This window comes from Saimiri boliviensis, chromosome 5, assembly GCF_048565385.1.
Source record: "Saimiri boliviensis isolate mSaiBol1 chromosome 5, mSaiBol1.pri, whole genome shotgun sequence".
Classification (NCBI taxonomy): Eukaryota; Metazoa; Chordata; class Mammalia; order Primates; family Cebidae; genus Saimiri; species Saimiri boliviensis.
The window spans coordinates 3,323,322-3,788,881 of record NC_133453.1 but is presented as its reverse complement, the minus strand read 5'-3'; the positions used below and the strand labels follow the sequence as shown (position 1 = coordinate 3,788,881).

Sequence of the window (465,560 nt, the reverse complement as noted above, 5' to 3'; positions counted from 1 at the left end):
TCACTGCTGTTCCCCGAGGTTAAGAGCCCTGCCGGTCATCCTTCGAGGGCCATCCGGCCTCCAGCTCCTGCTGTTAACTTCATCTCATGCCTTTCACAGCAGGGGGAAAGTTGGCATTCCTTGAAGACTTAACAGGGTACAGTGAGACCAAGCCTTTTCAAGAGGTTACCAGTCAGTCTGCCCTTGTTCTTCCCCAAGCAGATGTGTGGTGGTATTGCAGGGGACTATTGCTGGGTACTCTGCCAAGGAGCAGCACTCCTGCTTTAGTTGAATTGGCCATCCCTTCCACCCTAACATTCTGTCAACACAATTAAAAAAAAAAAAAGAACAAAACCTAAAATGCAATAAAATAAAAAATTAAAAAAGAAAAAAAGAAAAGAAATAAAAATCTCTTTGGGAGGCCGAGGCAGGTGGACCACGAGGTCAAGAGATCGAGACCATCCTGGTCAACATGGTGAAACCCCATCTCTACTAAAAATACAAAAAATTAGCTGGGCATGGTGGTGCGTGCCTGTAATCCCAGCTACTCAGGAGGCTGAGGCAGGAGAATTGCCTGAACCCAGGAGGCGGAGGTTGCGGTGAGCCGAGATCGCGCCATTGCACTCCAGCCTGGGTAACAAGAGCGAAACTCCGTCTCAAAAAAAAAAGAAAAAAGAAAAAGAAAAATCTAAGATAAGAAGTACCTCACATGGATCCTTTAACTCCTGTGTTTATATAAACACTATTGGCATTACCAAATAAATTTAAAGCCCAAGATCAAATAGCTGCAGGATTTAGGTCAATGTTTTCATGGGTGACAATAAATAAAAATGTAATATAAATAAATTACATCTTGGAGTATGTTTGAATTCAAGTTGCTGACCATAAAATAAATAAAAATCTTTAAAAATAAATAAATTACATCTATTATGATCAGCAGCAGTTTATTAATTGTACCAGGAATGCTGTCAAAGGGCTAGCAGAAAAGCTAAGCCAAGGCATGTTAAACAACTTTCCCACCAGTTCTAATCAGTAGTTCACATTTGTTCCCCTGGTCCCCTGCTTCGTCCTGACTCATCCCAGTCACCTGCTTTGTCCTGAGTCATCCCAGGCACCTGCTGTGCCGTAACTGTTTTTCCTGCCGAACCATTCAACCAGCCACTCTGGCTCACACCTTGCTCTTTAAAACGGCCAGTTGGAAGTAGCTTAGACTGTGCAGTCTAACCCTAGCCAACAGGGGAATGACACAGCAGTAGGGGTGGCGTCAGAGATAAGAACCTCTTCTCCTCCCCTGTTCAGGTGGGGACTTGCCATTGCTCCATTGGTGAGATACACACGCTTCTATAGAAGTAAATTACCTTGCTTTGAAAATTAATATTTGAGTTCTACTTCTTTTGTGGCACTGACCATTTACATATAACAACATAACAAGAGCTTGTACTTGGAACATGGTGAAGGTCTTGCCTGGGGTAAGGACGCTGTGTTTGGAGGAAGGGGTGTGAGCACTGGACCTGCTGCGCCTGGTGATGCCAGCTCACCCAGAATGCAGATTCTACCTCTGGGGGCCAATCCTCCACTGAAACCTGCAGCCAGGAATGCCTACTCCACTGAGGCATGCATGGAGTGTGGCCCGCCCACGTGGAGGGCAGGATGGACGGGTGCAGGTGGATGGCTAAGTGGAGTCACTGCCCCTCGAAGGCTTTCCTGGAAGGAAGGGACAAAATGTTTGTTTCTTCAGAATTCCTGTGTTGATGCCCTAATCCACAATGTGGCTGTATTTGAAGACGGGGCTTCTACGGAAAGCAATTAAGGTTAAATAAGGCCATAAAGTTGGGGCCCTAACCTCGCAGGATTCAGGGCCTTGTAAGGAGACATCAGAGAGCTTTCATGCTCATGTGCCCACTCTCTCTCTGCCCCAGAACTCAGAGGCCTCACAAGCACAGCCATACGGTGGCTGCTTACAGGCAAGAGGAGGCCTCAGAATGAACCCTACCTTGCCAGAACTTGATCTTGAACTTCCCAGCCTCCAGACTGTGAGAAAATAAACATCCGTTGTGTAAGCCACCCAGTCTGTGATATTTTATGGCAGCCTAAGCAGAATAAGATGCTGGCAGAGGCCACTTTTCCTGCCTAGGAGAATCTCCCCTCACCTAGCAAGTTCCCATGCCCCTGTACCAGCCCAGGGCCATGGCCCTGGACCAGGCTGGAAAGACAGATAGCTCAGGCCATCTCCCCTCCACATCCCAACCGGAAGCCTCTGGGATTGGACTTAGGACGTTGTCTCCCCCTGCCCTTCCTGGGGCAACTACACCCCTCTGTGAGACTCACAGTTGAACCACCTCCCTCCCCCATACACACCTCTCTTTGGAGTTCAAGTATAACTCACCAGCATTAGCATTAAAACAGAGATCATAAGACTGACAAAACAGGCTCTTTGTAGCAAACAGCACAGTGGCTGTGTGACTCAAGCAAAGTCAGGCCCTCCCAGAGAATGTGAAATTCAGAGTTAGGGGCACCAGCTGCCGCCCTATGTCATGAATTGTAAGATGACTGAGGCCAGACCCTGGCTCCCTGGAGGCACCTGGGAGGGCAAGGCCAGCCCACAGAGGCCAGGAATCAGGGGATGGACCTGCAGGCAAATACACTCACAGCACCATCTCCAGCTTCCCAGAGCTGGCCTCAAGTTCTTTGTACCAGCTGCCTCAGGGTGTGCTGGCTGAGGACAAATCTCAGAGTCAGACTGGCTGGCTTTAAATCCTAGCTCTGCCATGTTGGACGTGCAAACCAAAAATAAAATTCTAAGCCCTATAATCAACTAAATGGACCCCTCTTCTCCACCAAGGGGATTCCAAAGAAACCTGAAAAATTAGTTCCGGCCATGATGGGAAGAAGGGGTCAGACTGCCTCCTTATACGCCCCCCCCCTTTGGAATTCAAGCACAACTCAACAGCGTTAACCTTAAAACAGATCCTAAGACTGACAAAACAGGCTCTTTGGAGCAATAAGATACCAAATTCCACCGTCACAGGACGGTGGGCCCTGAAAGAAAGAAGCATTTTACCCCAAAATCCTTTTTTTTTTTTGGTGCTATGACTTGCATCCCCAAATACATTTCTTTGACATATTTTGAAATGGCCCTGCAAAGCGGTCTCTTGTGGGGAAAATCTGCGTTCTGTAGAGAGTTTCCTTCCCTTTCCAAGTGTTTTCCTGATCCAGCAGAGATTAACCAAGAGTCTGACATCTTTTTAGGTCCGATAAGAAACATACTTACCATCTATTTCTCTGAAGCCTGCTACCTGGAGGCTTCACCTACATAAGAACCTTGGTCTGCACACAATACCTTATCTTATCCCTTATCTTATTCTTTTCTATTGATTCCAGTTCATTAGACAATAACTATTTCAACCAATTGCCAATCAGAAAATCTTTGAATCCGCCTCTTATCCGGAAGCCCCTACCCACCCTTCTCTGCTTCCAGTTTTCTGTCCTTCCAGACTGAACTAATGTACACCTTGCATGTATCAATTGGTGTCTGTCTGCAACTTCTGTCCCCCGTTACCAGAAAGGGGTCCTGATCCAGACCTCAAGAGAGGGTTATCGGCTCTCAAACAAGAAAGAATTCTAGGCGAATCCATAGGGTAAAGTGAAAGCAAGTATGTTAGAGTAGTAAAGAAATAAAAGAATGGGGCCAGGCGCGGTGGTTCATGCCTGTAATCCAAGCACTTTGGAGGCCAAGGCAGGTGGATCACCTGAGGTCAGGAGTTCATGATCAGCCTGACCAACATGGTGAAACCACGTTTTTTTTGTTTTTGTTTTTTTGAAAAGAAAGAATGAAAAGAAATAAAAGAATGGGCCAGGCGCGGTGGCTTATGCCTGTAATCCCAGCACTTTTGGAGGCCGAGGTGGGTGGATCACCTGAGGTCAGGAGTTCCAGACCAGCCTTACCAACATTGAGAAACCCCATCTCTACTAAAAATACAAAAAAAAAATTAGGCTGAGGTGGTGGCATATGCCTGTAATCCCAGCTTCCTGGGAGGCTGAGGCAGAAGAATCGCTTGAACCGGAGGCGGAGGTTGCGGTGAATCAAGATTGTGCCATTGCACTCCAGCCTGGGCAACAAGAGGGAAACATCATGTCAAAGAAAAAGAAAAAAGAAATCAAGAATGGCTACTACATAGGCAGAGCAGGCTAGCCACTTTTATGGTCATTTCCTGATTATATGCTAAACAAAGGATTGATTATTAATAAGTTTTCCAGGAAAGGGCTGGGGAATTCCTGGAACTGAGGGTTCCTCCCATTTTTAGATCATATAGGGTAACTTCCTGACTTTGCCATGACATTTGTAAACTGTCATGGCATGGGTAAGAGTGTCTGCATTATAATTAGTGCATGATGAACAGTGAACACAAGAAGAGAACCCTTTCGTCGCTATCTTGGTTTTGGCGGGTTCTGGCCAGCTTCTTTATGGTATCCTTTTATCAGCAAGGTCTTTGTGACCTGTACCTGTGCCAACCTCCTATCTCATCCTGTGACTTAGAATGCCTAACCTCCTGGGAATGCAGCCCAGTAGGTCTTAGCCTTATTTTGCCCAGCCCTTATTCAAGATGGAGTTGCCCTGTTCGAATGCTTCTGACACCCCTAAAATTTATAAAAATCGAGTTGTAATCCAACCACCTTGGTCACATGTTCTCAGGAACTCTTGAAACTGTGACTCAGGCCTTTGTTACTTATATTGGGCCCTGAATAAAATCTCTTCAAATATTTTACAATTTGACCTTTTTTGTTAGCAGACTACTTAACTTCTTTGTCCTCATCTATAAAATGGGGATACTATTTGTTTTATGGGGTTATTGGGAGGATTAATTGAGTTAATAAACTAGGAAGTCCTAAATAAGTCTTATTGAAAGAATTAGGGAGCCACATGAAATGGAGCTAGAAATGGCTTCGTTCATCCACGGCGGCGGAATTTGGGCCTGTGTGGGCCAGTGTGTGGTGCAATTCATTCTGCGGACAGTGGCACTAATGAGTAAGCCAAGTTGCTCACGCCTTTCTGGCTGCACCTTCCCACGCTGCATTCTTCAGTCCTTATCTCACCAGGACTCATGCGGCCAGCTCATGCAGTCTCTGTCCAGCAGATGTGTTTTGATCACCTGGATGTCCCAGAATGGGAAAGACGGTGGTAGGAGGCCAGGCTGGAGGAAGAAGGAAGAAGAGGGCTGAGGAGCTGAGCTGAGCCAGGGAAACAGACCATGACAATAAGGAAGAGGGAAGTGCAGGGTTCCAAGGAAGACACAGAGGGCATCTGCACTAGCACCCCTCCCCCCGATTTTGAGGCCTCTGAGAAGGTGGTGTCTAAGCTTAGGAAAACTTGAGAGTTAGCCAGCTAGAAAAGGGAGAGACATGGTCCTAAACACAAGAAATGGCACGGGTTGTGCTCTTTCTTTCTTTCTTTCTTTCCTTCTTTCCCTTCCTCTTTCTTTTCTTTCTTTTTCTTTCTTTCCCTCCCTCCCTCTTTCCTTTCTCTTTCTTTCTCTCTCTTTCTTTCTTGCCTGCTTGCTTTCTTTCTTTCCTCTCTCTCTCTTTCTTTCTTTCTTGATGGAGTCTTGCTGTCTCGCCCAGGCTTGAGTGCAACGTCGGGATCTCAGTTCACTGCAACCTCTCCACCTCCCAGGTTCAAGCGATTCTCCTGCCGCAGCCTCCCAAATAGCTGGGATTACAGGCGCATGGTATCACACCCAGCTTTTTTTTTTTTTTTTTTTTTTTTTTTTTTGCATTTTTAGTAGAGATGGGGGTTTCGACATGTTGGCCAGGCTGGTCTCGAACTCCCGACCTTAGGTGATCCGCCTGCCTCGGCCTCCCAAAATGCTGGGATTACAGGCGTGAGCCACTGAGCTCAGCTGAGTTGTGTTCTTGACCAGTTTTCCTGACTCCCCTCCTATCGACTCACTTAGAGCCAAAGCCTTTATCATTAATTATGAGGACAAGGTCTGGCCCTGCCACCCAAGGGGGAGTGCAGTGGTGAGATCACGGCTCACTGCAGCCTTGACCTCCCGTGCTCAGGTGATCCTCCCATCTCAGTCTTCTGAGTAGCAAGGAGTACAGGTGCTCGCCACCATGCCCGGCTATTTTTTTTTTTTTTTTGTAGCGACGGGGTCTTGCTTGCCACATTGCCCAGGCTGGTCTTGAACTCTTGGGTTCAAGGGATCCTCCCACTTTGGCCTCCCGAAGTGCTGGGATTATAGGCAAGAGCCACCAGGCCCGCCAGCCAGGTTTAGGAAGAGAACCTGGTATTGCCAATCTGCTGTTAGAAACCTCTCCGTGGGGTTTTTGGAAATGAAAATCTAACTCCTTGTCTCCTGACCATCTCCGTGCTGAACCTCATCTTTCCGATGGCCCACTCCTCCAGGGGCCTGCCTGACCCCCGGGGCGGACCCTTGTCAATCACGTAGGACGCTGACGGGCAAGAGATGAATCTGGGCTCCACGAGCGGGAAAGAAGACAAGTTGAAATGGATTTTTAACCTTAACCACATTTAAGAGAGAAAAGAAAGAATAAAAGGGACGTGACAAGAACAGCGGGGCCTGCGGGCGCAGCACACGGGTTTGGGTTGGTGGCGGTTTGTGCGTCTGACCGCGGGGTCACCCCCACCGCGCGCACTGCAGGCTGCGGGGGCCGGTCCCGTCATTTACACTCCAGGGACCGTGCTCCGGCGGGAGCTCCAGCCACGGAGGCCGCTCCTTCAGGGAAGGCTAGCCCGGGCTCCTCTGAGCCCCTAGACCCTGCAGACCACGAAGTGAACCGGGTTGGAACGCCAAGTGCAAAACTCCCGGCGCTCGGACACTCCGGCTTCGGAGCCAATTCGGAAGCCCCGCCCCCAACTGCTACTCGCCAATCAGCGACAGCCGCAAAATCCGTGCCCGCCCCCCGGCCGAGCCCTCTGCCAATGAGCGAAGTCTGAGCGTCCTGTCGCCTAGCCGAGTCCCGACCGGTGCCCGCCGCTGTTCGCGTGCCTGGTTCCAAATAAAGTTTTTTGCGACTTTGAATTTTTTTTTTAAAGCGCCCGCTGCTGTCGCGGCAGCCGCGGGCGAAAGCGGCCGAGTCCCCGCCCTGCCACTTCCGGTCCCGCCGCCGGGAGCCGGTGCGGCTGTGAGGGGCCGCATCTCGTCGCAGCCGCCCCGGCCGGGCATGGTGTTGGGCGCCGGGCCCGCCTCGCCTGTCTCGGGGAGCCCAGGTGAGCAGCGACCGCGCGGCTCTGCGGCGGGGCGAGGTGCGGCCGCCGGTGCACGGGCTGGCCTGCGGGCCGGGCGGAGGGCGCGGGCGGCGCCGGGGCTGCCTCAGGCCCGCGGGCTTCCTCACGCCGGGCGCCAGGCGGGCGCGGGCACCCGGACGCGAGGCCGAGAGGCGGGAAGGGGAGGGAGCCGCGGGCCGCGAGCAGTGAGCCGGGGGTCGGGGACGGCGTCGGCGGCCGGGGCGCTGGCCCGGCCCGGCAGTGAGTGGCCGCCGCGCGGCGGGGGGCGGCCCGCGCCGAGTAGCTGGTGTGAGCCAGGCCCGGGCCGAGCGTGGCCGACCTGGCCGCGCTCACGCCCCGCTCGCGGAACCTGCTGCCTGCCGTGTACGGAGGGAGCGGGGCGTCCAGCGCCTGGCCAAGGTCACCGGCCCGTCGTGGCCGCAGAAAGCGGGACTGGACGCCCGATCGCCGCGGGAGTCGCGCTAGGCCGGGAGGAGCGGGGGAGGTGAGGGGAGTCCGCGAACCTGCGGCGGGAAGAGCAAGCATGGACGCTTACCCGCAGCCGGGGGCGCCCGGACTAGTTTGGAGAATGTTTACCACGGCCGAGGAGACCAGGAGGGAAGGGCGTCCTGGAGCAGTTAGTGCAGCAGAGTCTTGGTTCCGGACCGGGTTCTGCTGGTGTGTCATCTTGGGTGTGGCCTTCTCCTCCCTGGGCTCAGTTTCCTCATCTGTCACAGGAGGGAATTGGGACCCCCACTCTGCATTCCCGACCCCCTGGAAGTGGTGACAGGGTGGGTTGGAATACCAGAGGAGGCTTCTCAGAGGAGACGTTGGAATCTAGGTAGGAATCTTCCCCTTAAGGAAGGGGTAGGATTCGTTGGTGAAGGGAAGGAGGATGTTCCAGACCTGGGTATCAGATTGAATAGAAGCTTCTGGAAATGAGCAGGGTGTTGTTAAGGAACAAAGAGGAAACTGGCCTGCCTGGTGCAGAGGAATCCTGGCTGAGGAATGAGGTGCAGGCCAGGGGGAAGCATAGAGGTGGCAGAGAGAGACTGACAGACAGAATCACACCAAGCTTCGTGCTGTGGGGCTGGAGGACCCCCGCCTGGACATACCTGCCGTTCAGGTAGTAGGCAGTGCAGGAAGGGGCAGATTTACTGCTGAAAATAAAAAGAACTGGCCTCCAAAGAGGGTCAGTCAACCAGCGTACTCCTGTGCCAAGCGGGAGGTTCCTGGGCACTGGCATTCTGTAGAAAAGTGGGATATGGACTTTGTTGTGCCCTGATCTGGGCCCCTTTGGCTGGGGGAGTTGAGTGTCCCCTAGTGACCCGCCGTTTATGCTTGGATTGAGATGTCTCCATGAGGAAGGAATTGTAAGTAAGTAGTCCCCTAACCTTGAGCTGACTGGTCCCTGGTGTCCCTGCACAAGTGACATGGCCTGGTTTTGCCATTGCTTGCAGGGATGCTGAGTAAATATCACTTGATGGCATTAGTAAATTGCACACCAGATCCTCTTCTCTGGGCAGTCTGAAAACAGGTCCCACCCAGAGGAGGAAACTAACTGGGCCAATTACAACTTGTGGAATTTAGAGACTGAGCATGCTGTTCAGAACAGCTGATCTTTTACCGAAATGCTGCCTTAGTCAGAGCATAATTTGTAGGAAAGGGGAAGTTTTGCTTTAAACCACCTCTTCAAGAGTTGAAGGAAAAGAATTCTGAAGCAACTGCAGGTATTCAACTAGCCTCTTCACAGTTAGACTACTTATTTTTTGTTAGAACCCTTTAGTATAGATTTAATTGTACAACTATGGAAACATTTCCAAATTAGGCCTTGGGTTTATCCTTAAAGTGGCATGTGAAAATGATACATATGATAGAAAAATAGATAGCCATTATGTCCTTGTGTTTTTAGAATGTTAGGAAGGTACATTTTTTATTATCTTTTCTATGGAAAACAAAACAGCGGTGTTACATTCTTTTATATCTTGCAAGTCATAAACTTGAAGATAGTGAACCAGCAATCTGACTCTTCTAGTGGAATTGAATATTGGGGCATCTTCTGCCCACTGAGAAGACTTCAGCGTGGCATGATAGGGGGCATAAAAGCATTAAGCGCTGCCTGTGGGCTGTAGTGGTGCAGAATTTTCTTGGTGGCGAGCCTTTCAGTATGTGAGGGGTCATCACTCTCCCCAGGCCCCCTGAGCGGCTCCCTCAGTGCAGGCTGTGGGGCTCTTCATTCTGACTTTCCTAGGCTACTGCCTGCTGAACTCATGTTCAAGCATGTTGTGCTTTTATTTTGTAGTTCTTTGCTTCATTTTCGTTTTCAAGGTCAGCCAGAGGATAAAACCTGGTTGTCCTTGTGTAGGGCATCTGGTGGGTCCACCTGGCCCCCAAGTGATGGATGGATGCACATATTGGTCCATAATCAGGTGACCCTGACAATGTGGCAGGACTGATGTGCTCAAGTTTGCACGCATGGCAGCAGACTTGGCCGGTAAGGGAAACACTTCCGTGACAAGGAATCCTTTCAAGGGATTTTTGACAAGATCTTTCCAGGTAGGGGCTGAAGCAGGAGAGCTTGGCTCTAGACGGTGCTACTGTTTCTGGCAGCTGAAACCCCTACAGGTGTTTGTGACTATTTCCTGTGAAGTAACTTCATCAGCTGAACACAGTTGCTTTTTCCTGAGTGAAGCTGTGAAGATGTGCTCTTACGTAGGTCCACTTGAGGAGATGGCGTAGCAATGAAGAAACTGGCATTGGTTTCTTTTCACATTTTTGTCAACTTTATTGAGGCGTAATTGAAAAACGCTAAACTGCCCATATTTAAACTGTGTAATTGATCAGTCTGAAACCATGACCACACTCCAGATAAAAACTTATCCTTCCGGCCATGGTGGCTCATGTCTATAGTACCAGTTCTATGTATTATTTTCATTTTTAAAACATTTAAATTTTTTTTTTTTTTTTTTTTTTTTTTTTTTTTTTTGAGATGCAGTTTCTCTCTTGTTGCCCAGGCTGGAGTACAATGGCACAATCTCGGCTCACTGCAATTTCCACCTCCCAGGTTCAAGCACTTCTCCTGCCTCAGCCTCCCGGGTAGTTGGGATTACAGGCACCCACCACCATGCCTGGATTTTTTTTTTTTTTTTTTTTTTTTGTATTTTTAGTAGAGATGGTGTTTTGCCATGTTGGCCAGGCTAGTCTAGAGCTCCTGACCTCAGGTGATCCACCCACCTTGGCCTCCCAAAATGCTGGGATTATAGGTGTGAACCACCATGCAGGCCTATATTGTGTTTTCATGATACGAACAATGGAAAATAAAATCTGATAGCCTTTAGGGGATATGCAGAAGATGGTGTGAGAAACTGTATAAGAGACCTGGGTTAAAAATGGTTTAAAATGCCAATGAGGAGAGGAGTATTCTTATTTGACTTTTAGGATCTTAGTCTCAATGTAAAATTTCTATACTTAGGTCAAGCTTTTCACATGGAATTTTTAGATCATTTTCTGTTGAAAATGATCAGAGTAGTATTGAAATAAAGTGATATGAAAGCAACAAAGGAACTGATGGAAATACTGAACTAGTGACAAATTTTTGTCCTCAATCAAAAGAAGTTTCAGAGCTCCTCTCTGACTCTGGCAAAGTAAGCAAGAGTTAGGAGGAAGATTGTCAGTTTAAGTTAGAAACAGAAGGCAGAGTCTAGAGGATAGTTACACTGTTATAATTAGTGGGATCATAATGTAAGCTGTGGACTTTGAGTAATAATGGGTTCATTAATTGCAACAAATGTACCCTCTGGTGGGGGAAGTTAGTAATAGGGGAGAATGTGCATGTGTTGGGGCAGAGGCATATGGGACATCTCTTTATACCTTCCTCTTAATTTTACTGTATACTAAAACTGCCCTTAAAAAATAAAATCTTGAAGAAATGGTGGCATTTCTTCAACCCTCTCCCAAGCAGCAAGGGGCATCACCTGTGTTTCGTCTTTGTTGTCCCTCCCAGTGAGCTTGCAGTAGGGGAGCCTGCAACACAGATGGGTTGGAAGCCACCAGTGAACGTAATTTACTTTCAGGCATTACTTTTAATTTAGTCTTGATGTTGAAATGGCCAAAAAAGATAAATAAAACACAAATGCAAGTAAATGCAACACAGCATGAATCAATCGGAAGATGCTTGTTGAGACTGTAGCCGCACCTTTATTAAAGGAGGAAGGAGAGCAAAGGTAGTGCTCCTCCGCCGGAGGCTGTACTGCTCCAGGCGGTCACGGGCATGGCCCCCTGCAGCAGGGAAGGGGAAACTTAACCAGTGGGCAGTAACGGACCCATGTGGAGCCCATCGGTGAGGGCACGCTGGCCGAGAGGTTGTGGAGGCCACCCTAGACCTTATGTTCCATGGGAGCTTTGTCACAACCACATCCCAGGGCCTGGCACCTAGTAGTGGGTGACCAGTGAGTGTGAAATGCATGACTTTTTTATTTTATTTTATTTTATTTTATTTTGTGAGACACGGTCTTGCTCTGTCACCCAGGTCATAATGCAGTGGCACAATCATGGCTCACTGCATCCCCAACCTCCCAGGCTCAAGGGATCCTTCCACTTCAGCTTCCTGAGTAGCTGGGACTACAGGCGCATGCCACCACTCCTAGCTAATTTTTTGTTGTTGTCGTTTCTTTCTTTTTTTTTTTTTTTTTTGTATTTCTTATAGAGACAGGGTTTTGCCATATTGTCCAGGCGGGTCTTGAACTCGTAGGCTCAAGCGATCCTCCCACCTTGGCCTCCCAAAGTGCTGGGATTATAGGTGTGAGTCACCATGCCCAGCCATGACTCTTTTAAAACATGTCAATTCATAATTTTAAAAGTTAGGCTTATAGAGGATGGCATAGAGCTTACTCAAATGTATTGTGAAGGAATCCAATCTTATTGATGTATGCAAAACTTTTCCATATGGGAAAAAATCAAAATATAAAAGCACCTGTACATTTTCCTCAATGTCAGATTAGTCTCTGAAGACCTGGTCTTTAATCCTGCCTTCATTGCTGTCTTTCAGGGTAAAGGCAGCAGTAATGCTAACGCTAGCAAGCAAACTGAAGCGTGACGATGGTCTCAAAGGGTCCCGGACGGCAGCCACAGCGTCGGACTCCACTAGGAGAGTTTCTGTGAGAGACAAATTGCTTGTTAAAGGTAAGTTTTTTTATCCTGTAACAAAATGTGAAGTTTGACTGGAGAGTCTTTTGGGACATTAAAGCAATCTATTGCTGAATAGAAATACCTGTTAAAAAAAATTTTTAAATATAATTGCTTATCTCTTATGGTGGAAGGACATTGTACCATGCAGATGATGTGAACATGCTTTTGCAAGGAAATGGTATTAGAAACTGCAGTGTGTCTTACACACTTACACGCTTGGAATGTTCTTTGTCACATCTGCCAAAATGCTAGCAAAACGAATAAGGTGCTGAGAGTCAGCAAGGCCTAAGACTTGTTTCAGAGCTGCCGTTATCTTCCTCTCTTTCTGATTCTCAACACCATAGTTTCTGTTCTGTAAATGGGAAGGGGTTAAATTTTGTAATCTCTTAGGATCTTTTCCTGTTTTATTCAGGTCAAAGCCTATGGCGAGTCTTGTGGAAAATTAGTTCTCTTCACGGAATTAGTAACAGGTAGTGTTCTAGAGTCTTAGTGACTTCTGTTATCCTTGTTGGTGAGGAGAAACTTTATCCTTGGAGAAGCGTTGGTGAAATGTGTGAGAGTATGCATGTAAGCAAATATATGTTAATTTGTATGTTCAAGCATAAAATTTGTATTTATTCATTTAGCAAACTTAAAATTTTTAGGTGCTTTAAAGTCAGTTTCTTGGGGGTTATGAGGTCTACAAAAGATGAAGAAACAGTTGCAGCCTTTAAGGAGATTATAATTTGCTTAATTATAATAAAGTTAACTTTTTTTTTTTTTTTTTCCGAGACGGAGTTTCGCTTTTGTTACCCAGGCTGGAGTGCAATGGCGCGATCTCGGCTCACCACAACCTCCGCCTCCTGGGTTCAGGCAATTCTCCTGCCTCAGCCTCCTGAGTAGCTGGGATTACAGGCATGCACCACCACACCCAGCTAATTTTGTATTTTTAGTAGAGACAGGGTTTCTCCATGTTGGTCAGGCTGGTCTCAAACTCCTGACCTCAGTTGATCCACCCACCTCAGCCTCTCAAAATGCTGGGATTACAAGTGTGAGCCACTGCACCTGGCCACATTTTTGTATTCTTTTTTTTTTTTTTGAGACAGAGTTTCGCTCTTGTTACCCAGGCTGGAGTGCAATGGCGCGATCTCGGCTCACCGCAACCTCCGCCTCCTGGGTTGAGGCAATTCTCCTGCCTCAGCCTCCTGAGTAGCTGGGATTACAGGCATGTGCCACCATGCCCAGCTAATTTTTTGTATTTTTAGTAGAGACGGGGTTTCACCATGTTGACCAGGATGGTCTCGATCTCTCAACCTCGTGATCCACCCGCCTCGGCCTCCCAAAGTGCTGGGATTACAGGCTTGAGCCACCGCGCCTGGCCACATTTTTGTATTCTTAATAGAGATGTAGTTTTACCATGTTAGCCAGGCTGGTCTCGAACTCCTGACCTCAGGTGATTCACCCACCTTGGCCTCCCAAAGTGCTGGAATTACAGGCATGAGCCACTGTGCCCGGCCTTACTTTATTTTATATCAAGTGTTGGCATTTATTTAATTTATTTTTTAATTTTTTTGAGATACGATCTTACTCTGTCACCCAGGCTGGAGTGCAGTGGCGCAATCATGGCTCACTGCAGCCTCAACGTCCTGGGCTTAGGCGATCCTGCCACCTCAGCCTTCTGAGTAGTTGGGACTATAGGTGAGCACCACCATGCTCAGCTAATTTTTTTTTTTTTTTTTTTTTGTAGAGATGAGGTTTTGGCCAGCCTTGGTGGCTCGCTTTGGGAGGCTGAGGCTGGAGGATCACCTAAGGTCAGGAGTTCGAGACCAGCCTGGCCAACATGGAGAAACCTTGTCTCTATTAAAATACAAAAAAATTAGCTGGGCATGGTAGTGGGTGCCTGTAATCTCAGCTACTGGGGTGTCTGAGGCAGGAGAATTGCTTGAACCTGGGAGGCAGAGTTTGCAATGAGCCGAGATTGTGGTATTGGACTCCAGTCTGGGTGACCGAGTGAGACTCCATCTCAAAAAAAAAAAAAAGACAGGGTTTCATTATGTTGCTCAGGCTAGGCTAGTCTTGAACTCCTGGGCTCAAGTGATTCACCCACCTCTGCCTTCCCAAAGTGCTGGGATTATAGGTGTGAACCACCCCACCCGACAACTGTTTACATTTTTTACATGTATAGGAGCTAGAAAGCAAAGGGTTGATTAGTGTATTTGGAACTTCCTGTTTTCATGTTTTATTAGGTTGACAAAGTGAAGATTATAGACATTACGCGTCCTGAAAGACTCTAACAGCAGAAGAGCTGCTGTGTATAAAAGGACTGTGCTTGGCCTTCCCAGACACAAATCACTGTTAAACTGGGGAAGGAATAGGAACTGTGAAGGCACTGGGTTGGTGGGAACTTAACAATGTACTCCTTTTTTTTTTGGAGACAGAGTCTCAGCCCTTCACCCAGGCTGGAATGCGGTGGCTTGATCTCTGCCCACTGCAACCTTCACCTCCTGGGTTCAAGTGATTCTCATGCCTCAGCCTCCTGAATAGCTGGAATTACAGGCACGCACCACTATGCCCAGCTAATTTTAGTAATTTTTACAGAGTTTCAACATGTTGGCCAGGCTGGTTTCAAACCACTGACCTCAAGTGATCACCTGCCTTGACCCCTTGTTGGGGTATCAGGCATGAGCCACTGCACCCGGCCTGTACTTTTTTTCTTGTTCCGCCTCTGCCCCTGAGTTTGGACTTAGTTTTGGATTTTCACCTGGTGGAAGATTGGTTGAAAGTGAAGAATAGTATTTCACATCTTGGCCTTTCTTACTAAGCCCGGGAGAACACTAGATTGTATTCAGAGTCTGTTGCACCGGAGGATTTACCCTAAAAGGCCCGGAGGGCAGCACAAGAGCTGAAGCACCTTACTTGGGTTGTGCCTGATAGGACTTGAATGTCTTCTCAGATTCTGGGCTCCATCTGCAGCACAAGCCAGGAAAATGGTGTGTTGTTGCTGCACTTGGAGTAGACAGTGAGTGCTTCAGTGCCTGAGGAGTTTCGAGGAGGGTTTGGATACCAGTTGAAGAGGAAAGGGTAGAAGCTGACATACAGACTGTCCCATCTTCCTTACCCAGTCATTGTCATGGTTAATAGTAGCTAACAGTAGCTTTTGTATACTGAGCATTTAGGGCCAGGCCCTCTGGTAGACACCTTCTTAGTCCATTTGTGCTGCTGTAACAAAATGCTACACATTGGGTAATTTATAAACAATAGAGATTGACTTCTCACAGTTTTGGAGGCTGGGAAGTCCAGGATCAAGGTCCTAGTAGGATTGGTGTCTGGTAAAGGTAGCTCTCTGCTTCAAAGACAGCACCTTGTTGCTGTGTCTTCACATGGCAGAAGAGCTGGAAGGGCAAAAAGGGCCTAAGCTAGTTCTCTCCTGCCCTTTCGTAAGGCACTAAGCCATTCATGAGGCAGAGCCCTGATGACCTCGTCACTTCCCCAGAGGCCCCACCTCTTAATACTACCACAGTGGAATTAAGCTTCAACATGAATTTTGGCGCCACTTGAGCCATAGTAGGCACTTAATGGGGTAATTCTTATTTAACTTTTCAAAGTCTTGCCAGATGGATGCTTCATTTTACCCATGAACTGCTGAGACTTAGAGAGGTTAAGAAACTTGCCCCCGTTGTGGCTTTATTGCAGCAAGACAGCCAGACCCACATACTGGGGTAGAACAGGCTCTGGGGGAGCAAATGCAACAAGCAGAAACCAAAGGAGCAGAACAGAAATGCAGATCCACAGAAAAGAGCGTTCAGGGAGGCTGTGTGGCTCCACGTCTCCTACTCTGTTCAGGAACTCACCCTGGAGTTCTCTGCTGGTTTTATGACCTGACAGAGCCCACCAACCTAGGCACCCCTCCAGCTCCAAGGAAGGAAATATCTTTGGCTGAGTTGATAGGGTCCAGCTGAGGTTGTTTGACCTTGTGAGACCCATCAAGAACAAGAAGGGTCTCACAAGGAGAGGTACAGAGTCAACTCTTGAGGCCACCATTTCCATCCTCCCTGGGCACTGGTGACAATCAAGTTTCAAAGTCAAAGCACTGGTGATAAGTGGCAGCAGAACGTAGAACACAGTATAACAACCCCCGCCCCAACCGCCGGCCCTCGTGGCCTTTCCCTCCACCTGCCTCAGGCGCTGCAGGCCAGGCTAGTGGTGAGTAGTTTAGGCTTGTCATAGTTTGGGCTTGTGGTAGAGGTTGGGTAAAGAGAAGGGAGGGCCTCATCTGACAGAGGTGGCTGTACACACAAAGTGCAACAAGAGTGCCTGATGGTCGATGCTTCGTGTTTGTGGGGTCCAAACCTAGAGTGTTGCTTTGTTTAGCTTGCCCTGTGGGTGGCTTGACTGTTGTGGCAGTCTGGCCTTCTATCCTCTGGGGAGTTATGGTGGAAGTGGTGCTGTGGAGGCTGGCAGAGTCTGTGGCTGTTGGAAGGCGTGCAAGGCCCTTGGAAGGGTGATAAAGTGAGAATCCTTTCCAGGTGAAATCCAGACTCCCTTTTGGGACTGAGAAAAGTGGGGTGTTGGAGTTGAGGATTGCTACAGTCAGAATTGTCATCCTATACTGTGGCTTGTGTGAGGGTGTTATTCACGAGCATCCATAAGTGGTAGAAATTTGTATCAATATGTCTTTGGGACTTTATGCCATAGGCTGGGTTTGCTGAAGAGTAGGTAGGGAGTTCGTCACGCAGGATCCTTACTGAGGGGTACCTCTGGGACAGCACCTGCTGGGGGAGGTGAGGGACGTCAGAGTGGGCACAGGGAGACTCAAGTGACAAGGAAGGCCCCATGACAGACTCTGCTTTGGAGCAAGAGCAAGTATAGCCCTTCAGAGCTGTTCCCCGTCTAGTGAGGTAGGTCTTCCTGCTCTGCACCCATCAGTCGTTAGAGTGGGGTTGCCTGAAATGGGCGTGGTGTGGAGTGCAGGCCTGTGCAGCCGCAAAATCCCTGAAAGGGCTGATTGCTGAAGGCTGCCTGCCCACAGCCCTCACTGAGCGATCTGGGTGCTGCTATAGAAACGGCACCTGGCTCATTGCCTTGCTGACCTGTGACGTGGGCTCTGATGTGGTGCAGGTGGCAGTAGGGCCGAACTTACGGGAGGCAAGAGCTTGTCTCTGGTGGGGAGGGCCAGTGGTGGCTGCACAACAGAGGCCCTTTCTTTTTCTTGGAGTAGTGGGCCCAGTTCTGAACAGTGATGGAAGGCTGGAGTCAGCTCTCCCAATTCAATTCCAGGTCTCTGGAAACACGTGGCCTGCTTTGGAGTAGCCTGCCACGGGGAGGCCTCTAGATGCCCACAAGGGCTCCCCATCAGGCACACCCACATTTCTTCAGTATCCCCAGTCCAGTTCTGAGTGTGCCTTCCAGGCTAGAGCTAGAATGATGCTTGTAGCTGCATTGGCTGGAGGGTGTGCAACGATGAGTGTTTTGGGCAGCTGTCTGTCCTGACTCTGGAAGCTGGGGTCACTGAGGAGAGAGAGTCAGATCTACATTTGAGCTGGCCCTGACTTGGGTCCAGGCCTGACTGGAGGGCTGGCCATTGCCAGTGATGTTGGCATTCCCTGTGGACCTGTGTGTGGCTGAGTCCATCAGGGTCTGAGCCCGTGGTGCTCCCTACCTCCAAAACACCCCTCAGAACAGAATTCATGGCCGGGTGTAGTGGCTCACGCCTGTAATCCTAATACTTTGGGAGGCCGAGGTGGGTGGATCACCTGAGGTCAGGAGTTCAAGACCAGCCTGGCCATCATGATGAAACCCCATCTTTTATTTATTTATTTATTTTTTTAAAAAAAAGAAGAACAGAATTCATTGCTTTCTTTTCTGTCTGAAGTTTGGCACTGTTACCATCTAATAGCTGAATGCCTGTCTATCTCCCTGTTCTTTCACTTGTGCACCCAACACACACCGTAGTGCCAGCACACTGTGTCAGTCTTTGTTAAATGTGGGGTTTTGGAATTGACCCATTTCAGGGTCAAGTCTGGAGTTAGGGGAGCTAAATGGGGTTGATTCTGTATATACCACTTGTCCCAATCAGCCCCTGAGTCCCAGGCGGTTTCTGACCTTCTCTTGTTTTGGCTGATGGGGGCTGGGACCACTGCAGAGTGGGAGGGTCTGGCTGCCCACCTACTTGAGCTTCCCAGTGTCTAGGGTGCAGGGACCACCCTCTGTGAGAGCGTCTGTGTCTGACCGAGCAGTCCAGTCACAGGTGGGACCCTTCACCTTCCTGTACCAGGTCTGCCAAATGTCCCCATTTCAGTGTTGGGGAGAAAGAGAAGCATTTACTATTTTCTGGAACCGCTGTTTCCAGTGAGTCCTGGCACAGAACTCTAGCAAGGGTGGGCTCAGGGTGTGGCCTGCCACATTGTCAGGATACACAGCATTTAGCAGTGTATGCAGCTGGGGGCTTCTGTGCTACAATACATGTTTTAAAAACTAGAGCAGTGGCCCAAGGGGAGGAATCCTGCCAGTGTGGATGTAAGGCAGTTGGCCACAGGCTGACCTTTACATGCTTTGTTGGAGGGTAAATTGCCAGTGGAGCTGCCCAGGGAAACTTGGTGTACCACGTAGCCCAGTGGGCAGGGAGGACCTGTGGAAGCATAGATGAGGGCTCAAGTTGACATTATCTGCATTTGTGTTCAAAGTAAGTGGCAGGCTTGTGGGCTCCATTCTTAGTGATACCAGTTTTGCTACAGGGGCTGTGACTGCTTTTCAGGGTAACAGCCTTGCTCCCAGAGCATGGAGGGGACCATGAGCACTGTGGGCCTGCACTCTAGTGTGAGGCTTCAGCTGTGGTGGTGCTCTCTCTGGAGGGGCTGCAGCCCTGTGTGTGAGTCAAGTATCTCCCACATGTGAGGTGTGCAGAAAAGGTGGATTTGAGGATTTTAATGCATAAAGGCAGCAGGAAGCTAAGAAATAAAGTTCTAGTTCTAGAAATCTGTGAGGCAGTGGTTCAGGTGACAGGAAGTAATCAGTTCACCTGGGAAGTGACAGCTGTCTCTACCTAGCTTGAAGGGCTCTGCTGCTCTGCCTGGTGTTGTCTGATGGGGCTTGGAGCTGGCTCTTGCCAGGAGTCATCTGCCTGTGTGACTGGCCTTTCGTCTTTGTCAGCTTGGGCTGCTGTAGCAAAGGACCATAGACGGTTTGGCCTAAATAATAGGCATGTGTTTCTCTTCTGGAGGCTGGAAGGCCACGATCAAGTTCCTGGTGAGGGCTCTCTTCCTGGCTTGCAGATGGCCTCCTCCTCGCTGTGTCTTCACATGGAGGGAGGGGGAACTCTGGTCCCCCTTTATTTTTGTTTTTAATAATGGCATGAATCCCACCATGAGGTCTTCACCTCCATGACCTGATTTAAACCTAATTACCTCCAAATACCATCACATTGGGGTTAGGGCTTCAACGTATGAATTTGGGGGTGGAAGGCACAAATTTAGTCTACAGCACCTTGGGAGCACCTCCTCAGTTCCCAGTTATGTGAAGAGAAACATGTCTGGGTCTTAGAGGAAACTCACAGTAGGGGCACTGCCACCTGTAGGCAAGTGTACTTATGTGTCCCCCTTTTCCCAAGCACCCCATGTTTGCCCAGCCTCAGTGCCAGGTACTGAGCTCATAGGGCTGGGGCAGGTTTCATGGCCCCTGCCCACAGAGTGTGCAGGATCAGAGAGCAGGTGGCAAGGAGTCAGCAGGAGCCCTGTGTTGTGAGGGCCAGGGCAGGAGAAGGTGAGTATGTGCTGTGCGAGGGCCTTTGTGGTTATCAGGTGGATTTTGCAATCTGATGTTTCAGTGTAGTCAAGCTTCAAATGGGTCCTGTGGTTTGATCTTTAGTTAGAAAGGAAAAGAGTCTAATTTCTCAGAAGGAAGTTATGCAGCTACAGAATTGTGTAAGGTGTCAGCCAGGTGCCTAAAGAAATGTCGGGCCACTGAGTGATAGAGGTGTTAGCATCGTGGAATAGGCAAGATCTAGCAGTTTTTAAAATATCTTAATTTCTCATTACCTTGTAGGTGGGTGGCATTCTTCAGGTGGTGAGGATGTGCAGAGAAGTGCTGCCGCTTTGCCCAGAGGCTTCCAAGCTTTGCTTATAGTCTTATTGTACCTTGACTCTAAGGTGATAACTGTTGATATTAGTAAATTATAATTTGCCCTCATTGGAAGTGCGGCAAAACTTCTTGTCATCTGTGACAGCTCCCTGAGAGGAGCACTGAGGGAGCATGCCTGGCTTATTTAATATTTCTGCCCTGGCAGAACTGAAATGCCAAGCATCTTTATTGAAATCCTGTGCCCCAGGCTTGTAGTTCTTGCTTGCACTGTCTCTTGGACTGGAAGCCTGCAGGGACTCTGACTGTGGTGGGGTCATTGGTAGAGTGGGTCCAAGCGCTCCCTCGGCCTGCCCTCCTTCCCTGAGTGAGTTGTACCCAACATGCAAATGCAAGCCTGATGCTCATCTTGAAATTTGAATTCTTTTTTTGTTTGTTTGTTTTGTTTTTTGAGGCAGGGTCTTACTTTGTCACCCAAACTGGAGTGCAGTGGTGCGATCTCAGCTCACTGTACCCCCTGCCTCTCAGGCTCAAGTGATCCTCCCATTTCAGCCTCCTGGGTAGCTGGGACTGCAGATACATGCCACCACGCCTGGCTAATTTTTCTATCTTTTGTAGAGACAGGGTTTTACCATGTTGCCCAGGCTGGTCTCAAACTCCTGAGCTCATGTGATCTCCCCTCCTCGGCCTCCCAAAGTGTCGGAATTACAGGCATGAGGCACTGCACCCAGCCCTGGGAGATAATTTTAAAAATTCAGAGGCCTAAGTTCTACCTGAAACTCTTGATATAATTGGTCGAGGTTAGGGCTGGGCATCAGGATTTTTAAAAGCTCAGCAGGTACTAGATTGTGGTGATGGGTACATAGCTCCAAATTTTACTATAGTTCATTGAATCATTTACTTAAAATGGGTCCATTTTACAGTATGTAAATTGTTCCCTGACAAAGCTGTTGACAAAAGTCAAACCAGCAAAACAGTCCCCAACTGATGGATGTGCAGCCAGGGTTTCCATCCCTTTCTTCCTTAGGTGTTGTCTGGCATCACCCTGGCCGTCACTGTGCCAGCCCTCGAGCGCCTCTTGCTCCCGCACCCCATTCCTGTAGGGGAAGGGGTCTGGCTCTGTTGCCCATTCCTTCCCACTCCTCCACCCCACCACATCATAGGCTAGCACTGGTCAGTGGCCTCACTCCTCACTGTCCCTCTGTGCCCAGACTTTGCCTCTTCTCGTGGCATTAGAACCTTTGCTTCTGTCATGCTGGCCCCTCTGCTTGAGATCCACAGTCGCTCCCCATGCCCTGTGAGCCCATTTCTAAATTCCCTTAGGACAAGCCGGATGACAGGAGTTATCACCTCTGCTAAGGTGGCTTGGGCCACTGCCACAGAGTCAAGACCCGGAAAGCCGGATTCCAGTGGCCAGCGTCAGTCTCTTAAAAGAGGGGCCCTCAAGAATAGTTTCTTGTATATTGTAATCAACAAAATATAAATAATACAGAATAAAACATGTTAGTATTTGCTTTAAGATCAAGTTTAATTATATATAGGTAACCCATATTTACAAGTGATCACTATGAACGACTCATTTGCTCTTCAGCTGCGGAGGGAGTGCCCTGTGTGGGCTGTTGGAGCAGAGTGGGGACCGGGCCCGCCTGTCGGAGGGGACCCGCCTGTCGGAGGGGACCAGCGTTGGGTGGCGTGGCCCCAGGTTCTGCTGTCTTCCTCCGCCCCCTGTCTTTCCCACACACTGCTCTGAGGAAGGGCAAGATCTGGCCAGTTGGAAAGACAGACCGACATGTCAGTATGGGCATGAGAAGAATAATGGTGAACCTTTCCTAGGATCACCATCATTATATTTTGTTAAGTAAAACATATGTATATATTTAAACTTTTTGTATTGACAGAGTCTCACTATGTTACCCAAGCTGGTATGAAACTCCTGGCTTCAAGTAATCCTCCTGCCTTAGCCTCTCCGAGTGCTGGGATTATAGGTGTGAGCCACTGCACCCAGTCAAGGGAATATTTTTTAATGTAGGGGCCACCACATAAGACTGCCAGGAAGATAGGCTCCCACGCTTGTGTTTAGTCACAGAACTTGCACTGTTTCTAATCACAGCAAGCGGGTAATGAACTGTTTCTCCTGTTCTCCCCACACTCAGCTCTGCTGAAGAGATCTGCCCTTTTTCTTAGTGTGAGAAGGTTTGCCCTGGCCAGAACATGTCTTGGCCCTGAGAGGGAGCGACTGTGGGTGGGCCTCTCCCTTTCTCTAACTCCTTTGCTGTCCTGCTTCACCTCTTGGTGCCCATTCCACATACTTGGGCCCTAGAGCGAGTGCATTTAATGGGCCACGTGCTTCCCCACAGCTGCTTAGTTGTTGCATATAAATAGCTGAGATCAGAGGCCTGCAGGTCTCCTGAACCCTGAGCCTTGGAGTGGGGCCCTTAGCTGGCCTTCTCACTCCTCTACTTGGTGGTCAGCTTTGCGAGCATTCTGACCTCCCTTGCCCCTTCCCCTTGCCTTTGTTCCGCACTTCACTTCCTGAAGGAATTGTTGTGCTGCAGCTCTCTCTTTTGACCACACATTTGCTTCTTCACTTCATACTCTGGGTTCCTTCTCTCTTCCTGCTTTCCTGCTGTTTTGAATGCCATTCAGCAAGGTCTGATCCACTTCCGATGACCTTTCCATGGGCCTCCTTCCCCTTGGATGCTCTGTGCTCTTTCACGGAATCACCAGGTCCTGAGGGCTCTTGTCTTTCGGCGTGCTCTCCTCTGTGACTCTCCCTGTTCTTCGGCCTCTGCCTTCTCCAAGGTTCTTTTTCTTCCTTTTGTTGCCTTACCCGGTCTCATGACAGGTGGCCAACTCCTCGCCTTTGCCCTGATTGTGTACCCAGCCTCTTCCTCCTCCTCTTCCGCCCCTTCTCCTCCTTCCCTACTCTTCCTCTTTGTCTCTTGTGGCTCCCTGGCACTCCCACCTCCCAGGACATCAGCCTTTGGTGCCACCTTCGACCCCCTCCACCCACTCACAGTTGCTAGAACCTCTTCCTTCTGCTTGCTCTCAGGCCTCCAGACTTTCCTGCCTTTGCTAGGTGCTTGCTGCCCATCTCTTAGGTCACCCGGCCTCCACTATGCCCTTTCTAAGGTTGTCCTCTTCAGGCAAACCTTAGAAACTTCTGTTCAGAAATCTCCGGTGGCTCCCTCCATGATCCTGTTCCTATTTTTCTACCTTGTTTCCCAGTGCTCAGCTGTTGTTTTGGGACCTTTGGCCACACTGGATGCCCTCTGGTTTCTGTGCTTTTCCATGCTCTGTGCTTTGCACGTCGCTGATTTATCTGCTTGGAGTACTCGTCTTTCCCCCTAACTCTGCAGGACTAAACTCTACTTACTTGCCAAAGCCCCGCTCAGAAACCTCTTCCCTCCTTAGTCTCCACAGCTGGAGAGAATCTCCCTGGCCCAAAGACCCCAGAGACTGCTTTCTGTCTGAAGCACAAGAGGACTTTGCCGGGTCAGTCATTTCAGAGCGTACCCTTCCCCATGCCCTGCTAAACTGAAGCTTTTTATTTGTAATTTGTTAGTTGTTTATTGTAAATATTTAAGATATACAACAAGAAGGTTTTTTTTTTTTTCTTTTGAGACAAGTTCTCACTTTGTTGCCCAGGCTGGAGCACAGTGGGGTAATGATTGTTCATTATTACCACAAACTCAGACTTCTGAGCAGTTGGGACTACAGGCATGCGCCACCATGCATAACTCTTTTTTTTTTTTAAGAAGTTGGGAGGTTGTGGAAAAAGGCAAAAAAGTAAAAATAAAACAAAACGAGGTGGGGATCTCACTGTGCTGCCCAGGCTGGTCTCAAACTCCTGGCCTGGAGCAATCTTCCTGCCTCGGCCTCCCAAAGCACTGGGATTACAGGTATTAGCCACAGTGCCTGGTCCAATATGCTGCTTTGATATACATAGTAGGTTGTTTACTACAGTCAAGTGAATTAATACATTCATCTTCTCATATAGTTACCTTTTTAAAAATGGTAACACCTGAATCTACTCTGTTGGCAGATTTCCAGCATACAAAACAATATGAACTATAGTCATCATGCTGTGCTTTAGACTTACTTCATCCTATATAACTACAGCTTTATATCCCATCACCAGCATCCCCCCGTTCTGCCCCCTTCCACATTCCCAAACCGTAGTCACCGTTTTCTTTTTCTTCATTTTGACTTTAGATTCTACATATACGTAAGATAAGTGTAGTATTTGTCTTTCTGTGTCTGGCTTATTTTATATAGCGTAATGTCTAGATTTTCCCATGTTGTTGCAAATGACAGGATCTCTTAAGGCTGAACAATATTCCATCATATGTACTGTGTATACCACAATTTCTTTCTTTCTTTCTTTCTTTTTTTAAGACAGAGTTTCGCTCTTGTTACCCAGGCTGGAGTGCAATGGCGCGATCTTGGTTCACCGCAACCTCCGCCTCCTGGGTTCAGGCAATTCTCCTGCCTCAGCCTCTGGAGTAGCTGGGATTATAGGCACCCACCACCATGCCCAGCTAATTTCTGTATTTTTAGTAGAGATGGGGTTTCATGACGTTGACCAGGATGGTCTCGATCTCTTGACCTCGTGATCCACCCGCCTCAGCCTCCCAAAGTGCTGGGATTACAGGCGTGAGCCACTGCGTATACCACAATTTCTTCATCCATTTGGTTGTAAGTCACACTTAGGTTCTTTCCATATTTTGCCTATTATGGATAATGCCCCAAAGAACATGGAAGCGCAGGTATCTGTTCCACATACTGAATTTGTTTTCTTGGGAGACAACCAGAGTGGGATTACTGGGTGATATGGTAGTTCTATTTGTCATTTTTTGAGGAACTTCCATACTGTTTTCCATAATGGCTATACCAAGTTTACGATTCTGCTATCAGTATACAAGGGTTTCCTTTTTTCCACCTTCGTGCCAACATTTATCTCTCCTCTTTTTGATAGTAGCCGTTCTAACAGGTGTGATGTGATTTCTCATGATTTCGATTTGTATTTCCCTGATGTTTAGTGATGTTGAGCACCTTTGCATATACCTGTTGGCCATTTTTATTTCTTCTCTGGAGAAATATCTATTCATGTTTTTTGCCCATTTTAAAATTGTTGTTTTTATTTTGCTATTGAGTTGAGTGAGTTCCTTATATGTTTTAGATAGTGATCCTTTATTGAATATATGATTTGTAAATATTTTCTCGCAATTCATAGACTACCTTTTCTTTTCTTTTTTTGAGACAGGGTCTCACTCTGTCACCCAGGGTAGAGTGCAGTGGTGTGGTCCTGGCTTACTGCAGCCTCGACCTCCCAGGCTCAGGTGATCCTCCCACTTCAACATCTTGAGCAGTTGGGACTATAGGTGTGTGCCACCATGCCCCATTAACTTTTGCGCTTTTTGTTAAAAAAAAGTTTTTGCCATGTTGCCCAGGTAGGTCTTAAACTCTTGGGATCAAGCTGTCTACAGACCCGGCCTTGCAGAGTGTTAGAATTAGTGGCGTGAACCACTATGCCTGGCACATAGGCTACCTTTTTGCTTTGCTGATTGTTTCCCTTACTGTACAGAAGCTTTTTAGTTTGATGTATTCTCACTTGCTTATTTTGCTTTTGTTGCCTGAGCTTTTGGTGTGATATTAAAAAGTCATTGCCAAGGCCCATGTCAAGGAACTTATTCCCTATCTTCTGGGAGTTTTATACTTTCAGGTCTTACATTTAAGCCTTTAATCCATTTTGAGTTGATTTTTTGTGTTCGTATAAGATAAGGAGCCAATTTTATTCCCTTGCATGTGAATATCCAGTTTTCCCAACAGCATTTATTGAAGGAGCTAGCCTTTTCCCATGGTGTTTTCTTGGAGCTGTGTCATAAATTAGTTGACTTATATATGCTTAGGTTTATTTCCGGACTCTCTATTCTGTTCTATGTGTCTGTTTTTATGCCAGTACTGTGCTGTTTTGATTTCTATAGCTTTGAAATCAGAAAGTATGGTGCCTATGACTTTGTTCTTTCTCAAGTTACTTTGGTTTTTCAGGGTATTTTGTGATCTCAGATGAATTTTAGAATTTTTTTTTTTTCTATTTCTGGAAAAATGCCATTGGAATTTTGATAGGGATTACCTTGAATCTGTAGATTGCTTTGGGTAGTGTGGACATTTTAGCAATATTAATTCTTCCAATACATGAACATGTTATATCTTTCCATGTATTTATTTGTGTCTTCTTTAATGTCTTTCATCAGTGTTTTACAGTTTTCAGTATTTATTCCCTTAAATTTATTCCCAATAAATACTGTGTTGAATAGAAGTGGTGAGCAGGATTGTGTGGGTGGGAGGGGGGCACGGGTTGCAGTTTTGTCCTGCAGAGGGGTACTGGGCTTAAACACCAGAGTGACTGGTGGAAGAGGGACTGGGTTGTCTGAGGCCCTGGGGCAGAGGACTGGGGCCAGGAAATGTAGCTATGAGGGGGTAACTGAAAGATAGCACTGGGAACAGACATAGACACCAGGTGCATATAGATCAGATTTTGAGAGGATTCATTCCAGTACTCGGAACCACTATTAAAAACACTGTAGCCGGGCGCCGTGGCTCAAGCCTGTAATCCCAGCACTTCGGGAGGCCGAGGCGGGTGGATCACGAGGTCAAGAGATCGAGACCATCCTGGTCAACATGGTGAAACCCCGTCTCTACTAAAAATACAAAAAATTATTAATTTTTTTTTTTTTTTTTTTTTTTTTGAGACGGAGTTTTGCCCTTGTTACCCAGGCTGGAGTGCAATGGCGCGATCTCGGCTCACCGCAACCTCCTCCTCCTGGGGTCAGGCAATGCTCCTGTCTCAGCCTCCTGAGTAGCTGGGATTACAGGCACGTGCCACCATGCCCAGCTAATTTTTTGTATTTTTAGTAGAGACGGGGTTTCACCATGTTGACCAGGATGGTCTTGATCTCTCGACCTCGTGATCCACCCGCCTCGGCCTCCCAAAGTGCTGGGATTACAGGCTTGAGCCACCGCGCCCGGCGCTAATTTTTTTTTTTTTTTTACATTAAAGTGAATATTCAAGGACTTTTGACTGAATTTGTTGGCATTCTAAAAGTCACTTTATATATCTGAAAGTAGCTAAATGGCTTAAAATCTAACTTTAGAGCAGGTTTCATTCAGTTCATTCAGTTTATTTATTCATTTTTTCATTGTTCTAGAGGAAATTGCCAATTTAGAACTGGTGATTTTATGTGGAGTAATTAACTAATATTAACAATAATTTCTTTGTTTCTACAGAGGTTGCAGAACTTGAAGCTAATTTACCTTGTAAGTATAGCATCCCCAAACACTAAGTACTGTGAAATAATTGCATGAAGAAAACTTTTTATGTTTTAATAACTTTGTATAGCAAAAAACCTGTTTTTCTTGTTTGTTAGAAATGATTTTTAATTTTGTTTGAAAAGGTAGGATTTTTTTCAAGTGTCTAATAAAAAGAAGATGGGCCAGGTGTGATGACTTAGTCTGATAATCTCAGCACTTCAGGAGGCCAAGGCAGCTGGATCACTTGAGGTCAGTAGTTTGAGACCAGCTTGGCCAACACGGTGAAACCCCATCTCTACTAGTAAAATACAAAAATTACCTGGGCATGGTGGTGTGTGCCTGTAGTCCTAGTTACTCGGGAGGCTGAGGCAGGAGAATCACTTGAACCTGGGAGGTGGATAGGTTGCAGTGAGCCAAGATCATGCTGTTGCATTCCAACCTTGGTCACAGAGTGAGACTCCATCTGAAAGAAAAAAAAAATTTGCTGGGCCTGGTCGTGCATGCCTGTAGTCCCAGCTACTTGGGAGGTTAAGGCACTAGAGTTGCTTGAACCCAAGAGTTGGAAGTTGTAGTGAGCCAAGATCATGCCATTACACTCCAGCCTGGGTGACAGAATGAGACTCTGTCTTAAAAAAAAAAAAAAAAAAGTAAAAATAAAATAAAATAAAATAAAATAAATTTAAAAAGTTAAAAAACAAGTAAGTTTCTGCCATCTTTCTGAGTGCTTTCTATCTCTCCTTAGCATAGCAGAGGTGCATTTGGTTAGGTTTTGTGCCTCTTCCACATGCATTCTGTCTCACATCCACTTTGAGTGGAAAAGTATATAAATCAGTTTTATTTTTGTTAAGGATGATACCAGCTTTTTGGTAGAGTGCTCATTTGTAACTTGTCCCCTGTTTGAGGGGTGGCTGTACTGCCTTGCCATCAGTGGCTGTCCATCTTTCTTGATCATTTCTGCCCAGACACCCAGGGCCAGCATGCAGTCTTCACTCGTGAGCACGGTACACTCGGAAAGCCCCTTTATCAGACAGTTTACTTGCATAATATATGTCATATATTCTTTTTTTCTCTATCATTTATCTTATTCCAAACCCTTGATTATTTCAAAAGGTAATTAAAGTCTGAAAGCTTTGATCATTTCAGTAATTTTTGAATTATAACTTTTTATCATCATACTTGCTTTAAAATTAGTTCTGAGGCTGAGGCTGTCTGTGGATGACGGTGGAATATTTCATATGGCTCTGCTGATTTGGGTGAGTGTTAGAGAGGACTTAGGTTTAGATTGGAGGGATCTATGACATGGGGCAGGACAGGGCCCATTCCAGCCTCCATCTGAAGTTGGAAAGATAATGGTGGGCTGCATCCTCTACATGGTTGTAAAGTCAGTTTGAGAGGGTAAGTATGTAATGTTTCTTTTTTTTTTTTGAGACAGAGTTTTTTGCTCTTGTTACCCAGGCTGGCGTGCAATGGCGCGATCTCGGCTCACCGCAACCTCCGCCTCCTGGGTTCAGGCAATTCTCCTGCTTCAGCCTCCTGAGTAGCTGGGATCACAGGCACATGCCACCATGCCCAGCTAATTTTTTGTATTCTTAGTAGAGACGGGGTTTCACCGTGTTGACCAGGATGGTCTCGATCTCTTGACCTCGTGATCCACCTGCCTCGGCCTCCCAAAGTGCTGGGATTACAGGCTTGAGCCACTGTGCCCGGCCTTAATGTTTCTTAAAAAATTATTTTTGAGACAGTCTTGCTCTGTCACCCAGACTGGAGTGCAGTGGTGAGATCTTGGTTCATTGCAACCTCTGCCTTCTGAGTTCAAGCTATTCTTGCCCCTCAGCCTCCTGAGTAGCTGGGATCACAGGCGCACACCATGCCAGGCTAATTTTTGTATTTTTAGCAGATTTGGGTTTTTGCCATTTTGGCCAGACTGATCTCGAACTCCTGGGCTCAAGTGATCCGCCTGCCTTGACCTCCCAAAGTGCTGGGATTACAGATGTGAGGCACCACACCCAGCCAAAAGATTTTTATTATTATTTTTTTAAAGATGGGGTTTCACCATGATGGCCAGGCTGGCCTTGAACTCCTGACCTCATGTGATCCACCCACCTTGGCCTCCCAAAGTGCTAGGATTATAGGCATGAGCCACTGCACCCAGTCGATTATTTTTAACATACAGAATTTATGGATAGGTATAGTGAGTTGTGATATAAAATATGTTCCTTACCGTGGATCTCCTTCAAAAGTGTTTTAAAAGTCACTGGATTGCTTGATCTCAAAGTTTTCTTCAACTTGGAAATGAGGCAGTATCTTGAGATTCTGTTAAAAGGTTATCTTTCTGGCTGGACGCGGTGGTTCACACCTGTATTTCTAGCACTTTGGGAGGCTGAAGCAGGTGTATCATTTGAGGTCAGGAGTTTGACACTAGCTTGGTCAAATGGTGAAATCCATTCTCTACTAAAAGTACAAAAATTAGCCAGGCATGGTGGTATGCACCTGTAATCCCAACTGCTTGGTAGGCTGAGGCAGGAGAATTGCTTAAACCTGGGAGGTAGAGGTTGCAGTGAGCCGAGATTGCTCCACTGCACTCCAGCCTGGGCAATGGAGTGAGACTCTGTCTCAAAAAAATGTTATCTTTCTACTCACTGAAGTATTTACAGATGAAGTGGTTTGCTTTACAATGGTACAGGAAGACAACTAACTGTGTGGGGACAGGATAGACAAGCAAGATTGACAAAATGTTGAAGAGGGGGAATGAGTTCATTATACTGTTCCCTTTTACTAAGACATTTTCCTAATAAAAATAAAATAAAATAATTCTCTGCTTTTCTCTCCCTTCTTATCTTCTCATAGGCCCCCAACTTGAGCCTGTATATCCATGTAAACTTTTTTTTTTTTTTTTTTTGAGACAGGGTGTCTCTTTATTGCCCAAGCTGGAGTACAATGGCATGAGTGCAGCTCACTGCAGCCTCAGCCACCTGAGCTCAAGTGATCTTCCCACCTCAGCCTTCTGAGCACCTGAGACCTCAGGTGCATGCCACCACACCCAATTTTTAAAAATTATTATTTTTTTGTAAAGATGGAAACTCTTGTGTTGCCCAGATGGTCTCAAACTCCTGGGCTCAAGTGATCCTCATGCCTTGGCCTCCCAAAGTGCTGAGATTATAGGCATGAGCCACTGTGCATGGCCAAAATATGTAGAAGTTTAATCGAAACCACGGAAAATATTCCACTTATAAATGTTTCATTCATCCTTGATACGTGTCTTACAGAAATTGTTGGTTTTTAACCCACAGACTGTACTTGTGAAAACAACAAAATTTTATGACTGGCTTTCAAATCAGGATTCTAACTGCATCCCTTAGGTTTGAAGGAAGCATGGCACATCTTTCTAGCCCTGTCACTATGGTGTCAGATATTAAGACAGCATGCTCCCTGCCTCTTCTTTCATTTTTCTCCCTACCTTCTCTCCTAATCAAAGAGGGGGTAAGTTATATCAGTTTGTACAAGTAAGCCATGCTTTCCAAAAGTATGTCTCATTATTCTGAAGAGAAAACAGGAAGCCACCAATGAATAACCCTTTACTATCTGTTTAATTATCTTCCTAAAATATTTACAAAGGCAAACAAAATAACTTGCCTTGTATCAGTGCCACTTAGTAACTATTGAGAACTAGTTTGGAGCTCTGTACATGCAAGTTTGTAGAATTTTCTCTGAAAAAAAAAAAAAAAAAATTCTTTTAGGTAAACTGAAATATTATTAGGGGCTCAGATAGTGCATGCCTACATGTAGATAAAAAAGCTTAATTCTAGTTTTAATAAAGCCCTTGCATTGAACTAGAACAAAAACCTGACAGTTAACATTTTTTTCTTAGAACTTAACCTCTTTTTGAAACGGAGTCTTGCTCTCTTGCCTAGGCTGGCGTGCAGTGGCTCAATCTCAGCTCACTGTGACCTCCACCTCTTGGATTCAAGTGATTCTCCTGCCTCAGCCTTCAGAGTAGCTGGGATTACAGGCACCTGCCATCATGCCCAGCTAATTTTTGTATTTTTAGTAGAGATGGGGTTTGGCCATGTTGGGCAGGCTAGTCTTCAACTTCTGACCTCAAGTGATCCGCCCACCTCAGCCTCCAAAAGTGCTGGGATTACAGGCTTGAGCCACTGTGCCTGGCATAGTTTTATTGCTTTTTAATCTACTTTGACAATTTCCTTATTCTTGGTGGGCCAGCTTTTTTGGAGCTATTGGTTTCTGCATCTGTCTGTTAAAACAAAGGAGAATGCTAAGTATTAAAAAAACAAATACATGATGCCAATGTCAACTAATGGTTGAAACATTTCCCAAATCATAATTATATGTTTTTGTTACTTAGAACTCACTAGAAGGATGGCATTTATCTTTTCAAGTTAAAATTAGGAAAAATAAAGCCCATTTTAAGTATTTCACACAAAGTTTTAAGTGTGTAATTTTTGGGAAAGTCTTGAGCTCTTTGGCCCCAGTTTTTTTATTTCTGAAGTAAGGACTGTGACGTTGTCACCTCTAAGACTGCTTCTTGCTTTTCTAGGCAATTTTCACTGGAAAGGAAACCCCACTAACAGTCCTGTGTTACTTGTTTGTATGTATGTACAGGTGTCCCATGTCTTAACATGTTACTAAGTACTGAGAGGAATGAGGCATGCAGTAGGGGAAGAGGTCATGAACTAGTTAATGTAGGGATTAGCTTTGCTTCTGCTGATAACTTGTGTGATCTTGAGCTAGTCACCAAACCTCTCTGGACCTTCCACTCATGTCTCCTAATTGAGGATGTTGGACTCGATGGTCTCTAAGGCTACCTCTGCATAGAAATTTGAAATGTCCTGATTTTGATGAAGATTTATATCATTGCCAAACTAAGCAAATTCTTTTGGTGGAACTTGTAAGAAAACTTTTAAAAAACATAAAAAGTCTTCTAAAAAAAACTCAGAAAAATTAGAAAGACAAAATATAGTAAACTCTGGGTGGGAGCTAATTCCTGGGCAGCATTCTTCTTCTTCTCCTCTTCTTTTTCTTCTTCTTTTTTTTTTTTTTTCTGAGACATAGTCTTGCTCCGTCGCCAGGTGCTAGGCTGGAGGGCAGTGGCGCAATCTTGGCTCACTGCAACCTCCGCCTCCCGAGTTCAAGTAATTCTCCTGCTTCAGCCTCCCGAGTAGCTGGGACTACAGGCGCTTGCCACCACGCCCAGCTAATTTTTGTATTTTTAGTAGAGATGGGGTTTCACCATGTTGGTCAGGCAGGTCTCAAATTACCGATTTTGTGAACTGCCCACCTCAGCCTCCCAGAGTGTTGGGATTACAGATATGAGCCACTGCACCCAGCTGGCACCCTTCTTTTTAACTTGCATTTGCTATGGTGACTGTAAATGTCTGTGGTGCTAGGAGAACATAGTAGAAATTTGACCTGAATTCTTTCCTGGTTTTTCCATGTTTAGTTCACCAGCAGTGGTGAACTGAGAAGTTTAGCATAGGCCTGTTGTGGTGGCCCATGAATGTAATCCTAGCATTTTCGGGGGCCAACGTGAGTAGGTCACTTGAGTATGGGAGTTCGAGACCAGCCTGGGTAACATACTGAAAACCTGTCTCTACAAAAAATATAAAAATTAGCCAGGTGTGGTGGTGTGCACCTGCAGTCCTTGCTACTCAGGAGGCTGAGGTTGGAGGATCACCTGAGCCTGGGAGGCAAAGGTTACAGTGAGCTGGCATCATGCCATTGTATTCCAGCCCAGGCAACAGAGTGAGACCCTGTCTAAAAAAATAAAGTTTAGCACAGTATTTTCTGATTTTATAGATACAGAAAATTTCTACATATATATATTCTTTCCAGATTCCCTGGGTATTTTTTCTGTTGGTAATTAGCCATGTGTCGTTTGTTTGAGGGAGATATGGGTGGGATGCAACCAACTTCCCTGGCCAGCACCAGCAGCCAGTAGTTCCCCTGCCATGGGAACACTTTGTTCTGATTCAGGGCTCTTGTGATTTGGATCAGTGGGCACAGAACATTGCCATCTGGGTCAGTAGAACATTATTTTACCAATAAAGAAAGCTGATTTACCACTTAGGTAGTAAAGGTTTTTTTTTGTGTGTGTGTGTGTGTGTGACGGAGTTTCGCTCCTGTTACCCAGGCTGGAGTGCAATGGCGCGATCTCGGCTCACCGCAACCTCCACCTCCTGGGTTCAGGCAATTCTCCTGCCTCAGCCTCCTGAGTAGCTGGGATTACAGGCACGCGCCACCATGCCCAGCTAATGTTTTGTATTTTTAGTAGAGACGGGGTTTCACCATGTTGACCAGGATGGTCTTGATCTCTCGACCTCGTGATCCACCTGCCTCGGCCTCTCAAAGTGCTGGGATTACAGGCATGAGCCACCGCACCTGGCCGTAAAGGTATTTTTTAAAGAGACAAATTATCATGGTAAACTCTGGGTGAGAGCTAACTCCGGGGCAGCATCCTTCTTTTTCTTCTTTTGAGACGGAGTTTCGCTCTTGTTGCCCAAGCTGAAATGCAGTGGCGCAGTCTTGATCTTGGCTCACTTCAACCTCCGCCTCCCAGGTTCAAGCGATTCTCCTGCCTCAGCCTCCCAAGTAGGTAGGATTACAGGTGCATGCCACCACGTCTGGCTAATTTTTTTGTATTTTTAGTAGAAACAGGGTTTCACCAAGTTAGCCAGGCTGGTCTTGAACTCCTGACCTCAAGTGATCCTCCTGCCTCGACCTCCCAAAGTGCTGGGATTATAGGCATAAGGCACCGCACCTGACCAGCACCCTTCTTTTTAACTTCCATTTACCATGGTGACTGAATGTCTTTGGTGCTAGGGGAAGAGTTGACCTGGGTTCTTTCCTGTTTTTTTGTGTGTGTTTAGTTAGTCTTTGCCTGCGTATATTAATCTCCCTGAGATATGGTTTCTTTTTGTTAAAGTACAGTAGCATAATTCTTGAAATTAATGGGAAGATCTCTATATTTAGTGACCATTTAAAGGTTGAAGGAAAACATCTGCATGTGGAATTAACTAGTAAAAGACTATAAGGAGAAAAACACGTGACAAAAACCATTGGTTTGCACTTTTAGAGTATTGGCACAATTGTTATTAGACAAATAGGGAGCGAGATCTACCAACTTTCCATAAGCCATATGAATCCCTCTAACACCACTAAATTTACATGTGTTCAAAGGTTTGCCTCGTCATCTGGACCGCTGCTCACCGCCAGACCTTCCTGATGTGCTGTTTCTTTTGCAGGTACATGTAAAGTGCATTTTCCTGATCCAAACAAGCTTCATTGTTTTCAGCTAACAGTAACCCCAGGTAATATTCTTACATACTTAAGTATTAAAGATATTTCAAACAGCAAATTGTAAAGGCTGCCCATACCTGTAATCTTTGCCTTGGTTTATCCTCTAGCTTTTAAGAAATTAACACATTAATAACCATTTCATGTGAAGATAAGATACATACTTGATAGTGAAGGAAAAAAGCATAGTAAAGTGAATTCAAGGTATTCAGTGTACACTCTCAATAAAGATGAATAAATGTAACTAAGGTTAATGACAGCTGAGGCGGTTGGTGTATGGTGAAGAGTGTGGGCTTAGAAGTCATAAGTGCTTTCCAATCCTGCTCCCCTACGTAGGAATAGTGTGACCTTGGTTAAAAGTTGCTTAACCTCTTAGCCACAGCCTGCCCATCTGCAAAGTAGGGATCAAATAGGACCTATCTCGTACGACAGTTGTGAGGATTAAACAGAGAGTGTGGGTAAAGCACTTAAGCCCAGGGTCTGGCACAAAGAAGCAGATAGAAAGAAGATGACCAGCTGTCTTCAGTAAGGCTGATAGTGTCTAATCTCCAAGCTGCCCCAGCATGGCAACATATTTCTTCTTGGTCAAAGTGGGCAGCAAGAGGAGGACTTGTATATTTTCTAGTTACAATGCAGCTCTAAGAGCTGCAGATTCCCACACTTCACAACCCACTGGTGTTTATGTTGGACAGTGAATGGCAACCAGTCGATGCTGCTGTGGGGAATTAAGAGGGAAGAGTGTTTTGTGGTGGAAATATAGGATGTTATTTTATTTGGGGGATGGAAAGGTAGTGAGAAACTGAGAATTGTTAGTCACTAGCTAATTAAAATGTGGAAAACAATATAGGATTCTGGTAGGTGACAATGAACCCATGAATAAGTCCTGGCCTTGTCTCTCTGTAGGTAGGATGGGCTTTTTCTGTGGAAGATGTTTGATAATAATAGCACAAGAAATCCTGGTTTCAAAATATGCTTGAAAACTTTAAGAAATTCCATTTTATCTATGTGATGGTTCCACAAAGGGCTCTGGGAGTATAAATCAGTTAATACTGATTCCTCTAAGATGAGGAGAGTACTTGAGTATAGTAGTTAATACTAGAACACCATCATTATATAGACATATATTTCTTTTATTATGTTTTCTATCAGCTGCACTTTATGCCACATAAGAGCACCATCATTAGAAAGTGCGGTGTTCCACATGTCTGACCTCTATAGATAAATGTAGTGAAGGACTTTAAACTGTGAAATGATGAAAACTCCTTCCTAAAACACATTGCATATTGTGCTGTTTTTGACGAGAGGTATTGAGCACACTCTAATGCTTTCCTGGTGACTCAAGTTCACTGTTATGGACATCATTTACTATTCTGTTAAGTAATGTGGAGTATTCTCAGAAATTATTGTAGTGATTAAGATTGGTTCTCTGTTTACAAATTTCAGACTTGTGTGTTTATAGTAAAATATTTTCTTTCATCTGCCTTTCTAGGGCATTTTCGGTGGCTATTAGGGATTCTGTGTCTCTGCCCATTCCAAGCCTGGGCTTTGTGGTCCTTGGCCACTCAAAGATGTTTGTTGACTTTTCCAGGTTCTTTACTGTCACGTGATTCGGTTTCAGGCAAGTCTTGCCTCTGGATAAATGTTTCTTTCCCCGCCAATTTTTTTTTTCTTTTTAAGAGATGGGATTTCATCACCACGTTGGCCAGGATGGTCTCGATCTCCTGACCTCGTGATCTGCCTGCCTTGGCCTCTCAAAGTGCTGGGATTACAGGCATGAGCCATGACACCTGGCTTTTTTTTTTTTTTTTTTTTTTGAGACCGAGTCTCACTCTGCTGCCCAGGCTGGAGTGCAGTGGTTCTTGGCTCACTGCAACCTCTGCCTTCTGTGTTCAAGTGATTCTCCTGCCTCAGCCTTCTGAGTAGCTGGGATTATAGGCATGTGTCACCACGCCCAGTTAATTTTTGTATTTTTAGTAGAGATGGGATTTCACTGTGTTGGCCAGGCTGGCCTCAAACTCCTGACCTCAGGTAATCTGCCTGCCTTGGCTTCCCAAAGTGCTGGGATTACAGGTGTGAGCCATGGCACCCAGCCCCCCTTATTTTTTAACTGAAAAATTTTTTTTTTTTTTTTTTGAGACAGAGTTTCGCTCGTTACCCAGACTGGAGTGCAATGGCGCGATCTCAGCTCACCGCAACCTCCACCTCCTGGGTTCAAGCAATTCTCCTGCCTCAGCCTCCTGAGTAGCTGGGATTACAGGCACACGCCACCATGTCCAGCTGATTTTTTGTATTTTTAGTAGAGACGGGGTTTCACCATGTTGACCAGGATGGTCTCGATCTCTCAACCTCGTGATCCACCCGCCTCGGCCTCCCAAAGTGCTGGGATTATAGGCTTGAGCCACCGCGCCCGGCCTTAAATTTTTTACTGAATCACATTAACATTGTGATTATTGAGATTACATCTATGACAGCATCTTTGATGTTGGCCTTATAATTGTCCTTGAAAATGGAACATAATTGTTATAGTTTTAACTGTTTCGTCAGATTAAAAAGTAACTTGTGGCCTGGCACAGTTGGTTGCTCCTGTAATTCCAGCACTCTGGGAGATCGAGGCGGGTGGATCACTTGGGGTCCAGAGTTCGAGACTAGCCTGCCCAACACGGTGAAACCCTGATTTTACTAAATATACAAAAAAAAAAAAAAAATTAGCCAGGTGTGTGCCTGTAATCCCAGCTACTCAGGAGGCTGAGGCAGGAGAATCACTTGAACCAAGGAGGCAGAGGTTGCAGTAAGCTGAGATTGGCGTGCCGAACTCCAGCCTGGGCTACAGACTAAGACACTGTCTCAAAAAAAATTTTTTTTAATAAAAGTAACTTGTGTCTTGTTACTTGTAAATACTTAATGCCTTACCATTCGTATTTTTCCTAAGCGTACATCAGGGCCATTAACATTGAGCTGTGCACAGCATGCTTTTTAAATACTGTGTATGTACCCTTATTTTGTGATGTCCATCAGTTGGAAAGCTGTGGTGATGCCTGCCCTTTGATTATTAAGAGAAGTGTGGCTGGGATATCCCAACCCTAAACACTTGCTTCATATCATAGTTAAAAAAAATTTTTTTTTTTGAAATCATGCTTCTCTTCATATTGAAAGCAAATTACAGTGATAGGCCTAAGTTGTGAAGTTTTAACAATATATGAAATAAAGTGATTTTGAAACGGACTTATTTGTAGCCAGTAATCCTGGGGCTAGGGTTGAAAACTCAGTATTACCTATGATCTGGGAGTTAGAATTGTCACGAGTGGAGGAATCACATCTACATTTCCAGCTCACACCTCTTTTATCTGTCTCCTGTTCATTCACACTTGGTAACATTTTAGTGGTTTTATTGGATTTTGGAATGATTGCTCATGATTGGAAACAAATAGACTCTTTAGAGAAAAAACATGGAAATTTAATTTGGTGGTGGGGAAAAGAAAGGGACTGAATTTTGAAAAAGAAGTGTCCACATCATCTCACAAAACAAGAAAATGTAGTAAAAGTGAAATGAAACAAAACAAAAACTTCAAAGCCTGAAATCCCCATGGAGTCTTCTGTGAAGTTAGTGAGACAGTTTGAAAAACTGGGCCTGTTCAGTAAGTGGCCTGGCTCACATGTAGATGGAGGTCATCTCATCCTGCCCTGCTGTGATGGTGGTGATGGTTTTAGGCTGAAGGGAACGTGGTTTAAATAACAATGACAGTTTTTCAAATTTTAATTTTAATTTTTAAAATCAGTTTTACTGAGCTATAAAATTATAAACAATAAAATGTACTAATTTGAAATGTATAGCCTACATTTGGAAAATGTATACACATATGTAGTAATAACGCCAATAAAGATGAAAAACATTTCCATCATTCCCAAAGTTTCTTTCTGCCTCTTTGCAGCCAATTCCTTGCCCCCTACACCTCCATCTAAAATTCCTTTCTGATTTTTATTTCAATAAATTAGTTTTGCTTGTTCTTGAATTTTTTATGTGAAAATGGAATCTTATATATGTACTCTTTGTCTCTGGCTTCTTTCACTTAACATAGTTTTAAATTTACAAATGTGTGAATCAGTATTCCTTTTTTGTGGAATTTTAATGAATATGCCATAATTTGTTTATCTTCGTGATAGATATTTGAGTAGTTTCTAGTTTTTGGCTAATATCAATAATCCAAAAGCTATAAGCTTTGACTGCTGTGAGCTTTCTTTTACAAGTTTTTCATGTTCATTAGATTTCCTTTCTCTTTAATTTGACCTAAGAGTGGAATTTCTGAGTCATAGGAAAGATAATATGTTTAACTTTTGAAGAAACTTTCCACTGTGGTTGTGCCATACCCTCACCAGCACTGTATGAGAAGTTTCCATTGTTCTATACACATAACATTTGGGTGTGACATAGTATATCATTGGGGTTTTTATTTGCATTTCCCAGTGACAAATGATGTGAAATATCTTCTCATATATTTACCGGCCATTTATACATTGTCTTTTCTGAAGTGCCCCAGTCTTTTGGCCTAAAAAATCTTTTTGTTATGTGCTGTGCTCTGAATACAAGTTCTTTGTCATACACATGAGCTGCAAATATTTTCTCCTACTCTGTGACTTTTCTACTCATTTTTTTGAATGCTCTCTTTTGTTGAGGAGAACTTTTTTTTTTTTTTCAGACAGTCTTGCTCTGTTGCTCCAGCTGGAGTGCAGTGGTACAATCTCAGCTCGCTGAAACCTCTGCCTCCTACTAGGTTCAAGCGATTCTCATGCCTCAGCCTCCTGAATAGCTGGGATTACAGGTGTGTGGCACCATGCCCAACTAATTTTTGTAATTTTAGTAGAGATGCAGTTTCACTGTGTTGGCCAGGCTGGTCTCAAACTCTTGTCTGAAGTGATCTGCCCACACTGGCCTTCAAAGTGCTGAGATTACTGGCATGAGCTACCACACCTGGCAGTTTAATTTTTATGATGTGTAATTTATCAGTTTTTTTTTATAGTTTGTGCCTTTTGTGTCCTGTCCAATAAATTTTTGCTTACCCGGAGCTTGTAAATATATACTCCTGTGTTTTTTTCTAGAAGGTTTGTGATTCTAGGTTTTATGTTAAGGTCCATGATCCATCTTGAATTGATTTTTGTATATGGAGTAAGACAGAGGTTGAGATTTACTTTTATCTATATAGACAGCCAGGTGTTTCAACAAAAAGGCCTTCCTTTCTTCATTGATACTTTGACCAAAAAGCATTGACTATGTATGTGTAGTTTTATTTTTTGGACTTGATTCTGTTTCTGTTCCGTTGATCTGTGTTTACCCTTAGGCTAGTACCACACTGTTTTAATTATTGCAGCTTTATTTAGTACTTATTTTGAAACACATAGTGTATTTCAATGTTATTCTTTTTTTTTTTTTTTTTTTTTTTGAGGTGGAGTCTCCCTCTGTTGCCCAGGCTGGAGTGCAGTGGTGCAATCTCAGCTCACTGCAACCTCCACTTCCTGGGTTCCACCGATTCTCCTGCCTCAGCCCCCTGAGTAGCTGGAATTACAGGCGCACACCACCACAACCAGCTAATTTTTGTATTTTTAGTAGAGACGGGGGTTTCACCATGTTGGCCAGGCTGTTCTCAGACTCCTGGCCTCAAGTGATCCACCTGCCTTGGCCTCCCAAAGTGCTGGGATTACAAGCGTGGGCTACCACATCAGGCCCAGAATATTCTTGCTAGTCTACAAATATCTGTAAGACTTAATATTGATACCTCCTTTTTCATGACTGATACAGTAATTTGTGGCTTCTCACTTTTCTTGATCACATTAGCTGAAGGTTTATACAGTTGATTTTGCAAAGAACTGACTTTTTTCTCAATTGTTTGCCCATTTCATTTATTTCTGCTCTTATTATTTCCTTCCTAATACTTTGGTTTTACTTTTCTTTTTTTAGCTTCTTAAAGTAGAACCTAGATCATTGGTGTGTATATTATCTATTTTAGTGTTTTTAAAAGTAACGTTGATTGAGATGTAAGTTACATTCTTTTTTTTTTTTTTTTTTTGAGGCAGAGTCTTGCTCTGTTGCCAGGCACCAGGCTGGAGTGCAGTGACACGATCTTGGCTCACTGCAACCTCCACCCCCCGGATTCAATCAATGCTCCTGCTTCAGCCTCCCAATTAGCTGGGACTACTGGTGCACGCCACCACACCCAGCTAATTTTTGTATTTTTTATTAGAGATGGTGTTTCACCATGTTGGCCAGGATGGTCTTGATCTCTTGACCTCGTGATCCGCCTGCCTCGGCCTCTCAGAGTGCTGGGATTACAGGCATGAGCCACCACGACCAGCCATACGTTACATTCTTTTACTTAATCTAATGTTTTTGAGTTTCACCCATGTTATTAATCAGTATTTTGTATCGATGAGTTATATTCTGTTGTATGGACACATACCAATTTATGTACCTGTTCACCAGTGGATGAACCTTTGTGTTGTTTCCACTTTGGGGCCATTGTACATAAAGCTGCTGTAAACTTTTGTGTGCAGGTCTTCATTTGCCAGTATGTTTTTACTTCTGGGTAAATACAAAGCAGTTGAATTACTGGGCCATGTGGTAAGAGTAAGTTTAACTTTATAAAACTACCACCATTAAGTTTTCCAAAGTTACATTCCTACTAGCAATGAATGAGAATTCCAGTTACTCTATATTCTTACCAACAACTGCTATTGTCATTCTTTTCAAATTTTACCTGTTCTGGTAGGTATATATCTCATTATAACTTTACCTTGAATTTCTCTAATGATATTGATCTTATCTTTTGCTCGTTTGCTATCTTTTTTTTTTTTTTTTTTTGAGATGGAGTTTTTGCTCTTGTTAACAAGGCTGGAGTGCAATGGCGCGATCTCGGCTCACCGCAACCTCCGCCTCCTGGGTTCACGCAGTTCTCCTGCCTCAGCCTCCTGAGTAGCTGGGATTACAGGCACGCACCACCATGCCCAGCTAATTCTTTGTATTTTTAGTAGAGACGGGGTTTCACCATGTTGACTAGGATGGTCTCGATCTCTTGACCTCGTGATCCACCCGCCTCGGCCTCCCAAAGTGCTGGGATTACAGGCGTGAGCCACCACGCCTGGCTGCTGTGTATCTTCTTTGTTCAAGTGTGTCTTCAAATATTTTGCCCATTTTATGATTGAGTACCTTATCATTATTAAGTTGTAAACTTTCCTTATATACCTTGATATAAATCCTTTATCAGATATGTGGTGTTTTTTAAAGAGTTTTTATTGATATTCCATACAGAAAAAATTCTGATTAGAGACTTCTATAACTAGATTATAAATCTTATATAGTTAGGTGTGTGTTCCTCTAAATTTGTTTTAGAATGTATCAGTCATTATATTATTCGTGTTTTCTTATTTTGAAAATGTGATTTATAAAACTCCCTATCTGATGCCTGATGATAAATGCACAGCTTACATCGATTCATAAATGTTTAGTGGATTTATCTGCTGTCTCCGTCATATTTGGTTTTTTTGAGAGAGCTTTGGAACTATGGAAGAAGTTTCTGAAAGTGTAATAAAGGAATATCCCAATTTTTTTTTTTTTTGAGGGGAGTGCAGTGGTGCAATCTCAGCTCACTATAACCCCTGCCTTCCAGGTTCAAGTGATTCTCCTGCCTCAGCCTCCCAAATAGCTGGGATTATAGGCATGCATCACCACACCCAGCAATTTTTTTTTTTTTTTTTTTTTTGTATTTTTAGTAGAAACGGGGTTTCATTATGTTGCCCAGGTTGGTCTCAAACTCTTGACCTCAAATAATCAGCCTGCCTCAGCCTCCCAAAATGCTGAGATTAAAGGCGTGAGCCACCATGCCCAGCTGATGCATGAATCTTTTGGAACAACATTTAAATAGTCTTGGACATGTAAAAAGATGAGGAAATAGAGCAGAGCACTGGAGTAGACCTATTGCCTTGACCAGCATCCTGACCATGTAGTAGCTTACATGTAGTTTATCGTTAATATGTAAAGGTTTCAGACACATAAAATTTATACTCTCATCCCTGGTTCTTTCTAGCTTGATTTTAATTTTAGTATAGAGATAACCATTATGAGGGGAACACATTTGAAGACACACAGGTTTGTTTTGTTTTGTTTTGTTTTGTTTTGGTGGAATCTTTTCTTTCAAATAATCTTAAAAAGACAGATGGCAATTCTCTTCTGATGTGGAATAGAAATGTGATGTGGATGTTTGAAATGTCAGTTATCTGCTGAAGCATTCTCTTAATTTTCATCAGGAAAACATTCACTGCTCTTTCCATGCCCCTTCCAAGAATTTGGCTGGTGTGATGCTTCTATGTTTACTGTGCCTACTGAGTAGGCTACCTCATCATCTGATAAAGAGACACCCGATCTGTTCTCACACTGGTCTGTCCCCTGCCTTAAATGTAACTCCAAGCCAAGTCTCTCATGGGATGCTCAGGCTTCCTGAAGTAAATATGGTATGAATTGTTTTAAAAACCATTCATTTCCATGGACAAAAATAGATTCTGGTGGTTTCCAGTAAAAATGTATATACTGTGTATAAAATTTCCAAAAATGACTTGATGTTTAAATCTTACGTTTTTTTGGCATTTAAAAAATTACCACCACTCTTTTAGTTTCCTGTTCCACCTGATGGTGTCTATGTGCCATAGGCTTTTTATCTCTTTCTAGAATCATGTTTAGTGAGCTATAATTTACATACAGTGAGTTTGCCATTCTTTTTTTTTTAGACGGATTCTCATTCTGTTGTGAGGCTGGAGTGCCGTGGCATTATCTCAGCTCACTGCAACCTCCACCTCCTGAATTCAAGCGATTCTCTTGCCTCCGCCTCCCGAGTAGCTGGAACTGCAGGCACTCGCCACCACACCCGGCTAATTTTTAGTATTTTGGTAGACACAGGGTTTCACTATGTTGGCCAGGATGGTCTCGATCTTCTGACCTTATGATCCACCCGCCTTGGCCTCCCAAAGTGCTGGGGTTACAGGCATGAGCTACTGCTCCTGGCCGTAAGTTTCCCACTCTTAGGTAGATAGTTTTCTGCCTTTTGACAGACCTACTCAGTCACATAACCACCGCCACAATTAAGAAACAGGAAGTTTCCATCACCTCAAAAAAAGTTCCCTCAATCCCCTTTGTAGTCAGTCTCCTCTCTCCGTACCCAGGCCCTGGCAGTCATCGACCTGATTCTTCCCCTATAGTTTTCCCTTTACCAGGTCATTAACTAAATGAACCCAGCAGTATGCAACATTTTGTATGTGGCTTCTCCCACTTGGCATGATGCCTTTGACTTCATCCATGTTGTTGTGTGTATTGTTACTTCAGTTGTGTGGATGTACCACAGTTTGCTTATCCATTCATCAAATGGTGGGCATTTGAGTTGCTCTCAGTTTTCTTAAATTATGAGAAACAGTAAAATTATTTTTTCCAAGTAGCTGTACTATTTTGAATTCCCACCAGCACAGTATGAGAATTCTACTTGCTCTGTATTTTTACCAGCATTTAGTTTTAAAAACTTTGCGCATAGTAATGGTTACATGGTTGTATTTAATTGTGGTATTAATTTACATTTTCTTAATGATTGTCTCTTTTTTGGAGACACATCTCCACAACTATTTTGCTCATTTTAAAAAAAAAAATAAGGTTTTTTTCTTATTGTGGGTCCTTAAGAATTCTTTACCCTAGATATGTCTTTTATCAGATATGTTTTATAAATTTTTTTCCTAGTCTGGGGCTCATCTTTATGTCTTTAATATTGTCTTTTAAATACCATCTATTTTAAATTAATTTGGGGATGTCCAACTTACGATTTTTTTCTTTGTGATGATGTGGTAGGCAGAATAATGGCCCTAAAAGATGTCCATGTCTGAATTCCTGGAACTTGTTGAATATGTTGTTACATGGCAAAGGGAAACTAGAGTTGCAGATAAATTAAGGTTGCTAATCATCTGATCTTTTTATTTTTATTTTTATTTTTTATTTATTTATTTTTTTTATTTTTTGAGACAGAGTTTCACTCTTGTTACCCAGGCTGGAGTGCAATAGCGCGATCTCGGCTCACCGCAACCTCCGCCTCCTGGGTTCAGGAAATTCTCCTGCCTCAGCCTCCTGAGTAGCTGGGATTACAGGCACGTGCCACCATGCCCAGCTAATTTTTATTTTTAGTAGAGACAGGGTTTCACTATGTTGACCAGGATGGGCTCGATCTCTTGACCTCGTGATCCACCCGCCTCGGCCTCCCGAAGTGCTGGGATTACAGGCTTGAGCCACCGCGCCCGGCCCTAATCATCTGATCTTAAAGCAGGGAGATTGTCCTGGAGTTTCTAGGTGCACCCAGTAATTACAGGGATCCTTAAAGTGGAAAGGGAGACAGAAGCAGCTAGAGCCAGAGGAGGTGATGTGACAATGGGAGCGGGAAGGAGGTGAGGTGATGCACTGGCAGTAACTAACACTCACCTGCCACTGCCGCCTCTGGAGATGCAGGAAGGGCCCATGAGCCCTGGATGCAGGCAGCTTCTGACTGCTTGTAGTGCAAGGGAACAGCCTTTTCTGGGGCATCCAGAAAGGAGTGCTTCCTTGCCAACTTCATGAGCTTAACCCAGTGGGACCCATTTTGGTCTTCTGGCCTCTAGAAGATAATAAATTTATATTGTTCAAGGCAGAGTTTGTGGAAATTGATTAGAGCAGCAAATCAAAACTAGTAAGAATAGTTTGTGCTGGGCATGGCTGGGCATGGTGGCTCACACCTGTAATCCCAGCACTTTGGGATGCTGAGGCGGGCAGATCACAAGATCAGGAGGTCAGGACCATCCTGGTCAACATGGTGAAACCCCATCTCTACTAAAAATGCAGTCACTACTAAAACCCCGTAGAGACTGGTAAAACCCTGTCTCTACTAAAAGGTGGCGGATGCCTGTAATCTCAGCTATTTGGGAGGCTGAGGCAGGAGAATCGCTTGAACCTGGGAGGCAGAGGTTGCAGGGAGCTGAGATTGTGCCACTGCATTCCAGGCTGGCAACATAGCGAGACTCCATCTCAAAAAAAAAAAAAAAAAAAAAAGTTTGTGTTTGTTGTGTCTTAAGAAATTTTTGTCTAAGAAATAAAAAGATTTTCTCTTATTTTAAACATTATTTTTTGAGACAGGGTCTCGCTCTGTGCCCCATCTGGAATGCAGTGGCATGATCATGGCTCACTGTAACCTTCGTCTCTTGGGCTTAAGTTATCCTTCTGCCTTAGCCTCCCAAGTAGCTGGGACCACAGGAGCATGCTACCAAACATGGCTAATTTTTGTAATTTTTGTAGAGACAGGGTTTCTCTACAAAAATTGCACACATTTTGTAGAGACAGGGTTTCTCTACAAAAATTGCCACATTGCACAAGCTAGTCTTGAACTTCTGGGCTCAAGCGATCAGCACACTTTGGCCTCCCAAGCGTTGGGATTATAGGCATGAGCCACCATGCCTGGCCTTATTATTTATTTATTTATTTTTTTGAAACGGAGTTTCGCTCTTGTTACCCAGGCTGGAGTGCAATGGCGCGATCTGGGCTCACCGCAACCTCCGCCTCCTGGGTTCAGGCAATTCTCCTGCCTCAGCCTCCTGAGTAGCTGGGATTACAGGCACACTCCACCATGCCCAGCTAATTTTTTGTATTTTTAGTAGAGACGGGGTTTCACCATGTTGACCAGGATGGTCTCGATCTCTTGACCTCGTGATCCACCCGCCTCGGCCTCCCAAAGTGCTGGGATTACAGGCCTTGAGCCACTGCGCCCGGCCCGCCTTATTTTTTTTAAATCAGAAGTTTATGTTCTAGGTTTCACAATTAGGTCTATGATCCAGTTTGAGTGAATTTTCGCGTATTGTACAAGAAAAGAGTGTAGGTTTTTTTTTTTTCCTCTTTTTGCATATGGTCATCCATTTCTTTTTTTTTATTGCATTTTAGGTTTTGGGGTACATTTGAAGAACATGCAAGATAGTTGCATAGGTACACACATGTTAGTGTGATTTGCTGCCTTCCTCCCCTTCACCTCTATCTGGCATTTCTCCCCATGTTATCTCTCTCCAACTCCCCACCCCCACTGTCCCTCCCCTGTTTCCCCCCAACAGACCCCAGTGTGTGATGCTCCCCTCCCTGTGTCCATGCGCTCTCATTGTTCAACACCCGCCTATGAGTGAGAACATGCGGTGTTTAATTTTCTGCTCTTGTGTCAGTTTGCTGAGAATGATGGTTTCCAGGTTCATCCATGTCCCTACAAAGGACACGAACTCATCGTTTTTTACGGCTGCATAATATTCCATGGTGTATATGTGCCACATTTTCCCTGTCCAGTCTATCATCGATGGACATTTGAGTTGGTTCCAGGTCTTTGCTATTGTAAACAGTGCTGTAGTGAACATTTGTGTGCATGTGTCCTTATAGTAGAATGATTTATAATCCTTTGGATATATACCCAGTAATGGGATTGCTGGGTCAAATGGAATTTCTATTTCTAGGTCCTTAAGGAATTGCCACACTGTCTTCCACAATGGTTGAACTAATTTACACTCCCACCAACGTGTAAAAGTGTTTCTGTTTCTCCACATCCTCTCCAGCATCTGTTGTCTCCAGATTTTTTAATGATCGCCATTCGAACTGGCGTGAGATGGTATCTCAATGTAGTTTTGATTGACATTTCTCTAATGATGGTCATCCATTTCTAGCACTATTTGTTGAAGAGGCTTTTTCCCATTGACTTACCTTGACACCTTTGTTGACATTACTTGACTATATGTGTATGGGTCTATTTCTGGATTCTGTTCCATTCCTTTGTTCCATATGTCTATACTCATACAAATATCACTGCTTGATTATTATGGCTTTATGGTAAGTCTTGAAATCCCATCATGTGACCTCTGGCTCCTTCAACTTTTTTCTTTTTCAAAATGATTTTGGTGATTTTTGTTCCTTTGCTTTTCCACATACACTTTAAAATCAGCCTGTCAAATTTGGCAAAAAAACTTACTGAGATTTTGATTTGGACTACATTGACTCTGATGTAAATCAATTTGGGGAGAATTGCTGTGTTAGTTTATTTGCATTGCTATAAAGAAATACCTGAGGTCAGGTAATTTGTAAAGAAAAGAGGCTTATTTTGGCTTATGGTTCTGCAGGCTGTGCAGGAAGCATGGTGCTGGCATCTGCCTCTAGTGAGGGTATCAGGAAGCTTATAATCCTAGTGGAAGGCAAAGTGGAGCCAGCATATTATATGGTGAGAGAGGCAGCAAAAGAGATATAGACTCTTTCAAACAACCAGCTCTTGCATGAACTAACAGGGAGAATTCACTAATTACCGTGGGGAGGGCACTAAGCCGTTTATGAGGGATTTGCCCCCATCACCTTCACTAGGCCCCACCTTAAACACTGGGCCTCACATCACAACATGAGATCTGGAGGGGACACACATCCAAACCACATCAATTTTCTTTTTTTTTTTTTTTTTTGAGACAGAGTCTTGCTCTGTTGCCCAGGCTGGAATGCAGTGACACAATCACGGCTCACTGTAACTTCTGCCTCACTGCAACCTCTGCTTCCAGGATTCAAGTGATTCTCCTGCCTCAGCCTCCTGAGTAGCTGGGATTACAGGCACGTGCCACCATGCCCAGCTAATTTTTGTATTTGTAGTAGAGACGGGGTTTCACCATGTGTGTCAGGCTGGTCTTGACCTCGTGATCCGCCTACCTTGGCCTCCCAAAGTGCTGGGATTATAAGCGTGAGCCACTGCGCCCAGCCACTACATCAGTTTTCATCTTATCGCATCTTCTAATCCATGAACATGGTTTATATCTACATTTTTAGTTTTCTATTGCTAGTACAGAAAAATATAGTTGACTTTTGTACAGTGACCTTGTGTCCTACAATCTTGATAAGCCTGCTTTTCATTCTAGTAGTTGTATTGTAGATTCTATAGACTTTTCTATGTAAACTATCACACCGTTTGTGCATAAAAACAATTTTATTTCTCCTTTTCAGTGTATATCTTTCTATTTCATCTTTTTGCCTTATTTTCTTGTCTAAGACTTCAAGTACAATTACAGATAGAAGTATGAGAGGGACATCCTTGCTTTGTTTCTAATCTTAGGGAATGCTATCAGTCTTTCATCGTAAAGTGTATGGTTTTTGCTGCAGGGTTTTTGTTTGTTTTTTTGAAATGGAGTCTTGCTCTGTCGCCCAGGCTGGAGGGCAATGGTGCAATCTCCGCTCACTGTATCCTCTGCCTCTCGGGTTCAAGTGATTCTTGTGCCTCAGCTTCCTGAATAGCTAGGACTACAGGTGTCCACAACCATGCCTGGCTAGGGTTTCACCATGTTGGCCAGGCTGGTATCCAACTCCTGACCTCAGATGGTCTATCCACCTTGGCCTCCCAAAGTGCTGGGATTACAGTCATGAGCCAGTGAGCCTGGCCTTGCTGTAGGGTTTTTGCACATGCCTTTTATCAGGTTGAGACATTCTTTTCTACTTCTTGTTTGCCAAGAGTTTTTTGTGTTTTTTTTTGTTTGTTTGTTTGTTTGTTTGTTTTAATTTAAATCATGAATGGATGCTTTTTTTCCCCCCAAACCAAAAATGGTCAATGGATAGTTAATTTGCCAAATGCTTTTTCTGCATCTACTGTATCTGCATTTACTGCATCTGTTGAGGTGATCATAATGGTTTTTCTGTTTTGGTCTGTTGATAAAGTAAGTTACATTGACAGATTATTTTTCAAATGTTGAACCAAAGCTGCATTTGTGAGATAAACCTTAATTTATCATGTGTTATATGTTAGTGGCTTAATATATTGCTCAGTTTGATATATTACTATTTTGTTAGGAATTTTTTTTTTTTTTTTTTAGACGGAGTTTCGCTCTTGTTACCCAGCCTGGAGTGCAATGGCACGATCTCGGCTCACCGCAACCTCCGCCTCCTGGGTTCAGGCAATTCTCCTGCCTCAGCCTCCTGAGTAGCTGGGATTACAGGCACATGCCAACATGCCCAGCTAATTTTTTGAATTTTTTTAGTAGATGGGGTTTCACCATGTTGACCAGGATGGTCTCGATCTCTCGACCTCGTGATCCACCCGCCTCGGCCTCCCAAAGTGCTGGGATTACAGGCTTGAGCCACCACGCCCGGCTTTGTTAGGAATTTTTTTTACAAATTCTTACCTGTCTGTGAGGGATATTTATAGTTATTTTTATAATCAGTTGTCTAGTTTTGGTGTCAAGGTAATGCATTCTGGTCTTTGAATGGGGAAGCGTTTTAGTCTCTGAAAGAACTTGTGTAGAATTAGTATTAATCAGTTAACTAATTAATTATTTTTTAGACAAGGTCTTACTCTTTTGCCCAGGCTGAAGTGCAGTGGCACGATCACGCCTCACTGGAGCTTCAACCTCCTGGGTTCAAACAGTTCTCCTGCCTCAGGCTCCCAGGTAACTATGACTACAGATGCTCACCATCTGTAGTGGGCAAATGCACCACCATGCCCAGCTAATAATTTTTTGTAGAGACGGGGGTCTTAAACTATGTTGGCCAGGCTGGTCTTGAGCCCTTGGGCTCAAGCAATCCTCCCAAAGCGCTGGGATTACAGGTGTCAGCCACTGTGCCTGGCCTGCCAATTCTTTATTCAATGGTAGAATTCAGCAGTGAAGCCACCTATGTCTGGAATTTTGTTTTCTTGTGGTAAGATTTTAAGCATAAATGCAATTTCTAATAGATATAGGGCTGCCTAGGTTATTCTTGAATGGGCTTCACTAATTTGTGTCCTTCAAGGGATTTGCTTACATCATCTGCATTTTCAATTTACTGACATCATGTTCTTAGTATCATCTTCTTATCCTTTTAAGTTCCATAGAATCTATATTGTATCTCCTTCAATTATCGATATTGTAATTTTTGTCATCTTTTTTTCTTGATCAGGTTAATGAGAAGATTGTCTATTTTTTTATCTTTGCAAAGAACCTGCTTTTAGTTTCATTGATTTTGCCCTGTTATTTTTTGAATTTTGCTCATATCTGTTATGTCCCTCCTTCTCTTTATTTTCAGTTTAATTTACTCTTCTTTTTCTGATTCTTAAGGTGGAAGCTTAGACAAAAGAGTAGTATGTTTCCATTTCTCATCCCAGCCTTTATTTTATAGTTCTCATTCATTTTACTTTTACACATGTTGTAACCCAGAATATATTATCTTTGCTTTACACAGTCTATTTTTTAAAATATATGTCTCCACATTCTTAGCATTTATGATCCTCATTTGCTTTTGTAAATCTAGGTTTCTCTGTTTTATTTCCTTCTGCCTAAAGAACATCCTTGAACTGCCTAAAGATCATCCTTGAAGACTTTTTTGTAGTGCAGATTTGCTTGTGATGAATTATGTCAGTGTTGCTGAAGGTTAAATACTTAAGTTGACAGTTTCACCATTTTAAGGATGTCATTCTACTGCCTTCTGTGTTTTTTCCTTAGAAGAAGTTCGTGGTGATTCTTTGTTTCACTTTATGCGATGTGCATTTTATTCTCTGGCTGCTTTTAAGATTTTCTCCTTATCACTGTTTTCAGCAGTTTGATTATAATGTGCTTTGAAGTGTTCTTTTCTTTTTATCACACTTGGGGTTTGTTAAGTTTTTGGATCTGTGAGTTACAGTTTTCATCCAATTTAGAAATAATTTGGCCAACATTTCTTTAAATATTTTTTTCTGTGATCCTTTTCTGGCACTCTAGTTTATAGGTATCATATATCTCTTTCATACAGATTACCTCTACATGCAAATTATACCTCCTTTGGGTCGAAAGGGTTTGTTCACTTTTCTTTCTGTGCCTCATTTTGGATAATTTCTTTTCTGCAATGTCTCATTTGTTGTTAAGTGTATCCAGTGAATTTTTCATTTCGGATACTATGTTTTCTAGCTGTTGACATTCCATTTGGTGCTTTTTCCCTACCTGTCCATTTCTTTCCTCATTATGTTCATGTTTTTCTCTAAGTCTCAGCATCTTTGTACAATAGCTGTCATTGTGCCTTTGTCTGAGCCCTGCATCCCAGAGTCCTGCCCACTCCCCAGTGCCCGTGTCTGTACTGCCTCCTGCCTCTGCTGCACTTACTTCCTCATCTCCACTGCCTGTCTCTGTCTGTCTCTTCTCTTTGGACCAGAGCCTTTGACGTTTAAACTTTGCATAGGATGTAATTTCCAGTGTGCTGTAAATATTGACATTTAAAAATAAAATTATTATATTACTCTTTGAAATGTTTGCAGTATAGAATCTAAATACCACAGATACACCCACCATTGCACTTTTTTTTTTTTTTTTTTTTTTTTTTTTTAATGTGAATAAGCTCTACTTTACTGGCTGGAAAACCTTTGCTGTTTTTTCTCCTGGCACTCATATTTTCATTCCACTTGTTCCCTCAAATTGCATCCTAATGTAAACATTTTTATGCTTGTATTTTATTTGTCATTCTTTCATACTTTTTTGTAACTAGATATACAGGTAGATAGACAGAAAGATAGAGCTCACTTCCCCCCCACCCCACCCCCAAGACAGAGTCTTGCTCTGTCATCCAGGCTGGAGTGCAGTGGCACAATCATGGCTTACTGCAACCTCCACCTCCTGGGTTCAAGTGATTCTCCTGCCTCAGCCTCCCCAATCTGAGATAACAGGCATGCACCACCACGCCTGGCTAATTTTTGTATTCTTAGTAGAGATGGGGTTTCCATGTTGGCCAGGCTGGTCTCAAACTCCTGACCTCATGATCTGCCCACATTAGCCTCCCAAAGTGCTGGGATTACAGGCGTGAGCCACCGCGCCCGGCCCAGAGTGCTTTTATACCTGAATGGCTCCCAAACTGCCCTCTCTGGCCAGCGTCTCCCAGTACTCAAGAATGCTCGGTCAGCTGCCCACTCAGCGCTTCCACTTGGATGCCAACTTGAAATCTCAGGTTAATGTGCCTGATTTGAACTTCACACTGTTGTACCCTTTGCAGTCCTTTTATCTTCATGATAGCAACTCTGCCTTTTCCATTGCAAGGTCAAAGAGCTTTTCTGACTCCTTCTCCCCTGCCCCCATGTCCAATCTGTCAGCAAATTCTGGTGTTGCTGCTTTCAAAATCTGTCCACTTCATCTGCTCCCACCCTAATTATAACCATTAGCATCTCTCACCTGGATGATTGCAAAAGATACCCACAGCTGGGCTCCTGCTCTGTGATCTGTTTATATGCTCCTGTCCCTCCCCTACTCAGATCCCTTTCATGGCCCCATCTCACTCTGAATTAGACCCAACTGCATGGAGGGGCCTGCAGGACCCAACCCTCTCTGCACCTGCTCCCTCTTTGGCCTCAGGTTCTCTTACCCCACCTCACTCTCTGACTGCACTGGCTTCTGCAGAGTTCACGAAACACACTAGGCCTCTTACTGTACCCACCTTGTTCCATCCACTTGGAGTGCCTTTCACCCCAGTACCCTCCTCCTTCAAGTCATCATTTTCTCTGACCTCCCTGCTTAAAATTACAGCCCCTCCAGCTTTCTGCTCCTTCTATTATGTAATTTGTGTATTTTCCCTCCCTTCCACTAGAATATGTGCTTAATAAGGGCAGAAATGACCTCTTGTTGATGTGTCACCAGGGCCTAGAACTGTGTGTGGCATGTGGTGGCACTCATCAACTCTTTGTGTAATAAATAATGAATTTAAGCCAATTTTATTGACAGTTATACATAAAGTAACATTTCACCTGAAGTGTATCTCTGAAAATCATGATGGGGTTACTGTTAGCATTTTGTCTGATTAAATTGATGCATTTGTGAATGAATGTTATTTTATGCTAGAAAGAAAACTATAATGGAAAATAATGGAAGGAAAACGGTTTTCTTCTATTACTTTGTCTTTATAAACACTCAGGACTGCTTGTTCACATAAATAAGTAGACAGGCATGGAAGTTTTTTTTTTTTTTTTTTTTTTTTAAGACAGAGTTTCACTCTTGTTATCCAGGCTGGAGTGCAATAGCGCGATCTCGGCTCACCGCAACCTCCGTCTCCTGGGCTCAAGCAATTCTCCTGCCTCAGCCTCCTGAGTAGCTGGGACTACAGGCGTGCACCACCATGCCCAGCTAATTTTTGTATTTTTAGTAGAGATGGGGTTTCACCATGTTGACCAGGATGGTCTCGATCTCTTGACCACGTGATCCACCCGCCTCAGCCTCCCAAAGTGCTGGGATTACAGGCTTGAGCCACCGCGCCCGGCCTTTGTTTTTGTTTTAAAACAGCTGTGCCATTTTGTCTTTGGATTTGAAAGTTAAAGGCCAAAGATTACATAAAGTATTTTCTTTCCTTTTTTTTTTTTTTTTTTTGGAGACAGACTCGACTCTACTGCCCAGGCTGGAGTGAAGTGGTCCAATCATGGCTCACTGCAGCCTCAAACTCCCAGGTTCAAGTGATCCTCCCACCTCAACCTCCCAAGTAGCTGGGACTACAGGCACATACCACACCCAGCTAATTTTTATTTATTTATTTATTTATTTATTTGGTAGAAATAGTGTTTTGCCATGTTGCTGAAGCTGGTCTTGAACTCCTAAGCTCAAGTAAGCCGCCTGCGTTGGCCTCCCAAAGTGCTGAGATTACATGAGCCACCTTGCCTGTCCTTATATAAAGTATTTCCATGATTTTTCAACTATTAGAATAGGTTCCTTCTTCCATTTAGTTGAAAGTAGAGAACTGGAAGCCACCTGACTTGGAGAAGGCTTTGTCACTCAGTCATTCGAGTTCTTTGCTTCAGTTTCTGAAGTGTCCAGAATCACTTTACCAATCTGTGTCAGCTGCAGGGACATCAGAATGCTTTTCCACCCTGAATAGTTAAATCTGTCACTCCTCACTTCAGAGCAGCTTTGCAGGCTTTTGCTGGAATTCTGAGGAGTTGAGAAAAACAGCAGTATTGTTAATTTCAACATACTAATATGTATACCGCCGGCCAAGGCAGGCAGCTTGTAAAATATGTCAAAATCTTACTACATTCTTTCTATTTTCACCCAAAGGTTGGAGCTGCAGATTCAGCCATTCGGTTTATCAAAGTTGTCTGCCATATACATTAATTGTCAAATGAGTCAGCCAAATCAGGCTCTTTCTCTCAGGCAAAGTCTTACTTTACTTTCATTCGAACAGTGTGCCTCTAACAGCCATCTCATTCTGAGCTCCTGCTCCTAGTTAGATAGGTGAGGCATGGAGCTGGTGCCCTGGGTGGAGGAAGGCACCATGGCTGTTGTGTCTTGGCATCCTCTTTGCTTGCCTCTCACAGGGGTGATGCCTGCTTTTACAGTGGTCTAGGGATTGAAGGTACTAAATGAAGTTTTATCATTCCTGCTATCACACGCCCCAGTTTCTGAACCCAAGACACTCCAGCATGAACAAGGACATACTATTTATAATACCATGCTTTGACCTTTACAGAAATGGGTATAGGCCAGGTGCAGTGGCTCAGGCCTGTAATCCTAGCACTTTGGGAGGCCAAGATGGGCAGATGACTTGTGGTCAGGAGTTCAAGCCCAGCCTGGGCAGCATGGTGAGAACCAATCTCTATAAAAAATTAGCTGGATGTGGTGGTGCACACCTGTAGTCCCAGCTACTTGGGTGGTTGAGATGGGAAGATCACCTGAGCCCCAGAGTTCAAGACGGAAGTGAGCTGTTATTGTGCCATTGCACTCCAGCCTGAGCAATGGAGTAAACTCTGTCTCAAAAATAAATAAATAATTTATAAAAGAAGAGAAAAAAATGGATATAGATAGAGAAAAGCAAATGGATGGAGATGCAGCGGTTGGGGAAATAGCAAATATAGGGAAAAGCACAACCCTACCATAATGCGTTGCTTTGAGATGGCTTTGATCAGTGCATCACAAGTACTTTTGTCCCCTGGGAATGTCTACTTCTCAAGGTATTTCATTCTAGTACAAGGGGAGATGGGAGGTAGGCCTTTTTTTACAGGGGGGAAGAAGGTTGTGAAAGAGGGGTGGGAGGGGGAGCTGTCATGACTCCTTGGCCTTGAGGGCATTGTCCGCAGATTTGTTCCTGGACAGAACATGTGTGGATGCTGGCCATCTAGAAATGGATTCTGTCGCAGTGATTTGTGCCGACATACCGTTTCAAAAGATTTGTTTTCCCAGGGCTCCCAGTAACCTTGAAGACTCTGGAGTATGGCTCCTCAAAGGTAGTGGGGAGTGGGCTCTAAAGCACAAGGGAAGAGGAGGGTAATTGTAACAGTGGGGCAGGGGCGAGGCAGCTGATTGAGAGCTGAGTGCCAGGAACTTTCCCTGGTTGTATTTTATTATTGTATTTTGAAACCTAGTTGTCTGAGAAGTATGTTTTCAGCCCCAGCAGCCATGGACAATAGTAACATAGAATTGGCCTGTCCTAGAGTTGTATATTGTGCTCTGGGCCACAGTGCACGCTGCAGTTACAGACATACTCAATGAGCCCTCTACCTGCCAGCTCTGAAAGTGAACAGTCCTTCCCTGAACTGTCTCCACCTTGGGCCAGCCAGTGCCAGAGCCAGGTGCAGAAGGTGAATCAGAACTCTTAAGCTGGGGTCATTGTGAAGGAAACCTTGTAAATAAGAGATGCTCTTGGGTTTCATCTCAGTCCAGTCTGTTCCCAAGCTGCTTTTAAAGTTAGACTGTGGAATTTCTGGTCAAATTCAATAATAAATAAGCAGACTTGGATTAGATCTAAAAGCTGTGCAGCTTCCAAGAGGGAAAAAGTACTGATACAGGAGCAGATCATTTTCCTGAGAGAGATTTGTTTCATGAAAGAGAAAAACAGAACAGTCTGTTCTCACTTTTTAATGAGTTAAGAGAAGATATAATCCTTATAATTATTAAATAAGAACTTGACTGGAGAAGAGGGAATAAGGTAAAGTGAGAATCATGTTAGACCAAATAACATCTTTGAAAGTGGTAGGCAATAGAGTTGAAACTCTGTAAACCATGAAATAGAAAGCCAACTAGAGAAAAAATATAGCATGGCAGGATGGAATGGCCAGAGCACAGCCATGACCAAGGTGTCTCGCATGGGTAGTAATTCTTTTTTTTTTGAGACGGAGTTTCGCTCTTGTTACCCAAGCTGGAGTGCAATGGTGCGATCTCGGCTCACCGCAACCTCCGCCTCCTGGGTTCAGGCAATTCTCCTGCCTCAGCCTCCTGAGTAGCTGGGATTACAGGCACACGCCACCATGCCCAGCTAATTTTTTGTACTTTTTTTTTTTTTGTATTTTTAGTAGAGATGGGGTTTCACCATGTTGATGAGGTTGGTCTCGATCTCTTGACCTCATGATCCACCCGCCTCGGCCTCCCAAAGTGCTGCGATTACAGGCTTGAGCCACTGTGCCCGGCCTAGTAATTATTCTTAAGGAAAAGAACAGCGCGGGTGCAGCAGCGTCATCCAAAAGCTGTGGTAACAGTTCACAGAATGGACTTCATGCTTTGTAATGTTACGCCTAATGTTGGATTTCTGTGCTGTGCCACAGTGGTCAATATCAGAGTAAGTATAAAAGACCAACATCCACACATGCTTTGGCAAACAAGGATATTATACTCTGAGTATTTTATACCTAAGATGCCACTTATTTGAAAAATTCTCATATCTGGAGTTAAAAACTTCCCCAAACAAGTATCTTTGCCAAAGACTTCGTACTGTCAGTCACAAGTCCAAGTGTATTTATGAAAATTAGAAATATTGGGTCGGGCGTGGTGGCTCAAGCCTGTAATACCAGCACTTTGGGAGGCCGAGATGGGAGGATCATGAGGTCAAGAGATCGAGACCATCCTGGTCAACATGGTGAAACCCCGTCTGTACTAAAAATACAAAATATTAGCTGGGCATGGTGGCACATGCCTGTAATCCCAGCTACTCAGGAAGCTGAGGCAGGAGAATTGCCTGAACCCAGGAGGCGGAGATTGCGGTGAGCCGAGATCGCGCCATTGCACTCCAGCCTGGGTAACAAGAGCGAAACTCCGTCTCAAAGAAAAAAAAAAATTAGAAATATCCATCTCAAATAAGTGGAGGAAGGCTAGAATAATAAATGCCATTGGGATGAGTAAGCAACCAGCTAGGAAAAAAAATACGACCTCAGTCTGTAATCAGTTGAATGAATGAGCTGATGAAATGTAATCTATGAAACCATTAAATTACTAGAAGAAAATATAGGAGGGTATTTATGGAATTTTGGTTGGGAAAGGCCTTTTTTTTTTGAGACAGGGTCTCTGTTGCCCAGGCTGGAGTGCAGTGGCACGATCTCGGCTCACTGCAACTTCCGCCTCTCGGGTTCAAGTGATTCTCTTGCCTCGGCCTCCCAAGTAGCTGGGACTACAGGTGTGTGCCACCACACCCAGCTAAATTTTGTATCTGTAATACAGACGAGGTTTCATCATGTTGGCAAGGATGGTCTCGATTTCTTGACCTCATGATCCACCCACCTTGGCCTTCCAAACTGCTGGGATTACAGGCGTGAGCCGTTGCGCCTAGCTGCGAAAGGCCTTTTTTAAGCATGATACCAAAGACAGAACCTTGATTAGCGTCTTAAAAAGGGAAAACTAGTGTTCAGAAACCACAAAATCAAAATGCAAACGACACCCTAAGAAAAATATCTCATAACATAAAAAAAAGCAAAGGCTAATTTTCTTAAGAGATTTTACATTGCTATTTAAAAGGTGAATATCAGTAATAAATGGAGTGTTTCAGAACATTGATCATTCAGTTCTTAACAGCAAAAACATAAATGACCAATAATAATATAAATTTTAGCCTCACTGGTATTCATCAGAGAATGTAAAATAAAAGAGAACTAGTATCTCTCTTCTATCAAATAGGCAAAGAAAAAAATGTTAGGGTCCAGGTAATGCCAGTTTTAACTGCTGGAAGACATAAATGTTGATCCAGTCTCAACTCTTAAGGAATGGATTTTATTTTAAATGATGACTTGTTGAGGCTAACAACTTGCTATTATGCATTCATTTCATATAAAAAACATTGAGGAAAGTGACAAGATTTAATATTGCTGGTTTGTTCATGATGATAAATATTTTAGGAGAAGTTGATTTTTCATTTTAAAATGGTGCTAATTCTGTCAAATTGGAAAATTGAGAATAATTTAATTCCTAGGTGGCTTTTCCAAGCTTATTCGTGCTGGAGTGCCCTCTGCTGGCATCAGCAGCCATTTACTGACCCCAGACTCGGTATCATCTGAAGAGAGACACTGCCCTGTGGGATCTACAGGGTGTGTGGGAGACAGGGTAAAGAGGGAGTGGGGGGCACACAGCATGCGAATGGCTCAGACCCTAGGCATCCTCCTTGGTGCCCACCAGCCCACATTTCCAGAGGGCCTGCGCTGTTGTGAAGGCTGCAGCAAGCACTCACTAAGGCATTGATTCTCTCAGGTTCACTGCCATGTTCCCAAGGCTGAGAACCATGCCCAACAGAGGGTGGGTGCTCAGTAAGTGTTTGTTGGTGACTGTTAGTCATGTGTCCTCTAACTGACATTCTCTTGGGGAGACCAGCAGTAAGCAGATAAAGAAGTCACTTAAGGCATGAGATGTGTTCAGAGGGTTGTGCATTCCAGGAAGATGATAGGATGCAAAGAAACCAGTCAGATGGCCCCGAAGTATGTCACCTCCCTTCCCTGAGAGTGTGCTCAGCACCCGAAGGAGGCAGATAGCAGGCGGGTGGCAGCATGTAGCCCATTTCTATTCAGGCAGAGGCAGGACTCCCTCCAGTGTGTGTGCATTTGGTGATGGAACCAAGGAACTCGGCAGGCCTGTTTTTAAACTCCTGATTCTCTGTATTTGCCATATCCTAACAGAGTGTTTGCTTTTTGTTTCCTTTTTTTTTAATTTAAAGGATTTTTTTGTTTTGTTTTGTGTTTTTTGATAGATGAGGGTTACTACCAGGGTGGAAAATTTCAGTTTGAAACTGAAGTTCCCGATGCGTACAACATGGTGGTGAGTAGCCTGCGTTGAGCCTGTTGTTCTACTTCTCGGGCGGGGCTGCCTGTGGCTGTGGCCCACCACTGGCACAGGGCCCTAGCACTCCCCTCTGCGTGTGTCCATGTGTGACTGAGAACTCACTTCAGTATTTTTGGGATGAATGTCACTCATCAACAGTGTTTAGAGTGCCAGCAGAGAATTCATTTATTCAACAAAAACATATGAATAATATGTACCAGGCAGCCTGCCTGTGTATTTTCTGTAATTCTTGTCTGCTAAAGTCTGGCACTGAAGACAAAAGCATTTAATAAAATGACTGTAGTTTTGCTCATGATATAACACCAAAATTCCAGAAGTCTATCAAATGCATATTTTAGAATTTCAGAGAACAATGACTTGTAATTTTAAGCTATAAGTAATTTATACCTATAGTTTCATGTTAATCCCTCAGAGACCCTTTCAGGTAATAATTATGCCAAATACCATTACATTATGTCTTTGCTTTGGGGGAACTTACAGACCAAGGAGAGATAAAGTGTAGAAAATTAATGAAGTGATAAAAATGGTAAGTAGAAGACAGTAGAGATACTAAACTAGTTTTCCAAAATTCAGAGAAGGGAAAACAGTGATCACTTCGGAAAGTGGTCAGGGCTAGTTAAACTTTTAGGGGGAAATTGGATTGGAGTCACCGTGTTGTGGCTCAGAACCAGGGGAGGGTGTTGTAGGTGACATGGAAATGTGGTGAAATGTGGTGACAGTTGTGGACCTGAGAACTTACACACTGCAGAAGGCAGATGGACTAGGTCAAATGGAATGAACAACTGGAGTCGGGGAAGAATGGGGGAGAAAATGAGAAAACTCAGATCTGGGAGTTTGGTTGGGCTTTTTCGATTTGACAGTGACAACTGGAGATTCTGAATAATTCCATACTCTTGAGTTGGGGCATTAGAGAGGGCGTGGCTGCACCTCAGGGTTGGGTGTGATGTGTCTCAGCCCAAACTGCCAGGAGTTGTCGTGGGCAGCTCAGCGTCCTTGTCTTAATGGTGTGTGCTGTGGGTGTGTATTCCTCCTCACGTGTTCTAACTAACCCTCTTGGTCCATCAAGTAGGAAAGCACAAGCTGATGGTGCTGCCATGGGAAAGGAAGCCTCATTCCCATCATGAGGATGTGGGCCTTGGGAACACTGTGCCTGTTACTCGCTTGTAGAAAGTGTGTTCCCACTGCCTGACGAGTAAAGTTGCCCCTGACCCCAGTCACCTGGGCTCACTTCAGTGGCTGCAGCACTTTTTTTCGAAGCCAAACTTTAATCTGTGGAAATGAACTTTTTACTGGACTACTCCATTTAGAGTTCTTTGTGAAATGTAATTTATGGGGATGGGGAAGAGTTGGCAGTCCAAGAAATTTTTTAATTTGTAGACAAAGACTGGAAAATATACATTTCCAGTCTTTGTCCGTCCGCCACCTGCTGAGACTTTCCATCCTTCCTAAACCACACTGAGAAACCTGCTGACGGAGCGCTGCACACTGTCCAATGCGAGGTGGTTTCAGAGGCATGGTTTCAGTACAGATGTTTAGAATTTGGACTCTGGTGGTTTCTGGAAACAATCAGGCATACAGTATTTAAAATTCTATATTTAGATTTGCTGCTAAATACTTTTAGATAGGCCATCTCTGATAATGTTAAAATTAAAGGGTGGTGAGTTTATGACACACCATTCTGGATGTCATAGCAGGGATTTAAGTGTCAGCTGATAAACTTTTCAGGCAAGTCATGAGGCATCAGAGAACCATTGTTTCAGGTATATCTGGCATCATCTAGTAGCAGAGTTTCTTGTTTTCATTATAGGAAGCAAGCAAAACAAGAAAAAATACCAAGGAAGGAACAGGCATGATTGACAGCCTCCGTGTGCCAGGTTACTTTATTCCTTTCATGTTACTTTATTCATTCACATTACTTTATTCTTTTCTTCTGATATTTCAGTGAGTGATTTTTTTTTTTTTTTTTTTTTTAATTGAGATGGAGTCTTGCTCTGTCATCCAGGCTGGAGTGCAGTGGCATGATCTCAGCTCACTGCAACCTCTACGTCCCGGGTTCAAGCCTCATCTTCCTGTCATTGGGTGATCTTAACATTCATATCTTTATACATTAGAAAGTTAGGGTTCTGAAAGCTAAAGTTAACAACATTAGCTTTCCAATGTAGAGGGCTGAATTGTTGAAGTCACTTCATGTCCAGGGCTGCCCAGCTTTTAAGCATGTGCTCTTCTTGCCACACCAAGTGGTGAGAAAATGATTGTCATACTGTCCTTTTCCATCTGTGACTTCAAGAAATAGGAAGGAAAATGGAATAAAGAATGACTTGAAAGCCACTGAGCCTTGAAGACTTGTTTCCCTTATCAGTTGGAGACTGGCACAGAGGGTGAGATGGAGGGCAAGGCTTAAATTGTCCCAGGGATTTTCCTGTTCTTCTCTCATACCTGCTATTCCCCAGCCCCCCTCCCCACTACCAGTCCCCATGGGAAAATAAACACATCATCCCACTGCAGATTTTCTGAAGTTCTGTGTGCTGTGTTTGACCTTTAGCTCTCTTACGATGATGATCTTACATTTTTCTGTTTCCACTGCTGTCTCTTTTGGAAGTTTCATAAATGATGGACTGGTCAGATTTCATCAGGAATAAAACCTCATCTTCTCAAGCCCAGAAATGCTGAGAGCAGCTGTTGGCTCTGCATGAACTGTGTTCCCACCCTGCTTCTGTAGGGTCCTCTCCTCTCCTCTCCCCAGCCTTTCCTTCTTATCTGCCTTCCCCAACTTTTTTTTGGAGACAGAGTTTTGCCCAGGCTGGAGTCAATGGCGCGATCTCGGCCCACCATAATCTCTGCCTCCTGGTTTCAAGCAATTTTCCTGCCTCAGCCTCCTGAGTAGCTGGGATTACAGGCATGCACCAACATGCCTGGCTAATTTTGTATTTTTACTAGAGGCAGGGTTTCTCCATGTTGTAATCCCTCCATGTTACAGGCTGGTCTCGAACTTCCCAACCTCAGGTGATCTGCCCGCCTCAGCTCAAAGTGCTGGGATTACAGGCGTGAGCCACTGCACCGAGCTTTTGCTTTTTTTTTTTTTTTGAGATGGAGTGTCACCCTTGTCGCCCAGGCTGGAGTGCAGCGGCACAATCTCAGCTCACCACAACCTCCACCTCTTGGATTCAAGCAATTCTCCTGCCTCAGCCTCTTGAGTAGCTGGGATTACAGGTGCCCACCACCATACCCAGCTAATTTTTATATTTGTAGTAAAGATGGTGTTTCACCATGTTGGCCAGGTTGGTTTTGAACTCCTGACCTCAGGTGATCTGCCTGTCTTGGCCTCCCAAAGTGCTGGGATTATAGGTGCGAGCCACTGCACCCGGCCTTCTGTCCCCTTCTCGTGTTTTCTTTCTGTCTGCCTCTCATTCAGGCAAGTGTGGGGCAACTTCCTTAGGGGCCAGCATATGTCACTGGTGTCCCATCAGGGAGTATCCAGGGAACCATTAGGGTGTGGTAACTTGGTTGAACGTAAAAATAGTTGCATTTGCCATGTTTATAATGAATCATTACTGACAGACTCTCCTGAGCATCTCTTTCCTACTGGGCTGTGAGCCCTGAGGGAGTACCAGCTGTCTTGCCCAGACTTTTTCCAGTGTGTAGCCCATGCCTCCCACACTAGGCAAGACATACAGACTGTCCAGTGGTTGCCCCTCTCTCTGCCCCCCATGAACTTAACAGTGTAAAAAAGAGATGAAATAATTCAACCAATTTAGGAAGATCACGTAGGCACAGGCATTCAGGATAGTGTGAGGGCTCACTCTGAGGGCGCCACGTGGGTCGGTGAGAGTGGACACAGCAGTGGCCAGTGCGGAGCCTAGGGGTGGGCTGGGGCTTCTCAGGGTGCATCTGCTTCACAGCCATGACCAACTTTGCACAATTTCTGTACTTCATAAGGACTTATCTCCTAAGAATTATAGTTCCTGCAGTGAAGGTCTGTTATTAAGACTATGAATCTGGAAAACTTTTAGTAAAGTCAATCATTATTTTAGAATAAACTTTCAAAAGAAAAATGTCTATTTGGAATCCCCCACCCCATATCCCAACAGCTAAAATTCAGATTTTCTTTGTGTTTTTGTCCCTTTGTCTCTGAAATTTAACTCCTAGCCTGAAGCCTGCCTTGTAATTTGCCAGTTTAGAAACTGGCCAAACTGATGTGGTAACATTTAGTGAGATCCTACATTGTGCCAGGCTCCGTGTCAGACACTGGAGGGCCAAGGATAGGAACTTGTGACCTTTTAAGAATTCCAGACTCTGGGGAGACAGATACTGACATGGTAGTGTGGAGCCTGGGTGGTGACGTGGGCGATAGCTGTTCCTCAGGCTGGTGGGTCTGCCCAGAGGAGGAGCATGTGGCATGGCCTGGGGGTGCCTTGAAGGAAGAGGGAGCCTTAGCCCAGACCCCACCTAGCCTGTGGTGTCACACAGCCCTCAGGCGTGTGTTGGTCAGGAGCTGGTTGGAGGAAGCGGTGTGCTGCAGCAGGAGAAAGGATTGGAGCTCTTTGTTCTTGGCTCTGGTTTCCTCCTGGAAGTGAAGATGCCACGTCTCCTCACATGTTGGCCAAATCATATTACCTGGTCATGGCCAGCCCGGAAGGACTAAGGAAGGGCTGTTCTGCCCTGGGCCCTGGAGGAGAGCCAGAGACACTTAGCAGTGATGACCACCACAGGTGACACCTGAACTCCCACTCACCCTTCTTTGTATAAAATTATTAGACTTTGTAGGAAATTGAGACAACATGGCCATGCAAAAATAGAATATTAATCACCCGTAATCTGTCCACCTAGAGATGATCACCATGACTCTCTAATGTCTGTTGCAGACAGTATAAATCCCACATACCAATGGGGTAATGCTACGCATAGCCTGGTAACTCGGGGCTTTCCCATCATAATATGATGGATATAATGCATTCATGTCAGTCAATGCAGAATTGCATCATCATTAATAAGAGCACTTCTTTGTATGATGTATCGTTTTAAACCAGTCCTTTATCATTGGTCACTGGTTGACCAACCTTTTGTAGTATAAAGCAGACTTTCCATAAAGGGCTAAGTAAGGACCGTATATGGTTTCTGTTCTATATTCTTTTTTTTTTTTTTAAACAACTTTTTAAAAGGTAAAAACCAGTCTTTGACCATTTGAAAACAGTCCCAGCCTGGGTTTGGTCTGTAGGCTATGGTCTGCTGCCCCAGAACAAACAGGGCTCTGAGGTGAGTCTGGGACATGCATCTTAGGTCTGTCTGCCTCTTTCCTCTGGATCAATTCCTAGACATGGCATTATGGGTATTGAGTAACTGATGCTCCATTTTAAGGTTCTTGATAATCCTATTAAATTACCTTCCAGAGAGAAATGCCAGTTGGCATCCTTACTGTCCGTGGTTGAAAATTCCCTTTCCCTAACCACTTAACCAAGGTGGAATATTCGCCTTTTTGTTGTTGTTATTGTTGCCATTTTGGGAGGAAATGGTCTCATTTGATATCTGATTGTCATTTCTTTTTTTTTGAGAGCTCTGTCACCCAGGCTGGAGTGCAGTGGCACAGTCTCAGCTCACTGTAACCTCTGCCTCCCAGGTTCAAGCAATTGCATTTTCATTTCTTTCTTTCTTTCTTTCTTTTTTAATTTGAGACAGAGGATCACTGCCACCCAGGCCGGAGTGCACTGGTACGATCTTGGCTTACTGCAACCTCCTCCTCCTAGATTCAAGCAATTCTCCTGCCTCAGCCTCCCGAGTAGGTGGGATTACAGGAGTGCACCACTGCGCCCAGCTTATTTTGTATTTTTGGTAGAGATAGGGTTTCACCATGTTGGCCAGGCCTGTCTCGTCCTGACCTCGTGATCTGCCCGTCTCAGCCTCCCAAAGTGCTGGGATTACAGGCATGAGCCACTGTGTCTAGCTGTATTTTCATCTTAAGTTGGATGCTGAATATTGTTTCCTACTAATTAGCTATTTATATTTTTTATGAGCTGCTATTATGTCCTTTGCCTATTTTTCCATTGGGGATATTTGTTTTTCTCTAGATTTACTAGCATTCTTATATGTAAAGTATGTGAAACTTTTTTCTTAGCTTTTTTTAAGCTATGCTATAAATACTGTCTTTGTTTTGCATTTGCCATCTTTAGTTGATGTACAAGTTTGGTTTTTTTGTTTCGCTGCTTGAGTTTTGAATGTTATGAAATGCTTAAGGCCCAAGATGATCATCTGCATTTTCTTGTATTCCTCCTATAATTCTTTTATGTTTAATTTTAATGCATCTGGAACATTGTGTTTTTCCACATGGGCAGCCAGCGGCCCACTAAATAACCCACTTCCGTGTTGGTTTAAAAGGCCACATTTGTCATAGATTAGACTGCTGGCAGGGTGAGTGATGGTGGCCGTGCCAAGCACTGAGGGGAAATGTGGGAGGGCTGGGCATTGCTTGCTTGTCTAGCTGTGGGCCACTGGGGTTGGGGGGAAGGGGCTGCGGACCCAGTTTAGTTTGGAAAGTATGTGTGTCAGAAGCCAGGTGCAGAGTTTTGCCCTCTGTTCTGGAACCACAGTTAAAAGAACCATTGACAAAAGGAGGCATCTGTATTAACATCAAACTGTGGAAGGTGTGAAGGGGACAGGAGGAAGGGCAAATACCCCCCCCAAGCCTTTGGGAGATGTGGTAGTACAGGCTGGTGGTCATGTGTAAGGGCCTCTGTAGAAGGGGCACCTGCTTGGGAGGGAGAGTGAGTTTGCCAATTTTCTAAGTTCGTGCAGAAACAGAGTTGGTGACTCGGCCTAACGCTACACTGCCACTATGCAGTGACTCGAGGGGAGCACACAGCCCTGCCCTGAGTGGCAGTCTGCAGTTCAATGCCCCAGGAAGGGAAAGATGCAGTTCCTCCTTTCTATTAAATTTGTAGAAAAGCACAATGTGAAATTTATTTAACCTCATTGTGAACCTAAATTTGTCCTCAGACACATGCATTTGCACTGTCAGTTTAATCTTTTTTTTTTTTTTTTGAGTCTACTGATTTTATGGTATTTTGAGATTAGAAAGAATACTCACTGGGGTGTTGAAAAAGTATTTTTGCTTTATACAAATAAATGAAAAGATGTTTGAAACTATAAAAGTTTACTGGAAAGTTAAAGAGGATATTTGGATAATGAAGTATTTTCTAAGTGTGGCATCAAAGATAAAAATTTGATCACAAAAATAAAAAACCTCAGGAAACATCATAAATAAAAATTAATAGCAAATGATAAACAGGGAAAATGTTACCCATTTTACAAAAGGTTGATTGTTTTTTGAGATGACCTTTCTGATGAGATCCTGTGATTTGACACTTACTGCATATTAACCAAGGAGACTTGCTGTGGGAGGTCCTGGAGCAGAGACCCTCTCCCTCACTGCAGGTTGTGGGGGTGGGGGGTGGGTGTCACATCTTCTGAAGGACACAAGCAGTGTACCAGAAGCTAGGGTTTCCGACCAGCAGTTCCTCTTCCTGGGCTTCACCCGAGGAAACATTTCATCCAGAGTGTGAGCAAAGATTTGGGCATTTTTTGATAGAGCAGGGCCAGGAGAAGAGGAAGCGACCTAGGGGCCCAGAGGTAGGCAAGTGCTTGTTGAGCGCAGGCAGGACTACCGTGGAATGCGGGATGGCATCTGAAATGATGTAGCACAGCTTTATTCTGTAAAGAAAAATGAGTGTGCTGTATGCATGCTATGTGTGTGGCCTAGAAAAGAGGTGTGAATACATGTACATCAGGTGTCACATTATTTCTGGGTAGAGTTACGATGGAGGAGTATATGTATTCTTACTTAAAAAAACAAAACTGAAAGACAGCATAATTATATATTTACATATATTTCTTTTCATTTTTGTTGTCCTTTTCTCTGAGTATGGATTGCGTTTGTAATAGAGAGATCTGTTTGCTTTTGTTTTCTGGTTTGGAGGCAGGGTCTCACTCTGTCACCCAGGCTGGAGTACAATGATACAATCATAGTTCACTGCAGCCTCCAATTCCTGAGCTCAAGTGGTTCTCCCAGCTCAGCCTCCTGAGTAGCTGGGACGACAAGCAGGAGCTACCATGCCCAGCTCATTTTTTTTCTTTTTCTCTGGAGAGACAAGGTCTTGCTATATTGCCCTGGCTGATCTTGAACCCTTGGCCTCAAACAATCCTCTCACTTCAGCCTCCCAAAGTGCTGAGATTTTTTTCTCCTGGATATCTGTCGTTAATTATATTTTCTCCTCTTAGGTGGCCTCCCACCATGCCTGACCTAGAAAAATCTTAAAAGAACTTCATCCAAACCTGCCAAGTCATAAATGATGTTGATATACTTTATCCCCACAAATTCATTTTCATTCTCTTTCTCCCTTTAAATATAACATGGACTAGGGCTTTCACCTAGGAAAATGTATGTGACAGTAGCATCTTCAGAAAAATCCAGCAAAGGGAACAGGCTGTTCTTGTAAGTAGCAGTAACTTTCAGCCATAGTTAGCAACTTTTGGTGCAAAGGACTCTGGGGCTTCCGGTTTGATTTGGGCCAGAGGATGCAGAACTACTCCCTAGAGTGCACTGTGGACACCTGCAGTCTCAAACCCAGGGGGTATGGAAGGTGACAGAGGTCCAGTCACCAGCACTGTCAGCCAGCAGGACACATGGGCCTTGTAGAGAGGAGCTCAGAAGCCCACGGGCAGACTTGCTGCTGAGACCAGCCCTTGTGGATGCAACGCATTGATATATTCCTCGTAGGTGAGGTGGGCGAGTATTCAAGGTTGAACACATGCTCAGAGAGTCACATGGCACACTGAGTAAGCCATGAAACAGCATCTAGACAGGGGATGTGGTAAGGCTCTGGCCTGGAGATGTGATTTGCAGAGACTGTTGGTGTGATCTCTCTCATTTTCTCTGTGTTGCAGCCTCCCAAAGTGAAATGCCTGACCAAGATCTGGCACCCCAACATCACAGAGACAGGGGAAATATGTCTGAGGTGAGTTTCTTCTCTTTTCTTTCTTCTACATTTGTGAGTGTTGTATATGCGCGTCGGGCTCTTAAATGCATTGTCTCCTCTGAGAGAAGACTTTGAAGCATGCCCAAGATTAGGAAGGGCTTAGACTCAGCCGAAGTAGCTGTGGTTTCCTGCCTGCTCCCAAACCCTACCCTACCTTCTGCCAACAGACCAGTGTCCTCTCGTGGCCCTCTGGGGGCCACAGCCCTGCTACGTTCTTAGTGCAGCCTCCTTGCCTTTTCTGGATGGACTCCTGGGGTCCCTTATGTTGTTCCACTCCTATTTAAATGGGAGACCACATTCTCTCCATGTGGCTGATTTTAGCTAAGATGAGAAAATGTGATTAATGATAGATACCCAGGAGAAAAGATGCAGATGGCAGGCTTAAGACGACCTTGGGCACTTGTATTTAAGCTGCCCTCTCTACCAAAACGGTCCTGATAGGTGTCATGGCACTTAGGGCAGGCAGCCTTTTGGAGCTTCCTGTCTGCTGTGACTTGTGGCCCTGATACCTGATATGACAGAATGTCAGGGGTCAGTGATTTCTCCTCCTAAGTTTGCTGGAAAAGATGTATAGGTGGGTTGTTTGGTTTTTAAAATAAGTTTCACATTTGGGCTTTATTTTTTCTGCACTTTGTCCCTTTCATTACTTTAAGGCAGCAAGGTTGATTGCAGGGGCTTTGATACCAGACCACATGGACCCGAGTCCCTGTGGGTCTCACAGCCGCCCCCTGCCCCACTTGGGGCAGCTATGAGACTTTAGGCTGATTATTTATCTATATGTACCTCACACTCAGCCAGTTTGGAAAGTAGGCATAAAGTGTTTCCTTATCACATTTCTCCTACTTCTGACATGAAATGTGATTAGTGGCCTAAGTCAGTTCTCACGCTCAACCTCTGCCATCTCTTTTCTTTTGTTCCTCTCTCCTAAGTAAACACTCATCACCTTTGAAAGGAAATGTGTAAGCCATGGCTGCTGGAAATCTTACAGCAGGATGCCTTTCTCTTCAGAAGTACAGTTAGTGCCCATTTGCCCATTTTATTTTTGTATAGACTGTTCCCTTTCTTCACTATCAGCTTCAGTTTCCACAGATAGTTAGAAATACATTTTACCAGGCACACCTTTTTAAAAAGCATCTTCCCTTTACATGCCTGTCCTTTACGTGTTGAAATGTCAAAATTCCACCACCATTGGTTGCAGGTTATAAATGCATTTGGTCCAGGCCCCCACTGCCCCGATTCCTCCTGTGCTTGCAAGGACACCCGGCTTTCTTTCTGGAGGCCACACTCTGCTTCCCTGTCTTGCCCGAGCCTCAGTCAGAATTGGGTCCAGAATAGCAAGCTCTGTTATCCCTTTTGCTGTCTTCTGGGAAGCAGATGATTAGCAAAGCCTAACAGGGATGAACAGATGGTATCCCGATACAAAAGCCAGAAATCTTGAGGAAAAAGATTGTCAGATTTGACCACATAAAAATTAAGAACGCAAAATGGAAGGAGTAATTATTAAGTGGATTAACATCCTTGGTATGTAAATAGTCCTTACTATTCGTTATTAAAAAGATGGATGCTTCCTCTGGAAAAACGTGGCATTGGCTACAAAGAGGTGATAAGGAGAAATAGAGGTGGGCAGTAAATATCTGAGGAGGGTTCGCTCTCATTGGTAACCAGAGAAAAGTGCGGAAAACCATGAAGTGCGGCTTACCCCTTATCAGATTGGCAGGCACAAATCTAGTTAAGTGGTAAGCCACACCTCATGGTTTTCTTGGTCGGGGGCCGGGTGACAGAGAGTGAACAGACTCTCATTGTTGGAGGGTGCATATATTTGCACACCTTTCATTGGTCCTTCAGTCTTATAGACTACCTATAACTTGTATGTACCATTAGACTTGTCAGCTTCACTTCTAGGGATTTAATCTAAGGAACTAATGTGCCAGATTAATGCACAGGGACCACCTTGTTAGTGAAAAGCAGACAGTGTCCAGTGGCAGTGTTACGGTGTGTCCTGAATAAAGGGAAAGAAAAGCCCAGCCATCCCTCTGGTTTGTGGTGACCTCTGCTCTTCCCATAGCAGGACTGATTGGTGCCTGGTACTCCATGGGCCTGACTTTCATTTCTGGCACACAGGAGCACTTTCCTCTTTTAGAGAGCGTTGCTCTGGTTCCACCTTGGTATCCCAGCAGGGACCCTCCCCTTGCTCCGGCACAGGGTCAGAGGCTCCATGTCTGTGGGATTGGAAGGCCCAAGTCAAGAGCTCAGTTCAAGCTTCTCCTAGAGCCCAAGCTTCTATTCCAGTTCCTGGTGTGTCCTCTGCCTCCTTGTATAATGACATCTCTGATAGCCAGCTGTCTCTGTCTCCTGAGCTTTCGCTGGGACTATCCTCTGTGAGGCCAGGCTAGAACTTCCTCAGTGCCTGGGGACATTGCACCCCTGATGGGCCTCACTGCTGTCCAGACTGGTGGCCACCACATGCGGGGCCGGCCTTGCCTCCCCATTACCTGCTCCGGCCAGATGCTAAGCCCTCCTGTTATGCCTATGCTGTTGATGGCAAAGCTCAGGGTGAGCTTCCTTCCCCTTCATTCAGCTAATATTGATTGAGCCTAGGCACAGGCAGAGCAATTAGCATTCCCTGCTTTTATGGGTGAAACAGGCGTTCGACAAATAAATGACAAATATGTAACTGAAGGTTGCATTAAGATCTATCTAAGAAAAGGATTAGCTAGATCATTCTAGTAACAAAATATAGCCACTGGGATTTGACTTGGTTCCCAAAAAGTTACTCCAAAGTTGACAATTCAGATCTACAAGTCACCAATACCTCTGTAGGGTAGAAAGACATCCAACCCGTTGGTAGGGTACACAATTTGAGTTTTTCTTTTTCTTTTTTTTTTTTTTTGGAGACAGAGTCTTGCTCTGTCGCCCAGGCTGGAGTGCAATGACACAATGTCAGCCCACTGCAACCTCTGCCTCCTGGGTTCAAGCGATTTTCCTACCTCAGCCTCCCAAGTAGCTGAGACTACAGGTGCGTGCCACCACGCCCGGCTAATTTTTGTATTTTTAGTGGAGACGGGGTTTCACCATATTGTTGAGGCTGGTCTTGAACTCCTGACCTCCTGATCTGCTGACCTTGGCCTCGCAAAGTGCTAGGATTACAGGCATGAGCCACCATGCCTGTCCTCTCCTTTTTTCTTTTTAAGGGTAAAAGTAAACTTTAATCATCAATTTAAGGTTAGTTATCTGTTTTTTTAAACTGATCTTCATAGACAACTAAGATTATAACTTTGATTCAAACTCTACATACTTTTATCCTGATCTAAATTGGCTTATGTGAATTTAAACAGACTCAAATTCAAAAAAGTTTATTAGCGGTAACAATTATAGTCTGTAAAACCTGATATTTTATGTACAGATCAAAGCCACAGCATAATAAAATAATTCGACAAATGCAAAAGTAATTTTATCTCCAGAAGGAAGCTTGGCAATAAATTATACATTTTCAAAATATGGAATGATCATTTAATCTTTTTAAAATTATTTTTAAATTTTTTTTTTTTTACTTTTTAAGATTGCTGTGAAAATGCCAGTCTTCTCTGTATCATCCCAGTTTGAGCATATGTGCTGTGGAAGTGAGCACTGGAATGATCATTTCCATGCAAGTATATGATGTGCCTTTGCAGCCGGTAGACAGTAATGACCAGGACTCTCAGGTACTAGCTTCAGAAATAGGGCCTCACCAAACCCCTGAATCCTGGTGTGCCTTCCCTGAGCATGGGCTCCCCACCTAAGGACTGATTGATATCCAGAATTTTGGATTAATCTTTTATCCTCAAGCTTTTTTTTTTTTTTTGGAACTTAAAGAAAAGAAAAAAAAGTTATTAAAATGTCGTATGCTGGAAGCTCCTATTGTTGTTAACCTGCATCAGCAGTGTTTCAGAACATCAGTGCCAGTGAGCTGCCCAGGTTGGAAGAACAACACTGTTCATGAGGTGTATGCCCTTGGACATGTCTTCTCTGTGCCTTGGTTTCCTCCTGTATGAGACAGGGAAACAGTGATACTTCCTTCACAGGTGGCTATAGGCATTAAGTGAATTTAATGGCACAGCACCTAGGATTGTGCCTGACATACACATGATACGATCTAAGCTTCAGTTACTCCTGTTGTCATCTTGTCATTTTGTTACCATTGTCATTTTCTTTTTTGAGACAGAATAGTCCTCACGCTATTCCCAGGCTGGAGTGCAGGTTTGCAGGTACGATCACAGCTCACTGCAACCTCAAACTCCTGGACTCAAACAGTCCTCCGGCCTTTGGGACTACAGGTGTGCACCACTATGCCTGGCTAATTTTTTAATTTTTAGTAGAGACAGGAAATCACTCTGTTGCCCATGCTGGTCTCAATCTCCTGGGCTCAAGTGATCCTCTCACCTTACCTCAGCCTCCTGGAATGCTGGGATTACAGGCTTGAGCTACCACATGCAGCTACCATTGTCATTTTTTGAATATTAAATTGACAGATGTTCTTTATGTGTTACTTTAAACATGCTTTTTCTTTGCCCAAAACGTCCATGTCAAGTATTACAACAAATAGACACACATAACACAAGACATTATAATTGAATATGTGTATAACCTTGGAGGTAGAAATGCCTTCCTCAGCAAGAAGAAACGGACAAGCCACAAAGGAAAAGATAGGTTTGATAAAAAGTAGATCTCCTGCATGGCATAGGTGAAGACAAAACACATACCAGGAGGAGTAGTCGGCAGCGAGCAGGGCACCCATGGCTGCTCCTCACTAACCACTGTGTGTTTCTCTGTCTTTTTTAGTTTACTGAGAGAACATTCAATTGACGGCACTGGCTGGGCTCCCACAAGAACATTAAAGGTAGAGTCTGTGTCTTCATCATAAGTTGTCCCTGTGGTCCTCTTCCTGCAGTAGCCAGCCTCCTGAGAAAGCAGCACATGTCCTTACCTGTCACAGCCACACCAATGGCCAGGCACAACCTGCCTCCTCTTCTCCCTGCTGCTTGGGGCTACTTAGTCAGTCGCTGACCTCAGTCAGTTTGGGCCAGATGAGCATCCTTCTCGGCTTTGCCTGGCACTGTTCTAGAACCAGAGATAGGAGCTCGAACTACAGGCTTCACAACCAAACTACTCGCCACATAGGAAACCTCATGGCCACCATTCATTTAACAGGGATGTCTTGAGCTCTTCAGGCCACTAGATGTTGGAGGAAGAACAGCAAACTGATGTGCAGACCACTCCCTATGGCCAGAGAAGACCATCAAGTGTTGGGTACCTAACACCAGGCAGGGACCCTAGGGGAACAGCACAGGAAAGGGGGTTTTGGCTCGGTTCCAGCATCAGGGGACACTGCAGACTGCACACAGTCCTGACTCAGCTCTTCCGAGCCGTAGTCTCTGCCACTTTGGGCAGCCCACCCAGTCTTTTCTTAGCCTCTCCCCACGCTCTAGGAATGTCCTGGCCTCTCAGAACTTTCCCTCTGCAGGCTGTGTCTCCACCTGGAAGGCAGTCCTCTCCTCTAGCCCTCTACCTGGCAGACTCCTGCTCCCCTCAGGCTCAGAGGCTGTCATTGCCTCTGGAGCCTCTCCTCCCAGGGTGGGTGATCTGGGGAACCCATCTCGTGGACAGTGCTGGCCTGCTGCCCTGCCCACCTGTCCATCCCCCTTCCTCAGGCTGAGGGCTCATCTTTACCCACATTCTGGCCCTAGGCCTGGCTCACATCGGAAGGTCAGGGATGGGTGGGTGGATGGACTGACACACTAGAGAAAGCAGAGAAGGACAAATAAAATTACCAACTTTCAAAGAGTAGGGGATGAGCATGAGAACAGGCCTAAAAACTCTTGAGTTGATGAAGAGGAAAATGGAGAATGAATTTCTGATTCACAGATGGCAAATAGTACACATAGAACCACACTGGCTTTCAGTTTTAGGTAATGAAAATCTCTGATCCTTGAATTGTGAATCTTCCATGATTCTTAAATAACTAAAGCAAAGTTATTAAGAAAACTTAGTAGGATGAGAGGTAATTAACTTATCTACAACCCCAAGAGGCAGTAGGTGTAACACAACAGACTATTTTAAAGGTGGCTTTTTAGAAGTTAGACTGTATTTGGTGGAAACAGCTAAGAGTGATTTAAGGTGGAGCCCCTGTTCAGACACTGGCTAGTGGGCCCTGCTGTGCAGGAGTAGGCTTGTCAGGTCCGACTGGGAGGGTGACTGATGCTCTCTTTGATTTGATATTCACTACCTGAGACTATTCATCTCTTTGCATTTTCCAGAGTTGTTTGTTATACTTGAAGAGAAGTGATTTTTATTTTCTATCTTGAGAAAAACAAGCCATGCTGAAGACAGGTTTTGATACAGTACAATGTGTATTTCTTGATCATGGGTTTAAAAGACTTCAGGTGCACAATGGCCTGAAACTTCTTTTCTTTTTTATTTTAGGATGTTGTTTGGGGATTAAACTCTTTGTTTACTGTAAGTATGGTGATCCCAAGTTTTTCTTGATTTCCTTTTTGCTGGTTTTAAACATTGCATTAAGGTTAACAGAAAACCATGTTAAGAAATGAAACATGGGTTGGGCACAGTGGCTCACGCCTATAATCCTAGCACTTTGGGCAGATCACTTGAGCCCAGGAGTTGGAGACCATGACCAAACCCCATCTCTACAAAAAATTAGCTGGGCATAGTGGCACACACCTGTAGTCCCAGCTACTTGGAAGGCTAAGGTCAGAGAATTTCTTGAGCACTGGAGGCAGAGGTTGCCATGAGTTCATATTGCACCACTGTACTCCGCCTGGGTGATAGAGACTCTGCCTCAAAAGACAGATACACACACAAAAAAACCCAAAAAACATGCTGGCTGGGCATGGTACCTCACACCTGTAATCCTAGCACATTGGGAGGCCAAGGCAGGAGGATCACCTGAGCCCATGAGTTTAAGACCAGCCCGGGCAACATAGCAAAACCTATCTCTAAAAAAAATAATAAATTAAATAATAACCTACCATGCAAATAGTTACATAGTCACACCTTTTTTCTGTTGCACTTGTATGAGTCAGAAGTAGAACAGTAAGGTGGGGAATGAGGGGCCTTTGCAGTGACATGTGAAGAGGTTGTCTGGGGCAGGGGACACAGCAGTCTCCCCTGCTGAGCGCTTTCTCAGGGACAAAGCTGATTCCACTTGCTTTAGCCCCTTCCAGCAGAGTGGCCATTAATTACCCTGGGCTCAGTTGGCCCAGTTCATGTCTGTGCCTGTGGCTGCACAAGCCAGCCCAGGGAGTGGCCCTGTCACCTCCCAGGTGTCCTGCTTGGGGTGGATGGTTATGTGGTTACCCAGCCTTGAAGGCTTTGCACGCATGTAGAACCTCAGAGTTGTCTTTTTGTCGGTGATGAGCTGCTGAAGCTTGCTCTTCTCAGGAGGCAGCACTCCTCAGACAGTGCCCTCAGGGCAGGAAGAGGCTAAATGGACTCAACTAAAAGCTGTTGATTGGATTTTTTTTTAATACAATATTATATGTTCCTTTGAATTTTTACTTTTTGATTCATAAAAGTGCTTTTAAAGAAATAAGCTTCAGAGATTTGTTTGTGAAAAAACAGGTTTTGCTATTTTTGATAAATCCTATGATCTTGGATAGTCCACCCAGGCCAGTGGGCTGTTTTCGGGGCATCCTCCTGGCCAGTGTCATGGCTGTGGCCTACAGCAGATGCACCTGCAGGACTCAGTTGGACTAGGGGCAGGTCTCCTCTTTCTTGTCCTTTCATCTGAGGGCACAGTTTTCTTTTTACTATCTTCAGCAAAAGAAAAAACAGCAGAGCCTCAAACCAAACTGTGAGTCCCTGCCTACCTTTTTATCTTTCTGTCTGATGTTACTTGGTGAAACCCTGTCACACAAGCAGAGAAACCAAGCACATCTAGCGATTTCTGGCTTTCCCTGAATCTCCATGGGAGGTCATACCTGATGGAGACCTGGACTGGACAGTTTTCTGCTAGTTTCAGCTGCTTTGTTCTGCGTCTGTCTGGCTTTTTCTTTGAAGTGAATGAAGTTTTATTTCTGGAGCCTAATTTGAAATCTGTCTGGCAGTTGTGTTCCATTGTAATGTTGAGTCTTGGCATCTCCAGATTTTATTGAGACAGACAAAGAGGACAGATGGGAACTCAGGCCCTTCTAGGGGCCCCACATGCTGTCATTGTCACCAGCCACCATGATGTTTTTTTTTTTTCTGGAGCCCACCATGTCTGCCTTAGGTTCTTTGGCTCTGAATAGGTTTTGACTGGCAACTCGCTACAGGGAAATTAATGAGAGGAAAGAAAAAAAATACAAAAAATTAGCCAGGTATGGTGGTGGGTGCCTGTAATCCCAGCTACTTGGGAGACTGAGGCAGGAGAATTTCTTGAATCCAGGAGGTGGAAGTTGCAGTGAGCCAAGATCGCACCATTGCACTCAAGCCTGGGCAACAAGAGCGAAATTCCCTATTAAAAAAATAAATAAATAAAATAAGAGAAATCTACTACAGCCATCTCCAAGTGCTCCAAACCTTTGTAAATTCTGATGAACTCATTTATTTTAAGTCTAACATACAGTAAAGAAGATAAGGAATTTGCCGTGTCTGTTATAGTCTTTATATAATATTTAATTTACATTTTTGCCTTTTTCTAGGACTTGGAATCTAGTTCTCCAGCCGTGAATGACTGTAGAGATTTACAGTTTTTCTTTGCTATTTTGTAACATTTTAATTTTCATTAATATGATCATAGCCATATTAATCTCCAGGAACATAGTCCCCAAACTTAACATAATTCCTGAAGAAAAATATGATTGTCTTGACAAAGATCCATCCTACAGCCTGGAAAGCAGTGACTCATCATAAGGACAAATTGAGCCCCCTGATTTTTTTTTTTTTCCTCTTTTTGAGACAGAGTCTTACTCTGTTGCCCAGGCTGAAATATAGTGGCGCCATCTCAGCTCACTGCAATCTCTGCCTCCAGGTTCAAGCAGTTTTTCTGTTTCAGCCTCCCGAGTAGCTGGGACTACAGGCATGTGCCACCATGCCCGGCTAATATTAGTATTTTTAGTTCAGATGGAGTTTCACCGTGTTGGCCAACCTGGTCTCAAACTCCTGACCTCAGGTGATCTTCCTGCCTCAGCCTCCCAGAGTGCTGGGATTACAGGCATGAGCCACCATACCCGGGCAAGCCCCCTTGATTTTCAGCAAGAGGGATGAGCAGATTGAAGATAAGATAGGGTTTCTGTTCCGAAGTCCAGAGTGCTTCTTGGGGCTGAGGGGCGTAGCCATTCCAGTGCTTTTCCAGGGAGACTGGGTCTGGCATCTGAGTCTGGGGACATGAGCCAAGCAGCACTGCTCTGCAGTTTGCTCAGGTTCCAGATGTTGTCATTACTGGCTGTGAGTGGGAGTCGTGGTGAAGCAGAGTAAGAAGATAAAGGAAAGTTCAGGGAAGGCCCCAAGAGAATCCATTGGTTCGAAACGTCAAAGCTGTTAATCACAGAAGAAAAGTTAATTTTTATGGAAAAGAAGGGGATTTTTATTTGGAAATGCTTAATGAGAGTGGTTTTCATTCTCCAGTTACCACAAATAGCATTAGAAATGAATGTGATTGCTGTTTTCTCCATCTTCACCAAACTTTGTAGAACTGCATGCCAGCGTGTATCTCTGATATGTCAGAGATAATCTTCTTTCAGTCAGTTGTCAATCACCATTTTGAAAAAAATACCCGTATGTTCGATACTTTCCTATCACAAGCACTTGAGTTCTTAGTGGGATTCTTAGTTCTCCAGTTTGGTCTGCCATTTGCTAATTAGACTTCTTACTGGGTCATGAAATGAAGACTTTAACATCAGAAAAACAATTCTTCCAATGCTTACGTTAAGTTTCTCTCTTTTTAAGGATCTTTTGAATTTTGATGATCCACTGAATATTGAAGCTGCAGAACATCATTTGCGGGACAAGGTGAGCCAGGTTATTCTAGGTTGATGTACTTGTCACAAAGACGGTTACTACTGTCTCTCGATTGGATAAATAAGAAACTGAGAGTGGTGGGATGCAAGGCTAGAATTCAAAGCAATTTGTAAATAATATGGTATAGGAAATGTTTGTAACTTCAGGAAAATGCTTTACCCAAGGTCAGAGAGGATTGGTGTGTGTTTGTTTTTTGTTTTTATTGAGACAAGATTTCACTCTGTCACCAAGGCTGGAGTGCAGTTTTGCAGTCGTGGCTCACTGCAGCTTCCACCTCCTAGGCTCAAGTGATCCTCCCACTTCAGTCTCCTTAGTAGCTGGGACTACAGGCGGATGACACCACGTTCAGCTGATTTCTTTTTTGTAGTGATGGGGTCTCGCTTTGTTTACCAAGCGGTCTTGAACTCTCTTGGCCTTAAACGATCCTCCTGCCTTGTCCTTCCAAAGTGCTGGGATTACAGGCATGAACCACGTCACCCACCCAAGAAGTGATTTTTATTTGATGTGATTTCCTAGTGGAATTTAGTATGAGTAATTTATAACAGGTATAGCATTAGCATGGTGGCGTTGTGATTATACCTGTAATCCCAACCTTTGGGAGGCCAAGGTGGGCAGATTGCTTGAGCTCAGGAGTTTCAGACTAGCCTGGGCAACATGTCAAAACACTCTCTTTACAAAAATTAGCCAGGTGCATGGTGGCACAAGCCTATGGTCCCAGCTACTCAGGAGACTAAGGTGGGAGGATTGCTTGTGCGTGGGAAGTTGAGTGAGCCAAGATTGTGCCACTGCACTCCAGCCTGGGTGACGGAGTGAGACTCTGTCTCTAAATAAATAAATAAAGGGTAGGAACATAGAAGGAAAAATGGATGGTGTCACAACCTCCCAGCCTCCAGCGGTCCACCTTATCCTTCCACACCTTTTGCTGAGGTCATCTGCATTCATATACATTTGGTTTTGATTTTTACCCAAAATAATGAGATCCTATTCATTACTCTTTATAATTTTTATTTAGTTAGTTTTTAGGGCAGCACCCTAAGCTTGTAAAGGTTCAGAGAGCTCCCCCTATTCATTGTTTTTCACCTTCAGTTCCACTTCTAAAAAAGTTTTCTCCTCTAATGCAGTGCATAAACGATCACTCATTCATTTCAGGAGCCACATTATATTCCATAAAGTGGCTCACTATATTTTGTTTCTAACCATTGTCTTCTTGGTGGACATTCAGGTTTTCTTCTTACGGGATTTTTTTTCAACTACAAACAATGTAATGAATATCTTTTATGCACACATCTTAAATACGAGGGTTTTTATTTCTGCAGAAGAGAATCCTAGAACTGGCATTACTAGGATTGTGTGTGTCCTTAATTTGAACACCTTTTGCCAGGTTGTTTTTCCTTGAGGCTTTCCAGCAGCACAGGCAGACAGGCACCTGTTGCCCTGAACACTCTGCTCCATGGAGATGTACTCTACTTTCTGAACTTGTAGAGAGGTTGGGCATCTAGAGAGGTTGGGCATCTTTTTGTTTAAATGTGGCATTAGCTGTTTGCATCGCTGAATTACTTGTTCTTATTTTTGAGTCATTCTTCTATTAGATTGTTTGATTTCCTTTGAATTTTAGGAGTCTTTGTTGGAGATGTGAATCTTTGGTCAGTCACTTTTGCAAATACCAGGGATTAGCCACAGATGCTACTAAATTGTGCTTCTATCTTGCCTATTTACAAATGGATTTGAGATCTTCCAGTAAGACACCTGTTTAAGAAGACCGTTTACCTAGAAAGAATATATTAAAACTCACTGGGAAGAAAAAAGTACAACAAAACCCAGGCTGAAAGAATTAGAGTCGCTGAATGTCACCTTTCCACTGTGCTTGAGTAGCAAGGCAGCAGTGGTTTGAACTGTGTGATGAAAGAAAGCATACAAGCCTTGAGGGGAAGCACTGCAGGCAAGGGGTCTGAAATGATGTTACCGCTGGCCCAGTGCAAAGTGCACGGAGCAGGAGCCTGCAGACGGGCCATGTGTGGCTACAGCTGAGGTGGCTCAGACTAGCGGGGGCTCTGGCTGGATTTGGTGGTAGAATCTCGCATTCTGTTCTCTGAACCAGATTCCCTATGGCAGCCTTGCCATTGCAGCAGTTGGCCAGACACCACTGTTTGCTTGGCTGAAGTTGCTTTTTTTTTTTTTTTGAAACAGAATCTCACTTTGTCACTCAGGCTGGAGTGCAGTGGCATTATCTCGGCTCATTGCAACCTTCATCTCCCAGTTCAAGCGCTTCTTGTGCCTCAGCCTTCCGAGTAGCTGGCGCCGCCACACTGGGCTAATTTTTGTATTCTTAGCAGTAGAGACGGAGTTTCACCATGTTGGCCATGCTGGTCTCAAACTCCTGGCCTCGAGCGACCCACCCACCTCAGCCTCCCAAAGTGCTGAGATTACTGCATCCAGCCTGACATAGCTTCGAACACAGTTCTAAAACCCCTGTAGCTAGTTATAGACATCGTGCTGAATGTTCAGAGCCTTGGCTTCTGTTAATGTGAGTTAGACCAACTGTGTGCCAAGACTGAGTAGGGCGTTTGAAATGTGTCCTACCAGGTCCTCGCTATAGTCTTCAGCCTGAGTTCAGAGCAGGAGGTGCTGCCTGACCACTGCCTCAAAGAGTGGGCAGGAGCGCCTCCGACAGGGAGGCAAGAGAAGTGCCGCCCAGCATGCATCCTTCTCAGACCCACAAAACAAGTGGCAGCAGGCACAGTGGGCACAGGGAGTGGTGCAGTGCAATCAGGCAGGCAGAGCAGGCTGTATTCTGAGGCTGGCGTTCTGCTGAGGAGACGAGCTCTGTTCTGAGGGCCAGGACAGCAGGGCTCCTCAAGAGAAGTGGCAGTGGTGTTAGGCAGCCCTGGCCGAGGCTGGCACCTCAGCCCTGTGCTCACAGCTCCCCATGGGGACAGTCAGCCCCCAACCCCTGCTGTCCATTGGTGGTCCTGATGGGCTTGTGTTGTCCAGCAAAGCCTTGGACTTGGTACTGCGCTGACAGACCCTGGCCCACCGTGGGGGCGCAAATGCACTCCTTGGCCCACCCCTTGCAGGCAGTGGTGGTGGCACTCCTCTCTGCTGTCGCTGGTGAGGACAAGCCCTTGTGGACCAAGCCTTGTCAGATAGAAAGTGATGGCAGTAGGAGCATTCCCACGGCTCCAGGTGGAGAAAGGTCTTACATTTTACCTCTCTTTGTATGAAATAAGACTTCATATTCCTTATTTATATGAAATAAGACTTTGCAACTGATACACTATTAGCACCAGTAAAATGGACCTATAATCTCCAAACAGTGATGCCTCCACAGGAGGCCTAAGCAGTGCTGTGGTCCCACCCATGCCTTCTGCTGAGTAATGGTCACAGTTGTCAAGCGCCCTTCCTTAGGTTCACTCGTTCATCACTTGTTTGGCTGGTGGCCACTTATGTGCCAGGGGTGGTGTGAAGTGCTCAGGGACTGTGGCAATGACAGTCTCTGTCCTTGTGGCACACACATTCCAGCAGGAGGAGGCGGAGCATAGGTGAACAAACACAGCCAGGCGCGGTGGCTCACACCTGTAATCCCAGCACTTTGGGAAGCCGAAGCAGGTGGATCACCTGAGGTCAGGAGTTCGAGACCCGCCTGGCTAACGTGGTGAAACTCATCTCTACTAAAGATACATAAATTAGCCTAGCATGGTGTCAGGCACCTGTAATTCCAGCTACTTGGGAGGCTGAGGCAGGAGAATCGATTGAACCCAAGAGGCGGAGGTTGCAGTGAGCCAAGATCATGCTATTGTGCTTCTGCCTGGGCAACGAGAGCAAAATTCCATTTCAAAAAGTAATAATAATAAGTAAAATTTTTAAAAATAGGTGAACAAACACAGAATATAAGGTGGAGAGCAGGTCACGGAGGGTAGGATGGTGAGGGAGGGGCACTCCAGAAAGCCTCAGCTGCCAGTGCAAAGGCCCTGAGGCAGGAATGTGCTGTGGAGCTCAGGGCAGAGAAATGAGGCCATTATGACTGGTGCAGGTCAGAGGGATGGAATAGCAGGAGCCAGGCACGCTCCTTGCACTTGGCACAGAGTGGACTTGTTTCTCACAACAGCCCTGTGGGGGCGGGTACCATTAAGATCCCCATTTTGCTGCTGAGAACACAGCCACCAAGAAGCTGAGATTGGCCATCACTGAGTAGCCCTTTGGGGGCAAATCCCAGGACTGGACCGCCTCGATCTGGTCCAGAGTCTGTGGTTTCACTTCGGCCCTGTGCTTCGTGTATCTTGGGGGAGGAGAGGAGGAGGGAGGCAGCAGAGGCTGGAGCATGGGGCCTGCTGCAGGCATGGATGCTGGGCTCTGTGCTGGGTGAGGTGAGCAGGGGGACTATGAGTACAGGGCGTCTTTTGTCCTCCAGAATGTGGAGAGGCAGGAGCGTTTATGGGGTCTTCATTTCACAGCCTGTAAGCTTGTGAACTGACAGTGAAGCAGGAGTGGCCGAAGGGGTTTTTTTATTACGTCCCAGGAGCAAGGCTTTATGTTTTGTCCACATCGCCAAACTCCCCTAACAAAGAGAAGCTCTGCCTTTATATAGGCTTACACTCTAGATATTACACATGAAAGGATCTTAGGTTTACAGCCTTGGGTTTACACTTGTAATTACAAGTGAAAGGGTCTTGGGTTTACAGCTTTAGAAATCACATATGAGGCCGGGCGCGGTGGCTCAAGCCTGTAATCCCAGCACTTTGGGAGGCCGAGGCGGGTGGATCACAAGGTCAAGAGATCGAGACCAACCTGGTCAACATGGTGAAACCCCGTCTCTACTAAAAATACAAAAAATTAGCTGGGCATGGTGGCACGTGCCTGTAATCCCAGCTACTCAGGAGGCTGAGGCAGGAGAATTGCCTGAACCCAGGAGGCGGAGGTTGCGGTGAGCCGAGATCGCGCCATTGCACTCCAGCCTGGGTGACAAGAGCGAAACTCCGTCTCAAAAAAAAAAAAAGAAATCACATATGAAAGGGTCTTAGGTTTACAGTTTTAGGAATTACATGTGAAAGGTTTCTGGTCTCCTGATGGAGGAGTGGAGTGGAGGTTTGATCTTGTTTAAGTAAAAACAGTGTCTTCTGGAGAGATTCCCCCATACCATGCCTTCTAGCTTATAGGAAGGTGATTTAGGAGGCACCCCTCAGCCGGCCTTTTCTTCTATTGAAATGTAGCGTGGAAGTCAAGGGGGAAGTGATCCCAGATGCCTGGGTCTCCTTCCTCAACAGTATTGTCTGGCTCTGGGGACTGTAGAAATAGCCTTGAGAAGGTTTTGTAAAAGGGCAGGCAGAGTTTCTGCACACCTCCCTTTGTTGTGGGGTAAAGGCTCATGTGTGAGGCTCCAAACGCTATCCTGTAGACAAATAGGGCAGTCGGCAGGGCAGAGGCACCTGGATAGACTCAGAGCACTCCACTTTCTCACCCTGAGACCAGAGCAATTCATGGGACCATATCCATAGCCTCAAATTGTGAACTTGCCCGCCCTGGAAATGGTCGCCATGCTAATTAAGGGTATGGCAGGAGGGCAAGCACCTGGTGCCCAGCTGGCCAGGACCATGCTCCAGGCAGGATCTCCCCTGCAAGAGGGCATTATGGCAGCAGCGAGATGTACATCGAGTGCCAGAGTGTGCCCTGCACGTTACCAGGTGTCAGGATTACACAGTGGAATCAGCAGGCAGGCTAAACTGAGGCTTAGACAGGAGGACTGAGGCATAGCTGAGGAAATGGAACTCATGCCCACTAAGAACTCTGATAACTGTACTGTATTCCCTGTGTAGTGGGAGCTGCATGGCATTGTTAGGATTGAAACAGTGTGATCCTGCAGGGACATCTGGGACCCAGCAGCTGTGTTGTAGGAGTGAGAGGGTTAAGAGCTCCTAGTCACTCTTAAGGCATATGCAATCCCATGGGATTTCACTTCTAACCTTGGGGAGACCAGATCCAGGGACAAACCTGGGACAGTGACCCAGATCTGAAAAGTTCATCTCATCTACACTTGCCTGGGGTGATTCCTAAGTCCACACCGCCTTTGGTCACTGGCTGCCTGCACTATTCAAAAATGCATGAGGACGGACCTCTGCAGCACACCAGCTCTCTTCTGAGCAGGGTAGCTATCTTTAGGTTGGGGGCTGTACATGGGCTGCGAAGAGCAGGCATATTTTAAATAGGTAGCAAGGTCCAGGGAAATCATTCCAGGAAGACAAATCTAGAAACGAGGGTCTTCTGGAGAGCAGCATCTGTGGCTCAAACCCATTGTGGCCAAAGGAGTATTGGCTTTGTGACCTTGCCTACACTTTTCTGTGCTCCACTTTCCCTTTCTGAAAAATGAGGAGTGATAGATGCTCCCTTAGGGTCCCTCCCACTCAGGTCTTCTGCACGCTCCCCTCAGCATACCCAGCACTGCATCTTGCATGCAATAGGCACCCGAATCGTGGTGAAATGGCACTCGGACTCAGCAAGATCCTGGTCCTTCCACCACCTTGGCGACCACAGGGGGCCTTGGTGCTGGTAGATCTGACTCGTCCCTGAAGCGCTGCGTCACTCACTCACTCACTCACTCACTCTTCCTGTTCTTCTTTCTGTCCCTGATGCTCTCACTCCACAGGAGGACTTCCGGAATAAAGTGGACGACTACATCAAGCGTTATGCCAGATGATAAAAGGGGACGATTGCAGGCCCATGGACTGTGTTACAGTTTGTCTCTCACGTGAAACAGCAGGAGGTAGCCCCCTCTCCCGTCCTCACGCTTCCTCTCAGTCCCCTGGATTGCCCCAGTCCTGTGACCATGTTGCCCTGAAGAAGACCATCTTCACGACTGCTAATTGTAGATGGAGAATTCAACATAAATACAGCAAGAAAATGTGTTTGGGCTTCTGAAGAGTTGTCTGCTTACCTTAACATGTTTACTTTTTTGAACTTGTACTGTATAGGCTATTGGTGAAATTCTTAAGAAGTTGTAATGAACTCAAAATTGAGGCCAGAGCTTGCTTTCCCTTTTCCCCAACAAAATTGGTTTTCTGCACAAGCGATGCTAATGATGTGTTCCGTGTAACTTGCAGATTGGCAATAAGATACCCACTACAAACTGTGATTGGATGCAAAATCTCTTAGCTTCTTTCACGAATGTTGGCCCTGCCTAGATGTTGTGAAGCTTCCCAGAATGCATAGTCATTCACTGTAGATCTCTTATTGAAATGCATATTTTATTTAATGTAAGTATATTTTGGAACAGATTTGTAATTTGTACAATTTAATGCTTTAATTATTTTTTCTATTCTCATTTAGTTTGTATTTTCATTGTATAGAGCAGACAGAAAGATGTTGAGTCAAGCAACTGTTGAGAAATACAAAGAAAATATGAAAGGCACATTATTCATTTTGTCCAAATGCAATGAGAATCTCTTAAAAATCAGCTCGCTTTTTCAGGTCCAGATGTGTCAAGGACATTTTGGAGCCCTTTGAAGCTAGATTTGGATGATAAAAACAAAAAGGCAGGGAGCCCATTCTAACATGCTGCCCAGAGGAAACTGGCTGGAGTCTGGACCAGCTGGCATTGATGTTTCTGCAGTGGTCATGTGATTGTGAGCTGGTAGCTCCTTATCACAGCGCCAGACTCTGCTGTCTTAGGAGACAGGAGTGATGCCTCAGGAATCAGCCCAACGTCTGATGCCACTGAGACTGTACCTGTGGCCTTCTGAGTTTGCTGTGGCTCCGGGCCCTGCCTGGAGGTAAGCCTCCTAGGCCTTGGAGGACCAGGAGTTAACAGTGGCATACACCATCCTTAGCCAAGTTAACGTATTGCAAAGGAAGAGCCCCGAAGAGAGGCAAGTGGATTTACTCCAGCATGTAGACATTTGAACTAGAGAAATCAAACGCAAAATAAATGTCTCTCTAGTTTCATTTTCTGCCTGCTTAACACTCTCAAATTTAACTGCCAGCTTCCTTAGACCTCTGGATTTCCGCGTCTGCCATTTTCTGGGTTTGGTTTGTTTTTCTTAATTTATAGAATCTCTGATTGTGAGAGCAGTCTGTCACAGAGACCCAGCAGGTGAGGAAGGTAGGCCTTGTTTCCTGTTTGCACTTGTTACACTTGAGGGTGGCCCCTGGCTAATGGGCCACACAGCAGGAAGAGTGAGATTGGATAGAGAGAATGATGGCATCTGAGGAGCTCGGGCTTGTCCAGGAGACACATTAATCCCCACCTCTCAGGGCCTAGGAGAGAGAAGAACTTCAGCTTCACGCTTTTCCTCTTGCCAACTGAGCACTAGGCATCCTCTAGGCAGGGCAGGAGCCAGCAGCTAATTCCTGCCCCATGACCCAGGAAATGAGGTTCTCTGCCTGGTGCCAGTCCCAGGCCCAAGTCAGGGCACATCCCATAGTAGTAGTTCTGGCTGCCTGGAGCTTCCCAGCTGGTGGTGCAGGTGTTGATGCAGGATTTTTCAGAAGAGCACTTCTGTGGGAGAAATGAGGCCAGCACCTGCTGTCCAGTGGAGACATTTATGCAGCATACATGAAAGACATTGTCCCCCCGGACCACACTGGAAGTAGTAATATCAATTATTCTGACATCAAAGTATTTGCACAGTAGAAAAACACTTTGCTTATTATCAGGGAGTAAGCAAGTCTTTTAAAATGTCCAGATAACTGAATCATCCCATTCTGTCCAGTGGAAATCCCCCAGAGATATTTTACACACACACCCCATCTTAAGAGCACACCCAGATGTGGCCCATCACAGTAAGCAGCTGGTGTTGTCCTGGGTGCTTGGCCAGTGGGGCCCATGGGACTTGTTGGGTGACTGTGGGGCCCAGTTGCCTTTGAGACCTGGCTTCTTGGCATTTTCTTCCCTCTTTCACAGGCCAAAGTCACATTTCTGGCTCCAGTTCATATGCCCCCAACCGGGTACTAGTTAGTGATTTCTGATTTGCCAGGGGATGAAAATCCCTAGACTCGGCCAAAAGGCCAGTCCTGGAAATAGGTGGGAGTGGGCAGGCCCTTGGGGAAGTGAAGCTCTTGGGCAGCTCTGACATCTAGTTGGACATCCAAAACCTTTGCTTCCTGAATCCTGGTTCTTGGCTGTACTCGAGAATCCTCCTGACTATTGCTTAGAATTTGATGCGTAAGCTGCATGGTTTTCAAGCACTCCTAGAAGGAAACACGTCCAGGGTAAACCTCTCAGAAGAAAGCTCACCTCTTACCTCTGATCTTCCCCTAAATAACCTACCAACAGGTGACTACCCCTTTGTAGTCTTTCTACTAAGGAGCCGAGGCAAGAGTGTTACTGAGATATTGAAAATGGATCTCAGTTGTGCCCCTTTTCTCCTGTAGCTGCTCGTCTGTGTTTTCACCAGCTTTATTTGCCGAGCACAGACCACAGGGAACCAGTGTCTTCACCTGCCCTCGTCTCTAAGCTCTGGAAGCCTGAGAGGCTGCTCAGGAGCTAAAACATGGTGAATGCATTCTGAAGGATCATGTACCTTAGTATTTGGCACTTTACACGATTCAAAGCACTGTGCATATTCTACTCTGTCCTTAGTTCTTGCACGCTTGTCTGGAAAGACCTTGTAGGGTACAGAACAACAGTGTTCATAGCTAGGCCAGTCTCAACAGAGTCCTAGCCCATTCACAGGCCATCTGGTGACAGACCCAGCATGTATTTATCTTACGGCAGCAGAAACATTGAATAAGCCTTCTGCTGGATTCTAGACCCATAAAGAAAGAAAAATCCCAGAGGGCGAACTCCCAGGCAGTGCTGATCACAAAACTCTTGTCACAGTCTTCAGTGAACAAATGCCACTTGCTGTTCCATGGGGTTGCTCTGCTGCCACTTCCCACCCCAATTATTTCAAGAACTACTGTGAAAAATCAGTTCCAGTTTCTTCTGTAAAACCCATGGCACTACTGGTGCATTCTGATTTACCTTTGTTAAGTAGAACTTTCTTACTCCCTAAGAGATTTTCAAAGTAAGTCACATATTCCTGTTTAACATCACCCTTTTTGCCGATAATCAAGCAGATTTTTTTTCATGTAAGAATTCCAGGCCGGGCTCGGTGGCTCAATCCTGTAATCCCAGCACTTTGGGAGGCCGAGGCGGGTGGATCACGAGGTCAAGAGATCGAGACCATCCTGGTCAACATGGTGAAACCCCGTTTCTACTAAAAAAATACAAAAAATAAGCTGGGCGTGGTGGCGTGTGCCTGTAATCCCAGCTACTCAGGAGGCTGAGGCAGGAGAATTGCTTGAACCCAGGAGGCGGAGGTTGCGGTGAGCCGAGATCGCTCCATTGCACTCCAGCCTGGGTAACAAGAGCGAAACTCCGTCTAAAAAAAAAAAAAAAAAAGAATTCCAACAAGAAGATGTAAACCACCAATTCAAGATTGTTTTCATTTTCTTTTTTTGAGGTGGGGTCTTACTTTGTCACCCAGGCTGGAGCCAGAGTACAGTGGTGCAATCTTAGCTCACCACAACCTCTACCTCCTGGGCTCAAGCAGTCCTCCCACCTCAACCTGGGACCACAGGCATGTGCCACCATTCCCAGCTAATTTTTTGTATTTTTGGTAGAGATAGGGTTTTACCATCTTGGCCAGGCTCGTCCCAAACTCTGGAGCTCAAGCAATCTGCCTGCCTTTGCCTCCCCAAGTGCTGGGATTATAGGTGTGTACCACCATGTCTGTCCTTCACTTTGATCCATGTTTAACTTTGGAAATTCAAGTTTGCTACACGTTCACTATTTTTTTTTTTTTTTTGAGAAAAAAATAATAAAAAGAATAAAGAAGAGGAAGAAAGAGGAAGAGGGAGAGAGAATGGGGGTATTGCTTTATTGTCTGGGCTAGGATGCAGTCTAAATATGGGTATGCCTATATAATAATGGAGACATGAAAGAAAATGAGGGAAGAGAAAAACAAACAAGGAGCCAACCAACATTTCGTTTAAACTTCTAAGTTGATATGATGTGGTACTGATAAGAGTGTATATTTTGTGTATTTAAAGTGGAAAGTTCTATAAATGTTCATTACGTTTACTTGTTCCAGATCTGAGTTCAAGTCCTGGATGTCGTTGTTAATTTTCTGTCTCATTGATCTGTCTAATAGTAATGTTGAAGTCTCCCACTATTATTGTGTGTGAGTCTAAGTCTCTTTATTAGTCTTGTATGTCTGGGTATTCCTGTATTGGGTGCGTATATATTTTAGGATCTTTAGCTCTTCTTGTTGTTGCATTGATCCATTTATCATTATATAATGTCCTTCTTTGCTTCTTTTGACCTTTGTTGTTTTAACGACTATTTTATCAGAGGCAATTATTGTAACTTCTGCTTTTTATTTATTTATTTTAGCTCTCTGGTTGGTAAATCTTTCTCCATCCCTTGTTTTGAGTCTTCGTGTATCCTTGAATGTGAGATGGGTCTGGATGCAGCATACTGATGGGTTTTAGTTTTTTATCCAAATTGCCTGTCTGTCTTTGGATTGGGGGATTTAGTCAATTTAAATTTAGAGTTAATAATGATATATGTGAGTTTAATACTGCCATTTAATATTAGCTGACTATTTTGCCCATTCGTTGATGTAAATTCTTCATTATATTGATGCTCTTTACTTTTTGGTATTTTTTAGAAAGGCTGATACTGTTTGTTCCTTTCTATGTGTAGTGGTTCTTTCAGAAGCTCTTGTAAAGCAGGCCTGGTGGTGATGAATTCTCTGAGTGCTTGCTTGTTCACAAAAAACTTTATTTTTCCATCACTTATGAAGCTTAGTTTGGCTGGATGTGAAATTCTTGGTTGAAAGTTCTTTTCTTTAAGGATGTTGAATGTTGGTCCCCACTCTCTTCTGGCTTGTAGGGTTTCTGCTGAGAGATCTGCTGTAAGTCTGATAGGCTTCCCTTTGTGGGTAACCTGACCTTTCTCTCTGGCTGCCCTTAGTATTTTCTCCTTCATTTCAACCCTGGTGAATCTGAAGATTATGTGCCTTGGAGTTGCTCTTCTTGAGGAGTATCTTTGTGGTGTTCTCTGTATTACCTGGAGTTGAATATTATCCTGCCTTACTAGGTTGGGAAAATTTTCCTGAATAATATCCTGAAGCATATTTTCCAGCTTGGATTCATTCTCTTCGTCACATTCAGGTACACCTATCAAGCGTAGAGTAGGTCTTTTCACATAGTCCCATATTTCTTGGAGACTTTGCTCGTTCCTTTTTATCCTTTTTTCTCTAATCTTGTCTTCTTGTTTTATTTCATTGAGTTGGTCTTCGACCTCTGATATCCTTTCTTCTGCTTGATCAATTCGGCTGTTAAAACTTGTGCATACTTCACATAGTTCTTGTATTGTGTTTTTCAGCTCCATCAATTCACTTATTTTCCTCTCTAAATTTTGTATTCTTGTTAACATTTCGTCAAACCTTTTTTCAAAGTTCTTAGTTTCTTTCGATTGGGTTAGAACAAGTTCTTTTAATTCACAGAAGTTTCTTACTATCCACGTTTTGAAGCCTGCTTCTGTAATTGGAACACACTCGTTCTCCATCAAGCCTTGTTCTGTTGCTGATGAGGAACTGGGACCCACTGCTGAGGGAGAGGCGTTCTGATCTTGGGTATTCTCAGCCTTTTTTGGCTGTTTTCTTCCCTTCGTTGTAGATTTATCCATCTGTGGTCTTTATAATTACCGTCTTTGTAATTGGGTTTCTGAGTGGACGTCCAACTTATTGATTCTCAGTGCCGAAATCTGAGCAACCCACTGAGCCGACCAAATCAGCGGCGTTAAGATGGATGGTGCTTTTCTGACTCTGCACCAAGAACCGACGCTCCGAGGCGCCGGCAAAACCGCCTCGCCTGTCACAAGAGTCGCACTGGCGACCCATGGGGCTCCTCCGATGGGAATCTCCTGGTGCGTGAGCAACAAGAATTCATGTGAAGGTGTGGCGTCCTCTCATTCTTTGCGCTTTCACTGGGAGCTACAATCCCGAGCTGCTAGTGATCAGCCATCTTGGATCTCTCTCACGTTCACTATTCTTTATAAAATAAGTCTAGTAAAACGTTGATACATAGTCTTAGTAAAATGTTTAACTTTTTCTTTGCCAAAGAATAATTTGAAAAATGAGATAAACCTGTCATTCCCCTCGTTCCACCCTCCTATAGCCCTGCCTAAAATAAAAAATACCAAACAGCTGAGAGGGGCTGATTCAGCGGCGTCTATATCGCCTATCTACACTACCTCTCTTACCTCAGGTTTCCATGGGTAACTGGAATTTATTTATGGAAAGAATTGTGGTTAGAAAAGATAAAGTTCTTTAAGAAACCCACTGATGGCAAATTGGGGACCCTGCATTGTTAATATCTATTTGTTCACACTGAGTTATATAAAGAACTGAATGATCTCTTCAGAAAATTCAGCTTAGGGCTTGTTCATTCTCATTGGCAAGTTCACTGAGCCGGAGTTCTTCCAGGGTATTCACTGCTTTTTTTTTTTTTTTTTTCCTAGCTTATGTCAGGGCCAGCTGGAAATGACAGTGCCTGCCCCAAGAGTTTCCTGTGCTGGAGAAGAGAACACCTGTGAACAGGGGCTCCATGCACAGCCGACTGGGGTAAATACTTGACAGGGAGGCACCAGTAACCAGGAGAGACTTCTATAGCAGTGTAGCGGCTTAGCACTTCCATTTTGTCTCTTCCTTGAGCCCCTGGTCCACAGTTCATGTGTGGGTGTTTCCCCTGCTCTGATAAGGTGATGCCCAGGTGATGCTCTTGTGGCCTACAAGGCCGCCTCTGTATTTGTTGTATTTTTCAGTGTTGGGTTTTCATCACCTCCGCGTCCAACCTCATGACTTCCTAGCAACTCATCACTCCTATGTCATTCCTGATGCCTAATCTTGGAAGATTACTTTGTCTCAAACCAGTCAGTGATATTACCAGATCTCCCTTTCTAAAAATATGTATTCCCGCCTCAATTCCTCTTCCCCCATGCCCTTCTTTCCTCTCCTAACCATGGTGAGGCGGAGGAGCTGTAGCTGGGCGCAGCCCTGTGGGTCAGTAGCCTTGTTTCCTATTCTTAAGAGGTTTCCGCCTCAAGTTGGTAGTCTGGAAAGAAAATCTGTCTCCCTGGGTGTAATGCTGTGGTAAGGAGCTCCAGATAGTACAGGAGAAACAGGTGGAGTCTAGTGACTCCATGGATCTCATTCACTTGGCTGCGGCTCTGCCACACCAATCACAGTGGCATGTGACAGAAACCATTGTCAGTGTAGGATGGGCAGTGGGTGTGGAAGAGCTGGCCAGACATCCAGGTGAGACTGAAACCCATGGGGATGGCCTCCTCACATCCTCTCCACTTCACTGCCAGAGAGATTTATTAAACACTTTTTGACCCTGCCACATCTTCCTCTTGCCTTCAGAATAAACACTCCTGTGCCTGGCATACAGAGCCCATTGTGACTGGGCCCCTGTGAATCCTGCCAGCCACTGCCCTGAAGATCCTGGCCTCAAAGTAGTGCTGTCATGCTCTAGATAAGGCTTCCAAGACACTCAGCCTCCCTCTTGGGACTCCTTCAAGATTTAGTTCCTATAGTGCCACTGCTATGAAGTTATTGCTGCTCTTACAGGTGGACAAACACTTTCTGTGTGTCCTCGTCTTTCCCAGGCTTCCAGAAGCACCAAGAGTGTGGACTGCGCTTACTCATACATGTATTCCTGCCTCTCCCAGGAGTCAGCATCTGGAGTACAGGCCTTAGCCAGCTGCAGTAACTGACTAGGTTACTACAATGTGATTATTGGCTGCTGAGTAAATATGTAGTAGCTTAAGAGCCCAGCACACCAGCTGCAAGCCTGCTTATGGCAGTCAGCCAGGAGCTGGGTGCCCTGGCCACCCCAGGCATAACTGAGGATGGTGGCTGGCACCACCCGGGTGAGGTAACTGCCCTTTTGTCAGCTGGCAGACGCTAAGGCTGAGCAGAGCTTGCTTTGCCTGAGTAAATAATACTGTGCAAAAATGCTGCAGAAAAGAAATAATATCCAGGAGAGTCTAAGGATAAACATGATTTTGGAAATGAAGTGTAGGATCAAAAAAATCTTTTAGGGAAGAAAAATCCACATGTTTAGGAAAATGCAGTAAATAAAATTAAAAAGCCCTAAGTAGGCAATAGGCCAAAGTGAAAAGGAAACAGAATGAAACCATAAAAGAAGCTAGATGAGGAAACTAAAATCATCGTAAGTGCTAGATTTCTAGATCTATGGAACGTCAAATATGAAGGCAAAATAATGACTGTTTTCACGTGTACAAAAGCTGAAGGAAGCATCAGCAGACTGGCACTACAAAGTCCTCTGGCAGAGGAAATGACACCAAATGGAAATGTGGAACCACATCAGGGTCTCTTCCCCCTTGGCGCTGTTGACATTTGGGGCTAATTTGTTATGGGGATGCTCAGTAGTATAAATAGCCTCTGCTCACAACAACCCAGAAGCACCGCTGCTCCTGTTAACGGCAACCAAAATTGTCTCTAGACACTACCAAAGGACCCTTGGAAGGAAAAATTACCCCTGCTTGAGAATCACCATGTCCGATGGATGGTTTTCATATTTTCCATCTCTATCCTTCTGAGCAATAATCGGAGAATTCCTAGGGCTAGGCAGTTAGTTCACGAATTCACTCCTCAGCTATACCTCTTCTGCTCTTCAACCCACCTATTGAGGGGTTCTAAAAACCAGTAAACCTTATTTTTTAGAGGAGTTTTAGGTTCATTTGAAAATTAAGCAGTTACCGTATATCCCCTGCCTGTACACACACACCTCCCCCATTCTCAACATCCACTGTGGTATATTTGTTAACAACTGATTAACCTTCATTGACACATCATCATCGCCCATAGTCCATAGTTTACATTAGGATTCATCCTTGGTGTTGATTTTCTGTGAATTTTGGTAAATATATTACATGTGTCCACCATTATAGTATACAAATAGTTAATTGCCCTAAAAATTCTGCTCTCTGCCTATGCATTCTGTCCTCCCTGACACCCCTGATAACTCTGTTGAGGTTTTTTTTTTTGTTGTTTTTTTTTTTAAGACGGGGTTTCACCATGTTGATCAGGCTGCTCTGAACTCCCGACCTCAGGTGATCCGCCCACCTTGGCCTCCAAAGTGCTTGGATTACAGGCCTGAGCCACCACACCCGGCCCTTGCTCTGTTGAGTTTTTAAACTTCAAGTCTTAGTTTTAATGTCTAGTATCTCTTTTCATTGTTTGTTCTTGTTTCATGACTGCCTTTTTTTAAAAAATAAAATATCCATCAAGATCTTGCTGTATTGGAGACTTAACTCTGATAGCTCTATTAACTTTTCCCCTTAGGTGAGAATTCTATTTGGTGTGCTTGCTATCTTCATGGAGATGGCATTCCTCAAGTGTTTGGCCACTATGAGGCCCTTGTATTTGTATTAGAGACATCCTGGTAGGTCACTGTTGCATGTGTGACCAGTATGCTTGGAATGGTGGCAGCCGCTGCTGCATGTTGCACCCTGAACTGTTTTCAGCTGGGCTTCCTCGGCACCTGCGCCTCTGTGTGTTTGTACTCAGTCCTTTCTGGGTATCACCAGCCATGCTGGACACTATCTTGTCTGACTCCACCACTGCACTATGTCCTTCTGGAAACACAAACCTTATTTCTGCCTAAGTGGCCCAAGGAGTACTCGAGAGGAATCATCACCTCGTCCGCTGTCCTTACACTCCCATCCTTACAGCCTTCCAAACAGATGTAGAGAATGAACTCTCCCCTACCTATCACCTTCCCTAGTCACCTTCGCTCTTACCTTCACCCCTGTCCTCCAGGACTTCGGCTCTTCTTGCATGTCCTGTTAGCTACTTCCCTTTAGCCTATGAACATGTTCAGTCTCTATTTGCCCTAAATCCTATTTTTTTTTGAGACACAGTCTCACTCTGTCACCCAGGCAAGAGTGCAGTGGCATAGTTTCAGCTTCACTGCAACCTCCGCCTCCCAAGCGATTCTCCTGCCTCACCCTCCCGTGTAGCTGGGATTACAAGCATGCGCCACCACACCCAGCTAATATTTGTACTTTTAGTAGAGACGGGGGTTTTGCCATGTTGGCCAGGCTGGTCTCAAACCCCTAACCTTAGGTGATCTGCCCCGCCTTGGTCTCTCAAAATGCTAGGACAGGCATGAGCCACTGTGCTCCCAGCCTGACCTTAATCTTATACACCTTTGTAACTTGTCTTTTCAACTGTTTTGAGAGTTGACTGCATTCTTCATTCTTTCATACCCATCTTTGCACTAACTTCCTGCTTTCCCAAGACTGAGAATTCTCTCACTGGTGTATCAGTGCCTGCTGTTATGTGCAGCAGACTTCGGACTGCCTCTCAGCCTCACATTACACTGTTATCTGTCCTCTTGACTTCTTTTGACATTCCTTCACAATTCCCTTTCCTTTCCTTCTCTTTTGACTGTTCTTAGGCTCCTGTGCATCCATTTGCTTTTTTTTTTTTTTTTTTTTTGAGACGGAGTTTCACTGTCACCCAGCTGGAGTGCAGTAGTGTGATCTTGGCTCACCGCAACCTCCACCTCCCAGGCTCAAGCGATTCTCTTGCCTCAGCCTCCCGAGTAGCTGGGATTACAGGCATGCACCACCATGCCCAGCTAACTTTGTATTTTTAGTAGAGACGGGGTTTCTCCATGTTGGTCAGGCTGGTCTCGAACTCCCGACCTCAGATGATCCACCTGCCTCGGCCTCCAATAGTGCTGATTACAGGCCTGAGCTACCGCACCCAGCACCATTTGCTTCTTAAATGTTGGTGGGTCCTTTGCTATTGGCTGCATTTGGCAAGAAATGAGCTGTGTTCAAAGGCAAGAATGGGAGAGATTGAGTCTAGAAATGTGCAGATTTGCTGAGCTGGAAAAGTCCAGTTATTCGGGACCCCAACAGGACATAAAATAGAGAAATGCCATGAAAAGCCAATTAAAATTCAACCTCTTGGCAAAGCATGCTTGAATTCGAATTCTGGCTCCACCACCACTTGTGTGAACTTGAGCAAGATGCCTTTCTGTATCGTGGATTCCTCATATGTAAGATACCTGCGGACTGGGTTAATCATCAGGGTTAAATTAGTAAACACAAGAAAAGTACTTAGAACACTTCCAGGCATAGTTCAAGGCTCAATTAAAGTTAGTCACTATTAAGCAAAAAAAAAAAAAAAAAAAGGGTGGTGGTGGTAGGATGGCTTCATGAGAGTTCAGGGATTTTTGCTCATTTTTACCACTTTCACAACGGACTTTTCTGAATGGTTGGTGGGACGCCTGAATGATGGATGTTTCCACTTGACTGTCTCGCAGACAACTCAACATGTCCAGAGCTCACCCCACCGTGTTTCCCCTCCCGTGTTCCCTCTTACCCCAGAAAAAGGCACTAACATCTTCCTTGTCACCTGGGTAAGCCTTGCCTCCTTCCTGTCCCTCGTGGCCCCAATTCCTGCCTATTTTACGGCCTAAACAGATCTTGAATGAATCTTTCCTGCGTTTCCACGCCCACTGCTTGAGTCCCTATCTCATCATTGGCCTCCATCCTCGATGCCTGAGTCTAACTTGACGCCATCCCCGTCCCTGGGGAGCTGCTCCGACCACAGACGCGCAGGCTCCCGCAGACCTGCTCATCGCTGTCCGGGGCGGCCGGAGGGATCTCGCAGGAGCGCACGGACCGGCGCGCAGGCGGCCAGAGGGAGGCACCCGCAGGACTGCCCGCCGCCCGGGCTCCTCAGGTCCAGCTCGGGTCCCGCCGGCTCCCGAGATGACTAGCTGGCCGCCGCCAGACAGCAGGCCTGCTCGGAAGAGCGAAGGTCACGGGGCTCCCCCGGAAGTGAAGGACCGAGGATCCGCGGAGACGTGGCTCCCGGCGCGCAGTTCGCGGGACGCTTTGTGGCGCCCCGGGCCCCGCCCCCTCCTGTCACCTGACCCCGCGCAGCCCCGCCTCCCCCGGCTGTCCTGTGAAGTGGGCGGGTTGGCGAGTGGCGGGTGCTTCGCTCAGCCAATCCGGGCGCGCCCGGGCGTCGCGGCCCCGCCTCCTCCACGGCCCTCAGGTTCAACTGCAAGAAAGCTGAGCCTCTGCCTCGGCGGGAGGGGATGGAGATGGAGGCGGCTGCGGCGCCGGGAAGGGAAGCGCCGGCTGGCAGGGCGAGTCAGCCCCGCGGCTGCGGAAAACACAACTCGCCGGAGAGGTGCGCGCCGTCAGAAGGGGACGGAGGGGACGGAGGGGGCGGCCGGCCGGTAGCCGCTCTCGCGCGGGGGCGTCCGGCGCGGGTGTGTCCGCGAGGTCGGCCCTAAGTCAGGGATGCGAGCTTCGAGGAGCCCGGGAATTGACCCCCGGAGAGGTGACTTTGGGGCCGAAACTCCAGTGACTTCCAGGGGTGAGGTTTGCAGGTTCTGGGGAAGCAGAGCCTCCCGGCAAGAGGGCGCAGCAGAAGCGAAGGGCAGAGGGCTTGGAGGTGACCCGGCAGAGCCCCCGAGCCCGGGCAGAACTTCGGGGTTCATTCGGAGGTCGATCAGGGAGCGAGGCAGTGTGTTTTGAGGGAGTCCTTCTGGCTGCTTCCTATAAAGTAGGGGTGCAGGTAGGCGTGGGACCGGGGAGGAAGCCGGGAAGCCAGCTGGGGATCGTGTGACAGTCTAGGAAGGAGCCGTGGTGGGCGCCGGGAAGGGGATGCGGTGGTGGGGAGCTGGCGCCCTGGCGCAGGTGAAAGGAGTAATTAAGAGGGATTGTCCCAGGCACTGGCCCAGCTGCAGGAAACGGGATGGCCACCGCGGAGACAGGGAGCACGTGGTGTCCGCACTTGCTAACAGCAGGAGGCAGGGGGTGTGCATTTTCTTGTTGGTGTGTCTTCTCTCTCCAGATCCGTCTTTTTCCTTTTTGTGAGCTCATTCGCTACCCATGCTTAGAATATGAGGAGTCTAGGCCTAAAGCACGCACATTTGGCATTCTGCCTTGGTTAGAACAAAGTGAAGGGATCTGGGAAAGTATTCCTGAGGGATCAGTGGAGCAAGATTCCAAAGACTTTTTATTATTTATTTATTTTTATTTTTTGAGACTGGGTTTTGCTCTGTTGCCCAGCCTGGAGTGCAGTGGTGTGATATCAGCTCACTGCAACCTCTGCCTCCTGGGTTCAAGCATTTCTCTGCCTCAGCCTCCTGAGTAGCTGGGATTATAGGCGCCCGCCAGCATGCCCGGGTAATTTTTGTATTTTTAGTAGAGACGGGGTTTCACCATCTTGGCCAGGCTGGTCTTGAACTCCTGACCTTCTGATCCACCCACTTGGGCCTCCCAAAATGCTGGGATTACAGGCATTAGCCAACGCGCCCGGCGACTTTTTATTTTTTGGTTATGTGCTAATAAAATTGAGCCTGCTCATCCAATATTGATAGCACCTTAAGGAGGCAGCAAATAATGAAGCAATGGAATGTGTAAAATATGAATCTGAAATTCGAGGCATAGATTTGTTCAACCTAGCAGCAGATTGAAGAGCTATAGTCACTCAACAAACACTAGCTAGCCTGGGGTATTTTGGATGCTTATTTATAGGAAAGAAAAACAAACTTCAGGACACATGCAAAGTCAAGCCAGGCTGGGAGATTCCTGGGGCTATTAATACTAGTACCAGGGTGCTGGAGGATGGCGAATCAAACTTGCCAAAGCCTTGTACCTATTGAGTGATTTTTTTTTTTTTTCCTAACTGAGACAGAGTCTCACTCTGTCACCCAGGCTGGAGTGCAGTGGCTCACTGCAACATCCACCGTCCTGGTTCAAGTGATTTTTGTGCCTCAGCCTCCCAAGTAGCTGGGATTATAGGCACGTGCGTGCCACCATGCCCAGCTAATTTTATTGTATTTTTAGTGGGGTTTCACTATGTTGGCCAGGCCGATCTTGAACTCCTGACCTCAGGTGATCCACCCGCCTTGGCCTCCCAAATTGCTGGGATTATAGGCATGAGCCACTGCACCAGGCCTGTTGAGTGATTTTGAACAGAAAAGAGGCTTCATTACAACTAATGCACATCCGTCCACACTCTGTGGCTTAACCTCCATAGTCATTGTATCTGGGTTTTCATGTGGATTGGTATAAGCACTGTTTCTTTAAAAACGAGGTCAATTAATATCAGGCAGTACTACTACTACATATTCTAAAGGCTTCCAAAGGTTTTGGATATTAGTAAAAAGATATACAGATAAATTTTACTAAGTGAGGGATCTTTCAGGGAATTTGTACTTCCTGTGGCCTTTATTTAGTCATATAAAAATCAGGGCCCTGCTGTGTGGCAGCCATGGGCTTCAGCACTGATGACAGGGCAGTGAGAAAAAGCCCACATCCCAATGGAGCCAGACTTCTGTCACTCTGTGAAGATGGACAGTAAGGGGACAAGTCCAGTGTGTCAGATGACGCTGCTGCCTGGAAAGGAAGAAGGGAAGGGGACCTGGAGGCAGAGGAGGCAGGAGGGACATGGGTGGCTGCAGTTTTGTGGAGTTTTTCTTTTTCTTTTTTTTTTTTTTTTTTTTTTTTTTTTTTGAGACGGAGTTTCGCCCTTGTTACCCAGGCTGGAGTGCAATGGCGCGATCTCGGCTCACCGCAACCTCCGCCTCCTGGGTTCAGGCAATTCTCCTGCCTCAGCCTCCTGAGTAGCTGGGATTACAGGCATGTGCCACCATGCCCAGCTAATTTTTTTGTATTTTTAGTAGAGACGGGGTTTCACCATGTTGACCAGGATGGTCTCGATCTCTTGACCTTGTGATCCACCCGCCTCGGCCTCCCAAAGTGCTGGGATTACAGGCTTGAGCCACCGCGCCCGGCCCGAGTTTTTATTTTTCTGAGACAGTCTCACTTGGTCACCCAGACTGGAATGCAGTGACATGATCTCGGTTCACTGCAACCTCCGCCTCCTGGGTTCAAGTGATTCTCCCGCCTCAGCCTCCCAAATAGGGCTCATTTTTGTATTTTTAGTAGAGACGGGGTTTCACCGTGTTGACCAGGCTGATTTCAAACTCCTGACCTCAAGTGATCCACCCGCATTGACCTCCCAAAGTGCTGGGATTACAGAGGTGAGCCACCACACCAGGCCAGCTGCAGTTTTAAACAGAGCTGCAGGGCAGGGATCTCACAAGAGGACTAAGCTGGAATAAAGACCTAAAAAAGCAAAGTGGGGGCAGGACATAGTCTTTTTGGGCAAAGAAACTGAAAGTGCAAGGTCTGGGGCAAAAGTTCACCTGCCCCAGGGAGAAGCGCAGGTCACCACAGGCCCCACAGACCATCGCAGAAACGGGTGTGGGGAAATAAGGCACACCTCTGATGAAGTCAAAACAGCAGACAGGAAAATTCCCTTGGGAATCTACAGCTGTTTCCCTCCTTCCGTAAGGAAGAGGCCATGGATCCACCCTTTACAGCAGCAAATGGGTAATCTGGGCCCAGCACACCATTAATCCTACCAGGGGGTAGAAGGAATGTTTGTTCTAGGCTGAGCGTGGTGGCTCACACCTGTAATCCTAGCACTTTGAAAAGAGGCCGAGGTGGGTGGATCACGAGGTCAGGAAATTGAGACCATCCTGGCCAATATGGTGAAACCTCCCATCTCTGCTAAAAATACAAAAAATTAACTGGACGTGGTGGCACATGCCTGTAATCCCAGCTACGTGGGAGGCTGAGACAGGAGAATCGCTTGAACCCAGGAGGTGGAGGTTGTGGTGAGCCAAGAATGCACCATTGCACTCCAGTCTGGGCAACAAGAGCAGAACTCTTGTCTCCAAAAAAAAAAAAAAAAAGCCGGGCGCGGTGGCTTAAGCCTGTAATCCCAGCACTTTGGGAGGCCGAGGCGAGTGGATCACGAGGTCAAGAGATCGAGACCATCCTGGTCAACATGGTGAAACCCCGTCTCTACTAAAAATACAAAATATTAGCTGGGCATGGTGGCACATGCCTGTAATCCCAGCTATTCAGGAGGCTGAGGCAGGAGAATTGCCGGAACCCAGGAGGTGGAGGTTGCGGTGAGCCAAGATCGCTGCATTGCACTCCAGCCTGGGTAACGAGTGAAAACTCTGTCTCAAAAAAAAAAAAAAAAAAGAAAAAAAAAATGTTTGTTATTGGAGATGAGGTCTGGCTATGTTTCCAGGCTGGAGTAAGTGGCAATTCATAGGTGCCATCATAGCCCACTGCAGCCTCAAACTTCTGGCCTCAAGTGGTCGTTCCACCTCAGCCTCCCCAGTGGCTGGGACTACAGGTACAATCCACTGCGCCCTGTTAGAAAGAAATTTTGAAAACTTAAATGAAAGGTTTAGGATTTGTCACATTGTTGAGTTTATGGTTCGTAATTTGTGGAAACCTACAAGCCACCGCCAGGCTTCACTCAGGTCCAGAACAGGATTTCTCCTGGAGAGCTATTCCCAAACTTTCCATGAGACAATGCCGGTCATCGGCATTTATTCTCCATATTTTCAAGTTTAATACATCGGAAATTTCACTTTTAATATAAGAGAGACTGGATACAAGGCAACGTGCAGAAGATTAGCCAGAACAGACCAACAAATCCTATCAATTATAAAAGAAATTGGCAAAAACCAGATCATTAGAAATTATGCGTGCATTTTCCCTAAGTAGTGCAGATCTGGAGGTGCCTGAGTGCGGCTTGGGGACACCTGCAATGCCCGTTGCAGAGGACCGCCGTGCCCTTTACACCATTTGCCCCTGCCAACAGCATAGACATAGAGCAGCTGTATTTCCCGTATGGCATCTCCTTTCCTTAATGGGTGTCTTTCTTCCCTTCAGGAAGGTTTATATGGACTATAATGCAACCACTCCCCTGGAGCCAGAAGTCATCCAGGCCGTGACCGAGGCCATGTGGGAAGCCTGGGGAAATCCCAGCAGTCCTTATCCAGCAGGTAATTCTAGAAGACGCACATGTTCACAGATGGGAGATAAGGGGCCAGGGCGCTCTTAGAGCAGTTGCATACCCACATGTGATGGCTTTGTTTTCAACAGATTTCTGTTAGCTGCAAATCTTGAGCTGTACTTTTTTGATAGTTTCTTTTCTGAGAAGTTCACATTTGTGACCTGAGCCTTGCTGACCCTGTACTCTTTATTTTATTTTATTTTATTTTTTATTTTTATTTTTTGAGACGGAGTTTCGCTCTTGTTACCCAGGCTGGAGTGCAATGGCGCGATCTTGGCTCACCGCAACCTCCGCCTCCTGGGTTCAGGCAATTCTCCTGCCTCAGCCTCCTGAGTGGCTGGGATTATAGGCACGCGCCACCATGCCCAGCTAACTTTTTGTATTTTTAGTAGAGACGGGGTTTCACCATGTTGACCAGGATGGTCTCGATCTCTTGACCTCGTGATCCACCCGCCTCGGCCTCCCAAAGTGCTGGGATTACAGGCTTGAGCCACCGCGCCCGGCTGACCCTGTGCTCTTTAATCTTTAACATGCTGTCCTCACCCTTTCCCAGATGAGAACGGTGTCTGTTGAGAGTTAGTAGCAGTCCGTACCTGCTGCACACTTCACGGATCTAACTCAGTCAATCCTTACAGAGTCTGCAAAATAGGTCTTTTAGGTCATCAGGACAACATACAATCCTGGCCCTTTTTAAAAATGAAAATTACTTATTACTTTAGTTATGAATATTCTTATTTGTTTAATCTTGTGATGTGGAGCGTTAAATTGGACGTTCTGGAGAATACCTTGCTTCAAGTCAGCTATACGGCAGAGTTCGAATCTGCTTTTCAGACAGATGAGCAAGCTCAAGTCTTACCTTTCTTATTTAATGTTTATTAGGAATAATTAAGATAAACTATGTTAATTGTGGATTATGATGAACTAAAATAAATTCAGAGTATTGCCAAGCCATACAATTTAGTAACATTCGTGTACAACTTACAGAGTTTAGTATGTTCTCATATCCATGTGCTTATTAAAAGTTTCACAGCAACTTAATAACAAAGCCTTTCAGCTCAGATGCTGGTCACTCATTAACTTACCTGTTGGCTTGTTCGTTGGTCTGTTCTGGCTGATCTTCTGCACATTGCCTTGTATCCAGTCCCTCCTATAGTAAAAGGCAACTTTCTGATGTATTAAACTTGAAAATATGGAGAATAATTAAATGCCAACGACAGACGTTGTCTCATGAAAAGTGCGGGAATAGCTCTCAGGGAGAAATCCTGTTCTGGACCTGAGTGAAGCCTGGCGGTGGCTTGTAGGTTTCCACAAATCACAAACCATAAACTCAACAATGTGGCAATTCACTTTCTGTCGCTACTCAGAAATGCAAAAGAAAATTAATTTATCATAGAGTGGTTTAATTATTTTCACAATATTATTTAAACAATATTATTATTTAAAGTCTTAGAGGGGAATTTATTTTAAGGAAAATGTTGAGGATGTGGGGAAAGATTTTACATACCTAAGATATTTATCACAGTCTTGCTTATAATAGCAAAAAAAAAACTGGAAATAAGCTCAGGATTTGTGAATTGCGGGTAGATAATAAAGCATGTTGGAGCCCACAGGAAGCACCGAACCCTGCGAAAGCAGTGGTGTGGACTCTAGCCATGACCTAGCCAGAAAATATTGGAATCTGGCTCAGGTAGAAAAAGCATGTTATTGTCGGGGTGTGGTGGCTCACGCCTGTAATCCCAGCAATTGGGAGGCCGAGGTGGGCAGATCAGCTGAGGTCAGGAGTTCGAGACCAGCCTGGCCAACATGGTGAAAACCCATCTCTACTAAAAGTACAAAAATTAACCAGGCGTGGTGACATGTACCTGTAATCCCAGCTACTGGGGAGGCTGAGGCAGGAAAATCAGTTGAACCTGGGAGGCGGAGGCTGCAGGGAGCCGAGATGGCGCCACTGCCCTCAGTCTCAAAAAAAAAAAAATTAAGAAAAAAAAAAGCATGTTATTAAAAGGGATGTGCAAAATGATTTTATTATTTCCCCTCCCACCTCCCCTGGTAGAGAAAACCTTGTGTGTGGGCAAGCATGGAAAAGTATTAGATAGCTTTGCTGTGAGACGGAGAACACCCAGAGCGGCGGTGGCTTAAGCAGCTTGCAGTTCATTTCTTTCAGCCTGGGGCCAGCTATGTGGCTCCTCCAGTGCCTCACTGGTTTGCCCAGGCTGGTCTTGAACTCTTGGTCTCAAGTAATCTGCCCACCCTGGCCTCCCAGAGTGCTGGAATTACAGGCGCCAGCCACTGTAGCTGTCCACTGTTCCACTATTATCAGGGGCTCTGACTTCTGTCCTGTTCCTATTCCTCTTCCATCCTCTTGACACTCACCTTGACCCTCAAAGTCAAGATGGCTGCTCCAGCTCAACCCATCATGTCCCAGTCCCACGTGTCGGGAGGAGACAGGAGGGCTCGAGTTCTCCGAGGTGCTTCTGGGAGTTGTGTGTCATTTGGCCTAGCAATTGGCCCTGTGGCCACGTGTCATTGCAGTGTTGGGACACAGGGGCTTAATTCTGAACAGCTGGGACCAGTTGGAACCGAGGCCCTGCCACCATGGTAGGCAGGGAGACGGGCGGTGAGGACGACTGGCTGCCCAGCACAGGTGACAGCACTCCAAATACACTCAAGACAGTTATCTTTGAGGAGGGGAATCGTGGGAGGTTTGGGGGATTTTCTTTTTTGTTTCCTGTTTCTAAAATTTATCGATAATTGGCATGCATAGTGTTATGAAAATAGATGTTTACCAAATCCAAGGTTTAGGAAGACATCTCTCTTAAACTCTGAGGCAAATTTTAGCTGTGTGTTAATTGCAAACATTGGATTCCCTCCAGCTTCTGTCGGGCCTCTCCTGTCCTCGCGTTGAAATAGGAAGCACATGCTGTCCTGAGGTGTGCCCTGGCGTCCCCGTCCCAGTCATCTGTGCTTTTCCAGACGAGCGCCCTTTGACTGGGAGTTGGCTGGGACAGTGCCATGGAGTTTGTGCCGTGGGTGAGCTCTGTGGTGCTTTCCCACGTGTGTTCTTAGTGAGTGCTGTGAGGCAGGCAGGCAAGGCTTTTGTTTCAGGTTTGCAGGTGAGGCATCTGCTCTCAGGGCAGTTTAGGGGTCCACGGGTCACTTAGCTGATAGCCGTGGGTCCCAGCTCTTTCAGCTGTGGCTTCTGGACTTGCTCACCATGCCCCCGCTCCCTGCAGTCAGCAGTGCTCTAGGGCCTGTGCCAGTCATGTCTTCTGACGCTCTCAGGTGGCAGCTCTGTGAGATCTTGTGAGACTTGGACTCTCGCGCCAGGGACTCAGGCCCTGCTTGGGGAGGTGTGAGGTCGCATAGGCTCCAGCAGCACTGCATGCGCTACGCTGTGGCTGCGACAGAGGGGACAGAAACAGATGCAGCACCTGCCCCTTAGAGCTTCCCTTCTAGCAGGGTGCAGGGCGGGGAACAGGCAAAGAACAAATCAACGAATCTGAGTGTGTGAGTGAAGAGCCGTCCTGGGGTGGGGGGACTGTGGGGCAGTACCACAGAGAGGAGGGGCTGGAGCACGGGCTGGCCGGAGAGGCCCCTCCCGGACCTGGCATTTGCCCAGTCGAGAAGCTCAGGGTGTGGGTAGTGACAGGGGATGGGCCCAGGTGGCTGCTGCAGAGAGTTGTGGGGCGGTAGGATGGGGTCTGAGACGTTTGGCGGGCAGCACTGTGTAGGGCCGTGGAGGCGTCTGTGCGGGTCCTTGTCCCTGGGAGTGAGAGGAGTGTGCTCGGAGGAGAGCAAGGGGTGACGGGATTCCTGCAACCCCTCTACATGCAGAAATGACGAAGGGCCCCAGGGAGCTTTTGTTTACTAGGCATTTAGCAATTTGTTTAAAATAGTAATACTTTCATTACATGTATACCTTTTTATGAAAAATAAGCTATCTTCAGCAAAACGTAAGAGACCTAGTGAGTATGGCACTGTTGTCAGGTGGAAGTCTCCTTACTGCCTGTTGCTGGAAGACAGCCAGTGCTCAGACTTCCCCATCCCACCTTCTGCAGTCGCCATGTCGTCATAGCGCTGGAAGCCTCTGGAAGTGTCACCGTATACCTGTGAGAAAAGGAGCATGAAAAAGGCAGATGATGTCTTAGTAACAGCATGAAAACAGTTTTGACTTTGTGGACCTTGTGAGAACGCCTTGGGGTTCTGGGAACCGCTGACATGAGCAGCACTGACCGAGCCCTTTCTTTGTATTCAGCACCTGCCCAAGATGTATTTGGGTTTCTGAGACATTGCCTCGTCCACTCTGTGGAGAATGGACCCTGGTGGGGTCCATGGACTTTGGGGGACCTGCTGGGAGAACATCGCAGCAGTGGCCTTGGTTTGGTTGGTGGCTGGGCGGTAGAGAGGAGTCAGGTTCAGAACGTCTTTTGAACATAGCCTACAGCATTTGCTGGTGGATTAATGGCAGGGAATGAGAAGGGTAAGAGCCCACGGTTTTGCCCTGGGCTGCTGAGGCATGGAGTTGCCATTTCCCGAGTGTATTATTCTGTTCTCATGCGGCTAATAAAGACATACCCGAGCTGGGCGCGGTGACTCACGCCTGTAATCCCAGCACTTTAGGAGGCTGGGGCAGGTGGATCACGAAGTCAAGAGATTGAGACCATCCCTGGTCAACATGGTGAAACCCCGTCTCTACTAAAAATACAAAAAATTAGCTGGGCCTGGTGGTGCGTGCCTGTAATCCCAGCTACTCGGGAGGCTGAGGCAGGAGAACTGCGTGAACCCAGGAGGCGGAGGTTGTGGTGAGCCGAGATCGCGCCATTGCACTCCAGCCTGGGCAACAAGAGTGAAACTCCGTCTCAAAAAAAAAAAAAAAAAAAAAAAGATATACCCGAGACTAGGTAATGTATAAAGGAAAGAGGTTTGATGGACTCACAGTTCGCCATGACTGGGGAGGCCTCACAATCATGGCAGAAGGGAAAAGAGGAGCAAAGTCGCGTCTTACATGGCAGCAGGCAAGAGGGCGTGTGCAGGGAAACTCCCACTTATAAAACCGTCAGATCTGATGAGACTTACTGTCATGAGAACAGCAAGGTAAAGACCTGCCACCATGATTCAGTTACCTCCCACCAGGTCCCTCCGATGACATGTGGGGATTATGGGAGCTACAATTTAAGATGAGATTTGGGTGGGGACACAGCCAAACCGTTATCCTGAGAGAAGGAAGGCTGAGAGAGGCATGAGGGTGACAGTTTATTAGGTGACTTTTAGTGTCACCAAGTAAAACGATGGGCTTTTCCTAAACACCATAGGCCTTAGGTGTATAGGAAACTGCTTTTAAAACTGAATCTACACAGTGGCATGAAGGGGTGGCAGGATTACTTAAAGTTACTTTACCTGAGCTTTCTGTATTTCTCTTTTTTAATGATGTTTTGTGATATATTAGTATATGTTTTGGTGGTGGCTGCTCAATTATTATTATTATTTTTTTTTTACAAGAAGACTGGTCAGAAAAGTTTGAGGACTCCTGGCGTGTACACTAATAATGGCCACTGAAACTTTTGGAATTCCCATGCCAGGGTCTGTCTGTCTTTGCCCCATCAAGCTTGGCCCCTGTGTTTTCCTTCTAGCCAGTGAAACTGGGTGATGGCCAGATGCATAGCCTGTGTGAAAGCAGGTGTGCCCCTGAGATAGTAACCTGTGCAGCCAAGGTGTGCCTTGGGCGACATGCGGAATGAGATAATGGCGTTGGACTTTGCGTTGAGTTGTGAGTTCTGCATCTGCTGATTTTTATTGTTTGCAACTCATTCCATCCTTTCATTCTCCTGTCCTGATGACTGGGAAGCAAGGCAGATGGCCACAGCTTCCCTCCCTCTAGCATCTGGTAAGAAGGAAGCCGCATCTTGGGGGACGTGGGGGTCTTAGCCAGCCTCCTGTACTTGTTTCTGGGTCTCATGGAGTTGGTCACTGGTTCGCTGCTGTCACAGCTGCCCCTTTGCTGGGTTGCGTCTAGGTTGTGGCGTTTTGCTGCGCTCACATTAAGGGGGCAGGTTTTGTGTTCGAACAGCCCACGCAGACCTCTCTCACCCCTTCGTATGAGGCTGTCCTTTCAGGTGTGTTGATTGGGCTTGGTGAAGCAACACTGATGAATTTCCTTTTCGGTCCTTCAAGGAAGAAAGGCCAAAGATATTATAAAAGCAGCTCGGGAGAGCCTCGCGAAGATGATTGGTGGGAAACCTCAAGACATCATCTTCACTTCCGGGGGCACTGAGGTAAAGCTTCTAAACACGCTTACATTCTTTCAGCTGTGAGTTATGATGAAACACACAGAAAGTGCTTCCCTTCTGCTACATTTTCATTTAAAAAAAGAGTAGGCCAGGTGTGGTGGCTCATGCTTGTAATCCCAGTACTTCGGGAGGCCAAGGTTAGAGGGTTGGTTGAGCCCCAGAGTTTGAGACCTACCTGGGCAACATAGAGAGACCTCATCTCTACAAAGAAAAAAAAAATTAGCTGGGTGTGGTGGTGGACACCTGTAGTCCCAGCCACTGGGGAAGCTGAGGTGGGAGGATCATTTGAGCCCAGGAATGCAAGGCTGCAGTGAGCTGTGATCACACTGCCGCACTCCATCCTGGGCAAGAGAGTGAGACCCTGTCTCAGAAAGAAAAGAGTAGTGTGTGGTCTTGCTGTGTTGCATGTTACCTTGAGATAATTCTTGTGTATCCTTCAGGTAGCTGCTAGGATTTTTGTAATGTAATATGTAACTTGTTATTTCCATAGGAAGCTTTCTCCATCATTTTTGCCCTGGAATCATTCCTTTTCATCCCTAATTGATAGATATTTAAGGGCTTTTCAAGGTTTTGCTGTAACAAACAGTGCTGCACTTAGTATTAATAAATACCGTTTAGACACACCATTTTGCTTCACTGTGGGCACAGCTGTCGGAAGAAGTACAAGAACTAGAATTACTGGGTCACAGGCCTCACTTGGGGGGTGTGCCAAAGGGCCCACGGTAGAGGTTGTACCCGTTTATACTCCCGCCAGTAGTGGGCGGCTGCACAAAATACTCTTTATGGCAGATTATAAAATTTAAAATTTCATAATGTTCTTTTTTGTTTTTGAGACAGAGTCTTGCTCTGTTGCCCAGGCTGGAGTGCAGTGGCGCCATCTCGGCTCACTACAACCTCTGCCTCCCCACAACCTCCACCTCCTGGGTTCAAGCGGTTCTCCTGCCTCAGCCTCCCGAGTAACTGGGAATACAGGCGCACGCCACCATGCCCAGCTAATTTTTGTATTTTTAGTACAGATGGGGTTTCACCACATTGGCCAGGCTGGTCTCCAATGCCTGACCTCATGGTCCACCCGCCTTAGCCTCCCAGAGTGCTGGGATTACAGGCGTGAGCCCCTGTGCCCGGCCTCAGATTCATGGTATTCTATGCATATAACAAAACTGCACTTATACCAACACATTTATATAAATTTTTTAAAAATAATATTGTTTGCCGGGCTTGGTGGCTCAAGCCTGTAATCCCAGCACTTTGGGAGGCCGAGGCGGGTGGATCACGAGGTCGAGAGATCGAGACCATCTTGGTCAACATAGTGAAACCCCGTCTCTACTAAAAATACAAAAAACTAGCTGGGCGTGGTGGCGCGTGCCTGTAATCCCAGCTACTCAGGAGGCTGAGGCAGGAGAATTGCCTGAACCCAGGAGGCGGAGGTTGCGGTGAGCTGAGATTGCGCCATTGCACTCCAGCCTGGGTAACGAGAGCGAAACTCCGTCTCAAAAAAAAAAAAAAATACTGCTTAACAATAATACAGACATGATTGAGTGGAAATGAATCTCAAGTTTTTAAATGTTGGAAAACCCCAAATCTTTCAAAAGGTACAGTTCAGGAAGCTGGATTTCTTTGAAGCTTTTTTTTTTTTTTTTTTTTTTTTGAGACGGAGTTTCGCTCTTGTTACCCAGCCTGGAGTGCAATGGGACGATCTCGGCTCACCACAACCTCCGCCTCCTGGGTTCAGGCAATTCTCCTGTCTCAGCCTCCTGAGTAGCTGGGATTACAGGCACGCACCACCATGCCCAGCTAATTTTTTGTATTTTTAGTAGAGACAGGGTTTCACCTTGTTGACCAAGGTTGGTCTCGATCTCTGGACCTTGTGATCCACCCGCCTCGGCCTCCCAAAGTGCTGGGATTACAGGCTTGAGCCATCGCGCCCGGCTCTTTGAAGCTTTTTTGATGTTAGCCACAAAAGAAATGAGGTGACAGAAATTGTTATTCCAACCCTTACCTCAGAACAGTTTCTGTAAATGCTTTTTTTGCTGTATCTCTGCAGTCAAATAATTTAGTAATCCATTCTGTGGTGAAACATTTCCACGTCAACCAGACCTCAAAGGGAGACACGGGTGTGCACCACAGCCCAGTAGAGGGGGCCAAGCCCCATTTGATCACTTCCTCTGTGGAACACGACTCCATCCGACTACCCCTGGAGCACCTGGCAGAAGAACAAGCGGCAGGTGAGTGAGTGCCGGGTGGGCCTGGGACCAGCCTGCTGAACTCCAGCTGCCAGGCAGGGAGTGAGCTGCGGGCAGAGCCTGGGATCCGCCGTGGAGATGTCGCTTCAGTGTGCCACTCACTGTGACTCTGGTTCTGATGGGGGAGCCAGGCCCTGGTGCCTTGGTGAATAGTTGCCCATCACTACCCTGGGCTCCCTGGCTGCCCCTCACTGCAGAGGCCAGCTGCCACAGAGGGGTCGGCAAGTGTGGCCAAACTCTCCCTTAGGAAAAACATTGAGAATCAATATGTAGAACTAGCCGTTTGTATAACTGAGTGATATTTGAAACTTGTATATAATAAATAACCTTTAAATAGTACACCTGCAAATCAACAAACGATGCTTGTCTTTATTTGGTTTTCATCATAAAATCTCAGCTCCCACTCTCCATGAAGGAAAGGATCAGATAGACCTAAACTTCAGGTGTGAAGGCTAGAATAAGTGAGCTGCTGCACCTGATCTCAGCGCCAATGGAGCGAGCCCCTCGCTGTGCGTGGAAAAGCGGAGTGAGGTGGTGCCCCGGTGCAGCAGGGGCCTCGCTGCAGGGGGAGGAGGAGGCTCGCTGCAGCAGCTGTGGCCCTGTGGCTGTCAGACAGCACAGATAGAGCCACCTTTCAGTTTTCCTGTCATAGGAAGTCTCAAAAGGGAGTGACATGTTCACCAGGTGTAGACCATTAGCATGTAACAGCAGGGCAGCCACTTAACCCACACTGTCCTTGAAACAGAGTTTCTTCTCGGCCTGAGCTTTCTTGTGTAATCTGTCTGGAAACCTGAAGATGAATAAAAAGAAAATATTTTTGTCTTAAAGATTAAGGGACTGTGGCCAAACTGCTTGGTTTGACTATGAAGCCTTTTTTAAAAAATTTTTTGGGCGGGGCACAGTGGCCCATGCCTATAATCCTAGCACTTTGGGAGGCCAAGGTAGGCGGATCACTTGAGCTCAGGAGTGAGACCAGCCTGGCCAACATGGTGAAACCCTGTCTCTACTAAAAATACAAAAATCAGCTGGGCTTGGTGGCACGTGCCTATAGTCTTAGCTACTGAGGAGGCTGAGGCAGGAGAATTGCTTGAACTCTGGAGGCGGAGGTTGCAGTGATCCAAGATCGTGCCACTGCACTCCAGCTCTGAAGACAGAGCAAGACTCCATCTTGGGGGAAAAAAAGAAAAATTTTATGACATAGCATTCTCTTTGTGGTCTTACTTGAATGCTTGCCCATATGTGAACATATTCACACGAAAGATTTAGATGCTGCCCAGCGAAGTGGCTCACGCCTGTAATCCCAGCACTTTGAGAGGCTGAGGCGGGCGGATCACCTGGGGTCAGAAGTTCAAAACTAGCCTGGCCAGCATGGTGAAACCCTATCTCTATTTAAAAAAATAAAAATAAAATAAAATAAAGATTTAGATGCCAAGATTTAATTTTTTAATCACTTTTTAAAATGATCTAATTTTTTTTTTTAAATACTGCTAGTTTCTGGTACCTTTTTTTTTTTCCTGGTACTTTTTTTTTTCTGGTACCTTTTATTCCCTGTCTTACCAGTACAGAGAAGGGCAACTTAGTATACACCATGATTAGTTACCGTTGTAATTAACCTTTTGTTTAAAATTGTGCAATTTAAAAAAAACAGACATGCGTGTGATGAAAATAGTTTAAATGTTATAGAAAAGTATAAAGTAAAAAGTCTGCTGGATGCAGTGGCTCACACCTGTAATCCCAGCACTTTAGGAGGCCGAGGCAAGCAATCACTTGAGGTCAGGAGTTCAAGACCAGCCTTGCCAACATAGCAAAACCGTATCTCTACTGAAAAAAAAAAAAAAAAAAAAATTAGCCAGGCTTGCTGGTGGGCACCTGTAATCCCAGCTACTTGGGAGGCCGAGGCAGGAGAATCACCTGAACCCGGGAGGCGGAGGTTGCAGTGAGCCAAGATCACACCTCTTCATTCCAGCCTGGGTGACAGAATGAGATTCTGTCTCCAAAAAAAGTCAGTTTTCCCTGAGCTGCCCCTAATCCTCTGCAGAGGCAACCACTATTACAGTTTGCCTTGAGTTTTTATTGTGGATATTACCATTTTAATCCCTTCCAGTTTAAGCTAAATAACTTAAACACCTAACCCCCAGTTCTTGGTTTATCAACACAAGCATCCCCAGTGTAAAAATGAGGACTTGGGCCCTCATCAGCCTTCCTCGCACTCCCTCTCCCTCCACACATCTTCTTTGTAGATCAGCTTTAATGAGCTGTCATTTACCTACTTACAGTGTACAGTTCAGCAGTGTTTAGTGTCGTCACTGCGCGCTGCCGCCATTGCCACTCTCAGTTATAGAAAATTCTCACCAGCCCCAAAAGAAACGTTGTACCAGTCAGCTGTAAATCTTCATTTCCTTCCACCCTAGGCAACCTCTCATCTACTTTCTGTCTCTGTAGATTTCCCTATTCTACATTCTTCTATGAGTAGAATCTTAGAACGTGGTCCTTGTGACAGCCTTCTTCCATTTCACAAGTTTCAAGGTTCACCCCTGTTGTCACATGTAAAGCATTTAATTCCTTTTTATGGATAAATAATATTTCATGGTATATCTGTACCACATTTTGTCTGTCAGTCGATAGACTTTTAGGTGGTTTTCGTTTGTTGGCGGTTATGACTGTTGTGACATTTGTGTAAGTATGTTTTAGTGTATTGGTGTGTTTTTATTTCTTTTGGGTTTATACTTGAGTGGGATTGCTGGGTCATGTGGTAACTATCTGACAACTTTTAAGGTAACTCTGTTTAACCTTAAGATTTGCTTTCCAAAGTAGCCTCGCCAGTTAGTACTCCTATTTGCAGTGTAACAGGGTTCCAGGTCCGTCATGTCTTTGCTGACGTTTGTTACCTGTCTTTTTGATTATAGCCATCCTAGTAGGTGTAAAGTGGTACCTCATTTTGGTTTTGATTGGCAATTCCCTGACAGCCATAGTGTTGAGCATCTTTCATGTACTCATTGGCCATTTGTATATATCTCCTTTGGAAAAATGTCTATTATTAATTGTCCCTACTTTAATTGAATTACTTGTCATTTTACTGAGTTGTAAGAGTTCTTTATGTATGCACGATCCAAGTCCCTTGTCAGATGGATTGTTTGTAACTGTTTTCTCTCACTCTGTGGGTTTGCTTTTCCTCTCATGTATCCTTTGAGGAACAGAAGCTTTGCATTTTGATGAAGTCTGTTTTTCTGTTGTTGTTCCCTGTGTTATATCTAAGAAGATTTTGTCCTACCCAAGGTCATGAAAATGCACTCCTTTTTTTTTTTTTTTTTGAGACGGAGTCTTGCTCTGTCGGCCAGGCTGGAGTACAATGGCACAGTCAGGGCTCACTGCAACCTCCGTCTCCCAGGCTTAAGTGATTCTTCTGCCTCAGCCACTCAAGTAGCTGGGATTACAGGTGTGCATCACCATGCCTGGCTAATTTTTGTATTTTTAGTAGAGATGGTGTTTCACCATGTTGGCCAGGCTGGTCTTGAACTCCTGACCTTAGGTAATCCACCTGCCTCAGCCTCCCACAGTGCTGGGATTACAGGCATGAGCCACCGTGCCTGGCCTCCTATATTTTCTTCTAAGAGTTTTATAATTTTAGCTCTTACATTTGAATCTGTGGTACATTTGGAGCTAATTTTGTGTGTGGTGTAAGGGAGGAGTCCAAATAGACTTTTTTTGCCTGTGGACATCCAGTTGTTCCAGCACATTTGTTGAGGAGACTCTTCTTCCATGGGTGGTCTTGGCACCCTATTGAAAATCAGTTGACCACAATGTATGAGGGTTTATTTCTTGACTGTTAACTCTATTCCATTTACCTGTATTTCTATTCTTAGATTGGTACCAAACCATTATGATGACTGTAGCTGTGTACTATGTTTTGGAAAGTAGGAGTTCTCCAAATTTGTTATTTTCAGTATTGTTTTGGCTATTCTGCTTCTATTGAAATCTCAAAAGAATTTTAGGATCAGCTTGTTAATTTCTGCAAAAAAAGTCTAGCTAGGAGTTTGATAGGGATTGAATTGAATCTGTAGATCAATTTGGTCAGTATTGCTACTGTAACAGTATTGTTTTCCAATCCATGAACATGTGATGTCTTCATATTTAATTTCTTCCAGCAATTTTGCAGTTTTCAGGGTTAAGTTTTGCACTTTTGTTAAATTTATCCTTAAGTGTTTTATTCTCTTGATACTATTGTAGATGGAATTGTTTTCTTATTTCATGTTCGGATTGTTCATTGCTAATGTATAGAAATGTAGTTGACCCCTGAACAACATAGGTTTGAACTCTGTGGGTCTACTCATATGTGGGTGTACTTATATGTAGGTCTACTTATATGTGGATTTTCTCCTGTTGTTACTATCTCTACGACATCAAGATCAACCCCTCTTCTTCCTCCTCCTCAGCCTACTCAATGTGAAGATGATGAAGATGAAAACCTTTATGATGATCTACTTCCACTTAATTAATAGTAAATATATTTTTTATTCGTTATGATTTTCTTAGTATTTTTTCTTTAGTTTATTGTGAGGATACAGCACAGGCGTCCCCAAACTTTTTACACAGGAGGCCAGTTCACTGTCCCTCAGACCGTTGGAGGGCTGCCACATACTGTGCTCCTCTCACTGACCACCAATGAAAGAGGTGCCCCTTCCTGAAGTGCGGCGGGGGGCCGGATAAATGGCCTCAGGGCTACATGCGGCCCGCGGGCCGTAGTTTGGGGACGCCTGATACAGCATATAATATATATAATATACAAAATTTGTGTTAATCAACTGCTTACATTATCAGTAAGGTTTCTAGTCAACAGTAGATTATTAGTTGTTTAAATCTGGGGGGAGCTGCCTGGGTGTGGTGGCTCATGCCTATAATCCCAACACTTTGGGAGGCCCATTGGGGGGCAGATCACTTGAGGTCAGGAGTTTGAGACCAGCCTGGCCAACATGGCACAACCCCATTTTTACTAAAAAACCAAAATTAGCCTGGTGGTGGCACATACCTTTAATCCCAGCTACTTGGGAGGCTGAGACAGGAGAATTGCATGAACCTGGGATGCAGAGGCTGTAGTGAGCCTAGACGGCACCACTACACTCCAGTCTGGGTGACAGAGCGAGACTCCATGTCAAAAAAAAAAAAAAAAAAGTTTTAGGGGAATCAAAAGTTATACACAGATTTTCGACTACATGAGGAGTCCGCACCTCTAACCTCCACACTGTACAGTTGATTTTGTGTGTTATTCTTGTGTACTGCAACTTTGCTGAATTTATTAGCTCTAATTGTGTTTTGTTTTTGTTTTTGTTTTTTTGAGGCAGAGTTTCACTCTTGTTGCCCAGGCTGGAGTGCAATGGAGTGATCTTGGCTCACTGCAACCTCTGCCTCCTGGGTTCAAGCGATTCTCCTGCATCAGCCTCCCAAGTAGCTGGGATTACAGGCATATGCCACCTTGCCCAGCTAATTTGGTATTTTTAGTACAGGCGAGGTTTCACAATGTTGGTCAGGGTGGTCTTGAACTTCTGACCCCAGATGATTCCCCCACCTTGGCCTCCCAAAGTGCTGGGGTTATAGGAATGAGCTACTGTACCCAGCCTAATTGTTAGTTTTAATTGTTTTTTTAATGGATTCCTTAGGATTTTCTATATAGAAGGTCATATCATCTACAAATAGAGATAGTTTTACTTCTTATTGTCCAACTGTTTTCCTTTAATTTTATTTTCTTGTCTAATTGCCTTGGCTAGGACCTCCGGTACAATGTTGAGTAGAAGTGGCCAAAGTGGATATCTTTATCTTGCTGCTAATTGTAAGGGAAGGCATTCATTCTTGCATAATTTCGTATAATGTTAGCTGTGGATTTTTCATAGATGCCCTTTATCAGGGTGAGGAAGTTCCCTTCTGTGTTTGGTTTGTTGGGTGTTTTTATCATGAAAGGGGTGTTGGATTTTGTTAAACACTTTTTCTGCATTTATTGAGGTGATCGTGTGAGTTTTTATTCTTTCTTCTGTTTGTAATTTTGTATTACCTTAACTGATTTTTGGATGTTACACCATTTAATCCTTTTCATATGTTTTTAGATTTTGTCCACTAGTATTTTGCTGAAGACTTTTCTGTCAGTATTCATAAGAGGTATTAGTCTGTAGTTCTCTTGTGATGTCTTTGTCTAGTTTAGTGTCTGGGTTAAATTTGCCTCATATAAATCATGGGAAGTGATCCCTCCTCTCCTGTTTTTTGGAAGGGTTTGTGAAGACTTGGTATTCATTTTTCTTTAAATATTCAATAGAGTTTGCCAGTGGCAACATCTGGGCATGGGCTTCTCTGTGGAGAATTTCTAAGTTACTGATTCAGTCTCTTTACTTTTTATAGGTCTGTTCAGGCTCTCTATCTCTTTTGAGTCATTTTTGGTTGTTTGTGTACTTCTAGGAATTTGTGCATTTCATTCGTTATCTAATTTTATTGACATACCATTGTTTATTGTAGACTCTAGTAATCCTTTTTTATTTCTCTAAGATGTATATATCCCTTTCATTCATGATTTTAGTAATTTTATTCTTTTTTTCCTCTTGGTCAATTTAACTGAAGATTTATCTTTTTTAAAACTCTATTTAAAGAACTAACTTTTGATTTTTCCATTATTTTTGTATTCTCTATTTTATTAACTTCCACTCTAATCTTTATTAAGCCATTTATGCCAAAGATTAATAATAGAGGTTATACTTTTATGTGTGCGAAAAATTTGACAATAACCTTGAGCAGTAGGATATAAATAATTCCCACAAGCTTAGTGTCCCAATAATGGAACACTAGGCATAAATAGGTTATTCTTTCCTTCTACTTGTTTTAGGTTTGGTTTGCTCCTTTTTTTTCCAGTGTCTTAAGGTGAAAGATTAGTTATGATGTTATGACTTGAAATCTTTTGTTTGTTTTGAGACAGAGTCTTGTCTCCCAGGCTGAAATGCAGTGACACAATCTCAGCTTACTGCAACCTCCGCCTCCCAGGCTTGAGCAATTCTTGTGCCTCAGCCTCCCAAGTAACTGGGATCACAGATGTGCACTTCCATGTCCTGCTAATTTTTGTATTTTTAGTAGAAACAGGGTTTCTCCATTTGGGCAGGCTGGTCTTGAACTCCTGGCCTCAAGTGATCTGCCCATCTTGGCCTTTCAAAATGCTGGAATTACAGGCATGAGCCACTGTACCCAGCCACAAATATCATTTTAGTTAGTTTCATGTCTGTTTTTTGTTTGTTTGTTTGTTGTTGTTGTTGTTGTTGTTTGTTTTGAGACAAGTTCCCACCCTGTCACCCAGGCTGGAGTTTGGTGTCACAGTCACAACTCACTGCAGCCTCAACCTCCCAGACTCAAGTGATTCTCCCACCTCAGCCGCTCTAGTAGCTTGGACTACAGGCACATTTCAATATACCCTGCTAATTTTTATTTTTTGTGCAGACGGGGTGTCCTTATGCTGCCCAGGCTGGTCTTGAACTCCTGGGCTCAAGTGATCCTTCTGCTTTAGCCTTCCGAAATGCTTACAGGCATGAGCCACTGCACTTGGCCAATTTTTTGTCTTTTAAGGAAGCTAAGGGAAGAAAGAGCAAGCATATATTTATACATTGTGTTCGAGTAGCCTTCTTAGCTGCCTTTTCACATGATCTTCATTTGTTCCATGGATCTGCATTACCATCTGGTGTCCTTTCCTTAATCCAAGATGGTTCTGCTCTCTCCCACCTCCTTTGTGCTATTATCAAATACTGTGTGTCACGGCCCTAACAGCATAATTATATATGTGTTATTTTATACAGTTGCTTTTAAATCAGTTAAGAGAAACAATGTACAGTTACACTACTGTATTTTTCCTTTATGTTTTTTGAGATGGGATCTCTCTCTGTCACCCAGGCTGGAGTACAGTGGCACAATCTCAGCTCATGCAGTCTCCACCTCCCAGGTTCAAGCAGTTCTCCTGTCTCAGCCCCTCAAATAGCTGGGACTACAGGCACCTGCCACCACACCTGGCTATATACTGCCTTTTATAATTAAATAATTCCCTTTGCTGTCCTCCTTGTTTTTGTTCATGTGGATTCACATTCCTGCCTGGCGTTACTTGCTTTTGGCCTGAGGAGCTTCCTTTTGTATTTCTTATAAGGCAGGCAGGCTACTAGCAATGTCTTTTCTCTGTTTTTGTTTATCTTGGAATCTCTATTTTGCCACCATTTTTGAAAGATAGTTTTTTTAGATATAAGATTCTTGGTTGACTCTTTTTCTTTCAGCACTTGAATATCAGCATACTGGCCATCTAATCATTGTTTCTGTTGAGAGTTCAACTGTTAATCTTACTGGAGTTCACTTAGATATGACGTGTGATTTTTCTCCTGCTAATTTCAATACATTTCCTTTGTCTTTGTCTTTCAACATTTTCATTATCATGTGTCTTTGTGTTTTATCCTACCTGGGAGTGAATGTCTTTGTGTTTTATCCTACCTGGAATTCATTGAGCCTTTTGGGTATGTCAGTTAATGTTTTCCATCAATTTGGGACATTTTCAGCCATTGTTCTTCAGAGACGTTTTCTGCCCCTTTCTTTTGCTCCTGCCCGTCTGCTATTACTGTTTTCCATATTTGGTGCCTTATGGTATCCCACATTTCTCTGAGGCTCTGTTTGTCCTTCTCATGTTTTTCCTCTCTTGTATTTGGATTGCATGATCTCTGTAAATCTACCTTAATGTGGACTGAATGTATTTTCTGTCAGTTCCAATATACTGTTGAGCCCCTCCAGTGAATTCTTTATATCAATTGTACTTTCCAACTCCAGAATTTCCTTTTGGTTCTTTTTCATAATTTCTCTCTCATTTATCTTGAGGACTCTATTTGATGAGCCATTGTCATCATACTTTTCTTTATCTCTTTAAGCATGGTCACAGGCAGTTTCTGTCACTTGCCTTTTTTCCTGCTTTTCCACGCTTTCCTGTTTCTTTGCACATCTTGTTACTTTTTGTTGAAAACTGTACTTGTCAGGTCATATATTTTAAAGACCCTGGATACGGATTCCCCTCTTCCTGTCTGCCCTAGTAGTTTTTGTTGCTTGCTTGTCTGTCTGGTGGCCTGGCTGAGCTGTTTTAATGAGGTATGTTTTCCCGGCATCGTGAAGCTTCTGACTTCACAAGCCTCAGGGCGCAGCCTTGGCAAGTGGCGCAGCCTTGGCAAGTGCACGCTCACTGGCTCACTCGAGGTGACAATGGGCAAGAGGGACTCTCTTGGCTGTTCCTGTCCCTGGTTTCTCTGTTCAGCTGTCTGCCTGGCTGTTAGGCTCCCCTAATTGTGAACTGACGGCTCTGTTATTTTTGACAACACTCTGGGGCATAAATTCCTCCAGAGTCTAACCTGGTTACATCTGGGGTCCTTCGCAGTATCATTTTTGTGAAGTCTTGGGAGTTTGTTCTCACCCTGGAGGGCTCTTCTTAGAATCTTCCCTGGATCTCTCTGGTAATCTGGTTGGCCTGCGGTTTAGCTTTTTGCTGTCATTGAACTACCAGCTTCTCAGTTGCCATCTGGGTCTCCACCCTTGGGCTTGAACTTCCCCACACTCTGTTCTGAATAAAGTCACTTCTTTTGCAGAGAGCTTTAGAACTCCTTGTTCTATCTCACCCTTGGCAAAATCTCTCAGTCACTTCCCTGGAGAGTGGGGCAGGGCCTGTCGCCCGCTTGTCTCCGAGTGCCCCTGTTCCACACGCACACTACAGGCAGAGCGCTGTGTAAAGGCGATAGCTGTGGGCTTCTCAGCTCATCTATTCTGGAGTGAGGGCAGTCAGTGCACCAGCCCTGGCCACCTGGGCTGCGACCCCTGTGCTAGAGCCTCCCCACTGTGGTGGGGGCTGGAGGAAGGGAGAGAGCCCCACCTCCCGGCCTCCCCCTCCTGGAGCTTAGCCCCTGCAACTTGGACCTGGGAGGTGGGGTGAGAGGTGCCGGCAGCTGCCCGTCTGTGCCGTAGCCCTTAACCGGTGCCTGGGTAGAGAGAATCCCTTGGCGGGCAATGCCCAGCTGAGTGGAGCTTGCATCACACTGAGCTGGATGGGCTCAGGTGCCATAGACTCACTGTTCTCATCTAGATTTCCTTGATTTTCTTGAATAAATGTTTCTTCACTTGCTGTGTGCCCTGAGGCTGTAATTTCCAGCGACTGTAAGTGGTTGATTGTTTCACCAGTTGTGGCTGCTGTGCTGGAGAGGGAGGAGGTGGCATGCCTTGACCATTCTGGAAACCATTCCTCCCCTGTTGCTTTTTAAATACTGTATTTTAACCTGGATTTCCTAAATTATCAACTTGCGAGATGATGAGTCGCTGACGGAGAGGAGGAAATGAGCGCACCTGTCCGTTATCCCCTCTCCTCCTCTTTTCAGTCTGCTTTGGCCAAATATGTTTTTATGGTTAAGCTTTATGATGGTTAGGTTTTAAAATAATTACATTTTATTTTGTAACTATGTTTTAATTATTATTTCTTTATAGTTGAATAAATGAAAGGCTGATAATGGACATTTATTTCATGAACATAATTATTTTTCTGCAGAACCTAAGTATCTTGAACATCTTGAATATCTCCGAAGATATCAGTTAGAATTTTTTTTAGTTTTCTTGGCCCTGGGATTGCTTCTGTGTGATCTACAATCAGTCATTTACCTGTTCATCCTGGTTCTTCCTCGGGCTTGGGGCATCCTGGATTGTCCCTGTGAATGGATGAAGCATTTCGTTGTTTGATGTAGGGGCTAAGGAGGGTTCATCTCCAATTCTCAATGCATTTCCCGAGGAGGTGTCTCTTAGGAAGGGAGGGCCCACGGTGGGCTCTGCATAAGGTGGTGGCAGCAGAGCCTGGTAAGCCCGGAAGACCCCGCCCACTTTTCTCTGTGGCTTCCCTGGATGGAGCTGCCTTTGCTTTGCTCCTCTGAGTCGCCGAGCAGATACCTCAGTCTCCTTCCCCTTTTTGAGCCCCTTCCCCCATCCGGGGAGCCCGCCTTGTGCCTGCCATTCCTCTCTGGGCATGCGGCGCTGTCTCGGTCTGAGGCTCGCACGTTGGGACCTCTGCTGGCCTTGGTAGTTGGCCCCTGCCCTGCGCTTCCCGCTGTCCACCCTGTACTTGGGTGACCACTGGATCCTTTCAGATTTGCCTTTAAGTGTTCTCAGTGATTTTTCCCTGTTAATCTAATGCCATCGTCTTTCTACATTTTAGGGACTCCTCCAAATTGCTAGTCTTTATACCACTCCCCACTCCCTTTTTTTTAAGGCAGTGTGTTACTCTGTCACCCAGGCTGGTGTGCAGTGGCATGATCTCAGTGGTCTCTCTATGTTGCCTAGGCTGGTCTTGAACCCCTGGGCTCAAGCAGTCTGCCCACCTCTGCCTCCCAAATTACTCCCAAAGTGAGCCACTGCGCCTGGCCAAATACCCTTTGTTGATGTTGTTTTGATTTGATTCTTACTCTGAGAAGTAGTTGTTTACTCTTTCATTTCAGTAGGACCCTGAGCAGGCAGTGGATACATTTGTTTTTCACCATTTTAAACTAAAAGGACTAGAGCTGAACAATGTAGTCACCTCTGCCCATTTTCCATCTGCAGTAGGAGATGGATCATCTGGTGCACAGGAGCAGCTCCGTCAGCACTGGCCCGGTGCCGAGCACTTGGCAGTGAGGCGCAGTGCGCTAGGACACTCGCCTACAGCAAGAGCCTGTGTCCCTGTTGCCGCTTCCCCTTTGGGCCCCATAGAAGCAGAAAGGCATGTAGGTTCCACCACACAGATTCCCCGCAGCCGCGTTAGACGCGTTCCCACTGAAACGCCGGACAGCGCTGACGGGCGGCTTATGTTCTTTATCGTCTTCTGAACTTGGACAGGAAATGGCTTTGATAGTTGCGGAAAACAGTTTGGTTAAGCTCTGTTGGAATGAAGTTTCGAGAGGAATCCGTGTGTGCAGCTCACTTGGGCACTTGTGTTTGTTTCCCAGCAGTCACCTTCGTCCCGGTGTCCAAGGCGAGCGGGCAGGCAGAGGTGGACGACATCCTCGCAGCCGTCCGCCCGACCACGCGCCTCGTGAGCATCATGCTGGCCAACAACGAGACCGGCGTCGTCATGGTGAGTCGGCCTCTGTTTCCCTTTAAGGAGAGCTCATGGGGAAGAACAGGGGCTTCGAATCTCGTGGTGTCTCAGGTTTCCCAGCTCTGGCCTCTGCCATTTCTCTGTTCAGTTTGATAACACTCGGCCTGTGCTCCCTACTCCTGATTTCTCTCATTCTGTTTTCATCAAATCGGAGCAGCATACTCAACTGTCTCCTTTCCCCGTCAGCCCGTCCCTGAAATCAGCCGGCGCATGAGAGCCCTGAACCAGGAACGGGCAGCAGCCGGGCTGCCTCCCATCCTTGTGCACACGGATGCCGCACAGGCCTTGGGGAAGCGGCGCGTGGATGTGCAGGAGCTGGGCGTGGACTTCCTTACAATCGTGGGGCACAAGGTATGTGGCAGAGGCTTCCCTCTGGGCGGAGCCTGCTGCGCAGGTGGCTCTTCAGTCCTCGGTCCCGTAAGCCTCACTGCCCACTGTCAGCCAGGCGCTGGGGGCACTGTGAGGAGCAACCCGGGATCTCTGTCCTCAGGAGCTTTAAGGGGGGAGCCCCACATGGCCAGCGTGCCAGGACGAATGCCGTGACAGGGATGATGGGGCAGGGTTGGGGCGGTAGGCGAAGCTAGGGGAGGAGACATTGGGGTCTGCAGGGAGAGGGAGGCCGAGGGTCTGGCCAGGCAGCAGGTGTCTCTGCAGAGGGCGTGGGGCGGAAGGTGTGGGTTCAGGAAATGGTTGTTTTCTCCACCTCAATCCAGATGCAGCTCCTCAGCAACAGCTCAGCAACCATCTTTAAGGTGGGGTCTGGGGAAAACAGTTAACAGTAAAGACCCTTTGGAAAAGTTTGCACATCCTCTGGCCACTAACCAGGGCCTGAAATATTTTTAGTACTCAGTTTTGAAGCACAGTCCTCAGCTGGTTTCCAAAGGCATGTCTGTGCTGGCCTGACAGTGTGCCACTTGAGTTTCGCATTGTGTCCATTGGGAGCATGGAATCATTTGCAGGAAAAGCCCTGGGCAGGCGCTGGCTCCAGCCCCTCTATGTATGCCTTCTCTTTTTCTTTTTACCTGTGATTCTTACGATTTGAGATCCTTTTACATGTCCTGTTACAGGATGTGCGGGGGAGCTCTGCCTGCCGCAGAGCTGGGAACGCGTCCGCACCAGCGCTGCCTCCTAGGCTGGGGTTCCACCCTCCCCCTTAAGGCTTTTCTGACTCTCTGTCAAAAGCGGTGGCACGTAGAGGCACCACAAGGAAGCAGCAGGACTGTGCATTGCAGAGTATATCTGCTGTGTGCCTTAAGCACTTAGCACGTATACAGAGTAGGTCGTTGGAAAGTTCTGGTTGAATAAATGGCTAACTTTTCCTTCCAGTTTTATGGTCCCAGGATTGGCGCACTTTATGTCCGAGGACTTGGTGAATGTACCCTTCTCTACCCTATGCTGTTTGGAGGTGGACAAGAACAGAATTTCAGGCCAGGGTAAGGCAGAAAGTGAAAGTCTCAGACCTACTGGCCGTGTCATCTGTCTGTAGAGCAGTGACATTGTAAAGAACCATGGCACCGTTTCTTTGTCTCGTGGGGCTCTGTAGCAGAGTCCATGCTGCTACTTTGACACAGCTGGCTACACTGACTGATTTTACGCTGAGGACTCACGGGACCTGCAGTCTCTCTGGAAATGATTGAAAGCAATGAAGGGAATCTCCGTTTCTTTTAACTGCTTCAAAGCATCCAATTCCCCCTGTAATTTTGGCCCAGCCCACTGGAGAAGGAACTGTTGGACCCTTCGTAGCTGAGGCCTGCTGCTGTTTTAACTTCAGGGATCAGCAGGGCCACACGGAAGCACCCCGGTCTTCTTTCTGATAGCTCCTGTGTCCCCTCTATGTATAGTGACATGTTAACTGGGAAATTACTTGTTGTCCCCACTACACTTTTGGTTAGAAACTTCTTACGAAGAGAGAAACAGCAGCATGGGGATGAGTTCCCTGGGTTTTCTTTTTGCTTTGTGTATCCCACACAGTGCTGAGGAAGCTGGCAAACCTGAAATGCCAGGAAGGGCAGACACAAAAATGCCCAACCAAAGCCTGTCCTTTCCAGCCAGCGGACCAGGAAAGGAGCGGCCTAGCAAGACAGAAGACCTTTAGACAACAGCTGCTTTACTCCCGCCAGGCACTACAGAATAGTTGTGCTGCCACACCTATCAACGCTGGCCAAGATTCAGCGGGAAACCCAGACTTCCACCAATACAGGCTGTCACGAGGCACTCCACACCCTCGCCGGGTGTGTCAAGTAGGCCGGGTAGAGATCCAGGACTTCCATCCCCACCAGCCAGTCATGAGACACCGTCCCCATGGTGTCAGCAGAGACCATATATAGGGATCTTGGACCCACATGTGTCAGTCACAAGGAGCATCCTCCCGTTGGCTGTCAGCACCAGCCAAGTAAGAAATCTAGACATCGGCCGGGCGCAGTGGTTCATGCCTATAATCCCAGCACTTTGGGAGGCCGAGATGGGCAGATTGCTTGAGGTCAGGAGTTTGAGACCATCCTGGCCAACATGGCAAAACCTTGTGTCTACTAAAAATATAAAAATTAGCCAGGTGTGGCGGCGTATACCTCTCATCCCAGCTACTCGGGAGGCAGACGCAGGAAAATTGCCTGAACCCGGGACGCAGAGGCTGCAGTGAGCCGAGATAGCACCACTGCACTCCAGCCTGGTGACAGAGCAAGACTCTGTCTCAAAAAATAAAAGGAAACTTAGGCTTCTACTTTACTTGGCAGGAATACGAGTGGCATACTCCTGCCAGTGCAGTGTCAGAAAAAGCCAGCAAAACCAGAAAGCTTGACTAAGATCTAGACTCTAATAACGTAAGGAAAAAATGTCCAGGTTTCCAGTGAAAATCATTCATGCTACCAAGAGCTAGAAAGATCTCACACTGAATGAAAAATAATATATGCCTGCACTGAGATGATGATATTAAAATGATCTAACAAATATTTCACAGCAGACACAGTAGAAATGCTTCAGTGAGAAATTGTGAACACACTTGAAACAAGTGAAAGTGTCAGCAAAGAGAAAGACAATGTGAAAGAAGAACCAGATGGAGATTGGAAATTGTGGCACTAACAACTACAGTAGCCAAAATATGAAGCCCAGTGGATGGGCTTAACAGAAGAAGAGGGAGAACGAGGAAAGAAATCTATGCACCGAAAGACAGAGCAATAGAAATCCAGATCACAGAGAACTAGAATGGGGTTTAAAGTAGAGCTTCAGGGACCAGTGAGATGACACATGATATAACATTCGTTTCACTGAAATCCCTGGAAGAGAGAAGATGACAGGCTGCAAAAGTCCTTGAAGAAATAATGACTAAAAAATTTCCTGAATTTGGCCAGATGCGGTGGCTCACACCTGTAATCCCAGCACTTTGGGAAGCTGATCACGAGGTCGGGAGTTCGAGACCAGCCTAACCAACATGGTGAAACCCTGTCTCTACTAAAAATACAAAAATTAGCTGAGCATAGAGGCACTTGCTTGTAATCCCAGCTACTTGGGTGGCTGAGACAGGAAAATCGCTTGAACCTGGGAGTCGGAAGTAGCAGTGAGCCAAGATCGCACCACTGCACTCCAGCCTGGGCCACAGAGCAAGACTCTCTCTCAAAAAAAAAAAAAAAAAAGAAAAAAGAAAAAATTACTGAATTTGGCAAGACACATAAACATACAGAATCAAGAAACTGAACAAACCCCAAATAGGATAAACCCAAAGAAATCCCTGCCAAAGACACATCATTAGACTTCTAAAAAGGAGAGAAAATTATTGAAAACAGTCAGAGAAAGATGACACTTGACCAGTAAGGGAAAAAGAATTTGAATGAGAGTGAATTTCTCAGCAGACACCAGAAAGACCAGAATAAAGGGACATAATATTTTTCAAGTACTCAAAAAAAAGTGTCAAGCCAGAATCCTGTACCCAGTGAATGTATCTTTCAGGAATGAGGAAGTAATCAAATCATTCTCAGATGAAGGAAAACTTAAGGATTTGTCACCAAATGCAATAGGCTTCCCTCCTCCCCTAGAGTTCTCTGAATTATGTTTGATAGCATAAGCAAAAATCGTAGCAATATCTGACGTGGCTCAAAATGTACATAAAGGAAATATTTAAGATAATTGGGCGAGTCATGGTGGCACGCACCTGTAGTCCTAGCTACTTAGGAGGCTGAGGCAGGAGAAGCACTTGAACCCGGGAGGCGGAAGTTGTAGTGAGCTGAGATGGCACCACTGTACTCCAGCCTGGGTGACAGAGTGAGACTCCATCTCAAAACAAAAAAATAATTATAGAAAGGCAAAGGTAAATGAACATAAAAGGAGATGAGGTCTGTGTTTCACTGGAACTGGCAAAATTACAACACAAGCTGGCACAGTGGCTCACACCTATAATCCCAGTGCTTTGGGAGACCAAGGCAGGAGGATTGCTGGAGGTCAGGAGTTCAGGACCAGCCTGGGTAACATAGTAAGATATCATCTCTAAAAAAAATCTTTTTAATTAGCTGGGCATAGCAGTGCATGCCTGTAGTCCCAGCTACTAAGGAGGCTGAGGGGGAAGGATCACTTGAGCCCCAAAGTTTGAGTTTGCAGTGAGCTGTGAGCACACCACTGCACTCCAGCCTGGGCAACAGAGCAAGACCTTGTCTGTTTTTTAAAAAGACAACATTAACTGGGTGTGGTGGCTCACATTTCTAATCCCAGCACTTTGGGAGGCCAAGACAAGTGGATTGCTTGAGGCCAGGAGTTCAAGACCAGTCTGAGCAACATGGTGAAATCCTGTCTTCACAAACAATAAAAAAAATTAGCTGGGTGTGGTGGTCTCAGCTACGTGGGAGGCTGAGATACGCAGTAGGATTGCTTGAGCCCAGGACAGACCTCTGGCAAGACTGACCAAAAAACAGAGAAGCTATAACATCAGGAATGAAACAAGGAGTATCACTCCAGGCCCTGCAACCGTCAAAAGGATAATAAGGGAATGCTACAAATAACTCTACACATATGAAGTTGACAAACTTAGATGAAACTGACCACTTCCTCAAAAAACACAAACTACCACAACTCACTTGAAATAAAAGAGATCATTTGAATAACTAACCAATAGGAAATAGCTTTAAAACTCCCTAAAGAGTTGGTTTAAAGTCTATTTTATGAGAGACAAAAAAGAAAAAAAAAAAAAAAAAAACTCCCTAAAGAGAAGTCTTCAGGCCCAATGGCTTCACTAGAGAATTCTACCAAATAATTCTTTGTTTAAAGAAGAATTAACATTTCTACACAGTTTCTTACAGAAAATAAAGAGGAAGGACAACTTCCCAGTTCAAGAAACTATTATCCTGATACTAAAACCAGATAAAGACAGTACAAAAAAAACTTCCGTAGACCAACATCCTCATGCATTTCCTGGGTTGTTTTTTTTTTTTCTTTATTTTTGCCCCCACTCACCCCCCATCCTCATGAATTTCAATGCAAAAAATGTTTAACAAAATGTTTACAAATAGAATTCAGCAATACATAAAAAGTATACACAGCTGGGTGTGGTGGCTCACGCCTGTAATCTCAACACTTTGGGAGGCTGAGCCAGGGAGGTCAGGGTTACTTGAGCCCAGGAGCTCAAGACCAGGCTGAGCAACATAGTGAGACCCCTCTACAAAAAATTTAAAAATTGGCCAGATGTGGTGGCACAGGCCTATAGTCCCAGTCATTTGAGAGGCTGAGATAGGAGGATTGCTTGATCCTGGAAGGTTGAGGCCACAGTGAGCCATGATCATACCACTGCACTCCAGTCTGGGTGAAAAAGTAAGACTCTGTCCCAAAAAAAAAGAAAAAAAAGAATGATACACTGTGACCAAGTGGCATTTATTCCACAGATGCAAGACTGGTTCAATATTCAAAATGAAGTCTAGAGTCAGGCATGGTGGCTCACGCCTGTATTCCCAGAACTTTGGGAGACCAAAGCAGGCAGATCACTTGAAGTCAGGAATTCAAGCCCAGCCTGGCCAACATGGTGAAACCTTGTCTCTACTAAAAATACAAAAATTAGCCAGGTATGGTGGCAAGTGCCTGTAATCCCAGCTATTTGGGAGGCCGAGGCACAAGAATCACTTGAACCTGGGAAACAGAGATTGCAGTGAGCTGAGATGTCTCAAAAAAGAAAAAAATGCGATCAAGGCATGCAATCAAGACAGGGTGTGGTGGCTCATGCCTGTAATCTCCCAGTACTTTGGGATGCCAAAGCGAGAGGCTCACTTGAGGCCAGGAGTTCAAGGCCAGCCTAGGTAAACTGCAAGACCATCTCTACAAAAATAAAAAAATTCGATCAATGGGCTGGGCTTGGTAGCTCATGCCTGTAATCCCAGAACTTTGGGAGGCTGAGGCAGCGGATTACCTGAAGTTGGGAATTCGAGACCAGCCTGACCAACATGGAGGAACCCTGTCTCTACTAAAAATACATAATTAGCCAGGCGTGTGATCCCAGCTACTTGGAAGGCTGAGGCAGAAGAACCTGGGAGGCGGAGGTTGTGGTGAGCCTAGATCGTGCCACTGCACTCCAGCCTGGGCAACAAGAGCAAAACTCTACCTAAAAAAAAAAAAAAAAAAAAAAAAAAAAAAAAAAATTCAATCAATGTAATCCACCATATTAACAAGCTAATGAATAAAGAAGATAACATGATCATATTTGATGCAGCAGAAGCCTTTGACAAAATTCAGCCGTTCATGTTAAACAACTCAGAATCATAGGATTCGTGGGGAACTTTCTCAACTTGAACATCTGCATAAAACCTACAGCTAACATCATACTCAGTGGCAAAAGCTTGAATGTTTTACTCCTGTGGTTGGGAGAACAAAGCAGGGATGTCCACTGTTACCACACTTATCCAAACATAATGCTGGAAGTTCCAGGCAGTGCAGTAAGGCAAGAAAAGGAAGCAAAAGGCATACAGATCAGAATGGAAGAGGTGACACTGTTGCTAATCAGATCACACGACTATCTGTAAATATCCCAAGGAATGGACAAGAGAACTCCTAGAACTAATAAGTGAGTATAGCAAGGTTGCAGGACACAAAATAAACATACAAAAATCTGTCTTATTTTTACATAATGGTAATGAACAGATGGACAGTAATATTAAAAATGTAATACCATTTACACCGAAACACAATTACTCTGATATAAACTAGCAAAATATAAGGGACTTATATGCTGAAAATAATATAATGTGGATGAGAGAAATCAAAGAAGATTTAAGCAGAGACACATACTATGTTCATGGATTGGAAGATTCTACATTCCAAAGATGTCAGTTCTCTCCAAATTGATATACAATTTCTATCAAAATCCCCGCATGTAGATCAATGGAGGAGAATAGACCCAACCAGAAATAGGCTCATATGAGTTACAGGTGCAGATACAACTGCAGGAGATGCAAATCAATTCAGATGAAAGTTAGGCTTAAAGCAGATGGTGCCAAGGCAGTTAGACAACCATAGGCAAAAAAATGAAGCTTGACCCAAGTACTACATAAAGCTTGTCCAACCTGCCACCTGCAGGCTGCATGCGACCCACAACAGCTTTGAATATATGACCCAACACTAATTCATGAACTTTCTTAAAACATTGTGGGTTTTCTTTTGGTTTGTTTTTGGTGATTCTTTTTTAAAGCTCATCAGCTATCATTAGTGTATTTTATATGTGGCCCCAGACAATTCTTCCAGTGTGGCCTAGGGAAGCCAAAGGATTAGACAACCCTGTCTTTTTTTTTCTTTCTTTTTTTTTTTTTTTTTTTTCCGAGACGGAGTTTCGCTCTTGTTACCCAGGTTGGAGTGCAATGGCGCGATCTCGGCTCACCGCAACCTCCGCCTCCTGGGTTCAGGCAATTCTCCTGCCTCAGCCTCCTGAGTAGCTAGGATTACAGGCACGTGCCACCATGCCCAGCTAACCCTGTCTTATACCTTAGAAAATATTAACTCAAAATAGATTATGAAATTAAATGTAAAACTTAAGCGATAAAACCATTTAAAAATAGGAGAAAATCTTCAAGTTCTAGGACTAGGCAGAGAGTTCTTAGAGGTGACACCAAAAGCATCCATAAAAGGAAAAATTGATAAATTAGACTTCATTAGAATTCAAAGCTTTTGCTTTGGGAAAGACCATATTAAGAAGATGAGAAGATAAGCTACATACTAGGAAAAAATATTTTCAAATGACGAGAGAACGGAATAGTATCTAGAATATATCAAGAACTCACAAAATTCAGCAGCAAAAATAACAAAAAATTCAATCAAAATAGACAAAAAAAAAAAAAAAAAAACAGACATTTCACCAAAGAGGAGACCCAGGTAACAAGCATAGGAAAAGATTTTCAACAGCACTAGTTATTAGGGAAATGCAAATTAAAACCACCAGACACCACCCAACAGCACTTATCAGAATGGCAAAAATAATAGAGACAGCAGCAAATGCTGGTGAGGGCGCAGAAAAAATATCTGCCGGTAAACAAGCAATAGCCAGGTCCAGAGGGTTAAGAAAACTTTGTTCAGGCAAACTTAAGAAACTATTGGACGGGGCGTGGTGGCTCATGCCTGTAATCCCAGCACTTTGGGAGGCCAAGGCAGGCAGATCACGAGGTCAGGAGTTTGAGACCATCTTGGCCAACATGGTGAAACCCCATCTCTACTAAAAATACAAAAATCCTGGCGTGGTGGCACACGCCTGTAATCCCAGCTACTCAGGAGGCTGAGGTAAGAGAATTGCTTGAACCCAAGAGGCAGAGGTTGCTGTGTGCCACTGCACTCCAGCCTGGGTGACAGAGTGAGACTCCATCTCAAAAAAAAAAAAAAAAAATTGAGAAATTATTAATTTTTTGTGTTCTTATTTTTTTTCTGGAAATAAGTAATAAGTTCTGTTCAGTTTTTAGGTCAGAGTATACAAGGCATTGTCTTTAGGGTCTCTTGCACATCTCCTTTGAGTGCGCACACACACGCACACACACACACACACGTTTACTGAGGCCTGAAATCTTGAAAACAAAGGGTTCTCCCCTGTCCCATATCATCCCTGTTTGGCAGTGAGAACCAAAGAGAGCTGTGCCATGGGGCCTGCAGGAGGAAGAGTGCTTTTTTTAGGAACAGGATCCAGATAGAATTGTCAAAGTGAACACCCGACACTTGTCACCCACAGTGGGCCTTGTTGGTCTTCACTGGGCCAGGACAAGTGAAAACTCGGCAGGGGAGGTTTCTGGGGCCTGCAGCTGCCATTGAGATAAGCCACAGGGCTCATGCTCAGGAAAGATGGAGTGTTTTTATTTCAACACAGTGACTTTCATGGAGACAGGAGTCCTTCCTGAGACATTTGTTTATTCTTGCTTAATTCCTTGTTTCTTACAGGACAGAGAACACCCCAATGATTGCTGGCCTTGGGAAGGTGAGCCCTGGTGACCTTGAGAGGATAAGTTGATTGCTTTGGCGTCAGTTTCCCCAGCAGCTCTAGTAGGAATCTGGGACTTTAGGGAGATCATATTCATGATCTCATAAGCGGACTGACAAGAAAAAGCCTAGAATCTTATTTATCAGCCTGGAGAGCTGTACTTACTCAGATCTGTGGAGTAGCGGCACTGGCTTAGCCTTTGAAAGGAAAAGACTCCTTGTCTCTGTCTCTTCTGATACGAGAAACAGTGGTACCGTTACAGCAGAGGTGAAGCGTCAGGCCACAGGTTCACACATTCCCAAAGGTGTCGGCGGCCCCTATACCATCAACTCTCAGTCCCCGATAGGTCTGTGGGGGTGTGAGGCATCATGGCCAGTGCAGCACCTGCACCAGGCCCTGCACCTGCCCTGCACCAGGCCCTGTCCTGCGTCTGTGACAGTAACCAGGCTCAGGTTTTGCCATGTGAAGGCAGGGGTCCTGGTTGCATCTCGGGCCATTCCCCCGCTCTGCAGGAGGCCTCTGCTCAAAGCCCACTTTCTTCAAACAGCCCTCCATGAACTACAGCTACACCGGTCCCCCTGTCCCCTGCTGCCGCACTCTGTCCCTGACAGCTTTAGGTCCTCCATCTGATGTTTCTCTGCAGTGTCTATGATGGATGCCCCACCTCCTGCTTCCCCTTTGGAGGGGCTCCTGGCCATGTCTGCCTTAGTATCCCCAGTACAGAAGAAAGGGCTTGGGCCCCTGGAGGCCAGGCCTTGCGAAGAGTGCACGGATTCCCTGTTACTTAGAATATTCAAAATTATATTCTTAACAGTGATAACTAAGGCTACATTTACTAGAAGGAAGAGTGTGTTTTTTGTTTGTTTGTTATGGAGTCTCACTCTGTCACCCAGGCTGGAATGCAGTGGTGCAATCTCAGCTCACTGCAGCCTTTGCCTCCTGGGTTCCAGAGATTCTCCCACTTCAGCCTCTGAGTAGCTGGGACTATAGGCATGCACCACCAGGCCTGGCTAATTTTTGTAATTTTAGTAGAGACAGGGTTTCACCATGTTGGCCAGGCTGGTCTCGAACTCCTGACCTCAAGTGATCCACCCACCTTGGCCTCCCAAAGTGCTGGGATTACAGGAGTGAGCCACCACGCGCGGCCGGAAGAGTGCATTTTAAGTGGAGTCCAGTACCTGCTCATATTAACCCGAATGATGAAGTAGTGATGTGGTCCACAGGCTTTGAAATATCCAGGGTTCAAATCCTGGCTCGAAACTTCACTTGCCATGTGCCATGGGTCAGGTCACTTAAACTCGCTGAGTCCTGACTATCCCCCCTGCCAGAAGGGAATCATGTAGCAGCTTCCTAACTAGAGCCTCAGCTCACAATGCTCGAAGCCCCCCACCCCCTTACCTCCATGCTTCTGGAGTTGCATCTGTACCCGTAACAGCAGAAGTGCCAAGGCTCGGTCTCAGCCCCAGCACCGAGACTCTGATCCCACCAGTGCTCTAGATAGCCCCTCTCCGCCACCCAGCCTGGACTCCATCCTACACATACCTCCCCTGCGTGCTTTCCCCCCTGTTCCTTTCTGCCTTGGTTGTGTGCTGGCAGCCTCCCCTGCACCCTCGTGGATCTGTCCTGTCACTGTGATGCTAGCCTGTGCTCCTGCCTTTGAACTTGACATCTTAGGCAGGCCCTGGCCCATCTCCTGGGAGGCCCATTCCTCTGAGTCCAAAACATGTCCCACCACAAAACATGTCTCCTCCACCCTCTTCCCACCTGGGCACCTCCCAGTATCCAGGTTCTCAGCTCTGAAGTCCAGGAGGTGCCCTCAGTCCTTCGTTGTCATCGTCCCCTGCCTCTCATGCCACACCAGTCCTGTCTGTCTGGACTCCAAAATACACCCAGGACCTGCCTCATGTCTGTTTTCATGGCGGCCAACCCTAGACCAAGGGCCCTGGATGCTGCCATGGCCTCCCGGGGGCCTGCTGCTGTCACTGCTGACACGCCCACAGGATGGCCACTCCACAGGCTGGTCAGACCATCGCCCCTCCCTCAGAGCTTCACGGCGTCTGCCCCGTGGCCAGGCCTGCAGGGCTACCAATCTGTCCCTGCACCTTCTCGCTCTGCACTCTACACCCGCCACACCAGGCCCCTCTGTTCTGGAGACAACGGCTTGCTGTCCCAGGCAGAGCCCTTGCTGGGACGCTGTTCCCTGCCTTTGAGCAGCCATCTCTGTCACCAGCCCACCTCTGGTCTATGGGGTCCCTCACAGCACTGACTGGTGGGTGGGGGTTCGCTCCCCTCTTCCCCTGCTTTTGTCCGTCCACCTCTCTGGGACATGGGCTCCTCCAAGGCTGGGATCCCCCTTAGGGCTGCTTTGTTGGGGCATTTCAAGTGCCTGGCGCTGTCGGGAGGTGCCTGGTAAAGTTGATTTCTGTGGCACTTCCACACCCTGCAAATGGCAGCACCCAAAAAATGCATTCTGTCTATGACTCAGGAGAATGAGCAGTTTCAGGAAATGTCACCTGTGCTGTTTAAAGCTTTTTTTTCACTCCTTTGTTTTGCAAGTAAATGTGCTTCCATTCATTGTTGAATGTCTGCCCCCAGGCTGCAGAGCTGGTGACCCAGAACTGGGAGGCTTATGAGGTCCACATGAGGGACATCCGGGATTACCTGGAGGAGAGGCTGGAGGTGAGCACAGGGGAGGGGTGGGTGTGTGGGGCAGGTGCTTGGAGAGAGGGGTGGGGTGCTGGCGGACCCCAGGGCCTGTGGGGATTGCAGCGGAGCCTGGAGCTCATCAGGATGCAGTGGGGGAAGAATGGCGAAGTGCATTGGGATGAGAAACCCTGAAAGAGGGACCCTAGGCCAGGGGGACGATCTTTTTTCAGAGACACATGATAAAACATGCAGAGGTGGTATTCTTTATGATCTGTGTGGAAGGTTCATGTTTCAGAATATTCAGGTTTTCTCCTAATTAACTTTGCCTCCCATAGTCCGTTCCCCTAACTATTCTAGGTAGATGCTGGTTGAAAAGTATTTACCTGCTGAGGTTGTGTTTCTGGAAAAGTCTAAATTTCAAGCAGTTGCTGGTGGGGGAGGGGTCTTTGAGGCTGTCACCAACTATTTCACTTATTTTTTTCAGGCTGAATTTGGTCAGAAGAGAATCCATCTGAATAGTCGGTTTCCAGGGACCGAGCGGCTTCCCAACACCTGCAACTTCTCCATCCGGGGACCCCGGCTTCAAGGTGACAGCCCCTCACCCTGGTCCTTCCACAGTGTGAGCACAGCTCCTGCTCTGCCTGGATTCTGGGCCGAGCCAGCGCCTCCCACGCACCCTGCCCCTGGCATGACGCAGCTTGTGCGGTCACGGGGCCTTGCTGGGGTTGCTGAGGGCAGATTTGGGTGGCTATGATGTGGCTCACAGGGCTCTTGCCACCAGCCCCTCCTCTCCCGGACTTGGCTCATTTTGCTGCTGCTGGGATGTGGACTGTGGCGTGTTCTCATGTCTGGCATTAGCACCGCCCCAAAAGCTGTCAGGGAAGGAAGGAACATTAACTGAATGTTAGGCATGTGTCTATTCTGTTAGCAATTTTTTTTCATTTGAGACAGTCTTGTTCTGTCGCCAGGTGCCAGGCTGGAGTGCAGTGGTATGATCTGAGCTCCCTGCAACCTCTGCCTCCCGGGTTCAAGCCATTCTCCTGCCTCAGCCTCCCGAGTAGCTGGGACTACAGGCGCGCGCCACCACGCCCAACTAATTTTTGTATTTTAGTAGAGATGGGATTTCACTGTGTTTGCCAACATGATCTCTCGACCTCATGATCTGCCTGCCTCGGCCTCCCAAAGTACTGGGATTACAGGTGTGAGCCACTGCTCCCGACCTCTGTTAGCAATTTTTATTAAATATTTCATCAGAGTAGGTAAAAGGGGAGGCGATCAGTTTTAAAAACCGGCAGACGCCGGGCGCGATGGCGCACACCTGTAATCCCAGCACTTTGGGAGGAGGCCGAGGTGTGTTGATCACTTGTGACCAGTTCGAGACCAGCCTGGACAACACAGTGAAACCCTGTCTCTACCAAAAACTACAGAAAATTAGCCAGGCATGGTGGTGTGTGCCTGCAGTCCCAGCTACTCGTGAGGCTGAGGCAGAATTGCTGGAACCCAGAGGTTGCAGTGAGACAAGATTGAGCCGCTGCACTCCAGCCCGGGCTGCGCAACAGTGAGGGAGGCTCTGTGGTCACAAACAAAACTAACTGGCAGAGTAAGGATCAAGTGCAAATCTGGATTTCTCGTGACATTTGCCTTGGCTGAAACAGTTAGGATCACCCCTGTCCCAGATGCACCTAAGACCTGGTCTGCCCCGACACCCTGAGAGTGGAAATCCGGGTCGTCGACCAGCCGCTTGTCATTCGGGAGAAAGTTATAGTGGCCCGAGAGCACCATGAGCTGCATCTGTAGATGAGTTTTTGGCTTCTGAGAAGATGAAGGTGTTGCTTCATTCTTCCTGGATCACGCAGAGAGACCTGGCAGACGTGTTTGGCCCATGAAGAAAAGCCCATGGGTACCCGTCATGGCGGCTGCGTTCATGAGAACCCGGCTGAAACGCGTTTTTGTGGGCAAGGAGGCGTGAGTCTCCTTGATCTTCTCAGATTCCTTACCATGGAAAGGGGAGTTGTCTGGCAACGTTCCCTTTGTTCTGGGGTCAGACTTTGTATTCCGTGACGACCTGTGCTACTTTAAATGAGACAGAGATTCTCATTTCATTCTATTTATTTTTTGATTCAGGGTCTGACTTTGTTGCCCAGGTGCGATCACAGCTCACTGTAGCCTTGACCTCCTGGGTTCAAGTGATCCTCCTGCCTCAGCTTCCCTGGTAGCTGGGACTACAGGTTACAGGTGTGCACCACCACACCTAGCTAAATTTTTTTTTTTTGTGGCGGGGGGAACCAAGTTTAACTCTGTCACCCGGGCTGGAGTGCAGTGGCTTGATCTCGGCTCACTGCAACCTCTGCCTCCTGGGTTCAAGTGGTTCTCCCGCTTCAGCCTCCCGACAAGCTGGCATTACAGGCACTCACCACTACGCCTGGCTAATTTTGTATTTTTAGCAGAGATGAGGTTTCTCCACATTGACCAGGCTGATCTCAAACTCCAGACCGCAGGTGACCTGTCTGCCTCACCTTCCCAGAGTGCTGGGGTCACAGGTGTGATCCACTGCACCTGGCCATGGCTAATTTTTTTTTTTTTTTTAAATTGTGTAGTGATGGGGTTTCCCTGTGTTGCCCAGGCTGGTCTCAAACTCCTGGGCTCAAGCAATCCTACCTAAAGTGCTGGGATTACAGGTGTAAGCCACTGCACCTGGCCGAAATTCTCATTTTACTTAGGTCGACAGTCATTAATCTCTGTGCTTGTGAAAGAAGGGGGAAATGCCTTCCGGCTTCATAGAACTCTGACGTGTCTATCTTCCAGAGCGCAGCTGTCGATGTGACATTGCCAGGCCTGCAAGCTCATAAGGAAGGAGCAGGTCAGGACTCCAGGTGTCTTTGCAGGCAGTTGATTACAGGCGCCGTCTTAAAGGCCAGCTTTGTGAGGCAGAATAGTGTCTGTGTGTCTGGGGCCAGGGGAGAAAGAAAGAGGAAGCATTTTGGTCGGCTCCTGCTGTGAGCTCTCTCCCCAGCTTCTGGCAGCGCCGGAATTCCACCAGGTGGCCTGGAGGGAGGGAAGCAGTCTGCGCCCAGCAGGACCCCAGGAAGGGAGAGAAGGGTGGCCCGGCGGGAGCCCCATCTCAGGGGCATGTGCTCTGTCTCCACAGGACGCATGGTGCTCGCACAGTGCCGAGTGCTGATGGCCAGTGTGGGGGCTGCGTGCCACTCGGACCACGGGGACCAGTAAGTGCTCTTCACAAACCCAGTTCAGGGTACAGCGGTGCTCTGGGCACTGGCTGTGGTGGGCAGGCGTCAGGATATGGCCACTGGGCTGCGCTCTGGCTGGTGAAGGCCAGCCCTACCTGGACCCTAGCAGGGCAGAGGGAGGGCTTCCTAGGAGAAGGGGGCTTCTCTTGCTCCGTTCTGAAGGCAGGGCCAGCAGGGCCTGGAGGGGCAGCAGGACCTGGAGGGGCAGCAGGACCTGGAGGGGCAGTGTGGCAGGGGCTGGGGGGGACTAGGGTGGGCTGGAGAGGACCAGAGCAGGGATGGCCCGACTGTCAGTGCTCACCGGAACCTCCAGGAAGTGGGAGTCCTGAGGGCCATCATGTGAGACTCAGGTGTCAGATCAGCCATCTGCAAGATACAGCAGAGATTCTGGGATACTGGGGCCCAGCTGAGTGGGTGGCCTGGGCCAGGCAGAGGCCATGGGGTGCCCAAGCAGCGGCCTGCTGGCAGCAGGGGAGAAGCAGTTCTGGGTCTGGCCTGCTAAAAATGTGAGGCCCCTGTGGGAGGTTGAAGTGGACGCGGGAGGAACGCTCAGGGATCCAGGGAGAGAGCAGAACTGTGGCCAGCAGCACGTGGTCATCAGGGTCAGGGTGGCAGGACTGTGCAGGAGCGCCTGGAGTGAGAAAGCAGAGGGCCCAGCTCTGGGGAAAAAGGGGCAAGATGGGGCCCTGGGGGGTGTCAGTGCCCTGCGGCAGGAGGGGCAGTGCAGGGTGGGGGAGGCAGGGTGTGATGAGGGCAGGCCCCTCAACAGAGCCCACACCTGGAACCCCGGACAGCCCTGCTTCAGGACACTTCAACGCGGTTATCTGTTCCGTGGCTAGATACTGGTTGGGTCCCTAGTGTCTGCAAAGCCCCGTGCCAGATGCCATGAAGTTACCAAGTGGCTCAGGCGGGCCCCGCGGGTGAGGCACTGTCTGTGGCAGCATGAGTGTTCTCCAAGAACTCACACCCCTCAAGGACAGGAGCACTCCTGGGCCCCGGTGCTCAGCGCAGGAGGGGTAGCGTCGCCTGGGGGTGCCAAGTGCGAGAGAACTCCACAGGGAGGACGGGGTAGGGGGTGACTTTGAGCCGGACCTTGATGCAGGTAGCCTTAGGGGTGTGCTTGGTCTGGGTAGTTCAGCAGGAGGGGGGTGTCTGGCGGGGAGGCGGGCATCTGGGTGGGCACAGCCCACTGGGGAGTGGCCCAGAGCAGCAGGAGCTGTGCCTCTTCCCTGTGCCCTCAGCAGCAGCGCAGTTTCTGCCATCCCCAGGCCATCCCCAGTGCTGCTGAACTCTGGCGTCCCCTTCGATGTGGCCAGGAACGCGCTCCGGCTCAGCGTGGGCCGAAGCACCACCAGGGCCGAGGTGGACCTCGTCGTGCAGGACCTGAAGCAGGCAGTGGCGCAGCTGGAGGACCAGGCCTAGCACTGGGTGCCCTCCCTGCCTGCTCCTAGGGAGCCCATCGCAGGGCACAGGCTCCCTCCTATGGGCTGTGCCAGGATGACTGTCTCATGCCCCCTTCTGCATTCGGTCCTGGAGCGCCTGCAGGGGAGTGTGCACCCCCCGGCTTCCTTCCCTGGACCCCTGCAGAGCTCACAGGGCCCAGGACACCAGTGCCCACATGGGACCACCCACAGCATAGGACCGCCCACAGCATAGGACCGCCCACTGCAGAACTCACACAGGCCCGTCCTTCAGTGGTGATGTGGAAACACCAGCTTCATCCACCCTCTCCTCTGGGAACGGGGCAAGCCTGTCGTGAGTGCCGTTTCCTGGAACGTCGTGTTTTTATCTAGAAGGTAGAATCCAAGTATTTATAACTCATTGTCAGCCAAATGCTATCATGAAAATAGGAAACCTGATTGTTTTGCTTTGATCGTGGCTTCTCACGTGCGCCTTTCCAGAGCAGTCACTTCTCAGGCACTTTCCAGAGGCTGCCTCCACCAGCCCTGCTCCTCTGGCCTCGGCCACAGTGGACCCAGCTGTAGGGTCAAGTCCTACAGGGTCACGGGGTGTCCCCTGTTGCTGTGCTGAGGCGCAGGATCTGAGAAATAAAGAGACAGGACACAGAAGGACAAAGCGCAGCTGGGCTTGGGGGTGGGGCACGCCACCTGTAAGCGGAGACAGGCGAGGCCCCGAACATCCAGAAGCATCTATTTATTGGGTATAGTTTGGGGGCAGGGTAGTGAATGAGGTGATCTGAAGGATAGTGATAGGGTCAAAACAATCACACGAGCTGTAGCAAGGGGCCCAGCCCTGTCAGGTCACCGAGGAGGCGGCCGGTGCGCATAATCTCTTATCTATGGGCAGGCTACTTCTAAGGATGTCTGTGGGAGGATGCTTTGAGCCAGCACGGTAACAACAGAGCTGACAAAGTTCACAGCCACCAAGGCACAGTTATACCGGAGGGGTTTTAAGCCCTTGGACGCTGGCAGGATTGCCTGCCAGGGGCCAGCTTTCCACAAGAACTGGACGCAAGGTACTGGAACTCCTTTTCAGGAGGAGTGACTCTTGCTTCAAGCCTGCCATACAGCACCCGCTGTATGGCAGACGTATCGTATCTTTACGATAGTGAACGCTGCCGCCTAGGCCAGCCTGCCATGTAGCGCATGCCGTTTCAGTCAGGGGCACTATCTTCTGGGCCATAAATTATTGTCCTGGTATAATTGTTTTTCCTTTAAATCATGCTCACCACCGTGTCTGCTCTAGAGATTCCTCCGACTATAAAATATAATTACATATATAAAAAAGGAAATGACTGAGTAGTAAGATATTCTTCAGGCACTAATTGTTCTGACTAGAAACTAATAGGATTATATAAAGGAAGTCGCTGAGTAGTAACACTATAAACTAAGACATTGTTCAGGCACTAATTGTACCAGGGATCTGCTGAGCTCTTCCTCGGTGCCCAGATGGGGGGGTCGCCGACACCCAGCCTCGGCCAGGCCTGCTCCGCTCAGCGCCCACCACGCCTCCTGCATCCCCAGCCTGACTCTTGCGCCCACCGGCACTCCAGGCTGCGCGCTTCCCCAGCCGCAGTCCCCAGGCCTTCTTGTCTGGTCCCTTGTGGTCGTGGACTCAGGGTTCAGCTCCAGCCGCGCTGAGCTGGTGCTCGTACAGCCCCCAGGTCATTCCTGAGGCGGAGAATCGGGTCATCCCTGACTCAGCTTTTACCTCAATTTTATTTGCAAAGGATTCCTTTCTCAAATGCTCTGTGGCATTTGGACACACATCCCAAGCTGGCATTTGCATAGGAGTCACTTTCAGTGAAATAACATTTTTAATGTGTGGTTTCATGGTTCAAGAAACTACATGATGGTTTTGAGGAAACACATGCCAGAAACTAAATGAACAAATAAAGGATTTCAGTGCTCTGCTCGGACCGCCTGCCGTTTCTCCAGTGGGCGCTGCGCTTGGGGTATGAAGGTCCTGACTGAGCCTGTGGTGGTGGGAGGGGCTGCAGCAGCTCCCGGGTCACTGTGGTGTGACAATGACGCCTTAGCCCAGAAACCCTGCTTGAGGTAACGTCTCCGGGAGCCTCTATAAATGTACAGATGTAATGGGTCCCCCGTCTGCAGCTTCCCACTGCTATCAGGAAGAGGCTGTGGTGGTCCTAATGTCCCCAAACCAAAGCTACAGATTGTCTAGAACAATCTGGAAAGGGGTTAAATGCACCTGGGCCCCTTGGGCTGCAGCCCAGAGGCTGGGTCAGTGTGGTTGGATAGGGGGCTGAGGCAGGGGCTGAGACTGCCCACGTCAGGGTTCTGAGCCCATCGAAGACCCTGTGGAGCCACCATGTCCCCAGAGGTTTATGGGAGCCTCCAGGGCGGAGGGCCGGGATCCAGAGGTGGGGTGCTCACCTCTGGGTGTCAACCCGGCCAAACATAGGCCTACTGGGCACCCTTCAGACACGCTGGTGGCGGCTGGGGGTCTGCGCTTCTATGAGGATTGGGGGAACTGGCTCCCAGGCCACTCAGGACTCCTGTGAGAAGCTTGGTGGCACGTGTCCTCAGCCCTCGCTCCACAGATGAAGAGGTGGGTTCCAGCCATCTGGACAGGTCCGGGTGGCCCTGATGCCGTCCTGCTTTCTCTGCTGGCCATGCCCAGCCCTGGCCTGTCCCGGTCCAGGCCTTCCCCTGTGCCCTGCACTCCATCCTCCCAGCTCCAGGCACCTGGCGCTCTCACACTGTGGGAGTGGCTTGGGCAGGTCCCCAAGGCCTGTCCCCCCCACCCTGCCCCGCCGCCTCCCATCTGCCCTGTGGCGACTATCAGGTAACCAGAGCCGGCAAGCTTCATCCGCGTCTGAAACAGGAAGCCCCGGCCTGTGCGTGAGTCACCGCCGAGAGCCCAAGCCAGAGGATGGAGGAGCAGCAGGCACTTGTGGCCGCCAAGGACGGGGATGTGGCGGCACTGGAGCGGCTGCTGGAGGCTGGCGCCCTGGGCCCGGGCATCACTGATGCTCTGGGGGCTGGCCTGGTTCACCACGCCACCCGGGCTGGCCACCTGGACTGCGTCAAGTTTCTGGTGCAGCGGGCCCAGCTGCCTGGCAACCAGCGGGCCCACAACGGCGCCACCCCAGCGCATGATGCCGCCGCCACAGGCAGCCTGGCTGAGCTGTGCTGGCTGGTCCGAGAGGGAGGCTGTGGTCTGCAGGTGAGCGGGGACGGGGCAGCCTGGCCTCCACAAACCTGGCTGGCATGGAACCAGGGAGGCATGCGGCAAGGAGGCTCAGAGCACTGGCCCCTGGCCTCCGTAGCCCTGGCCTTTTGTTTCTCTTGGGGACTCAGTCCCCGTTCCATGCTTCCGAAGCGCAAGGCCTTGAGTGCCAAGGCCACCACCTCAAAATGTTCTTATCACCTCCTCTGCCATGAGTGCTTCGTTGCCAGTGGGGCGTCTTGCCGAGGTCAGGACACCTGTCTCTCCTCAGGCCTGGCCCACGGGGCTGCTCCCCAAAGGGTCTAGAGAAGAATCCTTAGAGCAGCACTGTGGGACTTCGGGCTTTCGAGCTGGGAGTCCGGCCCCGGGGGATGGGAGCGGGGGCCCGCTGGTGGTGGCCATCTTGTCCAGAGCCTTTCTCCTGGGGCCCCCTCCCCTCTCCTGCCTGCCCAGTGCCCTTCGGGCAGGCGAGGGCCTCAAAGCTGTCACTCAACCCTGTGGAGCTCTCAGGAGGACGGTGAGCAAGCCTGACCGGCCTTAGGACGCTGCCCCTAGGTTAGAGTTGGGGTGGGGGCAGCGGGACCTGCTGAGACAAGGGAGTGGAAGGTCCCCCCACCTAGCTCTCCAGAGCACCTTTAGTTGCAGGACAGGCCCTACCAGCTGGCTCGTGAATCGGGTTCTCATTCCCAGGGTCCTGGCCAAGCCTCCTGTTCTGGTCAGCCCTTCCGCCAAGTTCAAGGACAGCAGGCGGGAGCTGTGCTTCTCTGCCGATCCATTCTGACCACAGGACCCTCGAAGGCCCAGGTCTGCCGGACCTGTGACACCTGTGATGGGATGCTGCCTGTCCCTGAGGCTCTGTGGCCAGCGGGAGGGTACAGGGACAGGGGACCATTCCAGAGGCAGGTGTCCTGGGAAGCCTTTCTGACCATAAGCAGAGTGGGCGGGGGCTGCGGGCACCTAGCTGAGTGGGAAAGGGCCTTCTTCACACTGGGGACAGGATGGCCGGAGGTGACCGCCCAAGACCTGCCCGAGTCCTGGCCCTCCTCTCAGTCCCAGCAGGGAGGGCCTCCCTCCGTGTTGTAGGCAGAGACGAGAGGGAAGGAGGAAGGAGCTGGAAGGCCCTTCGCTGGGTTGCGGACAGTGTGAGCCCTCGCCGGGGCCCACCTTGGGCAGCAGCTCTGCCACCTGGGCTGCCCGGCAGGGAAGGGTCAGGGTCTGCCCCCTAGTTCCTGACCTGCCTGGGCCTTGGTAGGACCAAGATGCCTCGGGTGTCTCCCCGCTGCACCTGGCCGCCCGCTTTGGACACCCAGTGCTGGTGGAGTGGCTGCTCCACGAGGGCCACTCGGCCACACTGGAGACCCGGGAGGGGGCCCTGCCCCTGCACCACGCTGCCGTTAGCGGGGACCTGACCTGCCTGAAGCTCCTGACGGCCGCGCATGGCAGGTGAGGAGCCTGGAGCCCTGCCTGGGGGGTAGCCTGGGGCCAGCTGGCCAAGGGGAGGCTTCACTGAGTGGGGCCGAGAGGACAGGCTGGTGGCCTTTGCGGTGAGTCCTGCAGGCAGGCACACTGTCACAGTGGGGGCGAGCTGGCAGGAGCCGAGGGCAGTGAGGCCTCTACCCACAGGCTGGGCCGTGCCATGTGCCCGAGGGGACACGGGACAGCGCTTCAGCTTAGAGAATGGCTGGGGGTGGTGAGAACACGGAAGATGTGGCTGTGATGCCCGGGGCAGCTCCAGTCCCGCCTGGGGGCATCTCGGGACCTGAAACAGCTGGGGACGTGGGCAGCAACCTGGGAGGGCACCCTCCCAATGCCTGACAGGAGTGGGGACAGTCTAGTAGCCTTGGGGACATGGAGGCTGGAGTTGCCTCTGCACTGCTCTGTCCCTGTACTGGGACCCCTTGAGCCGGACGTGGGCATCATCGTCTTCAGGGCCCTTTGTCCCCTGCTGGAGTTGGTGGATGGGCGAGCAGCAAGGACCAGGGTCAGGACGGCCAGTGAGGTAGAGGGCTTCCCTCCCACCTGGACGCCCTCCAGTCCTCACGTGCACAGAAGAGGTCACTGTTGTCACAGGAACAGGCCCTCTGCCTCCTGCTGTCTTGGCTGCGTGTCCCCCAGGGACCCACCTACCTCTGACCACAGCTCTTCTCCTTTCAAGGGAGCATCTCATTTCGGCCCCACTCCCCGACACCCCTTTAGTTGCAGGACAGGCCCTACCAGCTGGCTCGTGAATCGGGTTCTCATTCCCAGGTGTGCCCGTCCTGGGCCACTTGGCAAAGGCCTTTGAGATTCGCTTCTGTGCCTTTTCCCCGGAGTGTCCACACCACCCCCAGGCTTGGCTGGCCACAGTGTCTCTCAGACCCACACGGCTTTTAGAGACGTCCCCACCATTGAAAACCGGGAGACGGGCCGGGCGCAGTGGCTCATGGCTGTAATCCGAGCATTTTGGGAGGCTGGGCAGGAGAACTGCTTGAGCCCAGGGGTTCAAGACCAGCCTGGACAACATAGTGAGACCCCCAGCTCTACAAGACATTTATTTAAAATTAGCCTGGCATGGTGGTGAGTGCCTGTAGTCCCAGCTACTCAGGAGGCTGAGGCGAGAGGATCACTTGAGTCTGGGAGGCGGAGGTTACAGTGAGCTGAGATTGTGCCAATGCGCTCCAGCCTGGGTGACAGAGCAAGACCCTGCCTTAAAAAAAGAAAACCGGGAGACTTCATGTTAATATGTAAGCACACACACACCACACGCACACCACACACGCACACATCACACACACCACACCACATCACACACCACACACACATCACACACACCACACACACATCACACACACCACACCACATCACACACATACACACCATATCACACACACACACCACACCACATCACACACACACACACCACACACACCACACACACATCACACACACCACACCACATCACACACCACACACACATCACACACACCACACCACATCACACACCACACACACATCACACACACCACACACACATCACACACACCACACCACATCACACACATACACACCATATCACACACACACACCACACCACATCACACACACACACACCACACACACCACACACACATCACACACACCACACCACATCACACACCACACACACATCACACACACCACACCACATCACACACCACACACACATCACACACACCACACACACATCACACACACCACACCACATCACACACATACACACCATATCACACACACACACCACACCACATCACACACACACACCACACACACACCACACACACATCACACACACCACACCACATCACACACACACCACACACACATCACACACACACCACACACACATCACACACACCACACCACATCACACACCACACACACCACACCACATCACACACACACACACACACACCATATCACACACACACCACACCACATCACACACACACCACACACACATCACACACACCACACCACATCACACACACACCACACACACATCACACACACCACATCACATCACACACACACATCACATCACACACACCACACCACATCACACACACACCATATCACACACACACACCACACCACATCACACACACACCACACACACATCACACACACACCATATCACACACACACACCACACCACATCACACACACACCACACACACATCACACACACACCACACACACATCACACACACCACACCACATCACACACACACCACACACACATCACACACACCACACCACATCACACACACACCACACACACATCACACACACCACATCACACACACACCACACCACATCACACACACACCGCATACACCACACACACACACTGCATACACCACACACACACATCACACACACCACACACATCATACTCCACACACACTACCGACACACCACACACACATCACACACCACACACCATGCACAACCCCCAGACACACCACACACACCACATCACACACACACATACACCACACAATCACATCACACACACCACACACATCACACCACACACACCACCGACACACCACACACACACTACACACACCCCACACGTACACCACACACACCACATCACACACACCACACACACACCACATCACACCAGACACATCATACACCACACACACCACCAACACACCACACACACATCACACACCACACACACCATGCACAACCCCCGGACACACCACACACACCACATCACACACACATACACCACACAACCACATCACACACACCGCACACATCACACCACACCACCGACACACCACACACACACCACACATCACACCACACACACCCCACATGCACACCACACACACCACATCACACACACCACACCACATCACACACACACCATACACACACCACATACACCACACACACACCACATACACCACACACACCACACACATCATACACCACACACACCAACACACCACACACACATCACCACACACCATGCACACCCCCCCGCACACACCACACACACATCACATCACACACACATATACCACACAACCACATCACACATCACACCCCACACACACCCCACACGCACACCACACACACCACACCACATCACACACACATCACACGCACACTACATACACCACACACACCACATACACCACACATGCACAAATCACACACACCACACACACCCCACACCCCACACGTACACCACACACACATCACACACACCACACATCACACACACACCACATACACCACACACATCATACACCACACAGTACCAACACACCACACACACACCACACACACCATGCACACCCCCGCACACACCACACACACATCACACGCACCACATCACACACACACCACACGCTACACAGACCTCATCACACACCACACACAACACACACTGCATCACATACACCACACACACTACACACATGGCACACCACGCACACACACCACATCACACATACATCACACCCATCACACCACACACCACACACCCATCACACACACACCACATCACACACACCACACGCTACACAGACCTCATCACACAACACACACAACACACACACTGCATCACATACACCACACACGCACTACACACAGCACACCACGCACACCACACACCATACACCACATACACACCACACACCACACATACACCACACATACATCACATACACATCACACACCACATACAACCCACACCACACACATCATGCACACCACACACACCACACGTTATTCACCCCCACACATGTCACACACACACCACACATACAACACACACACACATCACACACACATCACACACCCACACCACACATACATCACACACACCACATCACATATACACCACACACACCACACACACAATACACACACCACACAGCACACACACACCAAACACACCCACTACACACACCACACAGCACACACACCCCAAAGACACACACTGCACACACACCACACACATCACACACACAAATGGGATAGTCCTGTGCCCCCGGCCTAGTTGCCACTTGGCACTGAGCAGCAGCCAAGAAGTGGCTGCCCCTGGCCAGACCATGCCCTCTCCAGTGCCCCCTGACCCACTGGCTGCATCACAGCCTGCTCCCAACCACTGCGCTGGACACCTGCCTGTTCCAACCCGGACACAGTCAAGGATGCCTGGCAGAGTCTGGAGAAAGCACGGACCCTCCCCTGAGAAGGCCACCATGACATGCTGGCAGCCCTTTAGGGCACATCCCATGAGGAGTGGACGCCTGGGCTCTACAGGTGCAGGGGATGATCCCTGTGTGGTCCGAGTCCAGGGAACAGCCACCAGGGTCCCGTTTTTCCCTTGTGAGAAGCGGGGAGAGGCTGCTAGGGGACAAGCACCGGCAGGGACTTTGCGAGGGAAGCGGGGTTCAAACCCAGGTGCAGGCCCCTGGGCAAATCAGCTCCCAGCCTCAGTCTACCCTCTGCCAGCTGAGGCCTCTGGACTCTCCTCTGGGGTGGACCCCAAGTTGCTCAGATTCATCCATTGGAAATGGGGAACAGGTGTGGGGGTGCTCATGAGATCCCTCATGACTCCCCAGCCTCCCCTCCTGAGAGGAGAAGGGCTGGGAGGTGGAGGATCTGGGACAGGTGTCATGGTCAGCAGGCTTGGCGGGACAGCAGGCACGAGCCCGGAGAGTTGGCGCTCCCCAGTGACGCCGGCCCTGCCTCCACGCCGCTGCTGTGACCCCAGCCCAGTCAGTGCAGCCCTGAGCTCACTGCTGGTCACCATAGCCACCAGGCACCCGGCACTGCCTGCCACAGGGCACAGGAATCGGGGGTCAATCCTGAGCTTCCACCAGGACAGCTGAGAACCTGGAAGCCAAGACTGTGACCCCCCAGATCTAAGAAGATGCATGTTTCTGACCTGGACCCAGGATCCCCAGAAAAGGACAGAAGGATAGGGCAGTGGGGTTACCCAGCTGCCTGGGGGAGGAGACCCCCCAGCAGCAGCTGGAAAGAACATGGGGAACTCGGCTGTCACGGGCAGGGACACGGGTCGCGGTGACATCCACGCAGTGAGTGCTGGGCTCAGCCACGAGCAGGGACTGGCCCTCCAAACGCTCCCTTCCCTGCAGTGGCGTGAACAGGCGGACGCACAGTGGCGCCTCCCCTCTCTACCTGGCCTGCCAGGAGGGCCACCTGCACCTGGCGCAGTTCCTGGTGAAGGACTGTGGCGCTGACGTGCACCTTCGAGCTCTTGATGGCATGAGCGCCCTGCATGCTGCCGCTGCCCGCGGCCACTACTCTCTCGTCGTCTGGCTGGTAAGTAGGTGCCAGAGGTGGGACGGGGACGTCCAGGGAGTGTGGGCCTGCGGCAAGCAGAGCCTGGATCCTGGGGTGGGGGGGTGGCGTCAGAGGGAATGGGGACATACAGGGCTGTGCGGGCATCCGGAGAGCTGGCCCATGGCTCCCGAGACCCCGCACACCCAGCCAGGCTGGGCCTCAAAGTTTTGACCCCCTGTAGCGCACTCTGCCTCGGCTCCCCTGGGGCTCTCCTGGCCCCCATCACCCTGGAAGTCCTGGTGGGCCTCCCGGGCACGCTCACAGTTGGTGGTGGCCCAGGTGCTCAGTCTGCGCCCACACTGGCAGTGCCTCCCGCTGCTTGTTCAGGCCCTGCCACCCCAGATCCCTGGGCCAGTCCCCACCTTTCTCTGCTTCTGGTCTCTTTGGGGAAGGAAGACCTGAGACCCCAGAGCAGAGTGGCTGAGGTTGGGGAGGTGCCTTCAAGGATGGGCTGGGGACTTCCTGCCTCTACAGCAGAAAAGCAGAGTAGGTGGGGTGTGTGGTGCTCTGCCTGGCTGCCAGAGACCCGTGGAGCTTGAGAGCAGGAGAGGCCCGCCCTGAGGAGGGGACTTGGGGGCAGAGCTGAGGATGGGCAGGAGGTGGCTGGACAAGGGGCGGAGCCCAAAGCCACTTCCTGAGGAGGGCACAGCTCATTCAGAGGCCGGGAGAGCCTGGCCCTCGGGGCCTGGGGGTGGGCAGGAAAGGCAGGCAGCGGCGCTGGGGGGACTGGGGCTCTTTCCTGAGGGTCCTGGGGAGCCATGGAAGGCTCTGAGCCAGGAGCGGCAGGATCTGACTGGCGTATTGGAAGGTGACTGTGGTTGCTGAGTGAAGGTCATGGAGGCTCTCTGAGAAGGGAGAGCTGTCCCCGCCCAGACCGCCCACGCTCGCCTGGGGCTTCCTGTCTCCCCAGCTCCCACCCTCTCAGCTGCAGTTCGTTCTCCTGCGAACCAGGCTGGCCCTGCCCCTGGGCCTCTGCGTGTGCTATACTTGTGCCTGGCACACAGCTCCCCCAGTACCCCTGGGAACTTCCCTGCCCAGCTGGTTTCCCAGGGGAGCCGCCTGTCCAGATCACCCTCACTCCTGCCTTCCTCCCCCCAAGCACCAGCCCGGGACACACGGCATGTCTGACTCCTGGCCTTGGTAGTGGTTTCCACCTACCAGGGTCTAAGTGCCAGGAGCCCCGTGGGTGCAGGACTTCGCCACCTGCTGCCTTCCCCACACCTGCCATGCGGTCAGGCTCAGGTGATGTTTACTGAACCAATGAGCAAGTGAAGGAACAGAGGTCCCTGGCCCCTCAGGATGGCACCCGCTGCTTACCACGGCCTTGAGGCCCTTGGGATGGTCCCGCCTGCTCACCATGCCTCCGGACGCTTGGGCTGGCGCTGGCCTGCTCCCCGTGGCCCCAGGGTCCTCGGGATGGTACCTGCCTGCCCACTGTGGCCCAAAGCCACCTTAATTGGCCTCCAGTCTCCCTTAGTGGTGACTGCAGCCCCTCCCGGTGCCCCGCCTGTGAGTGCACCTCCCCAACCCCACAACGCCTTTCCAGCTCCTCCTGCCGGAGGGGCCTCTCCCGAAGGAAGCTCTCGGGCCCCGGGTCCCACCCGGGCTGTCTTCCCCTCCCGATCCAGCAGGTCTGACCCATTCACTCCAGATCTCAGCTTCCCAAACTACCCGTGGCTCCTGTGCCTGGGCTCCGGGCCCCTGGGGTGAGCGGGGGCTGCATACACAGGGTCAGCTCACCGCTGGGGGCCCAGGAGGCAGGCAGCAGGGTGTCCACGGAGCTCCTGGGACCGTGCAGAGGCAGGAGCGGCTCATCCTGGGGAGAAGCAGCCAGGCCTTGGGGTCTCAGGGCCAGAGGCTACTCCAGATGTGGAGGAACCCTGAGGCAGCCCTGGCTCTGGGTGTTTCCAGCTCCTAGTGCTTTCCCAACAGACCCTTCTGAGTGCTGATCAGTCAGAAGCGCCCTGGGCCGCGCTGGGAGGCACTCACAGACGTGGCAGCGCTGTGACCTCTCTGCTGTTCTCGCAGCCTCCCCGTGGGGAAAGCAGGCACATTCAAGGCAGGAAGGAGGCGGAGGCGGAGGGCCGGCACATCATGACCCTCTCCCAGGGAAGCAGGCTGTCCTAGAAGCCCCCATCCCACTGGCAGGCCCGGGCCCCGTGGCTGTCCCAGCTGCACAGGTGTCAGCGAGTCAGTGTGAGGGACTGTCACCTGGCTGGTGCTGTGGACCAGAGCACAGGGCCCTAGAGGGCAGATGAGGCCCCAGAGGTGGGCTGGCCTCAAGTCACTCCAGCGGTGGCCAGTGGCAGGCAGTTCGGGGTCCCAAACCTCACTGCCTGGCTCAAACCCAGGCCCTGGAGGGAGGTGCCAGACCTGCTGCTCCAGCAAAGAGGCTGAGTGCAAATGCCCAGCAAGGCAGTGCCACCCTCGGGCCAAAGGAAGTCCCTTCCTCCCTCCCCCGCTTCCTTCCTTCTTTCCTTCTCTCCCTCCTTCCGAGCAAACACTTGCTGACTGTGCTCTAGGCATTTCATTTACTGCGCTATTTGCTTTAAGATCGGGGACCATGGCGTCTCCAAATAAAGCCACTGCGCTCACTTCACCCCCACCTGGACCCCGGAGGTCCAGCTGCCCCAGGGTGATGGGGACGCACGTGCTGAGCCAGCCCTGTCCGAGGTTTCCTGAGGTTGTACCCTGTGCCCTGTGCCCTGAGAGGCACAGCCAGAGTCTGCTTGCACTTCTGCCCCTCTGTGTGCCCCCTCCCTCAGAGGGCGACTGCTCCCTCCACGCCTCCTTCCCCAGGTCACATTCACCGACATTGGACTCACAGCACGGGACAGCGAGGGGGCCACGGCCCTGCATTTTGCAGCCCGAGGTGGCCACACGCCCATTGTAGACCGACTTCTGCTGATGGGCACCCCTGTCCTGAGAGACTCCTGGGGTGGGACCCCCCTCCACGACGCAGCAGAGAACGGGCAGATGGAGGTAAGGTGGACGTGATGGAGACAGGGTGAGCAGTCACAAGTGCCAGCCATGCCCAGTGCTGTGTCACTGACCCTCACAGCACCTCTGTAGGAGCAATGACCCCCCTTTTACAGATGGGTAAACTGAGGCTCGGAGTGGCAAAGTCACTTGGCCAAGGTCAAGAGCCCGGGGTCAAGTGGCAAGATCCAAGCTCTGTGCTCTCGTCCTACTCGCCACCCTCCTTCCTTCGCACAGTAACTCCCTGCTGTCTGGTCAGAGTTTGGTCTTGGTGACAGGATAGCCCTTGGGGACAGTTGGTCTTAGTGGCAGTCTTCTCAGGACAGCCCTTGGGGACGGACCCGCTGCCGTGAGCCGCCTGCAAGCAGAGCTGTGCCAGGCATGTGATGCCAGCCCTTTTGCTATTATCCAGAGAAATCTTGGGGGCTCGCAGGGCCCAGGCTCAAGAACAGGACATGCAGAAGCGGTGTTCGAATGTTCAGCATCAGAACCACACTCAGCCTTGGAGGGTGGGTGCAGCCATAGGCCGTTGGCCCTGCACAGGTGCCCACGCGATGTCGACCTCATCTAAAGGCAAGGCCCCCTCTCAGGGAACACACACAGTTCACTGCTCCCCAGTCCCATCCAGTCCCGAGCAGTGTCGCGTCCACTCACCTCCATGAAGCCTCCTGGTTCCCCGTGTTCTTCCAGAGCCTCCCTGGCTCGGGTGCGCAGTCTGGAGCCAGGACACGCGAGCTCCAGGCCTCCGCGAGGCTACCCTGGGGGGATTGTAAGTGGAAGTCCAGACAGCTGCTCCCAGCTGAAGCCCAAGGTCTTCCTGGGGCCCCGGGTCACCCAGTCTCAGCGGTGCCACTGAAACAGTCACGCAGGGCGCAGCAGCAGAGCCATCGGGAGCGGAGCCTTTGGCGGAATGCGGAGGAAACCCAGTCCCTGCTCCCAGCAGCGCTCACCAACCCCCTCCCCGCCCCTCCGCTCAGCTCTGCACAGCTCACACCCCAGCTGTGTCCCCAGTCTCTGTCCCCCACCTAGGTAGATACATGAAGCGGTGGGAGAGGGGGTGAACCGCAGGCCTGGGAGGCGTGTCTCCAACAGGTAGCTGGTGGCAGGAGGAGCTCTGCTCCAGCTGAGTGGCTCAGGCGGGCCCCCAGGAGACCTGGGCTCAGAAGGGGGTAAGTGGCCCCAGGCCAGTGGCTTTTGAACTTCTTTAAAGCAGCAAAATCTTCTTTCAAATGAAATATTCGATAGGAGCCCCAGAAGCTTAATAACCAGCCGAGTCCCCAGGCTCTTCACCTTCCCTCTGTGAAAAAGAAAATCACTCAACCTCAAAGCAGAGACTTCTTCCCTTTTAAATTTCTTACTGTGGGTGTCAAAACACACAACAGCGTGTCATCACCATTTGCAACCTCAAATTCCTAGCCATGCCTGGCTAATTTTTTTTTTTTAAACTCTGTGGAGATGGGAGTCTCACTGTGCTGCCCAGGCAGGCCTCAAGCTTCTGGGTTCAAGCAGTCTTCCCAGCTCAGCCTCCCAAAGTGCTGGGATTACAGGCGTGAGCCACTGCGCCCAGCTTTTTTTTGTTGTTTGCTTGTTTGTTTTTGAGACAGAGTCTTGCTCTGTCACGCAGGCTGGGGTGCAGTGGCATGATCTAGGCTCACTGCAACCTCCGCCTCCCGGGTTCAAGGGATTCTCCTGCCTCAGCCTCCCAAGTAGCTGGGACTACAGGCACAGTCCACCACGCCTAGCTATTTTTTTTTTTTTTTATCTTTGTTTGAGACTGGGTTTCACTGTGTTAGCCAGGATGGTCTTGATCTCCTGAGCTTGTGATCCACCCGCCCCAGGCTCCCAAAGTGCTAGGATTACAGGCATGAGCCACGATGCCCAGCCCTGATTATTCTTTAAAATTTTTAAATTGTGATTTTAAAATACATAACATAAAATTTACCATCTTAGATATTTTCGAGTGTATAGTTCAGCAGCATTGAGTCTGTTCACGTCGCTGTGCAGGCGAATCTCCATAACTTTTTCATTTTGCAGAACTAAGACTCTGTGGCCATTAAACAGCAATTCTCCATCTCCCTTTTCTCCTAGCCCCTGGCAACCAACATTCTATGTTCTGTTTTTTATGAACTTGATGACTTAGGATACCTCATATAAGTGGAATTGTACAATATTATCCGTTTGTCTCTGGCTTAGTTCACTCAGCATAATATCCTCAAGGTCCACCCGTATTGTAATGTGTCAGAATTTCCTTCCTTTTATGGCTAAATAATATTCTATTGTATGTGTATATCACGTTTTCTTTCTCAGTTTATCTGTTAATTGACATTTGGGTTCTTCTGCCTTTTGACTGTAGTGAATGATGCTACTATGAACATGGGTGTGCGAGTATCTCTGAGATCCAGCCTTCAAATCTTTTGGCTGTGTATATCCAGCAGTAGAATACCCGAATCTACCCTGATTCGTTTAAAATGTTACACCAACCTTGCATTCCTGGAATAAGTTCAACATGACATATTATTTCTTTTAAATGTAACCGAATTCAATTTGCTAACATTTTGTTAAGGATTTTTGGCCTCAATTCTTGAGTAAAATTGGCAGGAATGTCCTTTTTTCGTTCGAGCCTTGCTAGATTTTGGTATCAAAATATGCCAAGAATTAGGAGTGTTTCCTCTTTTTCTATATTTTGAGACATTTTGGTTACATTAGACTTATTTGTTTCTTTTAAGGTTTTGTGGAATTCACTAATGAAATCCTCTGGATCTGGCTGTTTCTTTGAGGGAAGGTTTTTAATTACTAATTCAATTTATTATAGAACTACTGGGGTTTTTTAAAATGTATTGGTTTTGGTAAATTATATTTTTCTAGGATTTATTTTCTAGAAATATTCTAGGAATCAATTTTATCTAAGTTATATATATTAGCATAAAGTTATTTTTAATGTCCTCGTGATCCTTTATTGCCTATATATAGTAATTTCTCCATTTTTAATTCCTGGTTATTGGTTATTTTTGTCTTTCTTTTTTGTCTCAGTCAGTCTCACTAGATGTTAGTCACTAGTTTTTCAAACAACCAGGTTTTAACTTGTTCGAGGTCCTCCAAAAAGCATTTAATTCTCTCCAATGTATGTTTTTTATTTCATTAATTTCTGCATTTATCTTTGTTACTACTTTCTTTCCTAAATTACTGAAATGGATGCCTACTTCACTTCCTTTTCAGCCTTTTTTCTTTTCTAATATATTTATTGAAGGCTATAAATTTTCCTCTAAGTACTGCTTTAGCTGTATCCCACTGTTGGCTAATTGTTCAGTTAAAAAATATTTTCTAATTCCCATTTTGATTCTTATTTGCCCTAGGGATTCCTTGGAATTATATTTCTTAATTTCTAAATAAAAGGTGTTCCTTCCAGTTATCTGTTATTAATTTCTCTCCAAATTGCACTGTGGTCAGGAAATACACTGGTGATTTCAAGCCTTTGATTTTTTGATAACTTACTTTATTGACCTGTGTCTGGTGAACTTTTATAAATATTGTATTTGTTCTTGGAAAGACTGTAAAGTCTGCTGATTATTCTCTTCATGTCTATTATGTCATTGTATTCTTCAGATCGATATAGATACATGTGTTAGTTTACTGGATTTTACATTGCTTGAGAGAAATGTGTGAACATTCCTGGCTATTGTTCTGGATTTGTCTGTGTTTCCCTGCAATCCTGTCACCATTTGTTTTATATATTTTGAACCCCATATCTAGTCTGTTTGATATAGGTACACACATGACTTTTCTATTACTTATTTGATGGTAAAGCTTGTTCATACTTCACTTTCAGCCTTCTGAATCCTTATGTTTGCCAGTACCTCTGGTTGACCACAGGCAGTCATATTTAATTTTTTCATCAGTCCGACAATCTTTATCTATTGGTGCATTTAGACCATCTACAGTCAGTATATATTTTACCCTCTTAAGTTTGAAGAGATGTGATCTGCCTGCCTGGGTTTTTCCTTATCTAAAAGTAGAAGGCACAGTTGTATCATAGTGTTAGTTCTCCGAGCTTTATTTCTAGTTCTTTGCAGGCTGGGTCTTCTGCTTCTCATTTATGGTATCTTATCTCCTTGTATTTCTGATTTTTGTTGGTGTATGCTGACATTAAATTTGAAAAATGGAGTGCAGGCATAATTGGAGGCCTTGGCAATATCTTATTTGCCTTTGGTGAGCCCAGGATCATCTTAATCCACATTCCAGGCAGGAAGTTCCCAGGACCACCTCTGTGACAGGCACCTGGGGCCTGGCTGGCATCTGGTTTCTGTTTTCTCTCAGGGTGGAGCCTTTGCCTTACATCGGGAGGTGGTCAACCAGAGGCCCACCCTTGGTGGACTTCGCACTGTTCCTGGCCTTCCTGGTCCCTTGAGGCTGCTGGAGGACAGCACATTGTATAACGATAACTGTTCTTCCGGCATCAGCCCTGTCTCAGGGCGAGAGCAGTTCTGGGTGCTGGGCTCCCCCCACCCCTCACCCCCAGGCTTTCCTTTCCTCTTGAGTTTCGCTCTCACTTCCATGTTACCTCACTGATGCTGTTGGCAAGGGACTTTTACAGTGAATCCACGTTTCACGTCCTTGGGCAGTGGCTTGGTCTGACCCACTTGGGTCTCTCCTCCCTGGCGTGGCTCCATCTGCTCACCTGCTTCTCCGCTGGGTGGCTTCTGCACACTTCCAGAGAGAGTTCAGTCTGTCGCCACTCACCCTCTGCTGACAGTCCCAGCAGCGATGTGGTCTGTCACTCTGTGGGGGGGTTCTCTTGTTCCTCCCCACGGCTCTGTTTCTGTGAGGGCTGTGCCCTCTCTCCCCAGCACTACCTGGGGCCAGGTCTGACACTTGTCCCCCTTCCTCTGCTGTGACACCCCTCATACCCCTGCAGACCCTATTAACTCCCCTCCGCCCCGTCCTGACCTTGTCTCCTGAGCAACAGCGCCTTGGGGACGCTCCACCTCCACCCACCCATACCCACCTCATCCTGGCAGACTCCTGCCATTCCTCCAGCCCAGAGCTTCCGGAGCAGTGCCTCTCCCAGGGGTTGGCTTCAGCCATCTGCCCCGGCCTCTGCAGCCTCCCAGCCCAGCCTCCCCAGCCCCAGCCTCCCAGCCCAGCCTCCCAGCCCAGCCTCCCCAGCCCCAGCCTCCCAGCCCAGCCTCCCAGCCCAGCCTCTTCAGCCCCAGCCTCCCCAGCCCAGCCTCTCAGCCCAGCCTCCCCAACTCAGCCTCCCAGCCCAGCCTCCCCAGCCCCAGCCTCCCAGCCCCAGCCTCCAGCCCAGCCTCCCAGCCCAGCCTCTCCAGCCCCAGCCTCCCCAGCCCAGCTTCTCAGCCCAGCCTCCCCAACCCAGCCTCCCAGCCCAGCCTCCCCAGCCCTAGCCGCCCAGCCCCAGCCTCCCAGCCCAACCTCCCCAGCCCCAGCCTCCCAGCCCAGCTGGCACGTCTGATTAATGCTTCCTGCTTCCTCAGCCACACCGGCCACTGGTTCAGCCCTTCTGGGCCTCCAAGAACCTTCAGGCATTATCTGGTTCAAGCCTCCCAGCAGCCCTCCAGACAGGGTTGGGCACACGCCTGATTCTGTATGATCCCATAAGCTCAAAATAGTTCTCCCCTTTTTAAATGGGGAAAAAGAAAAAGAATCACATCTCATGACACATGAAACTCATATGAAGTTAAAATGTCAGTATCCACAAATAAAGCCTCGTGGGCACCCGGCCATACTATGTGTGGCTGCTTTCGCACCATGACCAGGGTTGGGTATTTGTGCCAGAACCAGCAGCCCCCGGCCTGAGCTGCTTGCTCTCTGGAGGGCAACATGGCACTTAGGAACGCAGGCAGCGCGCAAGCAGACTCTGAGTCCAAGGCTTGGAGGCATGGGGTCATCATCCTCATGCAGCGACAAGCCCTTCCGCTCTGCGGTTCTGGTGCTGGCCTTGTGGGCCTGCAGGGCTGCCAGGGAGTGGGGCTCTTTCCATCTTTTTGTTCACCTTCTTTTGGTGGTGCCCTTCAGAGGACTCTCCAGGACAAGGCACTCAGGCTTGAGGTCAAAATCTGACCTGCTAGCTGCACAGCTGGGTGTCTTTAGGGGCAGGGGCGAGGGAGGCTGAGGGAGGTGGTGTCAGCCATAGGTCAGTGCAGCTGTCCCGACTTTACAAACAGGCCCAGTCAGCTGGCCAAGTTCTCTGACCAGCAAGTCACAGAGCCAGATGAGCTCGAGGCCACTGGACTTTGCTGCCAGGTCCCCAGCCATGCACGACAGCGTCAGGTCATGTTTACTTGTGGCATGGCACACCCGCCGTCCACATGCGCGCTGAACCTGTATTTATCTCTGTATGTGTAGAGGGTGAACACTAATGGCACCTTTTAGCAGTGAGGCACCTGCAGTCCGGAGAGAAGGCAGGTGAGATTTCCCCTAGGGTCTCACAACTTCTTTTTTTTTTTTTTTTTTTTTTGAGACAAAGTTTTGCTCTGTTGCCGAGGCTGGAGTGCAATGGTGCAACCTTGGCTCACTGCAACCTTCAGCTCCCAGGTTCAAGTGATTCTGCCTCGGCCTCCTGAGTAGCTGGGATTACAGGTACCCACACCATGCCTGGCTATTTATTTGTATTTAGTAGATACAGGGTTTCACCATGTTGGTCAGGCTGCTCTCAAATTCCTGACCCAGGTGGTCCACCCGTCTTGGCCTCCCAAAGTGCTGGGATTACAGGCGTGAGCCACTGAGCCCAGCCGGGGGTCTCACAACTTCTTTTTTTTTGAGACAGAGTTTCGCTCTTGTCGCCCAGGCTGGAGTGCAATGGCATGATCTCAGTTCACCGCAACCTCCACCTCCCAGGTTCAAGTGATTCTCCTGCCTCAGCTTCCTCAGTAGCTGGGATTACAGGCATGCACCACCACACCTGGCTAATTTTGTAATTTTAGTAGAGACAGAGTTTCTCCATGTTGGTCAGGCTGGTCTCGAACTCCGGACCTCAGGTGACCCACCTGCCTTGGCCTCCCAAATTGCTGGGATTACAGCCGTGTACCTGGCGGAGCCACTGCGCCCGGCCTCACAACTTCTTAGTTCACTTCAGTTTCACCCAAAGACGCTGAGGCCCAGCTGGTCTATCTCAGGAATGCGTTGGAGTCAGAGGCAGTTTCATGAACACAGCACTCGCCTCACTCGAGTTCGTTTTTCTGTTTCCCTGGTACCGTAAAAGAAACACAGAAATATTTACAGAATAAATACCTACAGAATAAAGTGCAGAAATCATTCTTGAAGTCCCCCGTCCCTCTCCCGTATGACTCCTTCGCCAGCCCAGATGCCCTCCAGACTCCCAGTCCTGCAGACTCCCTCCCCAGCTTCCTCCCTGCTCCTCTTCCTCCCTGTTCCCATCTCAAGAGCCCATCAGGTACAGGAAGACAGGAGGGCCCTGGCCCCAGGTTGGTGGGGTAGGAGCATGCAGTGTGGCTGGCAAAGGGGGTGAGTAGCCTTGGTCAGGCCTGAGCTGGTGCTCCGGGCACCAGGGGGGAACCTCATGGAGCCAGGAGGACGGTCCCGTGGAGAGTGGGGCTGTGGCGGGAAGTGGGGAGGCCGCAGGCCCTGAGTCGGGGAGCAAGGGGCCGGTTGCCTGTTTCTCTGAGCCTGGTTTCTTCACCTGCATTGGTCCACACCTCCAAGGGTTGCAAACACAGAAACAGGTTGTGCATTTCACGCCTGGAGCACGGCAGCTGTGAGGGGTCTGGACGGGGCGCCCTGATCCTGTCGGCTCAGCACTGCTTCATAGGCAGTACCCGGTACTGTCTGTGCCAGGACAGGGGGTGTGAGATGAGGCTCAGGGACTCCTAGGCAGGTCTCCGGAACCCCACAGCCCAGACTCAAGTCCTGCCCCTGCTGGGAAGGGCACCAGGGCAGCCTGGGGAGCGGCCTGCACAGGGCCAGCCCCATGGGCACCTGGCGAGTGTTGTGGTGGGTCACACGTGTGCCCTCCTCACTGCAGTGCTGCCAGACCCTGGTTTCCCACCATGTGGACCCCTCCCTGCGGGATGAAGATGGTTACACAGCGGCGGACCTGGCGGAGTACCACGGACACCGGGACTGTGCCCAGTACCTGCGGGAGATGGCCCAGCCGGTAAGGCTCAGGGTTCCCAGCCACCCTGGAGGCGTGGGGGTGGGCCCAGATCCCAGCCGGGGCCCCACTGCTGAACCTGCAGCATAGTCAGCTGGGAAGCTCACCGCGTCCAACTCACACACGGCACTGGGGCCAGCAACAAGGGCCTGAGGAGGACTGAGGCACCACTGGGCAGCCGGTGTCAGAGCCAGGCTGTGACAGGGGCAGGACAGGGGCCATGACATGGGTGGGGCCAGGGCTGTGACAAGGATGGGGGTTGTAACGGGCCAGAACAGAGGGCATGTGACAGGGCTGAGCCTGGGCTTGTGGCTGGAACCTGCCGTCCGCCTGCGTCACAGAGACCACACCTGTGACTGGAGAGCCAGGGTTTCTCGTGGGTGATGCATGTCAGACTGAGGAGCCCCGGAGCGGGAGCAGAGCCCCCCACAGGTAACCAGAAGGCCGCTGGCAGCCCTGCAGCAGCCAGAAGGCACCAGATGCCAGCCCCGGCTCTTGCCTCTCAGCCTGGGACCTCACAGTCTCTCATTTCCCCATTTCTAAGGACAGGGGTCTTGCCTGTCCCACCGGTCCCCAGGCCCTAGTACATGACAGGACTCAACAAATGTTTGCTGAATGAAAAATAAACAAAGGGACAGCAAAGCAGGCGGATGCATCAGACAGAAAAGCAGGCGGATGGATGGGGAGAGAACAGACAGGAGGAATGATGGGGCAGGGAGGCCAAAGGAGGGCGGGACGGGGAGCAATAAATGGGGGAGGGAGAGCGCAGGAGAGCGGAGAGAGGACAGATGGACAGAGGAGGAATGGAAAGGTGAATGGAGGAGAGTGGATGGAGGAGGGTGGATGGAGGAGGGTGGATGGAGGAGGGAGGATGGAGGAGGGAGGATGGAGGAGGCAGGATGGAGGAGGGAGGATGGAGGAGGGAGGATGGAGGAGGCAGGATGGAGGAGGGAGGATGGAGGAGGGAGGATGGAGGAGGCAGGATGGAGGAGTGTGAATGGAGGAGAGTGGATGGAGGATGTGGGTGGAGGAGGGTGGATGGAGGAAGGATGATGGAGGAGGAAGGATGGAGGAGGGTGGATGGAGGATGCGGATGGAAGAGGGAGGGTGGAGGATGTGGATGGAGGATGTGGATGAGAAGGGTTGATGATGTGGATGGAGGAGGGTGGATGGAGGATGTAGATGGAGGATGTGGATGGAGGACGTGGATGGAGGAGGGTGGACAGAGGATGTGGGTGGACGGAGGAGGGAGGGTGGATGAAGGAGGGAGAGTAAATGAAGAATGTGGATGGAGGAGGGTGGATGGAGGAGGGAAGGTGGATGGAGGATGTGAATGGAGGATGTGGATGGAGGATGTGGATGGAGGAGGGTGGACAGAGGATGTGGATGGAGAGGGTGATTGGAGGAGGGGGGATGGAGAAGGGGGGATGGAGGATGTGGATGGAGGAGGGTGCATGGAGGATGTGGATGGGGGATGTGGATGGGGAAATGAATGGAGGAGCAGGTTGGAGAGGGCGCTTTGGCATCCACAGTGGATCCTAGTCACCCTTATGCCCTCCCATCTGACCTTCCCTCTTTATTCCAGGCCCAGGGCAGTTACTAAGACAAATCCAGCTAGCCTACCTCAGTTTCTCCCATATCACTTTTATTGGACACCCCTTCAGGAAAGTTCTCTGAAGTCACCTGGCCCTTCTTTTCGGGTGAGGCCCAGAAGGTGACCTCACCCTCCACCACCCATCCCGGTCCCCCCAAGGGGTTGCTGTGCCTCCTCTCATGCGTCCCCTCAGAGCATCCAGGACCACCTGAGGCAGAGCCCCAGTTTCCTTCCCAGCCCCCAGGGCCTGCTGGATACTTGCCGCCACAGGGCCTCTGTTCCCACCAATGGAAACCCACACCAGGCCCGCTGCGCTGTGCAGGCAGCTCCGGTGGCCTCCGGAGAGCGCGGCTCTGCCCTGGTTTTGTCCTGGGGCAGCAGTTTCAGAAACTAGAATTCAGTCACTGCTGGAAGTCGTGTCTTTACTAAATGGTGTCTGTTTTTCTGGCTTTGCTTGAGAAGGTGGTGGAACTCCACTGGCTTCCACTGCAGAGGACGGTGGCTCCGTGGCCCGCAGCTGCCTGGGTCTCCCCACAGCTCCTTGAAGGCCGCTGGGTCTGCCTTGGCCTTTTCTGGGCCCCTCCCTGCACTTCCTGCCTGAATGGCAGCTGAGATTAGGAGGTGGAGAGGGCAGCCGTTCGGCCAGTGTTCCAGGCTCCACAAGCCCCTGGCACAAGGGAACAGCCCCACCCGGCCTCCCGGGAGCCCCTGATGCTGTTCCCACCCCAGCCATGCTGGGGTCCCTGCGTGGGCTTTCTGTCCAAGCTGCTCCTCCGTCTTCCGTCCCCAGACCCCATGGTGGTGGAGGATGGGTGGTGTCAGGCTCGCCACCTCCTTCCTATCCACAGTCCCCTCCTGCCCACACCTGGGTACCCCCTGCCCAACGCACAGAAACCCAGCCCTGGGGCTTGCCCGGCTCCTCAGTGTGCAGCTTCAGGAGCTGCTTTCGGAGCTCAGGATCGGGACTGGAGCCTGTCTCTGTCTTCTCCCTCTGGGAGGGTCTGGAGACAGCAGGGGTTGCTTGTCTTTCCCCACGGGAGTTGTCCCCACTCCAGGCCTCCGAGGGAGGGCAGGCTGTCAGCTGCGGGCCGGGGGAGGCCATGTGCCTGCTGCAATATTGATGGGAACGCAATCCACAGGGGCCTCGTGCACCGGCCACCCCCGTGCTGGCCTCAGAAGAGGTGGTGAAATCCATCATCTTCCCGTGACAGCACAGCCTTTATCTGCCCCCAGGGGACTCGTGAGTTTCAAGAGCAACAGCAGCTGGAGGAGCAAGGCTGGGCAGTAGTGCTGAGACCTGACCCGTGGAGGTGCCGGCTTCGTGTCAGATCTGTGGCGCCGGCTCGGGTGGCCTCCGGAGAGCGCGGCTCTGCCCTGCTTTTGTCCTGGTGCAGCAGTTTCAGGAACTAGAATTCAGTCACTGCTGGAAGTCATGTTTGGGAGCTCAGGGTCGGGGGACGGGAGCCCGTCTCTGTCTTCTCCCTCTGGGAGGGTCTGGTGACAGCAGGGGGTGCTCGTCTCTCCCCATGGGAGCTGTCCCCCTCCAGGCCGCCGAGAGTGGGCAGGCTGTCAGCTGCTGCCCCCCAGCTCAGAGTCTGCTCAGGGCACTCAGGAAGGCCAGCCCTGCCCCTCCCTGGGCCTTGGGGACTCTGCACAATGAAGGCTGGAACCATGAAGACCAGGGAAGGGCAGGGGCTGCCCTCAAGGGAGGCCCCCTCCCCTCTGCTGGCCGAGCAGCTGGGCTCCTGGCTGTAGGGCCCTCAGTGCCCTGTCTGGGCGGGGACGGCACACAGAACCCTCCATGCTTAGGGAGTGGAGCCTCCAGCAAACCCCCATAGTGTCCAGGGCTGTCCCTCTCACAGTGTTCCTTGGCATGGGGCACTGGCAAGTTCTGGGCATCTCTGAACCCCAATATTCTCACCCATAAGAAAGACAGGGTCTCTCGCTCTGTTGTTCAGTCTGGAGTGCAGTGGCACAATCTCAGCTCACTGCAGCCTCAGCCTTCCAGGCTAAAGTGATCCTCCCACCCTGACCTCCCAAGTAGCTGGGACTACAGGTGTGTGCCACCACGCCTGGCTAGTTTTTGTATTTTTTTTAGAGACGGGCTTTGGCCATGTTGGCAAGGCTGGTCTTGAACTTCTGGGCTCAAGTGATTCTCCCACCGCTGCCTCCCAAAGTGCTGGGATTACAGGTGTGAGCCACTTGTAATCAAGGCGGAGAAGCTCCTTGAGCACCCGGTGAAGTACCTGTTCTGGTGGGCTCTTGGGACAGATGTGCTGGAGTCCAGAAAGGCACTAAGACGTCTTTATTTTAGATATGGGGAAACTGAGGCCCAGAGAAGGTGAGAGGCTTCCTGGGCACTCTCCTCTCCCTGGAAAGTGTGGCACCCACCCGGCCAGTAATGGAATCTCAGCCATGGCAACTAGTGTCCGGCAGCCATTCATGGGCAGTGATTCTCTCTGGCCGGGTGGTGTTACAGGCCTGTGACCTGGCTTGCACGATGCTCTCCATGTATAATGCATGAAGCCTCTTCCAGGCTCCAATCTCACCAAAAACCAGGGACAGGGACAGCAGGCTGGGCCGTGGGGCCACATGACTGCCAACCTCAGGGCAAATGTCCAACGCTGGGATTGGGGGCAGCAGTGCACATCTGTTAGGACCCCAAGGGGCAGGATCCTGACACCTGTGCCTCCAAACGCCAGCGGCTCCATTGTGGCCAGGGCCTTCCTTGTTAAAACTCAGAGACCATCCTAATACCAATGGTGGCAGCAGCGCCAAGGTCTGAATGCCACCGTCACGCAGGCCCCTTCCCGGTGCTCTCCATAATTCCTCGTCTGATTTACAGTGAAGAAATGGAGGCTCAGGGGGTGGTGTCACAGTGCTTCTCGTTGGTGAGGAATGGAGCAGGGCTGGGCCACAGGGACCTCGAGGGGTGGCCTGAGGTCCCCAGGCCACAGGTGCTGTGCTGGGGCCAGAGTCCGATAGTCCCCTGAGCCCCAGACTAACTTCCACCTCTTGTCTTCCCCAGCATAAGGAGCTGCTGCCATCCAGCTAACCCCCTCACTCTGCCAGGGGTGACCCCTCCCCATTGACAGCAGATTCGCTCTCAGGGCAGGGGCTGAGGGCTCCCAGGGGCAGGGAGGAGGCAAAAGGCAGCATCCCGCTCCTGGCCCTGTCCCTGGATAGGCAGGGGACAGTATGGAGCCACTCCAGGCAGGGCTCAGTATTCCTCTTTGTGACACCATGTGTCCAGCTTTTCTGGCCGTGTCTGATCTGGTGTCTGACTCTGCCCTGCTTGATGCCAGCCTCTCACTATGTCTTGAACGTGGAGGAAGACACCAGACTCCTGGGTCCGAGACAGAGGACCTTCTTCAGCACGGCAGGGAGCACGTGGCATGTTCTGTGGCATCCCTTGCCCCTGAGCCCAGGTGGTACAAGTTGGGTCCCGATGGCAGCTGTGCCGCATAGATTGGTGTCTCTACTGAGGACCGCTGAGTCTGGGGAACACCTTGTTCCTTAGCAGAGAGCAAGCCTGCTCCTGGTCCCTCTGTCACTCCCTGCACACACCCCAGAGAAGCAGCCCAGAAAGGAACAGCCAGGCTGTGTGTTCTTGGTCTTTCCCCAGAGGCCAGCCTCTGTGACCAAGGAAGCAGTGGTTGAAGGCACTGGAGCAAAGACTGACGTCTCCAGTGAACTCTCATCCCGGCTCTTCAGCAGCCCTTTGCCCTCTCTGAGCTTCAGTCTCCCTGTCTGTGCCCCAGGAGCTATACTGTGGGTGGGACTGGGGGTGCCTCTGGGTGGCCTCTTGTCTCATGGGGTCCAGGGATCTCAGGCCCCCCTTCCATCTCCCCGAGCATTCCCTCCCCTGGCCCCTGCTCCATGGAGAGTTAACAGTGCTGTGGTAAAGGATCCTGCCACCCAGCCCAAGCCCGCCCGGCCACCGGACACCTGGGCCTTCAAATATTAATGTGGCACCTCCCACTCCTGGGGGCAGCAGCCTCAGCAGCCCCCGGCATCCCCGAACGGCTGCGTTCCCTGCGCTCTGCAGTTCGCTTCTGAGGGCCTCCGGGACTGGGGGCCGGGCAGTTGTTCCCCAGCCGACCGTGCACAGCGTTTCTGGACTGTGGGCACAGATTCCTGGAAGGAGCGAGGTGCGTGGAGGCCGGGCAGACGGGCCTTCGGGCTGCGTTTCCTCCCCTGTGGCCCCATGAGGTGAGGGTCCTGGAGGGCAGGTGGCTGAGGGGCCACCCAGCATCCTTGCCTGGAGGTGGCCTTATTCATGAGGAAGGGAGGCTTGGGGGGGTTGAAGGTTCAGTGCGGCATGAAAATGGGGGCTCCGCGCTCAGAAAGGGGAACGAATTTGAAGGCAGAGACAGCTGTGCATTTGAGCAAGCTGCAGCCTGAGTCCCTCCCACTCGCACGACAGGCCCTAGGCCCAGGCCACAAGTCCGGAATCGTGGCCGATTTGAGTCCTCTGCTCTGCCCAGGACTCTGACTAGCACTGATGTGGGAGCCCTGACAGCCACATCTGGCTTCCAATGCCCATTGGAGGGCAGAGTGGGGGAGGTGCCCAGAGGGATTGTGGCATGTGGCCTTGCTGGCTGGGGACAAGGGCTGCCCATGCCCTCGGCTGATGGGCACATCGGGGACCCTTATCCTAGTCCACTGCCCTCCCCTCTCCTCACCAGGACGCTCACGGGGCGATCAACCCCCAAGACACTGATGGGCCCTGTGTCAGGGCTGAAGTTCCAGGCAGACCGCAGCACAGGAGTCGGGGATGGGGTGTGCAGGAGAGTGGACACGTGTGTGTGTGGAGGAGGGAGCATGGACACGTGTGTGTGCAAGAGTGAACACGTGTGTGCAGGTGTATGAACACGTGTGTGCAGGAGGGAGAGTGGACACGCGTGTGTGCAGGAGGGAGAGTGGACACGTGTGTGTGCAGGAAGGAGAGTGGACACACGTGTGTGCAGGAGGGAGAGTGGACACGCGTGTGTGTGCAGGGGGGAGAGTGGACATGTGTGTGTGCAGGAGGGAGAGTGGACACGCGTGTGTGTGCAGGAGGGAGAGTGGACATGCATGTGTGTGCAGGAGGGAGAGTGGATGTGTGTGTGCAGGAGGGAGAGTGGGTACGCGTGTGTGTGCAGGGGGGAGAGTGGACACACGTGTGTGCAGGAGGGAGAGTGGACACACGTGTGTGCAGGAGGGAGAGTGGACACACGTGTGTCTGCAGGAGGGAGAGTGGACACGTGTGTGTGCAGGAGGGAGAGTGGGCACACGTGTGTGTGCAGGAGGGAGAGTGGACACGGGTGTGTGTGCAGGAGGGAGTGAACACACATGTGTGTGCACATGTGCATGCATCTTTGTGAGGCCACAGGGCACTGAGCAGAGCTGGAAACCAGCTCATAAGCCAGTGCCCAGAGCCCCAGAGCTCAGCTGCCTCCAGAGGGAGCCTGGAAGCTCAGCTTGGAGATGGGGGTGGCCCACCCAACAGAGGTGGCAGCGGGTGGGGAAGCAAGGTGGGGTGCCAGTAAGTGACGGCACTCAGGCGGGAGATGGCCCTGGGGCAGACCCTTGATCGAGGACCTGACCCTCCCCTGCCACCTCCTAACCTGTCCCAACCCTTCTCAGATGCACAGGCTCCCCAAGGCTCGCCCACTGGGTGCCCCTGCTAGGTGAGCAGGGAAGAGCCCACAGGGGCCCCCTACTAACCAAGTCCATCCACCCACAGGTGCCCCTGCTGATGACGCCGCCACCGCCGCCATTCCCCCCACCTCCACTGTTGGCCACGCACTCCCTAGAGGATGGAAGAAGAGGAGGCCTGGGGCCTGGGCACCCTGCCCGTGAGTGCACAGCCCCACGTGGGCAGCCGGGGCAGGGGCTTGGGAGGGGGTGCCACTGGCCCCCCCTCGGGATCCGGGATCTGGAAGTCTGCAGGCAGCCGGGCACCGGGTCACCCCCCCCTCCCAGTTGCTTCTGGGTTTCCTTAATTGTCTTCGTCGCTTTGTAAAGGTGAGGATTAGCATTTTCCGTGGTAGGCACTTAGAGTCACAGCAACTTGTCCAGGGCTAAAGGCGAGGAGGCGGGCTGGTTGGGCCCAGGCCCCTCGCGGATGGGCTGCTGTCCCGAGATCCCAGCATGCCTTGCATGCACGGGCTAGTGGGGCAGGGGACGGTCCTCATACTGCAGGCCACCACCATTAGGGGACTGTGACCAGTGTTGCTCAGAATGGAATGGAGTGGAACAGCCCAAAAACATCAGCAGGTGCCACAGTAGTGAGGGCGAGCTTCCAACACAGGCCCCGCCGCGGCTGTGCTCACATGTGGGCGCATGTGTATCTGTTCTGTGTGATTGTGTGTATGTGAGTGTGTCTGTGTGTAATTGTGTCTGTGTTAGTGATTGTGTCTGTGTGTGTCTGTGTTCTGTGTTTCTGTGATTGTGTGTGACTATATCTATGATTGTTTATGTGTATATGATTGTGTCTGTGTGTCCATGATTGTGTCTGCATGTGTCTGTGTGTCTGATTGTGTATATGTTATTGTGTCTGTGTGTATGTTTGTGTCTGTGTATGGTGTCTGTATGTATGTGTGATTGTGTCTGTATGTGTGTTATATCTGTGTATCTGTGTGGTTGTGTTTGTGTCTGTTTTGTGTATGTTTCTGTGATTGTGTCTGTGATTGTATCTGTGTGATTGCGCCTTTGTGTGATTGTGCCTGTGTGTGGTTTCGTGATTGTGTGTGTCTGTGTGCGATTGTGTCTGTGTGTGTATGTGTGATTGTGTCTGGGACTGTGTGATTGTGTTTGTGACTGTGTGTGATGGTGTCTGTGTGGGACTGTGTGATTGTGTTTGTGAATGTGTGTGATTGTGTCTGTGTGGGACTGTCTGTGTCTGTGTGATTCTGTATGTGTATGTTTGTATGTGATTGTGTCTGTGTGGGACTGTGTGTATGTGATTGTGCCTGTGTGTGTGATTGTGTTTGTGACTGTATGTGTGTGTGATTGTGTCGGTGTGTGTCTGCCTGGCTGTGATGCAGATGTGTTCTTCACTCAAGGTTGACACTGAAGTGTGCATTGGCATCAGGGCAGGGAGCGTTGCGGGCAGCTCTGGGTCCTGCAGAGCTGCGTTAGGAGCCCGTGACCTCCAGGCCTCAAGCCCTTCCCAGCTTCTCTCCTGCTGCACGAGGGGCTGTGAGATGGCCCGGGGTGTGCCTCAGACTCTCCCATCTACCAGGCTTGGGCTGGCCCCAGTGACTCCAGTGAAGCCCCCCGAGGCCTTCTGATGCAGGGTGGGCTGGAGTCTCAGCTGGTTCAGGAGGCTGGTTCTGCCCCCAGGCCTGGATCCCTGAGGCTCTGCGTCTCTGCTCCCCAGCCCTTGCCCTTTCTGCAACTCCCCCTTCTTCTCGGCAGCTGCGTCCCTCTGCCCCGCCTGGCCTGGCCATCCTGACCAGCCTCTTCCCAGAGAGCAGATGAGCAGCCCAGCCCCTCCGAGGATCACTACCAATGCCACGACCCACCCCGCGGTGCGTCCCCAACCCCTGCGTCCCTGTCTCCCAGGGCCCCCGGCCAGCCTCCATCCCCATCCTCTTGGGGGGCCCAGGGAAGCCCCCCAGCACAGCCAGCCCTTTCCCTGAAGGGTGGACTCCAGGCTGCCTGCATCACTCCGCTGCTCTCAACCACACCCTGAGTTCTGAGGAGCAGGAGAGTCAGGGCGATGGCAGCTGTTCCTCCACCACAGAAACACGGGGACCCTCCTCTGCCATCCCAGAGGGCTGCAGTGTCCCCCCTCTCCCCGACCTCTGAGCTCAGGGGTGCTCTGTGCCCACTTGGAGTGCGGAGATCGCGGCAGCCATCCACGGGCAGGGGCCCACCGCCACTCTCCCCCTCCTCAAGACTTTGGCCAGCCTGGACCAACGGATGGGTCCTGCTCCCCCAACACCCTTTCCTGGGCACCAGGCCCTCAGAAACCCAGCCCAGCCTTTCCCTGAGAGACTCCTGCGGATTCTCAACCACAGATGTTCTGTGGGAGTCCGGACAGTGCCGCATGGCACTGCCCCTCCTGGAGAGCTGACGCGTGCCCAGCACACTGAAGCCTCTGATGAGTGCTGCAGCACAGGACTGGCTCCCAGACCTCATCCATGTAGCTGTGCCCAGAGCAAGTTTGCCCAGGGACACACAGCATCTGCTGGCCTTGTATCGGAGGCGGGGAGGGGTCTCTGGTTTCATTTCTCTGCCAACAATCCCCTCACACACCCCGCCCCTGCCCCCACCTCAGGTCCCTCCCCTCGGAGGCCTCACTCTTAAGCTGGAGATGAGGGGGTGGGGTGCTGTCCATGGCTCCCACTGTCCCTCCTCTCCGAGCGCCCCGTTAGCGCGCCCTGGGCTGAGCCAACCCTCTAGGCCCTCTCTAGATCTTCCCCCCACTCGGGGTCTGGGTCCTCTCCAGGCCTGTGTGACCCACCCCCGTCTGCACAGGGGACCGAGATGGCGCTGGCAGGGGATGCCCCAGATGGCCTGGCCTCACTGCAGCTAGACGGGCTGCCCTCAGGTGACATCGATGGGCTGGTGCCCACTCGGGATGAGCGTGGCCGGCCCATCCCCGAGTGGAAGCGGCAGGTAATGGTGCGGAAGCTGCAGGCGCGCCTGGGCGCAGAGAGTGCCGCGGAGTCCCAGGTACGCCCTGGGTTGGGGCGAGGCCTTTTCCAGGCAGGGAGAAGTGGAAGTCAGGGTACCCAGAGCCCAGACCTGAATCCAAGACCCAGGGGCCCCGCTCCTCTGTGGCCTTGGCTGTTGCTTCCACCGGAGGATGAGGTGAACCAGACCAGAGGACTCTGAGCAGAGCCGCGTCCCCTGCTCCGGAGGCATGGGTCCCACGCAGCCTTCCACTTGGCCACTTGGCGGATTTGTGGCACATGCCTGCCTGTGCCAAGTGCTGTTCTAGGCAGTGAAGGGCACGCCCTGCCCTCCCGGGCACAGCGTCTAGCAGGGAAGACGGTGGTTCATGGGCAGGTGCTGGCAGGTGTGTGGGCGATTCCCACTGCTGTGGAGAAAGCAAAGCATTTAGGGGGCTATGATATATGGGTGCTTAGGGGACCCCTCCGGGGATGTAGCCTTGAGCAGGGGCCAGAAGGAAGAGAGGGGGAGCCCTGTGGGAATTTGGGGCAAGCACCGCCTAGGCAGAGGGAACAGCCAGTGCGACGTCCTGAGGCCTGGCTGACCTAGGGAGGGACAGGAGGGGGCACCCGGGCGAGGAGTGGGTGCCTGAGGTTGGAGAGGAGCCTGGCTGGTATGACTGCACCTCTGTGAGGCTGTGAGGAGCCACCGAGAGTCTGAGCAGAGAAGGGCTGTGGTTTGGATTTAACAGGCTCGCTGGCTGCTGTGCAGACAGTTCAGGAATCGTACCCTCAGAGGCCTACGATTCTGTCAGAACAGTGAGTTCTGCACCCCGTGGTCTAGCACTACGCTGTCCAGCACAGTCATGTAGCCACCTGCGGCCATTTACATGAATTAAAATGTAAGAAAAGTAAAAGTCCTGCCCCCCGGTCGCACCAGCCGCCTGTCATTTCTATAGCCACAGGTGGCTCCTGGCTGCTGGAATACAGCCCGTCTCCATCGTCGCAGGACTGTGGGACAGCCCTGTCGTCTGAGGGCCCAGCCTGTCCTTGCTTGTTGGGCTGGGAGCCACAGGGCCTGAGGGCCGCAGGGTTCAGAGCAGAGCAAGACTGGAGCTGAGCAGGTCGGAGGGTCTGCCCTAGCTGGGAAGCCCCTTGAAGTCTTATCTTGGGGCAAGACCAGAGGCTCTGCCGAGATGCTGAGAACTCAGGGACTTGGAGGCTGGGCGGGCTGCTGGCAGGGAGGCAGGCTGATGGTGGGTGGGTGGACTGATGGCGGGCGGGGGGAGACCGATGATGGGTGAGTGGACTGATGGCAGGTGGGGTGGACTGATGGCGGGGCAGGGGGCTGATGGCGGGTGGGAGGTGCTGATGGTGGGTGGGGGTGCTGATGGCAGGTGGGCGGACTGATGGCAGATGGGGGGCTGATGGCGGGTGAGGGGTGCTGATGGCAGGTGGGCGGGCTGATGGGTGGGGGGTGCTGATGATGGGTAGGTGGGCTGATGGCGGGCAGGGTGGACTGATGGTGGGTGGGGGTGCTGATGGCGGGAGCGCAGGCTAAGGGGCTCAAGATATGGGCTTGGGCACAGCCTGGCAAAGGCTGGGAGTCCCTGTTGGGCCCTGGGGATGGACACAGTGTGGCACAGCAGATGCTTATTGGGCGGCAGGGATGGATGAGGTGGCAGGAATAGAGTGGCTGAGCTCCATATTTGGTTGGAAGGGGCAGGGAGGGCCCTGACCATGAAACCTGGAGCAGATGTGGGGAGGTTAGGAAGAGTGCAGAGGAGGCAGGGCAGGGGCACCTCCACCCTTTGAGAGGAAACCAGCCTTCCCTGAGCCTCCAGCTGTGGACTAGGGCCAGCCACCCCGGGAGCTGGTGTCCAGCAGCCCTGGCCCTGCTCACCCTGCCCTTCCTGTGCCCAGGATGATGGTGGCATCTCCGGCCCTGTGGAGCAAGCGTCCTGGAGGTACTCGCAGACCCACCAGGCCATCCTGGGCCCCTTTGGGGAACTACTGACCGAGGACGACCTGGTCTACCTGGAGAAGCAGATCGCGGACCTGCAGCTTCGGCGCCGCTGTCAGGAGTATGAGAGTGAGCTGGGCCGGCTGGCGGCTGAGCTGCAGGCCCTGCTGCCCGAGCCCCTGGTCAGCATCACGGTCAACAGCCACTTCCTGCCCCGGGCGCCCGGACTGGAGGCCGAGGAGGCCCCCACCCTGTCGGCTGAGTCCACGTGCTCTGCGGAGGCCTCAGAGGTGGCCCCTGGGGGGCAGCCCCTGCCCTTCTGGTGCAGCCACATCTCCCGCCTGGTGCGCAGCCTGTCCCTGCTGTTGAAGGGCGTGCACGGGCTAGTGCAGGGGGATGAGAAGCCAGCCACTCGGCCGCTGCGGGACGCCTGCAGGGAGGCCTCGGCCAGCCCCCCTTGGAGCGAGGCCCAGCGCCAGATCCAGGAGTCGGGGGTGTCCGTGCGGACGCTGCGGGGCAACTTCGAGTCGGCCTCCAGCCCACTCTGTGGCTTCAACCCTGGCCCCTGCGAGCCGGGAGCCCAGCCCAGGCAGGGCCTGAGTGGCTGCTGGAAAGCCCCGCCGAAGCCCCGCGGTGTCCCAGCTTCGGGGCAGCCCAGGCCTGGCGACACGGAGGAGGCCAGCGACTCCGGCGTCAGCTGCGAGGAGGTGCCGTCGGAGGTGGGTGCCGCGGCCGGCCCGGACCCGGCCAGCCTGCGCAAGGAGCGCATCGTCGTGCTCTTCCTCAGCCACTGGAGGAGGTCAGCCTACACGCCGGCCCTCAAGACCGCGGCCTGCAGGACCCTAGGAGCCCGCCACACAGGGTCTCGGGGCCGGGAGGCCACCAGGAGCCCTGGGCCACCTTCTCTGCCCAGCCCGGGCCCCCGGCTGGGCCACCTGTGGCAGCAGCGCAGCACCATCACCCACCTGCTGGGCAGCTGGAAGGCCATCATGGCTCACGTGCCCGCCCGGCAGCTGCGGCGGCTGAGCCGGCGGCCCCGTGGGGCCCTGTCCCCCGAGCAGTTCCTGCCCCACGTGGACGGGGCTCCCGTGCCCTACAGCAGCCTCTCGCTGGACCTCTTCATGCTGGGCTACTTCCAGCTCCTGGAGTGCGACCTGCCAGCTGAGGAGCGCAAGGCGCGCCACCTGCTCTGCTTCGAAGTCTTCGAGCACCTGGGCACCCACGGCTGGGAGGCTGTGCGCACCTTCCACAAGGCCGTGACCGATGAGGTGGCCGCTGGCCGTCGGGCCTGGACTGACGGCTTCGAGGACATCAAAGCCCGCTTCTTCGGCTCCAGCCAGGGTCCCGCCTGGGACTCGGAGCCTGGCCGGAAGTCAGGACTGACACCGCTTGGGCCCCTGCCGCACGCTGCTGTCCCCGGCAGCGGCCCCAAGCCCATGTTACAGCGGCTGGGGACCCGCTCCCAGCGGGGCAGCTTCAACAGCGAGGACGTCTGTGGCTACATCGACCGGAGCTTTGCCTTCTGGAAGGAGAAGGAAGCTGAGATGTTCAACTTTGGAGAGTGACCCAGCGGGCAGCCTGCTTTTCAGAACGTGGTTTGGGGTGACTGGGGGTTTCTCTTTCCTTTTCCTTGCTTACTCCCTTGGGGGCCGGGTGAGCCGGGCAAAGCTGCTGGACGCTCAGTGAGTGCACAGCGGCCTCCAGTCCTGCTGGTTATCACAGGCTGCAGGACTCTTCTGTTGCCTGCTTCTCCTCCGAGCCGGGACTCAGACTCCTTCTCATCACTGCCTCCAGGAAGCCCCTTGGTAGCCCCTGAAGTTAGGTGACAGCCCACCCCAGCCCAGGGCACCTCTGCTGGGCCGGTCCCCGGGACCTGGGATGCTATCTGTTTCCCACTTGTCCTTCCCCAGTGCCACCAGTTACCTGGCCGTCCTATCCCTCAGTTTCTCTGGTGCTGGTGGCCTCAGCCACATCTACCTTCCACATGAGCCTGAGGTGGGCCCAGGCCCTGGTCCTGCCCATTTCTCCTGCTAACCTTGGGCCACACCTCCCACGGACAGATTCCATGGGCAGGAGGCCTTCCTGCCAGACTGTCCCTGCTGGTCACACACCTACACCCACCAGGCCAGGTGCTCCGGAGGCCCAGCTCCCTCAAAGGAAGGCTCCCCATGGGGCCCCTGTCTTCCAGCTGACTGCCCCGGCCTGGTCGTGGGCCCCCGCAAGGCCAGAGAGCAGGGGCATGGGAGTAGCAGTGGTCAGGAGGCCTCCAGGCAGGGTGGCCAGCGCCCACTCTCAAAGGCTGCTGCAACAGAGGAGAATGCCACCAGGGATGGCCACCAGCCAGACTTCGGTGGAGTGTGGCTACTTCGTGGGTGTCACCCACAGCGCATCTCTCCTCCACAGTGGCCTGGGTGCTGGCGGGAGGGACACAGGGAAATGGATTCCACCCTCGGGGGCTCTGGGTGCTGCAGAGTATCCCTTAATGGGTGCTGGGCATGGTTGGCACAGGGTGTGGCTTGTCCACAGCTCCTGATGTCAGCCAGGAGGATGGATCATCACCGAGGCTCTGGGGTGAGGAGGGCTGGGCCCAAGCCCACAGCAACTTTGGGGGCAGGGCTCTGCAGCTGTGAGATGGCCCAGCAGGCAGGGGCAGGGAGGGGAGGCTTCAGGTTCCCTGGGACAGAGGAGGGTGCAGTCAGGGACAAGCTTGTCAGGGGTCCCCACCTCGCTCCCAGGGGACTGTCCGGGCAGAGCATGGAGGGCAGCGGGCAAGCTGGTGGATGGAAGAGAGAGACTCTTACGGCTGACTGGGGCCCATGGGGAGGGAGGCTCAAGAAGATGGAAAATTGAGAGGGGTGGTACTGGCCGTTGGGGCCAGCGGGGCCGGGAAGGGAACTAGCACTGGCCCAGCCCCAGGCCCGTGGCTTTTCCCCAGGGCCTGCTCTGTAGCCAGCCCCCTCCGGTTTCCTCCACTGCTGAGGACCCTGCCGCAGAGCTGAAGCTGAACATGTGTTGGCTAAATAAAGATTCCCGTTCCTAGCCCACCCCTCTCTTGTGCTTGTTGTTCAGCCACCCATGAGAGCCGCCTGTGCCGAGAGCCCAGTACGAAGACCTGAACCCTCATCTCAGCTCTGCTGAAACACCAAGGCCACGTTCTTGGTCCCTCTTAACCTCTGGTTTCGCATCTGCAGTATGGGGCGCACGCGGACCTCGCTCTCCCGGGGTTGCAGTGAGGGAGGACGGAGGTTCCCCCGGGGAGGGGCCTCTGTGCTGGGGACCAGTGTGGTCTCAGACACTCACCGGCGTGCAGCTGGCATTTCACAGACCTTCTCTTCTTTCTTCTCTTTCTCTTTCTCTTCCTTTCTTTGCTTCCTTTTTGCTCTTTCTCTGCCTCTCTTTCTTTTGTTTCTTCTCCCTGCTTCCCTCCCTCCCTTCCTTTCTTTCTTCCTTTCCTTTTCTCCTTTCTTTTCTTTCTTTCACAGGATCTGGCTCTGTTGCCCAGGCTGGAAGGCAGTGGTGCAATCATCTCAGCTCACTGCAACTTCTGCCTCCTGGGCTCAAGTGATCCTCCCACCTCAACCTCCCAAGTAGCTGGAACTACAGGCATCAGCCACCACACCAGGCTAATTTTTTGGTATTTTTTGTAGGGTCCAGCTCTTGCTACGTTGCCCAGGCTGGTCTTGAACTCCTGGGTTCAAGAAATCTGCCTACCTCTGCCTCTCAGAGCGCTGGGATTACAGGTGTTTCAGAGTTGTTTGTAATGAGCAGGGTGCTGGGAACAGCCAGGAGCTTCCTGAACGCTGCTGCTCAGTCAGTGGGGCCCTGGCTCTGGGCCACAACATGCACCCAGTGGAGAACAGACGAGGGCGGCTCCACGCAGTGCAGCCACTGCTCAGGGCTGGCAGAGGGCATGGGGCAGCGGGTGGGTCTAGGGAGAGCCCTTGGCTGGGGGTGTCAGGTTTGGGTGTTCTGGTGTCTCCTGGAGTCCCCTCTGGCACCCCTCGAGGGGAAGTTGTTCTGAGTGCCCTGGCAGAGGAGGGGGCTGGAGGTAGGGGCAGCAGGCCTCAGGTCACCCCTGGCCAAGGGTGCTCAAGAGAGAGCACTGGGCACGGAGTTGGCCCTCCTGGCTCGAGGTGTCCCTGCCCACCCGCTGTGATCTTGGACAAGTACTCCACAACCTCTGGGCCTCAGTTTCCCAGCTGAGGAGCTGGATCAAGGCCAGCAGTGGGCACACACATCAGGGGTCCCAGGAGGGCCTGGGGTGGGCTTCCAGGTGAGGGCTGAGGTGTGGCTCAGATCCAGGCTGGGTCCCTGGAGTGCCGCTGCGGTGCTCTGGAGTGCCCTGTAAATGACCTTCTGCATCATTTAGGTGGGTCTGGAAAGCTGGAGTTTTAAGACATTCTTGGCGATCCTGGTGCCCAGCAGCTGGAATCCCTGGCTCAGCAGCAGCTCACCTGTGGGGAGCATGTGTCCCCGGAGCAGGTAGGCACTGGCCCCTACAATGCCACACTCAGCGGTAGGGCCCGTTTGGTGCCTATAAATCTGTTGTCCAATTGACAAAAAACTCACTGAGGACCAGAGACCTTACCCGTAGCACCGTGGAGACACCGACATCAGCAAGGTGGCCACAGGCTAAGCAAAGGCACAAAGGCGCAAAGCCCAGGAGCCTCCTGATGAGTCAAAAACATCCAGGAGAAAGGGAGCCCTGTGTCCCCAGTCCACAGATGAGGGTAGGATGGAGATGTGGAGTAACAGCGACCCTCGACCCTCGCCAAGGGCAGCGCGGAAACCCAGCTTCTCCCCCGCGGCTGGGTCCATGTGCAGAGAGGCGGGCTCCCTGATGTCGGTGCGCCGGCTTAATGCAAAGCCCAGCTCTTATTAAAAATTTAATCTCTCAAGGCCATTTAAAAGAAGAAATGAACGAAGCTGCCATGGAGGCCAGCCTGCACGAAGGCCCCCAGCAACGCCTGCCTCTGGGTGGCCACAGCATGCAGCCCCGTTCCACCAGAATAGAATGAAGCTGCAGACACCCCTTCTGAGCCGGCAGACGACGCCACGGCTTCATCGCCGCTGCTGGCCTTGTTTCAGGGAAGCAGCCGCCACGTTGGGAGCGGCTCTGCAGAGGGACCTGTGGGCGGAACCGGTTCTCCAGCCCAGAGCCCGCAGACCCTTCCTGCCTCACGCCCCACTTCCGATGACCGCAGGCGGACTCAGCACTCCGTGGGGCCCTCCTGAGTCATCCGAGGTGGAGCCACCGCACGCAGGCGCTCCCGAGGAGACGCAGAGATACGAGGACACACGCGCTCCCGACCAGACACGGAGAGACTAGTCCACACGCACGCGCTCCCGAGGAGGCGCGGAGACGACGCATTGCACGGTTCTAGGACCTTGGATGTCAGGGCAGTTCCTTACGCGGTGCGAGATCACCAATGCAGCAGACAAAAACATGTAAATAGCAGAGCAACGAGGGTCTTCCAGCTCAGATCCGAAGATGTCATCATTACAGAGCCAGATGCCGTCAAACAAGGTGGTTTGGACCCAAGAACAAAGAAATCTGAGCAGCGAACACACCGCGGCAGGTTCGCAGGGAGGGAGGCGCCGGCCGACGTGCTGAGAGCGCTGGTGACAGGCAAACAAGGACGGCCTGAGGGAACCCAGGCCCCAGATCGCCCCGACGGAGTGAGAGGTGCTGTGCGGGGCGGTAACACCCGAGGGGCGGGCAGCCTGACGTGCGGACTTGGGCCTCACTCACACATTTTTTTCTGTTTGGAGATGGAGTCTTGCTCTGTCACCCAGGCTGGAGTGCAGTGACGTGATCTCAGCTCACCGAAACCTCCACCTCCCGGGTTGAAGCGATTCTCCTGCCTCAGCCTCCCGGGTAGCTGGGATTACAGGGATACACCACCACGGCCAGCTAATTTTTGTATTTTTAATAGAGACAGGGTTTTACCATGTTGGACAGGCCAGGCTGCTCTCGAGCTCCTGACCTCAAGTGATCCACCCGCCTTGGCCTCCCAAAGTGCTGGGATTACAGGCATGAGCTACCGCGCCCAGCCTCACACATTTTAACTTGGCGATTTCACACTCAGAATCTATTCTGAAAGAATAATCACATAGGTGATGCCACCTTCATTATAATAGTCCTAAGTGTAAAACAGTTTGAACGTCCATGAACAGGAGGAGTGACCAGTTATCACTCCCAGCCTCACAAAGTGTGATGTCATCCTATTGAGATGAAATTGAAAATCGCTTTCTTTTTTTTTTTTTTTTTTTTTCTTTTTGAGTCGGAGTCTTGCTCTGTCACCCAGGCTGGAATGCAGTGGTGCGATCTTGGCTCGCTACAACCTCTGGCTCCTGGGTTCAAGCGATTTTCCTGTCTCAGCCTCCCTAGTAGCTGAGACTTATAGGCGTGTACCTGGCTAATTTTTGTATTTTTCTTGGAGACGAGGGTTTCACTACATTGGCCAGGCTGGTCTCGAACTCCTAACCTCAGGTGATCCATGTGCCTCAGCCTCCCAAAGTGCTGGGATTACAGGTTGAAAATCTTATCTTCAAGTGCTGATCACATCAGAAACACCCACAATATAACCACATGTGAAGAAAGGGCCCTGACCCGCACACAGGCATGCTCATTTTGGCAACAGGAAAGAGCTGGGAGCATATTAATGGCAAATGGTCTTTTACTGGTGATGTTTTCTGCTTTTTATTTTTCTGTTTTCCAGAAGGAACTTATGTTATTTTTATCCTCATAAAGAAACAAGCAGTGTATTTTTAAAAGCGGCACCGCTCGGCAGCAATCTGTCAATGAGGATCCGTTTTGTGCACCCAGTGTCGAGTTTCCCAAACTGACCTGTCATCTGAGGTGCTGGGGCTCTGGGCCCCACGACGGCGGCTGGGAGGACTCCACGCTTGGCAAGCAGTGCTGTTCCCCGTGACAGCAGCCTGTCATCAGAACCCCTGTCCTCATTCCCTCCAGCCCCAGCTGGGACTGCATTAACCCTGCACGTTCTGTCTGCATACAGGGGAGACAGTGGGGAAGCCCGACACTCCAGCGCCCGTCCCATGGTGGTCCTGGACACAGCGAGAGTTGGGATCTTCCTGCCACCCCAATGTGAGTCTGATGCCCAAGGCCAGGGGCAAACTCCCGGGTCAGTATGTGACAGGAGCAGGGGAAAGAGCAGGAGCAGGGGCCAGGCTGGGCTGTAGAGGAGGCATGGACTCGGAACCTCTGGAAGGTAGCACTGGGAGCACCTGGCAGACCTGGGAGTAACTCGTGTGGTGACCTTCTGCTCCATAGGCTGCGTGCATCTCAGGAGCAGGGACTGTGGCTTCCAGGCCACAACCAAGTCCTCAGCGGGTAGCAAGGCCTGCTGCTATGCTCACAGGACACATGCCCTGTGTCCAGGACCCCGGAGGTCAGCGCAGCCACCTCAACATCCTTGAGAAATTCCCGAACTCTCCCAAGAGTGCGATTGTCTCCCTGGGGGCCACCTGGGTCTCTCTGGTGTGTAAGAGCATTAGGACAATTCCTAGCAGCATCAAGAGGCCACAGCCTCAGCTCCTCCAGGTCTCCAGCTCCTCCGGGTCGCAGCACAGCTGGAAATGGTCATACTGGTCAGACCACGTGGCGGATGGGTAGAGGGCTGAGGACTTCTCTCCTGTGCACCTGAAGCCCCTCAGCCAGGAAGCTCTGCTCTGACCACTGTGTCCCGTGGGCCCTCGTTCCCCAACTCAAGCCACCTGACCTTGGTCAGGGCCTGTGGTTCTGAGCCAGGTCCCCAGGTGTGAGACACTCCCGCTTCGACCTCCACGAACCGAGTGCTGGACGGGAGGCTGGGAGCCTGCTGATGTAGTTTTAGGTGACCCTGTTTCTTAGCTGTCCTGGGCAGCCCCAAGGCCAAGGCCATGGGGTAGCAGGGGAAGGAGCCCCAGGATCTCCCCGAATCTGAGGGTGCCTTCTCCCCTCTGGGCAAAGTGTCTGCACCACCACCACGGACCCCAAGCTTGGAAAGCCTCTGCGGGTCAAAGTGCACTTATTCCGGATAATCGAATTTTCCCTGTGACAGAAGAACAAGAGGACACGTAGGTGCCGCCGGCATCAGCAGTGAAGGCAGCACCTGTCAGTGTCGGGGCCCTGGGCTGAGGCTCTCTGGGACCCCGGACCCCCACCACAGGCTCCACTGTCCCCACCTGGCAGATGAGGAAACAGGTGGGGAAGCTGCACCCTCCCCCACCAGTCAGCCCAGTCGCCACAGCTTCCACCCGTCCTTGTCCTGGAGCCCTTCCTGAAGTCTGTCCAAGGCCACGGGTCCCTCCAAGGCCTCAATGGGCTTTCTGAGCTGACAGTCACCGAGGAGCTGGTGTCTCGCTCCTTCCCCCACCCGCCCAGCCCTCACTGCCTGACCCTCCCCCTGCCCTGCAGACAGAGGCTAAAAATACCCTCCTGTCCCCACGTGGCCACCAGCCCAGCCCTGCCCCGCCCTGCAGGCCTCCGTGTTCCCTGGCTGCCGGCTAGGCAGTCCTGCTCTCGGGTCTGTGTTCTCAGCTTCGAGGTCCAGGCTGAGAGGTAGGATCCAGGGGTCTGTGGAATAGGGGACAGCAGAGAGGGCGGGGGGGACTCAGCAGAGAGCAGTAGGGAGGGTGGGTTAGGCCCAGGAGGCCAGGATCACAGCGGGGTGCTTTGGAGACACCCCCAGCCCTGCCAGTGGCCAAGCCAGGCTCCTCAGGGTGGGGGCTCAGGAGACAGGTTTCCCTCTGTCCCAGCGGGAGAGATGGGAGGGAGGCCAGGCCACCCCTCAATGGCAGCCAGGACCACTTGGCCACAGTCGCCAGCTTGGCTGGACTGAGGCCGTTTGCTGTCCTGCCCACTGGGCTTCCTCACTCTGGGGCTGGGCAGGGGCTAGGGTGAGGCACTGAGACCCTCAGGAAGCCCCGGGCCCATGCAGGACTCAGGGGTGTCGGCAGGCTCCCATGAGCCCCCAGGGAAGGTGGGGGCACTCACACCTGCCGGCCTTGGCCAGGGCAGCAGCTGGCCCAAGACAGCACAACAATGACAGGAATGTGAGGCCTGCAGGCGGTGGCCCAGGGACAGCCCGTCTCCTAATCAGGCCCCAGCTCATCTCCCCGAGGCCCAGGGAGGGCAGAGCCGCCCTCACCAGCTCCAGCACCCCCCTGGGGGGGCCAGGCAGGACCCCGTGCATGCCGTGTTGTGTGGGTACGTCGTGTACTGGCCAGGCTGCTGGGGAGCGGGGCCTCCGGCCACCTGAGCCGCCCTGTGTGCAAGAGCTGGGGCTGGTCAGCGAAGCCCGGCGCACTCCCAGGAGTTTCCCTGCTTTGGGGTCAGGAGGCAGCACCGGGTTCGGGAGGCCAGGCGCCCAGCTCCCACCACCTGCACCTGCACCGTGGCCGCCCCGGCCAGGCTCTTGGCCTCCTGGTTCTCCAGCTGATCTTTGTCATTCCCATGCCGCTGGCGTTCCCAAGCATTTGTCCCCGTGGAGGCACGGCCGCCAATCCTGCCCAGGACGGCTCTGCGAGGCGCCCCCTAGCGGGCGAACGGCCTCTCTGCCGTGCAGCCTTTCGCCCTGGGGTGACCGAGATGAAGGCTTGTGCATCGATTTGATCTCTCCTAGGGATGGTTGTCTTAGGGTGCGATACCAGAAGACACAAGCCACATGCACGTAATGACATGAGCCTGGAAGCGGCCTTGCTGACTTCAGCCATGTGCGTGTGGTGTTGGGAAACCCTCCAGAACACTGTCTGCCTTTGGTTGGCCATTTCTGTTTAGCAGCCCCCACCAGGCCACGTGGACTGCAGGGGGCTCTGAGTTCCAACTCCAGCTCCACCACTTCCTAGCTGTGTGACCTTGGGCAAGTGACTCAAACCTTCTGTGCCTCAGTCTCCCCAGCTGTAAAAGGGGCAATGATTACACCCACCCTCCAGGACTGCTGTGGGGCTGAGTGGTGAATGCACAGGTGATTTTGCCGAGAGCTTCTTTGCATGCTTGGCACGTGGCCTGGCACCTGGGAGCACCACGGGAATGGGAGCTGCTGTGGCCCCTGAATGGCTTCACCGGCAATGTGGGATCTGGGACAGAGGACGCCTCCCGGGTGTTTGGGTGCCTCCAGGGCCCCTAGGAGGTGGGCTCAGTGTAGCCCAGGGTTGCAGAAGAGGCCCAGGGCATGGGTTCTCCTGCCAGCCTGTCTTGCCCTGAATGCCTGGCCATGGGGAGGTCTCCCACCCTCTCTGAACCTCAGTTCCCTCACTGCAAATGGGAATGCCACCTGCCCTACCTTGCAGGGTTCCAGGAGTGGCTTGAAGCAGATGGCCAGTAAAGTGATTGGCACATGGTCGGTGCTCAGCCTGTGTTTATCAAGGGATGAAAGGGCTGATCGACAGACTGGACAGGTTGCTCAGGTGGATGAGACCGTCCCCCCTTTACTGACTCTGCTTTCTTCTCTCTTAGGAGCTCAGGCGGCTCCAGGCACCTCTTCCCTTGAGTGGGCACGGCATCATGGTGCGGAACGTGGATGACCTGGATTTCCACCTGCCCTCACATGCCCAGGACATGCTGGAGGGCCTGCAGCGGCTGCGCTCTCAGCCTAAGCTGGCAGACGTGACACTGCTGGTGGGTGGCCGGGAACTGCCATGCCACCGTGGCCTCCTGGCCCTCAGCAGCCCCTACTTCCACGCCATGTTTGCGGGTGACTTTGCCGAGAGCTTCTCTGCGCGCGTGGAGCTGCGGGACGTGGAGCCAGCTGTGGTGGGGCAACTGGTGGACTTCGTGTACACGGGCCGGCTGACCATCACGCAGGGCAACGTGGAGGCGCTGACACGCACCGCTGCACGCCTGCACTTCCCCTCCGTGCAGAAGGTCTGCGGCCGCTACCTGCAGCAGCAGCTGGATGCTGCCAACTGCCTGGGCATATGTGAGTTTGGGGAGCAGCAAGGGCTGCTGGGCGTGGCTGCCAAGGCCTGGGCCTTCCTGCGAGAGAACTTTGAGGCTGTGGCACGTGAGGACGAGTTCCTTCAGCTTCCCCGAGACCGGCTGGCCACTTGTCTGGCCAGCGACCTGCTGCAGGTGCAGCCAGAGCAAAGCCGGCTTGAGGCCCTGCTGCGCTGGGTGCGCCATGACCCGCAGGCCCGAGCTACCCACCTGCCCGAGCTGCTCAGCCTGGTGCACCTGGACGCCGTGCCCAGGCCCTGTGTGCAGCAACTGCTGGCCACAGAGCCCCTGATCCAGGAGTCAGAGGCATGCCGGGCAGCCCTGTCCCAGGGCCATGATGGGGTGAGTGAGCAGCTGGGAGGCCCCTATCCCTGGGAAGCAGGACAAACACCCACCTGTGTAGGGACAGAGTAAGGAGTGGACACCCCAAGGTGCACTCTGGCCTTGCACTGCTCCTTGTTTGGGCCAGTTCCCTCTGAGGATGTCAGCATTCACCCTCAAATTCGGATTGTGCCTCTGTGTGCCACACCCTGGGTGCCGGCGGGGGATGTAGAAGTGGTGAGATCTGACCCTGTCTGAAAGGAGCCTGCAGCTCAGTGGGACAAACCTGGAAACAGATCTCAGGCAGTGTGGAAGGGCAAAACACATGCCCAGAATGCATTCTGAGAGGGTCTGGCAGTCAGGGAGGGCTCTCTGGAGGAGGCAGCATCTGAGCTGGGCCTTAGAGGAAGAATAGGAGATTGCAAGGAAGAAAAGAAGGGAAACCATCCAGGAAGGCGGCACAGCTTGTGCACAGGCAAAAGAGGCACAGGTAGGCCTGGCGGTCCGCCCGAGCTTTTACGGGGTGCCACTTCCTGTTTGTGCTGGCGGTGGGCCTGGCAGGGAGGGCCGGTCATGATGGAGTGACAGGTCTGGGAGTGGCTGCTCGGTCAGCTGCCGGGCACCCTGCTCAGTGGCCTTGCTCCAGGGCCCTCTAAAGGAGGCAAGTCCCGGAACAAAGAGTGGCTTGGGCTGATGGTCCTCAGGCCTAGGGTGGAGTGAGGAGAGGGCAAAGCCCTAACCCTGACCCCACTGGATGCCAGCCAGTCAGAGAGCACCCGGCCTCCTGCTGGAGCTGGCTTCAGAGCCTTGCCCGGAGGCAGTCACCTTGTATTCTAAATGCTGGCAGTGGGAGATCTGGGGGTCCCTGGGGGGGCCAGGATGGGTGACTGTGGGGGAGCCCTAGACAGAGCTCACTGGACGTTCCGAAGGCAGCCAGCGTTCCCCACTGAGCCAGGACACCCTTGTGCTGCCTGCTAGAGGCCACCCAGGGAGCGGGGGCAGGGAAAAGCTCACGCGTGGCGCTGCAGACCTGCTGCGGGGTGGGTTCTGAAGGCAGTTGAGGAGTGGACCCGAAAGGCCCGCAGTGACTGCGAGGAGGGCCAGCTCGTGCACTCGGGCACACGTCATCCCCAGCAACACGCGCACACACATGCACACACATGCACACACGTGCTGAGGCCTGCCCAGGACACTCAGGGGCTCTGGGCATGGGGAGATGTCGCTGTTACGCTGACCCTGGCCTCCCACCCCACAGGCGCCACCCCCACTCCGGCAGAAGCTGGAGGAGGTCCTGGTGGTGGTGGGCGGGCGGGCGCTGGAGGAAGATGAGGCAGGCGAGGAGCTCAGCCCCCACCTTGGGAACTTTGCCTTCTACAACAGCAAGGCCAGTAAGTACCCCTCTCATGCCCGGGCCCGTCTGCTGTCCCTCGGTCCCGGCAGGAGCTGCTGTGCCCTTGTTTCGGGTAGAGCAAGTGAGGCGTGTAGAGGACCTCACCTGGGGGCTGCAGAGGCGCCTGGGCACCCCAGTGGGGAGGAAGGCTGGGGTCACTGCTGTTCCCTCTCCCTGCAGCCAGAGCCCAGGACTCTGGTCCCTTTTAGGCCCTGGGGCTGGTGCACAGGGCTCCACGGCCCAGACTGAACCCTGTGGGGTGGGCGGCCAGGCTGCCCCTCCCCATGCCCCCTGCTTGGTGCACCTGATAGGAGAATCAAGACCCCAAGGGGAGAGCGGGGTTGGGGTGCAGGGGTGCAGGCAGCTGGAACAGTGGGAGCTCAGCTTCTGGGTCAGCCCAAATGGGGCTCCTGTCCCAGCCCCCCAGCAGGTGACCTCACTGCTCTGAGCCTGAGTTTCCTCGTCTGTGAAACGGGCTCCTTGCTTCTTCCTCACACAGTTGCAGGGAGCCCTGAAGTGGGCGCTGAGGCCACGTCTGCCATTTTGCAGGAAAGGGGGCATGGGGCCCCCCCGCACTGGCCCCAGGGGCTGCTGATGCAGGCTCGCTGGTTGGTAGGTCGCCAACTATCCCCATGGCGTCAGCAACTGGCAGGCTCCAGGAAGCCCGAGGCCGGCTGTTGGGGTCAGGGGCTGACAGGGGATTTGGGGCTGACGTCAGGAGGGAACAGCTGTCCCTCAGACCTGGGCGGGAGGTGGGGATGCTGGCAGGAAAGGCCTATTGACGGCCGGGCAATCCCCACCCTGGAATGACAGAGCTGTGAGTCACGGGGACACGGCCTCTGCCCACCATGCCAGGCTCTGCTCCCAGGGAGGCCTGGAATATTCCACATCTCCCCAAAATGGTCATAAACAGTAAACAGTCTTCCTAGGGGACATCCAAAGGCCTGGGTCTCTTCCACAAATACCCAAAATATGTCCATTTATAGGACTTTACCATTTCCACATTTATTGTCTTATTTTGATTTTCCAAAGTATTTTCTCATCTTTTGCCTCAGTTTACCTCTTGTAGCTCCAAGAGGCAGGCTTGACTTGGGCACGTTGCCCTGCCCCACAACCATAGCAATAATAATCCTAACAGCCGTCATCAGCTGAGCAGTTCTGTGAAGCCCTCATAGCTCCCGGGAGGCAGGCGTCACCCCCTTTCTACAAGGGAACTGGGGTTTGCCCAGAGACACACGACTGGGGTACAGCGGCTGGGATTTGGACCCGCCTGCCCACTGCAGAGCCTGTGCCCAGTCCCCTGTGCCCCAGAAGACAGGGAAGGAGAAAGGGGAAGGGGAAGGTATGCTGTTGGTGTCATCACCCACTAGTGACACCCACAGATCCGGCCACTTAACCCACACTCATCTGACTGAAAGGCCAGACCCAGGGGCCGAATGGGCCATTTGGGGTCAGTGCGGTCAACTGCAGGGTCAAGGTGAGGCCCCGGCCTCCAAAGCCTGGCTGCTCCTCCCGGGGGCTATCCCGTGTCTACTCTGAGTCCTAGGCTCTGCGGAGGGGGGTGGGGAGCCAAAGGACCTACGACCCCCTGTGCCCTGGGGGGAAGGGGCCATTTCTGCAGTGGTGCATGGAAAGGCACCCGGGAAGCGGGAGTGGGGATGGCTCCAGCAGGAAGCTTCGCAGCCTGACCCTTCTGCTTCTCTCCTCCTGCCAGAGAGGTGGATGGCACTTCCAGACTTCCCTGACTACCACAAGTGGGGTTTCTCCCTGGCAGCCCTGAACAACGCCATCTATGTCACAGGTGGGCAGCTCAGGGGCCCTTCTGGGGATGCCCTGCCCAGCTAAGCACTGGGCACAGTGCAGCCCCCCTGAAACCAACTCCCCACATTCTGTGGGTCCCTGATGGTTAGTCACAGCTTGTCCAGGACTTGCCTGCACGTGAAAACAAGGACATTTAAAATCCATGGTCACTTGTGGGAGCTGGGAGCCGTTGCTGTGCACAGGCTGGCATGGGCCAACGCCTGCACCACACAGCTCCTTCGGTGGAGGCTCCAGATCTGCCCGCTGAGTGCTGTGTGGCTCTGTGTGGCTCTGAGTGGCTGCTGTGGACCTTCAGCACGGGTGCCACGAGGTTCTAGGTGGCCTCCTTCGGCGGGAAGCCCCAGGCCTGGGTGGTTGACCAGGTGGTCCCCAGAAGGAGTCGTGTGACTCAGGGGTCACTTTGCTCTTTCCTATCTCAGAAGTTGGGGTTCCTTGTGCGATTTGGCAGGGGACAAGCTTCCACTGATAGGGGCTGGAAACCACTGATCTTGTCCCCCTTGTTCATGGGGGATGGAGTGACCTGTGCAGTCACACAGCTCCACTGCACTACTCTGGTTCCACCCTGGCTCACCATGTTGGCAGTCACGGCCTGGCATGGGGGGAGGGCCCCAGACATTGGTACCCAGACCCCACTGGCCTGGTGTCCCAGGCAGGTGGTACACATGTAGACAGAACTTCTCCCGGCAGGTGGCTCTCGGGGCACCAAGACAGACACCTGGTCAACCACTCAGGCCTGGTGCTTCCCGCTGAAGGAGGCCTCCTGGAAGCTCGTGGCACCTATGCTGAAGGCCCGCACCAACCACGCCAGCGCGGCGCTCAACGGGGAGGTCTACGTCATCGGTGGTAAGGCCTTCCTCTCCGCCCTCCCCGGGGCCTGGTTCTAGCCTCTCATTCCTGCAGCTACAGGGACAGAGAGCCCCATGCTGGCCTCCGAGACCACAGAGATGCCGCTCCCACTGCCACCCTCAGGCTCGCTGTCTGGTGGGGTGGGCCAATTGCAGGCCAGGGCTCCTGACCAGGTAGGGCATCGAGACCCACGCCCAGGCGTCCTCCCTGGCCAGCTCCCAGTGCCTCTGCTGTGCTGGGACAGAGACGGCAGGGGCAGTAAGTCAGCCCCAGGAGGGGTTCCTGCAGGAGCTGCAGTGGGGACCGGCATGCCCATCTGCCAGCACCCACAGCGACAGCAAGGAGTCACCCAGGAGCTTTCACTGATTAAAGAAACATCGAGAAACAGAATGTGGCAGCTCACTCCTGTAATCTCAGCACCTTGGGAGGCCGAGGCTGGGGGACTGCTTGAGCCTATGAGTCTGAGACCAGCCTGGGCAACTTAGAGACCCTGTCTCCCTTTTTAAATTTATTTATTTATTTTTGAGACAGAGTCTTGCTCTGTCACCCAGGCTGGAGTGCCGTGGTGCGATCTCAGCTCTCTGCAGCCTCCGTCTGCTGGGCTCAAGCGATCTTCCCACCTCAGCCTCCTGAGTAGGTAGGACCACAGGTACACGCCACCACACTCAGCTAATTTTTTGCATTTTTAGTAAAGACAGGGTTTCACCCTGTCGGCCAGGCTGGTATCGAACTCCTGACCCCAGGTGATCAACCCGCCTCAACCTCCCAAAGTGATGGGATTACAGGAGTGAGCCACTGTGCCCGGCCAATAAAATTTTTTTTTAAAAAAAAAATAGCCAGGCGTGGTGTCATGTGCCAGCCAAAGTGCACCACTGCACTCCAGCCTGGGCGACAGAGCAAGACCCAGTCTCAAAAAGGAAAAGAAAGCAAGACAGAGAAAGAAAAGAGAGGAAGGGGGAGGGCGGGAAGGAGGGGAGGAAGACATGTGGCCCCAAAGCTCTGCAGGTGACGAACTGGCCTTAAGGCCACTTCTAATGCCCCACCTGTCCCAGCTGTCCCCTTTCTCTCAGTGGCTACCGTGTCCCCAACCAGAGACCAGAAAGCACCAAGGGGTCCCAAGCCCAGGGCTTGTGAGGTCCCCAGGTGCTCACACGGGCCCAGGCCAGGGCCCATTCTCCCCAGCAGAGGTCCCCATCACTGTCACACCCAGACTCTCTGTGGGACTCGGAGGGAGCTGCCTACAGCTCCAGGGGCTCATAACCAGTCCTCCCAGGGCCGTGTCCCCTGTTCCAGTTCAGAGCATGGGCCTGGGGGCGGGCGGCCTCCTGAGGGCTCCCTGCCAGCTGCTTTCCAGACATCGGCCCCAGCTCAAGTTGCAGAACAGGGCATTTCTAGGCCCTGGGTGTCCACCCCCCATACCCCTTCCTGATGGCATGGGCTTAGGAGGTGCTGGCGCCTCTCAGAGCCTCAGCTTCCCCATCTGTGAAATGAGGAGCCCACCCCACCTCCCACCAGGGTGGTCCCTGCTGCCTTACAAAGTCCTAGTCCCTGAGTTCCAGGCCCGACCTCCTCCCAGCCCTGACCCGCCCCGCCCTCGCCCCGCAGGCACCACCCTGGACATGGTGGAGGTGGAGAGCTACGACCCCTACACGGACAGCTGGACGCCCGTCAGCCCAGCCCTCAAATATGTCAGCAACTTCTCGGCCGCCGGCTGCCGGGGCCGGCTCTACCTGGTGGGCTCCAGCGCCTGCAAGTACAACGCCCTGGCCCTGCAGTGCTACAGCCCTGTCACAGGTGGGCGGGGCCCAGGGACGGAGGACAGGGGACCACAGGCCCCTCCAGCAGGCGACAGTCCCCTTGAAGTCATGTCAAGGGTGGGGCTCCTGAGGACAGGGTCGCCCGTGTGGAGAGGGCAGGTGGCCACAGGCTCTCACAAAGAGGAGGGGACTTGGAGGAAGGCCGGGGCCTGAGGGGTCGGGGACCCACTGCGTGGCCTCTGCAGAGTCCCAGCGCAGGGGCGAGCTGCACGTCTGTCCTGCCCAGCCTTAGGGCAGCAGCAGGTGCCAGTGACCTGAGCCCAGCGCCTGGCAGCTGCCTGGCTGCTCTTCTACCTGAAAGGACCTTGAGGGCTGGGAGCAGTGACCCCCAACCTCCTAAGCCCCGAGGCCTATCTTGGGCTCTGGATTCTGTGCCAGAGTTTGAGACCCGGCCCAGCCCCACTGAACTCTGAGCCGGACACCCCTGGCCCTGGTCTCTGGTCCTGTTTCACTCTCTGGACAGTGTAGATGGCGGTGGGACCCATTCCGCAGTGTGGGTGTGGGGACAGTGTAGATGGTGGTGGGGACAGTGTGATGGTGGCGGGGACAGTGTGGATGGTGTCGGGGACAGCGTGGGTGGTAGCGGGGACAGTGTGATGGTGGGGGGGACAGTGTGATGGTGGCGGGGACAGTGTGATGGTGGCGGGGACAGTGTGATGGTGGCGGGGACAGTGTGGTTGGTGGCGGGGACAGTGTGGATGATGTCGGGGACAGTGTAGATGGTGGGGACAGTGTGATGGTGGTGGGGACAGTGTGGATGGTGTCGGGGACAGTGTGGATGGTGGTGGGGACAGTGTGATGGTGGCGGGGACAGTGTGATGGTGGCGGGGACAGTGTGGTTGGTGGCGGGGACAGTGTGGATGATGTCGGGGACAGTGTAGATGGTGGGGACAGTGTGATGGTGGTGGGGACAGTGTGGATGGTGTCGGGGACAGTGTGGATGGTGGTGGGGACAGTGTGATGGCGGGGACAGTGTGAATGGTGGCAGGGAGTGTGATGGTGGCGGGGACAGTGTGATGGCGGGGACAGTGTGGATGGTGGCGGGGACAGTGTGATGGTGGCGGGGACAGTGTAGATGGTGGTAGGGACAGTGGATGGTGGCAGGGACAGTGTAGATGGTGGCGGGGACAGTGTGATGGTGGTGGGGACAGTGTGGATGGTGGCGGGGACAGTGTGGATGGTGGTGGGGACAGTGTGATGGTGGCGGGGACAGTGTGATGGTGGCGGGGACAGTGTGATGGTGGCGGGGACAGTGTGGTTGGTGGCGGGGACAGTGTGGATGATGTCGGGGACAGTGTAGATGGTGGGGACAGTGTGATGGTGGTGGGGACAGTGTGGATGGTGTTGGGGACAGTGTGGATGGTGGTGGGGACAGTGTGATGGCGAGGACAGTGTGGATGGTGGCAGGGAGTGTGATGGTGGTGGGGACAGTGTGATGGCGGGGACAGTGTGATGGTGGCGGGGACAGTGTGATGGCGGGGACAGTGTGATGGTGGCGGGGACAGTGTGGATGGTGTCGGGGACAGTGTGGATGGTGGCGGGGACAGTGTGATGGTGGCGGGGACAGTGTGATGGTGGCGGGGACAGTGTAGATGGTGGTAGGGACAGTGGATGGTGGTGGGGACAGTGTGATGGTGGCGGCGACAGTGTGGATGGTGGCGGGGACAGTGTGGATGGTGGCGGGGACAGTGTGATGGTGGCGGGGACAGTGTGGATGGTGGCGGGGACAGTGTGATGGCGGGGACAGTGTGGATGGTGGCAGGAAGTGTGATGGTGGCGGGGACAGTGTGATGGCGGGGACAGTGTGATGGTGGCGGGGACAGTGTGATGGTGGCGGGGACAGTGTGGATGGTGGCGGGGACAGTGTGATGGTGGCGGGGACAGTGTGGATGGTGGCGGGGACAGTGTGATGGCGGGGACAGTGTGGATGGTGGCAGGAAGTGTGATGGTGGCGGGGACAGTGTGGATGGTGGCGGGGACAGTGTGATGGTGGCAGGGACAGTGTGGATGGTGGCGGGGACAGTGTGATGGTGGCGGGGACAGTGTGGATGGTGGCGGGGACAGTGTGATGGTGGCGGGGACAGTGTGATGGTGGCGGGGACAGTGTGATGGTGGCGGGGACAGTGTGGATGGTGGCGGGGACAGTGTGATGGTGGCGGGGACAGTGTGATGGTGGCGGGGACAGTGTAGATGGTGGCGGGGACAGTGTGATGGTGGCGGGGACAGTGTGATGGTGGCGGGGACAGTGTGGATGGTGGCGGGGACAGTGTGATGGTGGCGGGGACAGTGTGGATGGTGGCGGGGACAGTGTGATGGTGGCGGGGACAGTGTGATGGTGGCGGGGACAGTGTGGATGGTGGCGGGGACAGTGTAGATGGTGGCGGGGACAGTGTGATGGTGGCGGGGACAGTGTGATGGTGGCGGGCACAGTGTAGATGGTGGCGGGGACAGTGTGGATGGTGGCGGGGACAGTGTGATGGTGGCGGGGACAGTGTAGATGGTGGTGGGGACAGTGTGATGGTGGCGGCGACAGTGTGGATGGTGGCGGGGACAGTGTGGATAGTGGCGGGGACAGTGTAGATGGTGGCGGGGACAGTGTGATGGTGGCGGGGACAGTGTGATGGTGGCGGGGACAGTGTGATGGTGGCGGCGACAGTGTAGATGGTGGCGGGGACAGTGTAGATGGTGGCGGGGACAGTGTGATGGTGGCGGGGACAGTGTGATGGTGGCGGGGACAGTGTGATGGTGGCGGGGACAGTGTGATGGTGGCGGCGACAGTGTGGATGGTGGCGGGGACAGTGTAGATGGTGGCGGGGACAGTGTAGATGGTGGCGGGGACAGTGTGATGGTGGCGGCGACAGTGTGATGGTGGTGGGGACAGTGTGGATGGTGGCGGGGACAGTGTGATGGTGGCGGGGACAGTGTGGATGGTGGTGGGGACAGTGTGGATGGTGGTGGGGACAGTGTGATGGTGGCGGGGACAGTGTGATGGTGGTGGGGACAGTGTGATGGTGGCGGGGACAGTGTGATAGTGGCAGGATCCATTCTGAGGCGTGGCTGTGAGGACCCCTCAAGAGACTAACTGGGCCTAGGGTCCAGGCAAGGCCCATGTGGGTACCAGGCCCGGGGGTAGGGGCTGGGCAGGGAGGAGGTAGAGATCCAGGGCCCCCAGCAGGGTGTGGTGGGTGGGGCTGTAGCCAGGCCAACGCCCCCTCCCACAGGGAGAGTCCTGAAGGACCCTGCACCCTCCATAGCCCCTCACCTATGCTGCAGTCTTGTGAGGGGTCACTGCCCCCAGAGGGAGAGAGCGAGGCTGGGTGAGAGGCAGCCATGGGTCCCTCCAGCTGCACCGCAGGGACCTATTCCCATTTCACAGATGGGCTCATTGAGGTTCAGAGAGGCACTGAGCCCAGGGCCCCTCAGAGTGGGGGAGCCCTCCATGGCCACCCTGGTGATGGTGGCCGGCGCCTGTGTCCCCCGCAGATGCGTGGAGTGTGATCGCCTCGCCCTTCCTGCCCAAGTACCTGTCCTCGCCACGCTGTGCCGCGCTGCACGGGGCGCTCTACCTCATTGGGGACAATACCAAGAAGGTCTACGTGTACGACCCCGGGGCCAACCTGTGGCAGAAGGTGGGCCCCCCACCACGTGTGAGCCCTGCCCGGGACTCCTGATAGAGAGCCAGCTTGGGAAGTGAGGAGGGGGTTCCCACAGAGGGCCCACAATGAAGGGGGTGACACAGACTGAGATCACCCCCAGGCTATGAGGTGACAACAGTGCCCTGACCCAAGTCCCCTTGAGGATAGGGGAGACAGTGACAGTGGGAGACATGGCTCAGGGTTGCTGGCCACCGGTGCTCTGTCCTTGCACACCCAGCTTCCTACAGCGGGGTGGCCTGTCCGCCTTCTCGGGGAGCAAAACCAGGTTCAGCTGGAGGCTGCTATAAGGACAAGACGGGGTGCGCCCTCTGCCCCTGGTGGCCAAGCCAGGGGGGGTCCTGAGCTGATCGTGAGCTGAGAGCAGCCAGCCCTGTGGCTTCCCTGTTGTCCTCAGCACCATCCCACCATGTCCCCCCTCTCTGACCGTCAGTCACTGAGAGGTAGACCTCTGGGCGGCCTCTGTGGTGGAGGGGGACAGTGCCCAGGAGGTTGGTCATGGGTCTTGGCACCAAGCCAGATGCTCTGGGCCTGCCCACCTACCCCAAGTCCCTGCAGGCTGAGAAGGTAGCACTCCCTGCAGCCGCCCTCCAGGCTGCCAGCCTGGTGACAACAGTTCCTCTGCAATCCTGCTGCCCACAGCTGTCCCCTGGCATCAGCGCTCAGCTGACCCAAGGGCCCCATTACAGCGGTGAGACAGGTGCAGGGTGGGCCGTGCCAGGCCAGCGTGTGCCCTCCCAGCTGGGCCACAGCCAGGCCTTCCTCCAGCCCAGGCCATTGTCCCAGGCTCAGGGCAAGCACAGGAAGGCTCTGCCTTGCCCTCTCTGGGCCTGGGTCCCTCTCTCTTCCCTGTCTTCATCTGCAGACAGACAGACCTCCCGCGTCCCGCCCGCCCGGGCTCTTCCTGAAGCCACAGCTCTCTCCAGCCTCTGGAAAGCTGCTGGCCCTCACCCCACAACCCCTCTCAGGGGCACCCCTAAGGCCAGAGACTGAGCAGAGGGTGTCGGGGGGAGGCGAGGGGGCCCATCCATGGTGGGCTAGGCTCTCCCCGGGTGTCGGCTGGGGCTGAGCCACACCCGTCTCCTGTGAGACAGGGAAGCCTCAGGGAGGCCTCGAGTTAGGCAGATGCCCAGGGAGGCAGCTCAGGGCTCAGGCCCCAGGGCCCCTTCTGACTGCAGGGGCGGACGTGCCATCCCGAGGGGTGACGGTCAAGAGGGAAAGTGGCCTCCCCACTAAAAGAAGAGTCGGAGGAAGCTCGAGGGGCTGGGCGGGCTGCCCAGGGACTCTGCTCTGGTGCCCTGGAGCGGGTCTGGGCCAGGGGCTGGCCGTCGTCTCTGCTGCTCCCCGACCCCGCCGAGGGCACCCTCAGCCCTGCTCTCCGGCCTCCGCCTGCAGGACGCTAACCCGCTGACCGTGCGCAGGTGCAGTCCCAGCACAGCCTGCATGAGAACGGCGCGCTGGTGCCGCTGGGGGATGCGCTGTACGTGACGGGCGGCCGCTGGCAGGGCATGGAAGGCGACTACCACGTGGAGATGGAGGCCTACGACACGCTTCGGGACACCTGGACCCGCCACGGCGCCCTGCCCCGGCTCTGGCTCTACCACGGGGCCTCCGCTGTCTTCCTGGACATGTCCAAGTGGACGCAGCCCTTCGGCCCCGCCCAGGAGCACTAAGCCAGGGCGGGCTCCCCGGGGAGGGGCCCCCACAGCAGCCCCTCATCGCCCTGCGGAACGGTCCCCTTTCATTCCCGCTCATTCGTCCACTTGGAGATACCGTTCCTTCCAGGGCTCAGGCTGGGCTTGGGCCACCAGGGGTGATGAGACGGCCCGGCCCGGAGGTCACAGCCTTGGTCTCTGCCGCCACCATACTCCGAGCTGAGCAGTGACAAGGGCCTGAGTGCTGGATGCCGGCATAACAGGGACAGGAAGCTCTGCGGCCCCGGGGTTGCTGAGACCTCCGAGAGAGGAGTGGGGGCCGGCCAGCGTTCCCAGAGCTCGCGCGCTCCGCTCCTGCCCCTGGGCCCCAGCGGGGGCTTCGGGAGCAGTTACATGAATGTAGGGCGAACACAGAGTGTCCAGGAAGCTGAGGCTGCGGGGAGGGCAGGCCCCGGAGATGGGGTCAGCACCAGGCCTGCTTCTGCCTGGCTCACAGCAGCGTGACCGCGCCGGCCGCCTTCCCTCTCTAGGCGTCAAGCTCTGCGTCCATCACGCACGGAGCTGGCTGCGTGGGCTTTGGGTCCCCACACAGCCTCTGCATGTTGGTGCTGTGGACAAAGGAGGCCCTCACCCAACTCTTGCACCCAGTGGGCAGCGCCCACAGAGGCCCCAGGAAGGAGGGAGGAAGGCGTGGGGCAGGGCCGGAGGGCCCCAGGGAGGTGAGCAGGAGAGGCTGCTCTCGGAAGAGATGGCCTCTGTCTCTGTGTCAGATCAAAGGCTTTTCATCAGAATGAAATTTTCCACCAGGAGACGACTCTTGGGTGCGTTGGTGGCAGCCTCCTGAGGGTGGGGGTAGCCTCTGACGGGCCCCCTGCCAGCTGCAGCCCGACTCTGGCTGGCTCAGGCTCCCAGTGCTTCTCCCCCATCCTGAATGAGGCACCCACCTTTGTAGCTAAGGAGACGATGAAGGACTGTCCCTGGGTGCCCAGTGGCATGTCCTCACTGCCACAGGCCCCACCCTGACACATGGGGCTAGAAGTCAGGAGTCAGGCTCGGCCAGGCACAGGCTCTGGCACTGTCCCGAGGAGGCCTTGGGCAGCTCCCATCTCCCGCCAGATCCAGGGTTCCTCTCCAGCGCCAGCCCATGGGTTCCTCCTTGAACGCTCCCCCCGCCCCTGGCCCCAGGGACCAGAGTGGCCTCTGACATCCTTGGGTTCTGAGGATAGGAACTCCCGGGTCTCGAGCTTTCATAGGTAGGGATCCACTTTGCTCTCTGACTGGACCGCTCACACCCGCCCCCCTTCTTTTTAGGACGGAGTCTCGCTCTTGTCAACCCAGGTTGCAGTTCATTGGTGAGATCTCGGCTCACTGCAGCCTCTGCCTCCCTGGTTCAAGCGATTCTCCTGCCTCAGCCTCTCAGGTAGCTGGGATTACAGGCACCCGCCACCACACCCCGCTAATTTTGTATTTTTAGTAGAGACGGGATTTCACCACGTTGGCCAGGCTGGTCTCAAACTCCTGACCTTGTGATCTGCCCACCTTGGCCTCCCAAAGTGCCGGGATTACAGGGAGTGGGCTGGGTGCAGTGAGAAGTGAGTTGACCCCGCACCCGGGGAGAATCTTTTGGGAGAAGTGAGTTGACCCTGGAGGGCCATACAGGGTGGGGCCTCTGGGTGCTTCCAAAGGAACAAGAGCCAGGAGCTGAGACCTTCAGTGGCAGGTGTGTTGGATGAAGCAAGGGTGAGCGTTTCTGGGGCCCTGGGCTCTGTTTCCATGTGGAAATCCGAAATGTTTTCTAAACAGTGACGGAAGGAGGTCAGCCAAAGGGCTGTTTAAAAACAAAGCCTCCATGTAAACTATTTCTGCAAAAATATTTTAAATAAAAATAAAACTGAAGACATAAAATGTCAAAATAGGCTGACTTTGATCACAAAGTAGCCAAAAGGGCCACATGCCAGAGCAAGGCCCGCTGTCCATCCCTGCACACCCTGTGGGAATACAGGCGGCTGCGGGTGGAGGGCACCAGCCTCTCCAGGGCCAGGCTCCCAGCTTTGAGGTGCCAAAATGCACCTTGCCCAATCATCTGGGCTCCTGATTCAGGGGGCTGCTGTACCCTGCAGGGCCCCAGGAGGAAAGAGGCGCCCGCTGGGCATTCAGGTGAGTGGCTGAGGAGAGTCCTGATGGCCTCTCCCTGTGCTGTGGGCAGGGTGAAGGGAGCGCAGCGGCTGGAGAGGCATCCCAGGACAGCGGCAGTGGGGAGCGCCACCCCTTCTATCTTGGGGGAAGGGAAAGGGCAGGCAGAGACTCCAGGGAGCTGCTGACAGAGGGCCTTGGCAGGAGGGCGCAGCCACCACCCCTGTGGCCGGGCTGGAAGGAGGTGGCAGAGCCCAGTCCCCGCCCTCTCCCTCTGGCCTGTCCCCTGTCTCCCACCAGTGCCTCCTACAGGCCAAATCCAACCAGGATCCAGAGGGAAGAGAGGCACTTGACAGGCCGTAGTGGCCACTCAGGGACAGAGAACAGGCGGAGAAGGTGGCCAGAAGGTCCAGCACTCGTCACCCACTTGAGAGCTTTGCACGGAGAGACACTGAGGCGCTCATTCACCAAGGGACATCACGGGGCAACCAAGGCATCCCCTCCCATCATCAAAATCCCAGGCAAGCAAGGACTCGTGAGAAGGTGTGAGGCCAATACGGGCTTCTAGAAAGGCGAGTGCATAGTCTTGGAACATGTGCAAAGCCTACAGGGGTGTGCGAGTGAAACCCACCTCTCCCGCCCCACGTGCTCATGTCGGCCAGGTAGGTGTGTGTTTTTCCCACAGAGGATGCTGGGTAAACTGAGGCTCCTTAGCCTTCAGTGAGCACACAGGGCCCTCAGCCAGGCCCAGCACTGCCAGCTCTAACTCAGCTCCCCTGGGTCCCCAGCTGAGCTCAGGCCTATGCATGCTTCCAGCCGCTTCCACCAGACCTGAGTTTTCCAACACCTCCCAGACAGGCCCCTTTTATTACCTGGCATCTTCCCTGTTCAGGCAGGGACCGTGGTTGCTGGGATCAGGCCACTGATACCCTCGTGTGACTGTGATTAAATGGACTAGTCACCTGACAGTTTTCAGTAGTCAGTGTATACCATGACATAGTTTGGAGATGTGTCCCCTCCGAATCACCCCGGTGCTGGAGGTGGGCCTGGTGGGAGGCGTCTCAATCATGGGGGCGGATCCCTCATGCATAGTATGGTGCAGTAATGGTGGTGCGTTCACAGAGGGCTCTCCCTTACTCCCTCACTGTGTGACACCAGCTCCCCTTCCCCCCCAACAAGAAGGGAAACTTCCTGAAGCCTCAGCAGAAGCAGATGCTGGCGCCATGCTTCCGGTACACCCTGCAGAACTGTGAGCCAAATAAATCTCTTTTCTTTATAAATTACCCAGCCTCAGGTTTTCCTTTGTAGCAAGAAAACAGACGGATACAGGCCACTGTGCCAGGTGGCTGGGCAATCAGTTGATCCAGTTGAAAGCAGGTGCACGGATGGAGAATGGGTCGAGGCCTGAGAAGAGAGAGGGCCCCGCCACTTACACAGGTAAGATGTCTGCACCTCCGGGCTATGTCTCTCGCCTTCCATCCCGTGCCCAGCACGGTGCCAGCTGCTTGGTCTGAAGTGCAGCTGCTGGTGCTGTGTGTGCCGCTGCTTCTCCTGGGCTCTGCGGCACCAGGTACATGGCAGCGCAGCCAGGCGTGTGGCTATCACTGAGAGTGAAGCGGACTAGGGCAGGAATCTCCATGGGGTAGTGTCCACTTTGGAACAGACCCCACAAGCCATCGTGAATCCCTCAAGAAGCCAGGGCGATTTGGATCACAGTCACATTTAAGAATGTGATTCTTTCCAAAATGGCATTGCATTCAACTGAGAGGTGAGCTAAAGATGATTCTTTTAATTAATTATTAAAATCATGTATACAATTAGCAGAAAACTCAAGAGACCCTCTGGGCAGAAGTGAGAAAGAACTGTCCGCCATGAGACCTGAGACCACGTACACACCCATGCAGGAGGCCGCAGCGGATTCCGAGGGCTCAGCCTGGTACCTGGCACATCACAGGAACTGTGCAAATGCTCACTGAACTGAATTCAATCTGTGGGTTCTCCAGAGCAACTGACCTCAAGTTGTAGGGGCCAGACCTGGATGTGGCTTCATTTGGTGGCTCCATGACCTTGGGCTAATCCCAAGATCTGAGCCTCAGTTTCCTCATCTGTGCAATGGGGATAATCACATGATTTGCAAATTAGATGACGCTGTGGGCTTGCTTGAAGGCCCGGTAAACAGCGAAGGCTGCCCACCTGGGCCCTGGGAGGCCACACAAGCTGACTTCATGCTCCCACTGTTTTCGGGGTAAAGGAAGCTTTTATTCCCATGACTTCATCGGCAAAGGTCCTTCCTCTGGAGGAAGAGAGGAGAGTGGGAACAGCTTAGCTGCATGAGGCTGCTGGGAAGCCAGGCCCAGGCCGTGACATGAGGGCCCAAGAATGAGGATTAGATTTCAGCCAGGCGTGAAGGCGCGTGGGGGAGGCGCCTCCTGCTCCAATGATCCCCATTCTGTGGCCGCTCATTCAGCCCTTCCACCCTGGGACACACTGACCCGCCCGATGCCGGCCCCACTTCTGACCCGTGGGCTGCCTCTGCAGGGAAGGCCCCCATTTCTGGTGCTCCTTGATCTGTGTGATTCTTTGCTAAGCTCCGCCTTCCTCTGAGTGAAAGCCGCTTTGAAATGTGACCACAGGCCATGCAGGGACCCCACCTGAAGCCCCCGGCCTCTCTGCTGTCCGCCCCCAGCCCAGGCGGTGCCGCCCCCTCGTGACAGCGTTACAGGAGGCTGCCCCGGCACCAGAACCGATTTGATTTGGGCCCTCTGGCGGGGCCTATGACATCACTAGGATTGTTCATTGTTTGGGAAAATAACTTTTTCACATGGCAACAGCTCCTGTCCTCAATGCTGGCCTGAAAGCTCGGCCCCCCACTGTGAAGTGGACTGACATCACACCAGTATCTTAAGGGTCATGTTCCCCAAATCGGGACACCTCATCCCTGCATGTCCTTAGTGTTGCCAGCAATGACAGAGCCTGAGCCTCACCTTCCCAGGGCTCGGGAGGGGCCAAACAGCCTCCATCTTGAGCCATAGCGGCAGCCAGGGCCCTGAAGGGAATTCAGGCTGTGGGATGCCCACTGCCCACAGGGAAAAGACAGGGCCTCATGTTCTGCAGTAATGCTCCAACGCATCCCAGAGCTCTTATTTCACACCAACTAGAATAGGGGGAACCCTAACGAGCAAAACATAAGACTATGGAGATGTAACCTGTCTAGTGGGCCAGGAGTGCCTCTCCAGCCCCATGCCAGCTCTGCCCATGGGCTGCGTCCTGGCCAAGCTGCCTACTTCTCTGGGCTAATTGGTGGGAAATGGAATGACGTGCTGATGTGGATGAGCTTTTGCAGAAGCAAGAAGGTACCATTCACACAGCTGCAACTCTGGGGACAGGAGCTGCTCTGCCAGCAGAATACAGGAGAGCATCCCATGCCGGGTGGGTGCTGTGGGCCACAGACATGGCCCCTCTGAATAAGTGAAACCAAACGAAATGTTAACACATTACATTGAAGGTGCATGTCACATTCAGACATGTCATGACAAAGCTCCATACATCAGGCTTCTTAATAGACATTCCAATGGAACTAGACACGAAAACCCACCAGAGGAACGCTTTGTGCTTTGAGGGCTTTAAAACATCCCCGTTATATGCATGAATTTGGGAGCAAATGTCCTTAATTGTGACAAACCTGCAGAATATTCGCAGGTGGAGTCAGTTTGGATATCTTGCTGGGCACATATGACCTCAGCCAGTGTTTCTCATATTTCTCAAATGTCTTCCTAAAGACTTGCTTTTTTTTTTTTTTTGAGACAGAGTCTTGCTCTTTTGCCAGGTGCCAGGCTGGAGTGCAGTGGCACGAGCTCAGCTCACTGCAACCTCCGCCTCCCAGCTTCAAGCAATTCTGCTTCAGCCTCCTGAGTAGCTGGGATTACAGGCACCTGCCACCATGCCTAGCTAAATTTTGTATTTTTAGTAGAGATGGGGTTTCACCATGTTGATCAGGCTGATCTTGAACTCCTGACCCTCAAGTGATCCACCTACCTCCACCTCCCAAAGTCCTGAGGTTATAGGCGGACCCATTTGTGACTTTTAAAGGCAGGACTTCTCTCTAGCATCCTCACCTGTCATTCAAAGACATCTTCATAGAGTAAGTCTGTGGGACTTGCCGACCCCTGCGGGAAAGATTCTCATGTGGGGCAGGGTATGCTTTTCTTTAAACACCCACCCCACCCAACTCTACACCATTCCCATATCCTATGAGAAAGGTGGATCACAGGGAATGATCACCTTCTGATCCCACGCTTTTCCTGAAGTACGAGGTATTTCCTGGTTTCCCCACCTGCTAGGCCTGATGCCAGCCAGGTGGAACGCATGAGTGGCCAGAAAAGGCACGTGACAAAGGCCAGCTTGCATCTGAGGACTGACCTTAGCGCATCCCCCAAGCCTGGGGAGGGGCATCACCTACCCCTTTCAGTGCCTGCTGCCACATCCTGTGAACCAGGACAGGGCGAGGGCTCCACTTCCCCAGAGGCCTCTTCTCCAAAGAGGTGAACAGCCGCCCTGAATGTGAATAGGGCGAGCATTTCTAGCAGAGCCTTCTGCTGTTTAACAAAAAGCCCTGTGTATCACCAGGGGCAGGTGCCTCCGGGGCTGGGGCAGGCAAGCCAGGTATTCGACCCTCCTTGGCTTACCATCCCATGGGGGACAGATAGGCAAAAGGGCGTGTGATATAACAAAGCCAAGGGTGGGTTGAGGCTGGGGTCTAGCTCTTTCCTGGGAGGGCGCCCAGAGGCCTCTCTGCCACCTTCTCCGAGGCCTGCAGGGTCTATCTGCCTCTGGGGACACTGACCCTGGTGGGCGGCGGGAAGCCTGGCTTCTGGTCTGGTCTGTCCCCACACCCTTGTTAGGGGCACAACAGGGGTCAGTTCTCCCAGCCCAGGCCACCGTCCGCCCCATCAGGGCAGGGCAGCTGTCCTGGGTTGTTTCTTGGCGTCCCCTCGGTTCCTGCAGGTGCACCGGGTGTGGAAGAACAGTGAGTCCCTGCGCTCAGAGCACCCCCAGCTATGGAGAGAAGGCCCGGAAGGGGGAGTTCCTGCCTGGGAAAGGGGTGCGGAGAAGGGGCCCTGAAGGTCTCCCGGCTTCGATTTGCTCTATTCGTGTCGCAGAGGCCTGGGCCTCGCGGGGCGCGGCCAGGAGAATGGGGAGGGGGTACCTCAGGGGTCCCTGCAGAGGACATGGGTGACGGAGAGGGAAGAGAGGATGCCTCGGGCCGGGTGGGAGGAGGCTCCCCGGGCTGAGGGTCCAGGACCGGGAGAAGGGGCGTCTCGCTCCCCAGGAAGCAGAAGCGCCGGACAGCGCGAAGGAGGGACCCCAGAACCGGGGTAGCGCCCGGCAGGGGCACACCCCTCCCCGTCCCTGCTGCCCGCTCCCCGCGCCCCGCCTCGCGCCCCGCCCAGCGCTGACACGCCCCCCCATCCCCCTGCAGCGCGCGCGGGAGCCGGGAGGGGGCGCGGGCGGGCGCGCGGTCTCGGGCGAGGCGGGGGATTCAAGCGCGTTATAAGGCGAGGAGCCCGGGACGCCCGGGACGCCGCGCTCGGAGCCACGAGGGACCCGCCGCCTGCATGGCCCCGGCCCGCCGCCCCGCCGGAGCCCGCCTGCTGCTGCTCTACGCGGGCCTGCTGGCCGCCGCCGCGGGCCTGGGCTCCCCCGAGCCTGGGGCGCCCTCGAGGAGTCGCGCCCGCGAGGAGCCGCCGCCGGGGAACGAGCTGCCCCGGGGCCCCGGGGAGAACCGCGCGGAGCTGGCCGCCCATCCGCCGGTAAGACGCCGGGGTCCGCTCCGGACCCAGCCCGAGCCCGCCAGCGCCGGCCCGGGGCGGCTGAGGCGGGCGGGGAGGCCGGGCCCGCGCTCACCCGAGAGCGGCAGCGGCGCCCGACTCCGGGGCTCGGGGCTCCGCCGAGACTTAGGGCCTGGTCGACGCCGCCCTCGGCCCGGCGGGGCGCTGCCGGGGGCAGCCTTGACCTTGGCTTTGGGGTAGTTCTTTTACTTAAAGCAAGGTTCTGCCGGGTCGGCGGAAACCCCTTTTCTTTTGGGACAGAAAGGAAATTGAGAAATAGGTAAAGTGTAAATAACTTGAGGAAATTGGGAAGAACGCGCTCGTAAAAAGTGTAAGAAATGACTGCCACCTCCCCCCATCGATGCGGTGCAATTCTCTGAAAAACAAAAGCCTGCGGGGGTGGGGGCAGGGTGCTGTTCGGGGTGGGGAATGGCTGTGGCTTTGCGGCGAGTGGCTTCTGGCCGGGAAGGGGTGATCTGGAGCTCTGCCCTGCCCCCTCCGCTTCAGGGTTTTGGAGCCTGGACTGCTGCGCAGAGGGTGGTCAGGTTAGGGAGGTGTGGCCCAGGCCTGGGGAGGGGAGGGCTTCAGAGGAGCCCCAGTGGGGCCGGGCCTTGGGTCAGGGAGGAAGAGCCGCTCCAGGGAAGGTGGGTGGGCACAGGTGCTGTTTGTTATGAAGATGCTCAGGGCAGTAGACGGGAGAGCCAGGAAGGATCTATTAGAGGGGGTGACGGTGTAGCCAGCCCTGGGGTCCTCCAGAGTTCTCTATCCCAGCCCCACCACCCTCAGTCACTTCCCAGGGACTGAAGGCCCCCCTCCGCCTGCAGTTGGCCAAACCACCCAGGTAGGCAAGCAGCCATGTCAGGGCACGGTCAGCAGGAGGCAGACAGGCTCAGGTGCTTCCAGGTGGAGTTTTGGCCTTGGACCCTGTTTGGGGGCACAAGGTGACACCAGAAGTCCTCCCAGGCTCCAAGGCTTGTTTCTGAGAGACTGCTCATGGCCAGAACCACGGCAGCTGCCCAATGTCCGCCCTCCACTGCCAGGGCCATCTCCTGGGACCCCAGCTAACATGGTTCTGTCTGTTACAGCTCTGCCCCTAAACCAGGCGGGGGTCAGAGTCCACCCACAGGCTACAGGTGCGGGCGGGAGGGTCAGCTGGGCGCACCTCTCCTGGCCTGCCTGCTGAATCTTCGCAGCTGTTTCCGCTGAGGCACCCTGAGGCTGTAAAGTCAAGAGGGTGGGGGTGGTGGAGAGCCGCCAGCAGGTGGTGCCGTTGGCCCTGCAAGGCGCAGTGGAGGCGCTGAGCGGTGCTGAGGGCCCTGGGCACCCTGGACCCTCTCTCCGTCCAGCCACACGCTCTTCTGGCACCACAGCCCTCATCTTCCCACTACAGCTCCCTGGCTTGTGCCCTGGTCAGCCAGCTCCCAAAAGAAGGCCCTGGGTCCCCCCAGAGCAGCCAGGAACCAAGGGCAGTGACTTGGCAGCTGGCTCCGTCTCTGATAAAAGGGCATAGTCAGCTCTCAAATCCCAGGGTCTGCCCATCAGCTCCCCAAGTCAGCGCCCATGACCTCATATAAGCCCTCCTGGGCCGGTTTCCTTCCCAGCTGCAGCCTTGCCTGCAGCCCAGACAGCCCAGTGGGCCCAAGGCCTCTCACAGGAAGGTTCTTCCCAGAACCCCGCTGAGTGTCAGCATCAGCATCAGCATCAGTCAGGATGCAGCACACACAGGAATGGGGACTTCCAGAAGCATTACTGTCCCTGCTTGAGTCAGTGTCTCAGAAGTGCTGAGGAAGTGAACGTCCCATGCGGAGGCCTCGCTCGTGTCACGACAGCTCGCCTGGTCCCCTCTCCCACTGGACTGGAACCAGAGGCGGCCGTGAGGGCTGAATTTGTCTCCTTAGAACTTCTGACGGTGGGGGACGGACAGAGGAGGGTTAGCTAGTGGGTGGACTTCCTGATAATCACAGTTGCTTCTTCCGGAGTACCTGTGGGTGCCCCTGTGGTGGGATTCTCCTTGTGCCTGGAGGACCGTGTGGTCACTGCGGCTCATCTGGAGGAAGGAGGCCTGGCAGTGTGGGCGTTCACCCCGCACCCGAGCCCTGCACCCCATCTTCCCTCCTTGCATCCTCGGTCTGCCTCTCCCATGAGAGCAAAGTCCAGACCATGGTGAGGCCTGTTTAGGAGTCCTCCATGGGCCGGGGGAGAAGGTGCGAGGGGTGGGGACCCCTCTGGGAGCTGCCTTTGAGGCGCTGCCTTTGAGGGCACCCCAGGTGACAAGGACCAGGGTCCCAGAGTGCAGAAGGCCACACCTGCAGTGTCCCACCTGCTTGGTGGGAGCCCGGTGAGGCCAAGCGCCCTCCTGGGCTGGCTGTGTTCCAGGAGCCCACGGACGAACGTGCACACAGCGTCGACCCCCGGGACGCCTGGATGCTTTTCGTCAGGCAGAGTGACAAGGGTGTCAATGGCAAGAGGAGGAGCAGGGGCAAGGCCAAGAAGCTGAAGGTGAGCCGGCATCCCGTCAGCACCAGGCCGTGGGGAGCTGTTTCCTCGCTCCTCACTCACTCCCACTACATCCTGACCATTTCCAATGACACACCCCTCACACCTCAGCCTAGGGACAGAGACACAGAGGAAGAACCCAGGCGGTCCCAAGGGGAGCCCAGAGTTAGGGGCCTGGTCCCAGCCCTTTTCCCGCACCCCTAGAATGCCAGGCACTCGGTGATTCCCTTTTTTCTCCTCCCTCTGCGTCCTGGCCAGGGAGGCTGGGTGAGGCCTTGCTCATGCCTGCAGGAGTGTCTGGCTCCCGGGGGCTAGGGGCATGGAGCCCTGGCGGCTGCAGGGCTCCCACGCTCACTCAGCCTTGGGTCTTGGCCTGGGCAGAAACTTCACACTTGGTCCTGGAGCTGCCTCCTATTAGCCCCAAGAAGGCACATACGGGGTGCGGGCTTCTCGGTCCCCTGGGGCCAGTCTCACTGCCAGGGATCTGACCGCACCATGGGAGGCCAGCTTGGAGCACATGAGGCAGGTGCACAGGCTGGGCTGTCCCCATGGCCTGGCCTCCCAACCTCTGCCCCAGCCTCCTGACCCTGCCCTAAGCTCCTCCCTGAAGGGGGCTCACTGGCTCCTGTTTCGGGTCCCAACCCAGCCTAGTGGGGACTTGCTGATGGTGGAGCCAGGCCCAGTGCAGACCCTGAGATGCAAGTCCCCAAAAGCAGCCTGGACTCTTCCTCCCTCCCGGAGGCCTGGCCACAGGAGCGGCTTCAGCCCTCTGCTTCCCCCTCAGAGCAGAGCCCTCCCCGGCCCCAGGGCCCCCACCTCCAACACGGTCCTCGTGCTCACTCCAGGAGAAGCCCTCACTGTTTGAGGTTGGAGCCCACTGAGCTCTCTTGCCTGCCTCTTAGTGGCCAGAGCTGGCACAGGAGATGCCGGGGGTCCCAGCCTGCTCCTCACGTGTCCTCACGGCCAAGGTTCCCTTTCAGTTCGGCTTGCCAGGGCCCCCCGGGCCTCCCGGTCCCCAGGGCCCCCCAGGCCCCACCATCCCACCCGAGGCGCTGCTGAAGGAGTTCCAGCTGCTGCTGAAAGGTAGGGGTGTGCCCCGGTTCAGGCACCCACACACCCCTGTGAGCAGGGCCTGGGGAGGGTGTCCCGAAGAGCCAATGGGGCCAACCTCGGCACTTCAGCAGACACCCAAGGAGGCACCTGCTCCGGGCTGAACTCCAGAACGGTGGAGCTGGCCCAGGTCTGCCAATGGTCGGGGCTGAGGGGGGTCTGGGGATTGGGGGGCATGGCCAGAGGAGGCTCCACAGAGGAAGGTGGACTTCGTGCTCAGGGACCAGCGCCCCTGCCCTGCCTGGGAGTCGGGAGCCCAGCGAAAGGCAGAGGCTAGTATATGGGGCAGTACCCGGTGGAGCTCAGCCTGGCACCCACAGTCACCACTGGCGCGGGCTGGGGCAGCCTGTGCTGGAGGAGGCAGAGCTGAGCCCAGCTGTGGAGTCCGCACTAAAGCCCGCTGGAGAGCGCGGCTCACGTTAGTCATTAGAATTGAGCCGGTTTTCCCTTCAGTTCAATGTCCTGTTGGTTTAAATATAGCACCTGCACTGAAGAACCTCTTTGCAACTTCCAGTGAAGTTGCTATCGCTTATTTTGCCCCCAGCTGCTTTGAAAAATGTGGGGGGGGGGGTAGAGGGGAGGCCGGAGGCCAAGGACGCTGGAGCACTTCTGCCCGAGCTTCTCAAAGCGTGAGGGAAACGGGAGCCACTGCGGGGTCAGGAAGCAAAGGCTTGAGGTGGATTCGCCCTTGCCCTCGCCCTCGCCCCACCCCACCCGTTTGCGCCCGTCACTCGGGGCTGGACCCACACAGCGAGCGGGAGAGGGGTGCCCAGTGCGCGGCCACAGCTCACTCTGTGCCAGGCGCGGTACGGCAGCGGGAGCGCGCGGAGCCCAGACCCTGCACGCGCGGCCCCGCCGGGCCAGTCGCCGCGAGCCTCGCCCCGGTCTCGGCCACTGCCAGGGAGGATGACGATGACGTGGCGGAGGTTGTGCTGGCGCTGCTGGCTGCGTCCCGGGCCCCGGGGCCGCCGCGCGTGGAGGCCGCCTTCCACTGCCGCCTGCGCCAGGACGTGTCGGTGGAGCGGCGTGCGCTGCACGAGCTTGGTGCCTACTACCTGGTGAGTGCAGGCGCGCGGGAGGCGGGTGGAGCCGGCCAGGCGGGAGCCGGGGTGACTGTTCGTGCCCCCCACAGCCTGACGCCGAGGGTGCCTTCCACCGCGGCCCTGGCCTGAACCTGACCAGTGGCCAGTACAGGGCGCCCGTGACTGGCTTCTACGCGCTTGCCGCCACGCTGCACGTAGGTGAGCCCCGGGTCGTGGAGGGACCCCCCCGCCCTGCCGCTCCCCCTTCCTTGCCGCCCTCCGGCGTGATCACACCCCACTCTGCCCCGCAGCGCTCGGGGAGCCGCCGAGGAGGGGGCCGCTGCGCCCCCGGGACCGCCTGCGCCTGCTCATCTGCATCCAGTCCCAGTGCCAGCGCAATGCGTGAGTGAGCCCCGGCCTGGACCCCGCACCCACGTGTACTCGGCCTCCACAAGCTCGTGGCTGTTAAACAGGCACCATCCTGTTTAAACAGGCTTCTGCCCGTTCCCACCCCACCATGGCCTGGTTGACTCCACACACCTCCTTCCTGGTCTCCCCATTTACTTCTTCCCCCAATCGGGCCTTCTCTTCACAGCAAGCAGGAGCTGTTAAAAATGACCTTTTCCAGGAGTTACAGGCCAGCCTGGCCAACGTGGTGAAACCCGTCTCTATTTAAAATACAACAATTAGCTGAGTGTGGTGCACCTGTAATCCCAGCTACTCTGGAGGTTGAGGCAGGAGAATCACTTGAACCTTGGAGGTGGAGGTAGCAGTGAGCCGAGACCGTGCCATTGTGCTCCCGCCTCCATGACAGAGTGAAACTCTCTCCCCAGACCTTCACCTCCCAGGTCCTAGGAGGCCCAGCTCCTCCCAACCTCCCACCTGCTTCCCACCTTGAGGACTTTCATTCTGGGGCCCCAAGCACCAGTATTACTCCAAGTGGCCCCTCCTGACAGCTTTCTGGATGCCCCTCCTCAGTCGCCCTCGCACCCCTCACCCAGGAACAGTGCAGATGCTCTGCAGATAGCTGGAGAGGATGGGAACGAATACATCAAGTCCAAACTGCTTAGTCTGGCTTTGAGCCCCCAGAGTATGTTGGCCTCAACCAACTTTTAGCATCTCCTACCACCACACCTCCACTTCTGGGTCCTGTTTCCCATCTGAGCCAGGGCTCTGCTGCCCCTTGCTGGGCTCTGGCCTGGCCTTTCCCAATACTGCAGGCGCCGCTGGCCCTGTCTCCACCCTCCTCTTGGGACTCAGTTCAGATACCACCTCCCCTGGAAGGCTGGGCCAAGGCCAGGCACTGTGCTGGGCATGTGTTGGCTGCTGGCAGGACTGTGTTGCGGGTGAAGTTGGTGTCTCCTGGGGCAGGCTGACTGACCCTTTCTGTTTTGGCCCCAGCTCCCTGGAGGCTGTCATGGGCCTGGAGGGCAGCAGTGAGCTCTTCACCATCTCCGTGAATGGTGTCCTGTACCTGCAGGTAAGTGGGCAGGCTTGGGCATGGAGGGGCACCACCTGTGCATGGCCATAGGTGGCTGGGTACAGAAGGGTGCTGTTAGGTGCTCAGGATCACCAGGTGCAGCACCCTCGGACTTCAGGCCTAGGAGAGGGTCCAGGACATGCCAAGCACCCACCTTGGTCTGGGCACACCCAGGCTTCAAGTCCTGATCTCCTTCCTCCTAACAGCCCTTCCCTGAGGGCGCCCGCCCACTTGAGCAGCTGCTCTGCTCTGCACTCCAATATTCAGACTTCCCAAGCACCTCATAGAGGCCTAGTACTTCCGGCCACCACAGGCCTGTTTGAGGGACCGGTGGAGGGTGGGAATAGAGGAGAGTGCTCTGCCCAGGCTGACGCCCTGGGTCCCATGACTGTGGGAAGCCAGAGATGTTATTTTCCTACTAAAATTATCCTAAGCGATCATGTCTTTCTGGCACTGTGGGAATTTTGGCAAGTGGTAGAGAAACTGACATAAAGGTGGAATTTATTAACAAAGAAAAAAATTGAGTGCAGGTGTGTAGACTAACAGCTGCTCCTGAATTCTCCCAGAGCTCTGGGGAAGGTAGTGCTACTCACCTAGTTTGCCCAAACTCACACAGCAGAGCCAGAAATGGAGGCCAGGGCATCGGTTCCAGTCTGTGGTTGTCAGAGCATTAGAGGTCCGTGTGGGTGCCACACAGCATGCTTGGTGAACACCAGATGGTCTGTGCACCACCTGGATTTGTTTTTTTTTTTTTTTTTTGAGACCGTCTCTTCACCTAGGCTGGAGTACAGTGGCGCGATCTCAGCTCACTCTAACCTCTGCCTCCCAGATTCAAGCGATTCTCCTGCCTCAGCCTCCTGAGTAGTTGGGACTACAGGCACGTGCCACTAGGCCCAGCCAATTTTTGTATTTTTAGTAGAAACAGGTTTTACCACGTTAGCCAGGATGGTCTCTATCTCCTGACCTTGTGATCCCCCTGCCTTGGCCTCCCAAAGTGCTGGGATTACAGGCATGAGCTGCTGCACCGGGCTACCACCTGGATCTTAAGATGCAGATCCTGAGGCAGTCTGGGTAGACCCTGGATTATGCATTTCTGGGAGTTTGCAGGGCATGTGACACTGCTGGTGCATGGACCACAGCTGGAGCAACCGGGCCAGAGTGCTGGTTTCATGGAAGGCTCTGCCAAATGACCACAGGGCCAGGCCTGGGGGGAAGGGGCCACCCTCCCACCTGACTTGGAGCCTTATAGGCTCTTGAGAAGCCCTGCAGCTGAGAAACCTGTTGGACTCTTGAATCTCATTCTGGCCCTGAGTACGGGCTCACTGTGGGGAAAGCAGGAGTGAGAGGTGCTGGGTGGGGCCCAGGCGACGTGAACCCCTGCTGTGGCCTTGGCAGCCACATGCTTCTCTTGGCCTGGGCCCTTCTCACATTCAGGGCTGAGTGGGCAGGAGTGTGGCTGGCTGGCACCTGGGTTGCCTATGCGGGCTGTTGGGGTGGCCCAGTGCCTTAAAGGCGCCCTCCTTGCAGATGGGGCAGTGGGCCTCTGTCTTCCTGGACAACGCCAGCGGCTCCTCCCTCACAGTGCGCAGCGGCTCCCACTTCAGCGCTATCCTCCTGGGCGTGTGAGCGGCACCACAGCCCTTTCCTCTCACGGGCAAATGGAACAGAGGTCTAGACTGTGTGGACAGTGTCAAGTGGCAGTGGCCGCGTGCAGGAGGCCCACCTGGAACTTCCCCCACACTGGCTGCTGCAATTCAGCCCACAGAGCCACTAGAGGCAGGCCTGCGGAGGTGGTCCCAGAGCCGGGAGTGATTCAGAACACCATCTTTTAAAAGGGGAAGCCCTGTTGGACTGTTAACCAGGAAACGGTAGGTGTGCCTGGGGCACCTGCTAGTCCCCAGCTGCAGACTGGCTCTTTCCTGGCCTGCTCAGCACCTGCCCAGATGGCCTCTGCGTCTTTCCTGCAGCCCAGCCCCAGCTATTCCACCTCTCTTCATGTTCTCAGAGTGCCGAGCGCACTGGCCAGGGTCCCTGCCTGGAAGAGGATACACTGGTGCAGGGCTGAGGGGGCGCCACAGGGAAGCGTGCTGCATGTTACTGCTCAGAAGGGACAGGGTCACCCACCACCTCACTGGTCTCCATCTGGGCTCCTTGGTCTTCCCTGCCCTTCCTCTAGACATGTTCTACCTGCCAGTGGAGCTGAGCACTGCTTAGCCTGGGCCAGAGGGACACTGGACAGGGTCCACTGGGGAACAGTGAGTCTGGACCCAATTTTCAGGAGCAGGTCCCAGTTCTAATTATGCAAGATTAACTCACAGATTCACCTCAGAAGGCCTCTCCAAACGGGAGCTCCGCTCTTCCCCTCCTCTGCAAGTCTTTTCGCAGCCCAGGCCCCCTTCTGTCCTCTCCAGAGGCGGATGAGATCCCTTTCCCTCCCCTCTGAGGTGCTGACTCACTGGTAGGATCTACCCACCAGAGGAAAGATCTAGAATGTCTTTATAGATTAGAGACATCTGGGCCTGCTGACCCATCAGCCGAACAGCTGAAGCAGGTGTCGTGAAGGGATGCCAGGGCCTGGTCGGGTCCAGCGGCTCTGGGGTGAGCCTTCCAAGCATCTTTACCACTTGGGTGGTGATGCGGCTCTGAGACTGGACAAGTGGTAGACAGAGAGAGAGAGAGAGAAAAAGAAAGAGACAGAGAGAGAGACAGAGAGACAGACACTCGAGAAAGGGTGGTCTCGGGAGGGCTGGTCCCAAGTCTGTGCTCCTGTGGCAGTGATGGGGGATGGGGAGGGCAGCTCTCATGAGGAGACACAGGCTGTGAGCCTCCTCAAATGTAGCCTCCCACATTTTCTCCAAAGAGCAGGACTGTCCCAGAGCAGGCAGCGACCTCCAGGGCCTTTTACCTGCTGAGGAAGGGTTAACGTGCCGCCTCCCCACACAAAAGGCTACCAGGGACCTGGTACCTCACGCCCTCCTGGGAGCCAAGCTGGTCTGGCAGGGTGCTCAGGCCTGGGAGAGGAGGGAGCAATGGTCATCACCTTCACCTTCTAGCTGGCCTCCAGCTGAGGTGGCCACTGCCAGACCTGAATGATCCCCAGGAGCCCAGCTTCCAAACCCCAACTCCAAATCAAGCATCTCCATCCCCAAGCACAGTAATATACAAAAACCAACCACTCTGCCCTGGGGCAGGCCTGGCGCGATTCTCAGTAGGACTCATACCCACCCTACCTGGAGTACTGGGCTTGCCTGGGTACTGCGTCCCGTGCACTTTGATAAGGGGGTGATGTGGCCACACCCTTATCTAGATTTTACTTTGTATCCACTGGGCACAGCTATTTTAGAGAATGTATCTTCTACTCTTGAAAAAGCCACATTCTACATCTTTCATTTTTTCAGTGTGTTCTGCAGCAATTAAAGTATTTATTGTCTAATAATGACTGTGGGATGGCTCAAGTACTTAAGAACTGTGTGACGTCACAAAACAAACGGCAGGCCTTACGGTCCAGAATCCACCCTTTAACCCAGGTTCACTAAGGTTCAGCAAGGAGGAACATGGAAGGTGAGGTGGAGATGCCTTCCAGCCTGTAGGTGGGAGGGACTCCCCTGAAGGCTGGGAGTGAACCTTCCCGCAAAGCCAGTGTCCAGCCTCTTGGGGACAGTGAGACATAGGGATGGATGAGTCATAGACATCATTGTGCAAATACCTGGTTTGCTGGGGTGCCAGGGCTCTTTTCTTCAATGATGCCACACCGTACAATGTCCCAGTCCTCAAACTGAAATGGATACTTACCTGGATCTTAAAACTCCCTGGGGAAGGGGCAGCACCAACACTTCAGTTTTTACTTACGGCTTTCACACAACAGACCCCCCACGAGTCATCTAAGGTTTCCATGAAGCATTTACCAATGAGGTCCTTACAGCATGGATACCAGTTCCACTCACTGAATCAACTGGGTGATAAAACCATATGTGTGTGTTGGGTGGGGGCCAGGGAACGTTACAAAACAGATTCTGAAAAGGCAAATTTTTAGAATCTTACATCATCCAGAGCCAAACATTTACACAAAAGGATCTGAAAGCTGCTTTACTAAAAACTACTTAACAGTCATAATGACATGTTTTCTATATAAACAAGTGCTTGAGAAGAATTTTAAAGCTTATTCTTCTGAGCTGCTTATTCATCACTCTCTTCACGCTTTTAACATCTTTCACAGAAGGGTCCCCCTCTGAGGTGTTACTGCAAAAACGAAGCTCAGTCCAGCACAGGGCCCACTGCCCACACTACCTCATGTGGGAAGTAGAATTCCCAAGCCATGCTGGGCAGCAGGCTGTCTATCCCCATAGGAAGGTGCACACCTGCACCCTGGGGGCCCAGATGGAAGCTACTGAACCGAACCTAGTCCTCCACAGACTCCTTCCACCAGACTGCAGCTCTCACAAATAGAATCAGAAGCGTGAATTCTGGACTGTTTCTAGAGGGTCTGATGCACAAATAACCTTGTATACCAGTCTATTCCTGGCTAAGCCTGAGCTCATGCTATGCAACATTTTGCAACAGTATTTCTGTATGGAAAACTGAAAAGAGCTACAGGGTTTCAAAAGCCCTGGTCTGGTCCTAGCCTCGTCTCTAACCAGTCATCCCCACCGTCTCTTCACTGCAACATGCCACTTCTGCCACCAGGGTCACCGTGAGGGTGAAAGCACAGCAAAATACCTGTGAATTACAAAACCTCACACAACAAGCAGCTTGCAGGTCACCACGAGCCAGTCCAACATGCCTATAATGGTTTTAACAAGGAAAGGCGGCATATTCAAAAGCAAACACCATCTCTGAAGGGTCAAGAGGTGCTCACAGTATAATTACTCAAAAGACTAGGAAAAAAAAAAAAAAAACCAGAAACCTTTATTTACAACCATGGGAGTCCCACAGGAGTACACAAAACACACAATGTGCACACACACAAAATGAACCTTTTAAGTCAATACGATGGGTGCTCCTGGCCGTGCACCACCCCTCAGTGCCCTATCCGTACCACCATCACGGTGACATTGTCAGCCGAGCCCCGCTGCACCGCCTTGTTGGCCAGCCTGTTGCAGGCTGCTTCGTAGCGAGCGTCGACCGCAGACTTCCCTTCCCGGGTCTGGATCTTCTCATCCTACCAGAGGAGAAAGGGAATGAGTGAATGGGGTGACCCTGCACTCTGCCACTTTCCAGAGACATTACTGCCAAGAAGAGGAGCTGCTCTGGCCTCCCATCAGTGCTGGCAGGACAAACTGACCAGCGCAGTGGGCAGAGTTCACAGAAGGGCTGCCCCACAATGGGAGGACATGGGGTCTCAGGACTTCTACTTCTCCAAAAACTAAGACACATTTGGAACAACCACCACTCCCGTGTGAGATTCCTCACCTCAAGACAGGACAAGATGAAGTTCACGGCTTCTTCTGGGGTAAAGACCTTGAAGAGCCCATCACAAGCCAACAAAATGAACCTACAACACCAGGGAGAGGAATATAAATGGTTTTAGATGCAACCTCCCAAAAAAAACATGGCCTGGAGCTGGAGATAAATATTTGTCCAATGCTGGAGTGATCTTGGCTGACTGCAACCTCCGCCTCCTCGGTTTAAGTGATTCACCTGCTTCAGCCTCCCGAGTACCTGGGATTACAGGGGCCCGCCACATCGCCTGGCTAATTTTTTGTGTTTTTAGGAGAGATGGGGTTTCACCATGTTGGCCAGGCTGGTCTTGAACTCCTGACCTCAAGTGATCCACCTGCCTCAACCTCCCAAAGTGCTGGGATTATAGGCGTGAGCCATCACACCCAGCCAGGCTAAGATTTTTGAAAACCCACTAAATTTCTGTGAGAAAGGTTTAAACTTCTGAGACAAAGGTTTAAACTACTTAAAACCATTTGTGAATAAGATGTTATCTATCAAAACTGAGACTACCCTTCTCTTCTCTTCACCAATTAACAGAATTATTAATTACCTCAAACATTAGGTGCTGTACTTTCTTAGACAAACTCAAGGAAAATCACTGAATAAAAACACTGGGTGTTATGGTAAACATACAAGAATGTATATTACCATTTACAGACATAAAGCTGAGAATGAGCCTGGCCTCAGTGAAACATCCTTGGACACACACTGCACACCTGGGGGCTACATGCAAGTCCAAGGTCCAAGAGGGGGCAGCTGTTCATGTTCCTGTGTTTGAAGCCACATGCTCTCCCTTTCAGAATCAGCCCCTCTCTAGACTGCCCCCCGGAATCTTTCTGAACACCAATGGATTTGATGTGACAGTTCGTTCTCCCGGCATTGGGGGTGGGGAATATACTTCCCCACGGCTTTATGGTATAAGCCACCTTCCTTTTCTCACTCTAATACCTGTATCTTTGTTTTCCTTTTTGTTGTTGTTGTTGAGATGGAATTTCACTCTTGTTGCCCAGGCTGGAGTGCAATGGCATCAGCTCACTGCAACCTCTGCCTCCCGGGTTGAAGCAATTATCTGGCCTCACCCTCCCGAGTAGCTGGGATTACAATCACCCATCATCAGGCCCAGCTAATTTTTGTATTTTTAGGAGAGACAGGATTTTGCCATGTTGGCCAGGCTGGTCTCGAACTCCTGACCTCAGGTGATCCAGAATTAGAGGCGTGAGCCACTGTGCCCAGCCTGTTTTCTTCTTTTGACTAGGCTGTCATTCAACCACTATTTGCTGAGCAGGTGGTCTGTGCTAAGAACACAGTAGGGCCTAGTCCTAGCAAGCTCCTGCCCCTTCTAGTGTCATGAGAGTCAGATCCTGAATAACCAATCACACAGACCCATGACTGCAACCCAGGAAGGGGAGCTAGGAGGCAAAGCAGAGGGTGCTGAACAGATGGGGCCCTGGGGGCATCGTTCAGAAAACCAGAGGTGGCAGCTGCTGGAAAGATGATAGAGGACCCCCTAGGGTACATGAGAACATAACACACTGAAGGCAGATGTAGAGAATGGGGCAATGGCTCGACAAGAGGCCAAGCCGGCGAGTGCCAAAGCAAGGCAGCGCTGGGGCAGGACTGAGAGCAGCGCGCCGAGGAGCTCCCCGCCACAGTGCCGCTAGCGTCCCGCGCCTCCCCTCAACCCAGTGCCGTGGAGCCTGCCTCCGTGAGCCTTCCTCTCGTCTCCCTCCTGCTGCTGCCTTAGTTCAGCCCTCACCATCAGGCCAGGGCGGCTGCACTGCTGCTCACGGGCCTCCCTAGCTCCATAATACCATCTTTAATCATTACCTGTTGAGGCCTTGCCCTCCGCCAGCACAGTGCCTTATTAAGTATGAAGAACAGGAGATGAACAAGTGAACAGTCTCCTTCTCAACTGATCCTGGCTCTGCGGGAAAACCTCCTGATTCTCCACTAATATCAACTAGAATTCAGGCTCTCCAGCATGGGACTGAGGGCCCTTCAGAATCTGTCCCCAAAGCACCCTGCTCTCACTTTCCCACCACTGTCTCAGTCCTCCAAGCACCTGTCTAGCCATGCTTTCACACTGTCACATTTTAATGCCTGAGTGTGTGTTCCCTGTGAAAGGAAGGCCTTTCTCTCTCCAACACGAATACGCCTTCCGCCACTGCCAAAGTCCCCAAGCGTACCGCACACGCCTAGGACACACCAGACTGAAACTGCCCATCCCCATGTGTGCTTCCCTACCCCTGTGGAACCCAGCAGAGCAGAAACCACATTGTTTATCTCTATACCCACAGGGCCTAGCACCATGCACACCTTCCCTCCAACAAAGGCTTGATGAAAACTGGAAGAAACGAGGAAGAGAAATACAGCCACATGCAGGCGCACCTGTGCCTCTGGTAGGGGTCTTTACCTGTCATTAGGGGTCAGCTGGCAGCGTCTGATGTCAGGCACAGATGTGACACCACAGCGCTTGTACTGCCCGTCCCCAATGGAGCGGGATACCTCTAGCACGCCCAAAACACGCCCATCCCTAAAATGAGAGGAAAGACATTTCAGACTCTTCCTGACAGATCATGGGTCCACAGTACTTAGAATCTCACCTTAAAAAGCAGGGAATGTAAGAGCTACTGTCAGTAGGTAGTCACGCTGTGCATTTTTTTCATCAGTGTACCGTGTTTGGTTTGTCTGATAAATTTGGAGTTTTTCTGAGAAACGGAGCAGTAATGCGGCATCGACTTATTAAAATACATTTTAAGCCTTTGGAAAAAAAAAAAAAAGCAGGGAATGGAAGTGTGAAAGATATAGGCTGTGGAATTCACATTATTAACCAGTACTGACATTTCTGGATCTCAAATACACAAGGATGTCTAGGCCATTCACCGCTGCCCTAGGGCAGGGAGCCTGCCCAGCTGCACGAGGTGGAAATGGCATTTCTGACAGCTGATAAACAGTACTGCCCAGCCTAACCTCCATGGACTCAGCAGTTCTCATCACACATCCAGGCCCAAACTCCAGAATCAAATCTGACTGGACTGGGTGGGGGAGCCTGGCAGTGTTTTCATATCTTAAAGCTCCTTGAGAGTTTCACACATGCCTCAGGGTTAACAATAGCTAAAACAGAGGGATATTTTACATTTCAATCTAATTAGATTTGGAAAATCCCTGAAAGTGATTATTCCTGGATTGTGGGGCACATTTCCTTTGCATCAAGTACAGGCATGTAAATGACAGTAACCTGCATATGGCATCGTGGTTTTCCCCATTCTATTTTTAGGTGAGGGGATACGGAGATGGGGCAGTGATCTACAAATGGGAAGAGACATGTAAGGCAGAGTCCTACTGTCAAGGAAAAGCCACCTGGGGGAGCCTACTGCCCCGAAGAACAATTCGGGTCTGGGCTGTAGGCCTGTCACCTTAGGCAGCTGCAGGCGCTCTCCCCTTCAGGCCCTTGTCTGTAAAGGCAGGAAGAGAACCCACACTCAAAGCCCAAGAGCACTCCATAAATGCCACGGCTATGCGTGGGCGTTTAGGATCACGGCAGGGGGGCCTCCCAAATCATGGACCACGCATTCAGGAGATGCGGTGCAGACAGATGCACGTGGTAGCAAACGCTTCCTGGACTGGTGTCCTAAAGGCAGAATTCAACCTGGCCCTTCTCTGGACCCCAGTTACCCTCTCAGGGGCTCAAAGTTCAGCATCCGTAACAAACATGTTTTTTCTTCCTCACAGACTTCTACTGGCATCTGCAAAAAGCCTAGCGATCTTCTAGGATATAAACTTTTAAAACAAACAGCAAGAGGAACCAGAGTGCACAGGGAAAGAGCTGAAGACTAAAGACGGGCATGGGGCAGTTGGCCTTAGGAGCTGCCCGTTCAGGAAGCAGCTCACAGTTTAAGTACTATGAAAAGCCAACAGAGTACCTCTCCCACAACCAAATGATTGGGTGTCTGGTGTGGATCTCCCCATCCCAGTCAGAAACCCATCCTGTTTCAACAAGATTAAGAGTACAATGACCACCTCTGCAATGGCAGGTCCCAGAAGATCAAGTAGTTACCAGCAACTTCTGGTACTGCACAACACAGTACAGAAAACATGAAACAATTGCTAAGTCTAAAGAAGGAAAATATGAGCAGCACAGGATCTGCGTGCACACTCGCACGCGCTTGCTCGCTCTCTTTTTTGAGAGACAGGGTCTCACTCTGTTGCCCAGGCTGGAGAGCAGTGATGTAATCATAGCTCCCTGGGCTCAAGTGATCCTCCCACCTCAGCCTCCTGAGTAGCTAGAACTACAGGTGCCACCAAGCCCAGTTAAGTAACAAATTTTTTTTTTTTTTTTTTTTTTTTTTTTACAGATGGGGTGTTGCCCAGGCTGGTCTTAAAACAACTGGCCTCAAGCAATTCTCCCACCTCAGCCTCCAAAAATGCCGAGATTACAGGTATAATGTGCCTCATTCTTATTTTCTTCAGATGGAGTCTAGCTCTGTTGCCCAGGTTGGAGTGCAGTAGTGCAATATCAGCTCACCGCAACAACCTCCACCTCCCAGGTTCAAGTGATTCTCCTGCCTCAGCCTCCCGAGTACCTGGGATTATAGGTGCCCGCCACCACGCCCAGCTAATTTCTGTATTTTCAATAGAGATGGGATTTCACTGTGTTGGCCAGGCTGATCTCGTGATCCACCCTCCTCGGCCTCCCAAAGTGCTGGGATTACAAGCGTGAGCCACCACACCTGGCCTCTCATTCTTGTTTTCAAAGTTCCACATACAGAGTAGTAATCTTACATTCACTGAGCTGCTAGAGTAACAGGAGAAAGTAGCAATGGACAGAATGATGGATGCCAGGAAACGCATTTGGTAATGATGCAGGAAGCCAGACTGGCACTATGCTTATACCCAATGCAATGTCCTACGTAGGATACCACGTGCAAATACCCGTCAGTTCAACAAAGGCCAATCACAGAGTCCTGACCCTGAGACCAAGCATCACACAGGGTGAATTCATGCCGCTTCTACTTTGGGAAGTGCTGGTACAAGTCCAAAAGGATCACCACTGACAAGGCTGGTCAGGAATCAGCCCCAGCAGCCCCACAGGCTTTGTACTTCCCAGTCTGCTTGATCCATTTCACTAGAACTCTTAAATTTTAAGAGAAAGGGTCCTGCTATGCTACCCAGACTGGAGTGCAGTGGCTAGTCACAGGCATGGTGGCGCATTACAGGCTCAAGTGCCTGGACTCAAACGACCCTCCCGCCTCAGCCTCCAAGTGGCTAGGACTATAGGCGTGTGCCAACAATGCATACCCTACCCGTGTCCATTTCTTAGAAAGTCTGCACTACTCTAGACACAGCAGAAAGCTGTTTCACAGCACGTTCTCCCGTTGCTGTTTTCAAAGTTCAAAGTGCCCAAAGTTCATTCTTTCCCCTTCCCTCAAAATTTCCCCCCACCCCCATAATTACAATGCTTAGCAGATAGCAGCTTTTTAAGTCTCAGCCTACCAAGCCAATCTGCCTGTCCCTTGGTACCACCCCTCATTAGGATGGGCCTCCTGCCCTTACACCCTTCCAACTTTTGTTCTGTGCTCTTTATTTCTCTTCTGTTTTCTGCCAACCAGAGAACTGTTTTCCTATTATTGGACAAGCTGTTCAACAGTTTCTTCAGATCTTGGCTATTTTTGTTGATAGTTTCTGTTCTAATTCTTTCTCCAGAGAGAGAGACTGAGCGAGACTGAGACATCTTACTACTTGTGTGTTTAAGGCTAATCTGGCTGCCTTTAGCAGCCAGAAACTGCTTGGACTTCAGCTCCTCTTGCATGTCAGTAAAAGCAAGATGCAGTGTGTCTCAATAAACAGACTATCCCCAAGTGATGTTTGCAAAGCTAAGATTGGGAGGTGGAAACTCCATCTCCTGACTATCCAAAAACTGGCAGATGCCTAAATCCAATGTATTAATACAATGAGTGCTCCAGAGATAACCGAAGTACAATGCTAGAAGAGTTACTTTTAGTTATGAGGGAGCTGCACTTGATCAAGTTCTAGGCACACAGTACTGACATTTAAATTTAAATGCTATATGTAAACTTCCCATCTGTTCAGCTGCCTTCCTTATAAAATAAAAATAAAACTTGTCTTATTCTCAGAAAATTCACTGCTACATAGCTACCTTCAATGTACGAAAGGAGAAAAAATTAAGACTACACAAAGATTTGCTTAGTTCTGTAAGAAATACCGGAATCAAAAAATAGGATGAAGGGGACACAGGGATGATAAAGCGTGACATCGCTAAATGTCTTTTTACTCAATTTAGATTTTGAAGCATGCTATAGGGAATTTTTCATTGTTTTATTGTGGTAAAATATACATGAAATTTACCATCTTAACCATTTCTAAGTGTACAGTTTGGCAGCATTAAATATATTCACAGTGTTGTGTAATCATTACTACCATCCATCCCCAGAACTTTTCTATCTTCCCAAACAGAGACTGTTCCCATTAAACACTAACCCCACAATTCATCCGCTGTACCTCCCAGTAACTACCATTCTACTGTCTGTGAACTTGACTGGTAACTCCTATAAGTGAAATCACAGTGTTTGTCTTTTTGCATCTGGCTTTTTTTTTTTTTTTTTAAAGATAAGAGTCTTACTCTGTTGCCCAAGCTGGAGTACAATGGCGCGATCTCAGCTCACTGCAACCTCCACATCCCAGGTTGAAGCAATTCTCCTGCCTCAGCCTCCCAAGTAGCTTGGGGTACAGGTGCATGCCACCACACCCGGCTAATTTTTGTATTTAGTAGAGACAGGGTTTCACCATGTTGGCCATGCTGGTCTCAAACTCCTGACCTCAGGTAATCCACCTGCCTTGCCTCCTAAAGTGCTGGGATTACAGGTGTGAGCCACCATGCCTGACTGCATCTGGCTTCTTTTACTTAGCATAAAGTCCTCAGGTTCATCCATTCTGCAACATAAGCCAGAATTTCCTTCCTTTTTGAGGTTAAAAAATACTCTGTTACAGAGATATCTCACACTTTGCTTATCTATTCATCTGTCAATGAACATCTGGGCTGCTTCTCTCTTTTGTCTGTGGTGGAAAATGCTGCTGTGAACATGGGTGTGCAAGTATCTGTTTGTGTCCCTGCTTTTAGTTCTTTTGGGTACATACCCAGAAGTGAAACTGCAGATCATGTGCTAACTCTGTGTTTAATGTTTGAGGAACTGCCACACTGTTTTCCATTGTGGCTACACCATTTCACATTCCCACCAACCAGGCAAAGGGGTTCTAATTTATCCACATAATATATAAAGGCAAAAAAGCTATTTATAAATTGGATAAACTGAAAACAATAAACCGAATAAAAATAAATGGAAAACAAATAACCAAAGTGGTAAAATAACCACAGTAAAAAGTTATATTTCACTTTTGCACACAGTAAGGACAGTATCTTTCTAGTGAGATATATTCTAAGGGCAAGACAACAGCAAGAAACACAAACTAAAGTGATGATTTTTATATTTTTTTGAGACAAGGTCTCACTCTGTCACCTTGGCTGGAGTACAGTGGCATAATCATAGCTCACCAGATCCTAGAACTCCTAAATTGAAGAGAACCTCCTGTCTCAGCCACCAGAGTGGCTGGGACTACAGGTGCATACCACCAGATCTGGCTCCATGCTTCTGTTTTTATTTTTTGTAGAGATAAGGTCTCACTGTGTTACCCAGGCTACTCTCAAATTTCTGGCGTGGAGCAGTCCTCCTGCCTGAGGCACTGGAATTACAGGTGTGAGCCCTCTGCTCCCCCAGTAGTGATAATTTTGATACTATAAAACTACTTTAACAAATAAATATACTGTTGTTAAGAACCAAGATTTCTAACATTAAGAAAAATGAGCTATAAATATTAAATCAAAGAAGAGAAAACTCTGTAATGTTAAATATGAGTAAGAAATAGCACTCCAAGCTTGTGATTTAAAATGTGCTGTTTCCTAACTCTGTATGTCTCGAGTAGCCATAGAACTAATGACACTCCAACTGAACTGAGCACCTAAGAGCATGGATTTGGGTTCTTTTTTAAAAAAAATTTGTCCCCACCCACACTAAACTGATGTATTTTTTTTTTTTTTTTTTTTTTGAGACAGTCTTGCTCTGTTACTCAAGCTGGTGTGCAGTGGTACGATCTCTGCTCACTGCAACCTCTGCCTCCCAGGCTGAAACAATCCTCCCACCTCAGCCTCCTGGGTAGATGGGACCACAGGTGTGTGGCACCACACCTGGCTTATTTCTCTTTTTTTCTCTATTTCTTGTAGAGATGGGGTTTCACCAATGTTACCTAAATTGGTCTTGAATTCCTAGGCTCAAGAGATCCACCCACTTCAGCCTCCCAAAGTGCTGGGATTACAGGTGTGAGCCACTGCACCCAGCCTGGATTTTGGTTCTTAAACATTAATATACACGTAAGACAAGGGCACAGGAACCAGCTGGCAGGAGTTTCCAGTGGCCCTATCTGAGATGAAGTGAACAGCAGCAAATACCATGACTGTAACTACAACTAACTCACTGAATAGTCTGTTGGCACACAGGAATTTGCAGGGCAAGGATGGAGGGAGAGAAGCAGAGAAGTGAAAGAAAAACACTAATTTGCACAACTACAGGTTGTCCTTTCAAATTGGTGATTAAAGGACAGAATGAAACATTTACCCTATTTTAGAAGAATTATGTTCTCTTATTGATAATGAAAAGAGTCTCTTTACAGAATGCCACTAATATGTGTGAAAGGAATCACAGCATATGAAAATTATCTTTGACATCTCTAATGAAATAATGATTTAGGGATGCTAAGACCATTAGGTGACAGGTTGACAAGAAACAGAATATTCACAAGGTACCAGTGAACCTCCCCAGATTTCTTACTGATGATACAAGGTAACAGGAACATCTGGCTGTTACCACCAGAGTCAAGTGCTGGGATCTGGCAACTTTAAGGGTCACATTATGTGCCTACTGAAGTGAAGGACTACTAAGTATACAGCGTCCCCCATAAAACACTACTAAAAACACCTAATCTGAATCTAAAGAAGGCTTTACACCTAACTTCCAGCTTATAGGAAGTATGTGGAAATAACACCATAAAGAAACAGGCAAGTTCAGAATGTTGTACAACTGCTGGCCCATAACATGGTTCAAAGCCTGGTAAGAAATGAGAGTTTTGGCAGGGCGCAGTAGTTCACATCTGTAATCCCTGCACTCTGGCAGGCCAAGGAAGGAGGATCACTTGAACTCGGTGTGGGACACAGAGAGAGACAGAGACCCTGTCCCTACCAAAGAAATAAAAAAAAGCCAGGCATAGTGGCACAGGCCTGTGGCCCCAGCTACTTGGGAGGCTGCGGCTGGAGGATCACTTGAGCCTCAGAGGTCAAGGCTGCAGTGAGCTGTGATCATGCCGCACTGCACTCCAGGCAACAGAGCAAGAAACTCTCTCAAAAACAAACAAACAAAAAAGAAATGCAAGCTGAGTCTACGGCAGACATGAATGCTGACTAGACCCTGGTTTGAAACAAAGATGCTTTGGGGTAACTTGGGAAATAAAAATATAGACAGGATATTTAGATAACCTAACATAACCTAAGGAAATATTACTGTCTTAGGTGTGAAAATTCTCATTCATTATGTGAAGAACGTCTTTGTCTTTAGGAGATGCATGCGTAAGTATTTGGAGTGTTATGTCACCACGTCTGCAACTTTTAAATAGATCAACCTGTCACACATCTATACAAACATGACAAAATGTTCACTGCTACATTTTGAAATGTTTGTTTTACTACTGCAAAGTTCCTTCTGTATGTCTGAAAAAAATCAATAATAAAAGCTGAGGGTGGAGGAGCCAGCCCGGGCCTCAGGCAGGAAAACAGTCCACAACAGGGCTCTGCTGCTCAGGGGCAGAGCCCACGCTGCCGGTCTCAGCCTCCAGCCCCTCTTCTCTAAGAAGAAGGGTTCACCCAAGCCCACACTGTCAAATGGTAACTCTAAGGCATGTACACACTGCTCTGAATGAGGTTGGAGACTAGGATACAGGAAGCAACTGCAACACAATTAGCCTTACTTGCAGCCACAGGACTGTCAGTATCCAATTATTTTCAAGTAGTTCAGGCAAAAGCAGAATGTAAAACTTACATGAAAGGGGAGAAGAGGTGATGCTTACACTCAAATTAGAGTCACATCCTCAGGCATGACTGTCCACAGTAGTTTCTAGGACAGTAGTGATGGCAGCAAATACTGGGCAAACACCACCACTTGAGGCCTGAAACCAGCCCTACAGTCCCATCACTGCTCACGTAAACTGCAGCAACCGTGAATAAAATTGGTTCTCACTAATCCAGGAGCTTTTTGAACAAACAAAAGTAGTAGTTCCAGCTACTCTCCAGAAATCTCCCCATACCACTAACTAGATTCAGCCTGGAGCAATAAAAAAGACTTTCCCAAATGAACAACAGAAGAGGCACTATACTTCAAAAAACAGGTAAGTGCAGTCTTATACTAAGAGATGATCTCTCTCTTATCTCTGACAGAAAATAAAATTTTAATAGTCAAACTGTACAATACCAGAAAAAAACTTCTAGAGGAATCTATAATGCAATGTCCTTGACGTGGAATTCTAAAGAAAAAACAAATGCCCTCCTTTAGCTGCCTTGGATAGAAGCAGGTAATAAAACCAGAGCAGACATACAGTTTTCAAAGATTTAAAAAGAGAGTGAAATGAAACCGCAAAAGACAGAACCAAGAAAGACATGGTCCTCTGTGCCAGAAGTTATTCCCAAGAAGTCCGAAGACATTATTGAACCCGTCTTAGCTACTTCAGATTTTCTCTCCGGAGAATTCACCTAAAACCGTAACTTATTCAGCGCAACAAATGATAGTATTTAAGAAACTTCCTCGGCACAGAGAAAACACTGTGAATGGTAAATATGAATTTGTCCTTTTGCAAATGAAGGGAGGCAAGTTTCCTTCCACTTGGACATATGTGAAATTCTACGACAGTCATCCACCTACGTCACCAGTGTTAGAACTCAGACACAGCCTCGTCACACTGAGGACTATGTCGCATGGCAAGTTCGACTCCTTGAAGGTCTCAGGTACCTTTCTACAGCAACAGCCCTCCTTCCCTGGAGCCCCTCTCAGTTCCCTGGTTACCTGACGTTCCCTCCAGCCTTCTGTATCCTCATCCGCTCTTCATACTGAGTTGGATTATGCTCTTTGCTGAGGCTTAAGGCTGCATGTTTTTGACTCTCCTCATTATAACGACACAAGATTGCCTAGGAAGATGGAGATCATAACAGTCATGAAATTCAGTGGGCCCAGCATCTAAAGGTACCAGTTGAAGAAAACAGTTAACAGTGGGGTTTCACATTCAGCCTACTGCTGGTAAACTCAAGTTCAGAGAATCAGGCAGCAAAGACGTGTCAAAGACACAACAGTCAGGGAGAGAGTTGCCCCCAGTTTTGGTATCAACTCTGGTGCAAACTCTGCTGAATGACTACAGCCAAGCACTCCCTTGGATGTTGTCACATTGGTGACATGAAAGGAAGCATTCAACAAGTATCAAGGTCCCTTTTGGCCAGAGACATGTCCATAAGCCTATGGAAGGCAGAGGGCCAGCCTTATACATGCTGGCCAAGTGTCAGGCAGGCCTTCCACACCAGTGCCTCCACGTGTTCTCACCCCTGCCAGGTTCACCATGTGTTTTACAGGAGGACACTGAAGCATGAGGAATAAGTAACCAATAAAGTCACAGAGCGCAGCCAGGATTCAAATTTGGGTCTGACTCCTAAGGATTATTTTATTTTTTATTTTTTGCCAATTTTCCTCTTGCTATTTCTGAAGTCATTTGGTTTAAACACATGTGCGCTAGGGCCAGTCTACTACAGGGTCACCAGAATATAAACTCTACCAGGCAGGGGCTCTCACCTGCTATATTCCCAGCTATACCCCTAACAGGGATTATTTGATGAATAATCCCCAAAAAAGCATCGGAGGGAGGGGTCTAAAGATGCTGCCTAAGTGTAGGCAGAGTCACTTGGTTCCTGTGACTGCTGAAGGAGCAAAGAGGCTGGCTGAAAAAGTAGCAATGGAATGGAACGTGGCCCTGACACGGCAGAGGTAGGGTCTGCAGGCTGCTTTCCACAGCAGCACCCTCTAGGCTTTACAGCAGCCCCACGACTATCGCCAGCAGGAACCACACCCTGGGCTTTCTCCCTCAGCCAGGGACTGGGCTTGGGGGATGTATGGCACCTCACCTGGTATTTTCTAGCTACAGCTTTTGAGTTACTCTGCAATCACAATAACTTTGAGAGGCAGGGGTTAAAACTTTTCATTCAACACTGTCTAAGGTCAGAGAAATGAAATAAAAGAATATTTAGGCTACTTGCATACTAATTACATTCTGATCTACAGCATCACACACACACAATAAACCACAGGAGGAAAAAAGAGACTAAAAAGACAGGCTCTGGGTTTTAAAGCACAAGTCTACCACAGGGTATACGTCTACCCAGAGGACAAACTGCCTCTAGCTGAGCTGCTGTTCTCTTACCCAGGAGTTTAACTGCAGCGGAACACTCTGCAGCAACCCCAGAAGAAAGGTTTCAATGCAGACATCGTCACTTTAATCTTACTCAGCAAGTATATGCTAAGATCTTTTCCCCATAAAACATATTGTCATCTAAGTGGGTGGCTCCAGAGCCCCATACCCGACTATCTCCGAGGTTGGCAATATAAAGAATGTTGTCTACAGCCAGAACGCACGTGGCAGTGGACCCATCTTTCCAGGCAGGCTTCCTGGGGGGAAACACATCAGAAATACAGTCACCACAAACAGCCTAGCACTTTGAGACTAATTTCCAGGGCAGAATGGAAAGTATCTCATATTTCAAAATGGACCATTTCCCTGACAATTGTTTTTTTTTTTTCCTGTTTTAGACTTAGCTAATGGTTGTTTAAGAGCTTACTCAGTGCTAGGCACTTTTCAGACAGTGAGCATTAGTGTTAAACCACATCAGAAGACTGAAATGCATTTAGGAAAGCATGCACAGTCCACTCAAACTTCTTCATGAAGTTATACTCACTGGCTGGAAGCTTGTTTAAGGAACTCTTCATCAGTATGCTTGAAAGTGTCCAAAAGGCATCTCTTCACGGTTTTCTCTACACTGATGCCATCTCCTGTTACAGAAGGGCCAAAAGAAAACAATCTCTCAGGGAGGGAAGATTATCCTGTTCCCACTGACATTTTGCTTTTGTAATTTCTGCACATCAACTGATTTCAAGCATGATTAAGAACAATTTCTATTTTTTGTTCTGAGACTGGGTCTCACTCTGTCACCCAGGCTGGAGTGCTATGGTGCAACTGTGGCTCACTGCAGCCTCAATCTCCTGGGCTCAGGCAATCATCCCACCACAGCCTCCCAAGTAGCTGGGACCATAGGCGCACACCACCATGTCCAGCTAGTTTTGTTTTTTGGGGGTTTTTGTTTGTTTTTGTAGTGACGGAGTCTCCCTATGTTGCCCAGGCTGGTCTCAAACTCCTGGGTGTAAGTCATCTTCTGGCCTTAGCCTTCCAAAGTGCTGCATGAGCCACTGTGCCCAGCCAGAACAATCTCTGTTTCCTCACCTATAACACAGTGCCATCTGAAGTTGTTTTTACAAGTTTTCCAATAAAGGTAAGACACTACTGTAACCCCAAGACAATTCACAAAAGGTGTCTATCACGTAGAATCATGAGAAGCGCCACCCTAAGGCACACCTCCGGGGCCGCCACACCTAGAAGCCCTGGAGTCCACTCAGCCCCACTCTTCTCATCAATGACTCTTTGCTAAAGCCAAAATGACACATCTGACTGCTTCACACAGCCGTCCAAACAGCAACAACCAAAATGAATAGTAACCGATTTAGTTCTGTCTCACCTTTAGGAAATTTTCTGATTAAGTTCTGATGCAAATTCTGTGCAGCAAATTTTGAGGCTCGAATTCCTCCGTGTCCATCAAATACAGCAAAATACGAAACTCGAGTACTGAAAGAATGAATTGAGAGTTAATTAAATTATCACAGCAAAAACCACACTTTTCCATTAAAGCTTTTAAATCTCATCTCAAAGAGTGAACATTAATAAGTCTGAGGAGGTCACACTAGTAAGACCCTAGTCACACTGCTACAAATGGGGGGAAAAGGCTTTAACATTAACTGAGACAAACATTTAAGTAACATTCACAGCATTTTGTCTTAAAAAAAAATAAAAATAAAAAAAATAAAAAACGTGTGTGTGTATGAGAGCATGGGGGGTGTTTCTGGTCATGACTGGAAGACCTGCTAGAGGTCTAATATTCTAAAAGAGCTGTAACACTTTCACAGCATTTTAAATTAAATGTTTAAAACTCACATTTGCTTCAAAGATCAAGATCTGTTAATTCTGGTTTTTCACTGACAACACTATTTTATTCCATAACCTGATCTGTGTGTTAAATGTTTAAAACCAAATCTGTTCCTATTTAAATCAGACTTGGTTTTAAACATTAAAGCACAGATCAGGCTATTTATCGAAAACAGTCAAAAATAGAATCATGCATCACTTAGCAACAGAAATGCATTGTTAGGTGATACTGTTGTGTGCACATCACAGAACATATTTACACAAGCGGAGATAGTGTAGCTTACTACACACCTAAGCTACACAGTAGAGCCTACTGCTCTCAGGCTAAACTGCAGAGCACGTTACTGCACTAAATACCGTATGCAGTTGTAACACGATGGTAGTATTTGTGTATTTAAACATACCTAAACACAGAAAAAGTACAGCAAACATGGTATTATGGCTGAACACGGCAGCTCACGCCTATTAATCCCAACACTTTGGGAGATGACCAAGGCAGGAGGATCACCTGAGGCCAGGAGTTAAAGACCAGCCTGGGCAACATAGTGAGACCCCATCTCTACAAAATTTGTAATCTTATGGGAGCACCATCATATATGTAGTCCATCACTGACTTGATGTTGTTATCAGCACATGACTGTATCTATAAGAGCAGGAAGGATATTACAGAATTATTACTCAAATAAATTTTGAGTATCTCATTTTTAAAACCTATCTTACTATTATAGCTATTCCTATTCCCCTTTCAAGTTTTGCCAGAAAACCCACACATATGGAATAAAAGACATCAAAGAAACTATTTCAAGAAGGAAAAAAACCAAAAATGCCTATGAGAAATAACATTTATTCTAGAGAGCTGCTTTTCCTTCAAATTTTTTGGAATGTCTTTTCAATTTAGGACATCCTGAGCCATGAGAAAAAAACCTCATCTGCTTTATAACTTAGAGCTGTTATCTTAATATCTGCTATTTGCAAGCCATGATTTAGTATTCCCAATTATATTTAGTCTCAAAGGATCTGCCTTCTTGGGCTCCAGAAGTCCCTTTCCTGGTTTTAATGCAAATCCCAGGCTGGGTGTGGTGGCTCATGCGAGTAATCCTAGCACTTTGGGAGGTCAAGGTGAAACGATGGCTTGAGCCCAGGAGTCTGAGACCAGCCTGAGCAACACAGGGAGACACTGTCTCCACAAAAGTTCAACAAATTAGCCAGTGTAGTGGCACACGCCTATGGTCCCAGCTATTCAGGAGGCTGAGGTGGGAGGATTACTTGAGCCTTGGAGATCAAGCCTGCAATGAGCTGTGATTGTGCCACTGTTCTCCAGCCTGAGCAAGAGAGTTACACCCTGTCTCAATGGGTGTGTATATCATCCCCTCTACATATGATCAGCTGCTCTGCAGCAGTCATCACCTCATCTTCATGACTGGCCCTTAACTGGACAAACGCCATCACCCCAAATGGCTCCAGCACACTGAATGTTAATGCCCAACTGGTGTCAGTTAAAGTACATAATGCATGTATTACGTAATTCTGAATTACGTAACCTAGGTAATATGCATTATTAAATATGTACTACAATGTATGTTAACAGCCAACTTAACGTCCTACCTTCTGGTTACTTTTTCTCCAGGCCCAAGAGCTTATCCTTGATATCATTTTGACTTTTGTTTTTCCTTGGCCCTCATTATCTATACAAGCTCTCCTTGATCGCCATTCATACTTTAATTGGTGGCTTCCAACTCTTATCTTCTAGGTCATGGAATAAAAATATCATCTGCCAGAAGCTGCTCAGTTGCCAGTAAGGAGTAACACATGCTGCAGAGCCACGCCACAGAGCGTCATCTCCCGCTCAGCAGGGTTGCTCAACCTCAACACTACTGACATTCCAGGCTGAAAAATTCTTTGTTGTGGGGCTGCCCTATGCTTTTAAGATGATCTCTACCCACCGGACACCAGTAACAACTCCCTCCCGCAACCATGACAAAAATGTAGCCAAACACTGACAACTGTCCCCTGGGCAGGGGGCAGACTCAACCCCAGCTGAGAATCACTGATGTAGAATCAAGTGATATGTTAGTCTTTCTAGTACGTACAAACTAGCCAGTCCAAAACGCCAGTCAGAACCCAGGAGATGTTAATGCCGAACAGGCTTCCTACCACACAGAGACTCACATGAGGGACGATGGGGGCCTACACTCCTCGGTGATGTCGTTCAGGATGACGTGGGCATCCTGCATCTCCTCCCTCTCACCCTTCCGCTCAGCCACATAGCCCTTCAGACCAAAGATCACCGAAGAGGCTAAGGAAAAGAGAACAAAAAAGCCAATACAAAACTGTGCCCAACCCTCTGGAAACCCTAGTCCCAGAGCAAATGAGAGGGAACTACGACTGTTTTACTCAGCAATATCCTAATGGTGCAAACAAATAAGCAGTACCCCTTACGGCATCTCCCAGCTGCAAGTCTATCATTAACATCAGAGCACTGATGGACAGGGTGAGCTCTAAGAGGTTGCACAGAGACACAAGAGAGGAGTCAGTGAGCACAAAACAACTCTGTCTAGGGTATGAGTCAAAGTGCCAGGGCAAGGGATGTGCCCTGGGGATGTGCCACTATCACAGAGAAGACTCAAATCAGGGGAAAGGATTACGAGCAAATTCAGTCTTGTAATAAATAAGGACAAATGCAAGTCAACAGTTAGACAAATCCAAGTCAGTAGAGTTTGTCTCAAAAGCCCTTGTAGGATGCCCTGAAAATATGTATTTCCATGCTCAAGGCTGGTGAAGAATTTGAACAAATGGTAAGATCAGTTGCTTTTATTTCAACTGAGGAAGAAAAAGATAAGATTCCAATGCAGGGCAGAGATCTATTTACATTTAATGGGTAGGCTCATTTAAACTCATTTTCTGATACCTAATACCAGACAAATAATAAAATGAACACTGCAAAGAGCCGTCCTCTGGGAAGTGACAGGCCAAGCTGAAGAAAACATCTTCCCAGCAAAGTTACAAGTGGACCTTTTCACATACCTCTGCCTGCATCATACAGCTTTCACTGAGGTAACTTGTGGCAAAGGACAGTGCAGTCAATGAAAGTTCCACAGCTCAAGAATACTTTAGTACCACAACTACTCTCTTTAGTTAATACTTTTTGTTTTCTTTCCCACTAACTTTGACAAGTTACAAAATTTGACTACAAATTTCAAACTACTTTTTCCAAGCTTAGGGAAGCTGCCTACCAAGCTAAATCACAGAATTAAAAGCACTAATCAACAAACAGTGAACAAAGACTGGCAGTCACAGCGAGACTAGGTGGTGAAAAACTATTCACTGCAGAAGGCTAAGAAAAAAACCACCTGTATTTTGTAACTCTTGAGGAACAAACGTTAGGTTTCCTATCTGAGCAAAGGGAGGATAAGAGATAGATGTACATGAAAAGTAGGAGGAAAAAAGCACAGAGAAACTCAGAAATCCAACTGCAAAAAGGGAACCCTACTCATTTCTTAGATACAGACATAAAAAGAAAGTATTATTAGAAAGCTGAAACTGGTTTTGCTCTGGGTTGTTTTAAAGTATGAAGTCTGATACATTTGTTGTCAAACTGTCTGAAAACCTTTACAAACTTTCTTTTCCACAAGCTCTTCACCGCCGTTCTTCTCTTCCTCCGAGGTTTTTCTCTTTGCTGCTTTCCCTTCATTCTTTACCATCTGGGGCACTGATGTGGCAAGAGAACCTGGAAATAAAGTAAAAGCCGGACAGAAACACAGCTGTAGACTGTTGGAGAACGTCACTAGCGTACTGGGCTTCATCCTAGCGCTCAGACAAGGTCATTTCAAGCAAGGACTGGCAGTCACAGGCAGACCCGGGAGCTGTATCCTCATGGTGATGGGGGGCACGTTCCCACAGTGAGAGAACATAAAGTTAAGATCCAGGCCCTGAATCAAACAGACCCTGCTGAAGGGGTCTGTAAAAGACTTTTCCCAGTGGTAAAATACATATATATTTTTTGGCCTGTGGCATATACATGTTTTTATATCCACAGGCTCTTAGTATTAAACAAAAACTTACAAAATCTGTAAGTAAAGTAACATATTCTAAAGAAGTTCCAAAAAGTAACAAGTACCCAAAAAGGCTCAAAACGAGGTAAATGTCAGCCTTTAAGAACTGTAATACAGCTTTCAAAGGCAAAACAGGGCTGCCACGCTGTTCCCACTAGTGAAAGGATCTCTACTCAAAGCCAGAGCTAAGGGAATCTGCAGTGTCTACATGTTTGAAATGAGAAAAGTCAACTTTCAAAGAGGTGTGCAACTTAACAGCAAGTCACTTTCCTTTCAGTCTCAGTTGTCTTCACCCTTGCATAACACGGTAAGAATATTTTCACCTCAGAGGGATGTTTGAAAATTGTTGAGGACAGGTAGGAAGAGCATTTATCACAGTGCCTAACACAACAATCTCCAATAACGGCAGCTGTTGTCCTAATGAATGACTGTAAATGTTCTCTGCATTTAGGGATAAAAAGTATTTAGGTATAGAAGTATGCAATAGCCAGATGAAGTGGCACATTCCTGTAGTCATAGCTACTTCAGAGACTGAGGCAGGAGGATCACTTCAGCGCAGGCATTTGAGACCTGCCTGGGCAAAGTAGTGAGACCCTGTTTCTTTAAAAAAAAAAATCTGGCCGGGCGCGGTGGCTCAAGCCTGTAATCCCAGCACTTTGGGAGACCGAGGTGGGTGGATCACGAGGTCAAGAGATCGAGACCATCCTGGTCAACATGATGAAACCCCATCTCGACTAAAAATACAAAAAATTAGCTGGGCGTGGTGGCGTGTGCCTGTAATCCCAGCTACTCAGGAGGCTGAGGCAGGAGAATTGCCTGAACCCAGGAGGCGGAGGATGCGGTGAGCCCAGATCGCGCCATTGCACTCCAGCCGGGGTAACAAGAGCGAAACTCCGTGTCAAAAAAAAAAAAAAAAAAAAGAACAAAAAAAATGCAAGTACTTATTTACTTATTCAACCTACTCTTTGCCAGATATTTCTTTTTCTTTCTGTTTTTGAGACAGGGTCTCACTCTTGTCACACAGACTAGAATGCAGTGGCATGATCATAGTTTAATGACAAAAAGTTCATGATTCAGATCCACAAGTCACCAGTCCCTCTATAGGACAGAAAGACATCCACTCGGTTGGTAGGGTTCATAACTTGAGCTTTCCTTTTGTCCTTTTTTTTTTTTTTTTTTTTTTTTTTTTTAAGATGGAGTCTTGCTCTGTTGCCCAGGCTGGAGCGTAATGGAGCGTTCTCGGGTCACTGCAACCTCCACCTCACAAGTTTAAGCGATTCTCCTACCTCAGCCTACAGGCACGCACCAACACGCCCAGCTAATTTTTGTATTTTTAGCAGAGATGGGGTTTCACCATGTTGGCCAGGCTGGTCTCAAACTCCTGACCTCAAGTTACCTGTGCGCCTTGGCCTCCCAAAGTGCTGGGATTATAGGCATGAGCCACTGCACTCGGCCACAACATAATAACTTTTATTACAACTAAGGGTATCGTCTTTATTAGGAAGGTTTCAGGCTACACTGTGAGTAGGAGAATGCTACAATGTTTTTGTATGGGTCTACAGCCCTGAAGATGGAGAATTCTTATGTAAGATGACTGTAGTACATTTTCTGAAATGGGACTACCTGCATCCCCACTGCCCCACACCATCTATCTCCCAACCTCTCATAACCCTCACCTTCCCCACCAGAGGAGCTCCACATAAGAAGCTCTCATGAGACAGAATCATACCTCTGCCATGTTGGCAAGAGGAATCTCCTCTATTCTTCCCCTCTATTTAATTAGGACATGAAAAGGAACATTTTCAGGAGAAGGTAGAGCCAGTACCACTAGGCTTTATACACTTGGGTCAAGCACTCTGTTTAACGAGGCAAACCAGAATAACAAACTGAATTTTCTAAAATTTTTTTTTTTTTTGAGACGGAGTTTCGCTCTTGTTACCCAGGCTGGAGTGCAATGGCGCGATCTCGGCTCACCGCAACCTCCGCCTCCTGGGTTCAGGCAATTCTCCTGCCTCAGTCTCCTGAGTGGCTGGGATTACAGGCACACGCCACCATGCCCAGCTAATTTTTTGTATTTTTAGCAGAGACGGGGTTTCACTATGTTGACTAGGATGGTCTTGATCTCTTGACCTCGTGATCCACCCGCCTCGGCCTCCCAAAGTGCTGGGATTACAGGCGTGAGCCACGGCGCCCGGCCTTTAAAAAATGTTAATAACAAAGTTGAGAGTAAATCAGTGAACTCTTAATTCTCAAAGCCAGTTCCAACAATCTGAACCTCAAGAAGTTAATATCACCAGAAAGTAATATGGTATTATCTTTGTGCTTCCAATCGATGGTGCCTGTTTATAGTTTTATAGTAAACCTTATGCTGTATTATGACTTAATGTCATCCAAAATCCTGTCAAAATCTATACGGAAATTTCAGGTAAGAATGAAATACTGTGTATTATTTCCATCAGCACCTTGGGCTCTTTTGTCCTACCACTTACCTGAATCGCCACTGCTAGCAGGTGGGAGATCATCAAAAAGCAAAGGTCCCCCTGATCCTGAAACACAGCAGAACACTTAGTGAGCCCACAAAAAATAATGTAAGGCTTAAGTTTCAGAATCCATCCCACCAGGACACCTATGTAGGTTACTGAAATAAACTCAAAACTCTTGCGTCAATCCAGTGGCAACTCATACTGCAGTGAATAATATCTTGAACCTATTTTAAAGTCCTATCATTTCAAAGGAAATAAAAATCTGCCTTAAAAAGTTAAATTGTATTTCAGGTAGTAAAATAAATACTCAAAGGACCGGAGAAAACTGCTCCACATGTTCTGGCAGTACTTCTCAGGGCTAGCAACTAGCAGATTTTTCTGCCTTACCTGATCCCACGGATTCAAAACTTAAAGACAGTCCAACACCTAAAACATCTGTGTGTTGAAAATGGGGGAAAGGGAAAAAGATTGAGACAACTACAATCCCAGGATGAGTAGAGACGTTGACACACACCTGGGAGAGCCTGGAGACTGTACCTGAGTCAGTACTGCTGGCCGGAGGGAGGTCATCAAAGAGCAGGGGTCCTTTCTGAGCTTCCTTCCCTAAAACACAGAAAACCTGTTTAGAGAGCATATGGTCATCATCCAGGACAGATTTTCAAAGGAGAAGACCATGTGGTCTTCCTGCTTTGAGACAAGTTTGCTATTAGATTCAAATTTTCTTCTTCCTGCTAGACAAACTTTTTAAAAATATTTTCTTAACAGCTTTTTAATATGGACATCTGTTTCCAACAGTTACAGTCAACATAAAAGCAATGAATGATGTCCTAACAGGTCATTGTCAGGGTCATTGAGTATTTTGAAGAAGATAAGTATTTTCTTGATAATTTCATTATTGAAAGCATCAAACATTTAAAAGTCTTTCTTTGAAATAGAATCCTGGGGAGAAAAAAACTGATTCTAGACCAGGAAAACAATACTTGAGACTTCAAGACAGAAGCTCAGAGACTGGGCGGCGGTGGGGGAGGCCTTCAAAGACCTACAGGTTTATAAAAATCATATTCTAGTAACATTCTGCTAGGGAAGAAAATCTGTTGTAACCTGGTATCCCTGGCCCCAGCGCAGTGCCTGATTCAATAAATAGCTATCGAGAAAATAAGGAGTTTCAGCTAATCAAAGACAGATGGCCTCAGAAGAAAGTCAGAAAACTCTTAACAAAAAATGTAAAGATTTCCACTCCAAAAGTAAATGTTTTATGCTAATTATCTTTTTCCACATAAAATTTAACCACTATTCCTTATTACCCAGCTTTCCCTAAAATTCTATTTAAGCTATTAGATATCTGAACTGGCACACAGGAATCCAAGTTGAAAGTATGCACGTTCACCTCCTATGAAGTTTGACACACCAATCAAACACATGGGCTTTATCTCACCTCTTGTTCCTCAGAGTTCAAGTATTAAAATTTACTCATTTAGGCCAGGCGTGGTGGCTCATGCCTATAATCCCAACACTTTGGGAGGCTGAGGTGGGAGGATTGATTCAGCCCAGGAGTTCGAGACCAGCCTGGGCAAGATGGCAAAAAAATCTCTACAAAAAAAATATAAAAATTAGCTGGGTGTGGTGGCAAGCGCCTGTAGTCCAAGCTACTAAGGATGCTGAAGTGGGAGGATCACCTGAGACCAGGGACGGCAAGGCTGCAGCGAGCCATGATTGGGCCACTGCACTCCAGCCTAGGCAACATAAAAACACCATGCCTTGTCTTTAAAAAAAAAAAAAAAAAAAAAAAAAATCGCTTAAAAAACAATTTTTTTTTTTTTTTTTTTTGGAGACTGAATCTCACTCTGCTACCCAGGCTGGAGTGCGGTGAGTGATCTCGACTCACTGCCTCCGCCTCCTGGGTTCAAATGATTCTCCTGCCTCAGCCTCCTGAGTAGCTGGGATTACAGCTACTTCCACCATACCCAGATAATTTTTGCATTTTTAGTAGAGACATGGTCTCACCATATTGACTAGCCTGGTCTTGAACTCCTGACCTTAAGTGATCTGCCTGCCTCAGGCTCCCAAAGTGCTGGGATTACAGATGTGAACCATCACACTGGGCCTAATTTTTATATTTTTAGTAGAGATGGGGTTTCCCCATGTTGGCCAGGCTGGTCTCAAACTCCTAGCCTCAAGTGGTCCACCGTCCTCAGCCTCCCAAAGTGCTGGGCAGGTATGAACTACTGTTTCAGGCAAAAAACAACTCACTTAAAGAAATAAATTTGTATCTCCCGAGAGGGTCATCCATAACATCTTTTTGCCTCCATTTAGAAATGAGCTGGGTATCAATTTTCTTCTTTTAAAAACAAAAGTTTTAATTACAATTTATAAACATAAGGGAATGAAATTTCTTCTGGGGTCTTTGGGTGAGAAGTACCTAAAACACACAATAAATTTCTGAGTTAACAAAAAATAACTATTTTGCTTTAGATCCCTAATGCAAATGGAAAAATGTATTCTAATCCCTCAGGATGACCCTAAACAAATTAAGGAATTGCAAATACTTTCATTTTTCGTTTTTCTTACAAGTGAATGAGAAGCACATGAGAAGCAGAATAAAACCATTAAAAAGTATTTAAGATGGCCAGGTGCAATGGATCACCTGAGGTCAGGAGTACGAGACCAGACCGGCCAACATGAAACCCCATCTCAACTAAAAATAGAAAAACTAGCTGGGCAACAGGTGGTGTACAACTGTACTCCAAGCTACTGTGGAGGCTGAGACAGGAGAACTGCTTGAACTCAGGAGGAGGAGGTTGCAGTGAGCCAAGATTGTGCCACTGCACACCAGCCTGGGCAACAGAGTGCTCAGTCTCAAAAAAAACAAAACAAAACCAAAACCAAAAATTAGCTACTTGGGAGGCTGAGGCAGAATAGCTTGAACCTGGGAGGCAGAGGCTGCAGTGAGCTGAGCTAACGCCACTGCACTCCAGCCTGGAAGACAAAACCAGACCGTCGCAAAAAAAAGAGAAAAAAAAAAAGGTATTTAGGATTAACCATTACTCGATTTAATCCACTGACAAGAATTCCTAATATCCTAGAGTAGGTCACTTTTGCCCAAACGACATTGGGTCTAACAATCAAAATGTCCATTCTCTAGACAGACTCAAAACCATGAGATGATGCAGACAATCACGCTGCATTCAGTGGGGTCAGAGAGCCAGATGTCTTAGAACAAGGGAGGGGACATTTACAGACAACAGCCCAACCTGAAGCACAACCAATTAACTTGCCCATGTTTAAAGCAGGTCTGTCCACTGTACAATGGGGGAAGTCGTCTTTTACCCAGGTAATAAATACATTTCAGTTCTTGCAAGCATTCCTCACAATGCAGCTTCCAGCTTAGCATTCATACTAAGCCCCCTCTCCTTTGGCTACAATTCAGTCAGATGGTGCCCCAAACTGAGCCCCATCCCCCAGAGAACTGTCTAGCTCCCCGTGCTGCACAGAATGTGCCTATCACCTTCTTTCTCAATCTGGAGTATTAGGAAAGGTATTTCAATTAAACACAGTGAGACCACCTTACATTCTGCTGGCCACAATTGGGAATGGCTTATAAAAATGAAGATACTGCCTGCCTGTCAGGCACTATTCTAAGGGTTCTATACATCTTAACTCATTTAATTCTTATGAGATAGATACTATTATTATTTACTGACGAAAAAAACTGAGGCACTGAGGTCAATTACCTGTCCAAGATCACAGAGCCGGTAAGGAGTGGAGTGGAGATTCAAACCCATGCAGTCCATGCTCTTGGTGAGATACTATGCTGCCTCCACATATGGGCACCCTTTCAGAAACTTCACAAAGATCACATTTTATCCTTACAACAATCCTATGATAATCCTGAGATTCTATAAAATTCTGGAATACCTTTTGCATCATCAAAAGGATCTAACTTAGAAGTCTGCATATGGATTCTTTTTCTAAAAAAATCTATAGGTCATAAATACTACATAAGGAAACTACTGATTAGCTAAAATCTTCCATTCTTTTTTTTTTTTTATTGAGACAAGAGTCTCGCTCTGTGAGGCAGGCTGTGAGGTGTGCAATGGTGTGATCACAGCTCATTGCGGCCTAAACCTTCTGGCCTCAATCAATCTTCCCTTGCCAGACTCCTCAGTAGCTGAAACTACAGGCATGCATCACCATGTCCAGGTAATTTTTTAATTTTTTGTAGAGATGGGGTCTATGCTGCACTCAAGCAATCTTCCTACCTCAACATTCCCAAGTGCTGAGATTACAGGTATGAGCCACTGCTCCAGGCCCTTACACTCTATATTGTCTATATTGAATAAACTAAAATTCAAAGCACTGGGGGCTGCAATCATTGGACAAAGTGTAACCCTGACCTAAAAATTTGGAAGAGGCCCCTTCCCCAATCTTCTAAATATTAGAATGGTAATGAGAATAAAATAGGACTAAAAATGTTTATTAATCATAGTTAATCTCACCTACAACTTTTTTTTTTTTCCAGCTATCGACATTCTGGAGCTAAGTCTACCTGAAGTTACACAGTACGCTGAGAAAAATACCCCTGGGTTGATCATATTCGGGTTAAAGGTTGCTATATCCAATAAAGTTGGAAAAGGATGTTAAAATATTTTGCCTAAATTATTTTTTATATCTCAATTTTCTTTTCGACTATAAAAGAAATCCAGGTGTTTTCCAAACATCGCACAGGTATTATCAGAAAAAAGGGGGCAGGGGTTCTACCACACTCCCCAACCACTGTATCAGTTTAGTGTGTACTTTCCACTTTCCTTAATGCTCATGTACATGAATGCATGCATTTTACCATGTAGAAGACAGAATCATGCTCTACACAATACTCCACATATTATTGTTTACATAACCCATCAAAGCACTCTCCAGGCTAACACACCCACTTCTAATTTATTCTCACCAACAGCTACATATGGGAAGCATCTCCACTCATGTGACCAGTGCCTTACTGATGGGCATTCAAGCTTTTTCCAGTTCTTCACATGACAAGTAATGCCACTCTATATCAACAACCAGATACATATATTCTTGCTGAATCTGCTAGACTGCTAGTCAAAGGACATTAGTTTAAATCTGATAGAAGCCAAAATTTGTTCCCCAAAAAGCTGTAGTAACTTTCACTCCCAAAACACTTTATAAGAATGTCTATTTCTCTACACATTCACCAATGTTACCAACTGTTGCTAATCTGATAGGTGGAAAGGTGATCTGACATTCCTTTCCTCAGTAACTAATTCCTCAGCAACTTTTTGCTGATGGGCCATCTGTATTCCTTCCCTCTGAACTGGTAGGATACATCCTTTGACCATTTTTCTAGTGGGTTTTATTTTTTCCTATTGATTTTGTGAGCCTTTCACTTACCCTTAGTAATGTATATTGCAATTATTTTCTGTCTTGCCTTTATAGTATCATTTGTCCTGCAGAAATTTTATTTTATTTTATTTTATTTTTTGAGACGGAGTTTCGCTCTTGTTACCCAGCCTGGAGTGCAATGGCGCGATCTCGGCTCACCACAACCTCCGCCTCCTGGGTTCAGGCAATTCTCCTGCCTCAGCCTCCTGAGTAGCTGAGATTACAGGCATGTGCCACCATGCCCAGCTAATTTTTTGTATTTTTAGTAGAGACAGGGTTTCACCATCTTGACCAGGATGGTCTCGATCTCTTGACCTTGTGATCCATCCGCCTCGGTCTCCCAAAGTGCTGGGATTACAGGCTTGAGCCACGGCGCCCAGCCAGAAATTTAAAATTTTTACATAGTCAAATTCACTTTAATTTTTTGACTTTTTTCTTGTTCAACCTTGTAGTTTTACAATTAATCTGTTTTCTTCTAATATCTTAACTTTTATTTTATGGCCTCAAGCAATCCTCCCTTGAGGGAGGATTATTATATTTAATTTTAGAGACAGAAGTTGCATGAGGCTCCTCTCAAATTCCTGGCCTCAAGCCATCCTCCTGCCTCAGCCTCTCAAAGTGCTGGGATTACAGGTATGAGCCACCAAGCCCAGCCTCCAATTTTTTTAAAAAGTATTTTTAAGATGGAGTGCCAAGCAAGTATTTTATTTAGTCCTTGACAAATGGCCACCAATTTTAAATGGACTGGTGCAGCAACCAAATAAGTCACAGAACCACCCTATAACCGTGAAACCAAGTTACTGCTGAAGTAATTTTAAACCATGACACCTTTAAACGACAGGTGTGCACTGTCAGATATGAGATGTCGAGCTTAAAGACATCAAGTTAACATTTTTTATGGGTATGACACAGAAAAGTGCCACTTCTGCCTGATAACGAACACTTTTTTTTTTTAGGTTTTATATATATATACATACATATCTTTTTAAAAATTTTTGATTCACTCAGCAATTAAACTTTTAAAGGCTTGGATAAAAACTACTAATTTAGCACAATACCTGAAATATTGAGTGCATTCTATATATTTTTCTAGATTATAAAAATTTAAGAGGTTTGGGGGTGGGGAAAATTAGATGCAATATTTAAAACAACAAAATCAAAATATCTAAATAAAATATTAATAAATTTGATGTGATCTAAGCAATGTAGTATTTTCTCCCTTGGACACTTAGTACTTTCATAAAATTCATTTAAGACTGCATTTTTCTGCTTTTAGAAGACTGTTAATGGCTCAGCCAGGCACAGTGGCTTACACCGGTCGGTAATCCCAACACTCTGGGCCAGGGTGGGCAGAACACTTGGAGCCCCAGGAGTTCGAAAGCAGCCTGAGCAACATGGCAAAGCCTCATCTCTACAAGACATACAAAAATTAGCTGGCCATGGTGGTGCCCACTTGTAGTCCCAGCTGCCTAGGTAGCTGAGGTGGAAAGACGGCCTGCGAGATTGAGGGAGGTAAGCTGTGTTTGTGTCACTGCACTCCAGTCTGGGCAACACAATGAGGCTGTCTCAAAAATAACTAACCATGGCTAACGTCTATAAAACACTACAGGGTCTACCACACACTATGTTCCACAGCATACATACTGTACTCTTGAATTTGTACAGTAACAGTAGGAGGTGTCACCCCTTTTTGCAGATGTAGGAACAGCCATAGAAGGCAGAGGGAGTAAGAGCTGGATTCTAAACCAAATAGTCTAATTACATTTCCTGAACAACTTTTTTTGTGCTCTGTGAAAATAACTAGGTCTTTTATCGTTCACTGCATTAGCTTAGAGATTTGTGGTACCCACATACCATGTCTGAGGGTCCTGATGCACCGTTTAGATTCATTATTCCACTCACTTTAGCAATCAATATCATTTATCAAAGTAGGGTAATTTTTTAAAATCACAGTATTTTCACAAGTATGTGAAACCAGATTCTGTTCTTGCACAAACGAATTTTTAACCTGTCAAATATCACCTTGCTGGTTGTAGCTAACTTTGGATCCCAATTCTGTCACTCACTTTAGTACTTATCCCTCTCAGCTTCTAGTCATCTACAAATTTTGGTGTCTTCTTCGTTTTAAAGCTATTTTTAAAAATACACTCAGCAAAGCAGGACCTGTTGACAGTGTCCATGCCCTCCCAGCAGACGGGGAGCAGGTAACCAACCCATTCTCAGGGGCGTTGGCAGTTTAAACACCATGCAGCCCCTCTGTCACCCTTTCAGCTGAGTCAAGGTTGGAAACTGAGTTTGGAAAAAACAGCAACAGGATGTACTTTTCCCTTTTTATCTAGCGAAAGGCTGCTAAGGTGCCAACTTAGGAGATTTTTGAGTTGCCACGTTTCTTGCCAGTCAAGGAAGCCTACCCCTGAGCAGAATCTAACTGCAGGTAAGAAGTAACGGAGATTTTAAAACTCATAGGTTTACAGGCACATTAGTAAATACAAACGCTGCCCCAAATATATTCAGATAGAAATTATATTCCACTGACAGAGAAAAAGACAGCTACACGAAGCCAATTTTTACCCACAGCTACAACTGTGGTTATTCTGAAAATGAATGGCTGAGTCAAGTCCAAAGACTACAGGAACAGTTACTGATACGCTCTGTACCATCAGAATGGTCAGTGGGGGCCGGGCGCGGTGGCTCACGCCTGTAATTCCAGCACTTTGGGAGGCCGAGGCGGGTGGATCACCTGAAGGAGTTCAAGACTAGCGTGGCCAACACGATGAAACCCCGTCCCTACTTAAAAATACAAAAATTAGCCGGGTGTGATGGTCGGTGCCTGTAATCCCAGCTGCTAGGGAGGCTGAGGCGGAGGGTGCAGTAAGCTGAGATAGCACCATTGCACTCCAGCCTGGACAAGAATGAGCCTCCGTCTCAAAAAAAATAAGTAAACACCGTTTTCTTGCCCAGAATCACTGCAAATCACAAGCCTGCTCATCCTTAGCAGCTCAATTCAAACACCTGCCTCCTTCCCCAGGCTCTTGGTGCACGACAATCCCTCCTGAAGAGTTCTCACCATTTCCCACAGTCATTAACTTTTGCCACTTTTAATTACCGTAATTACTAGCCTTCAGAAAGCAGCTCTTAGAAAGCGAAGGCTCGGCCTTACTCACCTCTATCTGCCCTAAAAGAGCAGCTCACAAACCGTTGGTCTCCAGCCCCCGCTGGGTGGGCCTGGGGATTTAGACACAGATTCGGAACCCCACCCTCAGGGATTCGGATTTATTGGGGCTGAGGTGGGCCTGGAAATCTGAATGTCTTCACTTTTCCAGGATGTCTGCCCCCAAGTTAAGTTTGGTAATAAGGCCCTAAACTACAGCATCTAGCTGAAGTCTCGCATGTGAAATATTCACGCATTCTGCCGAATGAAATCCGGAGTGACGGTAACCCACGGGACGCAGAGATGAGCACGGGCCCCGTTTCACGCTGTTAGGATGCTGCGCTCACACCACAGCCCACAGGGACTCCCACTAGCAGGGGACAGGGTTCAGCAGAGGAGCCGTCCCTTTAACTTCGGGGAGAGGGGAAAGTTCCCGCAGTCCAGGAAAGAACAAAAAACTGCCGTTAATTATCACAAAATCACAGGATGGCAGAGGAGGCATCCTGCCTTCCAGGCTTCAAAAACACGAAGGATTAAGATGGTGATCAAGTCAACCTCCCGAGCAAAAAAGGAACGCCGAGCCCCCGAACGCGCACCCGCCGGGAGCGCAGCCGTCCCACGGCCCGCGGGTGCAGCGCGGCCCGGAAGTCGCGGGCGGGCGGCGCGCAGGGCAGCCCCGGAGCGGGCGGCGTTGCGGCGCGGGGGCCCGCGGGGCGCGGAGAGCGGGTGCCCCCGGCCGGCCCACGCGGCCGCGCCGCGGCCTTCCACCGCCAGGCAGAGGGTCGTGGCCAGGGCGGCGCAGCCCTTTCCTTCCTGCGTAGCGAAAATGGCGGAGCGGCCTTTCCGAGCTCCGCGAACCAGCGGGCCTCCCGGCGGGGCGGCCAGCGAGCCGCACAGGGCCGGGCCGGGCAGAAGCAGGCCCCGAGCAGCCCGCGCCGCCCGTCGCCTCCCAACGCGGGCGCCGCCTCCGCCGCCGCGGGCCCCAGGCCGCCGCCATCCCGCCCGCCCTCCTTTCCCCGGTGCGCCCGGCGGCGACGCCGCTTACCGGCAGCCGGGCGCGGCGAGCGCTCGGGCTCCGGCAGGTCCCCGAACAGGTCCATGGCGGAGGCTGGGCGGCGACGGCGGGAGCGGCAGACGCGCAGCCCGCGAGCAGCGGCCGGGCTCCACACCCCGGGCGGGCGGTGGCGGCGGCTGACGGGCGACGGGCGCGGGTGGTCAGCGCCGTCAGTCACCTGCGGGGAGAGCCCCGGACGCCACCAATCGGCGCGCGGCGTGGCCCCGCCGCCCCAGAGGGCTGCGCGCGGGCGGGGCGGAGGGTGGGGAGCGCGGTGCGCACGCGCGTAGCGCCCGCCCGCGCCGGGACTGCCAGGCTGGCCGGCGGCGCCGCTTGGGCTCCGCCGTGTTTCCCGCGTGGCGAATCCCGGGCCTCTCCGGCTTTTCCTGGGCGGGGGCTGTCCGAGTGCCGTCAGGTGTCGTTGCGTTCCTGTCCGAGAAGGCCTGCTGAGAGAGACAGGTCCGCGCTCAAGGGCAGCCCCCGCTGGCTGGGAAGGCTCCGGAGCGCTTGCCATCCCTGCGGCTCGTTCTTTCACCCCGGCGTGCCTGGTTCCTGGCCTGTTTTACAGCCCGAGAAACCGAGGCTGGGATGGAGCGCCCCTGGGCGTCAGGACGGACACCTCCAAAGATGCCGGAGGGAGAGGAGGCGTTCCCCCGTCTGCCTGCACCCGCCGGCCCCTGTGGGGAGCGGAGAAGAGGGACTCCTCCTTGGTGGTGTTCCCTTCTGTGCCTAGAAAGAGAAAGGCGGCTTCTGACATCACGGGGCTGGCCTGGTTCTGCAGCCAGGACTCGGGTTGGTCTGGCACAGAAGCTAGGCCTGGCTGTTCTCTTCGTGAACAGTGTCATAAAACACCAGCGTCGGGCCATGATACAGAGCAAGACAAAAAAACAGACCACTCTGTAACCAAGTCTGACGTGGGCAAAACAGAAACACCGTCCAAGCCGCAGGAGTGACCGAAGTTCCCTGGCGACAGCCAACAAGAGTGATGGCTGCTTCTTGACCTTACACGTTGAGCGTTTGTCCAGTCTTCCACCATTTAGATGAACTTCATCAAGATACCCAATCATGGAATCACCCCCTCTTCCTGACATCCAATCTGGAGTAAAGCCCCGTTTCCATCAGCATTTCCCCAGGTCAACTAACACAAACCCAAATCTTCCATGTCCTTTCCAACACCCTTTACCCAAGTTTCCCAGGTTATGTGGTCTCCCTCCATGCACAGAGTTAAGCCCAATTCATTCCAGGACAGATGTGTCTCTGGCACTGTCGGCTGTAGGACATGGAGGGAGCCCAACAAGGCTTCATGCCTCTCATCTACCTGGCTTCTCACCTGCTACCTCCTCCATTACAGCAGAAACACTCAAGTAACAATACTCCTAAGAGTTTAAGAAAGAGGAAAGGAACACGAAAAGCAGCTCAACAGTCAAAGACTGGTTTATTTCAGAGAATAAACCTGAGAGGGTATTCTGGCCAATTTCGGTCAGGAGTGTTCTCTTAAAGACTAAGGATATTTAAGGGTTTTGGAAGTGGGGGAGGTTATCGTAGATTCGGACTGTTTGTAGGTGAGGGAATGTTTCTTGCAGGGTTGGAATGTCTCTGGTCCCAGGGGTGGCTTTTTCAGGGTTGATCTGTTTCTGGTCAGAGAGGGGTTTATCTTAGGGTTGGAATGTTTCTGGTTATGCTGATATTAGCCATTAAGCTGATATTTGGGGGCAGGATTTAGGCAGATTCTTTGGGGGTTTTTTTGTTGTTGTTTGGTTTTTGAGACAGAGTCTCACCCTGTCACCCAGGCTGGAGTGCAATGGTGTGATCTCTCCTCACTACAACCTCTGCCTCCCTGGTTTAAGTGATTCTCCTGCCTCAGCCTCCTGAGTAGCTGGGATTACAGGTGCACACCACCTTGCCTGGCTAATTTATCATTAGTAGAGATGGGATTTTACCTTGTTGGCCAGGCTGGTCTCAAACTCCAGACCTCATGATCTGCCCACTAGGCAGTTTTTTTAATCAAGGGGAATTTAAAATGATGGTGTTTGTCCAAGATGGCAATGCTCGTGCTCTGTCAATCCAGTTTTTATAGTTATAAAAAGGACGAGGAGCAGAGTGTTTTTTGTGGCTACTTCCTGCTGAGGAGCAGGGGCTGAGCGTTCTTTGGTTTCAGAGTGATTATAGGAATAACACCATCTGTAGATATTTTTGGGGTAATTGTCTCTGAAATGGCCGTGATCCTGTTGGTTAAAAATCTTTGAAAAAGGTTAATTAAGCAGGGTAAGAACATTATTCCTAGGCATATTTTTAGGGGCGGGCCCAGAAATGGGATGACCCATGTTAAGATTTTCCTTTTAAACTGAGAATTTATTTGGTTGTCTTGGTATTCTCTTAGCTTTTTAGCCCTTTCTTTAATTTGTTTAGCAGTGTCTCTTACTAAGGGCAATTGGTTGAGATAGAAGCAACATTTTTTACCCAGTGAGAGGCAGCGATCCCCTTTTTCAGCCATTGTAAAATCGAATTCCTGTCTATTTTGGAGGAGTCAAGGAGTCTAGTTGGTCTTGGACTCTTACAAGGCTTTGGGTCATATCTTCTAATGATCTCTGCAGTTCCCTTGAAAGAGTTTTAAAACATGTTAAGGAGGTGGCCAATCCGCCCGCTCCCATCCCAAGCCCAGAGGTTATACCTAAGACAGTCATTAAAGGAATGAGGTGGATGGCCCTCCTCTTCATAACATATTGGTTGGCTGGAACAGGTAAAGATTGATTAAGAGGGGCTGGGCACGGTGACTCATGACTATAATCCCAGCATTTTGGGAGGCCGAGGCAGGCAGATCATGAGGTCAGCAGATCAAGACCATCCTGGCTAACACAGTGAAACCCCATCTCTACTAAAAATACAAAAAATTAGCTGGGCGTGGTGGCACATGCCTGTGGTCCCAGCTACTCGGGATGCTGAGGCAGGAGAATCACTTGAACCCGGAAGGCAGAGGTTGAGCCGAGATCCCACCACTGCACTCCAGCCTGGGCAAAAGAGCAAGACTCAGTCGCGAAAAAAAAAAAAGAAGGAATGATTTGGAGGAACTCGTCCAATGGAGGGAGAAAGATAAACTAGGGTACAGGTTCTGGTCCAGCTGGTGGAGAGACAAAGATACATGTTGATGCCAAAGAAGAAGAACAAGGCTTTGTCGTAAATACAAGCGGAAATATGGAAAGAAAATAAGTGAATTAAAGATGAGGTGTTTTTTCTTTCTGTGAATCATTACTCCCAGGGACATGAGCCATGGAAAAAGGCGGCACGAGGGGCAACACAGGGGAGGCCGAGGCACTGGCTGAGGGAGCGACTGTAAGACAGCCGGCTGCAGAAATGCTGCCTTTGCTTCAGGTGGTACTTGGTAGTCGACCTGGTTAGCTTGATGGTCAGAGGGGTGTTTAACAATGATAATGGTGTTGTATTGGTTAGATGTCAAGGACCCTACAGGGAAATTTCCCCCAGAGGCTGAAAAGCAGAGTGGGGCTTTTTGTAAAAGTGGGGGGAGGTGTTTCGTTATGGGCCCTTCAGTGGGAGGGCTTTGGGGCTTAAGGTGTTGTAGGGGGTTGTAATCAGTTGGAAATAATTTGTTGCCCTGATGGTTGGAAGTAGCATAATCGGCGACCAGAGTGTCAGCTCTTTGAATAAAGGAAGCTCCTTTTTGGAGTTTATACATTAGAGTTATGTTTCCTGTGAAAAGGTCATGCAGGGGTGTAGGAAGGGCTGTGTGAGCTGAGGAAGACAGCGGTAAGCACATCCAGCACTCCAGAGGAAGCGTTAGCTTGCAGCAAGAGAGACTGTGTGAGGGTTATAGAGCATTCTGGTTTGAGAGCAGTGAGGAGTGGTTGTATTGGAGAGGTTGATGTGATTAGGGAATTTATGTGAAAGAAATGAGCAAAAAGAGAAAAAGGTTACTTGGTAGGAGTAAAGTGCTGGAAAGTTCCTTGAAGCTATGGGTCCCACAGAGCAGTAAGGAGCTGATCAGGATGTATAATGGGAGCTTCTCAATGGATTTCTCCTTCTTTTCCTCCCGGATTTGGGTGAGGCAAAGGGAAGTAGGTCCTGTGGAGACACAAGAGAAGGCTGAAGGGGGTTTAGATTTGGTTGTTTGGGCGTGTGGTGAAGGGAAGTCTGTTTTCCTGTGAGAAGTATGAGACCAATTGGGGAGTCCCTGGAGCTTTGCTGCATGGGTGTGGGAAGGATGATCTGGTGAGGTGTGAGGGGCTTTGGGGGGAGGGCTGGGACCTTTTACCAGAACCCAGTCCCCTGGCTGTAGGAAGGCATTAGAGTTGTCGACAGGTTGTGACAGGTATTTGTGAGTATATTCCCAAATGAAATGGCGGACGGTATGCAGAAGAGAGGAAAACAAGAGGGGCTGGTAGAGGTGGGGCTTGACCCTGAGGTGGAGCAAAAGGGGCGAATGGTCTCGCATCATGAGTTCAAAGGGACTAGAAGTTTACGTGGGAGCGCCTGAATCTTTAGAAGGGCTAGAGGCAAAAGTGTGACCGCGTTTTTCTGTGTGTGGAGTGAGTACCTGGTGAGGGTGTTTTTCTAGAATGCCATTCAGTCTTTCCTGAAGATTGCGGTCGGTGGGGGATGTGTGGCTTCCAGGTGATTCATAGGGCTTGTGCAAGTGTTGGAGTAATTTGAGAAATGAATTCAGGACCATTATCAGATTGAAAAGAAAGAGGCACCCCGAACCTGGGATTGATTTCTGTTATGAATTTGGAAGTGACAGTAGAAGCAAGTTTGTTGGTTGTGGGAAAAGCCTCAACCCACCCCGAAGAGGTGTCAGGCAGCACTAAAAGAAATGGCACCCTTTTTACTGGGAGCATATGGGTAAAAATCAATTTGCCAGTCCTGTCTGGGAAGGTGTCCAATGGCTTAATGGGTTGGGAAATAAGGGGGTCTGTAGTTGAAGTGGGGTGGAGCTTTTTGGCAAATAAAGCATTGATGGGAAATGGCTTTTAACTGCTCCTTGATATCTGGGGTTATATGTTTATGGCACCTTAATGTTGTCCAGGGGAATGGCTTATGCGGAAGAGGTACTGAATGTCTGATAGAACCATTGTTTTTTTAGGGTCAGGTAGGACTAATTTGTTTTGTGAGCCAGTATGGGAGTTTAAATCGTGTCCCTGGCGTGATTAGGTATTGTGTTTGGTGTTCTGGATTAAAGGAGGAGATATGTTGTATGAGATGAAATAAGTACTGGGAAACTGGGTGCTTGGTTGAGGCATGTTTTGCCCAATAGCCAGCCTCATGGTTCCCTAAAGAAATGTGGCTTTTGTCTGATTGATGTCCTTTACAGTGGATAACGGCAACCTTTTCTGGAAGTACAGCTGCCTTTCATAGACGATGGATGAGTTTTCCATTAATGATAGGGGTTCCCTTAGCCATGAGAGAGCCCCACTCACTACACATTTGGGCATTGGAATGGATAATATTATGGTCATGTCTGGAATCAGTGTATATATTCGCTTGTGTGTTTTTTGCTAGAGTTAGTGCTCTTATTAGGGTAATTAATTCTTCTTGTTGGGAGGTTGTGCCCAAAGGCAAGGGGGCAGTCTGCAACTTTCTAGGTGGGAGAGAGTGGGTATCATCATGATGTCCTTTCAATGATGGCATATCCTGCTTGGAGGGGAGGGATGCGCTCCTATCTATAAACCAGTCTGGGGCTGCTTTTATTTGAGTGTAAGTAAGGTGGTGAAACAGAGAACTTTCAATTATATCAGAGCGTGAGTGTTGGTCAGGATCTAAAATTGGCGTTGAGGCCAGGTGTGGTGGCTCACACCTGTAGTCCCAGCACTTTTGGAGGCTGAGGCAGGCGGAACATGAGGTCAAGAGATTGAGACCAGACCGGGCGCAGTGGCTCAAGCCTGTAATCCCAGCACTTTGGGAGGCCAAGGTGGGTGGATCACAAGGTCAAGAGATCGAGACCATCCTGGTCAACATGGTGAAACCCCGTCTCTACTAAAAATACAAAAAATTAGCTGGGCATGGTGGCGCGTGCCTGTAATCCCAGCTACTCCGGAGGCTGAGGCAGGAGAATTGCCTGAACCCAGGAGGCGGAGGTTGCAGTGAGCCGAGATCGCACCATTGCACTCCAGCCTGGGTAACAAGAGCGAAACTCCATCTCAAAAAAAAAAAAAAAAAAAAAAAAAAAGAGATTGAGACCATCTTGGCCAACAAGGTGAAACCCCATCTCTACTAAAAATACAAAAATTAGCTGGGTGTGGTGGTACACACCTGTAGTCCCAGCTACTTGGGAGGCTGAGGCAGGAGAATTGCTTGAACCTGGGAGGAGGAGGTTTCAGTGAGCCAAGATCATGCCACTGCACTGCAGCCTGGAGACAGAGTAAGACTTTTTCAAAATAAATAAATAAATAAAATAAAATCAGTGTTGAAGGTAAAAGAGCGGTGGGGTTTGTGGGGGAGCATCTATGAAGAGAGACAGAGGGTTAAAGGAGAGTTGAATGGAAGGCTTGCATTAGAGAGGATGAGATGGAGGTGAGTGCCTTATAGCTGAGCACGTCTTGTAGACTGTGAAAGAAAATACCTGAAGAGGTTAATAAAATGTGAGTTTTTGGGCCTTAGAGATAATTATGGAGGCTGTGGCCAAATTTTTTAGGCAAAGGGGCCAGCTTTTAAAACTGGGGTCTAGTTGTTTTGAAAAATATACCGCTGGTTGGAGGGAGTTTCCCACGGGTTGGGCTAACAGTCCAAGGGCCTGATTATAAGAACTGTGTAAACATAGATGAAAAGGTCTTGGGGGTTTTCAAGGCCTAAAGCAGGGGCCTGTCATAAGGCACATTTTAGATGAGAGAAAGCATGATAGAGATCTGGGGTAGGAGTGAGTAGTTGGTCAAGATTTTCTTTCATGTGTTCATTTTGCAACAATGGCAGAATTTGCTGTCCTTGTTTGGAAATCTCCCATTGACCCGAGGAAGAAAATTAAGTCCCTTTTTGTTTCAGGAAATGGGATTCGTTGGACACCTTGCTTTCATGCTGTTGGAATTTGGAGTTGTGATTAGTTGTAATGAAACTGTGGGAGATGTTAATTGGGCCTTTCTTTTAGATACCCAGTACCCACATTCAACAAAAAAAAATGTAAAAGCTTGGTGGTATGTTGAATATAACATTCTAGGGAGGGGCTGCAAAGAAGTAAATCCACATATTGAAGCAGAATGCTGGGCTGTAAAGGTAGTTGGGAGAGGTCCAGTTGAAGTACCTGACTGAAATAGTGAGGGCTGCCCTAAACTCCTAAGCGAGGACAGTGGGGGTGAGTTGTTGGGCATAGCTTGTGTCAGGGTTGGACCAAGTAAAAGCAAAAAGGTTTTGAGAGAAGGGATGAAGAGGGAGAGTAAAAAGGGTATCTTTGGGGTCTAATACAGAGAAATGGCTAGTGCTGGGAGGAATTCGTGATAGGAAGGTGTAGGGGTTTGGGACAAGAAGACAAACAGGAACAATAGCAGAGTTGATTTGTCACAAATTCTGAACCAGTCTATAGGAGCCACCCAGTTTTTTAACTGGGAGAATAGGAGTGTTGTAGGGAGAATGGATGGGGATTCAAATATTGGCTGCCCAAATCAGAAGATGATGAGTCCCCATAATCCATCAGGGTTGATGGGGATTTTGTGGAAACACTATATAGTGCTTAGGATTCTTCAGTGAAATTTGGATTGGAGAATGGTGGGTAGCGATTATGGGGAAATCAGTGTTCCATATATGGGGTTTACATGGTGGAGAAATTTGGGATTTAAGTCTGTTTGATGTGGAGTGTCTGAGGAGGGCTTCTGTTCTTGACATAATAATAAATAAGAGTGGCTTTGGTGTAGGGCCGGTAAATGAATGATTCTTCCTAGTTTGTGTAGATTATCCCTTCCTAATAAAGGAGTGGGACAATGAGGAATGACCAAGAAAGAGTGAGGATGACTCCCTGAAATGAGCAGTGGACAGGCAGTGTTTTGTATGGGAGGGGGCATGAAAGGGCATGCCCTTCATGCCAGCAACAGAAACGCGTGAACATTCTAATGGGCAACCAATAGGGTTGCCCTGGTATCCAGAAGAAAGGAAATAATCTTACCGGATACTGTCCCAATTACCCTGCGTTCTGTGAACTCACTAGTTATGGGGATGAAGAATCCCGGGTACCCTCAGTCCTCTGCTGTCAGCACCAGCAGTGAAGAGATTTCCTCCTGTGATGGCCGGGGTGGGGGTGGGGTTCATTATGAGCCCCACCTGAATGAGAGGGTGTCCCCATTGGGGCAGTCCATTTTCCAGCATCCCCAAAGACCACAAGTTGGGCATGGTTTGGTGGAGGACTGGAGGCTAGAACAAGCCTCTGTCCAGTGTCCAGGGTTGCCACATTGGAAACAGACTCTCAGAGAGGTGGAGAGGTGGGGGAGTATCCTTTTGGGTTATGGGGAGGCATCTGTGGAAATGACTTTTGGACATCAGAGGTGAGCATCTTGTACTTTAAATGGAGATGCTTGTCTTTTTGAATTATTTGTTCCTTGTCTCTGTTCTTAAAGACATGGAAGGCTGCATTTAGGAGGTCCCGCTGAGATGTCTGGGGACCCTCCTCTAATTTTTGTAATTTTTTCCGGATATCTGGGGTGGAATGAGAAATAAATTTGAGGTGGAGGAAAGTTTGACTTTATCTAGATTCTGTGTCTAAATTGGCATATTTTAGCGTAGTTTCTACTGAAAGCATGATAAGAAAAGGGCAGGATGTTCCTGGAGCTCTTGTATAATTTCTCTAAGTTTTTCTTCTCTCTCTCTCTCTCTCTCTCTCTCCACCCCCCACTTTTTTTAGACAGAGTCTCACTCTGTTGCCCAGGCTGGAGTGCAGTGGCATGATCCTGGCTCACTGCAACCTCTGCTTCTTGGGTTCAAGCAATTCTCTTCCCTCATCCTCCTGAGTATCTGGGATTACAGGTGCCCACCACCATGCCTGGCTAATTTTTATATTTTTAATAGAGACGGGGTTTCACCATGTTGGCCAAGATGGTCTTGAACTCCTGACCTCAAGTGATCTGCCTGCCTTGGCCTCCCAAAGTGCTGGGATTATAGGCATGAGCCACTGCACCTGGCCTCAAAAAAACCAACTTTTTATTTCATTGATCTTTTGTATTGTTTTCTTCATTTCAATTTTGTTTCTTCCCGTTCTGATCTTTATTATTTCCTTTCTTCTAATAACTTTGGCTTTGGTTTGTTCTTGCTTTTCTAGTTCTTTAAGATGCATCACTAGGTTGTTTATTTGAAGTCTGTCTTTCTTTCTTTTTTCTCTCTCTCTCTCTCTCTCTCTCTTTCTTTCTTTCTTTCTTTTTGAGACAGAGTCTTGCTCAGTCGCCCAGGCTGGAGTACAGTGGCATGATCTCAGCTCACTGCAGCCTCCTCCTCCTAAGTTCAAGCGATTCTTGTGCCTCAGCCTCCTGAGTAGGTGGGATTACAGGCACGCACCACCATGCCTGGCTAACTGTTGCATTTTTAGTAGATTTGGGGTTTCACTGTGTTGGACAGGCTGGTCTTGAACTCCTGACCTCAAGTGATCCACCTACCTCGGCCTCCCAATGTGCTGGGATTGAAGGCATGAGCCACTGTACCCAGCCTGAAGTTTTTCTGTTTTCTTAATAAAGGTACTTATAATTAAAAACTTCCCTCTTGGACTGCTTTTGCTGTAGGTTTTGGTATGTTGTATTTCCACTATCATTTGTTTCAAGATATTTTTCAATTTCCTTCTTAATCACCTCATTGACCCACTGGTCGTTCAGGAGTGTATCGTTTAACTTCCACGTTTGTCTCGTTTCCAGAATTCCTCGTTATTGATTTCTAGTTTTATTCCCTTGTGGTCAAAGAAGATACTTGACATTATTTCAATTTCTTTGAATGCTTTAAGTCTTATTTTGTGATCTAACATGATCTGTCCTTGAGAATGATCCGTGTGCTGAGGAGAAGAATATATTCCGAAGCTGTTGGATTAAATGCTCCATAAATATCTCTTAGGTCCATCTGGTCTATAGTGCAGATTAAGTCTGGTGTTCCATTGTTGATTTTCTGTTCAGTTGATCTGTCCCATGCTGAAAGTGGGACATTGAAGTCTCCAGCTGTTATTTATTTATTTTTGTTTTTTGAGATGGAGTTTTGCTCTTGTTGCCCAGGCTGCGGTGCAACAGCATGATCTCAGCTCACTGCAACTTCCACCTTCTGGATTCAAGCGATTCTCCTGCCTCAGCCTCCCAAGTAGCTGGGATTACAGGCATGTGCCACCTCACCTGGATAATTGTGTATTTTTAGTAGAGATGGGGTTTCACCATGTTGGTCAGGCTGGTCTCGAACTCCTGACCTCAGGTGATCTGCCCATCTTGGCCTCCCAAAATGCTGGGATTACAGACATGAGCCACCATGCCCGGCCTCCAGCTGTTATTGTATTGCGATCTATCACTCTCCTTAGCACTAATAATATTTGGTTTATATACAGCTAGTGCTTGACTTATGACCACGATTGGTTCCGACAGACAGGTCGTAACATGATTTGGTCGTAAGTTGAGTAGGCTATGTATAGTACAGTACTGTGAAATGATGTTATAAAAATCTTTAAGTCATATTTTATCATAATTTTCTTTCATTATTGTTATATATCATAATTTTCTTTGTTCATTTTATGCCATTTGTATCATCTCTACACCCTTTTGTTTCTTATTTTTACATTCATCAGGTTTATGTAAAACACTGCATTACCAGTACAACTGGTTTAAAATTTGCAAAACATACAAAATTACAAAATACAGGTGCATACAAAAATACGAAATACAGGTGTAAAAAATACCATAGGAAACATTTTCCCAATTGCAAAATATATCAAAATATATAAACATGTACGAAACATTTTATTGGCTGCTGGTGCTTGGCTGCGGATTGGTGATGTCGTCATCTGAGGCAGCAATTTCTCCATTTCGTGGATGGGCCTGCTTCGTTGCTTTGTTATAACTGTTGATCGCATGGGTGAAGAACCTTTCACAGCTTCATGAATTCTTTTTTTTTCTTTTTTTTTTGAGACTGAGTTTTGCTCTTGTTACTGAGGCTGGAGTGCAATGGCGCGATCTCGGCTCATCGCAACCTCCGCCTCCTGGGTTCAGGCAATTCTCCTGCCTCAGCCTCCTGAGTAGCTGGAATTACAGGCACGTGCCACCATGCCCAGCTGATTTTGTTGTATTTTTAGTAGAGACGGGGTTTCACAATGTTGACCAGGATGGTCTCGATCCCTTGACCTCATGATCCACCCGCCTCGGCCTCCCAAAGTGCTGGGATTACAGGCTTGAGCCACCGTGCCCGGCCCCATGAATTCTTTATCTTTCAAAATCGTCGACACAGTCGAGTGTGATAACTTCATATCACATGCAATCACATTCACTTTCTTTCCTCCTCCGTACTGCTTAATTACCTTCATTTTCGTGTCGAGATCGATGGCCTTTCTTTTCTTCTTGGCAGGCTGAGGCGTAGACAAAGACAATTTCCTCTTGGTAGACATCTTGGGAGGGGTTTGATGAAAAATATCCAAGACACAAAACACAATTGCTGTGCCGAGTCTGGGATAACAGTTGAAATGGTGCACGCGGAGACAGTGCTGCCGGAAGCTGGTCCACACTGCCCTACACCCAGCTGGGCAACGTTTGCGCTGCCAGACGCAGAGCAGTCGTGGCTAGCAATTGTGGTCGTAAAGTCAAATGGTCATAAGTTGCATAGGTCGTAAGTCGATCAATACCTGTATCTGGATGCTGCAGTGTTGGGTGCATATGTATTTACCATTGCTATATCCTCTTGCTAAGCTGACCTCTTTATCATTATGTAGTGATGTTGTCCCTTTTATAGTTTTTGTCTTGAAATCCATCTTATCTGATGTAAGTATTGCTACTCTAGCCTTTTTTTTCCCCCCTTTGGTTCCATGCCTATTTCCATTCTTTTATTTTCAGTCTATTTGTGTCTTTATAGGTGAAGTGTGTCTCTTGCAGGCAACAAATCATTGCATCTTGTTTTTTAATCCATTCAGCCACTCTATCTTTCGATTGGAGTGTTTAGTCTATTTACATTCAATGTTATTATTGATAAGTAAGGACTTACTCCTGCCATTTTATTGTTTTCTGGTAGTTTCTGGTCTTCTCTTCCTTCTTTCTTTCCTTCCTGTCTCCTCCACACTCCTTTTTTTGAGACAGTCTTGCTCTTACCCAGACTGGAGTGCAGTGGTGCAATCATAGCTCACTGTAGCCTCAAACTCTCGGGCTCAAGTGAACCTGCTGTCTTATCCACCTGAGTAGCTGGGACTATAGGTATGTGACATCACATATGTTTTTTAAAAATTTTCTGTTGAGATGGGCTCTTGCTTTTTTGTCCAGGCTGGTCTTGAACTCTTGGGTTCAGGTGATCTTCCCACTTTGGCCTCCAAAAGTGCTGGAATTATAGTCAATACACCAAGCCAGTTCTTCCTTTTATTACCAGTGAGTTTTGTGCCTTCAGATGATTTCTTATTGCTCATTACTATTCTTTTATTTTTTTTTTTTTTTAAAAAAAAGGATTGATGAACTCTCTTTAGCATTTCTTGTAGGACTGGTCTGATGTTGGTGAAATTCCCAAGCTTTTGTTTGCCTGGGAAAGTCTTTGTCCTTCATGTTTGAAGGATATTTTCACCAGATTTACTATTCTAGGGTAAAAGCATTTTTTTTCCCTTCAGTACTTTAAATATATCATGCCACTCTCTACTTGCCTGTAAGTTTTCCACTGAAAACCCAGCTGCCACACATGTTGCAAATCCATTGTATGTTGTTGGTTTTCTTTCTTCTTGCTGTTTTTATGATTGTTTCTTTATCCCTGACCTTTGGGAATTTGATTATTAAATGTCTTGAGGTAGTCTACTTTGGGTTAAATCTGTTTAGTGTTCTACAACCTTCTTGTACTTGAATGTTGATGTCTTTCTCTAGGTTTTGGAATTTCTCTGTTATCCCTTTGAATAAGCTTTCTACCCCCATCTTTCTCCCTACCTCCTCTTTAAACTGTTTTGAGGCTATTGTCTAGATCTTTTAGGCATGCTGCATTCTGTTTTATTCTTTTGTCTCCACTGACTTGTATTCAAACTCACAAATTCTTTCTTCTGCTTGATCAGTTCTGCTATTAAGAGACTCTGATACATTCTTTAGTATGTCAACTGTATTTTTCACCTTCAGAATTTCTGCTTGATTCTTTTTAATTATTTCAACTTCTTTGTTAAATTTATCTGATAGGATTCTGAATTCATTTTCTGTGTTATCTTGAATTTTTTTGAGTTTCCTAAAAAACAGCTATTTTTAATTATCTGTCTGAAAGCTTATATATCTCTGTCTCTCCAGGATTGGTCCATGATGCCTTTTTTTTTTTTTTTTTTTTTTTTTTTTTTTGAGACAGAGTCTTGCTCTGTTGCCCAGGCTGGAGTGTGTGATCTTGGCTCATCGCAACCTCTGCCTCCTGGGTTCAAGCCATTCTCCTGCCTCAGCCTCCCAAGTAGCTGGGACTACAGGCATGTGCCCCACACCTGGCTAATTTGTGTGTGTGTGTGTGTATGTGTGTGTGTGCACGTGTGCATGTGCGTGTGCATGTGTGTGTATTTTTAGTAGAGACGGGGTTTCATCGTGTTAGCCAGAATGGTCTGGATCTCCTGACCTTGTGATCTGCCCACCTCGGCCTCCCAAAATGCAGGGACTACAGGTGTGAGCCACTGCACCTGGCCCATTGTGCTTTTTAGTTCATTTAGTGAGGTCATGTTTTCCTGAATGGTCTTGATGCTTATAGATGCTCATCAGTATCTAGGCATTGAATAGTTAGGTATTTATTGTGGTCTTCGCATTCTGGGCTTGTTTGTCCCTGTCCTTGGGGAGGCTCTCCAGGTGTTTGAAGAAACTTAGTGTTGTCATCTATGTTTCTGGTCACTACAGCTGTAGCTGCATTAGGTAGTATTCCAAGCCCGGTAACACCGTGGTTCCTGCAGACTCGTAGAGGATCTAAGATCTGGAAGAATTCTCTGGATTACCAGGTAGAGACTCTTGTTCTCTTCCCTTACTTTTTCCCAAATAATCAAAGTCTGTGTTGAGATGCCTGGATCTGGGGAAAGGTAACACAAGCACCCCTGTGGCCAACACCACTAGGGGTATACTGGGTCAGACTGGAAGCTGGCACAGCACTGGGTCTTGCCCAATGCCTGCTGTAACTGCTACCAAGCTACCATCTTTGTTCACTCATGGCCCTAGGACTCTATGATCAGCAGGTGGCAATGCCAGCCAGGCTTGTGTCCTTCCCTTAAAGGGTGGTGAGTTCCCCAGGCCCCAGATGAGTCCAGAGATGCTGTCTGGGATCCAGGGCCTGGAAGCAAAAACCACAGAAATCTACTGTTGCTCTATTTTGGCAGCTGAGCTGGTGCCAAAACCACCAAAGTCCTTCCCGCTCTTCCCCAGGCAGAGGAGTCTCTTCTCTTGTCCACCAGCAGGCCCACAGTGCCTACTGCCTCAGTGTTTGTTTAAGGCCCAAGGGCTCTTCAGTCAGCATGTGGTGAATGCTGCCAGCCCTGGAACTCATCCTTCAGGGAATTGGGCTGCCCACTGGCCCAGGGCAGGTCCAGAGATGCCATCCCATGCCAAGGCCTGGAATCAAGGACTCCAAGAGCCTGCTTGGTGCTCTTCCCCATTGTAGCTGAACTGGTACCTGAGTTCAAGAGAAAGTCCTCTTGACGTTCCCCTCTGCTTTTCTCAAGCATAGGGGCCCTCCTCATAGCCACCACAGCTGGGAATGTCCCGGGTCACACCTGAAGACAGCATGTCTCAGAGTCTCACTCAAGGCCCATGGCTGTACCACCTGGTTACCACTGCTGATTATTCAGGGTCCAAGGGCTATTTCATCAGCAGGTGATAAATCCTGCCAAGACTGGGTCCTTCCCTTCAAGGCAGTGAGTTCCCTTCTGGCCCAGGGTGTGTCTAGAAATGTCATCTGGGAGCGAGGGCCTGGAATGAGGCCTCATGACTCTGCCTGGTGCCCTGTCCTACTGTGGCTGAGCTGGTATCCAAGCCGCAAGACAAAGTCCTTGTTAGTGTTCCCTCTCCTGTCCTCAAGCAGAACAAAGGGGTCTTTTTTGGAGCTGTGAGTTGTGCTGCCTGGTGCAGGGGAGGAGCGATGCGAGCACTCCCTTAGCTGCACCATCTGGTGTCTCGCTGGCTTGTGTGTCCCGCGTGTGCACTGGCTCTCAGCCCAGCCCAGCAACAGGACTTGCCTAGGAGTTACAGTCCTTGTGACCTAGACTGCCTTTCAAATTTATTTAGGATCCCAAAGCACTTCAGCCCACAGTGGCAATGATCTCAAATTCCAATTGCTGGGACGAGTGATTCCCCTCTGGCCAAGGCTGGTTTAACTGCTCCCACCATGAGTGCCAGCTGAGTCCTGCCCAGTGCTGCCAGCACTGCGTACCAAAGCAAAGTCCCACAATCACCGTGTTCTCTCCCCTCCAAGGGCACATGGCCCGCTACTGCTGGGGGCGCTGGCCGGGCATGTTGCTGGCAATTCAACACTGTCTTCTCTGCCCTCTTCCTTGCCTCTTTCAGTGATGCTAACTTAAAACCAGGTACTGTGACTGTTCACCTGATTCCTGACTTTTGGATCTTACGGATATACTTCTTGTCTAGATCGTTGTAGAATTTCGTGTTTCTGTGGAGAGAACGATGGGTGAAGGCTGCTATTTGGCCATGCTCCACCTCCCCAACCAGCATCTGACTACAACCTCCTGAGTGACGGCAAGCAAGGTCTGCCCAGCTAAACCCTTTGTGGATTCCTAACCTGCAAAAGCACAAGCAAAATAAAACATTTTTAGGCCGGGCGCGGTGGCTCAAACCTGTAATCCCAGCACTTTGGGAGGCCGAGGCGGGTGGATCACGAGGTCGAGAGATCGAGACCATCCTGGTCAACATGGTGAAACCCCGTCTCTACTAAAGGTGCAAAAAATTAGCTGAGCATGGTGGCGTGTGCCTGTAATCCCAGCTACTTAGGAGGCTGAGGCAGGAGAATTGCCTGAGCCCAGGAGGCGGAGGTTGCGGTGAGCCGATATCGCGCCATTGCACTCCAGCCTGGGTAACAAGAGCGAAACTCCATCTCAAAAAAAAAAAAAAAAAAAAAAAAAAAAAAAAAAAAACATTTTTAAAAAGCAACCTTGCTTTTTTGAAGCTGCTAAATTTGGAGGTAATTAGTAACACAACAGTAACTGCAAGAGCAATTTGGTACTCAGAGTGGGTGCATCAAAGACCCAAGACAGGCTGGGCCTGGCGGCTCACACCTGCAATCTCAACCGTTTGGGAGGCCAAGGTTGGTGGATTGCTTGAGCCCAGGAGTTTGAGACCCACCTGGACAACACAGTGAGACCCTATCTCTACAGCAACTAAAAGAATTAGCCAGGCGTGGTGGTGCATGCTGTGTTCCTAGCTACTCAGGAGGCTGAAATGGGAGGTTTGCATGAGCCCAGGAGGTTGAGGCTAAAGGAAGCCATGGTCACACCACTGCGCACTAGCTTGGGCAGCAGAGTGAGACCTTGTCTAAAAATCAAAACCAAAACCCAACCCAAAACATATGGTATTACCTTTGGGACTGGGCAGCAGGCAAACACTGGAAGGGCCTTGAGAAGACTGTTAGTAGAACCTCGGTGGGCCTCGAGGCTGTTGATGAGTGCTTAAAAAGAGAGAAGAAAGATTGTTGTTGAGAGACTGAAAAAAGAATGTAACTGTTCTGTAGTGAGGAAAGTTCAGTAAAACGGTTGTCTGTAGTATTACGGGAAACAGAAAATGTACCCAATGAACTGATGAATCTGGCTAAGGAGAGTTCCAGGAAAAATGTTGAAAGTGTCAACTACAACTACATGAAGGATCTCAAGCAAGAACTGCAGAGGCAAGACCAAGCAAAAGAGAGCAGTTGTTTTTTTTGTTTTTTTTTGTTTTTGAGACGGAGTTTCACTCTCGTTACACAGGCTGGAGTGCAATGGTGCGATCTCGGCTCACCACAACCTCTGCCTCCTGGGTTCAGGCAATTCTCCTGCCTCAGCCTCCTGAGTAGCTGGGATTACAGGCACGTGCCACCATGCCCAGCTAATTTTTTGTAGTTTTAGTAGAGACGGGGTTTCACCATGTTGACCAGGATGGTCTCGATCTCTCGACCTCGCGATCCACCCGCCTCGGCCTCCCAAAGTGCTGGGATTACAGGCTTGAGCCACCACGCCTGGCTGAGAGCAGTTGTTTTAACGAGAGGATTTTTTTTTTTTTTTTTTTTTTTTTTTTTTTGAGACAGAGTCTTACTCTGTCGCCCAAGCTGGAGTACAGTGGTGTGATCTTGGCTCACTGCAGCCTCCACCTCCAGGGCTCAAGCAATTCTCCTGCCTCAGCCTCTTGAGCAGCTGGGACTACAGGCATGCACTACCACGCCCAGCTAATTTTTGTATTTATAGTAGAGACGGGATTTCACCATGTTGGCCAGGATGGTCTTAATCTCCTGACCTCATGATCCACCCGCCTCAGCCTCCCAAAGTGCTGGGATTACATGTGTGAACCGCCACACCTGGCCAATTTTTGTATTTTTAATAAAGACAGGGTTTCACCATGTTGGTTAGGCTGGTCTTGAACTCCTAACTTTGTGATCTGCCTACCTCGGCCTCCTAAAGTGCTGGGATTACAGGTGTGAGCCATGGCGCCCAGCCTAAAAAGAGGATTTTTAAGTGTACAATTCAATGGCACTAAGTACATTCACAACATTGTGCAATCATCACCACTATCTATTCCGAAGATTTTTCATCACCCCAAACAGAAAATCTCTCCTCGTTAACTAATATCTCCCCATCCCTCCCATTACACAGTTCCTGTAACCCCTGTGCTACTTATCTCTGTGAATTTGCCTATTCTGAGTACGTCATATAAGCAGAATTATATATTATTTGTTCTTTTGTGTTTGACTCATTTCATCTAGCATAATGTTTTCAAGATTCATTTATTTTGTTACATGTATCAGAACTTTATTCCTTTTCATGGCTGAATAATATTTCATTGTATGGCTATACCATGACTTGTTTAAATATAATCTGCTGATGGACACTTCAGTTTTTTTTCCTGCTTTTGGCCACGGTGAATAATGCTGCTATAACAATTGAGTTCCTGTTTTCAATTTTTCTTTTTGTTAGACAGAGTCTTGTGACACTCAGGCTGGAGTGCAATAATGTGATCTTGGCTCACTGCAACCTCTGCTTCCCTGGTTCAAGCGATTCCCCGGCCTCAGCCTCCCAAGTAGCTGGGACAGGCACGCACCACCATAGCCGGCTAATTTTTGTATTTTTAGTAGAGACAGAGTTTCACCATATTGGCCAGTCTGGTCTCGAACTCCTGACCTCAAGTGATCTGCCTGCCTCGACCTCCCAAAGTGCTGGGATTACAGGCTTGAGCTACCACACCCAGCCCATTCTCAATTCTTTTGAGCATATACCTAGGAGTGGAACCTAGGTATATGCCCAAAAGAATTGACCTAGCAAGGTCATATGGTAATTCTATGTGCAGTGTTTGAGGAACTGCTAAACTGTTTTTGATAGTGACTACACCATTTTACATTCCCACCAACTGGCTTCTGTATTTTTTTTATTTTACTCTCAGTACACACCAAGATTTCTGTATTTTTGGTACAAAATCTTATGTACACCTACTTTAAATATTATAATTCATATTAAGTTAATGTAAATCAATATCGATTATAATTTCTATAATTAAATACTATATTTAAAAATATTTTAAATTCATACTAAAAGTTTTAAAATAAATATGGTATTGAGGCTGGCCATGGTTAGTCAAACCTGTAATCCTCGCACTTTGGGAAGCCGAGGTGGGAAGATCACTTGAGCTCCTGAGCTGGAGACCAGCTTGGGCAACATGGAGAAACCCCGACTCTGCAAAAGAATACAAAAATCAGTCAGGCATGGTGGCATGTACCTGTAGTCCCAGCTACTTGGGAGGCTGAGGTGGGAGGACAGCTTGAGCCTGGGAGGTGGAGGTTTCAGTAACTAAAAAGACAAGTGGCTGAATGCAGTGACTCAGGTCTGTAATGCCAGCACTTTGAGAGGCCAAGGCAGGAGGATTGCTCGAGGCCAGGAGTTGGAGAGCCTGGAAAATATTGCAAGATTCTCTCTACACAATAATTTAAAAGAATTTTTTTTCTGAGATGGAGCGCTCTGTTGCCCAGGCTAGGGTGCAGTGGTGCATCTCGGCTCACCACAGCCTCAGCTTCCCGGGTTCAAGCGCTTCTCCCATCTCAGCCTCCTGAGTAGTTGGGAATACAGGTGCATGCTACCACACCCAGTTAACTTTTTGTATTTTTAGTAGAGACAGGGTTTCACTACGTTGGCCAGGCTGGTCTCAAATTCTTGACATTGTGATCCATCTGCCTCGGCCTCCCAAAGTGCTGGGATTACAGGCATGAGCCACTGCACCCAGCCCAAAATAATTTTTTAAATAAAAATAAATAATAAATAAAAAGCCAAGAGGTACCGTGTTCAGGAAAATAAGAAAAATACATGCAGAAATATATAAAATTATAGGAGACAACTACAAGTTTAGCTAGAAATACAGTATTTTAGCTACTGAAAATGACCAAGTCTTCTAACACTGATATTATCAGAACAGAGTTGTCATCAAAGTCAGCTAACTGAAGTATCTACTTCAAAACATTAAAGAGAAATTTTAGAAGTTTCAGAAACTAGTGAACATGAGTTTGAGCAAGAAAGTGAGAAGATGCCATTTGAAATAAATTGTAATAATTATCCAATGTGGCTACTATTTGTGATAAAATAAAAATGATGTGGACAGAGCACATACCTGACAAAGGAGATGATTTAGATTTTAGGGAATCGGTTTCACACATGGACATACAATGGACATTTTCTAGAGAATGGGGCCGTGGGGAGGGGGCGTCTCAATAAGTTGCCCAGAATGGTCTTGAACTCCTGGCCTCAAGGAATCCTCCGCATTGCTGGGATTATAGGCATGAGCCACTGTGCCTGACAAAACATTTTTTTTGGAGAGAGATCCAAGATGGCTGATCACTAGCAGCTCGGGATTGTAGCTCCCACTGAAAACGCAAAGAACGAGAGGACGCCACACCTTCACATGAATTCTTGTTGCTCACGCACCAGGAGATTCCCAGCGGAGGAGCCCCACGGGTCGCCAGCGCGACTCTTGTGACCGGCGAGGCGGTTTTGCCGGCGCCTCGGAGCGTCGGTTCTTGGTGCAGAGTCAGAAAAGCACCACCAATCTTAACGCCGCTGACTTAGTCGGCACAGTGGGTTGCTCAGATTTCGGCGCTGAGAATCAATAAGTTGGACGTCCACTCAGAAACCCAATTACAAAGACGGTAATTATAAAGACCACAGATGGATAAATCTACAACGAAGGGAAGAAAACAGCCAAAAAGGCTGAGAATACCCAAGATCAGAATGCCTCTCCCTCACCAGGGGATCCCAGTTCCTCATCAGCAATGAAACAAGGTTTGATGGAGAACAAGTGTGTTCCAATTACAGAAGCAGGCTTCAAAACGTGGATAATAAGAAACTCCTGTGAATTAAAAGAACTTATGCTAACACAATCTAAAGAAACTAAGAACTTTGAAAAAAGGTTTGACGAAATGTCAACAAGAATACAAAATTTAGAGAGGAAAATAAGTGAATTGATGGAGCTGAAAAACACAATACGAGAACTACGCAAAGTATGCACAAGTTTTAACAGCCGAATTGATCAAGCAGAAGAAAGGATATCAGAGGTCGAAGACCAACTCAATGAAATAAAACAAGAAGACAAGATTAGAGAAAAAAGGATAAAAAGGAACGAGCAAAGTCTCCAAGAAATATGGGACTATGTGAAAAGACCTAATCTACGCTTGATAGGTGTACCTGAATGTGACGAAGAGAATGAATCCAAGCTGGAAAATATGCTTCAGGATATTATTCAGGAAAATTTTCCCAACTTAGTAAGGCAGGCTAATATTCAGCTCCAGGTAATACAGAGAACACCACAAAGATATTCCTCAAGAAGAGCAACTCCAAGGCACATAATCGTCAGATTCACCAGGGTTGAAATGAAGGAGAAAATACTAAGGGCAGCCAGAGAGAAAGGTCAGGTTACCCACAAAGGGAAGCCTATCAGACTCACAGCAGATCTCTCAGCAGAAACCCTACAAGCCAGAAGAGAGTGGGGACCAACATTCAACATCCTTAAAGAAAAGAACTTTCAACCAAGAATTTTACATCCAGCCAAACTAAGCTTCATAAGTGAAGGAAAAATAAAGTTTTTTGTGAACAAGCAAGCACTCAGAGAATTCATCACCACCAGGCCTGCTTTACAAGAGCTTCTGAAAGAACCACTACACATAGAAAGGAACAAACAGTATCAGCCTTTCTAAAAAATACCAAAAAGTAAAAAACATCAATATAATGAAGAATTTACATCAACTAATGGGCAAAATAGCCAGCTAATATTAAATGACAGTATTAAACTCACATATATCATTATTAATTCTAAATTTAAATTGACTAAATTCCTCAATTCAAAGACAGGCAATTCGAACAAAAAACTAAAACTGTATGCTGCATCCAGACCCATCTCACATTCAAGGATACACAAAGACTCAAAACAAAGGATAGAGAGAGACTTACCAACCAACCAGAGAGCAAAAATAAATAAATAAAAAGCAGAAGTTACAATTTTTGCCTCTGATAAAATAGTATTTAAAGCAACAAAGATCAAAAGAAGCAAAGAAGGACATTATATAATGATAAAAGAATTAATGCAACAACAAGAAGAGTTAAAGGTCCTAAATATACACGCACCCAATACAGGAATACCCAGACATACAAGACTTATAAAGAGACTTAGACTCCCACACAATAATAGTGGGAGACTTCAACATTAATATTAGACAGATCAATGAGACAGAAAATTAATAACGATATCCAGGACTTGAACTCAGATCTGGAACAAGTAAACGTAATTAACATTTATAGAACTCTCCACTTTACACAAAATATACACTCTTATCAGTACCACATCATATCAACTTAGAAGTTTAAACGAAATGTTGGTTGGCTCCTTGTTTGTTATTCTCTTCCCTCATTTTCTTTCATGTCTCCATTATTAAGGACAATTATAGGCATACCCATATTTAGACTGCATCCTAGCCCAGACAATAAAGCAATACCCCCATTCTCTCTCCCTCTTCCTGTTTCTCTTTCTTCCTCTTCTTTATTCTCTTATTATTCTTAAAAAAAAAAAAAAGCAAAAAAGAATGGTGCTCTCAAAACTTTGACAATTTGAGTTTTAAGCATTCAAGCAATTATTAGAATAGTCAGGCTGCTGGAGAAGATGGCCTTCACAATTCCTTTCTCTGATGCTAGGTTTTAGCTCAGGACTAGGTGGGGACAGGTCTATAAAAAAAAACAAAAAAACATTTTTTTAAATGTTCTAATGGCAAATGAATTCACTGTGACTGTTCATGTATTCCAAAAAATTGTCCTTATTTTTCATGCATACTTTTCTCTGGTAATGCAATAAGATCAAATTTTTACAACTACAATAAAGGTTCCAAAGATTGGAAAAAGTTACACAAAAGTTTTGATCATGAAAATTTTGTTTTATTGTGAAGCTTTCTTTTTATTTGTTATCTTCTGAGACAGGGTCTTTCTCTGTCACCCAGGCTGAATGCAGTGATACAATCATAGCTCACCGCATTTGTGGCCTCAAACCCCTGGGCTCGAGCAATCCTCCTGTTACAGGATCTTTGGGCTGTCACTTTTGTGGCTGGAAACCTCTGTGGCCAGTGGTGCCTTTGTCTGAGTTCTCGCCCTATGTCCCGGAAGAATGAGGTATGCAGACAAGTAGAGGGTGAGTATGAAAGAGGAGCTCCATTGACTGTTAGAATAGCTCGGAGGAGCTGCGCAGTGGGTAGCTTCTCTCTGTAGGCAAGCCCTCCCCTTGAGTGTTCATCTCTCAGCAGAGAGGAGGCCCTGGTGTGGGTGGCTCCTCTCTGCAACTAGTAGTCCCGAGGTCTCTGCAGGTTTCTGAAGCTCTCAGCAGAGAGGGTAGCACCCCGCTGCAGTTGGTCATTCTGTCACCTGCTCAGCTCTGGCTGAGCCAGGGCGTTTATTGGCCTTAGAGGGGAGGAAGTGCATGCTGATTGGTCCAAAGGCAGCCATGGGCAGCATGGAAATAGCATCACAAGTTCCCACTCCAGTGCTCCGGGACTGGCAGCCTGGCCCCCAACCTTCAGGCCCTCCCTGGCCCGAAGGTGGTGCCTCACTAGGGACCTGCCCTCTTTTGCCCAGAATTTATTTGCCTCCTGCTGCCATTCAGGGCACAGGGGCTCAGCTCTGACATTGTGCTGAGACTGGAGAAGGCATCGAGAACAGGCAGAAGCCAGACAGTGGGAGCAGACATTTCTGAGTCTATGAGGGCTGGTCGGGGGGGGGTCTTCCTGGGCCCCCAAGAGTGCAGGGATGCCTGAGTCTGCAACTGTGGTTTGGGCAGCTGCCACTGGGCAGGCAAGGGGCTGGCAGGGTTCCTGCCTGCTCCATGCAGCAGGAGGCTCGGGTCAGCAGTCACAGTTTGGGTGGCTGCAGCGGCACCTGGGGAGCCCTGGCCCTTCTGAGCTTACAGGCAGAGAATTGCTTGAACCCAGGAGGCAGACATTGCAGTAGCCAAGATTAAACTACTGCACTGATACAGCCTGGGTGACACAGCAAGACTCTGTCTCAAAAAAAAAAAAAAAAAAAAAAAAGAGGAAAAAAATAATGCCGTAACAGTAAAATAAGTTATATTGACTTTACTGAAATCAAAGAAAAAACTAGGTCTAGCTTATGAAATTAGAGGTTGGAAAAAGTATTAACATAAAACACACTGATGGCCAGGGATATGATAATGGAACAGCTATGGCAGGTGATCCGAGGGTGTAGAAGCTATTGCTCTCAAAACGTGATTATGCCAAATTGCATCTTCCTCAGCTCATATATATATATATTTCTTTTTTTAAAAAAGAGACAGGGTCTCACTCTGTTGCCCAAGCTGTAGAGCAGCGACATGAACATAGCTCACTGCTGCGCTCAATCAGCTCGTAATTCATATGCAAAAATTCTGCTTCTGTGAAATGAAATTTAGTGACCTGTTTTAGCATTGTATGTGTGTCAAGTCAATGGAAAGAATGCTCTTAGGTCTGTTTATAAAACACTACATGAAAAACACGTATGGTTTCCCCATAGAGATGGAGCTCAAATGCAACCAACTTCACACACAAACTAAAGATATTTAGAAACACTGGACTTTTTTTGGGTGTGTGAGATGGAGCCTTGCTTTGTTGCCCAGGTTGGAGTGCAGCAGCATGATCACCTGGCTCATTTTTTTTATTTTTTGCAGAGACGGTCTCACGTTGTTTCCCAGGCTGGTCTTGAACTCGTGGGCTCAAGTAATCTTCCAGCCTTGGCCTCCCAAAGTGTTGGGATTACAGGTGTGAGCCACCACACCCAGCCTGAGAAGCTTTTTAATACTACCAGTCATGTGGCATCTTTGAAAGAAATTTTGATCAGCTGAAGTTAGTGAAAAATTATTCAAGATCATCACTTGATCAAGAGAAATTCACATGACAATTATCTCAACTGAATAACAAGATAGATTTTAGGAATATTCATGAGTTTGTTTCCATTTAAGTCAGAAGAATAAAGCTACAGTTTTTGTATAAATAAAATATTTGAAACATTTTGAGTTTTAATATACACACTTTCCAATTTTTTTATTTTCCACTTACTAAAACGGTGGCTCATGCCTGTAATCTTAGCACCTTGGGAAGTCAAGGCAAGTGGATCACCTCATGTCAGGAGTTTGAGACTAGCCGGACCAACATGGTGAAACCCCGTCTTTACTAAATACAAAAAAATTAGCCAGGTGTGGTTGTGGGCGCCTGTGATCCCAGCTACTTGGGAGGCTGAGGCAGGAGAATTGCTTGAACCCAGGAGGCAGAGGTTGCAGTGAGTCAAGATCACACCATTACACTCCAGCCTGGACAACAAGAGAGAAACTCCATCTCAAAAAAAACAAAACAAAACACCACACACACAAAAACCTTGTTTTTCCTTTTGCCTCAGGCTCCAGCATGGCTCTCCTGCATGCCAGGGTACTGGGTGGAAGGTGTGTGAGGGAACCTGATGGTCACACTCGGGACCTTGAGAAGGGTTTGAGGCACAAAAAGCACACATTTGTCAAAATTCAGCAGGTTCTCTCATGAGCAGGGCGCTGCATTGAACACCAAGTTTGACATCACAGGAAACACCTGTGGCAAGTGGGCTGATGCTGTCACGCTGGAGTAGTTAGGGAAAGCCGCCTGATGTCTGTAATTTACTTGGAAATGCATCGAAAATAAAATGCGCCAATGCAGGGAGGATTAACTAGATGTGACAAAGTCCAGGACAATGTGAATGGCACACTCAAGTGGTAGATATATTTCCAGGTGTGCAAGATAAAATTCGTTCACCGTGGCTGTGTGCCGGTGAGCGTCCGACGCCCGGTGCTGGGGAAGAGGGAGCTCTAGGCCTCTGGTCCTGTGCTTCAGATGCCGTCCAGGCCCAGGAGGAGCTCCTGCGAACTCTCGGAGGGTCTCCAGGCGGGGTGGCTGGGGGAAATGCAGTATCCTGAGGGAGGAGCGGTCAAGCCTTACGGGGGAGGGATCAAGTCGTAGAAAGAAGAGGCAGAGAGCAGCATGTGACACTGGCCGAGAGGAGACACGGAGCACCCTCATAGCAGGGTGGGGCCTGGCCCAGGCCTTCGTCTCCCACCCCCGTGCCCCACCAAGTCTCCCCTCGTTTTCCCTCCACTCTGTCAAGGACAAGGCTGACAGATTGGCAGGTAAAGAAATTGAAGACCTTTTCAGATTTAGTCTATTACTTGCGCAGACAACCAAAGAAAGAATGGCCAAAGGTGTCCGGTCCCCATGGATCTTGCGCAGGGCAACACCCAAAAGTGACCACATGACTGCCACACCGATGGCAGGACACCGGGCTGCGAAGAGCCGCGGCCATGCTAAGTTCTACAGCCTGTGCCCACGGTGGCCTCCGCAGAGCCGGGGAGGCATCAGGAGCCGCAGGGAGGTGAGGGGGCCCGGCTGTGTCCAGGAGGGTGTCGAGGAGTTCTGCAGCTGTGGTCCATTTGGATACGAGCCAGGGCGCCAGGGCACAGCTCTCCCCTGACTCACCCCCGGGATTTTCCCACGGGTTCCTCCACTCCCAAGAGTACACCATCAGGGCCTCTGGACGCATAAACCGATTGGGGTGCCCTCTAGCTCTGAGGAAAGCACAAAGAAGTCACCCATAAGCTTAAGAAAAAGATGCTCTATGTCACTCAGGAAAAAAATGAGAATTCAACCTCATCCGACAGCTCGGAAAGCCTGAGAGAAGGGAGGGGGTCGCAGAGGCACCCCACCCAGGGCGCAGCTGCGCATGGGTAACAATTCACGATTCGGTTTTTAAAATCACAGTGAAACACCAGAGTAAGGACATGGTGAAGAGAGCACTGCCCTCCCTGATGAGACCAGACCCACTCCTGGAGGGTGGGGACAATAGCAAGAACACAGACGCAGGTGGCCACGGGGGGCTGTGGTGGGCAGCCTGTGAGACGGGCCTCAATGTCCCCAACTCCTGGTCTGTCTGTCCTGTGGAACCTCCCCCGCTGGCTGAACCCACACAAACAAAACACAGCAGAAGGAGGCAGGAATACCCTGGGCGGTGGGCGCCCACCTCCACGGCCCGCTGAGCTACCAGGAGCTGTGCCGGAGCAAGGCCAGTGCAGCAGAGAACTGAGCGAGCCTCCAGGCAAAAAGCAGAAAAGAGCGAGACCCTCACTCTAACAGCCCGTGAGGAGCTGAATCCTGCCCGCAGCCGCGGGGCCAGCGAGGAAGCCGGGCCTCCCTGCACGGAGCCTGTACCCACTCATGGTCCGGGGGCGCCTGACTGAGGGACGTCGAGGCAGAGGCCCCCTTCACCCGGACTGGATGTCCGACCCGCAGACGCTGTGCAGCCACGTTGTCTGACGGGGCTAAGTGGCGAGGCAGTTTGTTACAGGCAATAGACGAGAGCTTCTGGTCTCCATTTCTGTTCTTCTTCTTCAGCAGGGCTGGGCGCGGAGTGGCCCGCTGCTGCCAGCGCTGCTCTGCGCACCCTCCTGGGGTGAGCTGTGGGGTGAGCCAGGCCCTGTCCTCCTCCCTGCCCTGGCCCGTTCCCCCAGTGCCCACCCCCGATCGTAAGGAGGGCAGCGGGCCTGCGCAGACCCGGGTAAGCCTTCCAGTTCCCACGGCCGGGGCGCGGCTGCCGAGGGAGCCTGGGAAGCGGGTCGGAGCGCAGGCTCTGCCTCTGACTGTAAGAAAGGGGAGGGTGGGGAGCAGCGGGTGAAGCCCGAGGGCAGACCCCGAGCCAACACAGCCCAACTCCCGGAGCAGGAAGGCCCCGTGCTTCACTCCGGCTCTGTCACTGGGAAATTCCCAAGTCAAGATGGGGAGCACGGTGGCGCCCGGGGTCTGAAAGGCAAGCCTCCTACTCTATCTCATCCTCCAACCTCCACCTGTCCTGTGGGGCTCACCTGCCCCCTCCTCCAGGAAGCCTTCCTTCAGCAGCCTGCCTATCAGAGGTCATCTCACCTTTTTCTCATCTCCCAGGCTAAGTCATTCTTTCATTGCCTTGTTTCTTATACACGAATGGTCAAGAAATAGCCGTCCCTCTGAAATTCCACTCTCCTTTGCAGAGCAAAATCTCAGAGGGATGGACATTTCCTGTTTCGACTCCTTCTGGTTACAGGGGCACGGGCAGCCCCCCGGGCTCTGTTCGTAGTTTCCTGAGGGCAAGGCGTGCCTCCTAGGTGCTGGTGCCACAGACCCAGCCGGGGCCCAGGGAGGCACCCCACACTGTCTGCTCTTGTAGGACAGAAGTGGCAGCCCTCTCTCTCCAGGAGTCCAGGGACTCAGCCTTGGAGCAGCCTGGGTCTTAGGCCATGGCAAAGCCATAGGACACCATCTGCGGGACTTGTGGACGAGCAACCAGCCAGCAGCAGCCAGGCTCCGAGAGACTCTGGAGGTTGGGAGTTCTCACCTGATCCTTAGCTAGGAAACTAGGGCTGGGTTCAGGGCCCGCCCCAGGGCCGTGATGTTCCAGGCCGAGTGCCTGCTTCTAGGGGAAGGGGTACTTCTCCCCCTGACTGTCCCCGCATCCCTAAACAAGCCTGTGGCCCTTTAACAAAGCCTGAAGTCCCACTGAACTTCCTGCCCGGCGCTGGTCCTCAGCTACATGGACTGGGTGGCCCTTTTTAACAGGCAGGGCAGCATCAGGTCCCCGCTTTCCAGAGGCTTCTTGGCAGGGCTGGCCTGACACCCCACAGCACTCACCTGGGCAAGCGGGGCCCATTCCCTGGCTGTCCCCCCGCTGTCCCCCGCTGGTCTCTCTCAGCACAGTGAACATAGGAGCCAGGGTTCTGCCTGTGTGAGGGAGGGAGGGGACAAGGTGGAGGAAGTGGCTGACCCTGCAGAACCTGGACAGTCACTGCCTCCACCCCCACCGCCAGCGAAGGGGCCGGGAGCATCAGGGGAGTCGCCTGCTCTCGTCTGAGAGGGAGGCAGAGGCGGAGGCAGACGGAGGCTGGAGAAAGACAAAGAACGCAAGGCAGGGGCAGAGGCAGAGGAAGCCCAGCGAAGGCGGGGGTGGAGGAAGAGACAGAAGCAGAGACAGGAGAGTGAAAGGGTCAGAGAGAAGCAGAGAGAAAAGGAAGAGAGGAGAGAGGAAGGAGCAGAGAGAGGAAGAGGGAGCTGGAGAGATGGGGAAGGAAGGATTGGAAGGCAGGGGAGGACGAAGATGCAGAGAGAATGAGGTGGAAGCAAAGAGAAAGAGAATTCCCTCCAAGAGCACACTGTGAGAAGGGGGCTTGCCACGCTATCTCATTCAAGCCTCAACACAAGCAGGTGCTGCTGCGGCTCCCATTATGTAGACCGAGAGACAAGGGGTTAAGAGATAATGAGGGAGGGAGAGGAAATAGAGGCAGGAGAAAGAAAACATGAGGCAGGAATACAGACGAGACAGACAGAGCCTATTCAAGGATCAAGAGACAACAGGCCGGGCGTGGTGGCTCACACCTGTAATCCCAGCACTTTGGGAGGCCGAGGCGGGTGGAGTTTGAGAGGTCAGGAGTTCAAGACCAGCCTGGCCAACATAGTGAAACCTTGTCTCAACTAAAAATACAAAAATTAGCTAGATGTGGTGGCGGGCGCTTGTAATCCCAGCTTCTTGGGAGGCTAAGGCAGGAGAACTACTTGAACCCAGGAGGCAGAGCTTGCAGTGAACCGAGGTCACACCATTGCACTCCAGCCTGGGCAACAAAGCACAAACTCCATCTCAAAAAAAAAAAAAAAAAAAAAGACAAACACCGAACAGCCCAGCTGCCCATTACAGCACAAGCTTGAGAAGAACACTGTTTTGTCTCTGACAAAGAGCCGGCATCCAGCTAATAACTATGGAATGAACAAACAGGCATTATCTAGACTATGCCATCAGGGAAAGCCTTGGAAACTGCATGAAACCAGGGGTGACCAGGAAAGGCTCCATGCAGACGGTCTACCTGAGCCAAACCCGGAGGCACGCAGAGGGCGGAGCAGCGACTTTGACCATGCAGCAAACCAAAAACCCGGCGAGGGCGTGGCCACAGAAGGTGGCAGAGGGGCGTGGAGGCAAAGTCAGCAGCTCAGGTTGCCACATGAGGACCGGTCCTGCTGATCTTTGAGAATTTGCAGTGTTGGGCTTTTGAAAGGACTGAAGCTCAGGAGGTGATCTTCGAGATGGGGGTTTTTCCGTTCTCTAAGTGAGGGACAAGTACCTGAAGTCACAATGCAGGAGCAAGACAGAGGGAGAGGGACAAGGTCTAGGACTGATCCACTCACTCATTCGACCTATTAAAGACGTAGGAGTGACAGTTCCTGGACACTGCCTGCAGGGCTCCCGTGTCCCCTGGAACCTGGGAGGTCGAGGTTTTCCAGGTGGGGCTCTAAGGAGGTGTCTCCATGGACATTTCCAGCCTGAGGGATTGAGGATGACCCTGTTGCTCTCCAGGACCCAGAACGTGAAAGGAGGTGCAGGTTTTGTTGGAAAGCTGAGTTCACGTTTGAACTTGCTGCAGAACCTGTGGGATTCCTGAGGGGTGACAGCCAGGGCTATTTGGATAAACTCTATGAGAGCTCCAGGGAGGACTGGGCTGCAAACACTTTACAGTAGGCGAGTCACGGAGATCATACAGCTTATAGCCTAGAAGCTAGAAAAGAGGGCCAAGCAAACAAATGAAGGGCACAATACTTAAGAAGACAATGTTGCCGGCACAGTGGCTCATGCCCATAACCCCAGCACTTTGGGAGGGCGAGGCAGGGGGACTGCTGGACCAGCCTGGACAACATGGCAAAATCTCTCTCTACAAAGAACACAAAAATCGGCAAGGCATGGGGGTCCCGGAGGACTTCCAGGGCCCTACCCCAGCACATCTGAACCTCTGGGAGGAGGGAGGAGCTCCTGGGAGGCCCGGGCCCACCCCGGCAGGACTCTGGCTGGCGTTGGTCACCAAGGCCTCCAGACACTCTGTGCTGTTTGGGCTGCAGTCAGGCTGCCCAGGGCTGCGGGCACCAAGTCGGGCCCCTCAGCAGGTGCCCGACTCAGTTCAGCCTCAGGGGCCTCCTCCAGGTCGGAGCACAGGTCGTCCCCGGGACCTGGGGGGCTGGGTACTGGGGATCCTGGAGCCCCTCCCGCAGGCCAGCCACTTTACCCGGGGGCTCCAGGTGGCCCCGCCAGGGCAGATCGGTTGTTTTGGCAGTGTTGTTTGTGAGCCCATGTGACATCTAAGTGTAGTCATTGACTGGACAGGAGGATAGAGAGGAGCCAGCCGTCTGGAGAGGGGCTTTGAATCAAGGCTACGGGACTGGCAGAATGGGCCAGATGGAGTCACTGGGTGCGGGGGCGGCAGGAAAGGCTGAGGACAGAGCCTTGGGAAGGAAATGTCCAGTGGGAGGTCGGTAGGGAGGAGCATGAGTACAGGGGACTGGGGATGGCGGTGAGGTAGAAGGAAGGCCGGTGCGGTGCCCTTGACGTTGGAGGAGGAGCCTCCAGATGGACAGTCATAACTCATGAGGTGAAACTGACATGCAGACAGGACCACTGGGTTGGGAGCATGCCCGTCACTGGAGATTTTGACTGTACAGTTTCGGTGGAGGGGTGGCCAATAGCTTGCTTGGAAAGGAATGAAGAGGAATGAGGTGTATGGAAGTGGAGGCAATTACTGTAAATGATGCTTTCAAGGAAATTGTTTAGAGCAGGGAGAGGAGGCGGAGACTAACAGTATGTCAGATCCAGGGAGGTTTTTCCGAGTGAGTGAAGGTATCAATGCTACAGCCTATTTGTAGGTTAATGAGAATGATCCAGAAGGGAGGAGAAGTTAATGGTGCAGTGGACAGCAGAGTCCCTGAGCAGGTGAGCAGGGATGGTGGTACGTGCTTGTGTGGGAAGCGGGCGCCACGCTGCTTCACGATGGAAGGCAGAATGGTGGGGCCAAGGCACAGGCAGGTATCACAGACAGATCATGTCCTTCATGACTACATCCTAAGTCCCAGAACCTGAGAGTATGCCACTTTACATGGCAAAAGGGACTTTGCAAATGTGATTAAGAATTAAGCTAAAGACATTCATACAGGGGGCTTATTCTGGATTCTCCAGGGGGCTGATGTCGTCACAAGGATCTTTAAAGGTAGGAGGGAGGAGATGTGACCACGGAAGAAGGGTGAGAGAGGTGCAATGCTGCTGAGGAACTCTGAGGATGGAGGAAGGGGCCATCCTACAAGGAATGTGGGTGGTCCCTGAAAGGAGGAGTCAGAAGAAGGAACGTGGCTCTGCCTGCCGACGCCTTGATCTTAGCCCAGTGAATCCTGACGGACTTCTAACCCGTGTTAGAAGTTATCAAGATGATACGTGTGTGTGTGGTCCTTGCTTTTGGCAGCCAAAGAAAACTAATACAGTGGGCCAGGGGTCCAGGTGGGAAGGAGACAACCCTCAGGGTAGGGTGAAGCAAGGCCATAGAATGGCCTGTGGGAGCCTAGCGGGCTGGGAGAGAGGAGCTGGTGGGAAATAACTAGCTGACTGGGAAGCTGGTGACCCCGGGCTGCACCACAGGCAAAAGCAGCTCTCAGCCCCAGGAGGCCAACAGTGGTCCTGGTGCAGGACAACGTTTACATTTCCACAAGAAGCTGCACTTGCCAATTACAGTGAAACTGACCCCAGGGCTGGAGAGGCACGGGGCCAGACTGGGTTAGTAGCTTCTGACCCTGGTCCTAGCGACGTTTTACCCCAGGCCAGCCTCTTACCCCTGTCTCCTGCGCTTTGCCTTGACCCCCTTCTAGGGCCTCTGGGAAGGTGTGATGAGTGGATTTGAGAGGAGAATGTTGTTCCTTCAAAGCAGTCCATGGCTGATGCTCCGGAATGGCAGAGAGCTCATTGGCATGGCCTCTGGGTGCTATTGGGGGCTTTCAGGATGGCCTGTTACCCATCTGTGTCCCTGTGGGCACTTCCTACATCAGTCTGTCCGAGCAAATTAAAATAACTCCAGGAAGGATGTCTCCATTATTCAAGCCTTCTCTTGTAGCGATGGCTCCTCCACTGCCCCAAAAGCTCAGCTCCAGATGATAAAGTTAAGCTGCATCTGGTTATAGCCCAGTAGCTTCTATGATTGAGGGAACCCCAAACTTTGAAACACACTTGGTGGCCAGGACCTGCTTGGGGGCTTCTGTAAAGGTGTTCTGGAGGCAAACACACATGTCCAGAGAGGAGACCCAGTGTCACCCTTAAGTTGTCACACCCCGGCCCCAGCCTGGGAACTGCCAACCCACAGTGAGAAGCTGCTGCTCTGGGTCCCTGGAGCAGGAGGAGGGGGCTGGGCTAACTGTGGCAGTGGCTGCAGCCAGTGGACCAGGTGCTATCTGCAGGCCTTGCCAGCCCGAGGGGGCAGGCTCCCACACCCCCGCTGCCCACCGTCACCCTCTATCCCTGCAGGTTCTGACCTCCTGGACCCAGTTTGACCCAAGACTCAGGCCCTCTGGGGCCTTGGCATTTTCATTTCAAGCCACAAACTGGGTGGGTCTCCTTGACCCTGAGGTCAGTGGCACCAGGGGGAAGGTCATTCTTCATATGAGATAAGCAACAACCTCACACAAGTGAACTGACGTCGACATCGTGCGCGTGGGTCCTAAAACACGGTCTTTAAAAGGTACTTTGAAGCCAAATGGTAGCAATTAGCTGTTCATTTTATCATTCCTGAAAACAGCAGAGCCAGGTCATCTCTGTATCATTGAGTTACCCTGGAGACAAGTCTCATGCAAAGGAAATCCTTCTCCAGGACACACACAGGGCCCAAGAGCAGGCTGGGCCTGATCATCGGGAGGCAGCAGCACTGCCCGCTGGCAGAGACAGCCACAGGCCTGCAATGGGGATGGTGGGGATACGTCGTGCATGGATTTAAGACATTCACAAGCGTCAGATGCAGGGGAAATGTGCTTAGTTTAGCATTTACACATCTGACACATTAATGACACATCACTCAGCAAGACTTCAAGGGTGACTAGCTCCAAAATTCTTTATTTAGTAAAATTGTAACATTTGATGGCAGTGGAATACACAAACTCAAGTGTACTACAAACAAGACGGACAGAACCTCACAGGTCTGCGCAGTGCTGCAGGACGCACCTGCCTCTCCTCTCCTGGTGGAAATGGCAAGTTCAAGCTTTTATTTAGCCCAGGGCTGCCTGGGACACTAGTGCCCAGCACCATTCCTGCCACCTCTGCCCCCAGAACCCGCACAAGGCTGGTGAAGGCTGGGTGCAGGAAGCCGGGAGAGTGCTGGGAGCTCCACAAGGTTCCTCCTCCTGCCTGTAGCTCTCTTCCTCCACCCACCCAGAGCTGCAGGGTCCGTTGAGTTTCTTCCTCAAGAAACGGGGTTGGGGCCTGACTGGGCTGGTCACCAGGGGCTGCCCTGCGAGCCATCCATGGGAGGAGAAAGGGTGGACCCGGAGGACTTCCAGGGCCCTACCCCAGCACATCTGAACCTCTGGGAGGAGGGAGGAGCTCCTGGGAGGCCCGGGCCCACCCCGGCAGGACTCTGGCTGGCGTTGGTCACCAAGGCCTCCAGACACTCTGTGCTATCTGGGCTGCAGTCAGGCTGCCCAGGGCTGCGGGCACCAAGTCGGGCCCCTCAGCAGGTGCCCGACTCAGTTCAGCCTCAGGGGCCTCCTCCAGGTCGGAGCACAGGTCGTCCCCGGGACCTGGGGGGCTGGGTACTGGGGATCCTGGAGCCCCTCCCGCAGGCCAGCCACTCCGCCCAGGGGCTCCAGGTACGCCCGCCAGGGCGTCCCCCAGCAGATCCTGGAAGCTGCTGCCCTCGCGCAGCGGCATGGACTCAAGCAGGTGGTTCAGGAGCTCGGCAGCGACGGTAGCGTCGATGGCCTGGCACGTGGACACGAACGTGTGCACCTCGTGCATGCACTGGATGTAGCCGGCGGCGAAGCGCTCGCTAGCTTCCGCCTGCAGCTGCTCGCGCTCTGGGCCCGAGGGTGGGAGGGAAGAGAGCCGCGTCCCGCGCGGTGAGCGGCGACTGCGTGGCCCAGCCCACCCGGCCCGCAGGGACGCGGCTCACCCAGGAGACTCGAGGGCGCACCCTGCTCCGGGGGGAGCCCTCGCCGCCAACAGGACAGGGGCGCCGGGAGAGAAAGTTCTCCGTCCGGCGGGGCTGGCAGGCGCCCGCGGCCCGCGCCCCTGCCCGCCCCGCCGCCACTCACCGCGCGCCCGGCCCCGCAGCGCGCCCTGGACCCGCCGCACCGTCAGCTCGAGCACCTCGGCGTTCTCCAGCTTGGCCTGCACCTGCGCGGGCGGGAAAGGCGGTGAACCGGCGGCGCGCTCCGGGACCCGCCCGCCCGCCCCGCAGCCCCGGGGCGCCCGCCCGGCCGCCGCACCTCGGCGCCCGCCAGCAGCAGCCGCAGCTCCTGCAGGCTCTCGTTGATCCGCGCGCGCCGCTTCTTCTCCACCAGGGGCTTCCGGGCCTGCGGAGAAGCCGGGCACTGAGTCCCGGCCCCGCACGGCCTCCCGCCCGCCCGCTCGCCCACGGCCCCGGCCCGCACCTTGCGGTCTCCCCGCGTCTCCCACCAGTCCTCATCCTCACGGCTCGCGCGGTCCGGGCCAGGCGCCGACGGTGGCGCCATGCCCGCTCCGCTGGGGGCGCGGCAGGGACGGGGAGCGAGGAGACAGCAGCGCCGGCGCCCTCCACTGCCCCGCGGCCGCGCAGCAGCAGCCCGGCCGCCCGCGCTCTTCGCGGCTTCCGGCCCGCTGCGGCCCCGCCCCTTTTATAGCCGCTCATTTGCATCTCAATGCGCCGATTGGCCGAGCTGGCCCAGGGCCGCCGACCGCGAGGCGCACTGCAGCCAATCGGGGCTGCGCGCTTTGTCCGGCCCCGCGGCCCTGGGGGGCGGGAGGGCAGCTGGCTGGGCGAGGCGGGGCCCCCAGCCCGGCCTCCCCGAGACCCCGGCGGGGGCGGCACCGGGGCGGCGACCCCTGGGAGCTGCGGGCCTGCCTGCGCTTGTTTCTCTCCGTCTGCTGCGTTAGGACCACTGATCTGCCGCGCGTGCGAGCAGGTGCTCTCCCGTCCGTCCGTCCCTCGGTCCATTCATTCATTCACCCATTCATGCATTCATTTCCCTCCGTCACCGATGGCGCCTCCAGAACGGAGCGCTCGGGCCACAGGCCCCGGGAGCTGGGTCCCTGGGGTGCAGAGCCACAGTCAAGTCCGCGGTCTCCGGACCTAGAGGGGTTTCAGGTCCCGGCTGGGGTGGCTGCCGAGCCCGGGGCAGGCAGGGTCCATTGGGCAGCGGTGGCGGGCGGCCCTTGCGTTTCTTCTAGACTCGTCCAGACACCGAGCCGGACCCCCGACGCCGCCCTCCGCCAGCAGAGGAGACCTGGTGGGGAGGGGTCCGTGGTGCTCCCGCCCGCGCCGCTCTCCCCCGCTCACCGGGCTCTCCTCCCCGTCACACCCCCGTCCCCCCGAGCTCCCTCGTGTCCCCCAGTCCCCTTCGGCCCCGCGGACCCCTTTAACCTCCCTTTCCCCTGCCCCCTGCCGCCTCCCTCCTCCCCTCCCCGTCCTCCTCGCGCCCCGTCCCCTCGTCCTCCCCACCCCCGCCAGGCCCGCCGAGGCTGCCGTCTGGCCCCAGTAACTTGATGCCCGTGACAGTTGGCAGCTGCGGCCGCTTCGGCGGAGAAAAGCGGCGGCCGCGCCAAGAGCGACAGGTGTTGGCCGCGCCTTTGTCTCGCGCGCTTTGTCCCGCGGGCAGGCGGCGGGCGCGCTTGTGCCGGCCAGACGCCCGGGACCCCCCCCCCAACCCCCGTGGCGGCGGGCAGCCCATCTGCCGGCTCCGCCTGTCGGCCGGCGGGCTGCATGGGCGGTGGGGCCGCGCCCTCGGGCAGCGCCCTGGGGACCCCAGCCCGGCTCCCGCCCCGCCGGCATCAGTCAAGACCCTGCGTGGAGGAGCCGCAACGCGGAGACGCCTTCTCGGGCCCCAGCCCGCCAGGCACCAGCCTGCCCCGCACAGCACCTGCCGTCCTTAGTCCCCACTATTCACCCGGGCTGGGATCGTCAGGGTCTGTTCCGAGCCCCTCCAGGCTGTAAGCGTCCCTGGACAAGAGGCATGGTCGGACCTAGGACCTGCTGTCCACCTCCCTGCACCCCCAGCAGAGCCTGGCCTCACAGAGGGCTGATAGGTAGGGTAGGTGAGGGGTGTCCCTGGCAGGATGGACTGGAAGGCCTCGTGGGAGGGGAACATCCGGGACCGCAGCAGCTGAGCAGAGCGGCAGGACTAGGCTGCACCCAACACCCCATGACCCTGGAGAGGTCTGACAGGCCTCCTATGGCCCCTTTACTTCTGGCTCCCCACCAGAGAAACCCCTGCAGCCTTCCTGCGGGTGAGTTTGGCGAGAGGTTTGAAGGTTCCCAAAGTCACCTCACTGACCTCTGTAATTACCTGGGAGCCCCTCCCGCCTACTCCCAGCTGTCCCTGATCTGCCTCTTGGTTGCTTTGTGAGCAGGGTCCTGAGATTTCCTCCAGCCCAGCAGCACTCACCTGGGTGTGAAACTACCCCTATACGTCACACACTCCCCACCTGCCCAGTAGTGGGGCTGACAAGATGGGGCTGGAGTGGTGGATCCCAAGGAAGTGGATAATCGGCCTGTGACTTTACTCTCCTTCACCACTTAGACATTACCCTAGGGAAGAATCCCCCTCCCCCAGTTGACTACAGTGACATTTCCACTACTTTGAGAAACTGATAGAGAGAATTAAACTCACTGATATTTCTTGTACTCCTAAGTTTGCAAACTGAGTTACATTCCTCTCATTATCCAAACAAACAAGGTCAATGCTTTGTATTAGGCAATTTATATTGCACCAGGATGATCAGGGCCCTGAAGGAGGACTCTGGGTAAAAACTGACTGAACACCCGATTGGATGGGGAACTGTATTTGAGGGGCAAGGAGGACATGCCAAAGGCAAATGGTGCAAGCAAAAAATGAAAGGCAACTAGGAACTCTGGGAAAAACAAAAGGCTGCCAAGAAAAGAAATGTAATCTTAACACATCACTTGGCTCAGAGGCAACAGTTTTCAAATTCACAACAATGTAACACTGTTCATAGGGTTTTAACATTTATAATTAATCTGTACAGAAGGCAAGGAAGGACTGTTTATGGTTATGGGACACAGGTGATAGCAGTTATGAGAGGAGGCTAAAGGGAGGACCAGGGGCCTCGAAAGCCTTGTCTGACACCGTGGAGTGTGTGGAGCCTGAGGAATGCTGTCTAGCGTTGAGGGAAGGAGATATTAAGCACTGGGCTATGCCTCAGTGTGACCAAAGACCCTTCAAGGAAAAGAGCTTAAGTAGAGAAGGCTGTACATCAGCGAAATCCTTCTTGGTTGGACTGGAAGTTGCCCCAGGTCCCCTTTGCAAAGTCAGCTTCAATTTCCTGTAGTGGTGCCCTAGCCAGCTGGCATGGCCTTTTTGTCCCAGAAACCTGGCCTATCTTGGGGGTCACCAAGCCCGCCCTCCCTCCTTCACAGCAGCCTCCCCTAGCCAACACTTCCTGCCATTTGTCCCTTGGGCCAATCCTGCCTTCAGAGTTTGCCTGAGTACAGACTTCCTGAGCATTTGGGCCCTTTGATCCCCCTGTAGCCAGGAACAGAGGCCAGCAGTGGCTGGGCAGGGCAGTGGTTGCTGCGGGGGGACTGGTTAGCAGCGGGGGTGGCAGGCCATAAATCCCTGGGGGAACAAAGGCAGCTTCGGCCTGTAGACTGTTCAGGCCCCTTGTGGGCAATCTGCCCAGGAGACTCAGAGAATCTCCTTTTGGTTTGGAAATAAAAGACACGGAGTGCCCTTGAGGTTATATGGTAAATAAAGATAAAATTAAGATCTCCCAAAAGCACTCAGAAGTTCCGTGAAACAACCGTATCTGCCCATTTAGGGCAGTTTGCAGGGGCCTCAGTGCTCGATAGGAGGGCTTTGCCTTTTAGCCCATCAGCACTTGGATTTAGGCAGCCAGACAAGCAGGCAGAGGAGAGCCTCCTCCCTCCTGCTCAGGAAGCTTCTCGGAGGCTGGGCATTGGGTTCAGGATCCATTCAGCTCTGTGCTCTAACCCCCAGGGTCATGGTTTGAAAAGTGAGGGGCAGGGAGCAGCTCTTCGGGCCTCTAGTTCTGGCCTCACAAGGCTTCATTCATCACTGTGAAAGAAGGGCTGGGGTGGTGACTGTGCTGCCCTGCCTGTATCATTCGCAGTGGGGACATGTGACCTTTCTGGTGGAGCCTCCAGACCTCCCCACCTTTAGCCCTAGCCCGATGACCAGGTAACCTGGGGCAGGGATGCAGGGAAGAGAGAGGTGCCTGGGGGCAGAGCTGGGGACACTCTGGGAGCTGAGTCAGACAGCTGCGCCCCTCCATTTGAAAGTGAAAAGACCGTGGGCATGACTTGATTAGGTCCGCATTACACAAAGTTCACTCTTGCAGCCTGAAGGAGGGTGCATGTGACACACACACAGAAAGAAAGGGAACCAGCAAGAAGCAAATGGTACCAGGGCACTGCCCACGAGGAGGCCTTTGGGATGTAAATTCTTCAATGCAGAATTTCTGGAGTTTCTGTAAAAAATTTTTTTTATAATCTTTGATCTCCATTCAAGTTTTGCTCTGTGTTATGTGAAAAATACATACAAGTAAAAATAAAAATATACTTGCTTTATTTACCAATTTTCTAAAAGGCAAATAGGTCATAAAAAGACACAAGCAGTCAAACAAATCTATTGCACTGGGTAAAGAAAATTTGGTTTGCACACGAACAAACCACTTGTCCGGCAAGGCTCAACAAACCATCACACAAACTCTGAGAGCTTATTTACATATCTTTTTAGGAATATATTAAAAAGAAGGCTCAGTTTAAAATAGAGAAAAAGTGTTTAACACCTGTGTAAGCACACACACTAAAGAAAACGTGACTTGATGCTTGGCGCCATGTAAACAAATTCACAAGATGATTCTATTAAGTCAACCGCTTGGCACGCGCTGAAGCTACACAGTTAACAATCAATGAGCATATATTAAATAATAAAATAATGCTGATGGTAAACATTCATAACAGCAGAGTAAGATTTTGGCAGTTTTGTGTTTAGGTAACATAAATGTAACCTTAGATTAACACCTATCCCCCATGATCTGACTTTAGAGGCAAGAAAGAGTCTGTAACATCTAATTGCCGTAAGAATTCGGACTGCTACCTTATCTTAGGCATAGGCAGGTGATGTTACTTTGTAAATTAAAGAAAAATTAAAGTGTTCTTGTGTTTATGAAAAATAGGTTTAATAGTCAGGCATAAGATGGTTTTACTAAGAAAACCTAGTGGATTACAAAGAGATTTCACCTCCATCAAAAAAAACAAAGAAAACCCTGGTCCTGGCCAGGCGCAGTGGCTCATGCCTGTAATCCCAGCACTTTGGGAGGCCGAGGTGAGTGGGTCACCTGAGGTCAGGAGTTCGAGACCAGCCTGCCCCACATGGCAAAACCCCATCTCTACTAAAAATACAAAAAATTAGCCAGGCATGTTGGTAGGTGCCTGTAATCCCAGCTACTAGGGAGGCTGAGGCAGGAGAATTGCTTGAACCCGGGAGGTGGAGGTTGCAGTGAGCCACTGCACTCCAGCCTGGGCAACAAGAGTGAAACTCTGTCCCCCCACAAAAAAAAGAAAACCCTGGTCCCATTTAAGCCTCACAGTCTTGGTCCAATTTTAAGTCAACTGTTCTTCAGTGGTAACTCTGAATTCACAACAGGGACCAATATTAAATTTTCTGAACCATCTTTGGAATATACAATACAACATGAGGTTTTGTAAAAAGTTGGGCAGATTGGCCTCGCTTTTCCCCAAGTGTCCAAATGACCTAAAAGTGCTGGCAACACTGGCAGAGGCCTGAAGCTGCTCCAAGAGAGGACGGGCTCATGAAAAGAATGAGGGCTGGGCACCCACCCGAGGGTGCAGTGGGAGAGGTGAGCTCACTGCAACCCTGAAAAATACAGACGCAGTTGCAAGCTGTGGGACTCAGGGTGGCAGTGGCTGCTCTCAGCCAGAAGATGTGATGTGGCCTTGGCTGGGTGGCAGCTGATGTCTGGGTGGCTCCAACGGAAGAAGACAAACAGGACTGGGTCCCATATGTGTTGGTCACAGCCTGGTTTGCAGAGGGAAGTTACTATAAAGAGATGACTGATAACATGTTCGAATCTCCATATTGGCCATCATCGTCTGAAAGGAGACAAGAACGATGCAGAAATACACAGAGGGTCTGCTGTGCTCATCCGATGGAGCTGGCCACACAACCCGCTAGGCTTCTTTAGTCCACAGCAAATGTTTCAACTTTGCTCACTACAAACAAAAGCTACGTCAGATTGAAATATTGACCGCAAGGGTACCAAAAGCCAAAGCTGTTGGTTTGCCAAACGATGCCTTCACAATATTTAATGTGAAACGTTTTGAAAGAAAGCTAGGAGAGGCTACTATCTCCACTTGGTAAGTAAAAGAAAAATCTGCCTTGACTAAATGATAATTCAGATAAAAAGCAGTCCCCAAGAGAGGACAAAATTTGATCTGATCCAAACAGCCCTGGAAAGCTCTAGGAGCCGGAGTCCCCAGCTGGTGCAGCAGAGAGGTCTCGTCACAGTCACAGGACTTCTGAGAGCACTGAGGCAACTTCCCTGACACTAAGAGGCGTTGAGTCTTTCTCAAGTTAAATCACAACTAAAATCTCTTCCCCATCCCACAAAACTCCACATTCATATTTTATATATAAAAACACATTTCTTTCCAAACCCTCCCCACCCTCCACGTTTTTAAGTCACCCCTTCAGAAAACTGTTATTTTCCTAAAACAAAAAAAGCCACATGAGAGTATGTGTCCACTTCACATCTTTCACCTCTTCTAAGCAGCATCTCATGTAGCTGGCTGGCTGCTGGCCTGAAAGTAGGCGGGGGTTATGTCTGCTCTTCGATTTTATGATTCAAGGAGGATCCATTTTCGTCTTCTTTGGTGTCTGACACTTCGCTGAGTCCCAGAGAAGGAATATCTTCCTCATATGGTATGCAAATATTACCCTTTTCCTTGTTTTCACAGTAAACACATTCCTTAAGAGAAAAAAAAAAAGAGTGAAATCAGTAATAAACTTGAGACCTGAGTTGTTGCAAAAAGGTCATTCAAACTGAGTAAGATGCACGTGACCAAGTATCACCTGGGAGGTGGCCAGCAGCAAAGGCAAAAATCCCTGGCCCGGGAGCTGGCACTCTAGTAGAGGAGAGGGACAATAACTAAGAAGGGCTGCAGAGGCGTAGGGTACATGAAGGACATCTGTGATTGTCAACTGGATGTTCACGACAGGCCACAGAGAAGGTGATGCAATAGTTTTGAGACGCGGCCACACACTCTGCCACTCCCGCTTCAAAAGGCGGGGCCTAATTCCTTTCTCCTTCAACCTTGGCTGGACTTAGGCATTTGCCTCTAATAAAGAGTATCTGGGCCGGGCGCGGTGGCTCACACCTGCAATCCCAGCACTTTGGGAGGCCGAGGAGGGTAGATCACGAGGTCATGAGATCAAGACCATCTTGGCCATGGTGAAATCCTGTCTCTAATAAAAATACAGAAAAATTAGCCGGGCATAGTGGCATGCACCTGCAGTCCCAGCTACTTGGGAGGCTGAGGCGGAAGAATTGCTTGAAACCAGGAGGTGGAGGTTGCAGTGAGCCGAGATTGCGCCACTGCACTCCAGCCTGGTGACAGAGCAGATTCCGTCTTTAAAAAAAAACAAAAACAAAAACAAAGAGTACCTGACTTCTGATTCTAGGTCGTAATAGGCACCTTGGCTTCCTCTTGTTTTTTCTGGGGAAGTTACGTGTCACACTGTGAAGACATCCAGGCAGCCCTACAGAGAAGTCCCCACAGCAAGGAACTGAGGCCTCTGCCAAGTGCCAGCAGCACGTGAGAGGCCTGAGAGTGAGGCTCCTGGAAGCTGATCCTCCAGCCATCAGGTGACAGAAGTCGCCGCCAGTATCTCGCCATCAACGTCAGGATGACCCTGAGCCAGAACTACCCAGCTAAGCTGCTCTCAAATACCTGACCCAAACAGACCGCATAGACAATACATGTTTATTGCTGAAGTTACTAAGTGTTGGGGCCATCTGCCATGCAGCAATAGATTACTGATGCAGTGGCAGGTGGAAAACAGATCCCAAGGCAGCCAGGGTAGGCCACGGGTCTATCTGAGGAAAGAGGATTCCGAGCAGAGGGCTGGGCACACGCGAAGACCCTGTGCAGGAGCCTGCCAGGGCAGTCCAGCAAATAGCCAGGGGCCAGTGTCACTGGAGAGGAGGGAAGGAGGAGAAATGGGCGATGAGGTAGGCGTGTATGGCTTTGCACCGTTTATTCTGATGGAGGTGGGGCAGCACCGACAGGGATCTGAAGTTGAGTGCCAGGATCTGACAGGAGGGGACAGGGGAGCAGTGAGTGCAGCTGGGAGGCCACTGTGACATCCAGGGCTCATGCCACAGAAGCATCCTCATGGCTTGGACTTGTGTGGTGATGCTGGAGGCGAGAAGATGGGCTCCTATCCACCTTCAAGGTTGAGGGCAGACAATCTGCCCACCCACTGGCTGGGGGCCGAGAGGAGGAGAGCCATGATGCCTCCAGGGCTTGGGAGCGCAGGGGAGAAAAGGGGTGTAGACACTGAGCCTCGGGTGAAGAGGTGGGGAGGAGCCTGTGGGGAGGCTGAGAGGCCAGAGGGACATCCTGGAGCATGGGCCCTGGACGCCAAGGGCAGAAAGAGCTCCCTGGAGAGAGCCACTCACTGCCACCAACGGTCCCTGGGACGAGGACTGAGAAGTAGCACTGCCTTCGGCTGCTGAAGACCCCGACGCTGTGATAAGAGCAGCTACCATGGTGTGTGGGCGAGCGGGTCAGCAGAGCAGGGGAGAGGGGCTGGCGTGCCCATGGGGCTGCTGGAAGGCCCTATGGGCATGGAAGGCATGCCAGCAGGAACCTGGTTTTTCCAGTTATTGAATGGTCTCCATGGACACTGAGGGTTTGTGACAGGAGAGGTTTTTTTGTAAAACAGAAAACAGAATTGAAAGAAAGAAAAAACAGATTTCAGCAAGTGACTGGGATTTGATTTTTCAACCTTTTTGGAAACAATGTTGAAAAACCACTGGAAGAAAGTTCTTTGAATCAGACATAGTGTTGTTGTGCCTTTAAAAAAATAAAGCTTTCACTTTAGAAGTTTTAAATCGAAAGAGAAATTGCAAAGATAGTACAGAGAATCCCCATCACAGAGCCTTTTCGGTCCACAGCAGAAGTCACGCCCCTGAGCTCACCGCCACGTCGATGGCTGCGGGTAGGCTGCCGGTCTGCAGCCACGTGTGGACCTCGCGCAGCTCCTGCTTCTGACACTCCGTGAACCTGGGCTGGAGTTTCTGCAAGAGCTTCAGCTTTTCTCTGTCCTCCTTCAAAACCGCTTCTGAATTTCTTTGCAAGATATTTAGAAATAGGTAAGCTTTCAAATGTCTTAAGGGTTTTTGTTTTTATTCCTTCAATATAAATAATGTAGTTTTAAATGATTTTGTTTAATGCAAATTTCCTTTTCTTTAAACAAATTACCATTTAAGGTAACGTAATCTCCCTAGTAAAGAATCTTTAGTTTTCCTATGAAAATGAGGATCCTGTCAAGATTCCACTTTACTGTATTTTACAACAGACCTGGGAGCTGGGTGTCCGCGGGTATAACCTGTCCCCTTGGGCTCGGTTCCACACAGGTGGTTCATCTGGGAGTCCTGCCAGCAGGGTGGCCTTCCCCTGCCACTGGCCAGTGCAGGGCTGGACTGTGGCTGCCCTGGAGATGGAGCCCCCGTCTCCACTAGCTACCAGAGGCCTTAGGGGTTTGATATGGCTTGACTCTGTCCCCATCCAAATCTCATCTCAAACTGTAATACCCATGTGTTGAGCGAGGGACGTGGTGAGGGTGACTGGATCATGGGGGCAGTTCCCCCATGCTGTCCTGTGAAGGTGACTGAGTTCTAATTCGATCTGAAGAGTTGATAAGTATTTGGCAGTTTCTCCTTCACTTGTGCTCTTTTCCTGCCACCTTGTGAAGAAGGCACCTGCTCCTCCCCTTTTACACCATGACTGTAAGTTTCCTGAGGCTCCCTGCCGAACTGTGAGTTAACTAAACCTCTTTCCTCTATAAATTACCCAGTCTCAGGTGCTTCTTTACAGGCGTGTGGAAGGGAACTGGCACACGTTCACTTCTCCTTCCTTTCTTTCCTCCCACCTTCCCTTGCCAAGCACGTGCTCCCCAGGGGCAGAGACTACATGCGGTTCCCTATGGCAGCCTGATGTGGACGCAGAGCCTGGGCACAGGCCCCCAGGTCACTGCAGAGCAGCCAGCTCCCTGAGCTGGTCACCTACCATGACATTTGGTTCCTTCAACTCTAAGTCAGACAGAGACACACACCCCATTGACCTCACAGGGTTACTGGGCAACAAAGCAAGAGATACTGGCACCAGTGCTTTGTAAAAGTTGAGTGTGGCACTGTGAAGGAGCCCATCTTCCTCGAAGGCTGTAGCGTGTGAATCTATATGGCCCTGGCCTACCCTGGCCACAGTGCAGGGCCATCCCGTGCTGGCTTGGCAGGGCTGTCCAGAGGGAAGCCGGCCTCTCTGCTGCACTCCATTCAATCCAAGGCTTTCAGAGGGGCGCCTCGCCCCACCTGGATGACCTTGACCTTGTTGTTTCTGGGAACTCCTGAACCCCATCCCTCCCCAGGTGCCTAGGAGAACGCTGGGTAGTTACCGGGAAGGCAGCTGGTATGTCATCATGACACTGCTGTCCGCGTCTGCCATCAGCAGCCAGATGGGGTCCTGAAGGACGCACTTGATGAAACGCTCACTTTCTTCCATACCAGTGTTCATTTTTGCTTTGTGATTATTCTCTGAGGAGTCAATGCTTCCAAAATATTTGCTAGTATGACTTGTGTCACTACTGCCTTTAAAAACAAAAAAATGTGGTGGGTCAAAACCTTGACATATGAAATTCGACCTTGCACAATGTGCTTCCTTAAAGCCATGATAATTGTAGAGAGCTGAGCCTTTTCCTGCCTCATCTTAGGTACTGGTGTGTGTGCTGGTGCATTTTCCCCTCCTCTTCCCACTTCTTGAATGCTCCGGGTAATTAGGAAACAGAATTTCTGCCAGCACCGCGCAGATTCTTTCCTGGGAGGCCCCGAGCAGCTCAGGTGGAGCCTGTGTTAGAAGCCTTGACCTTCTCTCCCAAGCTCTCAGCATCTCCACTCATGCAGCCACAGAGCACTGCAGTTTCCCACAAGGGGAGCCAGCCGGCCTGGAGCACGCCTTAGCCAGCCTCACCTGGGCAGGAGGCCTGCGAAGGGAGGTGAGCCGAAAGCTCACTCCAGAGAAATAGGGGAGCTTAAGTTTTATGGAGTGTGTGTGCACTTCTAGTGACTGAGATTCCAGATCACATGTGAAAGATCCCAGCAGGAAGAGGGTTGTGGGTGGCCCACACCCTAAGTTCACACAAGTAGAACTAACTCAGGAAGGCAAACCACTATCTGGGGAGTCAGAGGGCTGGTCCAACAAGATGCCAGGGTGTGAGGCCTGCAGGCACTGAAGGCAGAAGCAAACAGGGAGGACGCGCATCTGACGGGCTAGGGCAGGCCACGCTGAGCAGGGAGAGTGCGTCTGTGTGGGTGTCCACGTGGGCTCTGGGAGCTGTGTGGGACGTGCCGGTGGTCCCTGTCCTCAGCACAAAGGCCGACCTGTGATTCTGGAACAGTGCATCCTGTGGGAACCTCCCAAGCGCCTAACACCCGACCAAGGCCAACATACCTGCCCCACTCAGAGAGGCGTCGCAACCCAGCGAGCCCGAGCCCAGCGACTCCGAAGCAGCAGAGCCCGAGGCTGAGCAGAGGTCCTCATTCAGCAGGAGGTTTAGAAGGCCGCTTGACGTGGAAAGGGCGTCACTGTTCTGGGTGTCTGAGGGTTCGTCACGCTTTAAGGACAGGAAGCAGACACTGCTGTTCAGGGGTTCGGTCAGGACGCAGCACATGCAGCGGAGTGGGGTGGGGGGGCATGAGTGGGGTGAGGGTGGAGGGGAGCTGTGGAGCTGCTGTCAGGTTCACGGCCAGGGAGGGCCTAATGAGCAGACCACGCGTCACCAGCAGGCCTATGGTGCAAATTCCACTGGTGCTCTCTGGATGCTGTCTAGTTACACTTCATTTGGAGAGTCACACCAAAGACTCTAATACCTGGTTCCAGGGGGAAAGCCTCAGGCTGCTCCTTGGCCAGAGCTCCCTCCTCTCATGCAGGAGACACGGATGGGGATGACCTCTCCCACAGCACCCTGAGCTGGGGCTGCCTTGGGGAGCATCCCTGACTCTCCTAGCCTTGGAAACCCAGACTGTAGGCCCAGGACTCCAGAAGCAGAGGCCCGGAGGTGGCAGGCAGACTGGGAGAAGCTCCACAGATCTACATGCTTGCATTTCCTCACCCGGGAAGCTCTCCATCCTCCGGCCAAGGCAGGGATTCACCTGAGGCCTACAGACTGCACTGCTGCTGACATTCCCACACACCTAAGCTTGTTCAGAAACACAAGTGTTTAACTGCAACTACAACTACCATTTCATTAACAGGTTAAGAATCCCACAGTGTCCCTAAGCCTGTGGAGGGTGGAAACTGAGGTCACACTGGTTTCAGGGCTGTGTCCCTCTCTTCCTTTACCGAGGCCACGTGAGCCAGGCTCTGGCACCACACCCTGAGGAGCCCTAGTTCTGGTATTTAACCTGATTGTGCTTTATCTTCGAAGCATCATTTAAAAATCTGAAGCCTGGCGCGGCGGCTCACGTCTGTAATCCCAGCACTTTGGGAGGCTGAAGTGGACGGATCACCTGAGGTCGGGAGTTCAAGACCAGCCTGACCAACATGGAAAAACCCTGTCTCTACTAGAAACACAAAAAATTAGCTGGGCATGGTGGCGCGTGCCTGTAATCCCAGCTACTCTGGAGTCTGAGGCAGGAGAATTGCTTGAACCCAGGAGGCGGAGGTTATGGTGAGCTGAGATCACACCATTGCACTCCAGCCTGGGCAACAAGAGCAAAACTCTGTCTCAAAAAATAAAAATAAAAAAAAAAAATTTAAAAAAATTGAAGCCCATAAACACTGTCAAGTCACATGCTTCTACTTGGACTCTTTATTGACCACAGTCTCTCCTCCTTCATTCGGATTCCAAGACAATCAAAGGCTTCAAATAATCTACTCTGATAGGATTAACTAGTAAACATGAATTTCTGGCACATACATTCACAGCAAAACCTACAGGGCTTGGTGGAAACCTCAATCGTGTAACCCCCATGTCTGAGCTGATGTACTGCCAACCTACTAGGTGTGCCATCTGCTGCCTGCTTTGGGGAAAGAGCATCAGAAAATCCTTACGGTCAGAGATGCCTTCGGCTGCTGGTCCCGGGAAGTGCCAGGTTTGCAGTCCGGCCCCACAGCCGCTGTCTCTGTGGCTCCGGTGCCGCCCTCAGGGGCTTCCTCCAGCTGCAGCAGGTTGAGCTGCAGGGGCGAGCTGCTGCGGGACTGGAAAAGCGGCGGCGAGGCCCTACCCCCGGCCGACGGTGGGGTGGCCCGGGGAGCTGGACAAGCGCATGGCTGTCTGGGAATGGAAGTCCGGCTGGGGAACTCGGGCTGTGAGGCAGGGGTCATCTCAGATGTGAGTGTAGGGTGACTTGGAAAGTGAGGCTGGCTGGGGAAGAAGGCCTGGGGGGGGTTTGGGGTCTCTGAGGGGAAGGAGTAACTGGGTAACATGAATGCCATGACAGGGGCTAAGGGGGTAGGGAAGGGTGGGGGCTGGACTGCAAGCTGGTGCTGGAGGTCCACCGGCACAGCAGACACTGGGAAGCTGGCATGGGGAGGCACAGGGGGTGCTGCCACAGTCCCTGGTGCTGGAAACATGGGCAGGGAATAAGCTGGCACTGGGGTGGGAAAGGGCATGGCTGGGCAGCTGGACTGGGACGTGTCCGAGGGCGACCAGGCTGTGGTGTTCAAGCCCACGAGCGGGGGCCGGGCAGGCACGGGCCCCCCAGATCCGGTGCTCTCAGAAGAGTCTCGGGGTTTGACCCGCTTGGACTTCAGTTTTCTGTTCTTTCCTGCTTTTTTCCAAGGTGAATCTATTCCGGAAGCATTTCTTAGTCCAGGGGTAGCTAACGCAGAAAAACAAATACTTGGAGTTAAAATTTTAACTTCAAATTTGAAGACACTTCTTCATTCAACAGTCCTGGGTTTCCAAATGCTCGCCCAGGGCCCGCCTGGTCCACCTTGCAGATTTCCCTGATCATCTATGAAGTGAGAAAAATCAGGGCAAGACATTAGGCTTTCCCATAAAACTAAATGGAATCAATTTAAAGGACAAGCTCTTAATTTCAGGATCACATTCCTTATTCTCTTCTGGTATTAAATGTCCTTTCTTTTATGGAATACTAACATAATAAGCAATAACAGAAAGTTCTATTTGCTACGTAAATACATTAAAAAGCTGTCATGTCTCTGCCGTTCCCCAGTATTTGGGGGAAAAATTGGTTTGTGAAATCTGAAAGGTAGAACCACTGAGCTCCTCTAACTCTTACTTTTCAATTTTATAAACACTATCACTACTGTTCCTAAAGAGGGATTTTTCCTCTTTCACCCATCAAACAGCCCGAGCAAGATCAGAGGGGAACATCTTCCCGTGGACCAAATTCTTCCTCTCCAATGACAAGCGCTGTTGAGTAAGGCTTTCTTCAGGAGGATGCAGTGACTCAACCTGTAAAGGAGGGACGCTGGGTATGCCCCCATGGCTTCCCTGGGGAGTGGGAGGGAGTCCAGGGAACTTTGGTTTTCCTCTCACATCATGCAGAGTGACTTGGGCTCTTGCAGCAGGTGTGTGGGGACTTCTGTCAGCTGTGCCAAGGGGGTCCTACGCTTTTGTGACGTGCTGAAGACAAATGGCCAGTCCAAGGCAAACTGCTATGTAAATGGAGCTTTTGCAATTCAGCCTATTTGGTGTTCTTCCCAGAAGAAATCTGTCCCCTGGTGAGACTAGTGGCTAAATCACTGGATTCCTGGGATATCATATCTGGGTCTGGCAGGGCTGCCCTAGACAGCTGTGTAGTCTGTGCACTGTGCAAGGCTACACAGTTGTCTAGGGGGCAAGCAAGAGCTCGAGCTCTGCACTAGGCTGGTCCCATGGGGTGGGTCTGTTCAGGGCCATTGAGGGCACATTTTCTAATTTCTACAGAGGTTCTCTATGGGCTGGCAGTAACTCCTGAGTCTGGGGAAGAAGGAGAGAAAGGAAAGAGTGGAGAAGACATCATCCTTAAGGAAGCTGTAGGCTTCTTTAATTTCTTACACATTTCCTTTGGTGTGTCTGCCCAGAGACCCGGGACAGCTGGGTCCTTGCGGTGAGTGGTTTCTTTCTGGTTTCCTGGGCTCACTGGCTCTGATCCCTGTGCCAGTGTCCCGGGGGGAAAGGAAGAGGTGGCATCTCTAACAAATGCAGGCCCTGTCTGGGGATATGGGAGATCAGGAGCCAGAATTCTGAACCAGGAAAGGGGGTGAAGAAGCTCATCTATTTTACTGTATCCCTTGACCTTCAACCACACAAGTGATACCTGGCCTAAAGAGCAGCTCCCACACCATGACCATGGACTTTTCCCAACTTTGGAGTCTGAAGCCCAGCCCTGAGGCTGGCTCATCTGTTCATGTCTCTGCTGTTCCCCAAATACTGGGGAGGGTACATCTCCTGGGGAGAAGGGCGCCATGCATGGTAAACCCCTCCTTCCTCATGTGCCCAGCACCAGACGCCCATTATTTTGAGGTTGAATTAGCTGATTCTCTGGGGGTTTCATCTGGGTGGGGCCCCTGGCCACACGGTTAGGCAAGAAACGTGGACACAGCAGCACTACCCTCCCCAGGGACTAGCCTGGGGCTATTCCCCAGGGAATGAGAGCTGGCATCCTGAGAGCACCCCCACCCCCACCCCCTCATTGGGAAGTTCTACAGAAACAGATGGCGTTGCCAGGAATTTCCAACGGCTGTCTTACATGTTAATGCTTCTGAAACTGGACACATTACATGTTTTGAAACCAGCACTGACTCAGTACCAACAGGAATACAGTTTTTTAAAACCTACTTTTAATTCGGGTATCACTTACTTCGTTCACTTGGCTGCCCCTTGGATCTTTCTTGTAAGTAGTAATGGCAGTGAGACTGGAAAATGCTGAGTTTTCTTATTTCTTTGAACTTCTGCAGGAAGCTCTGCTCCTCCTTCTGTGTGTGTGCAGCGAGCACCTCCTTGGTGAGCCCTAGCTTCTTGAAGGGCTCCTTCTCCTGGCTGAGACCACAGGCCAGGGCAGGGCCCGCCAGGCGGTCCAGGGACTCTGGCCCACTCACAGCATCTTCCACCATCTCTGTAACACAAGAACCCAGGGCTCTGCTCCACACAGGCCCCTTGTATTTGAAGGCCACACTGTATTCATGGACAAGACAAATCGGTCACATACAAAGTGACTTCATGATGCCTGTGGCATGAGGATGAAACTCACAATGTTTTCATTTAGCTTTCTGAGAAAGTTCACAGCAAAAGGCAAGAAGTAGGGCAGGACAGCCCTGACAACCGGGTGGATGGGGGACCTGGGGACTGAACACACTGAAACGAGGGCCCTCGGGCTTCAACTCTGCCGTGAGAGATATTCCTGGGCTGTGCTTAGCTTTCAGAACACAACAGTGTTCTGAGTCTTTCTGGGTTTGGGACCAGGCATGGTGACAGTTGGGACCCTGTGGGCCCATGAGGCAGACAGGACAGGGACAGGCAGGGCCCACTGAGCATCTGAAAGGGAGGGCTTGGGGACTGGATCTTGGACATGTACGTTTTCCTCATCATCTCCCTCTTAGTAAAGAACAAATTCAGGATTCATTTTCATCACAATATTCTAAAGAACAGGAACACTCAGCCACAAATGCGCTCATTGTAAGTCTATTTACCACCTGTGTACTGGCTCCTGTCCACACACAGGGAAGGCTAATGGTCTCGCCTTCTGCTGGGCACAGCAAAGACCCCCAGCCCCACCCAGGGAAGAGGCAGGTGGGGCCTCGCTCCCAGGGCTCTCTCCGCACCAAATAAAAGGGATAAGATGTTACACCACAATCAACCCTCCTGTGTTGATGCCAGAGCGGACAACTGCCACCGGGGGTGCCACAGGGCAGCAACAGACAGGCTGTCGCCTGGGCCCCGGCTGGTCCACTCTGTACTTCACACAACTGGCTTTCCCTTATTGGGCTATGGTGGGGTTCTTCTGCACTTAGAGAAAAAAAATTCAAGACGGAAAACTTCTTGTTTTCATGTTTAAAATCAGACTGTTCTCTGATCCAAGAGCCGTGGTCATACCTAGCTCTGGCTGCGGCTTCTTGTCTCCCACGTGGACGATGGTGCTGCTGTAGCTGCACTGGCTGGTGAGCGATGCCACACTCTCCGCCTTGCTTGGCAGTGCCAGCGAGGTCAGGTGCGTGCCGACTCCTGTGCGGCTGTTCACCCCGGAGGGCAGCGCTGCCTCTTCATGAGAAAGGGGAGCAAACACGAGCGCACCATTACGATGCCCTGTGCACCCGAGGGCCCGTACAGCTCCCGTGTCAGGATGCACATATCCCATCCTGCTCTGGCCCGGGCATGGGATGATTTGTCCCCAGTGTTTACTCAAAGGAAAACAGTGGAGAAGAGACAGTTCTGAAATGGGAGCAGCACACACTTAAATCCCAAGTCCTCTGCAGGGAGGCGCGGCAGCTTGGCAGCTGCAGGAACACGGGAGAGGGGCTCTTGCCTGCGGCCAGGGAGCCCTTCTGCAGGCTTGTGGGGAGGGGCTTTTCCAACAGTCAGCAACCAACCGTAATCTGGGATACCCTGTTTCTCTTTCTCTCTCTCTCTCTTTTGAGACGGAGTCTCCCTCTGTCACCTAGGCTGGAGTGTAGTGGTACGATCTCGGCTCATTGCAACCTCCACCTGTTCAAGCAATTCTCCTGCCTCAGCCTCCCAAGTAGCTGGGATTACAGGCATTCATCACGATGCCCGGCTAATTTTGCAGTTTTAGTAGAGATGAGGTTTCGCCGTGTTGGCCAGCCTGGTCTCAAACTCCTGACCTCAAGTGATCCACCCACCTTGGCCTCCCAAAGTGTTGGGATTATAGGCGTGAGCCATCGTGCCTGGCCAGGGTACCCTGTTTCTAATCCTGATGGTGACCATCGGCAACACTGACAGCATTTAAGCAGCCTGCGATTTAATGTGATTTATGGGGCATGTTGACATTCAGGACAAGGGCCCCTCCGAGATGCACTGGAAAGGCCTGCCCTTAGACTGACAACTCAAGACCAGTGTGGCCACATGAGGGGGTCAGGGGACATTCTCAGGCCTCCAGCAGCCCCACTGGGTTCCTGTTCTCAAAGCCAAGGCTCTGAAAGAATAATCTTTACCTCTAGCTCTTCTAAGCACCGTGCTGACTTTTAAACTACTTTCATCATTTGAAAAATAGCCTGAAGGCTTACACTGTGTCCCTGGAAGCCATGAGAATGCCTCAGGCAATTCCACTCCAGAGGATTTCTGTTACCCATATAAATGGCTCTACACAGATCAGATACCTGCAGCATGCAGCCCAGGGCTGACTGTGGCCTTGCGCTTATCACTGGACCTTAGCGTCGGGACGTTTGCTGGGAACTCGCACTTCCTCTTCAGGGTGGAAGCCTCACTGCAGCTCTCCAAGTACCTGTGTGAAGGGCATGAGCCACTGGTGATGCCACACAACACGAGAGGCAGGAAGGTACATGAGATGGTGGAGACTCGGCCGGAAATGCCAGTGTACCTGATGACGCTGTCCAAGCAGCTTATCTGCTGGTAGGAGCAGGTGGGCTGTTCCTTCCAGGCCAACTCCTCCGGGAAGCTGGCCCCCAGGCTGTCTTTTTCCACGGCAGGGACAGCTTTCATTTCAGCTGGGGGACTAGTTTGCATTTCTGAAGAAATGGCAAAATTGTTCTTTCATTTATTTTTCTCCCAAAGAAAACACTGTGAATTTAGAAAGCATTTTCGTTCTACCTGAAGACAGGATTGGAGACTCAGAATCTGCTTCACGGGTATGGAAGCCCAGGGACAGCCCGGCATCTGGCAGCCCTGTGGTCACGAGCACCACAGTGCCATCCACAGGCAGGCCAGGGAGGGAGCTGCTGCCCAGCCTGGAACCTGCTTCTCTCTGGGGTCTGGGCCATCCCCAGGGGTCAGGGACTCAGCAGTGGGAGATACCGGTTCTCACTTGAACTCTTAAACTTTCAGGGCCAATTAGAGTCCATGTACTTTACGTCTGTCCTGGGCCAGGCCAGTGTTCTCAATGTGATCCCTGCCAGTAGTGATTATGATGGCTTGAGTCGACTCTTGCCCCCACGACATACATCACATGCCTGTCCCTAGGGGCCCTCAAGCAGAGCAGAGAGCTGTGTCCACCTCATCAGTGTGTCCCCAACACCCAGCACAGAGTCCAGCATGCAGCATGTCCACCAACACGTCCCAAAGGCCAGAAGTCCTAGCAGTGTCTGGCCAAAGTGTGCTCTGGGCCCGATGTTCCCCACGGGAGGCTTTGGAATGAGTACAGGGAATGAGCAAGGGCCCACAAGGGGCAGGACTGGGACACATGCACGCCCCTGAACCCACATGTGACGGTGTGAAGCTGCCTGGGAAGTGCGGCATGTGGGGCGGCAAGGGCTGTGCAGTGGGAGTGGGTCGACGGCCGCTGGGTGATACGCTCCACCTGAGACAGGTCTGTGGATGTGGATGCTGGGCAGTCTGTCAGCAGGGGTGTGTGTGTGTGTGTGTGTGTGTGTGTGTGTGTGTGTGTGAAGGGTATGAAAGTACACGCACACAGCCATACAGCCACTCTACAGCAAGAACAGGCGGCCCAGGCCATGGCTCCCAGGTACACCCAGTGGGCAGGTCAGCGGGACACCCAGCCACACACCCCCAGGCCTGCAGGGCACCAGGCACCCAGCAGACACCAATGCCTGCACTGGCTGGGTGAGTGCAGGACCAGGCTGCTCTCGCCTCCTGAAGCTGCAGACTGGGCTGAGCACAGACGGAGGAGCAGCAATGCTACAGGGCGACTCCCTGCCAGCCACAGTGAGCATTCAACCCAGATCTTTTCTCGCTTGGCCATACTCTAGTTTCAGTAAGGAAATGCGGAATTTTTTTTTACCTGTAACAGATTTTTTCTTTTGTTCTCCAGATTCATGAGAATAATGACTTCTATTTTTGGTCTTGTTACCATTTTTACCAATTTCCTTGAAGAAAAATAAAATGAACACGTTATTCATTCTAGGAAGCCTCCTTCAGTTTGTCCCCCAAAGTGAGAACTGAGGATGGCTGAAAGAATTTCAGCAACACAGAAGGAAAATCTGATTGAGAAATCTGACAGATGCAGAGCTAGATAAAACCTATTTGATGATCCTAAGGAACAATAAAAAATAAAGCAAAACAGCAGATTGAATTTTCTTTTCTTTTCTTTTCTTTTTTTTTTTGAGATGGAGTCTTGCAATGTTGCCCAGGCTGGAGTGCAACGGCACAATCTTGGGTCACTGCAACCTCTGCCTCCGGGTTCAAGCCATTCTCATGCCTCACCCTCCTGAGTAGCTGGGATTCATGCCCAGCTAATTTTTGTATTTTTAGTAGAGATGGGGTTTCACCATGGTGCCCAGGCCGGTCTTGAACTCCTGACCTCAGGTGATCCACCTGCCTCAGCCTCCCAAAGTGCTGGGATTACATGTGTGAGCTGCCCTGCCCAGCCTGTATTTTCTGCTTTCTATCCTAGTTAAATCTTCACTGTTGCTTATATTATGTTTTAAATAAGTTTCAACCAAATGCTTACCTATAGCTTCTAGCTGTTTAAACCAGGCATCCCCAAACTACGGCCCACGGGCCGCATGCGGCCCCCTGAGGCCATTTATCCGGCCCCCCACTGCACTTCAGGAAGGGACACCTCTTTCATTGGTGGTCAGTGAGAGGAGCACAGTACGTGGCGGCCCTCCAACGGTCTGAGGGACAGTGAACTGGCCCCCTGTGTAAAAAGTTTGGGGACGCCTGGTTTAAACTCTTAAGAAATTAAGAAATAAGTCCCAAGTGAACAAAGTTTAGAAAGGAAGCAGAAACAGCTGTGATGATGAAGCCTCTCCTGACTGCCAAGGGTCGTCTTGAGTGTGCTTTTTAACTCTGAACGGACATCCACAAACTCATTTTCTCAGGGAGAACGGAAGGTGACGTACGGCTCTCCTCTGGCGTGAGTCCTCATGGCCATTGCTGTCGCTGGAGGAGGTCTGGCTCATGAGGTGCTCGTGGGACCCGTTGCTGCCCAGACTCCCGTAGCCGCTGGAGCCGCTGTGGGGGACCGGCTGGGGAGACAGCAGAGAACACTGCAGACACGGCCAGGGCTGCTGAGCTACGCATGTGGCCCCCCTGCCAACACCGCTTCACAGAGAGGATGGTGACCTGCCCAAGGCTGCATGGCCAAGATGAGGGGAGCTACGGTTTGAACCCCAGGGTCAGGCTCCAGAGGTGGACTCTTGGCCTCTAGCCATGGTGCCCCAACCCAGACGTGCAGTCACGGAGGAGACTGCACCAAAGGAATGCGTCCAACCCACTCATCAACGCCAGCCACGCCTCTGGGGAGGGTTTAAAACGAAACAAGATATGCTGACAGTTTCACTCCACAGCCTCTGGGAACTGAGAAGCAGACGCCCACTCAGGCACGGGGTTGACTGCAGTGACCCTGAGTTTTTAGGGACCTTGAGTACAATGTCCCTAAGTCCCATTGCTCTGGATCATAGTGAGTCCCCATGCCACTGAGAGGTCACTCTGGGGCTATGTGGCCTATCGGGCACGGTGTCTGCACACGTCCTTCAGCCACTCACTGAGGGCTGCGGCTGAGACAATGCTGAGGCAAGGCTGGAGGTGGCCAAGGGTGCTGGGGACTGTCTTGAACTACCCTGGTCTATGCCCAAACTGTCCCCTGGGGGATGCTCAAAGAATGACAGCTGAGGGCATCTGAATGGATGTGACAGGACCAGGGTGAAGGGCAGAGCCTATGTCCTCCACAGGGGTTCCCGGGGCTGCTACCTAGGAGGCATGCAGGCACCACACCCACCTGCAGCAGGAGCCGGTGGATCTGCTCCGTGAGCTCCTGAATGCTGGGGTGCAGGGGCTTCTCCTCTGTGCATGGGTGGGCTGCGAACACGTCCTCATTCAAAGGGCCCCTGTGTGGTTTTAACTCATCTTGTCAGACAGGGCCCCACCAGAGGACCTCTCTCGCGTGACTGTATAGCCATCACATGCTGCCTGCCTGGGCGGGCCCTCTGCCCCTCCCCTGCAGCCCCCCAGGCTCTGCCTGAAGGAGGTTCCTCCCACGTGGGGGCAGGGGACAGGTCACCCCTGCCTGCCGGCCTGGGGCTCCAGATTGCGGGCAGGAGGCAGTTTTGGTCTCGGCCTCAGTCCCTCCCGAGGCTGTCTGTTGCTGTGAGGTGACAACAGCCTGGAATCCCCACCCAAGACCCCTGCCCGCCTCAGGCCATTAGAGTACTCACACCCTGACTTTGTGCCTCCCGATGATGAAGGAGATTTTCCTGCTCCATGGGTTGATGAAGCTGGACCAGCTGGTGTCCAGCGTGATGTACTCCCCATTCCGGGCACGAAACCGAATGGGAGAATAGTCGAAAGGCTGGCCCCCAGACTGCAGGACTAGGAGAGCAAAAGCCAGCATTCAGAGGAAAAGGGGAGCAAGCAGAGTTTGCAGTACAAAGGCAAGTCAAGACTCACTCAGGCCTAGGACCATCTGCAAACTTTAGGGGTGTGAATACTTCTCCAAAGCTACTGCCTTCAACCTCCCGCTTTTGCTGTCAATTATAAGGATGCTGTTTCCAGCAGGAGCTGTTGCATCCTGTGTCTCGCCTCTGCTGGAGTGTCACTGGCGTCTAAGAGGGCTGTGCTTGGTGAGGACACACACTGTGCACTCCCTGGCCTGGTCAGAACCTTCCTAGCCGCAGATGAATCAGTCTCCCCTCCTCCCACGTGCCACTGAAGTCAACAGTAAACATGAGATGCTACAGACTCAGGTCATGGCCTGAGAACAACTGGCCACAAAGGAACTCATGTGAGTTCACCACTCTCTCGACTCCACTGGGCACTGCAGTGCCAGGAGTGAGGCGGTGAGGCGGGCATCTACCACCCGCTTGTCCTTAGCTGATCTGACCTGTCAGAGCCAGACTGGTCCCAAGAAGAAGCCCCAAGAGTGCCCAAGTTTCCACCAAACACGTTAGGATTTCCTGTGAAAAGGGGACCTACTCTTTTTGTGGATGGCCAGCATCAAGGGCCTGTCACTGGGGTGCAGCTGCACAAGCACCGGGGTCTCAATCAGGTCCTGAGGTAGATAGCCCAGGAGAGGCACCGCCCTGGAAGGCAAGCAGACACATGCTAGGATCGGTGTCCAAACAGTGGAGATTGTCGCTGAGATCCATCTTATTCCCTGGAAAGGGAAGATATACTCCAAACTCCACCCCGCACCCTCCAAGATCACAATTTGGAAGCTGGACTAATAGAAGACCAGTTAGAGTTCCAACCAATAGCAATCGAAGGCCCAGCTTCTAGGATGCAGAAGCAGGCTCCCTCCGCTGGGGCTTTTCACCTCCCAAATGATAAGTCATGATCATGTTCTTGGTTTTTTCCTTCCAGCATCTTTTTCTTTTTCTGTGTCACTCATCAGTTTGGCCACATGTGGCCTGGCATGGATTTTTGCTTAACAGGTTTCGCCTGGGCCTTGGGATACCCTTTCTATGTGCATCTTTTCCAGCCTGGTCTCGTGTGACTCTGGCCTTGGCGTCCAGTTGGCTCACTGTGGCTTCTCTGGAGTCTCGGCGGCTGGACAGGCCTCTGCTCCGTGCCCTCATGCTGCCTCCCAGAGCTGTGGCTTTGCTCCTCGCAAGACCCAGCCGAACTTCGGCAGCGCCCTCTGCTGGCTCCGCCGGCGATCTCTTCCAAGCTGCCTCTTAACACTGCGGCATCCAAATGGGTTTCCTCAAACTCTGCTGCTTGTGTGGAAGGATTTTCCCTGTGAGTCTTTAGACCATGGTGCAGAACTTTCTCAAGGGCCTGGTGCTGTTATTCTTTGATTTCCTCCTCCTTGTCTGAGGCTCTCTCTCCAGGCCTCATGATTTCCTTTAGACAGGACATACAGAATGTTCCTGGCATCCACCCCATCAAAGCCTGGCTGAAGGAGGAGGAAGAGGAAGGAAGAGGAGAGGAGCAGGAGGAAAAAGAAGGGGAGAAGGAAGAGGAGGGAGAGGAAAGGGGGTGGAGGGTGAAAAGCAGGAGGGGAGAGCGAGGGGAGTCCTGGCCACCTGTTCCGGCTGGCCTTGGGCTCTGTGAGCCAGGCCACACACCAGGCTTCATGAAGGAGCTCACAGACTGTGGCCCTAATGCCATGTGCACCTGTCTGCCAACCTCCCTGTGCAGGGCTGAGCTGGACACCATGTTGGTGGGGGAGTGGGTTACAGACTGTTCTCAGATCTCTGAAGGAAGCACAATCTCCCGAGGCTGCTTTACATATGCACAGCCCCAGGCCCCGCCCTCCCAAGATCCTGGTTCTGCAGGGCAGCGTGGTGTCCAGAAGCCTGCGTCTGGACACTGCCTCCGCTGGCTCTGCCCAGGCGGCCCAGCGGACACACCTGAGCAAGCTGGAGCTGGAAGTGACAGATCCCTTTTTACCCACAGAGCCTCCCCAGAAAGCTGGATGGCCCTGGCTCCAAGGGTGCGGGCCTGTGTCCCTGGGCCAAGAGCAGAAGGGGGAGAGGACTTGATCCCCATAGCTTCGAGGAGGTGACCTGGTGCATTTCAGGAAGTGCAGCTCATTGCTGCTTCTTGGTCCATTTCCTGTGGTATCTTCTGAGGTGACACTTCTGTGACTACTGCCAGTGGCCCACACTTTTCTTTTTTTTTTTTGAGATAGGGTCTTTTTCTGTGACCTAGGCTAGAGTGCAGCGGTGCAATCATAGCTCACCATAACCTTGAACTCCTAGGCTAAAGTGATTCCCCTGCCTCAGCCTCTGAGTAGCTGGGACCATCGGTGCAGAATACCACACTTAGCTAATTTTTATTTTTATTTTGTAGAGACAGGGTCTGGCCACGTTTTGAATTCCTGGTTTCAAACAGGCTGGTTTCGAACTCCTAGCCACATGTGATCCTCCTATCTCGGCTTCTCAGACTGTTAGGATTGTAAGTATAAGCCACTGTACCCAGCCGGCCCAAGTGGTTTCCGAGTCTTCGTGCATCTGTGGAGGAGGAGCTGGGAGAATATGTATGGTCAGGGCAGAACCCACTCAGAACAAGGGTGCTCCCAAATCTCACTGGGACCATTTGCACCTGCTACAGCACCCTGAGTGGGAGACCTAGAGAGGGGGAACTGAGTGGGGCTTTGAGGCATGGAGAAAATCCTATCCCCGCAAGCAGCCTCCAGCACACAGGCTGGAAGATGGACTTCTGCTGGGATCCAGCCAATGGCACCCCCAGCTTCCCCTGGACACTGGTCCCAGGCAACACCGCCTCTGTCTATACTATCATCTACTCCAAACTCGTTTACATGGGATAATTAAGACAGGCTCAATTAGAACAATCACCAGCTCTCCAGAAAGCCTCAATTATACCATGTGCATATCTTAGGAAGTTTTCAGTGTAACTCCATAATTATTTCATTGCCTGTGTATAATTATATATTTTTGTCCATTATCATGTAATTATAAAACCAATATGCAGGCTTAGCGTTAGCCAAATAGCTTTTATATCAAAAACATGAAAAAGTGGGTGGGCCAAGACCACTTACCTCTCATCTACATCCTGGAACAAACAATTTGGTGTATGGGTGGTTGTAAAAATTCTCTTTTCAGGAGGAATTCTAGGAGCTGAAAGAACAGAACATTGCACACATTTGTGATCCCAAGAAATACATATTTAATGTTAAATTAAAACTACCAGAAAATACCCTGTGGATATGGAGTAATGAGCAGCTAAAGAAAAAAATTAAAACACGGACTCGGAATAACAGAGCCTGTCGCACTGAGGGCAGAGCAGACCCGCCGCTGGCCGTGGGATCACCAGCCGGCCTTCTCAGCTTCTTTGCATGCTAGGGTTAGTCTAGTCAATTGGAACTGCCATGTTAACAAAACCACACAGACCACGTAGAGACTACTCTTAGCAAAATAAAGCTGGAAGGCCATCTTTATGATTTTTAGGATGAAACTAGAGTGATCTGACAAATTATTTTTCAAAAAAATGAGTTATATACTTGGATTCAAATTTCTTTTCTTCTTTTTTTTAATGAGACAGTATCTCACTATGTTAATCAGGATAGTCTCAATTGCCCAGGCTCAAGTGATCCTCCCACCCCAGCCTCCCAAAGTGCCAGATTACAGGCATGAGCCACTCCACCTGGTCTGGGTTCAGATTTCTTAGCAAACGTCATTGTACTGGAGAACTTCACAGTTTAGAAACTAGACAAAGGTGGACAAATTTGCATAAAGTGAGTCATAGATCCAAAATTCTCCTCAATTCATAGATAAAACATTCAAAATTCCAATATTCGTCATTCTTGAAGGAGACTCTGGTAGTTTAGGGAAATAACTTGTTGAACCGTAAGAACCCTCTCTAAACCTTACTGAATATTTGGAAAAGAACATTCGATAATATAGGCAGGAACACATCAAACATTGTAAAGAAAGTCACATACTTAAAATATTTCTATCACTTTTAAGAAGTGTTTTTTTAGCTGGGCGTGGTGGCTCATGCCTGTAATCCCAGCACTTTGGGAGGCCAAGGAGGGCGGATCACCTGAGGTCAGGAGTTTGAGACCAGCCTGACCAACATGGAGAAACCCCTCTACTAAAAATGCAAAATTAGCCGAGTGTGGTGGCACATGCCTGTAATCCCAGCTACTCGGGAGGCTGAGGCAGGAGAATTGCTTGAACCAGGGAGGCGGAGGTTGCAGTGAGCCAAGATCACACCACTGCACTCCTGCCTGGGCAACAAGAGTGAAACTCCATCTCAAAAAAAAAAAAAGTGCTTTTTAAAAAAGCTGTCATTTGTGTCATTTGGTTGGGCGTGATGGCTCACGCCTGTAATCCTAGAACTTTGGGAGGCCAAGGCGGGTGGATTGCCTGAGCTCAGGAGTTCAAGAACAGCCTGGGCAACACGGTGAAACCCTGTCTCTACTAAAATACAAAACAAACAAACAAACAAACAAAAAATTAGCTGGATGTGGCAGCATGCACCTGTAGTCCCAGCTACTCAGGAGGCGGAGGCAGGAGAATCACTAGAATCAGGGAGATGGAGGTTGCAGTAAGCTGAGATCACACCACTGCACTCCAGCCTGGCCAACAGAGCAAGACTACATCTCTTAAAAAAGAAAAAAAAAAAAAAAGCTGTCATTCGCCACCAAGAAGGTGATGAGCACAGCACAGCATGGACTCAGCTGGCTTCCGGGTTCAGCAGCTGCAGACTGCACCTGCCTTCTGGGAATTTGGAGATCATGTGACTCGCTCAGCAGCCATGCTGAGCACCTACAGTTACTGGCCAGGGATTTCGGCCATTACAAGAATCAAGATGCCACAAAGCAGGCTCTTAAGAGGGATCACAAGAAGGATTGATCAAGGTGGCACAATGCTTTGTATCCTCTGGGTTTCAAGAGAAGGCCCCAGATATTATTTTGGGGGTGGGGTAGCCAGAAGAACTAGTGGGACCTAGACAGTCATGGGCCAGAGGTGAGCTGGCCCAATGACCAGGTTCTGCAGGTGAGATGACAGCAGGAGCAGAGACCAGGTGAAACCCTGTCTCTGATACAGGGCATACAGAGGCACAGCAAGCCTTGTGTGGAGGCTGACTCGCCTGGAGCAGCCAGTGCATGTCTGTCTGGGAAAAAAGGAAATTTCAGGAAAAGGTAAGATGGGCCAAGGTGGAGAGGGAGGGATCCCAGCACTCTATTTACTGCAGCTTGAGGAAGAAGTTGGGGTACTGGAGCAGGCAGCGACATCAGGGCCCTTCACAGAGGGCCCACGAGGCTGAGACATGAGGCAGGGGATGAAGATGGGAGGGAGGCGGGGCCCCGGACCTGTCAGGGCTATTCCTACTTTGTGGACAAAAAGCAGGGCAGCCAGGGGAAGGGGAGAAGGGGTCATGGCGCTGGTGTGCACAGGGTGAGATGTTCGTGTCCAGATGCCTCAATCTGCCGTGGGGATGGCCAGATGCCAGGTGGCCTGTGCTGATGTCCAGAAAGATGGAGACTCTGCCCCAGGTGCAGCAGAGGCCAAGGCTAGGGAACTGCAACTGGGAGTCCTCGGTACAGATGCTAAGTCTGAACCACAGGAGTAACTGAGGGGGCAGCCAGAGACAACGCGGCCTGGCTGTTACCTTCATAACCAGAATGCACTCTCTCTGCCAGCAGAAGGCAGCAAAGCTGACTCTCAGCACCTTGCTGGCCCCGCACCGTGACCAGGTAGGGAGTCATGCGGAAGGGGTGGTAGCGGACCTCATTCTCGTGGCTTTTCCCGACCCTGTGGAGAAGAGCAGCACTCAAAGTTTGGAAAGGTGACACAGGAACAGTTCCCTGTTCTGTTCCCTCCTCACCTGGGACCCAGGCCACGCTGCAGGCGATGTGCACCTCTGCTCTGCCTAAGGAGCTGGGGCTGGGCCTGCCCTCCTGCCCCCCTGAGTCCCTCCATACTGAAGGGCAAATCGGGCAACACCCATCCAGTGGGAGCCTGCCGCAGCCCCTCTCCAGAGCAGCCTGCACTCTGCACGGGTAAAGCAGATTGGAAAGGGGTGCTGCTCCCACCAGGGGTCCTCGCCCTTGACTTCTGAGGGTGCCAGAGTCTGGCCCAGGGTCATTCTCGACACTGCAACTGAATGCTCAGTCACCCTGTTGTGGACCAAAACCCTGTGGGGAAAGCTGTGGGTCTCTCCCCAGAAAAAAGCACAGACAGCCGAAGGCTGCAGGTGCTTTCAGAGTCTCTGTGGACCGTGGGGCAGACAGAAAGTGCAGGGTCCCCTGGCTACCATTTTCCATGAGGGGCAGGAGAAGTCACTTCACCGCTGGCCGCATTCTAGTGAACTGTACATATTTAAAATGCAACTGTGATTTCAGTTCGACTTCAGAAACAGGCGTGCTGGGTCCCTGCAGGTAGGGCTCATGCCCCTCCAGCCTCAAGTGGAGCGGGGAACACATGGGCCTCCTAAGCCCTGTGACAGGCCCTGGGGTGAAATGTTTGTAGGGTTTTCTAATTTAAAAACTGGGAACCAGGCTTACCTGACACGGCAAAAGAAAGATTTCTCCTCCATGCAGCATTCTTGAGTAAAAGAATCTAAAAGAAAAAGACCAAAGTCATTCATCCAAATAAACAACTAAATAATGTTCCTCATTTCTCAGACAGAAGAGCAGCGGAATCAAGAAAGCGAAAACTGAAAATTTATCGAAACACAAAGTGAATCCTTTAGGTGAGAAATCTTCTATTACATTTCCGACTAAAATTACATATACTTCATGAGTGTGGTACACTCCAAATTATGCAGCGCTAAAATTTTAGCACCAGAATTTTTACATTTTCAAAAAAATAAATGATGCTTCTGCAAACACACCAGTTTACAACTGAGCACACTCACGGTGCACTGCTGCAAACACAACAACCAACCCACAACTGAGCATACTCACGGTGCACTGCCACAAACACACCTACCCGCAACTGAGCACAGTCACGGTGCACTGCTGCAAACACAACAACCAACCCACAACTGAGCACACTCACGGTGCACTGCCACAAACACACCCACCCACAACTGAGCACGGTCACGGTGCACTGCTGCAAACACAATAACCAACCCACAATTGAGCACACTCACGGTGCACTGCCACAAACACACCTACCCGCAACTGAGCACAGTCACGGTGCACTGCTGCAAACACAACAACCAATCCACAACTGAGCACACTCATGGTGCACTGCCACAAACACACCCACCCACAACTGAGCACAGTCACGGTGCACTGCCACAAACATACCCACCCACAACTGAGTACACTCACGGTGCACTGCAACAAACAACAACCCACAACTGAGCACACTCATGGTGCACTGCCACAAACAACCCACAACTGAGCACATTCACGGTGCACTCCTGCAAACACAACCAACACACAATTGAGCACACTCATGGTGCACTGCCACAAACACACCCACCCACAACTGAGCACAGTCACGGTGCACTGCTGCAAACACAACAACCAACCCACAACTAAGCACATTCACAGTGCACTGCCGCAAACAACAACCAATATACAACTGAGCACATTCACGGTGCACTGCCACAAACACACCCACCCACAACTGAGCACACTCAACGGTGCACTGCTGCAAACAACCAACCCACAACTGAGCACACTCACAGTGCACTGCCACAAACACACCCACCCACAACTGAGCACACTCAACGGTGCACTGCTGCAAACAACCAACCCACAACTGAGCACACTCACGGTGCACTGCCACAAACACACCCACCCACAACTGAGCACTCACGGTGCACTGCCACAAACACAACCAACCCACAATTGAGCACACTCATGGTGCACTGCTGCAAACACAACCAACCCACAATTGAGCACACTGATGGTGTACTGCCGCAAACAACCCACAACTGAGCACACTCACAGTGCACTGCCACAAACACACCCACCCACAACTGAGCACACTCACGGTGCACTGCCACAAACACAACAACCCACAACTGAGCACACTCACGGTGCACTGCCGCAAACACACCCACCCACAACTGAGCACACTCACGGTGCACTGCCGCAAACACACCCACCCACAACTGAGCACACTCACGGTGCACTGCCGCAAACACACCCACCCACAACTGAGCACACTCACGGTGCACTGCCGCAAACACAACAACCCACAACTGAGCACACTCACGGTGCACTGCCGCAAACACACCCACCCACAACTGAGCACACTCACGGTGCACTGCCGCAAACACACCCACCCACAACTGAGCACACTCACGGTGCACTGCCGCAAACACACCCACCCACAACTGAGCACACTCACGGTGCACTGCTGCAAACACACCCACCCACAACTGAGCACACTCACGGTGCACTGCCGCAAACACACCCACCCACAACTGAGCACACTCACGGTGCACTGCCGCAAACACAACAACCCACAACTGAGCACACTCACGGTGCACTGCCACAACCAACCAACCCACAACTGAGCACTCTTCACAAACATACAGAACACTGACACAGAAAGCTGTGGAGGCCACAGCCGCCCCACCTTGGAAGCGAAGCCTCTGTGCTGACCTCTGCCAAGTCCAGGGAGATTTCATTTCCCTCTTGTCCCTCAGTAAGAGCAGGTACTTAAGTTAAATCCTGCCCTTAGGACACATTCCTGCCAGTTCCCTGGGAAGCCCTGGGTCTGGAGAACGGCACTAGGATCCAGTCTTGTCTGGTCGCCACCCACAACACACACATGGCTTCTGTTCTTAAGACCCTGTTAAACGTTTCCTTCTAAGAAACTGAATTTGTCAGCCTCTTTCTTTGGCCTCTCAGCTGCCTCAGACTCTGGGGTAGGTGTGCGGGAGCCTAGACACAGCGAAACAGAACATTTCTTACTACGTATTTTCGGGATAGTCAGTTCTAATAGAAACAACTCAGCATTTCAAGGCTTACATCGGTATCTTGGTAAAATAGTAACCTCATTTAAAATGTGAAAGGTCTAGTGAAAACATGAAATCAATCGGGCGACCTCATCAGAAACGAAGGAAGAGGTGTTTCCCCTAATAGTTGAAAGGGATTTTAAAAAAAGAAATCTTTGCTTTCGTGGGAATCTAAATTAAGAAAAAAAATCTTAGATCTTGGTCTTTCACATAGCATTTCCTCTACGCAGAAGAAATGAGGAAAGTAGGGGCAATGACTAGTTACAGAAAATGATGTAAAATCACCAGCTTGGAAAGGCCCCTGAGAATTCACCTGGTCCTTGACTTAGCTAGGCAGTGAGGAGCTGGGGCACGGGAGGCCTTGAGGAGAGTCAGGGGGTCAGAGGCACTGGCAGAGGCCCAGAGGCCAGCACACCCCCCAGCTGGCTCCAGGGACTGGACCAGACCCCACTGACAGGGCGTGACTGGGGACCAGAGCCTGGAAATGAGACAGGGTAGATGGGGCCACAGTGGCAGGCAGGGCAGCCACGGAGGCTGCCACCCACAGTGCAGACAGACTCGGCCTGCCTTGCCTTAGGGGCCGGCTGCATCTTCCCAGGGACCTCACAGTCTATATACCCAAAGCCAGCCCTGGTCAAGGTGAAGAACCCTCAGGAAGGAAGTCACTACGGGACATGACCCACTCGCTGGTTGTGGCTGCCAAAGTGGTAGGGGACGCCCAACTGCAGGGAGCTCAAGTTTCCCACTGCCCTGAGACCGCGCCTCCCCGACTGCAAAGGCAGCAAGATTTCAGCTTTACAAAACAACTTCATTTCCAAAATGTCTAATGGTTTTCTTTCTCTGAAATCTATGAAAAGACTATTTTTTCCTCTAAATGTATTCTGACGAGACGAACAACTGCTTATCTTTTACCTTTGCCAGAGTGGGCAGCTGGCGGCCCCGACAGGTGGGCTCCGAGTGCAGAGGGGAGGCTGGGAGCCTGCCCCACATCTGGGGTGGGCCCAGCTCCTGGCCCCTCCCCCGGCCCCCAGAGGGAGCAAGGCGCTTCCTCGATGACCTCACCTGCTCCACTGCACACGCTCCACGAGGGAAGCTTGTACGGGGAGGTAAAGCTGTGGAACACGCCCACATCATGAGGCGCCAGGAACTCCACAAACTTGGCGTCGCTGAAGGCATCTCTCTTACAGTGAAATACGGATGCAACCTGGTCAGAGACGTACAGGATCTTCCCAGACACCAGGGACACAGCCACGGCAAACATATCCTGAAGAGGAGGAGCAGGGCTATGGTGAGCAGGCCAGACAGGCAGACGCACATCCGACTCAGGCAGGCAGGCTGGAGGGAGCCGCCCACTGGGAGGGGCAGAGGTGGAGAGCTCGCGGAGCCCCTTGCCTAGTCCTGACCAAAACCCCATCTTTCCTGCTGACCGAGCAGGAGCCTTGGTATCACGGACGAGTCCCTCATGCTAAAGTTCACCTTAATAAAAAACTGCCTAAATCCAAGGGGCATCAGCCTAATGGCTACAGTCAGCATGACCATAAACCACAAATAACCATCTCCAACCAGAGACATTCCAAACTCCTCCCTGACCAGACATGCCAGCCCCGAGATAACCCCCACTCCGGGCCAGAAAGGTGCCTGCCCCAAGATAACCTACCCTCTAGATTCCAACCCCACCATAAACTTCTCCACACACATAAAATATTCCAAGCTTGTGATACGCCCCCTCACCCTGAAACCAATGTATACTCTTAGTCTGTAAGAGAAAGTACTTCTGACCAATCGGCCAGGAGCGCCTCTCAGGTTTTAATGGAAGAAAACCTGTTTTTGACTGCCAAACCCCTTGGTGTGTTTCTTTCCTCTTTAACTGTTACACCTGTTACAGTTACTGGGCGGGTCCAACATGATATAATTTGAAACAACACATCAGGGTTCTACTGCTGGAAGAAACCCCAGCTGCCTCCACTCCCTGGGAGGTGCCACTCACCCCCACTGTCTTAGAAAGTGAGCCTGGTGTTCAGGCTGGGAGACTGGAAGGTGGGGGACCTTCTGCTCACTTGGCCTGCCCCATCAACCTCCACCAGCCTTGCTCTCTCCCAGGGTTTTGGGGCTTCCTGGGGAGTAGATGCCTCTGCTAGGGCCCCTCCAGCCCACCATGGGTGCTCTCCCTGCTGGATGGCCCTCTGGGCTCAGGGCTGGGGGTTGCCTGGGGGTTACTCTGGAGGCAGAAGATGGGAATGATTAGGGAGCCCTGTTAAGAGGCCAGCTTCACCATGGTCCCAGCACATGTGGAGTCCCCACTGGCCCTTACATTTGTTCTCACTGGCTGAGAAATCGGGGTGGTAGCGTAGGTATGTGTGTATGCGGCCCATGCACCCTCCAAGGGGACCCAGCTTTTGGTGTGCTTAAAACGCATGGGCTTGTAAAATTCCAGCACCCCCCTCATGACCGCAAAGCTCTGGACAAGTGAACTGACTGTCACTAAGTCTGTCTCCTCACCTTGAGGACATGAAAACCCAGAGCCCCCAATTCAGTCACACTGGGTTTGCCCTTGCACCATGAGCTACAGGACAAAATTGGCCAGGGACAAGGAAGACAGTCTCACAGAAGGCAGAAGTACAGAACACGAATGCTACTTCCAGAATCACGTTCTTTCTTTTAGAGGTGGGAACTTAACTGCTGAAACCCAAAACGCTCCTGCCTTATGGCCACTGGCCACAGCGCTGAGCTAGCTGGCCTGGAGGAAGAACTCCTGCTGTTTAAAAAGAAACTTTCCAGGGGAAGAGGCTTACGGCATTCTTCACGATGTGCTCAGAGGTGACGCTCTCGATCTCCTCCACGGTGTAGGAAGGCACGTCTGCTCCGCAGGAGTGGCCCTCGCTGGACATCAGCAGCTGGTAATACTCTTCACTGGCTGCAGGAGAGACAGGGCTCGCACTCAGCGGGCAGAACTCAGCACTTGGCTAGAGACAGTCCTCGCTCTTACAAACTGGGGGCTCTACCTTTCTCAAACGAAAACGTGGGATATAGACCCTGTCTTCCTGGGACACAGAACACATGGAAACGTGAAGGCAAAACAGACTCACAAACAAAAGTCAGGATTTTTTCCCCTAAAACATCAGAAGGCCTTTGATTATACAATTTTTGAAAGTGGCAACTACATTATTTAAGGTAATATGGTCACAGAATTCCAGCTACCCTCCATGTTCTCCAGGTTTTTTTTTTTTTTTTTTTTTTTTTTGAGATGGAGTTTTGCTCTTGTTGCCCAGGCTGGAGTGCAATGACACAATCTCGGCTCACTGCAACCTCTGCCTTCTGGGTTCAGGCGATTCTTGCCTCAGCCTCCCGAGTAGCTGGGATTACGGGAACCCACCACCATGCCCAACTAACGTTTTTTTAATTTTTAATTATTATTTTTTTAAGATGGAGTTTTGCTCTGTTGCCAGGCCAGAGTGCAGTGGCACAATCTTGGCTCACTGTAACCTCTGCTTTCTGGGTTCAAGTTATTCTCCTGCCTCAGCCTCCCGAGTAGCTGGGACTACAGGCGTGTGCCACCATGCCCAGCTAATTTTTGTATTTTTAGTAGAAATGGGGTTTCAACATGTTGGCCAGGATGGTCTCAATCTCTTGACCTCGTGATCTTCCCGCCTCAGCCTCCCAAAGTGATGGTATTACAGGCATCATAATTAAGCTGGATACCGTATCCAGCTTAATTTTTATATTTTTAGTAGAGATGGGGTTTCACAATGTTGGCCAGGCTGTTCTCAAACTCCTGACCTCAGGTGATCCACTACTCCTGGCCTCCAGAAGGGTCTTTTTTTTTTTTCTTTTTTTAAGAGAGAGATGGAGTCTTGCTCTGTCGCCAGGCTGGAGTGCAGTGGCACGATCTTGGCTCACCATACCTTCCACCTCCCGAGTTCAATCAATTCTTCTGCCTCAGCCTCCCAAGTAGCAGGGACTACAGGTGTGCACCACCAGATCCAGCTAATTTTTGTATTTTTAGTAGAGACTAGGTTTCACCATGTTGGCCAGGATGGTCTCGATCCCTTGAACTCATGATCTGCCCACCTTGGCCTCCCAAAGTGCTGATTTTACAGGCATGAGCCACCGTGCCTGGCCCAGAAGGGTCTTTAATCATGATGATACAGCCACGTTTCCACACAGGAACTTATGGCAGCCCTTGTACATCTGACTCCCCGGGTGATGCCACCAGACACCCCCATCCAGGCAGAATCAACTGCTTAAAAAAAAATAGCAGGCACATTTTTAAAAAAGTTTTTAAAAAGAAACAACATTTAAAAAAAAGTTTTCAAAATAGATTCTGAAGATGAGGGCCACTCCATCTGAGTTCCCATGTCATTCTGGGCTCATCCGGTGGGCTCTGGGGCGACAAGCCTGTCTCTGGGTGCTAGTGCTCATGGCCACACTGGCCCCTACTCCACGAGGGAGCAAAGGAGCCAGCTCGAGGCCGCCACTTGCCTTCAGGGGTCACTAGGCCCTGCACAGATAAAACCTGGGGCTGCATGAGGAGTCTGAGCCAGGCTTCTGCTACGCGTGTGCTTCCTGCAATGTGGTAGGGAGACCTTTGGACCCACAGATGGGGCTCATCTGCTTTCAGTTTTGCCACCTTCGGCAATTTCAGAAACAGGCACATTTCTGAGTACGCTTTGAAATTAAGATATAAACTGCTGGAAAGTGTAGAAAATGTCTCCCCGTGGCAGAGCTTCTGAGCGCTGAAGTTACTGCAGATGCCAGCAGGGAAACACCCTAAATGGACAGAATCACTTGAGAACCGAGCAGCCCAGATGATCAGAATGAACTCTCCTCTCCAGCTCCTCCTGGAAAACGCGGCCTCCACAGGCATGCAGCCCCAGAGTGGCGTCCTCCTTGGCGGGGTGCACATCCCAGGGGAACCGGATTTCCATGCAGTAACTTTAGACCTGACCAGCACTGACAAGCAGCCGAGGCACCTTGCTCTATCTATATCAACCCTCACAAAATGGATAATGGGATCAGGGAGGAGCCTGCAGAGAAACTTCAAGGACACCCAAAGACAACACCTAAAAATGCAAGCCCAAGCCAACACATGGCAGAGCAACCCTTCCACACCTGGCTCAAGGGACTCCAGAGATCAGTGCTGATGCCTGTTCACTGCTGATGAAAAACTGCCCAAACATTAAAAAATGTGGACTGCTGGAAATCTGAGTTTACACCCGCGATCACTAGCGCAGAACCTTGCCCTGACTGCATGCTGTGCTTTGAAACAGCTGATGGTAACAGAACACATTACCACTTCACCTTCAAGCCTTTCAGGTTTTTCTATTTCTATGGATGTTTCTAATGTACAGGATCCACCAGCCCCTTAGAGCATGGGTGCAACGCGTGAACAAAGGCACAGCTCCACAGAGTGGGAGGTGCTCACACCCAGCTGGCAGTAGGTGTGCGCATGCTCTGCAGGGCACTTCCCTTCCCCAGCCTGGCTGACACCGGTGGTCCCTGCCTGCTCTGCTCATCACAATGGACCAACAAATTTGAGGAATTCTTCAAAGTTCAGGAGCTGGTAGTTTCCACTGTGAAGAAAAAGGACAGGTCAGGCACGGTGGCTTACACCTGTAATCCCAGAACTTTGGGAAGCTTATTTGGGAGGACTGCTCAGGCCCAGGAGTTTGAGGCCAGCCTGGGCAACACAGTGAGATCCCATCTCTACAAAAAAATACAAAAATTAGCTGGGCGTGGTGGCACATGCCCGTGGTCCCAGCTACTCAGGAGGCTGTGGCAGGAGAGGCTCCTGGCAGCCCAGGAGGTCGCGGCTACAGTGAGCTGTGATGAGCCTTGAGTTTTAAAAAGTCAACACAATCCAAGCTCTAGTTTGGGGGATCTAAAACATATTTCTATAGGTTTGGAGCAGATGTGCGGGGCAGACGTACCTTTCACCTGCTTCACGCTCCTGAGGGCGTACTTCAAGGTGGCCAGTGTACTGGCCTTGCCCTTGGCCTTCTTGTCTGCAGGGAGGTGGACCTTCAGCTCCTTTAGTGTTTTTATCAGTTCTTTGTGAGTGTCCACCTTTGAAGACTGGTCGCTACTGCAGGATTCAAGAAAGAGGCAGCCAAATGTTAGCTTCCTAGGCATCCTTTCCTGAAGAAACGTGCCTCTCATCCAGTTTCTAAGCCTCAGCTCTAGAAACATTTTGGTCGAGGTGGTCCTTTGTGGGGCTCTGCAGGACATTTGTCAGCATCCCTGGTCTCACCCACAATAGGCCAGGAAGACCCCAGCGAGGCACAACAATCCGAGCTGTCTGCAGACATTGACAGATGCTTCTTGCCGGGAGACAAACTGTCCCTGGTCAAGAATCACTGCTCTGCCCCAACTGAATGCTGGAGAAGCCCCCCCAACTGTGTTGTTTCCCTCAAGGGTTAGAGCTAGGCTTTGCTTAGGAAAGGATACTGGTCAACCCGGTCTGGCGCAGTGGACTGTGCACTGAGCTGTGCCCTCCTTCCCTGCCCCAGGTAAAGGAGGACTAAGTGATAGGATTACAGAGGACAGCAAAGTGACTTCCTGAGACATGTGAGCCACGAACACAGAGAAATGGGGCTTGTGGAGAAGGGTCTTCAAACATTAATTAATGATACAGAGATGCTAGAGAGAGAGAGGACAGCGGGGCACTGGCTGATGAAGACGGGCCTCCTCAGAACAGAGGGTGCCGAAGGAATGATGAAGTCAAGGTTTCTCAGGCAATGCAAAGTGCCCACACACCCTGGACAAGGAGCTGGGTTTTGCTCCAGAGGTGACAAGAAAATTGACAAAAGGCTAAGTTTGGTACAAACACCTAAGAAGGATGAAGAATGTTTCAGATGAAAATGCCCAAGACTCAGGCAAAGTCAGCTTCGAGTAGAGCTGGGAGGAGCTACAGGTGCTGGAGCAACATCCTGGGGGCTCTGGACTGCATGCGGGGACGTAGTCAGCATCTGAAGGGCCAGAGTAAGGCTGCGTTCGTACCCACACGGCCACACAGATGGGTGTTAGCAGGGTTTAAAAAAAGTGACGTCACTCTCAAACAACTAACCTCCAATAAGAAATCTTTCAATTTTTCTAAAGACTCTACATACGAAGTTCTAATGAGCCTTACCTGCAGCCACTTGTAGAGGGGTTGTGTTCAGATTTTGCCATCATCAGGCTAAAGGCATCTGGACTATGAAAACAAGAAATAAAAGCAAAATTTAGGCAACTGTATGCCCCAGCCACATCTTCTCCTGCCATCCTACCAGTCATAAAAGGCTAAATAACACCATAGTAAGATAATGTCTTAAAAATACAAGGTTAAGATAAAACTGGAACATAAAACCTTCAGACATCAGAAAAACTAAGTACCAGGACACAGAAACACACGACAACAGGAGGCAGTTCCTCTTCTATAAACTGCCCAGTGTCGTCTAAGCAGCTGCTGGCTGGGTTACCTGACGCTGCTGCCTCCCAAGATCTCACACTACCAAGTACCTGTCCGTTGGTGACCGGACCAGATCTGCGAAATCGAGGGAGGCCTCCTTATAAGGAAGGACAGATCCTGGCACATTTTAGTCTTTTCAGAATCTTGAAAAACTTGATAATCATGATTTAAAGACTGCAAAAGCAATCAAATCACAGCAGAAAGGAGGCACCGAGAAAAAAACCTGTCCAGCCTCCATCTGGCCAGAGGGTGAACCCACCTCTGGTGGGTGTCCGGTGGCTCCACCAGCATCTGCAGCTCCTTCCCACTGTCATCACAGTCACTGCCCTGCGAGTCCCGCCCCATGGAGCAGTTCTCGTTGGTCTCATGCCCGCTTGAGCCACTGCTCATGTCCACGTCTTCCTGCAGTGGGACCCGGCTGGGCTGGGGCTCCATGGGCTCCTTGGTGGGGTTACTGGGGCTGGAGGGAAATTCTGCGTATCCATTCATGTTGGGCTCTGGAATGAAGCTGGCAAACAGAGGGATGCTGTCAGGCGTTAAAAAGCACTCACACATGTGACAGCTACAGCCACCAGGTAGAGCAGCCTTTTGACTCCTTCTGTTACTAATGAAACTGCATCTCAGCCTCCAGGGTGGCTGGAACCACAGATGTTCACCGTCCTGCCTGGCTAATTTTTTGTATTTTCGGTAGAGACAGGATTTTGCCATGTTGCCCAGACTGAGCAATCTCCCAGAGCAATCTCCCCACCTCAGCCAACCGCGCCTGGCCAAACTTCCCTTTCATCGGGATCAATCACACACATATTAGGTCATCACGTCACTTATTTTTCTTATTGACAGAGCTCCTATCTGCCATGAATTAGGAAGATGGTTGAATTAGGCAGCCTCAGCTGCTGACACAGGGCTGCTGACAGCCTCATCAGAAGGTAGACAACAGCACTGATAATCACTACCCAGCCTGTGAAGTGCGGGGAAAAAACACATAGTCCCACTGACTGTGTGATCTGCCTTTTATAAATTTCCCAGATGATGGTGGGTGAGGGGAGCCAGGTTCAGAAATCTTGGCCATCACAGCACAGCACAGTTACAGGAGAAGCCAAGGCCAGCAGGAGACAGGGAACAGACAGGGCTTTCTGGGTGAAGAGGGCAGAGGGGCCTGGCAGGTGTGGAACCGTCCCAGCAGCTTGGGGGTCCCAGAGCCCGCAGGCATGTGCAACTGGGATGGGGAGGGGCCAGGACGATGTGGCCTCACATTTACCGGGAATGGGTGGGAGCTGCTGAGGCACTCTGAATGCCAGGCCCACGGAATTCAGCTTGCATTTGGACAGGCTCACATTGCTGTGCTGGGCAGAAACTTTACCTCGGCACTTTGGGGTAGATGGGTGGAGTGGGGCTGAAATTAGAGATAGACCAGCAATCATCCTGGATACAAACTGAAGGGATGAGCAGAGACAGGGAGCAGGGAGAGGTGGGACTGATTAGCAGGTGGGAGGCCAAAATGCCATCCTGAGTCCTTCCTTCCTTACCCAGTGATGTCTCTCCATCCCCAGGACGGCGTTTCCAGCAGGGTCCCGGCAGGAAGTGGGCACCCACTCAAGTGGAGCACTGGAGAGGGCTAGATGAAGGCCTGCCTGACACAGGTGCTCATGCTTAACTAACACAGCTGTGAGGCTCTGGGGCGATGCTGAGGACAGACATGATGCTAAGCACCCAACACACAGCCTTCCAGCACCCTTCATCACTGTCTACACAGTGTGGAGACCGTTCTACAGATGTGCCCATGGAGGGCCACACAGCGGCAGATGACAGCCCTGGCTCCCAGGCCTGCTGGCATCTGAAGATGGACCCCCAACCCACACCCAGGATCATCTGGGTGGGGACCTCCTACTTCCTGTCACTGCCTTGTGCTTTGCCCAACTCTGGCGCACTGTGGCACTGCCACTTCTGCTTGGCATTCATTTGGCCCTTCCCGGGGCAGGCAGAACAAGGGGAAAAAGGGTTTCTGGATTCCAGACCCCAAATCTCTGTGAAAAATCTTATGGTCCAGTTCCCACCTAGCTCTGGGAGAGCCTCCCCTTTGGCCTCCTTCAAACCAGAACCCATGTGAAATGACCAAGGATTATACAATTGGTGAGCAGAGGGATCATTTTCAGCAGCCCTAAAAGTCCCAACAGGTCCCAATCACCGGCCAAAGTGAAGGCACATCCTGCTGTAGCTCAAATGGAGGGAGCAGGAAGGGTGCACTGGAGTCCACCACCCCCTGAGGAAGTGGCCAGTGCTGAGAGCCCTGCTACTCCTGGCCATGGAAGGGGAGAGCCTGTGCCATGGCCAAGACTGGACAGTCAGGAGCTCTACCATGAAGATGCTTCATGAGGAAGCTGTGGGAAAAGAACAGACACAGGAACAGAAATCCTGCGGGAAGCAGAGGTTCTCCCAGACGGACTTCACCCACTCAACACCCCCAGGTACTCTCCCCAGGGCGACTCTGAGAAAGGACTCGATACCAGCCATCAATGCTGAGGGTCACACACGCAGGGAGCCAGATTCCACCAGCTGGCCCCAGGAACTGGATGGCTGAGCTCCAGCAAGAGCCTTCAGCAACCGCTTCCCCAGGTCAAGTCCATTTGGTCGTGAGCCACTCCAGGGCAGCCTGGTGAGAGTCGAGGCTCAAGCAGAGCCCGCCCATGTCAGTGTCTGGAGAGCGGCAGGGTCAAAGACACCTTGCCATATTCACAAACTAATCAACAGAAGGAAGCCAATATGGGGCTGTGGAAAGACACACAACAAAGACATGCCACAGAGGAAGCCAGCAAATTAGGACAGCACCTACTTTTCATAGTGAGAATTCAAGAAATGATGAAGTCAATGACACAAGGAATGAGGGATGAGATAAATCCACAGACTGAGATAAAAATCCACATTAGAATAGAAAACTGGAAAGGACAAAGTTCAGCGTCAATAAAAAAGAAAATGGCTTCAGTGATAGGGAAAAGATGTCTGAGAAACTTTTAAAAGGAAAAGGAGAAGAGGAGAGAGATGGAGGAGAACCAGCTTTTACCTGTGGATTACAGCTCTTTCTGAAAGACACGAGAACAATGAAACAGAACCCATAATGAATGAAACACATGAAGAGAACCATCCTGAGCCAAAGACACATCTGAATCTGCCTATCAAAGGACAAAAATCCAATGCCTAACTGCATCCAGAGGACAAACAATATCTTCAAGGATAAAGAAAATCCTACCAGCATCCAAAGAGAACAAACAAGTTCCCCACAAAGGATGAAAAAAAGCATATTAGTCTTGGATATCTCTTCAGCAACATTAAATTTCCAGAAGACAGTGTCTACACACACACACACACACACACACACACACACACACACACACACACATATTTGTTTTGTTTTGAGACAGTCTTGCTCTGTTGCCAGGATGGAGTGCAGTGGTGTGATCTTGGCTCACTGCAAACTCCACCTCCCAGGTTCAAGTGATTCTCCTGCATGAGCCTCCTGAGTAGCGGGGACTACAGGCGCATGCCACCATGCCCAGCTAATTTTTGTATTTTTAGTAGAGACAGGGTTTCATCATGTTGGCCAGAACGGTCTCGATCGCTTGACCTTGTGATCTGCCCACCTTGGCCTCCCCAAATGCTGGGATTACAGGCATGAGCCACCTTGTCCAGCTGTAATTAATAGCTTTGAGAGGAAAAACTTATGGTCCAAGGGAGGAAACCTCAACTACAGGATTCTTGACTGTGGGTTACACAGCTGGTTTTATCAAACATCCTGAGTCATATAAACCCAAAATGCCAGCGTCATTCCACTTAAAGTCAGGAACAAAATAAGCAAGTCTGTTACTTCAGTTTTTTTTTTTTTCTTTTTACATTTTATGGTAGTTCTAGAGAATTCAATGAAAGATGAGTGGTAATAACTTTCGGGAAGAGAGAGACTAAGCACAAAGACTGCCTGGTCGTTCCTGCAAGGAGAAACGCCAAAGATCTGTGAACTTGGAGAAAGAGGTCAGACCTCATTCGCTTCAGAAAAATGCAAAGGGCACAGTTACCTTGCCCATCAGGTTGCCAAAAATTCACAGGATTGATCACACTCAGCATTGGTCAGGTGGAGAAGAGTGGCTCTTGTGTGTGGTGGTGTAATAATAGGCTCGTTCTGGAAGGAAATTTGAGTTCCCAGCAACACGGATCATCTGCAGACTCTTCCCACTTCTAGGAATCCACTTCAGGGAAGTGCTTGTGTATGTACACAGAGCTGTGTGAGCATGGAATGTACAAACCTGGAAAGAATCATCAGCAGGGAGGCTATTCATCCCGTCTACAACCATCCTGGCCAGGAGCCAACCTCCAATTCCAACCTGGTCCCCTGCCTCCACCTGGCCCTGCTATAGTCAACTCAGCATCAAGAGCCACCCTGGTAAAGAGGCTTAGCTCACGCCTAGCCTGTGCTCAGACCCTGGCTCAGGGCACAGCTCTAATGGGCATGAGGGCTACAGGCTTTGCCAAGTCTAGCTCCTGCAATCTCCTGGGCATGTCCTGTTAACTGCCCACCCCTTGGCCCCAGCCCTGTGTGCTCTGACCACAGGGACTCTGCACTTGCTGTTCTCTCGTGCCCACAGCCCTCTTCCTGCAGATGCCCTGGGCAGCCTGCATGAACAGCACTGCCTCCCCACCAGCTACTTCTCCATGTCCTCCACTCCCACTCTGCGAGCTTTCCCTGCCAGCACTGAGGGGCTGGCTGTATACTGCCTGCCTCCCCTCTGGGACTTCAGTTCCATGAGGAGAGGGGCTTTGAGTTGGTCACTACTGGATCCCCAGGGCCTGACACGTACTGTTAAAGACACAAACCTGGGACATCCATGCTCTGGAATACTATGCACCCACTAAAAGGAGGGAGACCAGAAAGACTGGTGGGAATATTCTCAGACATAGAAGAACAAGTCCAAGAACAATAACAACAACAATAAAAAGGACAGGTGGCACTCATGCAGGGCCCACCCAGTGCCAGCAGTTTCCCGCTGACTGGCTTGCCCTTACTTGCATAGCACTGAGGGCTGGCACTGGGGCAGACAACAGAACAACATCTTCTCCGCCCTCAGGGAGCTTACATCAGGAGAAAACAGACAATGAACAAGAAACTCGAATATACAGTACAGTGGGCAACTAGCAAGTGGGAATGGAGGGACTGGGAGTGACAGTTCAGGGAGCATAGCCCCAGGTCTAAGTGCCATTTGGCCTTGCGTGTGAGCCCTCGTGTGAGCTGACTCAGAGTCCCTGGGTTTTGCTCTGTTAGGCCTGCAGCCATGTGCTCCGGCAGGTCCTTCTGGCTTCACACCTGAGGCTGGCACTGGGCATCTCTGGCTCTGGCCACCTTGTGTGGACTCGGACGACATGCCATACCACTGTGGAGGCCCTGGGGCAGGCGAGCCCCTGACCTGTCTGAGGAGGTGCACAAGGCTGGAGCAGAGAGGGCAGGGAAGGGCAGGAGGGCACCTTTCGGGGGCAAAGTCAGAACTCCGATAGGGAACCATGGAGAGTTCTGTGCAACAAGATCTGACTTACCCTTCAATAGAGTTGCAGAGATGAGGGAAGGTGGCAGCAAGGAGACCTCTCAGGGAGCTCTCACCATGGCTCAGTGGGCTGTCAAGGGGCTGTCCAGGGTACCAAGGGCATTATCTCACTCCTGACACCCCCAACACCCTGTCACCACCAATCTCATCCCCACACTCCTCCCCCAGACAAACAGCCGGTCCTTTCTGCTGTGAGTGTTATTAAGGTGATCAGAGGCAGCAGCAGAGTAGTTAAGGGGACAGGTCCAGGATGGCCTGGGTTTCAGCCAGCTTCTACCACTTCCTAACTGTGTGATCTTGGACAGTCCCTTAACCTCTCTGTGCCTTGTGTCCTCATTCGTGAGATGGGGATAACAGCAGTTCCTGCCTCCTACTGGTTGTTAGAAGGATTAAATGACACAACCGATGCAAGGAATCTGGAATGTAATATGAGCTTATATTATCACTGCTAATCACTACAGAAAAACGGACAGGGGCTGGGCGCGGTGGCTCACGCCTGTAATTCCAGCACTTCAAGAGGCTGAGGCAGGTGGATCACATGAGGTCAGGAGTTTGCGACCAGCCAGACCAATATGATGAAACCCCATCTCTATTAAAAATACAAAAATTAACCGGGTGTTGTGGTGTGGGCCTGTAGTCCCAGCTACTTGAGAGGCTGAGACAGGAGAATCGCTTGAACCCTGGAGGCGGAGGCTGCAGTGAGCCAAGATTGTGCCACTGAACTCCAGCCTGGGCCACAAAGCAAGACTCCATCTCAAAAGAAAAAAAACCAGACCGGGGTAACAAAAATAATTTTAAAAGAGAGAGAGTGATTGTCACGGTAGCTGTCTCTGGCTCATTATTTAAAGGACTAAGAAGTCAGTGCCACCCCCAGGCAGGCAGTCCTTGGGGGAGCATCGCGTGTCTGAAGCCACCGTGCGATCTGGGCCCTGGGCGCTTTGCACGTAGCTCTCCTGCTTTGCACTTTTTTTTTGCACTAAGTGCCTGGTTTTCACCTCAGTCCAGCCCCTGTGAGCCTGTCTGAATACGATTCACTGGTGCCCCATTACCTTAGGTGGAAGATAAGTACTTTTGCAAAGAGGGTCAGGTAAGCTTGGCAGAAATGTGAAAGCACCAACGAAGCCAAATCATCAGAAACTTCGCCATTCCAGAAAACGCGTCCTCAGCCCTGGCGGCTCTAATGGACCAGCCTCATTTTGCCAACTTGGCAAAACCAACGCGCCTGCCTAAGTGGACTTTGCCCCCTGCCTTCCACAGATGTGTGCCCAGAGCCGGCTGGACCAGCTGTCCCTGGAGAGCTCCTAGGAAACCTGTTTCTACCCCATCGGGACAGGGGGAGGAAGGGCAGGCATGCATTTATGTGCTCAGGGAGCCAATGGCCAGCAGGGAAAACGGCAGCCTGGTTAAAAAGGGACTGCGAAGAGCCAACGTGAGCCTCGGGGCGTGAACCTGCCGTTGGGGCCCCTTCGCTTGTCTGCCCACGGGCTCTGCCCCCAAGAACCGTCAGAGAAAGAGGTTAAGCTTGGACCCCTGACCAGGTCACTTGGCCACATTTTTGGTAGCTGGGTTGCCTTAACCAGAGAGAGCACCATTCAGAAAGTGCAGTCCACAACAGCAAGAGAGAGTCTGGGACCAGGAAGAAAAGCAGATGGTGGGGATGTGGAAGGAGAGGGGCCAGGAGCAGAAACACCTGAAACAGGCTGGTGTGGTCACGGGGGTTGGTTACCCTATCCTCTCTACTTTCATAGATATTCACACTTCCCTAATAGCATTTAAAAATTAGGAACGAAAGCACAGGCTGGGACCCGACTCCAGCCTCCACTGCGCCGCCAGGACTGGTAAAGTCTTGCTGTACTTAATTCCCTCACACCTAAGGTGGAAATGCAATTTTCTGTGGAAATCAGGAATCAGTATTCAATCACCAGAGGAGTCCATCATGAGGTCACCGCTTGCTGTATATCTGCAAACAACACACCCGTGTGACCAGAGGCAGGATACCGTCAGCTGCCCCAGAGGCTCCTGGTGGCCCTCCCAGTCACTGTCTACCCTGCAGGGACCCACGAGCTCGGCTTCTCACAGCCTAGTTAATTCTGCCTGTTTTTGAACTTTACGTAAGAGGAATCATACAGCATACACTGTTTCGGCAAGTCCTGCAGTATTTTACAAGCCCAAATATTAGAACATGTTTTCTACTTCCTGGTAGGAGCCAACTCCCTGAGGCCAGCCTGCTGTAATCCCGAGAAAATGTTTGTCCTGCTAAATAAACAGCCCTGCTCTCCATGGCAACGGTTGGGTAACCGAGGAAAATGTCACCACAACCGTCCAAATGTGGAGGGAAGGAGGTGCACGGGGGAGGCACTGTCTCGGCCTCACTAGGACACCTTCAATGCTCTCAACTCAAACTTTTCAACTCTGAAATTTTTTGAACTACAAGATTTTAAAGCAATAAGAAATGTAGAAGTGTTGGCCTCCTAGCTCCAGTGGTCAGGGACCGAGCTACTCTGAATTTGGGGAAGCTGAGGCATCTGCTCCTCTGGTACTGGTTTCTTAAAGGGTGGATTCTGATTCCTCTGTGCCACCCCAGGAAGAGCATGAGGAACCCTTCAAGGCTGGCAAGGGTTCAGCACAGCAGCCCACTCTGTCTTGGGAACTGCCAGCCTCTGAAAACCAAGTGGCCTTGATTCCTGTCACCCGTCGCTGCCATTCATTTACTGCTTCTAATTTGTTCTAGACTTGGAAAAATGGTAACAAACTTGTTATCAACGTGCACACAAGGAGCAGAAAGAGTTGAGAGGAGGGCCTGGTCCCAGAGCAGAGAGCGCAGGCCTGGGGAGGGGCCGTTAGAGGCCCCCTCTATACTACTGATTCCCCCTTGGTTCCGCAGGTGGGCCAGCTTTCCAGAGGTGTGGGGACAGTCTCTGCCAAGCCTATGGAATTGTGTGTTTCTAGCTCACTCTGCCAAACAGAGTAGTTTTTCAAAGGTAAAAGCATACCCAGAGCCTGTCTTTCTTCTGACTACACACTGAGTAGCCCTGCCAGCTACTCAAAGACCTGACAGAGCCGTGGTTTGCCAAGTCCTGGTAAAGTTACATCATCACTTAAAAACTGCGGTGTAACTAGCAGTATTTTTCAGAAAGTTCTCTGTGTTTGAGAAGCACTGCACAGGAGAGAAACCTCTCCTTTGTCCCTCTAAGCACTGCAGACGTGGCTCACAGGGGAACATCATGTGCTCCAAATGCAAGAGTATCAGAAGCCTCTGTCTCCTGTGAGGAAACTGGGAAAAATCATCTATAGGGTAACAGAAAACCAAAAACCTGGGAATTAAAATAGACCCCAGAGATTGCCCAATCTGAGCCCCTCCGAACAAACGAGGAAACAGGCTTGGACAAGGTGCCAAAGCTCGCAGCAGCAGCCAGCTGGCTGACGCAGGGCTCCCCCTTCCCACCTGGCACTCCTGTCTCCACGGAAAGCCAGGGCTGCGTTAGTTCAGTACCAATGAATCACACCAAGGCAACAGTGACAGATAACTGCAAACGCCCACAATACCATCCCCGTGCTGGCACATCACACAGCTTGCACTTCAAAAAAAAAAAAAAAAAACGGAGTCCCTTTATTCATTATAGTCATAAAGCATACAAAAATCAATTCACCTTGTATTTTAAAACTCAATTTCCAAATAAAGCCTTCAGAGTCCTGTTCTCCTCTCAAGCACATCCAGACCGGGACCAGAAGTCCCAGGTGGGGGCAGAGAGTGAGCTCTCGCCTCTGAAGCCAAGAAGTCTAATGGTCCTGCTGTGCCATATATAGGAGGTGAGGGGCGTCCATATGGGGGCTTTGGCTATGGTGTGTGTGGGGTTCTTAACATTTCCGAGACTTAAGGCCCCTCCTCCCAAATTCCAGCCCACCCAGGATTCAGCACCCACATAGAGGCCTTCACTGACCCTCCGAAGCTCATCCTGCCCCAGGGTGATGGGAAGACCCTGCAGATAGCCTGGGCCTGAGCCTCAGTTTGCTCATCTGCCAGGCTGAGGGGTTACTCTGGGTTATTTCCAGCGTGCCTTCTGGCTCTGTTGTTCTGTATGAATCAGCTTTCCAAACGGGTTTCTTCTGTGTAGGTTACAGAAACCCTGGCAACCAACTCGTCATCCCTTACCCTGGCCTTCCTGAAGGGGGAAGCAGCCACCTCCCACCCCCTGGTATATGTCTGGGACTTGGCCACCAAAGTACATCCCAGCAGGAAGGTGAGACTGCTGCGCCGAGTGGACAGCCCCATTCCCTTCTATCCAGTACGGGGAGAGGGAATTGATCCAGAGTGGTCCAGGGGAGGCAAAAGGGGCGAACATCAGGCCGTTTCCCTGTCCTCAAGGTTCCCAGGCCCGGCTCAGTACAGGGACTTCCTTGTCCCTCTGATCACCCATCCCAGGAGACCCGTGGGTGTCCAGAAAAAGCTCCTAGATCCGCGCCCCTCCATGGCCCTTCCCCAGCCAGGACTTGGCCTTGTGGCCTCAGAGCAGGCAGGCAGCTCCCCGAGAGGGTCTCCAGATCCCACGGCCCGCTGCGCTGACCCTTGGTTTCCTTGGCCTTGCCCATGGAAGGGGAAGGACTCCCCCCCAAAGAGAATCGGCCACGGACCGCAGCCCGCACGCAGTCACTCAATAGCTCGGTGCCCTACACACGCTGCCTCACCTCTCCAACAGGCTCTTGAACTGCGAGACGGGGGTTCGAGTCCCCACTCCGCGGTGTCAGCGAGGTTCAAACGAGCGCACCCCGTTTGTCCCAGGCGGCTCGGCCACCCACCACCCGAGACAAGGCCTCCGGCACGCGCCCCCACGCCGGCGCCGTTTCAAGCCTCGCAGTCCAGCGGCCCAGGAGACTCCCGCCTGCGCGTCCGCGGCCCGAGCCGGCGAGAGGACCCCGACCCGCCCGAGGCCCGCGCGCCGGCGGCGGTTACGTAAGCGGCAGCGGGGCCGCGCCGCGCCACTCACCGCCCGGCCGCGTCCGCGTCCCCGTCGGCCCGTCCGCCTCTCTGTCCGCCGGCCCGCGGCTCTGTCCGCCCGGCCCCGCGCCTGCCGCCGCCGCCGCCCACAGCCGCACGCACTCCCTCCGAGCTGCCGCCTCCGCCGCGGCCGAGTCGCGGCTGTCACATAGTGGAAAACGTGACCGCGCGCGCTGCGCCCGCCCCCGGCGCCCGCCATTGGCCGCGACTCCGTCTTATCTGCATACCTGGAGGGCGGGGCCTGAGAGCGCCGCGCGCCCATTGGTGGCGGTGCCCGTCGCTCTTTTTACATAAGACGCACATGGAACTCCATGTTCACCTCGTCGGTTCCTCAATGGAGACGCGGCGCATTCGTGCCCCCCGTCGTCCTCCCTAGTGGTCTCATCCACTTCCGGCGTCTGCAGCTTCCATTCACGGCGCCCGCGAGTCCGCCAGCTCGGGGAGCGCGGAGTGGCGCGTACCACTGCGGGCGGGGGAGCTGGGCGCGGGGCTCCTGCGCGCCTCCGGCCGGCTTGGGAGAGCCGGCGCGCCGAAACCCGGCCTGGAGAGACCTCCACCTGCGGCCACCGACCAGAGGCGGGCCCCCAGCGGCCAGGACCGCGGGAAAGTTCGGGCGGCATGCTTCATTCACTCATTCACATTCATTCATTTACTCATTCACTCACTCATTCATCGCCAAGCACCGGAGCAGCCCAGGAGCAGGCGGCAGCACCGCCCCGCAGCCGCTCCCGGGGCACGCCCACTCGGGCCTCCGAGGTGCTTGTGGTCGACGCCTGTCCCGGCCGCTACCAAGCGACCTTTCTTATTTTTGAGACCACGTGTTGCAATTTTTGGTTCAGGAAATAGAGTCGCTGTTACTCTGGGGAGGTACAAAAGAGAAATGATATTGTCCCTGCCCCCACGCGCATCCCTAGGGAGAAAGGACTGTCTCATAAAAAGGGAACTTCATCAAATGCTAAATTGGGCTCTGTAAGCTGTGAGTTAACCAGAGCCAGAGCTATCCCCGCAGGCTCTGTGGGAAAGGCAGCGCTTCCAGGGCGGGTAGGACGGGCCCTGAGAAAAGGACGCCTTCTAAGGTGCGAGCCGAAGAGACGCAGGGACCAAGGGTGGGAGGTCGTTCTGGGAGACAGCGCGGGCCCTGCATCACCTTGTCTGAGTATTGTTTGGGGGCGTGTCCAGCCCGGAAACTTCCATTTAAAGTGTCAGGAGAGACAGTACCATTTCCCCTGGTCTGGGTAGAAGCCTGAGACAGGACATGAAGGAGCTTGCAGACTCCCATGCAGCAGGCTCTGAAAATGCCGGGTCTCATGGGGAAGGCGAGATCCTCTGGCTCTGAAAGGCTGGAGACCCTAGGCATTGTCCAGGAAGCTGGGGCGGCAGCATCTCCCTTTGCTCCTCCTGTTCTTCTTCCCCCAAGGTCGCCTGGGGACCAGGGATGGGACAGAAGGAAAGGTTATAAACCCACATCAGGAGTTCCTGAGAGTGATACCTCCTTCCCTTGAACTTGACAAGGTGTGTGTGCAACTTCTCAGATGCAAACCAGGGCAAATGCCAAGTTCATGGGGAGCCCCTCCCACAGAAGCCCTGGGAAGCCTGCAGTCTGTTCACACACTCAGTCAGCGGGCCCCTCCTCCTGTTCCTCTAACATTGATACCTCGACACACTCTCCACCCCTCTCCCTAACACACACACACACACACAAATGCCAAGCAGGCTCTGCACACGCCCAAGGTCTCTTTTGTTCCTTGCCTTCCACTGACGTCAATGGGGAGCTCCATTGTTCTGGAGACAAGAGTAAACACAGCTCGCCCACACCTTGCCGAGATTCTTCACGCTTTTGCTGGGTCTTGCTCCATATTCAGCCTGCTGCCTGATGTCACATTTCCTCCCTAAATGTAGCCTTTTTTATTTCCACCCATAAATCTGGTAGAAATCAATTCTTTGGGAAATTATCAAGTGCTCTGGGCTCTAGAACTCTTCAGCATCTCATCTATTTTCAGTGATTCACAGCCAGTTCTTTCTTCTTATTGGAAATGTTTGTACACTCCACTCATACCTGTTGATACCTGAGTATTGGCGGCCTGCGAAAATACATCTCATGGCTTCCCTGCTTGTAATGAGTTTGTGATGCAGAAGGTGGGAGGGGGCAGGTTCAGAGGCAATTCTGTCTACGATGTGGGGTAGGTCCTGAAGGAACAGGACAGCTGCGGACGAAAGCCTCCATCCCAGGTCTGACAGGTGAGCACTGCAGGGGTTGAACGCCTACCATTAGGCAAAGTGTATGGATACCATTCCTGATGAATCAAGAGGGTGACAGAAAGAGAGAGAGAGGGCAAATTGAGCCAGTCGGATTGGAGAAGGAGGGGAGATGAATTCTTTCCTAGCCAGCCCACACTGGCCAGCTGTCACCTCCTGCACAGAGCTCAGAGCTCTTGGACAGGTGAATTGCCGTTGGCACTGGGGGAGTCAGGCTGGCGAGGAGAAAGCTAGCCCTTCAGTTGGGGGTGGAGGTGGGGAGGTGAGCCAGAGTCCCCTGGAATCCTGCCAGTGGGAGGAGCTGGCCTCCCAGCTAAAGGCTACTTGGCCTCTGCCCACCCACAGTTGAGCCCAGCTTGGCACAGTGGCGGCTCCTGGCAGGGACACCCTTAGCCAGCTCATAGAGATGACATCAAGGGCATGGGCACCTGTGTCCAGGTTCTCAGAGAGGGTGAGACAAGGACTACTTGTCTCTGGTGACCCAAGTGCAGGTAGGTGCCTGTCCCTGGACATGAGGTATTTGTGGAGCAACATAAAGAAGGTATCTTCCAGCTCTTTGGGAGGCTGAGGTGGAAGGATTTCTTGAACCTAGGAGTTTGAGAACAACCTGGACGACGTAGTGAGACCCTGTCTCTACAAAATAATAAAGTTAGCCGGGCATGATGCACCTGTGGTCCCAGCCACTTGGGAGGCTGAGGCCGGGGGATCCCTTGAGCCCAGGAGTTTGAGGTTGCAGTGAACCATGATTGTCACTGCAACCAGCCTGCAACCAGTGTCACTGCACTCCAGCCTGGGTGACAGAGCAAGACTGAAACCTTGTGTCTTAAAAAAAAAAAAAAAAAGAAGTTATCTTTATCATGCAGGCTACCTACTGAGAAGGCTTTTTGATTTTTCAACTAAATATAGATCCAGGGAGGCTGTTCTTTGTTTGGGGGAGACATGTGGGGTGGTGTGCACATGTGTTCTCATATGCCGTCCCAAGGAAGTCACAACATTGGCTCATCCACCATGGGTGTGCAGCCCCAATCTTTCTTCACCTCGCCCTGGAGAAGAATGAAGGAAAATGTAGGAGAAAGCTAGCCCTTCAGTTGTGGGTGAAAGTGGGGTGGTGAGGGTCCCAGCTACCTTGGGAATGCTGCTAGTAGGAGGAGCTGGCCTCCCAGCTAAAGGCTGCTTGGCCCCCGCCCCACTCACTCCCACATGCTTGTTTCCACCAGTAAGCTTGGCCCAACTCGGCCCTCCAGGTCACCTTGGAGCCTGGAATGTAGGCATCCATGTCCCAATGGCTCCTTTGCAAAGGACACCCTGGCCATCACAGGGCTGGTGGCACAAGCTAGAACCTGCATGTGATGTGGAATAGAATGGTGAGAGTGGGCATCCTTGCCCCATTCCATGCTGGGGGAGCAAGTGGTCAGTATTTCACCAGCAGATATGATGAGCCTTAGGTGTTTGGTTTGTTATAGATGTCCATTGCCATATATTCTAATTTGCTAAGATTTTTATTTGTTTTGCTTTGTTTTCTTTTCATCACACATAGGTGCAGGGTGATTTTAATCCATGGCAATTGTTATTACTTCTAAAATATCTCTCCCAAATACGTCTAATCTTTTTATTTTTATTTTTGGCAGATCTGGAAATGACTTAAATTGTGATAGTTTTGTCTCTGCTATACAATACTCCGTATAGACTTGTTTACTTCATTACTGTATCCTAAGACAAAAAAATATAACTGAATAAAATAATTAGTACTTGGAGATTCTGTCTCTTTAATGCTATACATCTCCTCTTCATTGTTACAGGAATTCAGTGATTAAATGTGCACCCAACTGACTTCTCTTATTATCAGCTTTGTGAATAAAAGGCATGTTTTTAACCAAAGCCAAGAAAGAGTTTGCTATCATGTCACTTGAAAAAGGGTTAAAACTTCAAACTTTCTGGCCATGAAGGCCAATAAGAAAAACCACGGATTTGGGAGGCTGAGGCAGGCAGATCACCTGAGGTCAGGAGTTCAAGACCAGCCTGGCAAACATGGTAAAACCCCGTCTCTACCAAAAATACAAAAATTAGCTGGGCGTGTTGGTGCATTCCTATAATCCCAGCTACTTGAAAGGCTAAGGCAGGAGAATTGCTGGAACCTGGAGGCCAAGGCTGCAGTAAGCTGAGATCATGCCACTGCACTTCAGCCTGGGTGCCACAGAGAGACTCTGTATCAAAGGAAAACCAAGGATTCAGCTGAGATGAAAGCTGTGCCCTTTGGTGGGGAGTGGGTAGCCGTGGGTCGGTGATGCTGTATGGTGCCCCTGCCTTGAGTTGCAAGTCAAGTCTCTGCCTCGGGAACTTGTGGACTAATTTGTGAATCAGGTTTTCTGGTCTCAGGCAGCTGGAGTTTCTTCTCAGGGATTCTGGGCGGCCAATACCCCTCACTGTCCTGAAGGAGCCCAAGGAGAGGCAACTTGCCAAAAGTGCCTGCCCTGTCTGAGCTTGTCCCCTACGTCCAAGGTGATGCCCCCGGCCTGAGGCAATACTCACATTCAAGGTGATCCCCATGCCCAAGGCGCCTCTTCCTTCCCAGGTGGAAGGTCTTGCATAGGTCAGGGTGTCATTCTGCTGGCCTTCTGGGCCATGGACCTTGCGTGGACAGGCCCCTGCGGTAAGCTCCCCAGCCCCGTCCCTCTCTGTCTGGTGTGTGTCCTGCATGGCTGTCGCCTCAGTGTGGTTCTGCCAGCATTCCTGAGGGTGGCACTGAGGGGTAGCCCAGTGGGTACCTACTTGGAGTAGGAATGGGGGCCTTGCATGCTCTGGGGGCCAAAAAGGCTTGGTGTCGTTAGGGTCCCCGATCCTGGGTGACACAGGAAGAATGCAGGAGGCTGAGTTTGGGGCTTAGCATTGACACGTGAGTGAAGCCCTCAGGCCCCCGTGGCCTGTGAACATGCTGTGATGGGGCGCGGGCTTGTTGTGTTTAGGGATCATGCTTGGCGCTCGGCATACATTCTCTTCTTTAATCCTCACCACGCTACAGGACACGTGCCTGCGTGCCATTGCCCCTTTGCAAAAGATATTCTCGACACCATGACGCAAAAGGAATCCTGTGCGTCTGTGTCTTATGCCATCAAAGAGAAACCACCTTTGTCTGCAGAAAGATTTCATGGCCACCCTCACCACTCTGCCCCTATGGAGGCTGAGAACCAGCTGGCTCAGCAGGTCAGGAGCGACCAAAGTCCGGGCTCCAATGTGCCTCTCGTTCTCCAAACATGCTTCCCACCCGGAAGCTCCGATGTGCAGGTGCTCCCTGCATTCTATTAACATAGCTCCCCACTGAGTCCACAAGGGCTCACAGGTGGGGATGGCTGGGGTGCTGGTCCCCTTGGGGATCACCAGCCCACCAGCAATGCCAGCTCACAGTGCCTCCTTGGGAGGATGAAGGCCCAGGCCTGCACCCCTGCTTCACCCTCTGCCTGCAGTAAGCTCTGCTTCTGTGGCTCACGGAGTGTTCCTGTGGTGTTGGGTATTTGTTCTCCCCTGCGGCTTCTCCTTGGTGCCCAACAGGGAAAAAATATCACATGTCCCAAACCAAGTCCTGTTGGTTGGAAGCAACAAAGTTTTCTTCCTCTTCCTCCTCCTCCTCCTCCTCCCCCCTCCTCCTCCTCCCCCCTCCTCCTCCTCCCCCCTCCTCCTCCTCCCCCCTCCTCCTCCCCCCTCCTCCTCCTCCTCCTCCTCCTCCCCCCTCCTCCTCCTCCTCCCCTCCTCCTCCTCCTCCCCTCCTCTTCCTCCTCCTCCCCCCTCCTCCTCCTCTTCCTCCTCCTCCTCCCCTCCTCCTCCTCCCCCCTCCTCCTCCTCCCCTCCTCCTCCTCCCCTTCCTCCTCCCCCTCCTCCTCCTCCCCCCTCCTCCTCCCCCCTCCTCCTCCTCCTCCACCTCCTCCTCCTCTTCCTCCTCCTCCTCCCTCCCTCCTCCTCCTCCCCTCCTCCTCCTCCTCCTCCCCTCCTCCTCCTCCCCCCCTCCTCCTCCTCCCCTCCTCCTTCTCCTCTCCTCCTCCCCTCCTCCTCCTCCCCTCCTCCTCCTCTCCTCCCCCCTCCTCCTCCTCCCCTCCTCCTCCTCTCCTCCTCCCCTCCTCCTCCTCCTACTCCTCCTCCTCCTCCTCCTCCCCTCCTCCTCCTCCCCTCCTCCTCCTCCTCTCCTCCTCCCCTCCTCCTCCTCCCCTCCTCCTCCTCCTCTCCTCCCCCCCTCCTCCTCCTCCCCTCCTCCTCCTCTCCTCCTCCCCTCCTCCTCCTCCTACTCCTCCTCCTCCTCCTCCTCCCCTCCTTCTCCTCCCCTCCTTCTCCTCCCCTCCTTCTCCTCCCCTCCTCCTCCTCCTCCTCCTCCTCTTCCTCCCCTCCTCCTCCCCCTCCTCCTCCTCCTCCCCTCCTCCTCCTCCTCTTCCTTCCCTCCTCCTCCTCCTCCTCCCCCCCCTCCTCCCCTCCTCCTCCTCCTCCTCCTCCCCTCCTCCTCCTCCTCCTCCCCTCCTCCTCCTCCTCCTCCTCCTCCCCTCCTCCTCCTCCTCTTCCTCCCCTCCCCCTCCTCCTCCTCCTTCTTCTACTTCCTCTTCTCCTTCTTCTTCTCTAGAGATGGGGTCTTGCTAGAGTGCATTGGTGTGATCACAGCTTAGTGAAGCTCCAAACCCCTGGCCTCAAATGGTCCCTGATCCTGAGTGGCTGGATGGGTTCCCGTAGCTGGATGGCTAAGGTGTGACTGTCCCGGGGGAGCTCCCTGAGACCTTGAGCATAAATCCAGGCATCCCTAGCGAGCCTGCAGCCACTCTGGAAGAGCTTGCTGGGCTCACGTGGTTTATGAGAATGCAGAGTCCCTGCCAGCACCACGCTCTGAACTCAGGAAGTGCCGCGTGGTTCACGGCAGTCAGGGCCTTCCTCGTGGGCAACATCTCCAGCTTCATTCCTCCAGGCACTGCCAGGCCAGAGAAGTTTTTCCAGGCCGGTGTGTGCCTGGCCTCAAAAGAAGAGTCGGAAATAAAGAACGCCCAAAAGTGGTTCAGATCTCTGCTTGAGATGGGACTGAGGAGCAAAGAGCAGGGAGGACCCGAGGCTGCTCAGTCCACGCAGACCTCCCTCCACACCATCCCACACTTCCACTCTGGGTGCCACAGCAGCTGGCCAAACCCTAAACCAAGGACAGTGAGCATACCAGGAAAAATGACAAATGAAAGGGACTCTCAGGAGAAAAGAGGTTGCGGGGAGGAGGTGTTGGAAGAATGTGTGAAAACTGGAGAAGCTATCAGGAGGAGGAGCACAGCCTGGGGCCAGGAGTCCCCTAGGCAGGGAGCTGAGACCAGAGCCTTCCATTCTCACCTCCTGGTCTACCGGGCGGAGCCTCTGAATCCTCTGAGAAGGAACTCAGGAGACGAGATGAGGATGCAACTGAACTGAGATTCCTAAAGAGCACTCTTGTAACTCTGGGGTCCACCCTGCAAGCTTCACTCTGTTTGAGTCCTTCAAACCACAGGAAGGTGAGGAATGGGACCCTACTCCTCAAGCTCCCTGCGGGGGACTGGCAGACTGTGTGCTCTGGACCACATATGCTGGAAGGGGGCCCCATTAGTCCAGGGCTTACTAGACACAGGAGCCTGGGCGGCTGTCACTGCTGGCCCAAGAAAGGTCACTGTCATAGGTGCTGCCGGGGCTCTTCCCAAAACCTTTCAGTGGGAACAGGAGGCAGGAGAGAGCCAGTGGATAATTCCCTTACCCTTTGCTCTCTGTTGGGCCAAAATCCAAGGCATGGTTTTCCACCGGGTCAGCGTACTGACATTCACGGGCTGCATGGGACGTGCTGAGTGTCTGGCTTGCCTCGTGCGGCTCATCAGGAAGCAGGGGCCAGCATGGGGATCCCTCACCTTGTCTTTTCTTCCTTTTTTCTCCATGCTCCCTGTCCTGGAATCGTACCTCCCAATAAAGCTTTTGTTCTTAAGTCTATTCCCTGGTTCTGTTTTCTAGGGAACCGAAACTAAGACATTGGACACTGAAAATGATTTGACAAAGCAGACCCTCACTCAAGGTTTCCCTTTGGAATCGATCTTCCCTCCTGTCTCAGAGTCATAGGGTCTCCATGCCTCTGGTAATGAGATTGTAATGACCAGGGCTCAGCAAACTATGGCCTGTTCTTGCATGGCTTGTAAGCTAAAGGGAAAGGGAAGGGGAAAAGTCAGAGAACATGCTGCAGAGATCTCACAAGGCCCACAAAGCTGAATTACTTACTGTCTGTCCTTTTGCAGAAAAAGTTTGCTGACTGGTGATCGTTCATCACACAGTGGCGTTATGATTATTAAGAGTTTTCACCTGTGGTCAGTTATGATGGGTACAGCCGGAGAGCAAGGCTTCCTCCGTGGGAGGCAATGATAATGATTTTGCAGAAGGGTGATAACTTCGTACGCTGGAGCTGAACACCCGGAAAAAAGGAATGCTGGGCTTGGGAGAGTTCATTGCCAACCTGAGACAGACTTTGAAAGCCCAAGGGCCTTTTTGGCAGCTCAGGAGATTTATGTCTCCTATAGCCACTGGGTAGGAGAAATCACTGTTGAAGATGGGCCGGGTCCAGTGGCTCATGACTGTAATCCCAGCACTTTGGGAGGCCAAGGCGGGTGGATCACCTGAGGTCAGGAGTTTGAGACCAGCCTGGCCAACATGGTAAAACCCCATCTCTACTAAAAATACAAGAATTAGCCGGGGGTGGTGGCATGCCCCTGTAAACCTCAGCTAATTAGGAGGCTGAGGCAGGAGAATTGCTTGAACCCGGGAAGCGGAGGTTGTAGTGAGTGGAGATTGTGCCACTGCATTCCAGCCTGGATGACAGAGAGAGGCTACATATCAAAAAAAAAAAAAAAAAAAAAAGAAAAGAAAAGAAAAAGAAAGAAAGAAAAGAAAAAGGAAATCCGACCTTGAGACCTGGCACAGGGCTCACGTCTGCAATCCCAGCACTTTGGGAGGCTGATGAGGGCAGATCACTTGAGGTCAGGATTTTGAGGCCAGCCTGGCTACTATGGTAAAACCTTTGTCTCTACTAAAAGTACAAAAACTGGCTGGGTGTGGTGGTACGTGCCTGTAATTCTAGCTACTCAGGAGGCTGAGGTAGGATTATTGCTTGAACTGGGGAGGCAGAGATTGCAGTGAGCTGCGATCATGCCACTGCACTCCAGCCTGGGCGATAGAGCAACTCTGTCTCACACAAAAAAAAAAAAAAAAAAAAAAAAAGAAAGAAAGAAAGGAAAGAAAGAAAGTAAGACCTCGAATCTGATAAGGGTTGAAATCTACAAAGGAGGCTAAAGTCACAGCCTTTTGACAGGCCTGCTCCATCAGTCAGGAGCCAGCTAGCAAATGGTCCTGAGACACGGCTACGGACAGTTGAGTAGATACGCTGAGAATCTCAAAGCCCCAAGTTCTCAGAAGCCTCTAAGCCAGCAGAAGCAATCATTTTCTCCTTGCCAGAGAACAGGTTGTTCTTACGAATACATCACCTGTGGCAGGTGTCCTGCAAGGTGTTTGTTCTCAAGACCTGCCCTCACCACTGCTCCTTGATGCCAGGCCTACATCCAGGGTCAGGCTTCACCACGGCTAGAGCAGAGAGGTGCAAGCTGAGCTCTGGTCAGAACTGTCTTGTTCTCCAAAGGAATTGCAGAGCTAACATGTGCTGGCAGGATCTGAAGGAACAAAGGTGACGCTGGCTCCTCCAAGTGTGGTGGGGGAGGAGCATATCGCTAGATCGGTGACTGGAGAAGGAGTCATGGGCACAAGGCAGTCATCTGTGACTTAGAACTCAGTGCTTTGGCAAGGACACCAGGAACTGACTCCAACCATTTGTTGGGCTGATGCCAGTGGTGTGCTAGTTAATGTTTAACAATTGGCTCTTTGGGAAGAAAAAAAGAAAGAAAGAAAAAATAGGTAGCATTTATCTATTCCTGTGATGCAGATACTCCCGTGTGGCCAATTTCAAGCTACCACCAATGACACCCTGTGAAAGTGGTGATCCCATCTAAGGCCACATGCACGGAGAGAAGAAGCCCAGCCTGCTTACCCTGGGTTCAGGCCAACATGGCCAACCTAAGCAATTCCTTAGAAAATAGAGTTCAGATCTGTCCAGTTATGCAGAGAAATGAACCTCCCAAAGTTCGACATCCAGAAGACTATTTTTCTAAATTCTTTGTTAGAAGATTCCAAAAGCGGCTGCTCTTACCAAATAATCTCAATAAAGTGTTCATTGTGAGATATTTCTCAAGGTTAAGACCGATGGCTTCAAATATGAAGCTTCTTATATGGCTTCTTATATTAAGACCGATGGCTTCTTATATGAAGAGTTTGCTGTAAGTCAGTTCATGTTGGAGGCCAGCCACAAAAATGAGAATTTTGGGTTTGTAATCACTGCTGTTGAGACATTGTTTGTGGTAGGGACTGGCCTTTCTGTGTTAAGCCACTCCTCCTCTTCCTGGCCTTAAGATCTACCATCAAGACAAAGGAGGCTATTGTCTGCGGAGTGGGGGCCTGGGTAGGGCGCATGGCTCTCCTACGTACTGACTGACGTAAATCCTTGGGGTTCCAGTGGAGGATGCAGGTTCTGTCTTAGTGAGGAGAGCCAGAAGTCCCGGCTGACCTCAGCATTTTAGTCCCCAACTTATTTCAAGTCTTGGGGTCACAAGCCAAAAGGAGGTCCTGGGAAGTCTTGGAAGGGTTTCCTGGATGCAGGGAGGCTGAGCGTTGTACTTCCTGGGCCTGAGACTGTGGTGATTTTCGTGCCACATGTTGGCCTGAGAAACCAAGATTTGCAATTCGTCTATTTATTTATGATGAGATGGAGTCTTGCTCTGTCGCCCAGGCAGGAGTCTCAGCTCACTGCGGCCTCTGCCTCCCCGGGTTCAAGCAATTCTCTTGCCCCAGCCTCCTGAGTAGCTGGGACTACAGGAACCCACCACCACACCCGGCTAAATTTTTTGTATTTTTAGTGGAGACGGAGTTTCACTGTGTTAGCCAGGATGGTCTCAATCTCCTGATCTCATGATCTGCCCGCCTTGGCCTCGCAAAGTGCTGGGATTACAGGCATGAGCCACCTCGCCCGCTGGCAATTCATTTTTAAAAATATGAACTTACGGCCGGGCGCGGTGGCTCAAGCCTGTAATCCCAGCACTTTGGGAGGCCGAGGCGGGTGGATCACGAGGTCGAGAGATCGAGACCATCCTGGTCAACATGGTGAAACCCCGTCTCTACTAAAAATACAAAACATTAGCTGAGCATGGTGGCACGTGCCTGTAATCCTAGCTACTCAGGAGGCTGAGGCAGGAGAATTGTTTGAACCCAGGAGGCGGAGGTTGCGTTGAGCCGAGATCGCGCCATTGCACTCCAGCCTGGCTAACGAGAGCGAAACTCCGTCTCAAAAAAAAATATATATATATGCACTTACCTTATAGAGGAGGCACATGAGTTAACAGATACATTTTTAGGGGTGTGTGTTCACATCACTGTAAACCTGGAAGAAAAACCTGAAGGAATGCCCAAACCTTTACAGTGCTTTCCTCTGGGTGGTAGAATATGGGTGACATTCGTTTTCCTCTTTATGTTTTTCAGTATCTTTCATATATTCTATATAAGCATTTACAATAATTTATGTAAATTATAAATTCTATGTAACATACATTCATATATTACAATAAGCATTGTTATTATTACTATTATTTTGTAATACAGATGGAGTCCCGTTCTGTCGCCCAGGCTGGAGTGCAGTGATGCAATCTCAGCTCAGTGCAACCTCCACCTCCCAGGCAATTCTGCCCCAGCCTCCCAAGTAGCTGGGACTACAGGCACCTGCCATTACACCTGGCTAATTTTGTGTATTTTTAGTAGAGACAGGGTTTCACTGTGTTAGCCAGGATGGTCTCGAGCTCCTGACCTCGTGATCCACCTGCCTCAGCCTCCCAAACTACTGGGATTACAGGCGTGAGCCACCGTGCCTGGACTACATTAAGCATTTTATTATAATTAAAAAACATAAATATGATTTTAAATGCTATAGAGTGTTAAATATAAAATAAGAAACTTATTTTGAACAGGATGTTTTGCATCAGCTTAAAATGGCTTGCTTTGTCGATAGAGATGGCGAACCTGAGCAGCAAAAAGCAAAAGCAAATTCCTTGTATTGCGAAGTTATTTTTATTTGACTTCTATTCATTCCCAGTCTTCGTCTTCAGTCATTCAATATGAGTTTCATGCTATTTTGAACAACTGTTCCTGGAGGTTTGCCAAGCTTATGTTTATCACCCAAACCTCTGCAGAGATTATAAACAAAGATATGTATAGAGTAAAATTCAGATGATGAAAACAAATAAACCACAGAAAGCAACTCGGCAGATACAGACCAGGCATCACTGTGAGGGCAACAAATAGCTAAAATAGGAGCCGTGAGCACTCAGATGGGATTGGTATTCAATATTTGAGGGCTTTGCAGTCAAACCAGCACAAAAATGCTTCAGAAAGGTAAAACATAAAATAATGGGCATGGGCATAGCTGTGAAGCAAAAGAAGGCAGAGGCGGCAATACTGCTGAAAGACAAAGCAAAACACGTGCCTCTCCTAGAGAAGAATGTGCCAGTGGAAGGCCCCCAAAGGGAAATGCAGACGCGCACATTTCTGCCGGGGTGGAAGGAGGAGAGTGTCTTCCTCGCTTGTTTCTCAGCTCTCCACGCAGGCTTCCTGCTTTGCTCCTGCAGATTCCTGAGCTCTCTCTCACTTGGATTATAAACAACAACCACCACTTTCTAGGAGCGTCTGCTTACAGGCCATGCGTCTGTGACATGGGGACACTGCAGTGAGGCTCTCCTCTGAACCCTTGGGGCTCAAGACCCTGAGTGTCGCCCCCCAGCCAGGCCACCGCGCCCTCTGTGTCAAGCGTTTGCTCAGGCAGTGTGGGCTCTTCCTCCTCTTGTTATATTGGGGTTCAGGGATTCAGGGTGCCCTCAGCTCCCCTGAGAGGACGTTTCTCCAGGTTCCTGGTCTCCTGCACTCTCAAGAATGAGAGAGGGGACCACGGCGCAGTGCGCAGTAAATGCCGGACTCAAAAGTGTTTGCAGAAAGTGATTTATTGAAAGAGAGAGAGAAACAGGAGAAGGAACGGCTAACTCTCACACTGAGCGAGAGAATCCGGAAAGATGGAGTCCAGGAGAGGAAAGCAGCTTCCACACTGAGCGGAAGGGAACAGAGAGAGATGGAGTTTAGGAGGGGAAGACAGGCTTCCCCGAGAGTGTGGAAGGGGACCCCAGAGGGGAAATCCAGGAGAGAGGAAGACGGCTTCCACGTAGGGAGTGTTTGTGGAAGGAGACCCAAACGTGGAGTCCAAAGGGGTGTGGAAGAAGGGGACTTTTAACCTGGGAGGAATCCCCCGACCTTCTCTAAGACACCAGGGCAGTGACAGGAGTTCCTTAGAACTTCTGCTGGAGTGATCGACTCTTCGTTTCTTCCCTCGCCCTGGAAATCTTCGGGATGAAGACGGATGGGAGGGGGAGAACATACGGTGCTGGGAAGTTCTTGCCTTTAAAACTGCAACCCCGGCCGGGCGCGGTGGCTCAAGCCTGTAATCCCAGCACTTTGGGAGGCCGAGGCGGGTGGATCACGAGGTCAAGAGATCGAGACCATCCTGGTCAACATGGTGAAACCCCGTCTCTACTAAAAATACAAAAAATTAGCTGGGCATGGTGGTGCGTGCCTGTAATCCCAGCTACTCAGGAGGCTGAGGCAGGAGAATTGCCTGAACCCAGGAGGCGGAGGTTGCGGTGAGCCGAGATCGTGCCATTGCACTCCAGCCTGGGTAACAAGAGCGAAACTCCGTCTCAAAAAAATAAATAAATAAACAACAACAACAACAACAACAACAACAACAAAAAACTGCAACCCCTTGTGGACCCTGGAAAGAGAACACATTCGCTCACTCTGCTGCCCGGGGGCGCTCGGCTTTGACGGTGGGGCTGCCCTACCGGAGCTCGTGGTCCCCCATCGATGAAGATGGCCCTGTGTGACATCTGGTGCAGACACTGAGCCCTGCAACCAGGACGCCCGTCTGCTGGGCTCATTAGAGTCCTGGCCCTCATGGGACGAGCAAAGACGTCCCCTGTCCCCAGCATTCACTCTCTGCTGGGGCCTGAGACCAAGGACGTGGGTCTCACGGTGACTCCCACTCCAGTTTCCCAGTTCCCGTTCTTCCTCGTCCTCTCCACACTCCCGCTCGGGACACCTGAGTACTCTAAAACTCCAAACTCATCACACAGCTGTCCCTCTCCGGCACCGTGATGGCATCCCATGACTGGGATGGTGGAGGCCTTTTGAGTTCTAGGAATTCAGTTCCCGTCACCGTGGGCTGAGGATTAGGGCTTCTCCCGGAGGCAGTTCGGGGCTCACTCAAAGTAAGAATCATTTCCCACTCCTCTCCAGGACACACTTCCCCGGATCCCATCCGAGGCTTGTTCTGGTTCTTTTTATTCGTTTCGCCCCACTTCTCCTCCCTCTCCCTAATATTCAGGACATAAAGGTTTCAGGCCATATTTATGTAACTCCAGAGATCAACTTTCCTTTAGGACACCTTATGTCGCCCAACAGAGTGCTGCCTGAGGCCTTTGCTGCCTTCGCTGTCTCCAGAGGGCTCAAGCTGACCTGTGGGCAGGGCTTCTGCTACCGGGAATTGCCCCTCCAGGGCATTGGAGGGGAGGCCAAGGCCTGTGATGCCCAGAAAAGCCATGTCTAGCCCTGACAGTTCTGTGCCAACAGCTGCATGGCCCAGTGTGGGGTGTATGTGTGTGTGTGTGTGTGTGTGTGTGCGCGCACGCGCGCGTGCTACCAGCAGGGACCAGCATCTTTCACTGGCATCAAAAGACTGACCCATTTTCAATAACAACCTTTGTGCAGCCACCGAGCCTTTGTTGGGTTTGTATAGGGGACAGTCGAGCCGAGTTTCTGTGTTGGAGAAGTGAAGAAGTCTTAGCAGGTGGGAAGGAAGCTCGGCCAAGGCTCGCCAGTGAGCTGCCCCCTCCTTACTTCCTGGAAAATTTCCAGGACCCCATCTGAAGCGTCCCTTCCCAGAACTGACTCTGGTTTGTCTCTTTGCTGGGTTAGGCAGGAGCAAGGTTGGGGGATGACCACAGCTGACTTTTGTCAACTACGGCGGCTCAGTCTGGATTCCCCACTCCCGATGCCAGAACCTCTGCTGGGCTTGGCCACCTGCCTGGCAGGAGGACGCAGCCCCTCATCCCAGCCGCTTCACCCTCTTGAGGCTGCAACTGCTGTGTTTGTCCATTTCCCACCAAAACTGGGCAGAAGCGTACCAAGTGATGCCCCAGAAGCCAGCTGTGTGCCAGGGTGATTCTCCTCCATCCCCGTTTCAGCAGCCCCTCCTACTACTGAGGATCAGAGCCAGTCACCCCTGCTGGGACACAGACTCCTTTCCTTCCCTGCTGGTCTTTTGGCACAGAGCCTGAAGTGACCAGTGACAGCCATAGCTTCTTGTCCACTGGACCCTGTATCATGTCCCAGGGTGGCACTGTTCTCCCTCTGGGGAACAGGCCTCTAGACCGGCAAAGCCCAACACGGAGGGGACAAGAAGTTCAGCTTCTCTAACTGGATCCCTGGAGGTCATGGTTAGGGGGCTGTTCCTACTTCTGCTCCTGGGTTCCCAGACCCACACATTTTCTCAGCTGGAGACAGCAATTTCTGATGGTCACTGACTTAGGGTGTATTCTGTGTCTTGAAGGACGGAATTCCCTCTTCAAAGGGCATTTTCTCCCAGCTGGTAGGTAACTCAGTAGAGCCTACAAGAGGACCACTCCATCACTCACCCATATTGGCAGCATCTGCATGGCTTGGTGAGGAATGGGCCCAGGTGACCCACAGTCATGTGCCCAACACCATAGCTCCTTTGCTGTAAAGTGAGTCTTTTTGGTCCAAAGCAATGTTATGTGGTATTCAATACCCATCGATCAAACATTCTACAAACCTCCTGATAGTGTTTATAAGAGCAGGAAGGACAAATCCACACTTGAAGTATGTCTTGGGTCAGTCAAAATGAACCACTGCCTCACCTTTAGGGCAATATAACTGACTTCGAGTCCAGGGTCATCAACCTTCCACCTAGTGGCCAGTTGAGTCTCCAGGTGGCACTGTACAGGGAGCTCAGCTTCGGTGTCTGTTGCTGTCTGGCTGGATACTCAGCAGTTGCTGGAACTGGATCAGCCTTGCTGAGCTAAAGGCCGTGCCACTGGGCCCACACCATCCTGCCTCCCTGCCACCATTGCTACTCACTGAATGGCCAGTGACAGAGCAGGCTGGCTCCGACTGGTCAAACCATCTTCCTACACGGCTGCTGGGCGCCTTCTCGTGGTGGTGCTCTCTGGTGGGGGTTAGCCTGGGACTTTCACATGCATGCCCATGCCCATGGTTCCAGCTGCATGCATGACCCTTCCACTAGACTCCTGGTCCCCAAGCTTTGAATTCTCCAGGCCCAGAGCAGCAACAGCCAAGTCTTTTGCTGCTGTCCATGGGTCTGAACATATTCTTATGCCAAGCCACTTCTCTTTCTACCCAAAATGGGTAGCCGTGTGTACTGCCTAAGTGTGGTGGGCAAACAGTGGCCCCCAAACATGCCCATGTCTGGAACCTGTGCATCTGTTTTGGTACATGGCAAAAGGGACTTTGTAGATGTCATTACATTGAGGATCTTGAGATGGGAAGATTATCCTGGATTATCTGGGTGGCCCAATGTAATCATAAATGTCCTTATAAGTGAAAGATGGAGGCCAGCTGTGGTGGCTCACACCTGTAATCCCAGCACTTTGGGAGGCCGAGACAGGTGGATTACCTGAGGTTGGGAGTTTGAGACCAGCCTGACCAACATGGTGAAACCCCGTCTCTACCAAAATTACAAAAAAAATTAGCCAGGCGTGATGGCGGGTGCTTGTAATCCAAGCTGCTCTGGAGGCTAAGGTAGGAGAATCACTTGAACCTGGGAGGTGGAGGTTGCAGTGAGCTGCGATTGGGCTATTGCACCCCAGCCTGGGTGACAGAGCGAGATTCTCTCTTAAAAAAAAAAAAAAAGTGAAAGAGGGTGCCAAGAGGGCCCAAGTCTGAGAAGGAGGCGTGGCCATAGAAGCAGATGTGGAAATGATGCGGCTTCTGGAAAGGGTGCATGAGCAGGGAATGCAGGTAGCTTCTAGAGGCTGAAAAAGGAAAGGGAATGGATTCTCTCCTACCCCGAGAGCCTCCAGAAGGAGTGCAGCCCTGACAACACCTGGACCTCAGCCCAGTAAGACCCAGTTTCAGAGCGGACCTCCAGGATTGTCAGATATTCCATTTGCATGGTTTTAAACTCCCAAGTTTTTGGAGATTGGTTACAGCAGCAACGGTGAACTAACACAGCATGTTTCTGCCATGGGGAGACTGGGAGAGGCTGTCTCTCCGCACCGCCTTTCAGGGAGACCCCTGAGTGGGGCTGCAGTGCAGCAGCTATCTATTTTTAGGCATTTTTTGCACCCCACACTGAGCCAACCCACACGTGAAGCATGCTCGGCCTATTTCTTCCTATATTAGGTGGTCATAGGTGACATCACACCACCCAACACAGCACTAATGGAGGCGAGGGACCCCCAGCGGCGCAACAGAGGCAGATGCTAGGAGGGTCTCGTACACAGGCCGGGTCCTGGATGTACCCTTTCATCTTACCGCAGATGTCTGCTGAGCATGCCTGACATTTGCCCTGGAGGCCCTGGCAGGGCCCGGCTCAAGGCGGGCAGCTCTGGTGGTGTGGTCACCCTTGGTGTCCCCCGCTCTGCTAGGGTGCAGAGGCACAGAAGCTACTGTCTTCCTTTGCTGCAGGCAGCGCGGCTTTGCTCCAGAACCCCCAGGATCCAGGTTGTGATTCTCCTACTGCGGCTTGCCATGAAGTTATCACAAACGTAGGGGTTTAAAGCAACATGGCATCTTTTCCACCATAGGTACCTCTAGAACCATAGAATCTTCCAGATCATGCAGCCTAATTTGCTAGGCTGCTAGCACCACAGCCTGTGCCTGCTGCAGAGTTCTTCCCTGCGCTGGGCCTCACTCAGAGCTGGCAGCACTTCCCACCCCCTCGTCATTGTGAACACGCAGTATTCCCAAGTGTGGCACCTGCTGCCTCCAGAACCCACAGAGGCGACCAGTCATTGTGGTCCTTCCTTTTTTTTTTGATTTGGAGTCTCACTCTGTTGCCAGGCTGGAGTGCTCCCTGCAACCTCCACCTCTCGGGTACAAGTGATTCTCCTGCCTCAGCCTCCTGAGTAGCTGGGACTACAGGCTCACACCACCACACCCAGCTAATTTTTGTATTTTTAGTAGAGTTGGGGTCTCATCATGTTGGCCAGGCTGGTATCAAACTCATGTCCTCAAGTGACCAAGTGATCTGCCCACCTCAAGTCCACAGTTCTGGGATTATAGGCGTGAGCCACCGTGCCCAACCAACATGGACTCTAGTCCATCCTAAACGAACGCCAACGGCTTCTGGTTCGCCTCTGTAGTCGGGATGGAAACGAATGCACTGGCTTCCTACCACGGACTTGAGACTGTGTTGACCTGCTCTAGCGAAGACACCACTATTGGGGCTACTGTTTGTTCGGGTTTGCAGTATTCTGCTGTCAATCTCCAGGATCCATCTGGTTTTTGTAGGGGTTTGACTAATTAGATGACTCTAGAATGGGGAGAAAGTATACCTGCATCCTTCAGGTTTTGACAGTAGGATATATTCTTCCCTTATAATTGCTGCAGTTCTCTTCAGCATGCAGTACTGGTTTTATTCACTGTCTTGGCTCGGGCAGTATCAGGGATTCCCACTCAGCCTTCCCACGTCTATAGCTCTTATTCAACAATCCCAAATATCTGGCCAACATGGGGGTTATCCCATGTGCCAAGTATGTCCATTTCTATTAGGCATTTGAGGGCTTGGGAAATGACTACCAGGTGGCTCAATGGACCCAGCGGACCTACCAAAATCCAAAGCGGGGCCAGGACTCTGTTAATCACCTGACCCCATATGCCCTCCCTTTAACGGGAGCCAAGACGATGCGGCATGTCCCAGGATTCTGTGTGCAATCATCCTTGAAACGTTTCCACATTCCCCTCCCCGTGCGCAGTTACTTGAATGAGTGACCTCAGGTTTCTCTGGGGAAGGACTGTGGGGGGAGATTTTGACTGTAGGCACTGGCAGTGGTGTGGGAACCCAGCCTTTCCATGAGTTCCAGGCCTGAAACCAGGCAAGGGATGGCAGCTCGGCATTGGGGCAGCCACTCCTGGCCTCCTGCTCATCCAGGTTTGATTTCTTTTTGTTACGTAAGTTCAGCCACGCCCTTCTGACTGCCCATCCCCCCGGCCCCTAGGAACATGATGTTCTGTTATCCAGCTTCACAACTCTGCATGTCCTCCTGGCTACCACTCTGACCTTGCCACTGCTCTTGGCCATCAAAACCAATATTGCATGCTTTGGTAAATGAGATGACCTCTGTGCCGTCGCACAGGACACAGTCGGCTGGTAGGTTTGCTGGCCTGACAGCACGTATGTACTCTAGGAGGCTCATGCCCCCTGGCTTCCATGGTGGCGCTGGCAGTTCTCCTTCACAGCGACGTGGCTCTTTGCAGACATCCACGAGCCATTCTAACGGCACGTTGGGACTGTCTACCCAGGGCCTAGTCAGGGTCACAAGCTTGCATCACGGAAACTCCTCCCACATTCATCAACTCTCTCTTATCTGTCTTTATATTCTGTCACCTGTGGGTCCAGCATCCTTGGGATGGAGTCCTGGAGGTGCCCTCCTGGATCTTGCTGGTTTGTGCTGGGCAGATCCTGCAGTTCCTTTGGAATAGAATCCCTTCCTCCCTTCGCAGGCCAGTGTGTCCTAGCTAGGTGATGTTGTCATTTGAAGTGATTGGTCTGGTGTCAGAAGGGGGATATTGACACAGATCCTGAAAAAGGCATGTGTTGCCTTGCAAGGCAGAGTTCTCTCTCTCTCTCTCTCTCTCTCTCTCTCTCTCCCCCCTCCCCCTGCCCCCTAACTATAACACATATACTCTCTCTATATAAAACACTTCAAGAAAGGGGGTGCTAACCTTTAACAGGAGCACTGGGCCACCTCTGCAGGCCCAGATGATTCAGGAGAATCTGGGGATTCTAGATTTGTTTGTTTCTCTGTTTTTGAGACACTGGTCTCTCACGCCCACCCTGGAGGCTTCAGTCAGCTGGTCAGTGGTGATTCAGCTCCGAAATCTCAATTTAGGGTCCATTTCCTCAGACCACTTCTGAGAGCAACTCTCTTAGGTAGAGATCTCTGGGAAACTGGGTTTGCACCCCGAACTCCATCAGTCCTTGAATGGGGGGTACCGGTAGGGAGCAGGGGGCACAGTAGGCCCCTTTGGCTAGGTCTCCCCAGAAGGGAACCTGGCTGTGAACCCATAGGGAGCACTGCTCCTGGCAGCTGGGGCAGCGTGGGCCTTGGCCCTGAGTGGCACCTGAGTGGCACAGCACCTGCCACAGGGGCCAAGGCCACCATAGCTGAGACCACGATTCCTTTTTTAAGACTTCCTCCTCCAGGCACCCACAGGTTCATGCAGCCAGTATTCGTGGGGTGCCCTGAGGAGACATCGGGACCCTGCCCTGGCCTTCTGGGACCTTGCACGCTGCTCGGGGGAGATTCCTGCCCTTGTTTAAGCGTGGGCCAGGGGAAGCCTGGCAGCACCGCCAGAGCTTGGAGCAGGACCCCTGCAGTCAGGGGAGTCAACTGCAGGCTTTCGGGGAGTGGCAGGTGGGATAGTTCAGGTTAGAGGACTCCATCAATTGACCTTCGACAAAAGTGCCAAGAGGCCAGACGCGGTAGCTCACATCTGTAATTTTGGTCCTTTAAGAGGCTGAGGTGGGAGGATCACTTGAGTCCAGGAGTTCAGGAGCTGCCTAGACAATATAGCAACATCCTATCTTTACAAAAAAGTTTTTTAAATTAGTTGACGGCCGGGCACAGTGGCTTACGCTTATAATCCCAGCACTTTGGGAGGCCAAGGCGGGTGAATCATTTGGGGTCAGGAGTTTGAGACCAGCCTGGCCAACATGGTGAAACCCCATCTCTGTGAAAAATACAAAAAAATTAGCTAGGTATGGTGGCAGATGCCCATAGTCCCAGCTACTTGGGAGGCTGAGGCAGGAGAATCACTTGAACCCAGGAAGCAGAAGTTGCAGTGAGCCAAGATTGCGCTGCTGCACTCCAGCTGAGGCGACAGAGTGAGACTGCATCGCAAAAACAAACAAACCAAACAAACAAACAAACAAATTAGCTGAGCATGGTGGCACATGCCTGTAGTCCCAGCTACTCCAGAGGCTGAGGTAGGAGATTGCTTGAGCCCTGGAGCTCGGGGTTACAGTGAGCTATGATCATGTCATCGCCCTCCAGCCTGGGTGGCAGAGCAAGTGAGACCCTGCCTTAGAAAAAAAAATGCCAAGAACACACAATGGGGAGATGATGATTTCTTCAATAAATGGTGTGGGGAGAACTGGATCCACATGCCAAAGAATGAAATCAGACCCTCATCTCGTACCAGAAACGAAAATCAACTCAAAATGGATTAAAGACTTAAATGGCAGACCTCAAGACCCCGAACTATGAAACGCTAGAAGAAAACACGGGGAAAAGCCTTCCTGACAGTGGTCTGGGCAATGACTTTTTTAATATGACCCCAAAAGTACAGGCAACGAAAGCAGAAATAGAGAAGTGGGATCACATCAAACTGAAAAGCTTCCGCACAGCAAAGGAAGCCATCAGCGGAGTGAAGAGACGATGAGCAGAATGGGAGAAAATATTTGCAAACCATACATCTCATAAAGGGTTAATACCCAAAATGTATGAAGAACTCAAACAAGTCCGTGGCAAGAGAACGAATAACCCAATTCAAAAATGGGCAAAGGACCCGAAGAAACATTTCTCAAAAGGATGCACGCAAATAAATGGCCAAAAGGCATATGAAAAAATGCTCAATATTACCAATCACCAGGAAAAGGCAAATTAAAACCACAAGGTGTTATCATCTCACACGTGGGAGAAAGTTATGATCAAAGAGACAAAGGGTGACAATGTTGGTGAGGATATGGAGAAAGGGAACCCTGTACACTGTTGGTGGGGATGGGAATTAGTGCAGCAATTACTGAAAACAGTATAAAGGCTCCTCAAAACACTACAAACAGAACCACCTTATTTTATTTATTTATTTATTTATTCATTCATTTTTTTGAGACCGAGTCTCACTCTGTCACCAAGGCTGGAATGCAGTGGCATGATCTCAGCTCACTGCAACCTCCGCCTCCCAGGTTCAAGCCATTCTCATGCCTCAACCTCCCGAGTAGCTGGGACTACAGGTGGCCACCACCATGCCCAACTCATTTCTGTATTTTTAGTAGAGACAGGGTTTCACCATGTTGGCCAGGCTGGTCTCAAACTCCTGACCTCAAGTGATCCATCTGCCTCAGCCTCCCAAAGTGCTGGGGATTATAGGCATGAGCCACTGTGCCTGGCCAAAAAATAGAACTACCTTATGATCCAGCAATCCCACTTCTGGGTAGATGTCTGAAGGATATAAAGTCAGTATGTCAAGGAGGTAATTGCACTCCCACGGTCATCGCAGCATTACTGACAATGGTCAAGACATGGTATGAACCTAACTGTCCATTGGCAAATAAATGCAATACAGAAAACGTGGGATATATACACCATGAACTACGATCAGCCTTAAAGAAAAAGACTCTGTCATTTTCTTAGATGGATGGACATAGAGGACATTATGTTAAATGAAATAAGCCATCCAGGCATGGTGGCTCACGTCTGTAACCCCAGCATTTTGGGAGGCAGAGGTGGGTGAATCACTTGAGGTCAGGAGTTCAAGACCACCCTGGTCAACATGGTGAAACCCCGTCTCTCCTAAAAGGACAAAAATTAGACAGGCATGGTGGTGGGCACCTGTAATCAATCCAAGCTACTCGTGAGGCTGAGGCAGGAGAATTGCTTAAACCCAGGAGGTGGAAGTTGCAGTGAGCTGAGATCATGCTACTGCACTCCAGCCTGGGCGAGATCACGCTACTGCACTCCAGCCTGGGCAACAGAGTGAGACTCTGTCTAAGGAAGGAAAGAAGGAAGGAAGGAAGGAAGGAAGGAAGGGAGCGAGCCAGGCTCAGAAAGACAAGTATTGCATGATTTCAACTCATATGTGGACCAAAGTTGAACTCATAGAAGCAGAGATTAGAATGGTTGGGGGGAGCTGGGAGTGTACGTGTGTGTAAAACGGGGATATGTTGGTTAAAGGGTGTGTTTCACTGGACAGGCTGAGTAAATTCTGGAGATTAGTGTATACCATGGTACCTGTAGTTAGTAATAATGTATTAATTATACACTTGAAAATTGCTGAGAGATCTTACATGGCCTCACTGCAAAAAAAGGTAAGTATGAGAGGAAATGGATTCATTAATTTGCTTATTTTAATCATTTCACTATATATACGTAATCAAAACATCATTTTGTATACTGCAAATATATACAATTTTTTTTTTTTGAGACAGAGTCTTGCTCTGTCACCAGGTTAGGGTGCAGTGGTGCAATCTTGGCTCACTGCAACTTCCGCCTCCCGGGTTCAAGCTATTCCCCTGCCTCCACCTCTCGGGTAGCTGGGACTACAGGCGCGCACCATCACACCTGGCTGATTTTTTGTATTTTAGTAGAGACGGGGTTTTACCATGTTGACTAGGATGGTCTCAATCTCCTTATCTCGTGATTTGCCTGCCTCGGCCTCCCAAAGTACAATTTTTATTTGCCAATTATACCTTTGTAAAGCCGCAGGGAAGGGGAAGAAAAAATAAAGAACAAAAATAGAAAACTAAATTACAAAAGCCATAAAATGCGCTCTGTGTAACTCAGAGTGGAGAGTATCTGCCAGGAGGATAATTAGGGGCTCCCTTGAGACATCTCTCCTACATGGTGGTCTCTCTTCTCAGATGTGGTTGGGGCCTGTGGTGTGTAGGGTCCCTGAGCTCCACCCTCCTGGTGTCATCTTTGCATTGACTGGGGAAAGGAAGGGTGTCCTGGGCTGCCTGGGGAGGCACTCTTCCACCCCTCACCCAAAAGAGGCTACTGACCAGCAGAGCTTAAAGATTGTTGGGAAATTGGCAGAGGTAGCTCAGAGGCCTTTGGGGGATGATGGGGCCCAGGACTCTGCCCCTTCAAAGTCATGGGACCCTCCTGGAAGGGCCTGGGGGCCTGCAAGACGGAGGGTAGTGAACCTTTCCCTCAGACTGTCCACGGGAGAGCATTCCAAGTATTATGGTCTGCTCACTATGCATTGTACCCCCATACTGTTTGTGGGACACAGCGGGCCATCCAGCTTGCACAGGCAGACATAAAGATCGAGTGATGAGGGGTGAGAATACCTGAGCTGGATTTAGAAAGCTGGGGAAGCAGATGCAGCAGTCACAGGAAAGGCTTCCTGCTTGTGATGGAAATCTGTTTCTGCGGGGCTTCTAGGGGCTAGTTCCCCTTCCTCTGCCCAGTGGACAGGCATTTGCTCCACCTCGACTCCCGCACCCCATTCCCTTGTGGCTCCAGGGCTGGCGAGCCCATCCCCATCTGCACTTCTCCTCTGACCTGGTATCTGCTCCCCAGCCCTTCCCAAAGCCTGACCCACATCTTGGGTTCTTGGTAGAATGGAGTTCAGGGAGGGGCAAGTCAGCCTCTCCAGGCCTTTGTCTCTGGGAATGTTTTTCTCCCGGTGAGGGGAGGTAGGGCCTGGGAGACACACTGGAAGCTTTGTGGCCTCTCTCTCCTGGAGTGAGGCAGGTCCACGGTTATCATTCATTCAGAAGCTGTTCATTTCAAAAGCATCTCCTGCCAGCCTTTTATGTTCCATTTTCTTTGCTGTGATTTTCTATAGTTGTTTAATCAATTATCTTTTCTTTTCAATTATCTGGACTTTTTTTTGTTCCCTGCCTTTCCCTCCAATGCTTTGAGGACTCTGAGAAGCTTAGGGGTAATTTAGGCTACGGCGTTCCTCCTACCTGGTCTGGAGCCTTCAGAACTGCAGGCCTCAGGCTGCTGTCTGGACCTTCCTTCCCTGGGAGGCCCTGGTTGCAGGTCTCTTTCTTGGAGTCAGGAATCCTTGGCTGCCTCTTCTTAGACCTGCTTTCCAAGGGCGCAGGACGCCTGCCCGTCCTCCCTCCCTCGGTGCACAGGGTGAGGACTCACCTCCAGGCAGCGTGGGGCCTTGGGAGACAGAGTGGACGGCGTGGAAGAGAGTCCGTGCTCCCCAAACGCCATCCAGGGACACGTGTCCACTCCCCGGCCGCCTCCCCGTCAGGATCTTGGTGGGACTGGGTGACTCTGCTCCCCCCTTCCAGATCCCGTCAGAGCTCCCGATGCCCAGGTGGACTAGAGGGTCTCCGATGGCTCACAGGTCCAAAGAGAGCAGCCAAGCCCTGGGCCCTTGGGGACTCCACAAGGCCTGGCCCACGGGCTCCTGCTCTCCACAGGCTGGGGAGAGGTAGAAACCAGCTTCCCCTTTGGGTGGCACTGGCTCAGGGTGCTTGGCAGAACCTCAGGGGCACGAGAGGCTTCCAGGCCACAACTACCTCTCCCACCACTCAGGCCGGCCACTGTCAGACAAGCAGGTTTCTGGCCATCAGGCCCAGAGGAGGATGCTGCCCTGAGGGAACTTTCCGGGGTGGGGGCTGGGGAGCTCTGCTCTTGGGAACGGTGTTCAGAAGACAGGGCGCTTGAGGTCTGAATGTTCCTTCCACCACCACTCAGGTCAACCCCAGCCAGCTCAAAGCTCAGAGAGGGACAGGCCCTTGCAGGAGCATCTTGGCTCGCAGCATGGCCACGGTGGACAGATCAGAGAAGGTGTCCTAGCTGGGCTTCCTCCAGCTTGGGAGGATACTACCGCTGTCAGCCACCGCAGCATGACCTGCACCTGGTGCAGCGTTCCTGAGGGTCTCACCTGTCCGTCCTGCGAAGATGACCGCCCTCTCTCCAGCGCCTGGGGGCAGGAGGCTGCTGCAGCCTCGTCGAAGGGCTTCATAGTTTCAGAGCTTTAGGCCGGCCTCTGTGAAATGAGGCCCAGCTGTGAAGAAGTGCACAGTCTTACCAGGCTCCTTCCTGTGAAAACCCTTAGGGGGGCCTGAGGAGGGGGTGGGTGGTGGGCAGGAAAGGTGGAATGAAGGAACGAAGGGAGCTAACAGCATTCTTCATGTTCATGTGAAGTGTTAGTTTCACTGGGTGAGGGATGTTTGCAAATGACAGGGCAGTATAGAAACTGTTTTGTTTCTCTTTACGGGGTTTGATGAACTGTTTGAGAATTAATGCTGTTCTCGGGAAGCAGGTATGTGTGGGATAAGGACACATGTGGACAATCAGGAGAATGGGAATTTGGGAGCCCTAGAGAGAGCATGATCCAGTGTCCACTGTCACCTTGGACTGTTCCAAGGGACTGCAGTGCCAAATGTCACAGCGAACTGTCCTGCTGAGGTCTTCGGGGTGGTGTGAGTCTGAACTGGAGACCCTCGACTCTGGGAAGTGTAGTGCTGAGAGAAAGGGAATGGATGGAAAATCACAAAAGCTTCTGCAGGTGGGGAGTGGAGTTTCCAGAGTCAGGAAGATTTCATGAGGCAGGGGTCAGAGCTGGCGGCGCTCTGGCCAAGGAGCAGGGTTAGAAATGGAGGCAGCCAGGATGGAATCCCTCTGAGAGTACCACTCCTTGGGGGCTCGTTTTCCCCACAGAGCAGGGGATGGTTCTTTAGGATGAGTGTCATTAAACTCCCTCCATCATGGGCTGTCTCTCTCCTGGGTTTCTCCCAGCCTGTCAGCCGAGTGTCACCCAGCCAGGCCACTTGCAAGGTGCAGTATGAAAGGAAGTGAGGCTGACAGGAGATGAGCCCTGGCCCCTTTCATCTGGCTCTGTCCAGGCCACCAAAGCTCACTTGCTCCTGGATATAGTTAGCAGCACAGGGAGTGATGTTCCCAGGACCAGTGGACAGCATGGACGTTGCCTTCTGAAAGGTCTTAATTCCCCATGAAATCCACAGCACCTGGATAGTACTCTCTATATAGCAGTGATTCAGTACATGCTTGAATGGTGCTTGATGGGCTGGCTATCTTCACTGGAGATATATGAGTATCTAGCAAAGGCAAAGAAATAAGCTCAAAATCATGAATCACTACAGAAATGTAAATAGGAACCGTAACAAGACACCATTTCACACCCATAGAAAGACGAATGTTAAAAAGACTGATGGGCTGGGCATGCTGGCGCACGCCTGTAATCCTAGCACTTTGGGAGGCTGAGGCAGGTGGATCAGTTGAGGTCAGGAGTTCAAGACCAACCTGGCCAACATGGTAAAACTCTATCCCTACTGCAAATACAAAAATTAGCCAGGTGTAGTGGTGGGTACCTGTAATTCCAGTTACTCAGAAGGCTGAAACAGGAGAATCACTGTTGCCATGAGCCAAGATCATGCCACTGTACTCCAGCCTGGGTGATAGAACGAGACTCCACCTCAAAAAAAAAAAAAAAAAAAAAAAGAACAACAGTGAAAAAGACTGATAATACCAGATGTTGGCAGGGATATGGAGCAACCTGAGATTCAACATATTGCTAGCGAGAATGAATGATGATGCAGCTACTTGAAAAGCAGTATGGTAGTATTTGCAGAGTTAAACATATTCTTACCATACAACCCAACAATTCCAGTACAAGAGAAATGAAAACTTTCACAAAGACTTATAAGTGAATGGTCATAGCAGCATTTTTTTTTTCTTTTTGAGACAGAGTCTCATTGTGTCACCCAGGTTGGAGTGCAGTGGTGTGATCTCGGCCCACTGCAACCTCTGCCTCCCAGATTCAACCATTTCTTCTGCCTCAGCCTCCTAAACAGCTGAAATTACAGGCACCCATCACAATGACTGGCTAACATTTGAATTTTTAGTAGAGACTGGGTTTCACCACGTTGGCCAGGCTGATCTTGAACCCCTGATCTCAAGTGATCCGCCCACCTTGGCCTCCCAAAGTGCTGGGATTACAGGTGTGAGCCACCGTGCCTAGCCAGCAGTATTGTTCATAAAAAATAAAAAACTGAAAGCAACCCAAATGTCCCTCAACTGATGAATAAACAAATTATACTATGGAATACCATTCAGCCACAAAAAGGAATGGCAAAAATATTATAAGAGAAATAATAAAATATAAAAGACTATGTACTATATGATTGCATTTATATGAAATTCTGGAAGAAGCCAAATTATAGCGACAGAAACCAGATTAGTGGTTGCCTGTAGCTCGGGTGGGGAAGGAGATGGGCTGCAGATAAGCAGCAAGAAATGTTTTAGGGTGCAGGGACAGCTGTATATTTTGATTGTGGTGGTGGTAACATAATTATAAATAATTACCAAGCTGTATCAACCTGCATACTTAAAATGTGTGAATTTTATTGTATGTAAATAATAAAATACAAATTTTAGGCAAAAGAGACCCCCACATCTAGATATACCATGTGCAAACTTCTGGCAAACCAATAATACAAGTAAAATCTTGAAGGCAGCCAGAAACAGAATAGACAGAACAAAGAATTACAGAAGACTTTTTTTCTTTGAGACGGAGTTTCACTCTTGTTGCCCAGGCTAGAGTGTAATAGTGATCTTGGCTGATTGCAACCTCCGTCTCCCAGGTTCAAGCGATTCTCCTGCCTCAGCCTCCCGAGTAGCTGGGACTGCAGGCATGTGCCACCATGCCCAGCTAATTTTGTATTTTTAGTACAGACGGGGTGTCTCCATGTTGGTCAGGCTGGTCTTGAACTCGCGACCTCAGGTGCCCACCTCGGCCTCCCAAAGTGCTAGGATTACAAACGTGAGCCACCACGCCTGGCTGTACGGAAGACTTTTATTCAGAACCTATGCAAGCCAGAAGCCAATGAGGTAACATCCTTAAAGTATTGAAAAATTTTAAAAAAGTTAAGCTAGAATTCTATACTTTTTGTTTGTTTGTTTTTAAAGATAGAGTCTTGCTCTGTTGCGCAGGCTGGAGTGCAGTGATGCGACTTCGGCTCATTGCAATCTCTGCCCCGACCCCCGCCCCCACCCCGCCCCGGGGTTCAAGCGATTCCTCAGCTTTCCAAGCAGCTGGGGCTACAGGCACACACCACCGCGGCCGGCTGATTTTTGTACTTTCGGGAGAGACGGGGTTTCACCATGTTGGCCAGGATGGTCTCCATCTCTTGACCTCATCATGATCCGCCCGCCTCGGCCTCCCAAAGTGCTGGGATCACAGGCGTGAGCCACCGCGCCCGGCCGGGACAGTGTGTTTTCTGTTCCGTGTGTTCTGGGATAACAGCCGCGTCCTCTCCGATGAACCAGTGCCCGCGAAAGCCCTTGCGATCTGGGAAGCAGGCAGCACAGATCTTGGACTTCACCCTGCTGTTCATCAGTCCGCAGGCGGCGGCCTCGAACGCGAGCGAACACCCACTCGGCGAGGCCGTCGCTCCGCGGAGGAGGGCGAGGCGCGGGACGCCGGACCACCTTGCCCCGCCCCGCCCCGCCCCGCCTGCGCAGGCGCGGCCGCTCCTCTTCCCCCCACCTCCCGGCGGAACCCGTTTGCGCCGGCGCAGGGCGGTAAGACGGGGGCGGGGCGCCGCGGCGCGTCCGTTGCTAAGGCCGCGCAGCCCTAGCGACCGAACGCCTCGAGACTGCCGCGCAGGCGCCGTGGCGGGCTCCGGTGCACTGTGGGATGGAAACCGGAGCGGCGCGTCCTGGCCGGACCGGGCGGCGGCGGCGGGGCCGGCGGCGGCCAGGGACCCGGGCTTAGGCTCGGCCGGGTCGGCTGAGGGGCGCGGGCAGCGGACGCTGCCATGAATGCGGCGGTGGTGAGGCGGACGCAGGAGGCGCTGGGGAAGGTGATTCGGAGGCCGCCGCTGACGGAGAAGCTGCTGAGCAAGCCCCCGTTCCGCTACCTGCACGACATCATCACCGAGGTGGGCGCCGGGGGCTGGGCCCGGCCAGGGGCGGATCGGGGTCCCGGTGGGCGCCGGAGTCAGGGCCTGGGCCGGGTGGCGCCGGGTGCGAGGCGGGGTGGGCTCAGGTGCGGGTCGGGGGGCCGGGCCGGGCGTGAACCGGGTGTGGGCTGGGCTCGAGGTGCAGGTCGGGGACCGGGTCAGGGCCGAGTGTGAACCCGGTGTGGGCCGGGGTCGGGGTGCAGGTCGGCGACCGGGTCAGGGCCGGGCGGGGGGTGCGGTTAGGGGGCTGGGGTCAGTTCCGGGGTCGGGGCGAGAGCTCGGTGCAGCCCCTGCGCCGGAGCCCGGCCTGTAGGCCCAGTTCCGCGGCGCCCTCCGCGCCGAAGTCTCACCCCTCCCCCGGCTCCCGGCCGCCGCTTACAGGGAGGCTCCGGGCCCTCGGGGAGCATTCTTAACTTCTTCCCTGCCTGTCCGTGTATCTCTTCAGAGTGCATCTTCCATTCTGCCTGTGACTCCCTCCTTGTGTAACCCTGTGGAACCCCTCTCGCCTGCCCTGGAGCATGTAACACATGGAAGGCGCTCCCTAAATCCTGGGAGAATGGAAATAATATTTTTTATACAACCCTCCCGCCTCGAAGCTGCTCTCCATACCACATTTTGGGTGCTTGATTAATGCCTGCGGGTGAATTTAGTGGAGGTGGTTGTGGGGAGACTTGGCAGGAACAACTGTTAACAGAGCCGCACAGCCTGCCGTAAATTGAGATTGGTGATCTGTGTGGCTTTTCCCCGCTTGCGGGTGGCATGCTCCTTAGTGACGGAGACCCTGGCTTGCTTGTTAGCATGGCTGTGGTGATCTGCCCTGGATCAGGTACATAGAAATTCACAGCAAACATCCCCTGTTGCGTGGGACCTGTCACGGCTCCTGGTAACGCCCTGGTAACTCTCAGGAGCGTCGCTGCAGGGGGTGCAGCACCCATTTGCGGGGTGCACCCAAGGGCACATGGGAACTCAGGTGTGTTCTGGGATTTAGGATTCAGGCTGGACTTGGAGACTTCCAGGGGACTCATGACCTAACCTGGTGATGGTCCTTAAGCTCTAGTTCTCACTCTTTTCAGCAAGTTGGGTGCCTTATTCTTGCACAGACTTCACTCTTCCGTTTCTGCCCTCCTACCTTGGCTTATAACGGGTGCTATCCTGGAACGTGTGCCTCTGTGTTAAAACAGTGCTTAAAAATGCTCTCGAATCCATCCACATCCCAAGGCACTGCCAGCCCTGGTTATGTCCTCCCAACTGGTTCAGCACTTACAGCTTGTCCTGGGCAGTGTGTGGGGAGGGGACCCGCTGTGTGGATAGGCTTGTGGGAGCAGGACAGTGCGCGCGTCACCCCTGTGAAGTGGACAGGTACGTCCTCTGCCCCACGAGAAAACAAGTAAGAGCCAATATGAGCCCAAACCACTGCAGCTGTGGCTGCCAAAACCTTTAATCTTCTCCCAGTCCTGTCTGCCCCACCGAAATGCAGAGCCCTAGGAGTGAGGTGCAGGGAGTGTGCCTTATCCTTGTGGGGTAGCGGTGCTGCTCAGCTCTCGGTGGCTGTCCAGTCGCTACTGCATAGCTGGTCGGAGGCATCCTCATGGGAAAGGAGGAGGAACATGGGCCAGGTGTGATGGCTCACACCTGTAATCCCAGCACTCTGGGAGGCCACAGTAGGCAGATCACTTGAGCCCAGGAGTTCAAGACTAGCCTGGCCAACATGGCAAAACTCCATCCCTACAAAGAATACAAAAATTATCTGAGTGTGGTGGTGCACCTGTAATCCCAGCTACTCAGGAGGCTGAGTAGGGAGAATCGCTTGAGCTCAGGAGGTTGAGGCTGCAGTGAGCTGTGATTGCACCAGTGCACTCCAGCCAGGGTGACAGAGTAAGATCCTGTCTCAAAAAAAAAAAAAAAAAAAAAAAGGATTGACTTCCTGGCCAGGTGGCTAGGGTGTGGGACTACTTGTATGTTCCCAATTAGGAATGACTGGTCTGCTCTTCTCCCAGAGACTTCTTCATCTAATGCCAAAGTTCATTTTTCTTCCTGTGTAAAGATCAATACAGGAATTGTCACCTAGTTGATAAAGAGGCTAGAATGACTGACATATTGGAAAGCATTTTCAGATAATAGGTGGAAAGGGTCTTATGAAAATGCTTTATTATCCTAAATTTTATACTCAAATCACTGTATTAGTGTTTAAGCTATAGCTAAAACTAACCACCCCTTTCATTAAGCTAAGCGTGGATCCTGTGATATTCGTGTCTCTTGTCACTTACCGTTATTCCTCACAAATTTTTTTTTTTTTTAGAGGGAGTATCGCTCTGTTACCCAGGCTGGAGTGCAGTGGCATGATCTCGACTCACTGCAACCTCCACCTCCTGGGTTCAAGTTATTCTCCTGTCTCAGCCTCCCGAGTAGCTGGGACTACAGGCACATGCCACTCTATACCCGGTGTTAATTTTTGTATTTTTAGTAGAGACAGGGTTTTGCCACGTTGGCCAGGCTGATCTTGAACTCCTGACCTCAAGTGATCTGCCCACCTTGGCCTCCCAAAGTGCTGGAATTACAGGTGTGAGCCACTGTGCCCAGCCAAAGTTCCTTTTCTTTTTGGAATGTATCCCCTCCACTGCACCTGAAGGATTCTTGTAAAACGCTGTGTGGCCAGGCCCTTTCCTGCTTTAGAATTGTCCATGTCCTTCTCGTGGTCCTTGGGCTCAGTTCATGGCCCTGAGTGGCTTCCCAGGGCCTCTGTACCAGGCCCTGAGTGTCTCTCTGGGCTCAGGCTCCTGCCATCCTACCTTTCTTTGGGTCTCTTGCACAGGACTCTGGACCTTATGCGGACTTTCTTCCGTCCGGCATGTGCGTCCAACTCTTCTGTAAACCTTCTGATCCCCATCTAGGTGTGATTCCTCCAGAAAGGGCTCCTGCCACCTCTTCCCCCTCCTGGATTGTGGACTAGGTACCAAGCCTAAGTGCTACCTTAGTATCTGGATGGTGTCATCTTTACCCGTCTGTCCATACAGCCACACTAAATTCTGTGAGGACCTGGCTGGCTTCTGCCCTGTACACACGTGTAGTAGACATCAATTATTTCTTGAGTAAGTGGATGGCTCTGGGCTACCAGTCAATTCTGACATCTCCCAGGCGTGGAGTGCAGTGGACAAGGCTGATGAGGAGGCTGTCCGTGAGGTGACAGTGGTGGCCTTTCTTTCTCTCTTGAAGGTGATTAGAATGACTGGTTTCATGAAGGGCCTCTACACAGACACCGAGATGAAGTCCGATAACGTGAAGGTAGGTCGGAGTTGGGCTTCTCCTGTTGACCCCTCGCTTAATGGATGGGACTTTTTGTCATCCGGGTAGTGCGGCGTGTGTCATTTCTGTGCTGCACGTGGGTGGAATACAAGGTCGGTGAATTCGTGAATTGATGTTTATGCCCTTTCTCATTTCATTTTCTCATTGTGGCAACTGCATGTCATGCTACTTTTATTCACTGAAAAATGGAATTGACATTTCAAAGGTTAATGCTAGCCCTCAATTAAATTAAATTAAATTTTGGGCTAAATTAAAGGCTTTACTGAATTGATTTTGTTTTGTCAGTAAAGATCAGTATTTCTAGATTTGTTATATATCTAAAAATAGCTTTGTGTGTAAACAGAAACTATCCTGTGCCTGTTGAACATACTGAAGATAATGCAGACTCTTCAAAGTATTATAATATTTGTATTTTCAATGCAAATATTTCAGGATAAAGATGCAAAAATCAGCTTCCTGCAGAAAGCCATAGACGTGGTTGTAATGGTTTCAGGAGAGCCACTGTTGGCAAAACCAGCCCGAATTGTGGCCGGGCATGAACCCGAGAGAACAAATGAGCTGCTCCAGATAATTGGAAAGTGCTGTCTCAACAAGGTACTACTACTGCCATCCTGGCATTCTGAACTTAGTGCCTGAGCAAAACGCAGTCGGGGTGAGGGACTCAAATGTGCAGACGGTTTCAGGAAGGACTTTCAGTGGTGCCTGTCAAACGCTGTGCTTTGAATCTGATCCTACCCCTTCTGGAGCCCTAGAGATACAGGAGGAGTAATTTAAAACCGAATAATAAAACAAATAAGTGTTTGTTTGTTATATATAAGTTCTGCAAGCTTTCAATATAAAATCAGGAACGCTGTAGGCACTCTGTGCCCAGCTGGCAGCTGGAGGCTGCAGGCCCAGGCTTTGGTGCCCTCTGACTTTCTCTTTTTTGGAGCTCCACTGAGGACAGGTGGCTGCTTCCAGCCAGGGCTGGGGTGTCGCAGGAGTGCTTTTTTTCTTCCCTGGGTCTTGTGGAGGTCTCTGTTCGCATCCTGCATCTCCAGCCTGTGGTGTCTGCTTACCTGTCGCTCTTCTTCTCTCTTCTCTACTCTTTCTCTCTCTCTCTCTTCCAGTTGCTGTTTCAGTTGTACAGGGAGTAGATTTGTTCTTTCCCGAGCTTGTCACGGTGGGCTGGAAACTTGGGTGTCAGGCCTCAGGCTTCTCTGCTTAGGCCCAGCCTGGGCCATGTTTGCCTGAACATTGGAGAAGGTCTTCCCCCAGCGTCTTCCTTCTTTTGAAGGCCAAGTAGTCGGCCATGGAGGAGCAGGTTGGGCTTGTACTGAGAGTACAGTTAATACAGTTTTCCACATATCTAGTGGGTGGTTGGCTGGGGGCTAATCTTCAGTGTGATGCACATGGAAAGAGGTGGATTTCAGCCCCTCAGCAGCAGTGGGTCGTGAAGGTGTGTAGGGGTGTCCAGCCGACTCCTGGGAGGCCTCGCCCTCGCGCGGGTCCAGCATGCAAGCTTAGAGACTTGGAAGCAGATTTTGCCGGTACACTGGCCTCTGTCCCCAGGCTCCCCAGATCCCCTTCCTGGGTCCTTTATGTTGCTCGTCTTTCTAAAAAGCACATCTGACTCCTGTCTCCTTTGCTGAATCTTCTCTGGCTTCCAGTAGCCTTGGGGCCGGGCCAGCTCCACGGCATGGCTTGTGAGGCTCCTAGAGACCTGCTGCTACTTTTCCCCCTCAGGTCCTTCTGTCATTTCCCACACCTGAGCCCTCCACTCCAGTCACACGCACCCTGGCATTCAGCCCTGGCCCGCTGTCTCCCGTCAGCCTTGTGCCCTGGTGCCTGCTGGCTTCTTAGTGCCTGAGCTGCCTTCCTCCTCCAGCCTCACCGAGCAGCAGTGTGGCGTCTGTGAGTGCTGCCTTGAGCCCAGGCCTCTCCTCCCTCCCAGGCCGACTTGGGTGCCCCTGTGGCTTCCTAAAGGCTGTTATTTCATTGTTGTGTCTGTCTGTGTCCCCAGTTCATGGTGAGTCATTGGCCCATGGAGCTGGCACGTGGCAGTCACTTAGCGTGTGCTTGTGGAATGAGTGTGTGAGTGAGTGGGACTCCTGACTGGAGGTGTCATAGACTCTGGATGGCTGTCAGGGATAGTTTTTGCATTTGACGGGGCTTGAATTAGATCAGATTCCCCCCCCATAATTTTATTATTGTGTTAAAATCCACCTAACATAAAATGTATCATCCTAACCATGTTGAAGTGTACACTTCAGTGGTGGGAAATTCATTCATCAAGTTGTGCAGCCATCACTGCTTCCATCTCCAGGACTCTTCATCTTGAAAAACAGACTCTGTCCCCATGAAACACTCACTTCCTCTTCTCCCAGCCCCTAGCCCCTGGCAACCTTCATTCTATTTTCTGTCTCTATGAATCTGACTACTCTGGGGGACATCAGATAAGTGGAATCATGGAGTATTTTCTTTTTTTTTGGCTGGCTTATTTTACTTAATATATTTCACTTCATGTGCAGTCTGAATTCTCCAGGTTTACCCATGTTGTGGCATGTGTCAGATTTCCGTCCCTTTTTAAGGCTGAATGATACTCCATTGTAGTGGATCTACCGTATTTTGTTTATCCACTCATCTGTTAATGGTACAGTTTGCGCCCCCGTTTTAGCTATTATGAATAATGCTGCTATGAACATGGGTATCCAAATATGTCTTCAAGACCCTGTTTTCCATTTTTTGGGGGGATAAATACCCAGAGGGGAATTATTGAGTCATATGGCAAATCTGTGCCTAATTTTTTAAGGAACTGTTATACTGTTTTCCTTGATGGCTGCAACATTTTACATTTCCATCAACAATGCATGGGAGTTTTAATTTCTCCACATCCTTGCCAATGCTTGTTGTTTTCTGTTTTTTTAGGAGCAGCCATCCTAATGGGTATGAGGTGTTTAGATAAAACCTTAAGGCACCTATGGCTGGGATTCTATGATCCCATTAGAAGTTTAAGGTATTTGTAGAGTTGTGTGGGTCAGCTTTATTGACCTGGAATACACACGTTCACTTTTGACAGCTTGGGTAGATGGACCAGGATTCATTTAGCTTGGGTGGACTTTACTGTTAATGACCAAAGTGCTGAAAGTAATAGTTATCAAGTTATGCTGTGCTTTGTATATAATAGATAACATTTCCAAAACATATTTTATCTTTTGAATCTGTCTCATGAGCTATCTTTGAATGATGATACTCTGCTTGTTACGTCTGCTGATCACATTTCACCTAACACCTCATTTTTTTACGTTTGGACGACAAGCTCTCCAGCGATGATGCGGTGCGGAGGGTGTTAGCTGGAGAGAAGGGAGAAGTGAAAGGACGGGCTTCACTGGCCCCAAGATCTCAGGAACCGGATAATAAGAATGTGCAAGAAGAAGAGCCCAGCGTTCACAAAGATACGGAGGTGAATTGCAAGTCGCACGTCTTTGAAAATCAAATAGTGAGTCTTTTTGTAGTTTCGGTAAAAACATTCATAAATGATTTTATTTTTATTTTATAGGGTAGGAGAGAATCTGAAATAAAAGCGAGAAGTACAAGCAGAGATCGAAAGCAGAAAGAAGAACTGAAAGAAGACAGCAAGCCCAGAGAAAAGGCCAAGGCCAAGGAGAAGGCCAAGGAGAATGGTGGAGACAGACACAGAGAAGGGGAGAGCGAGCGAGCCAGAGCCCGGGCCCGGCCAGAGAGCGAGCGGCAGAAAGACAGAGGCAACCGGGAGCGGGACCGAGACCCTGAGCGCGAGAAAGAGACAGAGAGAAAGAGTGAGGGGGGAAAAGAGAAGGAGCGACTGAGAGACAGGGACCGGGGGCAGGAGCGGGACACGGGGAAGGACAGGGACAGGCGGAGAGCGAAAAATGGGGAGCATGCCCGGGACCCGGACAGGGAGAAGAGCAGAGAGCACGACAAACCTGAGAAAAAGGTAAAGCCTTGCTGAAAACCCGCCTTTCCCTTCGCAAGAGTTTGTGGTGTTCTCAAACATGATTTTTATCTTATAATGTGACTAGGAAACTGGTTTCCTTTTACGCCAATTTAAAATGATGACAATCTTGGATTCTCAGTAGAAACCCAGAGATACCTGTTTCTTGTCAGTTGTGTTTTTTTTGGTTCATCCCTTAACAGAAGTTTATTGTTCAGCTGACCAGTTATTAAGGCATCATTCAGTGCGTTTCCAGCATTTTTCTACTTCATGTCCAGGGAGGTTTCACTCGTGTTCACTCTTGGATGTCCAGCCTGGTGGAGGGTCTGACACATAGTAGCTTTACAATAGACATTTGGTGGTGGACCGGAGTGAGCATCCAGGCAAGGGATGATGGGCCTTTTAGATCATAAAACTCTGGATGGAACTGATCAATTGATAGTGGTTTCTGAGGTTTCCCTTTGTGGAATTTTGATTTGGGAATAGTAGAAGATGATTTGGGAATAGTAGAAGATAATTTGGAGGAGGAAGGCAGGAAAATATTACTTAATGCTTGCTCTTTTTAGAGTTTAATGATTCCCCACCAGGCATGTAGAGAAATCAACATTTTTCAGGGTTTGAGCTGATTGGCCAGGTTGCCTTGTCCGTGTCCTGCAGGTGTTTTAGCTTGCATTGCTTCTCCTGCGCATGTCTTTCGTGTCGTTTGTGTTGCTCGTGGTATTGCCATGAAGGCTTTGGAGCAGTCTCCACCTTTAGCGTTGCATGCAGTGTTGATGTGCAGTCTGCGTTGTGTGCCTGGTGTCTTTCAGAGCATGGACATTGCTCAGTTATTAAGGATTAGGGCTGCTTTCAAGGGCTTTTAGGCATTCGCAGATAAGTACAATAAGACCTCAGTTTACTACAATTCTTGTTTAACTAAATTTTCAGGTAAATTTAGGGTTGGCCAGAAAATCCTATTGGTTTCAAAGTGTTTTCTAAATGTGTGGATTCCTTCTGGACCCACTATGTGGGTCCCTACTCGTTCTTTGGAGGATATCAAATTGTAAAGCATCCTGTGAAGCTGGTGGAAATCATCGTCTCCAGCTGCTAGAGAGGAGGACACTGATGTTGGAAAGGGTCTAGATCTGCCCCATTGATCTGGCTGGGCACTGAGGGGCAGGCCTGGCTAGTGCTGTGACCCCTTCCTCCTGGGACAGCCATCTTGTCTTGTGGCACTGCGTTTCAGGGTGTGCCTGCCCAGGGGAGGGGGTGGGCACCACAGGACTGACCCTGAGGAAATCCTGTAAACCAGGCTTTCTTGTGGGATCAGTACAAGCCCGTGTTGAGATCTGTGGGTCACAGTGGGAAAGGGGGTGTCTATCAGGAAAGATGGTGGTTTGTTCGTAATTGAGCGTGGTGTTTTACAAGGCACTTTGGAGTTTTACTATTTCAAATGTCACTCTTTCCCCCTCCTCTGCACGTCCTGTAGTGATGTACCCTAGGCTATGTCTCATAACCTGCCTTTCCTTATGAGTCTTAGAAATCACAAAGACATTCCCCATCTTTTGGTCCTTTTCAGAGGTGTAAGAAAAAGTATTTTTCATGGATCTGATGTTTCTGGGGCACCAGCACATTCTGCTGTATTCTGCTGTCATGAGGCAGCCTAGGAAGGGGCCAGCCTTCCTCAGCTCTCAAGGCCTCTGGCTTGAGGGTCCCCACGTTATGTTCCCTAAAACTGCTAATGAGGCAACTGGCTTTTTAAGTTGAGAGAAATAGTTCCAAAGAAAATCTTAGTTGCTGATATTTGGGAACATATCAGAGCCAAGTAGAATGATGGTTTTGTTTAAAAGCATCTGAGACCATGGTGAGGTGATACTTTCCTACTTGAAGCTGGTGCTTTTTCAGCTGCTGTGAGATTTGCGTGGATCTTGCTTGGTGGTTTTGTCTGCCAGGCTCTTCTGTGGACAGTCTGGGGGCTTCTTCATTGAGCTGCATGGATCTGGGAGGCAGCTGCATCCTTTCTTCTGGTAAAAAGTACCAGGCAGGTGTGAGCTGCTGTGAGATGCCTCCCAAGGAATGCAGTTCCCAGGGACTTCAGTCACGTCTGGTCTGGGGAGTCAGGAGACTCATGCTCTAACCCTGGTTAGAACTCAGTCATTCTTGATTCTCTTCCCCATTTTATTTCTGTCTACTAGAAAGGGTGGTGAGACCGTAGTCTACCCCATGGGCTTTTGCGAAGAAGAGGTGAAACAGTAGATATGAAAACACTTGGAAAGTTAAGAGTGCAGTTGAGAGGCCAAGTGCTAGGTTAGACTGGCCCTGTGGGGGTCCCGGGCCCCTCTCTTAACTGCCTCTTTTATGGGTAACACGTGCGCAGTACCCAGCCTGCAGACGTGGGTAATTACTGCTGATACAATCTGATACCTTCATAATTAACTTATGAGGACATTGAATTGTTAAAATATTGAACAGGCATTCTTGGCTTTTCAGTCTTCCTGGAGGAAAATCTCAGTGAAGATAATCTGTTCTCCTTCTACTCTGAAATGTGTCTTCTAGAGAATTGATTTAAGGCATGAGATGAGATGGTGCTTACGGTTTGTTTGTTTGTTTGTTTGTTTTTTGAGACGGAGTTTTACTCTTGTTACCCAGGCTGGAGTGCAATGGCGCAATCTTGGCTCACCGCAACCTCCGCCTCCTGGGTTCAGGCAATTCTCCTTCCTCAGCCTCCTGAGTAGCTGGGATTACAGGCACGCGCCACCATGCCCAGCTGATTTTTTGTATTTTTAGTAGAGACAGAGTTTCACCATGTTGACCAGGATGGTCTTGATCTCTTGACCTCGTGATCCACCCGCCTCGGCCTCCCATAGTGCTGGGATTACAGGCGTGAGCCACAGCGCCCGGCCCGCTTATGGTTTTTATGTAGTTTATGTTATGAGAATGCTTTCCTCACTTAAAGTCTGAAGCCTTTGCTTAAGAATTGCCCCATTATATTGATAAAGTTACTTTATGATCAGCAGAGGCGACTAGGAGCAGTTTCTCTGTGGGTGTTCGTTCCTTCCCTCACTTCCGAGTTTCACTGGGCTGTTTCCAGGAAGTTTGGCATGGCATAGGGATTTGTGTTCCGTGTAGCTTCCTGAGAGGCAGGAGTGTCTGAAGTCCTTGCCCACCTACCCTGCCCTTACGGGAAGAGATTTCCCTGCCATTGGCTTGGAAGACTCTTGGGGAATCCAGGTAGCAGTAACAGTGGTGGCTAATTGGAGCGGTGATGAGATGTTCTCATGGGAAGAATGATTTCACTGTTGGTCAGTGTTATAGAAAGTATCTTGATGTATTTTTAGATATTATGGATTTGAATAATTCTAAAGTTTGAATTTTTTTTTTTTAATAGTCAGCAAGCTCAGGGGAGATGTCTAAAAAGTTGTCAGATGGAACTTTTAAAGACTCCAAGGCTGAAACAGAGGTAAACTTTAAGAAATAACCTTAAGAGATGTCAATTTGCAGTTGTGTGGGTATGGTGAATGCTGTGTCCTCCCCTGGTCCACTGAGGCATGGAAGGAGTGCATGATCTGGGCCTACCTGTAATAGGTCCATTTAATTTTGTTGTAAAAGTAATGTGTTACATGCTTTACCTCCTGGTAAAATAGATGGGTGTGTGTATTCTCTGATTTTCTGTGGGGCATTCCTGGGCTTACTTATGCTTTTATATGACAGGTGTGATGTGTGGTATGATAGGGTTGTCATTTTAGGGAGAAGGGGCAGGTGACATTCAGGATGAATCTGGAAGAGACATAAGTTACCAGGCAGACGGGTCCAGTGGGAGGGACCTCTCCAACCTCTGCTTGGCCTGTTCAGGACTCCACCATGCATTTCCTGGGATTGGGGCTGGGTACGGTAGAAGCTCATCATCTCCACATGGGCCATCTTGTGGAGGTTAGACTCATCCCCAGCAGTAGAGGCCACTGAGAGGTTTAAGCCAACTTTCTTAATCCAGTTTTGCATTTCAGGAAGTATTCAGTAGGCTGCAGGGGAGATGGGTTAGGCATGGAGCAGAGGTGGGAGGCCAGTTAGGAGAGAGAGCTGGTCAGACTGGAACTGTGTCAGTGGAGGGAGGACTAGGATATGCTGTTTTCTCTGATTTGGGTTCTGCTTAAAATACGTGTAAATTTTTACATTCAGAGTTGCTTCCAAGTGCATTTAAGTGATTAAGTATATAGCAACGGAAGTGGACTCCACATAAGCACATCTGATAAGACATTAGTGTTTCTCAAAGTCTGGTGAGTAGGTTGCTGACCTTTCTAGGGCTGTACAAAAAGATGGAATTCTCAATATAGTGCAAAAAAGGCTTTGGCTTCCTTGTAATTGATAATGTCAGGTCTTGAGTCCTTAATTGTATTGGGTTTTTAAAGCATATGGGCATTATTGCTGGATTTCCTACTTGTTCTTCCTCAAGCAGAGCTTGAAAAGTAAATCTGCTTGTGATATCGCTGTGTAATACATCAATTAATTTCTTTTCATTCTTTTTTCTTTAAGACTGAGATTTCCACTAGAACATTCAAGTCATTGACAACAAAAACATCAAAGCGGCGATCCAAAAATTCAGTGGAAGGTACTGCAAAACTTATATATGTAGCTGAAAATATGGATGTTAGTTTTATATTGCCTTAATCTCACCATCTAGTAGGAAAGAACTCCTGTGGCTGGAAAACAGACTTGCTGTGTCTGGGCATGAACGGCGTGTGGAAATAATGCAGATTTGTGGCCATTGCACATGCCTGCATGTGTGTTCAAGTGTGTGAGCTGATGGCATCAGGGCAGAGTAGCCCTCTTTGCTGGAGATCTGTGTTGAAATCTAAAAGTCATGATCAAATTTTCATTTTCTGGAAATACTTACCAGCCATCTTCATTTCAGTGGTTCTGTCCTTTGCATTGGCAGGCTACATTTAATCCTTACACAGGTTGTACATAGAGCACATAGGTGGATAATGTTTATGTATTCAAAAACCACAGAAATGATGATTGAAGTCATGCTACAAGCTGGGAGCCCACAGGCCTGGCCTGTGGTTCGCTCAAGGGTAGTACCTCATCATCCTGCCTAACACAAGAGTGCCAGGCACATGCAGGGAAGCCCTGTTGGAGGCCACGGTGTTGGAGACTTATTTTCTATTGAAGTATGATGTGATTTTGAATGAGCAGTACTAGTTTCCAGAAAGTCATCCTTTTCCTGAATTGTGTAGGTTAAAGAAGGATGGCAAGACGTAGCAGTGGGAATTTCTCGTATGGAAAGGAGGCTTTCTCAGCCTGCCTCTGTGGGGTAGCTTACGTGGCGGGTTCCACTCTTGCATAAGAATCAGTAGTGTGCTCATGACCAGCTTTGTGCCAGAAGGCTTTGCTCTCTTTTGGTTGACCACTCTGGGGTAGGTTTCCAGAAGCTCAGTGGTTGGCATAAAGGGCGTGGCATTGTGGCTTCTGCGCGCCTTTCACAGCCCTTCACCCCACACCTTCTCCAGTGTTTTAAAGGCATGCTGATTTTGGTGGATGAAAAACAAAAAGTTAATTGCTAGTGAAATAGTACTTTTCGTTGTATGTAGAGTATTCTGGGCTTGTCTGATCTGCTGTCCAAAATTTCGTTGGCCTGGGTTCTTGCTGCTGGAGTCTGTGTTCTTACTAATTTGCACACGTGCACTGCATGTTAAGGGCAGATGCTGATATTTGCATAACTGTTTCTTATTTTTTTTCCAGTTTGTTTCTGCTAATTATATTTGGTTTGGTTTCTGATTTGCCTGAGTGTTAAATTGTTAGGTACTTGAGGTCTCTAATCTTTCTTTTGGTAATCTGTCCAGAGATTTGAGAGATGAAGATTTGTGTTTTATCATTCATTTTTTCATTTAATATTTTATCTCTTTAATTCATGGTATAAGGTGAGGCTCTGAATCTGTTTTGTCAGAATAATTCATCAGGGGTTCCAGGATCAGTTACTAATTAATTGAACACTTCTTTCCTGCTCTGTGATGCCTTTTGTAGTCTGTGTTACAGGCTTTTTTGTGTGTGGTGGTTTTTACTTCCACTGTTTTATTTTTACTATCAGTTTCCTATCATTGTTCTTTTCAGGAAAGTTTTAAGCCATCTTATTTGCTTATTCTTCCAGATGAATTTTAAAAGCACTTCACAACTCAAAGAATTTCACTCCTGCAAAATAAACAAAGTAATGTCTTAGAATGTAATTGGACTTGTGTTAAAGATATGCTTTCATTAGGTTAGGAAGATTAGACACCTCGAACTTCAGTTTTGGGAAGGCGTCCCCCCTCTTTCGAGAACACGTGTGCATGTGCCTGGCTGTCTGTTAGTCACAGTGGTTGCTCGCTGGTTTGTTTTATTTTTAATTTTTTCTTGGAAATGGTATTTTCTCTCATTTTAAAAATGATTGTTGTTGGTATGTTGTGGCTTCATTTTTTTTTTTTTTTTGTGATGGAGTTTCGCTCTGTTGCCCAGGCTGGGGTGCAGTGGTGTGATCTCAGCTCACTGCAACTTCTGCCTCCCAGGTTCAAGCGATTTTCCTGCCTCAGCCTCCCAGGTAGCTGGGATTACAGGTGCATACCACCATGCCCAACTAATTTTTTGTATTTCTAGTAGAGGCGAAGTTTCACCATGTTGGCCAGGCTAGTTTCGAACTCCTTGCCTTAAGTGATCCACCTGCCTCAGCCTCCCAAAGTGCTGGGATTACAGATGTGAGCCACCGTGCCTGGCCTGTTGTTGCATCTTAATCCAGTAGGTCTTCTGTTGGTTCTTTCTGGTTTCCTAAGCAGACAGTTGTATCATCTGCCCTTTTCTAATCACTTGGGATATTTGCAGCTGTGTTTACTGGCAAGCTTGTGCTCTGGGTTCTTTGTATGATCTTAAGAGATTTTATTACCAGACATTTTTGGTTTTTTTGACACTGAGTTTTCCTGAGTTACCAACAGCCCAGTGAACTCTTGTCTTCCCCTCTTGCTAGCCAGGCGCTGACCTCACTGTAGGTCTCCCAGCACAGCTGGCACTCTTCCCGAACATTCTGCCTCACTTAAGTATAAGGTTTGCATTTGGGTAAATGCCCAGTTTCCAGAGGTGTGTGAGACACTGGACCTCTGTGTTCTGCTCGAGGGGATGAATGAGCCTTTACTATGGGATGTGAGGGGAGCACATTTGTTAAACACACTTAGACTCTTAAAGTCATTTTGGAATCCCGAAGAATCCAGAAGGCATTCTGCATAAGATTATGACAATTTTTGCTTATTCCTAAGTAGTGCATATAGAGCTGATCATTTTGAGTTAATGAGTATATTTTAATTTCATTTGTTTGTTAACTGCTTTACATTACAAATGAAGTTTAATATGTATTTTCATTGTGCAATTTTGTGTCAGGAAGAAGGGACCCTAAAGCCAGTGAAAATAGTCTTTCCCCTGAGAAAGAACGTAACTCTTCCCACTATAAAGCTAAGAAGGAGCATACCCTGAAACAGCTCGGTAAGCTGAGTGAGCCATAGTGGAGGCTGTGAGTGAGTGTTGAGAGTTGAAACCTTTGCCACGTGGTCCTTTGCTTCTGCTTGGTCATTGAACATGTGGAAGTCTACGGGGTGGTTGGATGGGTGTGGCCTTGCTTGCCCTGGGGCCTGAGCTCTAGAACACTGCCTTCAGGCCAGAATGGAGAGGGGCAGAGGGACCTGTTGGCCCCCTGCAGGGCTGCCCCTGACCATGTGAGAATTTCTTATTCTGAGTCAATCACAGGCTGAAATTGTCCATTTGAGCCTTCATTGATTCTGTAGACATTTATGACTCAGGATGCATATTTGCATATTAGTTTGTGATGAATCTTCAAGGAAAATGAAGCCAAGAGGAGCAGGGATGAGGGGCTGAGCAGGGAGGACGTCTCTGAGGGAGGACATCTCTGAGGGAGGACATCTAGACAGAGAGCTGACTTGGGCAAAGGAGGACACAGGTGTGCATAGCCTCTGAGCAGAGTCTCTGAGTTGGGGCAGGCTTTCCTGTGTGAATGGTGAGGCCAGGTGGAGAGGAACAGTGATAGGGGAGGGACTGGCAGGGCCCAGAGCTGCTGGTCCTGGTCCATAGCAGCTTTGTGGTTTACAGTGAGTGCATACAGAAGTCCTTGGAGGGTTTTAAGCAGGACAGAGGCAAGATTTGGCTTAGGTTTTAGAAGGCTTCCTTAAAACTGTGGAGTGGCAGGAATAAAGGCCACAGAGAAGTAAGGAAGGGGCTGTGGCATCCAGATGAGAGGAGGTGATAGTTCAGACCAGTGGTGTGAGAGCAGCTTGGGTTTACTGTGCTGATGGGTTGGATGCCACTTGTTCAGATGGAAGGAAATCAAAGATGCGATTCATTCTGGGAGGGGTCTAGGTTCCTGGGGGTGGCCTTTATTGATGTGGAAGGTTCTAGGAGATGCTGGTTGGTGGAATGGGTGACACTGTTAGGAATTCTGTGTTGACAACAAATTTGAGATGGCTATGGACCAACCAAGTAGAAGACAGCTGGGTGTATAGACTCGGAGATAGGAGAGAGCTGGAGAAACTGAAGGTAAAAACCAAAAATGGAGAGTTCTAGCATACGAGTGATGTTTACAGCCATGGGCCTTTGTGCAGGAAGTAGTCCAGGGGCATGTGTAGGTAGGAAAGGGGGTGGTGAGCTCTGGGGCCTGCTGTGGGCTCCCAGGTCAGAAGAGGAGGGGGAGGGGGAGAGAGGAGGAGGAAAAGGACGGGGAGAGAGGAGGAAGGGGAGGGAGAAAGAGGGAGAGGAGGGGGCGGGGAGGAGGGGGAGGGGAAGGGGGGATGGGGAAGGGGAGGGGGAGGAGGAGGAGGAGAAGGACGGGAGAGAGGAGGAAGGGAAGGGAGAGAGAGGGGGAGGAGGGGGAAGGGGAGGGGGAGGAGGAGGAGGAGAAAAAAGATGGAGGAGGAGGAGGAAAGATGGAGGATCGTCCTCACCTAAGTAAACAGAAGGCCAACAAGTTGGAGGAAAACTTGGAGAGGAAGAAAGTGTTAGGGAAGGAGAGAGGGGCTTTTTGTCAAGCTCTAATGTGAGGGAGTCATGTGGAGGCTCAGAATTGAGCATTTAGTTGACAAGACAGTTTGCTGGTGACCTTCGTATATCCCCTATAAATCCCAACTAAACCAAACACAAAATCTTTTACAGTATTTTAATCTGTTGTTAACTATTTTATGTCAGGAAGGAAGGAGGATAATATTTCAGCTAAAATTTTAGACTCCATAGTGTCTGGAATAAATAATGAGCCAAATCAGGAAACAACAACTTCAGAAATCGGTAAGAAAAATAGATTCTTTAGTTTCAGTTCCTTACCCCTTTAATGTGAATGGCTATATCTCAGTGTAGTTATACATTAAAAAAAAATTATTCTAAACACTTTTATGTTCATCAGACTTTTTCATGATGTACCGAAGATTGGAAATGACTTGAGGTTTTACTTGCTTTAATGTGCTGTTACATAACTTTATTAACTCAGCTTTAAGTTAATTATATGCCTTTTTGTACATAGCTTATGTTTACATTTCAGTCAAAATGGTTTCTTAATTTTGCTGCTGGGATTTCACAGTGGTATGGGTGATGACATAGAGAAACGATTTTCTGTCTTCATCCTGCCCTGTTGTATTCTACTCAGAAAATGCCAGAAGTAGAGATCTCGTTTAAGGTGCTTCTTAGGCACTGGGGAAGCTGGCCTGTCATAGCCAATCACATTTCAATCCTTATCCTGCTGGCTCAGAGGGGATGGGCCTTGGTTCAGTATCAGTAACTGCGGTCATCTGGGACTACGGATGGAATTCTTCAGAAATATTTGAATTCTTCAGTTGCATTTAAGGAAAAAATAGTGTAAAATTAGACTTTAGGGTAAGATAAGATTTTTGCTGGGCCCAACTTGCCTTGTATCTGTCTGGCTTTGACGAATTCTGAAGTGCAGCTGGAATGCTGACGGGTACACCTTTTTTTCTCTGCATGCGTCCCCCTCAGAGCTGGCACTTCCAGGATTGGGTGTGATTGGTACAGCAGCTGCAGTGTGAAAGGTGATCTGTGGTTATTTTATTCCAAGTAGCACGACTTTTTGGGAATTATCTGGGTCTTCGATAGCATGGGATGGTGCAGTAAAAGGTGACTGAGTTGGAGCAGGGTTTTCCACTGAAGAGAGCCCTTGCCACGTGGGAATGCATGTTACAGCTCAGCCGCATCTTGTGATGTATGTTTTCTTTTTGTGGGAGCTTTCCTCATCCCCAGGCGCCTGTGGGGAAACACCCAGGCGCTCTGCAGTCCTGTACGCAGGAGAGGGCAGCAGGCAGCGGCAAAAGCCTGAGGGGTAGCCTCCTGGTAGCCCCCATCTGGGTAGCTGGGACCCCATCTCTGAGACCGCTGGGACAACTCCCCACCCTCTGCTTACCTGTCTCATGACCTTAGTCAGCCATGTGAGTGGGTTCTCTGAGCCACAGTTTCCTCATCATGAATGGGTGTAAAGAGACCTGCCTGAGGGTGAAGGAGGTGATGTCCATAAGGTGGTGGCTCGTCCCAGGCACGCTGCGGTCTAACCCGCTTTATCACAGATCACCTCAGCTGAACTGCCAGCCCCGGATCAGGGTGAGACAGTGCTCATCCTGAGATGGGCAGTGGATTTAGAACAAATTGAAAGCATTCTCCAGACAGGTAGTGAGCACTGTATAGGTAATATCCACAAGTGTGAGATAGCACAAGCCCAGGTGGTGAGAAGCAGAGACTCTAACCCTGGGTTCTGGGTTCAGCTTTTTGCAGAGAGAGGGATGGAGCCTGATGCCACCTACTGGGGAGCAGAGTCTCTCCTTGGGTGGTGGTGTAGGAGTGGGTGACCAGGAGCAGAGCCTGGGCTCTGGAGAGACTCCTGGTCCCTCCTCTCTCTCCTCCCCTTACCCTGGCCCTGCTCCCCTGGGGCCCTGTCCTTGCAGTTGCAGGTGTTACCTTGCACTGGCCATGGTTAACATTTGGAATTCAGAGTTTGCCGGCAGTTGTTACAGTTCCTTGATTTCTTCACTGAGGGTGAACCCCAGGTGAACTGCCATTGGGTCTGGTTAGCAAGCCGGTCCTCACAGTACCTTTCCTTCTTCGTGCTTCAAAGAAAAGTCCACGTTGTCAAAGAAAGCTGGCCTGTGTTGCAATGACTGACCCAGCCCTAGCGAGCCCTGTGCCCATAGTCTGGGTCGTCATCAGAGAATTTGTGGGGTATCATTTTGGTTTTTTGGGTGGATTAAAGAGTTTGGCTGGGCGCTGGTGGCTCATGCCTGTAATACCAGCACTTTGGGAGGCCAAGGCGAGTGGATCATAAGGTCAGGAGTTCAAGACCAGCCTGGCCAACATGGTGAAACCCTGTCTCTACTAAAAATATAAAGAATTAGCCAGGCATGGTGGCAGGCGCCTGTGGTCCCAGCTATTTGGGAGGCTGAGGGAGAGAATTACTTGAACCTGGGAGGTGGAGGTTGTAGTGACCTGAGATCGTGCCGTTGCACTCCAGCCTGGGCGACAGAGCAAGACTCTGTCTCAAAGAGTTCAACGAGGAATTTTATGCATTTCTTTTTCAAAACATGAACAATTTCTTCCTGTACTTCAGTTGTTATGCAAGCTGTAAGCTGTGCTTTTTTCTCTTTACAATTGTGTGACACTTCCAAGTTTTTCTGGAGCATTAAGCCAGGTCTTTATTTTGCTTAGTCTTCCTCATTTCATGTTTGCTTAATTGTTTACATGTTTTTATTGTGAAAAATACAGAAAAGTAGAAAGAAGAGTACAACTAATGCCCATATACCTCTCACCTAGATTCACTAGTTCTAGCATTTTTGCCATTTTGCTAAATGTACAGTTAACGTGTGTGTGTGTATATATGTATTTCTTGAGATGAGGTCTCACTCTGTCACCCAGGCTGGGGTACAGTGGCACAATCTGAGCTCACTGCAACCTCCGCCTCCTGGGTTCAAGTGATTCTTTTGCCTTAGCCTCCTGAGTAGCTGGGACTACAGGCACTTGCCACCACGCCCAGCTACTTATGTTTATTTTTGAGACAGGACTTTGCTCTGTCACTCAGCCTGGAGTGCAGCAGTATGATCATAACTCATTGCAGTCTTGAACTCCTTGGCTCAAGTGATCCTCCTGCCTCAGCCTCTCGACTAGCTAGGACTACAGGCATGTGTCACCATGCCTAGCTAATTTTTTTTTTTTTTTTTTTTTTTTTTTGTAGAGAGGGCATCTCACTTTGTTGCCTGGGCTGGTCTTGAACTCCTGGGCTCAAGTGATCCTTTCACCTCAAACTCCCAAAGTGCTGGGATTACAGGAATGAGTCACCATACCCAGTATATAGTTACATATTTTAATGACCTGTTTCAAAATATGTTAAAAACATCTTGCTGGGCATGGTGGCTCATGCCTGTAATCCCAACACTTTGGGAGGCTGAAGTGGGTGGATCACCGGAGGTCAGGAGTTCGAGACCAGCCTGATCAATATGGTGAAACCCTATCTTTAAAAAAAAAAATCCTAACACTTTGTCTGTAAATACTTCAACATGCAGCTTAAAAAAAAAGTACATTCTCCTACATAGACACAAAAGTATTGCCTGACTCAACTCAGTTGTTACTTCCTGAGAGCATCTGAATCCCAAGCTATATTCTTTTTGTCCCAGAAATGTTTTTTTTTTTTTTTTAAACACTGGCTATTTGATCACATTTAACTCAGTATAGCTAAAATTTGCGGAGAACACTGGCAGAATGACGGGTCTCTTGCAGTTGTATTGTGGGCCTAAGTCTGATTAGTTTCAATAACAGTGACTGATAGGGACTGGCCCCTCCCAGCCGGCACACAGGGCTCCTTGCTTTATGCACAAGATCTCATTTGACTCAGGCTGGCTCCATGAGGTGGGCAGACCAGACTTTGGCTCAGGAAGGCTGAGGGGTCTGACCAAAGTGTAGCCCGTGGAGAGAGGGAGCACCAGTGTTCCACCCTAGGGAGTCTTAGGGCTCACATTCTTACCTGCAAGGTTCGTTGATTACCAGGTAGTTCCAGACAACAGATTGTGCTTATGCTGTGATTCTTTTTTTTTTTTCCTGTTTCTTTCTTTTCTTTTTTTTCAATTTATAGCCATTTTTATTTTATTTTATTTTATTTTTGAGATGGAGTCTCGCTTTCTTGCCAGGTTGGAGTGCAATGGCACAATCTTGGCTCACTGCAACCTCTGTCTTCCAGGTTCAAGTGATTTTCCTGCCTCAGCCTCCCGAGGAGCTGGGATTACAGGAGCCTGCCACCAGGCCCAGCTAATTTTTGTATTTTCAGAAGAGATGAGGTTTCGCCATGTGGGCCAGGCTGGTCTTGAATTCCTGACCTCAGGTAATCAGCCTGCCTTGGCCTCCCAAAGTGCTGGGATTACAGGCATGAGCCACCAAGCCTGGCCATCATTTTCACTTTATAAGTGCATTATTTATTTTTTTAAAGCTATTATTTGACAGATTGGTTAATCCCTTCTCTGTGATTAAAAGCTGATTCTACAGTGTGGTATCATTAGTGAGTGTATAGTCTGTTTTCATGTTCTTTCTCTTGGTATGAACCTGGGGTTTAGTAAAACTTACATAAGAATGCCACTGGAACTTTGGAAAGGTAAAATTGTGCAAAGTGTCATTGGTCTCTGAATTACAGAATGAAGATAATGCATTTATAATTTACTTATTGTGATGGCGGTGGGTATGGTAGAGTATGGAAAATATTTGACACTTAGAAATCAAGTATACAACTTAAAATGATTAGAGTGTTTTCTTGAACTAGAATTGCCAAGCTTATGTTGATTTTTATTTTTATGTTGGTAAGAACTTAATATTTCATGTTTATTCTCTGGTTGCTCTGTATTTGAATCAGACTATTTAAGTCAGCAACATTTTCATAGATTGATAAAAATATCTTTATAAAATTATATTTCATCTATTTTATGTAGTTCTATTACATTATAAATAAGACAGTTGGTAGTTAATGTCAGGTTGATTCTGATGTAAGCTGTTTTGAATAGTTTGAAGAAATTATAAGATTATGTTTCAGAAAAGGGAACATTTTTCCAGTTTTATTTTTGTCTCTTAGTTTCTTTTTAGAGTGGCAGGTCCTTGACTATGGGCTAGTTTTCTAGCTCTGGGTCCTGTCGTAATTCAGAACCTATTCCTCTAGCCCCTCCCCCGGCCCCTATGTCCCCTGTTTTTCCAGACAGGATCTCACTGTTACACCCAGGCTGGAGTGCGGTGGCACAATCATGGCTCACTGCAGCCTCAACCTCCTGGGATCACGTGATTCTCCTGCCTCAGCCTCCTGGGTAGCTGGGACTACAGGCACCTGCCACCACTCCTAGCTAATTTTTGTACATATGAGGTTTTGCCAGGCTGCCCAGGCTGGTGCCTTCCTTGGCCTCCCAAAGTGTTGGGACTACAGGGATGAGCCACTGCACTTGGCATTTTTTTTTTTTTTTTTTGTCTCCTAGGTAGGGTTTTACTTTGTTCCCTGGCCTGGAGGACAGTGGCGTGATCATAGCTCACTGCATCTCCCAACTCCTGGACTCAAGTGATCCCTCCCACCTTGGCCTCCTGAATAGCTGGGACTACAGGTGTGTGTACCCATGCCTGGCTAGTTTTTGAAGTTTTATATTTTGTGTGGAGACAAGGTCTCCCTATCCCTATGTTGCCTAGGTTGTCTTATACTCCTGGGCTCAAGTGATCCTCCCACCGAAGCCTCCCAAATTGCTGGGATTATAGGTGTGAGCCACTGCGCCCAGCCTGTGTTCGTTTTCATAGCAAAAATATTTTCTCAGGTATTTGGTGCTTTTTCTGTCTTCATAAACTTCGGAACATCAGTGAGTAATTAGTAGGCAGGTATGTGGAAGTTTTCAATATGGCCAGGACTGTGCACTGTGTCCAGAATATTTTTCTTTTCTTCCTGCGTTCCTGAAACAGCCACCTACTCGCAGCCTCTCAGCTGCTGGATCTGGCTCTAGTGGGGAGGCGAGCAGAGACTGGTGGTGTCAGGTAGCTCCAGAAATGGGGGCAGGGACGGCCTGCTCCTCCTGGCCCAAGTAGACCCAGGACACGCTCACAGTCTGGGGTTTTCTTTCCATTTCACCTAATTGCAGAGCCACCCATGGGGAAGGAACATTCTAGATGCATGTTTTCTAAAAACTGCCTTTGGTCTATCCTTTGTAAACTTGCGGTGTGGGAAGACGTAGATAAGTGAGCATGCTCTGTGTTAACGAAGCCGCTGATCCCCGGCCCTTTGGTGTACAGTCTTAGTGACTAATTTCAAACTGTTTTATGTCAGGAACAAAAGAAGCTAATATTAACTCAACTAGTATTTCAGATGATAACTCAGCTAGTCTGCGGCGTGAGAATATTGAGCCCGACCCTGCAGTGAAGCAGAAAGGTAAGAATGGTCCTGTTTTGCCCTTTTCTGGTGAAAGCAGTCAGTCTTTCAGGGCCTTCTTCCCAAAGGGCCACAGCCCAGAGCTCAAGGCTTTCCCTGGGGTCTGAACACGGCGAGTGATTCACTTCTGGCTTTTTGCATAAACTGGAATCTAACACAGTGGTTTCTTGATAACATGAGACCTACTCATGTGCTCCCCTGTGCTTTGTGAGTGAGAGGAGGTGGCATGGTTCGTCACTCAGGAGGTGTCATGAGTGATCCCTGAAGATTCAGGGTCACTGCTTGGAGAGCCCCATGGGCCCAGCAGTGTGCCACCCACACTTCATGGTCACGGTGCTGTGGCCACCATGATTTTTCTGTCATTTTTTTTGAATGTTGAATTATACCTCAGTGAGATTTTACTTTCATCATCAATTTTCTCAGCCCTAAAAAACACTTTGGTAAAACAGCCATTCGGTGTTTGTGTTTTAAGGCCTTGGAGCTCCTAACAGGCCTGCAGGGTGCCGGTGCCCAGGGAACCAAGGCTTGTGCAGGCAGCAGCGGCAGGCTGGGGTGTGGCTGACGTTTCTTGATTCCTTCAAACAGAAAATACCTGTCCAAGGCCTACGACATGTCAGTCCTGAGGCCGGGCGTCCATTAGCCAGTGAAGTCAGACTGGCCCTCTGCCTTCCTGGTGCAGATGAGGCTTGAAGATTCACCGAAACCATTTGATGAAGTGGCAGTCTGGGGCAGGAGGGGCCTTGGGTGGGAGGGTGGCCCAGGGTCCTAGCTGGGACGCAGCTGCAGCAGGGCTGGCTCAGCCCAGAGGAAGCGCAGAGCCAGGTCACTGTGCCACCTTATGGAGTTAAGCCATTATTGGAAGAGCAGCAGGAGGCTAATCATATCTTTAGGAGGAGCAGTATAATGATATTTAGATTTTAACTAGCGGCCATGTTAATTAGGGAGGATTAAAGAGTGTCCAGAGAAGAGAGAGAGAGAGAGAGAGGCCTGGACTATGGAGGAGCTCCAGGAAGGGAGAAGGGATTCCAGGGCTGCTGGCACGTGTTGGAGGACTGGCCTGGAACGTGGAGGGAGAGCACAGGCTAGAGAGGAGCTGTGAGAGTTGCTGGCGCCGGTGATGGCGGGAGCCTGGGTGGGGACGAGGTCACCTGGGGCAAGATCATGAGCGCAGGAGCTGGCAGAGAGCACTGGTGCCATGGAAGCACAGGCTTCAGGGAGGAAGGTGTGTGCTGTGTGGCAGGTGACTTGGGTTCTGGGTGACAGGGACTAGAAGTCTCCATGGAAATGTAGAGAGTTTACTGTGCTTGCTTTCCTTGTTGATATCGACCTCGTGGTTGAATAACTGCGCCTCTCAGGAACCTTTCTATGAGCTCTGTGACCCAGAGTCTGTCCCCAACACCCTGGTGTTTTAAAGAAAGAGCTGGGGGTTTGCAGCTGGGTCTGCTGCCCACCCCCAGGTCGCTGGTCTCTGCAAAGCACATGCTCCAGGCTGCACAGCCATGGGAAGATTTGCTCTTGTTCCCGAGCAGTCCCGTCCCAGGGTTGAGCTAAGTCCTCCAATCCCGTTGCCCCAGAGTGCTGGGGTCTCTGAAACTGCCCTTCTAGTGGCACTATCTGGGACCACATTCTCTAGGCCTCTCCTAACCACTGTGCCCTCCAGCCCCCTAGGCCCTGGCGGGTGCCAGGCTGCCCGCTGTGTTGTGGCACTTTGTGGGGCGTGACCTCTGGAGGCTCCTAGGCCCACACTGATAGGGTGCTCTAGAGCCTCCCGGTTCCCCTTGATCCACAAGCTTGGCTGCGCTCTCCCTGCCAGAGCCACCCTCTTTAGGGCAGCGTTAATGAGCTCGTGACTGTTATGTTCACGAAAAGGCCTCCTGTGAATAAACGAGCTAGAGGTGTCTGTGGAGTGCTCCTCACTCTCTTGGGTGTGGACCCTCAGAATAACCCAGGCTGCTTTCTCGAGGCTGCGTGAACTGTCCCTGTCTGGGGCGGAGCCGTGTTAAACGAGGGGTTGTGTCTGCCCACGTGGTGTTCTGGGCTGTCTTGGGAATCCATGTGCTTTCTGCTCTTCTGCAAGTGCATTCGTGCATCTTGAGAGTGTGAAACAGAGATTTTCCACCTATGGTTTGGAATCCACCCCATCCCTGTGGTGCCACTGCTGATTTACTTTGACCGTTTAGGTCACATTTGTCCCCAAGACACAGCACTTGAAGGAAAAGGATCATGGGTGAAGGTGCAGAGGTGGGCCTGTGTTAAGCTGGGAGATTTTCTTCTGCTTCAGGAGCTGATGGAAAAGTACCGATTATGTCTATAAGATGGGCCGTTGCTGCCTATCTCCCAGGCTTAGGAACGGCTGGGATTTAGCTGGCCGGGTTCAGACTGTCGCGTCATTGCCTCGCATTTAGATGCTTTTCTGTGGCTCTGGCTTTGTCAATTTTTGTCTCATGAGCTTGTTAACTTCCTCTCTCCGATGTGCTCTCTCCACACCCCTGTGTCCTGTTTTTGTGTAATACCATTTTATGATGCATGGTGTGCTTGTGCTTTGTTTTTCTATCTTTGAAAATAAAATAAAATGGCAATAGGGACATCAGAAAAGCGGCTATGAGGAAATGATCCTTTTTTCTAACAGACATCCACAATTGTGTGCAATGTGCTTGTTCTCTGCTCTCATCTTTTACTGTCTTGAGGTTTACTTAGACAAAAGTGAATTTTCTGCTGTGCTTTTTTTTCCCAGGCGACTCCGCCAGTGATGCAGGTGAGGAATGGCCGTAGGCACCTGTGCGTCACATCAGGATGCAAGTTGTGAATGTAAACATGGGCTCGAAGATCTGTGTTTTATAAAGTGCATTAGTGAAAGTAACTTAGTTTATGGAAACAGATGTTAACGACCCTAATTTAATTTGTATGTTTTAAGTTTGCAAAGAATACATTTCAGGATTTTTTCCAGAATATAAAGTATAGTTCTAATATTCAAATTCTGACTATTTTCTGAATTATTAATTTCTTTTACTTTAAGTAGTGGAGAAACTTAATTGTCTTAATAGTTTGGGCCTTATTATTTACTGCTTAATTCTTTTTATCGAAATGAAGAGAACTTTGTTCAGATTAGAAACATAATATGGTACATACCAATGTAGAAAAATTAAAAATGCAGAAGATCATAAAGAACAAAACTTAACAGCGCTGGTAATCCCACTGCTTATAACTTAAATGAATATTCTTCTAGAACCCGCTCTCTCTGCATATATATGCCTACATATATAATTGTTAGATATATTACTGTACTAGATTGTTTTACACAAAAGGGACTAGCATGTGACTGTACCTTAATTTACTTAGTCACCGGTTAATTGTCAATACTATCAATGATGATGGGTGAATATCTTGACATGTGTCCATTTCTCCTCTTGGGTTGTATTTCCTTTAAGTGCGGAGTTGATCAGCCTGCCTTTCGAATTTTAATTCTGAAGTAGTTGAACCCATTTGTATTTCCTGGGTTTGAGTGTGCCCATTTTCCCAAATCTTCACCAAGCTTAGATATCAGACATAGGTTTTATCTTCAACAACATGATTGATGGAAAAATTGCTCATTTGTATTTGCAATTACAAATATATTTGATTGCAAATAACTGCAAATACAAACACAAAAAGAATTTTCAAATAGTTGTCGGTGTGTTTTTTCCTTTGTGAATTGCTAATTGATTGTCATTTGTTTAGAAGGAGACGCTGGACCTGCTGGCCAAGATAAGACTGAGGTGTCAGAGATTCCAGAAATTCCTAATGAGCTTTCATCCAGCCTCAGGTCTGTGTGCTTTTAATCCTTTTCCCTCAGCAGCGACCATACCATACCTGGGACGCTGCCCTGCTTCTCTTCCTGCTTGTTGCTGTTTATTTAGCACTTGAGCTAACTTACGAGGAGTTACTTGTAGAGAATAGAAAAAGTAGATCATTCTTCTGTACCTCAGTGATATAAGCATATGCAGAATATTTTGGAGATTTAGGGGAATTCAAAATTATGTCTGAATTATGTCATGTTTTGATTAATGATAGTTGTGCAATTTCCTTGGTATTTTGAAATGACTGAAAATATAGTTTAAAAGATGGACACTTTCTGGTTGGTTGGGTTAACGGGACATTCTTCCTCTTCTGCAGAGTAGTGTGTCCTAACTAGCACTTGATTATGGCCTGGAGATGATTTTCCGCTTTGAAATGTATAAGCCTTTCATACTCCTTTTTTGGTTTTCTGATATTTGGGTTTAGAAAAATTCCTCGGCCTGGGAGTGCAAGACCAGCACCTCCTCGGGTCAAACGGCAAGACAGCGCGGAAGCGTTACCGCTGGAGAGGTAAGGCTGGCTCAGCAGGGCAGTTCCGGTCACATAGTGTGTTCTCCATGGGCACAGTGCCTCCACTGAGGGGTGGGAGAGGGAGGCCGCAGATGGTGCTGGAAACTTGGTGTCGAGGAATGAAAAATGAGGTAGGCCCTTGCCTCACACCATAGGCCAACAGACCTAGCAGATGGATGAAAGAGGAAAGCCCCGCATCCATGTAAAATTAAATCTTAACATCCATGGGAAAGTGTTGGACTGCATTTCTCTGATCTCTGGGTTGAAGACTTGCTTCTTTTCTTTTTTTTCCTGAGACGGAGTTTTACTCTGATGCCAAGCTGAAGTACAGTGGTGCAATTTTAGATCACTGCAGCCTCTGCCTCCTGGGTTCAGGCGATTCTCCTGTCTCAGCCTCCTGAGTAGCTGGGACTACAGGCATGCCCCACCATGCCCAGCTAATTTTTGTATTTTTATTAGAGACGAGGTTTCACGATGTTGGCCAGGATGGTCTCAATTTCTTAACCTCGTGATCCGCCTGCCTCAACCTCCCAAAGTGCTGGGATTACAGGCATGAGCCACCGTGCCTGGACTCTAGACTGAAGACTTTCTAAGCATGAAAACAATGCTGAGGAAAAAGTAGGGGAAAATTTAGGGGCTTAATTGCAAAAAATGAAAAATAGAAGATGGTCAAAATGTTATAGGCAGGCTGGGTGTGGTGGCTCACACCTGCAATTTCAGCATTTTGGGAGGCCGAGGCAGGCAGATCGCTTGAGGTCAGGGAGTTTGAGACCAGCCTGGTCAACGTGGTGAAACTCCCATCTCTAATAACAATACAAAAATTAGCTGGGCCTGGTGGCCTGTGCTTGTAGGCCCAGCTACTCAAGAGGCTGAGACAGGAGAATCACTTGAACCCAGGAGGTGGAGGATGTAATGAGCTGAGATTGCGTGGCTGTACTCCAGCCTGGGTGACAGAGTGAGACTGTCTCAAAAAAAAAAAAATGTCATAAGCAATATAAAGATAAACAAGACAGGATGGATCAGAGTGGGTTTCAGATAAAATAAGAGGCAGGAATTGGAGGCAGCAGGAGTAGATGTGGTTTTCCAGGAGTCTTTTGTTACAAAGAGAAGTGAAGGAATAAGACTAGAAAGAGGGAAAGGCAGTGTCAAGGGGAGTTATTATTTTTCTGATGATGGGAACGATCCAGTGGAGAGGGGACATTGATGATGTAGGGGACGTGGGGCAGGGCAGGGGTCTGGTGGAGCAGAGTCCCGGCATGGGTGTGGGAACGGGCGCAGAGGTGGAGCTGGCACATGGTGTGGTGCAGATTCTTAAGGTGACTCTCTGCCACGTATTTTTCTCATGAGCTGTAAGAGAGTCTGGGGGAAGAGGAGTGTCAGAGGAGAGAGGAGCTGGGTGAAGTACCTGGCACAAGAGTTGGCTAGTGAAGAGACTGGAGCAGAGGTTTTCCTCCACGGTGACCCCCCTCTGAGGACACTGGGCCTTGGTCTGGAGACATTTCTAGTGTTCTGATGAGGCAGGGAGTTAGGGCAGGGCTGTTGCTGAACCCCCTGCAGTGCACAGGATGGCCCCCACCACAAAGGAGGACGGGTCCTGGGTGGAGGCTGTGACTGAGAGCTGACTTCCGTGCATCTGCTGCACTTGGGTGTAAAGAGATGGGAGTTGGTGTGGCGGGGCCTGTTGTGCAGCTGAGGTCAGTTGCACGGTGCAGGCATGGGGCAAAGGCTAGATTAAACAGGCTGCCCCATTATCACAGTGCTCGGCTGTGCCAAGCAAGTGCACCAGAGAGAGGAGGGAAGGAGTCAGAGTATGTGGAAGTGCCACGGTCATGACTGATGTGGGATTTATGCCAGTGAGTGGGGGAGGAGCCCTCGTGGGGGAAGGTCAGGAGGAGGTGGTAGGATTGAGAGACTGAAGGTGCTGGATGGGTGGAAGGACTGTTGGAGTCGGGTCCTAGGGCCGTGAGCTGGAACGATGGGTGGTGGTGGTACAGGAGTGGGGTTCTTGGATTTGAGATTGGGGCTTTGAGATAGTGGTAGTGACAGGGGTCAGCCTGGGAATGGGTGTCGAGTGCGGGAAGTGGGATCATTCCAAGAGGGTTCAGGGACCCAAGGCCAGATTTGGGAAAGATCATTTCTCAATGCTTGAAATCACAAGTTAAGACAGGAGCAGTGTTGGTGAGAGTGGCGGGTCCAGGAGGACCGGGTGGGACCAGGGGTTGGCAGCTGATGGCAGCAACGATGGGGTCGACAGTGACAAGATTTAAAGTTGGCAGTTTTTAGTGAGAATGATCTGGAAGACACAGCAAGCATAAGGAAATTACTGACCTTGCCTCTGGGCCTGTGACAAAAGACTTGTGGGAGGAGTGGAGCTGCAGCTGAGGGGCCTTGGGGAAGCCACGTCCTGGAGCCAGTTGGGAAGGAGAAGAGCTGCCGATCAGGGCAGGCACGGGAGGTGCAGGTGTTGGAGGGGTGGGATGTGGGCCCTGTGTCCTGCCCAGCGCCACGGACACACTCCTCTCCACCCAGGTCCCATCTTCTGGGCAAGTCAGCGTCCAACAGCCCGACCCTCCAGACCCGGACCTTGTCCTCCCTGGTGGTGGCAGCCTTCACCCAAGGGCTCTCTCATGCTCTCCAGGGCCACCCACTAGAACTGCCCCACCTGCAGCTGCTCCACTCCTGCTCAGGCAGACCACTGTCAGCTCACTCTGCCCAATGTGAGCCCCAGACCCACTCACTCTACGGGCTTCCTGACGGCCCCTCCTGCCTTTGTTCCTTCCCTACGCACTCATGCTTGAACCAGTCCCCTAACTGCCCTGCCCGTTATCACGCTGCTGCCTTCACTCGAGTGCGAGAGATGAGGAGACGGGAGCTTGGGCTTCCTTTGGTACTGAAAGAGCAGCGAGGTACAAAGTGAGACTGGTCCTGGAGGAGCCACACAGATGGTTGTTGAATGGACCACAGTGGTGCTTATTGCCCTGGGTCACAAACCTCAGGGCAGGGGCCATGCTGGCGTCCCCACTGTGGCCCACATCCCACCCCCCAAACACCTGCGCCCTCGTGCCTGTCCCGATTGGCAGTCCCTCTCTGTCTCACCATGCTCTCCAGGACACGGCTTCCCCACAGCCCTCAGCTGCAGCTGCTGCTCCTCCCATGAGCCTCTTGTCTCAAGGACCCTGTTGAGGAAGTTGAGGATGTTTGCAGCAATGGGTTTTATTTTAAGAGCTCGTTCCCAAGTGTCTAGATTCCCTCTGGACCTTGTGCATGGCACTGAAGCAAGGAAGGGGTCTGGGGTGTGTGTCTATGTGTGCGCATATGTGTGCATGTGCGTGTGCATATGTGTGTGCATGCATGCAGCAGTGTGATAACGGGCAGGGCAGTTAGGGGACTGGTTCAAGCATGAGTGCGTAGGGAAGGAACAAAGGCAGGAGGGGCCGTCAGGAAGCCCGTAGAGTGAGTGGGTCTGGGGCTCACATTGGGCAGAGTGAGCTGACAGTGGTCTGCCTGAGCAGGGGTGGAGCAGCTGCAGGTGGGGCAGTTCTAGTGGGTGGCCCTGGAGAGCATGAGAGAGCCCTTGGGTGAAGGCTGTCACCACCAGGGAGGACAAGGTCCGGGTCTGGAGGGTCGGGCTGTTGGACGCTGACTTGCCCAGAAGATGGGACCTGGGTGGAGAGGCGCTGGCCAGGACACAGGGCAGCCATCCTGACTAGGAGTTGAACGAGGGGCCTCCAGCTGGCTGTGTGAAGAGAGGTGTCGGGGCAGCCCTGCCAATGGGGACCCCAGTGTGGCGCCTACCCTGAGGTTTGTGACCCAGGGCAATAAGCGAGCACGGTCAGGGGAGAGGTAGAGACCCTGAGGGCCTTCATCCAGTAGAGGGCATGATGAGGCTTTGGGGGCGGGAGGCCAGGTGTACCAGGGGGCACACACACACAGGGCAGCACAGGGACATAGGGGAGCTGGGTTGGGGTGGAGGGTGAGGCTCACAGGGACTCAGGCCTGGAGGCCTTAGAGAGGACACTGTTTGCAAACAGTCCATCTGAGCTTCAGCAGGTCGCTTGAGATGCTGTTCTTCAGATGGTTGGTGATTAGCTTCATCTCTGCTGACCTCTGACAGTTTCAAATGCCTGGGATTGATGAAAACGTGTGACTGGTAGAGCGTTTCTAATTTAATTTCTTTTTATTTAGGTCAGGGAGTGGTAAAACCGTCTCCAATGTGATTATAGAGTCACACAACTCGGACAATGAAGAGGATGATCAATTTGTGGTGGAAGCTGCCCCTCAGCTCTCTGAAATGTCAGAAATTGAAATGGTTAGTTAACCAAAATGTGGTAGTTTTTTAATAATCATCTTTTGCCCACATTGAGATTAATACTGTAGCTTTTAGATTTATGTAGACAAAAATTTCCTGTAATTGTTCAGTTAGTTTTCTACTTTCGTTAATTTTGTTGTTCCGTTTTTGAGATCCACAGCAGCGTGATTTGTAGAATTCAGCAAGCCTGAATCTTCTTTTTCCCCTTCCTTTTCTGCTCAGGTAGCAGCAGTGGAACTAGAAGAGGAGAAGCATGGTGAGTCCTGGCCCAACTGTGCACGCGTGTCCGCACCCACGCACCTTCTCCACGTGTGCTTGGAAAGGATCCAGTGCAAGGGACTGTTGTGTGCCATGTTCTGGTCTGGGTCACACCAGCGGGGTCACACCGGCAGTACATAGGACCCTGTGGGCATGGATTCTCTAGGGCGATGGCTGCTGCTCCCTATCCTTAGAGGAGCAGGAGGGCACTGCTGGACGCTGCAAACTCGCTGGGAAGTGTCCTGCAGATGACGACTTGTCTCATCTGTATGATTAGATTGTGGGAGTAGATGATCTCTGAGGCCCTTCCCAAGTCGAGTTCTGGATGTTATTGTTTTCTAGCTGCTCAACTAGCTGCTCAACTCAGTAGTGCAAGCCCTGCTCCCTGCACCAGGGTTTGAGTATCCAGGAGCACAGCTTCTGTGGAAGAGGCAGGCTGAATGCTTTCCCTTTATTTCCCACAATATGACTTTGTTTCCTGGCACCCATCACAGGTGACTAATGAGGGATTATTGGTTTGGGTTTTTTTTTGGTATCTCATATAATCTTTTTTTTTTTGAGGCGAAGTCTCACTCTTGCCTAGGCTGGAGTGCCATTATGTGATCTTGGCTCACTGCAATCTCTGCCTCCCAGGTTCAAGTGATTCTCGTGCCTCAGCCTCACAAGTAGCTGGGACTACAGGTGCCTGCCACCATGCCTGGGCAATTTTTGTATTTTTAGTAGAGACAGGGTTTCGCCACATTGGCCAGGGTGGTCTCAAACTCCTAACCTCAAGTGATCAACCTGCCTTGGCCTCCCAAATGCTGAGAATACAGGTGAGGGCCACTGTGCCTAGCCTAGTCACAGATTTTTAACATCAGGGACATGTTTCATTTCAGCCCCTCTCAGTGTTTCTTAGTAATGTTTAGATTGCTCAGTATTTGATTCGAGGAGCCTCTTGGAGCTATTTTCTGGGGACCTTTAGACACATTCCAGTACAGTTTGTAGCTTCCTTGTTTTCTCATACGACAAGGCGTTTCTGCCCCATAACTGCCTCATTTCTCCAAGGAACCTGGCCGTGTACTGCTCTGGGTTGGTTCTTGTTTCCAGGCATTTTCACTGCATAAAGCAGGAATATCGTTTTTTAAAATAAGAAAGTATATTCTGCCTTGGTGCTGATATTTCCAATTCAGATTTAAGAGTGCAGGGCTCTGTCTGCGTTCTTTGATTTTATATGTGCCTCTCTTCCATGTCTTGCCAAAAAGCTTGGCTTCCAGCAGCGGCAGCTATCCCCATGCTTTGCGATCCTTCATGTGCTCACACAGCAGTTTTAGAACACCACCACTGTTTTTTAACAACAACAGGATTGCTGGAAACTATAGATTTTTTTTTTTTTTTTTGGTAGATGTGTATGACTCTTTGTTGGCTATATCCTATTAGGGATGTACAGTTAAGTCCTCTGTTTTAAAGTTATGAAACAATTTTTTCTCTAGTAGCTCATGCTTGCCAATTGGATATCACTAAGTTTATTTCATTTTGCATTCAATCTTTAGGCACGAGTGTTTACCTTTTTAATGTAAGATAGCTCACATGGTTTTAAGGTCAGAGGTACAAAACCAGGTATAATCAGAAATGTGGGGCTTTGACCCCTGTCTCCTCCACCCTCTACTCTCCCTCTCCCTGGAGGTAACAGTGAAAAATAGGGCTTATACTTACATTTGAAAAATAAATAAATAAGTGCATATGCATGTGCACGTGTGTTTACTGATTCCTACACTTGTTTCCATCTTGCTCTTCTTTTTAACTTGGCAGTAGATGCAGCAGTACAGAGAAACCTCCCCCATTACTTTTCATAGCCACACGGTCCTCCACCAAGGGCACGCACCTTTTTTATTCAATCAGTCCCAGGCTGATGCATGCCTGGGTGAAACACTTCAAAACAGTTTTCATAGGATTTTTATCCCATGGGTAAATTCTGAAAGAGATGGAATATTCTTGCCCCAATATAAAAGAAGTGTTAGTACTTAGAAGCAATTCATAATTCTTATTTCTGTTCTTAATAGATGGCAATATATTTTGCTGTCAATCTACATCCCTTTTTAATCTTTGAAAAGAGAAAATCTGTTTTATTTCTAAAGCTTTTTACTTTTCAAGGAGCTTATTTCCCTGAAACACTTTGAAATTTTATAATTTCTACCACCAGCTGTCATATCACTCTTGTATACTATCTCCTTGACAAGTAAAGATGATTTGGAACTGTTTAAAAAGAGATAGGATAAAAACTTAGTGTTTTTCCCATTATCCTACCCATTTAGAATCAACTTTTAACATAAAATCACTGATTTTTCAACAGGTGGACTTGTGAAAAAAATTTTGGAGACTAAGAAAGATTATGAGAAATTGCAGCAGTCACTCAAACCTGGGGAGAAGGTAATGAAATGATTTCCGTAAACACTGGCATTTTAGCAGTCTGTCTCATGCATTTACAAACTTTTAGAATTAGAAGCATCTTTCAAAAATTATCATTATTAGTGATATCTGTTTGCATGTTTAAATGCTATTCCTGGCCAGGTGCGGTGGCTCACGCCTGCAATCCCAACACTTTGGGAGGCCAGGGCAGGTAGATTACTTGAGCCCAGAAGTTCAAGACAAGCCTGGGCAACATGGCGAAACCCTGTCTTTGCAAAAAATACAAAAACTAGCTGGGTGTGGTGGTGCATGCCTGTAGTCCCAGCTACTTGTGGGGCTGAGGCAGGAGAATCGCTTGAACCTGAGAGGTAGAGTTCGTAGTGAGCTGAGATTATACCACTGCACTCCAGCCTGGGTGACGGAGTGAGATTCTGCCTCAGAAAGAAAAAAATATATATAATTCCTCCCTGTTTCCAGTTGGGAGGATATAAAGTGTGGGACTCTCTGTGTGGGGCTGCTTCCCTGGCCTGGTATACAGCCCCGTCTTGGGAGGCGGCAGTGGCTTGCTTGGGAAGCTGAGGAGCCAAGAGCCAAAGGCCCGTTGGGCTCTGACTTCTGACTCCCCTTCCAGCCTTGCCCACCCCTTCTCCCAGGTTCTGTTTGCGGACCGAGAGCCTGGCTGCTTGACCCTGGCTGATTGCAAAGTAAGAGGCTGCGCATGTTTTTAAGGCTGGGTTTTAAATGTGTGTTCTATTATACCTGGCTCCCTGCAGTCCTCCTTATACATGTGCGATGTGATTTTGTTGGGACCTATGGCCTCTTACCAGCCAGTGCCCTTTCCTTGGGCACAAGGTCATCGGGGCGAGCACCTGTGGGCCAGAGGGCTGTGCCTCAAATGCCACAGGCAGGTTTCTCTTACAGTGGCTTTAAAGAGGAAGAATATATTTTGTTCTTTTAAACAGGAGTTTTTTGTATAGTTAGCCTAATCACTCAACAGTTTAAAAATGTTTTCTATATGGGGGTGTGCACACACACACATGCACACATACATGTATTTTTCCGCAGCTGAATTAATGGTTGTTTTAGATAATTCTGCTTAACATGTCCTAGTTTGTCATGAAGCTAGGGCTTGAAATAGCCAATGAGAACTGTAAAATTGAGACTTAACAGTAGAGGGAGCCCTTTTAACAATAATAACTGGGAATGTTGTCGAAGGAGGCTTTGCTGACATTACCACTGTTTGCTTGCTGAGAGGAGAAATGCCTTCTACAGCCTGTTTTCTGTTGAATGTTAATACCCCATAGCCCTTTCCATATGCATGAGGGGTGGTCCTGGTGTCCGTGGTGGTGATTCTGAGACCCAGTCAAAAACCTTGAATGTGTTCCTCCAGGCTCCTAGTGGAGGTCACCTTTGAAGCATCCATTGGTTTAAATTTTATAGCTATGATGTTTATGCAGAGCATATTAGGATTGTGTTTCAAAGTGTCCTCGGAAGAGTAAATTATTTAAGATTGAGAAATCTTTTGGCTTCAGAAGATAAAAGGAAAAATATCTTTTTTTTGTGAACATCTGCTGCTTTGAAAAAGAGTAATTAGTGAGTACTTCAAAGTCAGGGGTGATGTACGTTGCAGTTAGGTAGGGGAGAATCAGCAAGTGTCTGTGTGATTTTCTTTAGGATATTGATAAACATCAGACTTTAACTTGTTGGTCTTCTTAAAACATTTTTGTTACCTTTATTTTTTTGAGACGGAGTCTTCCTCTGTCGCCAGGCTGGAGTGCAGTGGTGCGATCTCAGCTCACTGCAACCTCTGCCTCCTGGGTTCAAGCAATTCTGCCTTAGCCTCCCGAGTAGCTGGGACTATACGCATGTGCCACCACACCCAGCTAGTTTTTGTATTTTGGTAGAGACGGGGTTTCACCATGTTGACCAGGATGGTCTTGATCTGACCTCGTGATCCACCTGCCTCGGCCTCCCTAAGTGCTAGGATTACAGGCGTGAGCCACCATGCCCGCCCAGCTACTTTTTTTTTTTTTTTTTTTTTTTTAAATAAATAAAAATGTGGCCAGGCGTGGTGGCTTACACCTGTAATCCCAGCATTTTGAGAAGCCAAGGTGGGCGGATCACTTGAGGACATGAGTTTGAGATCAGCCTGGCCAACATGGCCAAACCCCTTCTCTACTAAAAATACAAAAATTAGCTGGGCATACTGGTGTGCACTTGTAGTCTCAGCTACTCAGGAGGCCGAAGCATGAGAATCGCTTGGTCCCAGGAGGCACTGGTTGCATTAAGTGGTGATTGTGCCACTGCACTCGGGCATGGATGACAGAGCAAGACTGTCTTAAAAAGAAAACATGTAGGAAGAGCCAAAGCCTTTTGCTCCCCTGCCCCAGTCCCGTTCCCCTGAGGGCAGTCCCTAGGATGTACTTGGTGTGTATCTTTACTTTGCATGTACATCGTGAAGTTTTGTGAGTTTCTAATGTCATCTTATTGTTGATCTGTTAGGCAGGTTGCTTTCAAGAGCCAGTGTCTCTTCCAGCAAGAAGCAGGCCACTTTCTGTGAAGGGACAGATAGTAAATACTTTAGGTTTTCTGAGCCAGATGTTCTCTGTTGCAGCTATTGAACTCTGCCAACGTAGCATGAATGCAGCATTAGACAATGTAAATGCACATGTGCGGCTACACTCAATAAAACACACTTTACTAAAACAAGGTCTAGGCTGTGGGCTGCAGTTTACTGATCTCAGCATTGGGGGCTCTGCCCAGGCTTAGAAGTACTGTGCCAGGAAATACACAGATCTTTAGTTTCACCAGATAGGCCACTCCTCAAAGTGGCTGTACCAGTGTATTCTCCCAGTAGAACGACTGTTTCCAAACATCTGTGCCAGCCACAGTCAAGATAGTCAACATGCTCATCACCCTCCAGTGTCAAGTACCCTTGGTGAGCCCACCCTCCAGCCTGTCTCTGTGTTCCCCTTTCCCCATGCCCCATCCCCCAGCAGCCACTCGTCTGCCCTGAATCACTGTGCTTTATAGTTTGCATTTCCAAGATTGGTGTTTAAGTGGAATCATGTGATGTGCACTCTTTTGAGTTTTTTTTTCCCCCCCCCAGCGTGGCTGTTTTTACTCAGCAAAATTATTCTGAGATGTATCCGCGTCGTTACAGCATGTATCCATAGTTTATTCCTTTTTTTTTTTTTTTTTTTTTTTTTTTGAGACGGAGTTTCGCTCTTGTTACCCAGGCTGGAGTGCAATGGCGCGATCTCGGCTCACCGCAACCTCCGCCTCCCGGGTTCAGGCAATTCTCCTGCCTCAGCCTCCTAAGTAGCTGGGATTACAGGCACGCGCCACCATGCCCAGCTATTTTTTTTTGTATTTTTAGTAGAGACGGGGTTTCACCATGTTGACCAAGATGGTCTCGATCTCTTGACCTTGTGATCCACCCGCCTCGGCCTCCCAAAGTGCTGGGATTACAGGCTTGAGCCACCGCACCCGGCCAGTTTATTCCTTTTTATTGCTAAGTAGTATTCCATTGTGTGGATATACCACAGTGTGTCCATCCTTTTATCAGTGGATGAACATATTCAGTTGTTTCTAGTTTGGACTATTATAAATATTATAAGCTGCTGTGAACATTCATGTTCAAGTCTTTGTATCAACAGATGCTTTCATTATGTTGTGTCAGTACAGTAGCACCCTTCTTATTTGCAGGGCTTGTGTTCCAAGACCCCTAGTGAATGCCTGAGGCTGTGGATAGTCCCAAACCCTGTATATACCATGTTTTTTCATGATGCATTCTGATGACAAAGTTTAATTTATGAATTAGGTTCAGTAAGAGATTGACAATAACCGATATTAAACAGAACCATTTTAACAATATGTCAGCATCACTCTCTTGTACTTTGGGGCCACAGTTAAATAAAGTAAGGGTTGCTTTACCAAGCACTGGGATATTGCCACAGTCTAGACCATCTGATAACCGAGAGGGCTGCTAAATAACTAACAGGCACATAGTGTGTACAGTGTGTATGTATACTGGACCAAGGGATGATTTATGTCCTGTTAGAACTGTGCAAGATTTATCACACTACTCAGAATGGCATGCAATTTAAAACTTACAAATGAATTGTTTATTTACTGAAACTGCAGGAAGTGAAACTATGGATGGGGGTCAGCATTGTTGTACCTAGGAGTGGGACTGCTGAGGCATGTGGTAAATACGTGCTTTGTAAAAACTGCCAGACTGTAGGGCTGGCTGCTGTGGCTCACATCTGTAGTCCCAGCCCTTTGGGGAGCTGAAGTGTGAGAATTACTTGAAGCCAGGATTTTAAGACCAGCCTGTGCAGCATAGAGACCCTGTCACTGCAAAGAAACAAAACAAAAATTGTCAAACTGTGTTGCAAAGTCGTTGTATCATTTTGCATTCCTACCAGCAGTGTGTAAGAGTTCCAGTTCCTTCACATCCTCATCAGCACTAGATATGGTCAAACTTTGAAATTTTTCATGGTCGTAATTTGCATTTTTTTTTTGAGATGGAGTCTTACTCTGTCGCCAGGCTAGAGTGTGGTGCGATCTCGGCTCAATGCAACCTCTGCCTCCCAGGTTCAAGCGATTCTCCTGCCTCAGCCTCCCGAGTAGCTATGACTACAGGTACCCACCACCACGCCTAGCTAATTTTTGTATTTTTAGTAGAGACGGGGTTTCACCATGTTGGCCAGGATGGTCTTGATCTGTTGACCTTGTGATCCACCTGCCTTGGCCTCCCAAAGTGCAGGGATTATTGGTGTGAATCAATGAGCCTGGCCAGCAATTTGCATTTTCTTAATGGCTATTGATGTTCAATATCTATCCTGTGGTTGTATATATAACATATAATGGCACCTAAACCCTTGCGTTTCATGTTGTAAATATTTTTCCAATCTGTCACTTGTCTGACTTTGCCTTCTTATTTAAAAAACGTTTTTATTTTTTTTTAATTTTTATTTTTTTTGAGACAGAGTCTGGCTCTGTTGCCTAGGCTGGAGTGCAGTGGTAAGGATCTCAGTTTACTGCATCCTCTTCCTCCCAGGCTCAAGTGATCCTCCCAACTCAGCCTCCCAAGTAGCTGGGACTGCAGGTGCATGCTACCACACCTGGCTAATTTTTGTGTTTTTTGTAGTGGGGTTTTGCTGTGTTTCTTAGGCTGGTCTTGATCTCCTAGGCTCAAGTGATCCTTCTGCCTTGGCCTCCCAAAGTGAGCCACTGTACCTGGCCAGACTTCTGTATTTTGATATAAAATTTAAATAGCCTTTTTCTTTTTCTTTTTTTTTCTTTTTGTTTGGCCAAGAGTTTAAGGTGCAGTTATACTTCATTTTTTATTTTGTCTGAAAACCCGTCCTATGTTGGTTGTAAAGGTAGTCCCTAGTTTTCTTATAGCAAGTTTTCTTTTTCACGTCTAGGTCTCTGCTTGGTCTGGAAGTGTGGTTTTCTGCTGCGTGCTAGCCATCCTAGGCTTCCTTACCCCTGCCTTTGTTCCCTCCCACCTCTGGGGAGCCCAGGCATCCCATGCTTCTGGGCTCTGCTGTGTTTCTCCGTGTTTCAGCACTATTGTTTTCTGTTTGGGAAAGCCTTCTGAAATGCTCCTCCACTCCTCCTCCACTCTCCGGGTTGTCTTGGCTGTGATTAAGACTTTATGGCTTAATGTAGTTATAGGATCAGTTTGTGTGGTTCTGTGAAAAATCCTATTTTGTGATTTTGACTGGAATTGTATTGATCTTCTCTTGACTTGACTTTTACCAGTAACTCCCACTTTATTGCCTTGCCTGTTTTTTGGGCAAAATCCTTAAAATAATTGCTTATCTTTTGCTGTCTACAATCCACCTCTTCCCACTGTCCTAACCCCATTCCAGGGAGGCCACTGGCTCTAGTATTTCATCCGTCCGAGTTGCCCTCGGCAGGGTCTCCTGACCTCTCCGTTGTTCTGTCTGCCCATTATGTCTCGTCCAGCGACAGCATTTGATGCTGTTGGCCACTCCATCCTTGCTGCGCCTCCTTGGCGTGGCCTCCAGGACAGCACTCTCCTCTGGCGCCCTCTTGCCAGGCCAGTCCCCCTTCTCTGCTCCTTTGCCGGTTCCTCCTCTTTCACTCTTTTCTTAGTATCACTGTCTTAATGTTATTAGCTGTTCCCTCAAACTAATTGTTTTCTTAACCAAGTCAGATTCTTTAGTGGTTATATTCTATTTTTTCTGCTTTTTCTTGTTTATTTTGGTAATTACTGTTTGAATTAGTTAGGTTTAGATTTACCTGCAAGCAAAAGAAATCCAAAATGTTAGTGGCTTAAATGGGGTATAGAGTGTTTTATCTCATGGTTCAGACTGGAGGTGGCCGTCAGTGGCAATGACCCCAATGCCTTCCGCCTCATTCCTCCATAGCATGATGTGACCTCCTTTCCTCAGGGTGCCTCACAGGCCAGCAGAGCTTCAGCTTCCCTCCAGCAAGAGGGAGAAAATGGAGAAAGGAGAAGGCCTGCTCTCCTCCTTCAGGATATTTACCGGAATTTGTGCACCACTTCCACTTACATTATTCTGGCCAGAACTTTGTCACAGAGGAGACAGTGAAGTGAAATCTCTATTTTAGGCATCCATTGACATAGCCAGAAATCAGGAATTCCATTATCACAAACTAGAATGTGTCAGATTTTCTCAGTGCCTGCCATGCTCAGAAAACGGTAATGCTTGCAAGGCACATGGGTAAGTGGAAGAGGCTGCCTCCCTGGCTAGAGGCCGAGGGTTCCTGGACCAAGCACATGTCTCACATGTGGGCTGCACACGGTGGCCAGAAGCTTTGCCAAAGCAGAGATCAGACACAGGGTTGACCAGCTGTCTCTTCTGCAGTGTTTCTCTAGGAAATTGTTTATTTCATTCATATCTTACAGTCATGGCATAAAGATGTTTTTGAAGTATCCTTTATGATTTAAAAAATATCTTTTTTTTTCCTTCTTCCCAAAAGTTTTTATTTCTTGATGAGACTCTGAAAAAAAACTATTTAAATAGACACTTTCTAGCAAAGAATCAGCTTTCAGTTTTATAGGTAATTCACTTTTGTTTTATAAATTTCTACTCATTGTTTTTCCTTTTAATTTCTGTGGACATCGACTTTTCCTAGCTTCTTGATTAAAACACATAGCTCATTTAATTTTAGTCTTTGTCATTTTAAACCTAAACATATTTAAGTTTGTACATCTCCTTTTAAGCGTGCTTTATCCTTGACTTCTAAATTCCTTGAATATTAAATTTGATAATGAATATGACAAAGTCCTTGATTTTTAATGTGAAATGCTTTGTTACGATTTTAACATATGGGCAAGCTGGGATTTGTTTTTTAGTTTTTTACACATGAAGATTTTTAAAACTCTTTTTAATGATAATATCTAATATAATGAAATTGATTATTTGGAATTGATGATGGCCTAGTTGGTAGTCAGGTTTGTAAGTGTTTCAAAGTGCTTGCTTGCAAAACTGCCTACTTCTGTACATACTTCAGGTCTAGGCTGCCACGTACCCTTGTTGACTTCACAGAGGCAAATGTAGGAATATATCCTCAAAGCATGTATGCTGAATCTATCGTCATTATTAATTTATACATACTACCATAGTAGTTGCTTTTTTTCTCTCTGTCTCATTAAAAAATTCAAAGCAGGTGTTTTCTCTGCTTTTCACATAAATTGCGCTGTGCCCTTCCTTAGTCTTGATGCATTCTATTTTTTTTGGAGGAATATTTTCAGGGCTAAAGAAATACATGTTTGTACTCTGGGCCTCTCTCCAGCCTGTCTTTGAAGTTGCATTGGAAGAAAAGCCATTTCTTATTGTACTAATGGACTTGAATAATACATTATAGAATAAATATGTGAATCAGATTGCTTCAAGCGTTTTCTTCATTATTCTGACTTTTTTGCTCTCTTTTCAAGAGGAAGTATAAACTTTGCTAATAGTAAGATATTAGCTCCTGCCAGCATTTTTTTCTTTCTTCAGGTTTATGAATAAGTTTTTGTAAAACCACCAAGAGAACCATTTTATTACAGTGTTTCTTATGTTTTCTAAAGCTTTACATACGAACATGCTTTAAGCTAATGGCCAGCAGTTTCAAAGACTGTTCACTCACTTTAAATATTTCTTACTGCTAATCTTTCAGTCTCCTTTTACATGACCTTCCCTTAGTTTTTCTTTTTTATTTTATATCTAATTATTAATACGAATTTTAGATCCTTTTCATTTAAATTTTTCATTTTGAAATAACTCTATTGGAGTACCTCTTTTTTGTGTATTTCCTTCTCTCTTAGTCCATTTAAAGTTTTTGTGACTGCTCTCTTTACTTTCTTAATCGTGTAAACTGTGCCTTGTTGTGGGACTGCTAGAGGTCACGCCCATATCATCTCCTGGTGAGCACCTGCATGTATTGAATTTGACCTGCATGTATGTTTTTTGTTGCCATTCTGAAAGAAAGTTGTAATAAGCAAACAAATACTGCTAGAGACTATGGATTACTGTCTTAAAGAGGCATTTATTTCAGAATATAAGAACAACTTGTATCTTGAAATGCCTCTTTATGGATACAGTGACCTTATCATGAACAAGTTATGTTTTAATTAAAATCAGTAGCATATAGCAAATAGTATTTAGCTGAATTGTTGATGAAAGTAAGGGATTTGAGTCTTAAATTATTTCACTTTGGTGATTGGAATAGATCTTCAGATTTCTTTTTTTGGTAGGTAGATGGTGCAATTTCATCACAAATACTGTAACTCTTTCAGAAAAATGCTGTTCAGAATCTCTGCTTACCTAAAGTTCTACACCTGACAACAGTATTTTTAGTTTGGATATTTGTAGTCCTAGTATTATTAGATTTGTCCTTTGCTAGGAATATTTGTGCTTTCACTGGAATATGTTTCCAGTGAAATTGTTAAAGAAATAAAAATGGGCCGGGTGTGGTGGCTCACGTCCGTAATCCCAGCATTTGGGAGGCCAAGGCAAGCAGATCACTTGAGCTTAGGAGTTGCAGCCCAGTCTGGGCAACATACTGAGACACCTTCTCGACAAAAATTAAAAACCATCCGACATAGAGTGGTGCATACCTGTGTTTCCAGCCACCGGGGAGACAAGGCAGAAGGATGGCTGAGCCCAGAAGTTGGAGGCTGCAGTGAGCTGAGCTCGCGCAACTGCACTCCAGCCTGGGTGATAGAGTGAGACCTGTCTAAAATAAAAGAAAAATACAGTAGTTAAATTGGGAATTACTGAAATTGATTCTAATCATGAAAGGTTGTGGTGGGTTTTTGTTTGTTTCTTAGAGGTTTTGTTTTTGTTTTTAAGGAAATAGGGTAACAGTTTATGTTCCCAAGTAAAATCTCTGAATGCAGTATCTTCCAGTATGCCAGCTGGGGATTTTAAGTTTTGGATGTAAAATTTGTTTTGGATATAAAATTTGTTACCATATTATCTTATAAAAAATCAGACACCAACTATATCACTTAAAATATTTGTAAACATATGCCATGGAGGTATTACAGATCACAAAAATGGTTTGGGAGCCATTAGAATATTACATGTATATGAACTACATAAAGATAATTAGGAGGAGATAGGCCTTCTCTCTATAGACAAAGAAAGTTCATGATAAGAATACAATATGAGGTCTTTATTTGAAAAAAAAAAAAAAAAAAATAGATATATAAATGACCTAAGAAAACTGACATCCAAGGCAGGATTTTCTAAAAATGTGTTTAGTTATATTATCACCAACATTTCCAAATTGAAATGATCATTATCTTCTGGTTCATGATTACTCAGCAAATAATATAGTCAATAAAGATTTCATTTTTACTCAAAATGTTACTAAAATTCATATTATGTCCTCAGATTTTTGTTTGTCAGTTGTGGTCTGATAGGTTATTTCTGGTCTTAATTTCACCACTATTCTTTTCTGCGCTTTGCATAAAAAATGTTTTCAGTTGATTGGTTTTGACAGCCTGCCTTGGATATCAGTTCAGTTTCTAAGTAGTGTAGACCCTGGTGTTTAAACACACTCACTGTGACACATTAATGGATATATGAGGGAATGATGTTCCTTCTCTTAGCCCCAGGATGAAAATTGGTGGCTAAGGATTAGGATTAAATAGAATTTAGTCAAACCGACTACTAACAATGCTGCAGCTCAGTGGAGAGAGGTGTAGGGGGCATCTGGAGAGCAGTAAGGAGAGAAATCAAAGGGGCTGCGGCGCGAGCTGCGGAAGCCTCAGCCGCCCAGCAGCGGAAGACGGAGGGTGCGGAGCTCGCCGGTCTGAAGAGGTGTGAAGACTTGACAGGGTGCCCGCCGACACCCTCACCACAGCTCACTGCTAAGGAAATTGAGGCTTAGGAGAGTCCGAGTCCCTTGCCCAGGGCCTTGCACTCCAGAGCCTGATCCGAAAGCACAGGTTCCCACCACCGGAGGGAGCAGCACCCGCCCCAGGCCAGGGCGTGTGCTCCTTCACTCAGTGCCGGCGGGTGTACTGAGCTGCTTTTGGCTTTATTTGGAGCAACTTATTTCCAGCATTGTTTTAATCCTGAAATTCCATATTTCTGCAGCTTCCCTTTGGAAAAAAAAAAAAGAAATGTATTTTTAAAAAAGTCTTAGTTATTTTTGTTCTTTCCAAACATACTCATTTGTGCTCCCTGTTTTGAGAAACGTGTGTTTTTCTAGTTCTCATCTGTTATTCCTTGCTGTCTGTTTCTGACCTGAAAAGCAGCTTCCAGTGAAGAGCTATCACTAGAGGAACAGGACTTGGCTGACTGAATTAGGTTTTATTGAGTTTTTAATTTAATGTGGGTAAAACAGGCTCAGGAGGGCTGAAATGGACGAAACAATGGCACAACTTTATTACTTTTCTCTGGGTGTGGATTATATGGGATATTTTAGAGTAAAGAAAAACTAAAATTCTTGGCATTAAAATGCTTAGATTTCCTATTTATAGCAGTGATGCATATATAATTTTTCATATTGAAATGTTAAGGTTTCCTGATTGAAATCTCCATATGGTTTCTTCTGGCCGGTAGACTTCCTCCATCCCCAGATGTGACCCCGTTTAGACTACTAAAGCCTCTTGATAATACTTATAACACTTGTTGCAGAGACCAGGACTGACACCCACTTTGTGAAGGGCTTGTATTTTATCAGGCTTTGCTCTCTGTAAGTTTTATATTTTCAGGAATATTCTTAAATCTCTTAAAGGAAAAAAAATGAAAACAAAGTAGAAATACATTTATTTTAGACATTGTTCTTAATAATTTTCTTTTTGAGACGGAGTTTCGCCCTTGTTACACAGGCTCACTATAACCTCTGCCTCCCAGGTTCAAGCGATTCTCCTGCCTCAGCTTTCCGAGTAGCTGAGATTACAGGCGCCTGCCACCATGTCTGACTAATTTTTTTGTATTTTTAGTAGAGACAGGGATTTACTGTGTTGGCCAGGCTGATCTCGAACTCCCGACCTCAGGTGATCCACTCACCTCAAGCCTCCCAAAGTGCTGGTATTACAGGCAAGAGCCACTGAGCCTGGTCAGTAATAAATAATTTGTAAGTAAAATACACTGTATCTTAATACTCTTACATGGCATACCATGTTAGTTTTTAAAACTTAGGAGTGATTTTTGTGCATTACTATTTTTTGGTTCTGACTAGGTTTCTGGTAGCTTAATAAAGCCTTCATTATATTACAAGTAGTGTTCATTTATAGTATAAAATGATAGAAAATAATGCTGTTATTTTAATAGTAATAACCAAACTAAGCAATTAAAATAAATATATTTTTAACAGGTTTAAAATCAGCTTTCTAAGAAAAGCGGGGTTAGAAGCAGGCAAAACATTCAATTGTGAAAGACACTTTTGGGGACTTGAGAGCCTTTGGGGATGAATGACAGTGATATTAAAAGTGGAGCGTGTTCCATTCTCTTCCGTCGGGAGCGTTCTGACTCTGCTTCTTGCTGCAGAAGCGTCAGTCCAGATTGAGTTACATGTTTTGTAAGTTTCTTTCGGTCTCAAAGCAGTCTGTGCTTAGTTTGGCCTTGGCAGTTTTGAAGAGTACAAGCTATTTTCCAGACTGGCCGTCAGTTTGGGTTTGTGTGGTGTTTCCTTGTGATTAGAGTCAGACTTTGCATCCTGGGTCGAAATCTCCCAGAAACGAGGCTGTGCTGCCCTTGCCGCGTCCTGCTGGGTGGTGCGGGGTTTCAGATTGTTCCCTGACTGCAGACACTCTCTGTGGCCTCTCAATGAGGATGCTGTCTGCCAGCTTCTCTGTTGTCAAGCTGCTCCTTTTCCCTTGTAATTACTGGCATTTTGGGGGAAGTTCTTTGTGCAATCTAAGTACCCCATGCTTCACTAAATGTAATCATTCGTTTGTATCATTATGGGCTCCTGGCTTCCAGTTTGACTCTGTGGGCTGTAATCTCTTACTGTCATGATTTTCATGTGCAGATGGCCTCAGATTTGGCCCCAGAGAGTTCCTTCAAGCTGGCTTTGTGTTCTTTCAGCCTGTGACCAGTGTTCTTTGAGCTGTTCCTTGCTTTCAGGCTCATCCTGTTCTTTCCCTGCTCCAGCCCCGGAATCAGCCATTTCCCCAGGAGACCTGGGTCCTTTGATTGGAGGATGGGGTGTTTACTGCTTTTGGAGGTTCCGCTCTCAGGTTGTCTCAGTGAACAGAGCTAGAGGGAAAAAATGTACATTTCTGTGTTTGTGAGTATACACATGTGTACATGTCTGTATGTGTATACATGTGAACGTGTATGTGTGGATGTCTGCATGTGTGTATACATGTGTATGTGTGCATGTGTATATATGTGTCCATGTGCATATCTATGTGTGTATGTATATGTGTGCATGTCTGGATGCATGTATATGAATGTGTGTGCATGTATGCATATGTGTGTGCCGCTGAGTGTATACATGTATGTGTGCATGTCTATGTATGTATGTATACATGTGCGTGTGTGCATGCCTGTGTCTGTGATGTATGTGTATGTGCATGTCTGTGCATGTGTGTGTGTACACGTGTGTGTGTACCTGTCTCTGCTCTCCCGACCTTGTCTCCTCAGCCCTGAGCGTTTCCTCTTCCCCCTGTGCTGGGCTACTGCCTCCCTTCTCCCTCCCCCAGGCTCTCCCACCGCCAGCCTAGTGCACGTGCTCCCCTGGCATTGCCCACTTCATGGCTTCAGGACCAATGGCTCAGGAGGGGGAGATCAGTTCCTGACTCTCCCCGGGAATGGGCATCTCGTAAGGTGAAGAGCGGTGCCTCTCACCTCCCTGTTGTGCCTAGCACAGCAGTGGACCTAAGTGCATGTCATCAACTGTTGAAGAGATGAATCTCATTGCCAGTTGAAAAGAAGTTAGGAGAGAAGGGGGGAAGTGGAAGGGAATGAATGATAAAATGTGGGGAAGCACTTGCCAGAGGTAAAAATGAAGTTATGTGCGTTTAGGGGAATTATGGACGTTTTTCACGCCATAGCCTCTGGTGAGCCCCGTGCTAACACCAGGGGGCGCTTTAAGCCCGTGATGAGGCCTCTGAGCACTAGGGAGCAGGCACGGTTCTCTTGTAAATGTGGTTTTCTGCCACAATTGGGACATAGGTCATTTGGACAGTAATACAGATTTCTAAGTAAAGTGTGATAAGAATGACGTTTACTAGCTTTCTGATCTCAGTTAATGTAACATTAAAAGTATGTTTCTTAGGGGTGCTTTGGTACTTTTCGTGAAGAGCATGAAGCTTGACCTTCTATGAATCTGCACTTGAAAAGGGTTTCATGTGCCAGGTAAAAAGGGAACTCACAATATTGGCAGTATTGTGGAGATCAAGGTTTTTTATGGACAGCAACCAAAAACAATCCTGCAAGTATATTGTACATCAAGAAAAAAACAGGTTCTTTTCAAAATAACCAAAGTCAGATTTGCTGTAAACTTCTCTTTGGCCCTAAATGCTGGAAGAAAAAGGAACAGTTGCTTCAGCATTTGGAGAGAAAGAAATTGACCCAAGATTCTTACTATTTAGCTAGATTGTCATTTCATACGTAAAAATAGCGGAAGATAATATAGATACCGGCTGGGCGCCGTGGCTCATACCTGTAATCCCAGCACTTTGGGAGGCTCAGGCGGGCGGTTCACAAGATTAGGAGTTCAAGACCAGCCTGGCCAACATAGTGAAACAAAAATACAAAAAAAGTTAGCTGAGTGTGGTGGTGGGCGCCTGTAATCCCAGCTACTCGGGAGGCTGAGGCAGGAGAATCACTTGAACTTGGGAGGTGGAGGCTGCAGTGAGCGGAGATCACACCACTGCATTCCAACCTGGGCGACAGTGCAGGACTCCGTCTCAAAAAAAAAAGAAAAAGAAATATAGATATCTAGATAACTAAGAAATCAATAAGCAAACATCAAAATGAAGCCCCAAACCTCAGGAAAGGCCGAGTGTGGGCCTGGGGTGAGCAGTATAGTAGCCACTCGCCCCACGTGGTGGTGGCACCGGAAAAGCAGTGAGTCCCAATTGAAATGTATTGGAGTATAAAATACACATCAGATTTCAAATACTATGTTGGAAAAGAAGAATATAAACTATCTCATTAGTAATTTTTGTGTTGATTACATGTTGAAATGATTTTGTATATTTCGCATTAAATAAAATTTATTGAAACTAATTTCACCTGTTCCTTTTTACTTTTAAAGTGAAACTGGTAAAAGACCTTAAATTACATATATGGCTTGCATACTTGTATTGGACAGCATTGGTATAGGTGAAATGAATGAATATTGATTATTGAAACTGATTAAGCATATAGAATTGAGTATAACTACAGAATTGAATGCAAAAGTCCTAAACTAGATCTAGAAAAAATAGTTTTGTTGAAGAATAACATAATAATAATAGATGGTAGGATTGAGGGAGTCAAGGAAAGTACAATCACATTAAAATCACATTTATTTAAAAATCTTTTCCTTCATTCTCTTTATGGTGTCTTTCAATGACAGTTTTAAATTTTAATCAAATCTCTCAATCTTTTCTCTTATGGTTAATGCTTTTTGCATCTTGATTAAGAAATCCTTCTCTATTCCAAGGTCAGAAAGATGTTTATTCTTTTCTAAAAAGTAATGCTTTGTTTTGACATGGACATGCTTAATCTACCTGGAGTTGATCTTCCTGTATTCTGTGGGACAGCATGTAGTTTCTTTTTTCTCTCCTCATATGGATAACTAATTTTCCTCCTCTCCACATTGATCTGCAATGCTATCTCTAGTGAGTATGAAAGTTCCATATGCTTGGAACTCTTTCTGTGTTCTCTGCCCCAGAGGTTCGCAAACTTTTTCTGTGAAAGGTCAGGTAGTAAATATCTTCAGCCATGAGAACCATATAATCTCTCTTGCCACTACTCAACTTTGTTATCGTAGTGTAAAAGCAACCACAGACAATATATACATGAGTGAGTGTAGCTGGTTTCCGGCAAGACTCTATTTATTTATGGATACCGAAATGTGAATTTTGTATAACTTTCATGTGCCACCAACTATTATTCCTTAACAGGTTTTTTTCCAACTATTTATAAGTATAAAAATCATTCTTAGCTCATGGGCTGTACAGAAATCCAGGTGGTGGGCTGGTCCACAGGCTATATATGCTTTTTACTGTTCCGCTCGTCCTGCACTGATACCACCCTGCTATAGCGACTGTCGCTTCATAACAAGGCCTCATGTCCGGTAGCAAAGCCCTGCCTTCTTATTCCTCTTCTTCAGCTGTGTTTTGGCAATTATTGGTCCTGTCCACTGCCATGTAAATATTATAACCTGTTTATTGAGTGCCATGAAAAACCCTCTTGGGATTTCAGTTGGATTATTTATGAACAAAACTCTCTCTTCATTTGTTTAGACTTTCTTTAAAGTCTTTTAGTGAATGTTTATGCTTTTATTTGTAAAGGTTGTTCATATCTTTTGTTAGATTTATATCTGGGTATTTGTGGTTTATTCTGCTGTTATAAGTACTGTATATGTACTTAAAATTGTTTTCTGGTTGTTTGTTGCTGGTAGATAGTAATGCTGTTGACTTACAACTAGTAGGTCAACAAACGCTTTGAAACTGTTTTGTTTTTTTTTTTTTTGAGACGGAGTTTCGCTCTTGTTACCCAGGCTGGAGTGCAATGGCGCCATCTCGGCTCACCGCAACCTCCACCTCCTGGGTTCAGGCAATTCTCCTGCCTCAGCCTCCTGAGTAGCTGGGATTACAGGCACGTGCCACCATGCCCAGCTAATTTTTTGTATCTTTAGTAGAGACGGGGTTTCACCATGTTGACCAGGATGGTTTCGATCTCTTGACCTCATGATCCACCCGCCTCGGCCTCCCAAAGTGCTGGGATTACAGGCTTGAGCCACCGCGCCCGGCTGAAACTGTTTTAAACATGTGTCTGTTGAGTCTTTTGTGTTTTCTTTGCTGTCATAGCAGCACACACCTAATAGCAAGGTGTGCTAGGCTCTGTTCTAAGATAGCTAATAAAATAGATAATAGTGAGATGTGAGCACTGCTGTTACCCATTTTGACACTGGGGCATGTGGAGGTTAAGGAACGTGTCTGGGGCTTTATGAATGGTGAGTGGCAGAGGCGAGTTTCAGGGCCAGGCAATCGCACCTAGAGTCCATGCCTGAGGCGAGATTCAGGGCCAGGCAGTCGCACCCAGAGTCCATGCCTTTAGCCCATGCTCCGCACCATTGTCTGTGTCATCTGCAAGTTCTGATGACTTCATTTCCTTTTTTTCCAGTCTTATCCAGTTAATTCCCTCTTACTGTTGCATTTCTGTGGCTTGGCCCTCTACTAGAGTAGAGTAGGAATGGTCATGGTGGGCAACCTTGTTTCCTTCTTAACCTGATTTTTTTGTTTTTGAGACGGGATCTCACTGTCATCCTGGCTGGAGTGCGGTGGTGCAATCATGGCTTACTGCCTCTTTGACTTCCTAGACTTAGATGATCGTTCCACCTCAGCCTCCCACGTAGCTGGGACTGCAGGTGAGTGCCGCTGTGCCTGGCTAAGATTTTGTAGATTTTCCCCCCACTGTGAGGCTTTGTTATTAATGGGTGTTAAATTTTACTAAATGCTATTTCTGTGTCAGTTGAGATGATTCTATTATATTCCTTAATTCACTATATGGCACTTGTAACTTTTCTCATAGGAAACAGTCCTTCCATTCTTGGGATAAATTTAACATTGTTATGATGTATTATTGTTATTTTTATCTACTGTTAAGAGTCTAGTTGCTAGTTAGTATTTTTCCATCTATATTCATGAATGGAATGAACCCATAATTTTCTTTTTCTTGTATGCTCCTTATATTTTTTTAGTACCAAGGTCAAGAACAAACTGAGGATATTCTTTGTTTTTATCTGTTCTGGAAGAGATTGTATGTGATTGGAATATATTTTTTGACAATTTGACAGTTTCACATGTAAAACCACCTGAGCTTGGTGTTTCTTTGTGGGAAATACTTAAACCATTGTTTTTATTTTTGTGTTAATTATGAGAGTATTCAGTCTTTTTTTTTTTGGTGAGACAGAGTCTTGCTCTGTCGCCCAGATTGGAGTACAGTGGCACAATCTTGGCTCACTGCAACCTCTGCCTCCTGGGTTCAAGCAATTCTGCCTCAGCCTCCTGAGCAGCTGGAATTACAGGCGTGTACCACCACACCCAGCTAATTTTTGAATTTTTAGTAGAGATGGGGTTTCACCATGTTGGCCAGGATGGTCTCGAACTCCTGACCTCAGGTGATCCGACCACCTTGGCCTCCCAAAGTACCGGGATTGTAGGCGTGAGCCACTGCACCTGGCTGAGAGTACTCAGACTTTTTAAAATTTGTTTTCAAGTCCATTTTGACTATCAGTTTTTTGAAAAATTTCATACTTACTGGAAAAAAGCTCTTGCTGGATCTCTTTAATATTTGCTGTTGTGCTTGCTTCGGCAGCACATATACTAAAATTGGAACAATACAGAGAAGATTAGCATGGCCCCTGCGCAAGGATGACACGCAAATATTTGCTCTATATGTGGTTTAGTTTTGTCCTTTTTTAAAAACCAATATTACTTAGGCATTTTTTAAAATCTGTTTTTCCAGAAATTTGCCTGTCTAAACCACTGGCTTTTGGCTTTCCTGTTCTTATTTTAATCTTTGTGTTTGTTTTCATTGATATCTCCAGTTTTATTTAATTTTCTTCCTTCTTTACTGTTTTTCTTTTTAAATTTATTAAGTTGGACACCTAAGTTACTGGTTTTTATTTAGCCTTTAAAAAATCTCCTAATGTAGCCGGGCATGAGGTTGAGATGGGCGGATCACAAGGTCAAGAGATTGAGACCATCCTGGCCAACAAGGTACAACCCCTTCTCTACTAAAAATACAAAAAAAATTAGCTGGGCGTGGTGGCATGCGCCTGTAGTCCCAGCTACTCGGGAGGCTGAGGCAGGAGAATTGCTTGAACCCGGGAGGCAGAGGTTGTAGTGAGCTGAGATCACGCCACTGCACTCCAGCCTGGTGCCTGGTGACAGAGGGAGACTCTGTCTCAAAAAAAAAAAAAAAAATCTCCTAATGTAAACTCGTTTATGACTACAAAGTCTCATGTTTTAAAAGTTAGCATCCATTCGTCACCGGCCATCTGGCACCTGCCATGTGCTAGGCACTGTTCTCGACATTCAGTCAGAAACGGATGACAAGGTTAACAACAGTCTTTTTGGCAGCTGTTGAGATATTGATACATTAATAGAATTCCTAACGTTGGACAGTTCTCACACTCAAGTAACCTTTGCTTCGTCATCATCTATTACCTACCCAATATAAAACTATATTTAATTTGCTGACATTTAAAAATAGAATTTCATATCTTTATTAAAGTGGAATTGGCCTGGCATTTGAGAGAGAGAGAGAGAGAGAGAGAGTGTTTGTGTGTGTGTGTGTGTGTGTGTGTGTGTGAGAGAGAGAGAGAGTGTTTGTGTGTGTGTGTGTGTGTGTGTGTGTGTGTGTGTGTGTGTGTGTTTGAGAATCAAGGTTATGTCTATTTTATTTTATTTTATTTTATTTTATTTTATTTTGAGACGGAGTTTCGCTCTTGTTACCCAGGCTGGAGTGCAGTGGCGCGATCTCGGCTCACCGCAACCTCTGCCTCCTGGGTTCAGGCAATTCTCCTGCCTCGGCCTCCTGAGTAGCTGAGATTACAGGCACGTGCCACCACGCCCAGCTAATTTTTTGTATTTTTAGTAGAGACGGGGTTTCACTATGTTGACCAGGATGGTCTCGATCTCTTGACCTCGTGATCCACCCGCCTCGGCCTCCCAAAGTGCTGAGATTACAGGCTTGAGCCACCGCGCCCGGCTTGTCCATTTTATAAAATTAATTTGGGACCCCATGTCTTTTCCGGAGCTCTAGAATAGTTTATGTCTGATGAGTGATCTGGGTTTTGAGGGATGAGGGAAACTTGAGGGTGGGCACTTTCTCCCTAGCTTGGTCAGAAGCTGGGATTTCCCCAGTGAGATAGGGGCAGTGCTGTTACCCATTTTGAAACTGGGGCATCCGGAGGTTGAGGAATGTGTTTGGGGCTGTATGAGTGGTGGGTGGCAGAGGCAAGATTCAAGCCTAGGCAAAACCAGTGAGGGTTGCATCCACATTCCAGAAACGTTAAAGTTTCTTTGGGGCATGCAGATGGGGCTGGATTGGAAAAAGGCCTGTAGGGCCCACTGAACCCCACTGATACCCCAGGCCCCAGGCTGCTGGGTCAGAAGCTTCCTACCCACCAGCAACTTGCAAACCCAAACCACGAGGCACTCGAGCGGTTTCGTGGTCGGTCGTTGCTGACTAGTACCAGGTTGCTTCTGCTCTTCCCTTGGTGGGAGGTGGGTCAGGGGTTCTACCCTGTGTCGGCCTCGGCGGAACCCCAGACTTGTTCTTGTTTCCTGTCGGCTCACTCTTTGGTGGTCCGTGCATCGTGGGGGGCCTGTTTTCCTGCAGTCCAAAGTTACCTGGAGGCCAGCTGCTGGTCTCTCGGGCCAGGCAGCCCCCACCCCATTCAAATCCCTGCCCACAAGTCTCCTCTTCAGAGAGGCCTCTCCTGTCCACCCAGCTGCGTGGGGCCTCAGCCGCACACTCCCCACCTCTGACCCCCACTTCGCTTTCCTCACAGCATCGGTCACTGACTGAGACCTTGCAGCTGACTTTGGGGCTGGCTGTGAGGATGCTGGTGGAGGGCAGGTGAGGCGTGCCAGCCTCAGCAGAGCTCCTCATTCTGTCTGCCGTGGCAGCCATGGACACTTGTTTGCATGAAGGTGGCAGTGTGGGGCCATTGCTTGGCGATTTGGAACCTCATCGTCCTGTATGTGAATTTTCCTTTGCTCATCCAGTCCTTAGACGTCAATGAATTCTGTGACATTTGTTTTCTGCCGAGGACCTCTCACTTCATGGTCACTTCCTGCTGCAGGGTTAGACCCCTGCTCCCATGCCAGCCATTCACTTCAGTGGGTCTCATGTTGCCCAGTAACTGCGTGTTATGTTTGGTATTTTTGGAACAATTAAGTATGTTCAGAATTTAGAAGGCAAAATACAAAACTGGAGCCAGAATGATAAGGAAGTACTGTAGCAATAGGTTCAAAAGAAAATGATTAATATTTTAGTAAGACATTTAAAATAGCAAATCTAATTAGTACAGAGATGGAAATAAAAAACAAAATAATTGAGCAATACCCTCCTTCACTGGCCATTCTCAGTGTTGATGGAGAAAGACAATTTCAAAGTCAGTTTTTAAACTTAGGTTCTTTTGTTGCTGCTGCCTATGACATGAGAAGTGATTCTAAAATGTACAGAAAGTGAACTTGATAACCTTGTGCCCTTTGACATTTGCTTGGAGGTTCATCTGCTCAGAGACCTCTATGTATTAGAAGCATCCAGAGAGTGTTTGTGAAATACTGGTGCCCCCTCTTCTCTCCGTTAGGGTCTGTCTCTGGGCAGGTGCTGGTGCTGGTCATGTAAAATTGCTCCCCAGGTGACTTCATGTGCAGCTGGCTCCCTACGGGTGCCTTCCAGCTTCTCAGAGGGCCCCTCCGAGCCCTGCGGGAACCAGGTAGAGAAGCTGCTTACCTGCGCCCTTTGGTTCCTATGCACAACAGTTGATCCTGTTACACCCAGAAAATACGGTATCTACATGCACAGGAAGGGAAGGACGTCTCCCCCGGGGTCCCTGAGTGGCGGGAGTGTCTCTTGGACGTGGCTAATTTGAACAGGACTTGCGGGCTTGTTTCCGGGCTGTGGTGGCAGAAGCAGATCCTGCTCTTCCTGAGCGCAGCCTCCTGGCCCCAAGGTGAGATGATCCTGACAGTATTTTAAAGGAAATGGCTGCATTATACCTTTTAGTCTTTGAACTTCTGAAAAATTAAAAAACCAAAAACACTGTTGTAAAGAGATGAGAGGAATGTAAGAAAATCAGATAAAGCCCATTAATACCCCTGCTTTCCGTGACGGTGTATGAGTTGCTGTTTAAGTGTGAGTGCAGTAGCCATAAAACAAGGGTGGAGAGCAAGGATCCTTCTACAGACAAGTATCTTCTGTGGAGAATTAAGTTCTTTTGCGTGCTTGAAACCAGTTCTTCCGGATCTCTATTGAGTCTGACTCATTCGTTTTGGTTTTCTGAGGATACTCTCATCATCTGTCCTATTTACAAAATAGCAACTATTTTTCTTGCCACAGTGACGAGACTTGGTAGGATGCTTGGTTTTTTTTTTTTTTTTTTTCCTTTTCCTGGAATTCTGTTTCCATGGAAGTCCTGGGTCAGCTAGGGTAGCTCGAACCTAAGTTTCTCTTTCCCTTCTCAGAATCCCAGTGAAGTGAATGGAACATAAAAATGAGACAAAACCAGTGAGGGTTGCATCCACATTCCAGAAACTTTAAAAAGTTCCTTTGGGGCATGCAGAGGGAGCTGGATTGGAATAAGGCCTCTAGGGGCCACTGAACCCCAATGACACCCTTGGAAGGCCATGGGCAGGGTGAGGGTGGGATGCTCTTCGGTTCTTTTTCCCTGCTGTGGCTCAGTGGCATTTGGAAGTGGGGCCTGAGGAGCTCCCAGGTTCAGGCAGGCTTGGTTCCTAGCTGGAAGCCAGGAAGGTGCGGGCTGTCTGTGCCTGTGAGCAGCACTGTGTGGAAGGATGCTGGCCAGGGGCTCCTCTAGGCACTGAAGAGAGATGGGCGGAAGTTCCCTTGCAGACACCACCCTGATGGGCGGCAGCCCTGCATTTGTCCCTGATGAGATCCTTGATAATGGGCGTAAACATTCGTTTGCACCACTGTTCCAGGTTGTGAGCAGACAGAGGGTTCACAAAGCACCACGTATGTGGGTGCCCCTCCTGCCATCTGTAAGCAGAACTGACAGGGACTTTTGAGGAGAGCTCCTTGTGGGTGTAGGGTGTGATTCTTTTGTAAATGTGTGCATCATGCTCTATGAATTTTAAAAATACCAATAATTAAGCAAAAAACGAATGAGAGGAAGACAGGCTGCGAAGCAAAGGGGCTGGAGGGAGGGAAGCCATAGATGGGGAGGAGGTGTGCGCCGAGTCAAGGAGCAGTTGTCATGGAAGCACACAGATGTAACGATCGGAGCAAAGTATATACCTAAAGCCATAGAGCAGCAGGATCGGTACCGCAGAATAAGCAACCAGTGATGTTTGGGGCAAACCTTAGAAGCCTTCCCAGAATATCAAGGAGGAAACACCAAAGCCATGCGGAGGTGTGAAAAAGGAGCTGACAGAAAGGGGACAGAGAGCCCAGATGTGGTGGTTGGCGTTCGTAAAGAGAATATGAGAACAGGTGGCACAGATGCCACTGCGGTTCTCCTGCACAGAAGACCTGAGTATGCAGACAGGAAGACACTCCCTTAGAGTCAGCTAAAAAGTGCCAGTAGGGTACTGAGACACATCCTGGTGGAATCGGTGACTGCCAAGGATAAGAGAAGAACGCTACAGGCCGGGCGCCGTGGCTCATGCTTATAATCTCAGCACTTTGGGGGGCCAAGGTGGGCGGATCATGAGGTCAGGAGTTCAAGACCAGCCTGGCCAACATGGTAAAACGCTGTCTCAACTAAAAATACAAAAATTAGCCGGGCGTGGTGGTGCGTACCTGTAATCCCAGCTACTCAAGAGGCTGAGGCAGGAGAATCACTTTCACCTGGGAGGTGGAGGTTGCAGTGAGCCGAGATCCTACTACTGTATTTCAACCTGGGAGACAGAGTGAGACTCCATCTCAAAAAAAAGGGAAAAAGAAAACACTCCAAAGGACCCAGCCAAAAATGATTAAAGGACAAAAATCAGATTGACCACAGACTTTTGCAACATTAAACGTTGAAAGAAATCCAGAAAAAGTTCATGATTGTAAAGGAAACATTGCAACACAAGAATTTTACGTCCCTGCCCAAGTTGTCATTTGCACCTGGAGGCAGTGAAATGGTGCTTTCAGATCAGCAGGTGGGGAGGCTGAAGGGTGGAAGACGCCTGGGTGTCCACCTTTTCCTGGGAGCTGCGTGTCTTCCCTTGGCACCCCATAGATAGCTGAGGCTCAGCAGCTTTCAGTCGAGTGTCACCACCTTCCTTCCAGACCTTCTTTGCTGGCTCAGCGACTGGCATCACTGTCCCCCAAGTTACTCAAGAGAGTCCCAGCCCTTCCTCCATGCCCCTCCACCTCTCATAAAGCTAGAAGCTTGCATGTGTCTCTCCAGTCCTGCTGCCTCCTCCTGCCTCGATCAGGTCCCTGGGCGGTTGGTCACAAGAGCCTTCTTGCCTCCTCGCCTCCCCTAGTTGGGAGCCTCGTGTTTTTGTGAAAACTCTGATCTTATTAGGTTTCTGGCTGCTGAAATCCCTTTGTTGGCTTTTTATTGCCCATAGGATCAAGTCTGAAATCCTCACCACTGTCGGGCACACTGCCCTCTAGCCTGCAGCCTTCCTGAACCTGCATGTGGTTTTCACCTTTGAGGAAGTCTGCACCCAGCTCTGCCCTTTATCTGGAATACTCACCCACTGTAGGCCCACCTGCTGCAGGCTGCCCTCTGGGCAGTCTCCTATACCCAGGCTATGTGGGGCCTTGCTTCCATTCCCCCATCCTCTTGGTGTCTCATTGGCAACCTGAATCAGACTTGCTGCCATTTCTTCTGACTAGATTGTGAGAGTCCCAAGGGCAGTGGGCCCAGGCCCTGACACACAGTAGGTGCCTTTGAAAGTGGTGGCTGCACGCAAATGGTGCTGCCCAGCATAGGCCTTTGGAAATTACCTGTTAATCAACAATCTGCACCAAGTCTGTCAGTCACCGGCCAACAGGTGAATGCTCACTGCACAGATGCACTGTGGCATTTCCCCAGGCCCCTGCCGACCTCGGCACTGGTGTGGGGACGGGCTTTTGCTATGATTAGAAGTGCTGAGATGAAAAATCTTGCCCACATACTTTTGGGCACCTCTCTAACATCTCTAAGGGTAAATCCCAGAAGTGGAATATTGGGTCATCTAGATTGTCAGCATCTTTCTGTCCCATACCCATGCGTGTTCGTTTCCTCATATTCTAGCAAACACCGGACATCTTCATTGTTTTTGGATTCCTTGCTAAACCGGTTTTATTGCTTTTCATGTTGCAAATTGAGGTGAACAACTTTTTGTACGTGCTAGTTGCGTCTGTCTTTTAGTGAAGTCCTGTTATTCTTTGCATGGTGTTCAAATGTAGTCTGTTTACATTTAGTGCAGTTGTTGATACAGGTAGGTTTAAGTCTGTCATCTTGCTCTTTGTTTCATATATCTCCCCTTACGGTTCTTGTTCCTCTTTTGCTCATTGCCCGCTGTCTTTGGGGTTGACTATTTGTTAGTTTTCCACTATGTTCTGTCCACTGGCTTGTTCTCTGATTTAGCTGTGGTCTTGCAGGGCCCCCATCTGGACTCCTCCTCCTTGGCTCAGTGGCACCCTCATGCTCCTTGTAGACTCAGCTCTGCCCCGGTCAGGTTCTCATCCCCATGCAAGAGCTGGGCACTGGTGGACTGGCCTCCTGAGTGTCCCCTGTCTCAGGGTTTCACTTTTGTGCTGCCTCCGCCCACTGCTGAGAACAGTGCCCTGATCTTTTGTTCTGTTTTACACTTGTTTGCTACCCTGGTTCCCAATTTTCCAATCTGTCCAGAATCAGCCTGATTTGATTGATTGATTGATTGATTGATGGATGGAGTCTTGCTCTGTCATCCAAGCTGGAGTGTAATGGCGCGATCTTGGCTTACTGCAGCCTCCACCTCTTGGGTTTAAGCAATTCTCCTGCCTCAGCCTCCTCAGTAGCTGGGATTACAAGCACATATACATATATGTATATATATATATATATATATATATAGTTGTTGTTGTTGTTGTTGTTTGTTTTTTTGGGTTTTTTTTTTTTTTTTTTTTTTTTTGTATTTTTAGTGCATTTTACCATATTGGCCAGGCTGGTCTCAAACTCCTGACCTCGTGATCTGCCCACCTCAGCCTCCCAAAGTGCTAGGATTGTAGGCGTGAACCAACACACCCAGTCTCATATCCTTTAAAAAGGGTTACAGAATCCTAAAACTATGGCTAGAATGGACTTTAGAGATTTCATTTCAGCAAAGATGAAGAAATTTGAAAAAAGTTGAAGTTAGGAATTACTAGTAATTCTTTCCTAAAACGTATGTTTTACTATATAATCAAAAGTGAGCTAGAATATATTCTGGCGTTGAAACTCTTTTTCCTATTAGGTAAATATATCTATGTCTAGTTCCTTTGGTAGTTTCTCCAGTATTTCCTCCTCCTTCATGCAGCCATGTCCAGGGAAGAGTAAATCATTTCAGTTTAAGAAATTCAAGTCAGTTGTTGTAGCATCTTTTAAGTGTGGATTACTTACCTTACATATAATCAAGAAATTATTCCCGAACCAGCTCAAATCACGTCAGTATATTTTCTCTTAAAAATAAATGGCTCATGTAAAATTCAATTTCCATTATGACTGGAAACCTGTAGTGAGCTAGGAATAGAAAAATACTTCTTTTTCATGAGAGAGAGAGAAAACACCTGTGTCAAACAGTCAACATCATATGTACTAATGAGTGGCTGGAGGCGTTTTCACTGCAGTGAGGAACAAGTGTGAGTGCCGTAACCCTGTTTAGATATTCCACAACAGTGGGTCCCAGCCCCTTTGGTACCAGGGACTGGTTTTGTGAAAGCGAATTTTTCCGTGGATTTCTAGGTCTATTTGTACAGAATTCTTCTGGCCTCGAACTGTCTTGGTGACGAGAATGTTTCTTTCTTTTTGGTGCAAGGAGGGCATCTGCCACATGGGAGTTCCATCTACTTTTAAGAAGAAAAGGGAGGTCAGCCTGGTCTCCTTGCTCCACTGTTCTTCAAGTGCCTTAGGTCAAAATAATCCTTCTGCCAAAGTAGCAGGTTTTTGGGTGGAATAGTCTGTCACCCTTCAGTGAACAGGTGATTTTAAACAATATTTCCATTGTCAAAGTCACAATACAGAGACAAATCTTGAAATTTAAAACGTTTTATTTGGGAGGCAAGAATTGCAGTTCGGGGTATACACACAGAACAGATGGTCTTCGGTATGTCTGAAGAACAGAGCAGGTTGGGAGTTCTATCAGAAAGAAAGAGGTTATGTGTTGTTTTGGAAGAAAGCTCACTGGCACTAGAGACGCTTTGGGGAGCTGGCAAGCTGGAATTGGTGAGTGACAGTGGTAGGCAAAGCTGGTCTTAGAGTCACAGAGGGTTGTTTCAGCGGCTCCTAGGTAAAACTGGTCTTAGGTTACAGCAGGCTGTTTAAGCAACTGGACTTCTGAAATATGTAACTCATGAAGCAGGTGCCCTGAGTGCTTTTTCCCCTCACCCCTTGACTCTGGTTTGGTTGGATATGACAAGAATCACCTAACTCATAAAATCAACTTTCAGACCACTTTAAGGTCCATCCGAAAGGCCAGTCTGAAGATTTCTCTGTTTTGTTCTCTGATCTTTTGCCTTCACCGCAGTGACCATTGGGGCTCATGCCAAGCTCACTTAACCTGGCTTACACATAATTCTAAGAGGGTTTCTCATTCGTCTTCCAAGGACATTCATGTTTATCTGTAAAAGGTGCTTACATTTAATGATATTTTACTCTGTATGCATTTTTTCTCCTATAGACACGTGCCATTAATTATTCATTGTAGACAATATAATGATTGTAACAGCTAACATTTATAGAGCATTTAGCGTGACTAAGAAATTGCATACTTAATTTAATACGGTCACCTACAGATGAGATCGGCATTATACCCATTTCCTAGGTTAGGAAAATGAGGCACAAAAGTTAGCTTGTCCAAGATGATATAGACAGTAAGTCCCAGAGGTACGAACTACCCCAGATCTGTTGGACCCCAGTCTGGGCAGTTAGCCCTCATCCTGTCCAGCTTCTCATGCATCCATGCTGAAAGCTTACCACCTGTGTGTAGGTAGTTCTAAGTAGTTCGTCTAATGAGCAGCTGTCTGCCGTCTGGAAGGCTCCTTTTAACAGCCCGTTCCTGACTTGGAGTCGCGGTTTTCTAGCTGCTGCCAGGAAACAGTTCAGTAGTTATGACCTTCAGTTGTCAGACTGTAGAATTGGCATAGGAATAGAGCTGAAGCTTCCTTTATATGCCTAGAAATAATTAATGAAGAATGGTCGATGTAAATTTCTAAAACTAGATGTAAATGGTTTGGCCTTATATCATAAAATTGAAGATACACATTCCCTTTGACCAGGAAAGCCACTTCTTGTTGCATACCTGAGATAGTCATGTGCTCATCTATATTGGGATATATGTAAGATGATTCAGAGTTGTGTTTTTTGCAATAATAAACCCAAATGTCCATCAGCAACAGATGAATAAATTGTGGTATTTCATTCATATAATGAAACACTATTCAGCAATGCAAATGAACAAAATACATGTAACATGGTTGATTCTTAAACAGAATTTTGAGGCTGGGCATGATGACTCATGCCTGTAATCCTAGTGCTTTGAGAGAGCTAGACAGGAGGCTCACGTGAGGCCAGGAGTTCAAGACCAACCTGGGTAACATTGCAAGACCTTGTCTGCAAAAATGAAAAACTGAAAAAAGTTAGCCAGGCATAGTGGTGCATCCCTGTATCCCAGCTACTTGGGAGGCTGAGACGGAAGGATTATTGAACGTAGAGGTTCAAGGCTGCAGTGAGCTGTGATCACACCACTGCACTCCAGCCTGGGTGACAGAATGAGACCCTGTCTCAAGAAATTGATCTGGTGTGGTGGCTTATGTCTATAATCCCAGCACTTTGGGGGGCTGAGGTGGGTGGATCACTTGAAGTCAGGAGTTCAAGACCAGCCTGGCCAGCATGGTGAAACCATGTCTCTACAGAAAATACAGAAATTAGCCTGGTATGATGACACGTGCCTGTCTGTAATCCCAGCTACTCAGGAGGCTGAGGCAGCTGGTGAAGCAGAGGTTGCAGTGAGCCAAGATCGTTCCACTGTACTCCAGCCTGGGTGACAGAGTGAGACTCTATCTCAAATAAATAAAATAAAATAAAAACCAAAGGAAACACATAATGTTGAACCAAAGAGGCAGACACAAAGGGATATATACTGTATGGTTCCATTTGTACTTCACAAAGTGAAACAAGCACAAGGTAAACAAAACAGAGCTAGGTACGCACAGAGCCAGGGGTTGGTCACGGGGAAAGCAGATAGGGGTGGTCTCAGGAAGGGACACATGAGGAGCTTTGGGGATGCTGGCAGTGTGCCTTCTTGACCCAGGTGCGGGTTGCAGGTATCCACTTCATCGTTTTGTTAAGTGGTGCATTCATGTTTTATAGGCTTTTCTGTATGTGCATTAAAAGGTTAAAATATGTGTTGGCCGGGCACGGTGGCCCACGCCTGTAATCCTAGCACTTTGGGAGAACAAGGCGGGCAGATCACGAGGTCAGGAGTTCGGGACCAGCCTGACCATCTGATCGCAAAACCCCATCTCTAATAAAAATACAAAAATTAGCCAGATGTGCTGGTGTGCTTCTGTAATCCCAGCTACTTGGGAGGTTAAGGCAGGAGAATTGACTGAATCTGGGAGGCGGAGGTTGCAGTGAGCCGAGATCTCGCCACAGCACTGGAGCCTGGGCAAGAGAGTGAGACTCCATCTCAAAAAAAAAGAAAAAAAATACCTGTTTACAGGCCACTTTGCTTGTGTGTTCAAGGGATCCAACTTGACCTGCATTCGAAGTGAACATACAGTTTATGAAGAAGTTTGGCGATGGAATATTTCTGGATGAACAGGACGCTTAGAATAATTATTCTGTCATTCTGTGCTTTTCTTTTGTAAATTGAATGCAGGTATTCCTCTGTTTATGAAGAAAACGCCTTTTTTTTTTTTTTTTTTTGAGACAGAGTTCTACGATTGCACAGGCTGGAGTGCAGTGGTGCGATCTCGACTCACTGCATTCTCAACTTCTTGGGCTCAAGGGCATGATCTGGGCTAACTGTAACCTCTGCATCCCGGGCTCAAGCCATCTTCCCACCTCAGCCTCTTGAGTAGCTGGGACCGCAAACATGCACCACAGTGCCTGGGTAATTTTTCATAGAGATGGAGTTTCACCATGTTGCCCAGGCTGGTTTCAAACTCCTGGGCTCAGACCATCTGCCCACCTTGGCCTCTGAAATTGCTGACGTTAGAGCATGAGCTGCTGTGCCCAGCCTAGAAAACAGACTTTTGACAGGTTACACATAAGTCAGTTCCTGAGGTCATGAGATTTGTATGTATATGTGATTTGAAGCAAATACTTACTCTTTTGATTTATTGTCCAACCCCCGCCACCCTACAATTAATCAGGCTTTTGTTTATTGAGTTTGCTTAATGTTGGGTAGAGCTCTGCTCTGCAGTGTGGCTGACCAGTCACATCCAGCAGAGGGGGAGGGCAGGGGCTGAAGGCCTCCACCCCCATGCGCCCTGGATCCTGCTTCTGAGAGGGACTTCTGGCAGCATCTAAAGGCCAGACTTTTAAGATACTCTTTTTTATATGTTTTATTTTATTTTGGATTTATGGGTACATAGGCATGCTTGTTAATGGGTGGGGATTTGGCTTCTGGTGTACCCATCACCCAGTGGTGAACGTCGCAGCCAGTGGGTAATTTTTTAACCCTCTCTCTCCCAACCCTCCCCCATTTCGGAGTACTCAGTGTCTATTATTTCCATCTTTATTTTTTAAATTTTATTTTAAGATATTTTAAAAATAATACTTTTAGCTGGGTGTGGTGGCTCACTCCTGTAATCCCAGCACTTTGGGAGGCCAAGGCAGATGGGTCACTTGAGGTCAGGAGGTGGAGACCAGCCTGACCAACATGGTGGAACCCCATCTCTACTAAAAATAGAAAAATTAGCCAGATGTGGTGGCAGGCACCTGTAATCTCAGCTACTTGGGAGGCTGAGGCAGGAGAATCGCTTGAACCTGGGAGACGGAGGTTACAGTAAGCCGAGACTGTGCCACTGCACACCATCCTGGGCAACAGAGCGAGACTTTCTCAAAATAATAATAATAATTATTATTATTTTCTTGAAGGATTACAGTTGAAATTCCAAGAAACAAATCTCTGAGGTCAATAATTTTTATTTATGTGACTTATAATCAATAACCATAAATTTAAAAGTCACTAGAAGTGCAAAGCCCATGTTTCTGGGGACAAGTGTGTGTGTGGCAAAATGCAAATAAAATAGTAAGTCCCAGAAGTAACTGTTCACCTGAAAAATTGTGAAAGCATTTTCTGAAAAGTGTGTGCACACACATGAGCACATGAAGTGGCCCAGCACTGAGACGCCTTGCCAGAGGCCTTCCTGCCAGAAGGCAGCTGAGAAAACAGTCTCCAGCCTGCAGGAAAAGGGAGGCCAGCCAGGCAGAAGGCTGAAGGGGACAGGAGGGGTGGCTTTGAGTCCCCTCGAAACATACGTGGACTGCAACCTCTCTGTTTGCGTAACCTGGAAAAACTGCCTGTAGACACTGGATCCACGGCAGGGGTGCCACAAAAAGGTGCTGAGAGTGGTTCTGCAGTGTTCACAGCAGACTTCCTCTGAGCTCAGGATCACCAGTCTTTCAGAAGAGAAAAGAGCTTTGAGATTAATTTCATAGCTGTGGGTTATTCATATTCTTAAAATGGAGATGGGGAAGGAAGTGTGTCAATGAGGAAGGTAAATTACTTTTTAATGAAAGAACTTGTCTGGACAATGAAAGGACTTGACTGCTTGTTAGGTGGTGCTGGTAATATATATAAATGCTTTTTCATTGTGCACTGAAGTATTCCACACATGCCTGGCTAAGACTCTTTTGTAGCCAGCAAGTTAACAGGAGGTAAAATGACTGTATCAGTGCACAGGAAAAAGCGCCCATACTTCGTCCCGGGGGACAAAGAAAGCAGCTTGCTTCTTTCTGGGGAATAAATTTACGATAATGGTTAACATCTATTTGAGGGTTTACTATGTGCGAGGCACTGAACTGCTTACTTTACATTATCCCATTTAATCTTACCTGAAGGGTAAATATTATTATTTCCATTTTATTGTGAGGAAGCTGAGGTACAGAGAGGTCATTCCAAGGTCATCAAGTTAGGAGGTGGTGAGGCTGGCTTGGCAGTGGGCCCCGGAACCCGCAGGGCACTGACGGCGGGTCCTGTTGCCCCTGAGTCCTCCTACGGTCTAGGTGGTTTTAGGTCATATTTTTTGTAATGACACGTTTTCTTTGCTTTTTTGAGGAAAAAAAAGGTCTCAGTCTGTTGCCCAGGCTGGAGTACAGTGGCGCAGTCTTGGCTCACTGCAACCTCCTTCTCCTGGGCTCAGGCAATCCTCCTTCCTTAGCCTCCTTAGTAGCTGGGACTATGGATGTGCGTCACCATACCTGGGTCATTTTTGTACTTTTTGTAGAGATGGGGTTTTGTCATGTTGCCCAGGCTGGTCTCAAGTTTCTAGCCTCAAGTGATCTGCCCACCCCAGCCTCCCAAAGTGCTGGGATTACTGGCATGAGCCAACATGCCCCGTCATGACAGATTTTCAATGTTTTTTTTCCTGTCTGTTTCCAAAAATTAAGCAAATTGTGTATGCTAATTCCCGTGTGGAGGTAGATCCTTAAACTACTATCAGATTTAAAGTCTGTATAAACAAGGTTGTTTTTATCTGGAGAATTGTTGATATAGCTACATGAGCAACATATAATTCGAAGTCTGTCATCAGAGAGGTGTGCTTTTTAAAGCAAAAAATCACTTCTTGACGTATTCACCCTACCCCTTCTGTGCTAAATTAAATGAAAGCTTGAAAATTGCCAGAATTGTGGTGTTTTGCAGCAGTGTATTCCAGTGCCTTTAGGATAATAATAAAAGTCTGTCCTGACTATCGTGATCCCAGCCCAAGTGTATTTATTTTAAAGTCTTAATCTCTTAAAAATAAAATTATAAACTTTAAGATGAGTGTTCCAAATTCTGCTTGGTTTTGTGCTATAGAAATATGAGGAGTTTGGCCAGATCACCTCTTAGTGCCTTTTTCTACATTGTAACTCTACAATTTTATATGACATTTGTTCGTATTAGTCTCCTACCCTAAGTTCTATACCCTAAACAGTTTTATATCAGCGTTAGCACGATGCCAAATGCACAGGAATCACGTAGTAGTCATTATGAGTGGGTTTTAACAGAATTTCAAATTTCTCAACTAAGTCCGTGAGACCTTTACTAATTTGTGTATAATAAAGACAATGTATTTGTCACTTGGGAAGTAGTTTATTATTGTATTGAATACATTTCAGTCATTTAGCATCTTAATTTAAAGGCATTTATATAGCCTTTTAAAAATCAAACCTTTTGAGATAATCATGATTCATACGCAGTTACAAGAAATACTAGAAGCCCAGGTGTGGCGGCTCATACCTGTAGCACCAGCTACTTGGGGAGGCTGAGGCAGGAGAAGCAGCAGCTACTTGGGGAGGCTGAGGCAGGAGAAGCACCAGCTACTTGGGGAGGCTGAGGCAGGAGAAGCGCCAGCTACTTGGGGAGGCTGAGGCAGGAGAAGCAGCAGCTACTTGGGGAGGCTGAGGCAGGAGAAGCGCTTGAGCCGGAGAGTTTGGGTTCAGCCTGGGCCGCACAGTGAAACCCTGTAAAACAGCAGAAAAAGAAGCAATAGAGATACACTGCATGCCTTTTGCTCACTCCCCCAGTGATTAACATCTTGCAGAACTATAGTACATTGTCAGCGAGGATATTGACATTGCAACAGGGTCCAGCACGCTTTTACCACCACAGAGATCCCTCTCGTTGTCTTTTTATAGCCACACCTTCTTCTCTGCACCTCGAATTCTTCCTTAAGCCCAGCGACCACTGTCAGTTCTCCATTTCCGGAACTTTGTCTTTTAAGAATCTTGTATAAAAGGAATCCTACAGCACGTAACTGCTTGGGATTCACTTTTCTCATTTATCATCTGCTGAGGGCCATCCGGGTTGTCCTGAGGATTAGCAGTCTGTTCTTTCCTTTTTTTTTTCCTTTTTTTTTTTTTTTGAGAGGGAGTTTTGCTCTTGTTGCCCAGGCTGGAGTGCAGCGGCACAATCTCGGCTCACTGCAACCTCCACTTCCTGGGTTCAAGCAGTTCTCTTCCCTCAGCCTCCCAAGTAGCTAGGATTGTAGACATGCACTACCACAGCCAGCTAATGTTGTCTATTTAGTAGAGACGGGATTTCTCCATGTTGCTCAGGCTGCTCTTGAACTCCTGACCTCAGGTGGTCTGCCCGACTCGGCCTCCCAAAGTGCTGGGATTACAGGCATGAGCCACCGCACTGAGCCAGTCTGTTCCTTTTTATTGGTGGATAGTTTTACCTGGAACGGATGTTCCACAGTTTAGTTAACCAATTACCCGTTGAAGGACACGGGGGTCATTTCCAGTTTGTGGCTACTTTGATTAAAGCGTCCATAAACATTTGTGTATAGGTTTTTCTGTGAACATGAGTTTCATTTGTTTGGATAAGTGCCCAGGAGTACAATTGCTGGATGATGCCGTGGTTGCATGTTGAGTTTTATAGAGAACTGCCAAACAGTTTTCCGAAGCGGCCGTATCTTTTCATGTTCCCATCAGGAACGTATGAGTGATCTAGTTTCCCCCAACCGGCATTTGATGTTGTCTCTATTTTTTATTTTAGCCGTTCTGATTGTTGTGTGATGATAGCTCATTGTGCTTTGAATTCTCATTTCCCTAACAGCTAACGATTTCAAACATATTTTCATATGTTTGTTGGCCATTCATATATCCTCTTCAGTGAAATGTCTCTTTGTGTCTTTTACCCATTTTCTAATTGAATTATTTGGTCTCTTGCTGTTGTGTTTCAAGGGTTCTTTGCATATTCTAGATATCAGTCCCTCACCAGGTGTGTGGTTTGGAGTTGTTTTCTCTCATTCTGTAGCTTTTCTCTGCAGCTTCTTAACAGGGTCTTTGGCAAAGCAAACATTTGAAATTTTCGTCATGTTTTTGGTGTCAGGTCTTCGAACTCTGCCTGGTCCTAGATCCCACAGACTTTTTCCTCATATATTTTTTATCTTAAAGTTTTATAGATTATATTTTAATCCATAGTCCATTTCGAGTTAATTTTTGTTTAAGATACGAGATTAGGTCAAGGTTTTGTTTGTTTGTTTTTTGGCTCGTAGATGTCCACTTACCCAGTGCCAAATGGTGCAAGGCCCTCTACTCTATTAAATTGCTTTTGTACCTTTGCCAAAGATTGCTTGGGCATATGGGCTTATTCATACGGACCTATTTTTGGATTCTCTGTTCTGTTCACTTGATCTGTGTCCCTCTGTCAGTACTGCACTGTCTCAATTACTGTAGTTGTATAAAAAGATTTGAAGCCTATGCAGTGGCTCATGCCTGTAATCCCAGCACATTGGGAGGCCAGGGCGGGAGGATCACTTGAGGTCAGGAGTTCAAGACCAGCCTGGCCAACATGATGAAACGCCGTCTCTACTAAAAATACTAAAATTAGCTGGGCATGCTGGTGCACGCCTGGGATCCCAGCTACTTGGGAGGGTGAGGCAAGAGAATCCAGGAGACAGAGGTTTCAGTGAGCTGAGGTCATGCCATTATACTCCAGCCTGGGCGACATTTCAAAAAAAAAAGCCTTGAAATGGAGTAGACTGGTTAGTTCTGTATTCTTTTTTTGAAAATGCTTTAGCTTTTGTAGTTCCTTTGTCTTTCCATATAAATTTTAGGGTAATATTGTCTATATAGAAAAGTTGGCTGGGATTTTGGTAGGATTTGCATTAAACATGTGTATGAATTTGGGGGAAATTGATGTCTTTACTATATGGAGCCTTCCAATCCGTGGACACAGTGTGTCTTCTCATTTATTTAGATTTCCTTTGATTTCTTTCATCTGAATTGTTTAGTTTTTTATTTCCAAGTCCTATACGTGTTTTGTTAGATTTACAACGAAGCATTGTCTTCTATTGAACAATTGTAAATGGCACTGTATTTTTAATTTCAGTGTCCATGTGTTCATGTGTTGGGGTTCAGGGATTCAGGGTGCCCTCAGCTCCCCTGAGAGGACGTTTCTCCAGGTTCCTGGTCTCCCGCACTCTCAAGAATGAGAGAGGGGACCACGGCGCAGTGCGCAGTAAATGCCGGACTCAAAAGTGTTTGCAGAAAGTGATTTATTGAAAGAGAGAGAGAAACAGGAGAAGGAACGGCTAACTCTCACACTGAGCGAGAGAATCCGGAAAGATGGAATCCAGGAGAGGAAAGCAGCTTCCACACTGAGCGGAAGGGAACAGAGAGAGATGGAGTTTAGGAGGGGAAGACAGGCTTCCCCGAGAGTGTGGAAGGGGACCCCAGAGGGGAAATCCAGGAGAGAGGAAGACGGCTTCCACGTAGGGAGTGTTTGTGGAAGGAGACCCAAACGTGGAGTCCGAAGGGGTGTGGAAGAAGGGGACTTTTAACCTGGGAGGAATCCCCCGACCTTCTCTAAGACCCCGGGCCAATGAAAAGTCTTCTGCTGGAGTGATGGACTTAGTTTCTTCCCACCCCTGCGAAATTTAAACATAAACAGTTAAATCTGATGCAGAGAGATGGGAGTGGGGCGTGGCGCTGGGAAGTTCTTGCCCTTAAAACTATGCCCCCTTGTGGACCTGGAAAGAGAACACATTCCCTCGTGTGTTCATTGCTTGTACGTAGAAATATAGTTGATTTTCATATGCTCATCTTGTGTACTACAACCTTGCTGAATTCACTAGTTGTATGAGTTTTACCTTTTATTTAAAGTCCCAAATCTTTAACACTTTCTATGTGCCAGACATTATGCTGAAGTAAGACATTTCTTGTAGTTGTCCAAGCCAGTAAGTGGTGGAACTGGGATCTTGATACATAAATCATTTATCTACTGCATTAGTTCATTTCACAAATTCTTTAGCAGAGCTTATTTGAACCACAATGAATCTAGACACAAGGTCCCGCCCTTCTGAGCCCACAGCCTGAAACTAGTAGAATTAATACAAGTGATGATGTAGCTATGATAGATTCAAACTAAATGAATTAATTGATTACAACTTAATGCATTTACTAGTTCATTCTGTAAGTGGGTGAGGCAAGGAAGGGCACCTTAGCCAGTCTGGAGTTGGGTGAGGTGCCCAGGGAGGGCTTCCTAAAGAAACATTGTTGCAGGGCCTCATGGCCCACACCTGCAATCCTAGTGCTTTGGGAGGCCAGGACAGGAGGATCACTTGAGCCCAGCAGTTTGAGAGCAGCCTGGGCAACACAGCGACACCCTGCCTATTAAAAAAGAGAGAAGAAAGAAAGGAAAGAAGGAGAAGGAACCCATGCTAATTCTCCCAAGCCTGATTCTTATCAACTCACATCAGTTTTTGACATTCAGAGATGTCTGTGATAAAAGTTCATATGATGAGAATTCTAAATGTTGCTTGTCAAAGAACCCAAGAACTCCTGGACAAAGTTGAATGCAGCTCTCCGCTGGTCTCTGCATCTTCCTCACCTCCTTCACTTGCTGCTGTCTCAGCCCTGCCCCTTCCACCTGGCCCCTGGCCCCCGGACTCTGGCCTCTCTGAGTGAGCAGCACAGTCCCGTCTAAGTCGACCTGTCTGCCTGCCGGCTGCTGCTGGGTGCTGCTGGGTGCTGCTGGGTGCTGCCGGCTGCTGCTGGGTGCTGCTGGCACTGGTCCCCCTGAACATTCTCCATGCCTTCCTTTCCATGGCACCAGTTTCTGCCTCTCCTTTGGGTTTTTTTCCCTTTTCCTTCTCGCATGCTGGGTTTTGGAGTCATTTGAGATGGCAGGTGGGCCATTCGAGTAGCTGTAGGGTCAGGCTCCCTTTCTGCCAGTTCATTTGGGAAAAATCTTCCATGTCACTAAGCTCTTGTAACAGTAGCTACAAAAGTTGCTTGTTTGTTGGGAACTGAAATCTGCCAGTATAGAGATTTGCCCTCAGATGGATTTCCAGGTAAAGACAGACCCCCGTTCCCATCGAGCAGAGACGGAGTGGCCCCTCCTGGCACTGCTGTGTCCACTGATGGCATGCAGCATTCAGGGCTACTCTGTCAGGTGGCATAGCTCTCCCTTTGCATGGGAGTGGGTGTCCCACAGCCAGCACTGTCCCTGCCTGTGCCTTCCCTCCCAGCCCTGTGGCTGTGTGCTGAGTGCACCAGCCCCTCTTCTACCTTTGGACTGAGGAGGCGTGTTCCTCTTCCCATGTCTCCCTGACTGTAGGAGAGATCTCTCATCTTTGAGTCGGCATGGAAGAAGGAGAAGGACATCGTTTCCAAGGAGATAGAGAAGCTCCGCATGTCCATCCAGACCCTGTGCAAGAGCGCACTTCCCCTGGGAAAGATCATGGACTATATCCAGGAAGACGTGGATGCCATGCAGAATGAGCTGCAGCTGTGGCACACTGAGAACAGGCAGCACGCTGAGGCCCTGCAGCAGGAGCAGAGGTGGGGGGAGTATTGGAGGGGGGTAGTCATGGGGAGGGGGACTGTAGCAGGAGCAGAGGTGGGGGGAGTATTGGAGGGGGGTAGTCATGGGGAGGGGGACTGTAGCAGGAGCAGAGGTGTTGGGGGGTATTGGAGGGAGGTAGGAATGGGGAGGGAGCCCTGCAGCAGGAGCAGAGGTCGGGGGGTTACAGAGCAGGGGAGTAATGGGGAGGAGGCCCTGCAGCAGGAGCAGAGGTGGGGGGTAGCAGAGGGGGGTAGTCATGGGGAGGGGCTCCTGCAGCAGGAGCAGAGGTGGGGGGATCACAGAGGGGGAGAGTAATGGGGAGGGGGCCTGCAGCAGGAGATTTGGGCAGTAGCAGAGTGGGGTCCCCAAAGTGGATGGTGACTTTGCTGCATACGTCCTTGTCCCAGAGGCTGTTCTGTATATAATTTAAGGACTTCAAGCTTATCATTGAAGAAATACTAACTGATGCTTTTCTAAATCTCATGTTTGACTTCACTTTTGGTTGTGGCAGGCGTCTTGGAAATAAGAAATACATTTTATCCTTTTCTTTGGATGAAAGGAATAATTCACTCTTGTTGTCTTTCAATGTCTGAACTAAGAAGCCAGCACACGCTGAGCTGAGTGACCAGCCGCTGGTTTTGTTCCCCCTCAGTATCACAGACTGTGCTGTGGAGCCCTTAAAGGCCGAGCTGGCGGAGCTGGAGCAGATGATCAAGGACCAGCAGGACAAGATCTGCGCCGTGAAGGCCAACATCCTCAGGAATGAGGAAAAAATCCAGAAAATGGTGTATAGTATCAATTCGACCTCGCGAAGGTGAACACTCAAGTCACCCCAGTTTAAAAGCAAAAAGGAAGACAGAAAATCGTTACTCTAAGTTCCAGTTTGCTAAGAAAATGAACAGTTTACAATGTTATTATCCAACTAATTTTCAGAGCTTCAAAACTGTAAGCATGTTAAGTGTATTAAAAAAACCCATGTTTTCTTACCTCCTTCCAGATGAAATACTGGCTAGTTATAAATAGCGCTTCCAAACACCTCTGAAAAGTTTTTCTGAAAGCCTGTTCTTTGTGTTTCTGCCGCATCCTGTTTAGCCTGTACCAGAACTCTCGAGCAGGTAAGTGGTGTTGGCATACCAAGGGAACAGCGGCCCTTTATTTTGGTTTAGTAAAAAGACTTTCAGAGGTCACTGCCGAATGAAGGCTGACTGTATACTTTGCGATAGGCACTTTATAAGTAGAATGAGGCCTGAAAATGAATACATTATATTTTTAGTTAATTTCCATTTGAAAGGGCTAATCTCAGACTGTCTCCATGTAAGGTAGGAATCAACTGGGTTGCTTTTGTTTTTTGACCTTTTTGTAATTGCATGTACTACTTCTCTATGTGATTTTCTTCTTGATCTCTATTATCTTTTGCTTGTGTTTCTACTCCTTAAAGTTCATAAATTTACAAAGGAGATTTCAGTGTGGCCGTTATGGACATTATCTGGAAATTGTCATGGACCACATCCTTGCTTTCTTCAGCATTGTACCCAGGTGGTCCTTGAACAGTCCAGCACAGCTCCTCGGAGTCCTTGTCCTCCTTAAGAGGGGCTTGCTCTGCGAGGCATTGGCACAGGCGTCCCCAAACTGCGGCCCCCTGAGGCCATTTATCCGGCCCCCCGCCGCACTTCAGGAAGGGGCACCTCTTTCATTGGTGGTCAGTGAGAGAAGCACAGTATGTGGCGGCCCTCCAATGGTCTGAGGGACAGTGAACTGGCCCCCTGTGTAAAAAGTTTGGGGACGCCTGCTTTGGCATCATGCCTTTTCCTCTGCATATGTGCACGCCCAAGAAATGGGAGCTTAGAAAAACTACATAAGGAAGACGTGAAAGTATGCACTGATTTACAACATTTTTTTGATGTTAGCCATTTTTTTTGGAAATTGTTTTTTAAATCAAAGGTTTTTTTTTAAAAAAAACATGGTTTATAGTTTTTCACTTACAGATATTGTTGTAAATACTCAGCAGTCTTAAGTTATTGTATGAAGACATACTTACAGATCTTGAGGTCTGGATCCTAATACTTTTATTTCTTGATAGTGTGTTTATTATGTAAACTAAGGAGTGCCATTTAAATTGTCAGAATTGCTTGGTTTTGTTTATTTTTTATTGAGACAGAGTCTCATTCTGTTGCCCAGGCTGGAGTACAGTGGCACCATCGCAGTTCACTGCAACCACCGCCTCCCGGGTTCAAGCAATTCTCCTGCCTCAGCCTCTTGAGTAGGTGGGACTACAGGCGCACGCCACCAGGCTAATTTTTGTATTTTTAGTAGAGATGGGGTTTCACCGTGTTGGCCGGGATGGTCTCAACTTCCTGACCTTGTGATCCACCCACCTCGGCCTCCCAAAGTTCTGGGATTACAGGCGTGAACCACTGCGCCTGGCCAGGCTTTGTTTCTTTAAGGATTAGCACAAATGGCACAGTTTGGTTTTTCTTCGTACAGTTTCATTTTTCCAAAATGAATTCCGTACTGAGGTAGTTTTGTGATTTTCTGAGCTGAGTGAGTTCAGGAGCAGATTATTAAGATCTGCCATTCTGAAATATTGGTTTTCTTCTCCTTCCTACGGTGCACCATAAAATTCTGTTTGATCAGATTATATTAAATACATTTTGGGGGAGCGGAGGGACATTAGTTAAGTAGTCCTTCGTGTATTTATAATCTCTTTTCTACTGAATCAAATGACTTAGCCGTGAGCCTGAATGGCCCCTGCCTCACTTCAAGTTAAGATGTCCGCCTTTTATGAATTTGTATATATAAATAGAATTTGGGGATTGCAAAAAAATTGCATACATTGTATGTAAGTAAATTTTTTTATGAAGTAGTCTGTCAAATTGTATCATAAAGTTTATTTTTCTTTTATACGTAAATCATTAAAAAAATCACATATTTTTTCCATAAGTGTATGGATTGTGCAGTTCAATTCACACATGGAAAAATCATAAGCATTTGGATTTTTTATTTACAAATGTGTGCACTTGGTTTTTCTTGTGAGGAAAGTGCAGGGAAATAGACTTCATTCATACTGTGACACTTTATCTCTTTTTAGTAGGAATTGAAGTCTTACAAGACAGGTAAGCATTTGGCAGAGATTGTAAGATCATTTGTGAAGTTTTAGAAGGTCTCTACATGTGATTGTTACTGAATCTTATTGTAGACATTAGATCCTGATCTTATTTAATTTGAGAAATTTAATTTTTCTCTTATTTTGAGAAAATACACAAATGGGATTATTTTTCTATACGTTGGTTTATAAGTTTTCAGGAAGTACTGGAGTCATACTTCAGGAATTTGAATTTAAAAGTTGAACTGATGGTAATTTATATTCAAAGGAAATGCATAATAAACCTTTGGAAGAAACAGTTCAAGACTAAAATGCAGCTTTCTACTTTTATATTCATCCTTCTTTTTCTTTTTAATAATCAACTTTAAAAAACTGAAATCTATCAAGCAAAATGCTGTCATTTGGTGACAGAAAGTGCTACTTAGGATTTGGGCGATGTGGAATTGTGTTCAGTGTATTGACAAGTGCCCCTGAACTATTCCGGCACTGCTCTTCTGATCTGCCCTGGACTGAAGGGTATATCTTCTGTTGGTCGATGTGCCCCGTGTCGTGGCACATGAATAAGAGAAAAAATGGCCAGGGTCTTTTACCAGCTTTTGGATCAGTAGCCAGTGCGGGAGGCAGCAGCAAGCAGGACCAGCAGCCTGTTTGGGCTTCCGTAGGAGTCTGCTTCAGAAGGAGGCCGCGCCCAAGCAGGATCCCGGCTCGGCATGTCACCATTGGAAGGCGCTAAGCACCCAGGCCTGGACTTGGCTCCCTGCTCTGGGCTCTTCTTTCCACACCCAAAAGTGCAGAGAGTAACCTTGTTCATGGCACCTCTAGGGAGACCACTGTGGGCTCTTCTGAGGGGCTCCCCGGCACAGACGAATGTAGCAAAGCAGAAGTGAGAAATGTTAAGTCAAGCGTGAGCCTAAGTCGGAGGGGAAGGAACAGCTGTTCTCAGCTATCGCAAATGCAACTGCTTGCGGCATTTGGGCTCCGAGTCTAATTCTAGGCTATGAGACACTACTAATAAAAACGCTATTTTTCTAAAAGGTGTTTGGGTAAGTGTGGTTTATGCAAGCTTTACATTGGGGCATTAGTGAAACTCCCTGAAAAGAACCCCTTTTGCTTATTATGTGTATTTTCATAAAGGGAGATTGAGAGGGACTTTGGTTTCTTTTAAATTCAGCAAGAGCAAAGAAATTTAAATGGCTTTTAAAGCTATGAAACTTGGTGGGGTGTGGTGGCCCATGCCCGTAATCCCAGCACTTTGGGAAGCCAAGGCAGGCAGATCACCTGAGATCAGGAGTTCAAGACCAGCCTGGTCAACATGGTGAAACCCCCGTCTCTGCTAAAAATACAAAAAAATTAGCCGGGTATGGTGACACATGCCTGTAATTTCAGCTACTTGGGAGGCTGAGGCAGGAGAATCACTTGAACCATGGAGGTAGAGGTTGCAGTCAGCTGAGACTGTGCCACTGCACTCCAGCCTGGGTGAAAGAGTGAGACTCTGTCTCAAAAAAAAAAAAAAAAATTATAAAATTTGTTTTGTCCAGGCGTGGTGGTTCATGCCTGTAATCCCAGCACTTTGGGAGCCGAAGATGAAGATGTGAGAATTGCTTGAGCCCAGGAGTTCATGGCCAGCCCTGGCAACATAGTGAGGCACCATCAAAATAAACACAAATGCTGGGCATGTTGGCATGTGCCTATAGTCCTAGTTAGGAGGCTGAGATGGGAGGCTCACTGGAGCCTAGGAGTTTGAGGCTGCAGTGAGTCATGGTCATGCCACTGCATTCCAGCCTCGGTGACAGAGCAAGACCCACTCTGAAATAATACTACATAAAACTTTTTAAAAATCCATATATAGAGCTGAGTTCCGAACTGGTTATCAGTTTGTTAAACCAAGCAAATTGGTCTTTTGGTACGAAAATGGAGTTCAAACGAAAGTTAAAGTGCACGTATTCCAAGAAGGTGGTGCTCTGGTCAGCCAGGGCAGAATCACGCACGTCCTTGTAAATGAGTGCCGTCAAACGTGTGTGTCCAGATTTGCTGCTGTGTGGTTTTGGCGAAGGCACCATGGAAACCTCTGGGTATCTTCTGAGGAAGCCGGGCACCCAGAGCCATGTGATTCGAGGCGGGGCTGGCCCTGCTCCACTGTGCACATGGATGGTAGGGTCTAATTTATGTTCTCCAGCAGCCAGGCATGGCACCCTGCAGATAGCACTATGTGTGTGTTTTTTAAGGAAAATTATCCTTACTGTCAATCATGTATCAGTATCATCCCTAGTCATGCCAGGGATTCATGTTTGGATAACGAATTCATATTTCTAAAGTATTCATTTCCTTTCATTTAAAGGGCTTTTAATGGAAGAGGTAATACATTAACATGGATCCACAATCACAGCCGAAAGGGTCCTCACTGGGAGTCCCCTCCCGAGGTCCCTGTCTGCCTTGCCTCTTGCTCCTGCAGGCACCGTTTGCATTAGACTCTTGTACAAGCAGATACGAATACTTACTTTTATACCCCCACAACATACAGTTTCACAAAAGGTCATAATCTATACCCTGTTCTGAACCTTGGCTTTTCGGGTTTATCCAATCGGTGGGGACCTCAGTGTGTCCACCCAAGACACCATCCTCACTCCCTTCCGGGCTGCCTGGATCTCCCCAACGCAGCTGCCTGGATCTCCCCCCACACAGCTGCCTGGATCTCCCCCCACGCAGCTGCCTGGATCTCCCCCCACGCAGCTGCTTGGATCTCCCCCCATGAAGCTGCCTGGATCTCCCCCACGCAGCTGCCTGGCTTCTCCTGCTGGCTCCCTGGTGCTCAGTCGTGTAGTTTCTAGTCTTGTGCCATTAAAAGCAATGCCACCATGCGCTGGGAAAAGCTTTGTTCTCCCTTCATCTCTTTTTTTTTGAGATGGAGTCTTACTCTGTCTCCAGGCTGGAGTGCAGTGGCACGATTTCAGCTCACTGCAACCTCTGCCTCCAGTTTCAAATGATTCCCCTGCCTTAGCCTCCCAAGTAGCTGGGACTATAGGTGCACGCCACCATGCTTATGCCCAGCTAATATTTTTTTCTTTGTATCTTAGTAGAGATGGGGTTTCACCAGTTGGCCCGGAGGGTCTTGACCTCCTGACCTTGTGATCCACCCGCCTTGGCCTCCCAAAGTGCTGGGATTACAGGTGTGAGCCACCACGCCCAGCCCTTCTGTGTCTGATGTGTGGATAGATACCCAGAAGCGAGACTGCAGCGTCAAAGCACACGTCTGCGCAGTGCTGGTGGGTGTTGCCAGATGCTGTTTGTGGATGGTTCCTTGTCGTTCCTGCACCAGAAAACGTGGAAGTGCCTCTTCCCTGCAGCCTCCCAGCAGCGGCTGGCCACACGTTGAGATTTCCACTACTCGGGCAATAAAGAGGATCTCAGTGTGGTTTTAATTTGCACTTTGACGTTTTGACCGAGTTGTGGCCTCTCTTGATGTGTTTAAGGGCCATTTGCTTGTTTGCTTTTCTGTTCTGTTCAGCTCATTGCCCTTGATTCTGTGGGACTCTTGGTTTTTCCCTTCTGGATTTCTGGAAGCGCTTCCTGGTTTGAGTTCATATTATTTTCCAGTTTGCCTTTTGACTGTGCTATGGCTTCCTTCCCCCAGGGCGATGCTGGACGGATACCAAGGGCCGTCCTTGTGATTTTACGAGAGGCTGCCAGGAACAATGGCGACGGCTGTTTTCTGATGTTAAAGACATACTCTTCTGTTCCTGGTCACAGAGAACCTCTAGCAGGAATGGATGTTGAATTTTCTTGTCTGTTAAGGTGACCACATTTTCTCTCCTTGGCTTAGTAACGTGCTATTCTAGATTACCCAATGTGAAAATATCCTGCTGGGCACAGTGGTTCACGCCTGCAATCCCAGCACATTGGGTGGCCGAGGCGGGTGGATTGCCTGAGTTTGGGAGTTTGAGACCAGCCTGACCAACATGGAGAAACCTTGTCTCTACTAAAAATACAAAATTAGCTGGGTGTGGTGGTGCATGCCCTGCAATCCCAGCTACTCGGGAGGCTGAGGCAGGAGAATCACTTGAACCTGGGAGGCGGAGGTTGCGGTGAGCCGAGATCACACCACTGCACTCCAGCCTGGGCAACAAGAGCGAAACTCTGTCTCAAAAAAAAAAAGAAAAGAAAATATCTTTTGTTCACAGACGAAGTCCAGCATGGTCAGGCAGGCAGTTCCTCCGTCGTGCTGAGTGGTTCGGCCACACACGCATGAGTCTACTGCGTCCTACTGCCCAGTGCTTGTTGGCTGGCAGTGTGGTTGGGGGCATACTCTGTTGCTTGATTAACCCCAGCCGTGGGTGGATACTGTGTCCCTGGGTCTTGGCTGTAGCTCTAGAACCAGCTTGCATTCCTGCCTCTCCCCCAGGAGTCGGGGTCTCCTATTCCTTCCCAGCTACAGGGGTTCCCCCAGTGCCCTAAGGCTGACAGGCTGCTCACCTGTCCCTGAACAGTGTCTTCTGTCCCATAGGGGAGAAGATTTCAGCAGGAGTTCTGTGCTCTCCTACAGTGACTACGGTTGGACGCTTCTCCCCTGTGGGATAGAAGACACTGTTCAGGGCCGGTGAGAGGCCTGTCGGCCGTAGGGCACGGGAAACCTGCTGGAGCTGGGACGGGAATGGCAGACAGGGCCCTTAGGGCAGAGGGTCTTTCTCAGGTGTGCACAGCGAGGGACACTTACAGCTCTCTCCAGTCTTTGCTGAGAGGTTTTGTGGAAACAGCCTTGTTGGGGCAGCTGACCCCTGTTGAGGCCCTGGGGGACATCTTGTTCTCTCTCCTGGAGCATACTTGTCCTGTAGCTACCCCACTGAGTTCTGCTCCCCAGGCTGGCCTGCACTCCCTACCCTACTCTGCCACTTGGCTGTCTGTCCTTAGGTTTGTCCAGCTGTTTTTCATCTTAAGAAATTCCACGCCGGGCGCGGTGGCTCAAGCCTGTAATCCCAGCACTTTGGGAGGCCGAGGCGGGTGGATCACAAGGTCAATAGATCGAGACCATCCTGGTCAACATGGTGAAACCCTGTCTCTACTAAAAATACAAAAAATTAGCTGGGCATGGTGGCGTGTGCCTGTAATCCCAACTACTCAGGAGGCTGAGGCAGGAGAATTGCCTGAATCCAGGAGGCGGAGGTTGCGGTGAGCCAAGATTGTGCCATTGCACTCCAGCCTGGGTAACAAGAGTGAAACTCTGTCTCAAAAAAAAAAAAAAAAAAAAAAAAGCCGGGCGCGGTGGCTCAAGCCTGTAATCCCAGCACTTTGGGAGGCTGAGGCAGGTGGATCACAAGGTCAAGAGATCGAGACCATCTGGTCAACATGGTGAAACCCCGTCACTACTAAAAATACAAAAAATTAGCTGGGCATGGTGGCACGTGCCTGTAATCCCAGCTACTCAGGAGGCTGAGGCAGGAGAATTGCCTGAACCCAGGAGGCGGAGGTTGCGGTGAGCCGAGATCGCACCATTGCACTCCAGCCTGGGTAACAAGAGCGAAACTCCGTCTCAAAAAAAAAAAAAGAAAAAAAAGAAATTCCAGGCCAGGTGCGGTGGCTCAAGCCTGTAATCCCAGCACTTTGGGAGGCCGAGGCGGGTGGATCACGAGGTCGAGAGATCGAGACCATCCTGGTCAACATGGTGAAACCCTGTCTCTACTAAAAATACAAAAAATTAGCTGGGCATGGTGGCACATGCCTGTAATCCCAGCTACTCAGGAGGCTGAGGCAGGAGAGTTGCTTGAACCCAGGAGGCGGAGGTTGCGGTGAGGCGAGATCGTGCCATTGCACTCCAGCCTGGGTAACGAGCGAAACTCCGTCTCAAAAAAAAATAGAAATTCCAGCCAGGCCTAGTGGCTCACACCTAAAATCCCAGCTAAAATCCTCAGGCAAGTGGATCACCTGAGGTCAGGAGTTCAAGACCAGCCTCACCAACATGGCGAAACCCCATCTCTACCATAAATATAAAAATTAGCCAGGTATGGTGGCATGCACCTGCAATCCCAGCTACTTGGGAGGCTGAGTCAGGAGAATCACTTGAACTTGGGAGGCGGAGTTTGCAGTGAGCCGAGATTGCGCCACTGCACTCCAGCCTGGTGGCAGAGCAAGACTCCATCTCAAAAGAAAAAAAAAAAAAGAAATTCCAGAGTGGAAATGCTCAAGTTGCTGTCTACCACTTCTGAAGGTGTTTCCTAGGTCTTAACCCAAACAGGCTTGAGAGGTCGTTCACACAGATTGACTTCGAAAGTCTGGCCCCAAGCAGTGCCTTGCTTTTCACCCTGGCCCCTGTGTCTTGTTCATGGGTCTTGCAGCATTGTTTCTGAAGCACAGACAAGGTTTATCATCAATGGTAAGTGGCGGGTCTGTGTGGGGTTCAAACTTGAACAGGCAGCAGCTGAGGCAAGAACCACGTTATGTGCCCTGTGGAGCCCATGGCACGGGCCCTGACCACCAGGCCTCCTGTTCCACCACCGCCCTTCTAGGGCTTGTGGCTAGACCCCTTCTCCCGTGCCCCGTTTTGTGGGTGGTGGGCATAGCTTCAGGCCTTCTGTCACCTTTTGGGCCTCTTTCCTCTCCCCTGCCAAACCTCACCTCTGCAGGGTAAATTTTGCTACTTCTCGAGGTGGTGTGGAAGAACATGGGTGTGGGGTCAGGACACTCTGTCAGGTGTGGGCATGTGATTTGGGGTGCTCCTGTCTCTTCTTTGAGCCTCGGTTGTCTGCCGAGAGGTTGTCTTAGCCCAGGGAGCACACGTGGCTCATGGGTGCCTGGTGAGCATTGGTATGGGGCACGCTGGTGGCATGTGCTGTCCCTTGCCTCGCTGGTTGCCTGGCAGGGCCTGGGGGCTTCTGCTCAGCTCTGACCCTTCAGGAGCAGCTGCCTGTGGCCCTGTCTTGGTGGATGGTCTCACGTCTCCTAGGCAGAGAAGCCGATGGCTGAAATGTGCCGTGAAGACACGGTGGTGTTCAGCAATGCCTCTGCCATGGTTGCATAGCTTTCTGCTAGCATGTTTCTGTGAGCCCCAGAGCCCAGACCTCACACCTGAGGACGAACCTCAGGCACAGGCAAGTTGGCTTCAGCCTCGGCCTCTGGTGGGAGTGGGGGCTCAAGCCTGTGGTTGGGAGCTTGGCTTCTTGGGAGGGGGTGTTGGGCCTCCTAGTAGTGGCATTGGGATGAGAGGCACCTGCCAGAAATTTGTGGTTTCAAAGCCAGGCATGTGACCCTTTAGAGCTAATGGGGCCTGACAGTTGTGGGAAGCATTTGTTTTATTTTCATAAACTGCACAAAATCATTCTGACTTGAGCAGCGAGAAATCAGCGGTTCTGCTGCAAATGCTTCCCTGGGCCCCGTCAGAAAGGCTGCCGCCATCTGCCAGACCAACCAGTGAGGACAAGTGGGGCTGATGGCTGCGGGTAGGAGACACTAGGGCTGGCTTCCCCTGCCCCGTGGGCCCTAGGGACAGCCCAAGGAGCAACAGGAGAGAGAGGCTTCAGATGTGACAGTGAGGGACCCCCCAACAGGACTAGACTCCCGAGAGGACTGGGTGGTATCTGTGTCCAGTTCTGATGTGGGGACCCTGTGGTCTGGACGCACAATAGTGAAGCCTCCCAGACCCTTTGCTCTCCCCATCCAGGGGACCTGGGGTGAGAGGGACCCTCCCCTCCTGCAGCCCAGCCCAGGATGCCCGTGCTAAATACTTTTTGGGCTGAAGAAGAACCTCCTTAAAAGACACAATTTCCAAAAGCCACAGAAAAACATGGACATTTTGCTCTGTTAAGAAGTGAAATGCTTGTATTCCAAGCAAAAGCAACAAACCAATGACACATTGGAATAAACTTGCAGTGTCTTTTAAACTGTTTAACGACAGACGTTTAATTAATAAGAAAAACAGCCCGATTGAACGATAGAAGCAAGGAATACATAGGTAATCAAATGATCACAAAGCATGAGAAACCAATGTTTAACTTTGCTGTCAAGAGAGAAGGTGGCAGAGATTTGGGAATCCAGACTGGAAGAGGAGTTACCTGGGCTTCTCAGCAGGACAGGCAGTGCCACACCCCTGGCCTTCCTCTCCCACCTGCCTGGGTGGATCCAGGAATGCCGGGCTCACCCTGTCATCAGCGCCGCCACACAGCACCAGGTGGAAAGAGCGCATGTGTGCTCCAGGGAGACCCTGGCTCTGGTTTGTGATCTGTGTAATGTAGGTTAACACCACAGTGGCACACATCTTTTAACTGCCAAAAATTTTAAAATGGATAGTACTTGTAGCGATTGAGGATGTGGGGGTGTAAGTTGTGCGAGGCTTCCGGAGGGCTTTTGGAAGTACTTCTCAAAGTTAGAAATATTTTGTTGACAAGAAAAAACTGGAGCAGAGACATGGCCCCCCTATCTCGAAATAACAGGTCTGGGGTAGAGGGAAGGTTGAGCCTGTTCTCGGTGGCCCTGGAACCCATGGGTGGGAGATCAAGGGAGACTGGCTGGCTTGGTGTAAGGAGGGAGTCTCCATTCCAGCAGGATGGTTCCAAGATGGCAGCACAGCCTGTCAGCAGGTAGATGTGAGCTCCTCGTCACAGGAGGCATCAAGCAGACCAGATCTTCACACCCAACTGCAGCAACATGCCAGCCCCCACGGGGGCCAGGCCTCAGCAGACACACCATTCAGGAGCCCCCAGGCAGGTGGAGCCGGAGCTGCGGTTCCTGCCTTCCCCCTCCCCCACACCCCAAAGGCCGCTGAAGTCTCAAGTCGCCCCTCACTGTTCAGTGTTTCCCTGGGGAGTCCTGTCCGGCCTCCAGCTTGCCCTTCTTCAAGCTGGGGAATGAAAGTTAATCATTCCCTCTTGAATAGAAACCACCTTTGGGGAGTTCGCCAGCTGTAAAGACGTGGGACTGCCCTGCAGGCAGCCTTCAGTGGCCCTCGCCTCTGAGAACAGCCTACATTTGCCAGTTTTCCTACTTTACTTTCAAGGAGCCTATTTAAGACCCCTTCAGAATTGGGGGGTTTTCCAAAAGTTGGATTCAAACCCTGGGCAAAGTTGCCCTCTGTGGCCGCGTGGCTGGCACTGGCCGCCTGTGTTGGCCGCAGGTGCCCTGCATGTTCCAGAGCTTGGCACCTCAGTCAGGGCATGAAATTCCCTCTGCCAGGGAAGTCCTTCTGCTGCTGTTGGAGCCTCAGGAAAGAAGAGCCTCCTGGTGCGTGGAGTTGCTGAAGATCTTCGGCGCCGACCTTCTCAAGTGAGCCTCACTGGGCTGGGAATTGGGCCATAGCCAACCCACAGATGAGGAAACCGAAGCTCAGCAAGGCACAGCTCTCGGTCCCTGGCACGATGTTCTTTGGGATACAGGGGTCTGGCTGTGTTCGCTGCACACGTGGCTGGCCTAGGGCCCCCGGGAGCAGGTCAGGACGGCATGGCCTGCTTGAGTATCCTGTCATCTGCATGAACACTCAGCTGAGAAACGGCAAGCTGGTGACCTGAGATTAGCATGACCAGTTTTTTGGCTGGTGTCACAGTAAGGGCTGTGGGTGAGTGAGGACACCTGAGAGGGCAGAATCAGACAGGCATTCCTGGTCTGAGCAATCCCACTGCGCGGCATGGCCACCGCCCGCTCCAAACCATGCACCGGCAGCACGACCTTGCTGCTTGGCCCGTCCTGCCTGAGGCTGCAGCCGCTCCCTGTGGGAGTGTCCGCAGGGCCATCGGACCGTCAAGCTCAGCAGGCGTGGCGCCAGCACTCACGGCGCCTTTCACAGGCCTCAAAAGTGTTTTCATTTCTTTCATAATCAGAAGAGAAAAATGAACTTGTAGGTCAAAGGAAATGTTTTAATATACAGTATGAATATATTCATCTTTATATCAATGCCATCATAAAATCGAATTTTTAATATTTTTTATAGAATTTCAGGGCCCCTGAAAGTCATCATGCAGCCCCGAGCCTTGGCCAATGGCTTGGCTTGCAGCCATCCCCCGTGGGGCTTGGACCCACCGCGAAGCTGACCTCATTCTACTCTCCAGCCCAGCGTGCACCCAGGGAGAGGAGCAAGCTCTCACTCTTCTGGTAGGTTTTCCATTTCCAGGGATTATGGCTCTAAAGAAAAGCGTCTTTGGGACAGTTTCAATACAAACACCAGGATGCTTTTAAAAATAGAACTTTCAAATAAAATCTCTTAAACCATGGATTTTAAGCATTAAACTCGTTCGATCGTTGCAAAATCAAAACCTTCCGTCAGCACGTCGGCCTGGGTCCTGCAGGCCGTGGTGCTGGGTGGGGAAGCTCTTCGCAGACGCCTCTTGAGCTGCGGTTACTTCTCAGCCTCAGTTAAACACGTAGTCACATGGGCGAGGCTTGTGAGCCAGGCCTTTATTCCTCCGCGATGGCTCTCTCCCATTGCCTGTAAAACTGCACAGGCAATGTTTATTCTATATTTTCCTGATTTTTATACCTGCCAAAACATCCATTTGTAGTGGTAAAAGACTTGGACTCCCTAGCAGTGAAATTAAAAGGTCATGATTTATATAAAGAGCAGAGTGGCCGGGCGCGGTGGCTCACGCCTGTAATTCCAGCACTTTGGGAGGCTGAGGCGGGTGGATCACCTGAGGGCAGGAGTTCAAGGACCAACATGGAGAAATGTCGTCTCTACCAAAAATACAAAATTAGCCCGGCATGGTGGCACATGCCTGTAATCCCAGCTACTGGACAGGCTGAGGCAAGAGAATTGCTTGAACCTGGGAGGCGGAGGTTGCGGTCAGCTGAGATCCCGCCATTGCACTCTAACCTGGACAACAAGAGCAAAACTCCATCTCAAAAATAAATAAAGAGCAGAGTGGTCTCGGGTGAGTTGGGCTGAGTTAAGTTCCCCGTAACATCCAAGATGAGCATGGCAGGACGGAGCCAGCGGAGCCCGTCCACGGCTGCACGGTGACCTCCAGGCCATGCTTAGCCACTCTCATCTCCAACCTCCACAGCCTTCTGCTCCTGGCTGGCACGGCAAGGGCCTGGGCACCAGGAACAGGGCGCGAGGGGCACTTGTGGGCTGGGGCTGGCTGTACAGTGAGAGTTAAATGTACAGGAATTTACAAGCCATTACATTTAAATACAAAGGTAAGGAATACTGAAAACTAATTATTTTACATTTTCCTCGTGTCTGTGCCCTGAGGTGGTTTCTATCTTGCACCCGCAGCAGGGGAAATCCTGGGTGTATGCCATTGTGTGTCTCTTAAAACTCCAAGCCCGGTGAAACCACATTTGCCCAAGGCGAGAGGATTTGCAGCTTGGAAATGGACAGATGCCACACGTCAGGGCTTGACTTGTTGTTTTGTTATCTAATTTTAAGAAAGTGATAGTGTTGCCGGGCGCGGTGGCTCACGCCTGTAATCCCACTACCTTGGGAGGCTGAGATGGGTGGATCATGAGGTCAAGAGATCAAGACCATCCTGGACAACATGGTGAAACCCCATCTCTACTAAAAATGAAAAAATTAGCCGGCTATGTTGGCACGCACCTGTAGTCCCGGCTACTTGGGAGGCTGAGGCAGAAGAATCGCTTGAACCCAGGAGGCAGAGGTTGCAGTGAGCCTAGATCATGCCAGCCACTGCATTCCAGCCTGGGCACCAGAAGGAGATTCCATCTTAAGAAAGTGATAGTGTGAAGGCAGGTGGAAGGAATGTGGTAAACAGGAGGTAAATGTCACCGCCGTGTCCACAGCTGTTCCAGGGTGACTAGCACCAAGCAAGTGGAGGAAAATTCTTCCAAGATTCAGAAGCTTATGCAGTGCAATGAAGTCCCTCAGCCCATTGTCAAACAGGCACAGTTCCTATGTAAGTCGCGGTTGTTTCACTTTACCTTACTTGTCAAAAGAAATGAAAATAACAGGCATTCGTGTCGGAACTAAACTCGTCCATTAGAACCACAGGTTGGCCATGGATATGAGAATTAAGCAAAAATCAGAAGCTTTCTGTGAGGCTCCATTAGCTCTGTGGAATTTGTCATAAAAACTATTATGTATTTTGTACAGTCACGTGGCACACAGTTCAGTGAACAAGGGACAGCATATAGGTTGGTGGTCCCATTAGGCCACAAAGGAGCACATCTATAAACCTGATATATTGCAGTTGATATTGGCATTGCAGATCAAGCGGGGGAAATGGTCCCTATTCAGTAATGGTGCTGGGACATTTGGTTTTCCAAATGAAAAAATAGATACACAAATAAAAATATATGTACCATCTAGGTTTCTGCAAATATACTCTGGTGAAATTTCTTATTTATTATTAATATTGCTAGGCTGGGCATGATGGCTCACACCTATAATCCCAGCACTTTAGGAGGCCGAGGTGGGTGCATCGTGAGGTCAGGAGTTCAAGACCAGCCTGGCTGATACGGTAAAACCCTGTCTCTACTAAAGTATACAAAAATTAGCCGGGTATGGTGGCATGCACCTGTAGTCCCAGTTATTCAGGAGGTTGAGGCAGGAGAATCACTTGAACCCGGGAGACAGAGGTTGCAGTGAGCCGAGATCATGGCATTGCACTCCAGCCTGGGTGACAGAGTGAGACTCTGTCTCAAAAAAAAAAAAAAAAAAAAAAAAAAGAAAAATTCGAATTCTCCTCCCAGGAGGGGAGAATACTGTCTCTGGTTTTTGGTCCTCTCCTACTGGAGAGCTGGGGCAGGGCGCCATTTAAAGCTATAGCTCTCACCCCTGTGGGAGGTCGAGGAATTCAGGCCTCCTGGAAAAGGGAAACCTCCTCCCGCTCCAGAGCAGCCCCTGAAAATCCTCGGGGTCGCTGGGGATTTGCCCTCCCTTCCGAGATCATCTCCTAACATAACAGGTTCTTCAAGTTACATTTCTCCCTCAGTCCCCAAGCCTGTGTAAAGGGCCCCCTGGCTCCGGGAGGGCTGGGCTGGGGGTGTGCATGGAAGGTATGCTGGTTGCTTTCCAAATGACTACACCTGTCCTGCTTCCCCGTCAAACAGCCTCAGAGTTTACAGCTCCTGCAGGCTCTGTTTTTGTAAACAGACACTTTTAGGAGCTTTGGATGTGGCTTTCCTCTCCTTGGTTCAGCAGGCCCCAGGGAACTGGATACTGAGGTGCTCTCAGGGGGCCAAAACCTTCAGCTGGGGGCTCCAGAACCAGCCAAGAGCCTGAGAACGGGCGGAGGGAGAGGGGAAGGAGGGTGGGAGGCATTGCAGGCAGATCAGAACTGGCCTAGGCGAATCTAGGGACAGAACCCAGGCCGCCCCTACCGAGGGTCCTGCCGGCTGGCATCCTTCCCCTGGGAATGTAGAGTGGGAGGTCTCTGGTGTCTTTCCCGGGGCACCCAGTATCCTGTGGTTTATTGTGTTCATGTGATGGGCGTCAGTCTTGCAGCAGCACTGAGAGGACAAGAGGTGGGCCCTGGGGGCTTCTGGTTCCCCAGCCTCTGCTGCTGGGTCTCAGTTACCTTTATTGTTTTCCTTTCTGATCACCAAATTCATATTAATTCATCTGGAAAACAGCATGAGGAAGTACATAAATAAGCATCACTTGTAAATCCCACCTTCCAAAATTGACCACAGTTTATAATGCTAGTTGCTGGTGTGTATCCATTTTCTCATCGTATGTGTAGTGTGTCTTGTCTGTTACCATCTTGTCTATTACAATCTGTTGTCTGTATAACACATACAAAGAAGCACACGTTTATATCATAGGGACTATGCTGCTTGCAGTGTTACGAAATGTTGACTTTATTTTCAGGAAACAATTTTACTACCTTTCTTCCATGTCAGTAACTGATGTTCTCTTAACCATGATTTTATTTTCATTGGATGGGCACCTTATTTTAGTTCTGTTGCATATACTTTCTCATTTCTATAATAATTTCTTCTTTAGCACATTATGAAACACATGCTTCTGTTTTTTTCTCCTGGGCTGTCTTTTTATTATTGATTTCTGATGTGGTTGCATCTTGGTGAGAGAATGTGGCCTGCTCAATTCCGATGCTTTGAACCGTGTGGAGGCTGCCTTTATGGCCCACAACATGATCACTTTCATAAAAGCGCCATGTATTTTTTTTCATAACTCAATTACTTTATTGGGCTTAACAAATAGCATTTTCTGCTCGCTATGCTAGATGGAATGATACGGAGAAGATTAGTACGGCCTCTGGGCAAGGATGACACACAATTTTTGAAGCATTCCATATTTAAAAAATTTTAAAAAACAGTATTTTGACATATCATTATTTTTTTTTACTATAAAATACACGTAACACAAATAACCTTTTTTGTGGGTTTATCCACCTGTTGTCTTTGTAGTTACTGTCTTTCAGATTGGGTCTCTGAGTGAGCTTCTAGTTCGTGGATGCTGAAGTTACTTTTTTTTTTTTAAGCTTTCCTTCTAACAGTCTGGCCCCTCTGCTGTAGGACTGCTGAAGTCCTCTCCGGGCCCTGCTTGCCTGGGAATGACCTGCAGCAGCTGCAGAACAGTAAGGGTTGCTACCAGTTTCCTCTTCCGCTATCTTTGTCCCAGAAGGATGCTCGCCAACTGTCAGTCCGTTCTCTCCTTTATGAGGTGAGTCTTTGGCTCTATGGGGGTCAGGGAGCTACTTGAGGAGACAGTCTATCTTTTATTGGGGCTTAAGTCCTGAGCTGTGAGCTCTGTTGTTCATTCAGAGCTGCTGGGCAGGTATGTTTAGGTCTGCTGCAGCTGAACTCATAAACCGCTTTTTGTTCCCAGGTGCTCTGTCCTGGGGAGTTAGGGCTTTGTGAGTTTCCGTTGTGCTGCTGCCCTTGTTTTCAATTTCAGGTCTGCCCTGCCCAGCTATCAGCCCACCTGGCCACTGTCTGTCTGCAGAGGCTTTGCTGAGCTGCTGTGGGCTCCGCCCAGCTGCCCTGTGCTCTTCCCTGCAATCCTGTTTATATGGGCATAGTTAGAACTGCCTCAGCAACAGTGCCCACACCTCTGTTATGGTGGACTCTCTCTGTTGTGGCAGGTTGCTTCGGCAACAGCGGGTTGCCTCGGCGACGGCAGCCTGCCTCTGTAATGGTGGAGAGTCTCAGTAATCGTGGACGCCCATCCCCCACCGAGCCGGACCGTCCCAGGTTCAGCTGTCCTTGCTGTGAAACGCTCAACCCAGGGCGTTTTCCATCACTGTTTTTGTTTTCCTTGTTGTGGGGGTGGGGGGTGGGACCAACTGAGCCTGATCACCTGGCTCCCTGACTCAGTCTTTTATTTTATTCTTTTTATTTTATTTTATTTTATTTATTTATTTTTTTTGAGACGGAGTTTCGCTCTCCTTACCCAGGCTGGAGTGCAATGGCGCGATCTCGGCCCACCACAACCTCCACCTCCTGGGTTCAGGCAATTCTCCTGCCTCAGCCTCCTGAGTAGCTGGGATTACAGGCACGCGCCACCATGCCCAGCTAATTTTTTTGTATTTTTAGTAGAGACGGGGTTTCACCATGTTGACCAGGATGGTCTCGATCTCTTGACCTTGTGATCCACCCACCTCGGCCTCCCAAAGTGCTGGGATTACAGGCTTGAGCCACCGCACCTGGCTTCTTTTATTTTTTAAGTTGAACGACCCCGCGTTCCAGTAGCTTGTTGAAAAGGCGCCGGGATCTCCGCGCTGCGACTCACTGAGGTGGCTCAAACTGCGGTGCCGGCTCCTGGTGGTTTTTTTTTTTTTTGCCTAGGAGTCTCTTGGCCTAGCTCGCTGTTTCAGATGAATGGGCAACTCTGCCGTCTCAGGACTTCGATCGCCAGCTAAGAGGGCTCCCAGACCAGTGGCTTTTGTTCGGAGAACCACCGCGACAGGGCGTGGTCACATCAGCCGCGTGGGCCAAATCAGCCCCGCGGGGGCCAAAACAGCCGCACCAGCCGGAACAGCGGTGCTGGCGACCTCTCTGCCTGGGTATCTCCTGGTCTGTGGGCAATAAAAATTCGTCTGAAAATGCGGCGTCCACTCACCCTCTGCACTTTCACTGGGAGCTGAAATCCTGAGCTGTTCTTAGGCGGCCATCTTCCTGATTGTGCTCAATAACCTTTTTTTTGAGACAGAGTCTCACTCTGTTGCCCAGGCTGGAATGCAGTGGCACGATCTTGGCTCACTGCAACTTCTGCCTCTCAGGTTCAAGTGATTCTCACGCCTCAGCCTCCTGAGTAGCTGGGACTACAGGTGTACATCACCACACCCGGCTAATTTTTTTTTTTGTATTTTTAGTAGAGACAGGGGTTTGCCATGTTGGCCAGGCTGTTCTTGAACTCCTGACCTCAAGTGATCCACCCGCCTTGGCCTCTCCAAGTGCTGGGATTACAGATGTGAGCCACTCTGCCTGGCCTACCATCTTAACCATTTTTAAGTGTACAGCTCAATGGCATTGAGTACATTCACATTGCTGTGCAGCTGATCTCTAGAACTTTTTCACCTTGCAAAACTAAAACTCTGTATCCATTAAACAATGACTTCCCATTTCCCCTACCCTCAGCCCTTGGCACCCACCATTCTACTTTCTGTGTTTATGAATCTAACTGCTCTGGGAACCTCTAATGAATAGAATCATACAGTATTTATCTTTTTTGTGGCTGGCTTGTTTCACGAAGCACAATGTCCTCAAGGCTCATCCTTGTTGTAGCCTGGGTCAGCATTTCCTTTCTTTTCAGGCTGAGAATAATATTCTGTTGTATACATAGACCGCGTTTTGTGCACCGCTCACCCATCGGTAAAGCTTGGCTTGTTTCCGCCTTTTGGCTATTTGCATAATGCTGCCGTGAAAGTGGATATGCAAGTATGTCTTTGAGATCCTGTTTTCACTTATTTTGGGTGTATACTCAGAAGCAGAATTGCTGGATTACGTGGTAATTTCGCATTTAATCTTTTCAGGAGCTGGCGTACTGTTTAGTGGCTATCCTACTTCGCGTTCCCACTAGTAACGTACAGAAGTTCCAGTTTCTCCATCTCCTCAGCAGCAACTGCTGTTTCCATGCTCTCGAGAATTCTGAAAAGGATCTGTACCTTCATCCTGTTGGGCACAGTGCTGTGGCGTATGTGCCCTTCTGTCAAGCTTGTCACTGTTTTGTACAAATCTGTATACTAATAGATGTTTTTCTGTTGGACTCATCACTTACTGAGAGAGGCGTTTTAGGTGTTTTAAAGTCTCCCAAGTACTATGACTAACAGTTTCTTTCTCCTTGCAGTTTTTTCTGGCTCATATATTTTTCCATCCTTTGCTTTAAATTTTCCTGAATTCTTATATTTTAACTGTGTCTTTTATAAACACTGAGTCAGGGCCAGGTACAGTGGCTCACGCCTATCATTTCAGCACTTTGGGAGGCAGAGGCAGGCAGACTGTTTGATTTCAGGAGTTTGAGATGAGCCTGGGCAACATGGCAACACTCATCTCTGCTAGAAATACACACACACACACACACACACACACACACACACACACAATAGCTGGGTGTGGTGGTGCATGCCTGTGCGGTCCCAGCTACTCTGGAGCCTGAGGTGGGAGGATCACTTGAGCCCAAGTGGGCAGGGGATATAGGGGTGGGGGGGCAGGGGAGCAGAGGTTGCAATGAGCCAAGATCACGGCACTGCACTCCAGCATGGGTGACAGAGAGATAACTTGTCTCAGAAAAAAACCAAAAAAAACATAAAGTCAGTAGTCTTTGTTTTTACCTGGAGAGGGTTTATCATGTCTGGATTTATTATGCTATCTTATTAAGTGCTATTTTTCCCACTTGTTTTTTCTCAACCTCGTTTTTTTGGACTTGTTTGGGAGACAAAAAGGTTTTGTCCTTTTGTTTATTTTTCCTAGATCTTCCTAGTTTAGAGCTTGTATATTGTATGATTGTTATTTTAATAGTTACAGTAGCTACTTTAACACTGGTAGTTTGCGAACTCTAAGCTTAATCACTTCTTTAGCTTTCTTCAAATACTACAAGGACAATCCTAATTTATATGCTATATTGTCCAGTGTTTCCATTTTACCCTGTGGTTTATTTTTTTTAGACGGAGTCTCGCTCTCTCACTAGGCTGGAGTGCAGTGGCGCAATCTTGGCTCACTGCAACCTCCAACTACCTGGTTCAAGGGATTCTCCTGCCTCAGCCTCCCCAGTACCTGGGATTACAGGTGTGGCACCACCATGCCCAGCTAATTTTTTAGTCGAGACAGGGTTTCACCATGTTGGCCAAGCTGGTCTCGATCTCCTGACCTTATGATCTGCCCACCTTTCAAAGTGCTGAAATTATAGGCATGAGCCACCCTGCCTGACTTACCCTGTTTTTAAACTCACAAATTAAACATTCTATTGTGTAGGCAGCCAAGGTTTGTCAGAATTTATCTACCTACTTACCAATATCTGCTCATGATTTCCTTTTATTTTTAATTTTTGTGGGTACATAATAGGTGCATATGTTTATGGGGGTACGTTCATTATTCCTTCTTGCATCAAATACCCTCCATCTGGGATTCTTTTCCATCTTTCTAAAGTTGATCCTTTAGAATTTCCTTTAAGGGATACAGGATGCAACAAGTAGAATTGTCTGAAGCTAGCCCTAGACGCTCCAGGGTGGCCTGGAGAGAGCCAGTTAAAACCACCCCGCCCCCACTCAGCCTGCCTTCTTTCAGTGGGAGGGAGTGATGCAAGCCCGGCATCCCTTGGGGCCCAGGCGTGGGGCAGCTGGCTTTCTCAGGCAGCAACGAAAACAGCTGGCACCCAAGTCCCAATTGCTGCTGCCTTAGAGAGTCATCCCCCTCCTAATAGGTCGCTTCCTGTTTGCCTTAGAAGGGCAGCAACAGGGGCCAGTGCTTCTCCCTGGAAGGCGAGCTGTCTCAGTGTGAGCAGAACAAGGTGAGGTGGAGGTTGGAGGCTCCCTGCTTTTGTGTCTCTTGCTGCCACTTGCCATGAAAACTTCTGATGCAGGAGTTTTCATGGCTACTTTGCCAGCTGGGGACCTCCAGCCAGTGACACCTCTGCCTGGGGCTCACTCGGCCCCAGGTTTGCCACAGAAGGTGCCCCACCCACTCAGTCTGCTGGGCCACACCTGGTTGCACTCTGGTGCAGATCCTGAGGCCACCACAACTGCGTGCTCAGCCCCTGGCTGGAGGGTCTGTGTGGGTGAGTGAGTATGGGGGTCCCACTGGCTGCTCCAAGCACTGGCACAGAAGTTGGCTGTGTGTGGGGCTTGTGGCTGGACCAGGCATGTCGCAAGTAACTCCTACAGTGGACTCTAGTGTCCAGATGAGGGGAACGCAGTAGCACTGAGACAGGGAAGCTCCCAAACTTGAAGCCCCAGAGGGCATGTTACAGTGTGCTAACAGCTCTTTTAGGCCTGCCAGCAGCCTGACAAATGGGGGTGTGTTAACAGCTCTGTCAGTCCTGTTACCCCACTCTGGCCCATGGCTCTGGGGCTGGCCTGGCCCTGCCGCTGCTCCCTGTTGCAGCATGTGGCCACTAGGCACAATGGTGGGTGGGGAGGGTAGAGGGCTAGAGTGTTACTGCCTTCTTTGTACTTGAGTTCAGTGAGGTCTGAGTACTTGTCCCACAACCAGGAAGAATGCGTTTATATTGACAACTGAAGAATGAGAATGGTGGAGAAGAGTTTTATTGAGTGATGAAACAGCTTTCAATAGAGATAGTATTTGAGGATGATCTCCCACCGGAAGTCATGTGGTCTCTCTCTCCATGTAGCTGGGTCTGGGGCTTTTATGAGCTCAGAATGGGGGTGTGTGTGCTGATTGGTTTGTGAGTATGCAAAAAAGGCTAAAACAAAGGTACCATTCAAAGGTGGTCATGACACTAAAAAACCAATTAGGGAAGGGCAGGCATATGTAAAATAGGTGAAGGGTGGGGATCAATCAGAGGAAAGCACACCAAATGGGAAGAGAGGTTCTCAATCTGATCCATGGACTTATCCAAGACTGGTAGCTTGGCTTTCAGGCTTTAAACTGTCTTTGGTTTGAAGGTGAGGTTTCACTGGGGACCTGCCCCCATCTGCCTATTTGTCTGCCTCCTTCTGCTGTCACTTCCCTAATAAAGCTTATTCCTTAATTTATTGTTTTATTGGGAAGTCATCTAAGATCTGCTTCCTGGCAGGTGGTGACCACCAAGAGACCCACCTTTTGCCAGTGCCTTTTATTAATAAATGTTGTCTATTTTGTCATCATACCTGAAAGATAGTTTTACTGGGTATAGAATTCTAGGATGACAATTGATCTCTTAAAGCACATTGAAGGTGTCATTCTAGTGCATTCTGGCATCCACTGATGCTGTAGAGAAGTCGGCTTTCAGTTACATTTGTTTCCTATGTGATCTCTCTTCTTTCTCTGGCTGCTTTTTAAATCTTTTTCTTTGGCATGCTGTAGTCTCAGGACTTCAACATGCGTTGAAGTGTGCTTTTATTTAAATCTTGCTAAGAAATTACTAATGAGACACCTGGATTTCTAACTCTGGAAAAATTTCATTCCTATCTCCTTTAGTATTGCTTCCTCTCTTCTCTGTTGACTCCCTTCTTGAACTCCAGAGTAGATGCTTCTTAGACCCTCCTATCTCAGCCACCACATCCTTCACTTCTTGTCTATATTTTCCTGTCTCTGTCTCTTAGTCCTACAGTTGGGATGATTTTGTTTTTATTTATTTTATATATATATATATATATATATATATATATAAAATTGTGTTTTAGGTTTTAGGGTACATGTGAAGAACATGCAAGATTGTTGCATAGGTATATACATGGCATTGTGGTTTGCTGCCTTCCTTCCCATCACCTATATCTGGCATTTCTCCCCATGTTATCCCTCCCCAACTCCCCGCTATCCCTTCCCTAGCTCCCCCCAACAGACCCCAGTGTGTGATGCTCCCCTCCCTGTGTCCATGTGTTCTCATTGTTCACCACCTGCCTATGAGTGAGAACATGCAGTGTTCGATTTTCTGTTGTTTTTTATTTTTAAAGTTTCATTTACTTTTTAGAGATGGGGTCTCACTCTATGTCACTCAGGCCAGAAAGAGTAGAATAGTGGGAATATAACTTACTGCAGCCTTAACCTCCTGGGCTGAAGTGATCCTCCCACCTCAACCTCCTGAGTAGCTAGGACTACAGGCACGTGCCACCATGCCTAGCTAGCTTGTTTTTTTGTAGAGATGGGGTCTTACTCTCCTTCCCATGCAGGTTTAAACTCCTGGCCTCAAGTGATCCTGCCACCTCAGCCTCCTGAGTCTCTGGGATAACAGGTGTGAGCCACCTTGCCCAGCTAGGATGATTTCCTGAGCACTGTCTTTAAGCACACAACCAGTTGCCTCTTCAGACATCTCTAATATGCTTTTCACTGCAACCATTTCATACTTTTTTGACCATTGTTTTCATTTCATTTTAGAAGTTATAAACTTTTTTTCAAATATACTGGTTCTTTACTGTGAAGTCTCTTGGCCCTTGCTCACATGTTCTTTTTCTTCTTCTTTTTTTTTATTATCTTGTTGCATAACAACTTTGTTCACATTTTCATGCCACTTTTTACTACTTAAACACTAAAGCTGAAATTGACACCTTCCCCAGCCTGGCACTCCCTGCGCCCTTCTCATGTGTGTGTGTGTCGCCAGGGTGCAGCTGTGTCAACTCCACGGCGGCTGAGACTTTTGTCCATTTATCTCACTTTTGTGTCATTTTCTTGAACAGGGCTCAGTAAGCCAGCACTGGACGGATAGATGGTGGCTTCATATTCAGTGTCTTGTCAGTGTCTGAAGCCTGTGAAGGACCCTTTTGCTGACTCGCCTTCCGTGTTTACTTTGCTGTTTTTACCCCATGAGAGGTCATTTTTCTTGGAGCTTTATCTGTGGGAATTCTTTGAGGCCCAGGTTGAAGGGGTCTCTAGAAAGGAACTATATTTGCTCCTGCCAGTTGCTTGGGGCACCATCAACCTAGAACTTCTGTCACTTAGGTTCTATACTTGAGAGTTTTCGAACACCAAAGTGTGAATTTGGGTGGGATTCTGACTAAACTTCATGTGAGGCCCAGCCTGGGCTAAGGTTAAGATGAGCAGGTTTTTTTGCTGAGCCAATATTTGAGTTCTTGTTACTTCTACCTCCACCTCCTCACTGCAACCTCAATGTTACCTTAAAAAAAATTTTTTTTAAATTGTGATAAAATACACATAATATATAATTTACCACCTCAACCATGTTTAAGTGTACATTTCAATAATGTTAAGTGTGTTGACACTGTTGGACAACTGATCTCTAGAAGGTTTTCATCTTGAAAATGGAAACTCTGTACCCATTAATCACTAACTCCCTGCTTCCCCTCCCCCAACCCCTGGTTGAACTGCCCTTCTTTCTCCTGATGAATTTGACTACTCTGGATACCTCATGAGTGAAATCATATAGCATCTGCCCTTTTGTGTCTGGATTATTTTGCATAGCATAAATGTCTTCAGGATTCGTCCGCATAGTAGCATATCACAAAATTTCCTTCCTGTTTAAGGCTGAAGAATATTCTAGGATGTGGATAAACCACGTTTTGTGGATCCATTCATTCACTCATGGACACGGGTTGCTTCCACCTTCTGGCTGTGTGAATAATGCTGCTATAAATAAATATGGATATACAAACATCTAAGTCCCTACTTTTAATTCTTTTGGATATACTTGGAATTGCTGGATCACATGGCAATTCTGTTTGATTTTTTGAGTAGCCACCATACCATTTTCCATGGTGCCTGTACCATTTTAAGTTCCCAGCAGTAGCGACAATTTCTCTGTATCTTTGCCAACACTTGTCATTTTCTATTTTTTCTTAAATAGTAGCCACCCTAGTGGGCGCAAAATACTATTGCATTATGGTTTTGATTTATATGGCCCTAAAGGTTAGCGATATTGAGTATCTTTTCAAATGCTTATTGCTTAATGGCTTATCTTCTTTGGACAAATGTCTATTCCAGTCTTTTGCCTATTATTTTCTCTTTTGATAGAGGTCAGGGTCTTATAGGGAAGCCCAGGCTGGTCACAAACTCCTGAGCTCAAGCGATCCTCTCACCTTGGCCTCCCAAAACACTGGGATTACAGGCATGAGCCACTGCGCCCAGCCATTTTGCCTGTTTTTAAAATGAGGGTATTTGTGCTTTTGTTGGTTGTTGTTCTTATTCTCATTACTTTTTACCCTGAGGGCAGGCTCTCTCGGGTGCCAGCTCTGTGTGAGCGTTTTGTGTTAGACTCCTGCCCTAAATTGGTTTCTGCACCCTATGCCGTCATCTAGGTCGAAGCTCCAGCCCTCGGCAGAGTCTGAGATGAGCGCTGCTCCGGCCCCGCTAAGCTGCAGGGTTTCTGCCTTCTCTTCGCTTCCGGCCTCTGTGGCAGCCTGAGGATGCCTCTAACAAGAGGATTTTTACATTTTCTTCGGCATTCTAGCTGTTTCCACCAGGAGGCCCATCAGGCATCTAATTCCCCACGGTCCAGAAACCGTAGCTCCTGGAGATTGATTTTCTTACCACGTCTTGTTTTGCTTGTGTCTGAGAAAGCCTGAGGAATTCCACATAGATAAATGCACCATTAGATTCACGACAGAAAGGAAAGCGGGGGACAAGTGTGTGTCTACACCATGATCCTGATTTTGTGATTTTATGTGCCTGTGAATAAGGACATGAAGTTTACGTAGAGAAAGGAAAAGAGGTCATTTCTTAGATCGGTGTAATGGGGACAACTTATTTTCCTTTTAAAAATGCACTCCTCCCGTCATCAGCCCTGCAGTCTGGCAGTCTGTCAGTCTGTCAGTTGTCAGTCAGTCGGTCTGGCAGTTAGTCGGTCCGTCAGCCAGTCTGTCTGTCAGTCTGTCAGCTGTCAGTCAGTCCACCAGTCCAGCAGTCCGTCAGCCAGTTGTCAGTCTGGCAGTCTGTCAGTCCGTCAGTCAGTTGTCCATCAGTCAGTTGGTCTGTCAGCCAGTCAGTCCGTCACCCTGGCAGTCAGTCCATTGTCAGTTGGTCCGGCAGTCCATCAGTCCAGCAGCCAGTCTGGCAGTTGTCTGTCAGTCAGTCAGTCTGGCAGTCCAGCAGCCAGTCAGTCAGTCCGTCAGTCCGTCAGTCCATCAGCCCGGCAGTCAGTCAGTCCATCAGTCTGTCAGTCAGTCCGTCAGTCCATCAGTTGTCAGTCAGTCGGTCCGGCAGTCAGTGTGTCAGTCTGTCAGCTGTCAGTCCAGCAGTTGTCAGTCAGTCAGTCCGGCAGTCTGGCAGTCCGGCAGCCAGTCAGTCAGTCCGGCAGTCCATCAGTCCGGCAGTCAGTCAGTCAGTCTGTCCGTCCGGCAGTCCGGCAGTTGTCAGTCCGTCAGGCCATCAGTCTGGCAGTCTGGCAGTCCAGCAGTTGTCAGTCAGTCCGGCAGTCCGTCCAGAGTGAGTCCTTGACTCCAGCCCTGTCCTGGAAACAGGAGACCCAGAGACCAAAGAGCTTAGAAAGTGGCCAGCCCTGAGTCATTGTGCTTGTGATGCTGGTACTGTAAACAATGAGCAGTGACCTGCAAGCGACGTTTGGTGATACAGTATTGGTGTGGGGGTTAAATGCCCTAACAATGAGGGGCAACCTAAGAAACAATCCCAGCAGTCTGGGGGAGAAAGCCTAGTTCTCCAACAAATGTTTCAGTGGACAACAGGAAGTACTGGAAAATCTGAAGTTGTGACTTTCCTTAGAATGGTGAAAACAGGATTCCATTTTCAAAAATGTCCTTTTCACTCTGGTAAGAAACGCCAGCCACAGAGGGGCTCTCAGCTGGGAGGGTAGGGCAGATGTGTCTAGGGTTTAGAGAACATCCCAGCCCACTTCGGGCTTCCCAGAGCAATTCAGAACTCCTACGTGGAAAAGGAGAGAAGGGTAAGTTCCCAGAGAGACGAAGGGCAGAGTGGCCGGGAGACTTCCTCTCGCTGGGACACCGCCTTCTCGGGCGGGCGGCAGCCTTTTTCAGGTCCCCTGCTTTGTAAAAAGTGGTGCTCAAAGCTGGGACTTAAACTAAACAGATTTCCTAGAGGAAACACACACACACCATCACACTCTGCTAACGTTGCTTTTATGGACATTTCCCTGAGAAATATTTCTCTCTGGAAAAATAAATTCACAGGATGTAATTAAAACCATGATGTGTGTATGTTGGCCAGGGCTCTTCTTAAGTGCTTCACCAAATGGGCCACTAAATAAAGCAATGAAGGCTGGCTTTGTTCACGTCGGTTAACAATGCCACTTATTAATTATAACACACGGCATTCTCGGACTTTATGGTTTCAGAAACAGCCTTGCGGCTGGCCCTTGCCCAAGGCAGCCCCGGTTCTGACCCCAGTGTGACCTCTGCAGGAGACACAGGCGAGGGCTCTGAGGTGGCACTGGACGAGGCGACAGGCTCAGCTCCACCGACGCACCCATTAGGCTGTTTTCTGCTGATAACCCAGGGGAAAATAGATTGCAAACGTGAGACAAATTCCTGAAAAAGAAAATGTTAGCAAGGCAATGCTTTTCAGTACCAGGGCTGAGGGGAGTGATGTCTTCTTATCTTCGGTGTGGCTCCCAGAAAGGCCTCCCTGTTCCCAGCCCCGGCCTCTCCGGCTGGTCCTCAAGCTGGAGCAACTGTAATTCCCGTTTCTTTACTGGATGTATGAGTCCTAAGGCTATGGAAACAATTCACCGCAGACCTGTCTAAAGCCTGGGTGTCCCCAGGGCTGCGCTCCCCCGACCCCACCCTGCACGAGGGTCCTTCCTGCCTCTGTCAGCTTCTGGGGACCCCAGGTGTTCCTTGGCTTGTGGCCACATCGCTGCACTCTCCAGCCCGTCTCCACACCGCCTTCTCTCTCTCCAATCTGCCTTGGGTCAGGGCCTGCCCTCAGTCCAGGGCCATCTCACCTTGAGATCCTTAATTGCATCAGCAAAGACCGTTTTCCCAAATAAGGTCCAATTCAGAAATTAGGCTGGGACTGTTTACAGAGCTTAGGCTGTGGACTGTTTTGGGGGCTGCCATTCAGCCCCTCCGTGCTGGTCTGTAGGCTCCACAGGATGGTGTCCAGCTTTGCTTGCCCCTGAACCCTAGGACCCTGGTGCCCTGGTGTGGCAGTTTGTCAATTTCAGAGCCTGAAAGACTTTATCTGTTGGTTCAGGCCTGGGCCAGCTCCTGTGGGAGAATCAAAATACCCCTCCTACCAGAAGCCACTTTCGAGGAACCTAAGCGTCTGCCAGGAGAGATAGGCCAGCTCCTCTGGTAGCTGCAGTCAGGTGAGGAGAGAGAAAATGCTGCCGGGAGGGCCTGGGGCCAAGGCCCCAGCTGGCCAGGTAAGGCTGCCAGGGGGTGTGGGGGGGACATCTGGTGAGGAGAGAGAGGTCACCAGGACAGGGGTGTGGGAGGGAGGGAGCCTCGTGTGCAGACCCCAGGGAAAGCATGCTGGCCCTGGAGGGTCAGGTTCTAGGCTGGAGCTTGGGAGCTGGAGGAGGGGAAGGAGGCTGGGGCTCGAATCGGGATGGGCCTTAGATGCCCAGGCTTCTCCAGGAGTCTATACATGGGCATTCAGGGGACCATGAAGGAGTCTGTGAGCCTGAGTGACAGAGAGCAACCGGTATGGCAGGAAAAGTTAACCTGGCATTAGGAGGGCATGGTGGGGCCAGCTCAGAGACTCTAGCACCGTGGTAGGACAGGCAGGGAGAGGAGCCCAGAACTGGGATAGGGTCTCCACTCACCCTGCTTTGAAAACTGCCAGCCCTGTGTTCTGGAGCCCGCTCAGTGCTGGGCAAGCTGGGCTGCTGGTCCCCCTGGCCTCTGCTGCCAGTCCCTGCTGTGGGACTGAGATTTCCTCACCTCTGACTCCTCCCCCTGCAGCAGTGACGAGCACATAGTAGGTGCCTTCCACGGGTGCTGCCTGGAGAGGCCCAGCCCCTGCAGAGGATGCACGGTCTCACTGAGCCCCGTGGCCTCCCAACACCCGTGGAGTTCTCGGTCACACCACGTGAGGCAGCACGGCACCTGTTGGGGGACTGGGCGAGGGCACCCCCTGGGCAGGGCTCACACTGTCCTCTGCAGTCCCTGCCGCCAGGCTTCCCGGTCCTCCCCTGCCAGGATAAACCACATGCAGGCAGAGGCCGACTTGGCTGGAAGAGACAGGCTTGGAGGGCTACAAGAAGCCCGCTGTCTGCGCCCTGCCCAGCCCCGCAGGGCCCTGCTGAGGGCCTGCTGGGACACTGCCTCTGCCCCTGAGCCCTGCTCTGTTCCCAGCTGGGCAGAGAAGGTGGGCTCAATTTGGGATAGGGTCGGGTGGGGTGGGAGGCTGGAGGCGGGACGGGCTTCACTCAGCAGAGCACTGCCATCGTGAAGAGTTAGCAGCCATGGTGCTGATGCCACTGTTTGCTGAGGCTCTCTCTGCCCGGGAGCCTGTGGCACTTTCTATGGGATTTTGGGTCTTTACAAAGCCTGCAAGGTAGGTATTACCGGCCCACTTTACAGGGAGGCAGCTGATGCTTGGAGGCTTTGCCCTGTCTGATGGCTCAGCTGGAAGGAGGTGGGTCTGGCTCCCTAGCTTGCGGCAGACACCCTGACTCTCCACGGGTGGGCTGCAAGGTCTGAGACAGGGTCTGCGGGGCAGGGGCTGGTAAAGGTATTTCCAGAGCAAAGCATGGAGGCTCGGCCAGCTGCCCTCATCTCACGGCCTTACCTGGTAAACCTTCAGATGCCCTGCTTTGAGGAGATCCTTCAAAGGAGAGGGCCTGGGCCCCCTGGGAGGAGATGCCCCAAACACAGGCCCACAGGGCCCAGGACCAGGAGAGATTCCCATTTCTGGTCCCTGTCTGGGTGACATCTTCTGCCCAATTCCCAGAGATAGCCATGGGGGCTGAGTGGCGGCAGCATCGGCCACACCTAGGCCCGGCAGGTCCTCATGCAGCTGCGGGGCTCAGGTTTCCAGCCACCCATATGCCTGCTGTGCTTCTGGAGGGGCCCCCGGTTCCCTGCAACAGGAGGGATGAGGGATGGGAGCCCCTTCTCAGATCTCCGGAACCAGAAGGCTCGTTGTTGGACATTTTGTTATAAAATGATGCTTAACCAGTACTACTGTAGCTGAATCTGTCACACATCTGATTACTTCCCTAGAACGAATGCCTGGAAGAGGCATTTCTGATCAAGGACTACTCATTCTGATGCTTTAGCTAGACTGCCACATTTTCCGCCAGAAAGACTGGGCTGGATACACAGAGGGGCCACTGGGGCCACTGTGGGGAAGGCCTGAGCCTCCAGGGGGCCAACAGGAGGCAATGGGTGATTTCACGGCAGGAGGAAATGCAGGGGTGGGGAAATGGGAGGGAGCCATGGGGTCCCAGAGGGGCACAGACAGCCCCCTGCACGGGTCCTGCCACTGGTGTGCCAGCTGGGATGGCATTGGCAAGGCCCTGTGGCTCGTAGGTGATGTGACCAAGTGGATTCAACTCCCGTGGCCACTGAGTGTCTCTGTGCGTGTGGCTCTTTTATCCTCAGAGGACCTGAAGAAAAGGGGTTCTGGAGAGGTGAGATCTGAGGAGGAGACGGGCTGTGGGGCTGCACAGTCTGGGTGTGAGTCCAACTCAGCCACCTGTGGGCTGTGTGGTTTTGGGGACAGCTCCAGAGCCCCTGGTCTCAGGGTCCTGAGAAATGGGGGTGATGGTATTGGCAGAGCGTGGCCAGTGATTATGTGTCCTTCCCGATCCCGCACTGCTGGTTCTGTGGATGCTGCACTGTACCCTGCGGGCATTTAGGAGGCACAGAGATAGGGATGTGAGGCCACCTCTCCACTACGGACCACGCAGCCTCAGGTTTTTCTAAGAGGCAAGATCCCAAGGGGAACACATGGCAGGGGAGGTGGAGCTGCAGGTGCCAGGAGGGAAGCTCTGCTCAGGGCACTCGATACCTTGATGCAAAGGCTGCTGACACGTGGGACGCTCACTGTGGGCCCACAGGAACCAGACAGGCAGAGCAGCGGGGACCTGGCTCTCACCTGGCTGCACATTAGAATCACATAGGCGCCCTTAAGGACCCAGCGGCCAACCCACACCCCAGACTGACTGCACCAGAGCTTCTTTTAAAAAACAAAGCAATTACGGTAAAATATAGAACATAAAACTTAACCTTTTTAAAATGCACAGTTCAGTAGTGTTAATTCACAATT

General features: G+C 49.5%; 9 protein-coding genes, 1 non-coding gene and 3 pseudogenes across 35 annotated transcripts; 9 read left to right on the top strand and 4 right to left on the bottom strand.

Annotated features, from left to right (window-relative positions):
- The first annotated feature begins 7,056 nt into the window (after positions 1-7,056).
- On the top strand, positions 7,057-90,269 carry UBE2F (ubiquitin conjugating enzyme E2 F (putative)). Of its 6 annotated transcripts, none has more exons than XM_074398774.1 (10): positions 7,057-7,210; positions 12,255-12,388; positions 27,737-27,766; positions 35,020-35,085; positions 59,982-60,082; positions 69,041-69,111; positions 73,951-74,008; positions 75,592-75,624; positions 79,054-79,116; positions 85,763-90,269. In XM_074398774.1, the coding sequence occupies exons 2-10, from the start codon at positions 12,271-12,273 to the stop codon at positions 85,811-85,813; spliced, it is 591 nt and encodes a 196-aa protein (XP_074254875.1). In that variant the 5' UTR covers positions 7,057-7,210; positions 12,255-12,270; the 3' UTR covers positions 85,814-90,269. The 6 variants fall into 6 exon arrangements, with proteins under 6 accessions (XP_074254875.1, XP_074254876.1, XP_074254879.1 ...); XM_039469757.2 differs by having other exon boundaries at positions 7,060-7,210; positions 60,015-60,082; XM_074398775.1 differs by lacking the exon at positions 27,737-27,766.
- Positions 90,270-98,177: 7,908 nt separating this feature from the next.
- Positions 98,178-142,413, top strand: SCLY (selenocysteine lyase). Of its 5 annotated transcripts, none has more exons than XM_010347247.3 (12): positions 98,181-98,345; positions 102,929-103,041; positions 109,224-109,324; positions 111,384-111,564; positions 123,582-123,706; positions 123,917-124,081; positions 125,057-125,163; positions 133,109-133,145; positions 135,744-135,827; positions 136,279-136,381; positions 138,943-139,018; positions 140,284-142,413. In XM_010347247.3, the coding sequence occupies exons 1-12, from the start codon at positions 98,251-98,253 to the stop codon at positions 140,462-140,464; spliced, it is 1,368 nt and encodes a 455-aa protein (XP_010345549.3). In that variant the 5' UTR covers positions 98,181-98,250; the 3' UTR covers positions 140,465-142,413. The 5 variants fall into 5 exon arrangements, with proteins under 5 accessions (XP_010345551.3, XP_010345549.3, XP_010345552.3 ...); XM_003936754.4 differs by having other exon boundaries at positions 98,185-98,345; positions 123,579-123,706; positions 140,311-142,413; XM_010347246.3 differs by having other exon boundaries at positions 98,185-98,345; positions 123,579-123,706.
- An 870-nt stretch (positions 142,414-143,283) lies between these two features.
- Positions 143,284-175,649, top strand: ESPNL (espin like). Its single transcript, XM_039469758.2, has 9 exons — positions 143,284-143,692; positions 144,948-145,138; positions 150,343-150,529; positions 153,350-153,532; positions 161,529-161,660; positions 168,980-169,091; positions 170,656-170,768; positions 171,721-171,918; positions 173,781-175,649. The coding sequence occupies exons 1-9, from the start codon at positions 143,399-143,401 to the stop codon at positions 175,383-175,385; spliced, it is 3,015 nt and encodes a 1,004-aa protein (XP_039325692.2). The 5' UTR covers positions 143,284-143,398; the 3' UTR covers positions 175,386-175,649.
- LOC141584511 (uncharacterized) lies at positions 175,646-176,852 on the top strand (annotated as a pseudogene).
- Positions 176,853-180,780: 3,928 nt separating this feature from the next.
- KLHL30 (kelch like family member 30) lies at positions 180,781-203,640 on the top strand. 4 transcript variants are annotated; one of them, XM_039469509.2, is made up of 9 exons: positions 180,781-180,931; positions 184,283-185,104; positions 186,339-186,471; positions 188,188-188,274; positions 188,982-189,137; positions 190,746-190,934; positions 194,441-194,586; positions 196,032-199,835; positions 200,220-203,640. In XM_039469509.2, the coding sequence occupies exons 2-8, from the start codon at positions 184,331-184,333 to the stop codon at positions 196,281-196,283; spliced, it is 1,737 nt and encodes a 578-aa protein (XP_039325443.1). In that variant the 5' UTR covers positions 180,781-180,931; positions 184,283-184,330; the 3' UTR covers positions 196,284-199,835; positions 200,220-203,640. The 4 variants fall into 4 exon arrangements, with proteins under 4 accessions (XP_039325443.1, XP_003936806.1, XP_074254873.1 ...); XM_003936757.4 differs by lacking the exon at positions 180,781-180,931 and adding an exon at positions 182,303-182,386 and having other exon boundaries at positions 200,223-203,640; XM_074398772.1 differs by lacking the exon at positions 180,781-180,931 and adding an exon at positions 182,303-182,386.
- Positions 203,641-203,824: 184 nt separating this feature from the next.
- On the top strand, positions 203,825-212,010 carry ERFE (erythroferrone). The gene is made up of 8 exons (XM_039469920.2): positions 203,825-204,208; positions 206,603-206,725; positions 207,703-207,805; positions 208,634-208,890; positions 208,965-209,073; positions 209,166-209,256; positions 210,256-210,334; positions 211,862-212,010. The coding sequence occupies exons 1-8, from the start codon at positions 204,014-204,016 to the stop codon at positions 211,958-211,960; spliced, it is 1,056 nt and encodes a 351-aa protein (XP_039325854.1). The 5' UTR covers positions 203,825-204,013; the 3' UTR covers positions 211,961-212,010.
- A 3,209-nt stretch (positions 212,011-215,219) lies between these two features.
- Positions 215,220-246,551, bottom strand: ILKAP (ILK associated serine/threonine phosphatase). Of its 3 annotated transcripts, XM_074398771.1 has the most exons (13): positions 246,311-246,550; positions 237,252-237,317; positions 237,102-237,149; positions 236,721-236,777; positions 233,787-233,906; positions 232,349-232,475; positions 229,716-229,822; positions 228,882-228,975; positions 228,507-228,594; positions 226,951-227,072; positions 218,187-218,306; positions 215,744-215,825; positions 215,220-215,492 (listed from the first exon to the last, which is right to left on the bottom strand). In XM_074398771.1, exons 1-13 carry the CDS (start codon positions 246,363-246,365, stop codon positions 215,352-215,354), a joined length of 1,227 nt encoding a protein of 408 aa, XP_074254872.1. In that variant the 5' UTR covers positions 246,366-246,550; the 3' UTR covers positions 215,220-215,351. The 3 variants fall into 3 exon arrangements, with proteins under 3 accessions (XP_074254872.1, XP_039325855.1, XP_039325857.1); XM_039469921.2 differs by having other exon boundaries at positions 237,102-237,317; positions 246,311-246,551; XM_039469923.2 differs by lacking the exon at positions 237,102-237,149 and having other exon boundaries at positions 246,311-246,549.
- Positions 230,087-230,154, bottom strand: LOC120364452 (U7 small nuclear RNA; annotated as a pseudogene).
- A 33,517-nt stretch (positions 246,552-280,068) lies between the features above and the next one.
- HES6 (hes family bHLH transcription factor 6) lies at positions 280,069-281,802 on the bottom strand. 2 transcript variants are annotated; one of them, XM_039469901.2, is made up of 4 exons: positions 281,624-281,802; positions 281,459-281,545; positions 281,285-281,366; positions 280,069-281,047 (listed from the first exon to the last, which is right to left on the bottom strand). In XM_039469901.2, the coding sequence occupies exons 1-4, from the start codon at positions 281,702-281,704 to the stop codon at positions 280,623-280,625; spliced, it is 675 nt and encodes a 224-aa protein (XP_039325835.1). In that variant the 5' UTR covers positions 281,705-281,802; the 3' UTR covers positions 280,069-280,622. The 2 variants fall into 2 exon arrangements, with proteins under 2 accessions (XP_039325835.1, XP_039325836.2); XM_039469902.2 differs by having other exon boundaries at positions 280,821-281,047; positions 281,325-281,366.
- Positions 281,803-285,755: 3,953 nt separating this feature from the next.
- Positions 285,756-331,136, bottom strand: PER2 (period circadian regulator 2). 5 transcript variants are annotated; one of them, XM_074398763.1, is made up of 23 exons: positions 330,958-331,136; positions 320,650-320,898; positions 320,073-320,135; positions 318,874-319,028; positions 315,739-315,860; positions 314,009-314,210; positions 310,530-310,584; positions 309,635-309,777; positions 307,056-307,134; positions 304,526-304,632; positions 303,769-303,922; positions 303,333-303,441; positions 302,455-302,580; positions 301,392-301,476; positions 300,015-300,162; positions 299,794-299,918; positions 298,553-298,717; positions 297,321-297,575; positions 294,562-295,331; positions 292,960-293,122; positions 291,908-292,100; positions 290,433-290,583; positions 285,756-288,197 (listed from the first exon to the last, which is right to left on the bottom strand). In XM_074398763.1, the coding sequence occupies exons 2-23, from the start codon at positions 320,877-320,879 to the stop codon at positions 288,048-288,050; spliced, it is 3,750 nt and encodes a 1,249-aa protein (XP_074254864.1). In that variant the 5' UTR covers positions 320,880-320,898; positions 330,958-331,136; the 3' UTR covers positions 285,756-288,047. The 5 variants fall into 5 exon arrangements, with proteins under 5 accessions (XP_074254864.1, XP_074254865.1, XP_074254866.1 ...); XM_074398764.1 differs by lacking the exon at positions 330,958-331,136 and adding an exon at positions 330,659-330,917; XM_074398765.1 differs by lacking the exon at positions 330,958-331,136 and adding an exon at positions 324,455-330,645.
- A 29,882-nt stretch (positions 331,137-361,018) lies between these two features.
- Positions 361,019-441,459, top strand: TRAF3IP1 (TRAF3 interacting protein 1). 7 transcript variants are annotated; one of them, XM_074398767.1, is made up of 18 exons: positions 361,019-361,293; positions 364,528-364,596; positions 365,050-365,211; positions 367,916-368,059; positions 368,156-368,572; positions 371,937-372,008; positions 373,079-373,154; positions 375,947-376,048; positions 377,759-377,854; positions 383,892-383,993; positions 386,728-386,748; positions 387,711-387,795; positions 388,254-388,337; positions 392,523-392,646; positions 392,869-392,902; positions 395,237-395,313; positions 433,094-433,317; positions 433,974-441,459. In XM_074398767.1, the coding sequence occupies exons 1-18, from the start codon at positions 361,171-361,173 to the stop codon at positions 434,137-434,139; spliced, it is 2,178 nt and encodes a 725-aa protein (XP_074254868.1). In that variant the 5' UTR covers positions 361,019-361,170; the 3' UTR covers positions 434,140-441,459. The 7 variants fall into 7 exon arrangements, with proteins under 7 accessions (XP_074254868.1, XP_074254869.1, XP_074254870.1 ...); XM_074398768.1 differs by lacking the exons at positions 375,947-376,048; positions 377,759-377,854 and adding an exon at positions 381,792-381,932; XM_074398769.1 differs by lacking the exon at positions 377,759-377,854.
- LOC120364395 (U6 spliceosomal RNA) lies at positions 413,261-413,367 on the top strand. Its single transcript, XR_005579657.1, has one exon. It is a non-coding gene; the product is annotated as a U6 spliceosomal RNA (small nuclear RNA).
- A 9,061-nt stretch (positions 441,460-450,520) lies between the features above and the next one.
- LOC120364433 (U6 spliceosomal RNA) lies at positions 450,521-450,620 on the top strand (annotated as a pseudogene).
- The last annotated feature ends 14,940 nt before the right edge of the window (positions 450,621-465,560 follow it).

Bases quoted from the DNA above. Each gene is read 5' to 3' on its own strand.
- UBE2F (XM_074398774.1), top strand. From the start codon at position 12,271: ATGCTAACGCTAGCAAGCAAACTGAAGCGTGACGATGGTCTCAAAGGG. The intron at 35,086-59,981 runs GTAATATTCTTA...TTTAATTTAAAG, and splicing joins TCAGCTAACAGTAACCCCAG to GATTTTTTTGTTTTGTTTTG. The intron at 69,112-73,950 runs GTGAGTTTCTTC...TGTCTTTTTTAG, and splicing joins ACAGGGGAAATATGTCTGAG to TTTACTGAGAGAACATTCAA.
- SCLY (XM_010347246.3), top strand. From the start codon at position 98,251: ATGGAGATGGAGGCGGCTGCGGCGCCGGGAAGGGAAGCGCCGGCTGGC. The intron at 98,346-102,928 runs GTGCGCGCCGTC...TCTTCCCTTCAG, and splicing joins AAACACAACTCGCCGGAGAG to GAAGGTTTATATGGACTATA. The intron at 123,707-123,916 runs GTGAGTCGGCCT...TTTCCCCGTCAG, and splicing joins ACGAGACCGGCGTCGTCATG to CCCGTCCCTGAAATCAGCCG.
- ESPNL (XM_039469758.2), top strand. From the start codon at position 143,399: ATGGAGGAGCAGCAGGCACTTGTGGCCGCCAAGGACGGGGATGTGGCG. The intron at 145,139-150,342 runs GTGAGGAGCCTG...CCTTCCCTGCAG, and splicing joins CTGACGGCCGCGCATGGCAG to TGGCGTGAACAGGCGGACGC. The intron at 171,919-173,780 runs GTACGCCCTGGG...TCCTGTGCCCAG, and splicing joins AGAGTGCCGCGGAGTCCCAG to GATGATGGTGGCATCTCCGG.
- KLHL30 (XM_039469509.2), top strand. From the start codon at position 184,331: ATGGTGCGGAACGTGGATGACCTGGATTTCCACCTGCCCTCACATGCC. The intron at 188,275-188,981 runs GTGGGCAGCTCA...TTCTCCCGGCAG, and splicing joins CAACGCCATCTATGTCACAG to GTGGCTCTCGGGGCACCAAG. The intron at 190,935-194,440 runs GTGGGCGGGGCC...TGTCCCCCGCAG, and splicing joins GTGCTACAGCCCTGTCACAG to ATGCGTGGAGTGTGATCGCC.
- ERFE (XM_039469920.2), top strand. From the start codon at position 204,014: ATGGCCCCGGCCCGCCGCCCCGCCGGAGCCCGCCTGCTGCTGCTCTAC. The intron at 206,726-207,702 runs GTGAGCCGGCAT...GTTCCCTTTCAG, and splicing joins GCAAGGCCAAGAAGCTGAAG to TTCGGCTTGCCAGGGCCCCC. The intron at 210,335-211,861 runs GTAAGTGGGCAG...CCCTCCTTGCAG, and splicing joins ATGGTGTCCTGTACCTGCAG to ATGGGGCAGTGGGCCTCTGT.
- ILKAP (XM_039469921.2), bottom strand. From the start codon at position 246,365: ATGGACCTGTTCGGGGACCTGCCGGAGCCCGAGCGCTCGCCGCGCCCG. The intron at 228,595-228,881 runs GTGAGTATAACT...GTTTCCCCCCAG, and splicing joins CTTAAACAAGCTTCCAGCCA to GAAGCCTGCCTGGAAAGATG. The intron at 215,826-218,186 runs GTAAAGACCCCT...CTGGTGTTGTAG, and splicing joins CAGCTGACCCCTAATGACAG to GTTCATTTTGTTGGCTTGTG.
- HES6 (XM_039469901.2), bottom strand. From the start codon at position 281,704: ATGGCGCCACCGTCGGCGCCTGGCCCGGACCGCGCGAGCCGTGAGGAT. The intron at 281,546-281,623 runs GTGCGGGCCGGG...GCTTCTCCGCAG, and splicing joins AGACGCGGGGAGACCGCAAG to GCCCGGAAGCCCCTGGTGGA. The intron at 281,367-281,458 runs GTGCGGCGGCCG...CCGCCCGCGCAG, and splicing joins TGCTGCTGGCGGGCGCCGAG to GTGCAGGCCAAGCTGGAGAA.
- PER2 (XM_074398762.1), bottom strand. From the start codon at position 321,098: ATGGCAAAATCCTGTCTCTACCGAAAATACAAAAAATTAGCCAGGCAG. The intron at 319,029-320,072 runs GTAAGGCTCATT...TGAATCCTGCAG, and splicing joins CCCTCTACAAGTGGCTGCAG to TAGCGACCAGTCTTCAAAGG. The intron at 293,123-294,561 runs GTAAGGATTTTC...CTGTCCTTAAAG, and splicing joins AGCCGAAGGCATCTCTGACC to CGTGACGAACCCTCAGACAC.
- TRAF3IP1 (XM_074398767.1), top strand. From the start codon at position 361,171: ATGAATGCGGCGGTGGTGAGGCGGACGCAGGAGGCGCTGGGGAAGGTG. The intron at 376,049-377,758 runs GTAAGCTGAGTG...ATTTTATGTCAG, and splicing joins GCATACCCTGAAACAGCTCG to GAAGGAAGGAGGATAATATT. The intron at 377,855-383,891 runs GTAAGAAAAATA...GTTTTATGTCAG, and splicing joins AACAACAACTTCAGAAATCG to GAACAAAAGAAGCTAATATT.